The sequence below is a fragment of the Cydia amplana genome, chromosome 7 (genome assembly GCF_948474715.1).
Source record: "Cydia amplana chromosome 7, ilCydAmpl1.1, whole genome shotgun sequence".
Lineage (NCBI taxonomy): Eukaryota > Metazoa > Arthropoda > Insecta > Lepidoptera > Tortricidae > Cydia > Cydia amplana.
The window spans coordinates 14,729,113-15,157,599 of NC_086075.1; the positions used below are offsets into that span (position 1 = coordinate 14,729,113).

The window sequence follows — 428,487 nt, forward strand, 5'->3', positions numbered from 1 at the left end:
GTGAATTAAATTTCACGTTTTCTCCATAGTCAATGTATGGAAAAAGTTTTCTTTAATTTGTGGCTTTTTAGTACATTACCGTAAGTTGACCCCAAAAAAACTATTGATACTGGATAGGAATGGAATCGATTGGCATACAAAAATAGCATGTGAAAAATAAAAGTTTTCATTTTCATACAAATTGTATGGGAAAAGTTTTCCTCGATTTGTGGCTTTTCTAGCCGGAAATTTTTTTTTGGTTCCATACAAGCTTTTGATTCTTAATAGGAATGGGATCGATTGGCATCAAAAAAAAAGTTTGTCAAAAATGACCTTTTTCTCGCAACCTGTATGTTTTTTCCAAAATCTGTAAAAGCCAATCTTCATTAATTTGAAATCGAGGGAAGGTCTTCTTAGACCATTTTCTCGTAGCAGCACGGGATCTGGTAGCTGCCCTCACTGACCCAAAAAGAAAATGCACCCTGTATAGGCAAAAGGTGGGTTCTTAAAAAGGGGGATGTGAAAAACTTTTTTCCATTTTAAGGGAGCTTTAGAAATTGTCGACCTGCCCCATAGGTATCACATAACCATATTAAACTAATTATGTATTTAGCTTTTCGATTGATTTTATAAATGTGTTACCTGATAGTAAGGTACCTGTTAGGGTTATAAATTAAATAAATAAAGAGATGACGGCTGCCACCGTACCCAAGCTACCTATGTAAACAATAATACTAGACGTAATTAGCTATACTCTTGTTATTTTATTATTTAACATAACTTCTTTCGTTGTTTTTAAATAACTTCACGCTGATTTAATACTATATGATACCCTGTAAAATAGTTACTTTGATCAAATAGGTAGCTGAAGTGCGTTATAATATAAACAAATTATGTCACTCATGACATGAAAATGAAAAAATGAAAATGAAAATGAAAATGAAAAAATGAAAATGAAAATGAAAATGAAAAAATGAAAATGAAAATGAAAATGAAAAAATGAAAATGAAAATGAAAATGAAAATATTTATTTACATTAATAAATGTTACATAGCAAGGTAACAGGTTGGGACTCCCTATTAAGTATATTATACCTAATAATCTAATATACAGACATAATCTAAAACAACTCTAAAATCTTAAAACCGAAATGTCCCACAAAGTTATAAATAAACAGCTTAACCCTTATCTGCGCTGGGTTAATTAGGAAAACTACCCGCATAAGAACGGGCTATTGTATGCGAAGTTCAAGTGCCGCCGAAATGAGATAGAACAGGTACGGGCCCTGCCGGCTTACGAGACGGCGAACATTGAAATAACACGTGGGCTCTTTTACTTAAACTCTAAAACTTATTTAGGTCTAACACTAAAAGATAGGCTATGTACCTGCTATCTTGTTTCGACAGGTGGCCTGTCTTTGTATTTAGCTGTCTGACCCAAGCGCGAAGAACCAAATCCGAAATTAACGAATTTGAACTGTCGTGAGACATACTTACTAATAAAGCGCGACAAGTTTCGGAAAGCCTAAGGGCCAGTTGCACCAACCGCATTTGACAGACTGATCAACGTCAGCCGGCGCGCCCCGGCGCTTTACTATGAAACTTTCCATACATAAAAATTTAGCGAACTCTTTAACGATACGAACAGTTTGATGCAACCGACCCTAAGTCTCCATTCTACATTTTCAATCAAGCACTAACAACAAAGTTAAAAACAATAATCTGACTGAAAAGTTTTCTCTCTTAACTTTGTTAAGCCGATGGCTTGGATAGCGCGAACCACAGAACATATTAAAGAGGTTAGAATGGCTATCGCGCGCAGTTAGTATCGGAACCGGTGTCGCCGCTCGTTCCTCTCCACATTTACTAACACTCGCGCAACGGTAGTAAAAACTCGTGTGCGTGGTGAATGGATACGCCTCCTTTAGACAGATTTGATGTCTGGCTTCTTAATCTGAAGGTTATTGTGGCGCAAAAGGCACGTTTACTTCGTTTTTCGGTCAGCGCGGGAGAGTAGCATGCGAGCGTTTGCTCAAAACAGGCGGCGACACGTAGGTACCCTGCTCGCATCGCCATTCTAACTTGTTCTGTGGCGCGAACCACAGTGAAATGTCGCCCACGCAGTAAAAACCAATAGCAAACTATATTTAAAACTTAATAACGAGGTTTCTACCTCGTGATTCTGATTATTATTGACAATTTTCTTCTCGCAGCGGTCACTGCGAGCGCCGCATAGTTTTTATGCATTTTCGTAAAATGTCAACAGTGCGTTCTAATTGTGAATGACGAAACAGGAGCTGAGATTTAAATATTTTAGGTAAATATACCCGTCTCGCTAACGGAAGCGGCTCCTAATACTAGTGCGATACGGACAAGGCGAAAAATCCTGCGTAAAAATCTCAAAAATCGAGGTTTCGTACTCGACTGTTTCGTCCTCCAAAACTTAACCAATCCTAACCAAATTTGGAAATCTAAATGATTATGAAATTATCTGTGTTGGACCGTTTTGCTTTTTTGGCTAATTGATATCAGTTTTTAATACCACGCCTCTAATTGCTGCATAGTCAGTTAGGCCATTTTGGCCATTTTTGAAGGACTCTTATAGCCCCTTATAAAATAAAAATATCAAAAAAAGCAAAACGGTCCAACACAGATATTGATAATATTAATCTGTGTTGAAAAAAACATTGCTCTAGCTTCAAAACCCACGGAGGAAACAGTCGAGTACGTTTGTATGGAGAAATGACCACTCCTGTTGGCTCTTAAATAAGTAAATAAACATAGGCCAAATATTCATACGATACAGTACATTAACGTGATGTCAGCGTTATTAGAGCGCAGACTAGCACAATTTCACGGAGCCCGCTATCTCCGGTGGAAATTCAATTGATTCCCAACAGCGACTGGAAGCGGCGCCATTTTGGAAAATACACTTTTGCACTAATTGCTAAGGACGGTCCAGGGCTATAACATGGCTATAACCTCAAAACGTTCGTTTGTATGTTTGCATCTCTATCGGTCAAATGTGCAAGGCAAGGGGGATAGAGAGGCAGATAACGTAATTTCCAAATTCGATGTTTCCGGCTATCAGGCCGTCCTAGCTTAGTGGCGGTAAGCTACTAATAAGTAGTAGGTATGCGGCAAGTGTGGCAGATATACGTAGAATTGCGCATTTGAGTTGATACCCTTGAATTGAATTTAGTTTCCTCGATAAATTGTGTTGCTCTCGTTGATGTTGTTGCTGATCGTTGATGTTGTAGTGATGCTGTCGCGAATAGAACGTTACTCATTTTAATGTCAATTGTCACTCATTTTATAAGGAGTTTGAGCTAGAGCTGGAACGCTACGAACGTAGTCTCAGCATAACCGTTAAAAAGGTGCATCCATACCACACCGTATCCACGCCGCAGTTTTCTTTTGTCCATTGGCCTTTGCGTCTATTGCAGACGATTTATCGTGCAAATCGGAGAGACAATGACCTCTCCAGACTTAACACCGCCTGGGACGGAATTAAGGAAACGCAGGGATGCCCAGCACCTGCATTACCCTCTCGGCTTCACTGTCTTAACCCACAGGAAAGGCGAGCCAATACGTGTGGAGGCAGGTCCCTACTCGCGCCTTACGGTAACTCCATTCCGGGATTTAATTTTGGAGTAACCTTCTCCTAGATGGATTGCAAGCCAATGCTAAGAGGTCCATCTCCCCAGTGACGAAACAGCTTTTTGCTTCGTATGTGGACTTAGTCGCCTCGTACGACACCCTTATCCCATGTGAGGGTTGGCGCTATTCTAAAGCCGGCCACCACACGGCATTTCTTCTGTAGAGCAACACTATGCAACCGGTAACATTAGTCAACTTACGTAGTTACTTACTGTTGCACAGTGTTAAGTACCTACTCCACAAAAGTAAACAGCGGTGTGGATGCACCTTAACTTGATCATTTAATTAAATTACCCTCCTAGCATTATTATTCCGTCTCTTCCAGTTCTCTAGCATAAGTAGGTCAGGCTAATCTAGCGTACCTGCACGCCGGGATAACGAAAGTGATAACCTCTCCGCTTATCATGTAATTCAATTTGGGTTTCGACTCAGACTGCAACTCATATTTTGTAGGATTGAGTCTGCTTCGCCCGAATTTTGTGCATTCGTAATATTCGTAGAAATGCTGCTAAAATTTGATGATAAGTCAGTGCGAGAATGCTAACACACTTATGGTACCTTTCTGATTAAGACTGCAACAGCATTACTGCTGCAGTAATGCGGAGTGACATTCCTACACCCTACACCAGAGCAGGTGACGCCGCAACAGAAAACTGTGTCACGAAAATGATTTTTATTAGGTATTGTCTAAGTACCTATACATATGTTAGTTTGTAAGGTATCTATAGAGGCCTTAGACTTTGCTTGAAAATAAATGATAGATTACTGCCATTCGGCAGCGGCAGCGGTGATAGTCTCGCTGCCGCAAATATCAAAAATCCGGGCAACGACGTCGATTTTGACTTTTGCGGCAGGGATAAGTACTCTTTTACGTATATTCCTTTATTTCCTAGCAGCCGCGCCTGGCAGAGATAACATAAGTGGGCCGATAAGGCGGAGAAGCCTTCACAAGTATATTAGCCGGGCCTTGTTCCGTTTTCTTTTATCTGTTATTCATCAGGATATCATGGTTTTCCTATTAGCTTTAAAATAAGGAAACGTGATTTTATTGATGATCTATATATATCGTACGATATAAATAAATAAAAAATATTATGAAATGCTTACAACTCTGTAGGGGAGGAGTGACATTAAACTTTCCGTCACACAGACGCGTTTTCCAGGCGGGGCGTGAGCGTTTTATATGTAAAAGCGGCGCGCCCCGCTCACGCCCCGCCCGGAAAACGCGCCTGTGTGACGAAGCCTTAAGGAGCCAGGTTTTTAAAGAGCCCAGGTGTTATTTATTTGCAAATACAGCGACATCATCGCCACCGCAGTAATATCGCAACAGTAAGGCAGCTGCAGGCGCCATCCAAACGTCACCTTTATCAGAGGTTTTTTAATTTTTCAAGACAGAATGTGTAAGAATATAGATGCTCATAATCACACACTCGGTTTAACAGTATGAGGCCTCTACCAAAATAAACTGTCGCCAAAGATCAAGTAAACAGCAAATCCACGAGACGACATCAACAAATCTTACAGTAACTATCCCGAATCGTAGTATATTTCGTTTTACGTCCAATTTCCATACGCACTGGGCGTGAAAAAGTTAATGGGGCACAATATTGCGAGAGCCGACCGCCGAAACCGTTTTAAAAGAATCGTAAGTTCCCCCAGATTGGGCCGAGGAGGATATTATAAAGCGGGGCAAAGTAATATGTTAGCCAATTTTAGTGCTTTGCCTGCACTATAAGTAATACCATATTTGAATATACTGGGTATATAGGTTGTAGGTTATCCAATCTGTACTAGGTACGGATGAGTCACTCTCGCACTAACATACTTGTTTTATTAGAAAATGGCGGCAAAGTTGACCATCGGACATGTCATAGTGTGACCTAAGTATAGGTATTGATCAACCAAATGAGCCTAAACCCTAAATGGCACTCTGTCATTAAAAACCGTGACCATACGTAGGCGTAGACGATGAATCGATATATGTAGCTACATAGCTATGAAAATGGGCTAACTTAACCAATAATCATTACCTATTAGAAATAGGTAGGTACATACATTTTTTTAGCTTAGAAAATTCCAAATATACAGTATACATGTAGGTATAAGGTACGTTACTATTGAAATAGCCATTTTTCCCTGACGTGCAATTGGAAAGGCACTCTAATTTGGCTTTAGATAGCTTGTGATTTTGCACATTTTGTAGCATTACCGCTAAGTCACCAAATTTATACTCGTACTTATATACTTATAAGTCTTAAATAAATATTTTACATATCTGTCTGACTTTCGCACAGTAAAATTTAAGAAAGGTACATAATAAAGTATAAAGAGCTCTTCATAAAGTGGACATGCTAAGTGTAGTTTAGGCTGTCTCACGTCACACCCGTCCACGGCGATAGTTATAAAGCCACAATCCCACAAAAGGGTACCGAAAAACCCCTTCACCATCAATTACGCCTCTCATCCGCCATTGAAACTTCATCACGCCACAAACGGCCTCTAAAATAATTTATTTCCCCGTTGATTTCTTGAAAAACCCTCATTCTGTCCTAATATATCCTTCCTAAAATCAGTGGTGCCCTCAGGATGTAGACAAATGCTCGTCCCGTACAGTCTTGACACTTTAGCCGGCGCAGAGCGAGTAATGACCCCGTCCCTTTCAACTATTTGTGTGTCCATTTGGGTCAATTGGACCTTCAAGAACTCTGCATGTTCGCGAACTAGAGTTAAAAGCTTTTTTGCCCTCTGCTGAGTATTGCTCGCTGAACGCCTATTGTTTGTTTGTCGCTAAATTGGTTAAGTAGTCCATTATGTTGAGACGATATTATGGCTGTTATTATAGTGATGTGATTGTCCGGAGAATATTTCCCGAGTGGAAACAATCCCAGTAATTAGGCCGAGAATATTTCTTATATACTTACAGAAAATGTGGAGACATAGATTTTTTTGGTAAGTATGTCAATTACCTGATAACATTATTAAAAGCTAAAGGTAAGTACTGAATGAAAATATTGCCACAAAATTTGCTGTGTAATAAAATCTCAAAATACCTAATAAGGAAAATTTAAAATTCTATTTGACTTATTAAAAAATAACCAAAAAGAGTTTTCATAACATACTTACCCGTAATTTAAAATAATAATAGAAAAACATGAACACACTAATAGGTAAAACAAATTATTTCTGCAATCTTGTTAATGTGTTAAATGTTTCCTTATTATATTATATTATTAGCGAGAATGTGAAATTTTCTGTACATCACTTTGGCCATGCATGAAAATGTTGAGTGGATCTGACCGCACCCAAGACGGCCTGTTGACATGGCCGTAGGTAATTGGTTTAAAGTAGAAGGCCGACAAAAGGCTGATGACGCAAGGAATTCATGTTATCAGTCCAGCAATATTGCGATTAAAGGGCCGCCTCAAATATGCGCAGTTTGCAAGCAATATACCGATGTAGAGGGTCTCGACTTGCAATCCGGAGGTCGCGGGTTCGAACCCCGGCTCGTACCAATGAGGTTTTCGGAACTTATGTACGAAATATCATTTGATATTTACCAGTCGCTTTTCGGTGAAGGAAAACATCGTGAGGAAACCGGACTAATCCCAAAACGGGCCTAGTTTACCCTCTGTGTTGGAAGGTCAGATGACAGTCGCTTTCGTAAAAACTAGTGCCCACGCCAATTACTGGGATTAGTTGCCAAGCGGACCCCAGGCTCCCATGAGCCGTGGCAAAATGCCGGGACAACGCGAGGAAGATGATACCGATGTCACAGAATAAATAATAGTACTAAGTACAGAAGACTCACTCTCTAACAAAACGCGTCGCCGCTAGGTGGCGACAGCGCCACGCGCGGCTTATAGCTTTCCCCAAAATTGGGGCCGAACGGATGTACTTTTAGCTACCTGTAGCAAAGCGACGAAATCGCGGAGTGAGACACGCCTGCCGATGTAGAAGAATCTTAAGGTACACCTAAATATTGTCGACTGCTGTCCAATCTGTGGCACATTAAATATTAAGCGAAGGTATTAGAGTTGATAATCCTCTGTTGGCACAGGTAAGAGTTGTTCTTCAGACTATAGCTTTTCGAGACTGCCTTTGAGCTAATTATTGCTAATTTTTTTCTCTTATTAGCTCTTATCTTTATGATTAAAACAATTTACCGAAAGTTGGTTTCCATCGTTCTTCCTACGCAGTTGCTCGAATAAAGGAAAGGATTTCACTATCACAGGGCGGAAATTCCGGAAAATTAGGAACTAAGTAATTTGGAAACATGAGGACTAAATGGGTCATACTTTCGGTCTAGCTAAAGAAGCATGATTTTTCACGCAGTTGAAACATAACACTACATATAATTATGTCTCAAAATGTGGGTCATTCTACTTTGATATCTCTGTTTTTTTTACTAAAGAAATTACACGTAAAGAAGGAATTAGAGTGGTAAACTGAAGCAATGTCCGTGCGAGTAATAGCACAATATGAATTTTAACCAGAAATGTGGAAAATCTGTGTAAATATTATATAAATCTATGTAGACAGGTACACCCTCCAGCTACCAATAAATACGCAGTACGAATATTTGTTTACCAAAATATATTGGTACATTATTTACTTTCTCTTTCATATTCATGGAACAAGTTAGTTCCGAATCCGATGATTAAATTCCAACGAACACACCTTTAAAGTTACTTGAGCAAAGGTTCGCTACCCGCACGTAAAGCAAATTGCCAAAACAAATTGTATGTAAATGTTAAGTTTGGAGTTGGCATCAAGTTCGATACAAGTTCCTTAATAAGTTGTTGACTCAATATCCATACTTACACATAAATAAAACGGAATTTAGTGTCACTAGCGCCATCTATCGGTGACTGTACAAAATTGTTGGGTATTTGGTTTCAACATTAACCATTGGAATGTTTTCCTATGGAATTTCTTGTATTAAACATGTTTTGATTTTCTTCTACCACTCGACGTAAAGATTATCCCATCAAAAACATTACATGTAAAAAGGTGCAAGTCTCGCAACGCTTCTACTACAAAAAAAGTTTTGAGATGTAATGTGAAACCAAGTCGGTTATTTTAATCAGTGCCAGGGGGTGTTAAAACCGTATCAATAAGATATCTTTAATTTGTAATACGTATAATGACTTGGCCATCGCACGGCTGCATAAAGACACCACCACCTCATCACCACCATCTCCTCACCTATCAAAAACCACCTCATCACCACCTCACCATCATCGTCACCTATTAAAAATAATTCTAATTGAACATAACGCTGCTAATTGCAGTTTAAGCATTACACATATTTACGAGTACGGTACGAGTAAGTAAAACATTATGTTATGTGCGATTGTCAAGTCATTATATGTATTACAAATTAAAGATATCTTATTGATACGGTTTTAACACCCCCTGGCACTGATTAAAATAACCGACTTGGTTTCACATTATATTTCAAAACAATTTGTAGTAGAAGCGTTGCGAGACTTGCACCTTTTTACATGTAATGTTTTTGATGGGATCTCATCTCTTTTTGTAGGCAGTCCTTCTTTTCGGGTCTCATACCCATACTATGTATACACATATCATAACTAAACACATCTTCATTCATACTCACATCGTACATCGTAGTGTACTGTAAGGGTAAAAACACCAGAGCACCATTTTAAACAATATTTATTAGGGAATCACAATAATAATCAGAGTTTTGGACTTAGGTAATACGCGACGCCGATCACGCGCAAAAACCGATCTCTAGATGACAGACGTCATCATGCTGCTCCCAGTGTTGCCGGTTCTCGTAGTGATGTCAAGACCGCTGTTTGACGATGCCGCCTTTTAGCTCGGCCATCGCCTGACCCGACCAGCGCCCCGCAGGTCACTGTCATCAGTGCAGCCACTGAAGTCTGCCACAGCCAACGCAGTCGCAGCAAGCTGGGTCTTCACCAGGTGGATGTAGCCTCCACCAGTTCAATATTCTGCGAATTGAACAAGCACCTTTTACGCTCAGCCGATATACAAGCCTTGGTCCTTTTGAATAATTCGACTCGAGTTCCGTTGAAACGGTCTATTTCGTTATTGTCAACTTACACCAAGATATTTAGTTCTATTTCAGTCGAATTGGAGTAAGGGCTTAAGCCGACTGAACCAAATGTAAGAAAGCATGACCAGGCTAGGTACCAAATAATCCGTGGTATGAGAGATGTTAGGATATGCAAGTCTGCTCAGCACTTGCTTGAAATACACAAAAGGCTTAATTCACGTGCATATGACACCAAGAGGATATAAATACCAATTAATTAATTATGCAAAATAATAAAATATTGCGATGAGCGTGACATCTAGCGGCAGGTAGATAAACCACCCCCTTTTTTTGTAACACCATCTAACATTAATTATTTTCTTGTGAATAACGTCATATAACTTTGAAGGATTTATTAGATTTTGATAAATTTCTAGCATGTATACCCATGCAGCTAACCCAAACCTTCCATTGAGCGGTGCGTTCATACTGACCGCTTAACGTAACAATGACTATTTGTGTCGTTTTAAAAGCAAAGACTTGGAACAAACTCACAATTGGCTTCTCCGTTGTAGGATGTAAGACTCCCTCGCATGCACGCACAAAAATGCGTACAACTCGTGAGAGGCTAACATGGGACACGTCTCATGCATGTGCGGAGCTGCCTAGGCTAGGACACCACTGCCCTTGTAGGCGCAACGACCGTAGAAGTCGGCCCTTCACGATAAGGTTGTCACGGAGCCCGGTGCACGCACTCGCTCCAACTGGGTATTTCGAACAGGCACTCCCTCCAACTCTACTGGATCCGGTACTTCGCCAGCGATCCCTAGAAGGTATAAGTGCAAGCAACCCTTTCAAGGTAACCTTGAGATCATCAGTCTTAAGGTCATTAAAATATCCTTTTGTAAACAAGGTCTCAAGCCAACCTCTCAAGGTCAACAACAAATAGTACGATACGATATAGATAAAACATTCATCGGTAGTAGAAATAATGGTCCTCTTAAGGATAATATCATATCACATGCAATGGTCCGCCTCTTAAGGCCTACACTGCAAACACCAGTAACAACCATCCTCTTAAAGATAGTCTTATATGACATGCAATGGTCCGCCTCTTAAAGCCTACACTGCAAATACCAGTAAACAACCATCCTCTTAAGGAATGCAATGGTCCGCCTCTTAAAGCCTACACTGCAAATACCAGTAAACAACCATCCTCTTAAGGATAGTCTTATATCACATGCAATGGTCCGCCTCTTAAAGCCTACACTGCAAATACCAGTAACAACCATCCTCCCAAGGATAGTCTATATCACATGCAATGGTCCGCCTCTTAAAGCCTACACTGCAAATACCAGTAACAACCATCCTCTTAAGGAAAGTCTTATATCACATGCAATGGTCCGCCTCTTAAGGCCTACACTGCAAATACCTGTAACAACCATCCTCTGAAGGATAGTCTTATATCACATGCAATGGTCCGCTTCTTAAAGCCTACACTGCAAATACCAGTAACAACCATCCTCCCAAGGATAGTCTATATCACATGCAATGGTCCGCCTCTTAAGGCCTACACCGCAAATACCAGTAACAACCATCCCCTGAAGGATAGTCTTATATCACATGCAATGGTCCACCTCTTAAGGCCTACACTGCAAATACCAGTAACAACCATCCTCTTAAGGATGTCTTATATCACATGCAATGGTCCGCCTCTTAAGGCCTACACCGCAAATACCAGTAACAACCATCCCCTGAAGGATAGTCTTATATCACATGCAATGGTCCACCTCTTAAGGCCTACACTGCAAATATCAGCAACAACCACCCTCTCAAGGATAGTGACAAGCAACAGGCCGCTCCTTAAAGCCTCTGTTGCGATTACCGGCGCCAGGAAGTAGCCTATTAAGGATAGCATCCCTTGCCAAGACTAAAGTAACAGCCCTTCTTAAAGAGCACATAATAATTAAAGCTCTATAGCAGACATTGAAGAGAGTAAGTAATATAAATAAAATAATCACTCAGTTCTCAATCCGAGTGTCTAATAAAATTAATCAAGCACAATGTGTTTATTTTAGTCGGCAAACCCGTTAACAAAACACATAAGTATGACAACAGTAACCCAGTTCTAAATCTGGGATAAAACAAAATCACAACTCGATTCCAAACTCGAGAGTAAGTAATATAAATAAAATAATCACTCAGTTCTCAATCCGAGTGTCTAATAAAATTAATCAAGCACAATGTGTTTATTTTAGTCGCCAAACCTGTTAACAAAACACATAAGTATGACAACAGTACCCCAGTTCTAAATCTGGGATAAAACAAAATCACAACTCGATTCCAAACTCGAGAGTAAGTAATATAAATAAAATAATCACTCAGTTCTCAATCAGAGTGTCTAATAAAATTAATCAAGCACAACGTGTTTATTTTAGTCGCCAAACCTGTTAACAAAACACATAAGTATGACAACAGTAACCCAGTTCTAAATCTGGGATAAACAAAATCACAACTCGATTCCAAACTCGAGAGTAAGTAATATAAATAAAATAATCACTCAGTTCTCAATCCGAGTGTCTAATAAAATTAATCAAGCACAATGTGTTTATTTTAGTCGGCAAACCTGTTAACAAAACACATAAGTATGACAACAGTAACCCAGTTCTAAATCTGGGATAAAACAAAATCACAACTCGATTCCGAACTCGAGAGTAAGTAATATAAATAAAATAATCACTCAGTTCTCAATCCGAGTGTCTCATAAAATTATATCTCAGTTCCTAACCTGAGAATATACTCGTAGTCAGTTCTTAATCTGAAAACGGTACCTGAAATAACAGCATTTGCCCTTAACATGGGAAATATAAAATAATAAGCAGTTGCTACTATGCAACCAATTGTAAATGATCATGTGCAACTTGGCTTGCCTCTTCCGTGCCCCTAAATAAAGGCAACACTCTTACTATACCAACATTGAACTACAGTAGAGCCTGAACAGAAGTTCATGTTATCGAGGTTCCTCTCTTACCCAGGTTCGCCTTATCGAGGTTTCACAAATTGTATTTTTCAACCATCATGAAGTGTATATTGATAATGATCAATCAGTCAAATCATGGCACATATGCTTAAACCATAAAGCTTCCAATCCCAAGAACAGCAGTAACACATGGTTGATTTTCTCCAGCTGTGCATGTGCATTTTATGTGTAGATAACTCAACACATCATCATCCAGGTTAACTTATACCTGCACAAAACTAAATAATTTTGTTAAATGTGCCATGCAAGCACACATTGTAAGATAAATGAGTTCATAACATAATAAACCACAATTTATGCATTTTTCAAATCAATGAAATACATACTTAGTGAACCCACAAAATTTGTGAAACATATTATTATTTATAACTTCTGATTTATGAAACCCAGAAGTAATAAAAGTGTACTGTTTATTAATGCAAACGGTACCATAACACACTACAAGTTCAGACAAAAACCGTCAATAACTTCAAACAGTAGCTCGTGACATGATATTCTTCGGTCAATGTTCATTAGCAGTGAATGGGTTAACATAGTTATTTGGAAAGCTTTAACCAAGCTATTTACCTTCGTTTAATATTCACCCATAAAACACTTATCGGACTGGAACGTTTAGAGTCCAGTCGCACTTGTATGTAAAAGACATGTATCATGTAGACCGTCAATATCCATATTGACTCCTGAAAGTATTTACCTCGCTTACCATTAGCAACAACCTGCTTTACCAGTGTCATACTCAGCTCAGTAAATTATCTTGTTCAATATGTCCATCTCTTTGACAGGATTAAACCTTGGAAACACCTGTAATCATACTTCATCGGTGCAAGTACCTATTATAAAATTATAGTCAAAACTTCACCAACAATAAAGTTTTGTTATAAGGAAATGCATCTGAAACATACTGTTAGAACACAAATGATTATCATTGTCAATAACTCAAACACTTGACAATGTCATGCCAATAACTTTCATTAGTTTGGTAAGTCTGTTTAAATATATGTCTTTGGTTCATTTTATAACATGACATTTTGTGAAAAATATTTGCAATGCAAACTTAAACCAACATCCCAATGAAGAAAACAACAACCACAACATACTATAAGCTGTATGCAATTAATTTGTATATGAACATTCATAAGATTTTTCATACATAGAACCAATCTATAATATGTACAGACAGAAATTTTCTCAACATCTCAAATGATTTACTGCCTTATTTATCAGTATGTCTGCAGCTTAATGTTAATTGCAAAGATGCAGGAGGTTATATGTGATATGAACTGTCTTTTAAAATATTCAGTCCGAGGAGGCTCCGGAAACATGGAGCGACTACTTTTGTCACAGACAATACTAACCAGCTACAAATAACTGTCACCTTTCGCTTATTCACAAAGCGCACTTTACCAACCCACAGTCAATGTAACACATACTAACCGTTAGTATACATGTACAACATGAACAAGCATTTTATTTCTAAATAAATACCTCATTCTCCATGACATCAGAGATTAAGTATCAACATATTTTCTCCATATAATGAATTAGTTGAACACTTGGACATATTATACCTGGCATCCATAACCAACTAACTTTGAAATATTATCCATGTCCATCCAGGCACATTATAGAGGCCTGACCCGATAGTCACTCTAGTGCGTTCAACGACGGTATGGTCGTTCAATTCAAGAATCATTGCTGTCAAATTTCTGGAAATTACACAAACCAAAAACATACCAACAAAGCATTATTTCAGTTGCAATAAGCATGTGTAATATCACACACACACACATGTGAAACAGCAAGTAATTTCTCCTTATCGTTGTTGTAACCAATATTCCAGTGTTTTTGAAAACTTGTAATCTATTTTAATTTGACTGAAAGGATAAAGTATTAAATAGCACTCATTGTTAATCATGAAAGCATAATACCAACATACATATAGTATCAATCAAGGCTAAGTTTACATTACCAAACTTGTTTTGTATGCTTTTTACTTGAATGTAAATTTCACCACGACACAAACTTTAGAAAATGATCATAGCATTTTGTTAATATGTCATGTAGACATACTTAATCACATTATGTTATGTATCTGAAAGCACATAGATTACAAAAATAACACAACATATAAGTGAGGCAGTGAATATTTACCACTATGGCCCCGGAGGGCCCGGAGCATTGTTAGGTGTTGGATCAACACAGACTTCTTACCTGAGTTAACTTTTACCTGAGTTACTCTGTAATCCCAAGGATTTATTTTATTCATACCAATATCAAAATTCAAGAGTACCTAATGGTATCTGTCAGCTTATATCTTGTGATCTTCTGCTGTGAATATTGTAATATACATACATGCCAGCAGCCTTATTACACTGTCAATATGTATTATTTTTGACAGTCATGATCATTGATGTACATAAACTGAAATAGGTATCTGAAATCAAACACAAAACACACAAAACACACGGCAAAGGTACGATACGCCAGCCAATAGCCGGCACAGGTTAGTTTTGTAGGCTATTCTTGTAGGTATGATTTTGACACCAATCTTGGACTTTGTATATTTAAGTCCCTAACTGATGAGTGGTGTTGGTGCATTTACTCATTACAATCAGATTAACGATCAGAACAATGAAACAAGGAAGGACTACGCGCGGTAAATTTCGTAATGTCAATTTCGACAAATTATATCGTAGTAGGCGGGAATCCACTATCGCACTTCTGAAGCTGTAAGGGTAAAAACACCAGAGCACCATTTTAAACAATATTTATTAGGGAATCACAATAATAATCAGAGTTTTGGACTTAGGTAATACGCGACGCCGATCACGCGCAAAAACCGATCTCTAGATGACAGACGTCATCATGCTGCTCCCAGTGTTGCCGGTTCTCGTAGTGATGTCAAGACCGCTGTTTGACGATGCCGCCTTTTAGTACCTTTACTTTACCTACTATTTGTAGGAACTGCAACAGTAACTGTTGTAATAGCATATATTTGTATGGGATTACAAACTTACTTATGCAGTTCTTAGATCTTTAAAACGTGATGACTGATATGGGAATATTTTTAGGTTTTCTATGGCTTGATAAGCTGAAAACTACTTATCTTTAAAATTTGAAGCTTGTGGGTTTGCTAGAAGTACCTTAGAATTATGATGATCGTGAGTGAGTGAATCAGTGTCGAAATTTAGGAATTTTGACATACAATAATTCTTAAACTACAAATTCAAATTGAATATTTTTGAAAATATATCTTAAGAATGTTAAGCCCTATAGATTACTGAAAATTCAGGGTTCTACCTTCAGCCAGCAGAAAATTACAGGACGTCGAAAATGGCCTGAAACGCTTCGAGAAAAGGATGGTACGGCCGTGCCTCTTTGTTTTGCTCGACTTGGCGGGGGCACTGCCGTGCCCCCAGATATTTTCTTATTTTCAGACTTTGTTAGGTACCTACGTGACACAGACACAGCCTAAAAATTCACAAAACAGAAATATTACAAGTCTATTTTGACTGTCACATCGAACCCATGAGTCACTAAAGTATCATTCAATAGAACTTGCTAACTATGTAAACAAACCGCCATACTAAAATTGACACTGAATGTCAATTTACTAGTAACTTTTGTTTACATAGTTAGCAAGTTCTATTGAATGACACTTTAGACTGAATGAGATCATCTCAATACAGACTACGCTATGAAGATAATACAATAAGACCAAGACCATGTCGTCTCGCTTAGAGTCACATAGCGAAAAAAAATGTTATTAACATAAAATTCGTGGAATGTATTGGGCCCCATAGATTCCACGACTCTTCTCTTTCCGAACAGACTCTACGGAAATTTATATAACTTTCATTCAGTTTACTCACATACTGTATCTACTTATACGTAAAGGTATTATGTTAAGTGTTATAACAAAACCGCCCACGAAAATAATTACCTAAATGGGTACTTATCGCACCTATGTACATATATATCCGTGTAACAAAACGTAAACTAAGGTTAAGTTTCCTAATCCCTATACCTATTTGACGTAAGTACAAAAGAAAAACTAAGAAACTTGCAGTTTCCATGCAACGAAGCAAAGCTCTTGATAGTTTTAAGATTAGGTCTGAAAACTGAAAAGTTAAGTATAACGTCTTAAAGTTTAAAGCCTGGATTAGAATGATATCCTGTGTCGTAACGTAAGGGGGTTTTCCAAAGTCAGCCATTAAATTCAATTCGAAATTTCTTAGCCGGGGTTTTACGGAAAGGGTGGTTAAAAATTAAATGAGATTATGTATAATTGAACCAAATTTCGTATTCCTGGGCACCGTAATTTTTCATTTAAGGTACGACGCTGTTTTATACAGAATGGATATTTTCATCTGTTAAGGTACACTACACCGCAGTTAACTTTTGTGAAGAAACACTGTGCTACCCCGGTATTATTAGGTGACTTACCTAGTAGCGAAGTAACTAGATTGCATAGTGTTGCTGCTTGCAGCAGTTGTTCCACAAAATTCAACTGAGGTGTGGATGCACCTTAAAAATTAAGGTCGGACTTTCACAAGTGCGTGGTCCAGCGGCTAAACAATTGTCTGTAATGTTTGAATTACTTAAGTAAGTAGGTACTGTAAACTATATTTCAAGTGCCTAAATATTTAATATATTTCGACTGTAAAGTTTATATTTTTATTTTTTGTCTTTCCTTGGGTTTAAAACGTCGTAATCTTGAAAGCAGACTGTAAAGTTGGGTATTTGTTATTATTTTAACTTTACTAATATTTTCGTGACTTAAATCCTTACATCTACCTTAAAGCATAATACCTTTAATATAAGGTAAGTTTGCTCATAAACCCACGCAACGTGACCTTTCCTAGCATACGTCTAAGTTTTAATCGCCCTAATGTAACACATACACTTTTCGCTAAAGTGGGTTAAATGTGGGCTTTTAAAGGTCATGGAAGATCCTCTTTAGTTTTAGAGGACATTTTGATTGATGCAGAAGCTCTTTTTTGTACGCAGCGCCTCCCTTGGTGAAATAGTACATTACTGCAGACGCCGGGAAAGAAGGGCTTGCCGGGTGAGTAGGTATAGCCGGCCGACCGTAGGGAGGCCGGATAGTGATACGAAGCCGGCAAGACCTTTTCACGGCTAGGCATGTATAGTGATTTTCTCAAACATGCAATGAAATAAAAAACACACCACTCAAAAAAACAAATTTATAATCTTCATAATAAAAATCCAACTTCACAACAAAAGTTTTTTAATTTTCCTTCCAATCCCGCCATAATTGTTTTTTTTTTACGGATGTCGTCCGTATTTCGCGTGTGTAGTGTTCGAATAGACCTTATTAGGGCCATTATACACAATCTGATAATAAGAATCTCAATTTCTATAAATAAAATAAATGCAGAGGATTTTAAATATTGTCTATGGTCTCTGGTGACTTACGTATAGACTAAATTTTAAATTTATTCATCAACACATTGAATCATACAGATTCGTATTCTTAATATCAGTACGTTCGTGTATAACAGGCGTTAACACGGATATTTTGGTCCGATAACCATTCATTCACCAAAAATAAAAAAAAAAATATAATTCGGCTGTTTAGTCTGTTCATGGACACAGACCCCATGTTTACATTAGAATTAAAAAAAAAATTACTTCCCGGCCTAGGCCTTCAATTTCGTATGAAATTCCTTTACAGTTCTCTGAAGTTGCTCCGCCCTAAACGTGATACTTCGAAGCCTGATATAACGCCCGGAGCGACGACATTTCATTGCATGTTTGAGAAAAAACTTTTTCATGACTTACTAATCATGAGTTTAAATCATAAATAATGTATTAAATTTAATTGTTGATTACCGTTCTAATCAAACCTTCTCTATTGTTTAGAGTTTATAGAGGGAACAGCCCTAATGATTGGTAGGTACGTTACTTAACGGGTACCTAACTTAATAATAACTCATATGCGTTGGCGTATACGTAATTTCTGAACAGTGTCAAATTAGTATCTTGAGTCTGAAAGCATCTTGATAAACTTGAGGATTAGTATTAAATTTTCAGATGGATTATAAATAATTTTTTGAAGATATCAAATAAATTAGTGATCCTGTTTATATTTGTGTTTGTGTTCCTGAAATAAGTAATTATCTAAATGCCTACTCATTAATACTTTACCCAAGTACTTTATCCAGTAATCTTACAACTACGACGATCTTACAGCTAAACTAAGTAGAAGGCTTGGATTTATTCAGCAAACGATAGCCGTTAGAGCCCGGATCGACGGGATTTGGCCGAAAATTGGCCAAATGAAGGCTCAATGGACGTGTCACGGCGAGTCGCTGGGCACATTTGTCCGTGTCCGGGATTGTCCGCATTGCCGTACTCTAGTGATGGCGGCGTTTTGTACATTAGTATAATACTTATATGAATTAAGTTATTTAATGAAGTTACCAAAATAAGCATTTTTTTTATATAATACAGCTGGCTAAATAACAAAAAATTCGCTAAACGGTACCTTAAAGGCTTATTATTATTTTTGTTTTGATGCATTATTGACGCACAATTTTAAAGTAAAGTAAAGTAAAGCTTTATTTGCGTTAAATGTAGTTAACAAAAGGTCTTAAATATTACAAATTGAAAAGTATTTCACATTTAGCTGAATTGCAGCATGCAAAATATACACCTTATATATATGTCGGAGGCAGATCGTAAAATCGGCCATATCGAGATATTCCTAGGCATACCATGAAACGCCGCCATTCCATGATCTGACTAGCGACTACCAGCCATATCGTTCAAACATCAACGTTTGACGATTTGCCTAGCGACGTTTAGGCATATCAAATAAGTAGGGTGTGATATTCCTAGGCATATCATGAAATGCCGGCATTTCATGATCTGCCTATCGCGGCCATCACCCATATCGTGCAAACTCAAGGGGTGATATTCCTAGGCAGATCATGAAACGCCGGCATTTCATGATCTGCCTAGCGACCACCAGCCATATCGTGCAAACCTCAATGGGTGATATTCCTAGGCAGATCATGAAACGCCGGCATTTCATGATCTGCCTAACGACGACCAGCCATATCGTGCATACCTCAAGGGATGATATTCTTAGGCAGATCATGAAACGCCGGCATTTCATGATCTGCCTAGCGACGACCAGCCATATCGTGCAAACCTCAAGGGGTGATATTCCTAGGCAGTTCATGAAACGCCGGCATTTCATGATCTGCCTAGCGACGACCAGCCATATCGTGCAAACCTCAAGGGGTGATATTCCTAGGCAGATCATGAAACGCCGGCATTTCATGATTTGGCTAGCGACGACCAGCCATATCGTGCAAACCTCAAGGGGTGATATTCCTAGGTAGATCATGAAACGCCGGCATTTCATGATCTGCCTTGCGACGACCAGCCATATCGTGCAAACCTCAAGGGGTGATATTCCTAGGCAGATCATGAAACGCCGGCATTTCATGATCTGCCTAGCGCGACCACCAGCCATATCGTGCAAACCTCAATGGGTGATATTCCTAGGCAGATCATGAAACGCCGGCATTTCATGATCTGCCTAGCGACCACCAGCCATATCGTGCAAACCTCAAGGGGTGATATTCCTAGGCAGATCATGAAACGCCGGCATTTCATGATCTGCCTAGCGCGACCATCAGCCATATCGTGCAAACCTCAATGGGTGATATTCCTAGGCAGATTATGAAACGCCGGCATTTCATGATCTGCCTAGCGACCACCAGCCATATCGAGCAAACCTCAAGGCTCAAAAGGAACGATCTGGCAACACTGGACTCGGACGCAGCGCCATATAGAATGCAGCGCCACCAGTGGTAAAAAATGCAATTATTTTATTACCAGTGGTATTAATGAAGCTAGGAATTCGACGAATACATTGCTCGCATCGATCTGCCGAATCTTTTATAAGACAGCTCGTGATATGCCTGAGTTAATTTTAGTCAGATCATGAAATGGCGGCGTTTCATGATATGCCTAGGAATATCTCCTCAATTATTTTACGATGCGCCCGGTATGGAGCTAGGAATATCAACGAATACATTGGTCTGACCGATCTGCCGCCTCTTTTATAAGGCAGATCATGATACGCCTGGGTTAATCTTAGTCAGATCATGAAATGGCGGCGTTTCATGATATGCCTAGGAATATCTCGATATGCCCGATTTTACGATCTGCCGCCGACATATATACAAGGTGTCCCAAGAAGTAGTGATATACTGAAGCTGGGAGGTAGAGGACCTAGAGGGCTATCTGAATCACCCCCATGTATGTTCCGCGATTTTTAGTATTTTCGGAGTTATGATTTTTTTAAATTTTTCACCTATCGCCGAGTACGATGAGATTTTTATTTATGGTGACGTGAATTATTGCGGCAGATGCTTGATTTTTTTTGTGTGCTAAGCTGATAGATAGGCCAATTCAGTATGGTAACATTTACTATCGTTAGATCTTTGAATGGAATTAAAAAAAATTTAATGCCAAGAAAGATAAAATTACCCAGTATGTTTTATTTTTTAAGCGCCCTTGAAGTTGTGAACATACTGGGTAATATTATCTTTCTTTGCATTAACCTCTCAGATCCCAGTGGCTCCAATAGGAGTCGGAATTGTATGGATTTGAGAGGTCCTGGGAAATGAGGGGTTAATGCTTCAGTATATCACTACTTCTTGGGACACCTTGTATATAAAATCTCTTGCAATATGTACACAAGCTTATATACAATTAACATACCTATTTTATATAAATTATAGAAATAAAGCAATAGTAAATAATGATAGTATTTCTTGTAAGCAAATGAGCCATATTGACCACTAATTAATAGTAAATGTCAGAATACCTACGTAATGAATTATGTCAATTACTATGAGTTATTTTTATTAAAAAAATCATTTAATTAATAGTAACTTTCTTCAATTAATTTTTTTATTGGAAAATTTTGGAAACTTTATATTCGAAAATGAATAAAAAACAGGATTCGGTCCATCTCAAAAGCATTTGCAGCTCGAATTTACAAAAAAAGTGTCATTATTTATTGGATTGCTCAAATTTAGTTGCCCTTTGGTATTGGTTTACAAACGCACGCCAAGTATGGGCATGTCGTTTGAAATTTTTGTAACAGCAAATAGTTCAAGTTGCTATATATCTGAAAGGTTCAAGTTGTTATAATAAGATTTTATAATAAAATTGGTCCACTTTAAATACAACAAAAAATTTAGGCTCCTAAAAAACAAGTTGTCGACATGCTAGCAAAATAAAAGTATCGATAAGGGTGCGATAGCGTCGATATGTTACTTCACTAGAGCCCCGACCTAGGGGTCAGCCCGGTTAGGTTTAGGTCATCAGAGGGAGCTATCCGTGCCTCGTCATTACACGAGTGCATAAAAATTACACACAGTTAGCGACTCCAGCCTTTGAGGCTGAGTAAATGTGTCCGATTGCAAGCGGCAAAGTTAAGACCAAATGGATTGAGTTTTTGACGGGCGAATTTAAAATGTTGTCTAATTTGAGTTGACCTGATTTATTCCCTGTGGTACGAAATTTTGTAAATGTGGGAAATAAGTTATTTTGTTGTTTAGAAACAGGTAATTATGTATTATGAGTTTTATTGCATTTTAACAATAAAATATGAAAACGTAATTAAAACAACAAAGAGCTTACTGACATTATTATTATGAGTTTATTTTTATTTTTTTAGAATAATAATTAAATGTACGTAGTATTATTGTGTCTATTCTGTGGTACTGTTTAATTAAACAAAGTATGTATAAAGGGGTTTACATGTCATATAAAATCATTGGAAAAGTAAAAAAAAAAATCCTTATCTTGTAAAGCTGAAGCTCGTGAAATAACATGCCTACCATGTTTAATGTTATTTATAATGGTTATATAGTTTTGTTTGGCGAATTCCGCAATTTAGAGGCAATATCACCAACATAACAAAGTAGTAAGCTATCTAAAATCAATATGGAACGAAGGAACGAGATCCTGTACAAAGTACAAAATTATGCGTCTGTGATAACAATGGCACTTTTTACATCGAAATCAGCGTCGTTCGAATCTCTTTGATGTGCCACAATCCCTTTCGTTGGCGGCGGCCAGGAATCTTATTGTCGTCGCTCATCGATCGCGTCACCGGCTAACCAGGCTAATCATGAGCTTCGGGACGATAACGTCTATTACGCCATTTCTGGTTTAATTGGCATATTAAATACTTTTCATCGATAAGCCTAGTTTTTTTTTATATTATAAATGGGCTTACTCATGGCCACAGATTAGCCGAGGCGAAGACGTGGCCTACGATGGATCGAGCCTGCCCAGAAGCTGCCTGTTCACCCTTGTTCAATGTTGACTTTTCTTGACAGCTCGGTTTATGACCTTATCGGAACGGTGCTTTTAGCGTAACAATAGTTGTTATGACTGTTTTAAGTCGTTTATCTATTAATCTTCCCACTGATACTGCGCACCTAAACGGTAAAGAGCTCTAGAAATAAGTATTATTTAGGTAACTAAGCAAGGCTGCTACGTCTCGAAAACGCTTCCAAAAGATAATTTTTCACAAATTTTAGACAAATCCTTCTTTTAAGGATCTTGATAAAGACCGGTTGTGTCACTTTCGTCGAACCACGTCCGTAAGCTGCGTTTTCGGTGATCCCGACGATAGTTTTTTGAGTGTCCCTATTTGTCCCCCCGCCCCACGTGACCATGCACCGTCATGATGAGGCGGGGACAAATGGGAATGATTTACACTGTATTTTGTCTGCAAGCAAGTCTTTCTGTAAATAAATATAACTGCGGAACCCTAAATATTATATTTCTTCTACTTACAATTTTTGTTTTACGTATGACCATAGGGCAATGTTAAAAATACATATTTTCACTCTACTAGTTCCCCTGAGACCCAGCGCTTAGTAGCCGAAAGGAATTGCATCGGAGCCTATTCGAGGCACGTACTCTTATAATCATGTTCGAGTCCTAGCACAGTTTGATAAAGTCGAGTCTCATACGAAAAATGACGCGAGTTCTTTCAGAAAATAATGTTTAAAAATATGGAATTGCTATTCTTGTGACATGCCGCGCTTACTGAGCGTTTAATCTTTTTGCCTTTTTGTTATTTTGAATGGGACGTTTGTTTACATTGTAATTGAAGTAAATAATATAAAGTTACCTCGTTAGTCTCGTTACCTAAAGTGTTGCACCACTGGTTTATTTACTACTAAGTGCATATTATTTGATCGTTTTGAATCTGTGTGTGGCTGTGTGTGGTCACATTCTTGCACACCACACACGGCAGTGTGTTGTAAAGACCCAGTCTTAGTAGGTACATTTTGTGTATAATTATATCACCAATGTGACAATATCACTACATTTAAATGTAGTGATATTGTCACAATGCGGGCTGTAAAATTTTCAAAATATGAACGTATGTCAAGAAAGCCACGAAACTGAAAAAGTTATGTAGTTGAAGGGATTGAAATTGAATCGAACACGAATACACGCTTATATATAAACGCAAAAAGTAATCGTTACTTATTACTCTTATTAGCATTCATCATCTTCCTCGCGTTATCCCGGCATTTTGCCACGGCTCATGGGAGCCTGGGGTCCGCTTGGCAACTAATCCCAGTAATTGGCGTGGGCACTAGTTTTTACGAAAGTGACTGCCATCTGACCTTCCAACCCCCTCTAAACTAGCAACAGCTCTTATTAAAATTATTATATTAGTTTTGTGACAAAAGGTGAAAAGACTTTCCTCAGTGCAAAAGCGCGACGAACGCGTACACAAATAGTTCATAGTGTCTGAAGAGTCTGAATGTAATAGGAACAGGACTTATGCGTTTCTGTGCCCTATTTTCAGCTTTCGCTACATTTACTAACATACATCTTTATTTAGACATCAAGCTCTCGTTAGCTGCTTATTGTAAATATATATTTATTTTTGCAGCTCCATTGGGTTGATAATTTTTGTGACCTATTCCTGAAAAGGAGTCTTTTGGCGGGATTTTAACGCGTAATCCAAAACATTTATATTATTCTAAAGTACATTAACATGGTCAGGGTTAGGTGTTACTTTGGTTTTATTATTTTATCAGCTCATTGAAAGGGTTTTTTTTCCACCGTGAAACGGCTTGCAGTATTTTTACTAACACGCATCTGCGTGACGCCGAATTTTTATATTTCGCATCCGTATTCAGCCTCTCGCTCTACTAACCTTATTTGTTTCTACACATATCGCTTTCTGCTGATCATTTAAAGGAAAACAACCTTTATTTTCATGAGCTCAAGGTGTAACATAGCTGTGATTTACGATTGGGAGACTAAAACCTTTATTGCGAAGTGTCACGGAACGGTCCAGGTGTGGAATGCTTTTACATAGAAAACAGAGGACGCTTGAAGCGTGCGACTTATAAGCAAAGAAACTTCGTTTAATCTTCAGTTACACGTATTAAAACAAGATTGTAAAGCTTATTGCATCGTCATAAGGGTGAGTTTCGAAGTTTGAAGTGGGGGAAGGTAAGGTGGCGTAACGGCACCCGTTGCTATTTCATAATGACGCTATTACATGCGATTATGGCGTTCTTGAGTTAATTACATAATTAAATAGCCTTTTTTGACGCTGCTGCCGTTTGATTTTTTTACAGATATTAAGACAGCACTAAAATGTTGTTTTTTATGAGCGGAGGCAAGCTTAATTCATGGTAATATTGCGGAAATATGGCGGTTATAGGAAAAGATTACCGTACTCGGTGCACGGGAGGTATATTCTGCGTTATTCGTGAGCACTATAATGCTAAGCTTGCTTTATTTCAGTGAGAACTTTATTAATAATCAAAAACCCTTGTAATCGTAACACGTTTCTAACTTAAAATAGGTTTGGGCTAACGTTTTTGTAGCTAACACAAATATCAAAGTATCAGACAAGGGCAAACGGCATTTTATATAACTAAAATGAAGTCAGACGTTAACATGAATAAAGATTTAATGGTGAAGCTTTGTTTGAGACTTTTATTCTAATTAATAAATGTTTTTTTAGCCTGGTTTTACTTTGACAATACATGTGTTTGGGTTTGTTAGAATTGTCTCGATGAGTATAAGTATTAGTTGAAAAGAAAGTACAATTAGCGATGAAAGCTTGTATCAAAAATATCTTAGTAGGTACCTATCAAAAAAACTTTATTAATTGCTACGCTCAAGCCACGCTTACTAGAATTTTGCTCGCCATTGTTGTCTAGTTTGAGCGATATTAGGGTTAATTTCCGCCAGGTGACGCTAGTGAAGCGTGTTAACATTTTAAAATGTCATGGCGTCTGTCGAAAAGCACTGGGCCGTGACACAAGTGTGATATAAAATCGTAAATGTAAACGATTTAGGTATTCTGATACGATAGACAAGATCCCAATATTAAGTAAGCAGGTAAGCATCAGAATTGAAGTCATATCACTAGATTAATATCGAGTTAAGTTCATAAATCATTAAAAAACTTATTTCAACGTTTATGCCGTAATAAGGGATCTGTCAAAAATCTGCTTCTCATGATTCTTTTTTGGAAATATTTAATACAATACATATAAGGTGACAGTCCATTTCCAACCGCAGCTGCACTACTGTTCATTTTACTATGGAAATTGACAGTAACAGCGAGGCGTTCAGTACCAGTAGTGCAACTGCGGTCAGAAATGGAATGTTACCCTAACAGCGACGCGTTCAGTACCAGTAGTGTAGCTGCGGTCAGAAATAGAATGTTACCCATAAGCTACAAATACCTAATAATTTGTTTTTACAAATAACAACTATGACAAATATTGCCATTAGTATTCAATAGTATTTAACTAAACAAAACGACGTTCCTAACTGTCTTAGATTTGTTCAGCTTACAGTTTCTTATCACAACAATCCCCAATCCGTGCTAGCGAAAATAAAACAAAACACTTAAAACACCTGATAGCAATTTGAAAACCCCTAAGTGTGAAATGGCATTACACAAACTGCCAGTCATGGGACATTATTCCCCAATCAATCCGCTCAGTAACACCTAATGCTACCCTGTAATATCAGTTCCAATCAAATAATGTATAACCTTATGCAGAAGGAATTAAGGTTGTGTATTGTGTGAAATGGAATAAACATTAGAGTGACAGTGGGAATAATTCGTCTCCCGCGAATGCGATCTTGCTCGGGATTGCAGCGGAATCTCAATGAGATCAATGAGTCGAATTCACCCTTGTAGAGTTACAGTGCTTTAAGTACCACTCATACACGAATAGCCGCGTCGAAACTCTTTTGAAAAATTGTTTTGGTCATGCAATTCGGTATCGGAGTTCGATTTTGACAAATTGTGTCATCGCAAATTTCGAAGTTTCAATTATAAATTTGGATATATAGGTATTTAACTAATTGGGGCATTATCTATGAAAAGGGACCTTATTGTCGACGATGGCGCTTACGGCGCGGCGCGCGGCATTGTATTTATATCGGAGCATCGTTAATACTGGCGTAAGCGCCATCGACAATAAGGTCCCTTTTCATTGATAACGTCACAATTATTTGACCCGTTAATACGAACATGGTATTATCGCCAATGTATACAATTAAATCTTGCATTCGTTGGTGGCAGTGATTGTAGTCAGTGGTAGGTGTATCATGACTCTTATCTTCATTTTTTTTATTATAAGTTTAACCATTCTTTCCATGGAATATGTCAGCAACTTCCTATCCTGACGTAGCAAAAATGTGGTGTGGTCGGCCTACCTTAAATAATAATTCATTCTTATACCACATTTTCTGGCTATAATCACATTAATCGCTGTTCCACTCGTACCGTGTGCATCGTACTTAACAGCTATCGTGTGTGGCAGTTAGTGTGTCCGTTGTAAATGCGAGGCGCTTACAATGTTTCACTGGAGCTATTTGCCTCTAGATGCGAGTGCCGACTTACATCCAACTGGATGTAGGTAAGTTAGGGGAGATGCAAATGCTCCGACTTAGAACCAGCTGCAAGTAGGTAAGTTACAAGTGATGCAAATGAACTATTTAGTGGTACGGTATTTAAACTTCATCATCATGAGTTAGTTTTATAATTGCCCGTTTTCAGATGAAAGTGCCGAAATCGTAGGTTGTTTAAATGCTGACGCCATAGAGATATAATAATTATCATCTTTATGGACAATTAGACATATTGATGTGTGTAGGCAAGTACATTTTACCTAAAAACATCATCAGGTAAATTTCTTTAAGGTAAGTTACAAATAATTTAGTTGGGTAAATCAACTTTTTTTTGTTACTCGTTGCTAAGGTTACAGTCGCCAGGGTCACTCCTTAAATCCTGGTTTTATTGCCATTAAAATTCTCCAAACATGCATTTTTGTGTTAGTTATAAGCCCTTTCTTGGTGGCTGACAGGCAGAATAACGAAATGAAATAGTAGATTCGCCCAGTTTCGATACTTCCTACTTAAATTAGAGCAGGGTAAAGTAATTTCCGACCCATTTCGTACCTTGTCACAGTGACAATCAATATGAAAGTCGCTACAGACCTCATACTATTGTCACTGTGACAAGGTACGAAATTAAATTGTTTAACTGTACAGTTTCAGTACTTTAGATTACAGTGATGTAATAGTTCACAGACTTCGACTTAAGGACATTGGCACGTGCCTCGCTGTAACGAGTTCCTAGAACAAGGATTTATATTCCAGTCAAGCCGGCATTTACCGATCTCGACGTGAAAGCTATAGGTTACACGAAAAGGGATACAAATTCTCGTCATACGCCGGTGTCAAGTCGATGAGAAGATATTGCCACTCGATTGGACATACCTAAGTACCTAAGCTCCATACGCGTTATGTAAAACAGATTGTAATATAATATTGGAAGATACTGCTTATAGTTCGTAGCTTTCTAGTAGAGCCCGAAGGCTTATCCTATTGTCTACTGTTCAGTAAAACCGCACGTGCTACTTACCTGCAAAAAAAGGGTCTTAATTATTCTATTTGGCACCTGAGCGCGGGCTAATCCAACGCTCAAAAAACCAGTGTAGGTGCGCTCTCCGATAACGCGCCTTTGTTACGCATCTCGATGACACATTTTAGACTGGTTCTGTAGCGTTCGACTCGCCGGCACTTAGTAATCGAAGTACTACACACATCGTAACAAAATATTTATCCATTAGTTCATTTTGAATCTTATTGCAATTTCCATAGGAGTTGTAATTCAATTACCTGGGTAAAGTGAACGAGCGATTTTTTATGCAGGTGGTTGTGGCACGTGCATGGCACGAGCGGTTTTACTTAACAATAGACAATAGGATTAGCCATCGGGCTCTATTAGAAAGCTACAAACTATACCTAAATACATAATTAAATATAGCTGTGTATATATGTGACGACTTTATTTTGAATTTTCCAAAAAATTGCATTTATCATTATTTTTCTCCAATGGCGGCGGCGGTCAAACGCAGCTTGACAATCGTTTATCGACAAACGCCTTACAAACGCCAACCGAGAAGTACATAATTTTATTTCGATTGGTGTTTCTATCAAAGTTTGTTACTTGGATAGGCCCCTAGGTCCCCTATGAATTAACTCTATCCAGTAACCCTCCGACACGTTTCGACCTTTTCTTTTGAAGGATGACCCATTTGGAGCCAGGTGCCGGACAAACGTGCCTCCTGCTTCGACCCGTCCCGTCCTGTCCTCGATTTATGTTGATTTCGACCATTTTCAAGGTGATAGTTATCGTTACGTCAGGGCTAAAATGAATAAGTGATTCACTAGATATGAAATAGTAAAGATATGTGACGTTCCACGGCAAACGGTACCATTGCCCCGGCTGAATAATGGAGCGGCGTTAATAATAGCGTAAGCCCCAGCCGCCATAAGGTACCTTTTGCCGTGGAACGTCACATATCTTTACTATTTCATATCTAGTCATTAATTCATTTCCCGAATCGCGCCGTCGGACTCAGAATAATTAGAATGCGTCGACTGACGATTGAATGATAAGATGCGTGGCATTACATTGATTTGAAAAGTAATATTATTATGATACTTACTGTGAAATCGACTGTAGAAATATTCTCTAAGCATCAAAATTGTAAACAACTATCGTAATATTTCAGAAAAATAAAACCTAATTGAGGACTGTCTCGAGTCGTTTCGTTGATTTCATACTGAGACTAAGTGGCATTGCATAATATAAGTCGAAAAAATAAAAACAACACTTTGTTCACTAAACTTTACGCGACCCGCCGTAAAAAACTTTGATGTTTTTATTAAAGAGCTGTAAAATTTTGCAAGTACATAAGTTCTTAACAGTAATTTTGCTGTGATACTTTTTTGGACTACCTAGAACTTTCTTTTAAATATGAAACAATATTGCTCTTTATACTCTTTAATGAACTTAATTAATAAAGACTCATTTACTTAATTTTGAACTTTTCATTAACTGACTCAAATAATTTTTCTACTCCAGCACTTAAATGTGTCAATTAAATGACTGACAGTGATATCTAAAGCAATGTCATTTGAATGCTTTGTCTATAGTATAATACAACTGCTTTATTCTTTTTAAAGATACAAGTTCCGATCATCTTGATTGAAAGAGGTATGTTTTCATTTACAATAATAACTCTTTTTTTTTTAAATAATAACTCAATTTTTTTTAAATAATAACTCTTTTTTTTTAATAATAACTTTTTTTTTAATAATAACTTTTTTTTTTTTTTTTTTTGGCTTCAGCTGTCATAGAAAAAGTAATGTATGCAACAGCTCATAATTGGTTCTTAAAATTCTCGGGTCTTTTTTTACAAAACTCGACTACGTCTCGTTTTGTAACTTCGACCCTTGAATTTTAAGAACCCTTATTATATCACTGTTGCATAAACTACTATAAGAATATCAAATTCCCAATATTCCCATAAGTACATGCTATTATTTTACATTAGATAGGTACTAATTTTACACTAATAAAATTAATAATGGTTAAAATATTCATTGTAATAACGTAAAGGATAAAACAATTATGATAATTGTGAGCTACAAAGATTCAATAATTATCCCAATATCGACCTAAAACTTACTGCTTGCAACATTTTGAAGATTTTATTTATTATAAGGGTTTCATAAAGCAATAACAAGTAATATAAACCTAAAATTAAAGCCTTAAGGTAAAAATTAAAAACTACATAAAACTACAACTAAAATAATAAATGAAAAACTGGCTCCAGCTCGGTGCCTTGTGCCTTTTGAAGATGAATACAATCTACCGAACTCCAAAGTTCACATGTACGGACGGGATGCCAGCTAGCATTTTCCTCTTAACGAGGTACAGTTCTGAATGTCTACCTATCCGATATGCCCTTAGGTTGAAATCCTGTCTCTGTCATGGCCGAATGCTCAGTTCAGTCACTGCGGGAAATCATGCTAACCTACCTCAATTACTAAATGGAGCATATACTACAAATTGATGTCCACTACACTAAGGTGATGCCGTAATAGTGTAGTATGGGATTGCCACCGTTTATTTCAGTTGCATCAATGTTTATCACGTACAAGGCGACCCGGAGGACCTCTATACTAATCTGACGCGATCAGTTCGTTGCGTGGCCTGGATGTCGACTTATAAGTTCTTTAATTTATAATATTGTCTACAATGTTACGCCAAACGCTTAAATAAATATCATATTCATTAAAAATATCTATGATTAATCAATATTGAGCTCTTATGGTGAACATGGCTTGTAAGTAGTATGTAGGTAGTATTTATAAAATGGCGTAGGATACATCTCAGCAGTCCTAGTCGGGGCGTAGTTTTTTACAAGTATATTGCACCTAGATTAGGGTTGCCAAACGTCAGTATTTCCCGAGAATTGTCAAGGTTTTTGGTCCTTTGTCAGGATTGCACTGGACTTGGCGAGTGTCAGGGATTATTAAAAACCTCAACCAACCACAGGAAACTAGCTAGAAGTTGGAGTTGGGTAGAGAAAAGGTGGGTGATGCTGTAGCTATAGCATGTGACGGTGAGTTTAGGGGCTAGTGGCCCAGGGTTCGCTAAAATGACCGCCCAGGAAATTTCAGAATTTTTAGAATGATGTCCGAATTTTTATCAGAATCATTCCTTTTTGATGTCCGAGATGTACGTCTGATGATCTCGTGCTTTCCGTAAACGCTTCATAATGCGTAGTCTTGTTTTCTAATCTAACCCAGATGGATTCTTAGAACGATAGTATTTAACGTCGTAGGTATACACTAACAAATGTACATCGCATGGTCTCTTGTACTTCCCTTCAGTACAATTCGTCAGCAACAACGAGTTCACACGCACAACACGTTTTCGATTTTCGGATTTAGGAGAATTGGAAACCGCAACTGACGTGATCCAAAACCGACGTGTGTAACTGACTAGTGATTGATACGAGCATTTTAGGGCTCTAACACACTTGATGCTAACGGTGCCTATTAACTTACGTATGCTAACATTATCAAGTCAACGGAAACTATAATGTTCGTGGCTTCGGTATGTCATAACATATGTATAAGGAAACTCCTTGATTTCGAGCCTATTTATCGTAATATTTAAAACAAGTAATAATGAATAGGTACTTAATTACTGTATAAATAAAGAGTTGACTGTTAGGTGTAGAATTACTCCAAAAAGGTGTTAACCGGCAATGCGATTAGTTAGCGCCACTTGCACCATCCCACTTACCCGGGGTTAAGCGGTTAAACCGTTAACCCAGTGTCAAATTGTACTGGTAACCATGGTAACTCCAGATTTAACCGGTTAACCCCGGGTTAGTGGGATGGTGCAAGTGGCCCTTTAGTGACATATTTCCCTACGGCTGACTAGAGTCTGTTCGGAAAGAGTTCGGAAAGAGAAGAGTCGTGGAATGTATTGGGCCCCATACATTCCACGACTCTTCTCTTTCCGCACAGGCTCTACTAAAGTAACTGTTTTATTTTACGTATCTTGCCTTGCCTATAAGGCTTTTGTTATCTAGGTAAAACTAGTGTTTCTTTAAAATACCAGATTTTAAATTGCCCAGAATCGTGTAACCAAAACGTTCGAGTTCACGTGACGTCACCAGCTCGAGACATTACCCACATCATTCGCTCATATCCCGCGCGCCCGCCGGTGCGGGAAACAATTTCCCGGCCGCCGACTAAAGGAGGCAATTTAAAAATCTGCCTACATCTACAACCACAAATTACACGTGCAAACAGCGATGCAGCTCTAAGCAGTGCCGGCCCGAGCCCTTGATCAGGGTAGAGCGAAATCGGGTTTTGGCCCCCTTCATTGAAGTTTTGAAGAAGAAGTATTTTCCACCCCAACTCGGCCGCTCCACTCGCTCTACCCTAGATCCGGCCCTGGCTCTAAGCAATGTTCAATTATTATATTTGACGACTGGTCTGGCCTAGTGGGTAGTGACCCTGCCTGTGAAGCTCCGGTCCTGGGTTCGAATCCCGGTAAGGGCATTTATTTGTGTGATGAGCACTGACATTGTTCCTGAGTCTTGGGTGTTTTCTATGTATTTATGTATTTGTATATTATTTTTATCGTTGTCTAAAGTCTATTTTTTATTCGGTAAACTAAAATGACATTTCATAGTATGAAATGACATTTTATGTTCATACTATGAAATGTCATTTTATGTTCATACTATGAAATGTCATTTTAGTCTACCGAATAAAAAAATAGACTTTAAGTACCCACAACACAAGCCTTCTTCAGCTTACTGTGGGGCTTAGTTAATATGTGTAAGAATGTCCTATAATATTTATTTTATTATTTATATTTACTACCGGTACCATTTAAACTACAAAATGACATTGAAAGCGATTAGGACTATTAGCGCCACTTACACCATCCCACTAACCCGGGGTTAACCCTTTAAACCTGGAGTTACCATGGTTATCAGTACAATTTGTCACCGGGTTAACGGTTTAATCGGTTAACCCCGGATTAAGTGAGATGGTGCAAGTGGCGCTTAGTAGTACAAATGTGCAAGTTGCGGAAAATTTCCAAAAAATAAAAAAGAGTTTTTTTAAAGAACATATGAGAAATAACTGATTTTTTTCATGTGGAAAATTCGCGATTTCGGTAACTTTGGAGAATTTATTGGTTCGCTCCCCTGTAAGCCTCAGGGTATAATATCATTATGAAAAGCAGAACCCTTTGACGAAGCCGATTTCCCCGCACTGACGTTCAGTTTGCTGCTTAAGATTTTCTTTTTGTATTATATGATAGTAATTTAAGTAATCTATCGAGGACAAATATTGATTTCTTCTATACATTTAACCATGCCAAAGAAGTGGACATATTACCTATTGAGTATTTTTACTAAGACTTAAGGATGACTCACGTTAGACTGGGCCATGTCTGGGCCGGAGCATACGGCGATTCGTTTTCTATGGAAAGTATCACGTGATCACTTGTCATATGTCGTAGAAAAGTAAGCACCGAAAGCTCCGGCCCGGACACGGCCCGGTCTAACGTGAGTCATCCTTTATCCTATCTTTGCGAGTCAGATAAAATCTACCATTATTCGTCAAACATAGACAGCCTCAATTATTATTATAGACGTCTCTGGAAAATTAAAAACTCCGCTTTCCTACTCCCCCATCTCGGTTAGACGCTTAGCAATGGCTCATAAGAGAAATTTATTATTAACGTAGAGTACCCTCGTTTCAGAGACGTGTTGCGCTTCAGAAATTCAATTACACGCTCCTTATTGCGGGAGATATAATGGATACACTGTGTCCGTGCATTGAAAAATGCAGATGCCCTGCAAGTTGTGATGGAACATGTTCGTGCCTTGGGATTTGGCTGAATTTCAATTTATATTCTTGTGCTTTGCGCTGTGGAGATATTAGATACTGTACCCAAGATAAAGTTGGGTCACTTATTACCTACTCGTACCACTGAATAGTTTCAATAAGTAATAATTTAATTAGCATCGCAATACAGCGGGGAAATGCTGCCAGCGTCCTTGGCACCATGCCAAAGGGACCCAATTTCTTAGATTTATTTTAATTATATTTACTGTTCAATTTGTACACTAAATCTATTAAACTTCCAATAGTAAAAGTCGGTATATTTACAAACAGTTTTTGCTCCTTTCATAATCCACGAAGGAAGCGATGCTCAAGATTAAAAGTAACTTATAAATAATGTAGGAAGAGTACGGTACAGCACAATCGAATACCGGTGGAACATTATCTCCACAACATAGATCACCTCGTCCCAGACTCTGCATTTTAAGGCTTCAAAGACTCGCCGCGCCGTCACATTGCCTCCATAGGCGCTCTTACAAGTTGTATTGAACAGCACAATCGAATAGATTGCGTTGTTTTATCACAGAGTACCCATGGCCACCTCGTGTCTCCATCGTCAGATCAGCTCAATGTCATCATAATATTGTCATATATGTCATCCGATATACATACTTACGTATGCAAAATTTTAGCTCAAACGGAGATCGGGAAGTGGGTCAAATTCAGCCTCCACTATTTGACCCACATTTACGTATACTAACAGGGCAAGTTAGATAAAAACTTGTAATAATAAAATCGTAGTAAAGCGGTGGTGGCTGAGTGGATATGACGTCCGACTTTCAATCTGGAGGTCGCGGGTTCAAATCCTGGCTCGTACCAATGAGTTTTTCGGAACTTATGAGCGAAATATCATTTGATATTTACCACTAGCTTTTCGGTGAAGGAAAACATCGTGAGGAAACCTGCATACATCTGCAAAGAAATTCAAAGGTGTATGTGAAGTCCCCAATCCGCATTGGGCTAGCGTGGGGACTATGGCCCAAGCCCTCTCGCGCATGAGAGGAGGCCTGTGCCCAGCAGTGGGACGTAGGTATATAGGCTCACATTATTATCCTCTTTATTTGTTTTTTGTCTTAAGTTAGGTTTTATTACAATATGGATATAAAATTATAATATAAAAACACTTACAAAAACAATATAAAAAATATTATTATTAATAATAAAATCATCGTGTATGCTCCATGTAGAAGGCATGTAATCTGTGCCACCGTCACTTGGAAGCTGCTGCATAATTTATTAAAATCTTATTAAAAACTGTCAGCGAACAAAAAAGGAGCACGCCATTATGAAAGCCTTTATTATGTCCAAGTTCAGTTTTCGTTGTTTCAAGTTTTTTAATTAAGTAAGCCTGAGGTTGGTTTATTTAAAAGTTTGATCGATGTGATCGGGATTGATGTTGTTGCAATAGCTTTTTACAGAGGGCTTTGTGTTTAAAGATTAATGAGTATTGTATAAAACGCCTAAATAAATAAAATATCTTATAATATCCACGATACTACATTAAAACAAAAAGAAGCTATCTAAATATAACACAGATATTTTGTGACAACACTGACAACAGTATATTCCTATTAAAATACACATTGATTTAAAAAAAATCGAATCGGCCTCTGTCTACTTATGTCACAAAATTTTAAGATTATTGGCAATAATTGTAATATGGAATTTTTAAAAGACAAAAGAGCAGGAAAATTATTTTAGAGGTTAAACATTTTACGATATCATAACAATTTAAGTATTTCAAGAACACTTAAATTTACTGCTTTAATGTCTTAAAATGTTAACCGTTGTTGTTGGCATTAAAATTGAAATTTACTAATATAAATGTTGCCTTTTAATGGTAAGGTGAATGTTCCTGTCACAATTTTATTAGGTACCTAAAAAGTAACAAAAACGTTAAATACAATTTAATTTTAATTTTTACTTACCAATTTACTTAAGTACTATATTGATTATAAACTATCTAACTGACTATCGGATATGAAAGAAATTACTTCTGGGCCCCTATTCGACATGTGCAACTGTCAGATTTCGCGTCATTTGAAATTCAACTGCTGAAGTTCATTTGAAGTTCATCAAGTGCTGAAGTTCATTTGGTACAAACAATAATTTAACAAAAAACAACTTTGTTTTATTATTACTTTAAGGTTTATAATGGTTTGGTTTGGTTGTCACCTAACTGTGGATTGCTAATGTCAAATTTTGACAAGTAATGATTCCAAAGGTAGACTTGGTTCTCTATGACCTTCGGCACCATCTTGGAGTTTTTGACGTGCGAAAGGGTAATTTATAGCAAAGAGTAAAACTTTTTTTTTTCAGTACGTAAGTTTACATGAATTAATGACATCTTGTGAGCGATAGACCAACGAATGCGCTGTAGGCGATGCGGCGGCGAGTAGTGGAACTTACGTGACAATTTCCATCAATCAAAAAGGGACTACATTGCTGATGGTCGATAAAGGCTATTAATAATTGAATTTTAACAGCAAGAATGCCTTATTGACAAGCGATCTTTTTGTTGACCCCACACCTACACGTCAAATAATGCTTGCTCCACACATTCTCCTATAAACGCTCAAAATTGTAAAAAAATGAAACAATTTACTCATCACCTCTCTCAACTCAAGCTGCCTATTTCTAAACCACGTTAATAAACCACAAGTTGTACCTTAAGAGCCTCCTGTTGGAGCTGAGATTTAAATATTTTAGGTAAATATACCCGTCTCGCTAACGGAAGCGGCACCTAAAACTAATGCGATAAGGACAAGGTGAAAAATCCTGCGTAAAAATCTCAAATATCGAGGTCGAGTACGAAACCTCCTGTTTCCTGTTTACTTTTAACTGTTTCCTCCTCCAAAACTTAACCAATCGTAACCAAATTTGGAAATCTAAATGATTATGAAATTATCTGTGTCGGACCGTTTTGCTTTTTTGGCTAATTGATATCAGTTTTGAATACCACGCCTCTCATTGCGGCATAGTCAATTAGGCCATTTTGGCCATTTTTGAAGGGCTCTAGCGCCTTAAAAAACAAAAATATCAAAAAAAGCAAAACGGTCCGACACCGTTATTGACAATATTAATCTGTGTTAAAAAAATCATTGCTCTAGCTTCAAAACCCACGGAGGAAACAGTCGAGTACGTTTGTATGGAGAAATGACCACTCCTGTTGGCTCTTAACACATTTCGTAAACCACATATTCAGAAAAGTCCGTATTTTATTACTAAGTGGAACATGAATAGCTTGTATTACTTTTTTGGCATAAAAGTAATCTAAATTAGTCAAAATATTTTGACTAAATATTGCGCTACTGCTACCTACTATATAGGTACCTACTACCTTAGTAACTTGGTAACTTTGTCAGTCACCAACTATTTTGATGCTACCTACAAAGAGCATCAAAATAGTTGGTGACTGACAGGTCAGGCTTCGGTCTTGGTAAGTAATATAGTCAAATACAGTAGGTCATAAGACCTAACATTACTACCAAGACCTAAAAGTACCTATTGTTTAATATGTATCTACTCAGAGATGATTTTTAATTAAAGGAGATTAAATACATATATGTTATTCAACTACAAATAAAAAAATTAGATCTATTTCAGTTTACACATTTTTTTTCGTTTAATTTTAATAAAACATTAAAGTTTTTAAGCATTTAACTTTATTTAATTTTCTTCACTTTATTATTTTCTGATATTTAAGTAGGTATGGTGTTTCAGGTTGGTAACAGGAAATAAGAAAACCACACCTCTCCAAAAACTCTGCTGGTGATTCACATCTGTAAGTTTAAATATGAAACATGATAAAAACACTTAAATTAAAAACTTAATGTCTGGGAGACCGAGTTTTGCTCGGGAAACATATAATAACCCAAAAATGCGTTTTCCCAGAGATAAAACCTAGCTAGATCGATTTTGCGCCCCCGTAAACCTCCATATAGCAAATTTCATCTAAATCCGTTTAGAGCCGTTCCCGAGATCCCCGAAATATATATACATATAAATAAATAAATAAATTTACAAGAATTGCTCGTTTAAAGGTATTAAAAACTTATAAATAAATTATTAGCCCTAAATCCTGGTAGTGAGTGTAGTGACCTACCAAGTGCGGTAGGGTGCCCTTCTGCAGGCTGCCCGCTTGCCCCGCTGGATAAGAATGCTGATCCGCATCATCAAAAGCATACAGATATAAAGCGCTTTGACAGCTCCTCATAGAGGCAACGCGCGCTAGGCCGCACGCCATAAATCTAAGCTAAAGTCTTAAATTCGAGATCATGAACATGAAATATTGTTCGCTATAATATTAAAATCATAGGTATTAGACCTATGATTTTACTATTATAGCGAAAAGTTAGCAGGAGACGGCCGTGCCGTGGTCGTGATAGGTACAGCATGCGTGGACCAGACAAGCAAACCCTGAATTATGTCCCTACCTATTTGACTATACCTTTGTTCACCATTATGTTCACCTATGTATATTTACTCTTCTTTCCAAGATAATCATCTTTTTCAAGATGTAACCCGTATAATCGGGCTGTATAATTGCCTCAATTTTTTTTACACAAAGTTGTATGTAATCTTAATTCGATAATTAATGATGTTTTACATATTTATCATATACTATTTTGCAAATTTTTCTTGGATATTTGTACGTTGTTTATTTCGATTGACGATTACTATGACAGCGTTTTTTTTTTCTTTTTTGGCATTTACTACAGTAGCCAGTGTCATGTCGATATAAAAACACTTTAAAAATGGAAAGGTTGAGTCCTCAATACAGTGACATTATAACTCAAACAAGAACCATCCAAAGGGGGGTGGGGGGAAATTTCGTTATCTGCCTCTCTATCACTCTTGCATATACGAGCGAAATTTAATGGTGGCAGATAACGAAATTGGTATCGCGGCAGGCCCTCTTTAAACAAACCGCCTTGATTCATCAATGTTATATTTATTAGGAACAAACGTTGACTGCCGACTGTTCTATATATTATACTACTCTTTGCTGCCCACTTCTAGCGCTGGCGGTACACCGCGAAAATCAGTAAAATGCTGCAAATGGTGTTAAAGGTCTGAAAATCGGTACGATTGATCTTTAGGACATTTGAAACAATTTGACCCGAAGCGCCAACAAATAAAAAAAACGAGAGGAGTTATGACGTCATGTTTTTTTGTATGAAATAAAAAAAAATGTTTAGAAACCTATCGTGTATGGTATTAAACGAAAGGGCTTTCTGAGCCAATGCTAAAAATATATCACATAGTTACATTTCAGTCATTTTGTTTAAATTATAATAAAAATAGTTTTCAAAACATACCAAGTTTGGGCTTCTCCAGATACAATACCATAATTTTTTTTTGTAAAATATACCTCAAATTATCCCTAATATCCTCATATCTAACCCTAATAAAGCAATTTTGAAATTATTTACATTTAGGTTTTTTTTTTTAATTTTTCAATTTTACAAAGTGTAATAATAGCCCTGCCGAATTACTCAATACGAGTAATAATGTCATTCGGGTAAAATAAGAGTATTGAAACTTGCTTTTTCTACTCCCGTACTTTTATTTGTCATTTAAAGGGTCGTGCACACACCTTTAAACCCCTAACTTATAGTTATCAACACAAGTCTTTAGTCTATTCCCCAAAAAAATATTTGTGCATACACGCAGTATCTTTTTGGCACTTTTACGATACTTCGTGTAATCACCATTTAAAAAATATTGTATGGAATACATTGTTTCCAACCTAATTTTAATTGTCATTTCTGACAGATGAGTAAACCATAGACATGTTTTGGTTAATGGTACGATTATTTTCATCTTTATAGGGCTGTATCTCCTAAACCGTGCGTCGTAGCACAAAAATAATCAAATTTTCGTTCCCCTTTGAAACTCCTAAGTAATATTTAGAAAACACGAAAAACAAAAAAAAAAAGATTTTTTTTTTATAGGGTTGTATCTCCTAAACCGTGCGTCGTAGCGCAAAAATATTAAAATTTTCATTCCTCTGTAAGAAACCCTAATTAATATTTAAAAAAAAAAAACACAAAAAAGAGATTAAAAAAAAACAAAAAAAACTTTATAATGCTGTATCTCCTAAACCGTGCGTCGTAGCGCAAAAATAATCAAATTTTCGTTCCCCTTTAAGGAACCCCTAAGTAAGATTTAAAAAACACAAAAAAAGAAAAAAAAAAGAAAAAAAAAGAAAAAGAGGAAGAAAAATATTTATAGGGCTGTATCTCCTAAACCGTGCGTCGTAGCGCAAAAATAATAAAATTTTCGTTCCCCTTAAGAATCCCACGCACTGAACAACCTATCACATTAGGACATGAAACAATCATCATCATCCATTTTTATTATTATTTCATTGCATTTCAAAGTAAGTGCTTGGTCGTAGAAAAAGTATTGTATGCAACGTTGTTTAACTGAGTCAAAAAATACTAGTGGCGTCTTTATTAACAATTTTCGGTTGTTGTTTGTTGTTATTGTTACTCACGCCACTCGCCTTTTTTGACCTCTCTTAAACAACAGTTGCATAAAATACTATTACATGTTCCTTTGGTAATATCTAAGCTTTAAGTAAGAAAAAGTTCTGATGAGTGGGGGGCGGAGAACTCGGGAAAGGGGGGACGTTAAAGGTGAGTTTTTTCGGTTAATTCTTTCTTAATTATTACATAGACAATTTTTACTACGACTTATAGATTCCGAGATATAAGCGACTTTCTGAAAAAAACCGTTTTATATTAATTTTATGCTTTCTTTTTAAATATTTAATTGAGAGATTCATAGATCACACTATGTAAAATTGAAAAATAAAAAAAAAACCTAAATGTATATAATTTCAAAATTGCTTTATTAGGGTTAGATATGAGGATATTAGGTATAAGATTAGAGGTATATTTTACAAAAAAAAATTTGCCGTATTGTATCTGGAGAAACCCAAACTTAATTGGTATGTTTTGAAAATTATTTATATTATAATAAAAAAAAAATACTGAAATGTAATGATGTGATATATGTTTGGAATCGGCTCCTAAAGCCCTTTCGTTTAATACCAAACACGATAGGTTTTTAAACAATATTTTTTTATTCCTTACAAAAAAAGATGACGTCATAACTCCTCTCGTTTTCTTTTTATTTGTTGGTGCTTCGGGTCAAATTGTTTCAAATGTTCTACAGATCAATCGTACCGATTTTCATACCTTTAACATCATTTGCAGCATTTTACTGAATTTCTCGGTGTACCGCCAGCGCTATATAGGTATACTTGGTCAACCAGATCTTGACAGTAGACAAAGGCGGCAATTTTGAAAAATGTAGGCGCGAAGGGATATCGTCCCATGGAAGATTTGAATTTCGTGCCTTTTTTTACTGACAAGATTTGGTTGACCAGCTATATACATATTATACTACTCTTTGCCTACGCCTTTGTTTTAAACTTTTTTTTAACAAGTTTTCACAGACAATTAAAAATTTGACATAGACACATCAAGGCGGTTTGTTTACAAAGGGGCCTATCGGGAAGTGCGAAAATCGAAACTCAGCTATTTGCCTCTTTATCGCTCGAATATGCAAGAGTGATAGAGAGGTTAGATAACAAAATTTCTAATTTCTGACTGTATTTTTCTTTAAATATTTTCAAATATAATTAAGTTGCGTTGTTTAATCACAAAGTTAAAAAGACTTAAAAGACCACTGTTTGTATCATCACCATCAGATCAGCTCGATGGTAACCATAAAAATATTGTATTGTCACCCATATTACATATTATGTACTTATGTAAATTTTCAGCTTCATGAACACCCGAGAAGTGGGTCAAATCTAGACACGCGGTAGCGTGTCCAGCCAAGTTCAAAGAAAAAGGAACTGGCGACGCAGCAACCGTGTGTAATATTACACGAACCATTTCGAGCTACTTTTGACCCCTTCACAACTTGAAACCTACTTAACCTACACACATGAAATTTGGCACATGTATTCAAGTCCCTTAGCTAGTTCAAAATACACTATTTCATAAACATAGCTCAAACAGTTATTGATAAATTAACCTTTAAAAACCGGCATTTTTGTGACTGACTGACATATAGATCAAAAACCTAACCCACTTCCAGGTGACCTAGAAACTTGAAATTTGGCATCAAGGTAGACTATTAGGTGTATATAGAAGGAAAAATGTGAAAATTGGAAATGATTGATATTTTGATGGAAAAAAAAATAATTAATACTTATAGACCAAAAACCTAACCCACTTCTAGATCACTTAGAAACTTGATATTTGGCATCAAAGTCGACTATTAGGTGCATATAGAAGGAAAAATGTGAAAACTGGAAATTATTGATATTTCGATGGAAAAAAAATAATTAATACTTATAGACCAAAAACCTAACCCACTTCTAGATGACTTAGAAACTTGATATTTGGCATCAAGGTAGACTATTAGGTGCATATAGAGGGAAAAATCTGAAAACTGGAAATTATTGATATATCGATGGAAAAAAAAAATACTTATAGACCAAAAACCTAACCCACTTCTAAATTGCTTAGAAACTTGATATTTGGAATGAAAGTAGACTATAAGGCGTATACAAAAGAAAAAATGTGAAACTGAAACTTTTTGACAATTAACCGCGCGTTAGCGAGGGTCTCCTTTTCAGCTTAGGCAAACTGCTTTCATGATGAATACTATAGTAATTTCTGTACAAAAAGTAATGATATCCCAACAAAAACATAAATGTGAAATGAGAGCCAAGTTCAATATTGAGAATATGTGTCGTTGTTAACTCGCCGACAAAAGAATTGATATCTATATGGGTGCCAAGTTCTGTGCTGTGTAGAAAATCCTGAGATTATAAAGGATTTGTCTTGGCTAGTTTTTACGTATAGGCATATAGTGTAACGATGCACGTTACTATAGGCATCTAAATCAAAAGTATTATTTAAAATAATGTGAAATTAAGAAATTAACATAACATTTCTGTGCGCGACTGTACTTTCCGCCGAACGGCGATGTCAGCAGTTTTACCCTTCTTATACCACCGGCCATCACTCCGCGCCCCACTCTTCGTTCGATCGTCTCTAAGGACGGACGCTGCCGGCCGCGTTCACGAGCCGTGAGCCGTGTCCTCTCACGCGCCGGCGCAAATTAAAATAATATTTTTTAAATCGGCAATGCTAGCCAAGTGTAGCTAAATCTTTAAAATTTTCTATAAGCAAATGATTTTAAGTACTAGTTAGTTCTACCCGTCCTGCACCCCGTTTGGGTAAGTGTTGAACGTTACTTAGTTTTAAGAATCTAGTGTGCTAAATTCTATTGTGCTAAAACGCTTATAATTGTGCCTTGCCGGTATCATGTATTTTAAAATAATTCCTATCTAGTAAGTGTTGTTAGCCGCCGCGTCGCGGCGTAACGGTAAAAGTACCGTTATAACATGGCGTCTCATACATTTTGCCCAGCGTGTTATTTAGCTTCAGATTATTAATAGCCTTAGCTCACAAGCTTAGTTTATTGCATTTTTATCATTTTAGTTGATCCCCATTATTGTAATTTAATTTCATAATCTTGCACTCTGCTTTTGGTACCTACTTGCCATATCACTTAACCGCTGTAACTCCGTTCTGGTTATGAACACCCACCATCTACTTTTTGCTACTCCCTTGCTTGCTTAGCGTCATCGTTGGGGTTCATACCGAGCGGCCAATTAATACGTGGACATAAAGCTGGACGATGTACATTCCAGGGTGCAATTAGACGGCTTAAAAACTACGGCGGCAGGGGGGACCTGCTGATCCGACCGCAGAGTAGGAGGCCCTCCAGAGGCTTCCCGGCTTCACGCACCAGCTGACCTCGGCGCTTCCCGAGACGTCCCGGCGTCCGAACACAGGGCTCGCACGACCACCTTGCCACGTCAGGGGAGTACCCACCTACGTCAGTGAAATCAGACAGGCTAATTTAAAATTTAACGGACCACTACCACGACCACCGCTCGGGTTATTTTTTTAATAAATTTATTTGTTATAAAGCGTTTGGGACTTTAATTTAAACCTCCCAACCTTAATAATATTTTCCACCGTAATATATATGTTTTTTTCAACCGTAATATATATTTTTCTGTTAGTTTTTCAAAAACTTGGTTTGTTGTTAAAAACTAGCCAAGACAAATCCTTTATAATTTCAGGATTTTCTACACAGCACAGAACTTGGCACCCATATAGATCTCAATTCTTTTGTCGGCGAGTCAACAACGACACGTATTCTCAATATTGAACTTGGCTCTCATTTCACATTTATGTTTTTGTTGGGATTTAATTTGCATGATTTGATTGGAACCACATTGGAACAGACAGACAACCAACGGGACAGATGAAACTAAGTAAAAGCTTGAAAAAATGTGGCTTTTTCAATTTCTTTTGCAACTTCAGATGAAAACGGGGTTTCTATTGTTTCCCAGATAGTTTTAAGCCATAATGTATTGTTTGCTCGAATTTTCGTTAGAGTTAAGGAACGCTTCCCACGTATCCCCGACTTCCAGCAACACACCGACGGCAAGACATTAAAGATTATCTTCAGCGTCGATAGAAGGAATGCAGACGCACCTAATGGGATAAACAAACGCACCCTTTGATACAAGTACAGGCGTATGTAATGCATCACCTATTTTATGGCGGTTGTCAATTAATGCCGCTCCCACGGGATCGACTCTTCATTATCTTAATGGCAGCGACAGCATAAACGCTCCAGAAACTTCTCATGGCCTACGTGACTCCAGACAACGCATCCCCACGGTTTCGGGATGAATATAAGCGGCCATCCCGACCAGCGGAAGACAGTTCTCATCGAGTTCTCATCTAGTTCGCATCCAGCGACCAGGCTACACGTGAGCTCCGAATCGCTCGGTGTACCGGTACACCCTCGCGCTTCTAAACTATATTGAATTAAACTCGTAATTGTAAAATCAAATAAAGTAAATACCTCCTCATCGGTGTTTTATAAGAAGACCTCCGTTCTCTCAAGACACTTAACTGGTGACAGCGACGGGCGAGTCTCCCAGCGAGCAGCGGCTACACATCGTCGGCGCGAACTGGAAGGTTTCAACCTGAAGAGATTCAACCACTGCCTTATGAAGACCACAGTACTCATCGCACTGGCGGCTACCCTGTGAGTTTTCCTACATTTTCCTTTCATTTTCCTAATTATTTTGTACGCATTTCCACCATTTTTTTTTCTCTTTAAAAAAAAAAAAGAGACAGTTCTATTCTGTGATAGGATTTAATTAATTTAATATCAAAATGGCTCTGAATCATACTACGATCGAAAAATATTTGCCCAAATATGAAGGTGATAGACAAACGTTAGATTTCTTTTTAAATCAAGTTACTATGTTAGCTAGAGCAGCAGACGCTGACGCAAGGGCCCTGTTTCCAATTATATTAAAAAGCAAGTTACGCGGGGAAGCAATTAAAGCAATTGCTCACATGCCAAACAACACGGTAGAAGAAATTGTAAATTCTTTAAGGTCTAAATTTGGTGACACTAGAAGTATAGAACAAATTCTTTCTGAAATCACTCGCATTAAACGGTTCCCTAACGAAAGAGCTCTCGGATTTGCTGATAAAATAAAAGAACTTTTGTACGCAGCGAAAAATAAAGCGGATTCACCGCAAGCAACAGCCATTTTGGAGAACGTTTGCATCGACCAATTATGTAAACACTTGGATATCGCGACTGATCGATTAATCCGTTCCGCGCAACACACCACTTTTGATGACGCGTATAATCAATTAAAACACGAGTTAGAAGTCCACCCCGAGTACTTCCAGAGAAAACAAGAAAAATCATTTAAATCTAATCCAAGATTTAACTATAATAATAAAAACTATAATCAACATACTATACTAAAACCGAATATCAATCAAAACCGCGTAAATCAACACCAATCTAACCAATTCGCACAAATATCTTATCCTAATCTGCAGTTAAATAACAACAACAATCAAATGCATTGGGCCAACCAACCGCGACCAACTCCGGAACAATGGCGACAAACATACCCGCCAAAACACCAACCTCAAAGATTAACTGACCATTTAGATAGTGATATTTCAATGAGAACCGCGACTAGTAGGCGACCTGTAAATCGTCCGCCAAGACCGCGACCGGTAGAAGTTTTTAATACACAAATAAATACCAATGAACATAATGGTAATTACGAACATAATTATGACCCCAACACGTATGATGGCGATGATTTTTTTCAAGAAACAGGACCACAAAACGAATTGACGTAAAATTAAATTATTTAGATAAAGATCATCTCCCATATATCACTATAGATGAATGGGGAGGAAAAATCTTAATAGATTCTGGTAGTAATAGGTGCCTTATTGGATCATCAATATTGAAGTCTAATAGGAATTTTAATAATAAAGTTATCGATAAAGAGTTTACAATTACGACTGCTCATAGTAAAACAAAACATCGAGGAGCTATTAATTTAAAATTATACCCGTTAGGCGAAGACATAGAACATGAATTTTTGATCTATGACTTTGACCCCAAATATGCGGGAATGATAGGATGGGACCTGATTTTAAAGCTTAACGCAATAATTCATCCAAAAAAGTGTGAACTTATCATGCCAAACAAAATAATTCCAATTAGCATAGACTATCCGGAGAAAATCTCAAAAATCGATCCGCTCTCGGATAATCTAATTACATGTGTATCTAACAAACCGGACGGCGAATACTTTATCCCTGAAATCGGGACAAACACCGTCCTCATTAATTGTGCATTAGTGTCAGTGATAGATGGCAAATATAGATTAGGTGTCACAAACCTAAGTCCTAGGCCCCAAAAATTCAAAAATAATTTTGATAATTTCTTACAACCAATACCGAATGGATTAAAATCTGTATCGGAAGTATTAGACAATGTTAAAATAAACAAAACGGAAGCTAGTAAATTAACGATTCGAACGGATCACATGAATATGGAAGAAAAAGCTAAAATTACCAAGTTAGTACACGAATTTAAAGACGTGTTTCATACGGGTCAAGAGCCACTTACCTTTACCCATACAGTTAAACATAAATTACGTTTGACAGATGATACACCCATTTATGTGCGCAATTACAGGAAACCACCAAAACAACAAGAGGAAATAGACAAACAAGTTAACGAGTTACTTAAAAATGGCATTATTCGTGAGTCTAATTCCCCTTGGAGTTGTCCTGTTCACATTGTACCTAAAAAACCTGACGCATCCGGTAAGGTTAAATGGCGCATGGTCATAGACTATAGGCAATTAAATGCAAAGACAATCGAAGATAAATATCCTCTGCCAAATATAGAGGAAATATTGGATAAATTAGGTAGAGCTCAGTACTTCACTACGCTAGACCTCGCGAGTGGGTACCATCAGATAGAAATGCACGAGGAAGATATTGAAAAAACTGCGTTTTCAACTAATCACGGACATTGGGAATTTTTACGCATGCCTTTTGGTTTAAAAAACGCTCCGGCTACATTTCAACGATTAATGGATTTAATATTACGCGACCTCTTATATAATACATGCCTCGTATATCTAGACGATATAATCATTTACTCAACTTCGTTGGACGAGCACATACAAAAATTACGAAAAGTATTTGAACGCTTGCGACAACATAATTTAAAAATACAACCAGATAAATCTGAGTTTCTTCAAAAACATGTAGAGTACTTAGGACACGAGTTAACACCTAACGGTCTAACACCTAACCAACGCAAAGTACAAGACATAGTTAATTTCCCAGTACCAAAAACCGAAAAAGAAATACGATCCTTTTTGGGATTGACAGGCTATTATAGGAGATTCATTAATAACTATGCTCAAATAACAAAACCATTGACTAAATGCTTAAAAAAACGCGCCAAGATTATAATAGATGATGAGTTTTTAAAGTCAGTACAGAAGCTAAAAGAATTAATTACCAACGAACCTATTTTAAAGTATCCGGATTTTGATCAACAATTTATTGTTACCACAGACGCTAGTGACATAGCGTTAGGAGCGGTTTTGTCTCAGAAAGAAGATAATGTCGAAAAACCAATCGCTTATGCATCTAGAACTTTATCTGATACAGAATCTAAATATTCTACAACTGAAAAAGAGCTACTTGCGATAGTTTGGGCTTGCAAACACTTTAGACCGTACTTATATGGTCGTAAGTTCATCATTTACACCGATCATAAACCTTTAACTTGGTTAATGTCTTTAAAAGACCCCAATTCTAGGTTAACTAGGTGGAGACTTCGACTAGCTGAATTCGACTTCGAAATAAAATACAAACAAGGCTCTATTAACTCGAACGCAGATGCTTTGTCACGGGTAAAAATTAATTTTAACGATAATGAATCAATATTAGCTCAGAACGGTAGCGACATGGATGAACAAATTAACTACAATGATAACCGCGAAGAAATCCAAACACAGCACTCACAAGATGACAACATACACCAGGGAATTCCTATTATGAATGATGTCATAAATAAAAAGCCACATCAAATTTATTTTAAACTACACAATAAATTAGATAATATAAACGTGCGAAAGGAAGACGGTAACGAAATCATAGAAGTTAGCCTGTATACATCTAAACGACCAGGAGAAGCACTCAGGAAACTTGCACGCGAGTATTTAAAACCAGGTATTCACTATTACGCTTTCTTTTACGTAGATGAATTATATCAAGAAATGGTAAAGATCCTCACTAAAGAACATAATCCTCAAATTCGTATAACTCGTTGTACTGAAATAGTGGAAACCGTAGTTGAAAAGGAAAAGCAAATCGATATCATAAAAAGTTATCACGAAGGAAAAACGAATCATCGCGGTATTACCGAAACTTTAATGCATATTAGTAGGAAATATTGGTGGAAAAATATTATGTCCGATATCCGCGAATATATTAATAACTGCTCTATTTGTAAGGCAGGCAAATACGAACGGCATCCAATCCATTGCGACCACTTAATCATATTTTTTGCGATGTTGTTGATATTGAAGGCAAGCTTTACTTATCTATAGTAGACGGATTCTCTCGTTTCGCAGTAGTTAAAAGATTAAAAGATAAAAATAGCTCAACAGTTATGTCAAAACTTCTTTCTTACTTTGCACACTATGGTGTCCCTGCAGAAATAACGACTGACGCAGGAAAAGAATTCGCACTACTTAAGGAATTAGTTAATTTATATCACATTAAGATTAATTTCACTACGCCTTATAATCCAGCATCACACGGGATCGTCGAAAGATTCCACTCAACGTTGAGAGAACATTGTCGATTGCTTAGTGAACAATATAAAAATAAACTACCGCACGATGACAAAATGAAACTCGCATTAATAGCATACAACAGCTCAATACAATCAGACACAAAATTAACTCCACATGAAATCTTATTTGGACATATCGAAACGGAACCTTTGTTTAACTTTCTCCATGATTCACAGTTGTTAAATACTCTATTGGAAAAACATAGAGAACATTTAAAAACGGTTTACGATTATATATACAAAATAAAACGGGATGCTCAAATAAAAAGAACAGACGAATATAATAAGAATACCGAATTACCAGCCCCAATAGTCGAAACTCACGAAAAACTCCCAACCACTAATAAACAAGCTAACGTATTTTGTACTCGCCGAAAAACCTACATTCGCGACACAAAAGCCCCAAAAATATATTTGGATAGTCGAGGTAAACGACGAGCAGCAAATAAATTGAGGCCTGTTGTTGTTACAGGTTCCTCCAAGTCCAGGGTAGTCAACCCTACCAAACCAAGAAGTTAGAAAATCCCAATGGCATATACCTCGAAAAAATAGGACCAATTGCAGAAATAGAAGGCTACAGATATCTAACCAAAAGATGTAATCTAACCGAAATCCTTAACATCCTTAACAAATTAATGTCTAATAGAGTTCAAACTGATAATTACCACATTAACAGTCTTTATACCCATTTATTAGGAAGATTAAAAGGATTAATGAACCAAAACGTTGGTCGATCCAAACGCGGCCTTATTGATGGTCTTGGAACAATTGTTAAATTTATAGCTGGAAACCCTGATGCGAATGATTTAAAAGAAATTAATAACAATATTCAAACCCTTACAAATAACCAAGAAACATTACTTAACAACTTAAACGAAACTATTAACAAAGTTGACTTAAGGCTTAAAAGCATTACCAAACGTTTAAACACTATGTACGAAGTAAGTTTTACTAATAAGGCAAATATTGATATTTTAACTACTTTTATATTAATGGAAGATATAATTAATATCTTAGAGTTAGGCATAACATTAGCTAAGCCAGGAATACCTTGTAAAGACATTTTTGAGGAGGCAAACAATGTAGAAGTCGATCGTATTATGGTTTACACTGTTAGTAATGTCATACACTTTGTTGCAAAAATAGCGGAAATTAAAGCTAAAAGTGGTAATGCATACAACCTCATCCCTTTCCCGACTCATGATGGTCTAATCCTCGAAATCCAAAAACCTTCAATCCTCATTAAAAACTCATGGTACGCCTACCCAAGTGCTGAACAATGCAAAGCTAAGAAAACCATGATGGTCTGCAAACACGTTTGGTGGAAGGACTCCAATAAAACACCTGACTGCATCCATCAAGCTCTGCTTCTCAAAAACAACCACACGTGCCTTACGACGAAACTAGAAGAAGAGGAAGCTATCACAACAATAAACGACGGCAATTTCCTGTTATACTCAAGAGGACCACAACGAGTAACCATCAATTGCAATGAAACGTTTTACGAAGTCATCCAAGGGCCATATAAACTACACCTTAATCCCGGCTGTGAACTACAGATGGCGAACCTATATACTAAAGTGATCTCGAAAACCAACAATCTATTCAAAGAAGAAGTCCAGCAGATACAGATGCACTTAGAACAAAAAACAGATAAGATCCAATATACGGATGAAGATTTACAAATACACCTGAAGCCATTAGAATCAACAATCAAATCAAACATACATCAACATATTTGGATACCCAGCGTGTGGAGCATAAGCATATTTATGTGCCTCATCGGGTGCGCCATATACCTCAAGTGCACCCAACGCCGCAGCAGCATCGAGAACACGGGCGTAACAAGCTACACCCTTAGTTCTCTCTTAAGGGGGGAGGAGTTAAGGAACGCTTCCCACGTATCCCCGACTTCCAGCAACACACCGACGGCAAGACATTAAAGATTATCTTCAGCGTCGATAGAAGGAATGCAGACGCACCTAATGGGATAAACAAACGCACCCTTTGATACAAGTACAGGCGTATGTAATGCATCACCTATTTTATGGCGGTTGTCAATTAATGCCGCTCCCACGGGATCGACTCTTCATTATCTTAATGGCAGCGACAGCATAAACGCTCCAGAAACTTCTCATGGCCTACGTGACTCCAGACAACGCATCCCCACGGTTTCGGGATGAATATAAGCGGCCATCCCGACCAGCGGAAGACAGTTCTCATCGAGTTCTCATCTAGTTCGCATCCAGCGACCAGGCTACACGTGAGCTCCGAATCGCTCGGTGTACCGGTACACCCTCGCGCTTCTAAACTATATTGAATTAAACTCGTAATTGTAAAATCAAATAAAGTAAATACCTCCTCATCGGTGTTTTATAAGAAGACCTCCGTTCTCTCAAGACACTTAACTTTAGTCATAATTCATTTGGTTCAGAAACGCGTCACTTTTCAGGATTGCCATAAAACAAATCTAACCTAACCTAACCTATCTATAGGATAACCTAACTAAAATCTTGAAATGTTAACGGTTTCAGTTTTATGAGTAATGATAATATGACAAACAATACATTATGACTTAAAACTTTATGGGAAACAACGGGACCCCATGAAAACGTCCTTATTGAAGCATAAGGACCCTTAATTTATGGAAAGCCACATATAACAACCAATTCGAGGCTACTAGGTGGCAAAATACGACTCAATACGAGTAGGTAGGTCAAATACACGAGAGTAAGGATTTATATTTGGCCAAATATTCTTGTGACAAAGTTATTCTTCCTCGCGTTATCTCGATTTTGCCACGGATCATGAGAACCTATTGTTCGCTTGACAATTAATCTCAAGGATTGGCGTAGGCACTAGTTTTTCCGAAAGCAACTGCCATCTGACCTTCCAACCCAGAGGGTAAACTAGGCCTTATTGGGATCTGTTAGGCTGTTAAAGTTTAAAGTTACCTACTCGTAAGTCTCGTAACACAACATATAAGTTTCACATAACAAAATTACTTACATATATATATATATATATATATATATATATATATATTATGTACCTAAACATATTACTTTTCTAAAAAAAGGACTGAAATCTAGTGCTGCGAAGAAACGGTATTTTTGTTCGGCTTTTTTGTTGCTATTTTGGCATATGGATACATGGTAGAAGAAGTAAGTATGGAATCCTCCTCCGTTTTGCGTGGTCCGACGCACCTGGCCGGGTTTTCGCGATTTTCCGTCAATGTCTGTCAATACCTTATTTCTTACGAACACCTAAAATAATAAGTTTAAAATTAATCTCAATGTCTCCAGTTTGCTGTTCATTCAAACTGACAAAATCCAAATTTCTGAGGCAATATACGACCGCTGTCTTATATAAGCCATTAAAATTCATCATGAATAATCACGTTGCGTTGTTATAAATTTAATTAAATAAATAATTATTGTATTTAATTTATAACAACTAATTAGGCATAGCGTCCAATTTAGAATATGACACAGGCACTAGTTCTTACGAATTTTACCTTAATTTATTAATCAAAGGACCTGAGGTAAAAGTGAGAAGAGGTTAATAAGCAGATGCACCAGCTAGTCGCCGACGCTCCGCTTCCCCCGGGATTAGCCCTTAAGCCTGCACCTAACAGACTGGCTCATAGGGGGCTATGAGCTTGCTGTTGCGTCAATTTTCATTTTTAGAAAAAAAAACTAGTCTACTAACTACTAACAACACAATAAATGCTTATTTTGCCGCATTCTTCACTATCTCTCCCTATTTCACTGCCATCTAACCCAGAGGACAAAAATATAGCTTATTGTGGCTACTGGCTACTCCGTCTTCCTCATGACTCATGATATTTTACTTCACCATAAAGTAATTGGTGTAATATCAAATGATATTTTTCACACAAGTTACAAGAAGTTCATTGCTAAGAGCCGGGGTTAGGACCCACGACGATTGGTTTAAAATTTAAACTTTATATATAATTTGTTACCTAGTAATTATACTAAATCTGTTTTCTTTTTGACATTTAGTGGTATATGTATTGCTGTATGTTTATTGTCAAGTTTTTTTTAATTCTGGACAATTGTCATATATTCGTTTTCATGATAGATCTACACCAACGCAACTGCATGTCATGTTCTTGCGGTTTATTTTTATAACGCCAAGATCGAAATTTGACTGTTAACTCCATCTTGCGTCGAGTAGGGGAATCAAAAAACTATAGAAAATAGAAATGCAGTTTACTCTATGCCATAGAATCCCCTTTTAAATGTCATAAATCCAAACATGGCGGCCATACCAATAGACAACCAAGTCTAGCGATGAAATGATTTGTTTACATGAGATTCACTGACTTTACCTATTCGACAACCCATGATTGTTCAGATTCAAATGAACTTCAACATGCGACGTCAAAAGTGGCATGTCGAATAAGGCCCCTGTATTCTTACCATGAGTTATAAGTAGGTACTACACTATCACTGACATATTCGCTAGCGACAAGGCATCTCCCTCGAACTGAAATTGGTGCAAGCGAGATGCACTAGCGTTTAAGGCCACGTAATACTCATGGTGAGGTTAAGCACTGTAATAAAACTGGCAACTCTATTATCTACAAAATGTCTATCAGTCAGAATGCTGATGTCTGATGATGCCGTGGCACCGTCAAGCCCTAAAACGATTTTTTTTTTAATTTAAGCTTTGGGGGAATACTCGACATGAGGTTACCAGCTAATCAAAACTTCTTTAAATCAAATATCACTTTCCTTAATACACTATCCTATCCTATCTATAACGTCGAAGTTAAAATAAGATACTTATCGTTTTGCTCAAGAAGCAATTGAAGAGATGAATATGTCGCAGGCATTTTGTAAGAATTCGCCGTTCTGTTTACAAACGGTACAATTTACAAGCGGCTTCAAGTTTGTAAAATGACGACGCCGTTTGTAAAATGGTGAAGACAAATTGTAAAAAGTCCGCATTTTGTAAAATGCCTTATGACATTAACAGCGGTTAAGGGAATTAGCGTATCGCCGGTCAGTTTCCTAATTCGTCAATTTTGCTGATTCAACAGTTTAATGATTAGACTGTTTCTTAATTCGCCAATTTCCTTTTTTGCCAGTTTAACTAAATTGTCAGAGCCCCTATTAAGCCAGTTTCTTGAGTCGCAAACTTCCTTATTCCTCAATTATCTTAAGTTGTCAGTTTTGCTATTTCGTCATGTTTATGATTTGCTACTTTTTTGGGGTTCCGTAGTAAACTAGGAACCCAGCTGTTTTTAAGGCGATCTTAAGGCGATACAAGACATATTTTTGTACTCGGCTAAAAGTCACGAAATGTAAGTTTAATATTTTTAAATCACATTGCCGTATTCTTTAAAAAAAAAAACATAGTCATGTCTTATTGACTGTACCTACAGGAGAATAGCAGATGACATAACTTTGTATGGTGTCGGATAATAGTTTTAAAATAACATTTAATAAGGTGACTAGAAACATCAATGAAGCATCAATAGGTTCATCTTTTGATTCTGCATCAAGCCTTGGTCTCTTGCTACTTGCCACACGACCCTGAAATCACCTTGTATATTTGATACACCGAAACCTGACCGAAACACGACTATAAGACCCTGGCAACTAGTGAAACTGGCGAATATAGAAACCGATTATCTAGGAGAAATTACCATTTGACCAAACTGACGAATAATTAAATTAGCACATAAGGAAACTAGCAAATTTACGAAACTGAAGCCTAGCAAAACTGGCGAAAGAGTAAACTGAAGGTTTAGGAAAATGACCCACTAGCGAAATTGTCAACCTAGTGAAAATGACCAGAAGATAAACTGTTGAATCAGCAAAATTAACGAATTAGGAAACTGACCGGCGATACGCTAATTCGGTTAAGGTTAAGGAATGTTATGGTCCCTCTATAGAATATTGCTCCTATACTTAAGCCCGGAGTGATGGTACAACCAAAAATGTAGTGAGGTGTTACATCCGTGTACACCACACAATGCTTCAGATCACACTCCGTATGTCCAGACACGGTACACTTAGATAGTACGCCTTGGAGCACGAATCGCTGATCTTATGGTCCCTCTATAGAATATTGCTCCTATACTTAAGTCCGGAGTGATGGTAGATCCAGGTATAGTGAGGTGCCACATCCGTGTATACCACATAATGTTTCGGATCACACTCTGTATGCCCGACTGAAACGGCACACTTGGAGAGCACGCCGCGAAGAATGTAGCTGATCTTGTGGTCGCTTTGCAGCACGCCAAGGACCAGACCACCGCCGCTGTCGCCGTTCCGAGGGTTTATGCCTGGGGAAGAGGTTAGGTTTGAAAATATCCCTTGTTCCAATCCATTAGCGCTAGGGTAGACTTAAACATCGAAATATCCAGAACTGTGTCGTTCTTTTGCGAATTAAGCATGAGTGAGAGAATAGAGATATATTATATGGATAGATCATCATCACGGTAGTCTTGCTCATGGAGTTTAATAAAAAAGTTGTTTAGGTACTTGTTTGAAATTCGATTGTGCCCCAAAACTTAGCCATAAATATGTTGTTTCTAAATAGGCAAATTAAAGTTAACCTACAAGTAATTTGAATTTAAAAAGAAAACTGTCAGACAATTTACGATTATAACTATTTACAATCTCGCGTCCTTGAAAGTGGTACTCCTTGTTTCTACGCAACTACTTTTAGTTTCGTAATTCAATATAGTGTTTACACCACACACGTGCGTATAAACTCAAAGCGCGTATCAAATCTTAATTATAAACAACCACGGTGATTCCTATTGCTTATCGAGCGTGAGAGAGTCCAACGTTTATGAGTACCAGTGTCATACTTCAATTACAAATAGTTTTTCCGTCGATCATTACACTGGTTTACTCAAGTGCTCGACTCCCGCACTCAGAGGAATACATGGTCAGGTATCGAAAACATTTACCAGAAGTCGGTCCATAGCCGGCGCAGAAGCTGAACTCGTTGATGAGATTCTTGTATACTTTAGGCGAGTATGAGAGGCAAGTGGTGTCGTTTTGGATCATGGTGTAGGCTGACCGGAGAACGTCGGAGGGTTGGTTGGTCTCTGTGCAGCCGAAGCCGACAACCTAGTGGATAGGTTATTTATTATTAAAAAAATAAACTCGGCATAAAATAAAATTAAAACGGGCCCTGAAAGTACCTACGTACTAGACATGTGTCGTTCACGAGTGAGTTATTTACATGAACTTGACTCGCTCACTCTTCAACTCACAGAAAATTTAACTCGCTCAGTAACTTATCTATCTCAGTATTACTTGCTCACTCTTTCCCACTCATGATTCGAATGAGACGGCCGCACCAAACGAGCGAGACGATGCGAATATGCGATTCGTCAGCTTCGGAGCAGTTCGTAAGAAGTCGGAGGGTGGCGAGAAACCATGAAACAACAATCTCGGAAAACTGAACCAACCAAACAATTATATTTCTTTCTTGAATCTGCTAACAAACTTTCACGAGTACCGATTGACAAATGCTACCGAGGAGAACATCCGTGCATACGAAAGAATTTTTGTCTAAGTTGAAATGGAGACCTTCGCTTGCTCAATTGTCATCTTGTTTATTAATTTATTCCTTACCGTTGCTTGTTTCCCGAACAAGTCTTCCTTGCTATACACGGGGCCCCACAGGCAGACGGGCTGCACGAACGCCGTGTATGTGAACTTGTGCACTTTTATGATGGCCAGGTCCGAGGTAGATAGGGCGTCCGTGTAGCCTGGGTGAAGCACTATGTCTTGAGCCTACACCAAAAGTCAAATGAATGTCACCAAATTGTGAAATCGGGCGATTCAGATTTGACAATTTGTTACGGTTTGATCTCATTTTGATACGAAATGAAGATTCAATGTACGAAACTCTATATATGAAAAGCGTTTCTGCTTTAGTAAACTATCTTAACTACTCACCACTAAAGCCTGCCTGCCTATTTGGTTATTGTCCGTGTGGTTATTGACGCCCGCGACGATGACCACCAATCGCGCCTCGATCAGAACACCACCTCTGCTCACGCAATGTCCAGCTTAAAACCAAATAAATCATTACTAGGTATATTTACTCAACTAAGGGACGGCGGGAGGTTAAGTCGTGATCTTCAATTGCTTCACGATAAGATCAATGTGGGGAAGCCCGATTGCCGGCATATAAAATTAATTGCTGGGAAGACCGTAATAGGCTCATAGGGCAAGAACTCTCGTGGGCGTACGTCGCTCAAACGCTGACAGAAAAGAAAAGCTTCACTCTTTCTGCTCTACCGAGTCTACCGACCTTTTGTACGTGGAGTACCTATGTGTACAAGCGCAAGACAGGCGACGAAAGAGCTTGTAGGGTACGGTTATACGGTAGTACGAGTAAACACGGTTTTCTGCACATTGATCTTAGTTGAGTTTTGAGTTTCGAAATTCTAGAGGCACCTGATTCTGCAATATTGCAGTATTTTGCAAAGCGTTTGCTTCTATTGGCAATGTTTCCGGATTCTGTCCATGTTTTAATCTTCTTCTTCTTCCTCCTCGCCTTTCCTGGACTGGAATGGTCGGCTTTCCTTATTCTGAGTCTCCAAGCAGTTCTAATCTGACGGTCAATGTCCATATTTCGAGCGTTCAATAAAATACATAACTATATACTATAACATCAAATGACGAACAATAAGATCCAATCACTTCAGCCAGCTCTAACTCTCTCCAGATAGCTTTCTTATGGATTAATTGTAAGATTATTGATGTATTATTTTTAGAGATGCAGCATACCTGTCAAAACAGCAGTACTTGATATAATACTGCCACCGCACTCATATCTCGTGACGTCACTGTTCGGGTTCTTCTTAAGCAAAGCCACATGCCAAGGCCAGTCGCCTGCCAAAGCTTGAGTTCTGACCGAGGTAAGTTCAGCGTGCTCCAGCGCTCTCCTTCCACACACTTGTTTGTACACCTCTTTTGGATTTGTTGTGACATTTAAGGATTCAATAGTTTGCGCCGCCTAGAAATCAAAAAATAAAAAACTGAAATTGTATGTGTAACCTCCTGAGTCACAGAATAATTTTTGCTGTTTTGAATTTGGAACCTTCTTTTCTTTTATTCGTCTGTGTCGACTGTGTCAAAGTTACTAAAAATATTCGCACCTGCATTTGTTTAGTTCTCAACTTATTTTTTTTTACTTTGTGTTGACTCAACTATACCTTCATTCCACAAATCGAAAAGAAATCCTTTTTATTTTATTAAAACTTGGATTCCGTGCAACGAAAATAAAAAGCGAGATTAAGTTTACACTTCCAGAACGATGCTCCATTATTACAAAACGACCCTTTGACATCTAACGGAAGCTGTTGAAGTAGATGTCTAAGAAAAAAAACAAGATTCTTATTTACCAAGAATTTCAAAACAGATAAGGTGTATTATTGTCAAAATCACTGTCAACTTCATACAATTCAAAGAAAAGAAAACAAATGGAAAACAACTGACGATCGGGTTTCCGTTCTCATTTATTTCAAAGCTTTTTTTTTCTCGCTTTTATTGAGCTTAAGGCTTATTATCGCGAACTTTTTTGGCTTTTACCAAGCTTTGTTGTACTCTAATGCTTTCAACATAGACGCTATATTTGTGTGGCATACCTTTATGGCGTTGTTGCAAAGCGTGGCGTTGTTGAGCTTGAAGTTGGCCACGGTTGGTACTTGGGTGCTGTTATCCGCCAACCGTAGGAAAAAGAAGTACTGTTTAGGTAACTCTCCTTTTGGGCGAAGGATGAATCGGTGCCAATCATCTCGTACCGACATTGTGGAGTTCTGGGAGGTCTGTAAACATAAACCTCCATTTTATGCAAGTGTTAAGAGAGCTCAGCATTGACACTCGGCACTCCACAACATGCCATGAGAGAGCCCTTAGATTCTTCGGACATATTATGCGGTAAGCGGTAACGCATGATGTTGAGAAGCATAGTATAACTTTAAGGTGAATGAATGTTAAACGTGCTCGGGGTGGTACTCGTATGCAGATGGTCGAATAACAACTTTTGAGAGACCGATGAATTGAATTGCACAAATTGTTATTTACTGTTTTTGTTTACTGAATTGTGCGGGATCTTAATAAAAGTTACTAAAGAAATTTTATAATTAATTAAATACAGCCCTAAATATATCGACTTACCCCATACAACTCGACTTGCCGCTCAAACTGAATGTCCATTTCCACCTCAGTCAAATGAGGGTACAACTCAAAATACACCACACCTCGCCACTCAGCCTCGGTGACCTTGTCAAACTGGACTACGCCCAAACCGCAGGGATCATATCTCGTCAACACTGCTCCTTCTATGGCCATAGACTCTACCTCCACCATAGACAATGCCACACATAATAAAAATTTAAAAAACATTGTTGAGTATTACTTTTTCTTAAACACTATTTTATTGTGACAATTTCGGTCGAACACTGAACACTAAAATCAGTGAACGTTATCAAACCGGCCTATACAGCGTGTCCTAATTTCACCTTAAAACTACAGCGAACTTCGTCGCACTTGTCTTGAGAATTGTGGTCAAATGAATGAAACGCGCTCTTTTAAGTGAAAGTTTTCAGTGACTCATATTGACGGGCGTCGCAAAAATGTCCTTTGTTATAATTATTTGTAGGCTTTTATTAGGTCAGTTTTAACATAAATTAGTCATGATGACGAATTATTCATAGGTGAATTATGTGTGCTCGGTCTGGCTGAAGAGGTTAGCCTACTGACCCAAACATTTGTTATACAATCTGCAGATGTGGTGTGAACAGGTGTACGGCGAATTAGCTGGGCATGAGTGCGTTCTGTATAAAGCGTATATTTGTTTTAGTCACCGTTTTCGTTTGTAATTAATAATGTATTGTTAGTCATCGTAAATATATTTATTTGCGCTGTTACAATATTTTCATGGGTCTATTTTAATTTTAGTCTAATTGTTAAATTCAAAGAAATATTACTATTATTATTAGTACATATTAAGTTATTATAAGCTGAGATTAAGTGTCACTAGACAGATAATTTAAAAATTAACAAATATTAGGATTAGTTAAAAACGTCTCAACAAATAAGTTTCAAATTTTTTTCATCATGCTGTATTTATAAGCTTGATATCGTACTCTTAAAAGAACAAGGTCATATCTTCCTACCAACATGAATCAGATATGTTTTTTTTTCATCTAAACTGTGGTTTGTCCGTATTGTCAGTGCAATGAACAGATGACCGTTGTTCTTGACCCTAAGATTCTATGAATTCGTGTTATCATGGACGGTTGTTGTGTTTTTTACCTCGGTATTAAACAATAACAGCACGGAACATAGTCCACTACCAGCGATTAAAACGATATTTTTCCATAATTATTCTTTCATTGCGTTAAATTCCCTGTTTTTGTTATGTCTTACGTAAGCAAAAGTATTAATTCGATGGGAACATCAGTACGATCTAAATCCATTTACAAATTTCCCGTTTTTTTAACCATATATACGACTCACACAAGATTCAGTAGGTAATCAAGTTTAAAAAAAACCGGCCAAGTACGAGTCGGACTCGCGCACGGAGGGGGCACCATCAACAAAAAATAGAGCAAAACAAGCAAAAAACGGTCACCCATCCAAGTACTGACCCCGCCCGACGTTGCTTAACTTCGGTCAAAAATCACGGTTGTTATATGGGAGCCCCACTTAAATCTTTATTTTATTCTGTTTTTAGTATTTGTTGTTATAGCGGCAACAGAAATACATCATCTGTGAAAATTTCAACTGTCTAGCTATCACGGTTCGTGAGATACAGCCTGGTGACAGACGGACGGACGGACAGCGGAGTCTTAGTAATAGGGTCCCGTTTTTACCCTTTGGGTACGGAACCCTAAAAAAATTTGAATATACCTATGTTCGATATTCTAGTTTAAGTGTCAAATATATTTTAGACAAAAGTCTCTTGTGTGGACAATACAATAAAAGTTACCGAGTACATGCCTTTACTCAAGTACTTACTGGAAAAATGTATCACGCCTGTAAAGGTGCAGCTTTAGATTCCCTTAACTTTGCTTTGTCTACAGAAAGGTGTGAATTAGTTAACCATACGATAAAATGTGTAGTGCCCTTAAATACTGTTGTACGAATATAGCAAACTTTCAAATAACCTGCTCACTTTATCTAATACCATTTCTTTGGCCCAAATACTATAGCCAAGTACTCTAGCCGAAACTTTAAACGTAATTAATTACGTAATAACGTCTGCCTAGTATTCGAAGCCTTACGTGGCCTTACCCCATCCAAAGCTGATAGATACCGTAACATAAACGTGGGCAAACAAAATCGCTACCAATCCAATCTAACTTCTATTCAATCCGAGCAATTCATTTGCAACAATATAGGGTTACACTAACTGTAGGTTCATGCAAATAGATGTTTTGTGACTTCACACGCTTTTAGCTTTATTACTTCTGCTTTATTTATGCGCTTTTCCTGGCGGTCGCTCGTAATTCTCGTTTCTTGGAGAAAACGTCGGGAAATAACGCTTTTTAGCAAGTCTTAGCGGCTAAGGAATGTTTATTGCTCGGTAAAGTAGTAAGGCAATATCGCATTAGCAAATAGTGGGGAAAATGAGCGTGATTTTCTTAAGGTTTAAAAAGTTGGCGGGCACACGGTGTGTAAATTATAAAATTTGTAAATTGACTAAAAAATAAAAAATGTTGGAGATTAACACAACAGTGGATGATTTAAAAAGCTTACGCTATTCTTATTAAGTATTGTGTTAATGAAAATGGATCATTTTTACTGCAGTGTAAGTACTTTTTTGAAGTGAAAACTTCTTTAGCGGCGCTGGGCACCTTTTGAGGTGGGGAAAAAATGATAAACTCGAGACAGCGTAAGACGATCACGTGACAGTAAGGGGCGTAAGGCGATCACGTGACCGTAAGCCCCGTAAGGTGGCCACTCATAATTTAAATGGCATTTAAATCAATAAATAATTCAAATTTCAAGAATTTGACATTGTCATGGCAGTATGTAAATAAACATGTCAATGAAAAAGTGTGATCTTATTTGAGAATGATAATAATATATAATAAATAAATAGAATACCTCCGCTAAATGTATGTATCGTGTTACCGGGCGTCGGTAACATAGTGAGGTGAGTTTTCACTTCTATCGGCACTCCCGGAGTGCAACCGTTATTGCTTGTTTTTACAATGATATTGACATTGAGAACTATTTCCAGTTAGGTATGAGACTAGTTAGATTAATTAAAATGTTTAACTCACTCACGCGATTTTCAGTATTGTATTCAGATAAAGAGACAATATTTTCAAAATGAATGAAATTTCGCGAAAGGGTCCCGTGCAACGTGTTGTTCACGATGCTTTTAGAGCATTCGTAGCAAGCCAATATGTATAAGTTTGGACTCCGATAATAAGTATAGGTAAATATTAGGTGTTTCGGGTTTATGAGTGTTACGGCAATACCTAAAGCGCATAGAAACGACGGCGGCCCGTGACCTTCAACCTGGCTCGCGCCTAGCGACCCGCGCGCCCATCCCCGGCTGCGATGCACCTACCACGAGTACCATGACGTCACATACATGTTATCGCGTCATGTCACCAGCAGCCAATGAGAAGCATACATCAGATATGTCGTGATCGACAGCCAATGGTGTAGCGGCTCGTCATCCCTGCGCGCACCAATGACGACACAGGATGACACTTACGAATTTGCATATCACTCTCAACTAGCTACCACGTAGCCCATACCTATCTTTTTTTTGTTGCTCATTTTTATATATTTAATTTACGTAAAAAACAATGTAAAATCCCGAATTAAATGTAGTTAATTCGAAGAACCTGCTGCCTTCGTCATTTCATCAACCTGCCATCCACATCAGCGCAAATCCTGGCCATCAGCCCCAACGTATGTCTATACGCGCAGACATAAATTTGGTACTTCGAGCCCGAATATCAACCAGCCTTGGATCCATGGATTGGGTGTGAGAACGCATTGGCAGAGTGCTGTAACGACCAGAGTCATCGGCAGCGGCGAAGATCTTCGGTGAGACGAGCCAGCTTACCTATCCTACCTTTCCCTTTTACGCTTGCGTCGTACCGTGCTTTTCTCAATTCCAGTGCTTGTGCTTTCGTTGTGACCCTATCGCACGTCGTCGAGTCGACCTTCGCAAAAGTCTGCAAGCAGCCCGCGTCAGCTTTGCTGCTGGCTGCCTTGCTGTGCTCGACCTTGGTGGTGATTGCAACTGTGAGTACTTAGCGCCTGCCTTTATTTGATTCGCAAAATGACTGGCAAAGATGACCTATTGTTTCACGCCGCGTTAGGTCCTAATCAAGTAACGGACTCGGAAACGATAAAACATTTAAACCGTAGGCGAGGTTCCGTAAAATGTAGGCTAACTAATTTCAAAAAGTTTGTAAATACATTTGAGGGTTTAACTTTGTCCGATACCCAGCGCACAGAGCTCAATTTACGCATGCAGGGAGCTCAGGGTATTTTCGATGACTATACTGAAATTCATAATCAGTTAGAAGGTTTAATTCCCGATAGCGAAATGGACTCACTTTTTGAAAGCAGAGAGGTGTTTGAAAGCGAATATTACGCGATTTTAGCTCAGACACAATGTATGGTGAAATGCTCGGAGAAAGCTAACGAACCTAAAGTGCAAGCTCCTAATAATTTAGCGCAAACAGTTCGGCTCCCCGTCATTTCTTTGCCTACTTTCGACGGATCTTATGAACACTGGTTACAATTCCGTGACACATTTTCGTCCCTAGTGCACAACTCGCAAGAAATAACCAGCATTCAAAAGTTCCATTACTTAAAATCATCGCTCAAAGGTAATGCGCTTCTTGTTATCGATTCGCTTGAATTTTCGGCAGATAATTACGCGATTGCTTGGGAATTGCTACTGAATCGGTATGACAATAGTAGATTGCTAGTGCACAATCACGTAAAGGCATTATTTTCTATACAATCGCTTAACAAAGAATCGCCGGCACTGTTAAGAAAGTTATTAGATACAGTTTTAAAGAATTTACGCGCTTTAAAAATGCTCGGTGAGCCCACAGAAAGTTGGGATACACTAATCATTTATTTAGTTGTCTCTAAATTAGATTCCACTACCGAACGTGAGTGGGAGCAATATAAAAGCACTTTATTACCAGTGTCGAACGAAAACAAAACCGCGCTTAAGGTAGATGATTTGCTAAAATTCATTCGCGACCGCGCCGATATGTTAGAAACCTTGTTGGTTACGCACAGCCGGTCTAACTCAAATAGCACTTATCCGCAGCATGATGCTAAAAAATCATACACTCAAAACACGCACACGGCTCCAAAGGTTCACTGCAATGTTGTTACCGAAAAGTCCGTGGACAAATCTCACTCCAAACAAATACCTAACAAAAAATTATGTTTGATGTGTAACGGTAAACATCCTTTGTATTCGTGTCAAGCATTCATTGATTTAACTTTGCAAGATAAATTAAAGTTAGTTCGCGATAAATGTTTGTGTGAGAATTGTTTACGAACAGGGCATGCGTCCAGTGAATGCCGATATGGCCCGTGTAGGAAGTGTAACAAAAAACACAATTCCATAATTCACGAGGACGAGAAGGAAGGTGCCAGTGACAAGCGCTCCGTAGCATTGCTGGCAACAGACAACGCATCAAGGTCGCCCTCCTCCTCCTCCTCGATCCCTGATAATAATGTCGCACACGCACAACACGTATTGCAGGTATCGAACGCACACATAGACGAAGACTTATACGCGCGATTGTCTTCGAAGCGTCCTGTAATTTTAGCAACCGCTATTGTCGAAATCCTAGATAGTTACGGTAATTATCATAAAACGCGAGTGATTCTCGATAATGGGAGCGAAGGTTGTCTAATTACCGAAGCGTTGTTTAACAAATTAAACCCGCCATCTATACAGTCCACAGAAGAACTAAATGGTATCATGAATTTAGCTACACATAGTTCGCGAGTATGTGAAATAAAAATAAATTCACTTGTTACCGATTTTAAAACGCGATTACAATGTCGAGTTTTACCGCAGTTAACCTCGTCATTGCCTACGTTTCCGAGCAAACGTAATCAATACCGCATTCCAGACAACGTCCGTCTGTCAGATCCTAACTTTTATGAAAGTCAGCCTGTTGAGGTACTTATAGGAGCTGACCTATTCTGGGAGCTCCTCGAAGGGATAGTTGAGATAAAGCGCTTAACAAACGGATCATTCTTAGCAAATACGAAGCTAGGATGGATCGTTTCGGGTCCCGTCTCCTCTAATACGCGCAACACCAAGCCTATTAATTGTAATTTTATGCAATCTCTTGACGCGCCATCATTAGATAATCAATTACGTAGGTTTTGGGAAATAGAGGAGGTGCAGGTAAACAACAAATCGCACGATTCGCGCAGCGAAGAGGAAATTGCATGCGAAGACCATTTTGTCAAAACGACCACCCGTCTCGAGGATGGTAGGTTTTGCGTGCAACTTCCTCTCAAAGAACCTCCCGAAACTCTCGGTGACTCATTCGCGCAAGCAAAAAGACGCTTTATGTCGTTGGAAAAACGTCTCAATCGCGATCCAGTATATAAAGGCATGTACAGCGACTTTATAAAAGAATATCTCGCGTTAGGTCATATGAAACGAGTATATACCTACGGAACCCCTAATTACTTTCTGGCCCACCATGGTGTATATCGTGCACATGCACAAAAAACACGTCTTAGAGTCGTATACGACGCTAGCGCCCCCACGACCAGTGGCAAATCGCTGAACGACATACAACGCGTAGGCGCGCCTATACAAGGCGATTTGATAGCTATATTGTTAAGATTCCGCGAAAATAGGTTTGTTGCATGCGCCGACATCGAAAAACATTATAGACAAGTCCTAATTGACGAATCTCAACGCGACTTACAACTTATTTTATGGCGCGATAATCCAAGCGACGACCTTGACATATATCAGCTGAGTACCGTTACATACGGCACGGCGGCCGCTGCCTTCCTCAGTTGCAGGTGTCTAAAACAATTGGCGCTAGAATGTACAGATCCTGAAGTAGCCAGAACGATTAGAGACGACTTTTACGTAGACGATCTCATCTCTGGATCGTCTACAATTCCCGAATTGCTACGAATTTGTGATGAAACCGCGAAAGTTTTAAGTTCTGGTTGCTTCCCATTACGAAAATGGGTTTTTAACTTCAATTGTACCGACCAACGTTATAATGATGATACGTCGTCAAAAGAATTATCATTAGGCGAACACGCGCATAGTAAGACTTTAGGTCTCGGTTGGTACAACAAAAGTGACGAATTGTTCTACCATACGCGACACGAGCCAGATCCTAAACCTGTCACGAAACGCATAATATTATCCACGGCATCACAGGTTTTTGATCCGCTCGGATTATTAAGTCCAATGATAATTATCGCCAAATGTTTATTACAACGGCTGTTTTTATTAAAGGTTGATTGGGACGCAGCGGTGCCCGATGACGTCACGCAAGCCTGGCACCGCTTCGTAAACAACCTGACTATTTTGCCTAGTATTCGCATACCACGGCATGTTATGTGCAATTACCCTATATGTATAGATTTGCATATATTTTCAGACGCAAGCCAAGTAGCTTATGGCACTTGCGCCTATTTACGCACGATTGATGATAAATCAGCTGTTACCGTCCAGTTGCTATGCTCGAAAAGTAAAGTGGCCCCAATTTCGCCTCCTTTGAGTACGCCTCGACTGGAGCTGTCTGCGTGTTTGTTAGGCGCTAGGTTATATAATAAAATAAAAGAATCGTTACGCGCGAAATTCGACCGAGTAATATTTCATACCGATTCAACCATTGCATTGAGTTGGCTCCGAATGCAGCCTAATTTACTAAAACCTTTCGTCCAAAATAGGGTTGCGGAAATCCACGAAATCACGAAGGATCATTCGTGGCATCACGTTAGCGGCAAGTGCAACCCGGCCGATTTGGTTTCTAGGGGAGTACAGTTGGACGCACTTCGCACCTCCAGTCTCTGGTGGAATGGTCCCGACTTCCTTCACGACATTAATTATAATGCTCAGACTGTAGATCCGTCATTGTTGCCAGACGAGTCCCAGATACCCGAACGTAAAACAAATCCTATGACTAGTCTGGTATGCAACGACAATAACAATAATATACTATTTACATTCGACAGGTTTTCTCAGTTCAACCGTATGCAGCGCGCGGCCGGGTACGTACTTCGCTTCATTCATAACTCGCGCAATAAAGATGCACGTCGAACCGGTGCGCTCACTGTAGATGAACTGAGGGAATCTGAGATATTACTCGCGCGCTTATCGCAATTGGAGTCATTATCGGATGTTCACAACGCATTGTCAAAGAACAAATGTATCGCAAAGGGGTTTTTAGCCAAATTAAATTTGTTCATTGACAATAATAAGCTTATTAGAGTCGGAGGAAGACTTACAAATTCTTCGAGGTTTGATTACGATAAGAAACACCCGATATTACTTTCTAGTAAGCACCATTTTACTATTTTATTGTTCCGATATGAACATAAAAGATTATTGCACGCGGGACCGCAGCATATATTGTTCTCGCTTCGCGAGGCCTGGTGGCCCATAAGCGGTAGGAATCTCGCTAGGAAAGTGGTTCACAGCTGCGTTGTTTGCGTTCGTTTCAAAGGTAAAACGCTAACTCCTATTATGGGTAATTTACCTTCAGAGCGATTAGAACCCGGTTTCGCGTTTGTCAATTGCGCTGTGGACTATGCAGGTCCATTTTACATTTTAAACCGCAAAGGTCGGGGAGCCACGACTGTTAAGGCGTATGTGTGTATATTTATATGCTTTGCTACACGCGCAGTTCACTTAGAGTTGGTTACCGATCTCTCTTCGGAAGCTTACCTTCTGGCGTTGAAAAGGTTCATTTCGCGTCGTGGTAAACCTTCAAAAATATTTTCAGACAACGGACGGAACTTTGTAGGTCTTATGAATGATTTTTCAAAGTTTTTAAAATCATGTTCAGGCGAAATAAAAGAATACGCGAACTCGCATAAAATTGAATTTATTATGACGCCACCTTATGCTAGTCATTTTGCCGGCCTGGTCGAGGCTGGTGTTAAGAGTTGCAAGCACCACTTGCGACGTGTGATAGGTGATGTCAAGCTAACTTACGAACATTTTAGCACGATTTTGACGCAATGCGAAGCCATCCTGAATTCCAGGCCTTTGAGTCCTTTGTCCTCAGACCCGCAAGACTACACCCCTTTAACCCCGGCTCATTTCCTGGTTGGACGTCCGCTGACAGCTCCTGCGTGCGCTGACCTCATCGGCGCGCCCGTGCACCGTCTGTCACGATACCAGCGAGTGGAGCAAATGCGACAACATTTCTGGGCCAGGTGGTCGAAGGAGTTCATATCCGAGCTGCAGGTCAGGACAAAGTGGACGCGAAATATGGACGACCTAAAGGTGGACACCCTCGTCTTGATCAAGGAAGACCATGCTCCGCCCCTCAAATGGAGCTTAGGGCGAATCACCAAGACTTTCCCGGGCAAGGACGGCGTCTCCCGAGTAGCCGATATACGCACATCCCGCGGCACTGTACGCCGAGCGTTTTCGAAAATCTGCCCGCTACCTACGCATGATGACTAACTTCATCGTCTTATCTTCACATTGGAAGTTGACTCTTCCAAGGCCGGGAGCTTATGTTACGGCAATACCTAAAGCGCATAGAAACGACGGCGGCCCGTGACCTTCAACCTGGCTCGCGCCTAGCGACCCGCGCGCCCATCCCCGGCTGCGATGCACCTACCACGAGTACCATGACGTCACATACATGTTATCGCGTCATGTCACCAGCAGCCAATGAGAAGCATACATCAGATATGTCGTGATCGACAGCCAATGGTGTAGCGGCTCGTCATCCCTGCGCGCACCAATGACGACACAGGATGACACTTACGAATTTGCATATCACTCTCAACTAGCTACCACGTAGCCCATACCTATCTTTTTTTTGTTGCTCATTTTTATATATTTAATTTACGTAAAAAACAATGTAAAATCCCGAATTAAATGTAGTTAATTCGAAGAACCTGCTGCCTTCGTCATTTCATCAACCTGCCATCCACATCAGCGCAAATCCTGGCCATCAGCCCCAACGTATGTCTATACGCGCAGACAATGAGTTCTTAATTTATGTAAGTATTTATATATTTTGTGTATCTATAAATTTATCTTATCGTGGCGTCCCACATCAAACACGGGGTCGCGGCAAACCTCGACGGCGTTGGCGAGATGACCTTGACGTTTATTTATGGTCATAAACTATTTAAAAAATTCTCAGTAAAATAATTGTCTACTTAAAGGATGACCCACGCTAGACCGGGCCGGAGCTTCCGGCGGTTCGTTTTCTATGGAAAGCACCACGTGATCACTGATCAGCCGTCATTGAAAATGAGGCGTCGGACTCCTCTCTGCTCTGGCTCGGCCCGGTCTAGCGTGAGTCATCCTTAAAACTCTGAAAAACGGAAATACATGAAATAAAATGGGTTTGTTCTGGACAGGACGTGGAATGCCCATATTACACTGGTTCGCGCGAGCACTCGACTCTCACCGTCGCTCGCCGCAGCGTTGGGAATGAACAACCAGCCCGAAGCGAGTTCAAAGCATACCGGCCGCGCCGATTCGGAGGTTAAATTAACGCTACACTTTTAAGGATTACAAATATGCCCAAAATTTCCCTTTCACAAAGCTTTGCCTGCACGCATACTTTGGGGGACAAAAAATATTGAGCGTGTGACTACATCGGAGGTTTACTTTATTGCTCTTTGTAATCGGTACTGTCCTATCCTACCATGTGACTGCGAGCAATTTTCCAGCTATTCAGTGAAAACTGGTCTAATGTCAACAGCACAGTTTCCTCTCTATGTTGGAAGAACAGGGTAGTCGCTTTTATGAAAACATTTAATGTGAAAAAACTGTACTTTTTTCATTTGTTTTTATTCCAGTACTTAGCTGAAATACTGACGCAACTGTAGTACCAATTATTTATACTTAGGAACATAACGCCCTCACATTAGAGGCAATCTAGGCAATCATAGTCCGAGCCATAACCATAGAAGCCAAGAGCTATTCACGCGGAGTGGATCACTAGTGACTGGCGATTCACGAAACATTTATTTATCGTTAACTGTAGTCTGTAGTGACCGATTAGGCCAGACTACGAAACTCCTAGGTCCCGGGTTTGAATCCCGGTAAGAGCATGTATTTGTGTGTTTATCACGAATATTTGTTCCTGAGATGCTTATGGATGTTATCCAAGGTTGTAGGTAGGTATTTACGTATATACAGAGATGTGACTTATTTGAAATACTTGTATTTAAAATGCAAATACAAAATGCAAAATACCTATTTTGTATTTTGTATTTAAATGCCTTTTGAAGAAAACTATTTTGTATTTTATTTGAAATAGTTTTTGGGACCTATTTTCTATTTTCAAAATACAAAATACTTTATAGTAGGTAATTTACGTAGGAGTTACAATCTCCTCTGATGTTACAATCCTGGCAACTCTCTCATTCTTTTAACATGGAACCGTTGAATATGTTTAGTAACGTCGCACATGACCACAAGAGTTGCGAGTGGTTAAAAAAGAAGAATCTTGAGTGTTGCGAGGGTTTCAAGGCACGAGAGGAGAACAAACTTTTCTGCCCTGGTGAAACACAAACGTGACGTTTTCATTACACTAACGAGAGGTATTACCTATACTAGCTGTAAAACATTACATATCTAAATTAATGCTTTTAAAATTGGCCGTTAAAAACCATCATCCATACATCCTTCCGGTTAATATGAGCAAACAAATAGAAATTTGCACTTTAGATAGAGGACTGATTGACACACTGTTTTCAAAGAATAAAGAGAGTCTTTTCAACTCGGAAATTCCGAGTAATACTTTTTAATTCTGACTAGGTATTCACTATTCAGAGTACCTTTTATCGCAAAGTATTTGTATTTAAAAAAAGTATTTTGAAAATACCTATTTCGTATTTTGTATTTTAAATATAAATTCAAAAACTATTTTGTATTTTGCATTTAAAATAGTATATCAAGGAAGTATTTGCATTTTGCATTTAAATACTTTTTATAAAGTATTTTTCACATCTCTGCGTATATAAATATGTTTACCATCGCCTAGTACCCATTAGATATGAGCGCCGCGCCGGCGCGCCGCCGCCGCCGACAAAATTTTCGCGCCGCCGCCGCCGACGTTGCGCTATCGGCGTGACATCGGCGTGACCTTGGTAGTTACTACTACTTTCAGAATCAGATAATATATTTTTAATCGAGTTTAGATCATTAACGGCGCCACTTCGAATAGTTTATAGGCATTGAAAAGGTATTGTAGGCCCATATAATTCAAAAATATCGAAGGCAAATGCAAACTTATCTGTCTAGTAACCGCGCTACTAGTCTTGGGGAAACGAAATTATTTAATATCAATTTTAACATCAATATGCTTGTAATAAACATACTGATTACCTTCCAGTTTTATTGTGGAACGTTCCACATTACAATTTATAGATTGTATATATACACTAGACATGTCAATCACAATGAAAAAATTTACTGTGATCAACTCTGGCTAACGTGAGACTCGAACCCACATCTTTGGATTACCGATCCAATGCATAACTAATTTTGCCAGCTAACCATCCGTCATTTACCGCGAATTTAACCATTGCAAGCATGGTTAAACGTCTTTAAAAGGTATAAAATGGGGTTAATTTTGAGATTTTAAGCGTTTTCACGTCCAAATGTCCGGGCCGTTGGCTTCACACGGAAGGGCGTCGGAATCGGGTCTCAATTAAACTTGGCCACTGTTGAAATTTCAAGCTTTGCTCTCTCGCAGCTCAATGCTCCAGGCGTTCAGCCGTCAGCCAAGCTTACACTTGGCGTTCGATTCTTAGCTGTATGCTTACTTGCATTTAAATAATGAAAATGCATTTATTTCGTAACTTTCTTACAGCAAAAACATGTTTTTTCGGTAAAATTTTGGTTTGAATTCTTTTTTCATTAATCGAAGGTATTTCAAGGCCACGCCGCCGATTCGCCGCCGCCGCCAACCAATTTTGACCGGCGCGCCGCCGCCGGCTATATGCCTATCGGCGCTCATATCTAGTACCCATAGTACAAACTGACGAAGCTTAGGAGGCCTTATCAGGGTTCACATTAATGCTGGTTTCCTCAGGCACTATGTTTAGTAAGCTTTGTAAGAACCGCCCCACTCGAGTGCTAAATCAAGGATTATCCTCAACACAAGGCAATTAGAGAAGACAATTAATGCCCGCCTCATTAGAAGACAATAGCTTTAGGATGCTTGGTCAACATGCGTCTTTTAGAGGGTAGGGTAGGGAGTAAAATACAAGACGTAAAGTGACTTCTATTGTCATAAACAAATAAATATGTGTGGGACAATCGGATGGCAACTGCAGCTGTTTTACTGTTGCGGCATGTGCTGTGGCGTTGATGCAGGCGCTGTCACTGTCATATTTGGCAATTTCCTTGATAAAATGAGGAGGATAGTTTAGGATGTTTGGTCCGCAGGCGTCTTTTAGTAGGGGAAAATATACCGTGAAATATACAGCGTGTCTTCAGAGACACCTTTTCCCCAATCGAGCCCTGGATTTAAAGCCCCATGGTCAGCCATGGGGCTTTAAATCCAGGGCTCGATTCTACTCGCTAAACTGAGCTACTTTTATTATGGCACCAACCCCGAAATCCCGAAAAAAAATTAAACTTTTTTATACATTTTGGCTGATCAGATGTCGACATTTTCTATGGAAAAGCCAAAAAAAATCCCCGATTTTAGGGTTGGTCCCATAGTAAAAGTAGCTCAGTTTAGCGAGTAAAATCAAGCCCTGGATTTAAAGTCCCATGGTCAGAGACACCATGTAGATGTAACACTACTCTTTAAACTCTCGCGTTTTGTACACATATTTAATTACACAAACGGGTCTACCGCGATATAATTTCATGAAATTACAATGAAATTATATCGCGGTAGACCCGTTTGTGTAATTAAATATGTGCACCATGTAGATGACTAACAAAATCGACGTAAGTAGATAAATATTATTGTTATTACCTATAATATTTATCTACTTACGTCTTACTGGAGCAACTGGGTTCTAACTAAACATATATTGGGTCTTTTATTTTCTGTTTCTTGCAATTTATATCATAAAAAATAAAGGGCAGGGCATACAGGTTACGTACAGTAGACTAGAGCCAATCGCCGATCAGATTACTATAAAAAAAAAAACACAAATAGAGCTTCCATTTAATGAGACGCAAAGCTGTACAAAACCCCTAGACTAGTAGTTTCCTAAAATGATAGAATTTATACTCAAGTACAACCACATTTATACCTAAGTCCTTTTTAATAAAACAGCCAAAATATATATAAAACCGTTAAAAAGGGATCAAAGAGGAGATTAATCCAGTTAAACCCAAAGACAAAGTCCAACGAAAGCACTTTTATTAATGAGCAACTATTCCGAAGCTAGCACATAAGTAAAAGGCAACCGAGCGAAAAATGTACCAAAAGGGGCATGAAATAAAAATATTCGTATACCGATAGGCGAAGGATACACGGGACGTGCGGCGGAGCGCGGCCGAAACATTGGAAGTATGACGGCGGTACCACAGGGCGGACACGCCATACATCAGAAATGACTTACGTTTATGTGTGTGCAGCACGTCTGTACACGCGTCATTGTGTATCTGACGGACTTCTGGCATGCTCTTAGTAGAGCGACTTACGCACACATTCATGTCGCGGCCAGTCGCGGGGCGAGGTAATCCAAGTCCGGGCGGGGCGGAGCGTGTCCGTTCTGTATGATAATACTATTACGTACTTATTCTGTGGCGGTACACCCAGCTGCAAAATTGCATGGCCACTCTATGAAAAAAGTATGTCCATGCGATTTTGCAGCTGTACAAGTGTACTCTTCGTCGCTACGTGTCCTTATCCTTTTCCTTCTTGAGCCGTATTTATTCCTCATTGATCAGGGTCTTGATTAGACTGTACTCGTCAAAAGTAGTCTACCATTCTCTATATAATAACTTACTAAAATAAAACGTCTCATTCCCTCTATTAGTATATGATTAGTATAAGAACTTACCGAAAAAAACGTTAACCAAATATCTACTTATTTGTAAAAGTATTCCAAGGGGCATATATTTTTGGAGCATTGTTACATCCGCTACTATTGATGCTGGCAGTCAGTAAGTTTTTTGATCGACCATGAAACGCCGTAAACCCCGTCTCGTATGTTTTCCTTAGGCCTTCCCAGTAGAATCTGTTTCACAAAGTGCCTGTTGCTCGCACCGTATATTTCTTTAACACTATGCCTCTCAAAGAGAGCAGTGGAGCGACTAATGTTCTGTGCGAGATACGTGCTCGTGCGGCATTAGTTTTCTCTTTATGTCATTACTATCATTAGGAATGTGTTGGTATATTTGTTTGCTGTGCTTAGATTTAATTTTTTGAAGTATTTTTCATTCGCTGTTGCACATAAATTTGTAGCTTATTTTTGTGATAACGGACATTTAACATCTTATATTTTTAATTCCGGGTACATGTTCGTATATGCTCTTATACACTCAAGTTGCATCTCTTTTCTTAATATCACAAAGGGACGCAGCCATTTATACAATACAACAGCCAAGTGTATGTTGAAAGTTGAAAGTAGGAAAAAATCTCGAATAATTTAAAAAAGAAATCAATATCAACCCAACACAAACAAACACGTCACCAAAACCCCCATTACCTTATTACATTCACGATACGAAACTTTAAAATGCGCTTAAAACTTTGTAATTAATTCCTCTAAAATTACAGCTATCCGTTATCGTTAGACTAATCCCCATTAGTCGTTGCTTTTATGTCGGCAAATATTTATGGCTCGATGCAAAAGGCGAAGATTAGTCTTGCCAAGACAAACGATCCTGTTCTTCTTACTTTCTTACATGACAAAGACGCAACTTTGCCGAGTCGACGTTTCAGGGGTGTTCTATTAGCTTGCTTGGCGTGGACGAGTCCAACAAATTAAAAAACTTTTATCCTCCTAAGGCCCAACGAAAAATTGAGTATGTAGTCAGTACGGCCCCTAGTCCTACCAGTAGTACTATTGTTTTATACTCATTCAGACCCAAGTACTTAGAATAGAAGACTTTTTTAAATGTGATTGTACTTATACAGCACCTTGTAAAGCACTTTGTTTTTTTTTACGAACTTGTTTTAACAACCCCCCCCCCCCTTAGGCCCCCCTTTAGGGCTCAGGGCTCACAGACAAAACAAAACAGTCCTTTAGAAGTTCGTACACGCCAATTTCGATAAGCGCGAAATTTGAAAACAAAATGATGGGTTGTCTATTAAGTCCTATTGGTAGGACCGTGGTACGCTATGACTACACAATTGTTGAAGGATCTGGGTCTGAATAACAAGGTTAATAAGTACTATGGGTATGACCTTGGGCCTTAGGAGGTTATAGCTTCGAAAAGCCCAAGACAATTTTTGTGTTTTCGAATTCGGAAGTTTCTTTTATTTCTGTAAGAGTTCAAAACGCAAATACAAAACACTCAAAAACACGTACCATCACCAACGCTGTTTATTGACAGTTCCTAAACCTTATTACAAAAGGCATAAGGTCCACCGATGGCCAAAAGCGAATACCTAGTGTTTTAAACATTTATTATGCACAATAATACAATAGTGGAATCTTCACAAACGGGCCATTGACCGCACGCGCCGGTGAAAGAACTTTAGGGTTGACAACAATTTTAGAAATTAGAAATTACATTAGAGTGAAAAAAAGAACATCCGTTTTCAATTTAATTTGTATGGGGAGAAGTCACTTTTGTCACAAAAGTGTTGGCGGCGTCTATAGGTAAGCCCATAGACTAGGAATCCTCTAGACGGAGTTTAGAGCAATTATTTCATGAAACCGATGCTGCCAAAAATACTGGGGTGCGGGGGACGAGGTGAGCGAGTCCCGTGCCGTGATTGGTCCGTTCAAAGACACGGACGTCACACAAAGACACTGACTCGAAAATGGAGTAAAACTACCGTATATTTGTGGCAGAGGGGTAGCGCTACTATGCTCAGTCTGGAGGATGTCTTGTCTGTGGGTAAGCCCGTCGGCAATGGCAACCAACTCGGCCGTTCCTTTGAAGGTGCGCGCGCAGGTACATATATGTATAATCTATGTTTGCAAGGAAGAGTTTCTTCATTCCGAGCAAGTGTCAAAATCTAGAGGCCTCAATTACTGGTTTTCCTTAACATTTGACTCGTGGCAACTCAACCAGCAGTTAGAATACTTGGCCAGAAATATTTCTGTTGTGTAAGTTTAATCTTGAGTTCCGACATCGCGGAATCGCGCCTTTAATCCTGGTTGTGACGACTTTATTCGTCTTGCAAATTGTTCCTTGTTTCCTTGCCGCTGTTTTGGTGCGTAATATCTGAAAATTATTTTTTATGTAGCGGCTGAAAAAATGAAGTGTCGGGGAGAGCTAAATATTTTATGTTAGCGTCCCTGAAATTACGTAACTGAATACGTCTTTTGGCCTTGAATCTTGAATATTATGTGTTACGTTATCCTCGTATGAGGAGAGAAGGGTTTCCCTGTTAAAAGTATTGCGATTCCTAATAGCCTTTATTATTTTGGTAAGGGTATGCAAGCACTGAAATCCCTCTGTGTGGATTCCAACCTTGGAATATCCTTTATGATAGCTTGCCAGCAAAACTGACTCATTATTCTTGGCTTAGGATGCCTCTTTGAACTCTGAACATTCGTTCGTGCTTATTGCTGCCGATGAGTTGTACTACGAAAAAAGTGATATCAACATAATATCCTGCATTTTCAAAGTTTAGATAGGTCCTTATGGTTAGTTGTCAGCTCTCGAAAAAAACTCACATGTAGGATTTTTTCCTTTAGGCGTAGTCGGAATTTATCTCATTCGGTTACGAAAATAGCTGGACACTGTTAAATACAAATTAAGAACAAATTGGCCATTAATTGATATAATTTATTTGCTCCTCAGTTTAATGGAATAATCATTCGGTAATCGAGCCGCGCGTTCCGGGACGGGGGGACATTGATATAAAATGACTGGAAGTCTTTAAACCCGGTATTTTGACGACCGGTCTGACCTGATCTGTTGTGACCCTGCCTATGAAGCCCATGATTCTGGGTTCGAATCCCGGCAAAGGCAATTATTTGTGTGATGAGGACAGATTTATGTACATACTTGTTTATGGGTGTTTTCCATGTATTTAACTATTTGTATATTCTACGAGTAAGTATATCATTGCCTGAGTACTTACAACACAAGCCTTCTTGAGCTTACTGTGGAGCGTGGTCAATTCGTTTTTTTATTGAAGTCTGGAAAGATTGTTATTTTTTAATTTTAAATGAACACTTGACTGACTTGACGTGACGCTTAATAACGGATACAATGTGAAAATGTGTTCACTACAGCCATAAAGAACGTAATAATAGCTTGACAGCTGACACTTAACAAGATGTTTAGAATGCAAGACGTGCCGAAATAATATAGGTACACAAACATATTAGGTATCCTTAAAGAAATGTGTTTCTGTCTAGATTTATTTATAGTAGGTATTTTTCAAACAGCATGGGTATGGTAATTGGCAACAGATGACATCTCATACAATTTTGCGAGATTTTTGTACTCCAAAGTTATAAATTGTATGTAAATGACACCTGTCACCGTACCCAACCTGTTTGAAAATTAATAATTGCCCATAGTATTACAGTTTTGTTTTGAGAATTACGATAAAGATATGAAGCGCGCCCTAAATAAATTAAAAATGACATATTTATAATACTGCCAAGTTTTGTAACGCTATCCCCCTGTCATTCGTCAATTAACCGAAGGCGAGAAAGTCCTTAATAGCAGCTTTAGTGTAACGCGTCAACAGCTGGAAACTGCGTACACGCTCAAATAGATCTTAATTGGCGTGGCGACACAAATCATCGTGAGACCAAAGCGCTGTGTCGCGTAGACTGGACACTGTTCTGAAGAACGGTAGCGAGTTTGCCTACAGTCAATCAATCCACCGGGAGGCTATTAAATGGATAACGAGAGAGTCCTTAACAGCTACGCGTCGAGAGCTGAAACTGAAAACTACGTAAACACTCAAATAGATCCTCACAAATCATAATCGCTATATCAATGCAATGTGTCCGACTGGGAGCGACAGAGCCCTCCGTAGCTGGAGGGGCGGAAGGGGGGGGTCATAATGGGGATGATTGATAAAAAAACTACCTATCCTATGTCCTTGCCCGGGCCTCTATCTATCTCCGAACCAAATTTCATCTTAATGAAGAGCTAACAGACAGCCGGGCGGACAGACAGAGTTATTTTCGTATTTGAGTATTTTAGAGTCGGTTGCACCAAACCGTCTGTCACCGTTAAAGAGTTCGCTAAATTTTATTGTATGGCAAGTTTTATATGTAGTACCTACGCCGCGGCGCGCCGGCTGACGTTGATCAGTCTGTCAAGTGCGGATGGTGCAACTGGCACTAAGTAGGGATAAGGATAGTAGGGTTTAGTACCTACGGATATAATTACGGATTCTGTCACCTCTAAACAGTTATTCTTTGAACCCTCCGAGTTTGTTTGTGATGGGCGTTGATAATCGCGTGTACGCCGTGGGATTTCGTTATTTAATTGGCTACACTAATTTGTATTTATTTCAATTTGTACAATCGCGTGACATCAAAGAGGAATTAAACGCACAGGCCTTTGATCAAAGTTGCGTAGGTTACTAAATTATACAAACAGCAAATTGAGTAGAGTAATTAAGTAGGTACCAAAGATTACCCAAAAATGCCTAGGTTTTCTTCCCGGAAAGTCAGGCCTTTTTTTAAACTAGCGCCAAATAAATGGTAGAAGAGTTATAATATCTGAAAAAAGTGTACCCCGAGTGTGACAGCTGAAGTAGTGGCGCTATGCGTGGCCATATGTTTGCTACTAGGTATGTGGTGTACAATTTTGATAACCATACTAGCTACATATACATAATGTATGAAGCCGTACAGTGCAGTTGAAATCAGCTGTCAAAGCTGTAGTAAACAATGTCTTAGACTTAACACGTTCTAGCATTTCCAGGAATACCTACTATAATTTATATTGGAATTGGAACGGTCATATTGTCAGGAATAGTGTGCCTTTACTAAATGAGATCATCCACTGACTTATACCGTTGTAAATAAGTCCTAACTTAAACTACACCATTATACAAAATGAGACGTGAAATTTTGTCTACAACTTCCTTGAACCTATAGATACTTAAAACTAAATGAGACTGGTGTTTCAAGCCATTTTAAGTCTTATAGCCAAAGCCTTAAGGTCGACACCGTGTGCATCATTTTAGTTAATAGGTATAACCAACAACATAAGTTGATGCACTTTCCACATATTTTGTCCCCCTCCCTGAAAAGTGGACCCTTTTATGCATAAGTTTATAGCGCAGAAAATGACTTGACCACCCCTCAATAAAACAAGGTACAATGTTTTCCTTTTAACGTATGCAATGCTGAGCTACGCTTGTAACGCTACGGAGTAGTTTATTGTTACGATAAGTCTTGACAAGTACCTAAGGCGCTGAAAAAGACTTTAATTAATTAAGGTAATAGGTATACGGTGAATCAAAAATGAAGCCTAAAAAATGTACAGTCAACAGCAGATTAGAAGTATGTAGGTAGCTAAGCGGGTGGGAGTTGTAAAGATCCGCACACTCTCAATCTCTAAAGTTTTTTTCTAATTTTTATTTCTACGCCTATGCCTACTGTTGTACTGTTGACAATATTTTGGATTTATGTACTTTAAAAAAATATGTTAAAAATATGCCTACTCTAAGCAATGCAAGCAAAGTTAAAAAACAGGAAGACGAGTTACTTCAGCCGAAAGCCTGCATAATTAATTGCATATCCCATAGGTAAACTTACTCTAAGTAACCTTACCTACAGACCACTGGCCGCGCTTCAGTCAAGTGGGCAAGCCTTGGCTTGGCCTTGGGAGTGGGCTTGAATATTTTACTTGGTTTTACTTCTTATAGGATAGTGAGCCTAAAGTTGTCTTGAAACAGGCAAGTATATTCGCTCCGTGCATGAATATGGCGCCGCCCCAGGAGGCGGTGGGACATATTGCTTAATTGACAGTTGGCAGCTGCCAAATAGAATGAAGATGTCGTCTCGTGGAAGTTCACATTTTCACCACGTCGAGCTTTGTGTGTCGCCCTCACCACCAACTTCGCACATATCCAATGGAATTAGATTCCTGCATGCCTATGTCTATAGGGATGCCCAGCCACTGTAACCTAACGATGGCGGATTAGACTAGACATAGGTATCCTTATAAGTGAATAATTACGCTTCCCGAACCCGGAACAGACAAAAGGGTGGCACAGAGCCATTTGTTATTTATAGTCAATTTGCGTCCCAGTCTGCGACCGTTCGTTAGTGGCGGCCCGTGATAAACTTATTATGGCGGTCGCTTCCACACCGTGGCGTAACGCAACTCCGTCCCATCAACATTATATTCCATATGTAGGTAGGTATACGAGCATTATAGTTCGGTCCTGGTTCAGCAAATCTCATTGGCCATTCAACGTGGAAACGCTGCCAGTGTGATGGGGACTTTTGAGCCAGGTACGATTCGTGACAATTGTTTCGTTTAACTTTGCATTATAATTTAATTAGAAACCGGCCAAATGCGAGTCGGACTCGCACACGGAGGGTTCCGCACCATAAAAAAAATAGAGCAAAACAAGCAAAAAAACGGTCACCCATCCAAGTACTGACCCCGCCCGACTTTCCTTAACTTCGGTCAAAAATCACGTTTGTTGTATGGGAGCCCCACTTAAATCTTTATTTTATTCTGTTTTTAGTATTTGTTGTTATAGCGGCAACAGAAATACATCATCTGTGAGAATTTCAACTGTCTAGCTATCACGGTTCGTGAGATACAGCCTGGTGACAGATGGACGGACGGACGGACGGACAGCGGAGTCTTAGTAATAGGGTCCCGTTTTTACCCTTTGGGTACGGAACCCTAAAAATGACGAAGCATGTTGCTGATTTGCATTTGTGGCCACCTGACGAAGCCTGTGGATATTTGACTTCTGTATTTCCTAGATATAGATGCATTATATCATAGTAAATCAACTTTATGAAATGTGAGGGGAAAGTCATTTCAACGAGTTTGTAGCTTTTGGCATCGAGACACTAAAGCCCGCGGGTAGGGCACGCAGGCAGCTTTCTCACGCAAAGATTGGCCATAGCAATCCAGCGCGGGAACGCTGCCTGCGTGATGAGCACCCTACTAAGGGCACAAAATTTTGATAGGTATTTTAAATTTTTAGCTTTAGTTATTTTAATTATAGTTAGTGTCCTATTCATTGTATAACACTTACAATTATAGATAACACTTTTTTAATAAAACATGTAGCTAATTCGTTAGGGTCTATACCAACTATGTACAATACTAACACATTTTACAGAATAATATTGATTGCTACCAAAACTCTCCTTATTCAAGCTCTGGTGTTACCTGTCATCGATTATTGTGATGTGTGCTGCACTAATGTGACGCAAGCATTACTGGACAAGCTCGACCGACTATTGAACAACTGTATTAGGTTCATTTATGGCCTTCGCAAGTATGACCACGTATCCGCCTTTCGCCGACAACTCAACTGGCTTCGTATTCGTGAGCGCAGAAGTCTCAAAAGTTTATGCACACTGTTCTCCATTCTATTTGATCCAGTGGCACCAGATTACTTGAGTTCTAAATTTAAATTTGTAACTGCCCGACCAGGATGCGAACTTCGCACTGCTCGCAAACTTGTTTTAGCTGTCCCGCATCATCGTTCTAGTGCTATGTCCAATTCATTCACCGTGCAAGCCATCCGTCTCTGGAATGATTTGCCTCTCAGCTTACGACAAGCCGAGACTAAGTTGACGTTCAAGCGCAAGCTGCGCAAGTATCTTTTTGAAAAGTCTAAAGATTAAGTATCTTCATAGTAAATTTAGTAGCAGGTTTATATATATATATATATATATATATATATATATATATATATATATATTTATTTATATATAATTATTGTATACATATACGTATATATTATTGTTGTATATTACATATATTTATTATATCTTCACATTACATTTATATTTGTGCCTATTAATTTTAAGCATCAAGTTTTAGTGTTCTTTACATACCCCGCACCAACTATGTTTCTCTGTTTGGCCTAAAGGTTGACTGGTAGAGAATGCCGTGTAGCATTAAGTCCGCCCTTTGTCACTGTATATTTTTACTGTGCAATAAAGTTTAAATAATAATAAATAATAATAATAATGGTGTGAGGGGCGTCCATTTATCCGGTACACGCTCCGAATACGTATACGTGTCATAATTATTTGTTCATTCGCAGGCCTATGAAATTATACCTACGCCCTATGTTCTTTGTTTTGTTGAACAAAGGGCTTGGTTTCCATGTTTTTCTGCTTTTCATGGCAATTAAATAATTCATTCAACTACGTATTTTAAAAACATATTTGTTGACACAGTCATGTTATACAGGTACATACCTATGTATTCATGTAGGTATAATTTTTACTATAGATATTTACTTATACATAATAAGTTCTCGGAACTTATGCATAATTTTATATTTACTAACTGCTCTTCGGTTGATTTTTATAGATTTACGATGTTTATAAATACTTCTTCGTCTAAGTCTAAATCGTCTTATCTGTCATTTTGATATTTGCGTTTGTTAGAAAGCTACAAAATTTAATAAAGGTTTGCTTGCTAAGTTTTTGAATGGGGGCAGACAGGTAACATATAATTATAAGTTTCAAAACTTAACTTAATAATATTATGAAAACGATTGTCACTTGTCTAAGCCCTTATTGGTGGTACTTTTAGAGTTGTGCATTCCCCCAAAGATAAAAAAGGCACCGGCGTTGAAAATGCGGAAACAGTCGAAAATATTGTACGAATGTTTCCGTTTCCTCTTAGCTTGTTTCAACCTGCCAAGCCCGCCATGTTTTTCCAATCCACTGCAAACTTTCAATAAACATTTGAAACCCATAAAGCGGATCACACACAAACATCTCCGGGCAGAGTCTTGTATTTACAATTGTTTCCTTCAACGTTTCAAGAGATTAAACTTAAGTTGGGTAATATTTTTCAGTCGCTTGAGTTGAACAGAGATCACTTACTTTAGGTATGTCTAGATGTAGCATAAAATATACAAGACATCAAAAATTGCCACAACAAATGCAATCCTGATTTGACGAAATTAATATTCAATGTGGAGTGGGATTCTGTATACTGCCGTGTAGAGAATAAAGTTATAGAGTTGGACCAAGTTAAGTCTGCATGGCATTTGCAATGACCAAGTGTGGTAATGTTATTATTATAATGTCAGAATTCTTGAAAATATGACGTTTATAATGACACTCCATCACGTTCTTCAACGAGTACTTTCTAAAATATTTCCCACATATACGTATGTGTGTGTTTTAACACTTTTAACTTGTTAGAGTGGTCACACGTATTAATGAATTTTTTATAAATATTTAAAGTGTAACAAAAGTAAACCCACGAGCTTTTAAGTAAAAAGGTATTTGTTACTTAGTGAGAATTGGTTGTCGAATACCTATTATTAGACCTCTATAGTGTAGGGTCTAGTTGTAGGTAATCTATGGTTGAAAGTTTTCCTTTGTCGCCGGAGAGCGGCGTTTATCTGGAGAACACAGGGCACAAGTTTCGTATGTTGATGTCTTCATATGAAATTATTCGGGAAAGTATTTCTTTTGGTAAAAGTTTGAATTGTTTAATGCTCACTTTGTATTATGATGGGACAGAGAATAAAAATGTGAGTAATCTAAAATATTTGAACTGTGAGGTTTTCTTAATGAACAAGAAATCTCAAATAGTCGTTCGCTGTGAAGGTTTTTGATTTTATAAGATGGTATACACAGTCCAATGTCAATAAGATAATATATGTTTACAAAGGAGTAAATAGGTAAGGTACAAAAGAGTAAACTGTACCTAAACATAATATCTTTGACGTCGACTGTATAGTTAAGCTCATAAATATACCTTAATAATCTATAATATCCATATCAGTTGTAGATCCGATATCAAGGAACAAGGCAAATTGTTGTTTTTTGTCAACTCTGCCTGCTAATATTGATACTCAAGCTAACGAAAGATTCCAAAATTTAATCAAGAGCGAGTGGATCAAAAAGCGAAATCTAGAGATTTGCAAGGGTGTCAAGGCACGAGAGTTAAGCAAACTTTGCTACCGAGTGGAACACAACATTTTTCACCACACAACGCGAGGAAAATATTAATTATTAACTGTAAAACATTACAAATAAAATCCAATCCAAATGAAAAATAAAAAACCAAATGAATGCTATTAAATATTTATTTGCGTGAAATGAATGCTTTTAATTTTTACGTGGTAAAATAACGTAGATAATACAAAAGTTTTTTTATAATCCCATTTTGCCGAGAAATGTCCAGCACATTCCTGAAATAAAAAAAATCAACCATTCTATTAAATAACCTGACCACATAATCAACTCCAGTTGCTTAAAGATAGCATTTTTCTGTATAAATCCGGCGGTCAAATCTAGCACATTAATCAGTCCGTATCGGCCAGAGCCAATAGCAAGCAGCCCGTGATTTATTAGCCCCTGCTTTCCGGCTACGTCTACCACCTGTCTACGGACTTGGCTTCGAACTTCAGTGCACGTGAAGGCTTAAGGTTGAGTTCCGTTTCTGACAGCGACTGTACATGCCGCCAGTGTGATTGAGGGTCACACATGTGTCAGTTACCGACCGCAACATTAGTTCAAAACATTGGCTCTTTTTAACAAAAGAAGCTTAAATTGCTCTCTCCCGACGACAGACAGACAGACAACCAACTTACATTTTAACAACTAACAGACTAACCTAACGTATTACAATTATCACCCTCATGCTATTTAAGACCTGAGTCCCTTCAGGACTCAGGCAAACTGGATACGATAGAGAACTCTCTAAATACCTACAAATACACAAAAAAAAATGTGTCAGTAACGCCGCCTACGTCGTGCTCAGAAGTCTAGAATGTACAAGATTGCCTGTCAAATATAAAGTGTGTGACAAAAACAGAAATAATATGTGTTGGCGTAAATTATTTACTTTCGTAACAGTAGGTAGGTATATATTATCAAGATATTTACTCATGGTATTGTCTGAATATAACTTTTCGTAGTTTCCAGTCCGCTAATCTTTATTCCTTTTTGAAGTCGGTTTTCTTTTCTTTTAATACCTAAGTTTTTATTTCACATTTTTTACGTAAAATGCTTAAACATGGCAACAATTTTGTATGGAAATTGTTTAGCTTCATTTTATTTAATTTCTACTATTTCATGTCGCACTGTACGTGATGGTTTCTCTTTTATACATTTCAATTATCTATTTCATCATTCTAGATATTGATTCTCTATTTTCTTAATTATTTCTTTTGTGTATCTTTGTAGTGTTTTAATATGTATCTTTATGTGTTATATGTCGTGGCATCACCGAATGGGCCGGGCCCTACGCAAGACCAGCGCTGGCTTTATAGCTAGCATTATGCTGAGTTGGATCCAGTTCTTGTTGCAAACTTATTGATTTCTTCTTTTCTTGCTGTTGTTGTCTGTACACTGTTAGTGGTCAATATGGCTCAATTACTTACAAGAAATACTATATTATTTATTATTGCTTTATTTCTATCATTTATATAAATTTAGATTTAATAATAGCCAAATTATTAATGTATTTAAATTCATGATGAGTGCACTCAACTCTTAGATAGGTATATTAATTGTATATAAGCTTGTGTACATATTGCAAGAGATTCTATAGATATATATAAGGTGTATATTTTGCATGCTGCAATTCACCTAAATGTGTGATACTTTGCAATTTGTAATATTTAAGACCTTTTGTTAACCACATTTAACGCAAATAAAGCTTTACTTACTTACTTACTTACATGTCCGTACATGTTATGTGATCACTGATCACGAATAAAAATCTTTTATCTTTATTTTATCTAGATCTGTGGTCACACCAGAACGGTCACTCCGATACAGTCGCTATCTGAATGTAACTTTTATGCGGATCGGATGCTGAGAATTCGTATTCGTACTACGAATCTGTCAGAAAGTGCTTACGGAGTCTTACAGTAATCTAGAAGTTATAGTTGGCTTTACGGTGTAAAGAACATACGCTGTGAATAGAGGTAAATCACTTTGGGGATTACGATGTGGTTTAAAGAAAAACAATTATTTGTACCTATTACAGGGTATAACAGGGAGGGTATATGATACTTGTATCTTATGAAAGCAAATAAATAACAAACAAACAAGAGTGGCCAAAAATGCGGGGAAATCGATTTTTTAGGAATATTTCTTTTTACTTACACGTCTTTTACAAAATGTCATAAAAAAATTTAAACTACAGTCATTTACAAAACCAAAATATTGACCTTTTAATAGGATAGGTAGACAGACAAACGTAAAATTTGTTAGAATTAGTAACAATATGGCGCAGTAAAAAAAATACAACATAATATTTTTGGATCATCCTGTAAATGTGTATCTGTGATATAATTAGGTAAAAGCAAAAGCACCCTAATATAATTAGCTATAGCTAAAATCGGGCTAATGTGACAGTATAAGTAGTTAGTTAAAATTTCTATGGTCTCTGGGTATAATAGTGGTTATTAGGCGTAATCTAAGTAATTTAACTACAACGTTAAAATATCATACTATGTTATAAGCAGCCTAGACGCAAATTATTATATATGAGTAACTACATTATTGTCTGCTTGAACAGCAGTGTGCATTTAATTCAATTATACCAAAACTGCACTCCAACCGATAACTCTATCAAACCCAGCAACCGTGACTTCCCCACTTTCTTAAGGTGCAGTTGCAGTGGGTTCTGCCAGCAGAATTTATGAAGAATCATAGCACTTTATTAGATTGCCAAATAATATGAATATATATATTTTGTAAACAAGGTCTCAAGCCAACCTCTCAAGGTCAACAACAAATAGTACGATACGATATAGATAAAACATTCATCGGTAGTAGAAATAATGGTCCTCTTAAGGACAATATCATATCACATGCAATGGTCCGCCTCTTAAAGCCTGCACTGCAGATACCAGGAACAAACTAGCCTGTTAAAGATAGTCTTGTATCACATGCAATGGTCCGCCTCTTAAGGCCTGCACTGCAGATATACCAGTAACAAAATTAGCCTATTAAGGATAATCTAAGCTCACATGCAACGGTCCGCCTTTTAAGGCCTGCATTGCAGCAAATACCAGTAACAACCATCCTCTTAAGGATAGTCTTATATCACATGCAATGGTCCACCTCTTAAGGCCTACACTGCAAATACCAGTAACAACCATCCTCTTAAGGAAAGTCTTATATCACATGCAATGGTCCGCCTCTTAAGGCCTACACTGCAAACACCAGTAAACAACCATCCTCTTAAGGATAGTCTTATATCACATGCAATGGTCCGCTTCTTAAAGCCTACACTGCAAATACCAGTAACAACCATCCTCTTAAGGATAGTCTTATATCACATGCAATGGTCCGCTACTTAAAGCCTACACTGCAAATACCAGTAAACAACCATCCTCTTAAGGATAGTCTTATATCACATGCAATGGTCCGCCTCTTAAAGCCTACACTGCAAATACGAGTAACAACCATCCTCCCAAGGATAGTCTATATCACATGCAATGGTCCGCTTCTTAAAGCCTACACTGCAAATACCAGTAAACAACCATCCTCTTAAGGATAGTCTTATATCACATGCAATGGTCCGCCTTTTAAGGCCTGCACTGCAGCAAATACCAGTAAACAACCATCCTCTTAAGGATAGTCTTATATCACATGCAATGGTCCGCCTCTTAAGGCCTACACTGCAAATACCAGTAACAACCATCCTCTGAAGGATAGTCTTATATCACATGCAATGGTCCGCCTCTTAAGGCCTACACTGCAAATATCAGCAACAACCACCCTCTCAAGGATAGTGACAAGCAACAGGCCGCTCCTTAAAGCCTCTGTTGCGATTACCGGCGCCAGGAAGTAGCCTATTAAGGATAGCATCCCTTGCCAAGACTAAAGTAACAGCCCTTCTTAAAGAGCACATAATAATTAAAGCTCTATAGCAGACATTGAAGAGAGTAAGTAATATAAATAAAATAATCACTCAGTTCTCAATCCGAGTGTCTAATAAAATTAATCAAGCACAATGTGTTTATTTTAGTCGGCATCTTGAAGCGCTGGTGGCCTAGCGGTAAGAGCGTGCGACTTGCAATCCGGAGGTCGCGGGTTCGAACCCCGGTTCGTACCAATGAGTTTTTCGGAACTTATGTACGAAATATCATTTGATATTTACCAGTCGCTTTTCGGTGAAGGAAAACATCGTGAGGAAACCGGACTAATCCCAATACGGGCTTAGTTTACCCTCTGGGTTGGAAGGTCAGATGGCAGTCGCTTTCGTAAAAACTAGTGCCCACGCCAATTACTGGGATTAGTTACCAAGCGGACCCCCAGGCTCCCATGAGCCGTGGCAAAATGCCGGGACAACGCGAGGAAGATGATGATTATCTTGAGGCCTTTCTCTAGTAACTTAATTAAACATCTTTCGCTCTATAGAAAAATATGACAAACATAGGTCTAAAACGCTCCATTAAACGTTTATATATTTTTGCACAAAAGCTAAGTATTAACAAGAAAATTGCTTTGAAATATGAATAATTTAATTTCTTGATCAAATAACTAAAATTCACAATTCAAAAGCAATGATATCACTGCGATCTCCGGCACGCGCGGCCGTCCGCTCATGCAGTGCTCAGCGAGCTGTATTCGGATTCGGAGAAGGACCTGAACAGAACTCACGGGGCCTTAACTGCAATAAGGTTCAATTTCCTCTGAAGTCATCGCCGCACACTCACCGGCCGCAGTTCCGCACATCACACACTGGAAGTTCAATAAGTAGCCCTAAGCACATTTCGCTGTTTGCGATTGACAAGATCCTGTTAATTCCAAGACAGGGTTGTTATATTAATTAAATCTGTTTGCTTCTCAAGCTCTATTTGCTCCCGACTTAATTAACATTTGCTGTATAGTGCTGGAAGAGATGAGTAACGTAAAGACTGTTAATATCAGTACAAAGTCGATAGCAATCACGCGCAACTTAAGAACGTCTCAGACACATAATATAATGTAAAATGTGCCTACTTTGCTTCCCACTAATTTAAGTGTAAGGCCTGAGTGGACGCTCGAGTTGGGCGTGCAGCGGGGCGGGGCGTGCGGCGTGCATGTTAAAAAACAAATGCAAACGTATAGTAGCGGCCTTAGAGCACGCTGCTCAAATTCCTTGGGAGCTCGACGCCACGCTGCACGCCCCGCCGAACGCTCCGCTTCGAGCGTCCAAGCGTCAAGCCTTACACAGTGTTACAACATGATAGAAGTAATGGTTAATTTTAGATCGGTATATCAACATCCCCACATTTTACGGTAATTTATATATGACGTCACTATGTACCTACATAGTGAGCTATCTGAGTAAGTTAAAATATACCTCACACGATTACCTTACAGCAATAGTAAGTATACATACCTTACCAAACAAACAAACGCAAACGAGCAGACGAATAGAAATAGAAATACCTTAAAGTATTTCTATTTCTATTCGTCTGCTCGTTTGCCTCGTATATCATAAAAAAAGAATTCAAAATTATACTTTTTTTCTGGACTTTACTCTCTCCAAATTCTTGATTCTGACTTTCACACCTAAGGAGAGTGTTCAGTGTAATTACGAGACTTGTTATATCAATGCATTTTGTCTATGCCAAACCTATTGAGCTGTCTCAAATAAAGCTCCAAACAGAATAAGAACGCACGTTTGTCAGGAATACTAACAATCGCTATTATTTACGTGTCTCTGGCGCTGGTCGGATTTATGCTTAATAAGGGAATGTAATAATGTTAATTGTCATTATGCAGTGTCTATAAGCTCCAATATTGGCCAGAGTTAGATAACTCGTAATTACTTACTTGTGTTGACAATAATGCAGCTCGTATCGATTAAAATTAACGGTACAATTAATCGTCAAGAGATTACATTTCAGCGTTCAGCGTTACGCTAATCCTATTGGAATATATTTCAAATGAACATTAAGTGCCACTTTGGCAGTATTACTATTAAGTACGCACTAACTGCCAAGGTTAATGAACATAAAGGATGACTCACGCTAAACCGAGCCGGGGCCGGGCCGGAGGCTTTCGGTGCTTCATTTTCTATGGAAAGCACCACGTGATCACCGATCAGCCGTCATAGAAAATGACATGTCAGACGCCTCGGCTCGGACACGAGTGATTCATCCCTAACCCGGTTTCACAAGGGCAAAAATGCAACAATGCTAGTGATTAATTAATATCGACTCGAGCGTTATCCATATCGATATGAAGCAATTTCTACAAGTGGGACGTAGACCTATCCTGATTTTATATTCGGATTGGTATATGAGTCTGTTGTAAATAAGTCAGCTAGGAGGTTATTAAAAAGCCTATTTTCTACCTACCTACCTAGATGATACTAATTGGATTTCAAAAACATTCTGGCCCGTTCGTACATAGGTAACTGCACTATAAAGCAAGTGAGCGCGAATTTTCAATCTGATTTTGATTTAACAATTTGTGTACTTATTTTAAGCATGCAGGATTTGTATTGATTCGACTACATAAAGTTCAACTTTGTGTTTATTCAAAATTGAACCTTAGATGGTAAAGATACGATCTAAAATGTGAATGGCAAGCAATAGGTCAGTGACAGGCCAATTACAATAAGCCATCAAACATGATCTCCCGATAAGGCCTAAGATCGAGTACGTACTCGGCAAAGCCCGGAATGCTTTTGAAACTTTCATGAGATTCTGGACGGTCCTGGATATATTCGTAGCTTAACTTAGCTTTTGGTTCCAATTTAGGTTTTTAAAACGAGGGTATTTTTGCTTTGGGAATGTAGTTAGTGACGATAGATAAATGGAGAGTAACAAAGACAGATGTATAAAGTACTATAAAGGAAATCAGTGGCAGTTAAAAGAACCTTCTTCGACGAATTTCAAACTTTCTACCTCAGGCAAGAGTTTAGTTACCCTGAACTATCGAGATATGGAATTTAATAAAATGCAAAAGAGGCGTATCGACGAGGGTAGCAGGATCATATTTACGAGTAGGTACTACATGAGAATCCTTATCTCGATAGTTCAGGGTAGCTCAATACTCATGGCCTGAAGTTAGATCGGTTAGTTAGTGAGTGGAAATCAGTGAACTCTTGCTGCCACTAGTATATAGTACGTACAATGGAGGGTTCCTTGTGGAAATAAAAACAAAAACAATAAAATGAATATGATTATATGCACATCTATTCTTAAATTTTGCCCTTTTATTTACTAATAGGTACTGCATAATTCAGTTACATATTTAATTCAGCATCAAATTGTGGCATATTTGTTCCTTATATTTTATTTAAATTGAATATTGTCGATGAGTCAAACCACAATTTTACTGTCGGGCACAGAGGTGGATTAAAGTCTAAACACCGGTATTTTTTGTGAGATGACTCACTACAAAGTAAAACTCTAGCGCTCATTTGTTTCAATTTTAAAAACAAAAGACCCTCACAGTTGAACAGCTCCGCTCTTAATTAGTGACGTCATCAAATCTGCTCTTAATTGAGTGTATCCAACGCGAAGACGAGACGGCGACAACTTAAAAATACATTTTCATTTATCCAGGAGCGTATTAGCTCCGCCTCAGTGCACGACATTGCCTGGATTTTCTTCGCCTGTTTTATGACAAATGTCTGCTGTATCGCATCTCGAACGCTTGTTTTTGTTTTTACCCTCTTTAGATGTCAATGGACGCCTTGGAAAATATTTCAGCTTGATAACTCGTTTTATGTTCACTGTGTGCGGATTGAAGCCAAAGAGGGAATGATTCTTGTGCAAGCGGGATTTTTATTCAGAATATTTTATGCTATTGTAAGTCTGAAGCGTTTTATTCGTGACCTGGTTTTGATACAGATAACTTGAATAGTTGAAATCATAAATCCACCTCAGTAATGCTTATTACTAACTAACATAACTAACGTAACTTTTCTGATTGTAATTAGAGCTCATATCTACTACTTATATGCATTTTCTATCAGCGCAGGATCAGTAAATTAATTAGTGACATGAAGACCTTATTCACTTCCATTGTGCATTGTGCTGAGTCTCATTGTTAGTCGCATCATTGTGTCGACTGTACGCTTAACGAATGAGTGTATTTTCTGTTACAATCTCATATACTCTATTCAGTGTTATCGTAAAAGCAACCTTAACTTTAAAAGCTTAAGTTTCATCTGTTGAAGATGTACACGAAAGATATGACTTTGCAAAAGAAAGCAGTTCGTATTCCCTGTCAGTGGATAAAGAAATGTTTTGAATGTTTGTATAGAGTGAAAACTGTCTTTTGACACTAGGCTATTTAAGTAAAATAAAGAGTTTATGCCGGTGAAAAAGCCAATTCAGGAGAACATTTTGCCCTGCAGGAAAAGGACGATTGTGAAGAAATTAACTTTCATTTAAAATGAAATAACACTACGTTATTGTTTGGTATTATTGCACACGATACGTGGACAAAATACACCTACTAACTCAAGCACATTGAATTTGTATACCTACTGAATTTGTATATCAAAATGAAGTATCCAACCGCTTGTATTGTTTAAAATATTGGAATAGTTGAGTATTTATAACTACTTCAGCATAGTTGATCTCAAATATTTTATTTTTTGGTTATGAGATAAATGTTGTAAATATATAAATAAATAAAAACGAAGACGTAACTTTTATGTTATACCTACGTTGCTCAAGTTCCACGTCGTTGATTTGTATTTTTTAGATACAAATGTCTAATATACAAGCCTGACCTGTAATTTATAAAATGAGTATGAGTATGAAGTACATAATTTATCATACATATGCATGAAACTCGGCCCATTGACCACGGCCTTTCTGTTTGCGAGCCTTCCTACTTTCCATTACATTTACTATTTACATTGTAATAATAGTTAATAACTGGGTACTGTTTTTAACCGTGTTTTTATCAGTTATTTTTGTTTGAGTTTAATATATATTGGCTTTGCAACTTATAATTGTATTGTGATATGGGTGTACAACTGTACGTGTTGCCTGAAATAAAACTTTATTTATTTATTTATTTTATTTATTTTATTTTATATTTGTGTTGCTGATAGTTGAAGGCCTGATCAAAAGCATTGCTATTTAAAAATATAGGGCGTCACAATTAGTCAAGATACCTATTTATTTTTAAATAATAACGTAAACAACTAAACAGATGGGCCAAAATAGCGACCGAATGGACACCACAGATCACCCGAGGCAGAGGCAGACCAAAAATGAGATGGCGAAACGACCTAGACTCATTCTGTGGCGACTGGCGGGAACACGCACAAAGCCGTGACGAGTGGCGAAAAACAGGGGAGGCCTTTGGCCAGCAGTGGGACACAATATAGGCTATTAAAAAAAAAAGTAAACAACTGTTGTTTTTAAATATCAATATACAAATAAAATATAAAGAGTAATGTAAAATTCGCGTTCAAAAGGCTATAACAGTCGACAACACACCTCTGGAGTACGTCGACAGCTTTACCTACCTAGGCAAACAGATATCTTTCAAAAATGAACGGCATGAACAGGAAGTTGACCGAAGAATAAAAATTGCTTGGAATAAGTTCTGGAGCCTAAAAGAAATTTTAAAAAGTAATATGGACATGAAAGTAAAAAAACAAGTTATGGATATGTGCATTTTGCCTTCATTGACGTATGCTAGTCCAACCTGGGTGCTTACTACAAAAATAAAATCAAAAATAATTACATGTCAAAGAGCAATGGAGAGAAGCCTAACAAACATTAGAAGAGTGCAAAAAATACCGCACATAAATATAAGAGCAATAACAAAATTAATAGACGCTTTACAGCATGCCAAAATGCAAAAATGGAGATGGGCTGGACACGTTGCCAGGCTTTCCGACTCTCGATGGACCTTAACAGTTACTACCTGGAAGGGACCCATAGGAAAACGCCGTAAAGGCAAACCAAATAGTCGCTGGGCGGATGACATTAAGAAAATAGCCGGTATCAACTGGAAATATACTGCATTAAATAGGGAAACTTGGAAGTCCTTGGAGGAGGCCTTCACCCGATGAGGGGTTCTGGTCCATCACGAAAAAAAGAGACTAACTATATCAGTGTAAATACCTAAATAAAATGTAAGCTTTTTCGACATACCTAATCATAATTTTGACATAGAAACAATGCAATGTAATATTAAAAATAACTAGCTAAGATTATAAAATGTACATTCATCAATAAATAAACTAACTTAACTAAATAAAACTAAATTAAAACTAAAAACTAATACTATATAAAATTAAAATAAATCTAAAAAGTTGGACCCCTTTGGCATGGTGCCGGAGACGCTGGCAGCATTTCCCCGCTGTATAGCGAGGCTAATACGCTGCGCGAGAAATATACTGGATTATAAAATTGATGTACCTTCTTACATTTTTTCCAATGACTAGAAATAAAGGCTTTTTTATTTTATTTATTTATAATGTAAAATCCAAATACTTATGTAATTTATTTTTCAGAAGTCAACCCAATGTTTTTTTCTTTAAATAATTATAATTATTCTGTATTCTAACAGATCTTCCTTCAACCTTTAAGTATTATCATCTACTAATTTGTGGACTGACAGTGACCATCGTTTTATTAAGCTATTAGAGAATGGTAAATACTTTTGGCACATTCTGATACGATAGTTTGTATGCTACCGTACCTTTCTGTCGCTACATGTGAGCTCTTTAATTTACATCAGCCCACCTATTCACACCAGACCTGACTAGCATTATCCAGACACAGCTTGCATTCAAACACGGAACCTAGCAAATTCCAGACAATACTACTAACAAGTCCTACAATCCGTGCAAACGGATCACGTCCCAGCTTACACCAATACATAACCAGGAAACGCACCGACTCGAAAATATTGGACAGCGTCCAATATTAATGAAAACTTTACAGTAGGTAGACGTTTGCAATTTCCGAAAAGAATCCTTGTACGTTTTACGAGAGACAATGGATGTTTACGGGAACGCGGCGATGGTTGTCGGAGCGCACAACTCATTTTACGCTTGGCATCATCAGTTCGATCGAGCGCCTATTCAGTAGCCGGCTGAAATGTTATTTTGAGTGGTTAGTGAGCGCTGGTGAGTCGAAGGCTTAGATAAACCAGCATTATTCCCCAATAGGGCAAGGGATTCTCTGACCGGAACCGCCAACCTAAATGCGCCAGTCCTGACGGAATTAAAAGTCCAGTGGCGCTTATCAACTATTTGCCTCCAGCAGATCCGTAATTACTTTGGACACGAGGGCAAACGCGAGGCAGATAACTTGAAAAAGCGTATTGTGGTTGACATGGTGGATGGAGGATGGGGTAGTGGAAAAGGAGTACCTAAGAAAGACAAGGAGTAAGGAGTATACAAAAATCGTGCAGAATGAGTGATGTACAGAATGAAGTCATCCCATGCTGGAAAGAACCGGGTCCCCGAGCCGAGGCGCCCGACACTTTTATATAGTTTTATGACATACAAGTATCACGTGATCACCCGTCATAAAAAAACGACGCCTTGGCCCGCATCCGGACCGTTCTAGCGTGAGTCATCTTTTTCGGTCTGACCGTATTTTGTTGTGGCCTTAAAGTTCTAGGACTTCTAGGTACTTCGCCTACGCTCGGTACCTGATTGGAACAAGATCCTTGGAGTCAAAGATGCGTCGACTGCAGACGTTTATTTGTTCTAAGATTTACGGGGTATCAAAAGCCTGTTTATTAGCTATTACATGAATCGGACTGCCAACTAATCTGTAGGATTGGCAGTAAAATGGCGAGACGTTAAGACGCTTTCAAGTTAACTCGGAGCTTTGGTAGAACGTTTGGTAAACCTTCAAGTTATTTGTAGTTCTTGAGATTTCATCAACAAGATTTCTAAATTAAGGAAGACCGAGGCTCTTAATTCGATTGTGTTTTAGTACGCAATATGTTTGCCAGATATTTATGAATTATTTTCATACAGTATATTATTATCTATTGAAGAGCTGTTCTAAAGCAATGGCAGTGTTACTAGGGTAAACGGTAGATAGCATAGCATAATTTATAATTACGTGCCCTACATTATAAATATAATATTTTATCTGTTAAGTTATTTAGTTTTACTCATTCTTAGGTTTATTTTGGTTTAGTTTGTAACTTTGTATGTTTAGTCAATTTTTAAATTAGGAATTAGCATTTATTTCAATGATCTAAATTTAAATATTCTAATATTACGTACAAATATGTATGTAGGGGTACTAAACTAATAGTTTTGCTGACATGACATAAGCATCGAAGGTACAGTCGACGTCAAAGATAAGTAAATACAATTTGTAAATAAGACGAACAAAGGCAAACTTTGAAGGTAGATATTACGTTTTCTACAACACATAAATTAATACACCATATTCATATTCATCAAAGCAATAAAATACTTAGTCACGCGCAATTTCCTGAAAGGCACGGGCCAGCAAAACAGACAGTATTTCGCTTCAACAAACGCTTGCAATAATATCGAAACAAATAACACAAATCAAAGAGGCCTCGTGGACAGCTATATCGGCGATTTCCTTATCGCCGCCCATATTTCCGGCATAAGGGCTTCGGGATGATCTGTTGGAATATATTAGGGAACTCTATTTGGGGTAGTTTTTGGTAGAAAAGATTTACTGTGAAGTATCTCTGGCTTAAAGGAATATTTATGACTTAATTGGGATTTAGGGTCCGTCAAAGGTAACTCTGAAAAGACTACATATGTAGTGAGAAATGTTCTCTAAGAGATAATGCACGAGTAAATGTAAAAATAAACATATCAATAATGTGTGTCTATAAAAGTTGAAGGTATCCCTCGATTTCATTCGATAGCGTGACGAGCGATGCGCTTGTATTCTGTATATTTTTGTATGGGATTTTGAATAGCGCGCCAAGCGGGACGTTTTAGCAACTCAAAATCCCATACAAAATGACACTTAACGCAAACGCGTACGTCACGTCGCGCTATCGAATGTACACTAGTGGTACAGGTTTGGTGATTGTTTGATGAGCGTTTTACTTTATATATTAAATTCTAACTGATAGCGCTGATAGTAGATCTCATAACGTCTATTGATACGTCACACCAAGATGACACCTTAGTGACCTTATAATATTTAGGTAACTGATAAATTAGCCGATCTATAAGTAGATGCATTATTAGTATAGAGAAAATCAACTAAATTGCTTTTTTTTATATCGCATAGACCGGACTAAAAATCTTGTTATTAATATTTAGCCGAATTGAATTTGCTTTGTTTTTTTCAAACGCAGTCAGGGGCCTTATTTGGGCCATTTCCTTTCTCTTACACAGCGTCGGGTCTAATTGGCAATTGAACGGAAACATTTCATCGCTTGAGGGTATGTAGATCCTTTATCTAAAATGAAGGGCTCTTCATTGGTATGTAAGTATGTAAGTCTCAAAAAGAATGGGGCTTATGTGTGTAGATTGTAGACATACTTTGTACATGATAGGTACCAAACATAAAGTCATAAATGTTCTACTCGGTTAACCATTTCCGTCGCTAGAAAAGTTTCAAAGTATGTTTTTATTTGATAGTAACCTAAGAACTTGTGCTATGAGGATCTAAGCTACATTTCGTTTTCATAAAAACGTTTTGAGAAGGTAAAAGATTGCTTTAACTTTGACATTTAGCGCCATTATTATCCATTCTCAAATACAAATAGGTAGTCAGTTTTGCGACTAAACGCCATGTACCTACTTGAAACCCCTTTTTTCGGAACGACACAATATATTAATTTGTTAAAGAATCGCGCAATTGCACTACGGTATGCTACGCCGTAACCCGTAGCAGGTTAACCTCCAGGCGAATACTGGGTAGAGCGATGCGGCGAAATAGTTAAACCAATACACCTACACCCAGGAACTATGAAAATGAGTCACTTTGAGTAGAACGTCTATACAAAGTAGGTAACCAGTTTTATTAGTTCCTGAGTGTATTTAGACATAGTAATATGAATATTTACGTAGATAAGCCCCAAATAGCAAGCTAATAACGTTAAAATTTTACGCTAGCAATTAGAAAGTTTCCTCATAATTACGAACGAGCCTCGTAAAGGATCTAACACCATGAAGTTGATACACACGTTACGCACGAAGTTCAGGTGCTAACCAGGTTTATTGCGACCCTAGTGGGGTGACCAGAAGATTACCTTGCAGGGACATGAAAACCCTAATTACGTTACGAATGAGCATTTGTAAGACACTAGTAAAGGTTACCCTAATTTGTCTATTAAGGTTCATTTGTTAAGGTGACGGTAGAGGTGGGTAAATTTTCAGATTCTGTCAATTTACCCCATTTCACACACAAGCGCACTTCACGCACACTACCTCACTTTACTGGGACAGGTCATTGACCCATCAAGTTTTTTTAAGATAGCGTTTTGAGTTTAGTGTTAACCATAACCACTGACTTCTTTTGAGGAACAGAAACTGTAAAAACGTTCCATTGAAAGAAGAAAGAGAAACAATACATTAAATCTTGCTCTCCTTGTCTGTTCATGTCACACGTGACGTATTTAAATTCTAATTTAATTCATTTGATTGTTAACTATTTTCTGCATATTATGGCTTTGTCGAGATACGCGTTTTGTAAAGTTAAACCGAATAAACCCAGATGTCATTAAGTCAGATGTAAAATGTTATTTACTACTCTATACGGTTATTCATAAGGCGAAAAATCAATTCAATTAAAAATTTAAATAACAATAATAACAATAATAAATTTAACCGTGGGGCTTAGTCAATTTGTGTAATATTAATGTCCTATAATATTTATTAAAAAATAAAAAAAAAATAAAAATAAATAAATAAAGTTTCGGCAGGGTGGAAATTTAATTAAGGCCGACAAAATAAAATTTAATAATATATGTCGGCTGATGTACCCCTAAGATCTTTACAGATTTACTTGTACGAGTATCGTATATTCGCTATTTATTTTGCTATTAAATTTATAAAATTAAAATAAATAATTAAATATTATACTGGCATTCCACCGCTATTATTTCAGTGCTGAACTGATTATCTTCGATCGTAGCCTTGATGATGTAGTTGTACTTACACTTACGGCGGTAGGAGCGGCAATGAACCCCGCGCAGCGTAGAACGAGAGGTGCGTTGGGATAAGTGCATATACATATAATTCTTCGTGCGTCTGTCTGTCTGTCCGTCCGTCTGTCACAGTCTATTTTCTCCGAAACTACTGGACCAATTCAGTTGAAATTTGGCACACATATGTAAATTTGGCACACAAATGTAAATTTGTGACCCAAAGATGGACGTGTAACGTAAATAAAATGTATTTTAGAGAATTTGAAATACGGTAGCCATTTTTGGGGGGGGTAAATGAAAAAATTAAAAAATATGTTTTTTAAACTATATAGTGTTACATATCAAATAAAAGAGCTCATTGTAAGAATCTCAAAGATATATTTTTTTTATAATTTTAGGATTAATAGTTCAGCAGTTATTCACGAAAATAGGCAAAAAATGATCATTCTCCGCCCACTTTCTCCGAAACAACTGGATCTAAAATTTTGAAAAAAATACACAAAGTAGTTCTTTACCTATATATGTCAGGAAAATCTATAAGAAATGTGCAGTCAAGCGTGAGACGGACTTAATATACGGAACCCTTAGAATGCGAGTCCGACTCGCACTTGTTTTTGTTTAGCTCTTATTAGGTTTAAGGAGTTTTATGAGTGAAAAAAAGAAGTTTTTTGTTTTATGTGCCCGCGTTATGGCCGATCGATTGTGTTTTAAACGATAATTAGACAAAAAAACTTGTTTTTCACCCAACGAATATAGATCCCCATGACACATCTTCCAAGTCGCCTTTGGATAGGCTTAATTTTAAAAATAATTGAAATAATGTTCTATATCATTCATACTTGCAAAAAAAGACTAAAAATAATTTACGTGACCAATGCTTATTATTAGTAAATATCTTACAATTTAATATCTGATATATCACACGATACAAAAAAATGGCCGCAAAGTTAAAAGTTTATTTATTTACGTTACTAGTCCATCTTTGGATCACCGACTCTTTGTCATATGTGAAAAATGTGTACCAAATTTCAATTGAATTAGTCTATTAGGGGCAGACACACGAGTGATCTTAAAAGGGATTTTTTTCTTGAATGATTTGTATGTACTTACCCCAACGCACCTCACGTTCCACGCGGCGCAGCGTAATCAGTAAGTACCTAATAATTAGTGTCCGACCGAAACACAAATTTCTGTATATATAAATATTGTTGTCCTACTTGCTCCCCAACTTTTGGTCTTTGTCACATAGTTTAGTTTCATAATACGAAGTACTATTTCGTATGTTTCGGCCAGGCCGAAAGATTCGGCCGTTTTTTGGCCGAAACCGAAACTACGGCCGAAACATGATTTTATGGCCGAAACTGGCCGAAACCGAAACCGAAACCGAATCTTCGGTCGGACACTACGAATAATCACAATGGTCTTAAGTACCACAGACCCTACTGTCGCTTAAGTCCTTTATGACAATCTCTGCCTATTAGAACTTATAAAAAAAAAAGAAACCGAGTAATTATATCCAACTACCGAACCTGCTTACAAATTTTCTCGAGATATTTGAGAAATGTGATATGCAAAGGAGAACATTCGAACAAACGAAAGTATTTTTGCCCAAGCTGAAACGGAGACCTTCGCCTACGCTCGGTCAGTGATGGTTTAGGTACAGTCAGCTGCAGGTCACCCCTGCATAGAAGATTGTATACAGGGGTGGTACCTTTTCTCTGCAGCTGACTGTACACCTATAAAAAATTGTTGTACCTGCTGCAATTTTATACCGGTACCGTACTTTATATTTCAACAGGTATAGTACCTTCAAAACGAAGCGGTATTGATAAATAATAACGGTACCGTACCGCCTATAAATAATAATAATAATTCAGCCTATATACAGGGTGGTCCAAACCTTGAACTCCAAAAATTTTTTTTTAAATTCCTCACGTCGTGGGCTATCAGAATATACCCCATGTATGTTAGCCGATTTTTCGTAGTTATCGAGTTATGATTTTTTTTTACTTTTAACTTTTCATATGAAATTCCGGGGTTCCCATACAGAGTGGCTAAAAAATAACTGCATTTCCGTTGCCAGGGAGATTTTGGGATTATACTGAGCAACTTTTACAATGGGGCCAATCCCGAAACCGCGAAAAAAAATTACCCTTCCATAGAAAATGGACTAGCCAAAATGTATAAAAAGCCAATTTTTTTTTCGCGATTTCGGGGTTGGTCCCATAATAAAAGTTGCTCAGTATAATTCCAACACCTCCCTGGCAACGGAATGCAGTTATTTTTCAGCCACTCTGTATGGGAACCCCGGAATTTCATAGGAATAAGAATAGAATAAGAATAAGAATTGTTTATTGCCACATACATGAACATAAAATAGAGTTAGAATTACTTACATAATAAAATAAAACAGTTGTTATCATATACAAAACAAAAGTGAGAACATCTTTGTATTAGGCAAAGGGTTCCAGTCTCAGCGTGTGCCGGGCTTAGGTGCCCGGCGGCGGCGCTGGTTTTCAGACCGGTCCCAGACTAAGGACGGTCGGAGAATATTACCTACATAGGAAAAGTTAAAAGCTTAAAAAATCATAACTTGAAAAGTACGAAAAATCGGCTAACATACATATGGGGTACATTATGATAGCCCACGATTTTTGGACGTCACGGTTTGGACCACCCTGTATAGACAATAATCTCAACGCTAGCCCAATGCGGATTGGGGACTTCACACACAGCTTTGAATTTCTTCGCAAATGTATGCACTACGAGTATGCAGGTTTCCTCACGATGTTTCCTCCTTCACCGAAAAGCTAGTGGTAAATATCAAATGATATTTCGTACATAAGTTCCGAAAAACTCATTGGTACGAGCCAGGATACCAATGAGTTTTTCCTTACCGCTTATACCGTAAAGAAATAATGCAGTCTCTGCTTTGCACGATTATTGTGTGGACATAATTCTTATAATCACCGAAACATACATACCTCTACGCACAGAATGTAATTGAATTAAAACATTGTTTTTTATAGTAAATTAATATAACATTCGATTTATACACATAACAATAAGCAGGCCAGGCCGCAGCGATATTGGCCTGTAAGCTTCATCTCGGTCTCCAAATCCGCAAAACTCGCTGGTACTAAATGCTGGTCTTGCCGTTATTAATTATCTTGATTCTTGAAGATTATCAGAACAGCACGTTACGTAATCGCATACATAGACGGAACGAACGTCAACAAAGTAGGTGTAGACACTGCAAGTCTTTAGGTATTAAACGAATTACGCTTCGTATTAATAGATGAGTAATATTTAAATGAACATATAATATTCTCTAACATAAATACAAGATTACAATTAATTGACATCAAAAGTCATTGACGTACAGAAGTCATATACATTTTTATAATGACGCAAAATTGATACCAGCATAATGAAAATCAATCCCAATCAGTAAAACGAGTCTTTAAACTTTTTTCATTTTAAGCGGGTTTTGAAGGAACAAGTTACTTAAATTCGATTGTAATCGTATTGTTTTAGGATAATTTACTGCTGTTTTCGACCGTTACGACCCGTAAATAACAACAACTCACATTTAAAATTTGACTGGAGCTCGACGTGATTATATTTATTTACCCTATTTTATGAAATACAATTTATCTACTGGTATACATTTTCGTATGCGTATATGATGAAATGTCTTTATTAATGTCAAAAACGAGCTATGACGACGTACACGTCTGCTTCGATGCAAGGCCAACGGCCATCTGACTCGAAGAAGAGTTTTGAGTGATGTCGTCAATGTATGGAAATTATACGAAAGTTTACATTTGGGATTGAATTTCTGTGTTGTATTTGTGAGTAAAAATATAAGTAGATAATAATCTGGTAGTTTAGTTATCTAGCCTTCAAAATCCCACAACAACTCAATTACTGTCAAAGACAAAACTGTAATGCGTCTTGCTCAAACGGAACTCCATATTTTGATTTTTGGACACTTTTAGTGTCGATTTGTAGAGAATTACAGGAAATAAAAAAAAATATGGCGTGAAGAGCCGGTACACGGCTTCTTCGTGAACAGATTTACGTATAATTTAATGCAGTTATTAATCATTCATTGAACAAATTGATTGCACAAAGTGAGGTCTAAATCGAAAACGTCATATACCGTCCCCTTAATAAATCTTTTTTATTGGAACATAAAAATACAAAAGAAACAATAAAGGAAAGTCAGTCAAAAGTTAATATCTTATCTTAATAATTTTAACTTCAAAATATTCATTCAGACACTGATTTGAAGCTTTATGTCCCACAAAAAACAACCAGTTTAATTCAAGGCGTTCATAATAAGTTTCCGCAAGAAACATTTTGGGTCCAAAATCCTTATCAAAGGCAACGCAAAAACGCAGTCAAAGGCATATCCTTGTGTCAAGCGTCATGTTTACTTCTAGCTTGATGTGGGGTACAATATTAATGGGTTTCTATTTTGACAGACGACACGGAGGCCTATATTGTGATAAGTTAGATGACTCTGTTTACATACAAATTTTCCAATATATGATACCATAGATGTAAGTAAAATGAGGTAGATATGGTCCCAGGCGCACGATCGAACCTAATATTGAGTTAGCTGTATGGGTGAAGCCAACGTGTCAAGTTGTCAAAATCGTTGGATCAAATTTTAGTTTTGTCAACTATGAACGTCACATGTCTAACCATAAAAGGTCATTGTATGATACCATATTTCAGAGTTAGGCAACCCCTTTAATTTGCCATTTTTCAAAAACTACGAGGGATACATACCTATTAGCGTATTTAATTGGTACATTCCTCTTGCATTAAATAAGGGCCGCCTGTTTTTTTAACATGTGAGTTGTGACAAAATGCTTTTGTTAAATTCGAGTTTCTGACCTCGTAAACTCACAGGCTCACAAACCATTAACTTTTCGGATCTTCTTTAATTTTTTTACAATGTTGGCCACTAAAGACTTTACTGCCTTATGTGATGTCTACCCCAAACTTTTTCATACACTTTTCGTCGGGTAGCTGCACAAATCTCTGGTTTGACATTTTGCTGGGACATCAGTTAGCCGCGACCACGACCAAAAGTGAAACCTGTGTCGAAACGTCGGTAAATAATGCAATGTTATGTGATTTATCACAAACGTTAGCATCGTGACATTTCCGCACGGAATTATACACATATTTCAATATTTTTCCATTGCGTGTGTACGGTTTTTTCCATGTAATGCACACTAATTAATTTCTCTCGCACCGACGCAATTGATATTTCACGTGTACTTAGAATGTGAATTTGTATAAAATAAAATTTAATTAGGTTATGTATAATTCAAACAAAAACACTTCAATAGCTAAACAGTCATAAACAGGTCAAAGGCAGTCTAACAAACTGGAATGAAGCACATTTACATAGATAGCTTTGTACACGAAATGAATAACGAGCAGCCAGTATCATGGCATTGTTTCATAATTCACTTTCGGAGGCCGCGGTGACTGTGACACGGTTTCGCTTTTACATACTGTTTAAGTAGGAAGTTTCATTAGGAATACTAAGGTGCTTTGGAACTTAGTAAATGGGATACATTTGTTCCAATATCGGAAATACACAGTACATGAGGCACTTTTTATTCTATTATATCTACTTTGGAAGCAATAACATCTCTGTGAATATGACAAACTGAAATAGATGTCATCATACATAGAAAAAGTGACCAAGCTCTCCAGTGGCGGAGGCCGGATTCGAACCGGCGTCTTCAGCTCTGCCATGGACTAATCTACTAGGACGGGCCATCGCCATTTTGAGTAGCGTGACTTTATATTTAGTTCCCAAAAGTAAAGCAGATGTCTCTAGTAGTGTCAAATGTTGCAATAAGTGTGATTCTGTATTAATGCCATCTGACGAGTTGGAATGACAGCTATCGTCATGCTCTCGTCTTGCCTCAATGTTGATAATATATTTCGTGAGATGGCGCTTCGACCATACCCCGTACTGAATTCGTTTCATTTGACGCATTTTTTTTGGATGTTTGATATTAAAAAAATATAAATATATTCATTCCTATAAAATATAAATATAATAGCATTAGCGATGTCTTACTAATTTTAATAACTCGTAATACATTTTTCTGTCACATAATATTAATGTTACCGACGTGCGGTAACACGATACATTACATTTAAGTATTTTTACCTATTTTTAATATATTTGAAAAAGTTCTACCTATTTTTTTATTGACACTGGGTACCATGACAACCAAATATTATACTCAACATATGTAACAAGTGCGAGTTGGACTCGCGCACGGAGGGTTCCGCACCATCAACAAAAAATAGAGCAAAACAAGCAAAAAAACGGTCACCCATCCAAGTACTGACCCCGCCCGACGTTGCTTAACATCGGTCAAAAATCATGTTTGTTGTATGGGAGCCCCACTTAAATCTTTATTTTATTCTGTTTATTCTTGAAATTTTTTTTGCCCGGTTAAGACAAAAAGGAGGGTCTAATAGGAACCCAACAGCGAAACTGCTTCGCACTATTTTTAGGAGCAATATTATAAATTCTTTAATCAAACTGCCAACTGAAAAAAATTGTGAAGACGATGATGAAGAATTCCTTGAACCAACCGACGTTGTAAGGAATTCTTCATCATTCTCTGAGGATAATATCCTTGAAGAGTCTGCACAAACTAGTACACCAAAACAAAGTACGGCAGACGCCTCATTTGTAGCTTCTGTAAATAATTTTCAAATTCCGACTACTTCAGGCTCCTCTTCATCATTAATTGATATCTCCACTCCCTCATTAGAGGAATGTTCAATTGCATATTTTGCTGGATACCTTGCAAAGAAATGTTTAAGTAAATTTAATAATTGTGAACGCTGTTCCAATAATTTGGTCAAAGGTTGATTTAAATGATGAGAAACAATTATTGATTTTAAATAAATCTTATAGTTTTAATAAAAATCATATCAAACTTAAAATGTCGAGTGATGCGTTTTACCAATTAGTAAGTATGGCTCTTGATGCTTTTAACTTGCATTTTGAAAACATTTTTCAATGTAATATAAAAGCTCGTCTGTTTAAATCAGTTACGAATTATCTGAAATGCGAGGCAGCAGATCACCTTAATATCTCATGCACAGAACATGTAGATTATATTTTAGACCACATGATTTTGGTAAAACTGCATTTTTATTGTAAAAATCAAAAAAGTAACATTTTACAAAATAAAATGAACCCTAAATTAAGAATAATAAAGAACATGTAACGACCCCACGTATACTTACTGTATAGATTTTCTTATAGTCTCTTTTCCAAGTAAACGTACAAAGTCTTGATATGCTAATTCTAATCATAAAGATGATTGATGAGATGATGAGGGAAGTATTAGATTGGCTAAAGAGCCGATGATGATGATTAAAATGATTGTTATAATATAAGGCAGCTAGTGTTAAGCACTGGGACATTTACTTTACCTTCATTCCCGAATATTAGCTACTTGTTGAGCATGTAATTATTTTTTATTATATACTTGGTTAATAATATTGTTTTTCTTAAACTATTTATTTTTCATCTCAAGTTAGGTTGTTTATAATATGAATATAAAAGTAAAATATAAAAACCCATACAAAACAATAAAAAATACATATAAACACATTATAAAAAACCTAACCTAGGGTGCCGCCAGCAACGGGGCAAGGCCCAAGCTACCGGTGGTCAGGGCTGCAGAGAGAGGAACCCGCGGACTATCCGCGCCGTGTCCAAGATCACCGCCTTCTGCATCTGACCCTTGATCCAACTAGCGAGAGTCTCTCAAGATGTTGGTCGAGACTCTTCGCTATTAGACCGTTCACTGAAACGAAACGACTATCGGGACAATGATCGTCGAATCAACATCCCACAGGGCGGTTATCTCGTGAGCCAAGTCTAGGTACTGACTGGACTTGTCCTTCTCGGCCGTCACGAGATTCTCATCATGGGGGATAGTGATGTCAACGAGCACGGCCTGACGTTGCGATCGATCTATTATCACGATATCAGGCGTATTGGCTCCAATAGACCTGTCAGTGATAATAGATCGATCCCAATAGAGCGAGATTCTCGAGAACAGGCGCAGGTCCACAAGGCCGTATAGAAGAGCAAGTTGCTGGTGAATAATCCTGGCTACGAAATTATGTCTGCGCAAGTACTCGCCGTTAGCAAGATGAGAACAACCAGAAATTATATGCCTGAGTGACTCTCCGGGACGGCGGCATGCCCGACAAATGTCGACCGTACCGTTCTTTAGGATATATTTCCGGTAGTTGTTTGTCATCATCACTTCGTCCGCAATTGCACAGGCAATTGCAAAGTGTTTTCTTTATTTATCTTTCATCTTAGGTCAGGTTATTTATAATATGAATTTAAAAGTAAAATATAAAAACACTTACAAAACAATAAAAAATACATATAAACACATTATAAAAAACCTAACCTAGGGTGCCGCCAGCAGCGGGGCAAGGCCCAAGCTGCCGGTGGTCAGGGCCGCATAGAGAGGAACCGGCCGACTATCCGCGCCGTGTCCAAGATCACCGCCTTCAGCATCTGGCCCTTGATCCAACCACCTAGTGAGAGTCTCTCAAGATGTTGGTCGAGACTCTTCGCTATTAGACCGTTCGCTGAAACAACTATCGGGACAATGATCGTCGAATCAACATCCCACATAGCGGTTATCTCGTGAGCCAAGTCTAGGTACTTACTGGACTTGTCCTTCTCGGCTTTCACGAGATTCTCATCATGGGGGATGGTGATGTCAACGAGCACGGCCCGGCGTTGGGCTCGATCTATTATCCAAAGTGTTTTTTTAATAAAAAATAAAATAATAATAATTATAGTATATTATCAGAACTTTTTTAATTACAACTGTAATCGGGATATACCTAGCATAAATAACCACCGTTTGATACATTTTTAAGGTTCGTAACAGTAAACTACGCTGAAAAGAGTTAACATGTGTAGTATGTGTACCGTGTCTGGTAACTAATACACCCCGAATTTGAAATAAAATAGTCTGAGAACGTCACTTACGACCCCCTACTAAACAAGATTCACTAAATTATCAAAAACTTCATGAGCGTAAAGGACATTCATAGTGTATTTCACCAATTGTAAAGGACATTAACTTCTTTCGTATTTAATTTATAGATATGATTGCTAATTCGGATTAAAGAGACTAACGTTTTGAGTACTTTGATAAATAACAAAAACATATCAACATTTAAAAAAATTGCAGTTTTTCGCGTCTCCTGAAAAGTACCTAGCATTTTTTCCTTTACGCCAAATGAACCTAAAGGTAACGATATTACAGAATTTAAGGTCCTTATAATTATGACAAATATGTAAAAAAACAACGGGTTGCACTCCGGGAGTGCCGACAGAAGTGAAAACTCAATGACTAGTCCAAAATGTCTGCAGCACTATATATATAGATAATTGACCCATCCTCCTTTCTATTGAAAAACTTTAGTTCCGAAATTGCTGGTCAGTGAGCTTGTTTAAAATTCGAAATTCAAATTTGTAGCGTTAATTGTTTAAAATTCGAATAGAAATTGTAAAGTTACCTTGCAGACCTCGCATCTAAATATAAATATATACCAAATGGTCATGATATTTTGAGTTTTATTCACCAGTACTAGAGTTCACTTTTGTTAACGCCTCGTCTTTGCTCGGGAATCTTCGGGAGCCGTCGCCGACGCAATGCATAGTGCGGGGCGCGGAGAAGCGGGGCCGGCACGGCCATTCTCTCAGCAATCTTGCGACGGACGGTCGTACCCGTCCGCTTACCATTAGTGATCTGTACCACCTATGTATCACCAAAGTACTTAATTATTATACGTGCATGTATTGGACTACGAGTGTCATTTAACTCACCTCATCCACGACCCCAAGATCTTCTCGTCCACCCCTACATGCGTGGACAACTTTTATTAGCGATTTCATCAAGATGTAGCTTTATTGAATTATATTTGAGTGATATAAAGTTAGAATGTAACTGTGAGATCCTCGTATTTAAGCTCGTACAAGATTAGAACCTTTTTCATGTAATGTCATTGAGTTTTTATTTATTGATTTAAATGCCATCTAAATGAGTGGCCATCTAAATCTTACGGTCACGTGATCGCCTTACGCTGTCTGAGGTTTATCATTTTTTCCCCACCTCAAAAATTGCCCATTCATCGTCGTTTTCACTTCAAAAACACCAATTTAAAAGATCACGTATCACGTAGATGTTCACACAATGGTACATATACCTACATATACGTACAATATACACAACAGCGGGTCTCTGATTGATATAAACTGAAAAGTTTCTTCATTGCTCCACGATAATGACATTTTTAATCAAGCGGCCAAAAATTCAAGCTGTCAGGAGCGAGAAACAGATACCTTTTTCTCGCTATCGTGACCTTGAACGGTGCGGTAAGGTAAGCTCATAGAATTAGAATGAACAAGAACAACCACAACAACTGACTCAAGTCAATCTTCAAAAGTGCGACCAAAAATGAAATGCAAGTGTGTGCGTATCTATGTCTATGTGAGATCAAAAATAGTGATGATGAGTATTTGCAAGGACGTATTTGATATCTATTAGCCGGTTTAGACTCTCGCGCGAGCCACGAGACGAGCCACGAGACGCGAGTGTAAGCGGTGGGCTCGCGGCTCGTCTCGTGTGATTCCATTTATGTACGTGTGGACGCTAGATGAGATTGGCGCCAATTATTTTCCTGATCAAATCGGTCGATTTGCCCAGCTCGTCTGGACTCTACTTTAGGCTTTACTGATTATTTTTATTAAGACGACTATTTCTCAGAAGGACAAATGCACTACCACACCTACGTAACAACACAGTGTAAAACGTGATTAACGTGGGATAATGATACTTACTTACCTAATCCTAAAATACATTTACCGATTTTTATTAACCTGCTCATTGAATTTGTTAATGTTAGCCAACATGCAATTGTTGTACACAGATATTCCACTTTTTTTTTCATCAACTCGTTTCTTATTTAGAAATTGCCTATTGGTTGCTATCTGTGACAAAAAACGAAAGTCAGCCCTAATTAATAACAACTAACTCACACAATGACACGTGTACAGATGCGCTGTTCACACATAGAAACGCAAATGATGCGGTAGTATTAAAATTATTGCGCCATCTATCCACTCATTTAAGAAAAACTAAGAACTACACCTAACAACTACAACGTCTACAACTCTTCTAGTGGCAGCGCCCTCTTGCGGAATGGGCTACACAACCTACAGCCCGCTGAATGACCAACGCCATCTAAGTCTAATACAAAAAAAAATGTTTTCTTCCGGGGTACGCTACTCAAAATGGCTATGGCCCGTCCTAGTAGATTAGTCCATGGCTCTGCTAATGCTCTATACTTACCTAGTTGATTAGGTGTATGCTATCCGGCCATGGCGGCACCCGTCCCAATTTCTCGAGTATGGGTATTTATATGGTATTTATGCAATCTTTAAAAAACTAGGCGTCTTTGATCTACTCTAAGGGCGAGCATACACAAATCAAAATATTTAATAAATTATGATTTGTTCTCTAAGTTCGCTGAGAACATATTTTCGATAAACGAAATACCCCGTTTCCAACATTAGGTATCCAAAACCCAATAATACGAAGAAACTGGTGATTGTATGGATGAGTATAAAGTGTTGACCCTGGTCATGTTTTAAGCCTTTGACATACGTATGCGGGCTAGTCAAAGGACAGCACAATAAATAGAGCCTAAAAATTCCTGTGCTTGTCCAACAAATATTGAGTTTGAAACGTCCAACAAAGGTGAATTGACGCTAAGCACCGAAGTTCGTTTACCATTCGATTTTTGCTTTATTCACTCAAACTTCCGTGTAAACAATGTGATGGTTTTTAATTAACAGTAGTTGGAAATCAACGGTAAAACATTTTTTCTATTTCAGCGAAATTATTGACTTTTATTAACGTTTACATAATATGCATGCGTTATATTGCAAAGTAATAACAGTTATTTATCTTTATAGATTATTTCTGGGAAAAAAAGATTAAAAATTAAATTTATCGAGACATTAGCCAGGTTTTTGTGTGGCAGGCTGGTAGGCGTTTGTGACTATCTGCTTCGAAAATCATTGCACTTCCGATAACTATACGATTAAATAATATAACAACAAAGCAACCTCACTAAAACATGCATGGTACATATCCCACACTCATTACTTAGTCCTTTTCAGACTATTTTCATATATGCAAGCGAAAAACTTGAACTTCGGACAAAAGACGCTCCGTAAGAAAGTTTTAAAGACGTCCGAAGGAGACCTCAATAGGCCCACGACGGCGGAATCTGATACGATTCATTAGTGTAATGACCTTTTAATATTCAGCTAGGCTTTGATTGGGAGTGTCACCTGCACCCCGGGCTCCCCTTTCAGAGCTCCGCTTTCATGTGAGCTCTTGAGTTTTTGACACTTTTGCAACTTTGACTTTTGCTTTGCCTTGTAAGGCGATCCTAATTAACATTTCGGGAGGGAATTTGATGCTTAGAGAGTTGATGGAGTTGTGTTAGGATTGTGTTATTTGATAAACACGTAGAGAGAATGATGATTATACTTACGTACTTTCAAATAGTATTATTTGTGGTATGGTCAGTTTTCTATTCCATTGAGCAAACTGTATTTTTGTGTACTAACCATTTAGGAATGTCGCAACAAATAGAAAAACAAATCGAAAATATGTATAAAAAAATCACCTTTAATAATATTATTCGAATGAATCGTACCTACTTCTAACGATATATGAAGCGAAATAAATAAAAAAATAGGATATTATATGAAGGAAATAGGAGAAGCCAGAAAGCAGCCTCATATGGTAAAATGGTAAGTGGCACCTACCTTCTTATTTACATTAGGTAAATAATTAAAAAAAAACTCAGTACGTCACCATCACAGTCCCGCTTTAACGCCAAAATTCCTCGCAATACAACCGTTTGTCAAAAATAATATTTAAAAATTCCTAGAGGGTTTAGAATTATTTCGCCTCGCACCCCCCGAGTTGCTCAAAGAGTCGTCCCGAGGGACGCGGGTCGCTCAAACGAACGGCAACCCTTGCACCGGTGGCACTGCAAGTGAGGTGGGTGGCGCGGATAGGAAGCTAGCGGGGCACATACAGAAATATTTTCAACAACTAGTCATCTTCCTCGCGTTGTCCCGGCATTTTGCTACGGCTCATGGGAGCCTGGGGTCCGCTTGGCAACTGATCCCAGTAATTAGCATGGGCACTTGTTTTTACGAAAGCGACTGCCATCTGACCTTCCAACCCAGAGGGTAAACTAGGCCCGTATTGGGATTAGTCCGGTTTCCTCACGATGTTTTCCTTCACCGAAAAGCGACTGGTAAATATCAAATGATACTTTCAACAACTAGTAAGGTCAATAAACCGAAATAAACATACACATACGAGTATTCGTATGCTCGTACGAAAGAAAAAGCTCCGTCCTGGGCACTGGAGGCCTTGATCACTATTTCCTTCGTATATTGACAATTATTTCGGTTTATAATTTATACAATTTCATCAACAGCCGAAAGACGTCCACTGCTGGACAAAGGCTCCCCTAAGGATCTTCACAACAAACGGTAATTCGCTGCCCTCAACCAACGGTTTACAAAATACAAACGATTTATTTAGTTTATACTAGATGTAGACGGAGGCAAGACAAGAAATATTTGAAAAAAAAAATCGGAGTAAAAAATTCTTAGGAACCTACTTGGTTTATTTAGCTGTAGTTTCCCCGCTCTCCGCTTGTCACTTGTTCCACACCCCGCCATTACCAACGTATCTCTTGAATATTACAAAAGTGCAATTACGGTATCAACGGGTTGTAAATGCATAATGCTTCAGCATTCAGCTTGTGCTCCATTATGCGTGTATGCATAAATTATAGTTGATAAATACTAGACGCGTTTTAATTACGAACGGTGCATTTGGTTGTACTTAATTAATTATTACTCCTTTTGGCAGACGTTTTCATCAGTGCGATGAAAAGGAGGTTATAGTGATAAAGGCGAGGTGAGAATTTTTAATAAGCTTTTATTAGGTCGACCTGTAACTATGTAAAGGAATCTAAGGTAACTAATTTAACCATCTTCCAAGGATCGTAGCGTCATGAAAATTGGCAACTGTATTGGTTCTGATGACAATACAATAATATGGTACTGTCGAACTGATCTGATGATGGAGACAGGAGGTGGCCATAGGAACTCTGTGATGAAACAACGCAGCCTAATTGTGTTAGGGGTTTTTAGAATTGTCTTGATGAGTATTAGTTGTCTGTCGTATACGAGTACAGTGAGCGATAAAAGCTTGTACCAAAAATTAATTTTGACGATAAAGTCATCTACTGTATGAAATTGTAAATTTTTTCTTCATGTTTTACAGATAGACACTCCTTGTTATTACCTCTTTTATCACATGATATGATGAATTTAAGTTTATCTTCTGCTAACACCATGTTAAGGTGCTATTTTTATCTTGTCTTTAGAAGTGTTCAATTTAAACGATTCAATTTACTAACAAACCGCATTCGATTCGGCAGCTCTTAATAATATTATTAATATACTTTCAAACTTCCCCCTTTAGAGATTATTTGCTCGAGCTTACACATCGAAGATGAGATTAGACAAAATACCACATGAAAATCTTATAATTTCCGCACAAACATATTAAAACTCCGATCATCTCAGATTATGCATTAAAATACTTACACACTCCTTAAAGTCTTATTCAGTATTTCAAATTTCGATATGAACTTAATTTCAATATTAGCACGTCTCGCTTGCGCAAATATGTTTGTGTGAAAGACTCACCCCGAGATGAACGTCATGTTGTAATCATATTTTTATAATGTGGATGCACCTCTAAGAGATACCTACTTCCGAGGTATTCGAAGATCGGTTTCCATTCTCGTAGCACAGTATCGGCAGAAGCATAATTTCCTGTGCTGAAATATTTATACTTCGGTCCGAGGTACGCTACGGCGTAGCGGAATCTACGATGGTAGTGCTAAGGCGGCGGACAGGCTGTGGTTACGAGCGATTTATAAATTTGGCTGGAGACCCTGACTGTAGATTTATGACTATTTATTTTAGCTATTTATTTTTTGAAATGTTTATCTAATACCTTTAAACGAGCAATTCTTGTTTATTTATTTATTTATTTATATATATATATATATATATATATATATATATATATATATGTATATTTCGGGGATCTCGGAAACGGCTCTAACGATTTCGATGAAATTTGCTATACGGAGGTTTTCGGGGGCGAAAAATCGATCTAGCTAGGTCTTATCTCTGGGAAAACGCGCATTTTCGAGTTTTTATATGTTTTCCGAGCGAAGCTCGGTCACCCAGATATTGTAAATAATCAACACACTACACCAGCGGTCGGCAACCCGCGGCCCGTGAACCTGTCACTTGCGGCCCGCGAGTCTCCCTGGCTATTTTATATGTAATATTGACAAACGACAATGTCTGCATAAAGTCATAAATATTAACAGAGTGCGGCCCGCGTCAACTTCGTTAACTACTATGTGGCTCTTGGCTGCTAAAAGCTTGCCGACCGCTGCGCTACACGATCAATGAAAACGGGGCATTTTACGTGAGGATTTTAGGCCAAGTGACATTTTCATTGTTAACGTTTAGTTACACACTGTAAGGTTAGAATTAGATCATAACACTTTCATAGAAAAAAATGGATAAGGTTTCTTTCACCTTATGTCCGGGCCACACTAACGGTAAACGCCGAGGAACGCCGTTGATTATCGCGATAGTCACAGTGTGGCCGTATGAAAAATGACCATTATCGCGATAGTCAACGGCGGTTTCCGTCGTTTCCCGATAGTGTGGCCCCGGCATTATGTAATAAATAGTCAAAAGAAAGACGCAGTTTCATACTTACATAAGTGTGTGCTGTGTCTACTCGCATCACTAATAGTTAAACATATTTGTTTTTTTTTTATACCTAGCTTAAAATTAGCCTGTTTGTCAAGATAATTTACACAACGTCGCGGCTATCTACTGCGATGATTCGTGGAGCGCGCCTATGCGTCCTTACTTCTTGGTCCTTACGTTTAGTTGTGCCAACTAGTCGTGTTTTTTATTAGAAAACGGTTAGGTACGGTACGATAGAATACATTCTTAAGTCCGTCGCTCGCTGTCAGTATGTGAATCATAATACCGTTTCACGGTTAGACTACTGAATAGATTTTGACGAACTCCCTAAAATACTGAAGGAAACGTCATAAAAAACGCTTTTTTTAAGCACTGTGTTCACAGCTTTAACATAAGACTACCACCGTTCGGGCTATGGTAATAACTCTGCCGGTTTACCACCTTTTGTTGCCATTTTAGGTAAATAGTGCGAACAAAATTATGGCCTGTTTTACAAAACCAGGTATCGTAGCGCTTTTATTGGATTTATGCACAAATTTTAGCATTTGCACGGAGAGCTTTTAATATATTTGCATTTTATTAAATTATGATATGGGATCAATAATTAGTGTCTGTATTGGTGTACTAGGTTACATAAATGTGATTTAGGTACTTCGATATCTGCCCACAACGGGACCTAATCGCGTATAAAGTACAGTCACGCTACGTGATTGTTACATCATTTAGGGTTCTAGCTAAATTGGACATTCATAGCGTAAGTATGGAACAACCAATTTAGCTAGGACCACATGCTACATGGCATAACAATCCCGGGTGTTGACTGTACAATTACTTGGTTTAACCACTAGCCAAGATGACAATCGTTGATAGAAAACGTCAGTCGAAACTTAAATACCGCCGCTATACTTACTCAAACTTAGGGATTGCTCCCGGTACTGAGTTTGTATGGCGAGAACCGGGAATTCCCGGTTCCGGTATTACCGTATTTGTATAGAAAACCAGTACCGGCAGCACACCCTACTCAAACTCGTATCTGCAACACTCATTTGATGACAAAAACACCCATATTCCTAATGAAAGAAAAGCGTCATTTCCATCAAATGATTGTTGCAGAGGTTGAGTAAGTATAGCGACGATACGTTACTTACCGTGTGGAAATAGTCACGTGACATTTCATAGCATCTGTCATCTCGATATTTTTTTTTACTTTCGTTTAGCGTTGTCGATGTACAGCGCTATCAGATTTATCAGAGCGGCCAAGGTGTTGTCCATATCTGAACAAGCACTCTAACGCCTTGACAATAGAGGAGTGCGCAGATGTTTGTGAGCACCTTGGCCGCTCCGATATATCCGATGGTGACTGATTCTCGTCTTGGCTAGGCCCCCAGCTCGGCATCATAGCACCAAGAGCTCGAAGCTGAGCCGTCAAATGTTAGTCTGCAAGGTTGGAGAAGTAGGCGAGGCAAGACGTTACCTACCAAGTTAATACGACGACCGGTCTGGCCTAGTGGGTAGTGACTCTGCCTGCTAAGCCGATGGTCCTGGGTTCGAATCCCGGTAAGGGCATTTATTTGTATGATGAGCATAGACATTTGTTCTTGAGTCTTGGGTGTTTTCTATGTGTTTTGTATATTATATATATCGTTGTCAGAGTACCCATAATACAAGCCTTCTTGAGCTTACTGTGAGACTTAGTCAATCTGTGTAAGAATGTCCTATAATATTTATTTATTTATACGATAATCTTAAATCGTAATACAGAAACCGAATCCCGCGCACCGCCCCTCAAAACCGGTTTACGCCGCTTTTACGGTCCTTTCAGACCATAAAAAAGTTATGACATGGTTTACAGTACAAAAACAAGGTAAAAGCCAGTAAAGTTGACAAGCTGTGTTTTATTACGAACACCGGCGCAGTAAGAACCTATTAGGTATTTATGCAAATACAGTGTTTTAGTATCGATGTATTCGTTTCCTACTTGAAAGAATAAAACAAGGAGGCCGACAACGTAACTAAGTAACAACAAACAAAATCGTGTCTCTCAGATATTCAGCTTATTGAAAAATCTTTATTTCAAGCAACTACTAGCCCATAGTCAATTACCTTAACACTAGCACACATAACCTCAAGCCGCCCAGATACCTATAAAAAGGTCTCCCGTTCCATTCTAATTTGAACTTTGTGTTGACAAAATAAAATTTCATTTTGCTTGGCAAGGTTTGACGTATGGGCGGTTAGAGGATAATATAAAAATATATATCTTAAAACTACAAAACACGTTGATGGATTACGCAACCCCGCAGTATCAGGGAGCTGGCCGCGGCCTACTTGACACTCTTCGGCCAAAACTCCTCCTTGATACCAAGGCAGATAGGAGGTAGATACTGAATTGTAAATACAGTTTTGCAGAGATCTGTTTGAGATTGAAGTTCTGTACCACCTATTCCTATGTGTTAATTGAATAAGAAAATAAATAAAAAACAGTCAGTCTGCTTGATGATCCATGATGCAAGTCTAAACTCTAAATACAGTGTTAGGTATGGCTACATCGATTTATTCCTTTCCTAGAAGCGAGGAATGAGTCAAGCCATAAATTATTGACATAAGTCTGTACTCGGTAGGAACCGGGTGAGTTCAATGCGGCTTTTCGGCCTGATTCGAACTTTTATTATTAAATCTTTATTTATTGCATAATTTTTAACAGTTTTATGTATATTATTTGACATGAATTAGTTTTATATGGACCCCGTTTGGGTAAAAGCGTCCTCCGATCCATGCCATTTTTCTCGGTCTTTGGCTGACTCCATCCAGCTTGCACCTGCGACCTTATGAATATCTTCTGCCCAACGCCTTCGTGGCTTGCCTGGTTTCCTTTTTCATTGTGCTGTTTCGAACTTTAACATGCGTCTAAAATTTGGTCTAGATACGATTATGGATCGGATACCTAGAGTGTGTTTTTGTTTGACGAAACGTCACTTTTGACACTGACGTATCCGATCCATATCGGATCGAGAACTAATTTTTGACGTATATTAAAGTTCGAATTAAGCCGTTAGTAGATGCAGGAGAATATACGTTTTAAGTGTTTCATTTCAAATTGAGTTTGTGTCAGACAACAATAAAGAGGTGTTGAGTTTAGCGTGTTTGTTTGTGCAATCCTATTAGATGCCAAGCATGAACCGATTTTGTATAATAATGTCACTAAAATGTAAATAGAAAAGCTAGTAAGTACCTATACTGATATTCAGTAATGAAAAAAGTAAAGTAACACCAATGTAAAAACTGTAGATTGTGTCACAAGGGAGCGCAAATGATACAATCTGGGGGCACGGCCGTGCCCCCGCCAAGACGAGACAAAGGGCAAAAGGCAGTACATATCTTTTCTCGGCACGTTTTTATATTTACAGCGTGGATCTAACAGAAAAAGCTGTATTTAATATTGCAATCTTGTCACTTTCTTTAAACGTAGGTACCTAAGGCATTCGCAACATATGTTTAATAAAAGCCTCATAAAAAGCCCAACATCTTTTTAAACTATAAAATCAAACTGCAAGTAAAATTCAACATTAAACCCATTTTAGGCGGCTGTGTCACAGGAAAACATACATCACTTTTGGAAGGTGCGACCGTCTATCGCAATATTTGCACGCCGGTGTGGGCGCTACATTACATATTATACTGCTTTTATATTTAAAAGGACATAAATCCCATGGCTTGCAGACTTAAGTAGGTCTTTTTATTATTATAATATCTGTTAGTTTTAGGTGCTGAGGGAAAAGGCATTAAGTTCATATGTGCGAAGTAGACTTACTGTATCAAGAGGTAACGCAGTTGTTTTAACTTTAGAATAGTTAGCAGTTCATTGTAAATGTCTAAAACACATATTTATTTACCTGTCTAAATCTTAAGGCAGACCCCATATGAAGTATTGCTGTCATCTGTAGGCTGCACCTGGATACCAGCTATGGCCCATTGACTCACAAGCGATATTAAACCTTTAAATTCAAGGAGAGATTTTGCCTTCTTATCTGTGTTCTACCGCTTGTACAGTGGGTTATGCTCTGTTTTTTTTGATATGATGCTAACGGCCACTTACCCTCATACCCTGGAACCTAAATGGTCGCGCACTGTGCTATTTAACCTCTAGCCGCCCAGAGACCTATAAAAAGGTCTCCTGTTCCATTCTAATTTGAACTTTGTGTTGATAAAATAAAATTTCATTTTGCTTGGCAAGGTTTGACGTATGGGCGGCTAGAGGTTAAGTTACCGACCGAGTTCTTGACCGACTACTTCATGGAGTTCTTCAAAATATGAGTGTATAGGTATACACCAAAGCGAATGTACACCCTCGGAGTTGCAGGCGTCCACAGGCTCGGTGATCGTTATGATTAGGCGGGCTATATGCGTGTTAAAAACCGGCCAAGTGCGAGTCGGACTCGCGCACGGAGGGTTCCGCACCATCAACAAAATATAGAGCAAAACAAGCAAAAAAACGGTCACCCATCCAAGTACTGACCCCGCCCGACGTTGCTTAACTTCGGTCAAAAATCACGTTTGTTGTATGGGAGCCCCACTTAAATCTTTATTTTATTCTGTTTTTAGTATTTGTTGTTATAGCGGCAATAGAAATACATCATCTGTGAAAATTTCAACTGTCTAGCTATCACGGTTCGTGAGATACAGCCTGGTGACAGACGGACGGACGGACGGACAGCGGAGTCTTAGTAATAGGGTCCCGTTTTTACCCTTTGGGTACGGAACCCTAAAAAAATATTCCCGCAGCGATACACGTACGCGCTATGAATATTCGCGGGTTATGTCCGTCGATTTGGAACAACTATGTTTTTTTAACCATTAATTCTCTTTTAATCTAGGTAATAATATTTCAATTCAAAGAAATCCTTCAATAAACCAAATAAGCTCAAACTTCCTAGATGTCTAAACGGTTGTTTTGGCATGGAAATAACGAGTAAACCTCCCGTCACTTGCTATTTTCTACTATAAACCGTATTGCAATAAACATTCAGCTTAATTTTGCCCATTTCACCGCCTTTTTACGATCAAATAGTTTTTGCCTGTAGCTTCGCACGAATGCTCATTATTTATGGGAAAAGTCCTCGACTTTATAGTTGTAGCATCCGAGTAGAAAACGAAGTAATACTAATAAAAATGTTACGTTTACATTTACAGTGTAAATCATAAAACTTTCTAAGCGGAGACAATGAAACGACAGTTTTTCATTTAAAAAGTTAAGTTGCTACTTTTGTATGGCAATGATTGTTTACCATCTGCAATTTGCTGCATGAAATAGTTATTTTCGATACAAGTGCGAATAAGAGGAAATTCGAAACGAGTGGCGATAAATTAAAATACATACAACCGGAGGGAGTTTTTTAAATCGACACGAGTTGCGAATTACTTATTCGCACGTGTATCGTACAAAGTTTTACAGTAGGTACATATGCCCCTTTAAATATTTGACAAAGCAACGAATTTACGCACTAGTGCGGGAAAGTAGCACCATATGTACTGTAAAACTTTTTATTAAGTAATTAATGTAATAAGGTCCGTTTTTTGGCCTATTTATTTTTAATTATATTACATTAGCTGTTGCTGTTACGTTGGATAAATACATTAAAACTTTCCGTATAGCAGATACAAATTAGGTAGTGAAATAAATCTCTTCTCTGTAACACTTTTCTGGTTACGACGTTAAAAAATCCGCGTTTCGTTCTCGTAGTCCCCACGCTGGCCAAAGCGGGTTGGTGACATCACATACATCCCTAAATTTATTCGCGGATATATGCAGGTTTCTTCACGGTATTTTCCTTCATAAAGAGTACCTAGTTAATAAATTAATTAGGATATAATATTTTTTCTCTACTCTACTCACTAATCGAGAATTTTTTTCTCGCAAAAGCCGCAAACTCAGTTACGTCATTAAAGAAATTGCTACAGCATTCGCGTGAACACTTCGACTGGCTCAGCCCATTGAAAGCTATTTATTTATTCATTGGAGCGTGAACTGAAAGCTTTCTTCCACTTACAACCTTAATCAAGGGCTTTCATTTACCCCTATTTTGCCTTAATTTTACTGCGCCAAGTCTTTTTAATCAGTTTAGGGCTTTTTATGCACTTGCATCGGCCTCTTAACTAATTCAGACATGTATTACATACATAAAATAACTCTCTCTCTCTCTCTCTCTCTCTCTCTCTCCTGTTCGAAATCACATCTGAAAGCCTAGCCAAGATGACAGTCGTTCGCAGAGAAACGAAAGGAACGCTATCTGTCTCTATCGAACTAATATGGAAGAGTGATAGAGACAATAGCGTTTTGTTTCGTTTTCTGCTAACAATCATCATCTTGGCTGGGCCCCCTAGGGTTCTGACAATCGTACATCGACAAACGCTAAACGAAAATAAAAAATGCACCAGGAAGCTACGATAAGTCACGATACTATTTCCATACATTATTTAAGTTTCGATTAGATTGTCATCTTGGTTAGCAATCTTGGTGTACTTACTGCATACTGTGAAATACCGTGTACCTTAGCATTTATATGTAAGTAAGTGACCGGGCAGTGTCCGGGCCGAAGCTTCCGGAGCTCCGTTTTCTATAGAAATCATCGCGTGATCACCTGTCATCTGTCATAGAAAAGTAAGCGCCGGAAGCTCCGGCCCGGACACGGCTGGTCACGGCCCGGTCTAACGTGAGTCATCCTTAACAAACACTTTTGTTTTATTTAAGTACCTATCGTCTTAATTATGAAATATTTCGCTTCATTACACCGGTGGAAAGCTTAAAGCGTCATAGGTCCTAACTTCTAGCGCGAAGAGGAACCCGCAAAAACCGATTCATCCAGATGGAAATGCTACGAAGTCTCGGCTCTGCATTGTGATGCGCTCAATTAGCAACGGTTAAATGTCGAGTGCTGCGTAATTGGTCAAGTCGAAAGTGCACTTCCACTTCGGTGTAAGTAACCTCTGAATTTTGAATGCTGTTTATATCAATGTAATCCTACCCCAATCCCAATTCAATCTTCCCGAAAATTTTGAATTTGTTGAGTATCTCATGTGTGCAAAATATCTTATAACCAATCCTGGCAACATATATTATTTTTAAAAGAAAATAGGGAAATCATTCGCCCTTTGAAGCCATTGCTCCTCCATTGCACACCCTACATTGCGTTAATTTCCCCATCCCTCCGCCCTTTGAACTGCTCAAGTCAATCGTGAACAGATCCCTTTGTTAAACATCACAAATGAAAGTCTCCGGTAAAATGTTTTAAGTAATCAGAACCGAGAAGTATTTTTAAGATTTGCAAAGATTCCAAAAGGCTAAATTGGAATTTTATCCGAGGAAATTAGATCCATTTGAGATGTTTAAATGAACGGCGATTGATTGATTGGCCACTGGACGTTTTGATTAGAATGATTGAAAGTGTATGATTTGTGACTTTGATTTCGGGATTCTATCTAGTACTTAATTCGTTTTATCCATCAAAAAGAGAAATTATTTTCAGCGCTTTGGTCTGCTTGTTTTAGAATTCGATTTTTAAATATAGTTTATTTAAAAAATACTATTTTCGTTCCGGTTCGTGGAACAAAATAAATATAATTGGCTATATTGATAGAACACTAAACGTGGAACAAGCGTTTTCGGGGCCAGTTCGATGTAGACAACACATATTTAGAACTTATACCTTCCATTGTTTGATTTTGGGTAAATCCATAAATATAAGCAAGAACACTACCGCTGGACAGCGGACACCCCTCCCTAAATAGAGATTTTAGAAAACTAGAACGACTTTACTTACAGTTCCAATTAGAATTTCGTAACTATCGGGTTGCCAAACAAAATATCGGTTAAAAGAGTTTGTTGAAAATCCGTCAGTGTAAATTTAATATTAGAAAATTAAGGCTGACCGCAGACATTCAATCCGGGACTAACACTGAACTCCCTACACCTAAGAAACAATTGTGAAGGCAAAAATAGGAAAACATGAAGAGTTTAAGTATTCGGCGCACGCGGGGTAACCTGTGGCCTATGCGCCCCGAATGCACCCCAAGGCTACTTCCTTTGATGCGCAGTCGACCGGATTGCTATGCTTTTGTAACATTATAACTCGTGCGGCGAAATATTATTTTCGCGCATCGTTTGTTTGGAAGATTGAGGCGCATATGCCGGCCAAATCTGGAATTTTGGTATCGAGTTTATTTCACGGATGATTATAGGGAGATGGGGAGATTTTTTACAACTTGTGAACATTATTGATAGCTGATGGATTGTATGCTCTGCACCTCTACCAGAAAGGCCCTTATTGGATATCACCGCCGCCATTACGTTAAAGCATCTCTCTTCTTTGTCGTTATACTCTTTGCAGAGTGTCGTGGTCAACTGCTGACATTAGGCACAATATTCCAGAAATGTACGGCGAATCGTCAAACTACGGTCACTTTAATTCATATTTTTTACACATTCGTGCAAATGTTTACGAGTACGTGCTTCGTGGCCATTCCGAAAATGGTTTCCACCGGAATTCCTTTACCTGACAGAGAAGAAGCGAGTTCCAAATTCACGAGTAAATCACTATCGCGCCAGCTTATACTCCACAAACTACGAAGGTTGTAAAGGAATCTGACCTTTTACAGGACCTCAACAAGTGAATTTGTCCGAACCTCAATCCTCTGAATCGCGGCTACTTGCACTGGCCTCTACTTAAGCCGCTTTAATTGCTCTAAAGAGCCCTTCATGGGCCCTTTAAATACCCTTGTTCGTTTAAACGACGATTGTTGGCCGCGCACACTTGTGTACACGAAAGTATATTACTGACCAGATATGGCAAGTTATTTTAGACATTTTAATATTACATATATGTATGAAACATGGATGGAAGTTTTCTATATATTGAAGAGTCAGTTCGATGGTTGTGCGTATATTTATCAAGCTACCTTAATTGATTCTGATCTCCAATAACACATAGTTATGTACCACATTTTTATACTGGAGCATAAAATGAGGTCTCGATAAGAATGAAAGTAGTTAGCGCTTAACATGAATTAGGAATAGCCTCCTTTAGTGATAAAATGACTTAACTGCGTTACCTTTGTGACGTCACTTAAATTACAGTCCCTTTTACAGTAGCAAAACTATGACGTAATGCAATTTTATTTGATTTGTGGACAACTTTAACGCCTCAACAGCTTTACAGTACTTTAAATTCCTTTAGTGTTGAAATGTAACACAATACTTACTTAGGTTATTCATGTGCAAGCTGTTTTTTTTATTTTCTTCCGGTTCGTGGCTATATTTTACGAGGAAGTTGTACCTATACGTAACATGTCAGCCGGCCACAAAACATGCTAGTTCATAGATTGCATCGAAATTAAACTTTTTTTGATTTCTGTGTTGGGACAGGCCAAAGAGGCCTAACCCTACGGCCTAAAAAATATGACTAAATATTCATACAGTATGTATAAATATGACTTGACACTAGCCGGGCTAGCACATGATTGGCGCGACAGTATCTCGCGGCGAGATAAACTACCTGTCCTGCTTTTATTAACATAGTTAGAAAAAGACGGGTAGTCTATCTCGCCGCGCGATACTTTCGCGCCAATCATGTGCTAGGGGTGCATGAGCCTGTTAAATTCTAAAGTGTTATCCCACCAAACAAATCTTACTCTGATAAAAATAAGTTCACATCTCATTTAAGGAACAAAGGCGCAAAGCTATTATGGAGCTACTTTTTCATATTGTTTGATTGCCGCCTTTCTGCCGCTACACCCCCCCTTCCATCCGAGGCGTCGAACGAAGTGTTGATTATCGCCGTTGGATGTACATTGCTTGTCAAAATTATACACAGACCCTTTAATTTGTAACGCTTATAACAATTTGCCTAAAATTGTATTCTACTAGAATCAGGCACTTAGTACATCACTCAGTATGTTATGCTCTGTCAGTTTCCTAGCAAGGAAAACATTACACCTAACACACCACACGTAAGTACGTAACCTATTTGGGCAAAGGCGCCTAGCCTTTCAAATATTGCATACACTTGAGAAATTAGGACGAGTAGGTGTATGTACCGCCGTGGCGGATATAGGTACTCTTTAGCCTAGACTATCTAGCTAACTATATGCGTTAGCCGCGTAAGATGATGACGCCGGGACGAATCCGGCCTGGGTCTCTGAAGAGCTTGTTCGCTTTTTTATTAGGGTTCCGTACCCAAAGGGTAAAAACGGGACCCTATTACTAAGACTCCGCTGTCCGTCCGTCCGTCTGTCACCAGGCTGTATCTCACGGACCGTGATAGCTAGACAGTTGAAATTTTCACAGATGATGTATTTCTGTTGCCACTATAACAACAAATACTAAAAACAGAATAAAATAAAGATTTAAGTGGGGCTCCCATACAACAAACGTGATTTATGACCGAAGTTAAGCAACGTCGGGCGGGGTCAGTACTTGGATGGGTGACCGTTTTTTGCTTGTTTTTGTTGATGGTGCGGAACCCTCCGTGCGCGAGTCCGACTCGCACTTGGCCGGTTTTCTTTAGTATATAACATCTATTCGCGCTTTCAACCTTTATGAAGCTTTATTTGCGCTTTGTTAAATAAAAAGCAATTGAATTACTTCATCCTCCCTTCACTCTCGGTCAAGTAAAAACCGATCTAACTTTTAAATGAGCCATTCTAAAAACGCAGTGTACGCGAAACTCCCGCGCCTCCCCAAACCCAAGGTCTCGTAAATGGATTAGAACAATTTGTTAAAAGAAATTAGTCCGCCTCGCTTTAGCAAATTTCTTTTCAGTTTCGGGATGTTATGTTGACTTGGCCGAAACATGTTTATTCATGACTGACGTTTTCTTTCTTAGAAGAATTTTAATCGAATACCAGGAAAAAGTAATAATTGACTTTGTAATTAGTTTAGCCCTCTCATTTTTGTACTTTTATGGGATCTTGTAATTGGTTTTAATTGGGAAATCTGGGGGACAGGGGCTAAAAAGCCCCTGTGATGATGAAGTAACGTTCTGCATAAGTAATTTAAATATGAAACACGGTAAAAACGGATCTTACCTATTTCATCTTCTACCTTACATCACAAATACGAAAAATAGCTTCATATGTACCAGTTGCTTGTTAGAAAAAAAATACATTATGAGGAAACCTGCTTTTATCTGCGAAGAAGTTCAATGCCTCAATGAGGTGTGCGCAAAGACTATGAAGACTCCGCATTGGAACAGTGAGGAGAATAAAGCCTATCCTATATATTCATTTATACATACAATAATAGATTCTTAGAGATGAGCGCAGCAGAGGGACAAACACATTATGTACATACCTGTACAGTACATATACGTTGGCCCAAAATTATGTGATCAATTTTTTTTACTGCGGGTTGTTGATAATTTTAAGAAACGTTTGCGTTTGTGTATCAAATCTAAAGAAGAATATTTGGAAGATGTAACAATGTAGGTACGTACGCCATCCTGTATGTCAGTAGGTATATTTCAGTGAACTGTAGGACATTTTGTCTCATCGCACGCATACGTATTTAACTAAGTAAAAGATTACCTACCGACGAGTGCGTTTTCGATGACCTCCAACCTCCAGCTGTAAGAAAAGAACAATCAATGTGCAAAACTATACCATTTTTAATCCTTACGGGTGTTTCCTAACTTTTTGCTTGCTTTATTTATCTACCTCCCTTTGGTCCGAACTATCATGTTTTATAATGGTTCTACGTCCCAATAATCAGTACATCAGCTTTATCACATCTCCAAAATGCTGTCCTCGGTACCGTGTAGGTACTTTTTAAATCATAGCACTAAAAATCCAAGCAACAAGTTAATTCAGCTCAAGCACAACTTCCACAGTGATAAAACCATTTCCTGCAGAAAATATAAGTATATCTTACAAGTTTGTCGACCGAACTCATTTTACGCTCCGTATAGCGCCAAAGATTGAATACAAGTTTGATATTTCCTGCGAATCTTCGAGTGCTATAAAACGAACATTACTCCTGAATGATCCGGCGAAGATGGTTTATGAGCTTCATTGTTGTTTACTTTGTTAGCGTTTATATACTGGCGTTGGGGGAATCATAAGACATGATTAGGTGGTGAAGTTTGTGGTGAGACAGATAATGATGGAAAATGATGTGAAATTAAAATCATTATCTAAGATATTTCTTTCATTTTGAAATGAGTAAGTACGATCTCAATTTACAAAATAAGAGGAAACACCAGTGTCAAGACTTCGATTAAAGTTAAGTACCTATAAAATCGGACCACGATAAGTTTTCATGCCACTCAAGGGCTCTGACAATGACAAGTGGCTCCGTCGACTCAGGGAACGGGTCAAAGATTTTCACGTTTCATGATATGCCTAGGAATTTCACGATATGCCTGATCTTACGATCGGCCACCGACATGCATTCCTACCGTCAATTAAGTTTGTGCAAAGTCAGCATGGTCATACATAATACTTATATTAGTCTATTAAGTTTTTGCCTAATGTGTCATTATATGGAACTTGCTAACTAGTAACTTTTGTTTACATAGTTACTATGTAAACAGAAGTTACTAGTAAATTGAAATTCAGAGACAATTTTAATATGGCGGGAGTGATGGCGGGTTTGTTTACATAGTTTGCTATCTGCTAGAGTGAGACTGAGATAGGCAATATTTTTTCTATTACCACTACTACTACGATCGCAATTGCTTAAACTGTCTCCATACCAAATTTCATTTGTTGCTCGAGTCAACTCGAGTATAATGATTACGCTGTCACTTCAATAAATTTTTCAAGTACTTACCTTAAACATGAAAGTAGGTTTATAATTACAACGACATCTAGGTAGGGAATGCTCCTGGCACAGACAGAGGATTCCTAGAGTCTATGGCTCCCGGTAGTACTGAGTTTGTATGGCAAGAACCGGGAATTCCCGGTTCCGGTACTGTATTTGTTTAGAAAACCAGTACCGGGAGAACTCCCTACATCTAGCATGGTAATACTTGTATCATAAACATGCAAGTAGGTTTTTATAACAACGACCTCTAGCATGTTAATATTGTACTCGTACTAAGGCGAAACCATAATCACTAGTTTGTGTCATTAGTGTCAGCTCGATTCCATAGATGGCGCTGTCAACAGCGATTTCAATGCCATCTTGTAGACGTTGACTGAACTATCACGGTCGAGGACCTAGTGACTTGTATATTTCCGTAAAGTGTGACCGTTATCGCATGCCGTAATAATTACATAACGGGCCTAGAGATAGCGCTGTTTTCTGTTTTGTAAACAATAACAAACTATACTACTAGAGGTCACTGTATTACTATTTTATTGTTATTGTTAGATTTGTTTTGCTTTCACATTTTGTGAATAATAATAACGATTTTGAGGGTCAGTTGTATTTTGCAGTCGCGTGTATTACATAACTATATCTGATAGTATTCATAGTATGTTGTAGTAGATATTATGCCAATTCTGCTAATAGGCTTGACCTCTTTACCGAGTTACCTACTTATTGTAAGATTTTCTTTGATTTTATTACTCGTAAAATACCTTTTTAGGTGTTTTTGGGGCAATAGAAACAAAATATTCATGATGGAATTTATATTTTTATATTTCAATGAAAGATTACATTTCAACGTTTCACTCTGATAGAAATCTGTTAGGTATAACATTGTGTCTTCTAATGCAAGATAATGAAATCAAAATGGCTGAATTGTACCTATAAGCTACAAACTTAACTCTTCACAATATCGGGCTCAATATGAGCTAAATACATTCTCGGCCCTCGGTCCTTCCTATTTTGTATTGATCAGGGTAAGGCAATTCAAACTCGATATGTCATCTTTACATTTTTTATTCTTCCTTCTAGTTATCACAGTAAGAACCGGGCGAGAATCTCAAAATTATACTACTATAACATGCAAGTAACGCAACATTCAACAAACTAGGTCATATTAAGAAATATTGAAAAAATATAGAACGTCAATAATATCAGAAAATATTGAATTTGAATGTAATAAGTCACGTTACGGTCTGATTGTACCATAAATTCAGTCTCGCTCACAACACTCATGAATGACAATAAAATACTGCATCAATCTATAGCTGGTCACACACCACGTTTCATGCACATACATACGTGTATATAATAATATAGCTCCACAAAACTATTTGATCGATTTCGTCTACGAACGATCGTGTCTACAATAAGTTAAATGAACTACAAAATGCCCTAATTAGTCAAAATTACATACGTTCAACAAGGCATCGTTTATTTTATCATAATTATTGGATTTTCGTCACTAGTATGCGCGACCGCATCTTCCTAAATCATTCATAGCTTTAAATTAATCATTTAACTAAAATTCTTTTAACTATCACTCATACTTGCACAACATTCGGAATTCTGCAACGGAACAACACACTTCAGTGTTCTAATACTTATTAATACAAATTCTAGATTTTACATCACAATGTAGTGCTGAATGAAAATAAAATTTAATTAACATTGGTCATTAGAAAATAATTGGTCTAAACGATATGTTCAAGAGATAAAGGGCTGTGCAGCCGTGCAGATGTTCTGACAAAGTTTTTACGATATGCAATGTGAATTGACAACCGTATAGTTAGCTGAAGTCATCGCTCGATCAGCGTGAGGGTCCCTGCTTCAGTGCTGTGAACAGTTGCTGCTGCTACAATAGTTACTCTTAGGGCTAGTGCTAGTACACGTATATCTGCTTGAGCTGAGGTTTGAGCTCGGGAGGGATCGTGTACACTTCTTGCTCAGGTTTTTTCTTCACCAGGCGCTTCCAACGACCGCCGATGTTCTTGCGAAGGCTGCGGAAACTCGCGCGCTCGTTACCAAGGGGCTGCATCAGATTGTCCTGGAAACAAAGAAACATACCGTCAGCTATCTCTACATGTAGAGCGAGTTTGTTGACCTAAGGATCGGTGCCCGATTTAGCGGTTCCGTTAGCGTCCCCGATGCATTTGCTGCATTCGCACCGGTATTGAAACCTACACAGCCGTTACACAATGCCTGTTATTTTGAGACACAGTTGCTATCCGAGCAGACGTTTCAAACAGAAGGTCGTCCCGGGCGTATCATTCGAGGGAACTTTTTGTGTCTGGCTTCTATTATCCCATGCCCGGCTTTGGGTTTCTATTCTTTATTTTCGTTCGGGTTCGTACCCTGGATGCCATTTAAAGCCGGCTCGGCGTGGCTAGCTTATTTAAAAATGTGCGATGTCTGTAACTAGGAAGTACCTATAGCAAAGTAAACGTTGAGGCCACATGAGAATAAGCCTTGAATACGCTATTACAAAGACACATTAGCATTCTATATTTCCTGATGGATCGCGGGTGTGTGTGGTCTTTACACACGTTCAGCACACATGGATCATCATTCAGTGCATTGAAGGTTTATGCTAGGCCTCGAGACGGAGTTATTAGAGCGTGCAATTGAGGTTAAATTGTTTGACGGTAAGTATTGCAATATTATTCAAAGTACACGTTAGCGCTAGCCTCGTCTGAATGGCAGACAACTACAAAGAAAGAAGGTCGAAGTGTTACAACACGCTCGCCTTGTACAGCTTTCTACTTCACAAGCGTGTCCCGACATTTAAATTTGTTTAGCGCTAGGTAGATATCGTGGCCATGCTATAATAGCAACTCTCTCTCAGGCGTGGGTCAGACCTGTCACGATTTCTATCGTGTCATAATGCAACGTTTTGCGGCATACAACTTTCCATTTGTTTCAATCGTTGCCAAGGCAATAATGGGACTGGAGCGCGGGGGCTCCGCAGAGCTTTAATGAGGTCAAGTGTAACGGTTAGAGCTGGTTTGTTATTATTTATAGATTACCCAACTGGAGCTTTAAATAGTAGAGTGTGGTAATGAGAAGTACCAACCTGATCATGAGGATAGACGTAAGGCGGAGGCAGCGGTGGGGGGAACTGCCACAGCGGCTGCTGGCGGAAGGCGAGCGGCTCAGGCGCTGGCGCAGGCACCGGCGTCAGCACCTCGGCGGGGTGCACCGAGGCAGAGTGCTCCTCTCGCTTCCTCAGCTTGCTGTGGACGATACGAATCGCCATCATAGTACCGTTGTTTCCAACCATGGTACCAAATCCAAACGGTCCTTCGACACAACTGGGCTGGATCACAGGTAACAAGTTCCAGTCGGGCAGTCACAACATTGCTTCACAATCACTCACAGCCGTGTCGCGTAACTAACAACTAAATTTAAATTAAATTATCACAAGTTTTAGAATTAGTAGGGGGATATTGCACTATCACTGTTCGTAGGAACGTGCGGAGACCGCGGTACGCGAGCTGATGCTACGCGATGACTAGAATTATATCGTGAAGATGGGCCGGCAGGTGCCTAGCAAAGCGCTCGCTCGTGCCAAACGACCTCTACGGAGTACTCCATGCGTCTGAGTTGAAGTGGAGGGGCGCGCGCTGCTTTTATAGACGCGTACGTGACGCTGCCGGTGAGGGGAAAGAGGAGGGAGGGGCTCCGCCTGACGATGTGGCTGGCCTTTTTCCGCGAAAAACTACGAACGGTTGCCCGCAATCGTATCTTGACAGGAGGGTATGGTCTGTGACGCATCTATGCGCAACCGTTGGGTTTCTCGCTTACGCGTACTAGGTAAACTGCAAATTAATATGCGAAATTTGTTTTTAATCGGAATTGCCGATACTTACTACGACTGTGAGTGACGATTGTAAACAATGTTGTTATGACGAGATATGGCTAAACAATGATTTTGCGTCAAAGGATCATTTGTAGGTATTTGGTACACAATGAACATACAAAAATAATGTAATACAGAAACAATTGTGTAGAAATAAGAATAACAACTCAATTTTTTTGTGACACAAACATCGACATAAAACAAAAGAAGGCTGAGGTAATATATTTCCTATATTTCTAGGCACGTGTAACCACTTATCTACTTTCAAGCGTGATTGCTTCGTGCCGTTCCAACAATTAATAGTGAACGGTTATGAAAACTGAGAGTAAGTACATCCATTAAAATTGCTTTTAGCAAAGCAACGTTGACTATCGATCGTTGAAACAAAATGAGGGTTCAATCAACGCTGCGTTTCACCATTAACCGAGTTCAAAGTCCACAGCATGGGATCTCGAACCCGTATAAATATGCATACCAATATATATACACTTCACGCACTGCTGGCCTATAGCTAGTAGACGCAGCGAATGCTATTATTGCATCTCTTTCCACCGACCCTTCGAATGCACGGACGGGAAGAGGAGGTACGAATTTAGCGCTTTCGATTACAAAAGGCAAAGTAGGGCTGCAGGGCAAGGGAGAGCGAGGAGCAATGCCCTTAGCTAAGCAAAGCTTCGGGCTTTGACTCGTATACATAAAGGCATGTCCTCTAGCCGCCCAGAGACCTATAAAAAGGTCTCCTGTTCCATTCTAATTTGAACTTTGTGTTGACAAAATAGAATTTCATTTTGCTTGGCAAGGTGTGACGCGGCTAGAGGATATGGGATAAAAACACAGGTAGGGAGCCATTCAGTTACCCTTGAGACGTCTAGGGGGTAAGTATAAGGACAGCAAGTAACCACGAGTTGTCTTATTAGTAGAGAGTTTTAAAACGAATATCTTCCATAATAAATCAATGACAGATTGCAGAGATCAAATTCCGTACTACATCTTGTGCTTACCTCCGTAACGTTATCTTTGATAAGTCTCAGCTCAGCTATGTCAAGGATGACATATATTATGATCCTATAAACTTGACTGGCGTTATTATTAATAGGTAATTCTTATACATAATTAAAATTGGGTTATTATAATATTATAATTTTTAATACTTAATATTTTTTAAAACAACTCTAATACATCTCGAAAGAGCACAACGCTTCGTACTTAAAGTTATGCACTCTCTGCCTTTCTTAACTCCCACTGAATATTTATATAAAACTGCAAAAGTTCTGTCCGTAAGACAACTATTTATTTTAAGCGTTGCCCTCAAATACCACTCTAAACTTGACTATAATATACAACATGTAAGAAATAATAACTGTCGTAGAGCGTTCTATGTCGGGAAAAGATCCAAAAGATTTAACACAGCTTTTAGCCGAAGATTTTTTGATTTTAATGGACCATATGTTTATAATAAACTTAATAAAACACAAAATATTTATAACACAACTAAAAGGGAATGTAAAACTATTGTTACTAACTGGCTTTTAGATCAAAATTACGAAACCACTGAAGAAATTCTGAATATAATTACTTAACTAACATTTAAGTCAATTTTTCTGCATAGACACACACACTCACACACACACACACACACACACACACACACACACACACACACACACACACACACACACACACACACACACACACACACACACCAGCTTCAGATTTAGATCTATAAGTTAATTTTACTGTATTAATGATTTAAAAATGATTCTCAATTGTCTTTTTCTCTTTTTTGTATAAAAATTGTATAAAATATAAACATCTACAACTAATATTCTGGTGAGGACCGCTGTTTACCCTAAAGTACGGGTTATACCTATTTAGGAAACAGAGTTTCTAGTATTTAAGGCAATCAGTGTAATATGATGTTTATAAATAAATTATTACAGGTTAAATTATTACAGGTATATACGTTCTTTCGGAATTTTGAATAGTAAAAAGAAGTTAATTAAATAAGTGAATCTTAGAGTAAGTACATGGCAAGTAGGTAGGTACACCCTTCATGTTAAAATATACGAGTAGGTAATGTTATAATCATGAAATATTAATTAAATATGTAACGCAAAACCTTGGCGCAATGTTAGAAGAGAATGTTGTTGTTATGTCTAGGTTTACACAAACACTTATACAGAATCTAGTTATTTTTGTCTTAAAATATAACACCTATCTGGCAACGTGGAAGCGAAGCGTGGTTGTTTGTGTTTGGCATTGAGACCTGGATGAAATAATACCTTTATTGGCATAACAATATTTGTTTTGTCTGGTTGCTATGCCTCTTAGGCCCACTTGCACCATTACTTTAACCCGGGGATAAACCGTTACCCAGTGTCAAATTGTACTGGTAACCATGGCAACTCCAGGTTTAACCGGTTAACACCGAGTTAGTGAAACGGTGCAACTGGTGCAAGTGGGCCTTAGACGGTCATATGGCGCTTGGAAGCCGTTGAATTAATCAACTTGTTATAACCGTCACAACATAATTGAATGATCAATGTGAAACGAAATAACGAATTCAAGCCATTATGCGATCAGATGTGCCAATCAAAATCTTTATAAACATGTTCTAATCTATTAGGTAATATTACCATCATAATCGTAATAAGCAATATGATATACAACGATTTCATCAAGCAATGATATTATTTAACAAGTTTATTTTGTTGAAGCGATAGTGATAATTTCGGTTACCATGCCATAATTTATTGACCCGTTTTACGTCAATGGAAGGCTATCGGCTTTTAAACATGACATGATCACGCTATTTACCGTTGATTACCTATCAAATGAAATAATGCCTATTATGAGTATGTATTTTCATTTTAATTTGTACCTTAAAGTCTCACTTAAAAGTTACATGTTAAAGTGACGCGTAACTTTCAGTTTTGTGATAACCACAATGAATATAAAAAGGAATAATTAAAATAAAGTTTCGTATAGCTACCTAACAATGAACGCAAACATTCTGGAATCTTACATCACGTAGTTTATACAGTTACCAACAATCAATACAATACAAATTAATGAAATGATTATTAGCGTTCGATTTCGATTGACGTCAAACTGTATTTACTAGGGGTACGATTTAATAAAGAGGCGCCATCTATCGACTCATTCAGATCAAAAGGTTCAAATAGTTAAGAGACAGTCTTCCATGCCTTTGTTGTCGGGAAAAGTTATTGTTCTGTTACTGACACTTTAAGAAAAACTGACATAATAATAAAGTAAGGTTTATTTTAATTCACCTGTTTATTTTAATTTCAAAAATTTCCCTACCTACCTGTAAATGCCGTAATGTTTAGATTGTTTAGGTTACATTTGTATAAGGTTACTAATGTTCCAACGATATGACAGCCTTAACCTAGTATAAATATAAATGCGATTGGAGACACTATTTTGTATACTTATGAGCAATTTTGAAACTAATACTACTAATTGTACTTGTACTATTACTGTACTTTATATATTAAATTTTTATTCGTTTTAATCAAGGGCAAGATCGATATCATAAAAAATTCACAAGGAAAATAGATTATGTTTGTAAGGGTAAACTCCAACCAAAATATTTAAAGGCTTGATAGAAAAGAATAAGAAAAACATGTCTAATTCTCATTTATTTTAATATATCGTTACCCTGCATACCATAACACTATAATTTGAGTATAAACTAGCAAATGATATAGCCGAGGGATCTGTCAGACTAAATTTTAAACAGTAATATTTTAAAAGTAATTTACTCAAATAGTAACCCGCGCGACGGCCATTATCTTCCGTCGCAATTTCGCACTCTCGGTTCGGTTGCCATGAAGTCTGTTCCTTGGCATCCTTGAAACATCAACATATTATGAATATCTGGGTTCCCTGCTTAAAAAACGGGCACCATTTGTTAACAGAGTTCTGTTTACGAAACCGCTGCACGGTGTTTAGGTATAAAGCCGTCGCCATGTCAGTTATATAAACGTCGGAAGAAAGTCAGCACCTGCCCCACCTGTGTGTGTAGGTTAACACGTTTCTTATATATATAGGCAGAAGGTTATCGACGTTATCGTGTTTAACCTCCATCTTGACTAACCTTAAGATAATGTAAAGTTAAACTAACTCGCTTCTACAATGCCTGTAGTGTGGATAGATTGAGTGCCTTTCGCTTCCGCGTATCTAATAGTAAAACGTAGGTATAGACAGGTATTAAAATAGTACCTAGAGGTATTTTTTACCTCAAGGTTGCTAACTTATGTTATGACTAACTCAATTTAATTAACAGGAGTGTTAAAATAACTTAGCTTTGTGCTATCTTTAGACCTTTTAGTCAATAGTCAAAATATACTTTATTCATGTAGGTAGGCCTAGCAACAAGCACTTATAAATCGTAACATATATACTTATAAATTATCTTAAGCTAATTATCAGAGCAATTTATTGATGTTATTATTATTTAGTAACTAAGTAGAGCAAAATAAAAAGAAAGGTTATTTTAGTTTCAAGGATTCCGACTTAATTCCATCTTCATTCCGTCTAACTCAACTTAATTATCGCGCTTAAGTGATCAAATATATAAAATTAAGCAGTACTTAAAATTCCTTGAATAAATTCGTTTTGGGAGGCGATGTCCGACCGGCCACGACCTTGTCTGTGCGGTCATCGAGTTACCTGTACGTTAAGTTAAAGTTTTTGCCTGTCTGTTGACTCATTCAGACTTCAATCTGTAAATGGCATTCCATAAAAGTAATTTAGAACGCGGACATATGTATACATTGTTGGCGAATATTGTTTAGCAAAATAAGTTGCTAACATTCAAGTTTGATTCTATGTATATTGTAATCTGTTTCTTGACATACATGTATAGTTCTGGCGCGTGTATACTCAGTATAAGCAAAACCATTATAAATTCATGAGGAATTAATAATGACCAAGTTAACTAATTGGATTATCAGTAAACTAAATTGAACTTGATTTTGTTTTCGTTAACCTTCCATCTTGGGAAATCAGACAGTGACAGTAATAAAGTCAATAATTGTTCTTATTCATTAGCACGAATTAATAATTATAGCTTGAGGAACTTGATATTAAAGGAAAATTATAATTTTCCTACCCGAAGTAATGTCAAAGAATATGAAGTTAATATACAATTTGTGTTAATGTATGATGTTTGTGATCCGAATAACTACATAATCATTTTATGTAAACAAGGAGACTGGATTATGGCCAATTGCGCGAATGCCTTGACCAGACGCTTGATGAGCGTCAAATTATAGCGGATTTCACCACGCCGACGAATTGCTAACTCGTGAGTCGTGACAATTTTAGAACGAAACAAAACAAGTGCAATTTTAAAGAATTACCCTGTACTTACTTCGCTTTTCAGGTAATAAAATCAGACTACCTGAACAAAACTAACCGCTATGAATTGCTTTTCTAGTAAACTGTACCTACATCATAAAATGTAGTGGAAACTAAGTGATTGTCCGTGCTCTTAGACGTGAAACTCGCACAAAAGCAGAGAAATTACCATTTGAAGATAACAATGGATTACGCTTTCACTAATACAATAGAAAACGTGCGGTTTTCAATTACAAGATATTTACAGTGTGATTAAATGATTTTAGGATTTACTTAATTACCTACTTCTTTTTTTAATATTATAACAGGTTGGTCAGGTATCTGTTTGGAAATATGTACAAGCCGAAGTTGTGCCAAACTTGTTTGGGTGATACGGAATCTAATCTATTTGCTAATAAGTCGATAAACCTATGTAACGAATGAGTAGCTTTATAATAGCAATTAAAATAGGAGTTGCGTTAGCACGTACGAGATAAAGTTGATGTAATCGTCGTACCATTAGCAATGTTGTGAATTACCCGCGCTCGAAGGGGTTGTTCCTATCCCTTCCGCAGAGGCAGACGATAGTCTTGTCCGTGGACAGGACGATCAGGGAGTTGTGCTCCAGGATCACGCCGACCTCACAGTTTTCCTCTTTACACTTCATCGCCTCGACGGCGATAGGAGCGAAGAGCATCGAAAAGCAGTTAGAGTTTGACACAGACACTTCACACGAGCGGGCGGTTTCGGCGACTGGCGGCTGGCGACGCGGCAGCGCGCCAACGATTTGGCGCGGCGCAGCGCAGACCGCCGCCTCCGCGACTCTGGATACACACGACCGAGCCAACGTTGACTATTTGACTGCCGGAGCGACCGGCCACCGCTTCGCGGCGGTGGGTGGCGACTGCGACTGAACGCACCTCTCCCGTTAACTCATTGCTATGTTATGGGGACTCGACCCCGCACTGCGGAAGCCCCCTTTAATCAACTAACGCATTACGGTATTTCGCTAAACACCTATCACCGCTTTCGTCTATCATCGACACGGTAAATTAGTAAACTTCAGTTCAACGGTGGATTCTTTTGTTTCCATGTCTAGTTTTGCCAATCACTCTCGAACATCGTACAAAAGTAAACGGATTGGTACATCACATGTTAACAATGTTAACATGCATCACTAATTTCAGGCCATTGTTTCTTGAGATAGGAACGTATTTCAAAGTCAACTTGCTTGTCTCGAAAGACGGCTTTGTTATTCAGTCGTCGTGGGTTAACTGAAAACAGAGTGCAGCGGATGTCGGCCCGTGCGCATTCATACATAGCAAATCATAAGTCTGGAGACAATCGAACAATCATTGTATGTGTAATATATCGCGGAATTTTATTAACAAAGAATCATCGAATAGCGACACGATTGTAGGTATATATATGTTTGATAATGATTCTTTTCCTAAGACTCACAGTGTAAAAAAAATGTAGGTACTTAGTCCACAATCTATTTTGATCTTTTATTGAGTACCTAACTAATGGTTCCACATTTAAAAACAAAATAAATGCGGTTCTCTTCTCGGTTTCAGGAGGTTAAACGACCAAAAGACATCAGGATGAATTGGTATTGGTATGGTATGGTCCATTTAGTAGTCATATTTAAAAGGCGAAACCCATATGATAGTTTATCAAACAGGAAGCAAGGCTGGATGCCACGAACACCACTACAGGGATTATTTAGATACTACATTTGATCTCCAGCATCGAAAGCTAACGAGCAATATCGGTCGATGAGGCATTGACGTCAGGGTTTACATAAAATCGCCATTATGCAACAAGCAAAGCTACAGTTACTTTATTATCCCCAGATTAGATAAACCCCGCTACAATTACTAAAATAGCCCCATATTCTGAAAGTGCATGATTAACTATATAATAGTTACCCTACGTTAGTAACACGACGGGTACCAATACCAAATGGCTTTATAATTACGAGTACCTGCATCCTTTACCTTCTTATAATATATATAAAAACATCACACAAGACAAAAGATAACAAAGAAGACTGGGAAAATAAAGGAAAACGTAGTTCCTAGTCAAATCAGGTAGTTGACTCAGACACGACAAAGAACTCTGTCATAATTTTGACGGTAAAACAAAGTATTTTCTTTACGTGAAACAGGGTATTGTCCTACAGGTTCCTTATAAAGATCTTAAATATCCGTTAGATATTCGCCGTCTACAATATCTATATTTAAATTGTGCATCGCTTCGATTGCTGTAATAATAATATAGGTACCTTAACGGTCGACCATAGAGAATATCCACACATGACTAAGCCTGGTGATCCAGACCGTGCAGTCAAAAATATGTATACTTTTATCGCCTTATTACAATGGAAAAAGGTTCAGAATTGCGAAGGTATTTCTGACTTCGACTGTAGCTGTATTATGAATGCCAATCGAACGGCCCCCGTATCATGGTGTATTGTGGACCGTGAGAACTATAGGCGTGCTGCTGCCAGTCATGGTCCGACGATGTCATCTGACCTCCATACAATTAAAACCAATTATCCCGTACTGCTATTCACTTTACATTTCACACTTAAACTGACAAGATAATGCTATCCGTCCTTGTCATTAACTTTACTGTCCTGACAAAGCCCCTAGTCAATTTTATGTAGGTCTTTGAAGTTATTTTAGTCGTTTTATGAGTCGGCTCAAGTTGAAGTAACGAAACCACTTACTTTCTACCTCAGTCCAATGCACGCAATGTAATCGATACTGGTTCTATATTTAACCCAAGTATATTTAACACGGTTGCAACAAATCTCGGGTGTTTTTCACGACCTTTTATTTGCATCACGCAAATGACCGACAATTCTGTTCTTTTACAAGTTTTTGCCTTTTTTTCAACATCCTGTAATTTTGTTATCTTTGCTAAGTAGCATGACAACAAGAAGTCTGTGTTTCGTTAAAATTTGTTTGTTGTTTAGTGTTGGCAAAGGAATCGTCGTTGGAAAATATTATACGTTGGATTGGGTCCCGGTACAAAGTTCGGGTTAAAAATGTTAAAATGAGGACGCAGTAGGCGGTTTTAACTGAGAAATTATGATATCATGACTGCATCATGGTCATTGATAATTTCAACCACGATTACGCGATTATAAGCCGACGTCTACTTTAAGAATAATTTACGATGAATAAATTTGCCGATTTATGGAACAAGCTGTATTGATTCTATTTTCCTGGTAATCTTCATAAATATCCCTATAATCTTCTTTCCCATAAAATTAAATCGGGCCCGCATTGTTTTAAGTTGGTAGACATCGGTTGAGTTAGCGAACATAAAACACCATACTACGTATTTAATAACAAGGAATGAACGAACATTTTATTTTATTGGTCCCATGAGGCCCATCTTTTTTCGATTACATACAAATGTAAACTTAAAGGATGAAATAAAACCATAAGTCTAAACTAAAGGGCTATGTAAGTATGTATATGAGTTTTCTCGAACGTATTTCGATTCCCATGGCATATTTCCTATCAGTCGCAATAAACCTAGATTGCACAGCGTACACGATGTCGCGATAACTTTATCACAGGTAAAGGGGTCAAGATACGAGTAAATATGTATTATAAACATTGTAGGCAGTGGGATTTACAATCAATGTGAGATTCGAGATGGCGAAAATACAAGGAAAATTGAAATATTCTAATGGTTGAGCAGTATTCATTTTCCTGGTTAAACCTTGGTTGCTTAATTACTGGGGTTCTCCATAATTATGAACATATTTGTATTATTGTTTTGTTACTTTCCTGTATTGTATGAGTCCATAGTCCAAGCTTACTTTGATAACGAAGGATAAGCAAGTAAATACGAGTTGCGTTCTGTATACCTATTGCACAGCGTACACGTATGTATAACTAACAAGATTAAAAACGTTTGCATCTATTGGCTTGACTACTGCGTGTCATTAAATTTCATCGTATTGACGTCATAAGTTTTAAGGTGACATTCTGGTGACGATTGCAGCCGCAATAACGTGTTACTGTCAATGTCAATATCTTTGTTAAGAGGAGTGACGGATTGATCGTTATAACCGCGGCAGTAAATCGTTACTGCCGCGGTTATAACGATAACGGAACTGCATTACTACCTTAAAGAATATGGAAAGCTACATACTCGGACGGCAACAAAAACATTAGAGTAACGGTAGACGGCAGTAATAAAAACTAAAAAGATTCAGGTGACGTTAACATTAAACAGACACAGCGAGCGCGATTTGTGGCGCACTAAAAGTACTAAAACCATTGTAAAAGCTACAAACGAGACGATTTTAAAACGCCTTGAAAGTTAAAATAACGAGCGATTTGCTAATTTAAGAAAACAAACGGTCTTCTGCGAAAACCGAGGGATTTGAAGCTTCTTGAGTCTATTGTGGAAATAATACATCAAATATGTGTATTGTGCGCTGAGATCATCGAAACGTCTAGATTTTTATTAGAAATTTATAACGCGCAATCATGTATATGATTGACAGAATTTACTAAAAGTTTTACATGTCTACTGTGGTCCATAATGACCAATTTAGTGGTTCAATTTGACTCGGGAAAGTGCAGACAAATAGATAACTAACTGCTGCTTATTTTTGCAGTGAGTGGCATTGTGACTTGTCTAGTGTCTAGGTACCTGTCTAATTTCACAAAACGTACCTATATGTCGTCTTGTAGTAAGTCATCTTTTAAAATTTCGTGACAGAGCCATCTTAATTTATCACAAAATGGCTTCTAATTGGGTCTGTCTTAGGAAAGTTAGTTTTTAGGGTTCCGTACCCAAAGGGTAAAAACGGGACCCTATTACTAAGACTCCGCTGTCCGTCCGTCCGTCCGTCCGTCCGTCTGTCACCAGGCTGTATCTCACGAACCGTGACAGCTAGACAGTTGAAATTTTCACAGATGATGTATTTCTGTTGCCGCTATAACAATAAATACTAAAAACAGAATAAAATAAACATTTAAGTGGGGCTCCCATACAACAAACGTGATTTTTGACCGAAGTTAAGCAACGTCGGGCGGGGTCAGGACTTGGATGGGTGACCGTTTTTTTGCTTGTTTTGCTCTATTTTTTGTTGATGGTGCGGAACCCTCCGTGCGAGAGTCCGACTCGCACTTGGCCGATTTTTTACCTATGCATAGCTACAAGCTAGGTACCTACTTACATATTATTGAAAAGGATTAAGTTGCTGTATTTTTACGGCAGCTTGAAGTACATTTTAATTAGATAGACCACTTAAATCCCACAGAGTACGGAGTGGGTGGACAAGTTTATTTTCAGCCATAAGGTTTGCAATGAAGTATACTAACTAACTGCACGATGCCACCAAGATGACAATGAGATCGGTGTTGGGCGTGTTGTATAACTTTCAATTTATATGTACTGTATTAAAATGTATGTAATGTTAACTGCCTTTTTATTTACGATGAAAACGAACAGTAACCATTTTTGATTGCATTACAGCCTAAAGACTAACACTCTATTTCATATATACAAATTCGACTAATATTAGGAAACCAGGGGTATGACAATCGAGCATTGTTATGACAATATTACGCATTACATAGTAAGGTTGCAGACATTTGGCGCACGACCAAAACAAAATGGCGGTCGTTATTGCTAAATGAACTAGCCTGAGACTGCAGTTAACGTGTGAAATTAAACTTAAATGTATTTATATTTAGAATCGGTAGACATCTTATTTAGTTAAGAGTTACATTATACGCGGTCTATTATGTTAAAATTAAAATCTTTCTTCGCTCGTCATAAAAGTCTGTCAAATTTAACAAGCCGTTGATAATCGTTTGTCCCTATCAGACTTTTTGACTTTTGTGTTTGTTAGAAAGAATTGTTTCTTTGTTTGTACAAGAAGTTTGCTTTTTTTACATAAAAGAGTCTAACGGAAAACCACTCTTTACCTAGAAAGAGGTTGAAGTCAAATTAATAAGTCAGAAATTTGGCCTAGGCTTAAGCCAACCATGATCGTAAGTTAAGCTGTATGTATATAAGCTACTAAAGTGGTATAAAAAAGGTATGATTAGATCTACAGTGCTGACAATTGCCACATATTCCTGCTTAACATTTATAAAGCCCAGACCTTGACCTTCATTAACTTCCAGGACAATTAAAAAAACGACATCTGGCAAACGGGTTCTCATATCCAATTAATGGCGGAAGTAACAATTAGCTACTGCGGGGAATTAAAACTAAAAAAATCCAGTGTGAGCCGGCTAGACCCAGCGCCATTTAGGGACGCTGTGACAATTGCTCGTATGACTTCTAATTGGTTACAAGGGCCCGTTTGCCTAATATTCTGTTGTATTGTTTGTACGTTTATGGCACACCTATAACCTCAATTTAATTTTTAGCAAGGCGTCCGGTGCCTTTACACAATTTTCTAGGCTATAGTACCTACGAATCAAGCCATCGCCAAATAAGTGCTTGTTGAATAATCAACTGCAAGTAAATCACCAAATAATATCAAAACACAAACCTAACACAATTTAATAACTAACTAAATAATGGTCGGTCACCAAAATCGAATCATAAAAAAAATATATCAGAACGTTTAGGTAGGTACCCAAAATATAAATTAAAATCTCTGACAAGTAAATGTACATTTAAAAGACATAAAAGTACAGACGTCATACACGTATATTTCTTGGGATAACGAACGTACTTTTAGAGCGATGTCAAATAATGACGTAGGTACTAGACAATAAAGTTCTACTTTTGGATTCAGCGCCAATTTCTAAAATATACAGTCACTATGCGTATTTTTTCATGGCGGAGACCAAACGTTCCTGATTTTACTGAATATAACTTTTTTTCTTTAATCGATCGTTATACATTTTAACTATCTGCGGTTATTTCGTTGCCAACCGACAAAAAACTCGTTAAACTAACCTAAAACTTAAACAAATGTTAATTTACATTTTGCTGCCAAGTTTTTAAAGATTTTAACAACTTTCCTTAAGCACACAATTTTAATATAGGTCAGTTACTTTCTCTTTACAATGCATTTTGTATTAGCATAAGTGAACAGTATAGGTAAGTACTTACATTGTGAACAGCAGTTTCTTCAAATAACGCCTAAATACACACACCATTTTTAAAGAAGTCATAGTTTTGGTTAGTAAAACACTAGTCAAATAGGTTAAACCTAAATTTGTAGAACTGTAAATAAAACTAAAGCAAATAATGCCTTTAAAACGCCTCAGCGCAGCAACGCACGCACGCACAGCGCGAATAATGATGTGAGATTTTATCAATGCTACCCTCAATTTGAGTTGTAAATTACATGCGGGTAGAAATGTTTCTCGAAGTTACTAATGGCCGGAATATTTAAGGCCATTAAATTGTTACAAAAATGCTATTTTTTTTACCAAATGACCCTATTTTTAAAGGACTTGATTGAAAGCGATAATGGTTATAATAGGTACCTACTTATAATTCTTTGGTGTTTTTTTGTTTTCAATTAGACGATTATTGCAGAGGGGTGGGTAATATTTCCAACTATGTACTTACTTTGGTTTTTTTGTACACCCAAGAGCAATGAGAACTGATCATGTTGTATGAAATTTTCCGCTGCGCCTAGTAGTAACATAAGTTTCAAAGTTGTACCTTTGTACCTTTCGCTAATTTGTGTATTTTTTCCATTTAATATTCGTCATAATTGGTTATGTTAAGTTCATGACAAACAGATGATGTACAAATTTGTCGCCCAGTTTACAGCGATAGTAAACTTGTATTTAATCTACAATTATAGTTTCCGTGTACAAGGTGTCATGACCAACTTAGTAGAAACCCTACGGTTAGTTTGCCTTATTGTTTAGACCCGGATTTTGCTCTATTTGTCTCGAAGGTTGTTGAAAGGTACTTTTTTCTACTCCAGCACTTAAATGTGTCAATTAAATGACTGACAGTGATATCTAAAGCAATGTCATTTGAATGCTTTGTCTATAGGCTCATAAGATGACTGCTAGCAGTCATCTTATGAGTATAATACAACTGCTTTATTTTTTTTAAAGATACAAGTTCCGATCATCTTGATTGAAAGAGGTATGTTTTCATTTACAATAATAACTCTTTTTTTTTTTAAATAATAACTCAATTTTTTTTAAATAATAACTCTTTTTTTTTAATAATAACTCTTTTTTTTAATAATAACTGTTTTTTTTAAATAATTTTTTTTTTTTTTTTTTTTTTTTTTTTTGCTGCAGCTGTCATAGAAAAAGTAATGTATGCAACAGCTCATAATTGGTTCTTAAAATTCAAGGGTCTCTTTTTTTTTTTTTTTGCTGCAGCTGTCATAGAAAAAGTAATGTATGCAACAGCTCATAATTGGTTCTTAAAATTCTCGGGTCTTTTTTTACAAAACTCGACTACGTCTCGTTTTGTAACTTCGACCCTTGAATTTTAAGAACCCTTATTATATCACTGTTGCATAAACTACTATTAGTACCCGCTTATTGGTATTACTATACATATTACATAAGTACCTACCTACTAAATTTTCATGGAAAAAATACCACGTTAGATATTTATATTATTACAATACTGGTAGGTATAATACGATTAGTTTTATGTTAAACATATTATTACTTAAGTATGTTTTAATTGGATTTGTTAATAATTTCAGTTAGGTACTATCAACGCGACTGTTATAAGATACGATACGCAGCTTATGTGATTTAAAAACTTATCAGTCATAAAGCCACACGTATCTGGTTATAACCGGTAAAAAGATAAAAAGTATGGTACACATATACCTACTGTATAGAGGGTAAAGTAAAAGACAACAATTAAATTAATGTATGCATTCATTAGTTTATTTTTATTACACTTTTTTGTAGAATGGTTTTTTATTTCATTATTGTTAAAAAAAATCCAATATTTAATTTCCTGTGACTGCTGTAACCTAAGATTTAACAAGTACTAATTTTAAAGCGACAAAATATCGTTCTTCAAAGTCCAATGCGTGGTATTGCATTCGGATATGAGCTAAAGGCAGTCTAAACTCGCAATGTAAAGAGCGATTTTTAATTAACAATTATTTCTAAGTACTGGTGGTAGGTGTAAGCCTTGGTACAGCACTTTAGATGATTTGACCGCTCTATCGCCTTGAGCTAATGATCGGTTTATATGTGTGTGTGTCACGAAAAAAGTGAAAAACGTTACTTAATAACGTTAGTGTGCGTATGATGACGTCAGCATAAATTGAAAACGAGTATCGTGTTTTGAGTTAATGTACACCCAGCTGCAAAATTTCATACCCACTCTATGAATAAATTACTTATATTAGGTACATTCATAAAGTGGGTATGCACTTTTCAGCTCGCTGATAGGTATTACCTATTAGTTACCCACCGGAAAGTTAGGTCATTTAGGAAAAGATAATATTATTGTATGTACCTACCTAATTATAATATGACGCAAACGGTGTTTATAATTATAACAAATATAAATGTTCGTATGTGTATAACATACCTACAAAAAGACCCATATCTATATGTATAGGGTTTAAGGTTAATTATTATCGAAGTTCAATGAAATTCAGCAGCAATTTATTTTAAATGTATACTTTTGGATTGTGAATAGTTGAATAAAAGCTATTATGTACACGTACATAAAATTAAATTAACCTTTGAAGAAGAATTTATTTAACCGTTCATGATAGGGTTCGATAAGTAAATGTAAACTACTTAAATCTTACCTAATCCAAACATCGCACACAACCTACCCAACCAACAACCTACTTAGTTTTAATCTTTTTCAACTCTAAATTCGCCAATTTTAAAGTAATAACAGGTTCCGTTACCGGACGTTTACGTAAAACCGTAAATTACTTACAACGTATGTACATGTACCCAACAGCAGTTTTTCCCCTCGGCTCTGCACAACACGTTCTATCACATGGGTTTCTTGGATCCACCGATCTAATTGGGCTAAGCAGTTTGAAGCAGTTTGTCGGGATTTTTCGTTGGAAAATAATAGAAGCAGAATTGTGTGGGAAAACCTTGTACAGGGTCAAATCGCCGTTAATTCCGAAGTTTTGTAGCAGTTATTATTTATACTTTAGTGTCATATTACGAATAAGCGTAATTTCTGATAGTAACAGAACTGGTTACTTCCCTACTAACCGTTGTAGGTAACTCCAGAGTCATACTAAAATCGCGTTACCTGCTTTAAAAAAAAACCCTAACCTAACTACGGTTATTATTTAACGATTTGCACCATATTTCTAGAATCTGACACTGAGATCGATCAAAAATTTTTTTTCGCGATGTCTCTCAATTTGACCCAAATCGTCCGGTATTACCCCAACATTATACCTTACTTATCACTAGACAAGGATTTCCTGTAAGACCGTACTGTGAACGAACATCGTGTATTGTGCGAATCGTATCAGATCACTAGATTAAAAAGCGGCCAAGTGCGAGCCGGACTCGCCCATGAAGGGTTCCGTATTTAGGAGATTTTGACGTATTAAAAAAAAACTACTTACTAGATCTCGTTCAAACCAATTTTCGGTTGAAGTTTACATAGTAATGTACATCATATATTTTTTTTTAGTTTTATCATTCTCTTATTTTAGAAGTTACAGGGGGGGGGGGACACACATTTTACCACTTTGGAAGTGTCTCTCGCGCAAACTATTCAGTTTAGAAAAAAATGATATTAGAAACCTCAATATCATTTTTGAAGACCTATCCATAGATATAGATACCCCACACGTATGGGTTTGATGAAAAAAAAATTTTTGAGTTTCAGTTCCAAGTATGGGGAACCCCCAAAATTAATTGTTTTTTTTTCTATTTTAGTGTGAAAATCTTAATGTGGTTCACAGGTTACATCTACTTACCAAGTTTCAACATTATAGTTCTTATAGTTTCGAAAAAAAGTGGCTGTGACATACGGACGGACAGACAGACGGACAGACGGACGGACAGACAGACAGACATGACGAATCCATAAGGGTTCCGTTTTTTGCCATTTGGCTACGGAACCCTAAAAACCGACAAATCAACCAAATATTTTGTAAGATCTAATACAAAAAGTTACATGATACAAGAATAATTCCAAGCTATTACGAAGTATATACTCAAATAAAAAGCGGCCAAGTGCGAGTCGGACTCGCCCATGAAGGGTTCCGTATTTAGGGGATTTATGACGTATTAAAAAAAAACTACTTACTAGATCTCGTTCAAACCAATTTTCGGTGGAAGTTTGCATGGTGATGTACATCATATATTTTTTTTAGTTTTATCATTCTCTTATTTTACAAGTTACAGGGGGGGGGGACACACATTTTACCACTTTGGAAGTGTCTCTCGCGCAAACTATTCAGTTTACGAAAAAAAAAAGATATTAGAAACCTCAATATCATTTTTGAAGACCTATCCATACCCCACACGCATGGGTTTGATGAAAAAAAAAATTTTTGAGTTTCAGTTCTAAGTATGGGGAACACCCAATTTTTTTTTTTATTTTTGTGTGAAAATCTTAATGCGGTTCACAGAATACATCTACTTACCAAGTTTCAACAGTATAGTTCTTATAGTTTCGGAAAAAAGTGGCTGTGACATACGGACGGACAGACAGACGGACAGACAGACAGACAGACATGACGAATCCACAAGGGTTCCGTTTTTTGCCATTTGGCTACGGAACCCTAAAAACATGACGTTGTTGTAGTTTAATTCTAAAATGATACCTACTAAAACAATAACCTTAATGCACCTCAAAACAAACAAGTTAATGCACTGAATGCACAACTGGCATAGGTAATTCGGACTTTGGACTCTTATCAGTATATAATCCCAGAATCCTTACACACGTTTTACAACGGTGACATATGGCTGCGACCGGTTATGCCAACGTTCATAATAAAATCTCGCTTAGACGTGATATTATGCATATTAACCGTCCCCAACGGCTTGATAAAATCGTAGGCTTCTGACAAAGCAATTCCTCAAGGCCTGTATATATATTGACAGAGAAGAGAGTTATACTTCTAGATAGTTTAATGGAGCTTGTCTCCGGTTGTCAATTTTGATTTACAATCCGGTTTCTGTAGAAATCGTGACGCCGATCTTTTAGATAACGTCGTAAGTCAGTATGGGAGTCTTAGGCTCTTACTCCCGTATTCTGCTGAGGGTGTTGATTTTGCAAGTGGTGTCACTACAACAAATCGTGATCGAGGGTGTCATTTCAATCGCTGATCGAATTGGAACGAGTCGATGGCTCACAAACTATACTATCCAAGCTATCAAACCAGACTGACGAACAAGGTCGTGAAAGATCTCATGCACGCTTACGTGCTCATGGCAAGAGTGAGAGTGATAGTGATAATTCCGACCAACGCATAGGTGTTACCTGCAGATTCCGAATTCAAATACATAACATTGGTTTAGTTGATAATTCGACTCACTCATACCAATTGAACTAGAGTAGTCGAAAGCGTGCAATTTTGTATGAAACGAGCCTGACAATACCCCGCAACGCTCAACTGGATGTAGTTTGAGACCAGAGGGGCTACCGCGAACCACTACGACGTATTGCCTCTTTGTCGCACTTGTAAATTCGTACGTAAGTGTGACAGGGAGGCAACACGTCGAACGTGGCTCGCCGTAGGCCCTCAGTTCTCGATGGTTACTACTTACAACTCGTAGACTTGCTTACATTTGTCATGCAATTGGGAAGTTGGCGTCATAATCATAACATTTAAGTTAAAGTGACACTATCTGTGAAGTCTAAAAGGTGTGTAAGATTTCCTACTTTCATATTTAATTACACTGCATATTTTACAGACATTATAGCTTCGTAAAAAAAAATTCAAGTGTAGTCATTGTAATTTCATTAATATATCAATTAAACACACATAGCGTTCTCACATACTTTTTGTACCTATCCAACACTGTTACCATAGGTAGGTTTATAAAATAAATCATTTATCTTGTCTTGTCTTGTTTAAATCACTACATAGTATAAAACAAAGTCGCTTCCCTGTCTGTCTGTCTGTCTGTCTGTATGCTTAGATCTTTAAAACTACGCAACGGATTCTGATGCGGATTTTTTTAAATAGATAGAATTATTCAAGAGGAAGGTTTATGTATAATTTGTTAACCCGTGCGAGACCGGGGCGGGTCGCTAGTAGAAGATATAATGAAGTGTTCATAACATGCCTGAAATGTTCTCAATATCGTGTTGGGTTTCAACGGTTAGGACTTGAAAACCAAACACCCATCGCTAATATCGCTATCGATCAAACGGATTATCTATTGAAATAACATGAGATCTGTTGAAAATGAAAACAATTATAAACATTCTGTCAAATTGCCAAAAGCTAACGATAGTTCGCCGTTAGCTTAAATAAATTAAATCGCTTTAGATTTGGCTATCAATATTATCATACTCGGTTCTAGCAACAATTTGATTTTTTAAAGAGATTCAAGAATACCAATTAAGCAAGTAATTATGACAGAGACAGACAGACAGGCAGTCTCCAAATAAGTATGGCTTTACATACGACGACAGAAACAACCCACGTTTAATGAAATAATTTATTCAGTTTGATTAGATCATCAGCCGTTCAGTAGGTACAAATAAGAAATGTCACTGGAAGTTAGATAACTAAATCAGCATAAGTCAATTTCATAACACTGACGAGATACTCTAAGAAGCCTGGTTACACATTAAAAGTTAAGTGCTAATGACATATATAGATTGTTAAGTACAATTACGTAGCTGTATAAAAAAAAAATACAGTTCCATACACATAACAGTCCTATCACTAAATAAAAAAGTTGAAAAAGTGTAAAATCGATTATTTGCACCGTTGAAATTGTACACTTCGTTTACTAATAGAAATAAAAAGTACTTGTCACAATTAGCGTGTCTTCTTGCTTTACATAATAACAGACCAATTTTTACGGTTCCGTAGCCAAATGGCAAAAAACGGAACCCTTATAGATTCGTCATGTCTGTTTGTCTGTCCGTCCGTCTGTCCGTCTGTCTGTCCGTCCGTATGTCACAGCCACTTTTTTCCGAAACTATAAGAACTATACTGTTGAAACTTGGTAAGTAGATGTATTCTGTGAACCGCATTAAGATTTTCACACAAAAATAGAAAAAAAAACAATAAATTTTGGGGGTTCCCCATACTGTGAACTGAAACCCAAAAAAAATTTTTTCATCATACCCATACGTCTGGGGTATCTATGGATAGGTCTTCAAAAATGATATTGAGGTTTCTAATATCATTTTTTTCTAAACTGAATAGTTTGCGCGAGAGACACTTCCAAAGTGGTAAAATGTGTGTCCCCCCCCCTGTAACTTCTAAAATAAGAGAATGATAAAACTAAAAAAAAGATATGATGTAGGTACATTACCATGCAAATTTCCACCGAAAATTGGTTTGAACGAGATCTAGTAAGTAGTTTTTTTTTTAATAAGTACGTCATAAATCCCCTGAATACGGAACCCTTCATGGGCGAGTCCGACTCGCACTTGGCCGCTTTTTTTAAAACAGACTACATCAGTCTCACCAAATTAGTTAAGTTGTTTTTTTCTGGTGAACGTTTAGGAAAACCACGTACTCAAAAGCGTGAAGCTTGAGGTTGCAGCTCTTATTTGTAAATTTCGAGAAGTTTAGTTTAGACTTCAAGAATGGTAGATTACATCTGTGTTATTGTATGACTTGGAAATAGAGTAAATTTCTCCGACAAATCTAATTGATCATTTCTATATGGGTACATAATAGTTACCTGCATATATTAGTGATATTTGAAATCTTGTTATCTGCCTACATATCGTTCGAATATGCAAGAGCGATAGAGAGCCAAATAATAAAATTTCGATTTTAGATTTTCGCAGAAAGCCCTCGCCTTGCCCCTCGCCCCTCAGGCCTCAGTATCGCGTGAGCGCTTGTAGAGGTAGGATGCTTGCCGGTCGGCTCCGCACCGAATTTATGGTGTGTGCGCCACTTGGCGTGTAAAATCCCATACTGTGTGCGTGTAAACTGCGACTAGAAACTTTGATCCTTAGCTTGTAAGTATTTGTTAATTTTCTTTTATAGTTTATAGTGTTATTTTATTATCTACCTACGTATTATCGATAATATCAAAGAGATGAACGTTTGAAATTTTGCACGAAGCGGTGATCGTTGAGTGCCATGGTCTAATAAAACATGGTCTTCTCTACCCAGAGTGTCACTTGCCTACGTCACAATAACATTGCCACTTTATGTCAACATAACATGTTAAATGGGTACATTATATCTATGGTTAATAAGTTAAAATATTTCTTTATAATTTTATAATTTTCATTTATATGTATTTTATCTTAAATTTTACAATAACACGTCATTTTTAATTATTCGTTAGCAATATCTTCCGATTCACTAAAGAAATTTCAGACGTTCGGGTAATTCTGTTTACACTACTGGCAACACAGGATAGCGCTGTCACATTTGACAATCCGCCATTTTGTCCCTGACCGTCATCCTTGTCGAACGCGTGTTAATTGTTATTTCCTTCTCGCTCAGTGTCAGCAGTCGCAGTGTTTTCCAAACTTTTCACGTCGTAAGCTTGGTAATTAATGTTTTGTTACGAAAATGGTTGGCTGCTCTATTCGGAACTGTAAGAGTAGGAGTGAAAAGTGCAGTATAGATTTGTTTTATTTTACTATGTTTCTACATGAATAACTTAAAATTAATGCCGTTAAAATAATTTTCACCGTTGGTTAAAATTCTCCCACATTTTAAACTTTGAGAACCTGTAAACAGGATGATGACGTAGGCAAGTGACAGTTAGGTCATTCGCGAATCTCGGAAGAGAGTACCAGGCGGAGTATATTATTATACCATGGTTGAGTGCCATAATATACTCGTATGTCCAGACAGCGAAAAAGATATGTTGTGTGTGACTCTAGTTAATAATGTAAAACATGGAATATATTTCAATTTTCAATTAGTTTAAATCACCCCGCAGTCTAAATTGCCCCCCTGCACCTTATCGCCTTTTCATCTTATTTCTTATAGTACTTGTGAATTTTGATTGCAGTTCAACGTTATAACGAGAAATGGAGAAAGCCAAAGCTGCCAAAGCTGCCAAAGCCAAATATAGGTACCATTGTGTCAAAAAACGAAAGAGACGGAATGATAACTCAATACAGAAAGCAATAGAAGCTCGAAGGTAAGATAAGTATAATTAACTAAATAAATCAAATTAGTTACAAAAATATTATCTCAAACAATTGCTGTTTGTGAAAATAGTTTAACAATAAATGCAAATCACGGGTCATTCCCAAAGAATGGACCGCTGAATACCGCTGTAGTTTTTGTATTACCTACCTGATCATATTTTAATTACATATATGTAAGTATTATTTATTTATTTATTTATTTATTTTAAACTTTATTGCACAATATAACAAATAAAGTACAAATGGCGGACTTAATGCCTAAAGGCATTCTCTACCAGTCAACCACCAGGCTAAACAGAAACAGTAGGTGCAGGCATTAAACAAAAAAAAAACGCAGAATAGGTAACTTAAGACAAAAAAAATATAGCGATATATAATACATACTAACGAAAATAAACTTACATATACATACTATAATTAAATAAACTTACATATATATTAATTTATGTACCCAGTGCAAAGAATACTATGCCTACGATGGACAATTAACCAGTGAGTTTGTCGAAAAAATGCTTGCGTAACGTATTACATTATTTGAAGACACTTTCAGTCTTTCACCGCCATTTCCTGAGTAACACGTTATCATTATTAAATATAGGAGACAGGAAATTCGGATACTTATTACGCGACTCTTCAAACTTACAGATATTTACTATACTAACTCCACCTAATAAACGATCCTTCTAATCTCGCGGCGCAGTTAAAAGAAGACGTAGGTTATTTGGCACAAGTTTGATGTTTCCAGAATGATTTATTTCCTTCATCAATCACTCCATATCTCAGTTTTTATCAAAATATTTACATTCAAAACGTTGGCACTATTTTGCATCCAAACCGATCTAGATCTACTGACTTATATCGTTAAAACGTAATTTACATTTATTCCTGATTCATTAGCAAATAAACTAGATTGTAATTTAACGTTTGTGTCAGTAATAAAGTCAAACATAATTGAGACAATGCTGAAACAATGAGACCGACAGTCAAGTTTATAAAATAACAACCAGAATCACAGCTGAATAGACCAGAATGTTCGCAAGTTCTCAAAATGGACTCATTGCTGACCGTTACGTAAGTACTTATAGTACGGCTACCATCAGTTTGGCACTGACATAAACGCCATCGAAAACGTAATTTACTTTCTATACATCTCGCTCGTACTCGCATATTAGTGCGAACGAGATGTATAGAAAGTAAATTACGTTCTCGATAGCGTATATGTCAGTTTTGACACTGTCAGTGACTCCTGGTACGGGCACAGGCCAATATGTAATTCCCATATTATGGGTATATTACCTTCATGTGAAGAGTACATTGGGATAACTTCGAAGGCGGGGTAATTTATAAAATTGCAAGTATGTATCTGCTAAACTACATAGAAGAAGTAATTTGTATAAGTATGTACTATGTACTGTATCAAACAGTGCAAGATACCTTGTTAAACCGCTTGCCAACGTATGAAGTACTTCTGGTTTAGTAGATATGTATTAGCTATTTATGCGGTTATAAAAATTAACCTGCTTTCGAAGTTATCCCCAATGCACCTAACTTGCAAGGAAAGTTTTTAACACCTTTGGAAATACCTATTATTACATCTGGTTAGCATATTATCATTGTAGAATTTGTAAATTCCTTGTATAATTGAAAAGAAGATCTGACTCCTAATCCTATCGTTGTCAGGTAATATTATTATGTTAAGTACCTGACAATGATAATTCCCAGTATATTCTTGGATACGGTAGATAAGTATTAATGACGGAACCATAATTGTTTACTTGATAAACCAGCAATGTACTGTGAATTGTCAAGCGTGGTGAAACATTGGCAACAAAAAAAGTAATTTTCAACATTTATTATCTTTACGACACAAAAGTGATATAACCAATATTGTCCTGTAAGTAATTAAAGAGTGTCAGCTTTCGTCGCTTGCTACATCAGTTAAACAATAACTATAAAGAGACTAGAGAGCCATGACTTATTCATAAGGTGTTATAGACCTCGGACGCGAAAAAATCTGCAACGTTTTCCCGGTTGAATGAACCAAGCTTGGGCAAGCGGAACATAACCTCAAAGGCTCAATTGGAACACGACCCGATTCTTGAGTCTATTGAACCTGCCAATGTCATATCATTCAGCGGCGGCTTTTTAAAAGAGACTGATTATGCCATTAATGGAAAGACAGTTAAAACGGTTACTTTTACTGAAGAGGATGGACGGAGGAACGCTCGATCCCTCGATCGAGCGTTCTTTCTTCCATTTTTCGTCCTCTACTAATACTTAGTTACTCGAAAAATGTGTGAACCACTGAACACAAATTGTGTATATATTCATATCACCGAACATCAATTGTGTTTACCAATTATGCGTGGTCCGACTTACATTCGGCCGGTTATTTTCTTCATGATGACATATTAAATACTAGGAATATTGAAAAATGTATTAGCCGAATGAATACCGAATTAACAGTTAAATAATCATTGCATCTTTTTACTCGAAATATAAATCTTCCCGCTTGCCATGGCCATGTCTCTTTTCTTAGTCCATTCTTTTTTTGTCACGGGTAGGTATAGTTTAAAGGCGATACCTGTTACTTATATTATACGTACCTATATGATGATTACTATATCACTTCAACGAATGCTGATCACTGATCGTCCACAAATTAAGTGATTCATCATATCGATGCAGATTGAATGAATCATCAAGTCGGTGCTTATAATTGCGGCGTTATATAACGCTTACTATTAAACAAACAGTGTCAGACTATTATGACACCTGCTGGACCAGCAATGCAATAATGGTATAGAATAATAAAGCTATTATAGATTATCGATTTATCACCGATATAAAGTAACGCAAGAGTCAAAAAGTACCGTTACGTAGGGCTTTTTGGAATTGGAACCTCTGGTTACCGGCATAAAAGCATAGAGTGGCAAATCTAGTATGAAATACTGTTCGAATGTTGTTGTTGTTGCACGCCTGATATTGGTGCATCATTAATATTATTATTACACGTGTCTACCACGTGTATGTTACTAAACTTGTTTGAATTATGTAGGTAGGTAACATGTATTCTAAAGGTACGTTTCGAATTCAGACTAAACCAGCATGGCTGCTACAGTATTGCGGCGCGGCATTATACTGCCGATTTCATATTGATGTCACAAATGTTAAAATCGATGTTTGTGTCCGGGTTTTTGACATTTGTGGCAGTAATGCAGTCCGCAGTAATGTGCAATACTTCAGTAGTAATGCTGATGTGGACTAAATCCGAACGGTACTTACTTTTAGTCTAGTCTTATGTCTTCTGAAATATCTTAATACATATTCACTCAGAGCTGACGACCCCGGTTCCAGAGAAGGAACCCTTCTCCTAGCCCCGGAGTAGTTTTTGTCTCTTCCGTTACTTTATTAACATAATTTAAAAACGAGATTAAAATATTTGGTAGCGTAATACCACCCAACTATAGTTCAGTACTACAACTATGGTCCACAAATAAATACATATAAATACTAATCTTCTTTTTGATATTGTCTGAGTTTTTTCATCCACTTATGAAAATATTGTGACCTGAACAAAGATTAGAGTTATTTTGAACGGAAGCTTTTGGACAGTAGTTGCGTGATGGTTTTACGGTATTTTTGTATTCCGTTTTTTAGTGTCCCGTATTAAATTTTATTCACAGAACACTTACGGGATCACTTCGGCCTTGCAAATCGGTTATTTTTTTACATCATCATCATCATTAACTTAAAAATTATTCTCTTGTCGGTGGAGTATCTTTCAGAATTCCCTATATTGCGCCAGCTCTTTGACTTTCTGACTTTACAACTGCCCCAAAAAAGGAGTTTAATTGTTTGAGTTTAACCTCTGCGGACACGCCATACATCAAAAATGATTTGCGTTTATATGTGTGCGCGGCACGTCTGTACACTCGTCATTGTGTATCTGACGGACTTCTGGCATGCTCTCAGTAGAGCGACTTACGCACACATTCATGTTGCGGCCAGTCGCGGAGCGAGGTAATCCGAGTCGGGGCGGGGCGGTGCGTGGCCGTTTTGTATGATAATACTATTACTTATTCTGTGGTTTAACTTACTTAATAGTGAGGGCGAGGAGCACGATGATGAGCCCGACCAGGGCCATGGCGATGACGACGCCACATATCATGTAATTCGCATCATTTGGGGCATCTGCGAACAAAATTACATAGCGTTAGTTTGCGTGACTCATCGCGCTGAAAAAATCGTGATCTTGAGTTGCGAAATATTTTTAGTTAATAGATGTTGAAGGAAACGGGTAGGGGATACTGTTCTATTTTTAATTTAAATTTATCGTGGTTTTTTAAGTATAATGATTGTTGTAATGGAAACGTAGCGAATCCATTTAAAACATCCACTACAACGTCTTAGTATTGAATAATTAAAGATATTAAATGCGTATTATTGAATTTAAACTGTTGTGAGACATACTAACATTGAATAGTTTTACGGTTTAGACTCACTTGTTTTAAGTCACTCGCGCGACATGTTTCGGAGAGCCTAGGTATTATTTTAGGCGTATTATTGTATTAAATATTAAAACTTATGTTGGTATATTAAATTTTATTCTAATTAAAAATAGTAGTAGCAAGATAAAACATTAATTGTTTGTAAAGTCGCTCAATCTATGTTCCAGAAAAAATGCGTTTAAAACCATATTAGGGTCGTTCGTTCAGCCATACATTTTTGGCCATGTGCAATGGCTATAATAGTTAGGTATTGTATAAGTAATTTAAATAGGTATTCAGCAATATTAACAATGTCTGTATAAAAGTTTCACGTTGAAAACTAAATACATCGTTAACTGGTGCATGCCTAACGGGTACCGTAAGTACTATACTTGCGCCAATTGTACCGCGTTAATTTGCGGGCCGTACTAATCGATAAGGCGGGGAAGACCGGATTGTAAACGATACCGGTACAAGCCTGCAATAAGGGCACGGTGCTGGTAAAAGTACATCTAAAGTTAGGTGTACTTGATAGTGTAGTCTGTGCGGAAAGAGAAGAGTCGTGGAATGTATTGGGCCCCATACATTCCACGACTCTTCTCTTTCCGTAGTATGTAGTATGTAGTACTTATACTGGCAACAACATATCTTCGTGGGCACGATGGAGTTAAATGAGGAAATATATTATCGTACTTAATGGATTTAATATGTATATGTGAATATTTATACCTCATTCGATTTCACAATATTTAAACCGCGCTGGGAATTCCACGTTGGAAATGTCCAGACATTATCAGTGCCTACTACTGTGAATTCCAGCCACTGTGTATTTCCTTCCGTCTACATTTGTGTTTGTACATGATAAGTACGTTTAAAATTATAGAACCAAAGTTATCAAATATTGATTATATGCAATATTGCTTTAAGGACACGAAGTAACAGTAGCACAGAAGTTGCATAAGATTAGCAATACGGCTTTCTATTATTGGCTTCTAAAAATCAAACAAAACTTTCAAACCTATATATCGATACTAACTACAATGCAAATGTGATCTCATTATATAACCGCATTTTTTTTAAGTACTTACCTAAGGTAACAATTCTTTAATGTAAGTAATGTCAGTGGTATTTCACTCTGTTGTTCGGGCACCTTCGGCGCACGAATTGTGGGCAACAGCACAGAATAAATAATAGTACTAAGTACAGAAGACTCACTCTCTAACAAAACGCGTCTGTTACGATCAGCACAGATATAGCCGCTAGGTGGCGACAGCGCCACGCGCGGCTTATTGGCTTTCCCCAAAATTGGGGCGGAACGGATGTACTTTTAGCTACCTGTAGCAAAGCGACGAAATCGTGGAGTGAGACACGCCTGGCAACAGTCAGACAAGGATAACGTGATTGGTGACCTGTCAAACATCGGTTTTGTTTTATTAAGACGAAAAGAGACGACGTCAGTGACGTCACGTGCCCGTCGTGCCCGCTTCTCCATACAAACGTAGACCCCATTTTCCTCTCTGGATATTAACATTATAGAAACAATTATAACACTATTTGGTCCACCTATAATTTAACCACAGCTATGCTTGATTGATTTTTTGGTTTCAAAAGGGAATTTCGTTTTTTATGAAGAAGCGGTTGCCCACCTTAACGTTTATAAGTAGTTACAATTCTACCAAGAATATTATGTGGTTTTTCTATTAAAACTATCACTTTACCTACACAATTTGTTTATTTTCCTTACACGTGAATAGTGTGTGATGTGGTTATATGAGGTAACTCACAATACAGTAATTTGACTCGTCACACGTTTAGTATGAAAACTTCATCACTGTGCCTGTACCTATACCTATCACATGATCAATGCCGTAATTCTAAATTATTTTTACCATAATGTAACTGAACAAAACAAATTTACCATATAAATGAAAACGGATTCACAAAAATCTAGTCATTGTTAGCCATGTCATAAATATAATATGTAGAGTGTGCGGAAAGAGAATAAGAGTCGTAAAATGTATTAGATTAGATACCATACATTTCACGACTCTTTCCGCACAGACTCTAAATGATATTAATTTCAACAATTCTATTTTACCTAGATAGCCTTATTATGCCAAGCTGCCGTTCTTATTAATAATAATTATGTATACAAATCTAGAGGTATTGAATTAATTTATCATAAAAGTCAACTAGAGCCCTTTAATATTTATAGGTACCAATCTTAAATACCAACTGACGTAACAATTCTAAATATGTATACGTTATCTAGGCACATATTATTATTGCGGAAATATTAACTTGCATAGTTCATATATTTCTGCTTCTATATTTGGATTTTTCCTTGGCTTTAAATAATAAATGTCGTTTATCAAGTGCAATAATGTCGGTTAGATTAATTTCATACTATATATTTATAAGGTGATTCAATAGGTACCCATTCAAAACTTCGAAAACGACGTTTTAAACATGCTCGTACGAAAAGCTACATAATAGGTACCAATTATATTACTTTTTCTACGAGCAGTTTAAATATTAGTTTTAAAAACCCTATTTGTATGACATAGGCATGTCTTGTGTACAGTACGGCTACCATCAGTTTGGCACTGACATAAGACGCCATCGAGAACGTAATTTACTTTCTATACATCTCGCTCGTACTCGCACATTAGTGCGAACGAGATGTATAGAAAGTAAATTACGTTCTCGATGGCGTATGTCAGTTTTGACACTGTCAGTGACTCATGGTACGGGCTCTGTACTGCCTGTCATTAACTGTAGCTAGGTACCTACCTAGCTAGGCAATAGAGTTAATAACAGCAAGTTATGTTAGAGTTATATTATATTGTGGAATTTGCATTGGTTACATCATAGATATGTTGCAGTCATTCCTAATACCTACCTAATGTTCCTACATACCAAACATACATAAATAAATATCGTTGATCGTTGATCTAACGCGTTCAGCCAACAAATTTTTTGAAAAATCGTACCGCTTTTTTAGGTGACAATACGGTTGCCAAAAAATAAGAATAGCAATCTTGAGGCCTTCTTCTAGTAACATCATCGATTAGAAACTTAATTAGATGACTCTTGTTCGCTAGAAAAAATTATGAACATAATAGGTCAATAACAGATATTCGTGTTCCGTAGCGCGCATGCCCGAGCCATCCGCTCTTTGCTCAGTGCGCTGTGTTCGGAGAAAGACCTGTGTGTTTTGTGTTTTGAGAGTTTTTTTAATGGGAAACAAAATAAATAAAATGAAAAGGAAAAATATTGCCCGTTGCACAAAGAAACATTTTAAGGTGCAATGGGTTCAGCCAGCAGAGTTTTTGAACAATGATAGCGCTTTTGTAGATCATAATATTACGGTTGCAAAAAAATATGAAGAGCAATCTTGAGGCCTTTTCTAGTAACTTCATCGAATCAAAACAAATTTTGTTCTATAAAAAAATCAATAACATAGGTCTAACGCACCATTAATACTTGCGGCCGTGACGCTCAGTGTTCAGCAAGGTCCGTTCGGAGGACCTGACGGCTTACCGCAAACCACGTTCGACGTGTTTCCTCTCTGTCGCACTTGTAAATTCGTACGTAAGTGTGACAGGGAGGTAACACGTCGAACGATGTTCGCGGTAGGCCCTCAATCTATTATTATTTTCATTGGAATTATACAATTTGTTTGGGTTGACGCCCCGATTGACTGTACATCTTATCTTCACACGATACTTTCGAGTCGTTAAATCCTATTTTGACGTAACCATAGCAACGTGGTACAAACAATAAGTTTTTTCTTAAAATTGACAAAGTTCCGTCATTGCGTTTCTAAACAAACTGAGATCAGGTGCTATCTCTTTCAGTTATGCGCGAGTTTATAAATGAGTCTCTTTCTCCCATAAGCACCACCACTCGCCCCGCTACCCGCTACTCCCGCTAGTCAGCCGCTGTGCGTTGAAGAGAATAGACGCGTGTTTGGTTATTTCGCAGCCAAATTCTTATGAGCAAAATCTTGAAAATAATTTCCTTGTGTATTAACATATATATTTTTATCAATATGGGGAACAAAAAGAATCGCATTAGACACAAGAATCAATTACCGGCCATACAACGACTCATACGCTCCGTGCGTATGAGGAAGATGAACACAATAAAACAGTAAGTTAATATTTTTTAATATTTTATTTATTCCTATTATAGGAATAAATACTTTTATTTAAGAATTAACGGGTACAAAATCTTATTTTACAATATATTCACGTGAAATGTCAACAATTTAAATGTCAGATTCAAATGTTATCAAAATATTGAAATTATTAAAATATATAGCAACGTGGTACAAACAATAAGTTTTTTCTTAAAATTGACATTCGGATTGAAAGTTCCGTCATTGCGTTGCTAACCAAACTGAGATCAGGTGCCATCTCTTTCAGTCATGCGCGAGTTTATAAATGAGTCTCTTTCTCCCATAAGCACCACCACTCGCCCCGCTACCCGCTAGTCAGCCGCTGTGCGTTGAAGAGGACAGACGCATGTTTGGTTATTTCGCAGCCAAATTGTTATGAGCAAAATCTTGAAAATAATTTCCTTGGGTTCATTATATTAACATATATATTGTTATCAATATGGGGAACAAAAGGAATCGCATTAAACACAAGAATCGATTAACGCTCATGCGACTCATTCATACGCTCCGGGCTTTGAGTATATAGCCTAAGGAGATGTGATACACGGGCGACCCCCTCCGGCAAAGTACATTGGTCAACTGTTCAAACACGTTATATTTATAAAACTACTTGAAGTCGCTTCACCGCTATTTTGCATCGTTCCGTGTCGCGAGACGTTTCTCTTAAAAAATGATGACTTGTGCAGTATTATCGTGTAAAAGGCGATCTGATAGCTCAAATTCGCAACAAGATCGCGTTTCCTATCATATATAAGTATTTATACTACCTATTAAATGTATATTGAAGTACAATCTCCATTTAAAGAAAAAACCGTTGCGATACATAAACGACAGAAAAATGTAAACATGAATACAGTGGTACGGGGACGAATCGGTCTTAAGGGATGTGACAAAGTCAAAAAAGCGACTCAACATTTGAATGATTGAATGAATCATTCATTCATTCAATCACTGCAGTTTGTTTAATATAGCTGATCAAGCAAATAATGTCAGTAAAAAAAGACGCGAAATTCAAATTTTCTATGGGACGATATCTTTACCTATGTATCAGCCCGGAAAACCTGCGGGCGACAGTTCATTCCACAGTTTAGCTGTGCGTGCTGGTTAAGACACAAAGACACATAAATACAGACAGCCATACATACAAACAATCATTTTATTGGCTACCTAATATCTTCAATGTACAGAATTTTCACTTTTACAATTTTATAATAAATAGTAGTAGTATAAGACAATTCAGTTCATTCATCAAACTGATTTGACTCATTCTTCAGATGTGTCCCATCACTATCATGGTCGTATGTATGCTGCATAGTTATGTGAAAACTCTGTTTGTGTGCGTGTAATTTTTGATGTGTTGAACTTTTTTGTAGTGTGCGTTTGTCGCAACAGCAAAATCTGTGTCTGTTGAGTTACTTATCTTTTGGTGGTGTGCTGTAGGTGTTTACCTCGCCCCCCGCTAAAAGTGGCGAAAAAATTTGTTCGAAGAGTTTACGTTATCACATCTCCTTAGGCTATATACTCAAAGGCTCCGGGCGTATGAGGAAGATGAACACAAGAAAACAGTAAGTTAATATTTTCTTTATTCATAATAGGAATAAATACTTTTATTTAAGAATTAATGGGTACAAAATCTTATTTTACAATATATTCAAGTGAAACGTTAACAATTTAGATAAGTACCTGTGTCAGATTCAAATGTTATCAAAACATTGAATTTATTGAATAATCGATATAATTACTCCACGTATTTTTTTATTTGGCTCTTACGTCCGTAAATCTACAGCTGAGGGTAGATGCCATCTCCGTCACACATGCACCACAGTGTCAGAGCATCTCTTTCTCTATTCAGCCAGTCTGCCGCTATGCGTGAAACAGGAACGACGTTTAGTTCGTTAGGGGGCTAACGCAAAATTGTAGTCTTTATATTGATTTTTTACATGTCTTAAGTACTTAACCTGTCGAATCCCACGATATGACGTCACCATAAGCGTTCTGGCTCATATAGGTAATAGGTATGAGCCGTGGGAGCTGACAGATTAAAGGCAAATGCCATGAAAAAATTTACACAGAAAGTAGACTATAATATATTTTTCTCAAAAATGGACGGCAAAGTTGCCGACGAAGACGACGACGTTGCCGGTTAAAACATTGGTCGCGAAGTGCGTAGTTTATGGTCAGTCAAAAAATTAAAAAGTTAAAAACATTTGCAGTCTCGATTTCGGGACTGCAATGTTGCATACAAATTCCATTATTCGAGTTCCAAACTTTTTAAAAGTTGAAATGGCCATATCAAATGACGGCATAGGTCCAATTAAACAGCCAAACAGATGATCAGCACTTATTATTATAATGTTGGTACTGCGACTATTTAGGTGTCTCAAATAGGTTGGCGTATTTTCAGCAGAAAAATACACTTCTTGTTTTTTTAAAGGCGGCAAAGCAAATATTTTCAATGTTTTTACTTTTTTCTGTGATAATTAGACCGTTGCTCCGGTAAATAATTTCTATTTCTTGCACCATTTTTGAGAAAAGCACTAGCTATATATGACTCGGCTGGAAGGCTACTTGCTGGCTTCGGATTCAATTAAACGGACTCCCAAGGTCGTGCGTTTAAAACGAATCCTCAGCCTGCAAGTAGCTACTTCCGAACCTCGACAATGTACTATACAATTGAAGATCAGACCAAAATCTTAAAAGTCGTTTATTACAAAACAGAAAATGGAGAACAAGAAAAATAAAAACAAACTAGAACACATTTTATAAAGCAATACAGTCATTCGACAAAGCCGTCTAGACAGGGAGTCGTGCGGGGTGCGAGGGGTGGGTCGCGCGCACTCGAGCTGCATACATCGCCATTGTTAGTAGCTCGGTACTACTTAAAGGGCTAGCTTGTCTTCTAGTAATCAAGTATGTCTTTGGCAGTTGTGGTAAAAGTCTGACAACCCTACTGTGTTCTTCTGTCGGCATTAACGCAAACATCAAAGGCGTCGGTCCACTGTTACTTTTAACACTGTGCCTTTAGCGATGAAGACAGCTAGAGCCCGTACCATGAGTCACTGACAGTGTCAAAACTGACATATACGCTATCGAGAACGTAATTTACTTTCTATACATCTCGTTTGCACTTATATGCGAGTACAAGCGAGATGTATAGAAAGTAAATTACGCTCTCGACGGCGTTTATGTCAGTGCCAAACTGATGGTAGCCGTATAGGAAGGGATATCATTGTCATTTTCGTTGGTTTACCTTTCCTCTTTACCCCTTCATTTTAATTTCTACTACCTACCTTTCTCGTCACATAACTTCCCTGAATCACATGCTCATGTACTGGCACTAACAACCAGATGAGTTAAACCTGCATGTACTTGACTTACTATTATGATGTAAATTGGTATTATGCATAAAATCAATATGAATATGAACACTATTCTGACCCTAGATGACTAGACTAGACTATCATGGCGGCTGATGACCCCTCGTCAGGTATCTTGCTTCTTGTTCCGCGCGCGGTCGTTGAACTCGAGCGGTTTTTTTACGCTCGATCTTTAGGATATCTAGATGATTACGATTCGCATCGAGCGACTTGGAGTCGGGGCTCGGTGCGAGTTTTACCATAGTCAAAAGAATTTGAACCTTGTTACTATGGCTATTCATTCTAAATTTAAATGGCAGCTCCGCAACGCGCCACGCGCTCGTGGCTGATGGAGCTGCCATTTAAATATAGACCGTAATTATTGTTATGAAAGCTAAAATTCCTGTAACTATTCAGACGCGTCCCGACTTCGGTCGATGTGAATGTTATGGTTTTAAGGTTTTTTGCCAGGAGCGTGATTAAAGGCCTGAAGATTATTCATCAGGTGTGCAGGTATTACAAAAAATACTTGACAGGGATTCTAAAAATAACCAGAGGCTTTTTGGGTCCTGCTAAATATTCCATTGCCATATGGGACTAAAGCTCCGCAGGCAAATGTGAAATGTATGTGCAATTTTTAGATAAATTTGCGAATCTTTGTGAATTGTAAATTTTAACGGCCTCCTAGCATAGTCAGAGGGGCTACCGCGAAAACAGGATCATATCAGTCAGCAAGCCCACCCAGATTATACCTATGGCAGCATATTTTATGATGTAATATGAAATCATCTCAAGCCGGTATTATTAAATTCCGTATGGCAACTAAACTGGCCTATTCTGCAAAATGGCGTTCCACGTGTAACCTTGTTAGTGGAATAAATGCAAGTTAGCAATGATTTCAATTAATATTACAGTGGAACCTCGATAACATGAATTCTAACTTATAAGTTCGTGTTAAGACGATTATCACACCTAAATTGGGTTTACTTAAGCAGTTTTAAAACAAAAACCACTTGATTTGGGGTAAAGTGAAACAAATATTGTTGATGTTCATTATATTTTCATTCATATAGGTAGACGTTGTTCCCAATAAACGATATAGGTATTTATTAAATGGTTTTATATTACATAACGTGAAGGGAATCGTTGGTTGTTTCATCGAAATAGAGTTCTGAAGGGCTTTGAAGGGAAGGGAATAGCATTTTGATTCGTGTTAATGAGGATTTCGTCTTATCGAGATTCGAGTTGCCGAGGTTTCACTGTATATACTTAAGAGCCAACAGGAGTGGTCATTTCTCCATACAAACGTACTCGACTGTTTCCTCCGTGGGTTTTGAAGCTAGAGCAATGATTTTTTCAACACAGATTAATATTGTCAATATCTGTGTCGGACCGTTTTGATATTTTTGATATTTTTGTTTTTTTAAGGCGCTAGAGCCCGATAAAAATGGCCAAAATGGCCTAATTGACTATGCCGCAATGAGAGGCGTGGTATTCAAAACTGATATCAATTAGCCAAAAAAGCAAAACGGTCCGACACAGATAATTTCATAATCATTTAGATTTCCAAATTTGGTTACGATTGGTTAAGTTTTGGAGGAGGAAACAGTCGAGTACGAAACCTCGATTTTTGAGACTTTTACGCAGGATTTTTCGCCTTGTCCTTATCGCACTAGTTTTAGGAGCCGCTCCCGTTAGCGAGACGGGTATATTTACCTAAACTATTTAAATCTCAGCTCCTGTTTCGTCGACTGTCAATGGATCTTATGCCTGTGCAATAAAGTTAGAAAATTGTCAATGCACAAGGTACCTACGTCCTACCTGCATACACCGATATGCACTTGCTTTACAAAAATCGATAGTATTAAAGCAACCTAAGCCCGTACCATGACTACCATGAGTCACTGACGGTGTCAAAATGCATCTCGCTTTACTCTCATATTAGTGCGAGCGAGATGTAGAGAAAGTAAATAAATTACGTTCTCGATAGCCTTTATGTCAGTGCCAAACTGGTGGTAGCCACACTGCTCGATTATTTGTAAGAATTTAAGATTCAGCACTTTTAAACTTCGTTAGTTATTTGTAAATTGTATTAAACGAGAACTCAAACGGTTGAAACGGCAAAATATGGCTATTTGTCAAAGATATGTATAGGTACTTATTTCAGAAAATCAAAAATCAATTAATTGAAATGTGAGACAACGTGAGAAACAGAGTAATCCCAATAAGGTCTAGTTTCCCTTGATTTCGAGAGCAACGAACCTAGACCACCTAGACTATTTTTTTTATAAGTACTGTCCTTATTTACTGGCCCAAGGCGTCTGACGGCTGTTGATCGATCGCAGTAAGAGAAGGCAGGCCTCTTACAGACAACCTCGAAAATTTAGTATTCTATGTTCCAACTGAAAAATTTTGGTATTCTCCGATAAACAGCTGCCAGACGCAATTACCATCAAACGGGCATCAGGGTTCGTGGGTATAAAAAAACAGCAAATGGAAGGTTCTGCCACTTCTGCCTTATTAAAACGATTGAGTACAAATTGCTTCACACACATTATCGCAGCCAATCAAAGTGCCGGACGAAATCGTAAACACACGTGACGCTCAACTGACACGTTTGGTGGTAAGGCTGAAATGTCGTTGCGGTCACGTCTGTCGTTTACGACGTATTCTTTATGTTTTCAACTGACGTCTCATACATTTCATGGTGATTGTCCTTAGTTTATAACTTCTTATAGGTATCCACATCCGAGTAGTTTCCACTTCAATGTGCGACTTTAGATCGTACCTGTAGTGGCTATAGTTAAGGCTGAATCCGTACAGTCAATCAATTTAATCTATGAACATAAATATTTACCTAAGTATCTATAAGGTACCCACAACAAAAGCCTTATTTATTTCAATATAATCATTCGTCACGTAAAGGAATATAAAGATTATTTTGCATGCGATGCGTCTTAAGTATTTCTTTGTTTATGTCCAAAAGCATGTTATGAGCTATATATAGATAGCAAATATCCTAAAGTTGCAAGCACCACCAAGAAAGGACAGGACTCAAAAAAAATAAAAGTGCACGTACTTTCTATGAACTTCATTTTATTGTGACTCGAAATTCGACAATCATCAGGGACTCCCACTCAAATACCATTGTAATTTTTAATTTAAAAGTTAGTACTTTTAGTTAAAAGTCTCATTAATTGAAACCCAAACAATAATTTTGGTACGAAACTGCCCTTGCGGCTTTGTTAAACAAACCAGGCCACCCACTGCTTCCATGAAGTAATTACAGCCGTGTCCCGTTAAGGTCGTATATACACTGGTCAAAAGTAGGTCGTTTTGGCACTTAGCAGAAACGGTCGGCGGCAGCGACCATTCGCAGAATGGGAACGTATGACAGTCAAATATATTTGGCAACTCCATAAACGTCCCAGTATTATATAAGTTTTACGTGTATGCTGGTATAACACTTTAATTTAAACTCTTGCGTTTTGTTCACATATTTAGGATGAGAACGGCATATATTTAGTAGGTACCTACCCATATCTCCGTTGACATTTTGCTGGGTCAGTCATCCGTGACCACAGCTGGTGCAACCCAGCTGAAACGTCAGATATGGTAAAAAATATTTGTTTATTTTATACATAGGTACCATAATGAAATTATATCGCGTTACATCAGTTCTTATTTGTCAATAACGTAGCTGGTCTCTAACATTCTAAGCTGAACATTTGTATATAGCTGATCTTGTGTTGCCAGTTGCTAGCAAACCTACAAACTTCTTTTAAATTTGTAAATTATCACAAAAAATGTTGTAGCCTACAACTTGTAAATAGGATCGGTAATTAAGCGACGGCGGTTGGATTTTAGGCTATTTCTATTATTTTTTTTTTCAATTCATTTATTTGTCGAAAAGCAGGTAGTGTTGCAAACAGAACGGCTGCCATCAGTTTGGCACTGACATAAACGCTGTCGAGAACGTAATTTACTTTCTATACATCTCGCTCGTACTCGCATATTAGTGCAAACGAGATGTATAGAGAGTAAATTACGTTCTCGATAGCGTAAATGTCAGTTTTGACACTGTCAGTAACTCATGGTACGGGCTCAGGTGTTACATACTTACATGTAATTAAGTTTTCCAATTTTGTCATATGAGGCATACAAATAAATATTTGCGGTGTAGCTCACGAGATTCAAATTTATTGTCATCAACTCATCATCATAATAATAAATGTCAACTATTTACATACACGTGCTCATCAAATAATGTCAAAATTCTAGTTGTTAAATGTCAAATTAAGGCCTATAATTCAATTATATAATTTAGAGAATAAATTACATATACATGCATAAAAAAGTTCGCTATCATTTAAATATTCGTATAATATATATCGACAATACGTTTTAACAATAAAACATTTTATTTTTCATTACCTACGTATCATAACCGTTATAAGATACGGATATCAATAGTAAGGTTTGCGCATACAAATACGGATCATGAGGTTAATAAAAGATGAGATTCATACATCACTTACTAGTATGACACAGCTCAAATATTTTACCTCAAAATATTGTCTTTAATCTGCGTAAGCGCACGTGTTCGACGTGTTACATGATCGCAGTGATGTTTTATCCTCACATAATATCTGACGTTCATGCCATGATTTATCTGTTTCCTGACAACCCGTATCATTGAACGTGAATGATGAATATGATGATGTGTCAATACGGATTGTTTATTGCTACGGATTACGTTGTTAGGGTTCCGTAGCCAAATGGCAAAAAACGGAACCCTTATAGATTCGTCATGTCTGTCTGTCTGTCCGTCTGTCCGTCCGTATGTCACAGTCACTTTTCTCCGAAACTATAAAAACTATACTGTTGAAACTTGGTAAGTAGATGTATTCTGTGAACCGCATTAAGATTTTCACACAAAAATAGAAAAAAAACAATACATTTTTGGGGTTCCCCATACTTAGAACTGAAACTCAAAATTTTTTTTTCATCAAACCCATACGTGTGGGGTATCTATGGATAGGTCTTCAAAAATGATATTGAGGTTTCTAATATCATTTTTTTCTAAACTGAATAGTTTGCGCGAGAGACACTTCCAAAGTGGTAAAATATGTGTCCCCCCCCCTGTAACTTCAAAAATAACAGAATGATAAAACAAAAAAAAAGATATGATGTACATTACCATGTAAACTTCCACCGAAAATTGATTTGAACGAGATCTAGTAAGTAGTTTTTTTTAATACGTCATAAATCGCCTAAATACGGAACCCTTCATGGGCGAGTCCGACTCGCACTTGGCTGCTTTTTTTGCGTAAATGCTGTCACGTGGAACTGTTGTAACCTCAACGGATATCTATTCGGAATTAACTATAGTACTTAAAGATATGTTACAGTAATAGAAACACAACTTAAATAAATATTACACGACACCCTTACACAAATTGACTAAGCCCTACACCTATAGTAAGCTGAAGAAGGCCTGTGTTGTGGGTAATCGGCTAGTATTAAAAGCTGAGCGAAATATGTTTGTTGCTTTCTCATAAAATATTTACATGCAACTGTATGGAAGTAACAAACTTAGAGTCTGTGCGGAAAGAGAAGAGTCGTGGATTGTATTGGGCCCCATACATTCCACGACTCTTCTCTTTCCGCACAGACTCTAGTCATCACATCATCACTATTCAATTCTTGTCAAAAACTGTCATATTAAGTATACTTAATTAAATAGTACGGTAGATTGTAGATAGTATCCTACGAGATAATTTATGCGATAAGTCACTTTCTACCATTGTTACAGGGGAAAGTGGAAGTGGTTTACATTAGCTCACATATGAGTAATCTGTGTCAGACCATCGCGTCGATATTTCTCTTTCGCTGGAAATGTGTTGCAATCTTTTAAGTGCACTTCACACTGACGAGAAAGCAAGCACGAATTTGCGCCAGTTTTCGCTTTGAGCTCTGTTTCATGTTTCATAATATCGGTAAAGTTAATTTATAGAGTAGGTACCCGCAGATCAACGACTGTCAAAGAGCAAAGTTTATGATTGTCTATTATAGCTGGTCAAGCAAATCTTGTCAGTAAAAAAAGGCGCGAAATTCAAATTTGCTATGGGACGATATCCCTTCGCGCCTACATTTTTCAAATCTGCCACCTTTTTCTACTGACAAGATCTGCTTGACCAGCTATAAATCTAAAATTAAAACTCTATTAAACCTTTGCTGCTTTTGACCAAATTTCAGGCAGTTTATAGTTACCTCCTGGAATTGATAAGAGGTAGAACTAGAAGAAAAATATCGGGGACAATGGCGACGTACCTTTGGAAGAAAAAAAGGAACATGACACCGGGTTTGATCACAGTGTGCAGCTACCTTAAGCAGTCTGCCAGTGTGTTGTAGACATAACGGAAATCTGAGGAAATGTGTGATTCAGGCGTCTCGGATGAGTATACTTGACGCCGATTTTACTTTGTGAGTAACAGAGTGAGTTCAATCCAGGACGAGTGTTAGAATTAGAACGTGAATCACACAACATGTACAATATATGTACATAGATAATAATATTGACCATCGTCTAATCGTATCTCAAGATTTATACTTCCGAACTTAGAAAATACATCGCCATTTTGATTAAAACAATGTAAGTATTTAAGGCTCCTTATTCCTACAAGCGAGCGTTTTTTGCAATCTGTTACCTTTTTCATTCAAGATTACGACGTAACTATTAGTATTCATTCAAAAACTGATAACGTACTTAAATAATCATTTCTTAAACTAGCAAGTAACACCGTTCAAGTTGACATTTTCTCTTTTAAAACCTAAAATAAATGAGTTTTCTTGGGAGGCTTTTTCAAAATTTGCAGTGAGAACTGTCGTTTCGGTTCTCAATTTTGCAGTAAACAAGAATCATTTGATACAGAAATGATTACAATTCAATTCACCATATCTTTTACGAGCGGCTAAGACTATTGAAAATCAAAGATTCATTTTAAAAAATGGATATTTAACCTTCCGAACTTTCTTCATTTTTTGGGTGAATACAGGATTACATTATATTTTTTTATCGCAAATTGTACTATTATTTTGCCCTAAAAATAATATTATAGCAAACTATAACTATACGTTAACCCATAAAAAAAAATCATAACTATAGGACCTACCTTGCCGTAAATTTATATTATTTTAAAACACGTATAAATCACGCTGCACCGACGCCGCGCGCTCATTCTCCGCCGAGGCGGCTTAGAGGACGGACCTGTGCTCGATCGTCAGGCGTTCGGTGACTACGGTGCGATCGTAAACAGCCAGAGAGTTCCGAGAAGTGCTGTATACCGCGACTAGAAAATCTTGATCCGAGTAAGTACATTTTTTACACCATATTTAATTTTATCAACCGACTCTCGCTTATGTGATAGGTTTTCAGTGTTACTTGAATTCTGGTTTGTGTTTGCATTATTATTATACCCGGACGACCTAGATGATGTCCAGGTTCTCATGATGGAGTCTGGAGTTGGTCACCAGAACTCCTAATCTACTGATTATAACACCATCGTGTGTGGGCTTACTAGATTTGCCCTCACGAGCACCATCTATCTAGATGAGGTCCAGGTTCTCATGATGGAGTCAGGAGATGGTCACCAGAACTCCTAATCTAATGATTATAACATCATCGTGTTTGGGCTCAATAGATTTGTCTTGACGAGCACCATCTGTCTAGATGAGGTCCAGGTTCTCATGATGGAGTCAGGAGTTGGTCACCAGAACTCCTAATCTACTGATTATAACATCATCGTGTTTGGGCTCAATAGATTTGTCTTGACGAGCACCATCTGTCTAGATGAGGTCCAGGTTCTCACGATGGAGTCAGGAGTTGATCACCAGAACTCCTAATCTACTGATTATAACACCATCGTGTTTGGGGTCAATAGATTTGCCTTGACGAGCACCATCTGTCTAGATGAGGTCCAGGTTCTCATGATGGAGTCAGGAGTTAGTCACCAGAACTCCTAATTTACTCATCATAACTCCATCGTATTTGGGCTCATTAGATTTACCTTGACGAGCACCATTTATCTAGATGAGGTCTGGACCCTGGGGTCTCATGATGGAGTCAGGAGTTGGCCACCAGAACTCCTAATCCACTCATCATCACTCCATCGTGTTTGGGCTCATTAGATTTGCCTTGACGAGCACCATCTATCTAGATGAGGTCCAGGGTCTCATGATGGAGTCAGGAGTTGGTCACCAGAACTCCTAATCTACTCATCATAACTCTAGCGTTTTTTGGCTCAATAGTTTTGCCTTGACGAGCACCATCTATGTAGATGATGTCCAGGCTCTCATGATGGAGTCAGGAGTTGGTCACCGAACTCCTAATCTACTCATCGTAACTACATCGTGTTTGGGTTCAATAGATTTGCCTTGACGAGCACCATCTGTCTAGATGAGGTCCAGGTTCTCATGATGGAGTAAGGAGTTGGTCACCAGAACTCCTCATCTACTCATCATAACTCTAGCGTGTTTTGGCTCAATAGTTTTGCCTTGACGAGCACCATCTATCTAGATGAGGTCCAGGGTCTCATGATGGAGTCAGAAGTCAGGAGTTGGTCACCAGAACTCCTAATCCACTCATCATCACTCCTGCGTGTTTGGGCTCATTAGATTTGCCTTGACGAGCACCATCTATCTAGATGAGGTCCAGGGTCTCATGATGGAGTCAGGAGTTGGTCACCAGAACTCCTAATCTACTCATCATAACTCTAGCGTTTTTTGGCTCAATAGTTTTGCCTTGACGAGCACCATCTATGTAGATGATGTCCAGGCTCTCATGATGGAGTCAGGAGTTGGTCACCGAACTCCTAATCAACTCATCGTAACTACATCGTGTTTGGGCTCAATAGATTTGCCTTGACGAGCACCATCTGTCTAGATGAGGTCCAGGTTCTCATGATGGAGTCAGGAGTTGGTCACCAGAACTCCTAATCCACTCATCATCACTCCATCGTGTTTGAGCTCATTAGATTTGCCTCGACGAGCACCATCTATCTAGATGAGGTCCAGGGTCTCATGATGGAGCTAGGAGTTAGAGTAGATAAATACGTGAAATTTAGTAATTACTCTATGATTTCTTTATTTTTAGGTATATTTTCTCAAAATAGAACGTGAGCATTGGAGCTATGGGCAGAAAACGTAAAAATCAAACTTTTGGAAAAGTGAAACGCAAACCTATGGCGGCTTTGATTAAAAAAAAGAAACAAATGAAAATGTAAGTGTTTAGCTTTATTACATAGTGACACATTATAAGAGCTGGAGATTGATAATAATTTCAAAGTATTTCCATTACAGTACTAGTCACGACACTCCCTGTCATTTTTTTTTTTTTTTAATTTATTTAGAACACAAACAGTCACATAATGCAAATGGATTTTTAGTACAATGTAGTGTACTTAACATACTTAAGAAACAGACCTGGAGGTTCATTAATGAGTAAATAATGTTAACATACATAATAACCGCAGAAAGAAAAAGAAATTTGAAATTATGAGCCATACCTATTTAAATTATATTTACCAGTCTTCAAAACAAACAGTATTGTGTGAAGTTATGTAGAGGGTAGGTACGTAGAAGATTGGAAAATAGGTTTAACATCAATATCTAGTTTAGTGTTATCGGATAAGACAAGTAGTCATCAATTTGTTTCACTATTTGGAAGGTAGGACAATCAGAAAGTTACGTTTATACATTTTGTTACCTATTTAAAACAATTTTTAATAATTTAAACTAATATTTAAACTAAAACAATTTACGTTTAAGTTCAATTTTGAGACTAGACAAGGAAGAGTGAAAAGGATCAATATCATGTAAGTGCTTATTAACATAACAAGGGACTCGTCTGAAAAAAGTGTGCCGAGAGTAATTCTTACGAGCAAAGCTGATATGAAATAGAGATCTGGAACGTAGGGGGAGGTGCGGACAACTGAAAGTGACTAATTCTAAGAGATTCGGACATTTTATTATTCCATTAAGAATTTTAAATAAGAACATTACATCTAAATAGTTTCTTCGGTTATAAAGGGAAGGAACACAAAAATGCTTCGCTGCTAACGAAGTACGTTCGAAATAATTGCCCGTTCTGTAACAGAGAGATTTTAGAAAAATATTTTGGACCCATGTGGATTTACCGACTCCAATGCCTAAACAGTCGTTGGCATCTGAGCAGTCGTTGTCACATGAGTCCGCAAATGATGTAGCTACGAACATGGACATCAGCGCTACAAACGATTCAGTTAGTAACTAAAACGCTGTTTATTGCAATATTCATGTTTGCAATCAGAATGCGCTCTATGGTTGGAATTGAGGAGGAGTCTTCTAACCGCGTCGAATTTTGCGAAAGTTTGTAAGCGACGCAATAATATAAGTCCAGCGCCTCTGGTAAAAGCCATGTTGTATAGTTATTCTATAGATCATGTTCCGGCTATACAGCATGGTAAAAAACATGAAGCTGATGCAATTAAGCAGCTTGAAATGGAGATGCAAATTAATGTGGAGAAATGTGGTCTCCACATTGACGCAAAGCATTATTTTTTGGGCGCGACTCCTGATGGGTTGTATGAAGATGGCATAATTGAAATAAAATGCCCAAAATCGGCTTTCGGTATTGACCCCGACGAGGCCATCAAACAAAAAAAAATTAATATGTGGAAGGTAGTCAATGGTATCACGGTTTTAATTAAAAACCATGACTGGTTTTACCAGATTCAGGGCCAGTTGCATATCACAAATAAAGAAACATGTTTATTTGCTGTATGGACTGGCCCCGACTTTCCGCTAAAAACAGAAATAATACAAATATACGATAATTTCTGGGCAGCAAAAATGGAAACAAAACGAATAAATTTTTATGAAAAATGTTTGCTCCCAGAAATTATCGACCCCCGAAAGACCAGAAGTATGCCTCTAAGAGATGACCCGTTTTAATATTAGCCTCCCAGATCAGACGAGTATAATGTTATAATGCTGAACCTTTTGTTTTATTTCCTAAACCATAAAGGTCTATACTGATACAAAATCTAGTTTAATGTAGTATGGAATGTATGGATGCACAGCTATGTTGCTGGCGTCAGCAGTGTTAAGTATGTTCCTGGTGTGAGTAAGGTTCTTAGAGCTTCCATAGATACTGTGATTGATGTGAGAACATTTTTATCCATTTAAATAGTTAGTCGATTCTTATAAGCTTAGACTATCAGCAATGCGCTTGTGACAGTTATAAAGTTACAAACGTTCTTAGGCTGCGGTGATCACTTACCATTAGTTAGGTCGTATGCTTGCCGTTTGTCATGTTTTGTAAAAAAATTACAACACTACTACAATGACGAATATTAGTAGTATTCATAGCAAAAGTGATTGTCACAATAATTCCATGACAGAGGTAAACAATCATTATTTACTCGCCTCTGGTTATATATAGCTGGTCAAGCAAATCTTGTCAGTAAAAAAAGGCGCGAAATTCAAATGTTGTATGGAACGATATCCCTTCGCACCTACATTTTTCAAATTTGCTGACAAGATCTGTTTGACCAGCTATATTATCTCAACACATACACTCTATTGACTATTACCATGCTTATAAAAAAAATAGAGTGCCAATATAATGCTAAAAATAATGATTAAATTGAAAAGTATCAAAATTATTCTTGTCTGCGTTGAAACGCGCTAAGCGTTGCCGGCGCTCGCGTACCGAGCGCCAACGCCATCTATCGAGTGTTATTTCGCGAAATCGGTAAACGCTCTAAGGAATAGGGCCTCTTAATCTAAAAACCCCTTTAAAGCCCAGTAACAGTGACAGTGTTAGGTATCTCTTTTACTCCGAAACAAATGGACAGTGTGCGCCGACGCGCTGTGCTTTCCGTATTGACTGCAGCCTCGTAATGATTTTAACCGGAATAACCCCTGTTATTATTTATCTTGCTTGTGCTTGTGACACACCTTCGAAATCGTGATAATGTCCCATTGGTTCCGCAAGAGTTGGGTAACGAGTCACTTTCACTGAATAATGTCTAAAGCTCGAAGTGTTCGAGAAAGCTGTTGTACTAGACTTTAAATCAATTTAGATTTGACAGGCTTATTCTGAATAGCTAGGAATTACTTTGACTGCATTGCAAAGAGAATATACAGAATTACATTATCACGTTTTACTGCATTGCTGCAGCAAGGATCAGAAATCCAAGCATCATCAGCAGCGAGACATTATATTATTTGACTTGAAACAGGCCATTTTTGTTCTAGTTTTAGTTTACATCTGTTTCCAATATGATCTGTCAGTGTCAAAAGTGACGTTTTTGATTGTAGAAATGTCACTTTTGACACTGACGGATCAGTATCATTGGATTGGGATCTAATAAAATAACTAAAACTCGATTTTGGCCTGCTAATTTCTGACAATTTTGGACTGTCAGCCTTGGTGGCTGCCAATTTATTAAGCGCTTTTCTCGCAGGAGCTAAGCGCATCAGTTTTTTAATCCTTCGGAGACAAGAAACAATGTTTTAAAATTGTGAAAAAAATATACATATCTCATACTTAAGGATCTGGCAGATATGTAATCGGTCTCAAAAACATGATTACATAAAATTTGGTCAATAGAAAAAAATCCAAAGTTACGCCTTTTTTTAACAATAAATCAGTCTCAGGGCTACAATACAAACTTTTTTGACTTGTTTTTTACATATATGTATAGGTAATAAGATAATCTAGATGATTTCGATCACTTTGTCTCGGTAACATCATTACAATAATTTCTGTTTCAATAACTACTAAATCCGCAAGCGCCATCACTCGCGAACGCACTCACAATCAGTCGCGCGGCAGCGCTTGTAGAGAGTGGACCTGCGTCAGTGTGTTCCGCGCGGTCACGTGATTTTTACCATTTACAAACAATGGGAAACAAAGCAATGAAACGTAAGAAAAAGTCACCGAGTGCTATAAAAAATATAAACAAAGAAAATTCTCACCGAAGAAAACTGAAAAAGTAAGTAAATGTTTAATTTATATGTACGTTACCTTGGCTGACTTAATAATATATATTCCTGAAATGGGGTTTCATACCTACAGACTGGAATTGGTTTCATGGTGGTATCAGATGGGTTTAATGTAGGGTAACTGATGTACCTACACCTTGCTAACATATTTAATCTCGTCTGCCAAGGTGTTTCGGCAGGAAAAACCTTCGCTTTTCTGTGTCTACATGTAAATTTCTAACTGCTGCAATAACTATTATTTCGGTATCAGATGGGTTAAATCAGCCCCCTTTTTCGCACCGCGGAAGTGGCCTTCTTTTTCGTACTTACGGCAAGTTCCGCCGTGGCATACTATAAAATTCGGACTTAGCATCACTTTTATGGGAAACCATTGTGCATTTCATCGTGGTATCAAGTCGGTTAGAAATTTTGCGGCCGGCTCTTATACTACCCGGACGGAGCCGGACGTGCCCTACTAAAGTCAAAGAAAGGGATTACGTAGAACCTTCTATAGAGTAGATACAATCTATATTTAAGCGGCAGCGGTAGCCGTCTCGCAATCTTTGGCGATGCCATTTAAAAAAGAAATGTGAGACCTGTAAAAAAGGTTCAAATTTAGTCACATTTAAGGTTCAAATTCCTTTGAGTTTAGTAAGGCATTCTTTGACTCCAGAAGTTTAACAGCGACAAAAGCGATGTATGAATGTCGCAGGGTCAAGGCTGACCCACGCTTTGATTAGAAGATCTATACCTACTGCCAGAAAGTACAATACTCTTCATCTGCAATCTGCATCTCATAATTTAAAATCTTACATTTTAACGTATATTTCTTCAAAATTAGTCAATAAATGTATCTTAAGTTTCATTTTTTCCTGCGGTGTGCTGTAGGTAGTGTACCTATAATAGTAGGTATAATGCGCTATTTTGTAACCGTCATTACAGACTTGTACAAGGATTTCATCTATTATTTTTTAGAATTTATAACTTCAGTCATTGAATTCGTTTTCTGCTTGTCAGGAACACGATGGCTCATTTTCTGTATAGAAAATATGTTTGTTTCCTCATTTTAGAATTACTACGACGAAAATTAATCTTCATTCGACAACTTGTAAGTAAATCTAAGTTTTAGCTTAGCCTTTTATTGATTATGTTAATTATTTTATTCATAATTACATTGTCTACCAAAACATTACCCTGCGACTGCGCGCCTGCGCGGCAATACCCTGCGCCCACTCCCCACTCCTCACGCCAGTGTCGCCACTCGCCAGTACGCCCGTGACCACAGTCAGCGTCTGATCTGCGCTACTTTAGCCGACGTTTCATAAAATGGGTAATCACAGTATAAAAAAAACGAAACGCAAAAAGGCACGGCTACGTGAACTACGAGAGCATATGCATAATATAAGGTACAAATTAGCTTATGTTATAGTACATTGTGTAACGTGGGGGGCAAGTGAAATATTATACGATAGTCTATATTGGTATTAGGGCTTGCAATTCGAATATTCGAATTTGTCGAATATTCGACCTGTTTTGATATTCGAATATTCGGCCGCTTAGGTTTCGAATATTCGAATATTTTTTATTACTATAAAAAAAATCTATGTCATCCGCTGTAGTTACAGTTTCTGTGTGTTTTACGGGTATTTACAGTGAATGAGGAACGGTAGGTACCCAAATACGAAGGAAATAATATTTTTACTGTATTCCTCTCGATAGACTTCGTGAATACAGTGAAACCTTGAGTTAGGTTTCACTGTATTCACGAAGTCTAATTCATTTAAAAGAAAACGAAATCAAAAAGTATGTTATTTTTACGGTGCGTAAGTTTTAAGTTAAAGGGTCATTCTGTTTATTCAGTACAAGCGTACGTTAAGCGAATTTTTGAAGTCTAAACCTTGCCACTTATCGCAATTCTCAAATTTAATCATACCAATATTCGAATATTCGGCCGCTCAGGTTTCGAATATTCGAATATTTTTTATTACTATAAAAAAATCTATGTCATCCGCTGTAGTTACAGTTTCTGTGTGTTTTACGGGTATTTACAGTGAATGAGGAACGGTAGGTACCCAAATACGAAGGAAATAATATTTTTACTGTATTCCTCTCGATAGACTTCGTGAATACAGTGAAACCTTGAGTTAGGTTTCACTGTATTCACGAAGTCTAATTCATTTAAAAGAAAACGAAATCAAAAAGTATGTTATTTTTACGGTGCGTAAGTTTTAAGTTAAAGGGTCATTCTGTTTATTCAGTACAAGCGTACGTTAAGCGAATTTTTGAAGTCTAAACCTTGCCACTTATCGCAATTCTCAAATTTAATCATACCAAACCTGCCCAACTTGGTAATCTAACCATGCACCTTTAGCTGACGAATAATCCACCCAGTACTCAACTAACTTTTTCCCTTAAATATTCCAATATTATATAATTAGCCGACCATTAGGAATAATAACTTGTCAAAACAAATAAAGTCAATAAAGATTCAAATACAATGAAATTAAAGGCCTTTTTACTGGCCTCTGAGTGATTACAAGTTAATTTAAATCGGAAAATAATTACCTACTAAAAAAAATATGTTACATACCTAGGTGTTTGGATGGTTAAAGTTATATTATTTCACGCAACGACGCAATTATAATAAGTTTTATCTAGAAATATTAAATACGTCTAATTTTGGCGTTTTACTTGTTTTTATAAATGTGGGCATCTTATAAATAGTAGGATGATAAAATCTAGTCAATTAAGTGGATTTCTGCCAAATATCCTTAGTTTTAGCAATATGTGAAAAAAGCTTTTGAATAAAACGATAATAAACCGATTTCTCTTTCCTTTTCTTATTTTTTATAATATTCGAATAATTATTCGAATATTCGAATACGTCGTCAGAAAAAGTCGAATATTCGAATATCTGAAAGTTTCGAATATTTGCAAGCCCTAATTGGTATTCTATTCACGACAGCCGCAGGCTGAAGTCAATTAAAGACTCGAGTAACAATATTCTTACCCCCGGAGTTACACACAATGTTTTTAATCACACTTGCGAAGAAAAAACGAAATATTAAGTGAAATCATTCATAAATGCGGTGACATTTCAAACGTGACATTTCAAACATTCGTCTGCCATATTTGAATTTTTTTGGCAGTTTTGGCATAGAAGGCCATCGACATTCAGCCACAATAAAAAAATATTTTAAACGGTTATTAAATTAATCAAATTAAATATTTTTAAGCATACAAACAAAAAATAATAATTTGTAAACGTCAGTACTTATCTGGCTTATACTTGGTTCGTATAAATTAGTGACATAATTAAATATTTATAATTTACTCGTGAGATACAGCTTTTTTTTTCAGAATCATTAACTCCCGCGGGAACAATTATAGACCTTTGTCCTTCAGTGCACCTGCATGAAATAAGATCTTTTTCGAGCAAGTGTGATGAAAATTATTTTTCTCAAACATGCAATGAAATGTCGTCGCTCCGGGCGTTATAACAGGCTTCGAAGTATCACGTTTAGGGCGGAGCAACTCCAGAGAACTGTAAAGGAATTTCATACGAAATTGAAGGCCTAGGCCGGGAAGTAATTTTTTTTTAAATTCTAATGTAAACATGGGGTCTGTGTCCATGAACAGGCTAAACAGCCGAATTATATTTTTTATTTTTAGTGAATGAATGGTTATCGGACCAAAATATCCGTGTTAACGCCTGTTATACACGAACGTACTGATATTAAGAATACGAATCTGTATGATTCAATGAATAAATTTAAAATTTTGTCTACACGTAAGTCACCAGAGACCATAGACTATATTTAAAATCCTCTGCATTTATTTTATTTATAGAAATTGAGATTCTTATCATCAGATTGTGTATAATGGCCCTAATAAGGTCTATTCGAACACTACACACGCGAAATACGGACGACTTCCGTAAAAAAAAGACAATTATGGCGGGATTGGAAGGAAAATTAAAAAACTTTTGTTATGAAGTTGGATTTTTATTATAAAGGTTATAAATTTGTTTTTTTTGAGTGGTGTATTTTTTTATTTCATTGCATGTTTGAGAAAAGCACTATACATGCCTAGCCGTGAAAAGGTCTTGCCGGCTTCGTATCACTATCCGGCCTCCCTACGGTCGGCCGGCTATACCTACTCACCCGGCAAGCCCTTCTTTCCCGGCGTCTGCAGTAGTATAACCATAAGTATTTAAAGTAATCGAACATTATTGAACTCATCGTTTGTAGTTAGCTCGATATTATATTGTTGTTGCAGTTTTTACTAAAAACAAAAGGTAAAAACTTTTTATTAAGAGTACCTGGATGCCTTTTGTACAGTGTAGGATAATAGGTCAGGATGTGCAGGTAAACCTACTATGAATTACATATCTATATAATACAAAGTTTCTTACATAATAGTTATGTATATAAACAAATTTTGGCCGGTCTGGTAGCACGAAGAACGCTAAGTATTTTAACACGTGTTATTTTAAAAAGGATTTTGGAAGGCTACTGTATCTGTCGGAATCATACCTTCCTGACGCTTTATAGTGCTCCATCCATTGACTAGTAAACATTTAAAGACTACACATAAGCATAGTACGTGTACGCATGTGTGCGTCACTTCCGTCACAGCTGTCGGCGCCGGCGCAATGAGGTCATTGAGTACTCCTATACAACTGTCAGAGACGATTAAAATAAAGAATACTATCTATCTCTATCCCCTTATAAGTACGAGTATACTCTATTAACCTCATATGAGTAGAGACTCCTCCGAATGTTTATTTAATAGTTGCCATTAAGACGGAAGTATAGCTCGTACTCGTCCAGGATACAGGATACAAAAAGAGAATATGTTTTTCCACTTTACTAAACTAAACATTTTCCATTCTCCATATTTTTTTAGTATGTTATTGATACAATGAAAAACTAGGTATAGGTTTTCCTTGTTTTAAAATTTACAATTTTTTATATTATGCTGAAGCGATCGACATCAAAATCAAAGTGATCCCGAAAGGGGCTGTTCATAAATTACATCATCCTACCATACGTCATGCTACCATTATCCGATGTCCAGACCCCCCCCCCCCCCCATTTGAAAAGACGTAATTTATGAATAGCCCCAAATGGAAATTGTATGAAAAAAGTGCCTATTGTCAGTAGCTACTTTTCCCTCTTAAGGGACTACCAGAAGGCCGAATCTAAAATCCGTATAAACTCCCTTATTATGCAACGCTTAGACACGAAACTTTAACCGATGGTAAATAATGATGTATACTTCAATATCATCTGCCGATTTTTCAATTACTTATACATATCAATAGTTTTTGACAACTAGTTATTCAACTTTGTGGGCTGCCCCGGCGCGCGGTTGTCTGCGCGGGCGACGAGGGGCAGTCGCCTCTTGGCTGTTGGAAGGGGAACCTGTGCCACTCGACGCGGCGCGCGCGCAATTATTCTGTATTAGAATTGATCCTATGATTTTGTCTGATACTAGTAGGACACTGTTTAGCGAAAAGACGCAATAATTTGTTTGCCTGTGTAAATTCAAAATGCCGAGACTTTCAAAACTGAAACGCAATCGACAACAAATGTTGAAGAAAATAAGGATGGGGTTCATACTTTTTTATCGTAATTTTATACATGCATTGCTCATTTGTTATTACAGTGTAATAACATAGGAAGTTAATAACGTTTTTTGATTTTTAGATGTTGGCGGTAGTCCCTCAGGGCCAGTCAGGGCCAACAATATTTATATCTCTTTCATGCTTGTTCAGACCCAGGCTAGTTAAGAGGCTCCCTGGCGCCAATAATGATCTTCAATCTGAATCCTTTAGTGTTCTAATATTTTTTGTAGCTTATCATATTAACAGCAACGGCTTCAAGAATCCCATATTTATTTCAAACCAAATGACAATACATAGTATTAGTGTTGAGTCGCTCACTCGTGAGGCACCTCATTTGTACCACTCATTTTGTTAATTTGTCGCAGTACTTCGTACCGAAAAAATGTCTTACTTCACTCCTCTATTCATTTTACTTGATTCTAAAATTAACTTTCTCCTAAAAGTTCTATTCTTAACCTCCAGAATTGCACTCCAATTAAATGTTACTATTTATTTATTTATAAAGGAAGTGATGAATACATAAATATGTATATACATTAAATATTTTTGTCGCCGTTGGAATTAATGGAATAGTCGACGCTGAAAATATGCTAGTACCTCACCTCATTTGAAGTAAGACATTGTAACACCTCATTTTAGAAAATGAGGTACTCATACAAACTCATTTTAAATTGATGTCCTACCCATCACTACATAGTATACCATATAAGTCAAAGTTCATTGTCTTCGAGATATTTGCCAAAAAAAACTGGTTTACTGGCCATAACTTTTGTGTTAATTAGTTTAAAATTAAAATCTCTGACCAGTTTAAAGAGACGTCATAGACGACGAACCCACCATCTGGTTCTGGAGATGATTACTGATGCACTTACCTGAAAAATAAAAATGATTAAATTAGAAAATCGGATTTTTGTTTTTCTCCCTATCTACACAAAATATAAGAAATCATTAAATATTACATTGGTTACTCTTGATCTGACTATAGATACTAAACTTGCCGACTCTGGAGGTAATGTCGTGTTCATTGGCACCTCTATTAGAATATAAGGGCATTATAATTACTTTTGTATTCAACGAACAAAAGAAATACAACTTTATTCCAAGTATAATAAAATTAAAAAAACCTGTACAAAGTACATATTTTAACTTGTGCTATTTCTTTGTTTCAGGAATGCGGGATTTCGACCTAAAACCCTAGCAGTCCTATGTAAAAGAGTAATCAATAAGTAAATTATACATTTTATACATGAATTTCATAGTAAATATTTGTTTGCGGTTTAACGTTTCAAACCACCAACTCGTTTAAGTATATTAACGTCATTTTACCCATTTTGTATCTTTTTAACGACTTCCAAATCTCAAAAGGAAGAGGTTATCAATTTGGTTGTATGTTTTTTTTTAAGTTTTATTCTTTTCTTACAGATACAGACTCCTACCTGAGAAAAAAAAGTTTACAACTCCTGAGACATTTTCCGTTGTTGGTGGAAAGTAAGTCACAAAGTATTATTTTATATTTAGTTTCATATAAGTACCTAGTACCCACTCTATTTTTAAATTCTGTTTTATTTTTAATCTGTGTTTCTACTTACAGACCTTTAAGGGCTTTAAAAAAGAGATCAGAAAAACCGCCGCCACAAAAGAAAGAAAAGAAAGGGTATGTATACCTATGCGCTCAAATATGATTAACAAGTCTACAGTTCTTAAGTATTTTATTATAAGTATAGATAATAGATACGCTAAATATGTAGTTTTTTTGTTGCAGAAAAAATCCAAAAAGCCTAGTGGCGCTTTGCCGAATTGTCGTACAAGAGTAAGTTTTTATGCGTTTGTTGTCAATGCTCTACATTTACTGTTTACTATCACTAACATTATTTTTCTTTGTGACAGATACAATCTTTTACCTCAATGCGAAGAGACTGAACAATCGGCATCTAACCAATTATTAATTGAAAAGTGAGTTGATTTAATTTATGGTTTCATCAGAGCTTATTTGTATTAATAAGATTTATAGACTTCTTATGAAATATTATCAATTTGTTTAGAAGCGCACCTTCAAGAAAACGGGGAAGACCGCGGAAGCCGGAACAAACTAAGCCAATTAAGGAAACAAAACCAAGAAAGAGGGGAAGACCACGAAAAGATCAGACGACATCAAATGAATATGGCGAAGCTTCCATTAGTTACTCGACTTTTATAGACCAATCACAGGATATAAGGTATGAAAACGATGAAGTTAATAATTAATAACAAAAGTATAAAATGTATACCTACATTTTTTTCCTTCTCTTGCTTACTAACATAAATGTATCGGTTACAGTAAAATCAAAGTAGAACAAGACTTCTTGGACCTGCCTGCTGAAAATGTAAGTATTATAACAATATTTTTAAGTATAGTTATTATTTTAGTACCTAATCATTATTTGCTTACCTGTATGTATATTCACAAAAGTTGCTTTAGCTTGTACATTTGCACCTTTTGTAAAGTACAATTTTATTAATGAGTAGGTACCTAGTACCCTATTACCTACCTATGTACTTTCATAAAATAGGTCTACATTGCTAAGCTCGCTTGATTGTATATCGCTCGCTTTTGTAATCGCATTAAGATTTCTAGCACATAAACGCTATGTACATAAACGCGTTTTTAGTCAATGATCATCATCTTCCTCGCTTTGTCCCGGTATTTTACCACGGCTCATGGGAGCCTGGGGTCCGCTTGGTAACGTTCTGTTTTGTAATGACGTTTTTAGTCATTGATATTATTCTTATTTTTTATTTTTCACAGGATCCTTTACAAGAAGGTGAAGATGAATACACAGTTATCATAAAAGAAGAACGCGTCGACATTGAACACGAAGACTTCACTGGGCGTGCTCCTGTCACTGTCGAAGTTCCTCAAGGTACAGCTCAAGGAATAATCATAAACCCATTGACCCAAGTAGAGATACCTGGTTATGGACGGATGACAGCGGCAAATACTATGACTGTAGTCATGGATGAATACCAGATATTTGCCAACAGTATAGCAGAACAATTACGAGCATTGCCTCCCAATAGAGCATTACTGCTGCAACTTGATATTCAATCTATGATCGATAATGAAAAACAGCTGATTGGACATGAAAGTTAATGTGTGTAGAAAAATACGTACATGTGATATCTTAGTTTTACAAATACTCACAGTGATTAAAGACTGATTGATAACATTGAACTGGTTAACTTTCATCAGTGATTAATATTATTATTGAATTTTTTTTAGTGTTACAATTTCTATTTTAAGTGCATTGTGATACTCTTTGGTTTTATCTTTAAGTTTATTTTTTGTGTAGCTAAATTACTTTTCTTTTTTTAATCGCAAAGACAATAATATATCGACACTAAAATATTTGCATTGTAATTTGTGTCAGATGATCCGGTGTCGGCAATGTAGAGAAAAAAAATTATTGTTAAAGTTAGACCAAGCTAAGTTAGCAGCGATTTTGATAGCCCAGATTGGGCAAGGGTTATTTAAACGTCAAACTTCTGTGAAATTATGACGTTCAAATGACACTTTCACAGTCTGGGCTATCAAAATCGCTGCTAACTTAGCTTGGTCTAGCTCCAGCGTGAGTTTGTTCAGTTATTTAAGAAACTAGACGTGCATTCAAAATGTCCGTTCTTTTCCTGACTGCCAAAATAGTTTAAAGAATACATTATTTTGAATTTAGCAACGTTTTTTTATTATACCTAAAGTTACTGTCATCCAACAAGACATTTAGTTAACTGCAATAAAAAAAACTGTTATAATCTGTAATCTATGAACTAACCACTCATGGATATAACGGGTAAATATAGCTAACGTATGTACACTTGACGTTATACATGTACCTATACTTATATAGCGCAAAATAGTAATTTGTAATAAGATAAAGGCGGTGACATTGAGGTTACTTAAAAGCTTGTAGAAGCTAGATTGAAAACCCTTAAGTATAACTAATACACAACTTCATAGTTACCTACTTAATTAAAGATGAAAATAGGAATGCACACAATGCTTTGTAAAGAATAGATCGAATTGCAGTCGCAATATCAAACTGGCCGCCTTTACAATTCCCTTCTTTCGTCCTTGTTCCACCACGCAGACAAAGTGGGGCAAATGGAATGGCGCCGCGGACGCAGTCGGGCATACAGAGCTTGCGCCAGCGCACAGATGACTAGACCTTGGCAGAACCAGTATAAGGAGATCTCTTGACTCGTAATAGTTACGCATATTCGGAAATCGCACTTATATTGTATATCTTACGCCGCGTCCATGATAAGGGATAGGAATAAATCCCATCAGGTATGCCGCCGAAAAGCCCTTCCACACGATGGCGGCAGTCTAAAAAAAAAAGACAGGTGCTATAAATGAAGGAACATGCTCTGAAAAAAATATATCGGATTGCTATACGGAAAGTATTAAGTTACAATACAACCCCATGTCGCTGATTGAAGATGAAATGCGTTTCAAGTTGTAATGGATGGATGAACAGCTAGCAGATGGTATAACCCATTTGTGGCAAAGTCACTATACACTTAACAAACATCCTATCCAAAAAGAGGAGGTTAAATATTTTCTACTGTAAGAAAGATTGAAATGAAAATAACAGGTAAACAGGTAAGCCTGTTATCAACATTAATCATAGTGTTTTTGTCTACGAGCCATTGAACCCCATGGAATGAGGTAATCTGTTCCCATTGACAAAGGGCTGGAATTTAGAGATAAGATATCCTAATGAGGACCAACTAATGATTTTTCACACCCTACTTTTCATTAAATCGTTGACTCGCACACGATATAGGTAGAGCAGAGTAAAAATAATGCATTGACTCGTCAAACATTCTGAACCCACTTAGCTACGGTAGTTTTAGTTTAATCGGAACTGAGATCTGATTCTCATGATCTTTCTCTAGTATAGGTTTCTTTCTAATTTAGGATTCTTCTTAAGTGACTCATTCGTTTTCTTTCCGACCGCGTTATCCACGGATCGGTAGGTACTTAGGTAAAACAAAAATCGATCTCAGAAAGTTTTTGTTATCATCTCATTGCATTTTATGTAATTCTGAATATTGTAACGTTGTTATTCGGTTATTACGCAGCGGCATATGGACAGTCCTTAATTTTCCGGCATATGGATGTCAAGTTCAGCAGTATTGGGGACGGTTAGCTGTTGCAACGCATTAGTCACGAGCATTATGAAATATCTACGTCAGTGTGTGTGTCAACATTAACACACATTTACATAAATAACGAACGATAGCAGTGAGTTGTGGATTTTCTCATAAATTTTAGCACCTCAAAAGGCTCAAGCGATCTTGCTTCTTCATCTGGGTTTCCCTAAGTTTATTATTTAGTTAAAGGTAGCAAAAGTAATATTTTGCTGGTTATGTTTAGCTTAAGTAATTTCAGAGGCTGGTGGGAGCTTTCAATGTTTTAAGTATATATCGTTTTTTACTAAACTGATATTTTCAAGTTATCCTGACCTAATTTAATAAGCAAAACAATCTTTAGATTTTTTGTAAAAGTAGTAGTTTTTGTGGTAAGTAAGTAGGTACCTACCAGACCTACTGGGGTAAAAAAAAATTGCCAGTAAGGATTAAGGATATTTTCTCAAACATGCAATGAAATGTCGTCGCTCCGGGCGTTATATCAGGCTTCGAAGTATCACGTTTAGGGCGGAGCAACTCCAGAGAACTGTAAAGGAATTTCATACGAAATTGAAGGCCTAGGCCGGGAAGTAATTTTTTTTTAATTCTAATGTAAACATGGGGTCTGTGTCCATGAACAGGCTAAACAGCCGAATTATATTTTTTTTAAATATTTTTAGTGAATGAATGGTTATCGGACCAAAATATCCGTGTTAACGCCTGTTATACACGAACGTACTGACAGGGGGGTGTCACTCCGCAGTTTAGGTACATTTGGCCGGCGCGCCCATCGGACAGGCGTATGGCAGTGGGCTGCCGCTCGACGCGCACGATAGTCGTGTCACGCGGCGCTCGCGCAAAATTGAAAATACACAATGGCTTCGAAACTTACTTCCGTGAGAATCAGACATACTTACTATCTCCGGATAAAAAATGTATGTTTACATAATCAACGTTTGTAATTCCTACATATTTATCTTAAAAATAATAAATCAGTGGGTATAAAAGTCTATTTTTTTATTCGGTAGACTAAAATGACAGTTCATAGTAAGTAATGACATTTTATGTTCATACTATGAACTGTCATTTCAGTCTACCGAATAAAAAATAGACTTTAGGTATAAAAACTTGTCAAGTGATAACCCCGTGCCGACACTCACAGCTCGGTCATAAAACAGCGGCGCGCAAAGGAGATTCACGGTTCATGCGCGGTTATAAGTTTCAATTTTGCTTGCAGGCGGCGATATAGGTGTAATTTTATACCTAAATCTGACTTTTGTGAAGGAGTGAATTTTCTGTACGGTAGTACTATTAGTTATTCTGTGGTACTGATACTAAGAATACGAATCTGTATGATTCAATTTGTTGATGAATAAATTTAAAATTTTGTCTATACGTAAGTCACCAGAGACCATAGACAATATTTAAAATCCTCTGCATTTATTTTATTTATAGAAATTGAGATTCTTATTATCAGATTGTGTATAATGGCCCTAATAATGTCTATTCGAACACTACACACGCGAAATACGGACGACTTCCGTAAAAAAAAAACAATTATGGCGGGATTGGAAGGAAAATTAAAAAACTTTTGTTGTGAAGTTGGATTTTTATTATAAAGATTATAAATTTGTTTTTATTAGTGGTGTATTTTTTTATTTCATTGCATGTTTGAGAAAAGCACTATACATGCCTAGCCGTGAAAAGGTCTTGCCGGCTTCGTATCACTATCCGGCCTCCCTACGGTCGGCCGACTATACCTACTCACCCGGCAAGCCCTTCTTTCCCGGCGTCTGCAGTAATGTACTAATGTTTGAATGAATTTGGCGTAGAATGTTCTTGGTAGAGCTATGATTAGGTCAGTCACAGCGTGTTTCTTAGTAAATACTTAAGGAAAAAAACATTTCAATTTACCTGTACTCTCATTCGGTTCAAGTATCTTATCTTATACCTTTAAGCAGCAATTCTTGTTTATTTGTTTCTAAGTATATATATTTCGGGGATCTCGAAAATGGCTCTAACGATTTCGATGAAACTTACTATATGGGGGTTTTCGGGGGCGAAAAATCGATCTAGCTAGGTATTATCTCTGGGAAAACGCGCATTTTTGAGTTTTTATATGTTTTCCGAACGAAGCTCGATCTCCCAGATATTTATGATTTAATCGTAATTTGTAAACGTAAGAATATTGCTTCAAATAATGGTAGAAAAGTAGATTTTATAAATCAAGGCAAAATATTTAATTCCGGGCTTTATATCATTGAATTTGTACAGTTGAGTTCAACATTGTTCTCAAAAATTACAAGACACTGTATCTGGACATACTTTAGTCACTTTGGACATGCCTGTATTATATGTCTCTATCTATACTACAAAACACGCAGACAGGCATTTGACAATCAAACGTTCTAGCATACCTATAGGTCAAACTTAGTAACGATTCACTGAACCGGCGAAAACTAGTTCGCATACAAAGGTAAACGCACTCTCTGATTTGGGTAACTGCGCAGGTAACAGGGCGAGGGCATGTCACCCTACATCATTAATCCGTACCACGAAGTGCTTGAACACAATTCTATAAACGTAGTTGTCTCGTTTTTACCAATCAATATTGGTATATGAGAGAAAGAGACCGCAAAATTTGACAGGGACAACGAGATTGGACTAATAACACGAAGGACGGCGTCATGATAACACTGCTAGCGTTTATTAAAAAGTTTTTTGCGCAGTATTGGGGAATTCGGCGCAATGTGTCAGGTAATATCAGTAAAGTAGTTCTACCGGAACTGAGTTGAGTCACAGCACGACCGGGTTTCTGATAACTTTTGGACGCGCTCTCATTTTGTTTCCAAATAATTTATTTATTTGGGAGTTTTTGTCCAAAATACGATGTCGCCTCTGATTGTGAATCATTGAAATTGCGTCGTGGATACTGTAAAAACTGATTCAAAGAACCTTTAAAAATAATTTTGACTTAATTTAGGTTAATGCAAGAGAAGAAAACCGTTGTATATTTGTTATTTTATAAAAAGTCATTAAAATTCCACAAATTTTCCCTTTCTTCAATAAATTGTGGAGTTCAGTTAATAATGGTTCATTATGATTTTTTATTTAATACGAAATAGTATAAGTCTAGCTTACTAATATGTAACTTTCCTATGAATAATCAGTTTCATAATTGCAACAAAAGCGATAAACAATGTTGTCCGAGTAATCTGTCTAAATCTAATAATACATATATTATTTTAATGGGGGTTTACCGGTAATGAAATATAATTAGACCGTGATGCGTATAAGATAAGTGCACTTCAGCGATGACAATAGGCTCTCATGTTAGTTCTTAGAACGCGTCATGTGTGAGGTAAGAACTGTAAGAAGTCATTAGATATACATATAAGTATAGAATTATCGTATCGTTAAAAGTAGTCATTATCATCACTAAAGACACTACACCTACCTACACATGTTTACGTACACAGTTGTAGGTACATAATATCGCTCATCATTGGCCACGGCCATTATCAAAAAATCTTTAACATGGGAAGAATATAGTTACGTAGGTTTTCAATTAAGTACTAGGATTAACGGAGACTCAGCGTTGTCTGTCATTATCTATCAGTGGCGGCGCGTCCATAAAAGCCGATTCCCACCGGCTTGCCTGTTTTTGGACGTTTGAGCAGAGTTGTAAAGGAAATATGTAAGTCAAATTAGCCCCGGCTTGCGGATATGTTTGACGCCGCCGCCACTGTTATCTATCTATAAAACGGAACTCTTTTATATATTTAAAAAGACACAATATTATCGTTATAGGCAAATCTTTATAAAACTTATAATTTGCACTAAGAAAGTCTTCAATGTATGCACACACAAATATATTCCAGTGTTTCTAGCCAATCCCAGTATAATACCTGCTTTCTATAATACAAACGGCTTGCCCGGATTCTGTTTTCGAACGACCTCAAATGAGCTGATTGATAACTTCAGTCTGTTTTGATTACATCACAACAATGTAACGTAACATTACTGCAGTCGCAATTATGCTAGACTAGCAAATGGACACGACTTATTTATCAGTTAATGTTACTTAATACAATCATTAAGAACGCTTAATTAAAATTAATAACAGGGTTGCAAAAAGTTTAATCAAAACTTTTATAAACATATTGGATCCAGCGGGCTCAGCACAGTTCCATTTTTATCGACTATCACCACAGAATAAATAATAGTATTTACTCAGTACAAAGACACAAAAGACTCACTCTCTAACAAAACGCGTCTGTTACGATCAGCACAGATATGGCCGCTAGGTGGCGACAGCGCCACGCGCGGCTTATGGCTTTCCCCAAAATTGGGGCCGAACGGATGTAGTACTTTTAGCTACCTGTAGCAATGCGACGAAATCGCGGAGTGAGACACGCCTGCTATCACTATGCCCGTCACTTTCGCACTTACATTCTTGTTAGAACGTGACAGGCATGGGATAAACGATAAAAATGCGACCGTGCTACTAGGGCAGTGCTTACGTACGAATTTTTAGCCTACCTCCTTATCCTACTTGTGGATCCCACCGCTGGCCAAATACCTACGTAGTCCTTTTCTACTCCTTCCTGTGTAAAAAAACTCTTCGCCATCGCGCTACACGCTACAGCATATCAAGGATGTCGCACTATCCGTTTTCAGCTTTGCTGATCGTACTAGTATGCAACTCCATCATGTTCCGATGACAATTCATTAGGTAGGGGAGCGGGGGGCTTGTTGTAACAGTTTTAGGAAAAAGGCCTGTATATTGTCTAAAATATGTATAATTTTATGATTCTGAGTATGAGGGTTTGTAAAGTATTTATCTAAGCACTAATTCCGATTACAAAATAATTTTAAATGTTTTACACCAGACACTTTTTGAAAAACTGGGAGTTGTTACAACTTACCTCGTAATTTTTTTGCAATAGCTCGTATGCACATCCACTCGCTTCGATGTCTGGCGGGGCAATGGCGGTGTTTACGTTATTCCTCGAGTTATAAGAAAGTCATTCAGCAAAAAAAATAAAAACGTTTTTAATTCCCCGTCAAAATTGAGCGTCACTACTTACTTACCCCTGTTACATTTAGCCCCCGGCTCCCCTACCTAATGAATTGTCATCGGAACATGATGGAGTTGCCCATCTGTCATCCGCTGTGTCCAGTCCAGCCCCATTTCAGTCTGGTGGTTCTACAAAAACCGACTAATTAAGGTATTTAAAAGTCGTTAGTAGGGCACTAATATAAAGGTGTTTTAAAGCCGTGAACGCCTTACTTTCCCTTTGATTGGACTTTGGACCATGGACTCCGACATGGACATATTTACGGATATCATCGTGTAATTGAATCCCAAGATAATTAATCATAAAATCACAATATAAGAACAATAACAGTAACCTATCTCCAAACACTTGAAAATCCACATTTATTAACCAGGCGTGGCTCACTCCGCAATGTCGTCGCTTTTTCTTTGTCTATCTTGAAAAATATTATAAATATTTTCGAGTGTTTTAGTGTTGTTTTATCCATACTTCCGTTGACATTATGCTGGGACCTCAGTCAGCTGAAACCCGTAGCGCGAATATCGCGTGAGATTCGTTCTAATCACTAAATAGCTGTGCTCTTGTTGTGAGTGTCGGTTGTCACTTGTTTATTACACGAAGCTCGCGTGTAAATATTTGTTTGAAGATGTGCTACTCTATATCGACCTACTGTGGTGTAACTGAACCCGTAGATACTTTATCGTGTAATCACTCGTGCCCGAAGATTACTTGCCTTTATGGCAAAATCGCACGCGTCTCGGATGTGATAAGGCACGTGATTGCGACATGCCTGTCACAGAGTAATATAGTAGAAAGGCAATGGTAAAATTGGTTCATTCATTGAACAGATTGACACTAGATAGAACTTACATGTCGCTATACATAAAACAGGCAATGCTATTCCACAGGAATACTTACGACTGTTTTCTGGTCGAAAATTGCATGACATAAAATACCGTTAAGCTACTGAAAGAAAGATCTGCTAGCACTAATCGCAAGCAGAAAATATATGAACTCGTAATAAGCTTATCAATATTACGTACATATGTGATTACGTGTGACATAAACCACGTGATATCAAGATATTATATGCCTGCAAGAGGAAAGGCATTAAAGGCATAGCTTAGAAATATATTATGCACTAAGTTTCCAAAGAGTTATTCCACGTGACTGTATAGGAGTCACGTGAAATACCTCACTGTCACTGTGTTGAGGATTGAACGTTAATAAAATGTGTATCCTTTCTTGTCTTCTTTTTATTATTTGATTATTTGTTAGTGGAACTTATCACTCGCCAGTTTTTTTAATTATGTAGTAGTAGTAGATGTATCTTCATTTTGGACTCACGATTCAGATATAAGATGAATATCCTTATCCTTACTATAGTTCGTTTTTTTTAGCATTAGAAATAAGGTAAACAATCTTGATGTGTCTTTTAATTGAAAAACACATTTTAAAAATAAGTTACGGCAAATATGTAACATTTATGATTCTAATACGATCATTTATATTCTTCTGCTTTCATAATAGTTTTTGATTTTTAAAAAGCGTTTTTCAATTAAAAGACATGTCAAGATCACTTACCTTCTTGCAAGTTCTTTCTAATGCTAAAAAAACGAACTATAGATTAGTTATATATATCCATGTAGTTATTTCTAGACGTAAATAAGAGACTTAAGACGGAATTGATCTACAAAAACCGACTAATTAAGGTATTTAAAAGTCGTTAGTAGGGCACTAATATAAAGGTGTTTTAAAGCCGTGAACGCCTTACTTTCCCTTTGATTGGACTTTGGACCATGGACTCCGACATGGACATATTTACGGATATCATCGTGTAATTGAATCCCAAGATAATTAATCATAAAATCACAATATAAGAACAATAACAGTAACCTATCTCCAAACACTTGAAAATCCACATTTATTAACCAGGCGTGGCTCACTCCGCAATGTCGTCGCTTTTTCTTTGTCTATCTTGAAAAATATTATAAATATTTTCGAGTGTTTTAGTGTTGTTTTATCCATACTTCCGTTGACATTATGCTGGGACCTCAGTCAGCTGAAACCCGTAGCGCGAATATCGCGTGAGATTCGTTCTAATCACTAAATAGCTGTGCTCTTGTTGTGAGTGTCGGTTGTCACTTGTTTATTACACGAAGCTCGCGTGTAAATATTTGTTTGAAGATGTGCTACTCTATATCGACCTACTGTGGTGTAACTGAACCCGTAGATACTTTATCGTGTAATCACTCGTGCCCGAAGATTACTTGCCTTTATGGCAAAATCGCACGCGTCTCGGATGTGATAAGGCACGTGATTGCGACATGCCTGTCACAGAGTAATATAGTAGAAAGGCAATGGTAAAATTGGTTCATTCATTGAACAGATTGACACTAGATAGAACTTACATGTCGCTATACATAAAACAGGCAATGCTATTCCACAGGAATACTTACGACTGTTTTCTGGTCGAAAATTGCATGACATAAAATACCGTTAAGCTACTGAAAGAAAGATCTGCTAGCACTAATCGCAAGCAGAAAATATATGAACTCGTAATAAGCTTATCAATATTACGTACATATGTGATTACGTGTGACATAAACCACGTGATATCAAGATATTATATGCCTGCAAGAGGAAAGGCATTAAAGGCATAGCTTAGAAATATATTATGCACTAAGTTTCCAAAGAGTTATTCCACGTGACTGTATAGGAGTCACGTGAAATACCTCACTGTCACTGTGTTGAGGATTGAACGTTAATAAAATGTGTATCCTTTCTTGTCTTCTTTTTATTATTTGATTATTTGTTAGTGGAACTTATCACTCGCCAGTTTTTTTAATTATGTAGTAGTAGTAGATGTATCTTCATTTTGGACTCACGATTCAGATATAAGATGAATATCCTTATCCTTACTATAGTTCGTTTTTTTTAGCATTAGAAATAAGGTAAACAATCTTGATGTGTCTTTTAATTGAAAAACACATTTTAAAAATAAGTTACGGCAAATATGTAACATTTATGATTCTAATACGATCATTTATATTCTTCTGCTTTCATAATAGTTTTTGATTTTTAAAAAGCGTTTTTCAATTAAAAGACATGTCAAGATCACTTACCTTCTTGCAAGTTCTTTCTAATGCTAAAAAAACGAACTATAGATTAGTTATATATATCCATGTAGTTATTTCTAGACGTAAATAAGAGACTTAAGACGGAATTGATCTTGTTTGGACTTTTGTACTGGTGGTCGTCCAATGCGTCTCTATCACGTCTTTATTAATTCAATACAGAATGTCTCATCTCATAGTAAGACGTAAATTAAAAGCAGATGAAATACACACAATAAATTATATTGATCCCAAGTCAAAAACATTAAAAGATAAATTACATTAATTAATTTACAAACACTTTAATGATAGACAGTATTTAATATTTAACCTTTCATATTATTATGTGGTTATTAGTGAGATGGTCAAAAATCATGAGTTCAAATCTCGGTTCTGCTGTATAGAGCAGAGATGATCGCTCTCAAAAAAATGCAAAAAGATGACTAAAGATTCAGTGAGGTCAGGATCCTTATCATGCCCGGACAAGAGTTAAAGATGACTCACGTTAGACCGGGCTGTGTCCGGGCCGGAGCTTCCGGAGCTTCGTTTTCTATGGAAAGCATCACGTGATCACCCGTCATCTGTAATAGAAAAGTAAGCGCCGGAAGCTCCGGCCCGGACACGGCCCGGTCGGCCCGGTCTAACGTGAGTCATCCTTTAAGGTTAAACACACTGTAGATTAATCACTATCAATCTATTCACAGTTAACATAATGTAATCCACGCGGACTAAACGATGAACAATCCGATTATTATTCCTCTCACATGGGCATGTGAGCACTCATGGTGTACACTTACGCAACTATCATATAAACTTGCTCATTGAGAGCTCATGTTATAATGTATAGTGTGTCAAAGGTCTGTTTGATTTCAAACATAGACAGAGAGAATCATACTATCTTTGTCTTACACTAGTACTAGCACTCAAAAGAAAAGGATGAGTATAGTTTTTTTTGTTCCTATTTACTGACAAGATTTGGTTGACCCAGTATACTTACTCTTTGATAAGCCTTCTCCTCGGTGGTCTCTGTCATGCTGCGTTTACACGAGTTTAGTGATTATGCTTGGTAGTAAATGTAGTAATCACAGATATTAATACACCTGTGATAGTAATTATAACAAGCTGACCCTGGGTTCTGTGGCAGTGCAACCTGGAGAATCAAGAGAATGCTTATTTTTAGTCACTCCGCTAGTGCATTGGATGTGATAAAAATATATTTGTTTTTTTTTTTAATTTATTTTACACATCACAAAAACATAATACAAAGAACTTAGAACTAAGATGCGCCACAGAAACTTATGAAAGCTCAAACTGCATGTTGAATGTTTGTAATACCTATGCATTTTTTTGTATATGGTACTTATATACTAGACACAATAAGGAACAAATAAGGTAAGAAGTAAACAGTTATCAGGTAACACCTGTCATCACACATTCCTATTCGTTATGTAATATTTCTTGAACGCGTTTTTACATTTATTTTTATTTTTGAGGCTATTTTTATATATTTCTTCAGGTATATTATTTAGTATGCTAGGTAGCATATATTCCCACGTCCTTAACGTCCCCACGTCCACGGTTCAATTTGAACTTTAATATCTGTCAATAGAATTGAATATTATATAACTTCCATATACGGGTTTATATGCACTATAGGGTCTTTCACTTTGCGAGAAAACATACTTTATTAGTACATACTTAGTTCTGCTACGATAACTAGGTACCAGTGCTAACAAATAGAAGCCGGTACTATTGAAACAAATAATAAGCATCAATCCCCACCCAAACAGAAGTATTAGTCAAACCATAGAGAAAAAAATACATAGAGTGCTCACTCCATACATCAGTTTTAGTACCAAAAAGACTATTAGCATCTAGCATCGAGTAGCGGAACTATCAGTACTGCTACTTGACAATAGATGTAGCCACCGACCGGAAAGTCTTATGCTGTTGAGATAAGACTTTCCGGTCGGTGCTACATCTATTGTCAAGTAGCAGTACTGATAGTTCCGCTACTCGATGCTAGATGTAGACACTGAAATTAATAGTCTGAACTGATGTATAGAGTGAGCACTCTATGTATTTTTTTCTCTATGGTCAAACCCAGCTACAGCTACAGTCGTTTTACAAGTGTCAAGTGATATAATAAGTTACAACTGATACACGTTGCAACAGACTTTGTACATACTAACAGATACTTGCCACTAGTATGCATGAAGACAAAGTACTAAAAAATAAGTACTAAAGGCAAATACTAAGTCCATGTAAATCTTGCATCACACTATAATCTCGTATGTGTGTACGCTCGTGTACAAGTCAGCTGAAACTAATCTAAAGGTTACATACAACAAAAGTGGTTGCTATTTCACTGGATATTTCTAGTTTCAACTGCTGAACTCTATGAGGTTTACTATGGCTTTAACTGATTGTATTCCTGAAAAAAAAAACACGTGCTCATAAATAACGGTTTTTTTTCAAACCGGGTTTCAAATTACATTTATCTTTATTGCGTTTATGGTATTTATATTTATCTTTATTGGTAGATACCACAGATGTCACTGGGGGACATAAGAACAAGAAAAAATCATTGACCTATCATCATTACCTAATACTACAGTATTTTATATCTCAATAGTCATTTCGAAGTCTTAGAACAAAATAAAACACGGCACTAATTAAATGTCCAGATTCCAAACTGTACAACTGTATTCTATCCAGGTGAAGGCTCGTTTACGTTGTGCAATGCGCGAAAGAAGAGTATAGATGGGATTGACCTTATCTAATAGTCAGGCCGTATACATTGGATGCGTGAGCGCTGGTCACTTCAAGCTTTGACAAACCAGTGTAACGTGCCTTCGAAGTCCATATGAACTAAGCGTAATCATAGAGTGCACTATACTGGTCTGCCTGAGTCACCGTCCAAGAGTACTTGGCAAGTAACAAGAATAACATGGCAGGAATGATCACTGTGCTGCGCGTGATTCGATAACATTCGAGACGATGATTGGGCTACATTATGTCATTTGTATAACTTCGCGAGATCACTGCTTCAGTTAGATAGAATACAATACATACTCTGGAAGATTCCATCCGTCTTCGGAATAATAGTTGTTTGGTCATCTTCTTCTGTGTTCCTGTTTTACTTATACATAATATATTATTTAGTAAAGGGAACAGTTTTGGCTTAGGTTATAATTGTCCCGGTACCAACTATACCTTTATCAAATTCGAAAATTAAACTAATAAGGTGCAACTTCAGCTACATAAATACAAAATTATAAACATGTTTTTAATAATAAAATTAAATAAGTGAGCCCATAAATTCTCCGTGAGTAAAAATTTGTACGGAGCAACAAAAATAGGTACTAAACTAAATAATGAAACGTGCCTGCTTTCAGCAACCGACCGATTCCATACATACATTTCAAATTATACCAAAAAATATACCCTCTAAGAAGCGCTTTATGTCATGAAGTACTGGATAAGCAAGCAGTGTAGTATGTATAATCATTAGTAAAGGTACATTCTCGATGTACAATCTTAGCACATCAGTGTACTGGTTCTTCAGAACTGCGCAAAAAGATTCGTTAACTTATTAATGTCACTCGACATATTAATTGGATGCCATTGAACTCGACGTCGCCGACGAAACGTGCACGCTAGAATATCGTGATAGACTGAAGGCAAAAACTCCATATGACAAGCGAAGGTCTAGACTAGCCTGTACATTCAAATGTCAGATAGATACATTGTACCTCAAGTAGGAGTTTTTAATAAGACTGATTGGTTGAAACAGTAGGGCATTTCCTCTTAGTCAGATATCAAGGTATGCGTTTGTAAATTAAAGAAAAAGTTCCTATAGTTTCTTAGTATATATGATTTTTCCATCGGCTTCTGACCTAAGCGGCTATTATAAAAGTGTAGAATTCTGAGGAAAACGAGTCCTTTAATTGATATGTCCATCTGCTATCTTGATTCAAGATCAGTTCCGCTCAGTGTTTCCAGCTACTTACTAAAGATGAGCTTAACCAAGCTCAAGCTTCTGCACTGTGGTCAAAATATGCAAAGATGGCATCTCGTGGACAGTTATGTTTTAATCTTAGTGAGTTAAGTATAAAGTACCCGGAACCACGACTTTTAGTCATATGAAACAGACGAAGAGAGAGAGGGTTGTTTAGTTTTTGTCATAAAAATTATTAAAGGAGACCATAAAAATATATACCTATTATGATTCGGCTGAAAAAGACCCCAAAACCCTATGTAGTTTGTAGTTTGTAGTACTGTGTAGTTTTACACATATTTGGACTAAGGTAAATGCGGAAGTATACTATCTTACACAAAACAAGAGCCTTTATAATATATCATCATCATCACCAGCAGCCTATCCTATATATAACCTACATAAGCCTACATACAGCTGTACGTCCTATATACGCCTAGGTATATACGTCATACAGCTGGTCCCATTCATCCTCAAGATGGTTTGGGCTATGTTCACATTCACACCTTAGAATTTCTTCGCAGATACAGGTCATATACAGGTTCCTTCACGATATCTGCCTTCACCAAAAAGAACCACATGATATTTTGTATAATACGTAAGTTCTGTTCTAACAAACTTATTCTCGGTGGGCCCAGGCGTGTCTCCACGATTTCGTCGCTTTGCTACAGGTAGCTAAAAGTTCATCCGTTCGGCCCCAATTTTGAGGAAAGCTATAAGCCGCGCGTGGCGCTGTCGCCACCTAGCGGCCATATCTGTGCTGATCGTAACAGACGCATTTTGTTAGAGAGTGAGTCTTCTGTACTTAGTACTATTATTTATTCTGTGGTGGGACTTAACCCACCGACCTCCGGTTTCAAAACCTTATACGCTCTTTTCCCAAAATAGAAAAGTAAAGTTCAATCCCCTGCAAGAGTCATGCGGTAATGTAAATTTTCCTAAACACTGTAAAATAAAACCATAAAGCTACGTCAAATATTACTTAAAGTAATTAACGTGTACTTTAAATATTGACTGTGGTAATTGCGGCTGGTGCACGAGTTCCATTCATGCGCACTGTCATTTGCCGTGTCATACTTTGAACCTGTTAAACTGTGTCATGACATGAATTATTTACCTTGTTTTGAACAAAAATTATAAAAATACCTAAGACATTCATGTCACTATCTATAATGCAACTCTGAATTCCGTGTTTTTTGAACCCGAAAACGGAAGGGTTCTGTGGTAAAATTGAGCACTCTATGTTTGTCTGACGTCTTCCACGGGTACTGTCAAAACTATAACCGTACCTATTTCATACAGGGTGTCATTATAAGAATGTATTAAATTGTCATCACGCGAGCTACCAAATACCTACAACAAATTGAAACAATTGACTGTAGAGTCATAAATGTCAATCGTGATTCGTGATACCCGCGTGATTCCTTATCAGTCCTGAAGATCACCACATGGTTCTTATCAAGACCCTAATCTTTCCTAACTCTGTCCTAAGTAGAGACAGTTAAATATAACTGACTGACAATCCCAATATAAATAAGGATGTGCATAGTCATCGTTGTAAGCTATTTAGCAAGTTCTTACCACCATTCCCATGAAACCTTTACCTGCCGAGATAGTACAAAAAGATGGTGTTTTTTTTTATTCAAGTCTACAAACGTAAAGACATATTTTTTAAATTTATTTCAAAGTAGCAAATTCATAACCGTTTGATAACATTTTTGTAAAGAACACTTAAAAAACTCAAAATCATATGCAGCCTATGCAGGATACTGACTTGGTGCGCGCAATTTACACTAAAGGTGATAGTCCATTTCCAACCGCAGCTGCACTACTGTTCATTTTGCTATGGAAATTGACAGTAACAGCGACGCGTTCAGTACCAGTAGTGCAGCTACGGTCAGAAATGGAATGTTACCCTAATGATGAAAGGATGCAATTGTATCTAAGACATTTTATATAAGTTGCTGGCTGTACAGCAACTTATAAATCTTATAATTATCCTATTGATGCATGAAACAACGCGTCAAAAGTATCTACCACCCTCGAGAACGTTTTCAAATAGAAATACATATATCTCGACATTTCGCGGTCAAAAATATCTCTATAATAGAGATATTCCCTGATGGCTAAAACATAGTCTGATACGCTACTGTTGATGCTGACTGCTGCTACCAGTCTATATCATTAATTTGTCTTGGCCCTAAGGGAAAAATACTGATCTTTTATCCATTTATTTGCCAATAACACAGTGACATAGTTATTTGGAATATTTACAAGTTTGCTCATTAAATATGTTTCAGCGTGTTTCTTATTGTATTAGCTAAGTCTGTGGTTAAGTATTTGCTCAAGATTTAACTAAAGTTATGCCTCAATAAAGAAACAATATCGTGTGTCTATTGAAATATTACTTTTTCTTAGAGTCTCCTTCTAGATAGATAAGTTAGTGCGTTGATACCTAATAAAAAAATAATATCTACATTTCAAGGTAATCTAGTTATATATTGCGTGTTACATTTCGGATGAGATTTATTTAAACTGATTATTCATATTTATACCTTTTACCTACTACTTACATACCTACCTACATATCTTGTAAATTACAGCTACCTTACAAGCTTAAATCCGTAGAATATTTGTTCGTTCCATAATTGGTTTAATTCTAATTAAGCCCAATATAAAGATATATTTTTAGTTAGGTAATAGATTATCTCATTTATTCCTAGAATAGACCGCACGCGAGTAAAACTAATAGGCAATCCAAATAGCATTGGTTAACGCATAAAATTTTTATAACTTCATTATACTTCGTTTTTTTAGCATTAGAAATAAGGTAAACAATCTAGATGTGTCTTTTAATTGAAAAACACATTTTAAAAATAAGTTACGGTAAATATGTAACAATTATGAATCTAATACGATCATTTATATTCTTCTGCTTTCATAAGTAATAGTTTTTGATTTTTAAAAAGCGTTTTTCAATTAAAAGACATGTCAAGATCGCATACCTTCTTGCAAGTTCTTTCTAATGCTAAAAAAACGAACTATCTGGGGGCACGGCAGTGCCCCCGCCAAGTCGAGCGCGAAGCAAACACTGCCGTACCATCCTTTACTGGAACCATTTCGCCGCATTTTGAGGCCCCTATTTGAGAACCTCTGGATAAAACCAGAACACGGAAATTTTCGTCATCCAGTAAGCTATAATCACATACACAAGGTGTGTTCTGTAGGTCATTTAGTTCCGAAGTTAAGCGAAAGCAAAGTTTCGCATTTATGACACTCACTCACTCACTCATGATCATCAGAATAGAACTAGTACTTCCCATAAACTCAGAGAGCTGAAATTTGGTACAGAGTTAGGGTTTAATGGCCACATAAAGGGAAAACCTAAAAATATTGCAATATCAGTCACGTTTTAAAGATCTAAGAACTGCATAAGTAAGTTTGTAATCCCATATAAATATATGATATTACAAAGTTACTGTTGCAGTTCCTACAAATAGTAGGTAAAGTAAAGGTACACTACGATGTACGATGTGAGTATGAATGAAGATATGTTTAGTTATGATATGTGTATACATAGTATGGGTATGAGTACCCGAAAAGAAGGACTGCCTACAAAAAGAGATGAGATCCCATCAAAAACATTACATGTAAAAAGGTGCAAGTCTCGTAACGCTTTTACTACAAAAAAGTTTTGAGATGTAATGTGAAACCAAGTCGGTTATTTTAATCAATGCCAGGGGGTGTTAAAACCGTATCAATAAGATATCTTTAATTTGTAATACATATAATGACTTGGCAATCGCACATAATGCTTTACTCGTACCGTAATCGTAAATATGTGTAATGCTCAAACTGCAATTAGCGCTAGCGTTATGTTCAAATAGAATTATTTTATTTATTTTTAATAGGTGACGATGATCCTTTTGTCATTATGCAGCCTTGCGATGGCCAAGTCATTATACGTATTACAAATTAAAGATATCTTATTGATACGGTTTTAACAGCCCCTGGCACTGATTAAAATAACCGACTTGGTTTCACATTACATCTCAAAACTTTTTTGTAGTAAAAGCGTTGCGAGACTTGCACCTTTTTACATGTAATGTTTTTGATGGGATAGAAGATTACTTCTAATGAAGTCATTAGACACTAATAACTAATTTTAGTTCTGTAAAATTGTTAAAATCTAATTATTTCTACATACCAATTCAATTAAATATTCCAATTATCAAAACATACCAATTCAATTAAATAATATTTAAAAAAACTCGCGACGAGTAGCAAACAGTCGACTTTTTATATAGTGTTTATGTGTGACACGTGTAAAGTAAATTACATTTTGCGAGAATCCGTTACTGCCTACTTTAGTTTAGCATTCATTGAACTAGTTATTATAAGTACATATTAGTTAAACAATGTTGCCACAATATTCTGCCGTTCTTCTCTTCTTCAGTCGGTCCCTCAATACTGAGGATCGTGACATTGTCCTTCTGTTGAAGACCAGGTTCCTCCATAGGGTTCTGTTCCCCGCCAAGCGCATGGCCTCGTGCAGTTTTAATTGCATAGGTGCCGTAATTTGAGAACACCATCTAGTAGGGTAGGGTTCATTCTGCTGTTAGTTTTGTTAAAAGCATTGTGAGTTGGACCGACGAACTCGACAAGGTTAAGAAGAGTGTGCACTGGAAGTCGATCTTCGTCCGTCAGTGGTACTTTATTCAGTTTCATAAAGAAATAAATACCAGAAACTGCCACTCAAAAACTTCTAGAACATCAAACATAAGGGCTGATTTTAGATCCTTGTAATTTTTTGCCGTCATAGTTTGAGTTACGAAAGACATACGTTAACTTTCTTAACACAGATGAAGATTTTCTAGGACATACAGCACAAAAAAAGTTAAATTGTGCTTAAATGTTGTACAGGGAACTCTACATAGGTATCCACCAATTTAATTGGATTCTGACGAAAAAGAAAAAAAAATGAAAATATTTATTTCAGACACCAGGTATCCATATTTTTGTCTACAAGACTATATTAGTAGGTAACAAAGAAAAATAAAACTATAAAAATAAACGTAAAAAAATGAGTACAAAAAAATTTAAGAAAATTAAAGTACCTAACGCCAAAAGTCTTTAAATTGCCAACAACATTTTCTTCAGAAATTGAAACAAAAGGCACCAACAATAAAAGCACACTTGTGTCTATTTGCAACCATTGACGTCGCCGTCGTTTTACGACATGGAATAATAAGTTGTGGTTAGCAACGGTCGGATTGGTTCCACGGTGCCTTGTTATCACCGTCACAGAATAAATAATAGTACTAGGTACAGAAGACTCACTCTCTAACAAAACGCGTCTGTTACGATCAGGACAGTTATGGCCGCTAGGTGACGACAGCGCCACGCGCGGCTTATGGCTAGCCACCAAAATTGGTGTGGAACGGATGTACTTTTAGCTACCTGTAGCAAAGCGACGAAATCGTGGAGTGAGACACGCCTGGACCCACCGAGAATAAGTTTGTTAGAACTTATTATACAAAATATCATGTGGTTCTTTTTGGTGAAGGCAGACATCGTGAAGGAACCTGTATATGACCTGTATCTGCGAAGAAATTCTAAGGTGTGAATGTGAACATAGCCCAAACCTTTTAGCTACCTGTAGCAAAGCGACGAAATCGCGGAGTGAGCCACGCCTGTCACCGTGTTCTTACATGTTTTGTGATTTTAGATGTAGAGATGTTATATAAATTCGTATCTTGAGTTTAGATTAGTGCATCATTTGATACGGTAAATTTAGCATGGTAATTTATTCGGTTATTACGATTAGTTTTTTTTTATATAGGACGCAAATACAGGGTCGAGTGGAGGATACGAGGCAGGCTTTTGCCCAGCAGTGGCAGCAGTGAGACGCTAAATAAATAGAAGGCAAACGAATAGGCGAACCACCAGGCAAGTAGGTACATTGCCGACCTTTAAGGTACTCTTCTTTTCTTGAAGGCTTTGTTTTAATACTTATTTACTACAAAATTTTGTATTTAAAACTTCGCGGTCTTCGCGTTTTGAACACACCGGTGAAACGTCGGTAAATAAAGGTAATAAAGGGTGTCTATAAATGTGAGTTAATATGTATATAAAAGTTCAAAATATTATACATTTCATTTGTGATGATTTATAGATTCTCTAGATTCTTCTATGAAGCATATTTTTTTATTTATTTTACCTAGCAAGCGCGAGGTCGATAGATAGCCAGTACCACGTGTAAAGTCAGTCATTAAACGTGTAAACGGCACTTTGTCATTGTCAATTAGAGTCCAGGCTTTAATTAACCGTTTGTCCTTTCTATGTATAAAATAAAGAAGACCTTGCTCCATAACCTTTGTATTCTATAAAACTGCTAGTTTCAACGATATATTTATCCTCTAGCTTCCCACGTTCCGAGTACAAAATATCTCCAAAGAAATTGACATAGACATAGATTTTTTTTATTCAATATCACATGAAATGGCAGAGTGAAATTGAAATCATTATTGAGTGGAACTTGATTTAGTTTTAGTTCGATTTATAAACGAAATTAGTTCAATTGTAATTTCTTATACCATGGATTCAAAGTCGGCAAATTTTTTTGTAGAGTGTGTTCGGAAAAAGAAGAGTCGTGGAATGTATTCGGCCCCATCACGGCCCCATACATTCCACGACTCTTCTCTTTCCGCACAGACTCTATTGTGAGCCGCTAGAGATTATACCTACGATTACTAAATACTAGACATTAAGCCTTTGCAATAAGGTTTACTGCCAGTTAAAAGTATGCACTATGGTATTGTATTGAAATCTCGTATCTAAATGAAGTGAATTCCATTACTGTCGGTTGATAAGGCTAAAGTCGCATCCGGCGAAAACCGTTGGATATGTTAACTCAAGGGCGCCAGTCAAGGACCTTAGATTCTTGACCTCGGTGGCGCTGATTCTGGTTATGGGACTTTAAGAAAACTGCAAGATTACTGATATTTTTACAGAATACTAGTAGCTCGTCGTAAGTTTTTTTTTAATAAATAAAACGTTACTCAGAAACGTTATTCAGAAATCTTGCTTACAACTAATTACATATATACTTCTGCCAAACCACAGAGTGGTTTGTTGGCAGACGAGGCTCCTTTATGTTTATGCAGACTAGGTAGTTGCATTGTGTTTGAACTCAAATGTAGAACGTAATAGAAAATTCAGATTTTCTTTAACTTTATTTTATGCTGTTTCTTTATTTCCTGCATCGATAGTCTCAAATGATGGTATTAAATGTTTTGCATTATGAATTAATTAACTTCCTTCATCACGTTTTCTGAATCCACGAATCCCAAGTTCAAAAGTACCTATTTACCACGATCACGTTGCAATTCCACATGCGTTCACACATCAGAATCAGCGACACAACTCGTCACGTGTTACCGTACTGACATTACTAGGATATTACCCCATCGTTCTTCACAAAAAATGTACGCTCGTCACATGCTTATAAAAACTAACTTAATGATAGGTACTTTAAAGGTATTTCCCGAGCATGAATTGTGATGATGAGATATTTTTGGTGGAGATAACTACAGTCTCGATCAAGGTAAAGCATCACACTCATTACACAAAAAGAGCATTTGCTCCTACACTAGACGAGTAAATACCACGTTTTTGTGTCTTATAAATAGAGTTATACTCGCTCAATCAATTTTATTTTAGGCGCGTCTTTTTTGCGAACACGTGTCTTTAAAATAACCTCAAAACCACGCCAATAAAATGAATGAAACCTGTTTTTGCGGCGGGGTCTGTAAAACAATGCATATACCAAATAATATTCTAAGAAATAGCCAGCAGCCGACGAGTCAACGTCCTTAAAAATAAACCAAACCTGCTGGCGTTGGGAACATAAAGGAAAAGGGCAGTTAAGCGAACTTGTAGCCATTCGCGCAGGAACGATTAGTTGCCAACTTTACTTAGAAGACCGGTTTCAGAGCGCGTTCATTAGCTGGGTTGGCAACTACGTTTTTAACCTCAACCTTCATTTTACGTCGTTTATTTAGAAGTTTAGGCATATCTTTAAATACTTATTCAGGTTTTTTCGTATTAGCACCAGTAAAATGATTTATTTTAAAGTAACTAAAGCCAAATATATTGTTTAATTTTGTATGACAAACCATGAAGACCCATTCTGTACTCCGCTATATAGGATTTAATAGGTGCATCAAAAGTTGCGTTTGAAAATAAAGAAGAAATGATAGCGATAACGAAACAGCGGCTAACAAATCGAAACGGCGGTTCTAACAAATATGTAAGTGCGAAAGTGACGGGCATAGTGACAGGCGATAAAAATGGAACCATGCTGCGCCCCCAGGAATGCTTATATTGGTTAATTGGCATTGGTTATACATAGACCCACATAATATTCGACTGGTAGGAAATGAAAAAACTGGAAATGTACGTTGGAGTTAGAAATTGTCGCATTCAGTACTTATGTTTACAGTCAGTCCCCCGCAAAATATTCTGTTTACTATCTGGCTCCAGTTTATGAAAATATAGTTGAAATGGCGCCAAATGCATATTTGCCAAATGAAATAACTGCCCAGACAGTACTATAATTATATATACTTACCGTTTGATGTCTCATTAGTTAGGTAGGTATATAGCAAGTCTGGAACTAATTTTAAGTGTGTCACGAGAATCGTAAATCGTGTTCTTGGTTTGTTTATTTATGTTTCATAGAAAGCTGAAAGTCGTTCTTAAGAAAAGACGATTATTCCTGCAGTCTGAACAGTAAGGTAATGCAATCGGTAACTGTGGTACTAATGATAATTGCCGCAATAAGTAACACAGTATTTTATCATTTTACATTTGCGAATTATGTGCAACAACTGGTTGCAAATTCGAGTAATCGATTTCTGTTACCTACAGTTTATCAAGATGGGTATAACATTTATCAAAGTCTAAAACGACAAGTCGTTAAATCAGTTTTTATCATAAACACTTCAACATCGCAGGTTTATGTCATTAAACGCTTCATAACAACACTAGCAATCGTTACAGTGATTCGCTAATATTTTGATTGTATAATCATTACCATCGTTAAATCTAACTGTAACATTATTCACATAACATTGACGTCATTGTAGGGGAAATCCTCAAAGAAAATAGGTCAATCTAGCCCACTTTCGCCAAACTTACGTCAAACGTCCATCTCAGATTTGGATCGGCAAACGATGAAATGCATTTGGGAAATATATTTCATCCGATTCTCACCTTTATGTGTATCCAGATGGGATCATATAATCAGCTGGAGATGTTTTATTTAAAATCATGTTTGTGCTAATGATATACACACAGCAATCCTTGGTTTAAAAACTGATTTGTAGGTCACCTCATTTCGCAGGGTTTTATTCTTATTACGGATTATTAGGTATCGTATCACGCATACGTCCTAGTTCACGTGTTCTTCGAAATTCTAAAGTGTTTTTAGTCCACGGAACCAAAACCATTGTTCTATTTGTCTGCAATATGGATGGGGGAACAAATGTCTGTTACTAATACGAACTCAGTGGTTTTGAGGTCATACTCTCGCCAGGTGATTAAGATACAAGAGATAACTGTTATTCGTGAAATTCTAGTTTTATAAAAAAGTAGAGCAAACAACAAAAACATCAAAACTAATGGGCAGAACTTGAAGCCGGCACTTCAAAAGAAGTGGAACCAATATCAGACCAGAAGAAATCGGGTTGCAGAAAGACCTTATAACGTAGAAGAGAAAGTAAATGATCAAATATATTAAATAGACATCATATTTCAATACGACGTTAAGTCGAAAATATACCTGTAGTGCCGATTTATTATCTAAACTAGTTTGTTTGCAAGAAACATGCGAATTTAAATACCTACCTATTATTACTTTTGGAAGGTAAGCACAAAGTAGGCAAAGGTGTCATTATAATGGATAGAGTTATCGTCTCCTCGACTAGTAGGTGTGAGCACAAAGGAGCTAGTATTTTCTGTATTAATACAACAAATGTAAATTTAACACCAGATTTTGATATAGGTACCTACGAATCCTACGATACGGTGCCTCTATTTAAGATCCTACATCCTACATGGGTGGTACAAGATTAAGCTCAAAAGTGGAGGCAGAATCTTCAAAATCTCACATGACATAATCATCGCACGTAATTCCTTGAGCCTTTTGATATGTATATGTACTTAATGTAAATGAAGTGACAGTTCAATGATAAAGCCTGACCCACAAAGAAGCCCGTCTTATCACTTGTTTAAAAATAACTGCTCCTCGAATAGAATTGCTATTAAAGGATGCTTACGTAACTTGGATATTTCGGTCACTTTAGGTGTTTTATTATGGATGGAAATAAATACATTCATTGTTTAGATTTTGGTCTTCAAATTAAAGGTTTTCGAAAAAAAAATATAATAGATGCTGCATGAGATGGAGAAAGACGGCACGTGGCATAAAACGATTTTCTTATGTAAAAGGTATACGTTACATAAAGCTGATACATAGTATAAATAGCTGCGAATTTGATGAAACGGGTCCCTGTTCTAAAATAAACCGTGGATAAATATACTATTATTATACTTGCAATCTCCATTTTACGTACCTGAAACAAAAAAGACACAATGGTTAATTAAATAGGTAATTTATTGGTAATTGTGAAATAATGTTATTAGTTTAAAACAGAATTAAATAATAAACGGATGTCGCATAATTAACATTAATAAGTGCGATTAACATAGCATCAGTTGCAGTACGCGAATAAAGTCCTAATTGCGAAGTAGTATGTATATAGAATGTTAAAGACTTTCATGAGCGATCCCATCCGGCTAATACAATTTATCCATGTCTTTTTGGATTTTGGATACTTGCCACGTTATCAGAAATTATTAGATACTTAAATATATAAATGTGTACCTGTGTCGACTATGTCAAGAATTTTGTAGAGAGAACGGCAAATATTCCATACCTACCTAGTTTCAAATATGCAGTTCTAGGGGGTTCCAAATATCCATACGCAATGGTTGTGTTAAAGACCCAAAGATCACAAATTATTTACAGTCGAGTCTGTTATCTATATTCTGTTACGTGTTATATAATTAAACATCATAATATAATATATCAGGCCTGTCGCCATAGCAACGGTTTGTTAAGCGATATGGGTGTGCCGTGTGCAGAAATAATGTTCATATCACAAAGACGTCTCTCATTCAAGATCATATTCAAACGACCGTAATTATGACTGGCGTTGTCTTGTGCTGATATCATTCACCTCTTCTAGTTGAGTTTAATTTATGTCTGCTTCGTTTTCGAATAATCCTTTCAATCAACCCAGTCATTTTGAGCTATCACAGCGCTATATTTCGCCTGATGTGATGATACTCATTTCTATGGGACAGCCAAATTTTTGCCGCGATTTCGGGATTGGTCCCATAATAAAAGTTCTTTATATCGATAAACATTTTGGAGGAATTTTGTAAAATTTCTAGATTTTGATACGTCTTGATATTCCAGTAAACATTTATTTGGAGTTTATGATAAGACAATGAACCATTAGTTTGGAGGTGAACTGATAAAACCATCTACAGGGGGCACGACTACAGCACCGTAGGTATGCGTGATAAGTAAATTTCCTTCGTTTGTTTCAATTTTTCTTATCCCACAGAAGTCATGCGGCTGATGAAATTTGCGGTATTGTCTGTTAAACTATTTATACAGATGATATGAAGGCCTCGTGCACGCTAGGTAAATGGCGATAAAATAGGTGTGACAGGGTAGCAACAGGCTCGATTGGGTTTTATGAGACTTGGTTCGTCACATTTTTATAAAACTTAGTAAAACACGTTATTTATAAACCGTTGTTAAACTTTGTCCCTTTCTAACGAACGCAAATATCGAAATGACGCATAGGGACAATAGATAATCAATGGCTTGTTAGACTTGACAGGGGTTTATAAATAACGCTAATAGTTATTAGACTCACTACTGGCGGAATATGCAACGTGGTAAATGCTCCTTCAAAGTGGGCGTATCTAGTAGGAATAATAGAAAACTGTTGGATGAGGAAATTGCACCACCGGTCATAGTAAAAATCTTTGAGGAAGAATTATTGTTTAATTCTTTGGTTGATATGATGAATTGATAATGGAATGAATGCAGTTTTTTTATAATTTTCCTTATACTATTCTTTAGTTAATTATTAACTTACACGCTCCTTCCCTGTCATGTTAAAAAGTCATCAACGCAATGTCAGCGTGTGTAATGACACTAATGACTATAACGTAGTGGTTATATTCTCTTGGTAATGACCATAACTCGTCAGGTCATTTGATGGTCGCAATATAAATATAGAGTATATGTTAGCGGTATGTAAATAATACCTCATTATAATACGCAATTAATGGTTATTACTAATGGATATGCGTTTCAGGACAAACCGTCACCGTTAATAATGTAGGTATTATCTTTGTTTAGAATATTTTTGATTAAAATTATTAGGACCTTTAGAAAATACCTACTTGAAAAGGTACGCAGAAAGAAGACTAAATAGAAGAGCAGGACAAAATAAAAATGCATTTGAAGTAAAAATAACATTAAAATATATCAGAACAAATAGGTTAGTATAAAGTTAGAATAAGTACCTTCCGACTAAAAGTCACCGTGATATCAGATGATAAAATAACTTAAATAAACAATGCTGCCCTGCTTCTATTACATAAATTGTAATATGTAATCAGTTATTAAAAACGCTAATTTTATTTAATATTAATTGAACATTAATTAATGGCTGACATCCAACGTGACGTCATTGCAAATAATTATCAGCTGTATGTAATAAATGATTTCCTCAAACAGCTTGTAACCGCCTAGCAACAACCACTACAATATTGTATCTACATATTGTTAGATGCCACAAATAACTAAACTATCGAAACTGACAAAGATTAAGCACTTAATACCTTGGTAGACAAACTATCCGGTGAATTTTATCACCCAGCTGCTCTCATGAATAGTATATGAGACTTTGCGCCAATGTGTGTTCACCCAAAGGAAAATGGACCTTAACGCTGAGAACGTTTACGCAGATATTAACCTTGCTACAATACAAATAAGAAACTATAATGATATAAACGAATGGAATTTAAGAACTCCTTTGCCGTGAAAGGTATGTTGCTGGCGAGGGCAGAATGTCCTCATTTCTTGATACGTTTCGACATGAACCTTGAACTTGAACTTAACCTTAACGTATGTGTTTGAGTTTTGATGTTACATTATTTAAGTATAGGTGAACCAGGATGTTGCGGAATTTCACTGGAACTAATTTTTTCATACTACACTGAATTGTCACCCTATACATGAGAATAACAGCGCCCTCTTGACAATTATCATATATTACTGGTCAGGCATTAGCCGCATTAGGTACATTATGTATTTTTGAAATGCAAATTATAGACTCGGTTTACTCGGTTAGACACCTACTTATGCAAGAAATGTTAATTAAAAAAAGACCATAGAATGATGAAACTGATTTTTAAGTAGTTTCATTGAAAGCAGTTGCGGAACCAAAACGACAAATAATTACCTTCTTTGGTAAAGTTGTCGTTGCCACGAATTTATCAGGAAGCATGCATAGTTTGGATAGTTGTGTAATTAATTAAATTTCCGTTATAGAAGGATGTTTACGGTTATTGATTAGGTAACTGTAAACTGCGATTCTGCCGGAAGTAGGTAAATAAAGCAGTCAAGTCAGAAACAGAACATTACATATAAATTTATGAAATAAACGATCGAATTTTCTGGAGCGCAATGAAAAATATTCTTAGGTAAGTACGTCAATACAAGAATTGAACTAGTTTAGTTATGTGCTACCTTTTCCAATCAAAACAAACACGTGAGATAAAAAAAAAATAGTTGAGACCGTTTTATTTCATGGTTTCTTTGAAACGAATTTATGTAATGTTGCTCTATTTCTTAATATCTGTGTCGTTTCAGTCTGGTGGATCCACCTACTTACAAGGCAAATCTCGAACTCGTAAAATCTCCGTGAAATATGGCGCTATTAAACTAACTGGAGTGTTATAAACTTTTTTATATATAACACAAAAACGTTTAAAATTGCTATGATCTACAACACCATTTCGAAGCAGTGAGAATACAGTTTCAACTCATTCATAAATAAATATGAAAAATAATATTTATTTCGTCGAGATAGGTATAACAATTTTCCAAATATGGTACTTTCTTAGGTTCTAGCTCTTACCAGTGCATGGGCCGTATTACATTGCAATCACAGATATTCTAGCTTAGAACAATGGAACAAAAAACGCTTAAGAGTGAATACATACCTATCTATCAATAAATGCTTCTTACTCATTAGATAGGTAGGTACCCAACTAAGTGTCCTTTTTTAGTGACAACTGGTTTACTTCTTGACATCACTCAATAGCTTGTTTGTCAATGTTTACGGAAATAACCCACATCCGACTTCACATAGGAAATGATTATTTTTAAGAGTAGCCGTTACTTACATGACCGCTAATTCAAACTGCTTATCAAATAGACATAACCAGGAAGGTAACAGCATTTTATTGGCCTAGGACGTGTGTGGCACGACATTGGTCGCTTACATGATTGAGAATCGCTTACAGCATTATAATGATGGACGCAAATAGAAGTTGTTGGGTGCTGTTTTGTCGCAACGCAAGTCGTCTGTTGAAGGAAGATCAAAGAGATAGTAATGCACAAATAATACTACCTACATACACCAGCTACAACATGTGGATCGTGGAAGTCCTTTTAAGAAAAGGAGTTAAAATATGTTATAAAATGGCATGCACTTGACCACTTGTTTAAGTTAGAAGTAGTCTTGAAGTTACGACCGGAATATTGTGCAACCCCGTTTAAAAAATAACATGAACAAGGTTGTAAAAATATCGTCCTAACAGAATTTTGAGGTTGGGATGGGATTCGGGATACTGAAATGTTTTTAACACAATTATGTAAATAAATCTGGATAGTCACATGCGTAGAACTTTTATGTTCCTTTTTAATCTGATTTATTAACTGTTAAGAGACAGAGAAGAATATAAGGTAAAGAAGATTAGACTTAAACAGATTTGTTTAAATTACAAGTCCCACTCTGACTATGTATAATGAACACATACATAATTAAAAATAACTCGGACCGAGCTATATTCTTTCAAATGTTTTCTCAAGAGTCGAAAGCTAACTTCGATTGATGATACATCTAAGACTCTTCAGACTGCGCGTCTGGCTGAGGTTTATTTACATCACCTTGATGTATTCCTGATTTATAGACGAGTAATTCTAAGTATAGATTTGATGTTTTCAATTGCTCCATGTTTTTTTATGATGAAATATTGCAGTTAAATAAATTATAGTGAAGTTATTGAATCATACGCTAGTTCTAAGAATTCAAAGAGATTGATATATTTTTACGTTAAGGCTTAATCAATTGCCGTTATAAGATACAAGCACAAATAAATTATGTGGAAAGAAACTATTGTTTTATAATATTGATCTCAAATCCAAAACGAAAGATCGGACAATAATGGGATTGGATAAGTAGGTTGACTATTTGTTATGATTGCAATAAAAAACAATATACCTTTGTTTCGGAGCCGTAAGAAAACAGTTTGACACCATCTAGGTAAGTACATTGCGCACAAGCAGACTCGCACTAAAACCCGCCTTTCGACAAAACAAATAAATAAGACAATGAAACCAGTCTCACTGCAGTTCTCCGCCGAGCTTAAGCATTTTAACAGTTACTTAGTACTAATTAGTATTCCTCATCAGGCCCCTATTTCACCACGGTGACAGGTGCGACAATTGTCGATATCACTGTTACTGACGTCACAGACCTCGATAGACTACGGTAACCGCTTACCATCGGACGGGCGGTGTGCTTGTTTGCCACCAATATATTAATTAAAAAAAACTCCATTATGTCGCCAATAAATAAGTACTTATTTTGCGAAGCTAATGACAATTGTCACAAGAAACACGACAATTGTCACGAAATTCCGACACAGAACTCATTTCCTGTCAAGAATTACCGAAAGTTCTATTATCGTGTGACAATTGTCATCATCATCATCATAAACTTCGAAAGAGAAATACCTGTTTTTTGCCGATATACTTAATAAAGTTTTTTTTTTAATAATACAATGATGGTGGCAAACAGGATACTGCCCGCCCGATGGTAAGCGGTAACCGTAGCCCATGGATGCCTGTGACGTCAGCAACAGTGACATTTGTCGAATTGTCGCACCTGTCGCCGTGGTGAAATAGGGGCCAGGTAAGTGCCCCGTCACAATTCCCTGTATTTGCTCAACATTTGCACAACATATATATGTATGCGGGTTTGTTCACCTACGGCTGCGGCGGTCATCGACACAATAAAACGGTTTCTTTGATTTTATATTTAAAGCCGCATTTGGGACATGCGACGGCTTTAATCATCGGGTTTCGGTGAATTAAAGAATGTGCCGACCAATATATATCACCTTGGGTAGGTACCTACTTATGTCATATTTTAATATATTGTTTACTCCCGACGCACGCAGACGGTATACACGAGTTTAGGGTGACAGAAGTGGTTTGTTTGTGTGTGTGTGCACACAAATTAATGTTCTTATTTAAAACTAAAATACTTAGTATGAACAATTTAGTTGTGGTTTCCTGTAAAAGATTTTTCCATATATCAGCGATAGGTTATGTACTTATATAAGAGTTTCCCATTAAAAACACCTCAACTACGTAAGCCTGTAGTTTAAACACAGTATGACTACGTATAATTTTGTATATTTGAAAAATTAGGCTATTTAAATTTTTCAAGGTTGGACATGAAGACGATAAGATGATCGAAGTTGTAAAAAAAATGAATCACAAGACAATCAGGTTTTTTCCAGACATCTATGTCGCCACTACGTCAATTTAGCCTATATTATGTTCAATATCTGGGAGAACGAGCTTTGCTCGGAAAACATTATAAAAACTCAAAAGTGCGCGTTTTCCCAGAGATAAGACCTAGCTAGATCGATTTTTCGCCCCCTAAAGCCCCCATATAGCAAATTTCGTCGAAATCGTTAGAGAGCCGTTAGATAGATTAGATAAAATTTTCGAGAAGATTCGAAACCGTGTTGTATTGTTTGAATTTCAACCGCTATCTCAGCACCGCTTTCTAAATGAAGACCGTTGATCCCCTGAGATTAAAAGCAACGCGTTGTCTATATAAATATTGCCAATAAACAATTAATATTCAGCCCCTTGGGATGCTGCTAGTATGCGATATATTATGGTCACCTAGGGTTGCCAGATCGAAAGGCGCTATTATCGGGAAAAAATATCAATTTTTCGGGATTTGGGCCTTAAGTCGGGAAAAAACCATTCAAATTAAATTAATTGTATTAAAAACAACGATATTTTACATTATTGGCACTACGTCAGCTGCTCTGCCCAATCTCGCCACGCGCGCCCCGCGCGCGCGCGCTGACGGGCTCGACGCGGGTCGCTGGCTCTCTCGACGACAGTTCGGAACTTGAATTATTGTTTTATAACGTGAAGCTGTTTTTCGGGACAATTTTTACTTTGTCGGGAATCGGGAACACATGCTAAAAATCGGGAGAATCCCGCCGAATCCCGACCATCTGGCAACCCTATGGTCACCACAGGACGACAAATAAACAAAAACAATAATGAGAATGACTGTCCACAATGTTAAATAACTAAAAATACGTGAGTTAAAACAGTTTTATTCGCTTATGTTAAAGGACTGTTTCTATATAGGCCTGTTTAATATGATCCAAGCATTCAAAATTTACCACAATGTAAGTACCTACTCGTACCAACAATAGAGTTTACCAGGGGCTTGTCAGTTTGTAAAGTAGACTGGTACACGATATTATAATAATTATATGTACCATTACATTACTAAATATAAGTTGCCTTGAAACCTGCACGTGTTCAGGTACCTACACCAAATGCTTTACTGGGCGATAGTGCTTTTGCATGTAACATAGACAACTTTCATTTAATATTAACTACCTAGTGTTTGAATTGTGAGTAACCGCCTCAGTTAAAATTCAATCACTGTACATAGTTATGTCTGTAAGCGAAGCCAATTTGAACTTGACTATTTATCAAGCAGATACGTTTGCGAGCGATACTACAGATTTTGACACTAAAGGAAAAATTCAAAATTCACCGCTTCGGGCGAGACTCGAAATTGCGACCTTTCGGAACATCGGTCCTATCGCTCTTAACCAACTGAGCTATCGAGTTTCGATTGGAACTTGATTCCGGTAAACTATTTAATGCTATTTCGAATGTCGCTCATGGTTGTTTTGCGTTGACATACGAGGGGTGTTCAAAATATTCTCGGTATGAGAATGAAAACAAACAAGTACGAAAAGTTTGATATTTTTATTTTTCAATATACTCCCCCCCTATGTTCATACACTTAAAAGATCGATCAATTATTTTTTTTAATCCCTCGTAAAAATATTTTTTATCTTTCGTGTAAAAATGCTCCTCCACTGCCGCCTTCAATGCTTCATCGTCAGAAAATTTATTTCCACGCAGATCCTTTTTAAGATTGGGGAGCAAAAAGAAGTCGCTGAGGGCTAAGTCCGGACTATACGGTGGGTGAGTAACAGTTTTAAACCCACATTCAACAATAGCTGCCTTGGCAATATGAGCAGTATGGACGGGGGCGTTGTCATGCAGAAGCAGAATATCTTTGGTTAACTTTCCTCGCCTCTTTTCTTTAATTACATCCTTTAATTGACGTAGAATGTTAGCGTAGTACTGTCCTGTGATATTTACACCTTTTTCTTTATAATCGATTAGTAATACTCCTTCACAATCCCAAAATATCGTGGCCATGACCTTGCCAGCTGAAGGGATGACCTTGAACTTCTTGGGATGAGCTGAACCCTTAATGTGCCACTGCATGGACTCTTGTTTACTCTCTGGGTCATAATGATGAACTCAGGTTTCATCTCCAGTAACTATTCTTTGCAGCACCTCATCAGGATTTTCACCGCACAGGTCAATAAAATCGGAACAACAAGCTACACGCATGTCTTTTTGAAGCCGAGTCAGCATTCGCGGAACCCATCTTGCACTTACTTTTGACATATTAAGATGGTCATGTATAATATCATGTACGGTACCAATAGAGAGATTGGTTACTTGTGATATAGATTTTACCTTCACTCGACCATCTTCCAATATAAGTTTTTCCACTTTATCAATATTTTCTTGTGAAGTAGCTACTACAGGCCGGCCAGGTCTAGGGTCATCTTCAATACTCTCCCTTCCGCGTTTAAACTCGCTTGACCACTTTTGAATGGTAGATAAAGAAGGAGCAGACTCACGGTAAACACAATCCATTTCCTCTTTTATGGTTTTTTGATTTTTACCCTGTTTTGTCAAGAATTTTATCACGCATCGATGTTCTAATTTAGTTAACATTGTCAATTCGCACATGATGTTCATGTTTGTTCAGCAATTGCAGAAAAACAAAAGACCATCTCGGTTCGAATTATACTTTTTTTTAATGTCAATGAATAAACCTTAGCGGCCAGTAACGAAAGAAATTTTAGAAGAGGTCGTAAGATATCAATACCGAGAATATTTTGAACGCCCCTCGTACTTCAGATTTTAGTTATATTTATAATAAATAAGCGAAGAATCCACCGATAATAACACCAAGTTCCACCACAGACTGGGCGCAAAAAAGTTTTATTCGAGCACTAAACAAACAATCGGTGAAATGCAGTTTGAAGAGAAAGCTTTCACTGGCATCACGCCGTCTGAACAGCAATGTTTGTAGCATTAAAACGGGCTCACACGTGGCTAAAAGGTCCCAAGAGTGGGTTAACTCTGACGTCAATCCCGCCCTACAAACAGTGCCAGGCTATTTCAGGTTGATTTTATTTAGAACGCATCCCGATGCATAGGCTAATCTTGTGCGTTGCGAAATTTGGAGTCCTACCATTGTATGGTCTAACGAAAATGTTTTCACCTAAGTGCGAGTCTTTTTAATGTCACGACCAACTTTATCTACGAAAAAAAGGATAGAAAGGAAGTTCTTTATTATTATTATTTTATTTTTATTCAGTTTTCTTTTCGCAACGACCTAAGAAATAATCCTGAAATGATACCTAAGGATGGCGACACACCAAATTTTACAAGTGCCTTTGTGTCTGCAACAACGTGGTGGGCATTTTGAAAATTTAATGTCGTATGATGCGATGATTACAATTTGATCTGGGGGCACGGCAGTGCCCCCGCCAAGTCGAGCGCGAAGCAAACACTGCCGTACCATCCTTTACTGGAACCATTTCGCCGCATTTTCAGGCCCCTATTTGAGAACCTCTGGATAAGATCAGAACGCAGAAATTTTCGTCATCCAGTAAGCTATAATCACATACTTAAAATCCAAAATTTCAAGTCTGTAGGTCATTTAGTTCCGAAGTTAAGCGAAAGCAAAGTTTCGCATTTATGACACTCATTCATTCACTCATGATCATCAGAATAGAAGTAGTACTTCCCATAAACTCAGAGAACTGAAATTTGGTACAGAGTTAGGGTTTAATGGCCACATAAAGGGTAAACCTACAAATATTGCAATATCAGTCACGTTTTAAAGATCTAAGAACTGCATAAGTAAGTTTGTAATCCCATATTAAATATATGATATTACAAAGTTACTGTTGCAGTTCATACAAATAGTAGGTAAAGTAAAGGTACACTACGATGTACGATGTGAGTATGAATGAAGATATGTTTAGTTATGATATGTGTATACATAGTATGGGTATGAGTACCCGAAAAGAAGGACTGCCTACAAAAAGAGATGAGATCCCATCAAAAACATAACATGTAAAAAGGTGCAGGTCTCGCAACGCTTTTACTACAAAAAAGTTTTGAGATGTAATGTGAAACCAAGGCGGTTATTTTAATCAGTGATAGGGGGTGTTAAATCCGTATCAATAAGATATCTTTAATTTGTAATACATATAATGACTTGGCAATCGCACATAATGCTTTACTCGTACCGTACTCGTAAATATGTGTAATGCTCAAACTGCAATTAGCGCTAGCGTTATGTTCAATTAGAATTATTTTTAATAGGTGACGATGATCCTTTTGTCATTATGCAGCCGTGCGATGGCCAAGTCATTATATGTATTACAAATTAAAGATATCTTATTGATACGGATTTAACACCCCCTATCACTGATTAAAATAACCGACTTGGTTTCACATTACATCTCAAAACTTTTTTGTAGTAAAAGCGTTGCGAGACTTGCACCTTTTTACATGTAATGTTTTTGATGGGATTGATTTTACAATTATGTTCTGTGTTTTAATAACGAAAAACAAAATTTCCAGTCCCAAACCCTCGTATCACTAAATCTACTTATATAACCTTTCCAATTCCACCCATTTTTAGAATAAGCTTTTCATTTCTAAAATAGAAGTCCGAATTCAAAGGTCAAGAGCACTAAGTACAATCAAATGTCAAGTGAAACAACGTTTTAAAAATGAGTCACGTTGCCTACATCATCCCGAACAAAAGCCAGACAGGTGCGCCGTGGGTGCAGAAGGCTATATATAATACACCTGGATTAAAAAGCCGTAACAATGTAAGGAAACAAGTACCATCTTAATACCTTTTCATTTTGAACGGTTGCATAGGAAATGCGTGGGTAAGTATTTAGCATAATTGTGAAATTAGTACAAGTAACTTGCGTATTTGAATTTAAATTGAGTTGCAGTGAGAGCATTGATGTCTATGAAAACTCATAACAGTTCAAAGCGTAGATAAACATCTTCGACATGATTAGGATTTAAGTCGGCTTCGAGTTGGTTGAGACTTTTGAACGAGAACTTATAGTATTTAGGCGCGTAGATGAATATTTTTGTGAAAGCATCGGAAACACCGCAGCCATTAGTGGAGAACATTTTTATAGAAAATAGTAATTCTCTATAGCAGTCCAAATTTAGCAGTAGCTCACCCGCAGACTGAAGGAAGAGGTTACTAAACACCATTATTTAAATAAAGCGTGTTTATGTTTCGGTTTCCGTTGATGCACAAGTTTCTTTAGTTAATGCGTTCGGAGCAATTAATCTATTAAATCAACTCAATGTAAATTGGTAAACTTATTACATTCATAGGTGTTCAAGACGAATGTTAAAAAAGGTTGAATTCTAATTGTAACCGCAACAGCAATGCGATTTAAACTTTCAATTGTTCATTTTATCAAGGATTGACAGGAGCATCTCCTGTTTCCCGCTGCTACAATGCAATTCAACAATGCTTTCACGACCTGAAAGCAACCTTTTCACCAGTAAAACCTAAATGAATGCTATGCTTTCCTACGTCTTTAGGCTTAAAATGTTAGTGGCAAAAATGTTGCTCAGCTCAATTGTGCCTCGCTAATCAAGTCAAATGTACACCTAGTGCGCCAGGTGCATTTTTATTGTGCTTGACACCGACTGCTACATAATTTTACATTAAAGTGCCGTGCAGCCGCTCCTCCAAACCTCTTTCCAGCGTCTACTACAGCGTCTGTCAAGAGCTTAAGCCGAAAATAATTTATGTTGAGAAATAGTTTGACGCTTTGACGGGTTGACGCTTGAAATAACGAAATAATTCGACTAGTTGGACTTAGTAATACTATAGATCATTAACCTCATTATAGTGTAAAGTGGCCACCGCCCATCAGAAAGGTCACTGCGCCACACTAATCTACGCACTGCGGGGCGCAGCTTTATCGAACAGAGGGAACACTTAGCTGGATTAATGCTATTAATATACACGTATAAATTATCGTGACCTTAGGTAATAAATAGGCGGCGTACTCAGATTGAAGAAATGACTTTTGACACTGACAGGTCATATCCATAACAAATCCAGAACAAGTTCATAACCTTTTATTACAATTAGAGAATACGTCTCTTGGAAAGTCTAGCATAGCTTTCGAAAAGAAGAATACGAAAAATGGAACGGATAAAACAATCATTAGTTTAGTCATAGAGAAAAAAATACATAGAGTGCTCACTCCATACATCAGTTCTAACTATTAATTTCAGTGTCTACATCTAGCATCGAGTAGCGGAACTATCAGTACTGCTACTTGACAATAGATGTAGCACCGACCGGAAAGTCTTATCTCAACAGCATAAGACTTTCCGGTCGGTGGCTACATCTATTGTCAAGTAGCAGTACTGATAGTTCCGCTACTCGATGCTAGATGCTAATAGTCTTTTTGGTACTAAAACTGATGTATGGAGTGAGCAATCTATGTATTTTTTTCTCTATGGTTTAGTTGTATTGCATCTTATGTATGTATGTATGTATATAGTTCTGATATGTCTACTATATAAATAGCAGACTTGTTTAATTGTACTTCATACCAAATCGTTTCATTAGTAAGAAAAATTCAGTGACATATCAATGTAATGTTTAATATTTCTCAGTTGGGTGTCATTCTGAATCCCTAACGTTTGTCCTAAAGTCACTTGCCCTAACTGGTTTGTCCTAATGGGCACATGCCATAACGATCAATTGTCATAACGATTATTTTCCATAATGTAAAGTTCTGAAAAATGGTTAGGTTTTAGAACTTGCTGCCACATAAGTGGGTTAGGTTAGGGTTCAACTGCGACCCTCGCAAAAAAGAAAATATGCATAATAACATTAGGATAAGTAATCAATATTAGGATAACCAAAATTAGGGTTTTTAGTGTTAGGAGAACTGATCATTATGACAAACAATATTAGGGAATGCATCGATAGGAGAAAAGACTTTAGGGATTTAGATATAGATCCTCTCAGTTAACCTAATTACTCTTTCTGCCATAGAAGATATCTACTACCTAATACAATCGTTCAACAACGTTTCCAAAAACGTTTTCGAAAAGAAGAATACGAAAAATGGAACGGATAAAACAATCATTAGTTTAGTATGGTTTAGTTGTGTTGCATCTTATGTATGTATGTGTTAGAGTATTGTTGTTCTATTTAATTGTCTCACGTATAAAACTGACCTAATTAAACATTTAACACAACATCACGTGAATTTTACAGCATTTGTTATTTATGTGGGTAGGTACGATACGAAACCACGGTTGACAAGAGAAACGGTAATTTAACCCACTACTAAGATTTGTAAACTACTTTGAAATGATTATATTTTGTTTTAATATTACTGATTAATAATTATTAATAACGGAGTTTATTGAAAAGATGTTCTCATAGTTTTATTCTGCATAATTCGATAAATGGACGAGGTACATGAGAAACTACTTCTGTGACGTCACTTACCGAATGACAAGTGGCATGATCAACCAGTTGACAGGTAGAAATGGGTATAAAAGGGACCGACCGATCCATTATTGATTGATTCTGCTTTGATCATTCTACTTTGAGCATTCTGCTCTGCGCGGCGGCACTGAGTTAATCATCGCCAAAGGAATATTGAAAGTTAAGTAAATACTATGTTGGTAATTATTGTAATAATTATGTACTTACTTGATTAATTAGATGGATTAATTAATTAATTAATTAAATCATTTCTTACGGAATTATAAACTAATAGTGATTGTATTTATTTGTTGTTGATGATAAGGTGAATAAATTGGATTAGTTAATTTAATAAAACAGTTTTATTTTCAATTACATCTGTTTATTATTTTATTTTTCTTACTTAAAACTTAAAAATAGTATCCAGTTATTGATTTATCAGTTTTACATAATTATGAATCAAGGTAAATAAATAATACTTAATGGCAAGTTTTGCCTTTGCAATTAATATTGACTATTAATTTTGAATTTTTATTAATATAAAAAATATATATATATATTCTTTAATCTAACATATGTATATAGTTCTGATATATCTACTATATAAATAGCAGACTCGTTAAAATCACAAATAAATTAATTGTACTTCATACCAAATCGTTTCATTAGTAAGAAAAATTCAGTGACTTATATCAATGTAATATTTAATATTTCTCAGTTAACCTAATTACTCTTGTCCTATCTACTGGGTGCTCCGGTGTCTCGGGCAGGCTGCGGGCGCCTACGGAGGGGTGGCAGGGGTTGTTGCGTAATAAGCCGGTTTGCGCGCGTACTTTGTTTGATTTCGCGTTTGAGGCTTAGCCGGTGTGAGGTGACGCTGACACCTCCACTGACTCGCTGCCGCTTAGGTTGAATCAGCAGAGTCATACGAGCTTACAGGGCTATTTTGTATCAACATCGCCTCCCCTTTGTAGTCTCCTCTTCCTAGTCCTTGCTGCAGGATCTGCAGGCTGGAGTTACCCCAAGTATCAGTATCAGTATCAGTATATTTCTCAGTTAACTTAATTATTCTTTCTGTCATAGAAGATATCTACTACCTACAATCGTTCAACAACGTTTTCACACACGTCTTGTGATTATTGTGGCATGACCCTATTTATTTGATTGCATGTTGTGTTGCTCTCATAGCTATCGAAGTCCGCTTTATGAAATGTAACCAGAAATTAAACGTCATCAACGTTTCGCTATCACAGTCGGACAAAGATTGGGAGGGCGTTTTAGGAGTAAGTACCTACTATAGCATAAGCTGTGTCACTTCTATTATATGTGTTGTATATTTAGATTGCCCTGTTCCCGCCCCTCTGACGTCAATGCTGGCATTTGGGCCTTGGGCGGGCGGTGTTGCAAGTGCCCTAGCTGCGGGTAACTAATTATAATAATTTATTTCACTAATGGCGTTCTGTTGTGATTTAGTGTAATTGGCTAAATAGGTGCTGTCGTTTGTGTCATTTAAGAATTATATGGGCTGTCTTTATAGGTATTTTGGCGCCTAAAGTATTGTTACACAAACAAAAAATTATGCCGGATTTTATGTAAATTTACTTGAAACGAGCGATCGCGTTATTTGTTAATAGTCTTACGAAATCTATATCTTACGATTTATTTTAAATTACCGTTTCGCACCTTTTTACAAAGTGGAGAAAACTGATTTAAACTTTCACGATTTTTACACATTATTAAATTGTACAACGGGACTTAATCGCGTTCTAAGATTTACCTCCGACGTTTCGAGGACGGCGTTGTCCCCGTGGTCTCGGAGAAGACTGGCTTAAGTTGACATCAGCATCTTCTAACCGCGCGAGTTTTTCGAACTACCCGCACTTGGTCTTGTTTATCCGCTTGAACGTTTTGCGCACTAGGGATGTCACTTTGTCGACACACAACACTAACGATACGCGATTAAGTCCCGTTGTACAATTTAATAAAGTGGAGAAAGTTCAGTTCCAGATATTCCATGTTTCTTTTCAACTTCGTATTTGGGGCACCGTTCTCCGGTGCATAAAACTGAACATTTAATTTGGTGTGTATTTTCAACTCGGTTTTCAACGCGTATGTATTTTCAACTGGTTAGTTAGGACGGTATTAATTTTAAGTAATTGTCGATCGATATCTTGAATCTTGAGTATTACGATATCTTTACGTAAATACAGACGTAGCATAGAATTCTTTATAAAACCAATTATTATGGAAGACAGGTGCCATATTCCCCAAGTTCGATTATTTACCCTTCGTACCAGATACGTGACTAGTTGATAAAACGTAAATCTACTTTTTTAAAGTATTGACATAATTTAAAAAATCCATTTTGTCGACTAATAAAAATACCTACTCGTCTGTTTGTTTATCCGTAGCTGTTTTGCTGAATAAACCTTTTTTCAAATAAATCCTAGTGTCTAAGACTAAATAATGTTTGCAAAACGATTGTTGCTACCTAAAGCCTAATATAAAGCTTGATATTAGGTGTGCAGATTCGCAGTTTAACTCTTTGTTTATGAAGTGAAATGCTTTTGATCTGTTGCTATTCCTGACTAGAAAGAAACATAGTTGCCACGTTGCCAGAGTTACCTATGCTATTCATGGGATGGGAAGTAGACACAAAAAAAAATACGGACCTATCCTAACTCACGCAACGTGTTGTGCGGCAAAGTTTGTTGCTGAGAACAGAAAGTATATACCTACGGTGATTGCTATAGTTAGTAATTGGCGTGGTAATTGGCCACGCTTAAGGTAGAAAGAAACAAGGCATAGCATGAACTCGAATGAATAAGACAATAAGCCTTGTTAATCCGCGATTTCGTTGCTTTGCTACAGGTAGCTAAAAGTACATCCGTTCCACACCTATTTTGGTGGCTAGCCATAAGCCGCGCGTGGCGCTGTCGCCACCTAGCGGCCATATCTGTGCTGATCGTAACAGACGTGTCTTGTTAGAGAGTGAGTCTTCTGTACCTAGTACTTTTATTTATTCTGTGACACAACATCTTCCTCGTGTTGTCCCGGCATTTTGCCACGGCTCATGGGAGCTGATCCGCCATCTGACCTATCAACCCAGAGGGTAAAACTAGGCCTTATTGGGATTAGCCCGGTTTCCTTACGATGTTTTCCTTCACCGAACCACTAACTATACCAATCACCCTATTACTTCCTTGAACAACTGAGAAGCAGGTACGTATTTCCAGACTCAACTGTACGAGGTTACGTGCACTTGCACTCCTTAAATAAATATGCAATTTACCCAGCTCTCTAGTATCTAGTTAGACTGTAAGCAAAATAAATTAGAGCAGACATTTCCAGCGGCTAAAGTGATTGCTAATCGTCTAGCAGTACGGATATACAATGTTTGGCTCCAGGTAAAACATTATTAGAACGCAGTTTAACGTCTGCATAATGTCTACGAACGCAAGTTTACGGGTTTTTGGAAACGAATGATTCGAGGTGTAATTTTGCGGTGCTAAATCTTGTTTTAGCGACTATAAAGTAAGGAGTCATTCAATTAGCGAGCGGTTACTTGACATTGAAAAATTAAATGCTTCCACAATAGCGAATGAATATTTTACTGCTGGATGCACTTATACAATTATACACAGAATTATATTATGTAACCAGGGGCCGATTGCATAACAACTTGTAACTAATAATAATATTAGCGAAAGTCTCTTTCTAATCAAAGGAATGGAAAAGAGACTTCCGCTAATATTATTAATTACAAGTTGTTATGCAATCGGCCCCTGATTCTTATATACTTACAATAAAAACTTTGAACTTTGAGCCAACTAGGTTAGGTAACTCCATCTTAACAAAATTTTACGCTATGTTGTAAAAACCTACTCGGAATTTAACATTTAACTAAAGAACCATAAATATAGGCATATTTTGTACAGTAAGCAAAATATTTTAATGTAATCGGGTAGCCAAAAGACAGGTACTATAAAAAATACAAATCATATTCTACTCATCAGTTTGTCACCACTTTACCACTTTTACCAGTCCGTTACGTATAAAAAAATGAAGTAGTAATTACGACTTTGAATGTGTGGTAAAACTGATAAATAACTAAATATTTCTTAAAGTATGCTCGCTCTCCTATGGAAAGACCGCTACCTTACCTTTCGTTTTGAACGTACAAAATTTAATAGAAAATCGGAACGAGGAAGTATTTGTAAAAACAAACTATGGAACGCAAAAACCTGCATGTTTACAAAACAAAGCGATTTTAAATCACAATTCCCAGATACGATAACGTAAAAAACAAAAACCAATCAACGCTTTTGCGTACCTACTCTGTCAGTAGTACTATTGTTATCATTGTTTTTATAAATAAACACACAAAAATATAATACGTTAGTAGGTAAGTAAATAAACATATTTAGTATTATTATATTTGTCTTTATTGAGCATGGAATTTTTTGGCAGCGAAAAATTTTCAATGTCATTCGAACCCATATACCGGTAAGTATATATAAATAAATTAGTTCCTGAATGCTGATGATAATAAATCAAGATATTTCTGTACTACGCAACATTTTTATTAACGTTCTTTTTATCAAACTTTTTGTAGACAGTTTTGATTAGGTACATCAAAGATATACACACGGCGTTGACGTATGGGTCCACCCGTAAATAAGTTACCAACCAGAAAGGTTCAAATGTGCGTCACGAATCCCCAAATCAGACCAGAATAGCGTAAAAAACATTTGACGAGTGTACGCATAAGACTTTTCGGTTTAAACAAAACACGGTCTGACTTGCGACAGCGACAGCTCTGGGTCAACCCTGGACTGAAATAGACACAGTACCCACACGCCCAAATGAGAAATCAATAATGACTTACAGTAAAGTTAAGTGATTTAATATATACAGCCTGGGAAAAGAGACCATTCAATTTCGTTCCTGTTGGTAATAAGGAGCTTATCTGTTTTCTTAATTTAATTATTGAAGGTAGTAAATAATACCACGGGCGTCTTCAGGGCCGCTGTAAGATAAACTTTTGTCATAATAAAGAAAAGAATTAACGATATGTAACAATTTCTGTTCAATTACACTAGTTTCTTTCGTATTTACCTTAGTTCTGATATTTTGAACTCTGAACAGCAAGGGCGATAAAGTCAGATGTGAAAGCACGTGATGGCGTTTCAAATGTGAAAACGAAACAATGCAGGCGGGTGACGTTTTAAAACAAATATGTTCGCGTCGGTTTTTGTCTGTTTTGTGGCAGCCATTATTATTTATTATCGAATCTTCATGTTACGAGTACTATAGATTCAACGCTAAAAGAAAAGCCTTCATTCACAAAATCAGATACGAGTTCAAGGTCACGCGGCCAAGGCCAGTCTCCGAGACGTCCCTGACGTATGGCATGCGTCATACGATATTGATCCGTAGGCACCTTAGACTCATGTCGTATGAAATTATAATGAGTGACGTTAGGCGCTCCTTACCTTGGTACATTTTTTATGGAACGATTTACGTAAATATTAGATCAAGGATTATTATTATTAGGTATCCGATGTCATTTGTTTCGTTTTGGCTACAACATAACATTGCGTTGCAGATACAAGAATTATGATTTCGAAAGTGTAATATTAATTAGACATAAACATATTAGATGAATATATTAATTTAGTTTTCAAGCAAAAAGAATATAAAGTGGCAGTAAAATCTGAATTACCTATAAACATAGGCTATTATTGCGTATTATTATAAACCAGCAGTAACAATGAATGGTTCAGAGATGAAACGTAATCATTTACGATTTTTCCATTTTCCATTAGCTTTTTTCACGTCACTTGTATTGTACAATCCGCGACAGCCTCATAGATGACGACTATAATTGCGCACATATTTTAATACATGCTAAAGCACGCCCTATGTTAAAGGCATTCGAATTATAATCCTCCAACAAAAAAAAACTTATTCACTGACATGACGACTGAAACGCCGCATCTATTTACGTTGCGACTACCGATGTGACATTGTTGGATGGCCCATGATTTACAAAACTATTTCTAAAAGCAATCTTATTCGTCTGACTGCATTTGAAATGAAAAGGACAGTAAGATAGCTCGTCAGATGTCACTGGCTTCAGGGTAAAGGTCTGGATCAGCGCCAGAGACGGGTACACGTCATGCTATCTTTGAAAGCAGTTTAAATTCACTAGCCTTCTAATTTGAGACAGTCTGGTCTGGCGATTGTACCACGTGATGTGATACATACATACATATAAAGGACTGAACGGGTAGGTACATTTTAAACATCGCGACGTATCGCGTTTGGTTGGTGGCGAGCCAATTGATAGTCAGACAAATTGGGGGATGGCATATCCACATACACAAAACCAGAGACAGTAGACAGGTACCTACACCCAATATCCTGGCTTTACCTACATAGATATTAGGTACCGTCATCATCGACTAGATAGAGGTTTTAGTTGGAATTAGATATGAAAACATTAATCGTGTAAAAAGCATTTCCTAGTACTGATAAAAATCACTATTGTTTTAAAATTAGGCAATTAAAAAACAAACAAAGCTTTTTTTCCACTTTTTCCTCCTCATGATAATAAAATGTAATATATGGTTGAGGAAAAAACCGGTCTCATTCACATTTTCTTTCTATCTTGGCACTGCCTATCGTATCAAATCAAAATTGATATCGCAGGTAAAATATCTTAGAATCTTAGAAGGTTATCTTATCAAAATTTATGTTTTTATTTAAGTGACTTAACATACTCGTAAAATGTTACTATACTATATTATATATACTGCGTTACTTACAACGTGTATTTTTGATACGACCACATATTCTAAGGGTAGTTAGTACTTCAATATAAATAAATCCTACAAAGGACTCTCTCGAACGAGGCTTGAAAATATATAAATAAAGACGATTAGAAATTATCAATGAAAGATTAATGAAGGAAGGTATATATAATAAACTACGGATTAATTTTATAAATTGTCACGCAATAACATAAAGTATCATAGCCATTGCTATTAACTCTATTGACGTCAAACTCTTTGAAGTAGAAATTAGCCATGACTCTGAATAAGATATAAAGATCACGGCAGTTATAATAGAAATAATTTATGATTGTCACTTTAGACAGCTTTCGAGAAGTACACAGAGCAGTTAATTTCAGAAATTGTTGTTTGCTTCCAGATTTAAACTGCGTCTGAAGATGGGTGTGGTCACCTGAATTTGTGAGCTATTCAAAAAGGGAAACCATATAAATTAGTAAGATAATTTCCATACAATCCCGACCCATTCTTATAGCTACTTACTGGGGGATGTTTACGTCTACTTTCTGTGTAGGTACACATTTAAGGCTTTGTTCACCGAAAGATGACTTCGTGCATGAAAATCTCTAGGCAAGTACATACATTGTTAACATTGTGCGGAACATGTGACTGAACGTGGAAAGCTAATGAAATTGTATTGTAAGTCAATGAAATCGCACGTTTCTCAACCACAATTGTGGTGAAGTCCAATTTGGCATGGCGTTGATTGTGTTTAGAAATAGAAACAAACACATTTACACAATGCGCCTTATTCCCACGATGTTCGTGTTGCATTCAAGTCAAGAAACGCGTCCAGCTATTTACCTACTAGGTACGCCGTAGCCTAGGCGCATGACCGATTAACAATAACAGCACGAGGCTGTAACGGAGGTTGGGAATAAATTAATAAATTTCCTAGCGTTCATAGATTAAAATAATATGAAGATACGACAAGTGAAGTGAAATTTTAAGTAAATCAAAAATATATATGAAATCTAACATTATGGTGCCGTGACCAGGATGATAGACATGCAATATCATTATACATACAATATGTTTTTTTTTTGCTTACCTTAGCGTAAACATGTCTGCGACCACCACCTACCATGCGAAGATTTCAATCTGATTCTTATTCCGTTGGATAACAGGACAAAGGCATTAACATTTTTTTTGTTCTAAAACGTAACTTAGCACAAAAACTTGCGCAAACGCAATATAATAGTATTGAACTATAAATAAAGCTATTCATCCTCTTCCTGGTAATGTGACATTGACAGTGATGAGCAAATGTGTCGTGAATAAACAATGACAGTGGATAAACCTTGGTGTCCCGAGCTAGGTAGCCTTTCATGGAGTTTTATCGTACCTTATCGCTTGAAGGTATATCCTATGATTGAAGGCTGATGTTATCTATTAAGTATATTCTTTTTATAAAAAGTCTTCCGTGTATACTAGTTCACACTTTTCTAGATTCTAGAGGAATCCACTAAGACCTACCTACTATCGTAGTATCTGCTTAGGAATATCTTGTTATGTATATAATTGTAACAATGTACCTATAGGTTTCTTAATTCTTTGTCATTGAGCTATATTATTTAAATAACTAACCAAGTACAGACAGAATAAATGCAGCCTATCGCCTTACAATATAACTACTTTGTAGAGGGTAAGGAATATTGACTAGTACCAGCTAGTTGTAATACAAACAAATCTACCATCGCTTTGAATAGTTGCGTCGAGGCTCGCGAAGGCCGAAGGCCGAGCTCCGCGTAGGGCCGAAGGCCCAGGTCCGCGTAGGGCCGAAGGCCCGAAGCGTCACACGAGAGGGGGAAGTTGGAGCTTTAACACGACCCAATAGTAAAAGTGGCTTAGACAAGCGAAACGGCGGGCCGTAGGCCGTGGATATGAATACAAAGTACGACGAGGCCTATGCCTACAATATTGACAATTAAAGACGGCATTCAACGAATTTAATTGTGATTATACATCAGTAAGGCTAGCTGTAAGTAAACCGGGTGACGGTATTGAGAACCGAAGGTTACATATGCTGTGCCTTGAACTGATTACAATGGCTGCGCCATCGATTTCTAAACTTCATCGTAAAATAAGCCTTAGAGCTGTATAAACAGATATTATAACTAGAAAGATACTGCTTGGTATTGATTCTAGCATATTTTTGAAAATCTGAAGTTTCAAATGTTACGTAACTTAAGAATTGAATAAACTAGAGAAGGTTCTAATCTCGTATCATTATTTTATTCAGGTCAAATTGAAATTCAGCTTTGTCATCATCTGAGAGATTCTACTAGAATCGTCTCCACTAAATACAAGGACTTGCGTGCTCGATCTTGTTATTTCCATGAATTATGTCGGAGCTAAAACTAACTGCTGTATTCAGGTTACTGGGCCACCACGTCACAGCAAGGACAGATATATTACAGAAATTTTACCTTCATTTCGCTACTGTTGAATGATTGTTATCGTCATTCACGAGCCCTACGATTGGTTACACCCGTTACAGTAATATGCACCTTATGTTAATAACGGTAAACTGTGACGAGGACAGAAAGACAACATAAATATGTCAAATGTTGTCTCTGAAGAAACATCGGTGGCCTTTTTATTTTACAAGGCAGCTGCAGTGTTGATTACTTTAGGCTAGTATATGTACATATTGTAGACATGAGTAATTTTCTGATTTTCAAGGAGTACACCTTATTTCAAAGTTTCCTATTATTATTAGTCTCGGCCACGTTTCGGATATAATTATACCGATGGTTATTTAAATAAATTAATAAATGTCGTTTCTGCATTTTACATTTAGGTAATTAATTCGTAGAAAAAAACTGCCTTCAGAGAAAAGGAAAAGAAAAAATTGTCTTTCTATTACTATTTGCATAATTTCAGAAATGTCATTAACTAATAAGTAATTAGCTATCGATTTTAACGCGGTCTGACAGGGGAAGGTCAAGTTTCAAGCAGGGGGGTATTAATCCCTTCTGACATTTATCTTTTTGACATTCACGTTCGTCTTACAAAAGGGTCAAGCAATGTCACTTCGAAAAGCTGAACAAACAAACAATTAATTTATATTCCATAAAACGGTTCTGTCATTTATTTTTTCTTGGACAATTTAGCAAATTGACATTGCGCGGTCACGATTAGCGATGATAAATTAAATTGTTTACATGGAACTCCATAAGGCCCCAGTACACAATGAACTACGCGTTACGTAACATTGTGTTTTAACCCTTCAGGTACTTTACGCCACATAATTGTGGCCTTGAGGTAAAAAAATGGTCACTTGGTGGTTACGTAACGTTTTACTAGGGGGTGGGGGGGTACAGAAAAACGCTACGGCACGTTACATAGGCGGAAGGGGGGAGGGGGTCAAAAAATTCCAAAAATTGCGTTACGTAATACTTGAACGCTCCCTTAGCAGTGGGTAGTGTGGAGAAATAGGTAGGTACTTAATGTCAATTGTAAAATGTTCTCGCAGTGCAAATTGTAGCACTAGATAAATGGTGACACATCGCAGGGGGCACTCAATTGAAGAAAACTAAGAGTGATTGTTTCGTCAAGTACTTAGTCAAGTGTAGATGGTTGTCCAGAAAAAATAGTGAAATGACGAAGTTGATGATCTGTGAATGAACTCCGCTCATTAAGAATATTAAAATATTTCTGTTATCAATATTAATATGAAAAATAAAAAAAATCCAAGATTCCTAGTTTATAATTATATAATGATAATACCTTGACCTTTGGCGTAGATTTTTCTTTACTCTTGCTTGATGAACTATCTAAATATTTGTTCCTTATAGCAATGTGGTTACATTCTTATAACGAGCATGATCAACGGATACGCCTAATGATGTAAAAATGACGGTATTAAAGAGAAAAACAGAGGGATGCTCCAAAAGTCTACATCACCATACTTATGTATCTATATCAATGTTTTTGATGAAGGACGACCGAGATACATCGTTGCCAAAGGTGTGTTGCTTTTATGGCCAAAGGTGTAAAGGCCAAATTTTGTACATTGTGAATAAGGCATAGTTTAAGCATTATTTTAAGTAAGCTACCTGCATCCGTTTGAAATATGTTCAAAATATCTGAACACGCACTCTAACGCCTTGACAATAGAGGCGTGTTCAGATATTTGTGAGCGCCTCGGCCGCTCCGATATATCTGATCTGATGACGACTGGACATGAAAAGACACATGGATTGTCTCTTGGACGTAGAAAGAAGATGGCCGTCATTGTATCCATTAGGTTTATGTTATATGAACATGCATTAATTATATGCGATGACGCTTGTCAAACCTGAACAATGAACTGAAACTAAGTTTGTTTTTCAAAACTTTCCAGCTGTCTAGCGGAAAACTACTGAAAAGATACGTATTACAATTTTATGTGAGGCGGCAACCGTTTAAGCCATAGTATAATATGTTGTGAAATTGGAAAACCCAAAAGTTTCGCAATGTTTATTTATATGTGTAAGTAGTAATGAGTAAAGATAATGGCGTGTGCTATTTACTTGTATCATTGTAATTGTATCACATTAAGAAACATAAATCAACGAAAACAATATCTTTGCGTGGGTAATGAATACGTTTAAGAACAAAAGCATACAGTACTCGGTATTTCGTAAAGGTAATTTGTATTAGATCTTGAAAAACACTTAAATGTTTTTATCGTATTAAAGATCTTTGTTAATTATAAACTGTTCTCAAAGGTACATGAACTATTATAGATAGATTTATTATGTGTGTCAATATAAAAACCACACATAGGCTGAATGACGTCTGACCTGGTGAAAAGTGGTTTCATTCAACCGCCTATGTAACTCGATATTGGAAGCAAATGAACTTGCTTTATGAAGTCCTACGTCACCTAACCTAAACCACTACGTAACTTTGGTATCACATTATTTTATTAAAATAAACAGGTGCCTACACTTATAAGTCTTTTAACCTAAGTGTTACACTGATTTCAATACGAGATGCGATTTGCTAATACCTAACCAGATTGAGATTGATTTAAAATCAACTGAAACTGTGGTCGCTGAATGCTGCCCATGGCCAAAGTCTGTACTCTTTTTCCGTCTTGCGAAAATAATCAAACCGATTTTAATTGTTCAGCTTAATAGTCTCTGGAAAGCGTCAGTCAGTCGCCGCAAAAATAGACGAGACTGCGCAGTTGGTTGTTCCAGGAACAGATTTTTAATTATTGTTAAAACAGCTCGTTTGATACGGGGAAGTTTAATTTATCTAATCTTTGAGCACCCATGGTGGTTACTTGTTTCCGAGTAAGGATATAGAGAAATGTCACCTCAACTAAATCAGTATATAACAAATATATATGTACCTACCTATATTACTTTCTTATTTTAACAGATGCTCTTTAAGGATCATGACAACATTTAACTGTTTAGACAAAGAGACGACCCGCAATCACACAGTTTTGACAGCTAGTTTCGTGTAGCTACATCTATTATCTTTTTAATTCTGCGCTAAATATAATTGATTTATATGTTACATTGCTTTATGGTATTTATGATGCAATTATTATTTTGATTACGATATTAGGTGAGACCAAGTAGTAGGTAAGCTTCTTAAAATGGGAGTAGATTGGGATGGGACTAGATTTACCACATAAGTGGTATTCGATATTTTATGACCGATATGATATTATATGTAGAATAAGAATAAGTATAACTATAGTCTAAAAGAGAGGGTTAAATATCGAGTTAACAGTTCTGAAAGACCTAAACCTTAATAGGAACAACGCGTGTAACAAACACAGCCATACGCAGACACGAAACGGTCAAACAGACCAAGAGGCTAATTGACCTCAACTCCAATTAATAACAACACCCTATGTCACACTTGCAGCTAAGCGTGAGTGGCCACGTGACTTGATGTTACTGAGCTTGTTTATATTCATATGTTAGCTAGGACTGGAAATAATACAGACTGATTACCATCATGTCATACATTTATTTTAGGAAACGGGCAGACGAATCGCGAAGACGGTAAACAATTACCACTGGCGTGTTATAGACACAGACAGGTGTTGCAGACAACGCCAAAGGGATCGCAAGTACATTGCCAGCCTTTATGATGGAGGACGTTCTTTTCCTGAAGGTTTGAACGTCGTATCGGTCTGGAAAAACCGCAGGTGACAGTTCATTTCACTGTTTAGCTGTGCGAGGCAGGAAGTTTCTGGAGAAACGCACAGTTGAGGACTGCTAACCATCTAAGTGGTCTATTTCCTTCCTCATTGTCTTTTAGTAGTCCACTCGCGATTTTCGTGCATTCGGGAGCTGTGAGTAAGCGGGGGTAAACAGTAGATAAAGTCACTTAGCAGTCTCAGACCCATATATTTTATATTAAATACGTAGCGCTTTACTACTGCTAAATACCATAAGGCCATCTCATTCATTTAGGTGTACCTAATAAAAGTGGTATAATACAAAACAGGTCTCGCTTCGAATGCCTACCTCTGACAAAGCAGGGCCGGATTAAGCATGTCGGGGCCCCTAGGCAGTGCAATGCTCGGGGCCCCCTTAGGCCCTTACAGTCAATTCTGCATACATAATGTTCATTTTTCAGTTCAGGGAAGTAAGTTTATGGTTTTAATTTCAACCTTCAGGTGTCGGTTGAGCCGATCCGAACATGCCGAGCGATGTCTTTTTCGCTCTTATTGCGTGGACATTAAGCTTTTTTCTATCAGTCTTTGCCGAATCCATATTTGCGTCAAGTGTGGGGAGAGCCCTTTTTTTTCAATAGGTAGTTAAATATTGTGCGAGGCTGAATAGCGATTGTCCGACCATAATACCATACGCCGCCCCACATGATTAAAATTAACGTAATAATAAAGATATTCCATTCCATAAGATATTCGGTTTAAATTCCTATTCATTCACCAGTCAAGTTAGCATGTAGGTACAGGGTCAACCAGAAAAGCAGTAAAAAAACGCGAGCGCAGCGAGCGCGAAATTTTTTGTTAAAAAATTGTGAAAGCGTGTTAAAAAGGCCGGGCCGGGCCTAAAAATCCGAAGTTCCCCAGTGAGCCAAGCTTTCATGCGAGGTCGAAGCCGTGCTTCAGGATAAGCTCAGCTAGAGCACAGACGCCTACCAATGTCCATTGTATTAAAAAGCGAGACCGCAGGCCGAGCTTGGCGCAGCGAGGCCAAAGGCTATTAAGCTGAAGAAGAGGAGATTTGGAAGACAAACCAAAAATGGAGGTGTGAGGCTGAAGGTCGAGCTCAGCAATCTCCATATTACTTAACAAGCCCGAAGCGTACTTATAAACAGCGAGGTGAGCTTTCATGCGAGGCAAAAGGCCAAGCTTCTGAAATCAATGTTTATATTTGTTAAAAAGCGACGCCAAAGGTCGAACTGTAAGAAAGCAGCGCTCTGACACGAACCAATCGTCAAATGTTACTCGACAATAATATGTCTTAAGCAAGAGTTACTCGGAGATGAGGTATTAGGCCCTCGGGAGCCTGAAAATCAAGCTCGATATTACAGACTTTAAATCTATAAAATAACATAATTGACATAATCATCTAATGATAGTGTATCTGAGAAACTGATATTGGACATTAAGTAGGTATAAATATTTAGGTACAATAAAAACAATATTTATGAATTTTGGCCATTTTATTAATTATTAAAGCTTCGTTTGTTCTACAGTCAGGTTGTTATTATTCTTGTTTGGGTTCCGTAGCCAAATGGCAAAAAACGGAACCCTTATAGATTCGTCATGTCTGTCTGTCTGTCCGTCTGTCCGTCTGTCCGTCTGTCCGTCCGTATGTCACAGCCACTTTTCTCCGAAACTATAAGAACTATACTGTTGAAACTTGGTAAGTAGATGTATTCTGTGAACCGCATTAAGATTTTCACACAAAAATAGAAAAAAAACAATAAATTTTTGGGGTTCCCCATACTTCGAACTGAAACTCAAAATTTTTTTTTTCATCAAACCCATACGTGTGGGATATCTATGGATAGGTCTTCAAAAATGATATTGAGGTTTCTAATATCATTTTTTTCTAAACTGAATAGTTTGCGCGAGAAACACTTCCAAAGTGGTAAAATGTGTGTCCCCCCCCCCCCTGTAACTTCTAAAATAAGAGAATGATAAAACTAAAAAAAATATATGATGTACATTACCATGCAAACTTCCACCGAAAATTGGTTTGAACGAGATCTAGTAAGTAGTTTTTTTTTTATACGTCATAAATCGCCTAAATACGGAACCCTTCATGGGCGAGTCCGACTCGCACTTGGCCGCTTTTTTTTAACTTTGTTTTGGGGCTGACTGCAGATCCTCCTCACTTTTCCTCCTCTCAACCCTGTCTTGGGCTTTTGGGAGGTGTGAGGGTGGTGGTCTAATTTTGGCCATATGAAACAAATATTGTTTTTGGCGCGCGCGGGGCCGCCGGGGCCCCCTAGCCAAGGCGGGGCCCCCTAGCCGAAGCGGGGCCCATAGGCAGTTGCCTACTCTGACTTAGGGTTAATCCGGCCCTGTGACAAAGCAATGTTTTTTAACCCGACTCCTGTTTTTATTATGTCTCATATACAACGAGAAATTATGTCCATTCCGTATGTCTGTGCAGACGATGTAAAACTAAATTATGCACATACATGCATGTGAAGAAAAGCGATTTGCCGAGAATAATGAATGTGGGTAATTTACGAGCGATGTGTATACAATGTGGTTGTGCTCTAGACTAGACTAGACCATTCAAATAAATGGGAAGACGTCATTCAAGAAATAGTGTTAAGGTAATTATTAGGTTTAGAAATAAAAATGGCGGAAAAAAAGTCCACTGTTACGAAGTTCATTTGCTTAAATCTTCCAACGCTTCGTTCGAATGCCGTTCAGACATAGAAAGGGAATAAATCTTTACCCCGTTAACTATTCATTTGCACGTAGCAATTTGTGTATCTTAATACGATATGATACGATAAAGTAAAACTAATTTATTTACTGAACCTGTGGGATTTATATTTACCCCTGCCTATTTCTAATTACCTAACTCTCAAAATAAGAAATCTCTCAAAAATTAGAATTCGAACTGACTTATTCTGAGATATCTCATTTTACGCTTCTCTCATGTACCTACTTATTTCTTTGTGCAAAGCACTGACACTTATCCAACTAGGGAACAAAACAAATTATTTTGTGAAAATACAACACTTATGTCGACTGTCTTATAAGGGCGTCTTGGATCATTGCCACCTCAAATATCACGGACTCGGTCTCAACTCTCATGAACTCGGAAATAAAATAAACCCAATTGTTTAAAGACATCATAAAGACGTTCTTACGTAGTAAGTGTTATTGGCGAAGGTAATTTTGGTCGGATGCCAATGTTTGGAATAAAGGAATTACAAATCTTTAATGCGAAAGGATATTAATTTGATGATTGGTATTTTATTGGAGACTTATTTATTTTTCACCTCAGCAGCTCGAACAAGGGTACTTTGCTACTTAAAAACAGTGAGCAAAATCGCATTTTGCTCACTAAGTGAGACAAAATTAGCAAAATGCGATTTTGCTCACTCAGTGAGCAAAACGCGATTTTGCTCACTGTTTTTAAGTAGCAAAGTACCTTTGTTCGGGCTGCTGAGGTGAAATAGTTATTTGTAACCAAATATCTTAATGCGTTACTTTAATGATTCCATGTGTTATTTAAGAACCGTCAGAGAGAAAACCGTATTAATATCTTTATCAATTGGGTTTTGTTTTAAAACATTGTGCACTGTATGATTAGTTAGGTACTTGTTTACCGATAACTTTATTAACTGCAACGTTAAGTTATCTTAATTGATTTACAAATTACATAGGTACTAAGTTCATCTTTGCTATACATGTTATTATGTCCATGTTTGTAACTTTTGTAAGTAATGAATCATTACTTACAAAATATAATTTATCATTACTAATGTAAATAAATTATATTTTCATACTTTATGTACTTTTAGCGGGTAGGTACTATAAAGTATGTATCATCATCGCGGATTTTTCGATGTTAATGAGATGTTAATGTTAATGCCCCATAACATGTTTATTTTGTTAAGCTTGTTTACGCTATATATATAAATACCAACTACGCAAACAATATGCTAGTTAATTTATGCGATCTGATCACGCGAATTGCAAAGATACGTAGGTACAGATTTTGTTTGTCAGACACATCAGCTGCCAGTTTTCGTTTGATATATTCCACCATCGTTTTTTATATGAGCCGATAATTTACTGTGGGCTGTCCTTTTCTAACGGTTTCTTGCGATCTAGGTTAGATTGTAGCATTTAGTAACATGTTGGGGGCCTTCTGAAATTGCTTCAACCGTTTCAGAAACCTTGCTGATCCAGCGGGCCTAAAAGTAGTTTAGTTCTCAGCCTTACCTGTCGGCAAACTAAATTTTATTTTTTAACTGTTCTTTGATCTTCGCATGGCTTCTTATATCTTTGTGTTTCGCTTTTTTTCAAAGCTAGGTCTACCCTTTCTCATCTAACCGCACATCTTGTGTGTATGGTCCAAGACAGAATGACACCAATTGCTCTTATGAGCCTCAATTGAATCGCATGCGTCGCAATAGGGTCACATCTATTCTGTACTCTCAATATTTTCCATAAACTAACGTACATTGGTGGTAAGTACTTCGACTTCGTACATTGGTAATTTGGGCTAAGGCCAGATGTAGCAACCGGGCTGATGGCAATTGCTTTTCTATTCTATAAAAGTACCTACAAGGGGAGGTTAAAACACCTTCCTTGTTGGGAAAAGTGCGCCTCTTTGGAAGTGCCTTTAACTGTTCTTCTAAAAGTTCTTTTCGTAATTCTCAAGTGGATTAAAGCAAGAGGTATATATAGTCTAAAAGCAAAGCATGTTTCACGAATATAGTCTCATCATCATCTTACATGTTTATGATCATGAACGATTTTTAGGGTGCCAACCTTTATTCCTAACCCTCAACCATCCAGCTGTCCGTCTGATTGCCGACAGTTACAAGCCTTTTGTCGTACTGTTTACAATAAAAACAAAATTTAATTCTTTCTAATTGCGAGGGTCCGGAAATGTCGGCGGTGGAATATCGTAAAACGAGAGATAAATGAGAACAATAAAATAACCAAATACTAAGAATTTAAATAAAATTTATGGTAAGTAGTTAAAATAAAACGCGTCCAATTAGGGTCGTTTTCCTGTTTCTTTTGGAAGTTATTTAATTATTATTTTAATAAAAGTATTATTCTGTTTACAAAATTAATTCTTGTGGTAAAGGCTTCTCCATCGTGATTCAACGCGTCAGGGAGCATGACGGGCACCTTTGCGCCGGGAGCGTTACTACGTTTAGCTCATATTTTTTTTAATTAGTCTGCAAATAAAATAAAACGGTTGACTGCATACGTTTGTTAGACTGCCAAATAGGAAAAACACATAAGCGTGAATATAACGCCTGATGGATTCACTGTCTTTCTATTGTTAGAGTGCTGTTTTGGAACGGGCATTAGTCACAGATATCCGACGTTTTGTTTTGTTTACATAAAACATTGGCGCCCGAACTACATATAACTAACATAATATATGTACCAGCCAACAACATACCTAATACATAATAGGTTTGTTATGTCTGTAAGATCACTAAAATATATCCTAAGTATAAGGACAAATTATCTCGATGGTCAAACAAGGAAGACATCGTAGAGTTATGTTAAATAACTACCTATACACGGAAAATTCAAAATATATATGTAGTAATATTTTTAGGCAGATGTGTAGCAAGTTGTACCTAAATAACATAAATAAAATTAAACAAAACTCACATACAATCTGTCACAACTCAAAGTACCTAGTCGTAACAGTGACACAAACTTTACTTTCAAAAATATACCTACTAGTTTATGAAATATATTGGTCGCTTCAGTTTTATATGTAAAATCATATATTATAATTAGGTAGGCACACCCCGCACACCTCTGTTGCTATAGCACAAACAGAGACGATCGACTTGCCGCCAATAGTTCGTATATATTTTTAGTTTAATTCGCACAGTAATAGGTAGGTATTCTTGGGTCTGAGTCGCCTCGTCTAGACAATTAGCTAATATTAAACAATTTCGTTCACCAATTCCGCATGCCTGAACATACGAGTTATATACATTTCAATCACGAGCCTAGCCGTTGATCGTATTTCAACCATTTAACTTTTAATTTTGAGTACCTATGATATATTTAGCTCCTAAGTTAGTTCCGAATAGCCATAGGTATACGCCGATGTGTGTCCTTACATCTAGATGCTGTTTCCAGTTTTCGAATTGTACCTATATATTTTTAGACAACTTTATTGTAGACACATTCCTTCGTAATTTTAGCAAACTGCAACAATTCCAAGATCACTATAAAATAAGACCTTCGACCCATTATGAATCGCGCTATTGCTATTTCCCACACACGCTGAAAACGATTGCTATTACACAACATTATACGTGACCTATTGCTATAAATAGACGATCCAATTTACGGAGAAAAATACTCTATGTTTAGATCCAACTCGAAGTTGAATTGTCATATCCAAGGTGAAATATAGGTATATATTATATTAGTTAAGGATGACTCACCTTAGACCGGGCAGGGCCGCGGCCGAGCCGGAGTTTCCGGCGCTTCGTATTCTATGGAAAGCACCACGTGATCACCATACATCGGGGTTTTCGATGCGGGAATGATTTCGTGTATTTATAACTTTGTTTATTGTAAAATAATTACCAAACTATGAATTAAACGTAGGTAAGGTCCAAATGTGCTTAGAAATGTTAAATTAGTATCGTTTTTTACAGTTTTTACCTGTTATTTGGCTAGTGTAAAACATTCCCGCACCGAAAACCCCGATGTATGGTGATCACCAATCAGCCGTCATAGAAAATTACGTGTCTCACGCCTTTGCTATTGTGACTGACTTCAAATAAAAACATACTATGAGGATATATACGTATGGACGTATGAAATGTAAATAAATATTTTATAAACGAGTACTTACCAACATGCAATAGGCCGGTGAGATCTGATTCTGAAATAGAAAAAAGCATAAGTGAGTAAATGATCTATGGAATGCGTGCATACACAAAACACAAATTGTATCGTAAACTTAATAACAAAATTATGATTGGTTATATAAAGTGTATAAGCTTTTAAATGAACAATTAATGGATACGACTGGGTGAAATTTTTTCTTTAAAAATGGTAATAAGTACATATTGTTAAATACGACTGTGTATAGAATATGGAAAAAAAAACCAACAGTAAATCGGCCAAGACAAAGACTAGGTTTGCCAAGACCCATGTTGAAAAAAAGCGGCCAAGTGCGAGTCGGACTCGCCCATGAAGGGTTCCGTATTTAGGCGATTTATGACGTATTAAAAAAAACTACTTACTAGATCTCGTTCAAACCAATTTTCGGTGGAAGTTTACATGGTAATGTACATCATATATTTTTTTTAGTTTTATCATTCTGTTATTTTAGAAGTTACAGGGGGGGGGGGGGACAGACATTTTACCACTTTGGAAGTGTCTCTCGCGCAAACTATTCAGTTTAGAAAACTAGATCTCGTTCAAACCAATTTTCGGTGGAAGTTTACATGGTAATGTACATCATATATTTTTTTTAGTTTTATCATTCACTTATTTTAGAAGTTACAGGGGGGGGGGACACACATTTTACCACTTTGGAAGTGTCTCTCGCGCAAACTATTCAGTTTAGAAAAAAATGATATTAGAAACCTCAATATCATTTTTGAAGACCTATCCATAGATACCCCACACGTATGGGTTTGATGAAAAATTTTTTTTTGAGTTTCAGTTCAAAGTATGGGGAACCCCAAAAATTTATTGTTTTTTTTTCTATTTTTGTGTGAAAATCTTAATGCGGTTCACAGAATACATCTACTTACCAAGTTTCAACAGTATAGTTCTTATAGTTTCGGAGAAAAGTGGCTGTGACATACGGACGGACAGACAGACGGACAGACAGACAGACATGACGAATCTATAAGGGTTCCGTTTTTTGCCATTTGGCTACGGAACCCTAAAAATGATATTAGAAACCTCAATATCATTTTTGAAGACCTATCCATAGATACCCCACACGTATGGGTTTGATAAAAAAAATTTTTTTTGAGTTTCAGTTGTAAGTATGGGGAACCCCAAAAATTTATTGTTTTTTTTTTTCTATTTTTGTGTGAAAATCTTAATGCGGTTCACAGAATACATCTACTTACCAAGTTTCAACAGTATGTTCTTATAGTTTCGGAGAAAAGTGACTGTGACATACGGACGGACAGACGGACAGACAGACAGACGTGACGAATCTATAAGGGTTCCGTTTTTTGCCATTTGGCTACGGAACCCTAAAAAATAGTTTTGCCAAAATCATACATTGCAAAAATGACACACTTAATTGAAATCATGTTGTGAAAACCCCAACTATCCTAGTTTATCGGAAGCGAGACATGATAATTGATAAGATTGATCGGCGCCACGCCGATTCTATAATTATCACAGTAGATTAACTGCCATTGACCTACTGATAAGAACATTACCTACGGCTATTTACGAACTGTGGTGTCCCCCTTTTAGAAGTACGAAATGTACCTACTTATTAGTAGAATGTTCATCAGTGACGTAAAAAAATATTGTACTTACATATATTTTGTTTAGAAAACAATGTAACCGATTTAAAAATATAAATTAAAAGGCGGCATCGTCAAACAGCGGTCTTGACATCACTACGAGAACCGGGGATAGAGCAACACTATGACGTCTGTCATCTAGAGATCGGTTTTTGCGCGTGATCGGCGTCGCGTATTACCTAAGTCCAAAACTCTGATTATTATTGTGATTCCCTAATAAATATTGTTTAAAATGGTGCTCTGGTGTTTTTACCCTTACAGCTTCAGAAGTGCGATAGTGGATTCCCGCCTACTACGATATAATTTGTCGAAATTGACATTACGAAATTTACCGCGCGTAGTCCTTCCTTGTTTCATTGTTCTGATCGTTAATCTGATTGTAATGAGTAAATGCACCAACACCACTCATCAGTTAGGGACTTAAATATACAAAGTCCAAGATTGGTGTCAAAATCATACCTAAAAGAATAACCTACAAAACTAACCTATGCCGGCTATTGGCTGCTGGCGTACCTATCGTGCCTTTGCCCTTGTTTTGTGTTTGATTTCAGATGCCTATTTCAGTTTATGTACCTCCGTGATCATGACTGTCAAAAATAATACATATTGACTGTGTAATAAAGCTGCTGGCATGTATGTATTACAATATTCACAGCAGAAGATCACAAGACATAAGCTGACAGATACCATTAGGTACAATTGAATTTTGATATTGGTATGAATGAAATAAATCCTTGGGATTACAGAGTAACTCAGGTAAAAGTTAACTCAGGTAAGAAGTCTGTGTTGATCCAACACCTAACAATGCTCCGGGGCCATAGTGGTAAATATTCACTGCCTCACTTATATGTTGTGTTATTTTTGTAATCCATGTGCTTTCAGATACATAACATAATGTGATTAAGTATGTCTACATGACATATTAACAAAATTATATGAACATTTTCTAAAGTTTGTGTTGTGGTGAAATTTACATTCAAGTAAAAAGCATATTATAAAACAAGTTTGGTAATGTAAATTTAGCCTTGATTGATGCTATATGTATGGTGGTATTATGCTTTCATGATTAACAATGAGTGCTATTTAATACTTTATCCTTTCAGTCAAATTAAAATAGATTACAAGTTTTCAAAAACACTGGAATATTGGTTACAACAATAATAAGGAGAAATTACTTGTTGTTTCAAATGTGTGTGTGTGTGATATTACACATGCTTATTGCAACTGAAATAATGCTTTGTTGGTATGTTTTTGGTCTGTGTAATTTCCAGAAATTTGACAGCAATGCTTCTTGAATTGAACGACCATACCGTCGTTGAAGACACTAGAGTGGCTATCGGGTCAGGCCTCTATAATGAACCCGAATGGACATGGGTAATATTTCATAGTTAATTGGTTATGGATGCCAGGTATATTATGTCCTAGTGCTCATAATTCATATATGGAGAAAATATGTTGATAAGTGGCTAATCTCCGATGTCATGGAAAATGAGGTATTTATTTAGAAATAAAATGTTTGTTCATGTTGTACATGTATACTAACGGTCAGTATGTGTTACATTGACTGTGTGTGGTTAGTAAAATGCGCTTTGTGAATAAGCGAAAGGTGACATTTATTTCAAGCTATTTATTTAGTTATTTATTTTAGTAGTGTCTGCGACAAATGTAGTCACTCCATGTATCCGGAGCCTCCTCGGACTGAATATTTTAAAAGACAGTTCATTTCACATATAACCTCCTGCATCTTTGCAATTAACATTAAGCTGCAGACATACTGATAAACAAGGCAGTAAATCATTTGAGATGTTGAGAAAATTTCTGTCTGTACATATTATTGATTGGTTCTATGTATGAAAAATCTTATGAATGTTTATACAAATTAATTGCATACAGCTTATAGTATGTTGTGGTTGTTGTTTTGTTCATTGGGATGTTGGTTAAAGTTTGCATTGCAAATATTTTTCACAAAATGTCATGTTATAAAATGAACCAAAGACATATATTTAAACAGACTTACCAAACTAATGAAAGTTTTATTGGCATGACATTGTCAAGTGTTTGAGTTATTGACAATGATAATCATTTGTGTTCTAACAGTATGTTTCAGATGCATTTCATTATAACAAAACTTTATTACTGATGAAGTTTGATGAATTTCCAAGGTTAAAATCTTGCCAAAGAGATGGACATATTGAACAAGATATTTACTGAGCTGAGTATGACACTGGTAAAGCAGGTTGTTGCTAATGGTAAGCGAGGTAAATACTTTCAGGAGTCAATATGGATATTGACGGTCTACATGATACATGTCTTTTACATACAAGTGCGACTGGACTCTAAACGTTCCAGTCCGATAAGTGTTTTATGGGTGAATATTAAACGAAGGTAAATAGCTTGGTTAAAGCTTTCCAAAAAACTATTTTAACCCATTCACTGCTAATGAACATTGACCGAAGAATATCGTGTCATGAGCTACTGTTTGAAGTTATTGACGGTTTTCGTCTGAACTTGTAGTGTGTTATGGTACCGTTTGTATGGTAACAGTACACTTTTATTACTTCTGGGTTTCATAAATCAGAAGTTATAAATAATAATATGTTTCACAAATTTTGTGGGTTCACTAAGTATGTATTTCATTGTTTTGAAAAATGCATAAATTGTGGTTTATTATGTTATGAACTCAATACCTTACAATGTGTGCTTGCATGGCATTTAACAAAATTATTTAGTTTTGTGCAGGTATAAGTTAACCTGGATGATGATGTGTTGAGTTATCTACACATAAAATGCACATGCACAGCTGGAGAAAATCAACCATGTGTGTCTTGGGATTGGAAGCTTTATAGTTTAAGCATATGTGCCATGATTTGACTGATTGATCATTATCAATATAGACTTCATGATGGTTGAAAAATACAATTTGTGAAACCTCGATAAGGCGAACCTGGGTAAGAGAGGAACCTCGATAACATGAACTTCTGTTCAGGCTCTAGTGTAGTTCAATGTTGGTATAGTAAGAGTGTTGCCTTTATTTAGGGGCACGGAAGAGGCAAGCCAAGTTGCACATGATCATTTACAATTGGTTGCATAGTAGCAACTGCTTATTATATTATATTTTCCATGTTAAAGGCAAATGCTGTTATTTCAGGTACCGTTTTCAGATTAAGAACTGACTACGAGTATATTCTCAGAGTAGGAACTGAGATATAATTTTATTACACACTCGGATTGAGAACTGAGTGATTATTTTATTTATATTACTTACTCTCGAGTTTGGAATCGAGTTGTGATTTTGTTTTATCCCAGATTTAGAACTGGGTTACTGTTGTCATACTTATGTGTTTTGTTAACAGGTTTGCCGACTAAAATAAACACATTGTGCTTGATTAATTTTATTAGACACTCGGATTGAGAACTGAGTGATTATTTTATTTATATTACTTACTCTCGAGTTTGGAATCGAGTTGTGATTTTGTTTTATCCCAGATTTAGAACTGGGTTACTGTTGTCATACTTATGTGTTTTGTTAACGGGTTTGCCGACTAAAATAAACACATTGTGCTTGATTAATCTTATTAGACACTCGGATTGAGAACTGAGTGATTATTTTATTTATATCACTTACTCTCTTCAATGTCTGCTATAGAGCTTTAATTATTATGTGCTCTTTAAGAAGGGCTGTTACTTTAGTCTTGGCAAGGGATGCTATCCTTAATAGGCTACTTCCTGGCGCCGGTAATCGCAACAGAGGCTTTAAGGAGCGGCCTGTTGCTTGTCACTATCCTTGAGAGGGTGGTTGTTGCTGATATTTGCAGTGTAGGCCTTAAGAGGCGGACCATTGCATGTGATATAAGACTATCCTTCAGAGGATGGTTGTTACTGGTATTTGCAGTGCAGGCCTTAAACGGCGGACCATTGCATGTGATATAAGACTATCCTTAAGAGGATGGTTGTTTACTGGTATTTGCAGTGTAGGCTTTAAGAGGCGGACCATTGCATGTCATATAAGACTATCTTTAAGAGGATGGTTGTTACTGGTGTTTGCAGTGTAGGCCTTAAGAGGCGGACCATTGCATGTGATATAAGACTTTCCTTAAGAGGATGGTTGTTACTGGTATTTGCAGTGTAGGCCTTAAGAGGTGGACCATTGCATGTGATATAAGACTATCCTTAAGAGGATGGTTGTTACTGGTATTTGCTGCAATGCAGGCCTTAAAAGGCGGACCGTTGCATGTGAGCTTAGATTATCCTTAATAGGCTAATTTTGTTACTGGTATATCTGCAGTGCAGGCCTTAAGAGGCGGACCATTGCACGTGATACAAGACTATCTTTAACAGGCTAGTTTGTTCCTGGTATCTGCAGTGCAGGCTTTAAGAGGCGGACCATTGCATGTGATATGATATTATCCTTAAGAGGACCATTATTTCTACTACCGACGAATGTTTTATCTATATCGTATCGTACTATTTGTTGTTGACCTTGAGAGGTTGGCTTGAGACCTTGTTTACAAAAGGATATTTGAATGACCTTAAGACTGATGATCTCAAGGTTACCTTGAAAGGGTTGCTTGCACTTATACCTTCTAGGGATCGCTGGCGAAGTACCGGATCCAGTAGAGTTGGAGGGAGTGCCTGTTCGAAATACCCAGTTGGAGCGAGTGCGTGCACCGGGCTCCGTGACAACCTTATCGTGAAGGGCCGACTTCTACGGTCGTTGCGCCTACAAGGGCAGTGGTGTCCTAGCCTAGGCAGCTCCGCACATGCATGAGACGTGTCCCATGTTAGCCTCTCACGAGTTGTACGCATTTTTGTGCGTGCATGCGAGGGAGTCTTACATCCTACAACGGAGAAGCCAATTGTGAGTTTGTTCCAAGTCTTTGCTTTTAAAACGACACAAATAGTCATTGTTACGTTAAGCGGTCAGTATGAACGCACCGCTCAATGGAAGGTTTGGGTTAGCTGCATGGGTATACATGCTAGAAATTTATCAAAATCTAATAAATCCCTCAAAGTTATATGACGTTATTCACAAGAAAATAATTTATGTTAGATGGTGTTACAAAAAAAGGGGGTGGTTTATCTACCTGCCGCTAGATGTCACGCTCATCGCAATATTTTATTATTTTGCATAATTAATTAATTGGTATTTATATCCTCTTGGTGTCATATGCACGTGAATTAAAGCCTTTTGTGTATTTCAAGCAAGTGCTGAGCAGACTTGCATATCCTAACACCTCTCATACCACGGATTATTTGGTACCTAGCCTGGTCATGCTTTCTTACATTTGGTTCAGTCGGCTTAAGCCCTTACTCCAATTCGTCTGAAATAGAACTAAATATCTTGGTGTAAGTTGACAATAACGAAATAGACCGTTTCAACGGAACTCGAGTCGAATTACTCAAAAGGACCAAGGCTTGTATATCGGCTGAGCGTAAAAGGTGCTTGTTCAATTCGCAGAATATTGAACTGGTGGAGGCTACATCCACCTGGTGAAGACCCAGCTTGCTGCGACTGCGTTGGCTGTGGCAGACTTCAGTGGCTGCACTGATGACAGTGACCTGCGGGGCGCTGGTCGGGTCAGGCGATGGCCGAGCTAAAAGGCGGCATCGTCAAACAGCGGTCTTGACATCACTACGAGAACCGGGGATAGAGCAACACTATGACGTCTGTCATCTAGAGATCGGTTTTTGCGCGTGATCGGCGTCGCGTATTACCTAAGTCCAAAACTCTGATTATTATTGTGATTCCCTAATAAATATTGTTTAAAATGGTGCTCTGGTGTTTTTACCCTTACAAAATATAAATGTTTATCAAGAATGTTAACACACTATTTTGTATAGGTACTAACACTGGTTTATTTCTCACTGCGATAAGCTGGTAGTAAATATTTGTCGAGAAAAGGTCGTCACTGACGCACGATCCTATCAGAATCGAACCATTGGTTGATAGCACAACAATGCTTTGATTACCAGAATTGACCAAATTTGGCAATAATATGATATCGAAGATGTTATCTTACGCCAATCGGTAAATGAGGATGACGTTTGTGCATGTTATTATTTACGTGAAGCCTAGGTGAATTTTGAAAAACAATATACAACAGTTCTAAAATTTACTAGACAATTTTTAGGCCGGCCTGTCAATTTAGGACTAGCTAATGAGTGGCTGTCGCATGCAGATTACGAGCACGTTCAATTAATTCCAAACCATTGAGCTATTATTACTAACGTACGTAGTACATTATACTTCAATGTTCCAAACATTAACATTGTTAAAGTATTTTGCAAACGTAAGTCAATGGTGACGGTGAAGAGCTTATTGCGATGGTGGTCACGTTAACGTCTTTTATCGCTGTGGATAAAAAAACGATAAACGACATGTAACAACAACCATATTATCATACTAGACACTAGCACGACAGCGGGTGGTAACGGTAACTAACAATATTTAAATTACACAGAACACATTATGGATCACCATTTTTATCTGATCATCGCGGTAGATGGCGGGGGCGGCAATGTTGGTTTTATTTCGGATGATGCAGGAAGTCCGTTGTAACTCCATATGGCCTATTGGAAGACATGTTCACTAACAATATTTGAATAGATAAGCTTATTTTATAGTTTGGTTTTGTTTCAAAGCAATAAAATTTACATAGCTATCGCTATATAAACTGGTTATTTTGACCTATCCTATCTAAAACAAGCTTTATTACCTATTACCGAGAAGACTGCGATCCGAAACTTTTTTTGCGCGGTATGCATTCAGTGTTCTTTTCTGGTTCAAATACCCGGTGGTCGGTTCCAGTTTAACAAAATGTAATCATCTAAAAGCTCTATAATAGCACCTCGTTAGCGACATTAACCAAACACGTCAACATCGAAATTGAAACCTCAACGAAGTGTCAAATACCCCGAATATAGCTCAGTTACGCAACCTAAATAACGGGTATTACGGAAAGCCAACAGATAGCGTTCATTACGAGCCACGGGGGGGCGAGATCGAACAAACACCACTTGACCCCAGATAACACGCGGAATAATCCACACGATGAGATAATGGTTGTAATGAGGTGGTGGTATTTCATCATAGGTTAACGATGTTTGGAGAAATTTAGCTTTGCGCTTGTTTTGTGTCAGTAAGCTCATTTCGTCAGACAAGTCTAGTTTAGATATCCGGTATCAGCTATACGTGAGTGAGTCTTATGTTTATTTAAACTACTTAAATTAATATATTATGTATGTGCCTAATGATGGCATCTAGTTTGACAGGTAGCAGAGATAGGTCAGGTATTGATTAACACATTTGATAGGTCGGCGGCATATAAATAAACTAATTTAAACTAGTGAGAACTAGTGAGTGTTTTTGAAATTGTTAATATTGTTCGTTTTTGTTTTAAAAAATTTGCGGGGAGTGACCACGTGTAACCCTTACATACTCGTAGCTGTTATATAAAACCTTTCTGACATAATTATGAACGGTACCTAACATAACATTGACACCTGCACAAGTGACGATTGCAGATGAGGAAGCTTTAAAACATAACTGTTTTTATCGTAGCTTGGTGTGTAGTGACAATCACCTCAGTGCAGTTTCCCCTATAACGTTTAAGTTACTGTTACCTAAAGTTTACTGACATCCGCGAACGCTCTGACTGTGGAATGAACTATTTGCCGAGGTTTTCTCGAGGAATTACAGTATGTGATTCTTCAAAAAAGTAGTATGAGTATACATACAGGTTTTAAAGGTGTGACACCTCTAGAGCAAAATGATGCTTATACTTAAACGCCTATAGGCATTCATTTGATGTTGTAAGGTCTTCAGACCTTTAATGTTGTAAGGAAAATCAGTTGTTTATTGAGGCCACACGGATATAATAACCTGTCTGTTAATGTCAAGACTAGGAAAAACCCTAGTTTTCCTTCTAGTAAAGTGAAACCTTATAGGTACTAGGTGTAGCAACGCGCCTGGCGCCACTTCATTTAGGTCAAACCACATCTCGTAAACTCACCGCTGCACTTTTTAGATAGTTTCCAAACTAGGTACAACATAGTCTAGTCTATTATTTCCGTCACTAAACGAAGTCGGGTAAAATGACGGTAAGTTAAAAATAACAATATTTAAATTGCCCGGCTGACATTGCCGCATTAACTGTTGTTATTAACCTTTTCGACGCCGTGTCAAACACAAAAGCTGTCACTCAAACGCCACATCATTGAAGTGTCAAAACTGAAGTTGAACTTTATGTATATGCACGTAGGTCGATGTTGCTGTGGTCTGTGACCGATTAATCGGTCTTTGGCGTTGAACCTAAGGTGCGGATATATCGGTCATTGGCGTCCAAAAGGTTAATGTTAATAGACCGTTCAACCCGTCACTTTCATCAAGGAGATAGGCAGTGCACGCCGCAGTGCAGCACCCGTAACCCACGTCAAAGCTATAGTAGGAAAGTTGCAACAGTAATGCTGCTGCTGTCGCCGTCCGATTGTTTTAGCTACTATTTAGAATACAAGAGACAAAAGAACGAGTCCAGACGAAATTACCTGAAGCGTAGAAACCACCTGACGTTGTGTAATTAGTAATTAGTAACACGGTCTGACCAAATTAGACTATTATGATCTATCTATGTCAATTAAAATATATAACCAAATACCTCAGAATATAAAGATAATAACAAACTACCCAACCTTCGTAAATAAACTAAAATCATACCTAATGATTGAATGTCCATATACTCTACAAGAGTTTATGGACAGTTAGCTCAAACTCTAGTTTTAGACGGTGCTTAACTGTTTTAATTTTTATGCGAATTGTTGGAAATATTATGTTATATATTAGTTATACTTAGATTAAATAGTTATTAATGTTGCCACGCCCTAGTAGGGTCCATGAATGTACTAACTAACATAAGAACACCTTGTAATACCATGGTTGCAATAAAGAATTATGAATTATGAAATTATGAATCTACACGATGGTTATTTTTCTAAATATACGGACCTCCCGCAATTTAGGTCAGCTCGTTTAAATAGTTATTATTTGTGCCTGGACAGATGTTAACGTTGTAAAAGACATGTGTGACCTATATCCTAAACTAAAGTCTATTTTTTTATTCGGTAGACTGATAGGACAGCTAATTGTATGAACATGAAATGTCATTTCATACTATTAACTGTCATTTCAGTCTACCGAATAAAAAAATAGACTTTAATAAGTTTGTTTTTGTTTGAATAGATGAACTTAAAGTGTCATTCAATAGAACTTGCTAACTATGTAAACAAAAGTTACTAGTAAACTGACATTCAGTGTCAATTTTAGTATGGCGGTTTGTTTACATAGTTAGCAAGTTCTACGTTACTAAGTTTACTATTACATAGCCAAAAGCCAAGATGAGGTTGATTATTTCGTAAATTGGGGTTGTTTTTTTACATCCTCGAAATGTAGTTAAGATGCCTCAAATATTGTGAAATTGCCGCACAGACTATATAATAGTTATTGGCTTATTGGTAGTTTAAGGACTTGCATTTCATACTCGTCGACTTTAATTGTTTCAACCATACAAGTGAACTTTACTCTGTTCTGTGCTATTAACAAGTGAAGTGCTAAATTTTTGATTTACTTCCTTACATTTACTTACCTAATAATCTTTGTCTAATAGGTATGCTAGCGTGCCACAGTAATACATAATTTAATACAAAAGATCTTCTTTATGCGTATAAGGAAGAAGATGAGACGCAAATACTTAACCACTTCTGTATCTTAATTAAGATTCACTTAGCTGCGTATTTCATTTCATATTAAACTAGTTGTAAAAATAGCCCAAGTGCTATTTATATCCTATGATTTTACGTCACTTATCTAAGGAAATCAGATAGACCCAGAACAACAGATTCAGGAAGACTCAACAAACAAAGGAATAAAATAAAATTTGCGTCTGATATCAGTGAATTAGGTATGAATCTAATGGCGCAAATTAAATATTTACTTGGATTGTATGGAAGACGTTAACCTTATTGACATACATTACTGTTTTTAATCAGTAGGTACCTACATCTAATACGTCGTTTCAAAACAGAGTGTCATACTATTTGACTTTGGTTTGGGTCACAAGAATTAGTTGAAGTATTCTATTTTTTAAGTAGGGACATATTTACATTCGTTAGGTATTGATTTCACCACTATAATACCTAACAATAATAAGAAGACCTGTAAATCCCGTGATATAGGTACACTTATGGCTCTACTCGGTACGTGCTATCCTGGCAATAGACTTGCAAAGGCAAGTGCGGCACCTTATACTAAGTCCTGCCGAGCTAGCACATGATTGGCGCGACAGTATCTCGCGGCGAGATAGACTACCCGTCCCTCTTTTATTAACACGGTTAGAAAAAGACCGGTAGTCTATCTCGCGCCAATCATGTGCTAGGGGTGCTGACGTGTCACTCGATCCTACCTAATTTACCCACCACCAATTTACCACCTAATTATCTACAGTGACAATATCACTTTACAGTCACACGGATGCTGGGTAAGGCATAAATATGTATACATGTTTAGACCCTATACCAAACACATAAGGTTCAGAACTGTCTACATTTTTATGTCCCTGCCGCACAATTAACTCCCAGACAAATAATTAACACAACAACCATTGCGTGGTGAATTAATCATTTGGATAATTTGCCGTTGTGACTCAGGGAAAATATTTTTCCTATTTCCGTAAATGTTTCCATTATTCTTATTATACCTAACAATTTTATGTAGTACTTTATACGTAATATAGTTTCTGTGAAAAAAACCGCATCCTCATTAAGTTTGAAATTGTTTTCTTCGCCACAATAGATACCTACATTACCTACCATGGATCGTAAAGTGATAGACCACACACTCCACAGATACCTATACCACAAACCATTCATAAGCCAGCAACAAGTTCTTTCCGGGCAATAACGGTAAAGTGGTTAACGGAGATATTTCATGAAGCCTCGTGAACGCCAGCTGCTGATCGTTGGTGGGTTAAGGAACCGTAGCTTCCCGCTTTGTTAATTAAGCAACCCAATATCTTGAAGTAGGTATAAAATAAATAATCCGATGGATGACTCACGCTAGATCGGGCCGGGCCTTCAGCTGGGAGTCAGTTATTTCTAGCAATTTATTCGAAAAGTACTTAATGTACTATTAGGTAATAGTAGCAGTGTCAAATCTACAACTGGTTAACAACGCAATTCTACCAAATAGCCCAATAAACTAAGTACCAAGAATTTATTATTCAGTAGGTTTAGCCAACTATAAATAACAAGTTGCAGTGTTTGAGAAATTTCGAGTTATTGGGTAAATAAATACAGGAAATCGATAGTTTGCTTAAGTTGTTAAAATAACTATTTCCATTTGAGTTGCCGGGTAAGTCAGAGATTGAAATAAATCGTTTTAAGGGTAGGATACCTATCTCTAAAAAGTCTCAAGTGAATATTTTCTCTTCACATACCTTTAACCTGAAGCGATCTTGCTAAATCTCGTAGATAAGTCACTAAATGAGCCATATACCCATTAATAAAACACTTATAGGCATATGTATAACTCATAAATACGGTAATTTTGCCAATATTTTCTGAAATAATACCGAGGTAATAATTTCATAGGTAAATAAAAATAGGATTAGGACTTCCTAATACCTATATGTTTGACTAAACAGGACAAATGGTAGGACTGCTGATGAGGATTGTCATGAAAGTAGATTCTCTCATACCCTATACATTTGTAGGTATGTATATTACTGCATTTACTTTTTAATACTTCATTAGCAACATTGGAAGCAGATTGTTTAGGCATGTATTTACTATTTTCCATGTTAAAGATTCAGTAAAGAGTGTAGAAAACACAAGTAAATCCTTCCTGAGAGTATAAGTTATGAGGTGACACTAAATTCTGGGTTCTTGTGAGTCCAACTGGAAACTACAACTCAAAGTTAGCATCTAAGATATTCTCAGTTAATATTACGAGTAGGTATCCTATCAATGCCTTGTTTTTGGCAGCTCCGTATCAATGCGTACACATCTTAACCAAACTCCGATGGATGTTTTGCTTTCCTGAAATTATTATTGAAACATCTCGGCTATTGACGCAGTTCTAGAACAATAGACTATCGCTGTTCCACGTGGCAGGTTAGCACTAATTGTTGAAAATACATGTTTTGTGAGCCACGTTTGCGTTACATTGCTTGTATTATGTAAGAAATTCAGACGCTTTAGCGTAAAGGGAAACATGAACCTAATTACACCCGGAAATTGGTATTTCATCTTGCTATCCTCGTTCGATGATCGAAAGGCAAACGCAGGGCAGAAAAATGCAATCCATAGTAAACGTTATAAAATGACCAACAATAAATTTTTCCATATACAACTTTATCCTATCTATCCCAGGCTTGAAGAAAAACCCATGCCATGTAGGTACATAGGTACGTATATGGCCATTAGATACTACGCATTACGATGAAGTTGTTGTGACCCAAAACTGTTCTCCACGTTGACGTTGTCAAGTTTGGTTTATACACGACTAACAGACGTCACACCAAAACAAACTTTTGTGAGTAAAAAACCGGATACGATTCACGTGAATAAAAACGCATAACTTTGGCGTCACACCGTGACTTGGAAACTCTGTGAAGTCTATGACATCATGACTTAGTCCATTGCTTAGAAAACCAGAATCTGTGAGCTTTATACCTGTTACAGGTGTGTTTAATCAGATACCAACTTATACTAGTTGTACAAGTGTTAAGAACATAATGAGATCGTGAGTTATGTTCACATTTATGTTCTCGGTAATTGTGGACAATAATTCACAAAGACATATAGATTGTTCCTAATAACCAGTAGGTGTTGATGCCTATTTAGATTTATTGAGCAGAATGAGTTCTAGTAAACACTAAGTAGGTAACAAATGAATAGTTCTCTAAAGTCTATATAAGTTGTACCTATACTGCTATAAATTGTCTGTTATAAATCATTCAGCAATGGTTGGTAGATATAAGTAGTTCCTAGTTTATTGGACACCTATACTATACCTATGTATATAGTTACTAAAAACTAAATAGGTAGGTAGGTAAATCTTCCACGCTACTAGGGTGCAATCCGGATCCGAAATGTATGAAATTATCCGGATCTGGATCCGGATCCGCGGATCTTCCCATACATTTCGGATCCGTCGTGCAACACCTAAGTACACGCTACGCAACATTTTGCTTTGAGTGAATTCAGATACCTAAGTACTTTTACTCGTAAGTATGATTTCTGGCCCAACTTTAACCACATTAATTCTCAAAATTTCAAGAAAATTTAAAAAGTTAAATGTTATACGATATGTATAAAAATGCATTAATAATTTGTTTAATCTTTATTTGATAACCAAAATTAATACTTAATTGTTATCTTGATAACGTCACAATTCATTTTGTTACCTAGGTACTTACTTACTATAAATAAATGTAAATAGTGCGCTACCTATAATCTACAATTCTACATATACATGTGTATGTATCAAAATGGGTCGTTCACGGGGTAGTAACAATTAATCCAATTATTTAATAGCTATGTAGTTACTCAATAGGTCATAGGTCTTCGTCGGGTGACGTACATAACAAGCACTGATTTACACATGGCAGGTATTAACATAGGCATGTCCTATCGCGGTAGGTATGTGAAAAATGAGACACAAAACGTGCCGCCCAGTACGGCTACCATCAGTTTGGCACTGACAGAAACGCCGTCGAGAACGTAATTTACTTTCTATTCATCTCGTTCGTACTGTAGTTCGCATATTAGTGCAAAAGAGATGTATAGAAAGTAAATTACGTTCTCGATAGCGTAAATGTCAGTTTTGACACTGGGACCGGTAGAAAAAAGGTATAAAAAGAATGGTACGGGCTCTGGGACCGGTAGAAAAAAGGTATAAAAAGAGGATGCCGGGGATCGAGCGAACTGCAGGAGAAGATATTGGACAACATTTACTGATAATCAGCAATATGTAAGTATTTATTTATTACGGTACTATATGGACTCCTTTTTAGGTCTGTCCGGCAAGAAAATAATACCATAAATACGAAACAAGCGATGTCAATGCATTGTCAATGTCACAGATTTGCAAATAAAATAAAAGTGCACTTCCTAAAATTTGTCTAAAATAAAGTAATAAATAAGTAAGTACCATAGAATTAATATGACTGTAACAACTGTCAATCTTCAAAAGTGCGACCAAAAAAGAAATGCAAGTGTGTGCGTAAATTGTCTATGTGAGATCAAAAATAGTGATGTCATGTTACAACATATTAATAATCTGTCGATGTTTGATTGCTTTATCGACTACTTTTTCAAATGTGTTATTTTAAACGTTAAAATTCTACGACATTATGACGTATAAATAATACTTGCACTGCGTGTGCTATCAAAATGGTTGCAGACTTAACTTAATGTAACTCTTACTGTGTTGGAAAGTGAAGTTTAAATATACCGCTAAACAAGAGCATCTTAAAAAAGGTATAACAATCGTTATTATTTGAAGTCGGTTATAAAAGCTAATATCTTAATGATGTCTTGTGAAGAAATAATTAGATAGCTATTAATATACCGACAAGTTATCGATACTGTCATATGAACATTTTGTCAAGCCCTAGCGTAAAGTAACAGGTTATGTTTTTACACAAAATATTTTAAATTATAGACTAATATGATAAAATATTACCACACAAAGGAAGAAAAATTTGTAATGAACTTTATAAACCGGGTTCTTGCACTTTTTACGCTGTTAATTTGGCAAAAAATCGTTATGAAAATTTCGCTCGGAATATCATAAATCCTCTGAAATGAGTATTTGCTTGGATTATTTGGCACTGTAACACTGAAATCCGGCACACTACAAGACACCATCTTCACTGAATTATTTTATTTAATACTTTTCGTCCTAATCCGTGTATATTTTTCAATTTGAAAATTATCGTGATACGCTCTTGGCCGTCAGCGGCCGTCGTCAAAGCCAAAAGTGGTTACGTTTTCTCATTGGTAGTCTGACTTTTTCGCACTCATGGGATGTTCATGTACGTGATGGCTTCCCTTTCGCACACTTAAGCTGTCTGTCAAGCGCGAGCGGGAATTGTATGTCTGTGGTAAGTACCTACTTAAATGAATCTGTGCCAGATATTTTTTTCCAGGCAGTGTTCTTGACCTGCTGCCGGAAACTTAATGTACCTAAGTAAGTATTTTTATCGCATTTATTTTACACAAAAGCTCATATTGTTGTAAAAAATACTAAAAAAATATAATTATCATTTTATCCCAATTCAGTTTCGATTGTGAACGAAACTTATTGTACTCAATACATACCTAAACCACCCTAAACGTCTTGATTACTAATCAATAATAATTATATTTTTGATTACCCATTGAATTGAATATGTTAAGTGTAGCGCCATCTCTGTGTAGTTATTAATAACTATGAACGCAGACGGTCGACATTCTGCTATGAACGTTTTTACTAGCGCCATCTATGCGTGGATCTTAGAGTGAATTGCAAGATTGAGTTTAGCGCCACCTAGCGATGAATTGAAGAACTTCTTGCGTAGCGTCACGTGGACTACATCTAGCGCAATTTAGCGAAACTACGTGCTAGTATGACACAAGCACCCACTCAAGCTCACATCTCATTTCAGTTACACTATGAGTCGCTAGATGGCGGAAAAATTAACAATTTAATTATCAAAATACATACTTACATTATATCAATTAAATTAAACGACTAATTAAGTCGGATGAATTCCTTTAGTATGAAATACGAAATTATGACTAGTTTTTTTTTAATATTCTCACCTGTATCGTTGAGGAGTCCATTGATGTCCGTCGTCGACCCATCGGCCGACATTGCTGTAACAAGAAACAATAAACAATTAATAAATATATCATAACTATCATAAGTTTGTATTTTATATTTAACTATTACCTATATACAAGTACCTGTGGGACAAAGCTTGAAGTATTACTATAATTTGATTTAACAGGGAACTAATTTTTCTATTACATAGGTACCTACCTACTTACTTAGAATCATGGACCTATAGGACCTATGCTTAGAATTGATTAAGAGACTTGACATTGACTATGATTGAAAAGTATTTATCTACAGTTAATTAAGGGATAGTGTACCTACTTTATTGATTTATTGTGTGTTAAAAAAAGTTATAAGCATTATTTTATTCTGATATCAATAGGTAGATACACTGTTAAGGTAACATGTACTTAAGTACATAAATAATATCTAGGTTTTATTACCTCCAAAAAGTGTGTGTTACTCGTACCTATGTAACAAGCATCACCAGCTAAAGAATTGTTAAGCCCAACGTTTATGTAGCGTGTATTCCAAATTGGCCTCTATTACATAGCAACAAAGACTGCATTCAAAGACACGAGAAAACAGAAATACGGACTTTTGGAAAAATATTCCTAAGCTGCGGTTAGCACTAAGGTACTTATGTAAATGACCACTAACTACTTAGCCTATTTAATCTAAACCACAACTGGACACTTATTTAAACCTACAAGAACAATTATATACGTTATTTCAAGTAAGTATTACATAGGTATAGGCAAATGATTTGTTTCCGAGTCCTTGAAGAGTATTCTGGTGAGACATACTAACATTGAATATGACTTGATGACTTAAAACAAGTGAGTCTAAACCGTAAAATTATTCAGTATTCTGGTTGTTATAACGGGTTATGAGTTTGATCTGGATTTGATACGGTTATGATCTGTCAGTGTCAAAAGTGACGTTTCTGGTTGAAGAACCACAGACTTGTCATTTTCGCGCTCGCGCTTGACAGACAGCTGAAGTGTGCGAAAGGGAAGCCATCACGTATATGAACATCGCATGAGTGCGAAAGAGTCAGACTACAAATGAGAAAATGTGACCATTTTTGAGTTTGACGACGGCCGCGGCCAAGAGCGTATCACCGTAATTTTCAATTTGAAAAATATACACAAATTCGGAAGAAAACTATTTGATAAAGTAATACAATGAAGATAGTGTCTTGTAGTGTACCGGATTTCAGTGTCACGGGGCCAAATAAACCTAGCAAATACTTATTTCAGAGGAATAATGATATTCCGAGCGAAATTTTCTTAACGATATTTTGTCAAATTAACAGCATAAAAAGTGTAAGAAGCCGGTTTATACAGTTGATTATAAGTTTTTCTTCCTTTGTGTGCTAATATTTTATCATATTACTCAATAATTTAAAATATTTTGTGTAAAAACATAAACTGTTACTTTACGCTAGGGCTTGACAAAATGTTCAGATGACAGTATCGATAACTTGTCGGTATATTAATAGCTATGTAATCATTTCTTCACAAGACATAATTAAGATATTAACCTTTATAACCGACTTCAAATAATAACGATTGTTATACCTTTTTGAAGGTGCAGATGTTTAGCAGTAAATTTAAACTTCACTTTCCAACACAGTAAGAGTTAGACCAGCCATTCTCAAAGTGTGTTCCGCGGAACCCTAGGGTTCCGCGACACCCCTGCAGGGGTTCCGCAAGAATTTAGAATAATAAAATAAGCATAATTATTGTGCTTATTAATAAAAAAATACACTTCTAAAAACTATTGTTATATTGTAGGGTTCCATCAAGTATTTCGCTTTCCAAAAGGGTTCCGTCAAAAAAAAAGATTGAGAACCGCTGAGTTAGACTAAGATAAGGCTGTAACGATTTTGATAGCACACGCAGTGCATGTGTTATTTTATACATCATAATGTCGTAGAATTTTAACGTTTAAAATAACACATTTGAAAAAGTAGTCGATAAAGCAATCAAACACCGACACGAAGATTATTAATATGTTGTAACATGACATCACTATTTTTGATCTCACATAGACAATTTACGCACACACTTGCATTTCATTTTTGGTCGCACTTTTGAAGATTGACAGTTGTTCTTGTCTAATTCTATGTGAAGAACACGCACGTGATGGGACGGAGTTAAACCTAGACCACCAGGCGTGTCTCACTCCGCGATTTCGTCGCTTTGCTATAGGTAGCTAAAAGTACATCCGTTCGGCCCCAATTTTGGGGAAAGCCATAAGCCGCGCGTGGCGCTGTCGCCACCTAGCGGCCATATCTGTGCTGATCGTAACAGACGCGTTTTGTTCGAGTGAGTCTTCTGTACTTAGTACTATTATTTATTCTGTGGTTAAACATAGATCAAGTGTTTTTATTTATTTATTTATTTATTTTATTACTTGTAGACTGTGAAAAAACCTGCTTTTTATTGAAAAAGAGTACAACGATAACTTCACCGTGTTTGTTTACGTTGTTACATAAATGGTAAAATATGATCGCGGAGGCGAGGACAGCCGCGCCGGAGCGTGACGTCGCGGTCACCGCCGCGGTGTCTGATCGCCGATCGCTGATAAACGGGTGATGCTTGACCATACTGTTCTGTGGTTAGGTACAATGTTAGAACACCAGCGTGCAGCGGGCGCAGCATGGTTCAGCATTTTTATCGCTTGTCAATATGCCCGTCACTTTCGCACTTACATACTTGTTAGCATGTGACAGAAATGGTGACAAGCGATAAAAACTGGCTTATACTTTATCGACACTTTGTCTGAAAGATGATTAAACATTTCCGGAGTAAGGTCAATGCGGAGAAGACCGACATATCAAATGTTCGGTTGTGAAGACCGATATGGCTTGAACTTTTGTATTTGTATACGTACTTCGCTCAAACACAGACAGAAAGGAAGAGCTTCGCTCCTTCTGCTCTACCGACCTCCTGTAAGTGGAGTATGTGGACGAAATAGCTTATAGATGGTCTTACCTAATAAACGGTCTTCCTGCTCCTCTAATTTCATACAAATTTAGGTAACATTATTTGACAGTTGTGTAAGGATTCCTATCACATCTGCTCGTTTGCTGACTATCACAAACATAAGCCTATTCATATAACAAGCTGTCCCTGAAATCTGTAGGTTAACCTTTTCGACGCCGTGTCAAACACAAAAGCTGTCACGATGACGCCACGTCACCGAAGTGTCAAAACTGAAATTGAACTTTATGCATAAGTTGCTCTGTGATATGTGACCGATTAATCGGTCTTTGGCGTTGAACCTACGGTGCGGATTATCGGTCATTGGCGTCCAAAAGGTTAATGGTCTTCCGAACTACCTCTTCAGCGTTGACAATTTCAGTTATCGGCTTTTGTTTTTCTACATCGTATTCTATCGAAACTATCTAGACTACTTTACGTTACTGTTATTCGAAATATCTGGACGCACTCTTTAAAGCCTTGACAATAGAGACGTGTTCAAATATTTGTGAGCAACGCGGCCGCTCCGATACCTATATCTGATGGCGCCTGTAGGTTGTAAGTTACGTTTAGTGCCTGATTAAGCCTCGCTTGAGCCTAATAAACTCATACCAGGACGCCTACCTACCTAAGGTTACCCGCATCAAACTGTCCATCAAACGATCGGCCAATACTCTTCCGTAACCTTTATCAGCGTCGACAATTTCATCGTGGTTTTCCTCGACATTTTCCCGTACAATCAGTTAACAATTGAATCAAGATCAGTGTAACTATTTATTTTCCCGCCCGTTTTGGCTCTGTTCTAAACCACTAATTTATTTGTAAAAAATTGCTAAGTATGTACTTAACCAACTTCGAAGTAGTATTTTTTTTTCTACAAATTCCAAGTTTCCTATATTATTGATTCAGTTCTGTATTGTTCGCCTTCCCTGGATTTAGGATTTTGAATTATGTCCCAAAATCTACTATTACTACTATTTAATTAGACTTTTAATTCGACTTTTAATTCGATACTTACGGAGATTGTTTTCAAATAGTAAAAAATATATATTTTAAAGAAAGAAGGGAATACCCTGAGCCTGTTCACAAGGTATTGCTAACTTAACAAATCTACACAAAGACGACATTTAAGCTTAACACGGTACACGTTCATTTAATTAAAATACATACGTGATATTCGCACAGTAAACACCATTAGGTGTGTTTAGACTGTTTAGCCGCGAATGTTTACTTCATATATTTAGTATTTACATTTTACTTAGTACTTACGGATTATTTTTAATAATGGGGCATCCCACGTTAACTGAGAGTTCTGAGAATGCGGTTACGTGAGGGGTAGTATAGGTAGAAAAATGTATTTAAAAATATTTTTGCTAAGACAACGACTTTTTTTGCCTTATTACAACCAAGTCGGAGCAAAATACATTGTTTTTGTCTTAGACGTATACCTACAATTCCGGTTGCTCTGGTCCTACACTAGGCCCAGTAGCCTAATGAGAGCGTTCCATGTTTTCCGTGTTTTGATGGGTTACAATTTCGTTTAATCCATTTAAAAGGACTTATACCTAACAATGTATCATCTATGCCTACAATGCCTAGCAGTTACAGTTTTCTGGCGCCAAACATACCCGTTCTGCAAGATGGAGCGAACACTTCCTTGAGACATCCTACAGAACGGGATGTGCTAAATTTGTTCAATTAACTACAATTACAACACCGTTTGCTGTACCCCTCTGGGTATCTTGGGTGCCCCTAGGTTGCTACTTCAAAGACTGGTTTTGCAAATTTATCTTTTGTAAACTTCCGTATATATAATTTATTTAAAAACAATAGATTTATAATAATCGAACCCGATTCACTTTCAATATCATCTATTGTATATACTGATGCTTTTTTGCGGAAAGTCCGCAAAAAGTTCCAGACTGGATATTACGTCGAGCGTACAGAAAAACTGTATTACATCAATGCGAATGACTGAGACTTGCAAATTAGTAATTTTCTTGACGCTCGGTAGGTATAAATATAAATCTATATATATAAATGCAAGTGTCCTGACTGACTGACTGACTGACTGACTGATTCATCAACGCAGAGCCGAAACTACAAAAGCTAGAAAGTTGAAATTTGCACACTAGGTTGAATTTATAAAGTGTACAAGAGATAAGAAGCGATTTTGAAAAATTCGACCCCTAAGGGGGTTAAAAAGGGGATGAAAGGTTGTATGGGGTGCAAGTTTTATTTTAAGCTAGGAATTTGAAACTTTGTAAAAATGTACTATATTAAAAAACAAGAAAACTAATTTCTACGTTTTCGAAAATTCATCCCCCAAGGTGGTGAAAAAGGGGTTGAAAGTTTGTATGGATATCAAATATTTTTGGGAGTGTTGGACTTGAAACTTTGTATATGGAGATATTATTATAAGACGGGAAAAGTAATTTCAGCGTTTTTGAAAATTCATCCCCTAACAGGGTTAAAAAGGGGTTGAAAGTTTGAACCCATTACAAGTGCTTTGAAACTTCTTAGAAAGACATAATAGCCGATGACAAAAAAAGGAATTGCGACGTTATAGGTAATTCAACCCCTACGGGGGTAAAAAAGGGGATGAAACTTTGTCCTGGGGTGCAAATTTTATTTTAAGCTAGGACTTTGAAACTTCGTAAAAAGGTACTAAATTAAAAAACAAGAAAACTAATTTCTGCGTTTTCGAAAATTCATCCGCCGAGGTGGTAAAAACGGGGTTGAAAGTTTGTACGGAGATCAAATATTTTTGAGAGTGCGGGACTTGAATCTTTGTATTTTGGGATATTATTAGAAGACAGGAAAAGTTATTTCAGCGTTTTGTAAAATTCATCCCCTAACAGGGTTAAAAGGGGGTTGAAAGTTTGTATGGAGTTCAAATTTTATTTTAAGTTAGGAACTGGAAACTTCGTAAAAATATATGTTATTAAAATACAAGAAAACTAATTTCAGCGTTTTTGAATTATCATCCCCTAAAGTGGTAAAAAGGGGGTTGAAAGTTTGTATGGATATCAAACATTTTTTCGAACGCGGGACTTGAATCTTTGTATTTCGGGATATTATTAAAATACAGGAAAAATAATTTCAGCGTTTTGTAAAATTCATCCCCCAACAGGGTTAAAAAGGGGTTGAAAGTTTTAATCCATTACAAATGCTTTGAAACTTCTTAGAAAGGCATAATAGCCGATTACAAAAAAAAGTAATTGCTACGTTTTTGGAAATTCAACCCCTAAGGGGGATAAAACAGGATGAAAGTTCGTCTTAGGGTGCAAATTTTATTTTAAGCTAGGAACTTGAAACTTTGCAAAAGGGTATTAAATTAAGATACAAGAAAACCAATTTCAGCGTTTTTGAAAATTCATCCCCTAAGGTGGTGAAAAAGGGGTTGGAAGTTTGTATGGATATCAAACATTTTTTCGAACGCGTGACTTGAATCTTTCTATTTGAGGATATTATTAGAAGACAGGAAAAGTTATTTTAGCGTTTTGTAAAATTCATCCTCTAACAGGGTTAAAACAGGGGGTTGAAAGTTTGTATAGGGTTCAAATTTTATTTAAAGCTACAAACTTGAAACTTCGTAAAAATGTATTTTATCAAAAGAGAAGAAAACTAATTTCAGAGATTTTGATAATTCATCCCCCGAGGTGGTGAAAAAGGGGTTGAAAATTTGTTTGGAGGCCAAACATTTTTTTGAGTGCGGGACTTGAATCGTTGTATAAAGGCATATTATTAGAATACAAGAAAAATAATTTCAGCTTTTAAAAAATCATCCCCTAAAATGATTAAAAAGGGGTTGAAAGTTTGTATAGGGTTCAAATTTTATTTAAAGCTAGGAACTTCAAACTTCGTAAATAGGTAGTTAGGTAGTAGGTTTTATTAAATAGAGGACATGAAAATCTTCTAAGGGGGTTTAGAGGGATTATATCGAGGACAATTTTATTCAGTTAGGGGCTTGAAACTTCGTAGGTTGTGAAAGACAAGTCTCATGCGTTGTATAATATTAATAATTAACAAATGATTAACCGTCCTACCGCAATCACTTGTTCACAATGTTCTAAGCTAATGTAGAATATATAACCACCAATATACAAATCCACGCGTACGAAGTCGCGGGCAACAGCTAGTTAAACATAAGCTCTCTTTTATTGATAAAACACAGTGTTTTTATGGCTAATGTTATCTTTTTAAAATGCATTTCAGTCACATGATCATATCAGTTAGGTATGTGAATAAGTTCTTGAATTGTCTAAAACATTTATGAAACAGAGATTCTAGTCTGCGATTGGCCTTGATCTTGTATATAATTGCTTTGGCTGCCTTAAACAAATTTAGATGCTAAGACAGGCTTGATCGACTTTATTTTTTCAGTCAGACTTTTGTTTTGTCTGACGATTTTGTTTACCTATAACAGACCATAGATGAGTCACTGACAGTGTCAAAACTGACATTTACGCTATCGAGAACGTAATTTACTTTCTATACATCTCGTTTGCACTAATATGCGAGTACGAGAAAGATGTGTAGAAAGTAAATTACGTTCTCGACGGCGTTTATGTCAGTGCCAAACTGATGGTAGCCGTACTACACAACCGAAATCCATAACCATACACATTACATTACACAGTCCCTTAAAAGATGAGGTGTGACAAAGTCATTGATACGATTCCTAGCCACGACTTGATATCTTCCGTTAAATCAATTTCCGAGAAAACCCATAACAGGTCAGAAGGATGTCAGCAATTAAAAATTACGCAAAATTAAACTCCACCATTGATAATGTCTTTGTTATGGTGGTAAATATATGCTCCTTAATTGCCTTATATGGTTCATATACCAGCACCATTCGTTTCATCGTTTATAATATCAGTGACATTAAATTTGAACCTTAATACTATGACGATACCGGTTGTTTTTCAATATGAATGTTGTACTGGCACGTGCTAAGTCTGGAGCTAGCGGTTTTGCGATAATAGAGACAATGGCCTTTGTTTGAAAGATTAAGGTTTGAAGCGAAAAGTTCACCTCAGAAGGGCCGTACTATACAAGAAACCTTAAGTAAATAAAGTCTTCAACCTAACAGTTTTCAAACAGACAACATATTTTCCGCATTTTCAAAAAAAACTGTTTGCAATTTACAACGTGACATTTTTACAAATTACAAGAAATAAACTGTCTGTTTCCTATAATTTGCTAAAAACATGTTTATTTACCTGTGGTCTTTCGTTTCGTCCCTGAACTTGTACCTTTATACGCAACGTTTTTGCAATTGTCTACCAACATAATACAAGTAAGTACTTGCGCAATGTACCTGACACTATTCATGTGAAATAATTCCAGGGAATAAAATCGACTGAGGTAATCAAGAAAATTGATTTGCTAGGTAGGTACCTACTTTTAATCTGAATAATGTTATGATTAGCGGGAAATATGTCCGACGTAAGACCATACATTTTGACTACACATTTTAAGGCTGCGTTTCCACTAGAGATTAGAAAGGATGCGTAGCGAGGGATGTATTTGTTAAGAACTAATAGAATCACTTCATTTACCTATCCTCGCTCAGCGCAGCTCTAGAGGACAACATTATATTCGTTCTTTAAAAAATATATCCCTCGCAACGCAGCCTAATTGGTCGGCATCATCAAGCTTGGTTTATTCTACATTAATTTGTTAGTCTTTTACTGTCTTTGCCCAGTGTGTTCTGACAAAACTTCGTGTAACATCGTACCCCCCGGCAACACGAGCACGCTCGATGGCGTATTCTATGGCGGTTAAAAGGTTAACCTTTGTTAACATTAGTCCGCAAGTTATTGCGGAAGAATACGATACAGTAATCACCATATATTTTTCCATTCTTCACGGTCCAGTGAAACAATTTCAGTAGTATTAATGACGTGATTCAGAAGGTTTCATAACGCGGTCGCAAACATCGGAAGTGTAAACAATGAAGAGGTCAACAATATTTGTATTCCTCGCACGACGCGCGCGGCCAAAAACGATCCAACAATGACACCGGTGGTGGCCGTGAGGTCAGTTCCATTGTTTGTGATACACAACAGTCACGTGTGACAGTGACAGCTGAATAGGGGCTAAGATAGGATGGTCAGGAGAGGTACAGGCATTTACACGGAGCGTAGAGTAAGTTTAATGGTTTAACCCTTTTCTTGGCAACGTGCAACGTATCTTACAAGAGACATTGTACACGTTCTCGTAAAATTCACGACGATGCTTGGTTTAACCCTTAAATTGGCATTGTGCATCACCATGTACGTTAGTTAATAAAAAATCCTGTCATAAATATATCGAATTTTCTAAGCTTTTATTATCAGAAACTGCTTAATAATGATGTTATGAATAGTACTAAAATATGTGATATGACAAAAAATTGAAATTAACGTCACTATCAAAGAATCTGATCAAAGCGGCGACGCTCGCCAGTACCTCACATAAGTTTGATTAAATTTTAACAACTTTTCTGTATGCAAGTTATGATTATTATGTTTTGTGTTTTATAAGAAAATAGTAAAGTATATGAATAATTGATCATTTTGTGTGCATAAGGCATAATAATAAAGATAATCACTGGTAAATAGGAATGTACACCACAGTTACCGTTGACAAGTTTGTAAAGATGTACTTACATTCAACCACGGTAACCACCGTGTACGTTACCAACTACACGGTAAATAAACATAGGTAACCACAGTGTACATTACCAACTTATCTGTACTTAACTTTTGTTTTGAAACTAACGATTTTGCGTGTCCTTGTTCATTTAAAATATTTTAAGCAGTATGCTTTCCTTTCTTTGTCTGTAGTACTTAACACTGTGTAGATCACATAAGATTTTGGCTTTAATTCCCGTAAAAAATGTATGTTCTGATGATGAATCTGACTGATTCCGATGAGGAGCCTACACGCATTTACACAATTCTATTCTGATGATAGCGGGTCTCTATTGTTTCCCAAAAAAAATTAAGTCATAATGTATTGTTTGTCCGCATTTTCGTTAGTCATAATTTGTTTGGTTCAGACACGCGTTACTTTTCAGGATTGCTATACAACAAACCTAACATAACCTATCTATAGGATAACCTTACGAAAGTCCTGAAAAATTACCGATTTAAGTTTTATGACTAAGTAATGAAAATATGACAAACAATACACTATGACTTAAAACTTTATGTGAAACAAAGGGACCCCCGATAAATAATATAATCAAGCACGGATTAATTCTGAAAGCACGTTGATTGTCTTTCGACCATATTAGAGGAACTTCTACATTCTCCATCTACAGTTATTTATGATGCCTTGCCCACATTAAACTCTGTACAATCCGTAGCCACGCCATCTACCAACACTTGAACACTCATCGCCATTAACTACTAGGGTAACAAGAGCTTCATATAAACACGTGAAATGTACCAGCCTGAAAAAAAAACAATTAGATACAGCTTTAGGTTACCTACTTTTAGAACTTCCGGTTTGAGCTATTCAAAGGACATTGAAAAGCGGCGAAGATTGGTAACCGATGAAATGAAAGTTGAGAAACTGTGCCATAACAAAAAAAAATACAAAAGGTTGCGAAATAGAGTCCTACAGACAGTCTTTGGTTTAACAACTTGGGGCATTTTCCTGAGAGTGGACCGAAAAATGTATGCTGCAGATACTGCAAGGAGGGAAAGATGAAATTTTATTGCATCAAATGCAATATGCTCCATTGTTTCATCGTCGGAGAAACAAAAAAACTATATTGCTTTTGACAGATCCACACTAAATTATATTTTTTCATAATAATTTACGTTAATTTTTATATAATATTTTAGTGGCTTCTTGGCAGCGGTAACCAGCGTGTACATACAAGAATGTTACTTTCCTTGTTATAAAGTTGGCAACGTGCATAGTGATGTACATAGATTTTCTGAAAAACTAATAATACTGGATTTTTTTAAACATTTTTCTGTAGACCCCCAGACGGTATTAAATAAAGGTATGATACTATATTACTTGTTTTTACAAATTTTTACTCTTGCCAATTTAAGGGTTAAGACACTCGCAAGTAAGCGAGCCAAGCGTCATCTGCCCGACACTTGTCCGCCACGGGTAGATTACACCTGCCAGGCCTGTGGGCGTGTTTGCCGCTCCCGTATTGGCTTACATAGCCACGAAAAACGTTGTCGCCCTACCTGACACTGTTTCAATAGTCTGTAATAGACTTCAAGGCCAATGATGAGAGTAAGTTTGATGGTTTAACCTTTTTCTTGGCAAGGTGCAACGTATCTTACAAGAGACATAATTGTACACGTTCTTTTTTTTTGCAGAGCTTTTTTTTGCTCTAATATCATGCGTAAGTGAGGCTTAAACTCACGGTTTTTACAAGTGTGGAATGCCGTAAAAAACGCCATGTTAACATAGAAATTTAACGATTATGATGACACCTGTACAGTTTGTCATTAAAAGTCTGTGCAGAGTAAGCTTGGTCCGACTCCACTCCCACTCCACTCTCTTGCTTGTAACACAATCCTATAATGTAGGGCTTATACTGATATTTACATTCTTATCCACAATTATAAAGTGTAAACTCCTTTATATTTCTGGATTTCAGTCTAGGTCGGTACAGTTACGCCATTAATTATGTCGTGTTCATATTTTTCAAGTAAACAATTTCGTATTTAATGTTTTGCTGGTTCATATTACAAAATTCATAGTTATTCCAACGTGGTTATGATATTGCTTTTCTTAAACTACCATAAAAACATGATTCAGATGCCAGGAAAAAACGTACTTACATAAATAGGTAATTGTAACAATTTCTTTGTTTTATGTGACCTGCTTGTAAACGTACCTAATGCAAGGATATTGTAAACAGGCTTTTGAAGTGTTTTCCTTGAGGTTTAGTTTCCCGTTTACGCCATAGGCTTCCAGTGTCACGCCATATTATCATGCCGCGATCAGAAAGGGATTAGAAATAACAGATTTCCATACACTTACGTCAAAATCAATATGGATTGAGAGCTATCTCAATCCCTTTCTAATCGCGATTCAGTAATACGTAGGTCGCGTCAGAGGGCCTACCGCGAACCACGTTCGACCTGTGGCCTCCCTGTCACACATGAAATAATTTACAAGAGCGAGAGAGAGGCAACACGTCGAACGTGGATTGCGGTAGGCCCTCTGAGCTTGCTTAGTTAGCGGCGCATTACTTACACTTTACCTCTCTATTATGAATAATTACGATCTGTAACTATTTGCTTAGTACTATGCTATAGCAACTTGACGAGGCGGACTGGTAGGCTATTGATTTTTTTTCGTCTCGCATTAAATACAAATATTAATACTGACACTCATAATCTTTATTGCATATCACATTGCATCTTTATCTTTACCTATTACATAATTATAGTTGTATAGGTATAACAATAAGAGACCCTGCACACTGCGGACTGCACATTGGCATGAAGGTACGCACTTTGATTAGTGATGACTTGAATAATGTAGGTGGGAAGTTCAACTACTACTATCATAGAAAACGTATGTAGGTACTAGCACTATAGTTATTTACGATACAAGTGCGGAAAAGGGGAAATGTTTTAAATCGACACGAGTTGCGAATTTCCTATTCGCACGTGTATTGTACAACGTTTTACAGTACATGTGGCACTTTGAACTTTCGACACACGCACGGAAAGTGGTCTTTCCCGCACTAGTTCGGGAAAGTAGCAACATATCTATACCTACTGTAAACTAATTTGCAGAACTAATTTGCTAAACTAAATCAAGCAATCTTCCTAAGGATCAGTTTTGCACAAAACCGCCTGTCTGTGTCTTTTTAGGGTTCCGTACCCAAAGGGTAAAAACGGGACCCTATTACTAAGACTCCGCTGTCCGTCCGTCCGTCCGTCCGTCTGTCACCAGGCTGTATCTCACGAATCGTGATAGCTAGACAGTTGAAATTTTCACAGATGATGTATTTCTGTTGCCGTTATAACAACAAATACTAAAAACAGAATAAAATAAAGATTTAAGTGAGGCTCCCATACAACAAACGTGATTTTTGACCGAAGTTAAGCAACGTCGGGCGGGGTCAGTGGATGGGTGACCGTTTTTTTGCTTGTTTTGCTCTATTTTTTGTTGATGGTGCGGAACCCTCCGTGCGCGAGTCCGACTGGCACTTGGCCGGTTTTTTTTTTCTCTGCTAATACTTGTTTGCCGGCGAGTACATAACTCACAAATAATTTTATACTCGCGAAGGCTTTCAAATGTCAGCATCGTTTGTTCTCATCTTGCTTTATGTAGCGAAGATGAACGCGCGAAGGTCGCTGACTTCTATTGAATAAATACTTAGGGCGACAAAGAGAGGACAGCTGAAAAATGCGTTTGTTCGAAACTTTCGGCGGTGACCATGTCTTATTATTTTAAAGGGGACTTTAGTACAGAAACCGGACAATATCGTCTTTGTGTTGTGTTCAAAAACATTTTCAAATAGGTATTTTCATTTTATGACATCTTCTGAGATGAACATTGCAATTCTTTTAGCGATGTGAATGGCAAGGAGGCTAATTCAACTTAGATTTTGATTACATTTTGTCATCATTCGGCCGTGCTTCTCGCTCGCTCGCGGCCAATAAATGTAACAGCAATCACGACATGCGCGAGTGATAACTAAAAACTATCTAAATGTATGTTCGAATTAGCCACCGTGTACTAAGCTTTTACCTACTGGTTGTGTCAGAGTATTTTACACACCAGGGATATTGCGAACCTCCGCATCCGCAACCGCGGAACTTCCGCATTATTTTCAACATCCGCATCTGCATCCGCATCCGCATAAAATCGATGCGGAGTTTAATGCGGATGCGGATGTGGAACAGGTCGGTACAGGAACGTCTTAGCATCGGCGTAAGTGCTAGACTGCTAGGTAATTTAGTCATTAACCAAAAAAAACCTATTTTCTAATAGGTTCATCATTCATCATCATCATTTCTATGAGCAGTCAAGCGTGAGTGGGACTTAATGTACGGAACCCTTGGAACGCGAGTCCGACTCGCACTTGGCCGGTTTTTTGAAATAAAAATTACTAAAATGTAATATTTGACGTTTTTTATGTTACCTATCTTGACATCCGCATCCGCATCCGCGGATGTGAGCCTTTAAAAATCCGCATCCGCATCCGCATCCGCGGATGTCAAAAAATCCGCATCCGCAACATCCCTGTTACACACTCTCTCAGGCATAAGCATTTTTGACAACCCTTAGCCACGAGGCCTGAATGACTTTTACTCCTCCTCCTTGCATCGGTTTCCTCATGACTGAACGTCGTAGCCACTTCTAGGGAACAGATTATCTTTGATCGACTGCCGACACCTCTTTTTGTCTATCCCCGAATGTAGGGCATTGTGGATTGTTACATCAAGAGCTGAGCGAATTTGGTCTGTCCATCTTATTGGGCTCCTGCGGACACCAACCAAATATTAATCGTAGGTATGACAAACAATTCTTCATATCATGTTAAATAAGTAGAAAAAAGTCTTCTATAATACCTAAACCTACCGCCTGAGATTTTCACGGTTAATAAAATAACACGTGTTTCCAAGTTATTTCTGCGATGATGTCTAGTATTAAGATGTCTTGCAAACATATCATTATCAGGTGGTATTCCAATTGTTTGCGTCACCCAGCGAGTCTATAGCTAAGGAGGACTAGTGTAAGTGGCTCCGGCTATGCATATTTAACCAGATAGGATTAGACAGAAGGAAAAAAGGTTCTTTATAATTCAATTTTTAGGATGTCATATAATAATTGTTCGCTGTTGTTGTTTGACGACCGGTCTGGCCTAGTCGGTAGTGACCCTGCCTGTGAAGCCGCGGTCCTGGGTTCGAATCCCAGTAAGGGCATTTATTTGTGTGATGAGCACAGATATTTGTTCCTGAGTCATGGTTGTTTTCTATGTATTTAAGTATTTGTATATTATATATATCGTTGTCTGAGTACCCACAACACAAGCTTTCTTGAGCTTACCGTGGGGCTTAGTCAATTTGTGTAATAATGTCCTATAATATTTATTTATTTATTTATTTATTGAAATAAGAAAAGAAGAAAACATTTCCACCCAATTTATCCATGCATCGCGATGCATCGTTAAAATGATTTTAGTGACTTTCACACCATAATTTGTAACAAATACAATATTCTAATTGTAATTTACATTAATAAATAAACTTTCCGAATAAAACACCTATAGAGGCAGAACGGGCAGAAGTCAACAACGCTGTTACTGTCACTGTATACAATTTTTTGCTTTTGTATTCGTTCACGTTGTATCGAGACCAAGTTGTTTTGCTTCTGCTACAACTTTACATAAAAAGTTGAGAGCCTCTGATTCTGTGATGTTCTAGAGTCTGTCGATACAACGAAAAGTTACATAATCATTTCCATACATTATTTCACTTTCTACTGACGTTTTCTAACGATTGTCATTTGGCTAGGCCCCCTGGTCACTTTATTATATACTGGTTTACCCAATAAACTGTCTCGCAACCAGTGACGATTAATAGTTATACGGTCAGTATGTGTCTCGCGTGATAGATAGAACCGTGTAAAAACACTATAATGATATCCTTGCAGGAAGGAGTAGCAATTTAGAACGGCGAATGATGGGAAAAATTGCTTTATATTATGCTAATTCATTGTAACAAAGAATGATTCAGGTCGTGTTAGACTGAAGGATGTTGTTGCGTCTGTCAAGCGATAAATTAGTTTGCAACAATGGAATATTGAGTTGATTTGTATAAAATAGGTAGATGCTACGTTTATTTCGGCTTTGCTTTAAATCTATACATAGGGGATGAACCAAATCGAACCTAACCTATCTATACCTATAGGTAGGATAACCTTACGAAAATCCTGAAAAGGTAACGGTTTCAGTTTTAGGACTAATGATACATTATGACTTAAAACTTTATGTGAAACAACCCCTGACCCCTGGTGACCCCTGGTGAGGGGTGACCTATCAAAAATAATGACTATTAAATGTTATTTTTAACATGTTTGGTGTCACATGGGACTAAAATGTAATGACTTCTAAATTTATTGAAAACGGTGTAATTATCCTCGAACTCGACTCTAGCTCATGTAGCAATGGACACACAACCAATGACACGCGACGGACACCATAAGTGGTTACCGTGAAATGAAGTACCAGGAGGCGCGTTCGACTCGTGTCGATGACAGCTAGTGACATAGCGATAATACGATCAAAACCATCTTCTATAGCGTACCTATATCACAGGTTAATGACATGATTGATGCAAACACTAGAAATATAATGCAACTATGTTATTTGAGCAATCTAAAGGTGTCTACTAGGCCTAGGGTTTGCAATCCGGATCCGAAATGTATGAAATTATCCGGATCTGGATCCGGATCCGCGGATATTCCTATAAATTGCGGATCCGTCGTGCAAACCCTAACTAGGCCTCATTGGAATTAGTCCACTTCTACGCGATGTTTTCCTTCTGCAAAAAGCGCCTGTCAAATACCTATGAAATAATTTTTCGTACCTACTTAAGTTCCATAAAGATTATTGGTTTGACCTATGGCGATTTGGCTAGAAATTCATCGGTCTCATAATAATAAACTGTAATTGATTAGTAAATAGTAAGTTATATAGATATTAGGTTGAATCTTACCTGCTTAGTTATTGCGGTCATGTCATGCACAGATTCGCAATGTCATGAGCAGTGTCAAAACATTGTGGAATTGTGCCATGTAATTGCGTAACGGAAAACAGGTTCGTTGCAAGACATCCTCTTACGATATTGATAAGAAACTAATTAAGTTAAATGTATAATTCATTTGCTTTAACCAATAGCGCCCTTTCATGAAGGTAGATCAAATATTTGTGGTCGTTCGATATTAATCTTTCGTGAGTCATATTAACTGTTTAGACGACAACGGATTCACTCCCTTGAATTTTTAGTCGCCATTGGCGACCTGTTTCGGGCCCTTCGGGGGTCCTTCATCAGGCTCGAGTGCGTTGTGGTCGTTATAGTGCAGGGAACGTAGGTTATATTATCTTTGAGGGTATTTAACAATTTAAACGTCAAGTTTGATTGCTGAAAACCATTTTACGTACCCTGTTCAAAATCCCATACAAAAAACGCTCGTCACGCTATCGAATGTAATTTACATTAGGGGTCTGATGATTCACTAAGTAAATATAATGTGTACATATATTTTATTTTACTAATAATGTATATACATATGGACAAACACTTTGATAAACCACTTCTTCACAAATAGGCCAATGCCTCTGTAGATAAGAAAATGACGACAATAAAAATAACATATAGGTATCAGTTCAAAAAGACACGAGCTTATTAAAGGTGTTATAAGACATACGACGTTTTGGCTTCAGAGTACGGTAATTCCAGTGCAATTGAAGCGCTGTTTATTTTTGTTGATAAATCTGACATTCTTGACAGTAAAATACCAACTGAATTTACCATTTTAATTGCATTATGGTCATAGAAACGAAAGGTATCTGGACTGATGGCGTTTTTCGGGTCGGGAGTCGGGGTTTGCAGCGGCCCAGTTAAACCGTCGCTTCCAGTAGCTTGCATCAGTTGAGCCTACAGCTCCGATTACTATTAGTCAGCCTTCATACAGCTTTTATGCTACCAAAATCAATATAAACTGCTCAATTCGCTTGTATTACTACTACTATGTATTTAATGTAGAGGGGATTTATCTATCTGTATTTTCTGTAGAAAGTCTCACATAGGTATTCAAACATTTCTGTGTTATGCTATAATCATTTTTTTTATGCAATAATGACATTTTGCAGAAAAAAGCAGATAAATCGTCTGTTTCCTTCAATCCTTCCGTCCTTTTGCTTTCATCAAATGTAGGAAATCTGAAACACAGGTAGGTATTTAGTTTCTGAACGTCTATTACAACGACAAATACCTACTCAACTTTTATACTTCAAATTGATTGATAAAAACCAGGATCTTGCGGTTTAGCATACTTACGCCATATCACCTACTGAGAACGATTCGTATGTCAATATTTTCGACCCGACTTTTGGGCTAATGGAATCTTTAAGGATGTTTGCTAAATATGACGTCATTGTTTAACTAAACAAAAAATTTATTTTAACAAGTTTGGGGATAGTCTAGAAAAGATTGAAAAATACATCTGTTTCATTATATTCTATTTATTTTATGTTTATTTTAAGCAACATAATAAGTAATTGCAATGAAAAATAATAAAGTAGGTACCAACTTAATATATAATTATGTATATGTAATCATGATAGTCGTGTATTATAGGCAGGTCCGGATCTAGGGTAGAGCGAGTGGAGCGGCCGCTCTAGGCGCCGGATGGCAAGGGGGGCGCCAAAACCCGATTTCGCTCTACCCTGATCAAGGGCTCGGGCCGGCACTGATTATAGGGTATAAAACATGTACTCCCTCATTAATATAATATTATCTATTTAATTTAGACATGCACAATAAGTTTTACAAAAATCAAGGGTTTTAAGTCACATAAAGACAGATTTTAATATAATTTTAAGTGTCATTAAATTTTTGAATTGTAATTTTTAATATTTTTATACTGTTAAATCCGCCAAGCCGAGCAAAATAAACAAAGCAGGCAAAGCCGTACCTTTTCTCGATTCAATTTTTTGTTCATAGTTGTGTTGTGCACAAAAGAAAGCCGAAGAAAATATTGCACTAAGCCTAGCGGCTTGCCTTGATGCATTCAGCGATCGTAGGAAAATCCTAGTTCCAACTGTGTCTAGGACACGCATCTACGTTTCCACTAGTTCCTCGTATCGTTGCTAAGTCGCTAAGCAACATAGTGATGCTATGAGGAATCTGATTTCTTTGATTCGCGTTAATGATGCAATCATGCTTTTCTCAGAATGCTTTAAACATTGATGTAATTATTCTTAGAGCATTTAACAACTGGAGACGCCTTGTCTGTAATTTTCTGTACAAAATACTCTGTCGATTTTTGCGGGGGAGGGGCACGTCAAATTTATGTCTACGTAACGTCAGATAAACGTTAGTTCATACAATAAGTATCATCATTGGGCGAGGTTTTCGACACAGGGGTAAGCTCTTAAGGGCTACTCCGGTTTTAAAATGCTTTAGGTATTGTTTAAAAAATACCTACGAAGATGGCTCTACAGTAATACGCGAACATTAAACTCTGCTGAACAATGTTTTATTACAAAATAGTGTTAAACATGACTTTTTATTGCCTCTAATAGCTTAGTTAAACTAAGGTCTCAGCTCATAGCGCAAAATAAACGCAAATAAATCATTATAAATAAATATACGTACAACCTTCGCCGTATTTATTTCTTATTGATAATAACTCAACTCAGACACTGGTCAGATAAAGACAATGGATATAGATTTACAGATTTCTGTCATTGAGGCAAATCTAGGTTTTAATTCTATTCTATTCTAATAGTAATTTAAGTATATTTGTAAGTTTGTAACTAACAACTATGGATTGCATCGACCGAAATAAATGTTTTTTTTCAATTCTTTGTACAGGTGTGCAAACCTGAAACCGAGTTTAAAAATAGCCGAATAGGTAGGCATTTAGTAATTGGTCTATATTTAGTTTAAGGGCTCATTTAGACGGTGCGAGAACTCGCATGCGAGTTTCATTACATTGCGTCATTTGATCGGTCGGCTGAATTGCTGTAACCTCTAGAATCGTATACGAGTTCGCGCGCCGTCTAAATGAGCCAGGGCTGATTTAGACGGCGCGCGAACTCGCATGCGATTTTAGTTACATTGTGGGCTGTTGGTTACGTCCAATTCTACCGACCGATCAAAACCCGCAATGTAATGAAACTCGCATGCGAGTTCTCACACTGTCTAAATGAGCCCTAAAACTTCATTGCACAAAAGAAAACTTTTCATAAAAAGGTGGACGTAATGTCATCGGTGTCACAATTTTTTACTTTATTTGTTATATCTTAGATATGGTGTATATATATACCTAAGATACCTAAGATAGGTATCTTAGGTCTATAAAGTATAAACGACAATACTTATGTATTGATAATCGCCAGAAGTACCAGTGGTAATGCACGTCGATTGACACCAATCAAGTTGTTTAAAAAGTTGTTTACAATTAAACCATTGTTTAAGTCACCGGTTTTTTCACTATTTACAGATGAATTATTCATTTGTTTATTTTAAAGTAAATGGTAAATTAACACTTAATTCCCTTAACCGCATAACGGGTTATCTTATAGGCTTAGGTAAAGGAAAAACAGAGCTGAATGTCATACATTGAGTAATATAGCTGGCCAAACTAATTTGTCAGTAAATAAGGACAACAAAACTATACTTATCCTTTTCTTTTGGGTGCTAGTACAAGTGTAAGACAAAGATAGTATGATTTTTGTAGTATGTGTACTATGCCTCACACACACACGTACGTAGTGGTAGTATATAATAACATGTACGCGTTAGTTTAACAGAATATATTCGTATTTAGACACCAACAGTTGTATCATTGACGCCACACCTGCCAGGATCGCCATGTGAGATTGGGCGTTAAAGGAAAACAACTAGCTTCGAGTATAGACGTATAATGCATTAAATAACGCTTACATGCACTTATATATGTTAAGGCTATGCTTGTGTGTGGGTGAGGCATAGCACACACACTACATTTTCTCTGTCTGTGTTTGAAATGAGACAGTCCTTTGACAAACTTTAATTATTCATTTTCTGTCATCGTGATGGTGCCTACGTACCTATTGAAAAACCCAAACCTCTTGACCTCAAACAATTGTGGTTAAAAACATCGAAACACGTATACATTTAAAATGAGGTGGCTCAGACTGATATGTGAATTTCACTTAGTGGGTTTTTTTATTCCTTACATTAACACTTTCAGTCAATTTACATTTTTTGGAACCTCTTATAACAACACACAATTGTCACAACACACAGTTGCCCCTCTCTCTTTTATTACATGTGCGTAACTTGGAAGATTGCGTATAATTAAAACTCTGTAATCTTTAGTTGGGAAAAGGCCATAATTAAAAAGGAGGACCAAAACATACAAGTTGTATCTTACAACACTAACGTATAGTAACACATAAAACACTTACTTAGGTACGTATAGTAACAAAACGTGTACTGATTCATATATACAAGGGTAACGAACTTAGGTATTTCCCTATTGACATTTTCCCGTCTGGAGGGGTGAGCCGCTTCAATTATTCATCGCACCCTTCAGGTGCAAGGGTTGAAACTTGCACTGCACGTATAGTTTTGTATTGATAGCTTTGAACATGAGGTTTTATACGTCTAACACTATTTACGAACACGGTTTTAACAAAGATTCTGAATTTGACTATTTTTGCTATACAAAGTTTCCCAAACTTTTTATGTCTAACTTTGAAAATTTTGGAAGTCTTATAACTCCGGAAGACCTATAAAGGTCAAATTGTCTCAGGTTAGGAATTCCTGGCTTAATTTTTTTTGTATTGACAATGTCCTCTCTTATTAGAACAATCATCATTATGAAAAAAAAAATGTGGTGACAATTCAGGCGGTAATTATAAGAATCGAGTGTTATTTCTTGGTTGGTATATGAAGTATCAATACAACCAAGGAATATTCCAAGATTCAAGGCGAAAGCCGATCAAAGAGCTTAAAAATTTCGTTTCCTCATATGTGGGTGTAACAACTGTTACCTAAATTATGTAAGTCGTATTGTTTCCGTATCATTATTTTACTTTTGTAAGGATTAACCTTAAGAGTTGAGATATAAGGTCGCAATGATTTAAGAAAACTTGACATTGAGCTTCTTATTTTGATTTAAAACAAGAGACCTCCCATAATGTTACTTTGTTGTTGTGAAAAATTGACCTGTCCCTATTATAATATCATTACCATTCATTAACAGAAACTAAAGTTGGGGTTTTAACAGGTACCAAAAACCTATGACTTCACAATTTACAATTGGATTACTGTTTAAACTGTCTAAAGTCATACGTTTAAACTGGCAAATAAATGTGTATTACCATGATTCAATCATACCTTGTTTAAGAAATAAAAATACAAAACAGAAAAATGTTTCGCTAAGTTGTGAATGTTGTGATGTCCTCTTCGTGATGCCAATGTCAATGTCGTGTGGCACATGTCAGTAGAGGTAGCGTTAAAATTTCGGTTTTTCACGATTTTTTTACATGTGATTTTTTTGCACACAGACCATTTAGAATCGCTTTAGTTGATAATAAAGAATCGGTGGCATTCGAATTTGGCCTAAGAATTGCCTGTAGCTAAACTGAGGGCCTACCGCGAACCACGTTCGACGTGTTGTCTCCCTGTCACACTTACGTACGAATTTACAAGTGCGACAGAGAGCCAACACGTCGAACGTGGTTCGCGGTAGGCCCTCTGTTTCTTAAAAAAACTAACGTAAATTCTAAGATTTGTGTAGATTGTGGTTGAAGATGTTATCTATACAAATGCATAATAAGCACTTAAATGTGTACTTTAATATTTATGGTTTCTTTGTTTCTTAAATTACTTCATTAAAAACGAAATTTAAATAAACCCTTATCCAATATGTACCTAATTAAAATAGTTAGATAAAGTCACGCTATCCAAGACGCTGAACTTCGTTTCGTATATTGAAGTATCTATCTGAAATGGCCGGTTTCTACCAAACGACATGAATTAAGGCCTTGGTGGCATTTTCACCAAATTGGCCATTCATTAGCTGCGCCCTGAAAGAGCTTCAAGATAGGTAAATCACTTTGAATGAAAATTTATGAGACTTTTCCATTACATTATTTCTCTTTAGCGTAGATTCAGTCGATTTTTTTATTATAGGTTTTAATAATATACAGAATCACTACACAGTAACATTTTGTTTTGATATGATAGATTTAATACATTTCGTTTTCACAAAGATATTTAATATATTTTTTTAAAAAACGGGTCACTCACGTATTTTAAGTCGAAAATGGCTCGACATGTTTCACTCCGTACCGAGGAGCAGCATCATTAAAACTAATAACCAAAAAAGTTTGGGAACCTTCGATTTATACTCACTAACGAACCATATATTATAAGTGTAACTCCTACTTAACCCTTGTCTTATCTTGCAAGAAACCGGATCTTACCTGAAATAAAAAATAACATTCAATAATCAGGAATAAATTATGAAGCATAATACAGGAAGCGTTTAACTGACTAAGTAAGCAGAACAATGGCAATCTACATAATTATGTAATTATAATATGTATCTCACGCCAGAGGAACAAGATTATCAAGTGTTGCCTATTTCCTTACTAGGTAAAATAAGTCATATATGTTATTATCAGTTGCTAAATAATTAATAAATTATAAGGTGTGGTGAATAAATAAAATTTTACTTTTACAGCAGTCGAGTAGAATATTAGTCACCCTTCATTCAAATCAGTTTTAAAAGAAAAATAGGCCACTAATTCGTGAAGGTACACAAACACACAGCCTTTCACCCTTAGTAGGTATATATATGCGTACATTCATATACTTTATAGCGCATAATTAGAAATTGCAAAGTCCCCATACATCGTTCATCATCGTTTCGTCGGTTGTAAATATTTGTTAGTATCCGACAGAAGGTGACCAAAACGGAACCTTCGGCCGCGCCAACTGTATTTTCGTTCCTGTTCGGCTGAAGTATCAGTTTCGGTTTCAGCAGGTTTCGGCATATAAATCATGTTCCGGCCGATGGTTCGGTTTCGTCCAAAATTAGAGCAAAATCGTTGGTTTCGTCAAAAAATTCAGTTTCGGTCGGACACTATGTAGAAAAGTGTATAAGCACCATTACATGCTTCCACATTAGATCATTACAATGTACAATTGGATACATAGGCATACATAGGTCAGTGTCCGGTCAACAATTTTCGTCAAGCGCTCTAATTACATCCTCATTATTTTGAAATGATTGACCATTTCCTTTCCGTTTTCGTTTTCGTGTACGGATTGGCGTTTCTTTGCACTAATCATTTCGGCATTACGACGGCACAACGGTTGTTGAATTGAATTGTCAATTATTCCATCTTCATGCGATTTTTTTTACGTGTTGCGACAGAGTGATGTGGCAAATTTATGAATGTTGTATGAAATATTCTTCCCTTTTTGAATTTTGAACTTTCTTTTGCTAGTTTTTACTAGCTTAGTTTTAACTAGCTAGTTTTAAGGACAGTCTCATTTCAAACATAGACAGAGAGAGTATCTCTATTTATATTTGTCTTACACTAGTACTAGTTAGCACCTATATTTCAATTTTTTTTATTTAGAAATTTAATACAGGCAACATGGCCCATATTACAAATACCTTACAGTCTAACATACATATGTATTTTATAAACTTAAAACTAAATACTAGTTATTTAGTCGTCAAAACGTCGTGGCTCCGTTGCATCGGCTGCTCTATTAGTTCAAAACTCGCATTGAATTTGTACTTTTACAAGTAAACATTATTTCCAAAAAGAACAAGAGTATTCGCTAGTCATAATTTCGCCAAGGGGCGTAGCCAAGATGACAGTTGTTAATAAAAACGTCAATCGAATCTTAAATATTGTATGGACATAGTCACGTGACTTTTCGTAGCATCTGTCAGCCCGATACATTTTTATTTTTCGTTTGGCGTTTGTACGTTTTGATGACAATCGTACATCGTACATCAGTACGATTGTCATCTTGGTCACTGTTTGTCACTGTTTGTTTTGCAATTTTTGCGACTAACTTGTCAGACGTTGTTATTTTTTTTCTTAAGTAGGTACTATAAAAAGCATGAAGGGTACTTGAACTTGACTACCAATGAGTGTACCTATGCTCTATGCTCAATGCTCATATTTTAATCCAATGGTATGATCTGCCCACTGCCCAATCTCATATGGCCATCGACCTGTCAGCCCTTCCTCCTTAGGTCAAGTGTTCTTGAGCGAAAATATTTTAAATTGCCGGATTTTTTAAAGAATGACTATCATTATTCATGTATTCTCGATTTAGCATTGGTAGGGTCAGAGTTCGGCATCAGGGTTGAGAGCGGAATTTTTCCTTCAAGGTTTATACTGATTTAAGCATGGTCTTATGTACTACGTATTAAAACATACGCTGATGGATGTTGTTGTAAAGCTCGAAGGATATTTTTGCTTTTGGCCTACCGCTTAATTCAGTCGGTGCATGAACTTTCTATGATGGCATTTCAAACAGTTTTTGTTTCAGTTCTTCTTTGCCATCCTGGAATTTCTAAAGTATTCTAAAGTATTTGTCACATTTTAATTGTTCTATACCTGTACAGGTACTTATATCTTTTTGCTAAGCTTTTCAAGATTGGTAGATACTTTGGACAAGTAGTCTGATCCGTTACCTTTGATGCTGACTGTACAGCTTTAAGCCATTATGGTCCTATCAACCATACAGTCGTGAACTGCCATCAAACGGTTGACCCACCTTATTGAGGTACCCTTTGCCTCTCAAAAGTATTTCTCCGCGGCCATCAGCCTGCTCTAACTTATAAGAAATATTTTTTGTCGTCGTATACTAGTAAGTATTACGTCTTATTTTTTTCAAGCCGTGCCATACTCGACCACAGCTTGCTAACCGACGAAATCATTGTTATGTAACGCTGTTAGCATTGACCTTTACCACGTGGTGCGTCGAACCCATGCCATTAATCATGCTTTATAACCTCTGTATAACAGCCTTATGGGGCTTGTAGACCATGCTTGTATTGTAAGATTGTAACACTGACTTTCGTGGTTGAAACGATTATCGTCTTGAGATTTTTGTGTCCAATTTAGTGTTTGCAAGTAGAAGATAATAAATAGCCACTTAATAAGATGTTATCTTTTCTATTGTAGTGTAGTTAATAGTTATTATTGCTGATAATTCATGAAATAATTAGTTTTTTTTATTAAATTAATAATAGCTTCATGGCATCTTTGGTAGCTTTAATAGATACCTCTGAGACTACAGTCGCCGATTAGGCTAGTCCAATTTTATGTTTTAAATTGCGAATTCAAGGTAAAATGCAATAAAATTTGTAAATGGTGCCTATAACTACCTACATGGAGGTTATGGTCTTGATTAAGTGACTACTCTCTGGTGAGGAACTATTATGATATTCAGGCGTAGTTATACGTCAGCCGTAAAAACAATTGGCCGTAATGGGGTCCATCCTACACCCTCGTTTGTATATCCTCGTGTCGAGTGTCGTTGTCGTCATTATACTGCAATAAAATTATTACTCAAGCAAATGAAAAACGGGATTTTTCATTATTTATAAATTTTACAAAATACTTCTTCTTCTTCTTCCTCGCGTTATCCCGGCATTTTGCCACGGCTCATGGGGCCTGGGGTCCGCTTGACAACTAATCCCTGACAACTAACCAATTTTACAAAATACTTAAATGTAAATATAATTTGATTAAAATTTAAAACCCACCACTTTACCTTACGTGTTCCAAGTTCGTTTGCCTCAGCTTTGTGCTAAATAAAGTACAATTTAATAGCGGTCTTGACATTGGAAGGTTGGTAAAATTTATAAGATTTATATGCGTTTTGACTTTTCGCTCGATGAATAAATTATCCTAATAAAAGTACGTACAAAATGAAAAAAAAGACTTAGGGGCGGCATACCGCTTTTTTTAAATCATTATACCTTAAATCCTGTGACATGGTCAAATATGTACGCACCTACCACAAAACATATTTTATAATATACCTACATTAACATGTATTGTGGTAGTTCGCCGGTGAACATTGAAACTATTTGGTGATTTGATGTGGCCACTTCCAAACCTTTCCATTTCCAACCATAATTTCATTCAGTTTAATTAAAGTAACAGATCACAACTTGTCATTCTAACGGGTCAAAGGTCCTCCGGTTATTTTCCACCAAACTGCTAATTTGTCATGTTCTTATGTCACACTTGAAGTCAAATCTTCCTCCAGTGGTTTTCCACCAAGATAAGTATCTAATTTACAGGGATAAGTTCGCCTTTGTTGTATTTAATTTACTCTGTAACTATGTTTCTCGTGTTTTTATTTCTATGTGCAATAAAGTATATACATACACTAGCTGTGCCCGCGGCTCCGCCCGCGTGGAATTCGGTCTGTGTCAGTAAGCTAATTCATCCCTAATTTCTCTTTCTCTCCCCTGGAGGCGGAACTTGAAGTAAAGTTGACAGATGGATACGATTAGCGGACTGAAGTCCAGATAAAATATTTTACAATTAGGTAGGTACTTACCACTAAACAAAACTACACTCCAAAACCAATAGTTTTTTTCGCCCTTTATTCCAATATTAGACGTAATTTAAACGACACAGAGTTATAGTAGGTGTATAACGGACAATACAGTACTACTTTTGTATTTTTAGGTTCTTGACTGTACCTATCCAAATCATGTCCATGGCAAATATCATCCAATTCTGTCCTCCAGTCAAATCATTCTGAGCATGAAAAATTAAGAATTATATACATTGAAATCCATACTTTCTAACAAACTTTCGAATTTAGGTCTAATATTATATTAGAAGTAAGATTAGAGGAAAGGAGAATATTAGAGATATCAAAAACTTGAGGCCGAGTATTTACACTTTATTTACAGTTATGTTTATGTATGCACAACTAAATATCTACATATATGTATGTACCGGGGATTACTTTTAACAGTGTAAAAAAAAAATTAATTATATATTGGCCTAAGTCGTAGTCGTTTGGTAGGGTACCCAGAATGCCATCTTTATTAAAGTAGGGCTTAACCCTTAAAATCGTATTAAAAACGCGGGCGTAGCGAGCGCGAATTTTTTTTGATAGAAAAAAAATTGAGAGATGAGAGAAATGACAACATTTCTCTCATCTCTCAATTTTTTTTCTATCAAAAAAAATTCGGGACACAGCCGCAATGGTTTACGTGAAACGTTGGTGTGGATATCTAATGCGAAAGCCGAAGGCCGAGCTCCATGTAGGGCCGAAGGCCCGAAGCGTCCAGGCTGTCAGTGCTTAAGCACAAAACAATAGTATCAGTGTCTAAATGCGAAGGCCGAAGGCCGAGCTCCGCGTAGGGCCAAAGGCCCGAAGCGTCCAGGATGTCAGTGCTTAAGTCGTAGTAGTAGTCGCTCGGTAGGGTGCCCAGAATGCCACCTTTATCAAAGTGAGCTTAACCTTTAAAATCGTATTAAAAACGCGAGCGAAGCGAGCGCGAATTTTTTTTGATAAAAAAAAAAATTAGAGAGGCTATGTCAGGGACATAGCCGCAGTGGTTTACGTGAAATTTTGGCGTGGATATCTAATGCGAAAGCCGAAGGCCGAGCTCCATGTAGGGCCGAAGGCCCGAAGCGTCCAGGATGTCAATGCTTAAGTCGTAGTAGTAGTCGCTCGGTAGGGTGCCTAGAATGCCACCTTTATCAAAGTGAGCTTAACCTTTAAAATCGTATTAAAAACGCGAGCGAAGCGAGCGCGAATTTTTCTTTGATAGAAAAAAAATTAGAGAGGCTATGTCAGGGACATAGCCGCAGTGGTTTACGTGAAATTTTGGCGTGGATATCTAATGCGAAAGCCGAAGGCCGAGCTCCATGTAGGGCCGAAGGTCCGAAGCGTCCAGGATGTCAGTGCTTAATCACAGAACAATGGTATCAATGTCTAAATGCGAAAGCTGAAGGCCGAGCTCCGCGTAGGGCCGAAGGCCTGAAGCGTCCTGGATGTCAGTGCTTAATCACAGAACAATAGTATAAGTGTCTAAGTGCGAAGGCCGAAGGCCGAGCTCCGCGTAGGGTGGAAGGCCCGAAGCGTCCAGGCTGTCAGTGCTTAAACACAGAACAATAGTATTCATGTAGGTTAATGTGTGTGCTGGGCTCTCCAGTACCCGCTGATGCACTCATATCCGCTGAGCGGTCAACCGTTCTTCGCACTGCGTGAACGTCTCCGATTCTTCCTCAGATTCCTGAGACCGTGCTACCTTGTAACCTCAATACGTTGCGAGAATTTCGCGAAAAATTCGTTTTTTTCGGAAAGGTATGGTAACGCGTTTAAAATGCAAGTCCCAAATTGTTTGACATTTACAAAGACTTAATACCTATTTAAAATTTAAAAACTTTCGTGTTTCGTACACATATTAACTCACATTTATAGACGGGCCTATCTCGAAATTATTTTATTACCTTTATTTACCGACGTTTCGACACAGGCTTCACTGGTCATGGTCGCGGCTAACTGATGTCCCAACAAAATGTCAAAACAGAGATTTGTGCAACTACCCGACGAAAAGTGTATGAAAAAGTTTGGGGAAGACATCATATTTTCAAACCACCCACTTCACATAATGTTAATTATTGTCAATAAACCCGCGATAGACCCGTCTTTAAATGTGATTTAATATGTATTTGCAAAGACGTTTGACATTGAATGTTGTTTTTTTTACAAAGTACATACACAAAAAAAAAGTTTGCACCACTTTCTTAAGTTAGCGCCTAAGATTCAGGTACAAACATAACTTAATTGAGTGTAGTGGCCACCCCCCCCTTTTAGGGGTTGAATTTTTTTAGCCTAAAATAGGGCCAGGGAGTTTCTTGATAGATTAGTAAAGTTTGCATCAAAATCCGTTCAGCCGTTTTCACGTGATGCGCGGTCAAATAAACAGATAAACAAACAAACAGACAAACAGACAAAAATTCTAAAAACTGTTGAAACGTGTTCTGTTATCGATTCTAAGTATCCCTAACCAACTTTTTTTCGAATATCTTCCATGTACAGACTTTCGACCCTCTTCAGCTTTATTATATGTATAGATAGATACATACATAATTTATTGTACTGTCATTATTTACGCTGCGTAGATAAATACGCATATAGGTACTAATTAATATTCCTAACGCCTACAAAACTAATATATGACCATCTAAACAATTAGATGCGCAAAAACTTTTTAGTTTACATGTCACTCATTACTTCTGCTCATTACTTACATATAAAAAAACGAATTGTACCTTAAGCTAAAGAAAATAAAGTCTAAATTGAGTGACATATGTGCGTATGAAACGGTGATTTTTTGTTCATAATTTGAATTGTCACGTGGAGCTCTTTTCCATTGTAAAGTTCTTTGTCACCTGTCTGGTTTAGAATGAAAAAACTGGCCAAGTGCGAGTCGGACTCGCGCACGGAGGGTTCCGCACCATCAACAAAAAATAGAGCAAAACAAGCAAAAAAAACAAGCAAAAAAACGGTCACCCATCCAAGTACTTTTGCTTGCTTGTACGTTGCTTAACTTCGGTCAAAAATCACGTTTGTTGTCTGGGAGCCCCACTTAAATCTTTATTTTATTCTGTTTTTAGTATTTGTTGTTATAGCGGCAACAGAAATACATCATCTGTGAAAATTTCAACTGTCTAGCTATGAAGGTTCATGAGATACAGCCTGGTGACAGACGGACGGACGGACGGACGGACAGCGGAGTCTTAGTAATAGGGTCCCGTTTTTACCCTTTGGGTACGGAACCCTAAAAAGGACGAGTTGGGGAACGAATTTGTCAGACGTTTAAAAATTAGTCTTACAAACAGCATCATAAGGTGAGGAGGCGGTTTCTTATATAGCTAACAAAGAAAAGAAACTCGAAGAAATCATAATTATCTCTACATCTACAATCTACATGTTTTGCGCCAAAACTTGTTTGATATTAAAACTGAAAGATAATTTTCTTGAACGGGAAAGTTTAATATGAACGCCAAAAGCAAATAATAGTATTTTATAATAATAACAGGTGTTATCCCACAACAGCTACATGCCTCCATAAAAACCCTGTCTTTGCCGCCGTCTTCATATGTAGTAATGCAAAAAGCAGTAATTTTGAACACATGCCGAATAGTTAGGAAATTTCATCAGAATGATCTACAGCTCCCTAATACACAGAATCAACGTATATCTGTCACACAAACTCTACCAGGATCAAACCAAACCCAAAACGATCAATACCTAGAAGATTAATATGAGGTGCACTTGGCTTTGGCCCGTGCATCCCATTACACCAGTATTTTATGAAATGCTGAGAAAATAAAAGAAAGAAAAATAATAATAATATAATAAAAAAAGGCGAGTGGCGTGAGTAACAATTTGAGGCGAAGCCGAAAATTGTTAATAAAGACGCCACGAGTATTTTTTGACTCAGTTAAACAAGGTTGCATACAATACTTTTTCTACGACCAAGCACTTACTTTGAAATAAAATTGTAAAAACAAATATTTTTAATTCAAGAGGTAGCAAAAATGGAGGGTACGGGCGGGAAAAGAATGAATGAATGAATGAAATTAAAAAAAAACCTGTCTATGGTTTACTTATTTGTCAGAGATGACATTAAAAATAAGGTTGGCAACACTGTATTTCATTCAATATTTTTTAAGTATCGTAAAATCGCCAAAAAGATACTGCGTGTATGCACAAATTCTTTTTTGGGGCATAGACTAAAGACTTGTCTTGACAACTATAAGGTAGGGTTTTAAAGGTGTGTGCACGACCCTTTAAATGACAAATAAAAGTACGGGAGTAGAAAAAGGTACTTATTAGTACCTGAAGTGGAAAAATTACAAATATGGCAAACAGTGAAAACGTATCGAAAGCAAAAATTAATACTGTGAATTGCTAATTTGAAAAAACAGTAGGTATTAGGTGTTTTCATAACAAACTTTCATTAACATAACGTTATACATGAAAACAAATATCCTTCTATGAATTAATTATCTATGGAAAATATTTATGTAATGTTTTAATGAATGTTGTTTGTTTAAGAGGTAATTTACTGTTTTAATGAATAATTATTAATTTAACTCTTTTATGGAATTGCCATTTGTTGACACAGGAAGGACATTTGACTGTCATGTCATGAGCTGTCAAAAACCTCAGTCGAATAGGTACCGCGCCAGTACAATGTACGGTGGTCTCATTCAGCAATATAAATATTGATACAGAGTTTGGGGTTCCATTTCCAACGACAAATTTTTAGAATACATGTAATTATAAACTATTTTTTTTTGATTGAACATGAATTAACTAAATTAAAATCAATGCATGTTTTAAAATGTACGTTTGCATAATAAATAAAACGTCTTTTAATTAGAATTGTTTTTTTAAACTCGGGTGTTAAGTTTTTTTATCAGATCGCGATCATAAATAAAAAAATATTATAGGACATTATTACACAAATTGACTAAGCCTCACGGTAAGCTCAAGAAAGCTCGTGTTGTGGGTACTCAGACAACGATATAGGTATATAATATACAAATACTTAAATACATAGAAAACAACCAATGTCTGTGCTCATCACACAAATAAATGCCCTTACTGGGATTCGAATTCAGGACCGCGGCTTCACAGGCAGGGTATTACCCACTAAGCCAGACCGATCGTCAAATCATCATATTATGGTGCATGTCACTTTGTCACTTCAGAGGGCTAAATTGCCAGGTATGATAATCGTATCCTGTTTTACTTATCGATTGGCATTTATACTGCATGTAGCCACGATTTTCATCTTGACAAGGCCCCTAGGAAAATGCTTTACAATTTTTGCGACTCCCAAAAATGCTCCCAAGTATATGTACTACAGAACCATTCGGTTGGCCGCGCCGAAACCTCAGTTTTTGCGGCTCAATTCGGTACGTAGTCGAACGAATAATTATTGAATTTTTTGCACGCAAAAATGCGGTTTGGCTGCGGAGCCGGTTCGTGGTCGGTTCGCTCTACCGTTTTCTAAAGCAACTTCAATTTCAAATGACTAAATCCTTCCATCTTTCTTCTACATTGTTATTGTAAGTTTTGTAAAAACAATAAGCACGATTGGCAATTGTATCTATTGTATTGACTTCTAGACAAGACGAGGCAACCAACGAAATGAAGGAGCATGGTAACTACCTTTTATTACATTTTACTTGTTAGTTAAGTAACATAGGTATAAATGATATTATGTGTAGTATTGCTCATAATATGTCATAATACTTGTTGATGTACCTGTAGTATTATCGAGAGTATAAACTTTGTATCATTTATGATTTCGTATACTTAAGTAATATATTATGACGGACTTTACAAACCAGCTTTTAATGTAAATAAGTTGCCCTTTTAAGCGCATATGAAAATGAGGAACGACAAAACAATTAACTACCTACTTATTATCTTGTAATTTTATGTATTTTTTGAAATAAAATAAAAACTTGGCGACACACGGCCGTCGGACAACATTTTTCTTTTTTAACCGACTTCCAAATCTAAAAGGAGGAGGTTATCAATTCGGTTGTATGTTTTTTTTATTTTTTTTATTTTTTATGTTTGTTACTCCATATCTCCGTCATTACTGGACCGATTTTGAAAATTCTTTTTTTGATTGTACGTATATGCATACAGATTGGTCCCGTTTTTGTCAAAACTCAGTTCTGATGATGGAATCCATGAGGAATCGAGGGAACTCCTCAAATCTTAAAGGCATATATATAGTGATTTTTGTGCTTTTATCAACAAATCAAGCATTTTCATTAAAAATGTCGCATTTGATGCAGTGGAACTGCTGATGATGATCAGAACAGAACTCTTCAACGACGCATAGTAGGTACACGTTTGGCGATTTGTCCTCTTCGTTATGTTTGTTAAGTTTTTAAGCCACATTTTTGTCAAGCTAGAATTCTGATGATGGGATCTATGAGGAATCGAGGGAACTCCTCAAATCTTAAAGGCATGCGTATAGAGATTTTTGTATTTTCATCAAAAAATCAAGCATTTTCATTAAAAACTGTCTCATTTGATGCAGTGGAACTGCTGATGATGATCAGAACAGAACTCTTCAACGACGCACAGTACACGTTTGGCGATTTTGATTTCGACTTGGACTGGGAGACCCGGACCCGGATCCGGACTAGGGCCCGGACTCGGACCCGGACCTAGACTCAAACCCGGAGCCGGGCCTGGACCAAGACCTGGACCTGGATCCGGGCTTTTATCTGGACCTGTTGCTAATATTGATACCCGAGCAAGCGAAAGATTCCAAAATTGAACCACAAGCGTAGCGAGTGGTTCGAAAAATGGAATCTTGAGCGTTCCGAGGGTTTCAAAGCACGACGGTTAAACAACAAATTTTCCCCCAAATTTTAAAACAAATAACTATTCTTTCACCGGGGTGTCCCTCATGGAAGTCGTTTTTTTTTCTTAAAAATTATCTCTTTTAGGTAAGAATCCCAAAATATTTAAAAGATAACGCAATAGCAAATAAAACGTAAGAATACCAATAACCTTTGTTTACAAACATGAAATTCCGAGAATGCAAAAAAGGCTCACCATTTCAACATCTGCAAGGAAGGACTTTGACCACTGTGACGTCACAATCACGAGCTTATTTAAATGACGTGACGTCAGTAGATTTGCATAAAGCCATGAAATGTCACTACGCGAGAGATAAACGAAGAAAAATAACTTCGGAATTCACAATGCGTTCACAACTTATAATTCTTATTAAACTGTCAACACACCAAGAACAATGATCAATAAGTTTTTGGCAAATATGTCATTTTTGGTACAGTTCCTATGGCCACCTCCTGTCTCCATCATCAGATCAGCTCTATGTCATAATAATATTGCATTGTCATTTTTCAGCTCAATCGGAAACCGGGAAGTGGATCAAATTTAACTTGCAAGATTTGATTACAGACAGACAACGGGGCAGGTGAGACTAAATAAAAGTTTGTAAAAAGTAATATTTCGTAAAATATCATTATGTAAAAAAGCGGCCAAGTGCGAGTCGGACTCGCCCATGAAGGGTTCCGTATTTAGGCGATTTATGACGTATAAAAAAAAAACTACTTACTAGATCTCGTTCAAACCAATTTTCGGTGGAAGTTTACATGGTAAAGTACATCATATATTTTTTTAGTTTTATCATTCTCTTATTTTAGAAGTTACAGGGGGGGGACACACATTTTACCACTTTGGAAGTGTCTCTCGCGCAAACTATTCAGTTTAGAAAAAAATGATATTAGAAACCTCGATATCATTTTTGAAGACCTATCCATAGATACCCCACACGTATGGGTTTGATGAAAAAAAAATTTTTGAGTTTCAGTTCTGTTTTTTTTCTATTTTTGTGTGAAAATCTTAATGCGGTTCACAGAATACATCTACTTACCAAGTTTCAACAGTATAGTTCTTATAGTTTCGGAGAAAAGTGGCTGTGACATACGGACGGACAGACGGACAGACAGACAGACATGACGAATCTATAAGGGTTCCGTTTTTTGCCATTTGGCTACGGAACCCTAAAAAATCGACGGTGTACTCTTTTTAGGGTTCCGTAGCCAAATGGCAAAAAACGGAACCCTTAGGGCCCGGCCACATGTCAGCGGTGCGGCGCCGCCGCCGCCGCGCGGCGCGGCACCGCAGAAATCTGCGGCGACGCCCGCCGCAACGCAAAATTTTGCGGTGCCGCGCTGCGGCGCCGCAAAGCGGTGCGCGGCGCCGCGCGCGGTGCCGCAAAGCGTTGCGTTTCGCCGCGCGCGGTGCCGCAAAGCGGTGAGTTTCGCCGCGCGCGGTGCCGCCAAGCGGCGTGCGGCGCCGCGTGCGATGCCACGCTGCATAGTAAAGAATAAAATTCGACTACCAGTTGTTTAATCAGACATGGATTCCTTCACACGTGTTCTGCTCTTGCTGTTGTTATAGCGACAGCGGTTCGCCAAAAAACGCTGCAAATGGTGTTAAAGGTTATGAAAATCGGTACGATTGATCTTTAGGACATTTGAAACAATTTATAAAATAAAACAAATAAAAAAAAACCAGCCAAGTGCGAGTCGGACTCGCGCACGGAAGGTTCCGCACCATCAACAAAAAATAGAGCAAAACAAGTAAAATAAAACAAGCAAAAAAACGGTCACCCATCCAAGTACTGACCCCGCCCAACGTTGCTTAACTTCGGTCAAAAATCACGTTTGTTGTATGGGAGCCCCACTTAAATCTTTATTTTATTCTGTTTTTAGTATTTGTTGTTATAGCGGCAACAGAAATACATCATCTGTGAAAATTTCAACTTTCTAGCTATCACGGTTCGTGAGATACAGCCTCGTGACAGACGGACGGACGGACGGACGGACGGACAGTGGAGTCTTAGTAATAGGGTCCCGTTTTTACCCTTTGGGTACGGAACCCTAAAAACGACAGGAGTTATGACGTCATCTTTTTTTTGTATGAAATTAAAAAAAAAATTGTTTAGAAACCTATCGTGTGTAGTATTAAACGAAAGGGCTTTCTGAGCCGATTCGAAAAATATATCACATCATTACATTTGAGTCATTTTTTTTAAATTATAATAAAAATATTTTTCAAAACATACCAAGTTTGGGTTTCTCCAGATACAATACCGTTAAAAATTGTATCTACACACATGTCACTAGTGCTCTATAATGCGTTCAGAAACCGTAGGAAATGACCAGCTTTATTACAACCAATTTTACTATGAGAACTTTCTTATCTGTGGTAGTAGAAAAATTTGTACTGTAATGTTATAAGTAGTTATAACGTTACAAATTTTTAGTATCGTTATGAGTTTAAATTTGGAACAGCAGTCAAAACTCAAGTGGGTCTCTATTCTAGTATCCATAGATATTAAAACAGTTATCGATATGAAACGTCAGTTTAGTATGTTTTTTAATATTAACCGCACGATATTTGATCTCGAGTGACATGAGAATAGGAACTCTATTCTTTTGTCTAGGAATTAAAGAAAACTATGGATGCGTGACATGCGTGAAAAAAGTTTTCATTCCCTGTCATTTGGCGTACAGTTTATCTTTTAATTAGTTTTAAGTATGTGTTTAGATAAAGTAGTTTATGTAACTCTACATAATTAGGCATTAAAACTCGTGTAATCCTATTAAGAAACTCACTAACGTTCGTTTCTTAAACCCACACTCGTATTTTGATGCCTCTCATTATGTAGCAGTCACATAAAGTACTATTTTTGTTAAATATACCTCAAATTATACCTAATATCCTCATATCTAATTCTAATAAAGCAATTTTGAAAATATTTACATTTAGTATACCTATTTGTTTTAATTTTTTCTACTCCCGTACCTTTATTTGTCATTTAAAAGGTCGTACACACACCTTTAAACCCCTATGTTATAGTTGTCAAGACAAGTCTTTAGTCTATTCCCCAAAAAAGTATTTGTGCATACACGCAGTATCTTTTTGGTACTTTTACGATACTTCGTGTAATCACCACTTAAAAAATATTGTATGAAATAGATTGTTGCCAGCCTAATTTTAATCGTCATCTCTGACAGATGAGTACTAAGTGCATTGCTGCCAATTTACAAAATTGGCAGCAATGCACTTAGTAAAAGGTGAGTTTTTTCAGTTAATTCTTACATAGATAATTTTTACTACGACTTATAGATTCCGAGACATAAGCGACTTTTTGGAAAAACCGTTATACTTATATTAATTTTATGCTTTCTATTTAAATATTTAATTGAGAGATTCATAGATCACACTTTGTAAAATTGAAAATTAAAAAAAAACATATTTCATGTAATTATTTTCAAAATTGCTTTCTTAGGGTTAGATATGAGGATATTAGGTATAATTTGAGGTATATTTTACAAAAAAATATTGAACGGTATTGTATCTGGAGAAGCCCAAACTTGGTATGTTTTGAAAATTATTTTTATTATAATTAAAAAAAATGACTGAAATGTAATGATATGATATTTTTGGAATCGGCTCAGAAAGCCCTTTCGTTTAATACCACACACGATAGGTTTCAAAACAGTTTTTTCAAATTCCATACAAAAAAAGATAACTCATCTCGTTTTTTTTTATTTAATGGTGTTTCGGGTCAAATTGTTTCAAATGTCCTAAAGACCAATCGTACCGATTTTCATACCTTTAACATCATTTGCAGCATTTTTACTGCCAGCGCTATTAAGAAGGCGCAGAAATAAAAAAACAATTGAAAAGAAAATTTTGGGTGAACCCATATCTTCGTATAATGAATGAAGATGCAAATCATTTCAAAAGAAAATACCGGCGAGGCACCGCAGAAATCTGCGGCGCCGCACGCCGCTCGGCGGCACCGCGCGCGGCGAAACTCACCGCTTTGCGGCACCGCGCGCGGCGCCGCGCACCGCTTTGCGGCGCCGCAGCGCGGCACCGCAAAATTTTGCGTTGCGGCGGGCGTCGCCGCAGAGCGGTTTGCGGCGCCGCAGATTTCTGCGGTGCCGCGCCGCGCGGCGGCGGCGGCGCCGCACCGCTGACATGTGGCCGGGCCCTTATAGATTCGTCATGTCTGTCTGTCTGTCCGTCTGTCTGTCCGTCCGTATGTCACAGCCACTTTTCTCCGAAACTATAAGAACTATACTGTTGAAACTTGGTAAGTAGATGTATTCTGTGAACCGCATTAAGATTTTCACACAAAAATAGAAAAAAAAAAACAATAAATTTTTGGGGTTCCCCATACTTCGAACTGAAACTCAAAAATTTTTTTTTCGTCAAACCCATACGTGTGGGGTATCTATGGATAGGTCTTCAAAAATGATATTGAGGTTTCTAATATCATTTTTTTCTAAACTGAATAGTTTGCGCGAGAGACACTTCCAAAGTGGTAAAATGTGTGTCCCCCCCCTGTAACTTCTAAAATAAGAGAATGATAAAACTAAAAAAAATATATGATGTACATTACCATGTAAACTTCCACCGAAAATTGGTTTGAACGAGATCTAGTAAGTAGTTTTTTTTATACGTCATAAATCGCCTAAATACGGAACCCTTCATGGGCGAGTCCGACTCGCACTTGGCCGCTTTTTTACTACGACGGTGTACTAGGCAAGGTTTAATATAGACAGTAAAATGCTTAAAACAAATCTCTATTTAAATATACCTTAGCGACAAGTTTGTGGCAAAATACATTGCCATTATTAATATGTAACAGGCGTATAATCGATACATGGTAGTCACGGTATTCAAATACTGATTTGACGGATTGAATCGTTGGCCAAGCGTTGCGCGGGCGCGTCCAATCGTTTGTTTTGGCGGTCTTTGCAGTGGACGCGTTGTTGAAAAATTAAGAAGGCTTATTGAGAAATATCATATTTAATACCAATGGGTACTATATTGATATTAATAGGTTTTTTTACTGATTACGAGCTTTAGACGCGGTTCAATTTGGTGAACAAAAAAAAATATTGATAACATTTTGCGTCGCACAGAATTTTATAAGTTTTATACAACATGTTAATGTCATTCATTGCATATTTTATCGATGTCAATGTCTCTTTATTGACTTGCTAATTAATGCGTAGTTTTTTTTACAAAACCAGAATTGAATGCTAAAAAGTTCGAATCTAATTTGAAAATTGCCACTTAGGTTGAATACTAATAAAGTTTCTTGTCTAAAAGTTCATAAAATATTCTTGCGTGGCTATGTTGGTTTAAATGAAACCTGAATGAAGGCATAAATAAGACGAAAAGTCCGCAATTCTGCTGTATACACACACATTATCAGCGAATACAATGATGTTATCAAATCAACACCGTCTAGCCCGTGTCACTCTGATTGCAATATCGCTGAGCGCAAATATTAAACTAATACTTTGTAGATTTTTTTAACAAGCTGTTATGCAAGAAACAGATTGTGATTGGCTGTTTTTTTGTGATATATAAGGAGGCAAACGAGCAAACGAATGACCTGATGGAAAGAAATTACCGTCGCCCATGGACACCTGTAACATCAGAGCAGTCACAAGTGTGGCACCGGCATTTAAGATGGGTGTACGCTCTTTTCTTGAACGTTTGAAAGTCGTATCGGTCCGGAAATACTAGAGCGGAAGAAAGAGGAGGGTTCTTACTCAGACTGGGACACATAAAAGTTAGGTAAGTATGTCTAAAGTGAGTTAACCCGACTAATTAAAGTTTCTTTTGGACCAAAAGGACCTCAAATGCATGTTTCTGCTCCATGTATTATTTACATATGTATATCTCGCTTCGAATTCCACAACGACGGATATAAACATCCGACCAAAATGACATTTTAGGTAATTTACAGTAATAATAATAATCAACGCATTCCCTTTCCTATCTGACTCTGGTATTTATTTTTAGTTTCCCAGATACAGAAAATAAATACTCATAAGGTCGGTTTAAATTTTTGCGGCATAATGCCTTAATTTGACATCCGACTTTTTCGATAGTTTTGCCTCTCAAATATTTCGTTTTTGTTGATAGCGGCCAGTGACTTAAAACCTTATGCATATATTATAGAAGTGTTGTGTAACTTTTTATTTGTTGTTGCAATTATATAAGGAGTAGTCCAGTCGTAATGATACAGCCTTTTCCATACCGGTCCTTTTAAATTACTCTGTCTGTACAAAGACGCGACGTGTGTGACACGTAGATTCGCATTCTTGTAGCACACGTTGCGAAATGCTGCGAGATTCCTTCAACCCGACTGCTATGTTGTTAATGCAGTAATAAATTGCTATTCTGCTTATCTCCTACATTAAATACTTCCTCGTTTTACTGTCATATGTGGATAGTAAGTTTAATAAAACAAATATGTATTATCACTTTTTTATTCGAAATTGTATGCGACTTTGCGAATCACGCCCGGACGCATACTTCTTTTAGTTTTTATGACTTGAGTGTGTAAGGCACCAACACGTGTACGTGAGCATCATTTTATATCGATTACTGATAGGTAGATCGATTTTTTTCTTAGACTTCTTTCTTCATTTTTAGACTCCCTATAGACTTCCTCCAACCAATATTAGAAATGATTATAAACAGTTGTTTGGTAGAGAATCAACCTGATTGTTCAACCTAGGAAATGATTACCTTGGTAGTTATGTATAGGGTTGCCAGATCGAAAGGCGCTATTATCGGGAAAAAATATCAATTTTTCGGGATTTTGGGACTTAGTAGGGAAAAAAAACATTCAATTTAAAGTAATTGTATTAAAAACAACGATATTTTACATTACATTATTGGCACTACGTCAGCTGCTCTGCCCAAACTCGCCACGCGCGTCCCCTCCCTCGCTCGCTCGACGACAGTTCGGAACTTGAAATTATTGTTTTATAACGCTGTTTTTCAGGACAATTTTCACTTTGTCGGGAATCGGGAACGCATGCTAAAAATCGGGAGAATCCCGCCAAATCCCGACCATCTGGCAACCCTAGTTATGTACGGTAAAAGTTTTGTAATTGTTTTGTATCTATCTAAGTGATACTGATAACGTCACTAAGTTTCATAAAAATAGTCATAATTTGCATCTTGTTACTTTATAAAAAAAGTACGATTTCATTCATTCCATTATTTCCTCAGGTACTTTCTTATCATAAATAGTCTAAGTCCAATCATTCATATTATGCTACCTATACAAGTGTGCAATGACGCATACGATGTTCATACGTAAACGTATAAAAACTCCAATCATCTTCACACCTACGATTAGCGATGCATGCTAAAACCTCAGCTCCATAGGTATCTTCCATGGACTTTGAATCCGAACTTTGGATTAAGTTTTTACCATATTGGCCATAGACTTTGTAGCAAAATAGTAATTTTAAGACTTTGATCGTGAAGCTTTGATACACCGTCAAGCTTAGAATTATAAAACGAATATACGACGGTCTCTCGGGAAATAATTTGCATGGTATAATTCAGCAAAAAAAGAACAAATGAGTTTTTTACATGTTACGCAACTGGTTTATACGAAGAATAATGATTGAGTAGATAATATGTTTTGATAAATGTAACAGTGGCCATTCATTAAATGATACATAACCTATTGCCTATACGATGGCCTTAAACTTCAGAAATATCAGTTGTTTCTGTCTATTATGGAAGGGTGCCCTTTCAAGAAATAATAATTGATGCTCATAGCGTGATTCTCTACCCTACACAATGCGATTTATCAATAAGGGGATAATATTTTATTCTTACCATGATCTTAGACTTGGTTATTGCGTAAAAAAACTTGTGGGCAATTAGGTATAGTTCGTTTTTTTTAGCAATAGAAAGAACTTGAAAGAAGGTAAGCGATCTTGACATGTCTTTTAATTGAAAAACGCTTTTTAAAAATCAGTAACTATTACTTATGAAAGCAGAAGAATATAAATGATCGATGATTAGATTCATAATTGTTACATATTTGCAGTAACTTATTTTTAAAATGTGTTTTTCAAATAAAAGACATCAAGATTGTTTACCTTATTTCTAAGAGTCTATTTTTTTATGAACATGCCTTGAGACCCAGTCTCAGATTTATTCACTTTAAGGATATTTATTTCCCCCGCAGTATATTGTAGTTATTTTGTTATAGTTACTCACTGCTGCGGTAAAACCACTGATACACCGAAAATTCCTGTCTATCATCCCGTTGCATCGACTCGGTGAGTAAGTACCGTGTTGTAAATAGGTAGGTACCTATATATTTTTATGAAATAGGTACCTATGGGTACTAGGCGACAATATACATACTCATGTAGACATCAAACATCAAACAAACATCAACATTTATTCAGCAAATAGGCCACAAGGGCACTTTTACACGTCAACATTGAATTTACATACAACAAAAAAAACACATCAACAATTATAAAATACAACTAAGCCTCAAATATCAAATCAAACTAAAGTATTACATAGAGATGTATAAAGTCTCTAAATGCCGAATTACAAAAAACGCTATAACAATAGTATTGAAAAAAATATATATTTAGAGATGTAAATGTCTCTAAGTGTCATCATAACTAAAAGATTACAATATATAGTAGTTAATCAAATTATCCTTAGAGATGTATAGGGTCTCCAAGAGTCAAAATCCTGTATACCTATATAAATACATATACTTAAATAGGTACGTAAATAACATTCATATCAGGAACAAATGCGCGATGAAAATAAAAATAAAAGTCCTTTCCGGGATTCAAACCCGGGACCTACTGCTTCGTAGGCAGGGTCACTACCGACTAGGCTAGGCTATAAATCTGGGGGCACGGCAGTGCTTCCGCCAAGTCGAGCATATATCTTTCCGTGTTGCGCATAAACGGCAATTTGACAACACCGTCCGGTCATCATTATTGAATCATAGCGAACTTGATAACGCGGTTCATGAGATCAAGGACGCACTCAATAAGAACCTTCCTGTTCGTACTTACCTCATCTAATACAGGCGCATAAACCAAACACATTCAAAATTCATCCTTGTTACAATGCAACACGACACAAGGCCGGTTTCGTGGACGGTAAAGTTATCATGGTTTATTGGACCTTGCCTTGCAGCTTCGATTCGAGTCACGCTTTTCATCGTTGAATTTAATCGGAACAAGCTACACTTCCATGTGGGGAAGAAAATTATAGCATACTAGCTTTTGCCCGCGACTTCGTCTGAGTGGAATGATAATGATGATTGATAAAAACTATCCTATTTATGTCCTTCCTCGGCGTTAAGGTTCCGTCACACAGTCGCGTTTTCCGGGCGGGGCGTGAGCGTTTTATATGTAAAAGCAGCGCGCCCCGTTTACGCCCCGCCCGGAAAACGCGCCTGTGTGACGGAACCTTTAAACTATCTCCACACCTAATTCGGTTCAGCGGTTTAACGTTTAAGAGGCAATAAACATATTAACATACATAATAAAATTACTTTCGCATATATAATATTAGTCGGGATGCACCTGTGGCCAAGATGACTATCGTCTATCGACAGACACTAATCGAAAAGTAAAAATGTTTGACGGATTTGAGGAAAAACACTTCTTATTTTCCATAATAATATATTCGTTTCATTTGACGTTTTCTTTAAATGGTTGTCACTCAAGCTAAGTCCTCTGATAGCAATATGGTTTGCTTTCAGACCCGTCAAAAATAAGTTAACATAACATAAAAATAAATAAAATAATAAATATATGTGTGCCGCGTCAAAGAAAACAAAGTATTCAAGTACGTAACAACAACTAAAATTCATGCAGTGTATTGAGTGGGAAAGTGGAAAGTACCTTCTTTTTTATATCACTTAGAAACGCTTTTCATCTAGATTCAACACATCTCCTATACGCTAACTGTGAATCATTATTTTTTTATCTAGGTCAGATTGTCAGATATAATAGGGATGAAGACACATGTTGAATTTTATAACAAAATTTAGTAAAATAGATAGCAAACGAGCAATTTATCACAATAATGTGGATATTAAAATAAAATATTGAAAAATTACAAAAATACAGGACCTGAAAGTTTCAAAATTTAAGTTTTTTTTTTTTAACTTTCAAAAACGATAAAAGTAAGGGTAACATTCGATTCCTCACATTTCATCCAAAAGACTATTGTATAGCAACTATATACATAAACGCAATATTTCACCGACAAAAACGCAATTTTCTTGTTTTGTCCATACTACAAGATGGGCTCCCAGAGACCTTGACGTCACGTTCCCTTGCCGTTTTGTATAGGGCGTTTCGCGAGTGAAGTGCGACTGTCGGCATTTGACTACAATTTCTGACTTTTGTGTTACTTTAATGCAATGGGTCCCATAAAGACATTTGATCCTAAAAACAAACCCGATCGATTGATACCATAAATGAAAATTAGTCATGTAGCCTATTTGAAACGAATTTGATTTGCTATGCATTGAAATAATATAACGTACCTACGTTATATTATTTCAAAACTATTATGCAAAACTGCTCAGTTTTAGTTTTTTTTTTTGATACTCATGCATGAAATTAATACATGCTCGTAAAATTAAGGTCTAAAAATAATAGCTCTTTTATTGATGATCGAACAATGTCCAATGCACAATGTGAACAAAAGCCCAACAACATTAAGTCCGTCAGATCTCATGTTTCGCGGAAAAATCTTAACAGCGCCATACAGCGCGAAGTAAAATTTATCATGCATGATACAGCGACATCTAGCGGGTAATTGGACAACTCAAATTAACTCATTCATTGCAAATAAAACTACGGTAATACGCACCAGGGATGTTGCGGATGCCAATTTTTTGACATCCGCGGATGCGGATGCGGATGCGGATTTTTAAAGGCACACATCCGCGGATGCGGATGCGGATGTCAAGATAGTACCATAAAAACGTCAAATATTACATTTTAGTAATTTAAATTCAAAAAACCGGCCAAGTGCGAGTCGGACTCGCGTTCACAGGGTTCCGTACATTAAGTCCCACTCACGCTTGACTGCTCATTTCTAATAGGTTTTTTTGGTTAATAACTAAATTACCTAGCAGTCTAGCACTTACGCCAATGCTAAGACGTTCCTGTACCGACCTGTTCCACATCCGCATCCGCATTAAATCCGCATCGATTTTATGCGGATGCGGATGCGGATGTTGAAAATCATGCGGAAGTTCCGCGGTTGCGGATGCGGATGCGGATATTCGCAACATCCCTGATACGCACAACGGATGGATAAAGTCAAATAATTCAGGGGTTTTAATGTCAATGGAATGTTATTGATGGTCCCTATAATTACGAGAAAGTATTGGTGAAGTGAATTTTGACCCTAATAAATAGGTGCACAAGTGTATATTTTAGTTTAGGCTGTAAGCTTGTAAACAACAAAAAATTGCAAGCATAATAAGGTGAATCAATTCCCTTGAAGCGTTGCCTTCATGCACGACCGACCGTACTGGTTATGACGTAAAAAATAACTCCATCTTTGATTGGAAGAGCAGATACGACCATTAATCTTTGCCAGATATTCTAATAAATAGTCGCAAATAAGATTTAATACTGGAATACAAATCGCATTTCGTGCAAAAACAAACTATGCAGTTTTTTAAATATTAAATACAAGAAACATAATATTAGATGTACCTTATGCAGGATTAATTGAAAACAATGATTTATAGGAATCGTGCGTCAATCTTGTCTCATGTAATAAGTATGAGCATAGTTAAGCTCAAAGTACGGCTACCATTAGTTTGGCACTGACATAAACGCCATCGAGAACGTAATTTACTTTCTATACATATCTCGCTCGTACTCGCATATTAGTGCGAACGAGATTTATAGAAAGTAAATTACGTTCTCGATAGCGTATATGTCAGTTTTGGCACTATCAGTGAGTTATGGTACGGGCTCAGGTACCAGGTGAATGTTTTCACTCTATCAGCCCAGGCCGAAAAGTTACCCTGATGTTAGCTCCACTAAAAAAAACACAATTTTTCATATTATAGACATGACAGACATTGATGAACAATTTTTGTCACTTTTTGCTGATCAAAATAAATGTCTCAGTAATTATATTTATTTTTATATTCCATTTTTTTACTCATCTCTAATACAATCTTATCCAAATAAAGGACGGACGGTTGACACATCGTTGACGCAGGAAAATATTTACGCATAATACGCGTCATTGCGTACCTATATGTAAAACTATACACTGTCAAGATCTGATGTGGCCTGACCTTTACAATCTTTTTACACAGCATGTGACCGTCAAAAATATTTTTTGATACACACTTTTATTGCTGACTGTACTTTCTCACCTTTACATGTCTAAAAAGTGCTTCTCGAGATCTTTCTAATAAGCCTAAACTCAAATGTGTTTATGTTATTCCATTGAAGAGTTCCTTTGGCTATATCCCGACTGCATCATCAGATGAGCTCCATGTTAGCATAATATTGCATTGTCATCGGAAATACGTAAGTATACCAAGTTTCAGCTGAATCAGACACCGGGAAGTGGTCCAAATTTAAGTTACAAGATTTGAAGCACATATATGTATGTATATACAAAGAATATACGCGGTGAAGCTAAATAAAAGTGTGTAAAAACACGGAATAATCACCATCACGAAAATTTTCCCTTGAGCTTGACAGCTACGTTGACAGTGCAAACACCATGCATCACGCAAACGATGTAAAACAATCCGTCACGGGTTGTGCAAATTCAATCAGATTATATCATAACATAATATCAGGCATTATGTAATTTGCTCCTACTCTTTTTTTGATTAACAACAACTGTGTTGTCTATAGTTCGTTTTTTAGCATTAGAAATAAGGTAAACAATCTTGATGTGTATTTTAATTGAAAAACACATTTTAAAAATAAGTTACGGTAAATATACTTGGTCAACCAGATCTTGACAGTAGAAAAAGGCGGCAAATTTGAAAAATGTAGGCACGAAGGGATATCGTCCCATAGAAAATTTGAATTTCGCGCCTTTTTTTACTGACAAGATTTGGTTGACCAGCTATATGTAACAATTACTTATTAATCTAATACGATCTTTTATAGAGCGTTTTCTGTTTTATTTTTGCATAAGTCTATTTTGAAGTGTCCTATTCTTTCAAGGGATTTGCCAGTCGAAGCATGTTTTTTTTCTGACCTGGATGCTAGCTTTAAGCAATCTCATAGAACAAAACTAGAGCCCGGTAAAACTTATGTGGCGCCATCTAGTATATAAAACCTTTGACAATAAAATTGCCAATCCCACCATCTCCGTTAGGTCGACCACTCTGGCGTTTCCCTTGTAGCACCCACTCCATGGCTAGCCCGCCTCTGCGGGTTTTTATCCTAGGGCATAGAGAAATATAAATAAGACAAGAGTGCTCACTCCATACATCAGTTCAGACTATTAATTTCAGTGTCTACATCTAGCATCGAGTAGCGGAACTATCAGTACTGCTACTTGACAATAGATGTAGCACCGACCGGAAAGTCTTATCTGAACAGCATAAGACTTTCCGGTCGGTGCTACATCTATTGTCAAGTAGCAGTACTGATAGTTTCGCTACTCGATGCTAGATGCTAATAGTCTTTTTGGTACTAAAACTGATGTATGGAGTGAGCACTCTACGTATTTTTTTCTCTATGCCTAGGGGAATACTGGATGCATTTGTTGGTTTAGTTTCCAGATTAGCCAGATCGGGGAAATCCTGAAGAAAGGCCAGGTCAAGAGCACCCTAAACCGGCGAGCGTGTATGAGGAATGTTATGAAACTAACGGAAACGAAGGAGGTATGTCAGGATTGTAGCAAATGGAAATCCGTGGTCTCTGCCTACCCCTCCGGGAAATAGGCGTGATTATATGTATGTATGTATACTGTATTTGTTGGTTTAGTCGGGTTATATTACAATTATTATTATTTACTCGTTACGTCTTTGGTTATTTGGTGGTTTGGTTGGTGTGTATTTGGTTAGCCGTTACCCAGGGAAGAAAAATGTGTACCGCAATTGTATCGCTCTTTTCGATTCCGGTTCGTAGGGTAAGTGTATTGTTTCATGGCTCAAGGCCGCTGCTCGCTGACCGATTAACCTTGACCAATGGCCAACGGCCACAGCATGGATAGACTGGAACTATTTAGGAAACTTATTAGTTATTAGTACGCACGCAAACTGACTGACTTTCACGTAAAGCTAAACTGTCTACTAAAACTGGTAGGTAATCAAGTAAGATTTGATAAATTGTGTTGAGCCAATAAATACTAAATGAAAACTTAGATTTATCCTGATCATATTATATAACGGGTCTTTAATGAACACATTAATATAATTATGTAAACATTGGACTTGCAATTAAATCATTTCATATAATTTATTTTATTCACTAACAATATACATTGTGTTTGAATGACATTCTTTATAAGTAACTTAATTAACATTAAATATGAAAATAATATTTACAATATAAAAATATTACACTTTCATAACACAGAACTAATAATGTTGTAAAAATTTAGGTATTATTAATAATTATGACATGTCGAAATTAATGAGATCATTTATTAAGGTATCATACAAGAAAAGAAAATATACATAATTAATTATTTTAATCATCTATGAAATCTATTACAGTATCTCCTCATTATTGAGTGGCTTTATTTTAAGTAGGAAGTTATACTAAGTATTATATTTCAAAAGCCAACTAACCGAATTATGCGTCTATTTTTTATTTATAGATTTGTAAGTTGGTCGTGTGTCAAAAACACGTCTCCGTCTGAATAAAGATCTATAAATAAGTTTTTGGCAAAAATTTCTTTTTTGGTACAAGCTTTTATCGCTGACTGTACTTTTCTTACGACAGACAACTAATACTCATCGAGACAATTCTAAAAACCCCTAACACAATTAGGTTGCGTTGTTACATCACAGAGTTCCTATGGCCACCTCCTGTCTCCATGATCAGATCAGCTCGATGGTACCATAATATTGCATTGTCACCCGACTTACATGTGTATGCAAAATTTCAGCTCAGTCGGAAACCGGGAAGTGGATCAAATTTAACTTGCAAGATTCCATTACATAGTTTCATACAGGTCGACCTAATAAACGCTTGTTAATAAGGCAATACTTGTTAGCACAGACTAGATACTCTTGTCATGAATTTAACACATCGGTTTAGGAATGCTTAATCAAATCAATGACTTACTGTTTTCGCAGTAAAATGAATATTATATACCTACATGAATACTATGTTAGATATACTCAGGCAAATATGCCAAATATGATCAAATAGTGGAGTCAATATAAAGTTAAAGTTACATTAATTGCACAGTCAAATGTTTCTACACGGGTGAATTATATATCATATTGAATACCCGGCTGCGAATTAACAACTTGATATCTGTTCCCGTTTTTGAGAAATAACATTTTTTTTATTTTATATTTTATACTACCTAAACAGTAATTTCACACTAGAGATTTTTTGAAGAATGGGCTATGAAGCTTACACGACTACACGGTCAGAATTTCTCCCGGCAATAATATTAATTATAGATTTAATGAAAAAAACAATAACTTTGTAAGTTTTTCATGACCGAGAATATCCCACACTGAGAGAAAAGTTTACTATTGTGGTTAATAGTGTTTGTTTCGATCATGTTTAATTTATCTGCCTGAGGAACTGCTATATTCGCAGAATAGCAGCATGATATTGGAAACAAACAGCAAATAATGTTCTACACAATTAATGGACACTTCTAGTTTTTTGACAGTAAGTGTACAAGTTATTGAAGAATAACATACTTATTTTTCTCGCAATTATTAAATCAATTTCCAGCATAAAAAGTCAATGAAGTATGCTGTATTTCCAGGCTTCCACAGAGGCCAAGTCAAACTTTGTTTAAGATGTCAAAAAGATATCATTTTGTTATCATTCGCCCAACCGTCTCGCTCGCACCAATACATATTTCATCTAGTACGAGTGAAATGCACGCGCGAATGATATAAAATGACATCTTTTATAACAAAGTTCGAATTAGCATCAAGGTATATTAGGAAAATATACCTTATGACTTATGGCATTGCGTTAAGGTTTAATAATTCAATGCATAAAGTGTCTGTGTTTATGTGAAAAATGATAGGTGTCAATTTTTATATCTATTCACAAAACGTTTAGAATACAGGATGCACAGTCAGATATAAATAGACCCTTGAAGTCTTACAACTATCTATGATACTGGATCTCAAGCTTATTTGGTTAGTAAGTACCGTCCACCAAGTTATACTTCGAATAGCCACCCGGACAAATTCCAAAGCTAATTTCGAATTTTAAAATTTGACAATTCACGAGAAGAGTAACGTAACGTCAAAGGATATGTTTGTCCCTTTTCAACGATCCTGTCATCCGATGCTTGAGTAGAGTGAAACTAAAAGAAGCAAATGTCAGCAATTCGTAACGCTTAGTTTTTGTTAGCGTTAGCGCATCGCGACATGAGAACTAGTATGAGCCTGGCCCTCGATTACGTATAATTGCAAGGAAACTTGGGATCAAGTTATCTTAGTCAATTTAGAGCAGTTGGAATTCAACTCATTGTGAAATTTTTGAACGTTTTCAAATAATTTGTTGGATTAAGTAGTAAAAGTGTTACAGTGTGTTATATATTTGTGATCTACTTACAAGGCCCTTTCATTTGGTACCCCACATGGTATGTTTAAAAGAAAAATGGTAAAAACTTTGCGTCATAGCAACTACCCTCACCACTTTCGCGCTTGTCATCTCATATATTTGTGTTCAGGATATTATACTGAATGCACTGATACCAAATATACTCATATCCGAGACGACATGAGCGTAATTTTTTCTAGAAGGCTTTTCGAGAAAAGGCCAGGCTACAATATCTTTACAGGTTGATTGATACTGAGTGTATTAACACCATGTTCACCCATATCCAAGACGATATGAACGAAAAGTAACCTAAAGCCACCCTACCAACATTTTCGTAACAATGAGAGATTATTTCTTGGAAATAATGTTGTAATATAAACTCCTTGTAGAGCACCTACCTGCGAAGAGATCGTGCTGTCAAAGTTGTTAATGATTTAATATAATATTGTTAATTAACTAAAGTTTTATTAATGCATCATTTCATTTTATACACCGCGGGATTTAATAACCCGAAAGATTTAAATCACGTATTTTTGACGACAGTACGAGTAAATAATGTTATATCAACATGGGTCCAATTATATATTTTAATTAAACTACTATTTCAGTATAAATTAAATCATATTAATTTACCGCTACTTTGTGAACAAACCTTTATTCAGAGAGTGAGCGAGTTTAATTAATCTCAAGTAGAGAAACAGAGAGCGAGCATGACATTTCATGAATCACTCCGATATCATACGATGCACGGCGAATGCAGTGACATGTGTTCCATGACAAGAAGTGTCAAGTTATGTCTAGGATCATGTTTACGTTGAAATTATTTCAATTGATTGGCACCTCAAAATACCACAAATTGTATCAAAACTTTATTAATTACTACAACAGTATAGTGCAGTTATTATTGTTGAAACTTTGCGATAAAATCTTTTCCTTTGAGTGAGGTAACCAAAGCCATTAACCATGATTATATCCGAAAGAAATCATGCCTCTTATAGTTTTAACTCATACTACAGCTGGAAAGGGATGATTACTTGAATGACCTTTTGTTAAAATATCGATCATGCTTATCAGTACGTATTTTAAATTCTCGATGTGTTGATTTATACTGAGTAAAGTAAAATAAACAACTATGTTAAACAATTACGCTTTTTTATTAATTTAATGAATTAGGTTTTCGAAGTGTGTACCACCGTTTTCAGCACAAAGATTTAATTTTAAACGGATTTCATTATTTAGGTTTACAAAAGTGTTCTTTATTTCTTCGGAAGCCGTTCGAATTTTTATTAATAATTCTTCTCCAGAGTTCACTGGTGTTGAGTATTCCTTCCTTATCTTTCAGAGTTCCCCATAGAAAAAAACCAATGGCGTTAAGTCGGGTGACCGGGCGGGCCAGGTTAGGACGTTGCTTCCACGGCCAATCCACCTCTCAGGGTATTGTTCGTCTAGCCAATTTACGAACTTCTAGGCTGAAGTGGGTCCGTCGTGCCGGAAGCACATAGTTCTTCGGGTTTCCAAATCCGTACACAAAGTGAATATCCGCTAAATGAATTTTATTTATTACAGTCAATCAAATTTAAAGATGTTATCTTGCGCATATCTTGTGTGACATATGAAATATGTCATTTTATTGACATCAATTTCGTCATTTTCGTCAAACTATCAGCCAGTTATCGTAAAGGTAAATAGTTTGTACTCTCGTGATTGAGAACAGAACAAAATTTCGGTAGTGAAACCTTTTGTAGGATATCAAACTTAATTAAGTGAAACTGGCTAATAACCATGTAGTTAGTGCGTCTGCGTGTAAAATTAGTTGGTGGCTACGTCACGCATAAGGGTGTGTTAGAATTGAGATTTTTTTACTTGTGATTTGTTTTAAATAATTAATATCTCTTAAATTAAGGGTTTTTGGACTATGTGTTATATAACTTTATATACTCTAATTAGGCTCTAAAATTGTTGGTTTAAATCTTTCGGGTTATTAAATCCCGCGGTGTATATAACCCTATTACCCTTTGAATGACCTTTTTCACGTTTTCTACAGCAATGCAGTCGACTGCAGCAATTTTGAAGCGCGACATTGCTACCGACTGCATTACTGTGGTAAATGTCAAAATCGAAGTTCCTGTCTGGATTTTGGCGTCCATTAAAAATAAATAATCAAAGGAGGTCATCGATCAAATGGGCCGGAGGACAAGCCATCGTTAACTGGTAGAGAATGCCTTATGGCATTAAGTCCGCCTCTTGTACTATAAGGTTTTTCTTTTGTGCAATAAAGATTAACCACTTTATTCATAAACTTTACGGGCCTGATTTAGTTCAATTATGTTTATCCCTTACTTACAAATACATAAGTTAAAGTGACAGATAAGGACAAACGATTATTACTATTATTAGCTAATTGAGGTTTGTAGCGCGTTTATGAATAACGGGGGTTAAAGAAATAAAATAAATACAGATGATGACAGTAATTATATACGCATTTTATTACGGAAAAAGATTTAATATTGGGTGTAAATGAAACGGGAATTGGAAATATAAAATAAAATGATATTATATTATTCATTTCCGTAAGTCAAACCATCATCTTTATTAGCATTGACATAACGCTCAACTTCGCACAAACTTTATGGTTTTTCACTAAGGAGTGATATATTCTCTTTACGCTAAACTTTATGGTGGGTAGACAAGTCTGTATACTTCTTTGGAACTAACTGCCACAGTCTGTCATAGCCATGTCATAGCCTCATAGCTGACATATGTGACGTATAGGAGATACCGCAATGCATGCATGCATTGCGCGTTTTATAGGAGCTTGGCCTGAGGTGTGTTAAGTAAGCGCGCAACGCATACCGATGAAACTGGGTAAGATAGTCATGGGAGAATTAACGGTCGACCGGATCGCGAACTCTCGGCTGTTGAAGCGGAACAATCGTCTGCCGCGAACATTGAAGTGAGACGGAGATATGGAAGTCGATAAAACGTTCTCTACAGTGAATCAGTACCCGCCATTCATAATCATAATCATAATCATAATCATAATATATTTATTGTGACTATAGGTATACAAAAAAGGTGTTACATTTTATAAGTACTAAAACCATAGCCTACCATCTTAATGGTGTACAATATTTGTTACTTAAAGCTAAAAAATAATATTATATTATTATTTAGGGTAATTTAAATAGCTTGGATGATTTAATAATGGTTTTATTCCATACAATATTACATATACGTGGGAAATTTTTTGTTGTTACACTAACATGAGAAAGAGATTTGAGAAAGTGAAAAACAAACCCACTGTCCATTTTCTCGAAGCAACGAAAACATTTTCAAAACAAAAATGGTTAATAGTAATTAAATGGATTAATTTACGTGAGAGATTTTTTTGTAGGATATAGTAAATATACAGAGCTTAATTAACATGTAATTGTTATGTACACATAGTTGTTATTTTTATATAAAAAAATATTTTTAATAAAGAAAATTATTGGGAGCTGGTTTTGGTGTCAAGCTGGGAGAAAATATAAATACATAATGAGTATATGTTTGAGAACTGCATATTAAAAAATCTCGAGTGTCGGATTCATGTTTTGATATATTTTTTCTATTTTAATAATAGTTTGGATTTATTAAAACCATGTGACATATTTTGTGGAGATTTTTTTTTAAATATAGTATTTGCAACATAGGTTATCACATCTCAAAAAATCTCTAGTGTGAGAATTCATGTAGAGCTCTCATACATTATGAACTGTGCTGACCCGCCTAAAAATAAATATCTTTTAATCGATAGACAAATATAATCAAAAGATATATCTTTTGCTGCTTTTGATGCATCCTCAGCTGCTCGACTAGTTAGTATTTTACTGTACTCAAAGTTTTTTTGAATTGTTTACAATTTTTATAACGATATCTGAAATGAATACCTGGCCATAGCCATAACCAATCGACAGAAACGTACGTAATGTATTACTTATTAAATAAAATATCTAAATCTATTTTGTTACCCTTGAGAGTCTACCGCGGATATCGCAGTACCCGACTCTGTCGCTCGAATATGCAAGCTTGCTCTTACATTTTTAGCTGTACGGTCAGCATCAAAGTTGCCGATCAAACTACGCGTCAAAAGTAGGTACAACTAGGTAGGTAGGTAGGTAGGGCTCTCTGACAATCTCTTTCATATTGTCTCTATGTATATTTATGTACAACAATAAGACTATGGCAGATACTTTATTTGAACGCGTATTGTAGAGACATATCCCTATTTGGAAAAGTATTCCAGCGTGACAGATACTTTTGGCGCGTTGCTTCATCCGCTATTGAATCTATTGATGCTTTTATTGCTGATTGTGTATTATTGCGAGCTTGAATTATTCTTGCCCTGTTTTTCAAAGACGAGTCAATTAAATTAATTGCATTATGTAGTCGTGTAAATTGGGTCGCTTTTAACTCTCATCTCAGCTAACCGAGTAACCAGTACGTAAGATATCGATCTAATTTTGACTGATCATTTGACCATTCCAGAATAGGTCCACGGAATAGTAAGTATAATTATTAGTGAGTATTTAGTGAGTATTTAGTAAGTATTAGATAACGGCGATCGAGTTCTTGATTTGCCGACGTTCTTGTGAAATGAGTTTAATGCTTAGGGAAAATAAGTAAGCACAATTTTATTATGATTGCTACTAATGGTGCAATGCAACGAGGTCATTTACGACTTTTACCTTTTAATTAAATGGAATAATCTGTTTTATCTGTTATGTTTGCAAAAAACACATTTATTGCAATTTAATCGTAGATTTCAAATAAAGTATACAAATAAATCTTTATTACCATAAATTAAACTAAAACCTTACGTAAAAGTAACATAAAAATTTGCTATTCATTAAACCCGCCGCATCGCCGCATCCTTCATGAATCAATGGTATTATACAGTGTGTAAATCCAATACGGGCGAATATTTAAACGGTGGTTAGCATAGGACCTAAAAAGTATATTGAGATCGTTTTTACTTAGAAATGCATTGAAAATTATAACCATACAAAATAATTCGGCCCGCAATGTAATACACCACACACGTTACGGGATACGAGATTTTTAAAGTAACTGTCAACGCTTGTTGGCAGTTACTATGAAAAGCTCGTATCTCGTAATGTCATTATCATCTTGTTTCTTAATGTTTACAGTACATTGCTGCTCGGTACATGTGGAAAAAATTAATCACGGGGTCATAATTAAGTGTAACTTAAAAAACATCTTAATTAATGATAAGACGGGTAAATTCTATATCTGGTTTAATTTATTGCCCGTATTTAACTTACACACTGTATACCCATTATTATGCTCAAAGCATTGCTATTTAAATTAATGTTTGTTATTTGGAATTTTTTAGTTTCGGTACTCTGTATTATACAAGGATAGTGTTCGGTTAAGTTCGGAAAGAAAAATCAACTATTTTTGAGGTGAAAGTTAGTATTTTGCTACACCAACAATAATAATTTCAAGAATATAGTAACCTAAGCTGATTACAACGCCACTTCTCCGTCAGAGTAGTGTGATCTTTAATATTAAACAAGTTAAAAGCTAACCTCAAATGGATTAAACCATTTTTCATATTCATAAGACATTTAACTATAGAACCTCCTAGTAAGTGATCGATCATTGTCTACAACACATACCCGTAGCAAGTTATGGATGCGTTACGAGTAACAAGATAACTACCAATAACAATAACATCATGCGGTAATATTATTTAACCCCCGCGGGGATATGGATAGCAATCACTATTATAGTAAATAAGAATAAGAATAATTTATTTATAATAAAATAGGTACGCAATCACAAAGGTGTTCGGTAAGCCCCAAACTAGACTGAGGGGGCTTACAAAAGAGTAGGTAACATACGGTAACTAAACCTAATTAAAATGATGTGTGAAAGAGGGTGATAACTTGATTGTATGCTTTTAGGGTGTGTATGAGTGTGTGTGTGTGTGTGTGTGTGTGTGTGTGTGTGTGTGTGTGTGGGTGTGTGTGCGTGTGTGTGTGTGTGGGTGTGAAAGGTGTAGGAGAGCGAGTGAGTAAGGACTAGATGATGACAGACCTAAACATAAAGCCCTTGCTACACGGTCGCCGACAAGCCTTCTAACCGTCTGTCCTTGGTCTGACCTTGGTCAGTTTTGGTCAAATTTTGTTGGAAACAACTGTCTACACGGTCCGTCCAGACCAAGGCCACGCGGTCTGAGGGACTTGTCGGCGACCGTGTAGCAAGGGCTTAAGAACGTATTATATTTTCCGTATCATTGTAGGATAGGGTCACAAACCATTTTTTAAGTTTAGATTTAACATTTGATAAATTACATGTTTTTAGATCGATAATTTTGCAAACAGAGTTATATATACATTTATATTGTTTAATATACGCCACACAGGCCATAATATTGTAATACCGATCCCTCTAAAGTACTTACGTCTATCACCCTCAATATTATGACAACACAAGGCTTGTTCGTTTTTACATATTTTACTTTGATGCGATGAGAGCAATTTACCTATAATTTTTTTGTGAGCAGTGGCAAAAATGCCAACGCCGGAGGGTGATGATCAAATTACTTTTTTGAACTTTTTTAGCAGGTATATAATTAATTTTATGGTGCAAGGAAGAATTTGCCTTTGTAGTAACAAACATCTGACAGTTTAAATTTAAACGCAATGTGGTAGGAGCGCGACGAGCGACTGAGTGGTTTTCAAATACACGCGAAGTACTAGTACAAGTATTTGCTGCATCTAGTTAATGTAATGGTCTGTGGTACGTAATTTATTGTAGTATTGTTCGTTATGTAAGAGGAAAAGTTCTCACTGATGTTTGCCAAAGAAATCTGTCTCTTAAACTTATTCTATTTCTACTTTTTATGAGCCTATTAAGTAAGTCTCAAGATATTTTTACGAAACCTGTATTTCAATATCATGGCATGGACATATTCCGGTCTTTTAAAAGACATTTACGTCAGTAGATTATTATCTTTCCACCATGAAAGTTTACATAAAATTTTGTGTTTAAATCTCCTTAGATTAAAACTTACAATAATCCTTGATTGTATATATTTTTTCTTTTTTTTCATATTTGTGTAATTAAGTATACTGAATTTCCATCAAGATCTTTTCAGACTTACTTAACCATTACTTAATTGAAAAATATTAGTTTTCAGCAAAGTCGATTAGAACTCACCCATCTTTACTACGATGAGCACAACCATTAGCTGAATAGGTCAGGTGAAATGGCCTAAGGGAGAGGCTCTGACGCAAAAGTCAAGGCCGCTATTCTATTACACCGCGCCCTAGAAGATCTTAACCGACGAGAGGTCCTATTCAAATCGCTCACCGAGTTTAGGTTAAGGGAAACCAGTTTAGAAATGCTGACCGATGAAAGTTTTTGAAGACATCGAGCGAGCTCAAGCTACACTGGCTTTGCCAAAGAACTAGATTTGTCAGCACTCGCGCTACTAATGCATATAACTTGGAATGGACTAAGTATACCTATACGCTCTTTTATTTTCGTATATCGTCAAGGGCGGGTATCATAGCAATTTGCTTAATGTCCCGTTGATTGGTGTGTCGTTTGATTTGAATATTAGGTGCGACTTCTAATAATATAGATAGTGGAGACACATTAGTTTGATGCGCAATTACCTCAAAGATAAGACTTAACATTTCACGTGGATTAAAACTTGAAATGGTTAGTGAATAATGGGGTTGGTCTTATTAGTTTTTTGGAATCTTCATATATTTTATTCTGTTGAATTGGGAATTGTGATTAAAAATAAATCTTAATCATATTAACACAGTGCCAAGTAACTCTTTGTCATGATCAATAAAAATGTCATTTAAACTTAGATCAGAGAAGGAGATTTGTAAAGTATACAAAATAGAGAGAAACTAATTAAATTTAATCTTTAGCTGTCCCACGATAATTACAATATAAATGTAGTTAAATATTATTTTTAAAATCAAGCAAAACAAAACGGAATGATCTACTGATTTAGATTTCATTGGAGCTAATTTGGACCAGCATTAGAACCGTGCGACGCTAGAAGTTAAAACATAAACAGTTATGGAGTAATTGTGCCACATAAGTAAAGTCCCCTTAAGAACACGTTTAAATAATTATGAACAGTCATGTAATGTACCTATTATTTAAGACATAGGTACTCACAATATATTTACGACCATCGCCATTGAATTGTCAAAGAGGCTTAATACCCAGCAAGTAATATTTAACTACAAGAGAGTTCTAAAAACATTCATATTGACGAATTAAACATTTGCATGACAAATTTACATTTTGTTTACTTCCTTGATATTTGTAGCCGAGAATATGCACTAGTGCGGTAAGTAATGTGTGGGAATGCTTTGTTTATTTAACAGCGATTTGTATAATGACTAATAAAGAGCGTTTTTTAGGAAGATTAATTTGGCAAATGGTGGGAGTGTAATGCTAGTGGTAACAAATGGTCCTATTACCGCTGAAGGCACTGACCTTAAGATAGGTAAGGTGCAGGGGGACAATTTAAACTGCGGGGTAATTTAAACTAATCGAAATATCTTCAATGTTTTACATTATTAACCAGAGTCACATACAACACACCTTTTTCGCTACTTGGATATGTATATATATATATCCAATATATATATATACTATGGCAGACAACCCAGAACAGAGCTCTCTGCCGCAAACGTACAAGGAGACCCGACCCGAGATGAGCTGGGAAGAGGGTTGGCCAAAGAAAAAGAAGATTATAATTATGGCACTCTTGTGCACCTTATGTCAAAATAAAATGTGTCTGCTGCAAAATTGGGTATTTCAGCATTTGTCACTTTTGCACATTTCAATTTGAAATTTTATTGATTTTTAGGGCTCTGTAGTCAACTAGGAACCTTTACAGTTTAATGCTTGCAACTATCAACACGGCAGTCAACACGTTTAGGGTAACATTCCATTTCTGACCGCAGCTGCACTACTGGTACTGAACGCGTCGCTGTTACTGTCAATTTCCATATTAACATGAACAGTAGTGCAGCTGCGGTTGGAAATGGACTGTCACCATTAACTGGACGGATGCGTTTGGATTGGTTTGCACTGCCTCCTAACCTATTCGGTAGTGTAGTGATGCGGCCTACGAAGCAGGGGGTTCCGGGTTCGAATCCTGGTAAGGGCATTTACTTGTATCTTTATCACAGATTTGTTCCTGAGTTATGGATGTCTCCTATGTATTTAAGTATTTATCTCATTGTGTCTATTATAAATATCGTCGCATAGTAGGTACCTACTCACAAGTCTTATAAATTATAATAATTATTGCTTACTGTGGGACAAAGTCGATTTGTGCAAAATTGTTCCATAATTTCATTTTGCTACTGCAATTAAGATGAAAACTATTTCCACCAGTGTTCTCTGTAAACTATTAACTTATTCAAACCAGTCATTAAAATAAGTAAAGTATCTATAAAACTGCCAATGAATGCAATTATTCTCAGCATCAATATGTAAAGAATTATTGTTAAATATGTAACTGACAGTATATGATTAAGACCAATAAAAATCTATCTATCTATTGACGTGTGTAGGTTGTGGATCCATACAGAAGGCAAATTCTACTTAACTTACTTGTGTTAATGACAGTTCGTGTCATGACTGCTGTATTTTACTATGTTGTAAAGAAACGTATAATGTTCCTAGGTGATAACGACTTAACACGTTATGTGCTATAATTCCTAAGATTTTAAATAAACCATGTTGCTCGTAGTGTGTATAATGTATACTAGATAAGTAGGTACATACATACACATATTTGTATTGAAATCGCAAATGCCTTGTCAGTATAATAAATAATATTAATCCGAAAAATGGTGATGAGGGTTCAAACATGATTTGTCGCTCTGTACAAAACATACAAATTGTTGTTTTACCTAATAATTTTTTTTAGGAAAATAATCAATACACCAGGAAACCTCCATTTCACCTTCACAAATCACCGAGAAAGGAAAACCGATTGAAAACGCGCAGCTCTCGTTGTTTCTCTTTTATCAATCACTCATGATAAGGACGCCACGCGCAATCTGTTATTTTATAAGTACATTTCAAGGTTAGTTCGAGAGAAAAACTTGCTATTATCGACCGCGAGGGCTATAATCGCGAAAATCGAAGTTCGCACATTGCGGGCATCTTTCTCTGTCACTCCATCGCCTTTATTGGAGTAAAAGAGAAAGAACCCCGCAATTTGCGAATCTCGGTTTTCGCGGTAGGCCCCCAGATGTCTTTACTACTACAAGGAATCATAAATAACAATCGGCGACTCTCGTGATGATAAGTGACTCTTTCGTAGAATTCCGTATCAAGATATTTTTGTTTGTGCGAATAGAATAGAATAAAATAGAATAGAAAAACGTTTATTGCAAAAACCATCTACATATAGCATTATATGTAGATATTTTTGAAACATATTGTATCTACCGGCTTACTTTTCCTGTGTTTACCACATTACTAGGTAGGGGGAACCCTAGTAATGTGGTAAACACAACAAAACATATTTAAACACTGACTTTATAGCTGTTGAAATAGATTAGTTACTTACCAAGATTTTACACATATAAATAATAAATATCTGGGTGACCGAGCTTCGCTCGGAAAACATAAAAAAACTCGAAAATGCGCGTTTTCCCAGAGACCTAGCTAGATCGATTTTTCGCCCCCAAAAACCCCCATATAGCAAATTTCATCGAAATCGTTAGAGCCGTTTCCGAGATCCCCGAAATATATATATATGTCGCAGTAAGATAGATAAAGCCGTTATATAGTTATAACCCTAGGGATATAATTATATGTCGTAACATAGTTATACGAAAGCGATTCATTACTATCTTACTAGGAATATAACTATAATACGTCTTTAGTTTAGTGATATAGTTATATTACTGGATTCAGTTTAGTGAAATAATTGTAGGTAGGAGTGCGGCGGTGCGGCGGAGGTATAGTTATTTCCCTAGGGATATAGTTATATGCCGTATAGTACGTATTATAATCATATTCCTAGTAAGATAGTAATTGTAGGTAGGAGTGCGGCGGAGGTCTAGTTATATCCCTAGGGATATAGTTATATGCCGTATAGTACGTATTATAATCATATTCCTAGTAAGATAGTAATAAGTAATTGTAGCAGTGTAGTGCGGGGGTGCGGCGGAGTCGGCGGCGGGGGCTTCTTCGGGGGGGAAAGCTGGCGCGAGATTTGACAGAATTTCTATGAAAATAGCTGTCACTCAGTAGAAATCTCGCGCCAGCTTTCGTGAATCGACCTGTACTTTTACGTAATATTGCTAAAAAGTATTACAACTAATTGCAACCAACAAAGTTGATTTTGTAATAAAAATAAAAATGAATATACTTACTGTTTTCATTGATTACCTGGCAGATTTATAACCATTTAACCACATTAGTTTAGTCAAATACCGTATTATAATCAATAGTATAGTATATCCCTAGGGATATAACTATACCTCCGCCGCACCGCCGCACCCCTACCTACAATTATTTCACTAAACTGAATCCAGTAATATAACTATATCACTAAACTAAATACGTATTATAGTTATATTCCTAGTAAGATAGTAATGAATCGCTTTCGTATGACTATGTTACGACATCTAATTATATCCCTAGGGTTATAACTATATAACGGCTTTATCTATCTTACTGCGACATATATAAACAAGAATTGCTCGTTTAAAGGTATTAGATTATTCTCACGTGTCTGCTCTTAGTTACAAGTCAATATGATTAATTGGTTAATGGTTAGTATGATTAATAACAATCGGCCCGATACGAGTAATGCCGATGATGAATGAGTATACCGATCTGTTTGTGCCACGTGACGTTTTTTGGTTGAAGAAATGTCACCTTTAACTCTGACAGATCGGTATGGTACCGCTGTGACTTCTTGTAACTATTGTTCGAATAGGGCCGAATGTGTTTACTATAATCCTCACCATAGAAACATCGGGAGATTATCAAGTGCCCACGCCTGTAAACAATGGTACGATATCATCAGCTCGAGAGGCCCTTTGGCTACTTATTAAGCTTTTGACAGACCTTGGCCCCTTTTGCCAATATTTTTCCTTAATAAGTACCTAGTTGTAATGTGTTTTTTTTGGTACCCAACCGTCGAAATTTTTGTACATTTGTAATGAATAACTAATGATCTTGAGTGTAATGATTCAATTAATTATAATACTAGAAGCAGTTTGATGCGTAGATTTATATCGGATTAGTAATTCGAATTTTAATAAATCACCGTGTGATATTGACAAATGTTTCATGCAAATAATCTGTAGGAAAAACCAGTTGAACTGCCGTATTCGAACTTCAAGATATTCACAAGAGACGACACGTACTAGATCCATTCTAGATACGTTATAGTTTAGATTTCAACTAGTTCTCTTTTGCAGCGCAATTCGGGCAACCAATGTCACTTTTACAATAGATCGTGTTAAATATCTATTAGATGTGAATTAGATCTCTAAGTAATATCTTGTGGAAATCGTTCAAGAGTATCTCCAGAATCGCGGAAATGTCAAATTTGACAGGTCAGATTTTAAACATATCGTTATCGTATCTTGGCGATGACTAAACGATATCTAATAGATGTCTATGACAAAATCCGAATCGGGCCCGAAAGACGAGTGCTACAAATTACAAAGAATCTAATTTACGTCACTTTTTTTTACCAGTTGTGCGATAGTATTATGTATAAGTACCTACTTACTTACTAACAATGTGGATTTTTTTTTGTTGATTATTTATCACGTGGCGAGCGTATCTAAGTAACGTTCTAAATAACGTACGTAGTAATAATATTCGTTACTAATTCAAAATATTTTGCTGCGTACATTACGTTACATTTTACTGCGTATATTTCAGCAATCCGTGTGTAGCGATTTATATTCTTCGTGTTAGAGCCGGGTCATTCGCCGGGGCAGTCGAGTCTACGGTGAAATTAAATGTCAGTAAATTGATTTGACAAGAAAAAAAATTTTAAACAGTAATTTATGAGACGCATAAATCAAACGCTACGAACCGCAATGAGATTCCCCACCAAAACTTTTTTTTTAATTTCCTTTACAGTTGTAACGATCGTAAACGTTTTTCATAACACAAAATTAGTTTTATACGATTTTTTTTCTATCTACACAAACTAATTCTTTGTTTTAACGAAATAACAATTTTTTAGCATGGTTACATCAAGCTTTATGCTTACAATTTGAGGCAGACATCTAAACCAAGAAAAACTAATTCTTATAGTATTTTAACTAATTGATTAACAAGTTTGATGGGCGTTTATGAATAAGTGTTTACACGAGCAGCGCTTCTGAATCAAAGTGCGGTCGGGCCGTTTGAGTGCCTTCCATTTAAAAGATAAGACTTGCACCTGCAATCAACAGACTACTTAATACACGAAGCAAACTAATGAATAACAATTTAATAAAACACTTGACTACACCTTGTTTATAGGTTTTGATATGTGTTTAAGTGATAAATAGATTCTTTCGTGCCAACGTTCGAACACAAAATTGACAAAAATACTCATCACTATGTGAACATATAATTCTTTTAATAAATAAATTGCACACCTTTAAACAAGCTTAGACGTCAACTTCACAAAAATAGTAGTTATGTAAGTACTATTTTTGTGAAGCTGGTAAGTAATTGGTAGTACGTAATAAAATTTAGTTGGTAATACATTTAAATTTGCATGCAGTGTTTACCTCAATTTTATTGTACACTAAGCTCTTAGTTATTAAGGATTTAATAAATCTATGTAGGTATGCGTCAGTGTAACAGTTACTGATAAACCAATAACATAAAATAAATAAAATAAAATCCAGTATCATCGATACATTTTATAAAACAAAGTCCACTGCCGCGTCTGTCTGTCTGTATGTTCGCGATAAACTCAAAAACTACGGATTTTTATGCGGTTTTCATCTATTAATAGAGTAATTCTTGAGGAAGGTTTTGGTGTCATTTGTAAAGCTTTTGTTTAAATTCGTTGAACTACCCGTGCGAAGCCGGGGCGGGTCGCTAGTTTATTATATAATTTAAAAGAACATGCAATTAAATATTAACGATGTGATTATAAGTAATATATGATCATATAGTGAATAGCTACGTACGTATTAATAAGCTTTCGCTATGTTTCTTCACAATTAAAAGTGGGTTAAAAAAAGTGTGTATAAAAGGTTTATTAAATAAAATACTTCCTTAATACACATGAGTTTCTTGCATTATCAAGAAAGTTATAGTCACGTTAGCAATCTAAGACGCCACATTTACTACTAAAAGATACATCAAGATAATACCCTATTGTGAACCTTCCTAATGGCGGCGTGGTGTCGTAAAATACACCGGCTATAGACATCAAAGAACCTGAGCCCGTACCATGAGTCATTGACAGTGTCAAAACTGACATAAACGCTTTCGAGAACGTAATTTACTTTCTATACATCTCGCTTGCCCTAATATGCGAGTACGAGCGAGATGCATAGAAACTAAATTACGTTCTCGATGGCGTTTATGTCAGTGTCAAACTGGTGGTAGTGGTGCTGGAGCGAAAACGCAAGTACGTAGAAATCGAGGTGTGCTTCAAAATTGCCCGTACAAAACCAAACAGCAAATATCTAGGGAAAGTCGCACTTTCCGTTACGTATTAACGACGTTTTGTGGACACTCCTATTTATTTAGTTATTTGGTGAGAAAGCATCTTTAAATTATTATTAGTCTTTTTCAGACGGTTCATTTGTGTATTCTGTGTACCTATGTCACTTATTAATTAGATGCAAAAGATTGATCTGTGAATTATCTTGAGTAAAGTTAAGTACAGTTAAGATGGCTCATTGATTATCATATTAATTAGGTTTCTTATAGTATTTTATGCAACCGTTGTTTAAGAGAGATCAAAAAAGGCGAGTGGCGTGAGTAACAATTTGAGGCGAAGCCGAAAATTGTAAATAAAGACGCCACGAGTATTTTTTGACTCAGTTAAACAACGTTGCATACAATACTTTTTCTATGACCAAGCACCTCCTTTGAAATAAAATTGTAAATTTAACAAATATTTTTCATTCGAGAAGTAGCAAAAATGGAGGGTCCGAGCGGAAAACGAATGAATGAAATTAAAAAAAAAAACATGTCTAGGGTTCACTTATTTGTCAGAGATGACATTTAAAATAAGGTTGGCAACATTGTATTTTATTCAATATTTTTTATGTGGTCATTGTTACACGAAGTATCGTAAAAGTGCCAAAAAGTTACTGCGTGTATGCACAAACGCTTTTTTAGGAAATAGACTAAAGACTTGTCTTGACAACTATAAGGTAGGGTTTTAAAGGTGTGTGCACGACCCTTTAAATGACAAATAAAAGTACGGGAGTAGAAAAAATATATTATAAGTGTATTATCCAAAATATGTTAACCTACAATCAATTGTATGAAAATAAACAACTTTTAATGCAACTTAGTAAAAAATAAATGAAGCCAAGTTATGCACGACACGGAAGTATAAGGTAAAAGAAAAGATTGATCGCTGACCTGACCTACCCAGGTATATTTTCAACTTTATATAAGGAATACCACGCCATTAGGTGGCACACTGAATTTTCTGCAAACAAAAGTGAATACTTGTTTACTTAGAAATAAAGTAGACATTTATACATTTTTCTGGAAAAGTTTTGGGATGTTAATGGTTTTTAAACTTTAGATTTGTTAATGTCCTTTGACTATTACGTTTGTAGTTGCGTTCAGAGCTGTAATAAAACTCTGATTTTATGGAGAAGGGAATGGAATTTGTACTTTTAGGTACATTTTACTAGTGTGCGGGCTGTTCCATTACTATTTTAAATCGGCCTTCAAGCCGTTAAAGACAGGTACCGGGTTGCCCTACGCTCATTTCCGTTAATATATGAAGAAATGTAAATACAGAGTTATTTTAGGAACCAGCAACAAGGCTTAAGTAATGATTAGTTTGTAGGTATACGTTCAAGGTAAGCTTTGATTCTTTAGTACAAATAATAGTTTAATTTTGTATTATCAGTCACTAAACCCCTTACACGACTCAAACCATACTCAAACCATATGCCGCTATTAATTAGGAGTTTTAAAATAAAGCAGTTGATGGTTGTTAGGTCACGGGAACGTACAACATCTGTATGCAACAAACTAAGGAAAGATGTACATATTTACTTCGATTTTATTTGTATTTCCACACATACTATACTCTGGCAAACTCACCTTTTCAGTAAAAAAGGGCGTCAAACCAAAATTTTCTATGGGAGGATACCCTTCGCGGCTACATTTTATAAATTTGCCGCCATTTTCCCGTCCGTAGAAAATGGATTACCGAACTATACAACTTTTTTGTCATTTTAAGGTTTGATAGCAGCTAAATATGATGTCATGTGTCTGGATATATCCGACAATGGAAACCCGGGCCGCAAAGTTAACGACTCAACGAGGGAGTTGCAAGGGGGACATAATGCCTTCCTCTGACATTGATCATGAACTAAACTGATTGAAGGATGTGTGACTCGTGTGGATACATATCAATTTCATTTTAAGCGTTGACTGAATTGGAGAGCGAAAAATTAAGTATATTTTGAATGATTGATGAAATGATGATAGATGCGCATGTTGAACTGACACATTGTCAATATTATTAGTATTGATATTGTAAATAAAGAATTACATTAAAGTAAGCTGAACAATTGATATCAATTATTAACCGTTTGTTTCATTAATTCAAATATTGTGTTTTCTACTGTAATTTCAACTACGTACTGATGAAAAACAAACGTAATTCTAATTGTGTGATTTAAGTCACACCACGGATAAAAAAATAGGGACACTATTTTTAACTACCATAATGAACGAATATTTATTTAATTCTGAATCAGTACCTAAACCCAAAATATTCAAAATTGTGCAAATACGCGCATATTTTTAGACGGGGCGTTTTATGTAAATGTTACTAATTTACATATACACCTCGTTTAAAAGCACGAAAAGTGTCATTTACTTATATTTCGTACCTATTGGTATAATTCTTGACTGATTTAAAAAGGTAACACAATATTAATGTTGTGATTTACACTCATAAAAGACAACGATGACACCGTGAGCGTGTCACATGTAACGTCCGATACCATTTCAAATTGGACCTTCCCAAGGTCGCGGCGAGCGTGACGAGGTGATGCATGACACTTGCGCGAGCGCACGATACCGGTACCGGAGCCCGATTCAGTTTTAACAACTTGTGACGGTTTCGATCTTGTTTTGATACGAACTAATAGAAGTTCGCAACCGCTTGGTGCATGCGAGATGAAGTGGTGCGTGAGATGCGCGCCAATGAGCAAGATGATCAGGGTCGTATCAAAACCACTTCGAAACAACAAATTGTTAAAGTTGAATCGATCTCCTGGTGGTGTTACCTTCGCCTACCGAGTTCTTTAGAAAAATCAAAAGTCACGTTCGAACTTAACTGGATCTGTATTTAATTTCACATTAATTTGACAACACTATTTGATATTGACATGGTAGACTTGTCGACGCCGTGTCAAACATAAAAGCTGTCACGCTGACGCCACGTCACCGAAGTGTCAAAACTGAAATTGAACTTTATGCATAGGTATATGCACGTGTCGTAGGTCTATGTTGCTATGTGGTCTGTGACCGATTAATCGGTCTTTGGCGTTGAACCTACGGTGCGGATATATCGGTCATTGGCGTACAAAAGGTTAAGTATATGGTTCAGTTGAGCGGATAGTTGAGTTTGGTAAGTGTTCTGAATAACGTTACATCTCATATGTTTGTTATTCAGAACATCATACTGAATCTATTATTACCATAATATAACGTATCTTAAGACTATAAGTAAAGTGACTTTTGGAGCTTTAACCTTAATAATACTCCCATTGAAGAAACTCAAAAATCTAAATTCTTAGGTTTAGTTATCGATCAACATTTAAATTGGAAAGATCATGTGGACCTGGTATGTTCCAAGTTATCGAGGTTTGTTTTCGCCTTAAGAAGTCTGAGGAATTCAGTTTCTGTTCGCGCCGCGTTAACTGCTTACCATGGGTATGTGTCGTCCACTCTCAATTACGGACTCTTGCTCTGGGGCAATTCTGTTGACGTTCACAGGGCATTCATAATTCAGAAAAAATGTTTAAGAGAAATAGGTGGGGTTCGATTTGATGATAGTTGCAGACCTTTATTCCATAAATTTAAAATTCTCCCCTTAGCTTCTATGTACATCTTGAAGGCATGCCAATTTATTAAGAACCACCCAGGATATTTTAAAAACAGAGATGACATGTTTGCAAGAGAGCTACGAGCCCAGTATAAAAATATGATATACCAGCCAGCTTGTAAATCTGATATCTATAGGAAAAATGCGTATAACATGTGTATTGTTTTGTTCAATAATCTCCCTCATGAATTGAGAATATTGCATGGAAATGTATTTAAGAAAGAACTGACTAAATGGCTCCAATATCATTGCTTTTATACTATTAAGGACTATTTAAATTTCGAAATGTAATATTTAAATCATTCAGGACATAACTCTGACACCATCAATCTATTTTATTCTAGCTTAATTTTTTTTTTTTTTAATGTGCGATTTATAAGTATTTTTAATTTTATTTGTAATGAATTGACATTGTTTTATTAGGATCATTATAATTGTATTGCATGTAGGTACCTGATGTACCCGTAATATAATTTACAAACATTTTGCATGTTGGCTTTATGTCGACTGAATACTGATGCTATAACTGTATTAAAACCTAATTGTAACGTATTCTGGCAAATAAACATTTCATTTCATTTCATTTCATTATATCCTGATCTGTTTTTATACCCACATCCGAGATGACTGGACGGAAAGTAGCCTGAGACCTTATTTGCCAACCTACTAATAAAATCGCTTAAAAAACGCAACACATTCACATTATTTATATGAACTTGCTGCGTTTTGCTATAGGTAATGTATGTTCCACAGCTTCTGTACGCCGTATGTTAATTACGAGTACGTCAATTTCACGCATGAGTTTGTTGTGCACGCCATGATTTGACATAATATTACGGTCTCGGGGCGAATAGGGGTGATAGCTATTAATAACATATGATCTTTTGTATGGCGATATTTTTTATCCCAATTAAAAAAGGTAATTTTTAGGCCATACATTAGACAAAAAAATAAAATATCAGAGTAATGGCTAAAAAGTTAGCTTAAGATGTAAGTATTATGCTGATCGAATAAGTTGTTGTGAGCAAATTTTATGTTCGATTACTTTTTTGCTAACCGAGAGCTCTGCCAAGAGTGTCAATTACTTACTATGGCATATAAAACACTTGCGTCATAATTTTATGGTCGTCTTTCTGACCAGGGGCGGCCGGTAGCTATGTATTATGGGTGTTCACTCACAATAAAAAACAAAAACTAAACCTACACAATCAATAAACCGTCGCAAAGTACCTAGATGTCGGTTTCCGTCCACCCGGTCATTGAACTCTCTTATAGATTTTCGGTATTACGAATATCTTGACGACCGATAGACGCCAACTGCAGTTCATTTTACAAATGGATATAATGTTTTTATTTAAATTTTATGGAAAGATGTGCTACATTGGTTAACACACCTGTTTCTGTCCAAGCAAACTCACCGCACTGCCGTCGCCCGCGCCCGCGCCAAACACAAAACATATGTATAGGTAACACGAAAAACAAAATAAGCTAGTTACTTTTATCACATTCACAGAACGCAACCACGGTGTTTTTGCATATTGATCTAATTTAAAAAATATATAAGTTTTTATTTTTGACTAACATTGCTACGAAAGTTCAAGGTCGTCCATAATTTAACTCGAGTCGATTTTGTAAACTTTTTCACATTCTCACGTTAAATCATTCATTAATTTTTAAACACCTCACAACAAACAAATTATGTGCTTTAACTGTTTAAACTCTTGTTTCATTATTTAGAATGAAAAAAAGCCAAAATTGCATTCCCGCACATACTTTAAAATTGACTAAGGTCAACATCAACATGGCGCGCGGGATGCGCGCGCAGATCAACCGGGCTCGGAGCGCCGCACCGATTTTGCCTCTTCCCTCATAGAAAATCTTTTGTTTCACGTGCGAGGCTATGACGAAACTTCTCTTTCGCTCTTATTGAATTTCCTATTGATCGAATGTACTAAATCTTTTTCCATAGGAGCGCAATCCAAAGCGCTCCGCTTCGCGCGTTACCTTTGATTTCTATGAAATTATAGGAGTACGCCGTGTAGGTAGTGGTGAGCTGTCTATAAACTTATAATGAATAAAGGTTATTATTTAATTGGTATTGAGTTTTTTACGATATATCTTAAATAGTAATATATTAAATAGGTACCATAATTTAATTTTGATTATTTATGGGAGTGCACCGCACAAGCGCTCCTTAAGGCGGGCCGCGCCTGTTTCTGACTAACCATTAACATTGTAATAGTAGTTATACTTTATCATTTTTCAAACTCTAACGTTGATCAGTATTGTCAGTTGTCTTCGTTGCTTTATGAAAATCACTAAATTAAACTGAGAGCCAGTCAGTGTTGGCCGAAACGTTAATGCAATTGAAAATGTTGGCCATTAACCATTATAAAATGAACCGTAAACTGTAATCGTCCGTTACGGTTTAAGGTTCAATTTATAATGGTTAATGGCCAACATTTTCAATTGCATTAACGTTTCGGCCAACACTGGAGCCAGTTAATGAAAATGTCAGTGCGAATCGCGCCACTACGATTTATACATATATGAAAAAAGTCGATTTAATTTATAACTAATTTAATTTCTGTTTTGTTGGATTCGTCTTTGCCCCGATTAGCAGAATATCTAGCTATTGAAATATCGCAAAAATAAGACCCAGAATAATGGTGAACTTTTTCTCGTTTTACCATCAAATTGGTTTATTCTTGCGCCTGATCACAAAGCTCAGCTAAAACTAAGCAATTAACAAACAAGGCATTCGTTGACTTGCGGTACGAAGTTCGCTGGGACTGCTAGTAACAAATATACGTTATTATTTTGTTCTCATGAGTACTTATAAGAAAATCTTTGAACCACTAAAAAGAAAGAAATATAGTTTAAATTAAAAGTTTCAATCTTTGGATTCTAGTGTGCGTGTATATATGTGAATCATCCTTTTTTTGTACGGCAAAAGCGAACCTTGTCTTTTAGCAAACAAAAGCACGTTCGAGGAAATGGCGATCATAAACGCGGCTAATGACTAAAGTTACAAAAAATTGTGTGATCTAACAAAATGCGTGATCATCAACTTAAGTACGTACATGTATGACGCTTTGGAGCGCAATAATGTCGGTACTATCGTGGTGAATAAGCCTCTTTTATCGCGCCTTATAATCGTCTGTGAGCCTAAAATGTTCGAACAATGACACAATAAAAGGATTGTGATTTGTGACAACGCTTAGAATCAAACCATAGTTTAATGTTCATATGGTTTTATATTACGAGGAATTTATATTTTTGGGTATTAGAGAAGGGGCCTGTTTTATTACTCACTAAATGGCTGAACCAAGGCAGTAAGCGTACTTATGTGCCGTGCAGTTAAACATATAGAAGACAGTTTAATGCTACAGAGTGAACGTTACTTCATAGTTAGTTATTGATAATAGTTACTGTAATCGAGGATAATCAAAATCTAAATACATTATTTGTCAAAGACATTAGAGTTTGATGTTCCGTCCATGAAAACTCGCGGATTTTGGTGAAATTGAAATGTAAACATTATACTTATCTACAAGTTTAAGTCAAATCTTCAAATCGGCAAGCATATTCGCAAGTTTACCATGGTACGATTCATGGACATTCTCATCCGTTGTAGAACATATTTCTAAGGTTTCTGTACAAAGATATTATTATAGATTCCCTAGTCAATTATACACTTACCGCTATCGTTATCGGTAACATCTGTTGTCAGCTGGACGACAACTGACACCTCATACGTGTCGCGCTCCAGAGTGCCTCGAGTCCACGGCAAGGAACTATGATTGTGTCATCACCACACAGCACTGTCACGGCCACCGATCACAAGTCACTTAGCATTACTGATCATTAAAACTGGATTTGTAACACTGTTTGGTCGTTTTGAATTCACAACACTGCCTTTCGGTTTGATGGTTAAGCTCGATTAATTTTTCATAATTATTTCGTGGGCTTTCGTGGATTTAAAATCTTGAGTCATCAAACTGTGGATGATAAAGTTAATTTAAATGTTAATGACTATACAAATAAAAGAGACGGTTTATAGCAACCTTGTGCTTTATTTTCTTACTGCGAAAAGATAAGGTCTGATAAGAATGAAAATTAAAACGGTATTTTATTTTTTACTTTTATAATCATGTGCATTGTGTTCTTAAAAAATTATGAAATATGTGCCTATTTATCTTGTTTATCTGCAGTTGTAAAAATACGTGTAAATACTGATTTCTATTTTTCTTCACGATAAGACGTCGACGTTACGTATCAATTGTACCCGTTGTTTCCGATTTCTTTCAGTTATAAAAATGTACTTGTAAAATAATGTAGTTCAATAGACGTTGGTAGTTAAAATCAATTTATTAAATTACTCTATCGCTAGTTAAAGCTAAGTCATTTAACATTCTAGCACCAAGTTTAACCTTGTGCTAATGAAAAATCACGGTCGCTATTTTATTTCATAATAGAATTATAGCTTGGTGCCTGGGAACGAAGATACGTTTTTTTCCATTCCTTAAGAAAATTGACTCTCTAAAGTCTAATTTAGTTTGCCAGTTCATCAATTCTAAAGGTCGTTTCATTAATTACTTAACAATGGGTAGAACAAATTATTGAACGCTTGTGGTTAAAATGGCATGACAGTGCCCCCGTAAGTATCGCGAGCGATCGAAGCACGTGACGAGCCGGCCCGGAACATGGCGCGCGCGCAGGCATAGACAATCCTTGAAAACGGCAAACGAAAACAAATGAAAAACAACCAAATTAAAAAAAACCTACACCACTTTGTAAAGTGTCACGAGAACTCTAGAAAAACACATTAAACGCAACGCAATTCAATGTTGAGTTGAATTGTTATTTCCGCTAATATCCACTCATTTTGTACTGTTTATGTGGAACTGGCCATGTTCTTTACATCTCCGATCTCCATAACAATGATCATAGAACAATAACTGCAGATAAATAAGCGTTTTCCGTATGTACGTGTGACATGAATATTCATATTAGTTAAATAGCACTGCCACTGAGATTTCAGGATATTTTAGTCGTATACGAAATCTGGATTCGCGTCAACTGATTAAAATTCGCGGGTTTACCGGCGACAATGTCAAGTGCAAGACCATTGAAGGAAACGATAATGGTATTGTTTATCACACTCGGCCCTACAGCATCAAGATAAGTGCATCCCGTTTGAACAATGTGTAAAAAGGTGAAGAACACTGATAAGGCACAATACGGTTGGTACGAACCTGGCGTCGCGCGCGTGCGGTCCGCACGGAGATCGCCGCGCGAATGGCCAACGAGTCTTCTGCTATTGTTTACAACGGTAATTACCTACGAGCATTTTCACGGCGAGGAAAACTGTCTGCAACCCTCGTGAGCCACGTGAACTTGGTTGCTGTTTGAAAGGACTTAGTAAGGAAAAGGCAACTTTTTCTGTTGTATGATTAATTTGTTTTACAATTCTAGATGTTAATAAGATAGATAATCTGAGACGTGTATGCAACCCTAGCGACTCACAGGCGTAGTAATTTAAAGACAGCTTTTTCATTTTTTTTACGTTAGATAAATTCCAAGATATTCGTGAAATTGTAACTAGCGAGTGGTGTAGGTAATTTTAAAGGAAATAACTTATAAGGGGCAGCTTTTGTATATTATATTAATTTGATGTGTGTAGAAGATGTAAACAAAACGATCGTCAAGATTTTTTGTTTGTGTTACCTTTCGACGGAGACTGGTGAGTGGTGACCTATGTATCGGCAATGTTAATTACCAAAAAAACACGAGTTTTATTTTTAGGTTTCATTCACAGTGTATTCGTAAAATCACTATTTTTAATACCTACCTACAAATTTCTTGACACTTGTTTTTGTCATTACGGTTCATTACGTTTTCACGTCACGTTTTTCTAAATAAGTATTTAGTAAACACATGACTTGCCGAAATAGCCATTGTGCACAGACTTACATGTGATAGGATCCTGACTTTAGAGTCATTAGTTTATAACTGATTCTGATGTAAAATCAATTAATTTCTCGTTTGCTTTGATCGAGTTCTTGACCTTAATTTTCCTGTTACGTTCCGTTATTTCCTTTGTATTGTTATTTATCTGTTATTGTCTTATTTTATACTAATTTGAGAGAATGCATGGAACCAAAGACATCACTAGGTACATTGTATAAAACAAAGTCGCTTCCCGCTGTCTGTTTGTCCCTATGTATGCTTAGATCTTTAAAACTACGCAACGGATTTTGATGCGGTTTTTTTAATACATATACAGTGATTCAAGAGGAAGGTTTATGTATAATTTGTTAACCCGTGCGAAGCCGGGGCGGGTCGCTAGTAAATAATAAAGACTGATAGTTGTAATTGTGTTCGGTATCATTATTGTAACTGACGTGACATTGGGGAAATGTCAACTCCTACTACCTATTGATACATATGTAAATATCTATGATTAAGTTTTGTAATGGATGAATACCTATATTATGTAATTCGTGTAGCTTTTGTGTGACATGTGCATTAGACCACCTATTCCAATAACGATGCTCATAGTGCCTTATTAATATACATATATATAAGTATTATAATACCGAGACCTAGCTAAATCGAGCCAATATGACGTATTTTGCATGGAGATTGACCGTCTTCATTAATGAATTGTCTGTATTCTAGCTGAATGTCGAATCTGTTAAACTGGTTATTCGAAACTCGTCCATTCGCTTCCTTCTCATACATCTTCAAAAAGTTATTTCTGTTCGTAGGTGTTGTGACGTGGTAACTATTTTAAATCGAATAACTGTGACGATTAAAACTGGGATTTTGGAACTATATGAAAATTTACATAAATCTATTTATTCACAGAAAATATTGGTCCACATATTGCAAAGTAAAATAAAATAAAACAATACAAAAGGTAATCACGGTTCATATCCCGGTCGATATGTCTAATGAAACTAACCGTGAAACATTCAAAACTGTTAATATAAAATAAAATGAAATGAAACATTAATATGACATGAATACAAATAAAATTACATCATGTGTTTTAACGGCCTAGTTGGGATTGCAGATGGAGGCCCTAGGTTCAAATCCCGACAAGGGCATTTAATTATTTGTGTTTATCATGAATATTGTTTCTGAGTGATGAATGATTTCTATTCTATTACCCACCACCACCACAGAAGCCTTATTGAGCTTAATATTAAGTTTGTAACACTTTTAGAAAATAAACTATTCTTATATTCTTATATGGGACTAGGTCAATTTGTGTCAGATTGTGCCATAACATTTAGAATCTGACCAAGCTTACTCTGCATGACATTTGCAATGACAATGTGTGGCAATGAATGTCAAACGAATGTCAAATTTCTATGAAAATATGTTTATAATGACTATCCCTTACTTTGCTGAAATCGGTGTTAGCTTAGACGGACTGGGCAGTATTGACATTAAAGATACGCGTAACATTGAAATTGAATTGAAAGAATACAGTAAACATTTGAATAAGTTTTTATGCATGGCGGGGCAAAATAAACATACATTAATATATTAAAATATATTTTTGACAACTCAGTAAACCACTCGAGTTCTTTAATGAACAATAAAACGAAATTTCAACCTCACAATGTTGCAAAAACATTTAAAATAGACTATCAGAGTCCAAATAAATGGCTCAATAAGTCTCAGTAGTAAATTATTTGCACGTGTTTTTTATTTACGGGCCATTTGATACCTGTTGAGAGATAATTAACATATGTAATGGATTTTTTGTCTCATACATCGTATATCGCATCAATCGGAACACAGTTTTTTATGGACGACACGTTTTGTTCATTGAATATAGTAGCTAACGTAATATGTATACTTTTGTAGGTAGCCCCGTAAACGTATTTAACGTATTTTATTTAGTCGGGCCGATCGGATCGATAACCACAAGATAAAGCATACTAAGCTCCTTTTAATTGTCGTTTACGATAAACGATAACGACGCAATAGGATGCTACCTTAATATTATACGCCTGATTTGAACGTTACATAAATACAGGATGTTTGCTACATCGTTTGCCAAATTAAAACGGCAGATAGGTTGAGTCTTTTGCTATCTTCTCATGCCTAGAAAAAAAATTGGCCATGGTTTTTTGAAGTGAAAACTTCTTTAGCGGCGCTGGGCTTGGCACTTTTTGAGGTCAATAAAGAAAAACTCAATGTTATTTGACATTTATGTTGCGGACGCCTTTTCAAGACTCTTTACCTATGTTCAAATAATTTGACGTTGTCATGGCAGTATGTAAATAAACATGTCAATGAAAAAGAGTGATCTTATTTGAGAATGATAATAATATATAATCTTCTTCTTCTCAGCATATTTGCGTCCACTGCTGAACATATGCCTCTTTCATGGATTTCCATGTTGTTCTGTACGCGGCGGTTCTATGCCAGGTCGGCCCTGCCGTCTTTCTAATGTCGTCCGACCATCTGGCTCGTGGTTTTCCGTCACTCCGGCTTCCCAGTCGAGGTCTCCAGAGCAGTACTCGCTGGCCCCATCGGTCGTCATCCCTTCGACAGATATGGCCGGCCCATTCCCACTTCAGTTGCGCAATTCTTTTGGCAATGTCGGTAACTTCCGTGCGTTGGCGAATGTCCTTGTTGCGAATTCTGTCTCGCAGGGAGATCCCGAGCATCGCGCGCTCCATAGCTCTCTGTGCCACTTTTAGCTGGCGGACCCTTCCGACAGTCAACGTCCATGTCTCGCATGCGTATGTCATCACTGGGAGGACGCATTGGTTGTAGACCCTGGTTTTCAGTGACTGTGGGATTTTGGACATGAAAACATCGGCTAGTTTTCCAAATGCGCCCCAACCCAATTGAATGCGCCTACTAATTTCAGCCTCCAAGGGGTTGCCGTCAAGCGTTATTTTCTGGCCCAAATATACGTAATCGCTTACTCTCTCCATCGTTTTGCCTTCCAATGAAATGGTTGCCGTTTCAGCAGTGCTCATCCACTTTGTTTTCTCCATATTCATTTTTAGACCAACTTGCATTGATGCCTGGCTTAGATCATTGAGCATTTGTTCGAGATCTTCAGGTGTCTCTGCGAGTAGAACGATGTCGTCAGCAAAGCGTAGATGGTTTAAGTACTTTCCATCTATTTTGATACCTATGCCGTCCCAGTTGCAGTGTTTAAATACATCTTCTAGAGCATTTGTGAAAAGTTTTGGAGATATTACGTCACCTTGACGCACTCCCCTTCCGAGTGGTATTGAGGTTTTGGAACCTTGAATCTGCACTATCATTGTCGCTAAGCGGTAAAGGTTTTTCAACAGCTGGATGTACCTGTAGTCTATTCGGCAACGCTTTAAGGAGTCAAAAACTGCCCAATGCTCCACCGTATCGAACGCCTTCTCATAATCCACGAAGGCAAGGTATAGTGGCATATTGTACTCAAGTGATTTTTGTATCACTTGCCTCACTGTGAAAATATGATCGACTGTACTAAAACCGCTCCTGAAGCCCGCTTGCTCTTTAGGCTGGTATTCGTCCAATCTTCGTGATATTCTCGATGTGACAGTTCGTGAGAATACTTTGTACACTTGGCTTAGGATATATATAATAAATAAATAGAATGGAGGTATTCTATTATGTAAACGTATGTATCGTGTTACCGGGCGTCGGTAACATAGTGAGGTGAGTTTTCACTTCTATCTGCACTCCCGGAGTACAACCGTTGTTGCTTGTTTTACTACTGCACAGGTAACAATTTGAAAACGAGAACTGGCATAGAGGTGGAAAAAAAAACGTGCGCAATTTTTTTTCTAGGCATGAGAAGATAGCAAATGACTCAACCTATCAGCCGTTTTATTTTAATTCAACCACCTTGTATATTCTTGACATACTATGTAGTACGTAGTACCTACCTCCCTACCAACCCCTACTCAGAATTATGAGTAGTTTTAAGAAAAGAAACAATAGGTACCATTTCTAAGTACAGTCGAATAAAACAAATATAGGTACGATATGCATCAAATCATTTATAGATAGGGTACGAAAATTTCGCAACATGACGGCCATGTTATAATATTTTGCAATTATATATGTCAAAAAAGAATCACAATTCGGATCCCGGGTTAAGATATACAACCAAAGCCGATTGTTTAAAAGTGCCGCAGCCGTCCAGACGAGTTAATAAGAAAATTATCTTATAATGCAAACTGGGGGGTCGTTACAATCACATACCGCGATAGGACGAGCCCAGGATATAGAATAACCAGTATAATGGTTTTACGATCACTCGTAGTTGTCACTATTCATACAGGTCAAGTAACAGTGGCTAGTACGAGCCTTAACTTATCCATGCTCAGTGAATGAAAGAGAATACTTACCTCGTGACCGTCGACTTACGGACTGATGGCCAGTAAGTTATAAAAGGGTTTAGTGAAATTAAGACTGAGGCAGTATTGCCAAAAGATAGTGATCATGCAAATAAGTGTTAATAGTTTTTTAAAGTTAATATTTAGACTGTAAAACGTGGGAAAATAAATTAGTTAAGTGCCTCTACAAATAGGTAAATCTAGATGCGATAACTACTTACGTAATTAAACTTTCCGTATATTTACAGAATTCCCTACTTTTGATAGATACATATATTTTATTAATACGTAGAATTTCTTAACGGAACATTTGATAGCTTGAAGTGAATCGTTAAAAAACAATTTGCAAATAAAATTTTCTGTATAAATTTCCTACGGTAATCTGTGTTAGATAATAATAATATTAAATTTGTTATTTTCCAAATGCTTTCGACTGATAAGATTGAAAAATGGGTAACTATAAGTTTAGTTTACGGTGAAGCCAGACGAGCGTAATTTTGTGAGTTGTGAGCTGAGTAATTTCAGCTGCAGAAATTTTTATGTATGTCGGCAGATAACTCATTTGTTGCGTAGCCGTGTTAACCAAACAGGCGTTTTGTATGACACCGAATGCACAGAAATTGATCAAGCGAAATTACGCGACCACAGCAAAAAAAATTAGACTCGTCTGGCTTTATACCCTTATATACTTACTACCTTGCAGGACCGTGTGGATGTGGCTTAAGCTTATCTCATGAATGTAAGAGCCACGTGTGGACGTACCTAACAGCGGTCTTATGGCGCGGTTCGTTGCTTCAGCTAACAACCTTTATCCTGTCGTGTAAAATGCGATTATCTTCTGTTAGTCAGCGTTGTCGTGGCGTGGAATCATTCTCTTATATGGCTATTAAATTAATGGAACAATAACTATGTAAATTAAGTATTGTTTTGTTTTTATTCTTTAGTCTCTCTTTGTAACAAAGTGTAGCAACGTCACTATAAGCGTCATACATATTTTGTCCCTTGCCAAGTTGAACAGACTGCTTAGAGTCCGACCGCAGTATATTTTTATGCCACAAGTGCTTTATTAAATACGGTACTCCTATGGGAGTCACCGAGTCACCTTGTCACCTACCTGTCACTGTGGTGCCGAGGAGCAGAGTGTCCAACATATTTCCCAAGAGTAGGTATCCAATATATCTACACGATTTACTGGAGGCCCAGAAAGACCTAAATGTTAACGACGAATCTGTCAAGTGGATTAATTCTCTGGAGCTAGATTTATGATTTCTCTGTATCTGTTACCTACTGTATAATGATATTAATGCCATACATTATAGGAATAAATATTAAATAAATGGGATATATGCAAGGGCAAAATTTAGCGTGATCAGACGGAAAACTGTATAATTTTGGTGATCGTATGTAGCCACGAGACACACCTTAGGCACCACACCAAGATACCAAGATATACTAAGATAGCTAATTCAACTATCCAAAGGTGTGTCTTGGCTACCATATATTATGTGTATTGTAACTTTTTTATACATACATTTTTTATTTACGATATTCACTCGTCGATATTCATACGTCGTGACATGCATAATCTCGACATAACTCGGCGATTACAACAGTTCATTCCTAACTAATGTTTCCGTTAAATAGATTTGACGTAATTGGTTTTAACTATATGATAATTATTTTAATTTATACCTACCTATACTGTATTTATTTCCAAGATACTTGACAGATAAAATCATGGTTGAACTTCGTGCGTTTTCTCATTTTCCTTTTATTGTAATGATTTATAGGAAATGTTTGCCTATAATAAACTAGCTCTAAGGACGATCAAATCATATTAAATAGGTACATGCTGCAACTACATAAGTAGTTACAATGAACAATAATACGCATTATGTGCAATTTAATATGCATTCTTAATTTATAACTAAATCCGTTACGGAAAAGGATATTGAAATAATAAGGTATTATTTTCTGGAGTTGTTTTTGTTTTCATATATACCTGTGACTTAATTGCCAATAAAATTCTGAGAAAAGTGGCCAAAGTCGGATCTTTTAAGAGGGTAAAAACAACAGCAATCGTGACTGTTAACTGAAATTCATGACAATGACTTGGAAACGATAGCGTATCATAAATTCATACTGAAGTTCTAATTAAATGTGAGTACCTACCTATGTAAAAAAATACATATCTAAGCAAGCGATCACGATGTGATCAAGATAACTTAACAAGTCAGTCAGAAAAGTTCTTCCGACTGCGCATACCTATTATGGACTGAGATTATTTGTTACGTAACGTATTCAATACAATAAAATAATAGAGCTTTCTCGACTTCTTAGCTATACTATACCTACCTACTTTATGATATGTGTATATATCAACACTACCACTACTAAAACGACAAACATTGTAATATGTGTTGCGAATATCTCCTTGTCAAAATGTACGGCGACGGCGTGTAACATTGTAGTACCTAATGTACCTATCAGCTAGATGAGGCTCGCCGAAATTAACATGTCTGCATTGTTTGTCCAGTTATTACCTGAAACAAAATAATTAAGACTTAATATTAATCGAACTCGTATTTTTGCTGTGACATAATTCAGAGGAGCCACAGGTTTTACTGAAAATCTTAGGTTCGTTAGGTATCTTCAAATGGCCGAAGGCCAAACCGCACAGAAATATAGGAGCCCCGCGGCAGCGGGGCTCCGTCGACATCGCTAACGTAAAGATAAACCGACGAAATGTAGGTAAATAAAGGTCTAAATAATTGTAGTCATTTTGTGTTCTAGACCGTTTGCGATGTAGACTAAAAGGGATATAGGCAAAATATTACACTAGTCATTTTGTGTTCTAGACAGTCCGAGACCAACCCGTGTGAACTCGCTCACCTAACGAGAAGTTTTTTGTTTATTTATATGAGCCTAGAGTGTTCCACTGCTCACTGCTGGGCAAAGGCCTCCCTCCTCCCTTTCCACGTATCCCGGTCTCTCCCACCAGTTCCTGTCAAAGTTTAAATAAGTTATTTTTTTAGGTAATATGGTATGGATGTCGGCGGCAGATCGTAAAATCGGCCATATCGAGATATTCCTAGGCATATCATGAAACGCCGCCATTTCATGATCTGACTAAGATTAACCCAGGCGTATCACGATCTGCCTTATGAAAGAGGCGGCATATCGGTCAGACCAATGTATTCGTTGATATTCCTAGCTTCATACCGGGCGCATCGTAGATTAATTGATGAGATATTCCTAGGCATATCATGAAACGCCGCCATTTCCTGATCTGACTAAAATTAACTCAGGCATATCACGATCTGTCTTATAAAAGATTCGGCAGATCGATGGGAGCAATGAATTCGTCGAATTCCTAGCTTCATTCATACCGATCGCATCGTAAAATAATTGCATTTTTTGCCACTGGTGGCGCTGCATTCTATATGGCGCTGCATTCTATATGGCCCTGCGTCCGAGGTAGTACTATTAGTTATTCTGTGGTCCGAGTCAGTGTTGCCAGATCGTACCTTTTAATACAAGTTTACGTTCCTTTTGAGCCTTGAGGTTTGCTCGATATGGCTGGTGCATGGTCGCTAGGCAGATCATGAAATGCCGGCGTTTCATGATCTGCCTAGGAATATCACCCATTGAGGTTTGCACGATATGGCTGATGGTCGCGCTAGGCAGATCATGAAATGCCGGCGTTTCATGATCTGCCTAGGAATATCCCCACTTGAGGTTTGCACGATATGGCTGGTGGTCGCTAGGCAGATCATGAAATGCCGGCGTTTCATGATCTGCCTAGGAATATCACCCCTTGAGGTTTGCACGATATGGCTGGTCGTCGCTAGGCAGATCATGAAATGCCGGCGTTTCATGATCTGCCTAGGAATATCACCCCTTGAGATTTGCACGATATGGCTGGTCGTCGCTAGGCAGATCATGAAATGCCGGCGTTTCATGATCTGCCTAGGAATATCACCCCTTGAGGTTTGCACGATATGGCTGGTCGTCGCTAGGCAGATCATGAAATGCCGGCGTTTCATGATCTGCCTAGGAATATCACCTCTTGAGGTTTGCACGATATGGCTGGTCGTCGCTAGGCAGATCATGAAATGCCGGCGTTTCATGATCTGCCTAGGAATATCACCCCTTGAGGTTTGCATGATATGGCTGGTCGTCGCTAGGCAGATCCTGAAATGCCGGCGTTTCATGATCTGCCTAGGAATATCACCCCTTGAGGTTTGCACGATATGGCTGGTCATCGCTGGGCAGATCATGAAATGCCGGCGTTTCATGATCTGCCTAGGAATATCACCCCTTGAGGTTTGCACGATATGGCTGGTCGTCGCTAGGCAGATAATGAAATGCCGGCGTTTCACGATCTGCCTAGGAATATCACCCCTTGAGGTTTGCACGATATGGCTGGTCGTCGCTAGGCAGATCATGAAATGCCGGCGTTTCATGATCTGCCTAGGAATATCACCCCTTGAGGTTTGCACGATATGGCTGGTCGTCGCTAGGCAGATCACGAAATGCCGGCGTTTCATGATCTGCCTCGGAATATCACCCCTTGAGGTTTGCACGATATGGCTGGTCGTCGCTAGGCAGATCATGAAATGCCGGCGTTTCATGATCTGCCTAGGAATATCACCCCTTGAGGTTTGCACGATATGGCTGGTCGTCGCTAGGCAGATCATGAAATGCCGGCGTTTCATGATCTGCCTAGGAATATCACCCCTTGAGGTTTGCACGATATGGCTGGTCGTCGCTAGGCAGATCACGAAATGCCGGCGTTTCATGATATGCCTAGGAATATCACACCCTACTTATTTGATATGCCTAAACGTCGCTAGGCAAATCGTCAAACGTTGATGTTTGAACGATATGGCTGGTAGTCGCTAGTCAGATCATGAAATGGCGGCGTTTCATGGTATGCCTAGGAATATCTCGATATGGCCGATTTTACGATCTGCCTCCGACATGGACATAGTGGTCCCACTGGGGTCCCTAGAGACTATATAAACTTTGAGATTTTTAGAGTATAAGTTTTGCGAGTTTTCACTAAACTGCCAGTAAGAAACTAGAATCGACAACGTAGGTATGTTACAGATTGCACAGTGTCCGAATAAACACAAGATTAGTGTACCCGGTCAAACGAGACAGTCAGGACTCTTGTTGATATTGAGCACAATATTGACATTGCGAATTCACGATTTGCTCGAGGACGACTGTTGACTCGGTTGACTTTGAATATAGGGCTGCACACCAGGTACGTAGCAATCTCGGCCTATCGCTCCGGGAATAGGCGTTTAAAATGTCATTCTATGGAACTTGCTAACTATGTAAACAAAAATCACTAGTAAAATGTCATTTAGAGACAATTTCAATATGACCGTTTGTTTACAAAGTTAGCAATTTCTATAGAATGACACTTTACGATATATGTATGTACGAACATTTATGACTGAACACTGGTTTTTACACATTATTATTTACTTTAACGGGTCTTAATCGCATATAATTAAGCTGGAAAATTACCTCCAACTACTTGCTGAATGAACCAATTAAGTTTTTTCTATTTTACGTTGTTCAAGATTAAAGTAAATAAATTATCCCTGTTGAAAATTCTATGTACTTAACTTATACTTTTTGCACTCGTATTTGCATTATTTGACACATGACACTGACAACAGCAATAGAACGTAAAATATCTTGCACATCGAAATTACAAAGGAAGACAATTGCACTGCGAACGTTTACGTTCTACGTCTTTTTTTTAAATTTAGGGTTGGCCGGACACCGCCGTGTCAAATAATGCAAATAAGAATAATTCCACTATAGATCATGTTTCATACAAAAATACAGTCACATTACAAGGGCCAACCCTGAAAGACATGATTGCTTTATCAGTTTATTGACAAGTTTATGTCATTTTACATTAGTATGCGAAATGATGCTGCATGCATTGAGAGAGCTTTTTTAATCGGTTTTCCGCGTATACCTAAAAATCGAATTTTTAAAGTAAAAAGATGATATAAGTTTCTTTTTTTTATGATATAGGAGGGAAACGAGCAGATGAGCTGATGGTAAGCAATTACTGTCGCCCATGGACACCTACAACACCAGAGGGGTTGCAAGAGCGTTGCCGGCCTCTAACATCGGGAGTAAACTCTTATCTTGAAGGTTTGAAGTTCGTATTGGTCCGGAAACGTCGCGGTCGACAGTTCATTCCACAGTTTACGAAGTTGTAAACATATATTTATTTACAAAGCTTATAAACTCCGACCACGCTAACTTTGCATCAACGTTGTACTCTTAGTCTAACTCTAGGTCCTTACTCGACTCCGGTCATAAGTAATAGTTTATATTTTAGTTTAGTTTATCGAACATAATAATAATAGTACATTCGTTATTTAAGCACCACGCAACCATAATCTGCATTAAATAATCAAGACATAACCTATTAACCGCTAAGATAGCACGCGTAACGAATCACAATATTATATTTGCAATTTAATATAGTTCTGTCTAAAATCGTAACCTTATGATTTTCAGGTGCACACAATCGACGTCTACTAAACTTAATATACATACGACTATCATCTCCTAATAAAACATGTATGTACAGTCAAGTGTAAAAATATGGGTGCATATAAATTAACTAGCATAGCATCCCATAGTTCTTAATTCGCTAATATAATAGCTATGGGATATATTTTTGAGTAGGTATGATGTACGCACCCATATTTTTACACTTGACGGTACCTACTTATACCATACAAAAATGTCAGTTCATGACTTCATACCTGTGATAGAGGCTGTGACAGACTCTATAAGTGACCTCGTAAATAGGATGTATTTCAGGCTATATACGCTTATGACTATGTATATTATGCTTTTTTTAAACAAACATTACGTACCTCTATATTTGTGGCATATCTAGTGAAAAGTCGTTATAGGCATAATATTTCCCTTCGCTGACTGGAGGAATCAAAACCAAGTTTAAAAAGGTATTAAGTAACTACTAAAATACATATTTAATCAGAGATGTGAAAAATACTTTATAAAAAGTATTTAAATACAAAATACAAATACTTCCTTGATATACTATTTCAAATGCAAAATACAAAATAGTTTTTGAATTTGTATTTAAAATACAAAATACGAAATAGGTATTTTCAAAATACTTTTTAAAAATACAAATACTTTGCGATAAAAGGTACTCTGAATAGTGAATACCTAGTCTGAATTAAAAAGTATTACTCAGAATATCCGAATTGAAAAGACTCTCTTCATTCTTTGGAAACAGTGTGTCAATCAGTCCTCTATCTAAAGTGCAAATTTCTAGTTGTTTGCTCATATTAACCGGAAGGATGGATGGATGATGGTTTATGACGGACAATTTTTAAAAGCATTAATTTAGATTTGTAATGTTTTACAGCTAGTATAATGCCTCTAGTATAATGAAAACGTCTCGTTTGTGCAGAAAAGTTTCATCAGGGCAGAAAAGTTTGTTCTCCTCTCGTACCTTGAAACCCTCGCAACACTCAAGATTCCACTTTTTTAACCACTCGCTACGCTTGTGGTCATGTGCGACGTTACTAAACAGATTCAACAGTATGAGAGAGTTGCCAGGATTGTAACATCAGAAGAGATTGTAACTCCTACCTACATTACCTACTATAAAGTATTTTGTATTTTGAAAATAGAAAATAGGTCCCAAAAACTATTTCAAATAAAATACAAAATAGTTTTCTTCAAAAGGTATTTAAATACAAAATACAAAATAGGTATTTTGCATTTAGTATTTGCATTTTAAATACAAGTATTTCAAATAAGTCACATCTCTGTATTTAATGACAGAAACATCGAATTGAACCATGACTGTCATTTTCGCGGGGATTTTCTACCAGAAGCCAAAGTGTCATGGCGTCCGGCGCATACGCAACGCAAGTAGGGTTGCCACTGTTGCCAGATCGAAAGGGGCTATTATCGGGAAAAATATACATTTTTCGGGATTTTGGAAAAAAAACATTCAATTTAAAATAATTGTATTAAAAACAACGATATTTTACATTACATTATTGGCACTACGTCAGCTGCTCTGCCCAAACTCGCCACGCGCGTCCCCTCCCTCGCTCGCTCGACGACAGTTCGGAACTTGAAATTATTGTTTTATAACGTGAAGCTGTTTTTCCCGCCAAATCCCGACCATCTGGCAACCCTATACGCAAGGTAGGGCGGTGCGCGGCCGTGGCATGATCTATGGCGGGTGTGATTACACTTCGATCGATTAGCATTTACTCAGAAGATTATTAATGAGATTTCTATGAATCGTAAACAATTTATAATCCGTCAATTCATAGAAATATAAATAGAATTTGCAAAGTCAATTGCGAGGTTCTCCGATAAATTTATCAGCAGATGCGGACGTAAATAATGAATCTTATTTTTATAATAATAAAATGCTTGGGTGGCAAATATGGAATATGCATAAGGCCCTCTGAGCCCGTACCATGGGTCACTGATAGTGTCAAAACTGACATATACGCTATCGAGAACGTAATTTACTTTCTATACATCTTGTTTGCTCCAATATGCGAGTACGAGCGAGATGTAGGTATAGAAAGTTAATTACGTTCTCGATGGCGTTTATGTCAGTGCCAAACTGATGGTAGCCGTACTGAGGTTAAGCAATTCAGTTGATATTTTATTCCGGATGCATTTTTCGCTCGGGCATAATTTTTGAAGTTCGAATCCCGCTCGTGTAATCTCCTTATCATGTGACAAGATGGCACCCGACAATAGTCATAATAGGTACGGGAACGGATCGCATCCGCGAAGAACCGCCCAGGTTCTAAATTAAATATATACTCTAACTGCGTATAATAAGCTTCAAATTCCTTTGGCGTCTAGCAACATGCGCTACAGTTCGGCTCTACCCGGTCCAATCGTAAATAAGGTTCAGTTTGCAATGCAATTCTCACTGTGAAGCGTTTTCCGGATGCAATGACGTTTATGTGAGGCGCCTGTGTTTTAATCGCGTTCATATTTTAGCAAGATTTGTACATTACAAGCCTTTAGTAAATTCCAATGTCATCGTCACTTACATTTATGTAATTTGCAAACATCCTTTAAACTTCCTTAATTAACATAATTTGTCAACAAATTAAATAAATAAAAACATTTGACGAATTCGCAGGTGGGGTCCTTTTATTTCAAGTTATACCTACACGCAATTTTTATGACGATATTTGTAATATTAAAAAAAAAACAAAATTTCCATATAAATACAAAAAAAATCTTCCATCCATTTGGTTACCAACATGAATAAAGTTCATGAGACACTACGAAAAGAAAATCTTGAGAATCTTTTCTGGTATTGATTAAAAAAGCTTGTGATTACGAATAGAAACGACATAATTACAAATTAAAAAATGGCGTGTACAATTTTAATAAAATGGCCCAGGTCATATACAATTACCACTGTTGAAAGTTTTCCATTCAAACCAGCCGTAACTAAATTGACCTAGGATAATGTTAGGAAGTGGACTATTGTGTGTCATTTTCCTCTTGACGGTAGAAGGTGCGCGCGAGCGTATAAAGTTGCTGGATGTGACTAGAAGAAGTATAAGACGGAAGTACGCTCCGAGAGACACAAAGTCATTATTGTTAAACTAATTTTACAGTATAACTCGCGTATTTTTACTCACTCGTGCGACATATTACGTACCTAGAGCCTAGGTCTCTGTTATCTAAAATTTACCGTAAAATCGCTTTAATGTTAGTAGCACTCACGACAGTTTCAGTTCAATTAAAGTTATCTATTATGTATCTTATTACGCTTATAAATACATCATTGTTGTTGTTACTAACAGAAACTGAAATAAAGAAATGTTTTGAACAACTTTATTACATTAGCCGATTTAAAATATATTTTTTTGACAACGTTACTCATTTATCTTTATAAATATATAACAACGTTATATGTATTTATGACCTAAAACTGATTCGAATAAGTACGTAAACATACTTATAAAAACGTGTTAGTCATTTCTATTGACAATGCTAATTAAGTACTTTGGGAAACTCATTCAATTGTTCAGCATAATTGTCCCGTAATATATTCTAAATCCAACTTTGTTTTTCATTGGCGGTTACGTGCGTTATTTATTTGAATTTTGATTCCGGCAACAAGGCCCATATCATACTTTTATTTACAACATAGATACAAAATTTCATAAATCCACTGAATACAATTTTAAGCGACAGAACAGCGTGGCTCCGTTGAATGGTCGTTGTTGAATGGTATGGCAGATTATAGCCCCTTTTATTTAGACGACCCAAGAACTTGCATTTGGTAGACCAACTGAATTCATTGTAGTCTGTAGTTACTAGCAAATGTACCTATCTATTATTACATCTAAGTTTGATCCCTCTAAATGGGGCTTACGATTAGCTGAGCGCAGTTGACCTAAAGTTTTCTTTGCCACTTCCAGACATGCTACGTCTACGCTAACCTTTCGAACGTTCGAGTCCTGCCGTCGGCCGCGCCCAAGGCGACCCGCCACAAATAAGAGCTAAGCCAGCTGTTACTTGCACTATTGGTTTTTATCTAATTCTACATACATGGGACCATATATTGTACTCGTACCTACACATTGTACGCACTATATACACAGTCCCACCATGCAGAGTCGGGCCAAGGTCGAGTCTGCACATACCATAGGCCTAGAATGACACTTAGGTAGGTACTCTTAAAGATAATAGAAGTGTGCAAAAAATTTATCCAGTAATGACGGACATATGGGGTAGCAAACATTAAAAAAAACAAAACACAATCGAATTGATAACCTCCTCCTTTTGAGATTTGGAAGTCGGTTAAAAAGGAAGCCACCACGTATACGAACATTTCATGAATTCGAAAGAGGCAGACTGTAAATGAAAAAATGCCACCACTTTTGGTCGTTTAAATGTACCTACCAAAACGTAAGGTTAGCGGACTGGAAAATACGAAAAGCTGTATTCAGATGATATGGTGGGCGATTATCTTGGAATATACTAATTTACGCAATCACATATTATTTCTGAATTCAATGTTTCCAATCAATGACACTTGACATCAATTCGATTTTGGTCGCACTTTTGATATTTGACGTGCAATTTTGTAAATTGTAGATCTGTATCACAAACTTTGTAGTGATAAAGTGTGGATGTGTCATCGTAAACGTCAAATGACAATGAAAAATTGACGTTTATATTTGCACACATTGATACGTCAACATTTTGATTAACATACAGCAACTGCCGTATTCGAACTTCAAGATATTCACAAGAGACGACACGTACTAGATCCATTCTAGATAAGTTATAGTTTAGATTTCAATTCAACTAGTTCTCTTTTGCAGCTCAATTCGGGCAACCAATGTCACTTTTACGTTAAAATATTGTATGAACACTATGAACGACCGATTTCCATTAGATATCTATTAGATGTGACTGAATGAGTATCTTCAGAATCGCGTAAATGTCAAATTTGACAGGCTAGATCTTTAAAATATTGTTGTCGTATCTTGGTGATGTCTAATAGATGTCTAGTTTAAAATCCGAATCGGGCCCCAACCACAGAATAAATAATAGTACTAAGTACAAAAGACTCAAGGATAGGTAATCGAAACATGAATTTTCCGTCAGGTACTTAGACTACTTAATAGTACCTACTTTATATGTTTTAATATTAACATCGCAATACATGCGCACACCGTTAATCCCATTACAATTCTCGATGTTTCTGGGCTATGGGAATACTCTTTGCTTACTGAGCATTTGCTTCGAAAAGACCAGTATATGGTGACCTCACAGTTTGTAAAGAGTGTATATAAACGGAGATCACGTTTATATAGGGTCGTTGGATGCGAATGCTCGCTTACGCTCGGCTGTTTAACAACCCTTGGATGTAATTCCAATCTGTTATCGAATACGTGCGAGTCGAGAACTCAGACGATCTAGTATAAGAGCGTTTTTCGTATATTCACAGTCATTTAAGACGGGGCTAACGTAAAATTGTAGTTTATATATTTAATTTTTACCTATTTTAATCAAAGGCAAATGCCATTGAAAATTCTCACGGAAAATAGACTAGGTATATTTGCAAGAGCAGACTCCAACCAAAACCTTAAAATGGCATTACGAAAAGATGCCGAATTTTCATTGATTTTAGTCGTTAGGTACCCTTCATTATCATAGCAGACAGTGATATACCCGAATGATGTGACCAGCAAAATTTTAAATACATTTTAAGTAAATTTTCCGACTAATTTAAATAATAGTAAATACCCGCGCGATGATTTTTTTTTTTCGTCGCCAGTTTCGCACGGCGCGCCTTAACACGGTTTATCTAAGTAATCGACTCAAACAAACACATACAATAATAACTACACAGACTGCACTAAACATTATGTATTGGCACTCGGTACTCGACACCAAAATGCGTGCCCCACCGTGGTTACTCGATTGGAAACTTTTGTATGGCGAATTCTACGAGTTACGTCTGTGAATAGACTTTTTGTTAAGTAACGTAATAGATCGTTTTCTGTTGTTGAGCCTGCTTAGTTAGTGACGCTAGTTGGTTCTTATTATGATAATTTTAACAGTATTTTATACAATCGTGATAAAATAGAGAGCTACCAGTCAGTCGAGTACATACCGTATTTGCCCATGAAGCTTGCTGAGTGGCCTAAGTAAGGTACGAGTGTACGAGATTGAACAAGTTTTTCACTATTGTATGCAATAATTTCTCTATTTGTCAACTAAAATAATACTTTTCTACTTACTATATATAACCTAATAATAATTCAACAAAATTCGGTATCCTTTGGTTTTGTCCTCTTGACCGCAGCGAGACGCGATAGGTCAAATTCATTATAGTTCTCAACTACCTATAATGAACTATTAGTTCAATGCTGCCAGCATTTACGGCACCATGCTGCAGGGGTATATTTAGTTTTTAGTTATTTATTTTAAGATTAGTTTTATTTATTTTTAGATTTAAGTAGTTTTAAAGTTTTATAGGTTAATGTTTTTGTATGCGTACTGAATAAAGTGTCATTTTGTATTTAGTTCAATAAGATGTTTCGTAATTAATGTCATTATATTTGTGTCGGGAGTCCATAGTGAAACGTATGCGATTATAGTTTGGCTTACGAAGTTTTACCTTAAATTGACTTATTCAACTATTAACTAAAGACAGAGTATACAAATTTCTTATTTTACAGATTAGTTACTACCACCTTCTTTTAATGAGTCTTAATCGATTTCAAAACAATTAATGACGCAAAAACTATTTATTAATATGGAACAACCCTATATATAATTTCGTATTTTTTCTTAGGTAATACTGAATCTAACGCAGTATTCTTTTGCGTGACACCTAGATTTAATTTCGAAATAAACTGTTTCAGAAAACAATGGTCTAGAAAAATAGATCTGCTCCAGTTTCTATGATAAGCCTTTAATTACATAATTGCCCTATTGTGCAATTATGATTGTCAACAATACAATTATGTAATTTTCATTGAGATTAGTCCTATTTTGTTTTAATTATATGCGATTATTATGCCAATAAAATAGTGTTAATGACAAAATTGAGTGATGACAATAGAATATACATACATAGATAATTAATCTGATTTAACATATAACATATAACATATGCCAAATATGTAAATTCAACACTAAAAGTAGCTGATCAGATTATGCGTCATTCTGTAATGGCAAAAAAAGATATTTGTATTTATGAGTTTGATCTGTCAGCTGTTAAAGGTAACATTTCTGGACCAGATTTTTTTTTTATGTACAATTACTTATCACCAATAATTTTTAAATGATAATATATATATATAGGTATATTTTATTATTTAATTTAATTAGAATCAGGCTCCAGTATTTATTCATTTTCAATTAAGGCGAGTAGGTTTCAACTTTAATTATCTGCATTGTGGGTATTTCCTTCAAATTGATAATATCTGGGAGACCGAGCTTTGCTCGGTAAACATATAAAAACTCAAAAATGCGCGTTTTCCCAGAGATAAGACCTAGCTAGATCGATTTTTCGCCCCCGAAAACCCCCATATAGCAAATTTCATCGAAACCGAGCCGAGCCGTTTCCGAAATCCCCGAAATATAGGTACTTATATATAAAAATATACAAATATGCAAAATTGCTCCTTTAATGGTATAAGATATTATAATCTCTTTATTTATTTTTCATCTTAAGTTAGGGTTTTTATAATATGAATATAAAAGTAAAATATAAAAACACGTACAAAACAATAAAAAATAAATATAAACACATTATAAAAAACCTAACCTAAGGTGCCGATGCCGCCGGCAGCGGGGTAAGGCCCAAGCTTCCGGTGGTCAGGGCTGCAGAGAGAGGAACCGGCGGACTACCCGCGCCGTGTTCAAGATCACCAAGATATTATTATTATTATATTAATACATTAGCACTCAAGATACTTTATAAATTGATAATGATAAATAAATCGATGATCGTAATTATAATAACAAGTGTGTTAGAAATATTAATATTCCATTCATTACATTGGTACTCCCTAATTTCCAATTAATAAAATAACTACCATTCTTATATTTAGTAACACTAAATATGCATCATTAATATTTACACAGGCAATAAAACGGTAATGTTTCGGATAACAAGTTTAAAGTACCGTTCGGATTCTGATTACGTCAGCATTACTGCTGCAGTATGTATGTAATGTAGTACTATTACTGCCCATTGCGTTACTGCTGCCGATGTGAAAAATCAAAAACCGAGCAGGAACATCGATTTTAACATTGGCAGCAGTGATACAGTAGGCAGAAATGTAGCGCTTCAATACTGCTGCAGTAACGCACCCAACTGCATTGCTGAAGAGAAAAACATCATACTTATATAAAGGTAATTTTATCGAGATATTATATTTGTCATTTGCAGCAGTTATGCAACCGGCAGCAATAATGCCGCGCCACATTACTGCCGCTAATGTCAAAATCAATGTTGCTGCTCAGATTATTGACGTTTGCGACAGTAATGTCGCGCTGCAGTAATGCCGGCAGCCGATGTAGTCTGAATCCGAACGGTACCTACCTCAAATTATCAACTGGCAGTCGAATTCATTATAGCACTTTCTTTTGCCGCTGTCTCTAATTAAAAAGATAATGTACGACGTATTTTATATGCTCTTACACACGTAATCTCTCGATTTTACGACTTTACAGGCAAATTTAAATAATTATATTAAAGAGCTTTAATTTATAAGTCGTATGTTTAACGTAATTACTGCAGTAATATAAAATTAAATAAGCATATTAGGCATGTCTGGATTAACAAATATATCATACTATAGTATTCACTGAAATTTTTCATAGTATCTTAGCTGTGTTGGTTTTCTACTATAAAGGTATTGCAGAGAATATAATAATATACACCTATACTTTTATAACTAACACGGGACTTAATCCCGTGTTAGTTATAAAAGTATGAGTGAGAATCGTTTTAGTTTAAATCAATATAATACACATCTAAATCTGTTATATACTTACGAGTAAGGTGAAATAGGATACGAAGCATGGACAAGACGAACACTATGAATTCCATAAAGATTTGCCCCAAGCAAATTGTTAGGTATATACATATAAAATCCATACTAATATTATAAATAAATGCGAAAGTGTGTGTCTGTCTGTTACCTCTTCACGCTTAAACCGCTGAACCGATTTAGATGAAACTTGGTATGCGGATAGTATAAGCTGTGGGGAGGGATATAAAATTATCCCCGAAATCATCCCTATAGGGTGTAAAAAAGGGGGTGAAAATTTATAGAGTGCACCAATTTGGGGATGGAAAGAAGGATGTATAATAAGCAGATTTGTTTAAAAAGTAAGGTACCCAAATTACTTATTCCACGCAGACGAAGTCGCGGGCAAAAGCTAGTACTTACAGAATAATATGCACCTTTTTATTTTGCTACGTAGTGGATACTATTGTACATGATTAAAGAGTTTACAGGTTAAATTACTCGTCTCATATGAAAATGAAAATGATAATTAGGTACAGAACAAGTAAGTAGATGCCATAATCTTAGTGGGCACATGAATCCAGAGCGTACAGTACAGAGGCATCTAGCGGACAAATAATTAACTAATTAACTAAATAAAAGAGTCAGCGTCTTATTGCATTTCATTCGTAGCGTATAGTAATGAATAGTAGGAACTGTTGCGCCTGCGCGGTTTAGCGGTTACGGCGCATTAGCATTAATGAGCGATCGTCATGGTATAATAATATACTCCGCCTGGTACTCTCTTCCGAGATTTGCGAATGACCTAACTGTCACTTGCCTACGTCATCATGCTGTTTACAGGTTCTCAAACTTTAAAATGTGGGAGAATTTTAACCAACGGTGAAAATTATTTTAACGGCATTAATTTTAAGTTATTCATGTAGAAACATAGTAAAATAAAACAAATCTATACTGCACTTTTCACTCCTACTCTTACAGTTCCGAATAGAGCAGCCAACCATTTTCGTAACAACATTAATTGCCAAGCTTACGACGTGAAAAGTTTGGAAAACACTGCGACTGCTGACACTGAGCGAGAAGGAAATAACAATTAACACGCGTTCAACAAGGATGACGGTCAGGGACAAAATGGCGGATTGTCAAATGTGACAGCGCTATCCTGTGTTGCCAGTAGTGTAAACAGAATCCCACCAAAAACATTTTCATGTAAAATGTTGCCAAGACGAAACCATAAGGCTCGCACTGACAAAAAGTTATCAGATATCTTGTAGAGCCAAGCTTCTAACTCTACAGGCCCTACCTTCACAGACTCTACACCTTAGTCAAAATATGTGGCTTGGCCGTTTCGTGACATGGGCGTAAGGTGAAAAATGTATTCACTATTCATTATTTTTTATTATAAAATAGTTCTTGTAATGAAACGGCCAAGCCACATATTTTGACTAAGGTGTAGAGTCTGTGAAGGTAGGGCCTGTAGAGTTAGAAGCTTGGCTCTACAAGATATCTGATAACTTTTTGTCAGTGCGAGCCTTATGGTTTCGTCTTGGCAACATTTTACATGAAAATGTTTTTGGTGGGATTTCACATCTTTTTGTAAGTTGCTTATGACAATCTTCCGATTTAAAGGATTGCGGATGATTTACTATTAAAAATCCTGAAATACGTACTTGGGGGGTATCTTTTATATACAATCTTTGTTTTTTACTGATTCCCTATACAAACTTCAACCCCCCTTTTCCCCTAACGCCTTTTTCCACCCCTTTTCACCCTTACGGGGTGATTTTAGGGTTGAAACTATTTTATATCCTTCCCCATAACAAAAACTATCTACATACCAAATTTCAACTAAATCGGTTCCGCGGTTATCGATTTCCTATACAAAATTCCACCCCCCTTTGCACCCCCTTAGGGGCTAATAATTTCAAGTTTTTGAATTATTTTGTTGTTTGTGGACTAATACTATCTCACATACCAAATTTCTGCATCCTAGGACTTCAGGAAGTACCCTAGAGGTTTTGATGATCAACAGTGAGTGAATGAGTCAGTGACGAAATCGGTTTTTTTTAGATATTAATAAAATCCAAAGTATAAGAGCTATGCAATTGAAATTTTTTATGCTTAATAAGTCCACTATTGACATCATATCCCGATTGTTTTGTTTATCTGGTATAATCCAAACCCAAGTTAAGAGGGTTCAAAAAAACGACGAAGCGCTTCGAGAAAAGGTAGGTAGTGCCCTTGCGCTTCGCTTTGCTCGTCTTGGCGGGGGCACTACCGTGCCCCCAGATTACCCGAACGTCTGAAATGTCTTTCGTGAATCGGAAGATATTGCTAACGAATAATTAAAAATTACGTGTTATTGTAAAATTTAAGATAAAATACATATAAATGAAAATTATAAAATTATAAAGAAATATTTTAACTTATTAACCATAGATATAATGTACCCATGTAACATGTTATGTTGAAATAAAGTGGCAATGTTATTGTGACGTAGGCAAGTGACACTCTGGGAAGAGAAGACCATGTTTTATTAGACCATGAGCGATCGTGATCAGTGCACGCTCGGTTATGGGGCAGGTCAGAAATGAGCTTTACTTGGTTTATATTACGATAAAAAGGTTCGATTCCGACTAGAGTAATTTTAATACCTTCTAAATTCCTGAAATGGAATAAAATCTAAGTACATTTTTTTCTGCATTTTGTCGAACGGTACTTAACTGATGAAAATTTACTTAGTGGCTAGTATCTCTATGTATGTATGTACTATTTGTGATATCATATGTATGATATCACAAATGTAAAACGAGTATTTAAAGTAAGCTGAATATTATTTTTGATTTATTAAAGACCCATTAATCCGCTTAAATATAAATTATATAAGGTTGACGTGCAATAGGGCTAAGATGGTCGGCTCTTTATCATTTGTCACGTTCTAACAAATATGTAAGTGCGAAAGTGACGCATGGCATGACAGGTGATAAATATGCGACCATGATACCGCTGCTGGACTGCTGGTAAACAAAGAAAATCGTTTACACCAATTTGGTAATTTCAATGCATTCTCACATCATCCAATCGTGTTTTGAAAATTCTACAAGAAATTTCGTACTGTTTAGTAGATTTTGAACATATCTTAAAAATTCATTCTCCTTAAAAAGGCTAGTTACCTACATATTAGCATCAACGGTAACAGAATGCTTCAGGCAGTAAATTAAACTAAAATAAAATACCTATTAATGTACCTGATCAACATCACGATGTAATTGTCTAAGACTGTAATAAATGTTTGCGAATGTTCTGACACCGTTATAGTAAATAAGGTGCCCGTTAGAACTCATTATTTAATAACGAGTTTGCTATTGATTGATTATTTAATACATGATTTGATACCTTGAAGTTTGAAATATACTTTACAGTACATATGGGGCTACTTTTCCGCACTAGTGCGTAAAATAGCACTTTTCGTGCGTATGTCGAAACTTTAAAGTGCCATATGTACTGTAAAACGTTGTTCGATACACGTGGGAATAGGTAATTCGCAACTCGTGTCGATTTAAAACACGGTCGTGTTTTAATTTATCGCCATTCGTTTCGAGTTTCCTCTTTTCCGCACTTGTATCGTAAATAACTATTCATTTCTCATGCTCTGAAAGGGGTCATTGTTGTTCTAAAAGGTGTGCAGAAAATGATACGTTTCTGCACTATAGAGCATTTTACGTTCCAAGTACGACTATATTACATTTTTTACGATAAGAAATTGAAATTTGGGTTTAAATGGATTTATTATACAATTTCCATTCTGATATTTAACTCCTCATTACAAAAAAAAAACGGTACTTTTGCATAAATTGTTAATTGAAAGCACCCTCAAGATTTACTATAAAAATGTCTACTTTCTCATGTTTTTTAAAAACACATGCATTTACTTTCCTCGTATTCGAAATGAAAAGTAGAGTGTTTAACTCGGGTGAAAGGCATCATTTCAGGCTCGGACTATTTACGTTCGAGCGCCAAACTTCCTCGGCTGTAAAGAGTGCCTCTCATCCCTTGGTTAACAATCTACTATTTAAATGAAGTAAATTAAACACTAGGTGATTTTTGCAGTTGAGGCCAAAGTAAAAGTTTACAAATTTCACATGGCTATGTTCGTAATTAAGCACAAAATTACCTACCTACGGTACGGAGTGCAGCCGTCGCGAGCACTCAAGCCTGAGGAAGGACCTCCGATGGGTTCGAAACATGTCGCCAATGACGAATAATTCACGTGAGTGTAAACGTTGTTCTTTAAATATTACCTACACAATTACCTCTTTCTAACACCTTTACAAACAAATAAGTGCGTTAAGTCTCACAGCATGTTTCGCACCACATGGTATTATGGTAACTTGCTATATTTTTCAGATTAATTATTATTTTTACATCCATTTTAAGTATATACTCACTCATATTGAGGTAAAATCGCTTTTTGGACTTTACTTTTGAAACTTTATCTAAAGGCTTGTTTCCTTTCGTTTAATACGGATGGCACACTTTGGGCAGTCAAAGCTACATACAAATTACAATGACTTTGTTTAAGAGCCAAAAAATTGGCAAAAAATATGGGGCATTATCTATAAAAAGGGACCTTATTGTCGATGGCGCTTACGCCGCACAGCGTCGCGCGGCATTGTATTTATATCGGAGCATCGTTAATAATGGCGTAACCGACATCGACAATAAGGTCCCTTTTCATAGATAACTGCACATATATGTTTGATCGAACCCAAAGATATACCGTTTTAAGGTAGTTTCTCTCAAATGGCTCTGGGAAATTAACGATCCCGGTGCAAACATGTCTCAGATATTATAGCCTGTGCGGAAAGAGAAGAGTCGTGGAATGTATTGGGCCCCATACATTTCACGACTCTTCTCTTTTCGCACAGACTCTAACACATTGTTTATTATCTAACGTATTCAAGATAGGCCTCTGCACTTTGGCAACAATGTAATATTTATGAGCTCGTCACAAATTCCAGACGCGGTGATGTAATGTATGGGGACACTTTCCACAAAAACCGGTCAATGGCGAATACAGTACTGGTTTATTTACATTTTGTAAATGGCACAAACAGGCTTCTAGACTAAAAATGTATAATTCTCGAGGCTCCTTTGATTAATTATTTGCAGTTGATTTATGATCTTTATGATTTGTTTAATGTCACGAGTGTCGGGGCCGGTTTTTGGCCAATGCTGCCGCACGAAAAATGGCTCTTAAGCTATCGGAAATAGATGAGACAATTTTCGTTTTTCAATGTGTGTTACTCTAACCTTGTATTTGACTGTTTTAAATTTGAAAAGGGTATTCTATATTGGCAAAGAAAAATTATAAATACTTAATATTTTTGCACACGCATGTGACGTATTCAATATGTTCAATATATGTATATGGTCAAGATTGCAGTAGAAATCAAAATCTGTCACCTTAAACCGGTACCCAATTAAATAAAAGTAAAATAATAAAAACACATTGACATCGCTCATAATTTTCAACACGTAGGTTTCCTAAACCACATAAATTATTCCAGATAATAGTAATAAACATCCATCACTGGCGACAAATAGAAAGGCGCCAAGACACATCCTTCTCGCATTTATCTCGAGAACACGCTTTACGCTTGACCGATATTCAAGTGGCCGACGAGCCTGGCCGTATTCCTAATACTTACCGAGTCAAACGTTCTAGTAAACGCACAGATATGATGTCTCTTGTCTACGTGACAGCGTGATAAAACGGCGTCCGTCACTTTTTAACACCGGACGATTGAAAGTGACGGACGCCGTTTTATCACGCTGTCACGTAGACAAGAACGACCATCATGTCCGTGCTGAGTAACTTTATATTGGCATTTTAATTTTTTTTAATATTTATATATAAGGCTACTGATTTAACATTCCTGTTCACTACCAGGACATACCAGTGTGTAGGACAATAGGTACACTTATTGTGATAAATATTACACCCGTGCGTGTGACTATCTATATTAGTCGTGCGAACTGCAGTACATATTTAATTGGAAGCAGAGGAAGCATTTAAAATTTTGAAGAACGCTCTAGTCACGGCACCCATTTTAGCGGTACCGGATTTTAACAAAAAAAAATCTGTACATTGTGATGCGTCTTCATACGGCATCGGAGGAATGCTTTCTCAGACCATCGAGGGTGTTGAGCATCCGATCGCATACGTTAGCCGCGCCCTAAACAAAAGTGAGCGAAATTACAGCGCCATTATACTAAAATTTCACAGCCATGGAATTTAGATATTTGGAGGGTTATTCGTTTTCGTATTTATTTCTATCTAGCCAATTTTACTCTTTTACGGTTTTGGTTGAAGTCTGTAGTTTGAAAAAATAGTTATTTTTCATGGCATTTGCCCTTGATTAAACTGTGTACAAATTGCATATATACCTACATAGTTGGTCAAACCAATTTGTCAGTCAGTAAGACCCAGGAAAACTATACTCATCCTTTTCTTTTGGGTGCTAGTACTAGTGTAAGACAAATATAGTACCTATGATTCTCTCAATGTTTGAAATGAGACAGTCCTTTGACAAACTATAAAAGTATAATTTTGCGCTCCCTTAATACCTTGTTCATATAGGCCGACTCGTGCTCAGCTAGCATTTGGAATAAGTATTTAACACTGCAATCGCACCGTGTCCGAAAACTGCGGAGAGCCAGTTAGAAAGGTAGATTTTAGACAGGATTTTTGAACACACGCTTAAACTTCTCGATAAATAAGTAACTACTAAGTAGGTACTAAGCTAAACACCTTCTCTTCTTTTTTTTTGCAATTTCTCTAACATTATAATTCACTTATGTACAATCTACAAATAAGAATTTTACGCGACGTAAAGAAATATAATATTGTGTAGGCCCTGTAACAGGGACACATATTTACCTAAACGGAATACTAGTGTTCCTTTTATATTCCTTCATATTAATGAACGTTTTCATTTGATTAACTAATTGATTTTACCCTACAAGGATGAAAAGTAATCATATTTTGAACATATTACAGAAATCAGTCCGATTTTTTTTTAATAACAATTTATTAATGCAAACATAAAAATTATCTAAACAGCCTAAACAGTAAACTCTTAAATTCAAAACGGCAAATAAAACGAAAAACTAAAATGTAATAGACACGGTAGGTAAACGTACACATAATTGGGTAGCTAATAACGCAAAAATACACATAGCCGAGTACCAGTGAAAGTCCTGACGTAAGTTCGGCCGTCTGTGAATGTCATCGGGCAGAAGCCGTAGTCAGATATATCGGAGCGGCCGCGGTGCTTAAAATATCTGAACACGCACTCTAACGCCACAGAATAAGTATGTAATAGTATTATCATACTAACGCTTCGGAAATAGAGGCGTGTTTAGATATCTACTTATGAGTACCGTAAAATATGCCTACTTTGCTCCCCAGTGGATAATAATTGTGCTCCAACCGTTTTTTTTAATGAAACTATATAGTAATATGACACTAGTGATCTACTTTAAATCGGCATATATATATATATCAGCATACCTATACAATACATACCTACCACAATATAGTAATTTTAAAATTAAATTAAATTTCTCTTTTTGGAGCTAAGTAGGCACAATTTAGTATACATTGGGTGATACGATATACATATATCTGATGGCGACTGTATGTATTAAATAAAAGTTAAGGCGAAGGTCTAAGTCGACATACAAGACGATCTTATCTTCAAAGTCAAGTTTAATGACAGTTTACTTTTCATTATACTACAAGAAGCCTTTTTAAAACCTAATCCGATCCAAAAAAATATCAGCCCAGTTCAACGAGTGTTGGAGTGTGTTTTTCCAAATATTTTAATTAACTATACATATAATTTCAAAGTAAAAAGTAAAAACACGGATCAGCTCAAATTAAACATTTCTGATAAATTATCCTAATAGACTTGGCAGTATTAATAAATAGTTCCAGTTTTTGTAATCTTTCAAGTTTAACACTAAATATGTAAAACCCTTCTTCTAATTTGGTCAAACCAAGTCATAAAGCCTTATTGAAACGAATTAATTAAGGGCACTATTTAAACGATGAGCAATAAAATACTAACCTATAAACTAAAGCACAGAGCCTTCTGCTGTGCAAATCTGAATATTTTCAAGGACGTATAATTTTTAGGGACAATTAATAGTATTTCGCAAAATAAAACTATAACAAGCCGCGGGAATTAATTGAATTGCGGTACCGTTTTCGACTGACTGACTGACCTCTTGGCATTAATCACTACCTTATGTCACAGTGACATAAATAACCATTTCGCAAATTGCCGATTTCCTAATAACATGTCTTGGACATATGGACAGTCTTCCTAATACGGATATTCTGAGGATATGGCTAGTTGGGAGGAAAATATACCCTAACTCTTAATACTAGAGCTTATTTATTCGTGTAGAAATAATGTGGGCAGTAGATTTTTGTGCCTTGCCAATATTGCGAAGGTACGGTGTTTACTTACCCCTAGCCCTAGATGACATAAGTTTGTTATGTCATCTACATTATGTTTACTCGTAGTTACACTATCAAATTTTTTCATAAGAACTCACTTAATATAACAATATTTATAGAGATACCTATTCAGGGGGCCTTAATTTTTTTCTTTTTGATCGGGGTTTATTGATGTAAGATTGGCATCTTGGCTAGGCTCCTTGGTATAGGTCCTTATTAGTCGTTGAGCTGTAGATATCTTAGAGAAAGCCTCTTTTCAGCAGTTTTTGTTTTCAGCTGATGATGATGATTATTAGTTTTTACACTGACATTGCAAAAACGTGTTGCGCATTTCCACAAGTCGGTTAATGAATCATGACTAGCTTTAACGAGTGAAGGGTTTTCTAATCCCTTCATAATACGATAACTGCTATCGCTTGAGTGTTCCAGTACTTACTCGTATGATAGCAAAATGCGGATTGTAACAGTTAAGATGGCTTAATGACTTTTAATCTAGGCAAATAACGTCACACGTGCAGAATTTGTCCCGCTTATGTTTGTGCACGGTTGATATAATTGTGTTGTTATAATCTTCATTATATTTTTATTAGCATTATCGCATTTATAGCTATTATAAAAGCCAAACTCCACTATTGAAGGAAACTCTTGCTACAACAAAATATCATAAGCTGCGCTCATCCATCGCTTTCCAGGTCACGTCACTTTTTAACACTGCGTGATTTGTAAATTCCAGAGAACATTTATAGTTATACCTAATAATATATGACTGTATGACATCACAAGAGTTTATATTAACTCACATCTATAGACGGGTCTAACGCGAAATTTATTCAATAAATTCAATAAATAAATTTATTTATTGAATAAATTTCGCGTCTTTAAATGTGAGTTAATGTGTTCAAAACGCGAAGATTTTAAATATTACATCACAAGAATTACCTTTTTTACATCGGTTACAATGAGGCATTTTCTATCGTATAAACAAACACCCAACAGTGGCGATCGATGGGATAGGATAGTGGTAGAATGTATAGCTGGTCAACCAAATCTTGTCAGTAAAAAAAGGCGCGAAATTCAAATTTTCTATGGGACGATATCCCTTCGCGCCTACATTTTTCAAATTTGCCGCCTTTTTCTACTGTCAAGATCTGGTTGACCAAGTATAGAAAGCATTTTTATTGTACGCAATTATATTGGTATTAAAATTAACACTGTAGTGTATACTAGATATAGTTATGTACGTAGTTCATAGGATATATATAAGGACCATTTACTCATGTATTTAGTGCAGTAATAAATCATCATTCTAGCTGAACACTTGTTTGTACTCAGCTCCGAATCCTCACCTTACATGGCGATCCTGCCATATACGGTGTCGCGCGTGCAGTCAGTCACCGAGTGATATTGAGAGCTCAATTAGTTACAATGTAAACATAGCTCAAGTGGACGATTAATAGAACAATTAAATAATGTAATGCTGTTTCTCACGGTTAAGTGGTTACGCTGTTGCTGATTCAAAGTTTCATCATGGGGGCTACAAAATCAAAAGAAGAGGTTATCATCGCACAAACTGCGGCCGGAGGTGACAATAAGGCTTCTGCGGGCACCGACGAACTTCGATTCCACGCAAGCACCACTAATATTATCCTGGGTATAATGCTCGTCTTATTCGTCATTGGAGGAGGCTACGCCCTGTACAGAAGGTGTAAGAAAACCCACAAGAAATGGATGCGCCAGGAGGTCGCTCTAGCTGAGCTGCAGCGTGCTGCTCGTACGGCTCCTATAAGTGTTTGAGTGAAGTGTTAACGGATAACGTGTATCGTGTAGTGTGTGTATCGGATTTTCTTTTGTGATACAATTCAACGGACAGAGAAACAACTGTTGCTAAGTGATATAGTAAACAAAGTTTCATATGAAGAAAATTAAGGACAGTAATGTGACGCCAATGTAAGTTAAAACACGTAGGTATATTAAACTAGTAGTTATAATTTTGTGATGGCAGATGAATTATTGAAATGTTACGAAGAGTTAATCGTAATAAGAAAATATTTAGTTAAAAAAGGGAAATCAAGGTTTGAAGGTAACATAACAAAAAATCAACTGTCAAAAGTTAATGATATTATAGATAGGTGTAATAATTTTATCGCACAATTTTCCCTACTAAAGGACGTAAAATCAGGAGTTATTGAGGAGACCAACAAATTGTATGCTAATATTACTAGTTTGCATAACGAAATATTAGAGTTATGTTCAAAGTCTGAGGTAGAGGAAAGTACAAGTAGCGATAGCGAATACAGTGAATTCGACACCATGGAGTTCGATTTAAAGTCAGCGTGTAGTCTTATACCACTTATGGATGGTACTGAGGAAACAACAAAGAGATTAATAGATGCTGTTGATATGTATTCGGGTATGTTAAACGAGACAGGTAAAAAGTCGCTAATTACATTTGTGTTAAAAGGAAGGTTGTCTGAAAGTGCGAAATTACGTATGTCAGCTACTTATACAACCGTAGAGCAACTTATAAGGGATTTACGTAACTCACTTTTACCTAAAAAGTCCTTTACAGCAATCCATTCCCGACTTCAAAATATAAGTCAGGGTTGGCGTAGTATAGATCAGTATGGATCCGAAATAGAGAAACTTTTTTCTGAGTTGACTATAACTCAGGCAGAAGGTAATTCGGCGAGTTATGATGTGCTAAAGCCGCTGAACGAAAAAATGTGCATTAAAAAGTTCACAGATGGTTTAAAGGATCCAAGGCTCAGCACCATCATTGCGGCGCGGAACTTCAGCAGCTTGAAGGATGCAATCCAGGCTGCGCAGGACGAAGATGTATCGAGGCCGACAACGTCCAGCCAATCGGAGGTCATGGGTATGTACCGCTCACAAAACTCTTTTAACAGGTACCACAGAGGCTTTGCTCACAGCTCGTACAGAGGTCATCGGCATCGTAATCAAAGGGGTCCGCGACAGTACTCCTATGGTCGATATCCTCAACCCCAACAAGGCAACTCGCGAGGAGGTGGCCGTGGATACAAGTCACGAGGCAGGCCGGCACGAGGGGGTTCGTATTTCGGGTTCCGTGCCCGAGGGGTCACCGCTCGTGGCAGCCTGCATGTGATACGGCACGCCGAGAATGGCTCGACCGGTCAACACCCGAGTGCACCAAATACGGAATCGCTGAATCATTTTTTTCGAGACTGATGTTATTTACACGTGTAGTGATTTAAATAGGGTAACCTTAAATATAGGGAAAACCGCTTACAACTGGCTATTGGATACGGGAGCATCTTTATGCGCGATAAAGTATGAAATCATACAAAATTGGGACATTCCGTTCCATAATAAGAGATTATGTGTCACAGGTATAGGCGGACAAGTAACATCTAACGGATATGTTATGTTAAAATTAAATTATAATGGCTGTGAGTTCGAGCATTCATTTTTTGTTTTTGAGAATTTATCATGTAGCGCGGATGGTATTTTAGGACAAGATTTCTTTGCGAAGCATAAAGCCAATATTGATTTTGAAACAAACACTGTACGATTACTATCGCGACATGGACAGTTAGCTAAGATAGGGTTTAGAAGCTCATCAGAACCGGCAAATAGTTATTTAACTATACCCGCTCGTAGTGAAATCATTCATTACATGGATACTAGTATTACGGAGGATTTTGTAGTAAATAGTCAGGAATTATGCGAGGGAATATATGTTGCGAGTGCTATAGTTAAACCAATTCAGGGTAAAATACCAATTAAAATATTAAATACAAGGGATAGCGACGTAAATTTAAGCTGATTTACAATTAATAAGAGCAGATTGAGCGATTTCTTTATTTGTGAATTTAGTAAGCCAACTATGAATGCCGAAAGGGTGAAGTTGTTGTTTTCTGCTTTAGATTTGAGTAAATTAAACGAAGGGGAACAGAAATCCATTGAGAATATATGCGCAAAATATCCGGATGTCTTTTTCCTACCGGGTGATAAGCTAACCACCACAAAGCTTTATAACCAGACGATAGAATTAAAACCGGGTAGTTCACCAGTTTATGTAAAACCTTACAGATTACCTTACTCGCAAAAGGCTGAAATTGATAGGCAGATTAAAGGAATGTTAGATGATGGAATAATTGAAGAGGCAAGAAGCGCGTGGTCGAGTCCGTTATTGTTAGTTCCCAAAAAATTAGATTCCTCGAAACAGAAGAAATGGCGCGTGGTCATCGACTATAGAAAGTTAAATAATCAGATAAAAGACGATAAATTCCCACTCCCTAATATAACTGAAGTTTTAGACTCCTTATCAGGATCTATCTATTTTTCGCATCTAGACTTGTATCAGGGATTTTATCAAATAAATTTAGATAAATCAAGCCGCCCCCTTACAGCTTTTCAAACTAGTAGAAATCAATATCAAATGACCAGACTCCCCCAAGGCTGTAAAACCTCCCCTAACGCTTTTTCACGGATGATGACCGTGGCCATGTCCGGTCTAAATTATGAACAGTGTCTGGTATATCAGGATGACTTAGTTGTTTTCGGAAGAAGTTTAGCTATACACAATCAAAACTTATTAGACGTTTTCAGCAGATTAAGAAAAGTAAATTTAAAGCTCAATCCTGCCAAATGCCAATTTTTACAAAAAGAAATATTATATCTGGGTCATGTAGTTTCAGAAAAGGGCATTTTACCAGATCCCGAAAAAACGAAAGTTCTATATAATTATCCGACTCCTCAGAACGCCGACGAAGTTAAACGTTTCGTGGCATTTGCTAGTTACTATCGTAAATTCATTGTCAATTTCGCAGATAAAGCATATCCGCTCAATAAGTTGTGCTGTAAAGATGTACCATTTATATGGACCCAAGGGTGTGAACAGTCTTTTCAAATATTAAAATCTGCTTTAGTTAAACCACCAGTACTTCAATATCCAAATTTTTCGGAGGAAAACCAATTTCTTTTACAATGTGATGCGTCAGGAAAAGCTTTAGGATCAGTTTTATGTAACGATGATGGTCGACCTGTAGCTTACGCTAGTCGAAGTCTTAATAAGGCAGAATTAAATTACCCTACAGTTGAAAAAGAGTTATTAGCGCTAGTGTGGAGCATTCGCTATTTTAGACCCTATCTATATGGCAGAAAGTTTAAAGTGCAAACAGACCACCGACCACTAGTGTATTTGTTTACTATGAAAGACCCTACCAGTAGATTACTAAAGTTCCGATTACAATTAGAGGAGTATAATTTTACGGTTGAGTACTTGAAAGGTTCTAAGAATTCCGTGGCAGACGCTCTGTCTCGCATAAATATTACGTCAGAGGATTTGAAACAAATGAATGAGCAAGTTATAAATGTGATGACACGAGCGCAAAGACGAAAGATCGAGAGTATGCAAGGTACAGACAGTACAAGTTCTTCGGTTGTTAATATACCCACTAATTCGAGGCCTGATCACCCAAGAATTGTGGATATCATTAAAAAACCGGAAAATTTTACTGAGTTATGTGTTATGTCATGTAGGGATTACAAAAAAGCTATGAGAGAGAATTTCGTGAAAGAGACGTCTAAATATTTTAATTACGTGCCCAGCAAATCGTGTATTTATTTCAATTCAACATCTCAATCGCTATTGTCGCGAGCCGAATTAGCGAGAGATTTGGATTCAATTTGCAAGAAAATAAATGTAAAAGAGTTATGCATAATAAGAAACGAATTAAATAAAGATTTTATTGCGGGCTTAATACAAGAAATAAATAGCTATGACGTTTGGTCCGGACCGCGAATATGTGTGTTAAGTAATGTACAAAGAATAAATAATTTACATGATAGACGCGTAATAATTAATGACTTTCACCTACTTCCCACAAGTGGCCACGCGGGGATTAGGAGAATGTCTAATAACATTAAAAAGCACTATTATTGGCCTAGTATGGAAAAGGACATACGAGATTTTGTGTCAAAATGTACTCAATGCCAAAAACAAAAATATTGTGTACCGACTAAACAACCAATGGAAATAACAACTACTGCTAATAGCGCTTTAGAAAAAGTTTATTTAGACACAGTGGGACCTTTACCAAAAGATGAACATGGTTATTGTTACGTGCTGACCATACAGTGCGAACTGTCAAAGTTCGTAGAAGCGTATCCTTTACGATCCAAAGATACAGTTACTGTAGCTCGATCATTCGTAGAGAACTTTGTACTACGGTATGGAATTCCATTAGAAATAGCAACCGATCGAGGAACCGAGTTCATCAGTAGCACTATGAAAGAGGTATGTGATTTACTAAAAATTACTCATTTGCCCTCTACAGCGTATCACTATGAATCAATCGGCGCTCTAGAGAATTCGCATAAAACTATGGGAGCTTATTTAAGGATACAATGCGAAAATAAACCGAATTCTTGGAGCGACTGGTTGCCTTACTGGTGTTTTACGTATAACAACACCGTGCACACGGAGACGAAGTACACGCCTCATGAATTAGTTTTCGGTAAGTTATGCATGCTTCCTAGTAACTTAAGAGCTGGTAACGGTACTCCCTTATATAATCACGGTAGTTATCCTTTAGAATTAAAGTATAGATTAGAGCTGGCGCAGGCAGATGCTCGTACTAATTTAATAAACAGCAAACTTAAAAGGAAGGAGAAATATGACTCCCATTCAAAGCCTGTTAGCTATAGCAACAATAGTTACTTATGGTTAAGAAATGTATCGGATAATAAGATGCAAAGCATTTATGTAGGACCTTATTTAGTTTTAGAGGATTTAGGATGTAATGTAAAAATACTTAAAAATGGAAAAGAAGACGTGGTGCATAAAAATCGCACCAAACCTTGTATTTTGTAAATATTTTATATTCGTAGTTTTGTTATTGTAGTTTTTTTATTTTCTATAACTTTGAATATTATTAGTGTAAGTAACCTGTTAACATTGTACGTAGGTATAGTTACTTAGTAATGTATTGTAAACAAAAAAAATATAAATGTTTATTTTTATTTTTTTTAAACATGCGATGGATGGTGTAGTGTATACTAGATATAGTTATGTACGTAGTTCATAGGATATATATAAGGACCATTTACTCATGTATTTAGTGCAGTAATAAATCATCATTCTAGCTGAACACTTGTTTGTACTCAGCTCCGAATCCTCACCTTACAACACAATCGTTAACCGTCAGAAATGTAGGTACCTACGCATGGAAAGGAAAAGGGATGGCATTAGAGCGCTCCCAATACATATGTTGTTATTAGTGAATATTGTATTAGGTACGTACTAAAAAGACATGTGTGTCGTGTAATATGAACATTTGTTGCGTCTAGTCTAACATCTGAACTAACATTAAGGTCTGTGAGCATAACATTAAATGCAGTTATCAATCAAGTCATGTTTATAAGTACATAGTTCTTGTATCACGTGTATGCCACTAAGGAGGAAGAGGCTCTAATGTCAATCTAGGCTTATCTCGCTTTATAGCTTGATAACTAGTTCTTAATAAGGCCAAAACAATAACATAGTTAAGTGAGACTTCTTAATCTTTAGGTACTTCCACTACTTCCTTATAATAAACAGACATTGAGCATAATGCCGGATTAGGCAACTTAGTTGGACAAATATTTTTTATATTTTTGAGTACTTACTTTAAAGGGAAAAAACACTAGGTATTGTATGTTTTGTTTTAATTTTTCCTCTTTTTTATACCTAATTATTCAACCTGTACAACGCTATTATACAAACAACCTTCAAAGTATACACGGTGAACTATTCGGATAGTAATTTCTTGTTATCAGACTGTCATGGGGCGTGCAAATCATATCCATAACCTTTTCATACCGCAATTTTGAAACCCAGATTAAGACGGTTCACGTAAAAAGATTCCGGTTAATCATCTTCGAGTTTTGTAGGGTAAATGTAGGATAAATTAATTGCATAACTAAAATTTAAAAAATTGCAATATATATACTACATGCAGAAATGAGTATGTATTTACATTACGCACAGTACATTCCTTTCCATTGGGAATAAAAAATATGATTTATGACTTGTGAGCTTGACTTGAATGAAGACCGGCTTTTCACACGATATGTTGGTATCACACGCAGAACACACGCGTATATAATAAAATCCACAGACTATATCTTGAACTGATCTGTATCTTAATCTCACATGTCATACTCATATTGCAAAATGATTCTTACCGTCTACAAATAAAGTTTAAATTCACATATTGAGGATAAAAAAATATGACAATGAGAAAGTAAAGTAGGTACGTTTCCCATGGCTTGCAGATCGCGTAATGCTCATGCAGTCTAAAGCCTTTATCAGAGATATCTAGGTTAAGCGATACACGCTTATTTTCTTTCCTTCCGCATTACTAAATAGTTTTAAACGAAGGAAGATGCGCCTCTGAGCTTATGCTAAAAAAATCAGTCATAGTTAGAAAATAACGTAAAAAGTCTTTGTCAATTTTTGATTTATCCGAACGCTATCATGATCGATGAAAAATTTCCAACTGATTATCTATATCTTAAAATATGATAAAGTACACAACGATATCTCGAGGTATGTTTTAAGAGTATAAGTCTGGGTTTTTCTGAAGATGATTTAATAATTTTGTTTTTGGAAAATGAATGGATCATTTCATCTCAAAAAGCTTTAGTTAGAGAATTGTTTTAATAACTCTTTTTGGTAAGGTTTTGAGACTTTGCTTAAGTATAAATAAATTCTCGGTAGGTACTCTTAAGCCTCGAAGATATTATATTATTATATAAGTATTAAGTCCAATGTAGTTCATAACTCTCATTAAACCTCCATCAGACTTTTTTTAATTTAAATGGCGTTGGCCCAAAATGATCTTTAATAAAATGCGGCCACAGAGGGGCTACCGTGAAAACCGAATTTCGCAAATTGCGGGGATCTTTCTCTTTTACTCCAATGCACGCGTAATTAGAGTGACAGAGAAAAATGCCCGCAATTTGCGAACTTCGATTTTCGCGGTTATAGCCCAGAAGCGGTATTCGACTGGTGACAATTATAGCTCTTCACATTGCTATTACAAATATGTACTAATAGGTCCTGGGAAGCGTTTCCATATTATATTTTTGATATACATATCATGATATTTCCAATGTGCTAAATCAGTAAGTTTATCATAATATTTTTTTTTGCCGTCCGGAGGAGGTGTCATTGCAGCTTTCACAAAAGTGTATAGGTAAATTAGCTGTCAAGTTATGGGATGTTGACGAAAATATGTACAAAATTTCAATACATTACAACATTTGCGATATCACGACTATCACGACCCTAAAAAGTCAGATAAAGCCCTGAGGGCTCGATTCGGATTTTGAAATAGACATCTGTTAGACATCGCCAAGATACGATAACGATATGTTTAAGATCTAACCTATCAAATTTGACATTTGCGCGATTCTGGAGATACTTTTGGACGATTTCCACAAGATATGGCTTAGATATCCTATTCATATCTAATAGATATCTAACTCTATCTAACGTAAAAGTGACATTGGTTGCTCGAATTGCGCTGCAAAAGAGAACTAGTTGAAATCTAAACTATAACGTATCTAGAATGGATCTAGTACGTGTCGTCTCTTGTGAATATCTTGAAGTTCGAATACGGCAGTCAGTCCGTTACTTAGGTGGGCCCAGCAAAAACGGCAATTTTGTGAAAACCTGAATACCTCGTAAACGAGACCCGCTTGAATGTGGGCGATAATCAGTAATATCAGTATAAGTTTTTGTGCAAAATTGCAAATCACCGGCGCGCGCCGTTTTTGATAAAATTAACAATTGTAATTCGGAACATTTACATTTAAATGCAGTTAAATTTTTAAAGGCAACATTTTTATCTATCTTTTTTCGATAATGTAATAAGAATTTTACACTTTTTACTTCTTTCTCTAAAGATAACCCCTTTTTTGTCTATGTCATTGACCAAGTTAATTCAAAGTTAATTTGATTATGTGTACAAATGCACCTAACTATTTAGGATAACAATTAGGTATAATGGTGCGTACCGTCGAAGTAAATCAATACATACCTATATATAAATATGTGTAAGATTGCCTTATACAATAATTGGCACATTTGCATACCCCGAAACAAGGGCACCTAATTTGATAAATATAATTGCATCGAATTTATTATCACACACACACACACACACACACATATACACACCCTAAAAGCATACACCTTATCACCCTCTTTCACACATCATTTTAATTAGGTTTAGTTACCGTATGTTACCTACTCTTTTGTAAGCCCCAAGATACAGGCTCAGCCTAGTTTGGTGCTTACCGGACACCTTTGTGATTGCCTACCTATGTTATTATAAATAAATTATTCTTATTCTTATTCTTACTTCTTTTTGTAAAAAATCGTGTCAGAAAAAATATTATATAAGTAGTTATTATGAGTAACGTTTTACTGAAATGTTTACAGCTTCGACCTATATTTTGCAGCGCATCAGTAAGCGTGTCGATGCATTCCGACGTTATCAGCAAATAGCGTGAATCATCGGCTATCGAACGTATGTATGTAGATATAGACGTCTTGCTCGATGGAAAATATTTCAAAATATTACACGCGTGTTATAAATGCGATAACAGGATTAGGTAAACATTATGCATTTATGTAACTTTCTTCTAGTAGGCTTTTTATACTGTACTCAAATCATTTCGAATAGAGAACTATAGAAACCATGAATTTATTTAGTTACCGAAGCATGAATCTAGTATTTAACTGGATCAGGCATGAGGGGTGGGGGAAATGACCGAACGGGATAGTCTTATGATCTTTCAGTTGGAGTAGCAACGAAAGCGCTATTATTGTTTGTCCTTGTCACATTCTCACTTGTTTTTTATTCCCCACCATAATTTAGTATGGATTATGGTGGGCAACAAATAAATTCGACCAATCATAGTGTCGCATTGCGTACCTATGTTTTGTCCCTCACGGACGCACGCGTATACCACATCTATTAGAATCCTACCATCTACTTATGTACTGATGGTACTATGGACTTGCGGGTCTGAATTAAATCTCTGTCATCCCTATACATTTTCGTTTGGCGTATGGCATTTGGCGATGTACGATTGCTAGGCCCCCTGGAGTCCTATACAAGTTGGAAACACCCCACCACGGTGCAAGGGAGGTGTAAGCTTTACCAATAAACGAACACTTACCGACGCAAAAATTAAACGGGGACCACAAACATTTTTTTTACCAATGTGGGACTCAGCGCAAAAAAAGTTGTTGCTGCATGGTCTTGTGATGTACGTGGGTTGCCGGCGTTATGTGCGCAGTACAATTTTAGGGTTCCGTACCCAAAGGGTAAAAACGGGACCCTATTAATAAGACTCCGCTGTCCGTCCGTCCGTCCGTCTGTTACCAGGCTGTATCTCACGAACCGTGATAGCTAGACAGTTGAAATTTTCACAGATGATGTATTTCTGTTGCCGCTATAACAACAAATACTAAAAACAGAATAAAATAAAGATTTAAGTGGGGCTCCCATACAACAAACGTGATTTTTGACCGAAGTTAAGCAACGTCGGGCGGGGTCAGTACTTGGATGGGTGACCGTTTTTTTGCTTGTTTTTTTGCTGATGGTACGGAACCCTCCGTGCGCGAGTCCGACTCGCACTTGGCCGGTTTTTATTCATTACCTGAAAAAAAAAATTGTTAATTTCACAATAATATGACAATAATACCTGGGCCTTTATTTGTTAAAGACTAGATTTATAAGTTTAGAATGCCACCGAATATAAAACAATATTAGTAGTAAATTTCTTGTCCATTCAATGTTGACTAACCAAAAAAAAACTTGTCACTAGACAAGTAATAACTTATCGCTTAGCACACTATCATCCCGGATCTATTCAATTAAAGCACTTACTGGACTAGAAATAAAGTCACATATGCCATCTCAGGTATCCCAATTAATTATGAAAAATAATAATGTTGTATGTATGCTTAGTTGTTTGCACTGAACTCGTGACTTGATAACAATTTGACGGCCTTTAAAGATAATATTTGTCTACTCTCCAACTCCATCATGGTAATGTACCTACAGTTGACAGATTAAGTAGATTAGAAGTAGATTAAGTTTCCTTATTTTTTGATTATGATAAAAAAATCTAAGTGAGTAGGTGTGTAACTTAATCCGATTTATAGAAGGAAAATGTTGTTAATGTACACGCAACGTGATTTGAAGGTCATACTTATGAAGTTTACTATTTTTTTATTTTTTGTAACCATGCATATCAAAATAAAAAAGAACGAGGAGGAAATTCGACTTGCTTGAATGACTACTTGTGACATGACATGACAACCGTTTTAACCACATTTAATTGACGTAATAATTATAGTTTATTAAAATATTTGATATTTTGTGACATGATCGCCATATAGCATTATAACACATAAGAATTATTTTATATTTATGTACTTAATTTCGTTATATAATTATTATGTAAAAATATGATAATCACAAGATGACATTGGTTATGTAGGTCTGTCTATCGTATTAACATCAACCAGTGACAAAGCTATTTTTCACAAAAGTGGTTATATGTTAATATAATGTAACGACTTGCCTACTGAAGCCAGTTTCACCAAAGCTTGTAACTCGTAATATTAGCGGAAGTCTCTTTTTAACTCTTTTTGTTAGATGAGGACTTCCGTTGATTTCACAAGTTACATACAAGATTTCGTAAAAAGGGCCCAATAAAAATGTTAAGGTCACTGCGGGCAAGACCGTCTACAAGGCAAGTCCGTCTACACGTTATAACTTTTGAATTAAGAGGCGTATGCCGCTTTGGAGTCTAGTCGATTAATCAGTTTTGCGCGTTAAGTTCCCTCACTCTAAAACAGATGGCGCTGTGACAACCAATTTCAGAGCAATCCGCCTAAATAAGTCATTTCGTGTTTTGAACTCGAAGTCATAGTTCGACAGCCGTTCGAAAAAAAATTGTTAAAAATAGTTTTTGAAAAGATTGTGCATCAGAAAGTACCTACATAAGTAGCATAAGAACCAGTTATCTTTATTCTGTGTTTAAAATATCAGAAATTGGCTTAGTTTTGTAATTATACGCTCCACCATTTATCACATTAAAATTTTACTAAGTTTGAAAGTCCGTCTATTCTGTACAAGGCAAGTCCGTCATATGCCGGACTTTCGTTAAATCAGAGATTACCAACTGTTTTTGCGACTTTAATATTATAACGATTTGATAAGGTATTGACAAATCCGCCTGACATTGCGCATGATGTTAGTTTCCTAAATTTTCATCTCAGTAAATTAAAAGAAACTAATAAAGTACATTTTAAAATTTCTATTGGTCTTTTATTTCGGAAATCCAAAAAATAATTACGTGTAATTATTAGCCATTAAAGGTTTACCACCCCATTTTCGTAGTTTATGCCGGACTTGCCTTTATATTAGAAAAATGGCGTTTATTTCGAATCTGAACCCTATATTAACAAGTTGAAAGTACACTTTTCATTGTCTTGATTCATTCTTTTTAGGAATTCGACTACGAACATATACGCACCCATAGATTGGCTGATATCATTACTAGACGGACTTCCCTTAAACTACAAGGGAAGTCCGTCTACTCGCCGTCTTTTTAAAAATACTAATGTTTTTGCTTAATTTATTATTAAAATGATCTGTCACTATGGCTAAACTATTAATTATTAAATTCTTCATCGTATGCGATTACAAACGGTAACGTAGGTGAATAATTAACGCAACTAGATCACTCCAAAGTAAAAAAAAAAAGTATGCCGGTCTTGCCCGCAGTGACCTTAATTGTGAATCACGATGTAGCAATTCAAATACATTGAAATAATGGTCGATCGTACATCGCAGTAATTAAAATGAAAATGTCCTTGTTTTCGAATGTATTTATAGATACATACACTGCAGACTGCAGGAAGTATCTCGCCAAAATGGCGTCATATCCGACTTCACTTCCTATAGGTTTGTTATACAAGTTACACAACACGTGTATGACTTGAATTATTCATTGTCATTTAATATACAGTTATGGTTATACCACTCTTCTAACTAGACATAACCATTAAACTATTTTATTTTGTTGTGCAACGCCAGGAAATGTAACAAAAATACTAGGTACCATTTTTATTGAGCTTGCTATCGTTAATTTGACGACTGGTCTGGCCTAGTGGGTAGTGACCCTGCCTGTGAAGCCGCGGTCCTGGGTTCGAATCCCGGTAAGGGCATTTATTTGTGTGATGACCACAGATATTTTGTTCCTGAGTCTTGGGTGTTTTCTATGTATTTATGTATTTGTATATTATATATATATATATATCGTTGTCTAAGTACCCACAACACAAGCCTTCTTGAGCTCACCGTGGGACTTAGTCAATCCGTGTAAGAATGTCCAATAATAATTATTTACTTATTTATTATTAATATAGTATCGCTTGCGCCATTCTATAAAAGAAATAAATGAATAATGAACGCTAAAATTCCATATCCGTACAGAGATATCTTTAATATTTAAAAAGGTTTTCATTCATTTAAATTTATAACAAAGTTTTCAAACCCTTTATTACAATACAATACAATACAATACAAATCCTCTTTATTGCACAACCTCAGAATAAATGTACATGGAAACACAAATAATACATGAAGACAGAGGTAAACAACAGGCGGTCTTATCGCTAAAGAGCGATCTCTTCCAGACAACCTTTAGGTAGTGGAGAAATGAAAAATGATATAATTAGGAGGATTGATTTTATTACGTTGACATTTGAGGCGTCATGTCACCAACTCGCATCATAACAAGTCGAACTTATCTTCATTCACATATTTTCTATCACCTTAACCTCATTAGGACGCTACTGTATACAAGTTAGATGCCGGAAGATCGGAACTAAGTAGTGATATGTTGAATATAATGAATATGTTGATATTTAAACATAAGGTGTTATGAACTTGGGCGGTAGCACGTTTCGGTCGTGACTGCACTTTAATGTCAGACACGTTGGAAAGGTCATTGAACTTTACATAATCATTAATAAGTTGGTTACGACAAAGCGCGGATTTAAATACGGGTGTATGTAGTTATTTTTAGTTTTATATTAATTAGTGGGGGTTTACAGCAATCTTCAGCTCACAGAGCTACTAGTAATGTACTAGTATTAGATACACTGTTGAAAGTATTAAGGTCCCTTTCAAATAAGATAAGATAAGATAAAGATAAAAATATATTTTATTGCACGGAAAGGATACAACAGTGGTTACAACACGAGTTACTGGTAAGAGTTGTGCATAACTAAATTGACATGCCGAAATTCCAGGAGTCCCCGCACTAGGCTAGGCCTGTATCGCGGGAGACCAGATGTACATTGTATGTCATGCAAGTTAACTTAAGAGGAGAAAGATACCTAATTCTAATTTTAACAATTGTGTAAACTATGTAAGTCTATCTGTTATTACATTACTACTAATTTTTGTTAATAGGTTCACCTTTAGTATCAGTTATAATATCTCAGTCTAATCAGTTATTTTTATATCTATTAAAGTTTTCAGTTAAACAGTTTTTAGAGTTATACAATTTTAGTCTAGTTTAGTTAGTTTTATATTTATTCGAGAATTGTGTTAAACAATTTTTAGAATGAATCTAAGAAAACGGGACGACACTACAGTGTTGCCACTTTTTAATTTCTACTCTTCTTTGTCAGACTATAGGTTGTCAGACGTATGTCAGACGTTAGGTACCTAATTAGTACTTAAATGTATTTTTATTAGGAACTAGTTCCACAATGATTATAAATCCTAAAAATATATTCATAAACATAAAATATGATAGGCACTAAATGTACGACGCGATACTAAATCTGATTAAAACTGTATTCATTAATGTATATTTATATGTAGTTACATAAAATACTGATGTATACGTGAGTAACTCGAGTAACTCATTAGTCTCATTACACTCCGAATACCCTCCGAGTATACTATCTATACAAATACATAAAGATGATATTAACAGATGCTTTGATTAATAACCATTTTTCTCTTTAAAACTACTTACTAGGGCTGCTATGATTAAGGACAGAATAATTCTATTTACTAGATGAGCATATTAATATCACCCAAATCATGACATGTTTATATGCAATAACAACATATTCTCAGTATCTTAATACCTATTATGACTGTCTTTAACCTTAAACAAAAGACAATCAACCTGTCTCATTGTCATTGGAACAGGTTTAACACTTTCGAGAACATCGGAAAATACCTTGACCCAATATCTAATAGAGACGAATACCTTGGACATGATATATATGGCATATATTCGGCAGCGTCTTACGATTCAAAGTTCTCGCTGGTAACCGAAAGTTGTGCACGGCTTCAAATGTATGTCTACATTTTACAGTCTTATTACTTTGCAATAAGGTGCAAAAATGGTTATATTATTCTGACATTGGATGCATATAACTTCTTACAATGCATCTAAACAGCTTAAGTGTAGTTGACATTACAGCGAACTTAGAACATTTCGGATTGGCATAGCATGTTCGGTATATACTCTCAACTATGTCGATTATTCATATAATATGTTTAAATTGCGTATAATTGTATGTTACACTTCCAAGCTAAAGGCAGTTTGTTTTTAGGATATTAACAGCAATGAGGTTCGTTCTAGGCACATTATTGCAAACCTTGAAATACCAGCCAGTGTTGTCGTTGTATAAATAAACTTCAGGTGTTAAACTAGACAGTAAAATTTAAGTGCTTAATATATGTTTATTTTAAAGCAATAACCCCATAGGTATAGGCCATAGAGGAAAGAAATACATAGATTACTCACTCCATACCTACATCAGTTTTGGTACCAAAAAGACTATTATTTTAATAGTCGACATCTAGCGTCGAGTAGCGGAATTATCAGTACCTAGTACCTACTGCTACTTGACAATAGATGTAGCACTGACCGGAAAGTCTTTTGTTGTTGAGCATTAGACTTTCCGGTCGGTGCTAGTATTTTTGGTACCAAAACTGATGTATGGAGTGAGCACTCTTGTCTTACTATAATTATTTCTCTATGACTCTAGCTTAGAATAGAATTTCTGCGTCCGAGTAACATACAAATGTACACGTTTTCGCTTCTAGTTGTTTCGTAATAGTCCTTTTAAATGTTTTGTGCTTCCACCTAGATTTTAAACACGAGAAGGTAATGAAGTACCTAAAACGTTTAAAATAATGATTTTCTGTATCTGTTCTTATTTTCTATATTGTTTAATTGGTATATTGTATGATTTACGCAACGCTCTGGTATGTCAAAAGTTCGTGAGCGACTCGCTTCAGATTCAAAAGTGGTTTGTCCTGTTACCGAAAGTTAAAGGGCACTGGAGACGTGTTATTTCTATATATATATTGAAATGTATTTTTAAAATGTATTTACTTCTCTCGTTTGGAGCAGTAAGAGCTAAACGGTAAATTTATGCTGTCGCTAATCCAAAAATACGAGTAAGTTATTTTGTTCGGATAACTTGATGAAAAACCAGGGGAGAAGCCTTTGCCCACCAGTGGGACACACAAAAAGGCTAAGAAAAAAAAAATTAAAAAAGACTTGATGAGCGAATTCCAACCTCAGTATCAGGAACCAACTTAAACCGAGCTAAGACTACTAGAGGCAGACAATGGAAATAATATTATTTGTAAAATATAAATAAACGACAGGAAATACCTCTAATTTAATTAGTTATTAAGATTTGACCCATATGTACAAGTAGGTACATACGTACTAACTTACCAACTGGAGCCAAGTTAAATAAAAGCCACCTAATAAATAGCAACTGAACCTTATGTCATCCTTTGTAGTCCTATAAAACTTCTTGAATACTTTTGTGGTTTTGATCGGTAATTGGCTGTCAATTGCCATCAATTACAAGTGGACTGGGTTACGTCACGACTTTTGTTTTTTATCAAGACGTTGTGAGACACACGGTTGACAAGACAATAGAACAATTTATAACTTTTTATGACCCAAATGATGAAATATTTTACGAGTAAATTACTATTTTGTTTGTACAAATACATCATCATCTACATGTATATTTTATATTTGCTACCCACATATAACTTATTCAATTTAAACTTTTGGCTCTGTGAGCTATAATTAATAGACCTCGCGAAACGGTTCCAAATACAGAATCGATAAAATAATTATCGAATCTCCTTAAAATAATTACTTAACCGTTTCTTTTACATAATATGTAAAACTGAAGAGAACAGCCAGACAAAAAATCATTCTAGATAGGTAGATTACATTATACTATGATTAATTGAATTAATTCACAATTTTTATTTTCTAGAATTAGGTCAATAACGCAAACAAGGCTTATGTCGCGCTGTAGCGAATTACGAGTACAGTCGCCATCAGATATATCGGAGCGACTAAGGCGCTCACAAATATCTGACCACGCATCTATTGTCAAGGTTAGTGCGTGTTCAAATATTGTGAACACCTTGGCCGCTCCGATATATCCGATAGCTCAAGCATGTTGACTAAATTAGCAAGCCTGTATGTCTTAGTACGGAGGCGGACGGAGCGTGACAACATTATTATAAAGTACACCTGCAAACTCTGTGGGAATCGACGCTATGGCCATTGTTATAGGCTTATAAATACATTTTACTTATGAGGGACGCCTAAAAAATAAACATGGGTATCATGTTTTATGAGGAACAATAACAACAGTCGCGCAGTAAACATTGCTGAATGAATATAAGTATGTTACTTAACTTTTTACTTTGTTTTTAAATATAAATTGATATGGATTGCTTAATGTTGAGCTAGCTAAAAACCAATGTATTACCGCGTTATTGACTAGTTACAATTGTAGCCTGTCATAATCATTGACCTTGTTGACAAAGCATTCAAAGCAGTGTTTCCTTATCATTCGTTTAAAATGTTGCTAATAAAATATACGGAAAACCCCCCTAAAACTCTTGACCAATTCATAGTTTTCCCCTAAATTACGCGAAAAGTGCGTATATTATAAAAGGTACGTGCGTGTTTTATAAGATTTATCTCTCTCAATCTCAACTACTAGCAACACAGAATTGCTAGACAAAAAGTAGCATGTAACTAATTTATGTGCCAAAGAGGTTTATTAAGGAAAAACAGAACATGCTTGAAATCCTTAATGTTATTAAATGTAAGTTTAAAATAGCGTGATTTGCGTTATTTATAAAAGTTGTTTTACTATGGTACGTTGCTTGACTGATATTGGCAAATGGCATGCATTGTGTTTCTTAATAATTATAGAAGATTCGATCATAGATTGAGCAGTATCATTACGAATATTATTATTTTGTAAATTACGCATGAGACAAGATAACCTTATTTATGTTGAAATATATGAGCCTTGATTTAAAATGATCTTACTTTTAGGATACTAGCTATTAACTGAATAGGTACCTACTAAATTATGTACACTAGAATTATGTACAAAACAACGAATTCAAATATTTAAAAGTTATATGTTTATAGTTTTGAGGTTATTTATCAGTTAATCATTGTAATGTTGTCTAATAAGTATTTATAATTTAGATTTAGCGTTATTAATATGTATTTTTTTCTGATCAAAGGCTACTTGTCACGTAGGTACCTACCGTCATATCCTAGTATCTTGATCGATTGTGTCTTGATTATCTCAGATACATCTACATAGATACGTTACATATCCAGCTTTTAGGTGTAAGGTGCTACTAAATGCAAAAACTTTTTTTTCCCTGATTTTGGCCCTGGCGACTGCTTCAACTTCGGTGTTAGTAGCCGACCATAATATATTATGGCTCCTCTACACAATGGGACATCATACTGGCCCATTAAGATGGGCCAGCGAGTAGAGAGGATAGTGGTGTCGGATGGCTTATGGCGCGGCGGGATGGCAATGGTATGGCGTCGGTGTCGGTTTTTCGTCCGCACATCAAAGGTGGTGGGCCAGCGATGGTGCTACGCATCTACAGTGCGTGCTCTGAACCATCGCATGATGGCTATCTCGCTGGTCCAGCGCTGGGCCATCGTGTACAGGAGCCATTACATTAGACACATACAGACGAGCACTATATTGTTATTCATAAACGTCTATCGAGTCTAACAAGCCAGGTTTTTCCTATCTGTTATTTTGACATTTGTGGTTTTTTTTTTGAAAAAGACACATTAAAAAAGATTTGCTGAGATTTATGAATATGGGGGTTACAATGTAGCGTCATCGCGTCACTTAACGTCAAGAGTCACATTTAAACCAGATTTGACTTATCTCATTAGCACCTTATTATCTAAACTCAACTGCACCGTATCCATAACACCGCTCCAGTTACCCAGTAAACTGCAATTGTTATGTAAATCCTGATATAACCTGTACGTGAGGTGACCCATCGACTTGCACTTTCTATTATACTTTCACACCATTGTGCCTTCTGACGCAACCGCCGAAAGGCGACAGCGTCAGGGGCTCAGGGCATTGATGTTTAGATATTGTTGTAAATATACCCAGTTTGATTACCGGCGCAGACAGGTTGACGTCACTTCTGTTATGACCACAGAGAATACAGAGATGGCGCTAGTGTTTATACTATACTATGCATGGTTAAAATCTGAACGGCTTTTTATAGAGTTCTATAACTCGAAAATACAACTTCCTGCCGTCTCTCATCGTATTTCGGCCTGACTACATGACAAACATCTGGTTCTTCTTGACTACCTCTACTTTCAGGTCCCACTATAAAGACAACAAGTTTGCACTCGACACCTGTGCTATTTCGCTTATTTCCATTCGAATTGATGTGGAATCGACGCAACTGATTTAGGCACGATATTGGAATATTTTTTTGTCTTCAGTTTAGAGAGCCAGTTCGCTCTTATTGCGCAGACATAAAGCTTTTTCCTATCGGCTTTTGCCGATTGCGCGTCGATATGTCTGGTGAGACCCATACACTCATTTGCCCGAATGTCAACCAGTAGAGAATGTTCAAAAGGATTAAGTCCACCTTTTGTGCAATATATTGTATATTGTGCAATAAATATTTAAGAGGCAACAGGAGTGGTCATTTCTCCATACAAACGTACTCGACTGTTTCCTCCGTGGGTTTTGAAGCTAGATCAGTGATTTTTTCAACACAGATTAATATTGTCAATATATGTGTCGGACCGTTTTGCTTTTTTTGATATTTTTGTTTTTTAAGGCGCTAGAGCCCTTCAAAAATGGGCAAAATGGCCTAATTGACTATGCCGCAATGAGAGGCGTAGTATTCAAAACTGATATCAATTAGCCAAAAAGCAAAACGGTCCAACACAGATAATTTTATAATCATTTATATTTCCAAATTTGGTTACGATTGGTTAAGTTTTGGAGGAGGAAACAGTTGAGTACGAAACCTCGATTTTTGAGATTTTTACGCAGAATTTTCGCCTTGTCCTTATCGCACTAGTTTTAGGAGCCGCTTCCGTTAGCGGGACGGGTATATTTACCTAAAATATTTAAATCTCAGCTCCTGTTTCGTCTTAAGTACCTAATAAATAAATAATACGCGTGCAAATATTTACATTACTGTTTGAATTAACCATGTTATCTTTAGAGTCAAGTATCTCTTCAAAAATAAATAAATATTAATGAGTTACTTTATTTATGATAAAAACCTTCAAACGTTTGATCATAAATCAAAACAGATGTCAAACAATACTAGTTATCAGTTTCAATCGCAAGCCTGTTTGCTCTCCAAGTAGCTGCGAAGGTAAATATTGCGCAAACGCAGTTTTGGATGCCTGCCAAAGATATGTCTACATTTTTCGCCTTAATACAATGCAGTAAAGTGCAAATGTGTAAATATGTATTTGACGTCGACAATCTTGGGAATGTACGTGTGATCACCTGTTTCATAGGTCATTGTCATGCGAGTGAAGATATTATTTGTTACATCATTTCTATGCATTGCAGTATTTGCAGTTTGCGGTTTATTGAGTGGTTTAATGGCTAATCATTTTGACGTCTTCTTCTATGTTATGTTGGCGAAGTTGTCAGTTTTAAATGTCAGTAGACCCTCCGTATTGTCTATTTCTTCCGGAAGACATAATATGGCAGCATTAATTATGTGAGACATCTTGCTCATCGTATTTTGAGAATCTTATCGAGTAACAGAAATATTATTAATATTTTCAAATACTCATTGAAGTACTAAAGAATTAACCCACTTGATACTACTTAAAAACATAACATATTATCGGGCTGGATTACACGAAAAATAAGATATATGGTTGCTACCTGCGTAGACACACTGGCACCGTCCCACCTCCAACGGACTAATGTAAAGCGGGCGGGGCGGCGGAAAGCGCCGAAATTTTAAAACGTAACAAATATAAGAGCCTTGGTAGAGAGTACCATTTTGTACCATTTGGAGTTGAAACTCTAGGTCCATGGGGTCCCAGCGCGCATAAGTTGTTCGCAGAAATCGCGAAGCGTCTGGTTGACGTAACTGGTGACCGAAGAGCTGGCGGCTACCTCGCACAACGTATCAGCATTGCGATACAGCGAGGAAATGTCGCCAGCATCCTTGGTACAATGCCTCAAGGGCCTATTTTAGATTTAAGCTAGTTTTTAATTTCTTTTAGTAATACACTGTATATATCTTGTTTGTAAATAAATGATTATAGATATATGGATATGATGTATGGGTGTGCTTTGGAATTGGATTGGATGCAACAAAATGTAGTAATCCAAGAAATCACACTTTATTGCCACTATATTACAGGTCTAAGGCCCTAGCTTATGCTCCCACGCGACACGGTGCGCGCTGTCATGTAAAGTAACCCATAACCATACCAAAGACATAATATGTAACTCCGTATGAGATGAATAAAGTCTAAGGAATAAACGTGCCTCGGAGATCAAGAAAAAGTCATTCTCGGATAGATATCGCACACACCTTTGGCCTATGCTCGGCTAGATGGCGTTGACGACGCCGTTTGATATTTAACTATTTTAACACATAGGTATCAGTGAAAGAACATGGGTCAAAATTATATAAAAATAATAAAAATCATTTATCCATATATATATACATTTATTTTATAGATTAATACATTTTAATTTTGAGTTATAATCGTGTGTCGATAGATGGCAGTAAATTTACTGCGACTACAAAATTTACTATGACAGGATCCCTCTATATTATCTATTATCTTTGGCCATACTTACATTTTGATAAACAGATTTCGTAACGCTACAGAGAAGGGTAACATTTTTGGTCACCGTCATTGTCTCATTTACTGCTTCTCTTTATTTGCAATTAATTATTGAACTATCCAACTACATATTGAGACATGCGAGGCCAAGAGACCGTAGATAAAATTCTCACATCAAGTTGTGGACCTGGACATGTTTCCTTTTATAGACATTTATGATCGCAAGGTGTCGACATAACAAAGCGTGTCAATTGCACACTGAAATAAAACAGTATTCTGTCTAAGAAAAATTGCCGTTCCATCAATTTCCCACGCTTGTTTAATACACAGTAGGCGGCAAGTTAATTGCATACATTTAGTTTAAAATAGCTCGTATTACAGCAGTATACGGTGCATGCTAAATGAGGTAAGGCGTTGTTTGCAATGGATGGTCATTATGTCGTTTATACATAATCCCGGTTTAATTATAGCTATGTAAATATTGGATAGTTAAACGATAGACCGATAGAAGATAGAATACTCTTTATTGGCCGAACGTCGACGCAACGTCATTTTCCATAGCGCTAACCAGACGCCGACCCTCGAAAGACGCTAGATGTGGGGTGGCCCTTAGGGCCTTAAATGACGTTGCGTCGACGTCGCGTCGACGTTCGGCCATAGAGTTGTAGACGCCGACCCTCGAAAGACGCTAGATGTGGGGTGGCCCTTACTCCTGATCCCGACGCCACGCTGCATGCCCCGCCGAACGCTCCGCTTCGAGCGTCTACTCAGGCCTTACACTTATTAGACTCACGCATTTTATACATCACGAGTTGTTAATCATTTCGAATGGTTGTCATGTTTGATATATGTATATTATTCAAATGGGGAAGATTCTTAGGATAGTAGTCGGGGAGTGTACTGTTGGTTAACCCGATGGGTCCGTTGTATGTAGGCATGCTGACTAGCAGGTTGTATCGCTTGAAACGGACTTAGCTTAGTCACTATGAGTTGGCCTTAAGTTTAAACAAACAAGTTGGTATATAAACTTAAAAACAAGACTGATAATTATACCTATACCTAGCCTAGATCACTCGATGTAAATTTAAGAACCTGCTGGGCGTGCCAAAGAAATGAACCTACACATAAATATTAGATTATTAGGTTTATTTTATTGAATAATATAATCATTGTCATCAGTCGGAAAAACTAACAGAAAGATAGTTACACACAAGAGATAAGAGGTACTTACTCAACAGAAAAATATCAATTTTAAACGTTGCAACACTCAATACTTCAGAACACACTTATTTCAATGCCAACGGGATCTATAACCTAACAAATTGAACATAAAGTTGAATTTAGCTTATCGATTAATAAAATAAATGCCCCTCTTACATAAAAGCCGGTGCGCGTTTCTTCCTTCCTTTGCATCCTGTTCACATTAACCAGATCTTGAAGGCTAATTTCTCTGCCGAAGCGTTAACTTTATATGCAACATGGTACAAGATCCTTTAGTATTATTACGTACGAATGCAGAAACAGAATGCGACTCATTTTGATTGGTGACATGTTAATCATGTAGCCACTAGTTTACTTCTTGCCGAGACGAATTTTAATTAAATTATTGATCAAATATCACTTTTCGTGGTTACACACGGTTGCATAAATTTATTGCAAATAAGGGATTTGTTTATCCTGAATCGTAAGAGATTTATTCTATAGTCATGTGCGAAGCGGTGGAAAAACTAGATGACAAGGCACGCCACGGTAAGTGCGTGAAATTTTAAATGTTGATAGCAAGGTTCTGTTTGTATAGTATGTGGACTTTCAACTGTAAAGCAATTTATTAATATCGCCCTTGACATAACCGCTAGGCGCGCAGTCACATCACAGTACCTAATATAAGGTAAACGTCCTAGTGGTTAACAGCCTAAATCCAATACTTGGACAGCCGGTTTGTCATCTCTATTGCTTGGAAAGATGGCAAGTATTGGGACAGTGTCCACCACTGCAAGTACTGAATTTCGTCCCTCAATCCGTTAAGTTATTCAATTCCTATTAAAATAAAATGCCATAAACTAGAACGAAACAAGTTTTATTGCAATTGCAAAAACACATATGAATGAAGAATTTCAAAATCCTAATAAACCAATAAATTATACGCTAGCAAAAAGTTACTAGGTCTGTGTGTCATGCGAGCGAACCAGTTCAATCCGGCTTTCTACAATCGATTTGTTAGTAAAATCTGTGTCGTAACGTAACACAAAATACTTTATTCTTCGTCGGACAATGCGCGGGACGTCCTAAACGATGTGTTGTACAATGAACAATGACTTTGTCAAACAAACATTTGGTATTATATTTATTCTTATTGCTCTAACATCTGTCACTAGTTGTCATTAAACCTGAGTGCGACTGCGATGTTACGTAACATTCGTGTGAAACCAAATTTGCAGCAGAGATGACAATCGTATATCAGAGCGTTTCTTTTATTTTTTGCCATTTTTATGCATATATTGTGAAATTTTTTGCCACTTTTGTGTTATTTCTTTTCATCCCTATAGGAGAAAAAAAGTGTGCTAAATTTTCCATACATTTTTCAAACTTTCCTTTTTGTTACCACCGTACAAAGTATATGGGGAAATTGTAACACAATAGGAAAAAAACTCTGGGACATTTTTTTACCCTATTAGGATCGAAAGAGCTCGTGATTCTGATTAGAAATAACACAAAAGTGGCAAAAGCGGCCAAGTGCGAGTCGGACTCGCCCATGAAGGGTTCCGTATTTAGGCGATTTATGACGTATAAAAAAAAACTACTTACTAGATCTCGTTCAAACCAATTTTCGGTGGAAGTTTACATGGTAATGTACATCATATATTTTTTTTAGTTTTATCATTCTCTTATTTTAGAAGTTACAGGGGGGGGGGACACATTTTACCACTTTGGAAGTGTCTCTCGCGCAAACTATTCAGTTTAGAAAAAAATGATATTAGAAACCTCAATATCATTTTTGAAGACCTATCCATAGATACCCCACACGTATGGGTTTGATGAAAAAAAAATTTTTGAGTTTCAGTTCGAAGTATGGGGAACCCCAAAAATTTATTGTTTTTTTTTTTTTATTTTTGTGTGAAAATCTTAATGCGGTTCACAGAATACATCTACTTACCAAGTTTCAACAGTATAGTTCTTATAGTTTCGGAGAAAAGTGGCTGTGACATACGGACGGACAGACAGACGGACAGACGGACAGACGGACAGACAGACAGACATGACGAATCTATAAGGGTTCCGTTTTTTGCCATTTGGCTACGGAACCCTAAAAAGAAAAAAGGTCACTGTAAATAAAAATGGAAAAAAAATATAAGAATCGCTCATCACCGAATGCTAAACGAAAAGAACAAATGTATCGGAGTGACAGATGCTATTACGAAAAAGTGACGACTGACGACAAAAATTATACGTAAGTACGTGGTGACATACGCATTGCCGCTATACATAACACAGTCGGGAGTCAACGACCAACTGTTAAGTAGAGTGACATTCAAACACAATGTATATTGTTATTCAATAAAATAAAATAAATTAAATTAAATGGTACACAGGTTAGAACGAGGGAGTCGACGAGTATGGCACCACTAAGATACAACAGTGGTGGCTTGTTACATCGACGTGAGTCTTCTCTTGGAGTGTTGTACTTAGCGCAGTTATATTATTACACCAACTTCAGTGTCTAATTAATAAATGAAGTCTTCGAAGTGTGGAGGGCGAATGAAAGCCAAACAGCAAAGCAGATGCTAAGTATAAACATGTATAGGAATGCAATAAAGTATTGTTTGTATTGGAAGAGCAATAAATAATCCAAAGGCCAGTTCAGATAACGAGATACAAAACAGTCGACTGTTTTAATGACGTTACTGTAAAGGATGTACAGTCAAAGTCACAAATATTTATAGAATAGAATAGAATAGAATAGAAATAATTTTATTCGTGAGCACAAACACAAAATAGAAACAGATGTAACAGATATAACAGAGATATAACAAGAGATGACAAGAGATATAACAGAGAATAAAAGGATAAAGTGCCACGAAATGGTCTCATCTCAGCATGTTGCTGGCGACTTCCAGCGCTGATCTTCCGATGAGACCATCCGGTGAAACAATCACGACAGGTAACATGAATACAAAACAAAATTAATATATAACATATAACATACAAAAGACAAAGACAGCAAAAAGATAAAAATACATTACAATAAATTACTATGTACAATGTTGGGTCGAACCCGTCTTGGCCGTACATTGCGACTGACAGCTAGCGCCATGCGGCAACTATGCAGACAAAACTAAAAACTAAATGAAGAAGACAGGTCGATTTCATGAGCAACATCAATATTTTATCGATCTCACAGATTTAACTACGTACAAACAGACAAGTGATGGCGATTTCTAAAGTAATGTGCCATGGCAATGCAGAGGTCACGTAATCTAGTATCTATTTATCCATTTCTTCTTCCTCCTGCCCTTACCCCACGTTGTGTGGGGTCGGCACAACATGTTTTTCTTTTTCATTCTCTTTCTTGCGTCACCTCAGCACTCACTCCTTTCTTCTCATATCCTCTTTTATTTCACACAATCCATCCATCGTTTTTTCGATCTTCTATCCGCTCTCTGTCCATCAACATTCATCCCTAACGTTCTTTTGTCTATATGGCATTCATCCCTCCTCATTACATGCCCATACCATGCTAACCTACTACTCCTCTTTACCTTAATCTATTATAATAAGGTAGAAAACTGTAGGTAATTACTTATATGGTCTGTCCACACTTAAAAGATCAAGTACGCCATAGTAAATCTATGGCGTACTTGGTCTTAGAAAACGGACAGGCATATTTACTGTAGCCCTATATGTCAATGAAAATACAGGAAGTCAATCATAGTCATTCATTGACTTATGCAAGTTTACTATCAGTGTTGCATGGCTAACCTTTCGTGTCTAAATCTACCGATATTTATGTAATACTATCCCACGCATAAAAATAACAGCCATTAAAAAATCATTCAAATTTCGATCGTATTTTCGCGGAATAAATTCCAAATTAAAACAGATTTTCCAACGGCTGTTATCGCTGTTATGCGTGTTGCGGCAGAATCGCACAGTAGCTGTTATTATATAACTCGACATCGGTGAATACATTAACTTAACAATAGGTTTGCGCACACTTAAGGTTTACAATAGAATCGTAAAAATAAGATCTCAATAACAGCAATAACTATTAGAACTAATTATAATATTAGAATTGTTTGCAGAAGTTAAGACAAAGGAAGTAAATTGTTTGATTTATTTTTCTTTGTTTCTGGTTCCTTTCAATTTAAATTGGCTGTTTATTTTCAACACATTGTATGCCGTACCTATCCATATATCAATAGGTTTCTTAATTTATTATGTTTGTATTTGACCTTGAGCCTTGACGCCAACGCTTAAAGTAGAATTAAAACTAAATATTAAGAAATCAGACGCTAAGAAAATTACGGTAAATTATTTCAAGAACCACAAATTGCGTTCTTATTCGCCGCTACTAATTTTCTACGGTAACCTGATTGTTGTAATGTTTTGTTATTCATTTAGAAACAGAGTAAGATGCAGCTTGGGAAGGTCTCCAACAAGGATCGACGATAGCAGGAAACTGCTGGACGGTAGCGCTAAGGATATGCGCGAAGGAGAAGCCTTTTTAGGGTTCCGTAGCCAAATGGCAAAAAACGGAACCCTTATAGATTCGTCATGTCTGTCTGTCTGTCCGTCTGTCCGTCCGTATGTCACAGTCACTTTTCTCCGAAACTATAAGAACTATACTGTTGAAACTTGGTAAGTAGATGTATTCTGTGAACCGCATTAAGATTTTCACACAAAAATAGAAAAAAAAACAATAAATTTTTGGGGTTCCCCATACTTAGAACAGAAACTCAATTTTTTTTTCATCAAACCCATACGTGTGGGGTATCTATGGATAGGTCCTCAAAAATGATATTGAGGTTTCTAATATCATTTTTTTCTAAACTGAATAGTTTGCGCGAGAGACGCTTCCAAAATGGTAAAATGTGTCCCCCCCCCCCCCTGTAACTTCTAAAATAACAGAATGATAAAACTAAAAAAAATATATGATGTAAAAAATATTCGTTTTATAAAAAAATATTCGTGAAAATTATCCGATGAGGTCTTTGTATGCAAAAATATAGAGTCGATGAGGTTTTTGAGTGACTCTTATGAAACTAGTGCTACTAATCAAAATTATGTAAGTATTTTTAAAAAGAATATTGACATATGAATCTAAATCTAGTAATTATCATTTGTAACGAATTATTGTTAAATATGTAACTGACAGTGTATGATTAATACCAATAAAATCTATCTATCTATTTCACCATCTACCTAATCTAACATCAAAATTATTTCTCAAAACACCCTCACCAATGATCAAGACACGATCACGGTTACAATATTACTTAGATACATTGTTTTATGATAAGTTTATTCAACAAGCAAGATTTATTTTGTAGGTGCATTAATTTATGCAAGATTTAGCGAGCCATCTTCGAAACATGCGCCTGAGTGAGCACGCGCAACTAAAACCTTGACAAATACAAATGACACGCGATAGGGAAAGAGATAAACGTATCATACACGTTCCTGTCTTTGTTCATTGCGTAATTTTTTACAAGTTTGTAAATATACATTTTGACAGATTATGTCCTGTAGAAACCGCAGTTTGAATCGTATGCGACTATGCGTGTACGTGTACTCGTAATACTAATCACACAAGCTGCATTGCATCGTTTAAATCGTTTATTAATGGCAACCCGTATTGTTTTGGAAATTATCACACTAATTGGGTTTTCACATTCGGTGACGGTGTAATAACCGCCTTTATATGTCCGTCAGCAGCAGAAGTTGCTAAGCGGGCGTGGTGTTCAAAATTACCTTGACACGCTAATATTCTCTTAACAATAAAGTCGCGTCAAGATCATTTTGAACACCTGACCCGCTTAGCAACTTCTGCTACTGACTGTACTATTAACAATAAGCTCTATTATATTTTTGGCTCTCCATTGTTGCGAATTATTGTTTTTGGCATAAAAATTGGCGTATATTTTAATATGAAGCTGTTTTAAGCATGAGGCAGCTGTTATCATGTTAGGCTAGTATTCTTATATTCTGTCTAATGTTAGGTAATCTGTGATTAAATCACTTGAAGTTTGAGTTGGAGAAATCAAGATAAAATGTGTTTATGCGAAATCTGTGGGTTTGTCGTGTTGTGTACCCGAATGTTTGAACATGGCGCAATTTATCCCACCCATTTTATTTAGACGGAACTAATACCTTTAAAAAGAAATCAGCGTACAGGATGTGACAGCTATGGTAATGGCATTTATTTGTTTTGCATATTTTTGGCATAATAAGTAGGCAAAATGTACAAATTTTACTTTCATTATAGAAAGCAAAAGTATTAGGAAATTATAATTATTTCGTTACTCCAGTTCCGGTGTTCTGATGTATTCTGCCTATACAGAATATTTTTCGAACTCTTAGCACTTTAGGTTAATATTTTGCATAAACGGCGAAACCCCAAGGTTAAAAAAAAAATTAAAACGTAACAAATTTAAAAACGGAAAATAAAAACCAGTCTGACTCAACGGCGAAACTTGTTTATGTTTATGTACGAATTTTAAAAGGGTAAAACGGAATGTTATGTCGCGGGAATTTTGAGAATAAACTGGAAAAAATTACTTAGTTATATACTACCTTATGTCCTTATGTAGGAAAATGTATACATCTTATTGTATTCTCGTTGGTGAGTAAGGTCTTGAGCTTGGGAGCTGTTCCCAACAGTTTATCCTCGTAAGCCTTTAAGGAGTCAGTAATTCCTATATACATACCTATGACACTGACACCTAAAGTATGTACTCACGTTAGACCGGGTCGACCGGGATGTGCTCCCGGTACTGGTTTTCTTTACAAAGTCAGTCCCGGAACTGAAAATTTCCGTGATTCGCCCAGTCGTCCCAGGGGCGTTGACTAACACGGCCCCTGAACTTAGCGGTAAAGTGTGCTATAGTTGAATCAAACACTCGCTGCACGCTACTGCAACACTCTTTACTGACCATTCGGACTACGAAGTCGTTGCAGTAAGATCTACATATGGTCAGTTCTGTGTGTCAACGATGGCACGGTCAGTACTGACATACCTGTGCGTTTTCAATTGTTATCACTTTCCTGCACATGACATTGATCTGCATGTTAAATTTCAACATAGAACCTTGTTATTTACCCAAGATATTAGTAGATGCGGGTCATTAACACGGGTACATGTGGCAATATCACATTAATGTCCGTGACACACTGCCGATTAGTTCCGAGAGCTAATTATGTTATTCTAATTCGAACCATGTGGCTTTATGTTTGATTGGGCTTTCGATCGATAGCAATTAACATTGATGGATCCGAGCTCAGCATATTATTTGGGTGTGTTTTGAATAAAGACGTTATTTTTTTAGTTAAGACACATACCTAAGTAGAAGAACATAAACTAAATGAAATGGTAGTGTAATCGTAAGGTGGCAAACATATATTACGTGTGTAACGTGATTTTACTTAAGTATTCTGTACAAAAGTTTGAGATAAGTAGATACACGAGGACGCTAGATGCAATGTACTTAACTCTAGAATAAAAACGTTTCAATTATTTTCAAGCTTGAAACAGACATTCTTAACAAAACCTTAGTGCGGCAGGCACGCTTTATTAGACGAAACAAACAGGTGCCCTGCTTTATTCACAAATAATAAGTTTAATAGTTGTATAAGTGCTTACAATTCTGAAGGATCTTTTTATAACAATGCATTTGTTCGCTCATACAAAAGGCTGTGTCTCTCAAATGTCGTTATCCAAACAAAGATTGTAATCTTCGCCAATTTGATACTATCTCATTGATCACATAGCGTTACGAAATGTCACAGGCGTAAGTTTTGGACCAAATGCCGTGGGCCTAAGGTTGTTTAAACTCGTTTGTTACTGAAGTATTAGGCAATTTCTGTTTTTTTTTTGCAAACTTTTACATATGTGGTGAGGGTCAACAAGACAATTTTCTGAGCCACTATTTTTTTTAAATCGTTATGATATAAGAACTAGCACCTATTACTAGCAATAAATAAAATTGCCACTATGTTCTGGTTTTACAACTCCGATACTAGAAATAGTAGATATATAATAGTTTAATTGCCCAATCTACTACCCAATATTTTAGGTTTTATACTAAAATCGAACTGACGACATCTGTTTTGACACTGAACGATTCGGCAGTAGCGGGACTTTGATAATTCTAGCAATAATACACTTATTGCATATAGTCACACAAAATGAAAGCCACAAAACAAAGTGTTTGTTTAGTAAGAGGTGGCGTCTTAATGGAACGTTGGTATACCACTAAATAAGTGAAGATCGAGAAAAACTTGATATGAGATCCGACCGCAAGTTTAAATAGGTAGGTATATAGAGAAGTTTTATTCATATCCATATAATCAACACCATAAAGAAGACATCTAAATAAGTATACTTTTTCTACTTTGTAGTACAATGTGAGCAAGAATGAGGTTACCGAATTAAGTACTTATGGATCATCATCATCATATCAGCCCTTTATCGCCCACTGCTGAGCATAGGCCTCTCTTCTAGTACGCCACTTGTCCCGGTCCTGAGCTAATCTCATCCAGAAGTGACCCGCAATCTTCCGGATGTCGTCCACCCAACGAGCCAACGGACGCCAGGCGCTTCTGTCATCCGAAAACGGCCACCATTCTGTTAACATTTTAGTCCACCGGCCATCACTCTGCCTAGCAACATGTCCTGCCGAACTCCATTTTAGGTTCTTATGGATGCACTGTAGTTACAGATTGGTCCAAAAACACGTTGACAATTGAGAGGTTGGTCCAAAATTTCGTATACATAGAAACAGTACCTACCTATTAAGACATAAGACATAACAGCTATCCCTTTAACAAGGTCTTTAAAAATTATATAAAAAACGTTTAAAAGCTCTAAAACTACGCCTGACAGGTACATTTCACTATGGCACCAATACGGCTACCATCAGTTTGGCACTGACATAAACGCCACCGAGAACGTAATTCACTTTCTATACATCTCGCTCGTACTCGCATATTAGTGCAAACGAGATGTATAGAAAGTAAATTACGTTCTCGATAGCGTAAATGTCAGTTTTGACACTGTCAGTGACTCATGGTACGGGCTTAGGTACGAGTATGTGATGTATAGAGAATAAATTGACATGGAAATAGGTCCATTATGGTGCCAACGACGTAAAGGAATTTTCATTCGGATTTCTAGTCAGGTTTCTAACTATCTCTGTGCCAATTCGGGACCATTATAAGGTTAACTCGGAATAAACATGGTTATCAGCCTGACAATGGTTCGTTTCAGCGGTAGGTAAGATTTATAACTTTGTTATGGTTTTCATAGAGTTCCTTTAATACCGCCGTTTAACTTAACAGTACATGCTGGTTAATAGTTAGATAAATTCAGGTAAAATATTTACATCGCAACGGCTACACTCACGTGAATTATTTTGTCAATATTCGCGTCGCGAGAACTCGAGCCTGAAGAAGGACCCCCCGATGGGCCCGAAACATGACGCAAATAGGGTCTGTGCGGAAAGAGAAGAATCCTACTTGCCCCCTCCCCCCCTCCCCCTAGCGACAAATAATTCATGAGAGTGGAACCGTTGTTATCTAAAGATTTTAAAATAGCATGTCTCACGAAAGTCTAATTTCGATTAAAATTCAGTTATAATTAGTATTCAGTGACGCAAATCGCGGATACGACATCGTCGATTTAATTAGATTGTATTAACATGTTTGTGGGCAGGTAGGTATCTAGGTATAAGGTTTAAGCTGCATAGTTTTATTCACATTTATATATATGAAAAGCTTATCTTCAGTTTTAATCAACTGCTATTATATAATTTTTCTCGTTATTAAGTGTCTATCTTTATTTAGCGATGTCTGCATTTAAATAATCCCTGCGTTCCTCCATGTTTCGGAGATTTTATTTCCTTAGGGCCCATTTAGACGATGCGAGAACTCGCATGCGAGTTTCATTACATTGCGGGTTTAGATCGGTCGGGTGAATTGGACGTAACCAACAGTCCGCAATGTAACTAAAATCGCATACGAGTTCGCGCGCCGTCTAAATCAGCCCTTAGTTAGCATTTCCAACCACGGACACGCCGTAAAATTATATACTTAATGTTACCGTGGCTTACGATTTTTTTCTCTTGTTAAAAAAAATGTCGCACCGAGTTTCGTACGCCGGTATGTTCTCGAATTTGAAATTATTAAGTATTATACTCACAAAGCTTACTGTAAATATGCCTTAATTGTAGAATAACATTTTAATTTCCACTATTTTATATTAATACCTAATGAAATTCGGAAATCTATCCCAACATAGCATCGAGCATTTTTAGCTACATCCCACGAAAACAATAATAAAATTTACATAATAACCGCTCATGTCAATGTCCTTTAAAATGACCATTGGGGCACGATTCTTTACAGTCGATCGCAGTCCCATGACCTACATACTTATGTTCGTATTAGATAGTTAATGATATAATGATCAAATAAGGCCTCCGTGTAAATTGGGCGTGACAATACACTGGCCGATAATTAGGTGTGATATAACAATAGCAAGACCAAAACAGGTGGAATGCACAAATCCACGCAATATTTCACGCGTGTTCGTTCAGCATAATTATTGTATTACGGCTAACCAAAATATTATGTCTGTTCCTTAATTTTTACAGCCAATTTATTCCTTGATCGGCCTTGACCTTAACCTAATACATCCAATTGTCATTCCCGATCAAATTAGTGTTAATCGCTGGTTATTTATAATCATACCCTAGTTATCATCTTCCTCGCGTTACCACGGCTCATGGGAGCCTGGGGTCCGCTTGGCAACTAATCCCAGTAATTGGCGTGGGCACTAGTTTTTACGAAAGCGATTGCCATCTGACCTTCCAACCCAGAGGGTAAACTAGGCCCGTATTGGGATTAGTCCGGTTTCCTCACGATGTTTTCCTTCACCGAAAAGCGACTGGTAAATATCAAATGATATTTCGTACATAAGTTCCGAAAAACTCATTGGTACGAGCCGGGGTTCGAACCCGCGACCTCCGGATTGCAAGTCGCACGCTCTTCATAAATATGAATACATACATACATTGTCAAGTAGTAGTTTACCGTTACAGAACTCTTTCAGTCATTCTATAAGCACTAGAGTTTATTGACTTGTGAACTCCTTAACCAGCAGCTAGATTGTTTAAACAACTTATTATTATAATTATTGGTTATACGAGAAGTGACTCTTACGGTTTTGTAGCTGTCAAGCATGTAGCAGTTATCTTTTAGTGTGTACTTGTATACCTTTCAACTGTTTGGTTATTTTACCGTTATTTTTTGTACACATAATAACGCACACAAATGTGTAGGGGTAATTTAGGTAATTTACTACATACCTACCTACGGTAGTTTTCTAATAATAAATTAAATTCTGACAATTAAAAATATTTACTCGTTATCAAACTAACGCTATTTAGTTAGTGACAATAAATGTACCTATACCCATTATAAATTCGTATAGATTAATTTAGGGTATTTTTTAATGTAATTTGATATTATTGGAAAAAAAAATTGTACAGAAAAAAAAACAAGTAATCAATTGCTATTATATATTTTCTGTGAATTTACTTACACACCGAATATATTTGTAATTGGTACAAGTTATTCTAGCCATGGCAGGATTCCAGTTTTGATTTCACTTTACCGACGCATCCGCTACTACAACATAATTGAATAATTCATTTATATTCCAAGTCCGAGTGTTTGTGTATGTTATGAAATGCATTTAGGGTGAACTAACTTAAATGAATGATACAAATGGCTATGCACGAATTATGCGCCTGCCTGTTAAGCCTGGTTACTAGCATGAACATGATTGTGACCCAAAACAACTTAATATATTCACTACAATATGCTCTGATAGCTCCTAGTTACCCGACCGCATAATTCACACTCCTATGGCCTCAAGTTCGTTAATTTCGATTAACTATCTCTTTCACTCTAATTACGCTTTAATTGGAGTAAAAAAGAAACATTTCTGAAATTTGCGAACAGTGTTCGCGATAGGCCCTCTGTGATCACAAATGAAAAAAGAAAATTACCAAGTAGATACGAGTACCTACCTCCGATCTCCGCAACGTCAACCAGTCGTTAGGTGCTAGTTCGACAGTTTTCCTTGCTGATAGTCATCGTACACTGCGTATATGTCTGTCTGCGTAAGCTGACTAATCTGATGGTTGAAGAAGAGGAGTCCTTCATATTCCTCCATTCAGAAGATATAGCATGGGTTGGCGTAAAAAATATGATTACCTCTGTTACTGAAGATGACTGTGACATCAGTAATGATCCGAGCAGACTCCGCAGTCCGCGCAAGGTCCTCAAGAATGTTAATCAAGTAATTGCTCACACGTGATTAAATCAACGCACGAACGTTAATTAGTTCAAATCTAATCATGATTTGGAATTCGCTGCGCCTACGCCCATTTGATTCGTACCAACGAGTTAATAACTGTCGTGACCTTTCAATCGCTTAAAGAGTGCCAGCGAGCCGATGCTTAAATGCAACCAGTATAAGTGCTCTTTTGACCTCGCATTAATGTTACGACTGTTGAGTTCAAGATATACTGGTAAGACAGAGAACTTTAATTGGCGACGCGTGCGCAGCGTATGGGAATATTTACTTGGCAGGGTCAAGTGCGCTGGTAATATAATTCGCCGTCACAATTGACTGTCGTTTTATGTAATCGTCTGGATCCGGCCTGCGCCGATTCGGAGGCGTAGAAGACCGCTACGAGTCTGGTTTCTTCATAACTGACCAATTCACGAAGCATTTTGACTGCAGTGTCAAACCAAATGGAATCCTTTTTATTTCAAAATCAATGAACATCATTAAGATTGAACAAGAGAGTCAGAAAGAGAGCCTGTAACCAAAAACTTTTCTAGGTTAAATAAAATCATAAGGAATCTCTTTCTATGTATTTGAGAAAATGGCACGGTTATTGCAGATGCAAATGTATAATACTTTACAGTTCCGCTTCACCGAGGTTAATAAGTATTTGATGTTTTGATACTTTTTGGGAAAAGATAACTTTGTGATGCGAGGAAACTGGTAACATATAATTGTCTACTTTCTGGTATTTTTTACAATGATCATGGTCATGTAAGTCATGTTTTATGGATAAAAACAAGGTTCACTGTTCAAGAATACCCTGAACTTTAACAGGTTATTCTAAGGCATTGATCTTTATCACTACTTCATACATGTGTACATATACATATAATAAATACGTGTATGGAAATTGTTTTTTATTTTTTAATATTAAGTACCTACTGGAAGTCCTCATTTTAGTGTAAGAACTATAACTTACGAAACTCCCAACCCACAGAAGAAACTAGGTCTTAGGCACAAAATGTAATAAACGAGGTACTTTAAATGTACTTACACTTGCAAAACCTTCATATAAATGTGATATAAAAGTTGTAGGCAGATAAACAGCTCGGCTCACCTCAGATACTAAATACACTAACCACCTTTGTAACTCATTCACACTACTGCCTTTGTCTCCAGAGATAGTCACAGTCGGCATTAAAGATATGTTAACAAATTTGCACCTTACTTCATTGTAATAAGGCGAAGATTGTATACATATGTTTGACGTTGATGCGAACGCTTGTGTAACTACTGACACGAATCTCGCTACTATCTCCAGCACAAAGGTCGAACCACAAGTGAGTTGTATTGTTTAAACAATTGACAAGCTGACAAGCGTCGAAACCATTAAGGGGACGGTATATGACGTTTTCGATTTAGAGCTCACTTTGTACAATCAATTTGTTCAAGAAATGTTTAATAACTGCATTCAATTATACGTAAATTTGTTCACGAAGAAGCCGTGTACCGGCTCTTCACGGCATAATATTTTTTATTTGCTGTAATTCTCTACAAATCGACACTAAAAGTATCCAAAAATCAAAATATGGAGTTCCGTTTGAGCAACACGCATTACAGTTTTGCCTTTAACAGTAATTGAGTTGTTGTGTGATTTTGAAAGCTAGATAACTAAACTAGCAAATTATTATCTACTTATATTTTTACTCACAAATACAACACAGAAATTCAATCCCAAATGTAAACTTTCGTACAATTTCCATACATTAACGACATCACTCAAAATTCTTCTTCGAGTCAGATGGCCGCTGGCCTTGGATCGAAGCAGACGTGTACGTCGTCATAGCTCGTTTTTGACATTATTTAGACATTTCATCATATACGCATACGAAAATGTATACCAGTAGATAAATTGTATTTCAAAAAATAGGGTAAATAAATTTATTTAAAATTTGATTTGTTGTTATTTACAGGTCGTAACGATCGAAAACAGCAGTAAACTATGCTAAAACAATACGATTACAATTGAATTTAAGTAACTTGTTCCTTCAAAACCCGCTTAAAATGAAAAAAGTTTAAAGACTCGTTTTACTGATTGGGATTGATTTTCATTATGCTGGTATCAATTATGCGTCATTAAAAAAAAGTATATGACTTCTGTACGTCAATGACATTTGATGTCAATTGTAATCTTGTATTTACGTTAGAGAATATTATATATTCATTTAAATATTACTTACCTATTAATACGAAGCGTAATTCGTTTAATACCTGAAAGTCTTAGTGTCTACACCTACTTTGTTGCCGTTCGTTCCGTCTATATGTGTGCGATTACGTGCTGTTCTCAATAATCAAGAAACAAGCCATAATCTTCAAGAATAAAATAACAGCAAGACCAGCATTTAGTACTAACTAGTTTTTGCGGATTTGGAGACAAGAGATGAAGCTTACAGGCTAATACCGCTGCGGTCTGGTTATTGTTATGTGTATATATCGAGTATTATATAAATTTACTATAAAATAACAATGTTTTATTTCAATGACATTATGTGCGTAGGTATGTATGTTTCGGTGATTATAAGAATTTTGTCCACACAATAATTGTGCAAAGCAGAGACTGCATCATGCTTTCTTTACGGTATAAGCGGTATGGTACCGTTATTATTTATCAATACCGGTTCGTTTTGAAGGTAAAACTATACCGGTTGAAATACAAACTACGGTACCGGTATAAAATTACAGCAGGGACAACCATTTTTATAGGTGTACAGTCAGCTGCAGAGAAAAGGTACGACCAGATAGATAATTGTATGCAGGGGTGGTACCTTTTCTCTGCAGCTAGCTGTACCTAAACCATCATTGACCGAGCGTTGGCGAAGGTCTCCGTTTCAACTTGGGCAAAAATGCTTTCGTATGTCCGAATTCTTCTCCTTTGCATATCACATTTCTCAACTGATTCTCGTGAAAATTCGGTAGTCCGATATAATTATTCGGTTTCTTTTTTTTTGAACAATTTAAAATAGGCAGAAATTGTCATAAAGGACTTAAGCGCCAGTAGGGTCTGTGCATAGAATACCGCCTATAGAAACCTAATATTGGTCATTTTGTTCGCGACGCAACTCACCAAGCTGTGAGGTGCGGGAGGGGTACTCACGGCGTTGCGATTGGTCGTTTCAAATATGGCGCGATGTCACGTGTCAGCGTAGGGATGGGACACGTTCATTACGGACAGTGGTACAGTGGTACAGTAATTTATTGTGGTAAAATTGTTATCATTATTACTTATATTACTTAAAGTAAACTTATTTAAGAATATTATTGACTAATAATATTTTAGCAAAGTACAAATAAAGGTAAAATCTAAAAATTTTACTTAACATAATGGCATTTATATTTAAAGTTGTTCCCGCATCTTGCATTTTAAACTTTAGACCTTTATATTATTACCACTTAAAATCGCGATCTCTTTCAATCCTAATACGAGAAAAAATTGTCACCGAAAGTTCATACAATTTACTTTCCGTTTTGTTACGGTCATTATAGTGTTCTATTAAAAACATAATGAAATAGGCCTAAAAAATTTGGTACATTGTTTTTTTCTCAGTAAAAATGGAAATGGTTTGTTATTCTGAGTAGTGTCGCGGGTTCGAAACCCGGCTCGTACCAATGAGTTTTTTGGAACTTATGTACGAAATATCATTAGATATTTACTAGTCGCTTTTCGGTAAAGGAAACATCGTGAGGAAACCGGACTAATCCCAATAAGGTCTAGTGTACCCTCTGGGTTGGAAGGTCAGATAGCAGAAGCTTTCGTAAAAACTAGAGCCTACGCCAATTCTCGGGACTAGTTGCCAAGCGGACCCTAGGTACCCATGAGCCGTGGCAAAAGCCGAAACAACGCGGAGAAGATGATGACGTATGTCTATCACAAACCAAAACCGAGTTCCTTCGCACTTCTTTGAAGTTCATCGTCGGGTCCATCTCGTGACATGAGACCTAACTTATCTCCTAGAGGATTCTAAAAAACCCACACAACATATGCCTATCACAAACCAACACCTAGTTCCCTCGCACTTCTTTGAAGTTCATCATGAGGCCCATCTGGTGACATGAGACCTAACTGCGCACCTACGCGATTCTAAAAAAACTCACCCATTTCTTATTTTAATACTAGAACTCTATAATGATTATACTACTAGCAAAAAACGAAAATACGTATACCTACTTAATATTTAAGATAAACTACCATTATATTAAAACTACAGATTAATTACATTATTATATTCAATTAAAAGTAAAAGAGAATCACAGTTTTGTTTTATATTTCTTAAAATGGTACAATACGGTACGAACGAAGGCACGAAGTTCGCGCAACTGACGAAACCATCATCGTCGCATCCCTAGTCGTAATGTGAAAGGGATAGCACATTACATTTTCAAGTTGACGAAAAGGGACGGACATACTTCGCCCTGAGCTTATTGACCACTATAAAATGAACCCCGCGGACAAGAAACAATTTTCAACGAAATAATGAATTTGACTTTCCCGTCGAAGGTAATTTCATCTGTTTTGTAAGTAGAAGTCTAAGATGACTTGCCACACCATATATTACGCTGCAATATCCCATGATTTCCTCAAGAATTCAATAGTTTACGATTTATTTTCTTAGACACGTGCACACTGCTAACAGGTCGTAAGCTTGGTCGCTACTGATCGGAGCGGCGATGGTGCGATATTATATTTGACCTATGCACCATACGGGTGGTGACCGCGGGTCGTCCTATAAGCTCTGTCTATAGGGGTTGGTCTGTGGGTCTGTGACACTTAAGACCACTGCGATTATTAGGTACTTACTGGCCCCTATTTCACCACGACCACGGTGACAGGTGCGACAGTTGTCGACATCACTGTTGCTGACGTCACAGGCCTCCATAGGCTACGGTAACCGCTTACCATCGGACGGGCGATGTGCTTGTTTGCCACCAACATTTTAATAAATAAATAAACTCCATTATATTGCCACTAAAAAATTCTTATTTTGCGAAGCTAATGACAATTGTCACAAGAAACACGGCAACTGTATCGAAATTGCGACACAGAACTCATTTCCTGTCAAGACTTACCGAAAATTCTTTGAAAAATCTTGTGACAAATGTCACAAGATTTTTTCGCGAGAGAAATGTCTGTTTTATCCGATATAATAAAGTTTTTTTTTAATAATAGGTACAATGACGGTGGCAAACACGAATACGGCCCGCCCGATGGTAAGCGGTAACTGTATTATTAAATTGTACAACGGGACTTAATCGCGTATCTAAGTTTTAAGATTTACCTCCGACGTTTCGAGGACGGCGTTGTCCCCGTGGTCTCGGAGAAGACTGGCTTAAGTTGACATCAGCATCTTCTAACCACGCGAGTTTTTCGAACTACCCGCACTTGGTCTTGTTTATCCGCTTGAACGTTTTGCGGTTCCGTTGTACAATTTAATAATGTGTAAAAATCGTGAAAGTTTAAATCACTGTTAGCGGTAACTGTAGTCCATGGATGCCTATGGCGTCAATAACAGTGATGTTTTTGTCGTACCTGTCACCGTGGTGAAATAGGGGCCAGATTACGCCGCGCCGCGTGGAACGTAAGGTGCATTGGGGTAAATGCATACCATTCACTCAAGGAAAATAATCTCCCTTATAAGATCACTCGTGTGTCTGCCATTTTGTTAAAGCTAATTTTCACCGTAACTACTGGACTAGTTCAATTGAAATTTAGTACACATATGTCAAGTAAGGAAGTAGTAAGTCGGTGATCCGAAGATGAGTAACGTAAATAAATGAACTTTTAACTTTGCGGCGATTTTTGGTATCATGTGACATATCAGACATAATTATAAGTAGGTGAGCAAAAATGTACCATAACCTAACTCAGAATTGTATTCCATAAATACATATACAAAAAATAGTTCAACGCCAAAAGATTAATGGAAGACCTATGTCCTATAATAGGTGAGTTGGTCTTAAACAAAAAATATGCAATATAAATGTGTAACTGTGGAACCCATAGTGAATCCTACTCGTACATACTCGGTTTTTATATTATGTACCTATAAGATATTTTCTACTTTATACTTTATAAGTGTACCTACATAATATTTACTTATAAGCAGTTGTCACGTAAAATATTTGTAGATTTTTTTGGAAGTATGTGTCACATCATCATCATCTTCCTCGCGTTGTTCCGGCATTTTGACACGGCTCATGGGAGCCTGGGGTCCGCTTGGCAATTAATCCCATAAATTGGCGTGGGCACTAATTTTTATGAAAGCGACTGCCATCTGACCTTCCAACCCATAGGGGGTAAACTAGGCTCTTATTGGGATTAGTCCGGTTTTCTCACGATGTTTTCCTTCACCGAAAAGCGACTGGTAAATATCAAATGATATTTCGTACATAAGTTCCGTAAAACTCATTGGTACGAGCCGGAATTGCAATTCGCACGCTCTTACCGCTAGGCCTCCAGCGATTTTTTTGAAGTATGTATAGCACAATAAAAATATTTAGAAATGTAACATTTAAGGTAGGTAATTAAAATACGGTATAAACATTATTGGAGAAGACTTGGAGGAAGTGTCATACGGATCTACATTCGATGCGTGGAAAACAAGTTCTTTTGTCTAATTATAATCCATCGGCAATCACGCGAGCGCATAAAACGAAAATCATTTCTTTTTCACTCCCTAAAACTCCCTTAACCTAATAACAGTAAAACAAAAAATAAAATATAGAGGGTTACCAACCAGCCAAAGAATTATAAGTAGATATATGCACTTATCCCAACGCACCTCACGTTCTACTCTGCACGGGGTTCATTGCCGCTCCTACCGCCGTAAGTAACTATCAACACCTACATTATCAAGGCTACGATCGAAGATAATCGCTTCAGCACTGAAATAATACCGGTGGAATACCGGTATAATATTTTTTATTTTAATTGTATTAATTTAATAGTGAAACAAAAGGCGAATATACCACATAAAAGTAAATCGGTAAAGATATTAGGGTTACATTAGCCAACACTGTTTCCATATATTTTCAAATTTTATTTTGTCCGCCTTAATTAAATTTTGCACCCTGCCGGAACTTTATTTATTTAAATTCTCATTTAATTGATTTTGAGCCTTATGAAAAGTCGTATAGAGTAGTAAATAAAATTTTACATCTGACTTAATGACATCTGGTTTTATTCGGTTTAACTTTAGAAAACGCGTATCTCGACAAAGCCATAATGTAGAAAATTGTCAACAACCAAATGAATTATTAGAATTTAAATACGTCACGTGTGACATGAACAGACAAGGAAAGCAAGATTAAATGTATTGTTTCTCTTTCTTCTTTCAATGGAACGCTTTTCCTAAAAGGAGGCCACTAAACTCAAAACGCAATCTTAAAAAAAAACTTGATGGGTCAGTGACCTGTCCCAGTAAAGTGAGGTAGTGTGCGTGAAGTGCGCTTGTGTGTGAAATGGGGTAAATTGACAGAATCTGAAAATTTACCCACCTCTACCGTCACCTTAATTGGCTATCATTAGACATTAGACGTCTCATGTGAACGTGTCTTAATGAAGAAAAGAGAAAGCAGAGATAAAAATAGCTACGAAATTATAATGCAAGAGTGATGATTTGGACATCCCCTGGTTCCAATCTAAGCATTATTGAATGCTTCGAGAGAGTAAATTGTATAGTGCTCACTCAGTAAAGAAACTAAAACCAATTTCTAATATTGGTGGATCCTTCGTGGATCCTAGTGTTCATTTTCCTTATCTGTCTGATATATTTTTTCACATGGCATCTTTACAGGACTGGATTTTATTATTTTTGAGACTAGTTGTAATTTGGAATCGAGTTTATGAGATCCTTACTGATTATGGAAAATTTGGTTTCAATATCCTTAAAGATTTTATGCAGATCTTAGTTTGAGTCGACCGCAAGTACTACATTAGCAGGCAAGGCTCAAGTCGGCTATGTCACCTATGACGGAATAACTCCATTTGACTTGAAATATTTAAGTCGGGAGCAGAAGTCTAATAAAAGTATAAATATAAAAGTGCCTAACTCCATTACTCCAATAACACTAAGTGCGAGTTTCGAAAGATTCTTGATTGGTACATTCGAAGATAGTAAGTAAGACATAAGATTATCTAGGTAAACTTGTCAGTGTACTTTAAACCTTAATATTTAAGTTTTAGAATCGATTCAGTGATAGCAGGAAAGTAAATTAGTTCATTGTAAGTCAAGTGCTGCTTCAGATCTCAGGCATTTACGATTTCCGTAATTGAAGGCATGCGTAGTAGTTGTAAACATCTTATGCTACCTTGGAGGATATAATCAAACGGAGACGCCATGTCTGTAATTTTCTGTACAAAACAGTCTGCCGATTTTTGCGGGGGAGGGGAACGTCAAATGTATGCGTAACGTAAAAATAGCCATGTCAGATAAACGTCAGTCCATACATTGTGTATGACCGTTGGCCGCCTATTTTCGACAGAGGGGAAAGCCTGTTAATGGCTACTCCGTTTAGTTGTATCCTCCAAGTATGCTACCCTTTAACTACTTGAGACACATTCCTATGTTTGGACTTTATTACATAGTGTGAAAGTTTGAAATGCATTGACTGGAAAGCCATGTGCGTCGAACGAGAGTCGAGTACTGGCAGTTGGCAGTGCATTCTCAAACCGAAGGCCGTATGACCAGAAAGACGTTTGTCCTATATAAACGGAAGGAAAATAAGACTTTTACTGGAACAGTGAAATGCTATCGCAAATTTCATTCTAACTATTAAATTAAGTGTTGTTTTTATTATTAATGTAAATAGATTGGTAGATTAGTATTGTTGTAAATGAAATACAGATCTCGTCTTGAGGGGGGCACGGCCGTGCCCCCAGATTTAGTTGCGATTTTCGTAATACCTAGAGATAAACAAATAGTTTCATTGCCTGTGTTTAGTGTGCATAAATTTTAATATAGTGCAATCTGGCCAATCCGGGACCCTGTGAAGACAATTACGCCGGATTTCTCCAAAGATTATCATAATTAACGTTATCAACTATCGTTACCATCAAGCTTAATCTAGTTCCATGGCAATGAGCCTCTTTACATACTAAATTATAGGTCTTTCGCTGAACAGAAACATCTTTAGTGTCCGCACAAAGTACACTCAAAAGCGTTGAAAATGAGTCACTGTTTATAAAAATGGCAATGCTAAGTAACCCCTTTTCATTGTATTTTATGTAGGTACGAGTACTTAGGTAATAGGTACTAACTTAGCAAAAGTGCAAATAGGCATATTACGACGAATTTCTATACATGTACCTATTTGTACCTATATATGTAGCCGCTCTTGCATTATAATTATAAGATGGCCATCAGTATTTAAAAGTCGTTCGTTCACTAAATCATATAAAAAGTCGATGTTAAAGTACTTGCGAAAAAAAGGACCAGGAGGTTGTGATTATTTTTGTCAATGCGAAACACTAACCTTAAACATAATAAGATCGCGAACATATCGATTACCGTAGGCTCAAAGGGCGTAAGGGACAAAAATGAGTTATGAACGCAGTTACAAAGTGTAACTGCGTTCATAATTCATTTTCGCCATTTTGTCCCTTACGCCCTTTGAGCCTACGGTAGTCGATATCATATTTTATGACTTCACGTTGCCTTCATATCTTCATATTAGTTTTATAACCGTATAATATGAAGTTTCCTTGAAAAGGTCAATCAAGAGGCAATCGCGAATCGCGACATAATAATATTGCTAACATCGTTACGTTTCTTAACTTAACCGACCTGAACTAGATTGGATACAGGATATGATGTCAACTATCATGTTTCCTTCATATACTTAACTGCGCTGTTTTGTAAGGCCAACGAATAACTATAACTTATAGGTACTTAATTATAAATGATTTTGCGAGTTTTGTGACCAGACGGACTAGCAGTGAGTGTTTACAATAGTAGTTTATGCAACAGTGATATAATAAGGGTTCTTAAAATTCAAGGGTCGAAGTTACAAAACGAGACGTAGTCGAGTTTTGTAAAAAAAGACCCGAGAATTTTAAGAACCAATTATGAGCTGTTGCATACATTACTTTTTCTATGACAGCTGCAGCAAAAAAAAAAAAAAAAAAAAAAAGTTATTATTAAAACAAAAAGAGATTATTAAAAAAAAAGTTATTATTAAAAAAAAGAGTTGTTATTTAAAAAAAATTGAGTTATTATTTAAAAAAAAAAGAGTTATTATTTAAAAAAAAAAAGAGTTATTATTGTAAATGAAAACATACCTCTTTCAATCAAGATGATCGGAACTTGTATCTTTAAAAAAAATAAAGCAGTTGTATTATACTCATAAGATGACTGCTAGCAGTCATCTTATGAGCCTATAGACAAAGCATTCAAATGACATTGCTTTAGATATCACTGTCAGTCATTTAATTGACACATTTGAGTGCTGGAGTAGAAAAATTAACTTGCAGTTGTTTCAACAAGGAGTTCTAGAGAAATCTATACTAAAATTACATATTTTTATTGGAATGTCACCTTCATAACTGCGCTTCTACAAGTGAGTTTCTATTTTGACGAGTAGGTAAATTAATAACGAATCTTGTAACTGCAATAATAAACGGATCCCTTTATAGATTATTTTATTTCATATACTATAATAACATGTTTCTAGTACCTGTATCACTTTTGTTTATGCAGTGCGAGACAAGATAATAAAACGTGATTATTAATAATTACTTATTTAGTGCAGTGTTCACGTATCTAATTCCTTTAAACGAGCAATTCTTGCATATTTATTTATATATATATATCGGGGATCTCGGAAACGGCTCTAACGATTTCGATGAAATTTATACCTAAAAATATGGGGGTTTTCGGGGGCGAAAAATCGATCTAGCTAGGTCTTATCTCTGGGAAAACGCTAATTTTTGAGATTTTATACCTATGTTTTCCGAGCAAAGCTCGGTCTCCCAGATATTGAATAAATATGCAAACAACTTCCTAACCATTAAGTATGTAACATATTATATTATATCAAACATAATCAACAATATGTAACAAGGGCTGTAAGTAGTTATAAATGTATACCTAGGTGTCTCACTTTTTGTTGTGCAAGTATTTTGCATAATCTGTATGTTACGCACATTTTATTCATTTCTGTGCAATACTGTAAATACTGACTGAGTCTGTATATCTGTTTTACTGGCCATACTTAATTTCCATTAGGTATGATGGTAGGTATGTTACGCACATTTTATGAATTCCTGTGCGATACTCATAGGTATTAATATACCGACTGAGTCTGTATATCTGTTTTATTTTACTGACCATAGTTAATTTCTATTAGTTATACCATGTTATGTGATGTTTTATTATCCCATTTCATTACGCGTTACGCGCCATCGTGACATAAAATGAAATGTCATGTCATCATGTAACTTTAGAAATAACAACAGTCTGCAACCAACCAACCTTGCAGTGCCTTTAATTTTTGTCGGTAGAGTCTGTTCGGAAAGAGAAGAGACTGTCTCTTTCCGCACAGACTGTAACGCTGTTTATAATAAGTATAATTTTTACGGTATTATTTTTTTCAACAAATGTCATAATTGTATCGGCTCAATAAATAACAAAAAATAGTTATTTGTACAACAAGAGATCAAAGTTTGATATTTCTTGGAGTGCTTATTTTGAGTCCCGTGCAAGCGAAAGATTCTATACTAATTTAGAATCTTGAGCGTAGTAAGGGACTCAAAAGCGCACGAGATGTAAATAACTTTGATCTCGTGTAGTTCACAAAACTTTTCACCTCAGCAGTGAGAACATATTAGAGAACCCGAAATAGTTATTTGTACAACAAGTGATCAAAGTTTGATATTTCTTCGAGTGCTTATTTTGAGTCCCGTGCAAGCGAAAGATTCCATAATAGATTCACGAGCGTAGCGAGTGAATCTAATTTAGAATCTTGAGCGTAGTAAGGGACTCAAAAGCGCACGAGATGTAAATAACTTTGATCTCGTGTAGTACACAACATTTTTCACCTCAGCACAGTGAGAACATACCTATTAGACAACTTGAAAATTGTAATCCTTGTTCATCACTTAATACCTGCACTCATGTTTTCTTAAGATACAAACAATTAAGTTTAATTATCGCAATGGAACACAAAAACAAAACGTAATAATAAATTCCATTAAAATAATATAGAAATAACAAACATTAACTGACACTTCAAACTTTTTTTTGTAAAAAAAATCTTTGTAAGATACGGTCCGAATTGCGGATACGTACTATTTGTCAACTATGGTAGAAATTCTTAAAAGTAAAATAATTAATTTTGCGTGATGATCTGTGTATTTTTTGAGTTCGTTATTTTAATTGTACAATAAAATACCTAAAATATAGTATTTTATCAGTTTTTATCAAATCTTAAACTTTATTTTTATTTATTAATTATTAAGAATTCATACTCGTACGTGGTTTGGAACGATGCGGTCTGAAGTTTTTCGGGGGTCTATTATAAACCGTGAATATACTGTTGAATGTCGTTTTAACTTTTTTTTGTCTGTTTCTTTTTGCTAACAGTGTGAAAGGGACAGAGATAATAGAACCCAAGTATTTCGAAGTTTTATTAGACCCCGCATGTTGAAATGACATTTGACTATAAAGGTCACTTGAATGTCATTTTGTCTCACTCAGTGAGCAAAATCGCATTTTGCTCACTGTTTTTAAGAATCAAAGTACCCTTGTTCGAGCTGCTGAGGTGAAAAATGTATTCCTTCTTCATCACTTACCTATTCACTCATGTTTTCTTACGATATACCAACAATTAAGTTTTCACCTCAGCAGCTCGAACAAGGGTACTTTGCTACTTAAAAACAGTGAGCAAAACCGCATTTTGCTCACTGGGTGAGCAAAATCGTATTTTGCTCATTTTGTATCAATCAGTGAGCAAAATGCGATTTTGCTCACTGTTTTTAAGTAGCAAAGTACCCTTGTTCGAGCTGCTGAGGTGAAAAATATCGTAACAACTGATTGTATTTTTGTAAGGTTTTTTATTAAGCGCTTATTAATGCTTTACGCGATGATTTTCTGTGCTACAGGCACAACAACCTTTCTTGTTTTTGAGAGAATTCAATAACGCACTCAACGCACGACCATAAATGACCTAATGAACTTGGTGCGCTGAGTTTGGTTAAATATCAACCAATCAGTGTGCGGAGAGTAAAAGTGTAGAACGACCTGTACGGCTACCATCAGTTTGGCACTGACATAAACGCCGTCGAGAACGAAATTTACTTTCTATACATCTCGCTCGTACTCGCATATTAGTGCAAACGAGATGTATAGAAAGTAAATTACGTTCTCGATAGCGTAAATGTCAGTTTTGACACTGTCAGTGACTCATGGTACGGGCTCAGGTACGACGAAACGCTGATTTCTAGATTTAGAACATCTATTGCCACATTTCCGCGCAGTGGCGTGAAAAACTATTCAGCCATGTAAGTATTACTTAAGTATTACATACTAAATTATACATACAATTTATTACGTAATTATGCAATTTATAAGTTGCTAGAATGAATGCAACGGGTTTCAGTTTTCTTATCAACACTTCACTTGCAATCACATAGGCGATAGAAATAATTCAACCGACTTCAGGTTTCTTATCAACTTCAAGAAAAATGTCACTACGTCAGATAAACTACTTTTCATTTCTGACACGGGTTATCTGATACAAGGGACGTTCTGTCTATAGCAGCGGTTCTCAATCTTTTTTTTTTTGACGGAACCCTTTTGGAAAGCGAAATACTTGATGGAACCCTACAATACGGTGGCGGCATAGTAAATTTTTCCGAGGCGACTAAAGTATAGTGTTCTAAATTCTTGCGAAACCCCTGCAGGGGTGTCGCGGAACCCTAGGATTCCGCGGAACACAGAGTATGGCTGATCTATAGTAATAATAGTATACATAGGCATTCACCAACAAATCAATTACCTGTTCGAAAATGTTGGATTGGCTACTATATAAATAATGAACGGAAAAGTCACTACGGCTATGCTTTTTTAAAGGATGCCGTATACTCCAGTACCAACTTTTTTTTACAGATTAGACATTCATTTACGTTTGCAATTTTTTATGACGTGTAAAATAATATGCACATAAATACAATTAAAACGGAGTGCCGCGTGTTATAAAATGTGAAACTAAGATTATGCCCAACGAAGTAAAACGTTAACGAGTTACATTAGTGTGGGTTACAACATTTGCTAATGGTTTCTTTGCCATCTTTATTGTTTATGTTCATTATGGTGGCCCAAATTAAGAGCCAACAGGAGCTAAGATTAAAATATTTTAGGTAAATATACCCGTCTCGCTAACGGAAGCGGCTCCTAAAACTAGTGTGATAAGGACAAGGCGAAAAATCCTGCGTAAAAATATCAAAAATCGAGGTTTTGTACTCGACTGTTTCCTCCTCCAAAACTTAACCAATCGTAACCAAATTTGGAAATCTAAATGATTATGACATTATCTGTGTCGGACCGTTTTGCTTTTTTGACTAATTGATGTCAGTTTTGAATAGCACGCCTCTCATTGCGGCATAGTCAATTAGGCCATTTTGGCCATTTTTGAAGGGCTCTAGCGCCTTAAAAAACAAAAATATCAAAAAAAACAAAACGGTCCGACACAGATATTGACAATATTAATCTTGTTGAAAAAATCATTGCTCTAGCTTCAAAACCCACGGAGGAAACAGTCGAGTACGTTTGTATGGAGAAATGACCACTCCTGTTGGCTCTTAAGCTAGTTCCGTCATTTTAGAACAATTAGCGTATGATACTAACTAACTTGCGATAAGGAATTACTTTTAACAAAAAAGAAGAGGCTCACAAAACAATATGTCATCATTTCATGGCCTTTATCAGCAGTTTCACTTCACCAAATGTTGTTTGGCGAGAAAATACACAAATGGATTTCTCCTGGATCCTCTCATCAGAACCTGACCTGGTGACAACTGTGAATAACTTTGCATTTCAGACAAAAAACTGATTTCCCAAACTTCTCAACCGTCACATTATAATTTATTACCTGAGCCGTCTAGACACGCAAACCTACTTCAGAGGCAACAAAATGAGCAAGTAGGTACATTTGGAATATAAATTCTACTTATTGTTCTTGACGATAAACTACATCGCAACTCAACCAACCAGGAGACGAATTAAAATGTAAAATTATTGTTGTTAGCTGTCAGACTGAGGATCATAGTAATCATAGATCTTATAATAAGTCATTCTCATTATCAGATCACATGGAGATCTTAGTAGGAGGCAGGCCTCATTTCAAGCATAAAAGAATATGAGCCACGAGCCCGATCATAATATAAGGATGAGAGAAAATAATAGTCAATTATTTAATTAGTTACCCAACTGGACTCCTCGTATGATCTTCTCTTTTAACGAAAAACGACATGTCTATGTGTCTCCGATCATATCTTTTACTTTTAACATGCATATCTACATATATTTGACCTGTTAAGGGTATCATTGTCAACTAATCGTTATAGCTTCACCATATGTCCGTCTGTCTGTCTATTTTAATGACCAATAATTAACATTGGTCACAATTACTCGCGTAGTTCACGCAGCATTTATTATTGTTAAATAAATAGCAAAAACATTATTAACAACAGCGCTTAAAACTTGCCTATCAAGATTGAATTTTTAACCTGTTCCTCTAGGGTATATTTTATAAACAAAAAACATCGTAAATTTAATGATATACTCGTTTAAATTATAAGTAGCAGAGATGTCCTTTTAAACGGCACTTAATCACCCACAGGTAACAAGATACAAGTTAAGAGTGAATAGAATAGACTTTAAATGAGAGTTAACATTAACTACGGAAAATACTGATTGCGGTTTAATTTATTGACAAAACAAGGCAATAGGGATGATGACACATGTTGAATTTTATAACAAAATCTAGTAAAATAGATAGCAAACGAGAAATTTATCACAATAATGTGGATATTAAAATAAAATATTGAAAAATTACAAAAATACAGGACCTGAAAGTTTCAAAATTTAAGTTTTTTTTAACTTCCAAAAACGATAAAAGTAAGGGTACCATTCGATTCCTTACATTTCATCCAAAAAAATATTGTATAGCAACTATATACATAAACGCAATATTTCACCGACAAAAACGCAATTTTCCTGTTTTGTCCATACTACAAGATGGGCGATGACGTCACGGCCCCTGGCCGTTTTGTATAGGGCGTTTCGCGAGTGAAGTGCGACTGTCGGCCTTTGACTACAATTTCTGACTTTTGTGTTACTTTAATGAGTTTAATGCAATGGGTCCCATATAGACATTTGATCCTAAAAACAAACCCGATCGATTGATACCATAAATGAAAATTAGTCATGTAGCCTATTATAATAATGATTCATCTACTAACCTTAGCTCATTCCCGGTTGCATCTAATAGGAGCCAAGCGTTTAGTTATAGTTCTACCACTTAACTGAAGTGGTTGGTAAGAATGTTTAATTACGAGCTTCGTGAGATAATTCACTTACTTACATACCTACTTATTTAAACTTGGTTTATCCCAAAACTAAGCTAACTTCTACTAGAAAACCACTCCTGGACCAACAGTCTGATTCAGTTCATTAAAGTTAGTTTTACTGGTCATATTCCTAAAATCGACTTCAATTGTAACTATTTTGGTTACCTAAATCCAAAAATGGTTTGGTTACCTAAATTAAAAAAAAAAAAAAAAAGTACAGCCACGTCTGGGGCCCGTTTCTCAAAAGCTCAACTAATCGTTATAGCTTCACCATATGTCCGTCTGTCTGTCTATTTTAATGACACAATTACTCGCTTAGTTCACACAGCATTTATTATTGTTAAGTAAATAGCACAAACATTATTAACAACAGCGCTTAAAACTTGCCTATCCGCTTGTAACTTGTAATACAAGCGGATGTCACTTTTTGACAGCTTTTGTTAGAAAGGGACTTCCTTGTATTACAAGTTACAAGCTTTTGAGAAACGGGCCCCTGGCCTTCCACCCCGAGGATAACTGGGTCTTCGAGACTACACTTGTTATCTTACGATATTTTCCTTGCATCACAGTTTATTTACGACGTATGTATTTCCGTTTAGCCAATGCCTTATCAATTTTACCAGGTTTTCAATTTGCCTAGTCATTAAACAACTTTAATGTCGCTCTAGCCTCACCGATAATAAATCAGGCTTGTATACTCAACGCAGGCAACGTCAAAGATCAATAATTTACACACATTGCACCTTATACACTTATAATTTATCCATCTATCATTGTCTTAAATTACTAATAGCGAATTTTTGATGTGAAAACTTCTTTAGCGGCGGCGCTGTGCACTTTTTGAGGTGGGGAAAAAATGTTAAACTCGAGACAGCGTAAGGCGATCACGTGACCGTAAGATTTAGATGGCCACTCATTTAGAATTTAGATAGCATTTAAATCGATAAAGAAAAACTCAATGACATTACATGAAAAAGGTTCTAATCTTGTACGGGCTAAAATACGAGGATCTCACAGTTACATTCTAAATTTATATCACTCAAATATAATTCAATAAAGCTACATCTTGATGAAATCGCTAATAAAAGTGAATTCTAGTACTGGTGAATAAAACTCAAAATAGCATGACCAAATATATTTAGATGCGAGGTCTGCAAGGTAACTTTACAATTTCTATTCGAATTTTAAACAATTAACGCTACAATTTTGAATTTCGAATTTTAAACAAGCTCACTTACCAGCAATTTCGGAACTAAAGTTTTTCAATAGAAAGGAGGATGGGTCAATTATACATAGTGCTGCAGACATTTTAGACTAGTCATTGAGTTTTCACATCTGTCGGCACTCCCGGAGTGCAACCCGTTGGTTTTTTTTCACAGTAAGTAACAGACGAGACGGTTTGGTGCAACCGGCCCGTATACGACAATATCGCGGCTAGTAAAGCATAAAGGTTAACATATTTTAACTTTATCTACAAGTAAGCAATTAGGTGATGGAAGCAAAGAACCCAAAAAATAATGAAAAACTTCGAACACTGCTTAATTGCCCATCTACTTAATTCCAAAACATTTTGCCTCATCTGTTTACTAGTTTCAAGTATAATTTGATCCCGAAATTAGTAACACGTTTATGTTATGAGGGTTCAGGCTTATTCTGGTTCTCTTCAAGCTATTAAGAATATGATCCACGTTGAATGACAAGGACGACTGGTGCATACACCGTCTGCGCCTGCGCAGATCAATCCGTCTTGTTTTTGTTTTAAGAGCACTAGGACAATTAAGACGACCATTCTTCCTTGCAGTGTATTAAAACAATTGCACTAAATACCCGCCAAAACTATAGACAAAAATATGTCTGACTTCATTTTTTATTGAATGTCAAAAGTAGTGTGTGATTTTTAGACACGTTTTCGAGAACGATTTCTTCTGCATTATACAGTACACACGATGTTTGTCGATATTTGACCACCACACACATATGAAAGTTTAACAGTAAAACAGGAAAATATTGATCGTGTTAAAAGACTTAAAAGGCGTGAATGATTATGATTTTACAGTAGATTAGTTTGTTTGCAGTCGTGTCATAACTCATAATTTCTTGGGCCAGCATTTCTGCCCTATACCTCGCGTAACAACAGTAAGTTGGGGCACTATAGTTTACTACTGTACCTACTTAAAAATGATATTTCAAATGTCACATATGTGACAGGTGACAGGTTGTGTTGCTAGGGTACGGGAAGAGACATTCCGAACTTCCGAAATACCTTACAAAAATTATACAGAAGTTAGAATAGAAGAAGTATAGCAGAAGCGAAAGGCACGAATTTAATCCACCAGGCACGATTTTACCACCAGCAGTTTGTTTTAATAAGTGTAACTTCCCGTTTAATTATTTAATACTAAGGTGTAGTTTCACAAGTGCAGTCATCAGCGCAGCTGACCAAATTGTAATCCTTATTGCATCGGAATACGGTTTACCTGAGATTAGTAAAGTGTTGTTGTTACAACTTAGGAGTCTTAGGACACAAATCAAATTATTTTATGAAATATCTACCTATATTCTGCCGTTAATAGTACCAGACGGCACATTTGAGAAATGCAAATGAAGTCACAATGTAGATATTGGAAATTCTTTTCAATACTTGCAATAAACCTTTAAAACATGTTAATCATTTAATACAATTATGTTTTTAAATGACGCTGACGGCTATTTATACAAGTGGTTAGGTTCTATTTAACTTTAAATTGTTTCATATACTAAGCAATGTCATTATCGAATGCGGTGACGCTATTCTATATAAATTTTGGTTGCTCATGACATTGCAAATATTGTGACATGACCATAACATAATGACTTCTTCTCTTTATGACTTAATAATGCATTATCAAAAACAAATTTTGGAAGGTTGCCGGTGAAATCGCAAGTTTTAAAAACAGTTTGAATTAGTTATGTAATCATTCAGTCATTCAACTCCATTCAGAAATCGCTTATAGTGTTAAGGCCCCCTGTTGCCACCTTTATTTACATTGTAAATCTTTTTTGGTTCTTGCTTTTGTTTTGTCACCACATAATACTATAGAATATTTAAGTCTAGCTACTTCTGTAGCCTCTAGTCTAGGTATCAATTCTAAAATCTTCATTTTCCTCAGACTTTTAAGTCATCGCGATATTTGCGTTGGTACCACAGACATATATGTCAATAGACAACTCTTATTGTTACCTCATTTGTTAATTCAGCAAATGGCACGACTCATTATCTAACAAATTTGCCTTAATCGATATTCATTAAGTCCTAATTCGTTAATGTATCTAAGTTCGTTCCGCGATTTGTAGCGTGTAGCACGAACCATTAGCATTCCCGTATTGTGTAAAGTGAAATGAAGAAAAATTATTGATTTTGCGTAAAATCTTTGATGTTTTCTCGTAGTACAAAAGTCATATTTTCTTAAACAATTATTTATTATTTTTATACTCCAATGCTTATTTTAACCAGTCGAATCCCACGATTGACAGATTAAACATACCTATACCCACCTACCCCAAGATACTACCTAACATACCCCATTTACAATTCCATTTACTCTACCTATTTACACGTTGGTTTGCAAGAATCAGTTGGTGCTTCCTACAAGTATCCCAATATATTTTCTCTTTAAAATTATACTTTTTATGAGGAGTCTAACATGTCAACTAGCAATCCTAAATCTGGGGGCACGGCAGTGCCCCCGCCAAGTCGAGCTACGATGTACGATGTGAGTATGAATGAAGATATGTTTAGTTATGATATGTGTATACATAGTATGGGTATGAGTACCCGAAAAGAAGGACTGCCTACAAAAAGAGATGAGATCCCATCAAAAACATTAATGTAAAAAGGCGCAAGTCTCGCAACGCTTTTACTACAAAAAAGTTTTGAGATGTAATGTGAAACCAAGTCGGTTATTTTAATCACTGCCAGGGGGTGTTAAAACCGTATCAATAAGATATCTTTAATTTGTAATACATATAATGACTTGGCAATCGCACATAATGCTTTACTCATACCGTACTCGTAAATATGTGTAATGCTCAAACTGCAATTAGCGCTAGCGTTATGTTCAATTAGAATTATTTTTAATAGGTGACGATGATCCTTTCGTCATTATGTAGCCGTGCGATGGCCAAGTCATTATACGTATTACAAATTAAAGATATCTTATTGATACGGTTTTGACACCCCCTGGCACTGATTAAAATAACCGACTTGGTTTCACATTACATCTCAAAACTTTTTTGTAGTAAAAGCGTTGCGAGACTTGCGCCTTTTTACATTAATGTTTTTGATGGGATAAATTATTATCCAAAGTGAAACCTCAAAAAGATAACAAACGTAGGCATGAAACATTACGACTATGCTATACATACATAATGCATAGGTATGCATATCCTGTTTTCCCCATAGGCGGGGTTTTCCACACAATCAGTTTGTTTCAGAAGAAAGTTCCGTAAATATTGTTAGCGAAGAGAAAACAACTGTTTGAACAAAATATTTGGCACATTTCGCGCGGCCCGTACAAAGTCGCTCGACAAAATGAATGAATTAACACCGAGGCGTACTGAGATTTTGAAAAGTATGATACCTATTGTTTTAATCCAAGTGCATCTCGCTTGCATTCGCGTACTAGTTCGAGGGGGATGCACACGGTAAATGTCAAATCAATATTTTATTTTTCAAATCGCGATTTGCCTCCGAGAGAAAACCGGCAACTGACGTTGCGTGATGCTCTAACACCTGCGATTGTAGCGCTTAACATATCCGCCGTTTGTGCATTTGAATGTCATTCAATTGTGTACCATGTTCTTATGCAATAAAGTGCATTTTTGAACAAGTTTTTAAAGGCAGATACGGTGATATGTAGCTTGGTATTGCGATTGCAGCACGCTTGTTTCAGTCGCCCATTAACTCCTAAAATGCGCCGAATTCATATTTACATTGTTCTTAAAGGTCAAGATCGTTATATCGTTGCTACTAACATGTTTCATCAGCACGATAATTCGCATGTTTTGTTCTCGTTTGCTTATCAAAATAGACGAACGCCTAGTAGTAGTTATACCTCAAAATCCTTAAGTAAATGAAATACCTACCTAATGTGTTTGACGTTTGTTTACTTACACAGATTGACCTTCACTCCAATTAAATCTGATGTAAGATAACACAACTGCCAGTAAGACATTATTTACTTACTTTTCCTTTTGGTTGATGTGCCTCATGGTCCTCTTCTTCCTTGTAATATTTTTAAGGAAAAATGTCGTAAGTCGTAACGCAGCAACTTAAGCTACAGTCTTGCCATGTTCAATTGTATCTATATCATCAATTTCCAAGGCATTGATAGCAACTGCAATATTTTCTTCAGCAGTTACCAGTCACCAACTTATAGGGGTAGCTACTGAAAATCCTACACTTATTAAACCTAAGACTCTTAAGACCCAGAAGCCAGCCGATTGTTATCATTAACCAACGCTTTCTTAAACAAACAGTTTCATTGTGAATGCCTTCCGATTGTTCGATACGAAGACATTTCTAGACATACCTGTGTCTTGCGCATTCTGCAAATGATGAATGTGATGCAGGTGCGCATAGTAATGGTGGTGGTGCAGGATGCATTCCAGGTCGGTGCAATTCAACATTGTCACAGGGCACTAGCTGCACTTTCACAATAACACAAGCACGATATCGATGTCACATCACGTTATCTCCACAGATAGGACACACATGGGTGTTAGGCGCCGCAGAGTCTGCGACGTCCACTATCGATGCATCACTTGTTTACTTTCCAATCCGAACATCAGGCACTCCGGTGTTTCGATAAGTCGATAAGTGTTCGCGCGATGAACGGGCGGCGCGCGCGCGAGTTGACGTGCGCGTGAGTACTGACTGCGCGAGCGGCTACCACCACTCCCAGGCTCCCGGCCTCGACACTTGCCCATGCCCAAGTCTATCGCGCCACCTCTTGCCCTCAGGGTGCAGCGTCAACGTCCGTTATCTTGAAATTGTCCTGACAAATAAAATTATTGTCAATTGTCAGCCGACGGAACGGTTCGTGCTTTATCTTAATGTCAACTCCTTTTATCACAGTAAATACTTATATGCAATATCAAGGAATGACTCTTTGTCTCGACTAAATACTAAAAACGTGACGAGGATTGAGGCGATATTCTACATTGTTATTGATATTTCGGCGACATTGCTAATGGCCTTATTATGACTAGTCTCCGGTAGCTAAGCCCTGGTGATGACACCCATTTTGGTTATGTGATGTGATGACTGGTTTTAGGGATGATTTCTCAATTATAATGAAAATACAGTTCATAATGTCAGCTGTAGGTACTTACATAAATGTTCCATGACACAAGTTGTTACTAAGTTAAAACTGGTCGATTCGCCTCCATGTCGATGTTATTAAAGTTTATCGATGCAGTTCGCAATGTACGCATGACGAGCTTCGTGGAAAAGATGGAAAAAATAAACATACAAAATATAAGCGCCACAAGGCCAGGACTTGCTCGCCATGAAAATGCTTTAGTAGCTAACTTTCAACTGCACTTAGCGGAGCATGTAGATGTATAGCATTTGTCTGCGGGTCAAAGTTTAGTAAGCTAACTCTGTGCATTGCATTTGCA

At 36.8% G+C, this 428,487-nt stretch overlaps 2 protein-coding genes across 5 annotated transcripts; both read right to left on the reverse strand.

Annotated features, from left to right (window-relative positions):
- Positions 1-55,932: 55,932 nt before the first annotated feature.
- LOC134649873 (ovochymase-2-like) lies at positions 55,933-60,603 on the reverse strand. Its single transcript, XM_063504706.1, has 7 exons — positions 60,070-60,603; positions 59,538-59,717; positions 58,678-58,906; positions 57,841-57,953; positions 57,514-57,675; positions 56,841-57,003; positions 55,933-56,207 (listed from the first exon to the last, which is right to left on the reverse strand). The coding sequence occupies exons 1-7, from the start codon at positions 60,295-60,297 to the stop codon at positions 55,981-55,983; spliced, it is 1,302 nt and encodes a 433-aa protein (XP_063360776.1). The 5' UTR covers positions 60,298-60,603; the 3' UTR covers positions 55,933-55,980.
- Positions 60,604-130,048: 69,445 nt separating this feature from the next.
- Positions 130,049-427,692, reverse strand: LOC134649628 (uncharacterized). Of its 4 annotated transcripts, none has more exons than XM_063504461.1 (6): positions 427,398-427,692; positions 264,571-264,624; positions 247,065-247,094; positions 158,877-158,970; positions 132,373-132,532; positions 130,049-131,346 (listed from the first exon to the last, which is right to left on the reverse strand). In XM_063504461.1, exons 1-6 carry the CDS (start codon positions 427,492-427,494, stop codon positions 131,182-131,184), a joined length of 600 nt encoding a protein of 199 aa, XP_063360531.1. In that variant the 5' UTR covers positions 427,495-427,692; the 3' UTR covers positions 130,049-131,181. The 4 variants fall into 4 exon arrangements, with proteins under 4 accessions (XP_063360531.1, XP_063360533.1, XP_063360532.1 ...); XM_063504463.1 differs by lacking the exon at positions 427,398-427,692 and adding an exon at positions 337,578-337,824; XM_063504462.1 differs by lacking the exon at positions 247,065-247,094 and having other exon boundaries at positions 427,398-427,691.
- Positions 427,693-428,487: the final 795 nt, after the last annotated feature.

What these genes read in the sequence shown, in the direction of transcription:
- LOC134649873 (XM_063504706.1), bottom strand. Translation starts at nt 60,297, where the DNA reads ATGTTTTTTAAATTTTTATTATGTGTGGCATTGTCTATGGTGGAGGTA. An exon ending in TGTTCGGGAAACAAGCAACG is followed by an intron (nt 57,004 to 57,513) that starts GTAAGGAATAAA and finishes CCTATCCACTAG; the next exon opens with GTTGTCGGCTTCGGCTGCAC. An exon ending in CGGCTATGGACCGACTTCTG is followed by an intron (nt 56,208 to 56,840) that starts GTAAATGTTTTC and finishes CCTCTTCCCCAG; the next exon opens with GCATAAACCCTCGGAACGGC.
- LOC134649628 (XM_063504461.1), bottom strand. Translation starts at nt 427,494, where the DNA reads ATGTTGAATTGCACCGACCTGGAATGCATCCTGCACCACCACCATTAC. An exon ending in TGGACTCCTCAACGATACAG is followed by an intron (nt 247,095 to 264,570) that starts GTGAGAATATTA and finishes TTTCTATTTCAG; the next exon opens with AATCAGATCTCACCGGCCTA. An exon ending in CTCCTCGCCCTCACTATTAA is followed by an intron (nt 132,533 to 158,876) that starts GTAAGTTAAACC and finishes TATCGTCCACAG; the next exon opens with CAAGCTGAGGAAGCGAGAGG.